Genomic DNA, 576,716 nt, shown 5'->3' with positions numbered 1-576,716 from the left:
CAAGTTTTCATCATGTTAGTGCAGCTGTAAAGCCTGAGTGATAAAAAGACCAGATGGATGAGCTTAAGCTTGCGTCCCAGCACACACTCCCTCCCACAACCTACAGATGGCATGTAGGACCTTACACGTCCTGGAGAGAAGACAGAGGTGGGAGGGGTCTATGGACCCCAGACATCAGGGTTCTGGACAGAGGAACCTCTTAGTTCAGTATTGATACCTAAAGCACAGAGAGAGCAGCAAACACAGAACTCAGCCACGGGTGCCAGGACAGAGGATGGCGAGGTGGAACTACTCACTATTCATTCAGGTTTCCAGCCCTACCAATCACGCACCACCTTCTGTAGCTGAGAAGAGACAACAGAGGAAAGCAGAAATTCTGGAACCTTCATCTTGAGTTCAGTCACTTTGATGAAGATACTATGTTCCTCTGCACCCAGATGCCCTTTTAGGCAGTTGGATAAGAACATGAAAATGTTTTGCAAGAGATACCCTATGATGTTCATTACTTCGATGGGGGAATCCTTTCACAATGTATATGTATATAAATGAGCATGTGTACGCTTTAAATATCTGACAATTGTACTTGTCCATTATACTCAATAAAACTTAAAAAAGTCTAACAAAGGGAATTTAAATTCCACAGTCTTTAGATTGACTTAATAGTCACCTAAATCAAGGGAGATTGTTATATTTTGCTGGTGCATTTCAAGGTTTTCTCCTGCCAACAGGGGAAAAGGGGAACTCCAGAGCAAGATGAAATCAGTTCATTGAAAATAAAGAAGCTACATTGATTCAACACTCCCAAGGCAGCAGCACTCTATCTGTTTTCCGTGTATGCAGGGCAGTAATTTTCATGACAAAGGCTGACAGGCCACAAAGCATCCTGCTATCTCTTATTGGAAAAGTAAGATACCCACTGTCCATATAACTAGTTTTTGGCCAGCAAGGATGAACTTGGAGGCTAGAAAACGTAGGTATTTATCTGCCAGCATTATTATTCCCAGTTTTCACCAGGAGAACCAAGTCTCATGTTCGAAGTTATGCAATCATGGATCCACAGCTAGAAGCCAGAAAACTCAAGATCTGAATGAAAGTCCATCTGATTTAGAAATCCATATTCTTTCTCCCAAAATGATTTCGCATCCAAATACCTGTTAGCACCATCATCTTGATACAACATAAAGAGCCCAAACTCAGCAGATCTGAAACTGAATACTTCATCTTACCCAACAAACCTATTCTTTTGTTCCCCATATTGTTTATTTTAGGAAATGTCTTAACCAGGGTCAGCCAAGCTTTCCCCATCTTAATCACTCTTTCCAATTGTCCAGCAAACTGTCTCTTCTATTTCCTGAATAACCCCCACTGAAAGACCCCTTTGTGCTCATACATAGGAGAACTGAATGAAGGACGAGAAATATCTACATAGATACATAAATCTCTACACGTATATGAATAGCTGATAAATTTCACTGTCACTTTAAACACCAACACAGTGTCTATAGTAAGGCAGTCCGTGAGCTACAGGAGCCCAAACACCTTCCTGGATATTAGGTTACATTTCTTGGGAAAGGGAAACAATATTCGAGGGGAGCCAGAAAAGTACCTATTATGAAATTCAGGAAACAGAAGTACAACCCAAAATAAGATGAGGTGTATAAGGACACACCTTGAACCTGCTTCTGGGTGAGCCAATCAGAATGCTTACATGGCAAAGGAAGAAGGAAACCCGAGAGAAAAACCACACTCTTGCACCTCGTGGCAACCACTATGTATGTACCATGCCAAGAGATGTAGTCACTGACCAGCAGAAGAGGAAAACCTTCAGGAACTTCCATTCATTCCTAGGAGTCCACAGACAATGAGAATGAAATTATCTATTGTTTTTCTTTTCCTTCCTTCCTTCCTTCCTTCCTTCCTTCCTTCCTTCCTTCCTTCCTTCTTTTTTCCCCATATTTGTGTATTTGTTGGTTTTTAGAAAGCGCTATGTTGGAGATTATCAGTTGATAGATTCCATATAAACTAATGATAACTGTCTGCACTTCACATTTAAAATACATTTTGTAGACTTATATATAATTTTGTGGGACTTCAATATAAACTTTTATATTTTCTCATCAAAGGGCAGACAATAAGAACACACTTTGTTGGTTTATATATTTCGTTTTTCCTTGCATTTTTCGTCCTGCTGAACATGTGTGTGTGTGTTGGTGCTGTCTTCCATTAGCTCTGCTGACTGTTGCTTTCTTATTTCAGTCGTTCCTCTCAGACTCTACTCATGAACATGCTCGGGGTTCACGGTGAGAGTCAGCTGTGGAGGTTTGCACCCACTAACTCCCCACAGCGTTAGCCACCTGCTTGAATCACCATAGACTATGGCTTTGCTCACTGGCTGCCCGGAGCTGGGTCTCTTCTGGCCAGCCTGAGTGCTGGGGCTGTTCCCCTTTGATTTGTGCAATCCATTAAAATTCTATGTCCTAGAGTAATGGAAGGAAGGAGCTATAAATTACTTTTGTTGAGAAGAGTAACTTGGGAATGACAAGTATATCACCATTGTGTTACTGAATAGTGGCAGAATTTGACTTTGATTGATGTGAGTTGAAAAAAAAATTATATGTTTCGTGGAATCAACAAGAAGGCTGGAGAACCAGGCTTCGTGTTCCACAGCTGGAAACAATAGCCCAAATCATACACAGAACTGATCCGATGAGGAAAGAAACTTAGTTTCCCCCTGAGTTGTAACGATGACAGTTTGCACGGGGGGCCCTGGTACTCTGAGAAGGACCACGACAACACAGACTCATGACTTGCTGATTCTTGGGGCCCGAGGGGCTTCTGTCACTGGGATAGGTGCCTGTAACTGGCAGGGCTTCGATGCCCAGATGCAAAGAAGCCTGGGGCAGTGAGTCTCTGGCATTTTTAGTTTCTATAATATAAAGTTGATTCTGCTCCCTCCAAGAGTCATGAGATCTCATATTATCCAAAAAATTAGCAGAGAATTCAGATACTGGGCAGTCAGAAACAATGACAAATGTCTGCTACAGCATCTGAGTTGAAAATTGTGGTCACACTGGGCAGAAAAATAAATGCCAAGGTACTGCCGGGTTATCAAGTCCCCTAAGTAGCCTCAGCAAGTATTCGTAGTTATCAAGGTTTCTGATCAATTTCCCATAGGACACAGACAGACACACAGACACACAGGCCCATGCACGCATGTGTGTGTGTACTCAGAAAATAAAATTGCAGACCCTTGCTCCTATGTAACCAAAGAGTTCTTTTTTTTTCTAAATGTTAGATAATTCCGTAAAAATAAAGGGTGGATAGAGGTTAATCATTTGAGATATTTGGGCTATTCTTTTTGTCCATTCTGTCTTTTTGGCTTTCTGGTGACATTTTGGTATGTTTTCCATGTTAATGTTGACCAATAAATACTGGATTGAATGCATTGAATATACTCTTCAATCATAACCCTGGGAAGGCTTTTATTGTTAAAATAATATCAAAAGACATATGATGGGTTTAGAAAGTTGAATCCTATGAAAACTGTGAGGGTACCTACTTATTTTTAATATGGAAACTTAAAATTTTACATATAATTGAGCAGGAGTATACAGTTTCAGCATTTATAAATTAGTAAGATATTTCGTCTTTTAATCCGTAGAGTAGAATGTTACATAGTAAACCCATATAAAAAGAAAAACACAATTTTCATTTTTCTTTTTTTGATGTATTTACTTTACACGTGCCCATACATTATATAGAATTAAATTTGCTGAAGTTTGTTTCGTTTTTATTAAGAACACAGTTTCATTTTTCTCTTCAATTATTTCAAGCAAATAAATCGTCAAAATAAATGTGATACATGACTTCACCTCTAAACTGCTACTGTTATACAGTGAATTAGCACACTCTATTGGACACTTAGAAAAATGAAAGTGGTCTCCAAGGGAATGTTTTAATGTCATTAAATTCTGCTGTTCATCTTAATGGTGAGGTAATCTTTTTTGTACTTACTCTATAGAATAAGCTGAAATTACAGAAATCCAGAATTTTGGTGAAGGTGAGAACAATGCCAAAATCAAAGCTGTTTATGCACGTATACTGGTTGACTTAACTATCTTCCAGGCAATGAGAAGAGGAAATGAGAAATGCTTTCAGATCTTTGTTCTTCACGCTAAGCAGATAGACCAGGACGAGGATAGACCGGGAGTTACCCATTCAACTAACACTTTTTGAGTACCCCCCATCTGTAGGACAGGCTAATTATGTAGACCTGAGGACGGCTGAGATAGTCCTGTCTTAGCACTCTGAAGAATTGGTAGGGTTGAAATGTTTATGAAATACTTCTGATACTAAATTAGCAAAATATAGATAAAGCTCAATTTTAAAATGTCCGGTGCTATTAATTCTTATCATTGTGAGGAATAATAGTTTATTCTCAGAGAAGGGGCCAATTAGTAAGATCAAGGACTCTGGGTACTTATTCTATATACCCACATCTGCTCATGATTTTCTTTAATATTTCAAGTAAAATCTCTTTAGGCTCATTTGCCTACCTGTAAATTAAAAGTGTAACTTGGAATGAAAATAATGCGGACTTTTTTAGTGTTTACTGTGTGCTGAGCTTTTTCTAAGGGCTTAGCATATATTATATAATTTAATTCTCACAATAACCTTAATGGATATTACTGTTTTTCCCACTTTACGTATGAAGAGATTGAGGCACAAAGGACTTACACAATTATCCAAAGATCACACAGCTTGTTGTTAGTGACAGTCAGGGTTCAAACCCAGGACATATGATACAATATCTCATGCCTTTATTATTATTATTATTATTATTATTATTATTATTTTATTTTTGAGGAGAGGAGCACAGAGGCAGAGGGAGAGAGAGAATCTTAAGCAGGCTCCACTCACAGCACAGAGACTAAAGCAGGGTTCGATCTCATGACCCTGAGATCATGACCTGAGCTGAAAACAAGAGTCGGTCACTTAACCAAATGAGCTACCAGGCACCTCAAGAGTTCTTGCTTTTACTCATCACAGGATATTTCCGAGATTAACTTATTTCATTAGAATGTGGGGAGGATAGAGAATGTTAGCAGCAGCTTTTGGCTTTTTAGAAAATCAGTCGTCTAGACAGAAAAAGGGCATCTGGTTGACTAGGGCTGAAGACGAGTTATAATAACCCAACTGATAGGTTTGTAATTTGTAGCCATTCAAGTGATTCTCTAAATAACATAGCAGATCAACCTTGCTGTGATGAACAATGGATATGCTATAGTCTGCAATAATCACAATGTATCTTCCTTTGAGGCTGATCAAGTATACATTTTATACAGGTTTCTTGCCTCCAGGAATACATAGACATGATGCATCTATCATGTATATACACAAGAGTACCTATATGCAGATGATGGTTATATGATGTATATATGTGCATAATGTGTATACACATCCTTAATGTAAACAAAATTAACATAAGCCAGAGTAGAATTCAGCATCAATATAAAATGAGATGCTCCGGCTCATCAATATTCTTGTCAATAAATTCTATTTAATATTGATTCACCTGCCCATTCATTTAGGTTTTCCATTCCTTTAACTTCCTTACGTCTCTTACGTCCTCCATGAGGTGCCAAGCACACTGAGGGTTTGGATTATAGTTCATGAATCAGCCGCTTACATAATCATACCAAATGTTAAATGTGGAAATTAAATACCCCATCGTCAAAATAGTGATAATCAATAACATTACAAAATAAATTGCCAAACGCATGCTTACTTTAAGGGCAAATATGACAGTTTTCATAAACGCAAGTTCTTTCCTAGGCAATCGTTGCTCCTGTTTCGCTAAAACCAAAACAGTTATGACCTGACACAAATTAGGGATTCGCACACACGCATATTTGTAGTATTGTGCACATTAATAGCATTCAGCAGTATTTTGACTTAAAAAAAAAGCAGTCTTAGAGTTCTTTAACTAGGCAACCAAATAAGGTAACTATAGAAACAAATATCCGGGGGGGGGGGGGAATGACAGAACACGTATGTCATTATTTTTGAGCATTAAGACTGACCAAACAGTTATAATTTTGTTTTGCAATATCTTCTGGCATTTGAAATCATTAACAAATACACCAAACCAGCATTCCCACAACGATGGAGAAAGTAACATTTCGGGATTTAAATATAAGTGTAATTATAGTCACACATCTTTGCCTTCAATTCTGAAAAAAGAAAAAAATGATATAAAAGTTGCAATAAGCATAACTTAAATCTAAATGGTGCAAATCAAAATCACTCATTATTCAAAGAGCACCCCAGGGGTTGTTCACACAAATCAATAACTATAACTTGGAGAATTTTGAAGCTAGAAGTGTCCTAAGACTCATCTATCCTTGAGGAAAAGTCTGGGTGGCTCCGTGGTGCTGACACATTCAGGGGAAACGTCAAACTTGAAATAATTATTTGATTATGTGGCTTTTTCCTCTTTCAGCATTAAAAAATAAAGGATTGGTTTGATTCCATTTGTGTCAGACTAAAAACAAGTCTAAACAATCTCTTCCGACATTCTTTGGGGGAGAACAATGCATTTCAGGAAATGCAGCAAGCTAATTACCACAGTCAGGGAAGACGTTACCACTGAGGGTTGGAGGGAGGAGGACGATACATTAGGAGGGAGCCCACAAAGGGCTTCGAACATACTGAGAGTGCTTGCTCTGTGCATTCATTTCAGCAGTGGGCCAACAGATATTGTTTTATTATAATACTTTAAATTATACATGAATATGTCCTTTGTTCCATGCACAACAGAGTTCACAATAAAAAATTAAAGATTAAAATGATTTTTAAAATCACTGAATGAACTCATTTTGGCACCCTACTTAGCTTCTCTGTATATGTCTATGGATATTGTGTATATGTATCATGTCTATGTCTATGTATGACGTATATGTCTATGTCATTTTTAATTTCCCGGTAGTAATAGATAGCCAAATTTCCCAAGGATCAAGTAATGCTTGATTAGAATACCTTCACCAGTGACCAAAATTCTGATTCCAACCCACCTTTTTAGCTTTCTCTTTTGCCACTACCTTCGCTTTTCACACAAGTGCTTGTCATTCCTTAAGGGTACCATGTTTTGTTTCCTACATCTGGGAGTTTGCAGGACCTACTCCTTCTACTTAAATATCCCCCCTCTAACTGTCTCTTCCACTAGTGAAGATTTACTCTTGCTATGACACCCACATCAATCAGTAGGTCCTTCCCATGCTGAACAAGTTCAGTGGCTCTCCTGTTACCCTAGCCCCCTCTGCAAGCTTACCGAAACCCCCATCCCACCTCATGCTGTTGCCTTTCAGCCCCAGGTCTTTGAGGGCTTAGGTTTACTCAGTTTCTTTACTCCAGTGCCTGGCACACTGCTTAACACACAGTCAGTGCTCCAAGAACGATCGTAATGACTGAACAAACTCAAGTTGCTTACGGAAGGCCGAGACATAGACAAATAACTTTAGAATACAAGGTCTAGAACCTGAGATTAAAATGCTAAGTTCATATAAAATATTATGGAAACTCCAAAGAAAAAGAAATAAATGTGCCCCTATTAGCACACATGAGATGCCAAGATATGTCTTACAGAGACACAGTTACATACAGCAAAAGAACGAGAGAAACACGAGATGATTCGTGCTTCACTAAATTTGCAATCGAGTTGGAGAGAAAAAACTAGTAAATACCGTTCGACCAAGGGATGAAGTTTCGAGGTTAACAGAAGTCCAGAGATGGGGAAATCATAAAAGCTAAGTTACCATAAGCAAAGATAACTTTTTTCAGGAGGTGAGACTAGCTTTGGATGTCAAAAAAGACAGTGTTTGTACAGAGTAGGGGAAAAACAGATGGTTTTCTAGATGTGCGAAGTAAGGGAAAGCAAAGGGAGGCTGGTGTTTATGGGAACTGCTGAAACGGAGCCCAGATTGCGTGTTAGGAAGTCGTGGGAAATAATGGGAGATCAGTAGGTCGTGCCAGATTCTAATGAGGCTTTTAAAGTTACTAACTGCTAACCAAAGTTTGAGATTTTTATGGTAACTGAAGCAAATGATTGATTGATGAAGGAGGGGAAAAACATTGTGCTGATTAAATGTTGACCATTATAATTTTCAGTGCAACAGCTGCTCCTGAAATTGCAGTCATTCAAAACGAAAAATAGACACTGTTGTTCTAACATAGCTGGAACTATTTGGAACCCCCGTAGCATGAGTTTATGCTATGTAGTTTCACTGAGAACATGACGGGGTGCGGGTTCCTTTTTTTTCATGTAGTCATAATGACTCGTTGCATGGATTGAGAATGCAAACTGAGCCACCATTTCACAGCCAGAGCCCGAGTGTGGGTTGTATAAAGTTTAGAAGCGCTTTTCCGAGGGTATGAAAACGCCTCCTTACTACCCAATGACAATGTCGAGGATGATATTTGAAAAAGCATCCATTGCCTGCATTTCTTCTCTGACTAATAAAATCTATTTATCATTAACTCATCATTTACACATGTTACTTGCTCAGAGTTATTTTACTGAAAAACTTAGTCACCAAATTTGGAGTCTATTTTTACCCGAAGATAAACATTGACAAAACTAACCATGTGATGTACAGGCTTGAGGTGGGAATTATCGGTGAATACACTGGACAGTTAAATTCATGGTTACTTACTGTTTTCTACCCTAACTAAACATTTTATTGCAAGGTCATCGTTTTAGCTTCTATCGGATTCATAATGTCTATAATGTCAGATAACTCATGTTGTAGTTCAGCATTAATATACTATGTATCCTTGTTTATTTACCGGCCCGGTTATCTCTGCACCTCTAGTTATTGTAGACTACCTTGCAACCTATCACCCTTGCAGTAGATCCTTGAAAACAGAGACACTGGGAAAATCCCAACCATTATCTTTTTGGAAAGATAATGCTGGTAGCAGCAGGAAGATGAACGGGAGGGCAAAGGAAGAGGTTACAAAATAATGGTTAGGACAAGAATGGATTGCGTGGAGAACAGAAGAAACAAATTGAAACATTTTAGCGGTTGAATGGGACTTGTATGGGGGCAAATTGAATCAACAGGCCCATCTGAGATGACCTCTCAGGGGTGCAGCCCCAGATGTGCGTGCTTAGAGGAAAAATGGAACTCCCTGGGTTACTATGAGGAAAGAATGGCGGAGGTTTCACAGAGTAGCAGGTTGCTATAGCGACAGAAGCAGGTCAATTGCAAATGGAGACTTGTCTCAGTCAGTGACCACCAGAGGTTTGCAGAAGGTTGAAAATGTATTAGCATCCCGAACCAACTGGTCTTTTGTTACGGAAAAGTGATCAATAAGTGGATACCATTAATGTGATTAAGACCTGAATGGAAGCCACGGAAGCCATATCCCATCTAATCAAATGTTTATGGTACTGAAACAAGATAGGTTTTATATAAAGTAGACTTTTAACCTTTCTATTCTAAGAAAGTGTAGTGGCTTAACATCCCCGTGCTTCATATTCTTCATTTGTAAGAGAGAATAATAGTTTCATCTATCTCGTAAGCTTGTTATATATGGTGCTTAGAAAATGCATGCCACATAGTAAGAAAAATGTAACTGTTAGTCATTATTATTATGGTTAGTATTGTCATCCTCACACAAGGAGGTAGCACGGTGTAGTATTTAAGAGCATGAACGCTGGAAACAGGATGTCTGGGCTATTTTTTTTCACATATGGCAATTTTAACTGTGTAAACTTGGGCAAGTTATTTAACTGCTCTGTGCCTCAGTTTCCCCACCTGCAGAATGGGAAATAATGGGGTGCTTGGGTGGCTTAGCGGGTTAAGTTCAGACTCTTGGTTTTGGCTCAGGTCATGATCCCTGGATTGTGAAATGGAGCCTTGGGGGGGAGCCCTCCGGGCTCAGCAGGCAATCTGCCTGAGGTTCTCTCTCCCTCTCCCTCTGCCCCTCCCCCTGCTCGCACACTCTCTCTAATAAATAAATAAATCTTTAAAATAAATAAGCAAGTAAATAAATAAAATGGGAAATAATAATTGTACAGACCTCATAGAGTTGTTACATGGATTAAATGAACTAGTATTTGCAAAGTGCTTAGATGGGTGTCTGGCACGTAGCAAATATTGAACCAGCATTTATTAAATAAACAAGCAAATAGGAAATTTTTTATTGGGTTTCTCTAATAGGTCTAACATTTTTATAATAGCTGCTCTTTATTTGTAGCTATTTTTTATCTAATTTACTTTTATACTTTTCCATGGCTTATGAATATAAAGAAAGCAAAAAGAAAGGCAGAAAAAACTGAACTAAAATTTATTGCATTTCTATTTTGTTCCAGCAACTCCTGGAGGTATTACATTTAATCCTCACAAAGCCACATGAAATAAGTTTGTTCTTGGTTTTTGGTTTTTTTTTTTTTATGGAAGGCTACAGACCAGAAAAGAAACCCAGAAAATTGGAATAACTCATTGCCCCAAGGTGGTGAAAGTTGAGGCCTGAATTAAAATCCATATTTCATTCATTTTAACATTGATATTCTTTAAAATATACAAAGAATTTCTTAAGTTTAAAGCAAATAATAATTATTATTAACCAATAATTATGACAATTACTGATTATGATCATGTGGCATTTTAATTCTCATGGTATTCTTTTTTATTATCAAATCTTACATTTCTAGTAGTTAATGTTTTTTTCTATGCAGTAAAAAATACATCAAATTGTCAACCTGCAATATTAACTCTAGAGTGATAGAGTATTCCGCATGAGAGAGAAGCTTAATGGTTAACTAATTGATTGATTAATGATGGATTCATGGAGAATGTATTTTAACCCATGACCTTAAGAACCCCTACAATATTTAAATATACCCAATTTTCTATCATGACCATATCATTTTTTTCAGACTATAGTACACTGATTCTTTATCTTATAAAAATTATTTGTAGGACTTTACATTTAATAGTTGTATTGGGCTTTAAGGTGACAGGATTCCTTTATGCCCTTTTAAGCAGATAAAACACCATTGAAGTTGTTTTTAAAGAATTGATGGGTGCCTCAAACTTATGAGTTCATCATACATAAAGCAGAAAAGCCAACTTCATCTTGGATTTAAAATTAAGTATTTGAGACACACAAAATCCATCATTTCATTTTCCATTCGCACCAAACTTAGACTTAATAGAAATGACTTCATCTGCTGTCTTCTAGTTAATTTTCAGTTCAGAATTTTTTCCAATTGTATTCCGAGCTAAAGTCCCCATCTGCACAGAAGCAGTGATTTTCACATCAAAGTTTAAGGGAAGACAGAAACACATTCTCAGATAGCAAGGAAAGAAAATAATTACTGCTGTTAGTCACTCTTCCAGGGCCAAGGAGAAAATGGAAATAATTTTAGATGTGGATGAAAAGGTGAAATGTGGTTCCTCTTTGTCACTGTTATGTGTTAGTTACAAAGGAGTCTGAAGAATCGGAACAGCATCAGAGGGAAGATAGAAGATGCCACAGTATCTTCTCTCTTTATGAACTCAAGAAATTCATAACTTATGTTACCTAACTTTTAGAAAATCCAATGGAGATATTTTTCACCTGCAAATTCATTAGCGGGTAGTTCTTTTTTTCTGTTCATGTTATCTTCACATACCCTTTAAATGAAGTAATATATCCGCAAATTGTTTTCAACAACAATACAGAATAACAACAATAAACCCTCAAATGTAATCTATTAAACCCTTCTAAACAAGTGCATTATTCGGTGTATACATACTTGCATTTATACCCTTCATTCTGAGAAAACAGAGCATTTCTCGGTCTCCATAGAAATCACCCCGATCTCATTTGCATATATGTGTGAGCCAATGAATACAGCCTTTTGAAAAAAATAATAGAGAACTAACCCCTAGCAAATTCATGGTTAGCTACCATTTTATGCCATGAAATATTATCAAGTTTGTAACACTGAAAATTTTTCTTAAAAATCACTGTTTCAAGAAGTGCTTTTGGAGAACGTGAGTCCTGTAGGACTTAGGCTTTAACATTTGTAAACAGAGACATGGAGAAAAGATTGAAATGCAGTTTAAAAATTTAGCATGAAAAACAGAAGTTAGGAATCTTCAGCCATAATTTAGTATATTTTTCTTAAAGATGAACAAAGGGAGAGATGCATGAGGGGGACTTATATTTGTTGGAAGGAGAAATATTTTTAACAAAATGAGTATGCAAGAGATTTTCCATTTTCCCCTTCATATCCACACTCTAGTCTCCCTCCTGCTCTGTGCCTGGGAGACTGAACTCCATGAATTGCACAGACTCCCTCTAACTTCCAGTTGGCTTTGGCCCATGGAAAGGATGCAGGAGATGTGCATGGGGAAGAAGCATGAGATCAGATTATTTAGCCCCTGGCTAACCTTTGCCAAGCAGCAGGGCAGTGGCTGTGCCACTCTACCAAAGGCCAGGGCACCTGTTTGGCATCCCTCTCCTATAACCACAACTACATCCAAAGCAATAGTGAAATTTTTTTCTGGGTTCCAATACTCATCCCGCTTCAGGTCTAAGACGGTAAGCCCTTCCAGCTATTGCTAGTCCTGAGATATCATTCATTCGGTTGTTTTTTTGGGTTTGTTTGTTTGGTTGGTTGGTTTTTTTTTAAAGATTTTATTTATTTATTCAACAGAGAAAGAGACAGCCAGTGAGAGAGGGAACACAAGCAGGGGGAGTGGGAGAGGAAGAAGCAGGCTCATAGTGGAGGAGCCTGATGTGGGCCTCGATCCCATAACGCCAGGATCACGCCCTGAGCCGAAGGCAGACGCTTAACCGCTGTGCCACCCAGGCGCCCCTGTTTGTTTTTGTTTTTAATCCCACCTCAGATCTTTGTATATAGTTCTTGTATTAAACTCTAGTTGATGACCTCAGTTGAGCGTGCCCTCTTTCCTGCTGACAAATGCAGGGAGCAATCACCAGTATTAACTTCTCCATCTCGATCCTTTAGCTATTAAAGAAATTTAAATGTCTTTAAAGCAATTTAAATGGTTTCACGGAGTCAACTTCATTAGCTTCGGTATAGCTGGCAATCGATGGTAATTTGATGTTTAATTTAAAGTTTAAGGTTTAGTGTTTTTTTTATGGGAGTAGCAGTGTCTTTCTACGATTTGGTAACTAATTATGTCAAGAGAAGCAAATTCAGGCCATATTTATGGTACTTCAATCGAAAAATTAAATTCTCTTGTGGTGGGTGTGCTTTTGATTGGGTCTTCTTCCCTAATAGTCAATATTTCAAATAATCTTACCTCCCATTTTTCTAAATTTTAAGCCTGGTATTTACCTATCACACCATCTTTTAAACAAAGGCAATATTATGTAGAGATGTTACTGCATTTGAATTTTGTATCAATATGTTAAGGTCCACAGGGGCATCAAGGAATGCATTTTGGTTTTAAGAACCATAACAGCAAAGCCCCAAACATAATCAACATAGGCAAGCTCCAGGGATGATAGGAATGTCCATCTTCAGTCCATTGTCCTTTTAATTAAAATAATTAATATTTCACACCTGTCCTGACTGCTCAGTATTTTTTCCCTGCTCCGAAATATAATCACTGAATCAACAAAGGAAAAAAAGGATGATCTGGGAGTCCTGAGTGGTGGCTGTGAATGCCGTGGCTCCCTCATCACAGTTTGCTTGCACCATGCAAGTACCGATTTAAAAAAATCATCATGCCCACCTCAGAGCCTGAAACCTTTAAGAACCAGAAAGCCTTCAGGAATGAGAATAGTAGGCTTCCATGTGCCTTTTTCAACATCCCCCTGTCCAGCTCTTTTTATCCGAGATGTACAACCATACAAACACGTTTTACTTGCTGATCTCTACCGTGAAGTTTTTATTTATTTGGCCAAAAGGCAAAGATAATATTTCTCTACTAAATTTAATATGATAATGAAAAAGCCAACCCACCACATTTGATCCCTTCTTGATCACTCAGTATCTATGTTTATAACATGTTTAAATAGCTCACTTTTGAACAGATTTTACATTATAAACGGATGTATCACAAGATACATGGTATCAATATAGAAATCGCACAGGTGATGAAATGAAGACTCAAAGTCGAATAACCAGTAAGCTATAGAACTTGACCTTGAACTCAGGTTTCTTAACTCTGGTTAACTACTGTACCCATTAAGCCTTGAGAGCATATTTTGATGAAGTTTAGTAGAAAAATCATTAAAACACTAAGTATCCAAATCAGGGTAAAGGGAGGAAAGGGGATAATGAGGTCACTGATAGGAAACATCACCAGGCTCAGAATTTTTCCGAAGAACCACGATATCTGATGGAATAAAGGCCAGAGAGGTGCATTCAATTTTGTCATTGTCATTAATCTCAAAAGTAGAGTCCCAGAAAATGTCAAGGAAAAGGAAGGAATGCAAAATTCTTCTCTCAACATTCTGTTCTAATATATCTACCTTAATCTTTCCTGAGATGGAAATTAAGAAATGGGTCAAAGAAAGGAATGGTCTATGTCACACAGACTTCTGAGACGGTGTGCAGGCTCTAGGGACCCATGCCTTCAAGCAGAGATGCTCATACACACAGATCACTCCTATCCTATTTTTGCCAACAGTACATGAGAAAGTTATTGACCAAGTGGTCCAGAAAGACTTACAGCACTGGAGAAATTAATGCAAAGCATCACATGCCTGGTTATTTTGTTAGTAGTGTAACACTCATTTCCTTCCTCTGTGCATGCAAACTCCAGAAGACACCAGATCCTCCAAAATTTGACTTGCCCATCTTTTTAGGTTCTCAGAAGGAATTACTTCCCACGAAAAATGTTAAAATAATGATTCTTTTCCTAGACCAACCTGCAAAATTTTACTGAGCCCTGTAATTTAGCAAGGGAAAGAAGGAAATATTTTCAGAATACTGGGAATGAAACCAAGTCGAGTCTTGACTAGATTGAATTACCTTGAATGTGATGTTTGAACATGTGTGGGTGCTTGTTTCCATTTCTCAGTCATTGATTCATACAGCTGACATTTGTTGAGCACCACCCCGTGACAAGCACATACCAGGGATTTCAGAAACAAAGATGAACCTTTGATGGCTTCAGTTATTGATAAGCTAATAGACTGGTGGTGGAAACTGATGGACAAGTTTACCAGAATTCTTGTTTGAACATGCTTCGAATAAAATTGCAGTCATGTTTACGGTAATACAACAAGTCCTGCTGCTTGGAGACCCACCCCATGATAGCAGGACCTCAGACCCTCTCATAGGGAGTCCTAGGGTGGGATATCTTCTGTCTGTCCATCCTTCACTCTCCCACCTGGCTCCATGCTATATGGCTCCACTTCCTACTGTTTTCATTCACTTTCTCTTAAAGTTCTCATGGACTATGTTACCACCACCATTGTCTTGAGGAGTCAAGGCAAAGATGACTCTTCCTTTTCTCACTGTATAATAGTTACAGGGCCAGCTTCATGGATATATGACCAGCACAGTCACACAGGGTTCTACTTTCAAAAGTCTTGCACTTGGAGTTTAATGCTCTGTAATCATCATCTGAAGTTCTTAATGGTTTTATCTTTGAATTTGTGCTTTCTAAATGAAGTCCAATGAGACAGTGGAGCATGCACTGGAACTTGGAGCCTGAGCCCACACATGTCCCCCCTCCTACCACCTCTCTGACTTCATGGGAAGAATTCTGGGCAGCCCACTCCCCCTGTAACCCTGAGTCCTACCCTGCCTCCCTTCCTGGTCCCCACTCCCTGATCTCTGCCACATTCCACCCAGGGCAGCAACAGGATCATGTGGTGGGTAGAGGGCTACATTCCTCTTGTTGCCCTTCACTCCCATCAGAGGCCTGGACAGGAGTCGTAGGGAGAGTCAGAGTCGCTAGAGAGCCCTGCAGTATCTAGAGAAGGTGCAAGGTGATGGTCATCTTGCCCTAGGCTGGCAGTGCCACATATTTGATGGAGGCAAGCTTCTCTTGCATACCTTATCCAGGTACCAAGTATGTATCGGCTTGGAATTGCAATCTTGGGGAGTCAGCCAGTCAACCATGGGAGTGATCGTGGCCAGTGGGAAGGGGAGATTGACTTTCCTGCCCCCACTGGGTCCCTGCATTTTTATTTTGCACCAGACTCCACAAATTATGTAACGGACCTGAACGGGTAGCATATACAATACCCCTGATGTCATACTGAACAGAAGGAGAATAACTTACAATAATGTTCCCTTTAATATGACAAAGTATAATGGGAGAAGAAGACTTTAGTCATGTTAGAATAACATAATCAGAGAAGCTGAAGCTTGGGAAGTGACCTTGCTTGTCCGGAAGAAACCTCCAGGCATGGAGAAGTTGAGGCAAAGAAGATGACTCATGTGGTTAGAAAAGTGGATTTATACAGGCATACAAAAACTAAGTGAATATAGTGAGAATTATAGGAGCCAAATTTCTCACTGATGGGGAAAATATAAATATAGAAATGGGGAAGATGAGAATAAACTCTGAAGTGCTGGATTGAAGTTGTAAACTCATGGAGTGCTCTCTCTCTCTCTCTCTCTCTCTCTCTCTCTGTATAGGCATATGTGTGTGTATATATATATTCCTAGGTCTGCCCATTGAGAAGCTCTGGAAGCCCAATAGCACTGAGCATACCTAACATACTGATCTTGGTTTCTAAATACCATTCTCTACTAATGAAAACCAGAACTCTTTGGAAAAATGGATGGTTTCAGAGTAAGAAAGACATAAGGTGGAAATGTAATATGGTGTAGTACCAGAAAGAAAAGGTCAAAGAATATTCAGACATGTCAAAGAGCAGAGGAGTCACCTTAAAAGAGCTCTTACTGCACAAACCTGGGACAATTTGAGCAGCAAAATAAATAATGATAATAATTAATTATAAGCCTTTGAGTAAAATAAGAATCCATAGGTCCATGCTAATATAAACACATAAATGAATGAGTGAGTAAGTGAGTGAGTAAAATAGGACAAGGAATGTTCTACATGACGGTAAAGGGCCAACTAATAAATGTAGAAAGGACAATGAGTTTAGAATATGACTTTTGGCAACCACCACAATAAAAATTAATTCAGGAAAGGATAATCCCTAGGTGTTTAAAAAAATGAGTGGAAGTTTGATGAGAAACAGATTATTTACCTAGTCTCAAAGTAGCTCCACATTTATTTTAATATGATTTATTTAAAAATTGAAATAATAAGCACATGTTGACATAAATAACATAACTTTGATTAAAATGTTTTTTTCAAAAATTAGTGAGAGTAGTGGCATTATTTTTTTTGCAAATCTTACTTATTTTAGAATTAATACAAAAGGTAGATTCTCATATCTGCTTTTGCATTTACTTGAATGTGACATGCTGCTTTAGCTGAACTATGTAAAGAAAATCTAGCCTCACACAGATATGTAGTTGAAAAAATGAAAGGGTATTTTAACAACCTTTCCAAATAATGATAGATATTCTTTGGCACCATAGCAAAATTTAACAAATAGTTCCTTAAAGATTACTTTAAAAGCTTTTTTTTTAAAGATTTTATTTATTTATTTGACAGAGAGAGACAGCCTGCGAGAGAGGGAACACAAGCAGGGGGAGTGGGACAGGAAGAAGCAGACCCTCAGTGGAGCAGGGAGCCTGATGCGGGGCTAGATTCCAGGATCCTGGGATCATGACCTGAGCTGAAGGCAACCACTTAACGACTGAGCCACCCAGTCTCCCCACAAAAGCTTTTTTATGGGATAAAAAACTACCTCAAATTTTCATACTCTGCTAAATTCCATTTGTTTATCCTGTATTTTTTAAACTAATAGACTCTACTCTTAACAGTTTTAGATTTACAAAAAATTTGAGCGGAGTGCTGAGTTCTCTTTATACTCCTACCCCACACAGTTTGTCCTATTATTAGTATCTCCCATGATTGCTGTATGTCTGTTACAATTAAGTCTTTTTTTATTGAAGTATAATTAATATACAATGTTATATTAGTTCCAGCCATAATTGAGTAACTTTTGATACATTATTATTAACTAAAGCCCATAGTTTCCATTGATTTACTCTCTGTGTTGTATAGTTTTATAGGTTTTGACAAATGTATAGTGTCATGTAGCTACCATTATCGTGTTATACAGAGTAATTTCACTTACAGAACAGTTTCACTGTCCAAAAAATCCCCTGAGCTTCATGTATTTATCTCTCCCACCACCTCTATTCCCCAGGATCCTTGGCAAGTGTGGAACTTTTTATTGTCTGTTCTTTTCTCTTTTCCAGAATGTCATAGTTGGAATCATAGAGTAATCACACTTCCCCTAACTAATGTGCTTGTAAGATTCTTCTATTTCTTTTCATGGCTTGCTAGCTCATTTCTTTTTGTCACAAATACTAGTCCATATTACCACAATTTGTGTATACATTCACATATTGAAAGACATCTCTGTCGCTGCCTGTTATTGGCCATCATGAATAAAGTTGCTATAAACATATGTGTGCAGGTTTGGGTCGGGCATAAGTTTGCAGCTCAGTTGGGTAAATATCTAAGAAGATGATTTCTAAATAGTATGGCAGAGCTGTTTAGCTTTGTAAGAAACTGCCAAATTGTCTTCCAAAGGGCCATTTTGCATCCCCACCAGTAGTGAACAAGAGTTGCTATTGCTCCACATTCTCGACAGCATTTGGTATTGTCAGTTTTTTGGATTTTAGCCGCTTTATTTGGCGGGTAGTGGTAACGCGTTGTTGTTTTAATTGGCAGTTCCGTATGACAATGATATTGAGCATCTTTTCATGCACTTTTTTGCCATCTGCATACCTTCTTGATGAATTATCTGTTCCGATCTTTCGTCCATTTTTTAATTGGGTTTTTTTATTGTTGGGTTTTGTATTGTAAAAAACTTTGTATATTTTGGGTACAAATCTGTATTAGATGCATGTTTTACAAATATTTTCTCTCAGTCTCTGGCTTCTTTTTGTTCTCTGAACAGTGTCTTTCACAGAGAAGAAATATTTAATTTACTAAACTCCAGGTTATTAATTTTTCTTTCAAGGATTATCCTTTTGTTATTATATATAAAAATTCATCATAAAACCAAGGTTATCTAGATTTTATCCTATTTTATCTTCCAGAGGCTTTATATCTACAATTAGATCCATGAACCATTTTGAGTTAGTATTTGTGTAAGATGTACGTTCTGTATCTAGACTTTTTTTTTTTTTTTTGGTATGTAGATGTCCAACTGATCCAAGCCACTTGTCAAAAAGGCTATCTTCTCTATTGAATTGTCTCTGCTCCTTTGTCAAAGATCAGTTGACTATATTCATGTTGGTCCATTTCTGGGATCTTTATTCTGTTGTATTGATCTATTTTCTATTCTCTAGTCAATACCATGCTGTCTTAATTACTGTCACTTTATACCAAATATTGAAGTGAGATAATATCAGTCCTCCAACTTTGTCCTTCTGCAATATTGCATTATCTAGTCTGAGTCTATTGCTTTTCTGTATAAACTTTGAAATTGTTTTGTCAGTATCCATGAAATAACTTGCTGGAATCAAATTGGGAAAAATTGACATCTTGACAATATCAAATTTTCCTACTCACAAATATGGACCATCTCTCCATCTGTTTATATCTTGTTGGTCACTATGATCAGAGTTCTAGTTTTCTTCATTATTTCTTATACATGTGCTATTAGAATTACACACAAGCATGTCATTATTTCAAGGCTAATGCATTGTGATTTTGATTTCAAATATTCATTGCTGGTACACAGAAAAGCTACTAACTTTTGCATGTTAAACTTGTATCATATAACCTTACTATAATTGCTCAGTCCCTTCAGGAGTTTTTCTTGTTGTTGGTTATATGGGATTTTTTTTACATAGATAATTATGTGATCTGCAAACAAAGACAATTCTATTTTGTCTTTCCAGTATGAATACTTTTTATTTCTTTTCTTTCTTATTGCAAAGCTAGAACTTCCAGTATGATGTTGAATAGAAGTTGTGGAGGGACATCCTTGCTTTGTTCCCAATTTAAGGGATAAAGCATCCATTGATTACTATTAAGTGTGATACTAGCTGTAGGTTTTTGAAGATGTTCCTCATCGAGTTGAGGAAGTTCTCCTCTATTCCTAGTTCACTGAGTTGTAATAATGAAAAGGCATTGGATTTTGTTAAATGCTTTTTCTGCATCAATTGACATGATCTTTCTTCTGTTAATGTGTCCATAGCCTCTTAATGTGATCAGTTACATTAACTGATTTCAAATGTTGAACCAGCTTTAAATATGTTGCATTAAATCCCACGTGGTTGTGGTGTATAATTCTTCTTATACAATGTTGGAGTCTATACGCTAATGTGTTGCTGAGGTTTTTTACACCTACGATCATGATAAATATTGCCCTTAAAGACCGGGCCCCCAGATTTCATTTTCGAACTACTCCACACTCTGCAACAGCTCATCAAAATTACCTTTTAAGTTTTCCTACCAGTTATTGGCTCTAGAAGCTTCTGTCCCTATGACCTGATCTTGGCAGTGATTCCCTTTAGTCACCGATCTTCCCAGATTTCATGGTGATTATAGAGTCTGTGACTTCAATTTTTTAGTGGATGTAAGAAAAGTTGTTGATTCTCAGTTTGTGTAAAATTTTTTCTTGTGAGGACCAGAGTGACAACTTCCAAAACCTTTATATGAGAGAACTTCCCATTTACTTTTTAATAAGTATAAAACACTGACAAATTAACTTACCATGAGCAATCCTGGGGAAAACCCTCTTAACTGAATTATAAAAGTCAACACCTCCATAAGAAAAATTGACATCACATGCCTGCTGATAACATGCACTGAGAAGAGCACAGCATCACTTTATAATATTCTGTCAAGAATGCATAACCCATCTAGTGATGAGAAAACAAAAGATAACTCTAAATTGAGATCATTCTACAAAGTGACTAACCTATATTCTTCAAAACAGTCATGGTCATGAAAGGCAGGGAAAAATCAAGAGGCTCTTTCAGTTTGAAAGAGAACAAAGAGACATGGTAACTAGGTGGCATGTGTGAAACTGCATTGAATCCCAGACCAGAAAGAAATGGGTGGTATAAAGACATTGAGGGGAACTGGAGACATTTGAATGAGCTCTATGGGTTGTATCATAGCATTGAATTAACATTTATTTCCTAATTTCGATGGACATACGTAGTGTCATTGTTTTTAGGAAATATACCCTTATGTATTTAGGGATATTAAGGCATAATGTCAGAAACTTGCTTTCATATGGCTCAAAAATATAATTGTAATAATATTTACATAGAATGATAACACAAATAAACAATTAATACCTGGAAAGTCTGAGTAAGGAGTATACAAGATGAAAGGATGTATACTGAACACTCGGGAAAAGTTAATTGTGTTCAGAATGCATACTATATAAATATTCGTTATATCATTAAAGATAATACATAATTTCAAAGCTTCTGGCAGTTCTGCATCCCACTGAGGGCATACATCTGGGCTAGAAGGCACTTTTATTCAACAATAAATAACGAAGGCACAACTTAATGGGTTTTCTTGGCAAGTCTACATTCTGCGTATAATACAGAAAGTCATTTCCGTTATGGATAGGGAAATATTTAGAGAGTCTATTGCCTTTAGGAATGTTTATTTTATATGAATTTTCTAAAACGTCTCGGAGCCTCTGTGTGTAGAATGTGGAAAAGTCCTGTGAACCCTCGTGTACACTCACTCAGGAGTTCTCTTCAGTAGACCGGAAGCCTGCCAGGAGAGCGTCATGGCGGGGAAAGCTCAAGCGAGACTCGATTTGGAATACCTATACTCACACAGCGCTATTCTGGACGCGAAGTGCCAAGCACACCATGGAATGTTCTGCTAGACTTTGGAAACACCCACCTGCCATTCCCTTAAAGTGTCTTCCTCAATCCAATGATGTCTCTGGAGGGAATTAGTGATTAAGTAATAACAAATAAATACTGCTTTGCTTCTTAGAGAGCTTGAAAGGTTAATTGAGTCAAACTCACAAACAGCATTCAGCTTCCAATATAAATGAACACATCCAATGCAGATCTTCAGGTTCCTTGAGAGTAGAACTGGGAAGCATTTCTCATCAATTATTGCACATGAAAGCGTTTAAGGACACCATAAAGTGGTCGAACATAGTCAAAAGTAGAATAATATCTCTACTCAAATATAGATTCAGTAGAAATTGCATGGAATTAGATTGTGTCTGTTGCCTCCTAAATGCTCAGCATCCAGGCTTTTAAATGTTTTCTCAGTATAGCTTGATTCAGAATCTTATGGGTTCATTGCATTATATATTCAGATGGATCTTTTATTCCTTTCAGCTCATTTTTGCATAATGTAATTTTTCATAATATTTTTCCATTTTTATCTGTTTATCAGACTTATCCTATTTTTTGACAAAGCATTTTTTGGGGGGGCACATTGTTGAGTTGTTTACTCTTCCCAGTTTTATTGAATGTTTCAGGTATTCTTACAGCTGGTCCATTTCATCTGGAGAATATAATGTATAATGTAACTGAAATGTATTACATTCAGTGAAACATGGCACGTACCTGTTTTCCTTCTGCTTTGCTGCATAAGATCTCTCAAACAGAGCTTCACATCAAGACTGGGAGCATTTTGCTGCAGGAAGCTGTGAAGTTCCTACAGAAAGAACAGGATAAAACATACCTTACACCTGAATCCTATGATAAGCCAATGTGCAAAATATTTTCTGGCTGAAATATGTTTACATGAGTGAAATGTGTGAATGTCATTCATTTTTGGCTGCCTTTAGAAAAAAAAAAAAAGAGTAGGGGGTGCTAGGTGGTGTTGCCAGAAGATGTCATCCCAAATTTCAATAAAGCCATATGAAATAAAAACATCTCCTAAAAGCTGGAAGAAACGTCCCTAGAAATCCACAGAGAGATGGAGATTTTTTTTACAATGAAAGGACAAAAGGAGAATTCCAAACCTTATAAATACACGGAAACTTTAAGTATGATTACGTGTTTCTCAATGAAAAAGTCAGTTACAACGCTATCAAACTTCATGAGGTTTACCCAAGTAAACCTGGTAGATTTACCAAAGTAAATTCTGGTAGATTCTGTCAATGGAATGGGATTAATTTTATTTCATAATGTAAAATTGCAAATATGTAAGAGATTAATATGCTGAAATGTTCACTCTCATCAGAAGTTAAGCAGAATAGGCTACACGAGCACCTAGAAACATGAGGTCCCAAAATATGGATTGCATGCAAATGTTCATCTCAGGGTCTGGCCCCCTGGGAACCCGATCTATAAGTTGGTGCCAGGAGTACACCAGGAAACAAGAGGCTAAAATGGGAATTTGGAACTGAATAACCACTGGCCCGATGACAGCCCAGTCTCATCACTCGTAACAGGTGGAACGCGGATAGCGCCCGGTGTGCCTCGGCAATGCGGTAGCGAAATCGCTCCAGTGCTAAGCCAGGACGAGCTACTGCCTTGGTTCTCCATGGTGTGATACCACTCCACTCTCTCCCTAGGCCATCTGGCAAAATCTGGAGACAGTTTTCACAGCCATGACTGGGGGGTGGAGGTTGGGGTAAGGACACAGTGCTTCTGCAATCAGGTGGGTGTTGCTGTATACCCTACCAGGCACCAGATAGCCCCCCACCCCCATGAGCCCACACCGCAAAGAGTTATCCTGCCCCAAGTGCCAAAGCCTTGAAGATACAAAAGCCCCGAGTTACTGGTAGAAGAGAAAGTACTCGCTGGTCTAGTATTTCAGGTGTTGGAAAGTTTGAGGGAAATTAGTAAGGGTAAGAACAATGGAATGAGACGGTTCTTACTGTGCAGATTGAGGATGACAAATCACCAATTGAAGGCAACGTGTGAAAGTCGGAGACCCCTGGCAGTGTATAAAGAGATTCACAGCCCTTGTAGTAAGACCTTGGCATCAGGCCCAGTGCTGAATTATGATAGTTGACCTGAAGAGAAATTTGAATTCTCGACCTAAACCAGTGTGCTGTGCCAGGATTAGAGCTGAGATGGGGAGCAGTGGAACGTCAGACTTGGGATGTGACATTGGGGTCGACTCACCTGAAAGCCTTGCAGTCTAGATCACCCCTGCCTCTCTGGGCCTCCAGAAGATCTCTTTCCACCGCCCCCAACTCAAGCCCAACTTGAAGATGATTCCAAACACTCTGCCCTTGCAAGTCAGCATGTGATCTCCTTAGGGTTTCCCCCTATGCCCCCGCTTGATGACCAGACCAACGTACAGGGTCATGTAACTGCAAAATCCAGCCAACAAAGTACTGGCCTTGCCGAAGGGAAAAAGGAACCACATGTAGAAGAAATTGTGGGATCCAGGAACGTGAACACAACAGTACACATGGGACTAGATCCCATGTGTGCCCGAACAAGGGGGACAGAATATACAGTGGGGTAAATGAGAGTTTATTGGTATAAAGTACTCTCCTGTAATACAGGATATACCATTTATAAAGGTCCTTGGGAGATGCTAATCTGCTAGGTTGGCTCTCACATCTTGGAAAATGAAGGTTTGCACTAAGTAAAGCGGAAAAGCAGGAACTGCCATAGTAGATGGTGGGTGAAGAAACCCAAGGCCCAGAAAGGTGGGAAGGTCAGAGTGGATATGCTTCATGAGGCTTCTGTTATTGTGGGATCCTAGCATCTCTGGTGCTATCAGGAATGGCATTTCCTATCTCAGCCCTGGCCTGGAAGAGTCACACCACTGAGAGCTGCTCTACAATGCTCGTGCCCCCAGCCTCTATTCCTTCATAAACGGTTGTCTTCTGAGCTGGTGGATTTACCCATGTTCATTCCCTGCTCCCCTACCTCTAAATACTTCTTAAATAACAATAAAATAAAATAAAATAAAATAAAATAAAATAAAAACAAAAATTTCAGCAAATTTCTTATTCTGGGCTGCGTGAGTGAGCATAACCCTGAGGTCATCATCCCACTCAAAGGGCAGGAAAACCCCCACCCAAGCAAACCCAGGCTGCCTCTTCATTGTTGTATCAAACATGCCCTTGTGTCTTCCATCTTGGGAATGGGGGAAAAAATCTCCCCTTGCTCTCACAGTCTTTTCAACAACCCATATTTTAGGACCTCATGTTTCTAGGTGCTCGTGTAGCCTAATCTGCTTAACTTCTGATGAGAGTGAATATTTCAGCATATTAATCTCTTATACATATTTGCAATTTTACATTATGAAATACCATTAATCCCAGTCCGTTGACAGAATCTACCAGAATTTACTTTGGTAAATCTACCAGGTTTACTTGGGTAAACCTCATGAAGTTTGATAGCGTTGTAACTGACTTTTTCATTGAGAAACACTTAATCATACTTAGTTTCAGTATATTTATAAGGTTTGGAATTCTCCTTTTGTCCTTTCATTGCAAAAAAAAATCTCCATCTCTCTATGGATTTCTAGGGAAGTTTCTTCCAGCTTTTAGGAGATGTTTTTATTTCATATGGCTTTATTGAAATTTGGGATGACATCTTCTGGCAACACCACCTAGCACCCCCTACTCTTTTTTTTTTTTTTCTAAAGGCAGCCAAAAATGAATGACATTCACACATTTCACTCATGTAAACATATTTCAGCCAGAAAATATTTTGCACATTGGCTTATCATAGGATTCAGGTGTAAGGTATGTTTTATCCTGTTCTTTCTGTAGGAACTTCACAGCTTCCTGCAGCAAAATGCTCCCAGTCTTGATGTGAAGCTCTGTTTGAGAGATCTTATGCAGCAAAGCAGAAGGAAAACAGGTACGTGCCATGTTTCACTGAATGTAATACATTTCAGTTACATTATACATTATATTCTCCAGATGAAATGGACCAGCTGTAAGAATATCTGAAACATTCAATAAAACCGGGAAGAGTAAACAACTCAACAATGTGCCCCCCCAAAAAATGCTTTGTCAAAAAATAGGATAAGTCTGATAAACAGATAAAAATGGAAAAATATTATGAAAAATTACATTATGCAAAAATGAGCTGAAAGGAATAAAAGATCCATCTGAATATATAATGCAATGAACCCATAAGATTCTGAATCAAGCTATACTGAGAAAACATTTAAAAGCCTGGATGCTGAGCATTTAGGAGGTAACAGCATCTAACAGGTGAAGGCCAGGAAGGCCGCGAAACACCCTGCAATGCCCAGGACAGTCCATCACAACAGAGACCTATTCAGTCCAAACCGCCAATAGTGTCAAGTTGAGAAACTCCGATATAAAGAGAAAATAATATTCTGTGCCATTAGTCAGTCCAGTATTTTTTCACGCTTCCTGAAAGCTCTGCAGTGTTTTTTATATTTCATGATCATAGAATATAATAGTCAGATACCCAACTTTTAGAGGACATTCAACCTAAATATTTTTAAGATGAAACTTTAAAGTTTCATAGAAATAAAAATAAACAAGAATATTTGAAACATTACATTTTTGTGCATATCTTTTTAATAATCATTAGACATTTGAGAGACTTAGCCTTGCTTCCTTCATACCCACCACGTTCAGCTCCTTAAAGATGAGTAAACTGGCACCTTTATCTGCATATTTTTTAACAGTCATACTTCAGTTCCTGCCTCGGTATGGACCTAACTAGAAAAATAAGCAGTAGCCACATTCTTTTTTTTTTTTTTTAAGGTTTTATTTATTTATTTGACAGAGGTAGAGACAGCCAGCGAGAGAGGGAACACAAGCAGGGGGAGTGGGAGAGGAAGAAGCAGGCTCATAACAGAGGAGCCTGATGTGGGGCTCGATCCCACAATACCGGGATCACGCCCTGAGCCGAAGGCAGACACCTAACCGCTGTGCCACCCAGGTGCCCCACAGTAGCCACATTCTTATCATCTACTGGGGAATAAAGCTAAATTGCCCTTCAAGATCTGAGATCCATGAGACAGTCTTGATTTCTGGATTCTGGCATTGCCCGTCTCTCCTTCTTAAGGATGATGTGAATTACTCAGAACCCGAAGGCACTAGAAACTACCGTTGTACTATCTCCGTCTTCATCTCCAAAGAATCACCCCTTTCTGTACATCTTGTCCTTAACCTTGGCTTTATTCTTCGCCGCAGTCAGTTACAATTCCTGCTAACAAGGCTCCTCCGAAAGTCCTATTCTAGACCCTAGTTTGGAAATAGTCATTAGGCTTTTCATACCTGCCTCTTTTCCAGAACTGAAGCCAGTTCCCCAATTCCAGTCTGGCTGTTAACATAACGGTTCATAACAGATTCACCAGAAGATAAATTCCTACCAGATTACTGAGTAGTGGCTACTGTGTGAATTCAGAGGCTCTACTCTGCATTTCTATAGAAACTCGGGCCTCCTGTAGCATTTGAGTGCGATAATGCAATTGTTTCTTTATTGGTATCATTTTCCAACCAGGCTGGGAGTCATGCCAGAAGGAGGACTGCCTTTTTCTAGCTTTACTGAGATACAATTGACATAAAACGTTGTGTAAGTTTAAGGTGTACAACATGATGATTTGAAGCACACATATAATTTGAAATGAATACCACAATAGGGCTGTTTAACTCATCCATCATCTCACGTAATTACCTTTGTGTGTGAAATGATAAACATTTAAGATCGACTCTCTTAGCAACTTTCAAGTATATAAGAGTGTATTGTTAAGTATAGTCACGATGCTGTGTATTAGAACCCAGAGCTTATTCATTTTATAACTAGAAGCTTGTACTCTTTGACCAATATCTCCCCATTACCTCTACTCCCAGGCCCTGGAAACCACCATCCTACTCTGTTCCTACAATTTTTTTTTTTTAAGATTCCACATAAAAGTGAGATCATACAGTGTTTGTCTTTCTCTATCCGACTTATTTCAGTCAGCATAATGCACTCAAGGGCCATTCATGTTATTGCAAATGACAAGAATTTCTTCTCTTTAATGACTGAATCATATTCCATGAAACAGATATACTGCAACTTCTTTATACATTCATCTGTCAATTGACACGTGGGTTGTTTCCATGTCTAGTTATTGTGAATAATGCTGCAATGAACATGGGAGTACAGATTCCTCTTTGGGATTCTGATTTTATATTCTTTGGATATACACCCAGAAGTGAGTTTACTGGATCCTATGGCAATTCTATTTTTAACTTTTTGAAGAACATTCATATTGTTTTCCAATGTGGTTATACCAATTCTCATTCCCATCACACTGCACAAGAATTCTCTTTCCTCTACACGCTCTCCAAAATGTATCCCTTGTCTTTTTGATAATAGCCATTCTGACAGCTGGGAGGTGATAGTTCATTGTAGTTTTGATTTGCATTTCTCCAACGATTACTGATGTTGAGCAGCTTTCCATGTACTTATTGTCCATTTCTATGTCCTTTTTGGTTTAAATAGAACAGAACTTCTCTGTAAGTAAGTGACTTGTGATCAGAGTTCCCAAAGCTGTCACTGGTACTGTGGCGGTTTACACAGATGCAATTAAAGTTCCTAGTTTAAATAAGAGACAAAGAAACAATTTCCAGGAGAAAATTGAAGACTGGATTACGTAACTTCCAGGGACCATTTACATAGCTATGACAAGGCAGCGGTGAGCACCACCGTTAGAAATAACGACGAAGAAATGCAGGCTTGTGTGTATGAAGCCTGCAGTTTGAACAGAAATGAGCGCGAAAGACTGTATCTAGTATTCAAAAATCATACACTGAATAAACGGGAAGAGATTTGTAGCCGAGCTTCAAAATAACATAATACGATAGGGCTTGTATTTTAATGCTATAAATGTATGTGTTATACGGATTAAAGTGCTTCACAGATATTATTTTAGTAAGGATTTGATCCAATTATTCAGAGCAGCATATCAAAATAAATATATTGTATTTAAAACATACGTATGTCTCTTTTACTATTACAGAAGTCCTTAAGACTTATGAGAACACAGTTATATCAATTTTTAAAAGTATTTAAAAGTTGAGTGGGATATTCTGAGATTACCATATATATCAACTAATTTTTTAAACAAAGAACACAATACAGAAATGCTGCTATATTGTGATTCACGTTTCCAATAAACAGGAAACCATTCTGCAAGGGCCCAGGGATGTTTAAATATGTTATGTTCCATAGCTAAAGATGGAGGTACAGAGAAATTGTCAGACAATGGAACCAGTGTTTAAAGATTCGTAGTGTAAGATTCTCGTGCTTGAATGATGGGCCCTGTGTGAAATCTTTTTTTATACTTACATGGTAATATTTTATTTTTACTCATGTGTAAATTGCTTTGTTTCAAAATCGTTAGCTACATTAAATGCACATAATTCAAAATGAGATAAAATTTTAAATAAATAGATAGGATAATTTCCAAGTAAGATCCCAAGAGCCTGAATTCTTTTTACAGATGAGGGTGGTTCTTCTCTTGTCTACCTCTATATCTCAGTGCCTGTGATAGTGCCTAGAACAAAGTGGATATTTGAAATTTATTTGCTGGGGCGCCTGGGTGGCACAGCAGTTAAGCGTCTGCCTTCGGCTCAGGGCGTGATCCCGGTGTTATGGGATCGAGCCCCACATCAGGTTCTTCCACTATGAGCCTGCTTCTTCCTCTCCCACTCCCCCTGCTTGTGTTCCCTCTCTCGCTGGCTGTCTCTATCTCTGTCGAATAAATAAATAAAATCTTTAAAAAAAAAAAAGTTTGAAATTTATTTGCTGAATGAATTGATGTGACTTGAATGTCCATTTTAACTTCCTCCTTATTTATTTATTTATTTATTTATTTATTTATTTATTTGAGAGAGAGAGCATGAGCAGAGGGGAGAGGCAGACGGAGAGGGAGAAGCAGGCTCCCTGCTGAGCAGGAAGCCAGACGCAGGGCTCCAACCCAGAGCTGGATCCCAGGCTTGATCCCAGGGTCCTCCTGGGATCATGACCTGAGCTGAAGGCAGATGCTTAACTGACTGAGCCACCCAGGTGCCCTTCCTCCTCTTTTAGATCTCTATTGACATAGCTATCACAACAACAAGAAAAGAGAGACATCTTTTTTTTTTTTTTTTTGGTCAGTGTTGAATCTGGAAAAAGGCGACACTTAATGAAAAAGAAATTATTGCTGTCATATAGTTTGAATAGGACCAGAGCAACATATTAATAATTAAAAAGCTGACCTGCTCATGTGGGAAGGCTGCTCCTTCCTACTGAATAAGCATGACCAGACCGTCATGGTCCAATTCAAAATGGCTGAAAGTGGCAGCAGATTGGTTAGCAATCAGGAGCATGTCTGAATCCCATTATCTTCCTCTGGAAAAATTGCCATGTACCAGAGCCTACACCTATGGGAAATACATGGGGTTATTTTTAATAGGCGTGGAGCTTGACAAAGATGGCCCTGCTAGGCCCAAGGTGGCTGCTAGATCAAATAATGAATAGAAATTCCAGCTTTTCCATTTCCCGGGGGGTATGTCATTGACTAGGCAGAGAAAAACTAAAGTAAAGCCACAATTTTCATCTTCCATTATTTGAGACAGAATGATAAAAATAATGACCCATGCAGTTTCAGAAAACAACCATCTCCTTTTTCATACTAAGCAAGCATTGAACTTCGTGGTAAGTGTAAGCAAACAGTAATAGATGATTGTAGTGATGATGATGATGATGGTGCTAGTGATGACGATAGAACCCAAAACATACTAGGTTTTCTTCTTCTGGATCAAGGATTTGTCAGGTTTCGGCATCTGGCTTAACAAGGTTGAATCTTAATATGTATTGGTGTTCCATTCTTTCGAGAAGTCAAATTAAAATGATGAAGGAAATTAAAAGAAGCTTTCAACCCTAGAACACAAGATCCATACTTCTTTAAGGGAATGCTCTCTACTTTCAGATCTTGTCCATTTGTGAGGGAACCATGAGAAAATGTGCTCTAACAACATTGATTAATTCAGACCTTCTATTATACTTATCATCACAAAAAGTTAACCAACAGTGTGAACAGAGGCATCAAATTGGAATATTAAAGAAAATTTGGGGAAAAGATTAATTCAGTAAAAGTTTATATCGTTAATTGGTCATGTTCAAATAGTTAGGGAATATTAAATCTAAAGCAGTTAAAAGCAAAAAGGAATTGCTACTCAAAAATCTTAATTGGATGAAATAAAACGGGAGAGAATCACAATAATTAATATTCACGTGGTAGAAGTTCCAGGAGGAGACAATCAAACTTATTATGTTGTAAAATTTTTTCTTTCATCAGTTCAGCACAAGTAAAAACATGATAAACTAGGACAGAACCATTCATCTCTGACACGGTAAAGAATAGTATCTTAAACCAACATACAATTTAATGTTAGAAAAATGTAATTACCTTTAAAGTCGAGAACTAAAGGAGCACACTATTACCATTATCAACTATTATCTAGACATGCTAATCAATGCAAAACTGTAACAAAAACAATTCAGATGAATAACTATTAGGAAAAAGTGGTAAAATTATCATAACTTTCAGATGGTGTTATTGTCTACTAAGAAAATGGAAGAGAATCAACGAAAACAAAATCAAAACTCATAAATGGACTAAGAAAAATATCTAATTATCACATTAATGCAAACTTTGATAGTATCTTGTGTACCAGCAATAGTCTATTTGAAAAATCTAAGTGAAGGGGCGCCTGGGTGGCACAGCGGTTAAGCATTTGCTTTCGGCTCAAGGCGTGATCCCGGCGTTATGGGATCGAGCCCCACATCAGGCTCCTCTGCTGTGAGCCTGCTTCTTCCTCTCCCGCTCCCCCTGCTTGTGTTCCCTCTCTCGCCGGCTGTCTCTATCTCTGTCAAATAAATAAATAAAATCTTTAAAAAAAAAAAAAAGAAAAATCTAAGTGAAAATACTTTATTCTTAATAAAAATAAAAAATATAAGTGCCTTACAATAAATGTGCAGAATCTAAATAGAGTGAACTACAAAAAGTCACTGGAATACAAAAAAGACTAGCAAATGAAGGCATTTTATCACTGAAGGAGAAAACTTAATAGTGTAAATATAATAGTTCTCCCTAATATGACTCAAAATGTAATGTAATTATAATAAAACCAATTATGATCATAATAAAATAAAAATATTATAATTACAAAAATAACTATAAAATTATAATTAAAAATTTAAAATGTTTTGTGATTACAAAATGTTACTGAAGTTTATACAATTGAAAAACTGGGCTAACATGGTATAAAGAAATCTGTGGGAGAGTTACATCATCTGCTATTAAGATGCATTAAAGTCTTTCAGTAATTAGACTTCAACAGCCCAAACCAATTGGAGGAAGTTCTAAAACTGGAAATAAGAGAAAAGCTCAAAAGAACAGAGGTGTAACTAGCACAGACATCTATTTATCATATTTTACATAAAAGAAATCCAGAGATAGGCAGTGTAGGGCTGGCAAGGCAACTCCATGGTGTCATCAAAATTGAGGCTTTCCACCAGATTCCACTATGGCTTCCATTCCAAGTATGGCTTCTATCTGTGTGGCCACTGTGGGGTTTCTGTCCTCCAGAGTATGTGTTAGTCCAATACATTTGCTGGAACGCCCCCATCATTGACGCACTGAAGGTCAGAATGGAAGATGAGGCAAGAAAGCAAAAAGCTGGTCCCTCTTCAATAAGCGAATTCCCTCTAATCAGCCTTTGCAAATGGCACGTGCAATAATCTTGCTTACCCCTCATTGGCTGGAATGTAGTCATATGCTCATGCCCTGCTACAAGGAGAAATGCGGAGTATACAGTTTCATGTATGCGGTCATCTGCCGAGAAGAAAGCTAGAATTCTTTTTCCATGGAGGCTGCAGCGAGAGTGGATGTTGGGCTAGACAACTCCTAGCTTCTGACAAATGAGTTAGAATATAATAAAGTTGGCATTTTATATTATAGGGAAGTTATGGATTTTTTCCAAAATGACGAGGGACATTGGTTAAGTGTTTAGAAAAACACTAAGTTCAGGGGTGCCTGGTGGCTCAGTTGGTTAAGCCTCAGACTGTTGATTTCAGCTCAGGTCAGGATCTCAGGGTTGTGAGATGGAGCTCCAGGTTGGGCTGACTCTAAGCGGGGAGTCTGCCTGAGATCCTCGCTCCCTCTCCCTTGTCCCCTCCCCCCACTCACACACACTCTCTAAACAAGTGAATAAATAAATCTTTAAAAAAAAGAAAAAATACTAAGTTCAGTCTTTCCTTACAGTATACACATAATAAATTTCTATTATATTTATTTTCAAATCATATAGGAATATTTTAAAGTTCTATAATTATCACTTTTTATGATTTAAAATAAAATGTCATAGAAGATAATTTTTAAAAAATACAAAAAATTATGTCAAGATCACTATGCTATCACTACCAGGGATTACAACAATTAGTATTTTACATTTTGCTCTCTCTATAAATATATGTATTTATGTAAATATAGATAAATGTACCAGGTATGCAATATACATACATATATTTAATGAGTATGCACAGTGTAAGTGTGTGTATGTGAACGTACACACACTCATATTGTGTGGTTCAGGGGACTGTGGCTGAAAACATCAGAAACTTAATCTAACACCAAAAAAAGTGATGTGTGGAAAAGTAGCTCACCAAATATTTGAAAAACCTACAAAAAGAGAAGAAAAACATAAAAGACATGTTATAGGCAAAAAGTCTGATGACTACAAACCATCAAGCCCTAGTTATGTTTTGGAGAAGAAATAAAAGTATATGTCTACACTTTCCAGACATTTAAACACCTCTATTATCCACAGAAGCCATCAGATAGAATCAAATTCTTCCCTATCATAAGACTGGAAAGAAACTTAAATCTCAGGTCCTTCCTATACCAAGCCACGTAATACAATGCATAGCAATTTCAACAACATTAAAACAACAACTACGAGTCTGTTTCTTTTTTTTTTTTTTTAAGATTTTATTTATTTATTCGATAGAGATAGAGACAGCCAGCAAGAGAGGGAACACAGCAGGGGGAGTGGGAGAGGAAGAAGCAGGCTCCCAGAGGAAGAGCCTGATGTGGGGCTCTATCCCATAACGCCGGGATCACGCCCTGAGCCGAAGGCAGACGCTTAACTGCTGTGCCACCCAGGCACCCCTACGAGTCTGTTTCTTATCTCTCAATGTAAGCCAGTATAATCTTGGCAATGTGGGATTCAATTAAAGCTGTTCACCAGGAAGCCAAAGCAATTCTGTCCAGCTTTGCAGCAGTCTGCTACTTTGGGCAATCCAACATGAGGTTTTAGAACCACTATAGCAATGGTTCTCAGTAGATAGCCCAGTGGAAGTTCTCAGGTTCCAGATCAGCTGCAACTCACTTTTGATTCTTAGAGTCCTGCCTAGGAGTTCATTTGAAAAGAAATTAATACCATTAAAAAAATGATAGTAACTTTTTCAAAAGCTTCTTGGGGAGGAATCGATGGTCGGTTGTTCTTCAATCTTCCATAAATATTCTTTCTCTTAGCTGCACTCTGGAATTGTGAGAACATGTTAAGCATTGAATACCATGAAAATTGCCTCAAATGAAACTATTCTGAATCGCTGGGTAAGGATATAACAATATGTCTGAGCAGTCAGAGAAACTGGGAATAGCACTTAGAAATGCCAGGTAAAGGTCGAGCAGGTAAAGGTCGAGCAGCTACAGGGCGAACACTGGCAAACCTTTGTGCAGCCCCAGCCAAGAAACACTCAAACCAAAGCTGAACCGACAACCTACTTTGTCTAGTCACAGATCAATGCCTAAACCATAGCCTCGTATTTCCCCCATGTGACTTACAAAAGCACACTCAAAAGCAGCAGAAAAAGAAACAAAGGAATTAATGAGTGTAAGGATTAAATCAGCATAGGTGTTTTTACAATTCTCCTTCTAAGCTTTGGCTCTTAGGAGATACATCTCAGTCCACCCATGTTCTAGAATATAGAAGAGCATTCCCTTAACTTCCCAGCGAAATAAAGCAGGCAGGAGGAGAAAGAGGTTGAGGTAGGGTGGAGAGGAAGAGTTCTAGGATTTTGTCGCGTAGATACCAACATTCCTCTGGGTGTTCTGGGTATATAGGCTCAACTAGGAATACGGCTTCTCTGCTCGAGGGAGATCAATGAATTTTATTCATTTATTTATTTTTTTAAAGTTTATTTATTTATGTGACAGAGAGACAGCCAGCGAGAGAGGGAACGCAGCAGGGGAGTGGGAGAGGAAGAAGCAGGCTCCCAGCGGAGGAGCCCGATGTGGGACTCGATCTCGGATCGCCAGGATCACGCCCTGAGCCAAAGGCAGACGCTTAACAACTGCGCTACCCAGGCGCCCCGATCAATGAATTTTAATATCAGAGAGGTGCCACTGATAACTTTTTGTCACTGCTTTCTCTGTCTTAGGTACATATATTTTGGGACCCAATAAGATACAGTCATCATCTCCAAGCCTTTAGAATACCTATTAATTATTTTCCCTGAATGAAGGGTCAAGTCACTATAATAAACTGAAGAGTCACCCCCATTCCAGTTATTGTGTTGTAGTATGTTCTTTAATACAATCAGCTAATTTCACCAAACTGATTGTACAATGACCATTCGATCAGACCTGAAGTTGTAAAACTCCTAGAAGAAAACATAGGGGAAAAGTTCCTTGATATCGGTCTTGGAAATAATTTTTTGGATGATACCAAAAGCACAAGCAACAAAAGCAAAAATAAATGTGAGACTACATCAAGTGGGAAAGCTTCTGCACAGCAAAAGAAACAATGAGAAAATGAAAGACAATCCATGCAAGGGGAGAAAATATTTGCAACTCATCTAAGAAGGGGTTACTATCCAAAATGCATAAGGAATTCCTACAACTTAATAGCAAAAACACCAAACAGATCTATTGAAAATAGGCAAAGGACCTGAATAGACATATTTTCCAAATTTTTTTAAGATTTTTTTTTAATTTATTCATTCAACAGAGAGAGACAGCCAGCAAGAGAGGGAACACAAGCAAGGGGAGTGGGAGAGGAAGAAGCAGGCTCCCAGCGGAGGAGACTGATGTGGGGCTTGATCCCAGAACGCCAGGATCACGCCCTGAGCTGAAGGCAGACGCTTAACGACCGAGCCACCCAGGCGCCCCCTCCAAAGAAGACATATAAATGGACAACTAGTACATGGAAAACTGCTCAACATCACAAATCACTGGGGAAATGCAACTTTTTTTTTTAAGATTTTTGTTTATTTGACAGAGAGAGAGAGACAGCCAGCGAGAGAGGGAACACAAGCAGGGGGAGTGGGAGAGGAAGAAGCAGGCTTCCAGCGGAGGAGCCTGATGTGGGGATCGATCCCAGAACACTGGGATCACGTCCTGAGCCGAAGGCAGATGCTTAACGACTGAGCCACCCAGGCGCCCCCTTTTTTTTTTTTAACTTTTTTTTTTTTTTAAGATTTTTATCACTGGGGAAATGCAAATCAAAATTACAGTGAGCTATCACCTCACACCTGTTAGAAAGATCATTATAGGGGCACCTGGGTGGCTCAGTCGGTTAAGCATCTGCCTTCGGCTCAGGTCATGATCCCAGGGTCCTGGGATCGAGACTCGCATTGGGCTCCTTGCTCAGCGGGGAGCCTACTTCTCCCTCTGCGTGCTGCTCCCCCTGCTTGTACTCTCTCTCTCTCTGTCAAATAAATACATTTTTTAAAAAAGAAATATTATTATAAAAATACAAGAGATAACTGGAGACTGTGTAAAGTCAAAGGAACCATTGCACACCGCTGGCGGGAAAGTAAATTGGAGCAACCACATGAAAAACAGTATAGAATTTCCTCAAAAACAAAAATTAAAAATAGAACTGCCATGTGATCAAGCCATCCCACTTCTGGGTATAAATCCAAAGGACGTGACATCAGGATCTGAAACAGATATCTGCACTCCCATGTGCATTGCAGCATTATTCACATTAGCCATGATACGGAAACAACCCAAGGATCCATCTATGGATGAATGGAGATATCTGTATATCTCTATCTATAATTCAGCAATAAAGAAGGAAGGAAATCCTGTCATTTGCAACAACACGGAAAGATCTTGAGGACATTATGCTAAGTGAAATAAGTCGGGCAGAGAAAGACAAACACTGTGACATCACTTGCATGTGGAATCTTTAAAAAGCTGAACTCATGGAAAGAGAGAATAGAATGATAGTTGTCGGGGGCTGGGAGTGGGTGGTGAAAAGGAGAGGTTTGGTGAAAAGGTACAGACTGCCAGAGAAGAGATGAATGAGCTCTGCAGATCTGATAGTTAACAGTATTGTACTATACACCCCCAAAGGTGCCGAGAGAGCAGATGCTAAATGCTAGCACCGCAAAATAAAGATGGTAATCACATGAGGGAATAGAGGTGTTAACTACTCCCTTTATGGTAATCATTTGCACTATATATATGTAGCGAACCATCACATTGCACACCTTAACTCACACAATGTGTCAATTATATCTCAATAAAGGGGAAACAATGAAAGCTGTGTGTAAGTAAATCCACAAATAATACACGTTCATGGGTGAAGCCTTGCCATAAAACAGAGTGATCTTTGGGAATAATGAAGGCCCAACGTGTGTGGGTTAGACAATAAATACTGTTGAGAAAAGAGAGATCAGGAAGTTTAGATACCACGACCATTGTTCCCTGACTATAAAAGAAATTCCAATTTTTGATTTTTTTAACTTTTATAAATTAAAATTCAGGCAAAAATTGATATTAGTTTATGGATCATATTGTGACAGTATTGGTGGTTTGGTTCTCCTCCTCATTATTAAGTTTAAGTGAACCTCCCTCATCTGTAAGTTGAAGATATGAATTGAATTTAAATAAATAGAGAAAATGAAAAATTTCTTAAGCATCAAACATCCGATCTATAGAGTATTTGCAAGAGGCTAATCTAAAACTCATTAATCTGAAAGAAAGAACGATAGTGTATTTTTCTCAGGACAGTAAGGATATTTAATAGAAATATGTTAAAAGTATTCACTATTCTCATGAACCAAACATGCATGGACAGAAGCCGACAGATCTACAAACCATAGACTTGCCTGCTCAGAAATCTTGGAGCGTAACAGTAAGATGAACTATAATGTGAAGCTTTCAAGAAGCATTGGACTGATACTTGGACGAGAGGATTCTAAGCCAGGCATTTTTGAAACCTCTTCAAGGTTTACCCATTGCCGACTGTGCATCGCATTAATTTACTGAAAACTGGGAGCTGTTACAACTACTTTGAAAACACTTTTTCAAGTAAATCAAAGATCTGTAAAGTTTGCATTGGCCAAACTATTTACAATTCCATGTAGGTTAAGGAGAAATCGTGGAGATTTCTGTATTTCTTCTCTACGTCCGTACGCACTTGGAACTGAACAGTGCAAGCCTACACCTTATGTGTCTCTCTCATGATGTAACAGCAATAAGGACACCTTTCTCGTCCATGAATATAGAATTTCCATGAATGTTCCAACAGTTGGGCTGCCCCACAGTGTAAATCACAGGAGTCATTTTTATCAAACCTGACTCAGCAACTTTCTGGCAAATTTAGCTGCATATTATATTACGTAAAATGTATAACATGCGTTTATATATATACGCATATTCCACATCACCCCCTGATTTATTGTCATCTTTTTGTCACTTTAGTTTTGCATGTAAGGATGTTGGTAATATTTCACACTGTCATTTTCATGTAAATCAAGTTTCTTTGGTGTTGTGTGAACCAGTGTTTTCATTGCTTTTGTGTTTGGCTGGTACAAACGTTTCATAAAATAGAATATAACTCAGCTGCTTTTACATCTTAAGAAGTAGTATTGAGGGTTGTTAGTTCAGCACGGGCCATGACTGTTTGTATATCTTGGAACTGGAACCCATTTATTAAGAGCAAATGTTCACATCGTGTGGAGAAGAACAAAGAAAATGAACCGAACTAGCTATAGCTTTAACTACTGAAGGCATGGCGCCATCTGGTGGGAGAAAAAAATATTAGAAGAGAAATTCAAAGCTCGTTGCCCCCTCTGATCCCAGAAGGTTGCTGGGGGAAAGACACAGGGCAGACAGGGAAAGCAGAGCTAAAGGGTCATTCCCTACTCCTCCAGTGTCAGTTTGTGGGTGAGGACGAGGTTGGAAGGGAAGAGTTAACAGATCTGCAGCCGGTCGGCTACAAACCGCACTGTGATGAAGGTATCACAGATCAGAGAAATTGTTCCGTCCATGCCTTGTTTCATTCATTTGCATTTCGTCCATCCCTCCACCCATTCATTCACCAAGTACCTGCAGGGCACTGCTTTCAGGAGCCGATGTCCTCGACACGATGGAACTTACATTCTGATAGAAGGACAGCTCTTTTAAGCCATATATGAAATGCTTCAGAGCAGAAACTGAGCAGAGGGTTCCTGGCAATGCTGGGTGGAGGAAGGGGAGGGAGGAGGTGCTCCAACATCAAGAAGAGTGTCCAAATATCCCTAAGTTTTGCTAATGCTCAAACCAATAATTGACGGTTACACTATGGTTAGTGTATCTTTTATGAGGTCTTATTCCTGAAGGTCTTTCTTAAGACAGAAACAGACTGGGGTCTTGAATGACATGTATAATCACCAAAGATGGATACGTCCACCTAAACCAGCTCTATTGAACAATGGTGAGCTAGCAGGGATATCTAATTTAAAAGCTTCTAAACATGATGTACTGTTCTTCTGTATTCTTTACCTTGCTATTTTTCCTAACACTAAAGTAGTTTAGATCTCTTTCTTGCTGCCTTATTCAAACATTTACAAAATCCCCAATGAGGAATATAGTGCTAGTAAATTGCCCAATCTGTACATATTATCATTTTTATGTCTGATATCTACACTAAACATTTGCTAGTTGAGTTTTCACCTTACAGATCTTCTAAATAAGACGTAACTGAATATTAAAAGAGAAAGCATTGAGGATGAAGATCCTAAGTAGCAAAACAAAAGACAGATTTTAGCGTGTTATCACATTTATAAAGGGTGTCATTACCTAAGCTATTAAGTTATGCCAGAATCTGTTTACTAGTATTTTTCAAGTTTTTATTTAACTTCCAGTTAGCTAGCATACAGTGTAATATTAATTTCAGGTGTACAGTATAGTGATTCAGCACTTCCATACATCACCTGGTGCTCATCACAAGTGCCCTCCTTAATCCCCATCACCTATTTCCCCCATCCACCCCCCAACCATCTCCTTTCTGGTAACCATCAGTTTGGCCTCTAGTTAAGAAACCAAGAAACAGACTCATACACATAACTTTTTGGTTTTTTTTTTTTTTTTAGTTTTTACTTAAATTCCAGTTAACATACGTTGTAATATTAGTTTCAGGTTTATAATATAGTGATTCAACACTTCCACGTTTCCAAAGAAGACATAAAGATGGCCAATAGACGCATGAAAAGATACGCAGCATCACTGATCATCAAAGAAATGCAAATCAAAACTACAATGAGACCTGTCAGAATGGCTGACATCGAAAACAAGAAACAACAGGCGTTGGTGAGAATGTGGAGAAAGGGGAACACTCTTGCACTGTTGGTGGGAATGCAAACTGCTGCAGCCATTGTGGAAAACAGTATGGAAATTCCTCAAAAAGTTAAAAATAGAACTACTCTATGATCCAGGAACTGCACTACTAGGTATTTACCCAAAGAATACAAAAATACTAATTCGAAGGGAGACATGAAGCCTGATGTTTATATGTTTATAGCAGCATTATCTACAATAACCAAATTATGGAAATAGCCCAAGTGTCCATCAACAGATGAATGGATATGGTATATATATATATATATATATATATATATATATATATATATATATAACGGAATATTATTCAGCCATAAAGAAGAATGAACTCTTGCCATTTGCAACAACATGGATGGACCTGGAGAGTATTAGGTTTATCGATATTTATTTATAACTAGGTCCATCACTTGAAAGAATTCAGGAAACAGTAAATACACATTAACTATTCTGAGAATTAGTTTAATCGTGGGTTTGTTTGTTCCTTGTGCTGTTCATGCATTTTACAGTATATCATAAAATTGGGAGTCAGACAACCTGGAAGGGAGTTCCAGCCTTGCCCATTGGTTTTGACATTGTGAAGGGAAACAGGTCAAGTCTTGCATCTCCCTTTGACAGCAAAACTCCATACTGCATAATGGTTAGGGCCATGGGTTCTAGAGTTAGAAAAACCTGGGTTCTAATCCCAGCTCTGGCACATTCCAGATGTGTGATTTGGGGCATGTATTCAATCTGTTTATGCTTGAATTTCCCCATTTGTAAGAGTAAAAATAATAATAACTATTACTATTATATATAATATAATAATTTTAAACTCAGAAAATAATGGGACTTTGAGTGATATTACATAGAAAACTCTTAGCAAAGCTTTGGGTGGACAGTAAATAACAAATAAAGGTTAATTCCTTCATTTTTCAGGGGTGGTGTGTAATTGTGGTCGAAAAGGGTAACAGTACATGTTACAGCCACTCACAAATAATACAGGACAATGTGATGTGATTATAATAGCGCATCGGCAACGTCACATACGTACCTACAACATATCCCGTATCTCCTATATTTGTTCAAGACAAAGCAAAACTATATTTCTAAGGAAATGCAGTGGAGAATTAGTTCTTCACCTGGAAAATGTCCTAATTTATTGCTAAAAAAAAAAAGAAAAAGAAAACAAAAAATGAAAGCACAATTGAGTTTACAAAGATTTTAAGTAGGGTAACCTGTGTGTCAATTTCTCCTGAAGTTAGCAGGAAGGCTGCCCACGTATCTATGGTAGAGACCAGTTTCTTTTGACCGAGAGGTCTTTTCTGGGCACCTCTCCACTCTGAGAAGCCCTCTGCTGACCACCATAAATGAGCAGCCATTTAGGAATGAAGAAGTTAGGAAATGAGAGGTGTCTGGGTGGCTCAGTCATTAGGCGTCTGCCTTTGGCTCAGGTCATGATCCCAGGGTCCTGGGATGGAGCCCCCCATCAGGATCCCTGCTTGTTGGGAAGCCTGCTTCTCCGTCTCCCACTTCTCCTGCTTGTGTTCCCTCTCTCTCGCTGTGTGTCTCTCTCTGTCAAATAAAAGAAGAAGAAGAAGAAGAAGAAGAAGAAGAAGAAGAAGAAGCAGCTAAAAAGTGATTGGCCAATCTTATATTCATCTTCCATTTCTCAGTCACAATTAAATTTATTATAATAGCATTTTAAGCTATTTTTAAACTACGTTTTTAACTACTCTCCAAACCACATGTACTCTGAATTTTTCTCTCTCTACCCAGAATATTGTTCTCTCTGCATTGCCTAACACCACATTTATTCGACTCATGAACTCGTATAATCTTAAATTTTTGTTTCAAATTTTACCTCCTTTAGGATGTCTTCTTTGTTTCCCTTAGGTGAAATTAATAATTTTCTCTTCTGTCTTTCTTTAATTCTATGTATATGACCTCAAACATGTTTCTTCTTGACTTTTGATCTGTTCTAGCATGCCTTTATTTTCTCATCAGAATGTAAACTTGGTGGGGGGGCGCCTGGGTGGCACAGCGGTTAAGCATCTGCCTTTGGCTCAGGGCGTGATCCCGGCGTTATGGGATTGAGCCCCACATCAGGCTCCTCCGCTATGAGCCTGCTTCTTCCTCTCCCACTCCCCCTGCTTGTGTTCCCTCTCTTGCTGGCTGTCTCTATCCTGTCGAATAAATAAATAAAATCTTTAAAAAAAAAAAAGAATATAAACTTGGGGATCAGACACTATTTCCTCGTCATTTTCGTATTTTATATGCTTATCCGGGTCTGTGGAACATGGTAGACACTTATTAAATCTTTGCAAAATATGAATCAAAATGAAAAGAAGATTTTAAGATGTTAGCTAGCAATGGTTTTGTCCCATTTATGACAAGGAAATAATTCCTGTAGAAAGTGGTCCAAAATTCAGGATAAAATTATTACTTCCATATTTTTTCATTGTTATTTATTTTGAAATAAGTGAATAACTTACTTTACCAACATTATTATTAAAGTTGAATTTTTCTTATATGCTTTTTCATATTCAAAAAAGCCTAACTAGGGGCACTGGGTGGCTCAGTCGGTTAAGCGTCAGACTCTTGATTTTGGCGAAGGTCATGATTTCAGGGTCCTGAGATGAAGCCCAGCATCAGGCTCTGCACTCAGCACAGAGTCGTCTTGTCCCTCTCTCTCTGTTCTTCCTCCCACTCTCTCTCTAAAATAGATAAATGAATGAAATCTTTAAAAAATAAAAATAGAAAAGTCTAATTGGAGAAATACAAATGACATCAAATACCGAATTCTTTTTCTATGAGGTTTATACATATACAACTGTATTTTTTTCTACATATAAAAGAATTAGAAAAAGTATGAAAATGTAAGCAATTCAGTGACACTTTACAGAATAGAACTTGAAGTCCAGTTTTCCTGGAATACTCGATGTGCAGAGCTTGCTATCAATGACTGGCACTTACCCCCAGCCTCAGAGTTAGCCCCCTTTCCCTTTTGTGGGAAGGCAGCAATGTGAAGCAACTCCAGCTTCACGCTTTCCAGCCCTTATTCATCGTCTTCAAACATGGTCATCCTATCTGGAGACTGCGCTCTTCAAAGGAACCAGAAGCACAGCGAGGCTTAAGATATCACTCAGCAGAAAGATAATGATGCTTTGGCAAGGTGGTGTGATTTGATCGTTGCTTCTTTCATAAGTGCCACTAAGTACCTCTTCGGCCAAGCAGCAGGCTTAGCAAACAATGTGTAATTCAAAGCTCCAACGAGATTGGGCAGGAATGCGCCCTGACTAATCGAGGCAGTGGCAGAATGAGCCAGCCAAGCACTTGGGCTGGGTGTTCGCTCCACCTGCTTGTCAGGAGGGCAGCTTCCTGGGCTGATTCGGGCCACTGCTGCCGTGGGTACAGTATCCAGACGTAGGAAATAACCTGACCTAGGTTGCTATGCCTGATGCCATAGTTATCAATGGTCTTTTCTCACAGAAAATTAATCAAAACAAAAATCAGAAAATAGTTTAAAAATAGCAAGTACCAAGTTATTAGTGAAAAGTTAGTAGCCTTTCAATTAAAACATCCCTAGAGAGAAGGAAGTCCGTCTTCACTTGGCCCTTCACCTAAGGGCACCCTTTACCATCACACTATTCATTTCCTGTTATTATGCCTACTTTGCAGATTCAAGGAACTGAGACTCAGAGAAGTTATATTACTTTTCAAGACCTCATGTTTGGGAAATATCACAGCTAATATTTGCACTCAAGAATCTAATCTTGTTTCCACAATAGCAAATGCATCTCTATTTTCTTCCTGGATTTGCTATTTCTAGGTCCTATAAATCCCCCTTTTTCCTATCCTAACCAGTTTTTCTGTATTCTTCTCGTTTCTTTCTTCCTGACACTTCCTAATACCTTAGGAGAAAGAACCAACTTCATCGCATGCTTCTTAAGATTTCATTCACAACCCTCAAAACCTCAACCAAGTGTAGGTAAATTCTGGATTCTTACTATCTGACGAAGCGTACACTTTCTTGTTCTAGGAACTCAGTTTCCAAGCATATAGTATCAACCATGTTTCAGAGTAAACTCAGAAAGAGATAAGGGAAAGCCTTGGTTTCTGTCCCGCTGCTTGGTTGGAAAGAAGTGCTTGCCATTAGCGATGGGCCAAAGGTGTCCTTGGGTTTTTTGGGGTTTTGTGTTTTTTTTTTGGTATGCAAAACTTTATTGTTTTTTTAATGTTTTTTTATTATATTATGTTAGTCACCATACAGTACATCCCCGGTTTCTGATGTAAAGTTCAATGATTCATTAGTTGCGTATAACACCCAGTGCACCATGCAATACGTGCCCTCCTTACTACCCATCACCAGCCTATCCCATTCCCCCACCCCCTCCCCTCTGAGGCCCTCAGTTTGTTTCTCATAGTCCATAGTCTCTCATGCTTCATTCCCCCTTCTGATTACCCCCCTTTCTTTATCCCTTTCTTCCCCCACCAATCTTCCTAGTTCTTATGTTCCATAGATGAGAGAAATCATATGATAATTGTCTTTCTCTGCTTGACTTATTTCACTTAGCATTATCTCCTCCAGTGCCATCCATGTTGCAGCAAATGTTGAGAACTCGTTCTTTCTGATAGCTGAGTAATATTCCATTGTATATATGGACCACAACTTCTTAATCCATTCATCTTTGAAGGGCATCTCGACTCCTTCCACGATTTAGCTATTGTGGACAATGCTGCTATGAACATTGGGGTGCATACGGCCCTTCTCTTCACTACGTCTGTATCTTTGGGGTAAATACCCAGTAGTGAAATGGCTGGATCATAGGGTAGCTCAATTTTTAACTTTTTAAGGGACCTCCACACTGTTTTCCAGAGTGGCTGTACCAACTTGCATTCCCACCAACAATGTAGGAGGGATCCCCTTTCTCCACATCCTCTCCAGCAATTGTTGTTTCTTGCCTTGTCAATTGTGTCCTTGTTAACCTTTGCTTACGTGCACGTGTCACGTGCTTCAACTGCATCTTGCACCCAAAGCTAGTTGACCCTGGCTTTTTGCAAAAAACAAATATTTCACTTGACTTTCAGGTTATTTTTTCCTGATTTTAATTTTTCAGACCAATGAGCAATAGCCACTGGAGAGCAACGCCTTGAATTCCTGGAAATGTTTGCTAATTAGATGCTAGTTATACAAGATTATTCGTGTTTAGATATGTACCAAGATTTGAATTTTTAGGCTCTTGGGTTTTAGATTACAGATAAACTACCAATGTTTGCAATTTGCCTAACAATTCCTATCAGCTGCTCGGTCTCCCTACCACCATCGCCCGCCTCACACCCCTCCATACACAGCCCTCACCAAAGACATCAGTACCTGCTGTGTTGTCTGTCTGTCTACCCAAATCCCGCCATCACCCTGGCCAACAACCTCATCGCTAACAGCGCATATGACCCACCCCCAGAAAACCAGCCCCTTGATGTCCAAGGATCTTCACCTCTGTCCTCCATTCCACTCTAGGAACCCCTATTGTGGTTTCAAACTGGCTAATGTCACATCCCAAATGGCTCTTCTACATTATTCCTAAATTCAGAGTAATTGCAACCTATTGTAATTATGACTATCTCACTCTATTGTTCATATCACACCAATCCTTCTACCTCATCCACACCTCTGGTTCTACTGTCTCCCAACCTAAAGTCCGTACCTGTATTTACTTCCTTCAATTAAGCTTGGATCCCAGAGCAATAATTTTTTTCCCTGTCCTGTCATTCCCTCAACCATCAGGCCCTCCTCCCATTCATAGATGCTTGTAAAACTCCCTCTACCAGTCCCACGGCTGCTGGGAACAGCTGGAAAACAATCACACGACCTCCTCTGAGAGGAGTGTGTCTACTGACTTGTGGGGACCTGGCCTAACAGTGCCTTCCCTTACCATCCTCTCCCGTCCATGTAGTTCTTCTCTTCTCCGCAGTAGTTCCTTCAGCCCTGTTTAACTTTGCTAGAGCTTAATACCCAACCATCCTCCTCTCCCTCACATTTTTTTACTTACTTATTAATGCATGAAATATTTATTGAACACCTACTCTATGCCAGACCCTAACCTCAGCAAATGGCCTCCACTTCTACCTTGCAAAGAAAATGGGGTCCATTAGAGAAGTAACTCTTCAGTTTCTCGTCATGCCACGTATATACTTCCCGGCATCCCTACTCGTCCTTTTCTGTCTCCTCCTATAGGAAAGTGTTCCCACCCTCTTTCTACTTCGATATCGCAGATGTTTCCCCCCGAAGATGCTTCTACCCTCCCATCCAGGCTTGGTTTTGTACTCCCTTTACATTAGCTCTCCTTTTCCCCACTGTCTTCCTTTCTACTGTCTCCATGCAGCCCCCATAATAACATCCTCAATCTCTCTACAGTAAAAAACAAACCAAACAAAACCAACAAACAAGTCTCTCCCGAATGCACCTTCCATTCCAGCTACTGCCTTTCTTCTTTTACATCAACTTCCTCACTTCTAATTTACTCCTCAGCCTCCTGCAAACCGGCTTCCCTTTGCATCACTCTATCACGGTATCACTCACCAAGGTGATCAGTGTTCTTTGTGGACAGAGCCAATAGACACTTGATACTGTTTATCCTACTTTGCTCTTCTGAAATGTTGGACGCTCTTGACAGCTATCTGTCCCTTGATTTCAGAGACACCTTGTGCTCCTGGTTTTCTTATCATTCTTTCGAGTTCTTGGTGGGTCTCTCATTCTCTCTGCCCTGTGCCTTGAGGTTAAAGTCCAAATCTACTAACATGGCAAACCTTTGTCTTCTCCCCAGGGACTCCTGGCCTCCCTCCCATCATAATACAGACTGGTTCCCTTTGCCTTCTCCCCAACACCTTCCCTTTTTACTTTGGTCTGGCAATGCCCACCTGCTTACTGGCATCACCTTCTCTAAGACTCTTTCCCAGGCTGCCATAGTGATAATCACCTTGTATTGAAATTGCCTGTCTCCCCACTGGACTCTAAACTTCTCATTGAAAGCTCAAGTTATGGGGAATATTGTTTTTTCTTTAGTACCGGACCTGACAAATAGGAGTTCAGTGATTTTATTTTCTTTTTATTTATTAATTCTGGGCATGTATCTTTTCCATGTACCTCACTTGAACTTTCTTTAATACTATACTCTCCCATAAGATTTCCAAAGACATAAGCTCCCTAGTTGATTCTCAAACATTAAACCATTGTTCTCTTAGATGTGGTACTTTGTAAGTACACACTATTAACATGTATTAACATTCAAAACACTTTAATTGGTCATAATATTATAAGAGAGTAGTAAGAGGTCAACCTACTACAGAGTGTAGTATGCATAATAAATTCCAGTTCAATTGAAATGTTCTCTCAAGGTCAAAGAATTAAGTCACTTATTACAAGACACCACAAAGTGTACCATTAAGATAGTAGCATGTTACACATGCAGAGACAGACATCAATTGAACAGAACAAAGATTCCATGGCCAAAGTACACGATGGACAGTGTAATAGTCTCCTATGGCTTCTGTAATAAAATACCACACACTTAGCCACTTAAACCAACACAAATGTATCATCTTACAAGTCTGTAGGTCACAAGTCCAACGTATGTCTCACCGGACTAAACCAAAGGGTAGGCAGGGCTGAGGCCCTTTCTGGAGGCTTTCTGGGTGAGTTCATATCCTTGTCCTTTCTAGCTTCTAAAGGCTGCCTGTATTGCGTGCTCATGGACCCCTTCATCTTTGAAGCCAGCAGCATGGCATCTATCTGAGTCTCATTCTGTTAACACACCTCTTTCTCTGATAACAGCCAAGAGAGATTTTCCCCTCTTAAGGATTCATGTGATGAGGTTGTCCTCACCTGGATGATTTATGATAATCCCTCCATCTCAGTGTCTTTAACTTCAATCATGCCTGCAAATTTCCTTTACCGTATTCACAGCATTTGGGGATTACGATATGGAGATCTTTGAGAGACAATTATTCCGCTTACCATAGACATTTAGTATATATAAAGGTGACATCTCAGATTATTGGAAAAGGGTGGATTTCTTAATAAATGATGTTGGGTCAATCATACAGATATTTGGAAAAAGATAAACTATATCCATATCTCACACTATTCACTAGAATAAAGTATTTAGAGCTCTAAACGTAAATCAATCAATCAATCAATCATACATATACCTCCAAATGAGAAAACATGAAAGACTGATAAATTTGACTTCATTATAAAATGTCAAAATTCAAATGACAAGAGAATGTATTTGTAATTTTCATTAGAAAAAAAAGCTAATCTTACTGAACTAAAAATAACTCCTATAAATAGAAGACAAAATGACAATTAAAAATGGACAAAAGACCACAATAGCCAAACTATGAAAAGAGGCGAGATGTCCATCAACACGTGAATGGATAGAGAAGATGTGGTATATATATGCAATGGAATACTACTCAGCCATCAGAAAAATGAAATCTTGCCATTTGCAATGATGTGAATGGAACTAGAGGGTATTATGTTAAATGAAATTAGTCAATCAGAGAAAGACAATCATCATATGATCTCACTCATATGTGGAATTTAAGAAACAAAACAGAGAAACACAGGGGAAGAGAGGAAAAAAGAAAACAAGACGAAATCAGAGAGGGAGACAAACCATAAGAGACTCCTCATCACAGGAAACAAACTTAGGGTTGCTGGAGGCAAAGTGGGTGGAGGGATGGGGTAACTGGGTGATGGACATTAAAGAGTCATGTAGTAAGCGCTGGGTGTTATATGCAACTGATGAATCACTGACTGCTACCTCTGAAACCAACAATACATTATATGTCATTTAATTGAATTTAAATTAAAAAATTTTTTGTTGAAGTAAATAAATAAATAAATACGGACAAAGGATATGAACAGTTCACAGAAAAATAAAAGTTAAAAAAATAACAATAAATAAAAAGTAAAAAAATACAAGTTGAAACTCCTAGCCATATAGAAAAATTATCAGCCTCTGTCCAAATTGGTAAGATGTAAACTAAAATCACACTATGATATCATTTCCTTCCTATTAGGTTAAAAAAACATTGGGAAACCTGGCAATGTACTCTGTGGTGAAGACTTAGAGTCACAAATGTTCAAATGTATTCTTAGAGAAGGACAAAATAGTGCAAAGCCCATGGACGAGAATCTCCCAATAGTTAATAAAGTTACATGCACATATATCCTTTAGCTGAGTAATCTCATTCCTAAGAATCTACCTGAGCTGCAGTTCAATGAATGAGAAAGGACAGTTTCTAGGAAAGAAAATAGGATGTTTTCAATGACAAATTATCAATTGTATTTAGTATGTTTCCTTACGTGTGATACTGAAAGGGAAATTATGTATATAGGTATAAATTAAGTGTAAACACAGGAAAGATAAATAGAAATGAATGAAAATGGTTAACCATAGGATGTGGGTAGGAACCTAATGAAGGAAATAGAAAGTAAAGAGAAATTTTTATACCTTTTAATATAATTTCGACTTTTAAAGTTTTAAATGATTTATTGATTTTGAAATATTAAAAGTGAATCAAAAAGAAAAAACACACTCTAAAAGTGAGCAAACTGTAAGAAATGAACCTAGTTGTATACGACGTTGTTAGCATTAACATACAAAGTAAAGGATTATTGTCAGAACATAGCACTCTGTAGGTCCCTGTTGGGATGTATTACACTACCCTCCACCACCACCCCCACCACCAAAGGAAACTGGATTCTTTGGACAAATGACTAATTCCAGGTCTGAGCGAGAAAGGTAGTAAAACTGGGATAGTTTGTAACCAAAAATAAGGAAATACTCAAAGACTAAGGGGGTCAGGTAGGAAAGGACTCAGGAGCTATCTTCAAGGGGTGACCATGGCCAAATGTGGGACAACATGCCCGTTGCATCAAAAAGAATATTGAGAACGAACTGATGGTTACCAGAAGGGAGGTGGGTGGGGGGATGGGCTAAATAGGTGATGAGGACGAAGGAGGGCGTTTGCTGCAATGAGCACTGGGTGATGAACGTACGCATTGAATCACTAAATGGTACTCCTGAAGCTGATACTATACTGTATGCTAACTAACTGGAATTTAAATAAAAACTTTAAAAATTTTTAAATTAAAAAGACTATTGAGCATAATTTATTTAACATATGAGTAAATTAAAGTCCAAGAATTTATACGATAATGCTACTTTATGAAATGAAAGAAGAAGAAAATGGAAAGCTCTTTTTTTTTTTTTTTTTTTTTTTTAAATAGCCTCCATGCCCAGGGAGCCTAACTCAGGGCTTGAAATCACGACCCTGAGATTGAGACCTGAATTGATATCCAGCAGTCAGACACTTAATCAACTGAGACCCTGGTGCCCCAGGAAAGCTCTTTTTCACAGAGTAATAATCTAGTATACATACAATTAGAAGCAGAATATTTTAAAAATCACCATTTTGCAACCTCCAGTGTAATAACTGATACAGGCACAGAGCAGCGATGGATGCAAGAATCAGTAGGTGAAAGATGGTTTGGCAACCAGTGAAAAGATCAACTACAATTGCTTGCTAAGTGCCTATAGAAAAATGTACTTTTACAATGAAGGGCCATGATCGTCACCACCTTAAGTGATCACAATAAGCATCGCTGACAGTGGGACAACTCGACAGCAGGAGCCTTCCTCTGTGACACTGAGAAAGCGAAGTGCACAACATCACCTGTGTGAAATATTCTTTCCTTCCAAATTTAAACTGAATCCCATCAAGCTTCAACCCAACAGGATTCGGAAAGGACTTAAATGATTACTAAGGAAATAATCAGACAAATCCAGAAGGTAAGCTGTTCTAAGGAAACTGGCTACATCCTTCCCAAAGATAAAATCAGAAAGAGAGGGAGACAGAGAGAGACAATAGCTACTTGTAGATCGAAAGAGTCATAATCACCAGATGCAATTGCTGAATCTCGGTTGGATCTTGGACCAAATAAAATATCTACAAAAGACATTCTTGGAACAATGAGAGAAATTCAAAGACTGAATATTCAATAATATTGTCAATTAATTTTTCATTTCCTAACAATGATAGTATGATTATATAGGAGAATGTCCTTATTCTTAGTAGAGTCATGGTTAAGGATTTCAGAATGAAGTGTTATGATGTTTTCCAATTACTTTTATGTGGTACAACCTATATAGTGTTGAAGGCCAGTAGGTAGGTAGATAGATGATAGATTGATAGAGCAAGTATTTTTAAAAATTAGTAAATAGAGGTAGAGAGAAGATGGGTGTTTATTATAATCTTTCAACTTTTCTGCATACGTGAAATTTTATAATAAAACTTAGTAGTAAAAAGACAAAGACAGCATAAGAAGTGAAGTCAAGACACTTTTTAGCTACTGTAAGAAAAGATTAAAGAAAGACTTCAGCGATTTTGAGTTGACATTTCCGTGCAATAACCATGCTGGTTAAGGGAAGACTGAATCTGTAAATCCTAATGCTTCTGGGCATATTTCCTATTATATTGCTTCTTTCCTACCTTTGACTTCAATTGTCATATTCTTCGCTGGAGAGAACAGTCATAAACTCTAAGTCAAAAACCAAATTCTAGATTCTAGAAAAACGGATAGAATTTTTTGAATACCAAAATAGAGCATGTTGATTTAGGTAAGATTTTCAATATTCACATGAAAACCTTCGCTTTCTCAAGCATTGTGATTCTGAGGTAAATAACAAATTCAAATCAGGAGCCTGTAGTCCTAAATCTCGGCACAGTTGTGGGATTCAGTGTAGGCAATATATTTAACCTGGATGACCTGGACGCCTCCCGTTAAAGTAAGAGCAGGAGAAGGGCCTGTCTTGGAAGGTAATTACCAAGATTACCCTAAAGCATCATTCCACATTAGTAGTGTGCTTTTGCTGTGCAGATATGACTGATGTCTACTAATTTACAGACTACTCTAGCAATCTGAATTGTGAAAGTCACTAACTTATAAATTCCTTGAGAAATTTAAAGTTGATACAGTAAGAAGCAAAACTTAAGTAATTTAAATTAACAGCCCCTCATAGCCTCTGAAAATTAGAAGTTAAACCCCTAAATGAATGGGTCCTTTTTTTTTTCAGAATTTGAAGGTAGTAGTTACCAGTATGGTCTTTGCGTTAGTGACAAAACGCCCATTGGACTTAAGAGCTAGGTCATCTGTCATCATATTTCTGGATGATTTCTCTCCCTAGGCCAATTTTTTAGGGCTTAGGGGGAGGCATGGACTTTATCAAAGTCACCTTGTTTAGCAGAATCCGGCAGTACCAGCTTCTCTGAAGGTGTCAGGACGAGGTCAGCTCCAAAGATGATAACACAATGTGGAAATCAAACAAAATTCATTTTGTTTTGTCCTGGTCTCCTTTTCAAAGTCTCCTAAATCGTGTGTAAAGTTTTAAGAAAGAAATGCTTTCAAAAACATACGTGTTTATGTAACTCCATGGATAATCTCAGAGATTTTAGCAGGGCATAGAGGGTATCAATCGTTACTATGAACTAACAGTATTTAGCAGATTATGTCTCTTATCATACACATTTCACTCCACACTAACAGGAAAGTACCAGACTTCTCGCCACATGGGTTAGTCAGATCAGTGTGTGAACCACGCCAAATAAATCATCATGATTATTAAAGCACTGCTAAGTTTAAAGAATATATGGAGGAATCAGAGACATGACACATCTCTCTGTAAACCATGGGCTCAATCTCTCAACTATTTTCATAAGAAACACTATAGTACAAATAGCTATAATTCAGATATGGACTCTGAATTATATAGATATTTATAGTTTTATAAAAGAGTTGAGACCTCTTCCTAAATAGCTATAAAGCTAAGATACCTGTGGTAAATCCTCGAGAAAGATCTTAACCTCAAAATCATCTTTGATTTCTTTTCCTTTTTTTTTCAGTTGGACCTCCAACACAGTAGTTTCTACTTCTCTTCTTTCTATTCACATTGTCACCCTCCAAGGTTAGCTATTTTTTAATACTTCATTATAATGGATCACTGTCTCCCAGGTGGGATCTCTCCTCTGTCCTAGCCAGTACCCACATTGCCACCAAAATGCAGACCTCATGTCGTCATAGCCTGAACTCAGAAATAGTGTCCCCAAGAAGACATCCAGGTAGCCAACAGATGCAGGAAAAGTTGTTCAACATCACTCATCAGAAGGGAAATGATCGTTAAAACCACAATAAGGTATCATCTCACATCTGTCAGAATGGCTCTTTTTAAAAAGACTAGAAATAACAAGTGTGGGTGAGGATGTGGAAAAAAGGGAACCCTCGTGCACTGCTGGTGGGAATGCAAACTGGTGCAGCCACTGTGGAAAACAGTGTGGAGGTTCCACAAAAAATTCAAAACAGAACTACAATACGATCCAGCAATGCCAATGACACTTTTGGGTATTTATCCAAAGGGAACATATATCAAAAAGATATATGCACCTCGTGTTCATTGCAGCACTATTTACAATAGCCAAGACATAGAAGCAATCTAAATATATACATGTTTATTTCATTTTCTTTAACCATTCATCCATCGACGGAATATTATTTAGCCTTAAAAAAGAAAGAAATCTTGTCATTTGCAAAAACATGAATGGAGTTCAAGGGCATTATGCTAAAGGAAATAATTCAAGCAAAGTAAGACAAATACTTATATGTAGAATCTAAAAATAATAGAAAAAAAAAACAAGCTCATAAATAGAGAGAAAAGATTATCGGTTGCCAGAGTTGGGGGCTTAAGGGGTGGGCAAAATGGGTGAAGGTGACAAGGTACAAATTTCCAGGTATAAAATAAGTAAGTCATGGGGATGTAATGTACAGCACGGAGACCACAGTTAACAATACTGTATTGTATATTTAAAAGTTGCTAAGAGAGTAGATCTTAAAAAATTATAACTATGTGTGATGATGAATGTTAACTAGACTTATTGTGGTGATCATTTCACAATATATATAGATATCAAATCGTTATGTTGCATACCTGAAACTAACATAATGTTATATGTCAATTATACTGAAATTTTAAAAAGAAAAAAAATAGACCTTTGTTTGTTACAAAATGATGTATGATTTGTTAATATAGACAGCACGGGTCTTATTATCATATACCAAGCTCTACTCCCAACTTCATCTCTGTATCCCCCTGTCTCCTGCACACCCAAGACTCTAGCCACACAACTATTCACTTTTCTGGAATACGCCCTGCACTTTCCTGACTTTGTGTCTTTGATTATGGTGTTCATTCTGCATGGATTACCTTTCCCCTACCTCACCCTCCTTCAAAGTTGCATTTAATTCTTCAAGGTCAACTTCTCTTTAGCCTTTCCCAATGTCTCCTGTCACCATTATTTATTTCTTCTTTTGAATATTTTTTATTATACCTTTTGATTAGGACGTTGGTACTACGCATTGTGTTTTATTTCTATAATGATACCATGCAACTTGCTAAGCACCTTCACAAATGTCTAAAACTCGCAACTAATGACTTGAGTGTAGATCAGGTGCGGAAATAGGTTCAGAGAACTGAATGCGTGCGCAGGTGTCACAGTCGAGAAGCCCTTCAACCATCTTTCTTGACTGTGGAACTTGTACGTCAGAGTATCCTATACTTCTGCGTCCCCTCCTAGACGCTGGGTCCCTCAGCGAGGACCCCATAGCCTGCTTACTGCCTGGAACAAAGTAAACCTCAGTGCTAACTTACAGAATTACTGAGGCTCCTGCTGGAATTCCTTCCCCGCCCTGCCTCTCTCTTTAGCTGAGGTCACACCATCCCTTTGAATGAATTTAAGAAGATAGAGGTCAATAAACGGAATTGAATCAAACCCACTAACTTCATATGTTGTATTCCAGATGAAGAAACTGTGTGCTCTTATCCTGTTTCCGAGACAAAATCTCAAAGTAGTGACCAATCTCAGTACCCAATCTTTGCCTTTTTTCTCTAGTCCTATATTCTGTCTTAAAAATCTGTCCAACAAAAGCAATAAACGAGCTCCTGGGTGGCTCAGTCAGTTAAGCTTCCAAATCTTGATTTCAGCTCAGGTCATGATCTCAGGGTGGTGAGATCAAGCCATGTTGGGCTCTGTGCTCAGTGCAGAGTCTGCTTGATATTCTTTCCCCCTCCTACCCCTTACCCCTCTGCTCTTCCCGTGTCCCACCCCTCCCCCTGCTCACGCTCTTTCTCCCTCTCTAAAATAAAGTAAAATAAAATAAAATAAAATAAAATAAGGCACATTAAATAGTATGCAAAGTCGAGTAAGGTACTGATAAGGAAATATCAAATATTGCTACCACTTTCTGTAGGTCAGATGTGGTTTGTTACCTTGGAAAATGCCATTACCAAGAATCAAAATTCTTAGAGATTTCACCATTACATCTCTTTTCCAATGACTTTATTATCGATTAGTAAGATTAGCAAAAGTGAAAAATTGATTGGAATATACTAAAATAATTGCAGAGAGTTTATTGGGTACCTACTACATATTAGGCATTCTGCTGGGCTATTTACATACATTATCTAAGTTAGTCTTCTCAATTATTTAGAAGTTGTTGTAGTTGTATTATAATGCATCTGGAAACGAAAGCTCAGAACCGTTAGGTAACTGGCCTATAACTGGTAAATGGCAGGACAAGGTTAACCATACATAATTGTGAAGTCCATTCTCTTTCCTCTCTGCCACATTCTATTTAGTTGAGAAATTCTTGAGATAAGGGATTGGTTTATCTTTTAAATGAAAGATTATTTCATGCTTTATTGCTTACAGAATTAACAATGGCTTGACTTACACATTTTTGACTTTACAATCATGTGAAAGCCATAGGCATTTAGTAGAGACTGTGTTTCAAATTTTGAATTTGTACCATCTTCTCTAGTGATCTTGGGCAGCCAGCCCCAGCTCCCAGTCAACCATGCAATCACAAGGGCGATCAATTGACAACCATTTTGTACCCACATAACCATTGTGTTTTTCACTTTCAATACAGTATTCAAGAAAGTATGAGATACTCAACACTCTATTATAAAATAGGCTTTGTGTTAGATGATTTTGCCCAACTGTAGGTTAACGTCGGTGTCCTGAGTGCATCTAACGTCGGCTAAGGAACTATGATGGCGGTAGGTTAGGTGTAGTAAATGCATTTTTGACTTACAACAGGGTTATTGGGACATAACTCCATGGTAAATTGAGGAAGATCTGTATGTTCAACGTTTTGATTATTTAAACATCTTTGATTTGCTTCTGTCTTCCAATTTTGTAAAAGGGCTACTACATTCCTACATTTTCTACGTTACTACAAGGTTTACTACAACAGGTATCATAAGACCTGGGTTTTATTTTAATCTTCCATGGAACTTGGACAAACCATGAGATTTTTGTGCCACTTTTTATTTATTATATAATTGGGAGCTTGAACTAGGTGATTTAAGGTCCGATATTTCTCTGTTAAATATAAATGGATTCATCGTTTGAGTTTATTCTCCAACGGAGGGAAAACATGTGGTTCTCTCAAGAATTTTTTTTCACCACAGTAAAAGACCATTAACTCAAATAATGTGATTTTTTAAAAAATAATTTATTTAACTTGGAAGTTACAGTGATGAAAGACTCAAAATGTTACTTGCCTACTCAAAACATCATACATGAGATTTCAATGTTTCTACTAGAAAATAATTTTTAAGTCTTCATTATTAATCACAATTTTGATACTACGAGTCCTGAATATTTACCTATATACTACTAAAAAAGTGGCAGGAAAGAGAAATGCCCCCAATCCAAGTATGACATGAATTAGCAAAGACTTTGCAGCCTGCAGCAATAAATTTCAGGTCTGTTTTTGATCTCTTTAGTCTATAGTGACTTTGTCCCAATTATTACAAGTGTTATTTTATTATCTTCACATCAAATGAAGCGGTATCTCGGGATGTATTGGAGAAAGGCATTAACACTAGAATTCTCACCGACATTATCGGAACCACCCACCTCTTCCCTTTTGCTGCATGTTGCTAAAAGACCAGCTTTGGAGCATGAATCCTCACACTCCCACATTACTCCTTCCAGTGAAATTAAAGAAATGATAGGCAACTCATCAAAACATTTGGCATCTTAATATCCACGCCTCCCATTTTAGTGTCTTCTCTGATATAAGGAAAGCAGATGGTTCTACATAAGAAAGCAAGATTGTGAGCTGTGAGTTTCTGCTCCACTCCATTTCAGTGTGATCACCTTCCCCGAATTTTAGGTTCTGTCTAAGCTAGAAAGACTCTATTGTTACAAAGTACTATCTGAAATGAATGATTAAAGGAGGTAACCACACTGTGTTTGTGGCGGATTTAATCTAAATCTTAAATCTCTACCATGAAAACATTCTGTAATGTATTAGGAGTTTGAAATATGGAAAGGACATTTTTGCTCTACTTAAGAGAATTTAGAATTCACCTGAACTATTATCTTCAGTTTCAGGCATAGTACTTGAAGAAGAAAATGGCTGAATAGAAATATAACCAGGAGAAAATCACCAGGTGGATGAAGGAACATGAGACCAACCGTTGAAGAATTTGGGGGAGAGGAGGTTATCTTGGAAAAAAGTGACTATTCAGGAGGAAGATGATGATTATGTGCAAATATCACTTGAACAGGATTATATTTGTCTAACAAGACACGAAGATTTAAAATAAACCCAATGGATAAAAGTTCTAGGTAGAGAAACACTAAGTAATGACAAGGGAAAAAAATAAACTAATTTTTGGATATCTCTGAAAAAGGAAGGGCTCCCTTGGAAGATATTGTAGTACTCTCATTAGTATTGCTGGAGAAAGGGTTAACAATGACCAATGTAAAATGGATTCTGACACTGAAGGACTGAGTGGGCCAGAATACCATTTGTATCATTTGCAATGAGAGATTCTTCTTCTTTTTGAAGATCTATTTTTTTGAGAGAGAGAGAGTGCACAGAGTAGGGGCAGAGGGAGAGGGAGAGAGAAACTCAAGTAGACTCAACACTGAGCATGGGCTCAATCTCATGACCCTGATCACGACCCTGATCACCGCCTGAGCAAAACCAAGAGTCGGCTCCTTAGCCAACTGTGCCACCCAGACGCCCCATCAATGAGAGAGTCTTACTCTAAGTCTATGATAACAGAGTTCTGAGAAAAAGCGAAAAAGAGCTGCTAAATAACGCACTTCAAGCATAGAAATAAATAAGTTATTATGATTCCAATTACAAAATATTTCTTTTTCATTTTCTTTAAAAGATAATTCTAACGGACTTTCCTTTCATCTTAAAGTTTACAAAGAACATGTTAAGTAGACAAATTGTTAGAAATAAAATATTTATTTCCAGTTTTGTCAATTCTTTATGCAAATCAACTCACCTAAAAAAAAGAAAGAAAGAAAGAAAAAGTACCCAGAGATGAAGATTTCATTCACTGAAATTTTATAGAGCAAGTAGAAAAGCAAGTGGCAGAACAGAATAGTATTTGGTTAAAATAAGGAAAAAGAAAAGAAAACAAGTCTGAACATATGCCAAACTGCTAAGTAAGGAGTGGTATGGAGAAGGAGAAATTTTAACTTTTTTACTCGTTCATAACATTTGAAATTTGTTCCAAAAATCTGTCTTCTTTTAAAAAGTTATACTTAAAATATTTTTAAAATAAAGCTAACAGAGGGCCAACTCTTCTCCAGTACCCAATAAATATGAATGAGTTTTGTTATAGAAATTCTCAAAATACATTGCCTTATATATGATTTAATTTCAGATTATACTCTGAATAAAATGTCTATTAAATTTAAATGCATACCAAAGGAATAACATAAAGAAAGTGAAACACTATTCCTTTCTTCATGAAGCCTATAATCAAAGGGAAAGGGCATACATCCATGAGCTAACTGAGGGGCATATTTACCAAGCAACATATGAGCAGAACAGCATTCACCAGAGAGAGTACAAACTATGGACATGAGTGTTAAGGATTCCTAAATAAAAGCAGGACTAAAATTAAGTGGGATTACACAAAAATATTTTCTGGATGAGGTAGGGAGGTTAATGAAAATTTTAAAGAAGATAAGAGACTAGGAACAAAGTTAATTAATTGTAACTGTAAGACTCCTCCTCTGTCACTCTTAATGTTTAAACAATTTCATGGATTTTTAAAAAGAGAAGACCACTCCTTCCCTCTTCCCAGATCATTTGGCTTTTATTTGTTAATTACCACTTTAGTTTAGGTCTGAGAAAGTTATACGTTATTTCGACTTAAGTACCCGGAGGACGGATGTTCCTAGGCACACGATGTTTTAGAACACACTGTCAAAATAAGCTTTGCCCTGACTTGCATTTAAAACAATGAGAGGTCACAAACCCAGAGCCTGGGTTCTGGTTCTTGCAGCGAGTGTCCCCGCAGCTGCATGATGCACGCGCTCCGGCTCTCACATCCGTTGGGTAGAGATGCCGATGACATAAGAGGTAACTTCATGCATTAATCATGGCTCCTAAACTTTCATTACTTTTTTTTTCTGCTTTTATTGCATTTTAGTGAAAGGTAATCTTGTCATTTTCTTACAGGCTTAACTATTTCAAGCTAAATTGCCCATTTGTGTGGCATCAAGACCTAAGCATTCTCTAAATTACAACCAGTGTCGATTTCATGATCACTTTCATCCAAAGAAGAGAAAACAGGAAGGAAGGAAGTTAAACGTATCCATATTACCACTTCGAGCCTCTGTGACAAAGAACGAACTAGATGGCTTGATTTGCTTAAGAGTTTCAAAGCATGTTTTGCCTTTCTTTGCAGAGAGGTGTGGTTAGAGCAACCCGGGATTCTAGCCCTGACTCTCCGTAGCTTTTAGTAGTCATGATGTGTCTTACACGGTGCTAGACACTCTCATACGTACACCACACACACACACACACACACACCTCATTTTTAATCTTCTAAACAACCCTATAAGAAGGTGTTTTAGCCTCACTTTTTAAATGAAAAGAGAAATGTTCACAGAAGTTAAACAATGGCCTCACAGACAGAAATTCATAGCAAAACCAAAATTTGAACAGATTTCTTCTGACTCTAACGCCCACATCTGTGCACCTCTGAGGTCCGGCCTCCCTGTGGGTCTTGTGAGCATTGGGCTGGGACCTCACACTCTTGAGCACGGAGCCTGCCATTCCCTTCAGTGGTAGTGTCCCCATGCCTGTGACCGCTCCCTGTACGCGGGGAGTCTAACTGCTTCCGCACCCCCACTTCAGGAAGCAGATACTCAGTTGCTCAATCTGCTCCCACACTGGGCCATGTAGTCCCTGGTCGGCTGGGCCCAGGCCCACCCATATCGACACCCTCCCCCCTGCTCCTTTGGCCCTAATACACCGGTGCTGCAGTGAAGGCCGTGTAATGAGAAGGTTCACACACTTCCTGGAGAGCACTCGGGAAAGAGTGGCATTAAACTTGACGTTCTTAATTTACCTGAACCTATCCCTGTGCATTCACTATATAATTGAGTTTGGACTGGGTGACTTAAGTTGACTGAAACCCAATCCTACCTCCCGGGCTTTCAAATCTGAGACAGAAGATTCAAGTCCCAGGCTCTACTCTCTCAAGTCTTATGGGCTCTCCTCTGCCCTTCAGGAAGCAATCATCTTAGTAATTCATTCTTCCCACTCAGAGGTTCTTTGTGGAAACTTCTGTGTATTCCAGGCTTGGCTTTCAGGATTTAAAGGAAAAGCCTTTCCTCATTCAACAAAATCAATTTTCACAAATTAAAAGCACTTGCTTTTAAGCTATGATTTTCTTAGGTACTTAAAAAAAAAAACTGTACTTCTTTTAAAACTCAAGGCAATTTCTTCTTTGTGTCAGGGGTTTTCACTTTCAGTAGGGGAGGGCCACGAGATAATTAAGGACTGAGAAAGCTGCTACAGGAATTAAAGACACTAATTAAATATTTATCCAAAAGTTCATCTCCAATATTCTACACTTTATTTGTTCATTTTTTAAAGTACGCTAATTTTATTAATTTTTTGTTCAGTTTGGTTTAAAAAGTCATAACAATCTTTAAGATTATTTAATTTAAATAGTAGCTCCTTGAAACAGCATCTGGGGGAAACAAATAGGCATTATTGACATAAGAACTATGAAAACAGAATATAAAATACCTCAAATTGGGTCATCTGAAGCTTTAGAATATTACTCATACAAATTTCATTGCACGGAAAATTTATGAAAAAGATAAGTGGCAAACTTTAAGCCTTTAGCCACAATTATACAGACACATAAATAAAGTTCATTCTACAAAATGGCACCTGTTCGATCTATATATAAATTCAGAAATTAAGCATTAACGTGGTCCCTAAATCACTGGGACCTGAATGGTTAGTTAGATCAATTCACATTATTACCTTTTAGAATGCATAGAGATCGTTACAATAAAAAGAAATATAAATTAAAAAAAAAAACAAAGAGAGAAGACATATTCTACTCAACAAAGTTTAGTATCTAGAATAATTGAGCAGTAAGGGTCTTGCTTTCCATTTTGCCACAGAGATAAATAAGGCTCTGATGTAATAAAGTTGATTTATGTGTGCAAAGCAGATAATTTTTATTTCTTATTACTAGGGCAATATTTTCAGGGTCCCCTTAGGAATGCCAAACCTTACATGAAAAGAAAATAAATATTTCAACAGCAAATAAGTCACTTTACATATTTTTGAAAGCTGATGAGGCCGGTTGTCTGAATGGTTTTTATTCTGTTTATGTTCTTTTATATGACAGATACTATTTTGACATTTTAAACCATTAGGCCAGAGGATGAAGACACAAATGGTTTTGATCCTCTCACCCCTCTTCTAGCCCCAGAGCCAGTAATGGTGAACACAAACGGTTTTGAAGTGTCTGTCTGTATCTCTCAGCCTTTCCTTAAAATGCGTATTTGTTTTGAGCGATGTAAATTCATGAATAGTTCCAAGAAGAAGCCTTTATGTAGAAGAAGCATTTATGTCCATGGTCACAAGCAGAATCAGAGAGTCTCTTCTCTTTTTCCCCTGGGGCTCTTCTTGTCTACCTACAACAAAAGTAGACCCTTGCCCTCCTCCCGGGAAACAGCACAGCAAAGTATGCAAAAGACAGCAAGGTGTACAAAGAACACTTTGATAAAGGGCTTGAAGTGTCCTAACAAAGACAGCAAAAATCTGCATCCTGACCCTGTATTAGTGACACGGACATGGGTGCTGGTCTCCAGGAAGTATCAGGATCTAGGAAACAAGAAAGATGGAGGAAGTGGTCAGAGCAACATTGGTTTCATTCATGACTGACTAATGGCGTCTTCCTTAGCACTAGTGGCAGCTGGAAGACCACCTTGGGAAGAAGCTGCCAGAGAATGCCCTCAGGAAGCAAAAGAAATAGCAGAGAGGAGAAAAGTGGAGAAAAAATCAGCAGCAAGAAAAAGGAACTCGGATTCCTTTATATCTCTCAATACGTGAGAAGCACCTACAAATTTGGGAGTTTGGGTTGCAGCCAAGAAAACCAAAAGCAAGCGTCATGTGGACATGGGCTGTAGAGGTCTGGCTGGTGGCAGGGAGGTGATTTCAGGAAGCCTCAGATAAGTTTTAAAACAGCTGGAATCCATGAGTCGCCCTTACCTGCAGGGATACACACACACACACACACAAATGTGTCTTTGGGCAAAAGGTCAGAAACGAGGACAAAAGCTACTGAGTTAACACTGTTTCCCGATTTATGATGATTAAACTTGTTATACAGGTGTGTTCAAGTCCAATTTATATGTTGGAGAACAAACCACTCCCCGGTCCAGTGTTATGGCTATTCTACATAAAGCAAAATATCCACAACATTCTTAATCCAGGTCATTTGGGGCATCAATAAGTGTGTGTGTGTGTGTGTGTGTGTGTGTGTGTGTGTGTGTGTGTGTGGCTGAATTATACATAGGCATTGGTAGAACATTATTTTTGATAGTATCTTATTTTGAACATTTCGATTTCAACAAAAGAAATGGTCAATTTGGAGGAAGCAAAACCATCTTCAAAATTGTACTTTTAGATTAGTGTTCTTTTGTCATGTATCATTCATTAATTTATTCAACATATTTTTATCAAATACGTACTCTCCTCCAAGCACTGCTTGGGCATAGGGGCTAGAGCAATAAAATAAAACAGAAGTGTATTCTTGCAATATATAAGGTGAGAAAAAAATAAAATATATAAAATAGAAGGTAAGGATAGTGTCTTAAGGAGAAAAAAATGGTAGGAGAGTGAAAACAGGGTGGGGGATTTCCTGAAAAGTTATCAACAGAACATGATCAGGGGAGGTTCTTCTGATAAAGTGACATGGCAGCAAAACTTTGAAGGAAGTGAAGGAAAGGGCCCTATGGCCATCTGGGTGTGATACGGCAGCGTCACTCAGCTACTCATCTAGGTCCTACTGTAAAGTCATTTTGCACATGTAATTAAAGTCTGTGGTCAGTTGACTTTAAAAAAAAAAAAAGATTATCCCAGATGATCTGGGTGGGCCTAACTTGCTCAGTTGGAAGGCCTTAAAAGCAGGACTGAGACTTCCCAGAGAGAGAAGAAATTCTGCTTGAGAGGAGAATTTGTCAGCCCACACCTGCAGAATTCCAACCTGCCTATAATTGTCCTTTCCTGACCGCCTGGCTTATGAAGCTGACACATACTTAGCTAGCCCCACAATTGCCAATTCCTTTTAACAAAGATCTTTCTATCAAACGTGTTCTGCTTCTTGTTGAGCCCTGACTGACCCACTGGAGAACGTTCCAGGCAGGGGAAACAACAGGCCCCAAGGGAAGAAGACGTTTGACAGGTTGAAGAGACGTGCAGGAGCCGACATGGCTTCAGCAGAGGGGGCAGGAAGGAAAGGCAGAAGAAATCACTTAGCTCCGGACAGATGATGGTTAGATGCTTGCTAGATACCAAAGTAGAGACATCAAGTAGATGTCCAGAGCTCAGTCTGGAGTTTGGGGGTAATGTCAGGATTAAAGGTGTGCGTTTGAGAGTCATCAGTGTAGGTATAATTTAAATCGATGAAATTGTATGAGCGTCAGGGCACCCAACACCCAGAGTTCAATGGAAGATTAAGAAGGAGACTGAGGAGTGAAGCAGGAACAAACAAGACTTGTATTTCCCTGATGCCGAGTGATGTTGAGTATTTTTTCATGTGTCTGTTAGCCATTTGTATGTCTTCTTTGGAGAAGTGTCTGTTCATGTCTTCTGCCCATTTTTTGGACTGGGTTATTTGTTTTTTGAGTGTTGAGTTTGAATTCTTTATGAATCTTGGATATCAGCCCTTTATCTGTAGTGTCATGTGCGAGTCTCTTCTCCCATTCTGTGGGCTGCCTCTTACTTTTGTTGACTGTTTCCTTTGCTGTGCAGAAGCTTTTTATCTTGATGAAGTCCCAAAAGTTCATTTTTGCTCTCGTTTCCCTTGTCTTTGGAGATAGGTCCTTAAAGAAGTTGCTGTGGCCGATGTCGGAGAGGTCAAAACTACAATGAGATACCACCTTACCCCAGTTAGAATGGCAAAAATTAACAAAACAGGAAACAACAAATGTTGGCAAGGATGTGGAGAAAGGGTAACCTTCTTACGCTGTTGGTGGGAATGCAAGCTGGTACAGCCACCCTGGAAAATAGTTTCTCAAGATGTTAAAAATAGAGCTACCCTACAACCCAGCAATTGCACTACTAAGTATTCACCCCAAAGATGCAGATGTAGTGAAAAGAAGGGGCACATGCACCCCAATGTTCATAGCACCAATGTCCACAATAACCAAACTGTGGAAGGAGCCGAGATACCTTTCGACAGATGAATGGATAAAGAAGATGTGGTCCATATATACAATGGAATATTACTCAGCCATCAGAAAGGATGATTATCCACCATTTGCATCGACATGGATGGAACTGGAGGGGATTATGCTAAGTGAAATAAGTCAAGCAGAGAAATACAATTATCATATGGTTTCGCTCATTTGTGGAACATAAGGAATAGCACGGAGGACCATAGGGGAAGGGAGCGAAATGGGAAAGGGGGAGAAACCAGAGAAGGAGATGAACCATGAGAGACTATGGACCCCAGGAAACAAACTGAGGGTTTCAGAGGGGAGGGGGGTAAGGGAATGGGGTGGCAAGGTGATGGGTACTAGGCAGGGCACGTGTTGTGATGAGCACTGGGTGTTATACATAACTAATGAATCACTGAACACTATATCAAACACAAATGATGTGCTATACAGTGGCTAACTGAACACACACACACATACACACACACACACAAAAGGAACAAACAAGACAATGTTGCGGCCTAAAGACCAAGGAAAAGGGAGCAACCAATTCTGTTGAGAGGTGGACTGATACCGCTGACTGATTCCTGAGGAGCAAGACAGAAGTCACTGTTGACCTCAGTAGGAACAATTTTGGGGAGTGTTGGGATAAAAACTTGGTGAATTGGATTCAAGGGAGTGGAAGAAGGGAAGTGGAGACAACAAGGACAAACAACTATTTTCTTTTTCCAGACAGTGAACATCACTAATAGAAGTAATCCAGGTAGTTGGTAGACCAGCAGAAATGCAGGATTCTGAGAGTTGAATGTGGATTGTATTTAATCATCCAATCCTAATTTTGGACAAATTTATATCTATTATTGTATTGGGGAGTCTGTCAAAGATTTTTTTTAATTTTTAAAATTATTTCAATTATGATGTAATTGACATGTAACATTGTATTAGTTTTATGGGTGTAACATAATTCAATATATGGATATATTGAAAAATAACTACAGGTTAACATCCATCACCACCCAATTACAAATTTTTTTTCTTAAAATGAAAACTCTTTGAGATCCACTGTCTTAGAAACTTTCAAATATATAACACAGTATTGTTTGCTGTTACTGGGTAATGTAGAGCATTACATCCCCATGACTTACCAATATCATACCTGAAAGTTTGTATCTTTTGACCTCCATCACCATTTCCCCCTCACCCCGACCCTCACCAGTGGCAACTACCAACCTGTTCTCTGTATCTATGAGTTCAGGGTTTTTTTTATTGGGTTCCACAGATAAGTGAGATCACATAACATTTGTCTTTCTTTGCCTGACTTATTTCACTTAGTATCATGCCCTTGTGGTCCATCCATGTTGTCACAAATGGCAGGAATTCTTTTTGTTTTTATGCTGAATAATATTCCATTACACACACACACACACACACACACACACACACACACACACACTCCATATCTTCTTTATCCATTCATCCATCCATGGATACTGAGGTTGTTTCCATGTCTTGGCTATTATAAATAACGCTATAATGAACACAAGGATACAGACACCTTTTCAAGGTAGTGATTGCATATTTTTGAGAAAATGCCCAGAAGTGAGATTGTTGCTTCATGTGGTATTTCTATTTTTAATCTTTTGAAGAACTTCCACACTGTTGTTTATGGTGGCTGTAACCAGTTAACATTCCCACCAACAGTGCACAAGGGTTCTCTTTTCCCCACATCCTCACCAACATTTGTTATTTCTTGTCATACTTGGAAACACCCAATCTAACAGCTATGAGGTCATAGCTCGTAGTGGTTTTGTTGGCATTTCCCTGATGATTAGTGATACTGCAGACCTTTTCATGTACCATTGGCCCTCTGTATGTCTTCTTTGGGAAAATGTTTAGTCAGATCCTCTGCCCATTTTTAAATTGGATTGTTTGTTCTTTTCTATTGAGCTGTAAGAATTCACTATTTTTTTTTTTTTTTGGATATTGACCCCTTATCAGATATATGATTTGCAAGTATTTTCTCTCATTTGGTAGGCTGCCTTTTGTTGATAGCTTCCTTTGCTATACAGAAGCTTTTTGCTTTGATATAGTCCCACCTGTTTATTTTGCTTTTGTTGCCTCTAAAGGTAAAATAAGGTATTCAACAAGCAATTTATTCAATGCCACAACCTCAAATCCTTTCAGGAATGAGGAAGAACATAAAAAAATACATAAAAGTAAACATTAGATACTATGACATTTTGCTATAAGACTTCAGTTATAGGATAAGTGTAAAACATAGATTATAGGCTTTCAATATAATAAAAATATGTTTCACATAAACTTATGCTCAAGATATGATTTGAGTGGGATTAGATGGAGAATAAAACATTTTTTGCAGTTTCATAATTGCCTAAAAATTTTTTATCAACTTTTTAGGCTTTGGAAAAGTTGGCTTGAAATGAAAAAAAAAAAGCAATATTTATAATTAACTCCTTTGTTAAAATGTTTAAAGGCAGATAATTCTTCAGGAACTATAACATGGTCCACCCCCAGTTAGAATGAATTAATGCTTCATTTTTCCTTAGGAAGCATCTCACACCTGTTTTTAATGTTTGTTCCTTTGATTAATTCCATGCCCTTGGTTCACTGATTTCTCCTTTTTAGGTCTGCCTCATGTAAAAGAGTTGAGCAGAGCTCTTAAACCCAGGTGGTCTAGAAATCTTCACCACTTGTTGAATTATAATTGACCCTAGTGCGTGGGAGTGGATATGATGTGAAACAAAACACACCACTTTCTTTAAAGAAATCCCACAGACCACACAGTTCTACTTTTTCCCTTCGGAGTTGCCTAATGAGATGGATAAATGAATCTGGCTTCTTTAGTAACTTCCAACATAAACATAAATTGTTATTCTCCAAGGAAAGCAGATGGTGATAAATCTCTCCTTTGTGGTTTTGAAATCCAAGTAAAGACAACCTGAACAAAGGTGCTGGACATTTGAATGGATTTCTCCCTCTAATGTACCGGGACTTTATTTCCACTTCTGCAGTGAATTTTTGCCATTTGATTGCAAGCCACGGATGCACAAATAAATGCTCTTGGGTTCATTTGAGCATGCACACACGAAATAGTTGTTCAGTGTTTGTTCTGGAAGACAGAATCCCTGCCCTTATAAAGGCCACAGTCTAAAGTGGGAGGCAACTAAAAGCACCCCACCAAAGACGATACGCCAATCGCAAACAGCACATGAAAAGATGCCCCACAGCTCGTCATTAGGGAAATGCAAATTTACACAACAGTGAGATACCACTACCTGCCTATTCGAATGATCCAAATTCAGAACACTGCCAACACCAAATGCTGACAAGGACGTGGAGCAACAGAAATTCACTCATTATTTCTGGGAACGCAAAATGGTGTAGCTACTTTAGAAAGCAGTGTGCCAGTTTCTTACAAAACCAAACCTATTCGCACCGTATGATCCAGCAATTACGCTTCTTGGTATTTGTCCAAGGGAGTTGAACACATATGTCCACACAAAAACCTGCTCAAGGATATTTATAGCAATCTTATTCGTAAGTGCCGAAACTTGAAAACAACCAAGATGCCCTTCGGCAGGGGAATGGATGAATAAACTGTGGGACATCCAGAGAAGGGATTATGACTCGGTGCTAAAAAGAAATGAGCTCTCAGGTCACGAAAAGACATGGGGAAACTCAAGTGCGTATCACCAAGTGAAAGAAGCCAATCTAAAAAAACAATATGCTATAGGATTACAACTATACAACATTCTGGAAAAGGCAAAACTATGAAGATAGTGAAAAAGATCAGTAGTTTGCAGGACTTAGAGGGGAGAGGTGTTGAATAGGCAGAGCAGAGAGGATTTTGGAGCAATAAAATTACCCGGTGTGATTCTGTCCCGGTGGATACATGTCATTATACACTTGTCCAAACCCATACAATGTAACAACCAAGAATGAAGCATAAGGTAAACTGTGGGTTTTGTAACAAATGTCTCAGGCTGGTGGGGGATGTTGATAATGCGAGACGTGATGCATTTTCCAGGGCAGGGAGTATCTGTACCTTCTGTTCATTTTGCTGGGAACCGAAACTGTTCTAAGAAATAAAGTCTATTTTAAAAAAAGTAAAATATTGTTCCTATTGTCTTTTGTTTCAAACAGTTATATTAGGCTTGATGCTGGAAAGAAGAAACATGGAAGAAGCCAACTGCTACATGCATGGCTTATCTTCATGATAAGCACTACAGAACGTGTAAGGATAGAACATAAGGAATGCCATGATAGGTGTTCCAAAAATCCTTCCAGATATTTCCAGATAATTCAGAACAATGGAGAAACATTTAATTCATCTCAGAGGATGCGAAGACAAACTTAGGTTCAGTAACCTTTAAAAATACAAAGTTTCTTTTTAAAAAATTGTGGAAGCAACCAGAAAACACAGAAATTAGGGGCATAATACAATGTTGCACAGAGACGGCCCCCATAAATCCCCTTCCCTCATCTGGAGAGAACATCAGCCAGTTAAACATTCCAAAAATGTGCTTGAGGCTTTAGTCTCATAAAAGCCTAGAATGTGTTGCCCTTCTAAGTAAGAGATTTCAGAGATCATGGTGTCCCCATTTTTCATCCGTTTTGTCCTTTGTAGAAGAGGAAAGTGACTGTAGCACATTGCCCAAAGCCACCCAAAAAGAATGGCAGAATTAAAACTAGAAACCCAAATTGTTCGCCACCCAGCCCAAAACTCTTTCTGCCTAATTATGACTCCTTTCAGTAAAATTTTCAAATTTTTTCCTGACGTATCATTCCTGCAAGTCTCATCCCAAATATTTACCTCAATAGAGTGTACCAAAAAGTAATCAGACTTCACAGAAGCATTATCCAAAAAATAATTGACAGGCTATAGCCTTGTTATTTAGTACTATGTAACCTTTAACTTTTAAAGAAAATCATTGCAACATTTAACTGGGCCTTATAAATATACATCTGTCAGACTGAGCTTATAAATGTATCATACAGGAAAAAAAGACCAATTATTGCCTCTAAGCTACGTCCAGAGAATGGTGAGAAAAGAAAATTGGGCTGATTTGACAAGTCTTGCTAAACACCATTTGACTAAAAACCATATGATGATCCAATTTCTGGAAGAAAATAATAAGTGTAGTGCTAGAAAGAGATGTATATAGGAAAGCATTGAAACCAGAGTTTTCTGAGGTGTCTAATCAATGTTTAAAATCCCTGAGTGTGTATGTGTATGCATTTCTTCATACCCCTTACAGAATATTGAACAACTACAATATTTAATAAAAAAAACATATGTAACCTTTTTGTCAGAAAACCATTTAGAATTAACTGTAGTTAACATTCGCATCCTGCACTCGGGTTTACAACTTTTGACAGATGGTTCTTCTCTGATCTTGTAACAATTCTTGGAACTAGGTGCATTTTGATGATAATATTTATGTCCTCATTTTCCAGATGGGGAAACTGACTTTCAGAGGGCTAACTTCTCCAAGATTACATGGCTAGAAAGGGGTAGAGTTGAAACAGAAACAAGCTTTACTTTCCACACATTCTGTATTCTTCCCTTAATGATTATAGATTTTGTGTTGGTCCAGAGGCAAGAAGACCTTAATGATTCTAAAGTAGTGATCCTTAAAAAAAAAAAAAAAAAAAAGATTCTGTTCAGCTTCTTCATTTAGTTCCCAAGGGTTTGTAATTAAAGATGGTCCAATTAGACTCAGCCTCAGGATCACAAAATGCAGATGAACTGTTACAAAGTTTAAAACAAAATGAGGACTCTACAATCCCACTTCCAGCAGCAAAAGTAAAAGGGACTTTTAAATATCTCTGTCGTTGTAAGTTTCAGAAACATGCCAGGATGCTACCACTTTTTATTATTCTGTTCCTAACATTCTTTGGGACCTGAGTCTAAGATGAAAACCTTTTTATTCAAAGACTTCCAGCTACAAAACTGTTTTAGTGTCATGAACGCAATCCTGTATCTCTCGTCCTTACTCTTCACCTCACGGTTAACGAAATGGCCCTGCATCTGTGCTGTGCTTTTGACACGTCTGGAGTATTTCACAGCGACTTCAAACTCAGACATCCAAAGCTTTGATCATTATCTTATTCCCAAAGATAGTCATCCCTTCACCTGCCACTTATGGTTGTGTTACTTAGAGAACAAAACTGAATATTCATTGTAGAAATAAAAGTTAAACTGCTATTCCATAAGTCAGAGGGCTCTGTCTGACTTGTGGGCTATTGTATGAAATACCTCATGAAATCCCAATATTTTCAAGGTAAACAACTGGGATTGGAGAATGTGGCTTATGAAATAAATCTATATAAGGATAGAATTCGGATCCATTGTGTCTTCAGACAGACCATACTTCTAATTACTCCTTAGTGAGAAAGGAACAGAGAGGAACACTAGAGGTGTCTAGTTAAGGAGGTAGCCCTGTGCATGTCAACTTAGCCTGTGGGAACAGGAGATAAGAGAAAACAGGTTGGCAGAGTAACTTCTCCCCTTGGTAAAGCATGGTCCAGTGAATATTAGGTCTTATATTAAATTATCAACTCCTCTTGCTTTGGGGAAAAGCCAGAAAGGTGTGAAAAGAAAAATAAGAAGGTCCTCATGGGCCAAAGGGTTGACATACAGCAAAGAGCGCCTGAATCTTCCTCACTTCTCCAGCTCACGGCCTTTTGCCTCTGATCCAAAAGGGAAAAAGAAAAAAAGAAAAAAATAGTTTTCTTAGCTTCTTAGAGCAGGAACCAAAATATTTGACCCCCATGTTAGTTTTATATAAACATTCTAACTGAATGATTTCTTGAGACTGTAATGAAGTAACTCTCAACACAGTTTGAAATAGTTTATTTCATAACACTTTTATAACAATTGGAACTCCTATCATTATGTTTGCCAGAAGATATTTACCTTGGTTAAGATTAAGGAAGAGAGAAACAAGCTTCTTATCTGACTTGGAACCTTTGTTCCTCACTCAACAACAGAATTGGCAAAGATAATATAACCATAAAATATTTCTAGAACCAAACTGATGAAGTAACCTAAGCAATACAAACTATATTTTTCATTAATCAGTGTATCAGTCCTTGTTCAACAATTCAAGTCATCCTTAACATCAATACTGTGTTGCCATCTTGAAATTTTATTAACCATTTCATCAAACTTGCTTGGTAAAGCACTTACTTTTCACTTCTTTTTTCTTTCTTTTCTCTCTTTCTCTTCTTTCTTTCTTCCTTTCTTTCCTTCTTTCTTTAGTGTGTGTGACAAATTTTTGTCTGGTTGAGGTAATTCTGTTCCACTTATAGTTTTTGGAGAGCTTGTATCGTGAATCAGTGTTGGATTCTGTCAAATGCTTTTCTTATATGTATTGACATAATCACATGTTTTTTTCTCTTTTTAGCTTAATTGAAGTATAATTGATATACAAACATTGGACACATTAAGTGTCTACATCTTGATGAGTTTGGACATATGCATATACTCACGATCCCATCACAACAAGCAAGGTACTAAACATATCCATCAATCACATGGTTTTATTTGTTCAATATAATGAATTACATTAACTGATTTACAAATGATGAACCAATCTTGCGTTCCTGCAATAAAACCCAGTTGGTTGTGGTGTATGATTCTTTTATATATTGTTGGATTTGATTTGCTAACATTTGTAGAATATTTTTGCAACTGCGCTCATAAAAGATAATGGTCTGATAGTTTTCCTCTCATATAATGTCTTTATCGTGTTTTAGCATTAGAGTAATGCTGGCCTCATAGCATGAATATTCCCCTTGCTCCTATTTCCTATAACAGACCGTACAGAATTGGGATAATTTCTTCCTGAAATATTTGGTAGAATTCAACAGTGATACCATCTGGCCCTGGGAATATCTTTCTTGAGAAGTTTTTAATTATTGATTCAATTTCTTTAGTAGTTTAGTTCTCTTCAGATGATCTATTTCTCCTTCTGTGAATTTTGGTAGTCTGTGGCTTTCAATGGATAGGTCAATTTCATCTAAGTTATCAAATTTGCAGACATTAGATTTTTCACTAGGTTACATATTTCTGTGACCATACCTTGAAGTCAGAATCCAATTCAGTCACTTCAGAGTAGCAAACTTGGTTTTTCTTTTCTTTAACCACAGGTTGACTCTGATGGGTTTCTGGGTTTAGAGAACAAGTACTATGTAAGGAAAATCAACAGGTTTAATGAATTGCCAGAGGTGAATGACTTGACTGTGTATCTTTTCAGAAGGGTTATACTCTGTTGAAAAGGATAATCATCTAGGCAGCAAAAGTGCATCACTCAGGCCAGTGACTCTGGACATGTAGCCATTTACCTCCACCAGAATCTCCGTGCCGGCTCAAGGTCCATTTGAAAGTGCTTGGAGTATTTTAAATCCATTACGTGTAGAGTATTTTATTTTAGAGGAATAAAGTCTAGAATCATCTACATGATAATGGATTGGTTTTGGAAACATCAGTATGAACTTATGTTTAGCTTAACATAAATACATATGGTTACATATAGAAATATTTAGAGAACTATGTATACACTTGGGTTAGTGTACCCACATATATCTTCTTGCTTTGTCAGTTGAGGGAAACTACAAGCAATCACATCCTAGTAGCAAAGAGAATATCTATCCTTGGAGTAATCCATATTCTAGAACCGGGGCAGAAAATATGCAAGATAAGCTTGGAGCATTTTGCAATGCCAGAGCGTTAAGATCGTTACGGGAATATGGCCAAGAAACACAGAAGCCAGTTAAAAGAGACACCAATGGCAAAAGCTGGAACAATTTGAACCACAAAATTAAATAGCATTGAACTATAACCTGAAGTCCATATTGATATAAATAAATGGTTGGAAAAAAATAAATAAATGGGGGAGAATAGATAAATAGGCTGTGCAGAATTCTAAATAATTTATATAGGCATTCTCTTCTCAAGTCGGTGGAGCACGGAGCACAGCTTCCCACTCCTTAAGGGTAGACTGCACTCGTGACTCCCTTCCAAAGACTGCAGTGTGGAAGAGGGAACAATAAGAACTTCACAGTGGAAAACCTTGACCAAAATACCACGATCTCAGCCAGGTGATCAAGGTTCGCATCCACAGGGATAAGTCGTGCAAAGCATATGCACATGTGATATGAGAGGAATGGCACTGTTTCTCTCAGCGGTCTTCCTCCCCGAAACACTGAAGTCTACTCCTAAGAAAACCATCAGAAAAATTCGAATTGAGGGAAATTCCACAGAATATTTGACTGGTGCTCCTAACAGGCAAGGTCACCAAAAACAAGACAATTTTGAGAAACTCTCCAAGCCAAGAGGCGCCTAAGAAGCCCTGGCAACTAATTATAATGTGGTATCCTAGATGGAATCCTGGAACAGAAAAGGGATATTAGCTGAAAATTAAGGAAATCTGATAAAGTATATTGACTTGAATTAATAATAATGTATAGGTATTGGTTCCCTGATTGTAACAAATGTTCCAAACTAATATTAGATGTTAATAATAGGGGAACCTGAGTGGGGCCTATATGGAAATTCTTTCTACTCTCTTCATAATTTTTTTCTGTAAATCTATAACTGTTCTAAAATTAAAAGTATATATATATATATATATATATATATATATATATATATATATCCCTAGTGTATAAGATTTGGGAACAACTGAACTTAATAATATGTAACACCATCTTAGATTTTATTGTACTACATGCAAATTTCATATGCTAATGCATGAACTCTCTATCTTGTATAGCAGTTTCTCTAGTACATAATACAGTGGATGGCATATATTAAATTCTTAAAAATTATTCATTTAATGGCTATAAATACACAACTATATATATGTGCGTGGATACATGAACGCATACATATATGTCTTATAACATATTCATATAAACACATTTGTATATAATTTTCTATATTAAATGCTTCACCCATATATTAATTGGACCTAGTAGTATTTAAAGTGTATTCAACTAAAGTTCCCCAATCCATCCATATCCAAATTTCAACTTAATTTATTTCAGATAATTTGATTGCGAACAACACTTTGCTTTCCAACGTATAACACCTAAAAATGACCACTGGGTCATTCAAGGAAGGATTATTGTTGTATTTATCATGGATTTTCTTTGAGTCCTTGACCTGTTAATAACTGCAAATTCCTCCCTCTTCCTACAGGCCTGATTCTAGTTGAATCATTTCATGTTAATTAAGAGATTTGGTTTGAACTATTTGATGTCTGTGTGTACTTGATGTAACCTTGAATCCTTACGCTCTTTTGATAAGTATTAATATCTGTAATGTGCTAGTTAATATACATTATAAACACTGTCATTTTATTTCGGTACATATTAAGGAATGTTACTTTTAATTTATGGCCACAGAGGCATTCCTGTCAGGCACCCAAAGGGCTGGATACCAAAACGGTATATGCAATCTTTTCCCAATCTGGGCCAGTGGTACATTGATTCTGGGGGATGCATGCCTCAGGAGTTTAAAAAGTCTTTTTTTTTTTTTTTAAGATTTATTTATTTATTTATTTATTTATTTATTCCACAGAGAGAGAGAGACAGCCAGCGAGAGAGGGAACACAAGCAGGGGGAGTGGGAGAGGAAGAAGCAGGCTCATAGCAGAAGAGCCTGATGTGGGGCTCGATCCCAGAATGCTGGGATCACGCCCTGAGCCGAAGGCAGACGCTCAACCGCTGTGCCACCCAGGCGCCCCAGGAGTTTAAAAAGTCTTGTCACACTTTATCTAAACTCCCTTTCTCTTTTGCTGAGGGCATGCTTGGAACTTTGCCATTCTCCCTCTCTGTCACTGAGAGGTCTCTATCTCTGTCTCTGTCTCTCTTTCCCTATTTGTATTTTGACAAATGTCTGGACCTCTTCTACTGTTTTTGAGTCTTCAGTCTGGGGTGAAACTCACAAGTTTGGGAGTAGTCATTGAGCTGTTTTAGTTTTTAAGTCACAAAATATCTAGTGTTTTATAAGATTCCCAAAGAGTGGTCTTTCTCCGCATTTCTATAGTATTCACTTACTAAATCAGTGAGAATAACCACAACCCAGTACTGTCACCATACACAGTTCCGGCTTCAATTTCATGTAAATAACGTCACTGCTTTTTAATTTTATGGTTTTTCTTGTTGGACAGAACTATGAAAAGAAGCTATATTTTCTAAGCGGCTAGGGACACTCTCTCTAATCCACTCCCGCCTGATACATGACATATGAAACAGCCTGCTCCCAGACGTGCTTAGATATTTGATACTTACACGTCTTTCGCGGCATCTGTCAACTCTCCGACCAGCTGCAGCTTCCCCCCACTGTCGAGTAAGAGAGAGAAATGTATACTGTGTCTTAGCATGTGCCTTTTAGGGAAGACCACTTACCATTCATCCATTTATTAATACGTTCAATGGACATTCACCCAACATCTACTATACATAAGGCATTGTCGTCGATGCTGTTGACAGAAATGGAGAAAACAGAAATAGCATTTTCATCTACTTCATCCAAACACAGCTCATTCTATTTTATGTTCACATATACTAATTAAATAAACATGGATTAAGAACATTTTGTATGCACATTATGCTAATAGCTACCATATGTTTTCCTAATCCCTCTAAACTTTCTCTTGACTTATTTGAATAATAATTAATTAGTCTACATTTTAGAACTATGGGGCTGGCATTCCTGACACTGCACCTGTGCATCCAGAAGGAGTTTTTAACAAACCATGGTTTGATGTCTACCAAATATCAAGCTGGCAGAGAAGGGGGAGGAGAATGAAGAGAACAAGAGATCCAACCTCCATCCAAGAGTAGCCCAAGTGAAACAATTTCCCAGGCTGACTCTTGGCTGAAATCAGCATGCAGTCTCAGGAAATAGGGCAGCCTACCGCTGTAAGGGTGACAAGTGAATTTGCGGGTCATGTCACATGGAAACACTAAGGAATGCAGGTGAATCCTGAGTCCCAATCCTGGGGCATGAGGCTGGCAGGAGCAAGACAAGAGATGCGGGCCCCGGCCTGGTATGTGGGCGATCAGATGATTTCCTCGGGTACCAGCAGAGGTCTCAAGAAATGTCTGCTGACCAGATTTTGCCTCCCAATAATCCCCATCATGATATCCTCCATCATGTCAAACAAAAAGAAAAACATATGTTCACAAAAACATTTACATAAATATTGGCAGCAGCTTTGTCATAATATCCAAAAAACAAAAAGAGCCCCAGTGTCTATCAACAAGAGAATAGATAAACAAATTGTGGCAGGTCTATACAATCAAATACTACTCCGCAATACAGATGACAACATTGACGAATCACCAGAATACTGAGGGGTAAATGAAGCCAAACTCAAAATGTACATTTCATATGGTTATATTTATATGAAGTCCCAGAATGGGCAAAACTAATCTCTTGTGGAAAAAAATCCAAATAGCAGTTGCTTCGGGAGGACCTGGTGGCAGGACTGACTGGAAAGGGGCATGAGGAAACTTCCTAAAGCACTGATAATATTCTATACCTTGATTAGAGCCTTTTAAAAATTATTATTACGTTCAGTTAGCCACTGTAGAGCACATCATTAGCTTTTGATGTAGTGCTCAGTGATTCATTAGTTGCATATAACACCCAGTGCTCATCACAGCACGTGCCCTCCTTAATACCCATCACCCTGTGACTCTCTCCCCCACCCCCTCCCCTCTGAAGCCCTCAGATTGTTTCCTGCGGTCCATGGTCTCTCATGGTTCATCTCCCGCTCTGATTTCTCCCCCTTCGGATTTCCCTCCCTTCCCCTAATGTCCTCCATGCTATTCCATATGTTCCACATAGGAGTGAAACCATATGATAATTGTCTTTCTCTGCTTGACTTATTTCACTTAGCACAATTTCCTCCAGTCCCATCCATGTAGATGCAAATGGTGGGTATTCATCCTTTCTGATAGCTGAGTAAGATTCCATTGTATATATGGACCACATCTTCTTTATCCAGTCATCTGTTGAAGGGCATCTCGGCTCCTTCCACAGTTTGGCTATTGTGAACATTGGTGCTATGAACATTGGGGTGCATGTGCCCCTTCTTTTCACTACATCTGCATCTTTGGGGTAAATACCTAGTAGTGCAATTGCTGGGTCATAGGGTAGCTCTATTTTTAACTTCATTAGAGTTTTGGCTGCAAAAATGTATGCACTTATCAACACTCAGAAAATGTATACTTAAGAATGGACGTTGTCTTTTACGTAAATTTTACATTATAAATATTCACAAACTTCAGCTCTAATTAATAATTTGCGTGCCAAAGCATTTATGGAAAAGTATACTGATGCCTGCATGGATTTTAAAATGCCTCAGTAAGATGGTATGGCAAATATAATAAAACCATCACTGGTAGAAACCAGGGGTAGACATGGATGGCTTCTAAACCATTCTTTCAGTTCTGCAGTCTGTGTTTGAAATTTTTCATAACATGTGTTGGAAAAGTGGCCTTTCGAAAAAATTAAATGGTTGTGTTAATAGTCAAGCGTACTTTAATTTTCATTTTATTGTTACATTTTGAAAATTTAATTATATAAAATTTTTTTAGCTATCCTTCCAAAGAGATCTCTGATTGTTACTTCTTCATGAGAAAGGTTGTGAGACTCATAAAAAATAAAATGCTCAGTTTCTGTCTTTATCCAAAGTCAGAATCTTAGAGTGAGTCCCACCATAAAAAGTCACAGGGTCCATCTCCCCGCTCCTGTGTTCTAAGGCAGAGAGTCTCCTTATCCAACAAGCCTTGCACAGGCTGCCCACGAGGCCCCCCAGTGTTAGCTGCTTCTGGTATTAAGAGAAATTTACATTCCTATACTTTAAGACCTGGACAACGCTAACAATAGGAAAGATCAGGGGGACATAGACGCTGGGATATAGCGACTTTTATCAATCTCTTTTCAAGATAGAAAGCGCGTTCTGAAAAGATGACTTTGTTGGATCAAGAATTTCAGCTTTCTTCATTTCAAACTAATTAACCCTGATTAATTCCATTAATTACCAATACCTCTCATTCCTTAAGGAGGATTCCAGTGAATAGCTTCCAACAATTTATTTCACAGGTATTGTTGACTAGTATTTCATAAGTTGCTCTTATTTTCAAGAGTTTTATGGAAATGAGAAAAATTTTAGAAGAGAATCCAGAATGACTCAAATTTTTTAGAGTAGCCCCCAAATAATCAAATAAAATCTCTGTAAATCCATAAACAGTGGCTTTCTTCATATATTGAAATTCAACCACAGTGTTTTTGTTTCACTCTGTTTTTTTCCTAGTGAATGACAATATCCAGAAACAAATAATGTATTTTCTCATCAGTGGTCAAATTATTTTTTCCGGATGATAGAATCAGTTTGTTGGCAGGCTGATCTAAACATTTAGCGAGGTGAGAAAGTGTTAATACATTTCAATACATACAAATGTAAAATAATAAAAAACACAATAATTATTTTATCATCTCTAATATGGCTTGTATAATAAGCTATACTTATTTTGTATTTGATTTCAGCCTACAAGCCGTACCTTAACATAATCCCTCACCCTTTTATCCAATAGACTCCCACTGAGTATCTAACTGTGCCAAGCACTCTTCTGACTCTGCAATTAGAGATTTAACTTCCTACCATGAGAAAGCTCATAGTCCTTGGCCAGATAACACAAGTGCTATAATGTAAATATGCGGATGATACCTTGCAGCACATAAAAGTGGTTCTTAACTAAGCCTGGGAGAGTCAGAAAAGAGCTCACAAACACGGTAATGGAAAGCTGTGAAAACACTGGATAGTCAAGGAAAAATAATTCACTGCTTTTGAGCCCTGGGAGGCACACGGTTAGGCTGGAGAGATGATGAGCCTAGAGATATAAAGTAGAACGAGATTAGGCAGGCCTTGCATAGCAAGCTAAGGAATTTTGGATGTGCACCATGAGAGCCAAAGGGAGACAAAGAAGAATTGTAAGCATGCCGGAGCCATAAGCAGAAGAGTTATGGACCCTGACAGACTACATACAGCCTAATAGCTATGGCCTTACCTCATTTGCCTGGCCGTGCAATGCTGATTTTAGAGTCCTGTCTGCAATTCTTAAATACGGGCTCTGGCTGCCACCAAGACCGTGTTCTATGCCAGACATAGGTCCTCGCTACCAGACGCACCTTGTTTCTCCCACTGCCTTAATGCATGCAACAAGCCCATGCTCTTGTTTTGTAGAAATTGAGATGGTAGAGGAACACTAGGGACGGTGCACGAAATGTTCCCAGGATGGGAAACCCTGTGGCATGGCTATTCATAGTTGGGCTCTGCGCTCAGAGCTGCAGTGTTCCAAACCTGCTTGAGGGAGGTAGGCAAGTTAACTAGCAATCCCTCATCTATCAAAGAAGTCCTGTTGTTAAGTTTAAAGCCTAAGTTCTAAAACAGACCCCCTAAAGTACGATGCATTAAAAAGTTACAAGTTTATTTCTCCTGTGCAACAGGCCAGAGTTCACTGACTGCGTAGGGGCTCTGCCCTCCTTAACACCTAGTTTTCCTCTCTGGGTTCAAGGAGGCCGTTGAAGTTCTCCCCAAGATGAGGGAAGTGCACACACATTTCTTTCTGAAGGGTGTGACCCAGAAGGGGCACATATCACTTCTGTTCATACTGTAGTTGCCCAATGGCGCTGTGAGGGAGGCTCGGAAATGCGTTCTGACCAGGCAGACACATGTCTGAACTAAAACACAGAACTGCTGTCATTTAAGAAGGAAGAATATCAGTGGAGAGCAGCAGACTCTGCTGCAGTGATCATTGTAAAAAGCTGTCTTGCAGACCTATTGTATTTCATACAGTAACGTGGAATGTTTATCACAGTAATGGGCACACAGCAAGCAATCAACATTGTAGCTTGCATTTATAATAATTAATATTATCACCACTTTCTAGGTGCATGAATCCAGAGGAAGACTTGTGTTATCCAACGAGGCTCTGGGCTCAGAAGAAACTGTGTTGTCAGCTGAAAACCAGCACTAGTATTAATCAGGATCCCTCCCTCCAAAAAATACCTACTAAAATCCCTTTCAATAATGGAATGTTACTTAATTTATCTTGGGTGGCCTGATATATGCATATATATTTTTTCTGTTCCAGTTCAAGATTCCAAGAATGGTTACATCACATTTAGAGATTCTTAGCAGGATGAAGTTTGTTTCCATGACTAACTCTAATGGGTTGTTTGAATGAAACAAGTGGATTATGTATACTTTGCAACAGATTTGCTAATTGCCAGCAGGAATTATTTTTTATATTTACTTCCTAAAATCAGTCCCTTAAAATGACTGAGGTATTGTGTCATTAGATTCAAGTTTCCATGCCAATGGATTAGAAGAAAACATACACGAAAAAATGAAAAGAAGAGGATATAAAAATAATTTTGAGAAAAAATCGAAACTAGAATTCCCATACGATGCAGCAATTCCGCTTCTGGGTATATACTCAAAGAATTAAAAGCAAGAACTCAACAAACGTTTGTACACCCGCGTTCACAGCAGCATTAGTCACTGCAGCCTTAAGGTGGAAACAACCCAAGTGTCCATCGATTGACAAACAAAATGCGGGCTATACATGCAAGGGAATATTATTCCCCCTTCCAAAGGGAGAAAATTCTGAGACGAGCTACCACATGGGTAAACCTTGAGGACATTGTGCCAAGCGAAATAAGCCCATCGTCTAAGGACAAATACTTAGAATTCCACTTGTACGAGGTACCTGGAGTAGTCGGGTCCTAGACACAGATGATAGAATGATGGGTACCAGGAGCTGGGGGGTGTGGGGGGAAGAGTCAGGTGTAATGGGTACAGAGCTCTAGCATGAGAAGGGCAAACAGTCCTGAAGATGATGGTGGTGGTCGCACAATTGTGTAGACGTACTTAATGTCACTAAACTGTGCATTTTAAATAGTGTCTTTTATGTTGTGCACAGTTTACGACAATTTTTTAAAAAATAAAATAAATGATTGTGACAGGAATATATGTTTTAACTACATCGAGTTCCTTCTCCCGCATAATCAGCCACCCTGCTGGTCCTGTTACTAGTCATTAAGGATCGGCCGCGGGCCAGAGGCAATGATATGTTAGTGTAGACATATGCGTACATAGGAAGCATTAACTGGTGTTTCTGAGTTAATTAAGAGAGTCTTACAGTATGTTCATCAGTGATTTCGTGAGAGAAAACAATAACAATACTGCTTTCCTTATGAATGAGGGGTACCTTTTTATTAATGTAGGGATTCATTCAGTTAGTTGCCCATTTTTTTCATTCATCTCCTGATACGTGTCCGCATATCATTACCCCTTTTCTTCTCCAGATCCTCTTTGTGTTGAAACGTGAGATTATTGAATCTTAGGGCTGGAAGAAGAGAGGGGTTAAGGCGGAGAAATAGCCTCAGAGTTCACACCTGTGGGTGGGAGCTTCAGAAATATCTAGAAATGTCAGCTGTCAAATAGAATACACATATCTTTCGGAATTTCTGGTTTTTAAATATTTAAAGATTTAGTATCAGTCGTTTATTTGCAAAGAAATTCACCTCAAACTGGCTTCATGACTAGAGGCCCTTTGTTGCTCATAGTGGAGCCCTGGCTTCAGAGATGACTGGACTCAGGGCAAGTAGCCCCCTTCCTGTGTCCTCGTGTCTTGTCTTGTGCGTGTGCATGGAAGCTGGCTTCTCCTCCTGCTCTCAGCTCCTCTACTCCTCACATACTCGGCTGCATCTGCACTGCTGTTCTCTTCCAGTTCCAGAACGTTGGAGGCATACTCCTGCCTCGGGGCTGTACGTTTACTGCCCTCCCTCCTTGAGCCCTCTTCCCTGCGGCATCCCCGTAGCTCACTCGTTCGTTTCATTCAGGCCAAATGCCACCTTGTCGGAGAAATCTTCCCTAGTTACATTATTCGAAATAACACACACACACACACACAACACACACACACACACACCCTCAGGCTTACATGCACCCTCATCCAGCCCAATCCTCCTTACTCTATTTATTTTTCTCATAGCGCTTGTAACCACCTTTGCTTTATCGTGACCTAAAATGTAATCTTCATGTGAGAAGAGACATTTTTTTCCTTTGGTTGCAAACCTAGTGTCTAGACCAGGGATGGCAAACGAGGGCCAACTGCCAAATTTGCACCACCTGTTTTTATGTGGCTTATGAGCTTAGAAAAGTTTTTACATTTTCAAATGGTTGGAAAAGATCAAAAGAAGAAGGATGACACATGACACAGGACAATATACAATTCAAATCTCCGTGTTCATAATAAATATTACTGGACACCATCACATTCACTTATTTATGGGTTGCCCGTGGCTGCTTCGCCCTACCACGACAGGGCTGGGCAATTAGGACAGAGACCAGACGTGCCTTGTAAAGCCTAAACTCTACAGAAAAAGCTTACGGACTCTCGGTCTAGAACAATATCTGGCACGTACAGATTGGTGAAATAACAACGATGCAGAAGTGTGTTTCTGCTCTCTGAATAATAAGCCTCTTTCGGAGATCTGAAAACCATACACAGCTTTCGTCCGATCATTAGTTCCTCTGAGCAAAGGATTTAACTTCCTCTAACGATAAAGGAATTGGTACAGGATCTAAAAAATTATACCACAAGGGGAAAAAAAGGAGAATAGAATAAGAACAAATAGCAATAATATTGCAACATATTATATAAAAATTATGACCAACTCTATCTGCAGGAGCTTAATAAACTTAATGAAATATACATCTCCTCACATTACATTATCCCTAAATCCTTAAATTCATTCATTTTCTCTTTTTTTTCCTACTAAAATATAACCAAGTCATTTTCTGATACACCCTTTCCCTCAGATGTCCCTTTAGCTAAACTAAACGTGACTCTCAGGTCCCAAACATAACCAGCCGATCCTCCTTACTCCAGGAAACCCACACCTTCTCCTCCCTCCACTAGGATATTTCCTCTCTTGCCCACCTGGTGAATGCTTGCTTGCCATTCAAAACATGAGAGTTCACATACCGCCACTGCCTCACCACTCCAGTGTGAAAATGTCCCTACCTGATGGCAAACCTCTGCATTCATTCATTCATTCATTCATTCATTCATTCATTCATTCATACATTCATTCATTCACATGTTCATGAATTCATTTGTTGATTCATTCAACAAATATTTGTTGGCAAATCACTCCATGACAGGCGTTCCTCCAGATCCTAGGGTTATAGCAGTTATAAAGAGAGATTTCATTTTACTCTCAAGGAAGTAAAATTTTATTGGGGGAAAAAGACAATAAAAATGTTTATATAAATACTATGTCAATAGTGACATGAGCAGTAAAAAACAAAAATAAATTGAATGTGACGATAATGATGAGAATGCTTTGTAATCCCGTGCTGTGTGATACTTTATATCCGTAAGCCTTTGCCCAGTGAGAAAGAGCATTATGGGACACTGCGTTTTTGTTAGGCCTCCTGCAAGGACCGTCTCAGATTTGTTTTTATCCCCAGCACACAGCTGTGCATGGTGCATCACCAGTGTGGGACAGACAGAGGGAGGTGGCCGGATGGGTGGCCGACTCACATTGTTAGTTTGATCTCTCTATGTAGAAAGTGGCTCACAGAGATGATAATTATGAAAGTATTTTGAAATATGAGAAAAACTGCACTGATCTCACAATTAGGACATTTGTGAGAAAGAATAAAGAGGTTAAAAATTATTGATATTTAAAGGCTCATTTTTAAAAGGAGCATAAAAGCAAAAAAGGGCGAAAATTCAGTGTAAATTTAAATTATGTGAATAAGACAAGTTTCTATTGTTGGAACAGAATCAGACCATTTTTTTAGTCGGTTGGTTCATTGCTTTGCAACTCGTCTGTGTAGCTGGAATCTGGAAGTACCAGTTTCACACAGTATTAAAGCCGCCCTAATGTTTAAGTTGGACTGACCACTTTTTTAAGATTTCATTTTTTTATCCATTGATTCCCTGCTTTGATAATAAGGATAACAAAGCATTTTCTCAAGCTAATTATTTCCATGTCTAATAAAAAATTGAAAAGGCATAGGTGTCCAAGAATGATAGTATTGAAAATGTTTTAAATTTTCCAGTTAAAAAATAGGTAGATGCCCTATTCATTTCCCACGATTTCATATTCAACATATTCAAATGTATTCAGTAGCTCTGAATGATGGGGATGAAATAAACCATTATAATTTTTTAAGAGTTTACCTTTTCAAAAGGATCAAAAAAGGTCAAGGCTTTTTGTTGATGCCATAGTTTCTGAAAACTCCTCCAAGATATCTAGAGAAAGGCATGGAAGACAGCTCTTTGAAATAATGGCTTTAAGACATACTACTTCATACCCAAAGAACTATGTGTGGGTGCGTGAGGGTCCAAGCGATGTGTGTCACAAAGGGAGTCCATGTGTGTGTACCTGTGAGTATTTTCATGCTGAGAGCACAAGGATAACATGAACATTTGGGAATGTTCTTGAAAAAGCCTTACTCCCATGTGATACAAACAGAGATTACACAGTATTTGCTGTTGACATGTCAGTCCTAATTATAGAGGCTCAATGTCTCAGAGTGATTCTTTCTTTAGACATGTGAAGACACTCCCATTGAAAGAAAGACAGTTGCTCAAGTGTGTCATGTATTAATGCTGAGGGCAGAAAAGAATAGGGTGGGAAGGCCTAGGCTCTAAAATTCATCTCCTCTCTCCTACAAAAGAATCCCTATTTATTGACCTTTAGGGTAATGTGCAAAAAGAACACCTTTGTCTCAATTTCTGAGAATTAGAAGAAAAATGCAATTCAGTTGCTGCGAATAACGTGTTTCCCTATTCATCTGTCTAATAAATCGTTTCCTTTATCTCATTTCTGTCCATACAAAGGGTAATCTTCCTTCAGGATGCCTCTGAATCTTAGAGTATTCTATGTCTTCAAAGATTAAGTACATAAATTGTGCAAAATAGAGTGGATCACTATAGCTCTGTGACTGTCTGTGCCTCATTAAAAGCAAGAAATATCTGACAATCATTTGTTTACATTAAGCTGACTTTTGATTCTTAGATATATCTAGAGGATACTTCGGAAATAATCATTAATGTGGTCGATTCGGATTGGTTTGACCATAGGAAAACATAATTTGGGGTTAATTCCAAGGAGCAGCTCAATCTTATTCAGTTGGTAAAGGGGGGGTTAAAAAATGTGCTTGGAGGGGTGCCTGGGTGGCTCAGTGGTTAAGCCTCTGCCTTTGGCTCAGGATGTGGTCCCGGCGTTCTGGGATCGAGCCCCACATCAGGTTCCTCCACTGGGAGCCTGCTTCTTCCTCTCCCACTCCCCCTGCTTGTGTTCCCTCTCTCGCTGGCTGTCTCTCTGTCAAATGGATAAATAAAATCTTAAAAAAAAAAAAAGTGCTTGGAGCATTGTCCATCTGGACATTGCAGACATCCGAATGTCTATTTATCAAAAATCAGTAACAATCTTCATTGTCTAACCAGAGTGAATCACCCCCAGAACCACTCAAGGTTTAGTCATTATTATCCCCAAAGAGGACAAAGCAAAATCAATGAACAGAGAGCAAATCTGGATAGAGGTCAAGATGCCTCTCAAACAACCTGGTTATTCAGATAAGCTAAAGATCCGTGCTGCCAATAATGGAAACACCGAAAAGATTAGAAGAATCTTTCAAGGCACCACCCTAAGCGACTGAAAAATGTCCTAGTACAATGCAAATTCATTTAACGTGAGTAATAATTTATTTCTTATCAAAGCATTGATAAGGTGCTTGGCTCTGTTCAATGCTCAGAGAGGACACACCTTCTGGATGGCAAATAGTGTCCTGTCCCCTTTCTATCCATGACAATTGTTATTCCTGCTTCGCTTTGTTCTCTCGAGAACCCCTTTCCTTTTCACCCCCACACCCCACGCCAGTACACTACCTGTCTCCTGATGACACACTAAAACGGAAAAAATACTCAACCCCCACGATGCTTCATCTGGTTCTTTTGGGGGCTAGAGCCTAAAGACTCGAGATATTAAACTACTACTTATAAAAGGAGAATTTTCAATGTATGGGCATAGTAATATTCAAATCTGTAATTCTCATATATTTTACCTATTTTTCAACAGAGACATACTGGCCTTGTAAATGTGCTAGGACCTGCAGATTTAAAACCAAATGGTAAGTTCAGAATGTTACAAGTAGTTTCATATGGATCCTTAGAGAGACGGGTTAGTTTGGAGTAGAGATGGGCAGTATTAGTTCATAAAAAGCCATGCATGCTAAGCCAAGGGTTCATAAAATTTATCCCGATAGCTATAAAAAGCGATTGCTATCATGCTAAGTGGTCACTATAGGCAGAAAGATCATCACTGCAGTGGCATGGAGGGGCCCACATTAAAGACAAAGGGAAAAGACAGGAAGAGAGGGCAGCAATCCAGGGAATACACGGTTACAGCGTGAATTCAAGCAGTGGGACTAGAAGCTGGGTAAAAAGGACAGATTTAGAGATATTAAGGAGGTTGAATGTAAAAGACTTCGAAAATGAATAAATGTAGTCTAAGTGAAAGTGAAGAATGAATCAGGAAAGAACTGAAGATGCCTTTCAAGTTTCTAGCTTGGGTGACTTTGTGAGGGCAACCGGGGAGGAACAGAACTTTTTAAAAAGTACCAGCTTAGGGGACGCCTGGATGACTCTGTCGGTTAAGTGTCTGCCTTCCTTAGGCTCAGGTCATGACCTCAGGTCCTGGGATCAAGCACCAAGTCAGGCTCCACGCTCAGTGGGGAGTCAGCTCCTCCCTCTCCCTCTGTCCTTCTCCCCTGCTCATGCTATTTCTCTCCCTGTCTCAATTAAATAAATAAAATCTTTAAAAAAAAACAACTTAATTGAGATATAATGCACATACCATCCAATTCGCCCATTCAATATGTATAATTCAGTGACGTTCGCTATGTTCACAGAGTTGTGCAACCATCACCACAATCAAATCTAGAACATTCTCATTACTCCAAAAAGAAACCACGCCCTTCAGTTGTCACTCTCAATACCCCTCCCCATCTCCCCCCGGCCTCTGCAACCATTAATCTACTTTCAGTCTCTATAGATTGGATGTCTATTTAGGACATTTCATGTAAATGGAATTATATAATGCGCAGTCCTCGATGAACAGCTTCTTTCACTTAGCATAATGTTTTCAAGGTTCATCTGTGTTGTCTCGTGCGTTGGTACATTATTTCTTTTTATTACTGAAAATATTTCATTATTTTTCATTTCATTATATACCACCCCTTATTTATCTCCATTTATCAGTTGACAGGCATTTCGATTGTTTCCAGCTTTTGGCTATTAAGAATAAAGCTGCTATGAATACCTAACAGATAAGTGTTTGTGCAGACATGTGTTTTTGCCTCTTGGGTACGTACCTAGAAGGAGTATTACTGCACCGCATTGTAACTTTATGTCTAGCCTTTTTAGAGCCGTCAAACTGTTTTCTAAAATGGTTGCATCATACTATACTCCCAGCAGCAGCGGGTGAGACTCCACTATCCCAACATTGCCACCAATACTGGATCAATACTGATTATTCACTAGCCTTTGTGTTATTATAGCCATCCCGGTGGATATGAAGTAGTGTCTCCTCGTCATTTCCATTTGTGGCTTTCTGGGGTTTTTTACAATCTCATTAGCCAAGGGATTCCATTTGAGATGATAAGCCTCTAATAATGCAGCTTTGCAAGGAGGCAGGAATATTTAGACAGGAATGATGGGGGGAGGCGGTGTGCTCAGATTGTAGGCAAAGTTCCCAGGTAGGCTACAATAGCAACATTCTTGAAGATTTAGAACTTCATTCGGATTTTTCCAAATGTTGATTTCGCTGCTAAGATTTAATGCAGTATCATTCCTGTATTTTCAAATGAAAATAATAGGGGGAAAAATGAGCCAGTTCCTGTCATTGGACTAACTGATCAATACAACTTCTGTTTGTCAAGCAAATGCTGTATACAGACACTATGCTACTAAGTGACAGAGATTTTTAAAAAGAAAAAAAAAGAAAAAGAAAAAGAAAAAGAATTCATGTCTAGGCTCAAAGACCTTGTGATCTCTATCAGGGGGAAAATATCATGGCCAATTCCTTGATCTGGAAAAGAAAAGCCCAGATCTGCTTCTTGAACCATCTGGAACCAGTAAGATTTCTGGAATTCAAATTCCTTCTCCTTGAACGTAATCAAGTTAGTTCAGTTTTCGAATCATCCATCAAGTGGAAAGAGTTAACAGCTCCTGCTTCATAGTGCTTTGGAGATGATGTTCTCAAAAGAAAATCAAACAAAACAGGTACTTGTCACAGTTCCCAGCAATAGCGAGATTCCCTGATGTTAACCATCATCATCATCATTGTAATGACTTCTTTTAGAACTTCAGGAATCTTATTATTATTACTAATAGTATTTGCCATTACTGCTAAGATAGTAACTCAGATTTTACTTTTGTTTCACAGGCTGTGTAGACACCACTGGTTGTCAGTTTGACACAGTCCAGTTCCAAGATCCATTTCTTTAATGTGTATCATCACAAATGTATACTCGAGGGGCTAAGCAACGTCAACCAAGATGAAAATATTCCTCATATGTCGAAACAATGTTGAGTTTTATATGAATATTCTGAATATAGTCCCAATCTCTTAAATCTTCCTGAATCTAAGTGACACAATTTATTTCATGCGTAGGAAGCTATTCCCGTGAGAAAATTTTATGATACTGATTTCAATAAGCATTTGCTTTTTAAATATCCCTAGTACTTGATTCTGATCAATGTAAAAGAATATATATCATCGGTGACGGTTCACCTTAGATGAATTAATGACCCTCCATTTGCCATCCCAACCGTCTGCCTCCCTTGTAGCTACAGCTCTTAATTTTTTTACACCTCATTTCTGCACCTCACTTTCCCTTACTCTTCACACAGACCAGTCAGCTTTTCCTCCTTACCCCTCCAACGGAAACGCTCACGAAAGAACTGAGAATCCCGTTGTTGACACAACTTCAGATATTGTTCTCCCCAGATCATGTTCAACCCTTAGAAGCACTGGTTAACTTTATACCTGGAAAGTTCTGAAATACCTTTGGGGGGAACATAATACTCAGTAGTATGCTGGCAAACATTTAACAACCAGGCTTTCGGTGGGGGAAAAGAGCCCCATTTGCAGTGTTGGCTGAGTTTCATTCTAGATACTTCCACCATAACTTATTTCAAGCCGCCAACATAGTTGCTGAACACAGCGGAGATGCACGCTAATGCTCCAGCACATCACTTATTCTGAGTTGACATCTGCATGCACTGAACACTAGAAGAGCAAATAATTGGGACACCTGGGTGGCTCAGTTGGTTAAGCGTCTGCCTACGGCTCAGGTCATGAACTCAGGGGCCTGGGATCGAGTCCCTCTCGGGCTCCTTGCTCAGTGGGGAGCCTGCTTCTCCCTCTGCCTGCTGCTCCCCCTATTCGTACTTTCTCTCTCTCTCTCACTCCTTGACAAATAAATAATAAAATCTTTTTTAAAAATGGAATTGCAAATAATTTTATTTTTGTAAAATTTTAACAAGATGCACTTGCATAATCAAAAGAGTAAATTTTAGAAGCTTAGTTATATTTAATGATTATGATTTAAACACTTGATACTAATGAATTATAATTTTTCTCTTAGCTTTGAATTTTAAAAGATAAGTTCGGCTTTTTTAAAAGAAAAAAAAAACTTCTCCAAAAACCTAAACAAAACACATTTTATGAAAAAAAAATTCTATAGATATATAGCCTTCGGCTAGAAATGTATTTTATTTATTTATTTTTATTCTTTAGATCGTTACTGACAATAAAACACAATTTACATGAAAATCTTGATTACAACAACATAATTAGTGATTTAGCTAAAATGGCATCAAAAGTAAATTTTGTAGAATAAATAATAATTATAAATCTTTATAAGTCTTTATTTTATTGTTCATCTAAATCTCTTTGGCCCATCAGCAGAACTTCCAGATATGTAATAACAAACTCATTTGCCTGATAGTTTGCCAGTTTTTGGCCATCTGAAAAACACATCTTTACACATATTTTTGAACATTGGCATTATGAGGATGTGTTTTTCAAGGCAGAAGGGTAGAGCGAATTTTTATTGAACAGATTGCGTCATTTATAACTTTTAAATATATAGACATATCAGATGTGTGTGTCTCCATTTGTTCTCTGGCCCAATCCCTACGGATTTTATGTATTCATTTTATTTTTGAGAGAGAGCAGCAGGGGGTGGGAGGGTGCGGTTGCAGAGGGAGAGAATCTGAAGCCGACTCCCCACTGAACACAGAGCCAGACTGACGCGGGGCTCAATCTCACAACCCTGAAATCATGACCTGAACCAAAACCAAGAGTCAGATGTTCAACCGACCGAGCCACCCAGGTACCCCTGGCCCAACCCCTACAAATGATGGAGGACAGCCTGGCCCTAATACAATACTAAGTCCACACATACTCTATATGACCCGGACATCACAATAATGTAATAAGGTAGAGATTCTTTTTTTTTTTTTTAAAGATTTTATTTATTTATTTATTCAACAGAGATAGAGACAGCCAGCGAGAGAGGGAACACAAGCAGGGGGAGTGGGAGAGGAAGAAGCAGGCTCATAGTGGAGGAGCCTGATGTGGGGCTCGATCCCAGAACGCCGGGATCACGCCTTAAGCCGAAGGCAGACGCTTAACCGCTGTGCCACCCAGACGCCCCAAGGTAGAGATTCTTACCAAGTTTGTTTGAACCCAGGTCCGCCTGATTCCAAAACTATTGTTACGAAGAACTACTGTTTATTGTCTTTTAACTGTTAGAATATTTTAAAAATTAGTAAAGTTAATGTCATTTTTAGAATACAATATCTAGTTCAACCGTTCAAATGGGAAATTTGTGTATCTATCAAATGCCACTAAACTGCATAAAACAGGATTAAAATTTCCCAAATTGGATTAATTTATTCTGTTCTAAGACATTGATCATTACATGCTATGCTACAAATATTATCACTCACATGATTGCTGAGGAACGCAGCATTTACTATTTAAGTAATTCACAGTATCAGAATCAAGATAAAGGGATCTGCCCTCAAAGCCATGGAGATGCATGGCAACAGGACAGAGAAAATAGAAGATAGAAATTTAGGGTAGAAATTAACTAGAGAGTGGAATGTCGTGACATTGGGTGGCTTTTAAGTGAAAAACAAGAAAGAGCAGAACTTGGGTTGAGAATTTATCCGTGAGGCACATCGCACTTACTTTCTCTTGCATGCTAGAATCATCTTATTTGCTTTCTGACTTGCACACCAAAATGTTAAATCTTTGACACTCAGCTCAAGCCAGCCCCAGGTGGTATGCCTTTGTTTCTGGAACATCGGATATCTGATAATTGCCTCCCCATTATTCACTTTTTAGATTGCTATGAATTATTTCATACAGGGGAAATAACCAGATGTTAAAATAGAGGAAATGTTTTATTTTCCTGTCATGTTTTATCTTCACACCTAAAATACAAAGACTTTACATCCATGGAGTGTAACACAAAGATATTTCTGGCAAAGACAAAGGCACATTCACAGCACAGGTTATAAACACCACAAGTAACACTGGTCTTAAACTACACATCATCAGTGTGATGGAGAGCTGTGTTCCTTGCTCATGATGCCATCTCAACTCTGCAGTGAGGTTAATAACAGCTGCAGGTGGCATTAAGTTATTTTGGTAACAAAAATCAAGTGATTACTAATCCTCCTGTTATTATCACCTAAATTGAAGTCACTTTGAATCACTTTGAGGATTAAGAATTTTCCTTTCATACAATGTTGAAGAAGGTCTGCATCAGAAACCATATTTTCATGTTAGGCTTTCTAGAAAGATATGTTCCATGAGTACATCAAAGGCAGGTTTCCTGTTACACTCCCTTGTCAGGACACATGATGTCTTCCTATCCTTTAGACCAAAACAGAAACATCATTTCACAGAAGGGCCTTGCCTGATTTCCCAATCTAAATTTGGTCACATAGTTTTGCATTCTCATGGTAATGTGTATATGTGTGTGTGTTTCCTTTATAGGCTTTATTACAACTGCCATTTAATTATGCCATTATGTGTTTAATGTCTATTCCACTAAGTGAAGTTTCACAGGGACTACGGTTGGTTCACGACATGTCCCTGACACCTTGCACTATTTCTGGCAAACATTACTTGCTCAAGAATGTTATGGGGATAAACATTATTCCTCGCACTTAACAGACACCATTGACACACTCTGAATCCCATGATATAGAAAAATTAAAAGTGCAAAAGGAAGGACATAATTTTATGGTGGAGACTTAAAGATTGCTAATGTTTAAGGTCCCCAGATGATCACACATGAAGGAAAAGGCTTAAAGAAGGAGAAAACAGTTTTATCTTGTATGGAGAAGAGTAGAAAGGTCAATTAGGTGGGCCTGATTTAGGTCCCAACTTTTGAAGGACGCTGAGTGATAGGGTGGGGTATCATGGCCTCTTGGGGTATGACAAGCAGACGCAGGAGAGGCACGGTTTCGCTCATGCTGTTGTCAGAAGTGGACAGCATTTGCATCAACCCCTGTAACGGGGCATTTGCTTCAGTTTAGGTCAATCATTTACTAGTATGGTGGTTATGGCAAGAGGAAATAAGATGTTTAGACTCTGATTTAAGAGAGGTTATCCATGTTGCAACCTCATAGATAAAATCATTTCTGACGTGTTTAAAAATTCAAGTTGCGGGGGCACCTGGGTGGTTCAGGCAATTAAGCTTCCCACTTTTGATTTTAGCTCAGGTCATGATCTTAGGGGTTATAAGATCAAGCCCTGCATCTGGCTCCGCACTGGGCATGGAGCCTGCTTGAGATTCTCACACCCTCTCTCTCTGCCCCTCCCCCACTCTCTTGCTTGCTCTCTATCTAAAAAATGTTTTAAATATTTAACAGTTTTTTTTTTTAAAGTTCCAGTTTTCTAGTTCTAGTCCTTTGTGTTAGGTTCTGTACTTACTGGGAATATATGATGGACTTTACTTTGGCCCTACATGAGAACATGAAAAAATTAGATAATATCGATCACCCACTCCCCTTCCCAAACTGAAAGTAAACTTCTTGTCTTATTCATCTTAATACCCGTAGGGCCTAGAACAGTGCCTGACACGTAGCAAATGCCCAACAAGTATTTGTTAAGTAAACACCCATGCAAAAGTGTCTCATCTATAGGTAATCCCCTCCCAACCCTCAATCTCAGATTGAAGAATCCAAATATATAAAATGTGCTTGGAGTCAAAGAGATAGCATCATAAAATAGGGATTTAGCAGCAAGTTGCTAAGAACCTGAAGAAGTTCCCCGCATAGGAAATCAGTCTCAGGCAAGTTCCAACAAGGATTAGGCAGATTTCTCAACTTTCAGTGTAGGACATTTTGGATGTGTGATGTGAGTAGCATTAAGACAGGATAATTCCAAAACCCTTGTGTGAAATGACAGGAGCAAATCAACTGGGGAATAGAACAGAGTTTCACTCTCTCCAAGCACAGTGTGTCCTCAGAGACTCAGAATGGCTGGGTTTACCAAGCAAGGTATCAAGAAGGTACGGCTTTCCCCTCCTTTCCCTGGAGGAAAGTGATTCCTGACCTTTTGTTATCTTATACTCCTTAGAGAATATGATGAAAGTGTCGGAACCTACGAATATTTTTTATAAGCTTTCTGTAGTGGATGGGAAAGGGCTCTATCTTATACTATCATGGGGGAGCTTACTTAGCACCTTTGCTCTCCAACATAGAAATATAAGACTATTTTCAAATCCCTACCAAATGTGAGGCAAAGCTTTTAGAAATACTAAGTAGATGACTCCTTACTGGCCCACTAGAAAAAAAGAAATCGAAAGAAAAAAACAGAAAGAAAGATAAAACAATAAGCATGTAATAGATCTAATTACAAATAATTATGGTGGGGCAAAGCCTGGCACCCATAACACTAGGTGTTAGGGAAAAACACTTTCCACCCACTCCTTATTTTCCATGAAAATTCTTAGGGAATTTACCTGGGGACTTCTGGGCTTTCTACACCCCATTACTCAGCCAGCTCCAAATGATTTATCAGATTGATACATTTAGTAAAAATAAATCAAGCAGGCCCTGCCTGTTCTTCTTGAGAGCAAGCCTAGGGCAAGCTGTCTCCCAGTGATGAAGGCAACCTTACTCTTCTCTTATTCCTAGGTCTTAATTTGCGCAGAACCTTGATGGGGAAGGAGCTCTTTGTTGGCTCCCCTTACAGACCTACACCACGTGGTACAAAGTAGTGCTCAGTGCATGTCGTATTTTGTTTCATTGAGTCACTGATGTGCACGTGTTCTGACATCAACAAGTTTCTTGGACATCTCAGCATTATTCTCAGAGAATCATTGTAAGGAGGGTGTTTTGACATGTTCTATAGAAACTTTTTAAAATTACGTAAATTATGTCAATTTCATTTTAAATTTGAACATACCCTTGTATGAAAATCAGTAATGAGAGGGATGCCTGCGTGGTTCAGTTGGTAAGCCACGGACTCTTGATTTCAGCTAAGGTCATGACCTCAGGGTCATGAGATCGAGTCCCACATCAGGCTCTGTTTTCAGGGTGGAGCCTGCCCAAGGTTCTCTCTCTCCCTCTCTGTCTACCCCTCTCCCTGTTCACTCGCACTCTCTCTCTCGCTCTAAAAAAACAAAAACAAAAACAAAATAAAAATAATGAGAAAAAATTATCAATGTTTAGAAAATCTTGATAAAAGCCACTTTAGAATTTGTTTAGAGCAAGAAATAATTTATGAAGAACCAGTAGCCAAGATTTTCAAGTTAATGTGTGTTAGTTCTGGGGCAATGTGCTCTATGTGGCTGTCATTGTCACTGCTGTTTTCTCGGAATTCATTAGTGAGGATTCTTCCTACTAATAAGCAAGGCCATTAAATAGCGATATATCAGGGAAATAAATGGTAATCAGGCAAAAAAAATTTTTTTCCTAAAGTGTAATTGCTGAAATAAAACTCTGGAAAGCATATAAAATCCAAATATGCAGGTGGTACAGGGATATATGAGTAGATTACTTTCTCAGTAAACTTGAAAATTTGTGATAAATCTCAACTTCAGAGATAACAGCGCAGACTTTGCTAAAAGGATTTATTGTTCCAATGAGTGCCATGAAAAGCACAGTTAGCTAGAATAGAAACAACAGGCCAACGTACATCCAGCACTTGGGGAGACTGGCGAAGTCTGGCTGAACGTCTGCTCTGAAAGGTCTGTCATTAAGAACGAGTTAAACAGGTTGGCCCGCTCTCCATCTGCGCACGTTATCAACAAGGGCTGATTAAACTTTAACTGCACGTTGGGAAATGTTTGTGGCTGAGAAGATTGAGGGCATATAACACAGGAAATGCCTTTTCAGAATGGTTACTACGAGGTAATTGGTAAATAATGTTTGCATCTATTCTGGCAAGGTCGAATGATAAGACATTTGATATAAGCATTGATTATCTTTATTTTAGAAAAGTTTAAGTGCAATTTCAAATAAAGCAAAACACAGACACAATAAAAATAATGCTTATTTTAGCAAATGGTGCTCTTCTGAATATACTGTGCTCAAAGAATGGTTTGAGTATGTGGTGGGGTGGGGATGCCTTTAACCCATGCACTGCTTATTAAATTGTTATCACAACTACAGATGGCTATTTCACATTTGATATGAATTTCTTAATCTCTAAAAAAAGTATCTTATCCTGTAAACGATTAACCAAATTTGAATTATTTCTTTAAAACACTTAGGCATTAATACATCTGTTTCATTTCTATTCAAGTCATAAAAAAGAGTTCATGGCAATAATCTATTCGGGAACTCTGATTTCTAAAATGCTAAATTAAGCGAAATATTTAAATAAATTTCAGTTTGGTGAGACATTGAGTGGTAGGTGAACACAATTTAAGTGACAGGATCACAGAAGTTCATTGCAGCTGAGGGGAACCACAATCCGGAATATACCATAAGAGGAGGGAGATGCCTTCCTAGGGCACAATTTTTCCCCTCGGCTACTGCAGCTAATAATCCTGTTTTGGCTTCTTTGTTGTTGTTGTTCTTTTAATGACGACAAGCTAAAGCATCTAGAAGGTGGATGATTGGGTTTGAGCTCATAGGTAGCATTTTAGTTTCACGTCAGTTAGGAGTCCTCGCAGACATTCCAAAAGGGGCAGCATATTCCAAACAACCCCCAAGCAAGGAGCATGTAAAAGATGAACCAGATGGAAGAATATTATAGGTAGTGAGCCAAGAAAATGATGACAGAGACCCAGACTCCGCATGGTTGAAGCCCAGACGGGAGTCCTTGATGAGCTAATATACAGGATTAAATGAGTGATTATGAAAAATGTGGGAGAGAAACATGGTAGATTGGACACATGTGTTTTCTCTACTCTCTCCTGAAACTGCACTCAGATGATGATAAAGGGATTTTTTATTTTTATGTTTATTTATTTATTTTTTAAAGATTTATTTATTTATTTATTTATTTGACAGAGAGACAGCCAGCGAGAGAGGGAACACAAGCAGGGGGAGTGGGAGAGGAAGAAGCAGGCCCCCAGCAGATGAGCCTGATGTGGGGCTCGATCCCAGGACCCCGGGATCACACCCTGAGCCGAAGGCAGACACCCAAAGACTGAGTCATCCAGGCGCCCCGATAAAGGGATTTTTTAAAGCATAAATCCCCAAAGACAAATAGAAGAGAAGATGTGGCAACGGCCAACTTCCGGAAGCTGGAAAGCTGATGAGCATGTAATAACTAATTTCACAGACTCAAGGAAGCCAGGACCTGAGTGGTGGCAGGAAAGGCCAGCAGCAAGGTCATCTGAGCAGCAAAAACCCAACAAAGCACCAAAACTGGAAGGACCAAAGGCCTCTAAAAGGAAGGATGAATTTAAGACTAAAACTAAGATGGGCTAAATGTCCATGTTAGTAGCAATGTGTTCCCCAGATCCTGCCCCTTATGAACCCACCCAGTGGAGCAACTGCCCCTCACCCACCAAGGCAGAAGGCTGGGGTGCCTTCCAGAAAGGCTGAGTTAGGGGGCTTGTGAGGCCAGATGCCAGGCTCTGCTGGCAAGGCAAGGCAGTTAGCTGAGGATGCAGTGAAAAACCTACACAAGAAAAGGAAAATTTCCCACCAGTTTTCCAGTCAACTCTGAGAAAGCACTAGCTGCTTATACTCATCTTTCCAGACAGAATAGAGAATCCCTTTCAGGGGAAACCATTCAGAACAAGAGAGAAGAGATGTAAACCCGACCGTTGAGAGCTTCTCCAACAAAATAAGCCAACCAGATCATCCTACAGTGACAGCCCCCTCCAACACACACACACACACACACACACACGTTCCAGTCAGTTTCTAACACGAAAGACAAAGGCCAAACTAGTCAAAGAAGTAACTCAGAAGAGAACAGAGAAAATGCAAGTAGCAGAAGCAAATTTCCCAAAACTCGAATTATGATCTTCAAAGATACAGAATATATAGTCTTCCCAAACTAAAAATAAAATGTTATTCTAAAAAGGAGCAGTCTGATAAGATAAAAGAACTCAAGGAATTTGAAAATAAGAGCAGAAATGGAAAATTTTTAAAAATGAGTTGGAAAACAAAGTTGAAGAAATTTTTCAGAAAATAGGAGAAAAAATAAAAAAGGAAAACATATAAATTACATAACAAAATTAGGAATCAACATTAAAATAGGAGACTTCCAGAGAGACAGAGAACAAAAAATGTTAAAGAGGAGACATGATCTCCCAGAGCTGGGCATGAGTTTCCAGATGGAAAAGGCCCACTGAGTTTCCAAGACAATAGAAGACCTGCATAAAAATACAGCACCAGCAAAATTCCAGACTCAGTGTCTCAAGAAATAATTATAAAAACTACTGAGAGGGGGAAAAATGATCAAAATCAAAGGCTCAAGGATCAAAGTGCCATCCGCTTCTGAACAACTTGGAAACCAGAAGACAATGAAGTGATGCTTTAAAAACTCAGAAAATTATTTCTAGCTATTAAAGTTATTCCCTGTGCTGCGATGCTGATTGAATCTACCACCGCATTGTTCCACCAACACGTACCACACTCACGATCAGCCAAACTGTTCCAAGTGACCTTCATTCAAAAGGCACTGGTAAGGATTGAAAATATTAAATGTATAGTTTGTGATAAAGAATAATTGAACATCTCTGTCTTGATGTCAGCTGACATTTCCGCAACTTGCTTTTCCACATCAACCGTGTCACCCCTAACAATGCTGTTTTCCGTGTATGAAAGGCATGTCATCAATTCTGTGGGCCACTCTTTCCAAGAGGTGAGAATCATCTCCCTAAATCCTCTCCACACTCACTTCCGTTATGAGCCTAATCAGTAGTACATTTGCAGGACAGAGTTCTTGGTTTTTGTTTTGCTCTTCTTCTGAGCTGACTGGCTAATCTAGGCACCAAAACCAAGATCTTGATCACCTAATCCTCACTGCTTGCAAAGACTTTTAACAAGAAACCAGGTAACTAGTTTTGGAGTCCTTGATGTTTTCACATCTTATATCTTTTATGGAATGAAAAAGAGATGAAAGTAGGAAACGGTTATTTTTTAGGACCTATCACTTTCATGTGTCACCCCGAACGATCACAGCCTACAACCGATAAATGAACAGGTAGACTTGTTGCAAATTCAGTACCGCGAAGAAAGGACCTTTCAAGCTGGCACTCCACGGCCTCATCGTAGTTCCATGAATGGTAACTTTTTATGTCTGAAGGTCTTTGATCACTTCAAAGCAAATCGCATCCAAGAAATATTTTAAGGCACTCACTTTTTTAGATGAAACGCTTTCATATTTCCTGCAGTTGGTCCAATCATCCTTGGTTTGAATAAGTGAAAAGAAATCCCATTTTAGGGGTGCCTGGGTGGCATAGCGGTTAAGCGTCTGCCTTCGGCTCAGGGCGTGATCCCGGCGATCTGGGATCGAGCCCCACATCAGGCTCTTCTGCTATGAGCCTGCTTCTTCCTCTCCCACTCCCCCTGCCTGTGTTCCCTCTCTCGCTGGTTGTCTCTATCTCTGTCGAATAAATAAATAAAATCTTAAAAAAAAAAAAAAAAGAAATCCCATTTTATGTCTCTCGATTGCAATTTTCACTTTTTATGAATCCTTTATTCTTGACCGTAGAAGGGAGGAGGGTACTTTTTGAGGAATGATCTGTTTGTGCAAATACAGTTAGTCGCCTGGTTTTTCCTATTACCACCCTCTAGTGGATGCATGGACGAATTTTTACAGAATGCACTGGGCATTTTCCTTAATAATAGGCTATCTAGAGCTACTTTGTCCAATATGGTAGCCACTAACCGCATGTGGCTACTTAAATTTAAATTAGTAAAGAGTAAGTAAAGTGAAACTTTCCAATCCTCAGTCACTCTAGCAGCATGTCAAGTGCTCAGTAGTCGTGTGTAGCTATTAGCGGTCCTAAAGGACAGTTCCAGCATAGAACATTTCCATCATCCCAGAAAGCTGTATTGGACAATGCTGATCTAGAATAATGTGTGTATTATAGAACATGGGGACATGACTTTATTCCCCCGGAAGGGAGTTTATGCTCTTGACAATATTTGATCCCAAACCATCCCAAAGCCATAGATTCTACTCTCAGGATCCAAGATCCACAGAATCAAGCAGCTAACTGCGGCTTGAACTTTTCATAAGAGTTAAAATTCACTTTTTAATATGACTTAATTTAAATCTAACAGATTTCATTACTTCAACAGATCCCAGGCTATGTGTTACGAATATATTAAATTATCTTTGACATATTTCTGCTTTCTTATCTAATAAGATGTAACCATATGATCCTCTTATTTCTTCCTTAGATGAGAAAAATCAGAATAAAAACTCACTTATTTTCCAATGAAGTTAATTAAAAGCAGAATTGAAAAGAGAAAGTATTTTAAAGACTGCGTAGCTGTAATAGGTGTAGACAACCTTCATTCATGACAACTGCATTAGAGGAAAACTCAGAGCATTCAGGATAAAGGTAACATTTCTGATTTTGGTTTTTAGGGGCTCTTCTTTGCAACTCTGAATGTAAATTTTTGCCACTGAGGAAATTACTTTTCTAACTCAATCATAAGAATATATTAAGCCCTATATTGGGCTGTATACCTGCATTTTTCTGGATGAATTAAATTAACTCCCAACTTCTAAAATTTTGAAACATTTGTTGATAGGTAACATGTATAAATATGAGGCTTTATTTCATTATGTGACTGTCAAGATAATTGATTGAAAGTATTGCTATCCCTGCCTCACTATGTCAAATTAACCATATAATGGGCTCAAATTAATTCAATCATTATTAGAAAGATAATTTAGATAACTAGAATGAAAGATGAAGTAAGAATTTTTTTTCTTTTATACCAAAGCAAAAACCCTATTCTGTAAATGCCTAGGACAATTAGACAATATTCAAAATATAGTTAATTAATATCTGTAAGTGGTGGAGAGCCAATGTGTTAGCTAAGTATAGCTCTGCCCTTATAAAATTTTCAGGCCAGTAGTAGAGCTGAGTCACATAGACGTTACATCCATTTGTATATCATGCCAACTTGTCAAACAAGATCATGAAACAAGAATCTGAGCTATAACCCCCATATATCTATTATTAATTCAATAATGATTTATTGATTTGTGCTATGTGTCAAGCACTGTGCTGAGCCCTGAGGATATAATAATAAATTGGACAAGGTCTTGTAATCCAAAGAGCAATCAGAATTAATTTACATAATTACATTCAAGTTTTATCTTTTGCTTTTTTTTTTTTTTAAGCTCATATAGATTGAGTGGGGATTCACCTTGCCACAAATTTCACCTGCTGATTATTTCGTTTGCACACTGAAAGTAGAAATGGGTGGATTGGCTCCTTTCTTCAAATCTTAACCAACAGGTTTTGAGCTTAACAAATAGGTTTTCGATACTCACCATCTGATAATAGTAACCAATAATTAAATAAACACAAAGTGACAAGACTTTAATAGAAATACATCCAAAGGGCACCTGGGTAGCTCAGTCGGTTAAGCATCTATCTTTGGCTCCAGTCATGATCCCAGGGTCCTGAGATGGGGCCTTGCCTCAATCTCCCTGATCAGTGGGGAGTCTGCTTCTCCTTCCCCCTCTGCCCCTCCTCCTGCTCATGCTCTCTCTCTCTCTCTTCCTCTTTCAAATAAATAAATAAAATCTTTTTAAAAAGTTTTTTAAAAAATACACTCAAGTACTGCTGGGTATTAGAAATGCAGATAAGTATGCTAGGGAGAACTCCTAAGGATTTATAAAAAAGAAAGAAAGGAAGGAAGGAAGGAAGGAAGGAAGGAAGGAAGGAAGAAAGAAAGAAAGAAAGAAAGAAAGAAAGAAAGAAAGAAAGAAAGAAGAAAGAAGGAAGGAAGGAAAGAAAGAAAGAAAGAAAGAAAGAAAGAAAGAAAGAAAGAAAGAAAAGAAAAGAAAAGAAAAGAAAAGAAAAGAAAAGAAAAGAAAAGAAAAGAAAAGAAAGAAAAGAAAAGAAAGAAAGAAGAAGAAAACATTTGAGCTTAGTCTTGAAGGTGGGAGTTTCCCCAGCAGAGAAGGGCATGCCAAGCATAAATGGGAGAAAAAAATGGGAGCCTGCTGAATTCAGTCTGGTGATTTAGAGCACAGAGTTGAGGGAGGAAAATGGCAAGGAAATGGATGACATATTTTTAGAGGGTGTATTTTTACCAAGAGCAATAAATGTGTTTGAACTGAATTATCAATCAAGAGCTCTTTTATAATGTGACCTAAGAGCCAGACATCCGCTTTCCCCTTTTATGTCAACCTTTATCACAAAAAAGTTATCATTTTGAGGCTTTCTATTTTGGTCAATGCTGATTGATGGAAAGAGTGTAAAAATCATCCTTAGTATGTTTCAATTAAAATTCATTTCTTCGAGAAGTATTTTAAAGCATCTGCTGGGTCCTGAGCACATTACCTATAGTAATGCAAGAAGGAAACAAGATCCAGTGTACCTTTGACAATTGGCTGTTTAATTGGAAATGCAAAGGCGATCCAACATAATTCCATACAAATATGACATGTGCTCTGTGGGAAAGATGAGGAGATTTGGGAAGAGCAAAAATGTGGTCACCTCAGGGAAAATCTAGAATGTTTAACAGAAAAAGTGTTATTTTGTGTGTCTTAAGAATGATTAAGAGTTTGACAGAAGGAAAAGTGAGAAGAAAGTATTTTAGGCAGAGGGATAAAGATAAATGATGTCTTCTAGCTATAAATGTTCCTGGCAAACATTTCTCTGCCCTAGTTTTTCATGTTAACAAAAATATTTTCAAATTTAAGAAAATCATATTTTATAAACATACTTGCTCACCATAAATGTCTATTTTACTAGATTTTATATGCAGCCAACTTGATATCATACTTCTGGAAAATATTGTTTATGAAATAAACATATATCTAAAATCAAAACCAGGGGAACCAATTTTCATTCCTCTATCATATCCTGGATATATTTCCTCTACTCAGAGAGTTCCACTTGTTATTGCTGTTAACAAGAGCAAAGCAACATTGACAGTAAAACAAAACTAGCTGTGAGACTGAGAAGCCATATCACTTTAATCTAAAAATTCCTTTCCAAGTGTTTCTCTAAATTTGGCCTATGGCAAGGTTGGGAACAATAATACCCATTTGGATAAGATTTCCCTCCTCAGTTTAATTCTTTCAGTGTCCCACCCTTTCATCTTCATGAATTTTTACTAAGGTGTAATTTGCATGTATTGAAATGCAAAAATCCAAATGTACTGTCTGATGAGTTTTGTCATCAAAATGTGTACATCCATATAAACCACACTTTAGACACATCAAGTATTTCTGTCACCCAGAAAGTTCCCTCTTTTCTCTAGGTATAGAAATTGGTATTAATCAGGGGCACCTGGGTGGCACAGCGGTTAAGCGTCTGCCTTCAGCTCAGGGCGTGATCCTGGCGTTATGGGATCGAGCCCCACATCAGGCTCCTCCGTTATGAGTCTGCTTCTTCCTCTCCCACTCCCCCTGCTTGTGTTCCCTCTCTCGCTGGCTGTCTCTATCTCTGTCGAATAAATAAATAAAAAAAAAAAATCTAAAAAAAAAAAAAAGAAATTGGTATTAATCATTATTGGTGTCTTTATAACTTGCAATACCAAGTATACAGGAAATCTAGTCTCTGCTCAAAGAGAATGGGGTTTAAATACATACACAGGCAATACATAATTTAAATTCTAGTGAGCTAGTAATTCAAATTCTAAGTTTCCTTGTAAATATAGTAATAATTTTAGCATGGAATAGATACCAAAACATCATCATCACCAAAAACATTTATCAGAGAAAGAATACACATGACTATATTTCTATAAATGAAGCATGAAACCAAACTAAAATTAATGCCAAATATAAAACCCAAATAATAAAGCAATGCTGTGCACAGACTTTATAGTAAATGCTTCATGGAAGAAATGAGATTTCAGCAGAATGTTAAATAAGGAAGAAAATACAGGAAATATCAGAAAGACATGTAGAAAACATGGAGGAAGAAGCATGTATAGATGATACATGCATGTATATGACTGTGTGTGTGTGTGTGCGTGTGTGTGTGTGTGAGTGACAGACGGAAATTAAAGATGGAAGCAAGTGTAATCTGTGAAATACGTGGCATTAGTAATTGCTTAATAAAAATAGTGTTTACACGAACTGACAAAGACCATAGAATCCACTGAGTAACTGCTGAGTAATAATGTCTCCAATTTCTAAGCAAGTCCCTGAGACCCACAGATATCTTGTGAACAATGGTACAAACGCTATTGGAGATTTTCGTCCTGATTAGGTGGCATCGATCATGGGTGCCTATTTTGACCTTCTGCCCTTGGATGATTCTCACCACTAATAGATAAAATAATGCTTCTTATAAATACCTTCCAAGGTTGTTAAGATGACATATTTTATAGATGAAAATAAATAAAAATCCTCTGTTTGTATCAGTTATTGTTACGGTATTCAACTCTTACCACATTGAAAGTATAACTTTTTGCTGACACAGGAAATCTGTATTGGACTTGCTTGTATGCCTCTTTAAATTCCTTATTTATCTTTCAAATGAATATGATCTGTCTTTCCAATTAGGCTGTAAAACCCCAAATGTCTTAAGCCTACTTCCAAACATTGCAAATATTCAATAAAGGTTGAGGACTAACTGATTTTAGATGGCCATTTCTGACATAGGCTCCAGATGCTTCCTAGAAACATCCAATAGTTACAAGTCTTTCTTCATTATGAGTAAGGGACAGGTAAGGTTAGGTAGGGAGAGACAGGTAGGGGACTATGTGACTAGGCTGGTGCAGGGGGCCAGGAACCAGGCTCACAGAAATCCCAGCTGTGGAGAAATAGACATGATATTTACAGGAACACCTTGTTTGTCCACATGTTTGTTCTAAACATAGAAGTGATATTCACAAATACACCATGATATTGACAAGAAATTTACCAAGTTCCCTGGTCAGTTTCTTATAAAAGACAGACCATAGGCCTCAGGGGCAACTCAGGCAAAGCATGGAGGACCTTTTCACACTAGAGAGCCTTTTTTCTTTCCTTTCTGTTCTTACCTTTACTTAATAAACTTTCATTTCACTTCAAGCTCTTGTGTCCTCCAGATTCATTCTTTGAGATTCATTCTTTGACTCTGTGAGACAAAAACCCTACAATCCTGCAACAATTACTCTTCAAATATATGCATAAGAACCTTTATAAAAATACAAGAAATGTTATTTATTTATTTATTAAGCTTAGGTATATCTTTACACCCACTTTGCTTCTCTTAAGTTATAAATCTTAAGAAGGAAGTGGCTCTATATTTAGCTCTACTGGAAAAGTGCCTAATGGAACATAAAGCTTCAAGAGACTTAATGACGTATTCCAAGTTAATAACCATGCTTCCCAAATGGCATACAGTATTATGAGCAGAGTGAGCTGGCTCTCAACGGCGGTTCTTATTTGGGAAAGATAAGCTTTTCTGAAAAAATACTCATATTTTGAATCAACACAATATAGAGCTATAAAAGTCAAAAGGACAGAAAAAAGCACTGAAAGGTAATAAAGGGGGAGGTCATTAAAAGTAAACTGATACATTTGTAGGTATAATGGTCTTTTAACATGTCCACTTGGCTAGGCTACAATCCCCAATTATTCAATCAAACATTAATCTAGTGGTTGCTGTGAGGGTATTTTGTAGATGTGATTCGAGTTCATAATCAGCTGACTTTGAGTAAGGGAGATAATCCCAAATAATCTGGGGATGCCAGATTCATCAGTTGAAAGTCTTTAGGAGTAGAGCTGATGCTTCCATAAGGAAGAAATTTCACCCGTGGAAACAGCTTCAACTCCAGAGTTCCAGCCTGCCCATCCCTACAGTCTGGATGGATGTGGGACCTGCCTAACCAGCCCCCACAACTATAGAAGTCAATTTCTTACAACAAATATCTTAATGTATACCTTCTACTGGTTCTGCTTCTCTGATTGAACCCTTTCTCTTTTTTTTTATATTTTTTTATTATATTATGTTAGTTACCATACAGTACATCCCTGGTTTTTGATGTAAAGTTCGATGATTCATTAGTTGCGTATAACACCCAGTGCACCATGCAATACGTGCCCTCCTTACTACCCATCACCAGCCTAACCCAGTCCCCTACCCCCCTCCCCTCTGAAGCCTGCAGTTTGTTTCTCAGAGTCCATAGTCTCTCATGCTTCATTCCCCCTTCTGATTACCCCCCCTTTCTTTGATTGAACCCTTTCTGATACCAGGCATGCATACCAAACAAGAATGCTACTGTTTTTATAGAAAAACTTTTATCTCTGCCCTTCATTTTTAGTGACAAAGAGCTTGGTACACTTGAATTCTAGAGAAGAAATGTCCTGAGACCAGGGAGATTAAAAAAAAAAAAAAAGTACTTAAAATAACTTCGGATAGTTTTGTATTAACAGAGAAATAAAACTGTATATTCAAATATTTTAAACAAAACATTTCAATATTTTATAACCAGAAAGTCATAACCAAGAAAATGTCCTTTAATTCATTGATGTAATATATAAACAATAACCAAATAAGAAAATTGTTGTAGAGCCTTTGAGGTCATGACCTTCATAGGTTTTAAGCCGTGTACCTAAAGAAATAGTTCGGCATTCCTAGCTTATTACTTTATGCAATGAGAACCATTAATCATTCCATTTGAGGTTAAGTGTCTGCATTTGAACCTTGAACTAGAGCTCTGATATACTTGAGGACTGTCCATGCGGAATTTCTTTTCTTACTTCAACCAACAACTCCATTCAGTTCAAACATTTATGGAATACTCATTAGTTACTAAGAATATACATTCTTCATGACTAAGTTTTGATTATTTGCTTATTAACATCTCAAATACAAAATGAACGTCAGCATTCAAATATTTATACTATTGAGAAATGTTAGAAAATTTGAAAGTCACCTTTATTCATATGGTGAAAGAAATGTTCTCCCACCGACACTCAAATGAAGCTAATTCTAATGATTTTCTCAATCTTAAACTATGCCTCTCTCTTTCTTAATTAGAGGAAAACAGTTTAAATTACCTTTGTAATGCAGTTCTGTACCTAAGTCAATTAGCACTAAATACTTTCTTAATGGACAGATCAGAAGAAAAAAAAGAAGAAATTTGGCCTGCATTTGGCGGATAGAAAAGGATTGCAGAATTAGGAGGAGTGTAAAAAATCGAATACGAAGACAGGGCAGAGAGCTGAACAAAGAAAAAAAATACACCAAAAATGGAATAAGAAACAGATGAGAGATGTGAATGTGAAATAAAAATTGGAAAATAAAAGTTAAAAGTAAGGACTAAAGTTTAAGCAAAGGGAATTTTAAAAACCATACTTCTGTGGAATAATCAATCAACAATGAAATATTTTTAGCATCCTTAGAAAAAAGGTTATAAAATAAATCTCATACATTTTGGTCTCATTCTTTCAACAACTGGACAGCAGGAAAGCTAACTAAACTATTGTTAAATCTAAGGTGAGAAAGCAGACCCTCCAGAATTCCAAGTAAATAATATCATTGGAGATGATGATGTTGGAACACACTCTTACTGTTCCGCTCGGAAATCTGAGAGAGGTCTCAGGCCTAAGAAAATGTTCGCTTGAGAGAATGATGGATTGGAGCACACAACCCTTTTTAAAATGTATCTGGTCTTGGGGCGCCTGGGTGGCTCAGTTCGTTAAGCCTCTGACTCTTGGTTTTGGCTCAGGTCATGATCTCATGGGCCGTGGGATCAAGCCCACACTGAACTCCGTGCTCAACGGGAGGTCGGCTTGAAGCGTCTCTCCCTCTGCCCCTCCCCCACTTCTCTCCAAAATAAACAAATAAATCTTTAAAAAAATAAAATCTAGCTGGGCTCATTTTACTAATATATTAATAGCATAAATTAGATATGTCTGTCTACATCTACATTTAGCTGACAATGTGCAGCTGCCTTGCCTTACTAGGGACTCCTTTTGTCTTGATGGGATTGAATAGGTATGAATGCAACCTATTTATGGAATGAACTGCTGCAGATGTTACCATGAATCTCTGAAGTCAGACCTGTTTTCCACATAATCCACAAAACCTCAATCTTCCTTCATTCTTGTAAAGGAGCAGTTTCCTATGCATGAAAGGTTAGTTGTGGGCAAATGCTACGAACCAAGACAAATTGAAAGACCGATGTCAAAAGGTCAGTTTTATAAAGATCCTTCATCTGATTATTTTCCCTCCTGGTCCAACTCCTCTGGGATAAAGTAAGGCAAAGTGTTCTTTTCTTACAATCAAGATGTTGGATTGTGCCAACACCAGGACACTGGGAGAGGAGGTGCAAAAGGAGTAAAGAGGGCACTGAGAGAAAAGTTGGCAAAATGGCAAACACGTAGCCAGCCAGTTTAATGTCAATCCTAAAATGAAAAGACCTTCTTTACAAAATCCCTATTTGCTATGTTAATCTTTCCATCCTTGCCACTGCTGAAGAATTGTTCTCTCCTGGTATTGCAAATTCTGGATTGTTTCCCACCAAAACTCCCTAACCCAAGAAAAATGTCTCAAGGTCCTAACCTATTTATAAAGATTTATGAACGTGAAACAAAAATAAGGACTTAAGTATCAGGCATGCTCTCTCTGCTTATTAAGTTGGTGTGGATGTTGCTTCTCTTGGCATAGTTGACATGGTGGTGTTTTATCGGAATGTTGGAAATTCCCAGCTTCGTTTGTCTCAAGTGTGAGTTACTGACATCCTAAAAACTTCCTACAGTGTATTTACATGCGCAGTTAGAGTGGATGGAAGAAATGTGTCAGCAGGAAAAAAAGGCTGGGGGGGGGAGTCATTTTTGTCAATTAAGTGATCAACTCAAATATTAGATACTGAAAGCCTGCAGAGGAACACGATAAGCGGGAAAGGGTAGGATAGGAAGAAGCAGAATAATGGGTAGTATTTAAGGAATGGTTACTATGACGCTGTCACACTTCTAATGGCTTTATCTCTCTTATCTCAGTCAATCCACATAACCATTCTTCTAAGCAGTAAGTTATGCAGTACTTTCATTCCCATTTTGTAGATGAACTGAGACATGTAGAAATAAAATAATGTGCCCCGTGATTCTACAACTGGGCTATGATGAGGAAGGATTCAAACTCAAGCCCTCGGACTCCAGCTTCCACAGTATCATGTGGCACTACCCTGGCTCACCTAAATTCTTTTCCTGAATTACACACTAATATCTCTATTATCTGAATATGCCTGAGCGAGACGTCAGGACCTCCCAACACAAAGGCCAGAATGACATTCTAACTGGTGTTTCAGTTGTTTACACAATCTTGACATATCACTCGACGATGAATCTTCCTGATTTTTGCCACGTTAAAACAAAAACAAAAACAAAAACAAAAACTCTTTCCTGCTTATTCCTGCATAATAATGTAGAAAAACAATTCTATGCTTTTTGGCCCCACAGCTCCTTCACGCTCTTGATAATGTTCTTAGTATTTATTGAGGACCTCAAAGAACTTTTGTCCATGTAGATGATATCTTTTTTATATTTGCTGTATTAGAAATTTGAGAAATTTTCAAAGGGTGTATTTATTAACTTATTAATTCATTTATTTATTAATCTAACTGCAATAATCCCATAAAATGTCAACATAAGTAAACGTATTTTTATGAGAAATAACTGCATTCTCTAAAACAAAAAAAAAAAGAGAAAATTGGCATTATTTTACATTTCTGGCAAATCTTTCAGGGTCTACCATAGTAGAAGACCGCTGAAGCTTATGTCTACTTCCGCATCAGTAATATTCTCAAGTGTGCATACACTGGGGGTAAAGAAAACAATGACTACTAGTCTAGATTGGTGTGCTGTGTTGCTATGGGCTAAGGCACCACGAGCTCTGCCTACCACTGTGTTTGCCCATTCCATGTAAAGGCCAAGAGAGCTGATATTTCAGTCCCAAACATTTTCTATTTTAAAGAGAAAAAAACCCTAACAGAACACTGATCAAAGGACGTTTCTGTTTCCCACCAGGACACCAAGAAAACAGCAATGGAAGAGATCATTATTTCTTCTGCAGTGATTTTCACCATTGTCTTTTAATCCAATGAGGAAAGTTTGGGGAAAAGAGTGGAAGTCTTGATCTGATGCCAAGAGCAGAAAGCAACCCCATGCTCCTCCTTTTCAGGTGGCAGCTGTTTCTTGTAACCAAGACCCATGTTTTGTTTAGTAAAATGATTGTGAGGACCAAGTAATAGCTACACATGGATTTTGTAAAATTAGAATAGCTGTATTTTTATTTGGTATGTGGCTCTTTACCAAAAGAGGAGATCAAACACTGTTTAAAGGAATCGTTTGAAGTACACTGAAGAAAAGGTCCAAGCAAGAATTTTATGATGCTTAGGTCTTCTCTTTGATACATCCTGATAAAACTCGGGCAGATGTTTACGTCTAGCTAACTAGATTGGTGATGGTTACGTGGCCCAAAGAATATGCGTTGGTAATGAAGAATGGCTAGTGGTGGAATTTATCAACCTCTCTTCTAACAGTAATTAGCACTTCGGTAACATACAACGCAACCAACAAAACTTGTCTTTGTTACAGCATTATTGTTAAAAGACACCTTTTACTCGGTATGCATACCAAAGCCAGGAAAATCTTACAGTAATCAAGTGGGGTCCATAAAACTGAGTTCTCTATTCCTTCTTCCTAAAGGGCATCTTTAAGCACAGAACAAATGAAGAAAAGAATGAATGAATTCAGAATGGCTGAACCAACACTATCCAGTTGGGAAGCATAAACAGAAGTCCTACCTAGATGTTCTAGCAACTTCCTTACTCCGTAGGGGTATTTGCCACTCGCTATTCTTGGCTTTGCCAGTCTCAAAACTGAATAGCATCATAAGTTAAATTTAATGTCTTGCATCATATCTATTTTCTGAGCATCCAGAATTTTAGTCAAAGACTTTCCACCAGTTTTACTTAAGGCAACAGTTTTCTTGTAATACTCTTAAATAAATGTTGCCCCACCAGTGACTTATCTGGGTAAGAGTTTCTCCACTTGGTACGTTGTATTTTTGCACTTATTTGAGTGTATATCTGCCTTCCTCTGGGAGAGTGATGTTAAGGCTGGACACATTCCTCTCTGTGTTCCCCGTGCCTAGCACACAGGGCATACATGTTGTATCCCACAAGGGCAGGGACTTCCTCCTGTTGTGTTCCCAGGGCCTAGACCAGCAGCTGGCATGCAGTAGGCACCCAGGAGAGTTTGTGGATTGAAGGGCACCATTACGATTAGTGACCCACACATTCCCCCCATGAAAGGTAGACGAAACTATGTTCCTTTTCTGCTAGTTTATTTTATATTGTCTTCTCATCAGGACATAGATTTCAGTGGCTTTTGTTTAGCCTGGTGTGCTCTCACTAGGTCCTTGGATTATTAAATTTTCAAATCCTAAAGGCAGTTGTTTTAGCCAAATCTGAACTCTGTATACTTTCTTTTCACAATAGTAAACTCTAACGATGTTACTCATGGTAAAATGCCATATCCTATTCTTACCTCTTCTGTTTTATGTTAAGAAAATGTTAGGGGTGCCTGGGTGACTCAGCTAATTAAGTGTCTGACTCTTGATCTCAACTCAGGTCTCGATCTCAGGGTCGTGAGTTCAAGCCCTGCATTGGGCTCCACACTGGGCGTGAAGCCTACTTTAAAAAAGAAAAGAAAAGAAAATGTTAAATCTATCTCCTTCATGCCTCACTTTCGAAATCCATCCATGAAGTTAAGAAAATGAAATAAGCCTAGATTAGGAAATGCAATTAATATAAGCACTTAGTAGAATACCCTCTGTCTCCCGTTCACTCCTGCCAGCTCTAGTCCAAGCTTGTTCTAAGACATCTCCCTGACAGTAGGGATCAGAGTCTGGCTAAGGAAACAGAGAGTAGAGTCTTCTGATTCGTAAGCCTCACAATGGGTATTTATGCATAAAAGAGCAAAAGTCTACAGAGTCCTATTTCTGTGTGATATGATAGAAATGGATGTAATAACTGTGGAACCGAAACTCTGAGAATGTCTCACTGAGAAATAATACAAATGGGAATTAATAAGCTCATTTATTGAATCACGTTGCTATGGAGGCCATTTGACCCAGGTTGGACTGTTTGGGCTAAACAAAAACTGAGAACAGGAAGGGCACTTTCCAGGCCACAGCTGTGTGTGCCAGCTTCTGTCAGGTTTATCTCGACTCCTGATCTGAGGGCCCTGGCAGCCTCGCACCATACATACTGGCTCCCCAGGCTCTCTGCACCTGGACGTGAATGCTTCAGGCCTGGCAGCTGAGGTCGGGGTGGGAATTTGCAAGAACACAGTCAACACCAATATGGCAAATGCGGCTCTCATTCTTAGCTATAAACCGAAACTTAAGACAGTATCCGTCTGTTTATACTCTGGAGTGCTCTATGGGAAATGATTTCGAGTGCCATAGAGAAGCCCAAACATGCACAGAACTATAAGACATCATTGCTTATCCTTCCTTACGGGCTGGGGTCATAGAGCACGGTTGAATTTTGCTTCCATTAACTAGCCAGACTTACAGGCTGGGCCTGTCGTCTCCTTCATAGAAAGCTACAGCCACCTTTATCCATGGCCTCCCTTGCCCTAAACAGTCTGGCTTCATCCCCATTCCACTACTACTGAGCTGGCTTCCTCCCAAATTACGAATCATCTTCTCAGTTCAAAACCAACGACTGGTACTCACTCCACATGATGGGGGAATCCCAGTAAGACTCCATTTCCCCTTCGACTTCCGATCCTTCCTTCCCCATTTTAAAAATGGGTCTTCGATCTTCTTTTGCCACCCAACCTTCCTTCCTCAGAGATACGATTCATTCTTCTGGCCTCAACAGGCTCCTACGTGTAAGGTGAATCTCCAAATCCACATTTTTTTTTTTAAAGATTTTATTTATTTGACAGACATAGAGACAGCCAGAGAGAGAGGGAACACAAGCAGGGGGAGTGGGAGAGGAAGAAGCAGGCTCATAGCAGAGGAGCCTGATGTGGGGCTCGATCCCATAACACCAGGATCACGCCCTGAGCCGAAGGCAGACACTTAACCGCTGTGCCACCCAGGTGCCCCCAAATCCACATTTTCATCCTGGACTTTGCCCTGAGTCCCATCCAGTTCTGCATCTTCAACTACCAATGGCCATTTCCTTCTCGTCACCTCAAATACAATATATTTAAAATTGGGCTTTTCAACCTGACCATTTGTGGGGAAAAAAAGCATACCATTGGCTTTCCTTCCCTAAGTTTCTTTCTTTCTTTTTTTTTTTTTTTAAGATTTTATTTATTTATTTGAGAGAGAGAGCACAAGCGGGGGTAAGGGGCTGTTGAAGAGAGACCAGCAGATTCCCCGCTGCGCAGCGAGCCTGAGGAGGGGCTCAATCTCAGGACCTCGAGGTCATGACCTGACCCAAAGGCAGACACTTAACTGACTGAACCACCCAGGCACCTCTCTTTCCCTAGGTTTCTTATTTCTGTTTGTGGTAGCATCTTTCTTCCAGTCACCTTCACATATTTTGTTCAAATGTTGAATTTCACCGATTCTTTACTTTATTGAACCATAAAGAAATTTCTATTTCTGTAGGTCCAAAGTGGTCAACTATCAATAATTTCGTATGATTCATTTTACGATTGCCATTGTAAAAGTTCACATCCTTCTAATCTCACATCTCTCCAGTGGCCTCTTGCTCTCTGCATGCCCCTTTCTCTATCTAGAGCTCATTCTGAAGGTCGCCAACTTATTAATCCTTCTGAAAGACTCATCTTGGAGAACTCTCTATTATCTAAAGTGAAAAGAACTAAATTTCTTCGCTTTTCACTTCTGCCCCCAAACCTACCTTTTTAGGCTCCTGGCTCTACTCACCTTCAGATTTCCACTGTTCTTCTCTTATTTCAGAGATCCCTATGCCTATAGGCTTACTCAGACATTAACTTTACATAGCTCCGGGAAATTTCCAGTATCATTCACTTCACGTTTAATTATTTTTACTCATGAATTGTCCCTCTACACTCTGTTTAAACACCTTGAAAGTAAAATGGTGTCTTTGACGTCTTTATTTCTTCATTAAACAGAGCATAGAACTTTATATCAAGTAAGGGATCCAAAAAATAGTTGCTGCTGCTTTTAGTGATTTTTTTTAAATGGTCCGAGTCCTGGCTCAGATACCAGCATTTAATCTGCTGTTCTGAAAATAGCTCTCTCGCCCAGAGATGGGATGTCTTTTAAAGTTGCTTTTGGGCTCAACTCTTATTTCCTATCAATGCTACTGCAATTTATGCTGTCATGCACTGTGGGCTGATCTATCTGCTGGGCAGAGTCCTAGATTTCATCAGAATGAAAACTGATGAAAGGTAAAGATTTTCTAGAGATTTTTAAATTCTTGGACCAGACTAGAATTTCTTTATCTTTTTAGCAATGCAGTCTTGGAGAGGTGTGTCGCAGAATCTACTAAATCCGAACAGCTCAATGCCTACAGTTAAAGTGAGAAGCTTTGATACGTGAATCCTGTTTTATGGGAACTCCTAATCTGTTATCTGAATACCCAGGCAAGAAATTGCCTCTTTTGTCATCAAGTCATAATTGTCTGGTTCTTCCACTGCTGGCTTGTTTTATTCTCTTTTTTTTTTTTTTTAAGATTTTATTTATTTATTTGACAGAGATACAGACAGCCAGCGAGAGAGGGAACACAAGCAGGGGGAGTGGGAGAGAAAGAAGCAGGCTCATAGCGGAAGAGCCTGATGTGGGGCTCGATCCCACAACGCCGGGATCACGCCCTGAGCCGAAGGCAGACGCTTAACCGCTGTGCCACCCAGGTGCCCCTGGCTTGTTTTATTTTCAAATACCCTTGATCTTTGTCTTCTCATGGGTATAAATAAAATAATTCTTATAAGCCCTACTGGCCTCCGAATGTCCTCTATGCATGTTTCATCTACGTTGCCAGACAATTGCTGAAATTTAATCCAAGATGATTTAAAAATAAGCTAGTTTATGTTTTTAAATAACTCCCCCAAAAGGCAACTCTAAATCCCAAAGTTGTATTTCTTGAGAGGTTTCTATTGCATTGCGTATTTTGCTGTATTACACAAAGGAAAAAAGGCAAAGAATGGGTTGTTTTGACTTTATAATAATTCTGCTATTCATCAATAAGGATGAAGATAAGAAATAACTCCTGTAAAAGAGCACACTCCCTTCTGGTCCTTTAGGCCATTTTCAAAGGTCACTTACCAAAGAAGAGTCAACAGAATGAAACAAAGTTTTACACCATTAAGCTTCAATAAGGAAAAGATTCAGTTCAGAGGATCAAAAAATATACGATTTGGGAATAAAATAAATTAAATCTGTAACTTAATCTTCAAATAGAACATACCTAGTTAAATTTTCTAAGTATGATAGCATCCAAAGTCATTTGGTTTAAATTTATGATTAAAGAGATAAAGATAACACATTTATTTAAATATACTGTATTCATTAATTATTGAGCCATATAACTGAGTTGTATTTTAACTTTAGTTAAAGATTAATTCTGGTTATTCTTACACTTTCCTTAAATCCTTTACTTTGTAATTTAGTGGAAAGATTATGATTAAAATTAATTTTTATGTCATATTAGAAAGGAAAGAAAATTGCACTAAACAGAAGAATGTCTCTTAACTCAGACGTATTGATCTAAAAATGAGTGCCAAATAAAAGATCGTGGTTTCCTTTATTTGATCTTCGTTCATCCCTCATTTATCTTAGGATAGATTACAAAGCTTTCATACTAAAAACTTCTTTTCTTAATTTATATTCAATGTAATATTATTTTAAAAATTTACCCCATCAATACAAATTCATATTTCCATTAGTTCTTTCTTAAATACTATTATTTGTGAACTAAGAGAGATTGATATGATTTTAAATTAAACAGAATTCATTTTTCTAAAAGACAAAAATTCCGTTTTTACTTGCTGTATTTCAATTCACACCCAAATTATTTGTTGATTGCCTGCTCTGTAAAAGTACTTTAATAATTCCAATAATATTTTGTAAGAATATATGAATATTTTTATTTTGTTTGTATTAGGTGCAGGGGGCAGCCTCTGAGGGGGCTCCCGATGATCCCTGACTTTTGGTGCTCGTGCCAAAATTTTATCGGGGTGGTCTGTATGGATATAGGATATGGCAGAAGCATGATATGGCATAATAAGGAATTTTCCTGGCCTTCATCTCTGGTTCCTGGGACAAAAAGTTAGGGTTAGTGTCTATTATTCATAGTGTACCTCTCAGACCACACCATGATTTATGCTAATGAGCTGACTCTTGAAAGATCCCTAGATAATTCAACAATGAGAGCCAGCCACACCAGAAAAACCAATCCTGCGACTACAGGGGTGGGACTTAGAGCCACAGGTACCAATCAGATCTCCTGGGAGGAAACGGAAGGCCGACATTGAATTTAATACACTGGTCAATGAATCAGTCAATCAAGCCTAGGAAACAAAACCTTAATGAAAACCCTGGACATCACAGACGCTGGGGGAGCTCCCTGGGTGGTGATACACAATTAATACCACCAGGGTGATATATCCTGAAGACATGGAAGCTTTGTGCTTGAGGCCCTTCTAGACCTTGCCTTTTCAACTCTTCGTTTGGCTGGTTCTGCTTTGTATCCATTATAATAATTGTAAATACAGTGCCTTCCTGAGTTCTGAGTCATTCTAACGAATTACTGAGCCCGAGGGGATAGAAAGAACCCACAGATTTGTAGCCGGTTGATCAAAAGTGCAGGTGGCCTGGGAACCCTGAAGTTGAAGCTAGTGTTTGAGGGGAAGGGCAGCCTTGTAGGAGACTGTGCTCTTAACCCATGACATATAACCAAAGTTAGAGCCAAAGTTGTGTTGTATATGGTATGTCACTTCCAAGAGTAAGCATAAAAGACACTGTGGCTTCTGTCTTTCTCTCTGGGATCCTTTACTCTGGGAGAAATTTGCTGCCATGCTGTGAACAGTCCTAGCAAGTGTTGCTGAGTGAGAAACACCTCCAGGGAACAGCCAGGTGAGCGACCTTCTCTTGCAACTGGATCCTCCAGCCTCGGTAAAGCCCTTAGACGACTAGAGCCCCAGCTGACATTTGATTGTAATCTCATTCGAGATCCTGAGCTGCAATTATCCAGCTGAGCCACTCCCAGATTCCTGAACCCCAGAAACTGGAAATAGCAACTGTTTTGTGTTTTTAGGCACTAAGTTTGGGGTAATTGGTAACACAGCAATAAATAATTCACTCAACAACAGGAGGTCATTTGAGGTCCCTTGTTTTCCAGTTCATCCAAAAGAATAATGTGTTAACTGCCCCTTCCCTGCCATTGACTGATTTTTCTTTAGGATGTGTCTCAGTAAATTTCAAAGGCCCCCATAACAAGTGAGATTATCCCTCCTGCCTCTGGGATAGGCTAAACCAGCCCCAAAATCTCAGGGGCTTTTCATAGGAAAGTAAATTTCTTAATCACACAGGAGTTAGATGTGGTCTGGACAGTTGTACCCCAAGCAGCGGCTCAGCAACGCGGGCTTCTTTCATCTTTTCATCTCCCGGATGGGAGACAGTCAGGAGGATCTCACATGGGGTCTTATCACCAGGGGTGGAAATTACGAATCTCACCTCTGCCCACTTCCCATGGCCAAACTCAGTCACACAGCACCAAGTGAACTTCAAGGGAAGCTGCACAATGTGCTTTTTATACCTAGCCACGAAGGGGAAATGGAATTTGTGACAACGAGAAGTGTCTGCCATGAAGGAGAGACCCACTTTCTTTGCGGCGTACTGGATCGGGTGAGCAGCGTCTAAAGGTACAAATGTCAATGTCCCCCACCCGAAATAAAGACAGGAGTCTCCGCGATTCACGGGGCATAGGCTGACGTGGCAACAATAAACATCTATGGGTTGGCACTCATGCTGTATCATGACTTTTAGTTTCTATTTTGATGAAAATGTTATGCTGTTTACACTGTCACAAAACAAATAGAACCAAATGTTGATCTATTTCATGGACTCTCATGTTTTTCATTCGATCACACTTGAGACAGTAACAGTATCTGTATATTTATGTATGGCTTGACTGTGTGGAGTGGGTTGAAGGATATTAAAACCCACGATGGATGGAAGGAGGACATTTTCACATGGATCCCGAGACGCTCACAGCCAGCTCATAGGTTCTGATCTGGGCTGCTTCCACTACTTAGTGCCTAATTCTCCAGCTCCTCTCGTCTGCAGGCGTTCGCTTTATCGAACTCTCAGTCTTAGTTCAGCTCAGATACTGAGCCAGTCCTCATCATGGCAGTCTGCATTCCGATGGGCTTAGACACGCCAACACGCAGCAGCGGAGTATAATTAATCTTGCTGCCCTAAGCAGATCCTTTACCTGACACCTTCTTCTCCAGTCCACACCCCTGCCCTGCTTCCTCTAACCCTCACCACACACGCATACCTTCTATGCGTACCCAGGCCACACGCTTGGGCTTATGCCTAATTGTATGCCCATTTCCCACTCTGGAATTGGAAACACTGGAGCCGTGGGCTGAAAGCACTAACATCCAATTTGGGTCTAGTTACATCTGAATCTGAAATCCCCCTGCCCCTTTAGGACCTTTAATTTGGACTAAAGTACTAGAAGGAGACCTACAACATACGTACTTCGGCCTTGAGACCGGCCCAATGCTGAATTCCTCTGCGCTGGTAGCTTCCGCTGAACTTGAAGCTGGAATCAGCGCCGAGCCTCTGTGGATTTGACATCACACTGAGAACTGGTTTGATCCAAAGGCTATTGAAAGGCTTAGTGAGCTAGAGACAAAAGAGAAGCTTAAAAGGACTGAATATTTATTTTTAAACATTAGGTATTTTATGTAATTTTTGGTATTTGTAAGACAATAAGAAATCACCATAATATTGTACTTTCACGTACATGGATGATAAAGCTACAATAAAATGAAGAATACAGAAGCAGATATGAATATTTAAAAACAGATTATGCCGGAAACAAGAAAGACAATATATACAAATATAAAACACCTTAAATCGCTCTTTTTGTATACTCATTCTTTGGTTCCTGGAAACTCAGAAGAAAAAATATTGGCATATTTTTTCCCCCAAGCTATTTGGTGCTCACACAGAACTTAGAATTTAAACTGAAACTTGAGATAAAAAGGTTTACTTTTTTTGGCTACAAGACACACACCCTAAAGAAGAAAGGGGTGATCCAAAGATCCAGACTCTCTTGTTCTCAAAAACCTGTCTGTAGTTACCTTGAACTTGAAAGATGATAATGAGTTTGAAGTTCAATCATGCTTTATTACCTTTGTGAGAAACAGGTGGGGATGGGAGTAGAGAATGGAAAAAAATGTGCACTAACTAGCATATTAATTGTCCTCTTTTGTTTATATCTTGATTCATCCAGACTCTGCAAATTTGGAAACTCTTGCTATCTTATTCTGAGCTCTGCTCTTTATCAGTGGGAAGATTAGAGAACAAAAATTTAAAAACAGAATGGCCTCGTGTATTTTGACCTCCTTGGTAAGCGCTCTGAAAATATGCTTTAAATAAATAGGCATGCAGTATTTTTCTTTCTATTTTCTTTAGAAGAGAAGTTTCCACTGTCCTTTTTTCTAAATACTCTCTATTTTGTCTGCTAACCATGCTTCCCAAAGAAAGGGGGCTGATTATAAAATCAACTCCAAATCCCTTTCTTACTATGAGTTTGTGTGAGTCATTGCACTGAAGACCTGGGCAAGACCCCAACTGTTTACAGGCAGTAACTCTTACAGTTGAGATTAAAACAAAAGCTAACACAGAAAAAATTTAGACGGGAGCAAAATTTAACCTTTTCCTCTCTGGAAGTAATAACTGAACCAATTTTGTCTTCACATTAAAACTGGATGGGGAAGCATCCGGGTGGCTCAGCCAGTTAAGGGTCTGCCTTTGGCTCAGATCATGATCCCAGGGTCCTGGGATTGAGCCCCACATCAGGCTCCCAGCTCAGCTTGGAGTCTGCTTCTTCCTCTCCCTCTCCTTCTGTCCTGCTGGTGCTCTCTCTCTCATACACACACACACACACACACACACACACACACACACACACTCACTCTCTCCCAAATAAATAAACTCTTAAAAAAAAAATGGGTGAGAAGTTTTTCTCCCAAAGAGAACATATGGAAAATACTTTTTTTTTCCACTCTAAACATTAATCCTGGGTTTAAATTCTAACATTCGTGTGTAGCTTGCCTTTTTGGAGGGCTTTCAGGAACATGATAGTGTTTTTCATCATTTGCTTCTGTGAGAAACACGAAAGCTGATTCACCTAAACCCCACCCCCATCCTCACTCAAAGGGGTGGGGACCACAGGATGAGTTGTATTTGCTCACAAAAATTCTGAGCACTGTGTGTCTGACACTACCTGAGGTTTAGGAACAGAAAGATGAACAAGAAGGACAAGAGGAACTCGTCTTCTGCCTTACGATCTGCAGGACGTTCGTGTCATTTTCCTTAATTCAAGGGCTTGCTTCCAATGATACCAGCCCCGAGAGGGTGTCTCTGCTCCTAAGATTTCTCCCTTCCTTCTTCCCAAGTAATTCAGAATATAGGTTTCCGCACAGGGCACAGAGACAATGTGAAGGTCCTTTGGGAGTTCCAGCCCTCCGTGTGTGTAGAGGGTAGAGGTAGGAGGCAGGAAGAGGTGGCTGGGCTTCTGTTAAGCTTTCCAAAAGATGCAAGACACTTCTCCCAAATAGAATCTCCCAAATAGAATCATTTCTGACAAGCTATTGCCCTTCTTCCCAGGTATGTTCTTGGTCCAAAGATAGGATGGAGGGATCGGCTCTAGCTGATCTCTTCCTCTCACGCTAGCCCATCCCCTTGGACAGTGGCCGTCTTTCTTACGTCTCATATCCCCCCTACGTGCCACGCATGCATTTTTTGCTTCTGTTCGTCTTTTATTCCCTCTCTGAGAGATGCTGAAATTCTCTGCAATCTGTAGAACACTTGGGCGACGTAAACAGGAATAGACTCTATTTTTCAACACTATTCTGTTAGGGATGCTGTGTTAGTTTCTCCCAAATATTAAGATTGAGCTGCTCCAGGTGGCGATGGGATTATATGGGCATCTCTCACTAACAATTCCAATGGGGTTTGGTTTTGCTTGCTTTTTTCTTTGTATTAATTCAGGACATTATAAAGTCAATTAAAGGATTTGTTCATAAAACAACATGATTCATTAATGACAAACATTTACTGAGCATTATTATGTGCCCGTCACTTTCCTAGTACAGACCGAACACAGACAAAAAAAAAAAAAAAATCCTCTCTTAAGCAGTTTCAAGCTATGAAATGTAGGCATGTGCGCGCGTGCGCACACACACACACACACACACACACACATCTACATACGATGGCAGTGTGAGTCTTATGTTAACTACATAATACACTGGTGAAGTCTTTAGCAAAAAAGAGAGAAAGATGGAGAGAGCAGCGCTCACCTAGGCTATTCTCCATCTCAGGTGTAATACTCATTACCTTAATTCTCACAATCACCCAAGAGATCCATATTATGAGAAAATTGGGAATTTAAGAGATTGTAGAGTTATGTGGCAGAACATCAAAGTTCTTTCATACCCACAACTCCCTAATGCCTTCTAGGAAAGAACAAGGTTTGAAATGAACAAATGAGCCTTTGAGGTGTTAAGTTCAGAATCATGAAAATTCACTGAGCATGCTCAATGAAGAGGAGCGCCTCCCCATTCCCGCCACCCTTGTTTTTATGCTCTCGCTTTCCTGCAAATCAAAGTAGTGTCGCCATGTTCCTGGAAACCAAAAGTGAGAAACAGAGTATTGCTAACTCTCCTGTTCTTTAATTTGCACAATAATTAACTGCCCCATTTCTCTCAAACCCCTTCATATGAATGCCTTTTTCTGAAATCTTTCTATTCTTTGCACTCTTCCCTTACTTGACTCAATTGCAATGTCTCTCCTGAAATACTAAAATCTTCTCACTGCCTCCATCCGTCTCGCTCCCGGGTTCCTCCCTCTGACAACCAGTGCAGAGAAGTTGCTGTACACAGAACCTCCACTCCTCCTGCCGTGTTAGGTCCCAAAGCAGCAGCTAAACCTTCTTATCCTTAGTCATTACATAAAGAAAGCAAAATGCAAAAATAAATAAATAAATAAATAAAAGTTCTTTCCTCATTTGTTTGTATTATGGAATCTGTCATTAAATCTCTAGATGCCATTGCATTTTCATACCACACATGAGAGAACTTGTAGTAAAGTCACGAACATTACACTGCAGCGGCCATCTTGCATTTCTTCCATAATGCTGATAAAATCTGCAATTTTCTCCTCCACCACTTGTCTTGGGCTAAGTTGTAAGGTCTCCTATGGCAGAGACCATTTGCTTTGCTTTGTTTCGTTTGGCTTGTTTTTCTTTTAATTCAGCAACTCAAGCTCAGAGCCTGAGTGAATGAATGACACAAAACTCAAGATGGGAGCCTAGAACCAAGGACTGGTCTTGTGACGTAGCTACCTGGCTGCACACTCAAAATTAGTCTAGAAGTATTTACTGCATCCCACACAAGGTGTGGTACGTCTGCCTGTGGTCTGTCTCTAGAAACCTGTATCTGCTTTCCAGACTGTCACCATGGCTTTTCTTCAGCCTCATTAAGGTAGCAAGAGACATGCAGGGGTGGAGGGAAAAAGAACGGTGCTCTGCAAGTTCAAACTTGATGGTGTGTCATTTCGGTGTTTGCATAATAAAATCTGCCTAAGAGTGAATTATGTCAAATATGTACAAGTGGTATTTTCCTTGCAGTTGTACCAGAATCCTTACAACCTTCAAACCCTTGAGAATCAAAGACAGACACCCAGTGCCAGCCGCCAGGTGATGTACAGGGAAGGGTTTTCTATTTTGTGTGAAAGACAACAACTCCAAAATTAAGTCATTCTCCTGCGATCGTGAGGTCGATCAGCGAAAACACCAAGGTTAACACAAGCTGGGCGACAGAAACAACATACGCCCCGTGGAGGAAGCTCCTGCTATTTCCACACATTTCCTATTTTTCATTTCCATCCGAGCCTCTGCATCTGTCTCTGAAGCCACACTGACGCTGGGCGACGGGGCAAAGCGACCTCGTGCCGCGCACGCTTAGCAAGAACCAAAGGTTATTTCGTAGGATGTCCATTCTGATATTGGTCCGCCTTAGCTTAATCATTTTAAACTTCAAAGCTTTCAGAATCAGAACAAATCAGGACAAGATGGGATGACTTTTACAATCCAGCAGAGGGATTCGATCTGAAGATTCTCTCCCCGCCCCTCACTATCACTGCTCTCCGTTTCCACTTCAGTCCCCAGGTAGAAACTCCAGTCTTGAGCCTTCTGTGTGCCTTTCTTTTAGTTTCTAGAAAGCAGGTGTTCTAAATCTAAGATCCATGAACTCCCGGACTCCCGTGGATGAGCTTAGGGAGGTGGGAAGTTCATATCTACGAACTCCCTGAAACTTCAAGGAAACTTCTGTGGGAATGCGCAGATGAGCATTTTACAGGGAAGGGGTCAATGACCTTGATACAGTTGCCACAGGTGTAAATACTGCACAGAAATGAGTCCGTGGCTGCCATAAAAAATAAATAACACGGTCCACACAAGAAGTCCCATTCGGAAATCAGGAACTATTTTGTTTAGAAATACAAGGAACGTGTTGGCTGAAAAAAAAAGGGAGGGGTTGAAAAGAAACCTAGAATTGTAAATGGTCCTACTGCTATGGCAGCCTATGGGGTAAAACAGAATTATAGTAACAGTCACTTCCATTCCCCCACAAAGGGTCACCCTGCCCAACCTGCAAGAATGCTGTCCCCCAGCCCTTGCTTGTCCTCTCTCCCCCTCAGTGACGGCTGTGCTGATGCTGATGTCTCTCTTTCCCTAATATCTCCCGCTCTTTGCTTCCCTGAAGTCAAAGCTATACTTCCAGTATTTTCTGGAGTTTCTATCATACATATATATATATATATATATATATGTATATTCCTGTTCCTGGGGACAGAAATCACCCTTGGTTGAGAATGACTAGCCAAGCACAAGAAGCGAACGTGAGGGTCAATTAAATAACTTTATCTTTTTGCACAAACCAGTATGTGACAAAGGAGAGTCACTTATCAGATGTTTTTAAATGATATTCCAAATAGTGAGGTAAAGACAAGGGAGTTTATAAGAAAGAATTCACAGGTGACTCTCCTGTAATAATTATCTCAACAATTTGCTCTTCCCAAGTACAGAACCATGCACCCATTAACTGTTTTCAGTGCATCGATAAATGCTTCTAAGTTGATGTGACATATTTGCCCCTAAATATTATTGTGTTTTCTCAAGTCGGAAAGTACCCATCACCATGGGGTTTTCTGGCAGTGACAATTACCATGCCTTCTTTTTCTTAAAACTGGGAAAGTTAAAAAGATATCCATTTTCAAAAATAGGACTCAGAGCGGGCCATCCGGCGACAGGACATGAGCAGGGCTGAGCAGGAAATTATAGAGTGGAGAACAAAGCTTAAAGCAAAACGTCAGTGCATGGGAAAGAGGGACAGAGGGTAACAGTTGTATCCAAGTGGAAACTGAGACCATGATCAAAGGTATTTTTGCAATTACTGGCTCAGCAGGGCACGTGTCGAGTTGAGCTTCAGCCACAGGTAACCGAATCAGCCATGAGGGCATCAATTTCAGGGATGAGATGGCCCCAGCTTGTCTACTTGACATGTACGAATCCTTTGCTCAGGACTCAGCTCTGAGTTTCCATCTTCACTGTGAAAACTTCCTGCCTGCTCTCCCACAGGCAGAGATGAAGTTTCCCTCTATCCATCTGTTGCTTCCAGGGCATAGCTCTGTTATTTACTCATTGTTTTGTCACTATCAGACTGTCTCTTTTTCCCAATTAAATGGCGAGCTCCGGGTTCCCTGGCTGTCTCAGTGGTTAAGCGTCTGCCTTCAGCTCAGGGCGTGATCCCAGGGTCCTGGGATCCAGTCCTGCATCACGCTCCCTCCTCCACTGGGAGCCTGCTTCTTCCTCTCCCACTTCCCCTGCTTGTGTTCCCTCTCTCGCTGGCTGTCTCTCTCTCTGTCAAATAAACAAATAAAATCTTTAAAAATAAATAAATAAATAAATAAATAGCGAGCTTCTTAGGACAGGGTTTTGTTTTTATCTTCATGACGTAAGTGCCTAGAACATTTATGCAATATTCATTCAACAAACCATCCCTGACTTTGAGCCAGATGTGGTCTGCTTCAACACTCATGTTCAGTCCTACCATCCTTTAATAAGGGGAGAATATACTGCCCCACCCAAACCCCCCAAAAGGAAGTATTACTTCTCATTGTTTGGAGAACAATAAGTCACCCCGTTACCTTAAGTGCATGTACGCTTCTGTGATGGGCTGTGGTTGCCATTCTCCATCCCAGGAAGAGCTGCACTGTGACGGGGTCAGGGTCTCGTGAAGTCAGTACCCTGGGCACTCCCAGTCATTTAAATTGCCTTGTGGAAGGCAAGCACAGAGCTCGAATCCTCGCCCCAGCTTTAGCATTAGACACGTAATGCATGTATGACTCTGGTGACGATGAAGCCCATCAGCAAAGTGGGATATTGTATTTTCGAGACCTCCCTCAGATTGCCTGATTTTGTTGCTAGCTTTTAAGAACTTACATAAATCACAGCCACCATTCCCCATAAAATTGTTGAGATTTTTTTCTAATATTATTAAAATCTAATATGTCACTGTGATGATATTAGAAAAGGAATTGATTGTATTGGATCAGAAGAGTTCAATGGGTTCTGATATTCCAATAGTTGTCTTCCTTTATTCACATCACCGTCACGGGGGGCAGGCAACATATCCCAAGAAAGAGCATATTAGAATCTACTTTCATTTGGAGGCATCAATTAGTTCTTTTAATAGCCTGGTTTTCCCCTACCTAATATTATCCAGAACACTTGTGAAATACGTTGATATTTATAGTTGCAACGCGCCACTACCTTCAGTCACATCAACTCCCAGATGACATCACAGTAATACTCTTTCAGAATGAGGAAAGTTTCATAAACTTTTAATATTTTGATTATATATGTATTTCGATTATTCTTTTAATAGCTCTCCTACAGTCAGGGGCCAGCACAGCAGAACCAGCATCTAAGATAATATTTTGAAGCACCCACAGTAGCCAGTCTGGAAACACAATACTATTGTGAGTACTGTGGGCCACGAGATCTGGGGAAGAGAGAGTCAGCAGCTAAAGTCAGACATTCCATCGTGGTCTACGGTAAAAAAAAAAAAGGGGGGGGGCGCCTGGGTGGCGCAGTCGTTAAGCGTCTGCCTTTGGCTCAGGGTGTGATCCCAGCGTTCTGGGATCGAGCCCCACATCGGGCTCCTCCACTGGGAGCCTGCTTCTTCCTCTCCCACTCCCCCTGCTTGTGTTCCCTCTCTCGCTGGCTGTCTCTCTCTCTCTGTCAAATAAATAAATAAAATCTTTAAAAAAAAAAAAAAGATGATTTCTGCCGTATCATATACCTGTATCAGCATACCTATAAAAGCAGTAAGTTTCTAGATAAAACACAGAACCCAAAGATACATATATTTCTTTCTGACTTAAGACTCATCTAGCTTACCTGCATATTTTTACAAAAACCATCCACCCACACTGGAAAGCTGTAGTCAGATACACAGCCAGACAGATACCAACATGCAGGAATCCTGAGGCATTAGGAAGAATAAGCATGAGTGTACCCTAAAATATTAGTTTGGTAAAAAAAAAAAAAAAGGAAAAGGAAAAGAAAAAGAAAAAAAGAAAGGTTTATACACAGTGTAGTTTCAAAAGAGTTAAGGGAAAAAAAATATTGGTTTGGCTACATAATGAAAAGAAGGTCACTTGTAGAATTTAAGTCCCGAGTTACACATTTGAAATATTGTAATTATATTATTTCAAAATCTAAATAATAGTGCAAAGATCTAGAAGAAAAATGCCCACTGGAATTTGAGACATTACAGCCACTCTCCATAAGCACAGCCCTTTATGAATATCTTTAAACACAACAGTTTTACACCAGGAATAGATCAAAGAAACTTACCAGCCTTATATATATAATTATAGCCTCCCTTCCTTTGATGCTAGATGTAGTAATATGGTAGATGTGACTATGTACACATGGATGTTAACACAATGTTCTTTTGGAAAAAACTTGGGGCAAGATCTCTTACTTAGACTGTGTTGAGTTTCCATACTTTGGGCCCATTAAAGTCTTCCCACATGCTCGAGCCCTAACAGTTCCTCTTCTGTTCCTTGTGAAATCCATTTTCCACTCTTCTGGTCAGAAACCAGATAGCCGTCTTGAATTCTTCTCTCTTCCTTACTCCTTATGCTTCTGTCTGTTCTCAGCATCATCCTTTGAATACAGTAAACATTCAGTGATTATTTCTTCAAATTGCCCACTATGGTTATATTTTTACTTCCAATCACGCTCACCTTTCCTTTTTCTTCTTATTTCTGCAGTTGACACCAGTCATTCCATCGCAATGATGTCCTAGGCACTGCATTCTTTTTCACTCTTCAGAGAGCTAGCTGCCAGATTCATCTTCCTAAAACTCACCTTGAATCATCCATCACTTTCAAAATCTCCAATAGCCTCTTCTAGTTCATTTTCAAACTTAATACTTTGTCAACAACAAAGTTGTTGTTTTAGTGAACCTCTAACCTGAACAACCACAGCCTATTCATCAATACTTTTCTTTATACCAACAAATAGCCTGTTTTCCCCAAGACTGTCACTAGTCAGGTGCAGGTCTAACCAAACCTCTGAGCTTTCTCTCATGTCCTCCCTTGGCCTGTGGCTCTCCTCTCTTTCTTTGGTTATCAAACTCATCCTTTGATTTCCAACTTAAGCCCACATCTTTCATTAAAACCTTCCTATTTCTTACTTCAAGTACCTGAAGTACTTCCCCCCCCCCCCGAACACAGTCATTAATCCACCTTGCAATATTCACTATTCCATTTTATGCTATTCTTACTTCCGTTCCAATGTCCCTTAGTTCCTTTGAATTATCCCAGTCTGGTCTATCCAATTTGATGTCCTATCCTTAAAGGCCAGGACAAGGTTTTAATTACCATATTTGAGTTCAAAATAATGAATAATAGGCATATAAGAAATATTTACTGATCTTATTAATGCTACATACTGATTTTGATGCACTAAGTCAGAAAAGTCAAAGAAACTAATTGAAAGGGAAGTAAAAAACCACTTTTTCTTTCCAAGAAATTAATGTCAATGATAAAAATCATGTGTAAATTACGGAAAATAGCAGGTGCATTAAGTTCAAAGCAATATGAATTTGAAAACTCTGAGGAACTCCAGAAATTGCTTCAGTAGAGTTCACTTTTCTTTTCTTCTAGTCACCTATTACTCTAGCTTTCTTAAGTTGTAAAACAAGGAACATGAGAAACCTGAATATTCTTACAAGTAGTAGGAAAGAATATGATTACATTTCACAAAAAGGAAACAAACAAACAAACAAAAACACTGGGGTGCCTGGGTGGCTCAGTCAGTTAAGTGTCTAATTCTTGATTTTGGCTCAGGTCATGATCTCAGGGTTGTGGGATTGAGCCCCGCGTTGGGCTCCATGCTGAGCGTGGAGGCTGCTTAATATTTTCCCTCTCCCTCTGTCCCTACCCCCCCCCACCACCACTCATGCACACGTTCTTTCTCTCTGTCTCTCTCTCTCTAAAAAAACAACCAAAAAAACTCCACTAACAACTAGAAAAATCTGTTTCAAGTTAAGTTAGTTTTTAAAATGTATTGGATTTAGTATTAAGTCAAAATATATTCTCTTGTTTCAAGTGAGATGAACACATTTTGTTGTATATAACTGATATTTTCGTTAACGAGAAATGATCTCCTTCCTATATCCATTCAAATCTCAGCTGCTTAGCTTTGTACATAGTAAGCACTCAGAAGTTATTCTCTCAAATTACTTGTGATGAACACATTCTTACTTCCAACTGTTCTCATCTTTCTTTTTTCTCCTTATTCCTGTAGCCACCCTCATCATCCAGCCCTAGCAACCCAAACTATTATGAATAATAATAACAGTACTTGTTAAATAAACATATTCATCTAAATTGATTTCCTGGTGTTGTTTTGTTTGCTTGGAACATGGAGTTAATGAGCTCAAGGTGATGGGGATGGACAGCGTCATAGCGTAGGACTCAACAGCATTAGCTCATACATAGAAAGGCAGCATTTGCCTACCGTATTGTGTGAAGTGACTTCTCAGCGAATCCTAAGTCCCCCCTTCTATCTTATATCCATTTTGGAGCGTCTTGTGCACACAGATGGATGTCTGTGCTCATGTATCCTGACGAAGCTAAACTGAAAACAGCTCAAAAATTTCAATAACAAATCTAACCATACAATTTTAATTGTATATAAAAATCAAATAGTGCACATTACCGTTACACATTTAAGTAAGTTAAGTCACTTAATAATTCGACCTGAGTGTAGATTCTTCAGGAACAGACTGAAATTTTTACTCAAAATTGTGGTTATTAGTACTATACTTTGAAGCCTGTTTTTAAAGGTAACACAAATATATTGATCCTTTCCATAAGGCTATAATGATATATCTTGTTCAGTGAAAACTATTTTTTTAAATAGTCAAAGAACGTAGAGAACAGAAATCAAGCAACATTTTAAAGGTTAGTAGTTTACAAGCAACATTTTAAAGGTTAGTAGTTTACAAATTATTTCCAATATTACTCTATGTAGAAGTTAGTAAGCCACATAAATGATATTTTCTGATTTTTTTTTAAAAGAGAGAGCATGTGTGTGCATGCACCAAGAGTTGGGCGGGGGAGAGGGCGGAGGGAGAGGGAGAGAAAGTATCTGGAGCCAACTTCACACCCACGTGGAGCCCATCAAGGGGCTCGATCTCACAACCCTGAGGTCATGACCTGAGATGAAATCAAGAGTCTGATGCTTAACTGACTGAGCCACCCAAGCGCCCTGAGATTCTCAGATTTTTAAGCTCAATAAATAACATTACTTTCAATATGCTTTGTACTGAAAACTTTATCTTCATATACACATATATTTACTGGGTTAAGATACATGATCATTAACATTGGTTAGGGAACAGTACCCTCCGTGTTTCCTTCTGTGCCCTCAGTCACAAGTGACTCATATCCTAAGGTGCAAAGGCCTATAAATATGGTCGGGTAGCCCACCTGCTATTCTATAATAGCAAGAAAATGTATACATTTCTGGCAACGATGTTTACAATCTAGCACATTGATAAAGCATATTGTATATGCTGTTTTTATTATAACAGCTGCTATTAAGGTACAAGCCAATATCTTAAGAGAGGGGAGAGGAAGAATTACAATTTATGGCATGACCAATATTTATCTTAAGCATTCGGGCCTAAGTATGTTGAATTATTGTACAAATTCAGTTCACCAAAGATTTTGATTAGCTTTTAAAACAAATCTGAAGAAACTATTTATTTAATTTGTAAATTAATTTTCTTATAAATTCAACAAATATGGTAACTAAAAAAAAAAAAGTGCCATCCACAAATCCACCAAGATAGCCCAGCAACAATTTTCTGTTTTGCGTATTAGTTCAGTTCTTGCATCCACTTTCGTATATTGGGATCATAGTATACGCATTTCATATTATACATTTTCCATGTTGCTAGCTCACATAATTATCATTTTTAAAATATTCATACCAATATAATGAATCAATATACTTGATTTTCCTTAATCTTTCCATTTCCTTTTAGACACTTAATTTTTCTTTGTGACTTTTTAAAATCTACTATATTACCATAAACATCTTTATTTATATAGCACTTAATTCAACTTTGGATTAGTTCCTAGGATAAATTCTTGAAATTGCAATGACGACTTCAAAGGAATAAAAATATCATCCACTCCATGGAAACTAATATACTAACAATAAGCCAACTCCTTTCCAACAACTGTGATAACAGCATCCACACCCTTCAGAACTTAGCATTCTTACTCTTCTCTCTTCCTTTTTAAATTTTTGTTGCTGTTCTTTTGTTTGTTTTTCGAGAATTTAAAAGGTAAAAATGGAGCTGGGGATCTTTCCAGTTCATTTCCTTCTACTGTGTCAAAATAGGTTTCAGAAGACAATGTAACTTATTCTACTTTAAAATATCTCTAAACCACAGATAATTGGGGCATGGTGTTGCCAGATAGGACTGTCTAGTAGAGAAGAACCCAATCCCTGGATCTATACCACCTGCGTTCCAATCCCAGCCCTGTCATTTATCAGTTATACAATCCCAAGAAAGCTTTTGTGCTTAGGTCTCGGTGCCACCTTTAAAAGAGACACTGAGATACAGCAAACAAAATGGCAAGGAGTCTGGGGAATGTGTCGTAAGGAACAGTTGAGCGAAGCAGCAATATTTAGTCTGGAGAAAAGATAACATGGTGGGGATAGGATTGTTGCCCTCAAATACCTGAAAAGCTGTCATGTGGAAGAAGGAGGAGATAGAATCCATTTCATGCCAGAGAAGAGAACAGATGGAAATCACAAGAAGGCAGTTTTCAACTTCAGAGAAGGATGGGCTTTCTAATAATTACAGCTGTTCAGTGATAAACCTGACTTCTACCCCGAGTGGCAGGCTTTCTGTCATTGGAGGATTTATAGCTGCAGCCAAACGACCCTCTAATCTAGATGGTGAAAGTTAAATGCCAGACAGGAGGTAGGGGACCGAGAACCAGAATTTGGGGGACCTGCTAAAACCTAACAGGACTGGCCCTTGAAGGAGCGATTCAGGAACACTGCTTGAGATCCTGGGCATGACATGGGCGGGGACAAGGCTGGCATCTTTCCAGTCAAGGCTAGAAAATTGCTGAAAAATAGGGTCTTGGAGATGGATTCATAAGAAAAATAAAACAGAATGTTGGTGGAAAATTTTAAGTGACCTGTCAAGGAAAATCACTCTCAAGAACTGATTTATCTTCAATAATGATTCCTGAAAACAAACCGGTGATCCTTTCTGTATGTTATGACTTTGTGATTCTGATTAAAGCTACTGAAGGAAAGGAGCTTTTTCCCCTCTAGAAGTGTGTGCGCTATTCAGCTCAGATTAAAATTAGATAGATCTTTTTCTTTTTTTAATTTAAATGTATCCCTTACATTTCTGCATCTTACAGAACTTAATTCATGTGAGACATACACGGGAGAGAGCACTCTGTTTCCAAGGGCCTTTTGTTCAGTGTTTTGTTGTAGACGCCAAGGACACAGCCAGCAAGTCCATGGAGGTCTATTAATAAGTCAAAAAATAGGATTGCTGTAAGAAACATACAGAGGTCATGCCATACAATTTTTTTAAAAAATTCAAATCCCAATAAGAGAAGAGCTTTTGCCCTTATTTGTTCTTTCTTTTAGTTCCTGTTGGTTCAGCTGAGTCGTGGTCTCTTGTTCAACTGTGTTTAAATTCCACTTCATTGTGAGTTTTGTTTGAAAACTTACAAGTGGAAAATCCATGCATATGAATGCCCTAGGATCATTGGCTTAAAAGATCTCAACAAGCAACAAGCCAAATCTTTGGGAAAACTATTTTAAAGGCTGCCAAGTCAGGGCTTTGTGCTGACCTTCAGGCCACGCGGGGCTCCTCCTGCTGGCTCAGCCCAGGCCTCTGCGGCCAGAGAGAGCTGGCCTCCCTCTTTTCCTCCTTTCTCCATTTCTGACTTGCCTCAACGAGAAAGATTTTCACAAGATTCCCAAGTGTGGCTATCCAGGAATCCCCATTACCAAAGGCTGTGAGAAGATAAGCCTATCCTGAACCACTTCTCCGACTCTGTAGTGCTAAAACCTTTCTCTGAAGATGAAAGAAGTAGGAATTTTTGCCAAACGTTTTTAAAAGTGAAAAACGGCCTATTTCAGAGTGTAAAAGGAAAAGCACCCTACAGCAGACTACTTGCATTCTAGTTCATTTAATTTATGTCAGCTACTTTATTTAATTCTGGTTTTTAAAAAAGATTTTATTTATTCATCTGAGAAAGAGAGAGCAGGGGCCAGGGGAGGGGCAGAGGGAGAGGGAGAAGCAGACTCCCCACTGAGCCAGGAGCCAGACGAGGGGCTCCATCCCAGGCCACAGAGATCAGGACCCGAGCCAAAGGCAGACGCTTAACCATCTGAGTCACTCAGGCGCCCCTAATTCTGGTTTTATAAAAAATCGCATGAACCTGAAAAGAAATCACTGATCCCTGCTATGTCTCTGTTTTCTCAAACATAAAATGGTAATATTGCTACTTAACCTGTCATGATGACCAGGCTGTATTTAGCTCCCTCAACACGAACTTCTTTCTTCCAGGTAAGAAATTCCCACGGTATGAATCTTAGCGGGAAGGGGAGCCACTCAAACCAGGGAAGCCAAAAAGGCCAGACATACACTCCCTCCCATGCCTTGGCAGCTAGGGTGTGGGCCCATGACTTAAACTTGGATAATTGAATCCTGCCTGGACCTTTGATTTTACACTGATGGAGAGAGAAAAGTCACTGGGCATTGGCTGCAGTGACATCTGAGCCCACGGGCAGGCGAGGCAGTGGCTTGGTGGCCGCTGACTCACACCCAGTGTTGGCCACAGCTGGAGTGTCACCTGCAAGCTGCAGTGGCCAGCAGTGTCTCAGTGCTGTCCCCATAGACCATCGCCAACTGGAAGGTTTGGTTTTTGGTTCATGTTTACTTTTCTGAGCTGTATGTTGCTGCCTTTCCAGAAATGATGGGAGCAATTCACTATTTTTTCATTTCCTTTTTGCTTAAATCAGCCAGTCTGTTTCTGTTGCTTGCTATCGAGAAAAGTGAATAACAGACCTGGTTACCTTGCAAAGCTGTTGTGAAATCCGGCTGAGTTATTTCAAGTGAAATTGCTTGGGAGATGATAAGTCGTGATCTAATTTCATGTAGTGAATATTTATTAAGAACTTAATGAAGGTAAAGAATGAGCACACGCAGACTGAGGGCTCAAGATGCTTTCAAAACAGTGAAGGGCGCAACAAGAACTCAGATGACTGTAGCACAACATACAGTCAGAGTGATCTCATACGAGAGACACAAGCAAAGGCGTACAGCACAAAGGGGAGGAGGTGGTATGAGAGAGTCAAAATATGCACAGCTCGTACTAAGCTGGGTACATGAACAAAATTTCCATGGGGAGTAAGTATTTGACATCATCTTTAAAGGCTAAATTGGGGGGGCGCCTGGGTGGCACAGCGGTTAAGCGTCTGCCTTCGGCTCAGGGTGTGATCCCGGCGTTATGGGATCGAGCCCCACATCAGGCTCCTCCGCTATGAGCCTGCTTCTTCCTCTCCCACTCCCCCTGCTTGTGTTCCCTCTCTCGCTGGCTGTCTCTGTCTCTGTCGAATAAATAAGTAAAAATCTTAAAAAAAAAAAAAAAAAAAGGCTAAATTGGAGCTTAAGGTAGGGTATGGATACTGACGTTGCAGTCAGTCGATTATCTCTCTGCTTTTCCAGCTCCACTCCTGGGTCTTAACCTCCTAGGTTCTATTTCCTTGCCTGTGAAATGAGGAAGTGGTCTGCAAGGTTAGTATGGCTCTTGAATTTTCGGTTGGTTCCCATAGGCCGTTAGGGAGAATACTATAGGTAGAAGGAGCACGGTAAACTGAAAAGTAACATGAGGAAGCAAAATGGCAGGTCATCCATAAATTTGGTCGCATGGCACCAACACCAAAGGGAAGCCAAAAGGGAATTTATCCGAAAAGACTGAGTCCCTTGATTTACAATTATGGACACTAGTCACAAAAGAGAGAGAATTGCTGCCAGTCACCAGTTAGTGGATATCAGAGCCAAGGCGGGGACCCAGGTCTTGGTCAATCAGCCCAGGGTTGTTTTCCCCTTCAGCGTTGCTCTGCAATCAGTGGAGTTTGGTGTTTACAGGCAAGCAATGGTTTTGAAGCCATCAAAGACTAAAATTCTATTGAGGGCTCTTAAAGCTTGGCATAAAGCTTCAATCATTCATCTGTAAGGACTCTACAGGTATCGCTGAGGCCATGTTCTCTATGAGGGTCTTACAGGCCAGGAGAGGAATATAGGAAAAGCAAAATAAACTCTGGGATGACAACGTAACATTCAGAATTTAACCAGAGTCCCAGACGTGCCTTCAGTTTACACCTGAATATCTCGCTTGCATCTTGAATTTATCACATAACCTTCTTTATTTTAGGAAATAAGTTCTCTGGGGCTTAACACTAGGTCAGAGGTCATTTGAGTTTTAACAATGAATGATTTCGGCTTTAAGTTGATTTAAGGAGACATTTTAGTGTGTTTTCCATATGCTAAGCAACTTTAAGAATTTATTTTAAAAGATATTTTGCCCAGAGAATGCACAGTCAGTGTTACAAGACTGACGAAAGGAGCACTGCATAATTCAGCTCAGATTTTAAAAAATTACAAGCTTGCCAACTTATTTAATCCCTTATGATATTAAAACTACTGGCCATAAAATAATAGTTCCTTGCCACTTAACTATAGAAATCTTTTAACACCGAGGTATTTATCCTAAAGAGAGGTTATCGTCATCAATCATACTTGCTTGCAGATGAGAATTTAATATATCACTGTTTTATCAGTAACTATGAATGCAAAATATATTTAAGCAGATAACAGTATGTGTTACCTTCTATGCGGTTAAAAAAACAACAACAAATAACAAAGGCATTTACCCCTCCCCCGAAAAAAAAATAATTCTTAAGAATCATTCCATCACTTCAAGGCAGGCTAAATTAAAAAGTTAAAAAAAGATTCTGGTTTATTGATTTCCTTAGGCTATTAAAAATAACTGTGAACCTCTATTCTTACCATGAAACAAAATATTGAACTCTGCCCTTCAGGCATACTACCATACTTCAAATGCTGATCTTATCATCGCTTGCAAGTCAAACAGAGTTGGACTTTAAAAGGAAGAAAGGAAAAGCCTGGAGCCACTGGGAAGCATCAAGGGTCAGGCTGTTGGTCTGGTTCTGGTCAGAGCGGACCCAGGGTCACAATGAATAAGAATCACTCAGTTCCCAGTTGACAGTTTTCAAAGTATATAACCAGAATTTGAAGTATAATATATAAAGACAGATATTATGAAACGGATGTTCTATGTCATTTGGCGTCTTTCCATTTGTTTTATTTGTGAACTGGAAAGTAAAATTTCCCCTTGTCACTGTAATTTGAATTCTTTTGCAATAATGTATCATTATAAGAAGCTATAAAATAATAACACCAAAGTGAATTGGAAATCGGTGGACTTGGATAGGGTTTTCTCATATGTTTAAAATTTCCCCTGCATCCCTTCTAGGTTTGTGGATGCTCATTTTGTACTAAATTGTGAAATGTATTCATCAATCGTAAGTTATTTAATCCCAAAGTGCAAAGCATTAAGAATTAGCTCGACTGATATCCAAGTAACTGAATGTCATTGCTTTGCTGGTATGAGTGGCTTCTTTAAATTAACCTCTTCCTCTCTGGCTTCTTTTTGAAAGATTTCAGAATTTTCCATCTCTAACTCCCAGGGACAGACATGGCCCAGTGGCCTTCCTGGAGCAGAATCTGACACTTCCCAGCAATACTCTGTATAGAGGCTGGGCTGTGACCTGGAAAGTCGCTGTGAGTGTGCCAGGCACGGATTAAAATTCTTGACTGGAGAAGCTCAGGCGAACAACCCGAAAGGGTTCATAAGATCAATACTTCTTACTGAAATGTACTCACGTATGAGTTTCAGATCTTCAATTTTGGCTGAAATTTAAAATGTCACAGCAGTGTCTTACACTCTTTTCTTTCCCAAACCTAAATTATCTTTCAACGGGAAAAGGGCAGGATGACCATGATTCCAATTCTATATTCCAACTAATAATCCGATTTGTGTTACTGAACAGAAAAGAACATTCTCCAAAAGAAAACATTTTGATCAGGGTAAATAAACAAGACTGCTCAAGAAACGAATCTGGAAATGGCTGGGTTTTAACTGCGAGGGCTTTTCTTCTTTTTTTTCTTCGAAGAGGTGGGTGCTCTTAGAAACCTCCCAGAAACCCCAATGTTCATAGGAGCATTGTCCACAATAGATAAATCATGGAAGGAACCGAGATGCCCTTCAACAGATGACTGGATTAAGAAGATGTGGTCCATATATACAATGGAATATTACTCAGCCATCAGAAAGAACGATTACACAACATTTGCAGCAACACCGACGGGACTGGAGGAGATTATGCTAAGTGAAATAAGTCAAGCAGAGAAAGACAATTATCATATGGTTTCACTCATTTATGGAACATAAGAAATAAGAAGATCAGTAGGAGAAGGAAGGGAAGAATGAAGGGGAGGTGTAAAAAAAAGGGGGGAATGAACCCTAAGAGACTATGGACTCTGGGAAACAAACTCAGGGCTTTAGAGGGGAGGGGGGTGGGGGACTGGGATAGGCCGGTCATGGGTATTAAGGAGGGCACGTATTGCATGGTTCACTGGGTGTTATACGCAAATAATGAATCATGGAACATGGCATCAAAAACTGGGGATGTACTGTATGGTGACTAATATAACAAAATAAAAATTATTAAAAATAAATAAATAAATATTAAGAAAGAGAGAAAGAGAGAAAGAAAGAAAGAGAAAGAAAGAAAGAAAGAAAGAAAGAAAGAAAGAAAGAAAGAAAGAAAGAAAAAGAAAAAACCTCGCAGAAGGGGAATCCGCACACTTCTGAAACAGGACAAACACAAGGGGGCAGGAAGAGCTCGAGCTCTGACTTAAAAACCGGCTCACTGAAATGAGGCTACCCTATTTTCGTTCGCCCTCCGGATATTTATCAATTCTCTTGGCATGCAAAGAAATGTGACGCTGACAAGTAGGTTTAGTCTGTACTTGGTCTAATTACTGCGAAGAGAACAGGAACGTTTCTAACGACAGCTACCCGAACACAGGCGGCTTTGGAAGAGCCTGAGGCTACATTCCCTAGAACTTATTTTTTGGTGCTAATCTCGCGATTCTCATCGGACTGCATTTCTCAAGCATTCCAAATGTCCTCCCCCCACCCAGCCCCTCTTTTTTCCCTTTTACTCTGAACTTTGGTGAAAAGGAGGGGTTTGTTTAAAGCTCACCAATCCAAGGACTGTGGCCCTTGTAATTTACAAGGTGACAGCAGCGGCCCGGGGTGGGATGGGGGGCAGGGGCGAGCAACCTGCGCTAGCTTTGGCTTTTAATTCTAACTGCCCTTTTGCAAATATGCCCCAGCCTTTCTTCCCAAACTGCTCTGGGTTTCGATTCAACCACATGCGACACTGCGAATAACTTTCCTCTCGGGTTTGCAAATCTCAGTGAGCAATAACCACACTCTCCCCCGCGCGAGACTGCATCGAATTGGAGGGGATGGGAGCTAAAATGGGTAATCCTGGATCCCAGGCAGCAGAAGAACTGATTCAAGCCCAGCCGCGTGTCGCGACTCCTGTGATGGAACCCCAACCCTGGCATCCCAGAGCGAAGCGTGAGCAAAGGGGTGCAGCTCCAGGCCGCCAGTACCCCTCGCTTCCAGGACAACTTGTAGCGCCTTGTATCTCCTCCTCTCCGCGCGGTTTCCCCGCCTCGGCCCCCTAGGAGCTGATTGGCAGATATCACTACCCAACCCTCTACTCGGGGCCTCCTCCCGGGACCGACGATTGGCCTCTTGGGAGCACTGGTGTAAGGGGGTTTTAGGGGAGGGGTTTCCCTCAGAGCTCTGGGTCCCGGGACCTGGGAAGCTGGAGTGGAGCGACTCGGTTCTCCCAGCCCGTGTGCGGCCGGCGGCGGAGCGGGACGGCCAGGGGGCTCAGCCTCCGCTGCACCGTCAGCCCGGCCCACCCCGTGCAACTTTTCATCCTGGCCCAGCCGCACCTACAGAATACGGATTCCTGGCACTTTCCGGAGGGGTCCCTTGTTCCCTGCCGGGGGACTGATTGCGCTCTCTCAGGCTGACCTGTCCGAGCTCTAACACCCGGACCATGCACGCGGCCAGGATCCCCGGGATCGCCTTCCGCGCCGGCGGGGTGGCCAACCCCAGCAGTTTTCCGCCGATACCCACGCTGCCGCCCCGCCTGGTGTTGCTGCTGCTGCTTCTCCTGTCACCGGTAAGCTGCGTCCCGGCACAGCCCGCTGCCCCCGGCCGGGCGTTGCTGTCCCCGGATCTCGCGGGGGCTGCAGGGGTCCCCGCCGAGGAGGCCATAGTGCTGGCGAACCGTGGGCTCCGGGTGCCCTTCGGCCGCGAGGTCTGGCTGGATCCGCTGCACGACCTGGTGCTGCAGGTGCAACCGGGGGACCGCTGCGCGGTGACCGTGCTAGACAACGACGCGCTGGCCCAGAGGCCTGGCCGCCTGAGTCCCAAGCGCTTCCCGTGCGACTTCGGCCCGGGAGAGGTGCGCTACTCGCACCTGGGCGCGCGCAGCCCCTCGCGGGATCGCATTCGGCTGCAGCTGCGCTACGACGCGCCGGGAGGGGCAGCAGTGCTACCCTTAGTGCTGGAGGTGGAGGTGGTCTTCACCCAGCTGGAGGTTGTGACTCGGAACTTGCCCCTAGTCGTGGAGAAGCTGCTGGGGACCAGCAATGCCCTGGACGCGCGGAGCCTGGAGTTCGCCTACCAGCCCGAGACCGAGGAGTGTCGCGTGGGCATCCTGTCCGGCTTGAGCGCGCTGCCTCGCTACGGGGAACTCCTTCACTACCCGCAGGTTCCAGGTGCAGCCAGCGAGGGGGGAGCCCAGGAGCCTCTCCTGATGGACTGCAAAGCTTTCCAAGAGCTAGGCGTGCGCTACCGCCACACGGCCGCCAGTCGGTCACCAAACAGGGACTGGGTGCCCATGGTGGTGGAGCTGCGCTCTCGAGGTTCGCCTGTGGGCAGTCCCGCTCTGAAACGTGAGCACTTCCAGGTGCTGGTGAGAATCCGAGGAGGGGCTGAGAACACTGCACCCAAGCCCAGTTTTGTGGCCATGATGATGATGGAGGTGGATCAGTTTGTCCTCACAGCCCTGACCCCAGACATGCTGGCCGCGGAGGATGCTGAGTCCCCCCCTGACCTGTTGATCTTCAACCTCACCTCTCCCTTCCAGCCTGGCCAGGGCTACCTAGTAAGTACCGATGATCGCAGCCTGCCCCTCTCCTCCTTCACTCAGAGGGATCTGCGGCTCTTGAAGATTGCCTACCAGCCCCCCTCTGAGGACTCTGACCAGGAGCGTCTCTTTGAGCTGGAGTTGGAGGTAGTGGACCCAGAAGGAGCTGCCTCAGACCCTTTTGCTTTTATGGTGGTGGTGAAGCCCATGAACACACTGGCTCCAGTGGTCACCCGGAACACTGGTCTCATTCTCTACGAGGGCCAGTCTCGGCCCCTTACAGGCCCTGCAGGCAGTGGACCACAAAACCTGGTCATCAGCGATGAGGATGACCTGGAGTCAGTACAGCTGGAGGTAGTGGCTGGGCTCCGGCATGGTCACCTTGTCCTTCTGGGTGCCACCGATGGCAGCGCTGCCCCTAAGACCTTTACAGTGGCTGAGCTAGCGGCCGGCCAGGTGGTCTACCATCACGATGACAGAGATGGCTCTCTGAGTGACAACCTTGTCCTTCGAATGGTGGACGGAGGACGCAGGCACCAGGTGCAGTTCCTGTTCCCCATCACCTTAGTGCCTGTGGATGACCAGCCACCAGTCCTCAATTCTAACACGGGGCTGACACTGGCAGAAGGTGAAACAGTGCCCATCCCGCCGCTTGCTCTAAGTGCAACTGACATGGACTCAGATGACTCTCTGCTGCTTTTTGTGCTGGAGTCGCCCTCCTCAACCGTAGGGCATCTGCTTCTCCGCCAAACTCATCCTCCCCGTGAAGAGGAAGAGCTTAGCAGGGGCCCTTGGAGGAGGCAGGGAGCATTCTATGAGCAAACAGTGACAGAGTGGCGACAGCGGGACATAACCGAGGGGAGGCTGTTCTACAGGCACTCCGGGCCCCATAGCCCCGGGCCGGTGATGGACCAGTTCACGTTTCGAGTCCAGGATAACCATGACCCCCCTAATCAGTCGGGACCACACAGGTTTGCGATACGCATTCATCCTGTGGATCGCCTCCCTCCAGAGCTGGGCAGCGGCTGTCCCCTTCGGATGGTGGTGCAGGAGTCCCAGCTCACCCCGCTGAGGAAGAAGTGGCTGCGCTACACTGACCTGGACACAGATGACCGAGAACTGCGGTACACAGTGACCCAGCCCCCCATGGACACAGATGAAAACCGCTCGCCAGCCCCACTGGGCACCTTGGTCCTGACTGACAGCCCCTCAGTCGTGGTGGCCCATTTTACCCAAGCCCAGATCAACCACCATAAAATTGCTTATAGACCTCCGGAGCAAGAACTGGGAGTGGCCGCCCGAGTGGCCCAGTTCCAGTTCCAGGTGGAGGACCAAGCTGGGAATGTGGCTCCGGGTACCTTCACCCTTTACTTGCAGCCCGTGGACAACCAGCCACCCGAGATCCTCAACACGGGTTTCAGCATTCAGGAGAAGGGCCACCACATCCTGAGTGAGACGGAGTTGCGTGTGAATGATGTAGACACTGACGTCGCGCACATCTCTTTCACTCTCACGCAGGCGCCCAGACACGGCCACATGAGAGTGTCTGGACAGATACTGCACGTAGGGGACGTCTTCCACTTGGAAGACATAAAGCAGGGTCGGATTTCCTATGCGCATAACGGGGATGCGTCTCTCACTGATAGCTGCTCCTTGGAGGTCAGCGACAGACACCACGTGGTGCCCATCACTCTCAGAGTGAATGTCCGGCCAGCAGATGATGTGCCCATGCTGAGCCTTCCCGCTGGCACTCTGGGGTCATATCTAGATGTTCTAGAAAATGGAGCTACCGAAATCACTGCCAGTGTTATCAAGGGGACTGATGAAGACACTGATGATTTGATGTTGACTTTCATCTTGGAAGATCCCCCCTTATACGGAGAAATCCTGGTCAACGGAGTTCCAGCAGAGCAGTTTACCCAAAGGGACATCTTAGAGGGCTCTGTCGTCTATGCCCACACTAGTGGTGAGATAGGCCTGTTGCCTAGAGGGGACTCTCTTAACCTGAGTCTGTCAGATATGTCTCAAGAATGGGTAATAGGTGGCAATACTATCCAAGGAGTTACTGTGTGGGTGACCATTCTCCCTGTTGATAATCAGGCACCAGAAATTTCTGTGGGTGAACAGTTTATGGTCATGGAAGGTGATAAAAGTGTTATAACCTCAACACATATAAGTGCTGAAGATATTGATTCACTAACTGATGACATCTTGTGCACCATAGTTATTCAGCCTACCTCCGGTTATGTTGAAAACATTTCTCCGGCTCCAGGCTCTGAGAAATCAAGAGCAGGAATTGCCATAAGTGCCTTTACCCTGAAAGACCTCAGGCAGAGTCATATTAACTATGTCCAAAGCGTCCATAAAGGGGTCGAACCTGTGGAAGACCGATTTATATTTCGTTGCTCTGATGGCATTAACTTTTCAGAGAGACATTTTTTCCCCATTGTCATCATTCCCACCAATGATGAACAGCCAGAAATATTTATGAGAGAATTTATGGTGATGGAAGGCATGAGTCTGGTGATCGATACGCCCATCCTCAATGCTGCTGATGCTGACATTCCCCCGGATGATCTCACTTTCACCATTACCCAGTTCCCTACTCGCGGTCACATCATGAGCCAGCTGATAAATGGCACGGTTTTGGTTGAAAGCTTCACCTTGGACCAGATCATAGAGAGTTCAAGCATTATTTATGAGCATGATGACTCTGAGACCCAGGAAGACAGTTTTGTGATTAGACTAACAGATGGTAAGCACTCAGTAGAAAGGATGGTCCTTATTATCGTTATCCCCGTTGATGATGAAACCCCCAGAATGATGATCAATAATGGCCTAGAAATAGAAATTGGGGAAACCAAAATTATCAACAACAAAATATTAATGGCAACTGATTTAGACTCTGAAGACAAATCTTTGGTTTATATTATTCGTTATGGGCCAGGACATGGCTTATTGCAGAGACAAAAACCTACAGGTGCCTTTGAGAATATCACACTGGGCATGAATTTTACCCAGGAGGAAGTGGACAGAAACTTAATTCAGTATGTCCATTTTGGACAAGAGGGGATTCGGGACCTAATTAAATTTGATGTGACTGATGGAATAAATGCCCTCATTGATCGCTACTTTTATGTGTCCATTGGGAGCATTGACATCGTCTTCCCGGATGTGATAAGCAAGGGAGTATCCTTGAAAGAAGGTGGCAAAGTCACCCTCACAACAGACTTGCTAAGCACCAGTGACTTGAACAGTCCTGATGAAAACTTAGTTTTTACCATCACCAGGGCTCCCATGAGAGGGCACTTAGAGTGCACAGATCAACTTGGAACGTCCATCATGTCTTTCACTCAGCTCCAGCTGGCTGGCAACAAAATCTACTACATCCACACAGCTGACGATGAGGTCAAGATGGACAGTTTTGAGTTTCAAGTCACCGATGGACGTAACCCTGTCTTCCGGACATTCCGTATCTCCATTAGTGATGTGGATAACAAAAAGCCAGTGGTCACCATCCATAACCTGGTTGTCAGTGAGGGTGAAAACAAGCTGATCACTCCCTTTGAACTCACTGTGGAAGACAGAGACACTCCTGACAAACTCCTGAAGTTCATTGTCACCCAGGTGCCTGTTCATGGCCAACTCCTATTCAACAACACCAGACCTGCCATGGTTTTTACCAAGCAAGACTTGAATGAAAACTTAATCAGCTACAGACATGATGGCACTGAGTCGAGCGAAGACAGCTTCTCCTTCACGGTGACTGATGGTTCCCATACAGAGTTCTATGTTTTCCCTGATACAATATTTGAAACCAGGAGACCCCAGGTGATGAAAATCCAGGTCTTAGCCATGGATGATAGTGTCCCCCAAATTGCCGTGAACAAAGGGGCCTCCACTCTTCGCACTCTGGCTACTGGTCACTTGGGGTTCATGATCACAAGCAAAATATTGAAAGCGGAGGACAGAGACAGCTTACGTTTTTCTCTCAGGTTTATTGTGACAGAGGCCCCTCAACATGGATATCTCCTCAACCTGGACAGAGGCAACCACAGTGTGACTCAGTTTACACAAGGTATGGTACACTGTTCTTTCCTGATACCCAATGGAAAATGCAGGTTTTATTTTCTGAGGGTATGGCTATCCCCGAAAACGTTGTAAATAGGGGATCAGATTTGAATCCAAGGGAAGAAAAGGAAAGGGAAATAGAGAGATGGGGGGGGCATACAGAGACTCACTTTTCTGGGAGAATAGCCCTCTTCTTGCCGTATGTCCCACCGCAGCACCCTGCATTAGAAGGAGCATCAGTGTCTTTCGACAGCAGCAAGGTGTGCTGCCAAGGCAGGAGCCAGACTTGGGTCTGCTTTGTCTGCCACCCCCGTCCTCCGCGTGGCCCGTTGGGTATGCTGCAGGGCGCTCATGAAGCATATTGGCACCTGAGCGAAAGATGTGCTTTCTAAATTCTTTCTAATATTGTTATTTTCACCTACCATTGAAATAGAGCCTTCAAATCAATATTACTTTGATTAGTTGTGAGAGCGTTGTTCTAATCCCGTTATAGTTCTTAGAAACTTTGTAACTGAAAAAGAAATGTATTTATACGTACTCTGTAGATTTATAATTCTTCTCTAATATTTTGTGACTTAGGCAAACACCAAAGACATGAGAGGTAAGCACCTGTCTAGAGTTCTAACAGTTACATGTACAAGGTATGGCTCCGTCACACACACACACACACACACACACACACACACACACAGCACACTTAATGATGTCTAAGACAATATGTTTTATATGAGGAAATTATTTCCTCACTTCACTTCAGATCTCCTCTTACGACCTCTTTCAAACACAATAACAGACACCCGTGGCCTCGAGCATCTGCATTCTTGAAACTAAAGCGTTTTTCTTTTTTTTTTAATAATTTTTTTTATTATATTATGTTAGTCACCATACAGTACATCCCTGGTTTTTGATGTAAAGTTCGATGATTCATTAGTTGCGTATAACACCCAGTGCACCATGCAATACGTGCCCTCCTTACTACCCATCACCGGTCTATCCCATTCCCCCACCCCCCTCCCCTCTGAAGCCCTCAGTTTGTTTCTCATAGTCCATAGTCTCTCATGCTTCATTCCCTCTTCTGATTACCCCCCCTTTCTTTATCCCGGTCTTTTTCTAACCTAAATTTTCTTTGTGTGTGGACACAATCTGAGACAGGAAGGGCAGGTGACCTCTGCAGAGTTCCTCAGTGACTGAAGGGAGAAGCCCATTCAGCATGCTGGCTTGGGAGGCAGGGCTCTGTTCTCTAGAACGTGCGAACTTCACTACAGAGGGCTTCGGGTGGCTTTCATGAAAATCTCACCATGTCAGGGTGGAAACTAGATCTCTCCTCCGTGGGCTCTGGGAGTGGAGGTGGAGTTTATCCTCGGGGCATCCCAGTGGGGGTGTTCTTCCCCCACCCCCCCGCAACAGTGTTGTGCTCTGACAAAGGCTTTAATAAACGGATAGCGCAAAGTATAGTGTTAAAGTGAACTGCTTCTCTGTTTTAGATGCTGGCAAATAGCCTTGCACTCCAACCTCCTGATTCTTGGCTGAAAGCCTGAATATATTCTAGGGCCTGCAGGGACAGGAAAACCTCAGAGTGCCAAGTGTCATGCCAGACCGGCAGGAAACTTTTGTGTGAAGGCTTTCTGAGGACAGAGCTACCAGGCAATCTTAGACTGGTTCATTTTCACGGAAAGTGAAGAGGATGAAAGGAATATATTACAGGATAGAAAATGTGACTTCAGATTGCCCCTCTGACCTGAAAAAGTAATCTGACTTTAAAGATTTTTTTTTTTAAAGGAATTTGTGGATGAAGATAGGCCAATGATTTAATTTAAGTTCTATGGACTGGGTCCAACAGCTGAAAATGTTGGAATATTATATCTTAAATATTGAACCCTAAATTATGCTATTGTGGAGAGAGCCTGTTGCTCTCTCTCTCCCTCTCACTGATACGGACTCACCATGGTTACTTTTTATGGTCATCTGGAAATATTGAATAGTCAGTTTATTCTAAAAAGTGAAGATACATTTTTAAGATTATAAGAGAAATGAGCACATTCCAATAAGAACCCAAACACTGCCTAGGAAAACTATTGGTAGTTCATCACAGAGCGCTCATTTGAGCAAGTGGGGGCTTCAGTTTGGTTCAGGGTGGTTATTACTGGAGACGAGATGGGTGAGCAAAAATAGAGAGGCTCCATTATAGAGCCACTGCGCTCCTCTCTTTGAAGAGGAATGAAAGCAGTGGCTCGAGTGAGGATGACGCTACCTTTGTATTCGTTTTTCTTTTTCTGTTATCATGAAGGGATAAGCTGAGCTATATTTTGATGGATTTTCAGTGCACTGGGTTAGGTCAAGTTAGTATATATGGGCAAAGAAGGCTATTCCCAAACCGATTCACGACATGAACCCTAGGGGAAGAAAATCCATTCATTTCTAAACCTTGTTAAGGTAGAAATAGACAAGGTAGAATTAGACAAATTAAAGAAATTATTTTAATGTTGCCTCTTTGCCAGGGTGCCCCCTGCTGTCTCCATCCCAGGCTTAAATCTCTTGTCTCAAGGAGCTGGACTTTTTTCTCTACAATAAGCACCCAATGATATCTTGTGGGAGATACGTTACAGATCGCTTTCAGAAATTTCCCCCAAAGAGTTTGAACCAGGGTGTGGTTGCCAGGCAAGTTAGTGAACTTAGAATTAAAACGAAAACACAAAATCATGGAATACTTGTATACATGAACTGAAATAAATCCGTTGCACGATCAGCGATTAGAAGAAAATCCAGTTAATTGTTAGATGTTCACTGAAAGGAGATAACTTTTTTTTTTGCTACTAGGTTTTGATCTTCCTAATACTACTGTGCCTTAAGAAGTGAGTGTTTATATATAATTTATGATGTTTTTGATAGCTTTAGAGGTTCCTATAGGATAACAGTGCTATGATCAAAGTCTTTACTTATTTGAGATTTTTTTTAGAAGTCCCTTTTTTGAACCATGAATTATTAACTGAGTTATAAAGAAAATGAAAAGGGTTTTGGTTTGTTCCAACTAATCAATATTGCATGCCCTAACTTGGACAGAAAATTTGACACCTGCGTGTCCTAATTGCATTCATGTTCACTTTTTTAAAAAAGTTTTTAAGAAATCACTTTTGAAGTGGTGATTTATTTCAACGAAACTGTCTCCTAAATACTATAGGTTTTGCAAGAAAACAACGATGCAGAGCTTGGGTGTACTAATGAATTTTGAATTTTTCCTTTTCTCGTGGTAGAGCCTTTAGATTTTCCTACACAGTTAAAGAGAAACTGGGGAAGTTTGGAAAAGTTCTTCCCCACATGACCAGAGGACTTTGTCCTTAGGCTAGGGATGTGTCCTCAGAACACAGTTCACTTGATTCCTTCCTGATGATTTAAAGGTTGTAAAGGGGGGCGCCTGGGTGGCACAGCGGTTAAGCGTCTGCCTTCGGCTCAGGGCGTGATCCTGGCGTTCTGGGATCGAGCCCCACATCAGGCTCTTCCGCTATGAGCCTGCTTCTTCCTCTCCCACTCCCCCTGCTTGTGTTCCCTCTCTCGCTGGCTGTCTCTATCTCTGTCGAATAGATAAATAAAATCTTTAAAAAATAAATAAATAAAGGTTGTAAAGGGTCAGAGTTGTAGGAGTAGACAGGTAAAGAGCTTGCAGGGGCTTCACTCCTTACCTGTGTGGAAACATCACACAGGCGGAGGCAGCAGCCCGAGCGTGGTCCACCAGACCTCTGGGCTCTTTCATTTTAAGTTAAGAAACTTTTGAGCCATTACTGAATATTAGACTCTAAGCAAAGGACTGTGGGAAGTTAAGATGAAAAAAACAATTCCAGAAGTTTTCCGCCTTCTAGGAAAGGTAGTCATGCAGAAAGATACAAATGACACTAGGCAGAAATTGATGAAATTAGAGCAGAGTTAGAAATAAAATGCTAGGGGGAATAATATGTCTCGAATTTGCTTCATCTCCTAGTACTCCTTTTACAAGAAGTTACCATGAACTGTTAAATCAGATGTTCCCCTCCTCGGATGTCGGATTGTAAGCAAGTCATCTTTCAGAACTGTATGAGCCAAGGGAGCGTGTACGTTTCACATCTGTCAAGAGGAGTCATAGAAACTCGTGCAGTCATTTGTTGATCCCAGTACCTTCCATCACTTGAGCTTATTCTTTCATAAAGTCATTTTCTCATATACAGTGCTTGTAGACTTCGTAGCACGAACTCAGTAGACCTCTTAGAAGATGGAAAAACTGTAGAGCCCACTCGAGACAAATAACCATTAATGCCATTGTGGAAGCCACTCTTAGCTGTGATCTTGAACTTAATGTAGCCTTGGAAATAACTGTGTACTGCCGGGCCCAGGTCAATAACGGCGTGTTGCGAGCAACACAGAACAGGATGATACTTGGTTTATTATGTTGTCTGTGCTGCATCATTAAAGACAGGAACTAGTAAAATGGGTGAATAAATTTTTGAAGTTGTATGTTAGTCAGTCACTGAGAACAAACTATGCCAGTGAATTCAAGAGCTAGGACAGGAAGCAAGAGAAAGAGCATTCCAGAAGCAGGGTAACTTTTCACTGCGGATAAAGTTTTCAGTTTTTTTAGACGTTTTCTTTTTCTTTTTTACAGTATCTTTTTTTTTAAGATTTTCATTTATTTGTCAGAAAGAGAAAGGGAGAGAGAGCGAGAGTGCATGAGGACAAGCAAGGGAACAGCAGGCAGAGAGAGAAGCAGCTCCCCACTGATCGAGGAGCCTGATGGGGGACTTGATCCCAGCACCTGGAGATCACGACCTGAGCCGAAAGCAGATGCTGAACCGACGGAGCCAGATGTTTTCTGTTCTAATTGCTCTCTGGGGCATGAGAGTTATTTCAATCTTTGGGATTTAAAATGTCCTCGATTTGAGGGGCGCCTGGGTGGCACAGCGGTTAAGCGCCTGCCTTCGGCTCAGGGCGTGATCCCGGCGTTACGGGATCGAGCCCCACATCAGGCTCCTCCGCTATGAGCCTGCTTCTTCCTCTCCCACCCCCCCTGCTTGTGTTCCCTCTCTCACTGGCTGTCTCTATCTCTGTCAAATAAATAAAAATAAAAAATCTTAAAAAAAAAAAATAAAAAATAAAATGTCCTCGATTTGATTTTTTTTTTCTTTTGAACTCTGGGGAGCTTAAAAACAGCCTGCTGTATATCATAAGAGGTAGGAAAAGTTTGCCAGAGGAGGGCAGGGAAGTTCTTTCCTCTGAGGACCAGCCCTCCAGGGAGGGAAGGAGTGTGATTTTGGTAGTGCCAGGAAATCTGCCATGCCTCAAAATATCTCCCTTTCCACCTGTCGTGAAGTCTGACATTCTGTATTTAGACAGTCACTTCTTTGGTGCATGAACATGCAAATACCATTGGGAGGGGCAACACCTTGCTATTATTATAACCTAACTCTTGCACTCTATCTGGGTAAGGGATCAGATTTCCGTGGGACAGCTGAAATCCAGGGACTTAGAGATAGTAGAAATCAGATAGCGCTGCTTCCCTTGGAATTAGGAAACCTAAACAGGATTGCAGAGAAGTAAGAGCCAATCGGATTTACCATAAGTAATGAGTCACCAGTCTCGCCTTAGTAATGAATCATCTTGTTCTTGGATTATTTTCTAGCTGACATTGATGACATGAAAATATGCTACGTTTTAAAAGACGGGGCCAATGCCACAAGTGATGTGTTCCATTTTACAGTTGAAGACGGTGGTAAGTATTCACTCTCCTGTTAGTATAAACAAGGAGAGTGGCTTTTATTGGTTGTTCTTTGATGACTTCACTGCAAAGAATCTGTATCAAGTATCCTTTTATGCTCACCTGAATTTATACTGAATGAATCTGTCATTTGCCAATAGATAATCTTACATTCTCAATCTGACACAATACTATTCTGCAATGAGTATAGATAAATGTTCCAGTTATATTATTTTTGTCTTCGGATTTGTAAAGCTCTAAAAAGAAAGACTTACGTAAATAGGATACCCATGTCCAGTTGTTCAGGATATGTTCTGCATAATGCTGCCCGCTTGAGGTGACAAGAGGATGTTGGAATCCAGCCCAGCTCCACTCTCAAGCCATGTGCCTCCCCACGTGTGTCTACCCCAAGGGGGTGCCTTTTGCTAATTTGTACTTGGGTGCTGTGTGGACTAATGCTGATGAATAATTGCATTCACCAGGAAATCAGTGCTAACTAAATGTGTGTTTTATCTTACCAATCTCAGTACGTCTAATGATTTTCTTAGTTTGGGGGAATCTGTGACTTAGTCTAGCTAAAATGTTCCTCGGTGGGGGTGCCTCCGTGGCTCAGTCGGTTAATTGGCTGCCTTCGGCTCAGGTCATGATCCCAGGGTCCTGGGATCGAGTCCTGCATCAGGCTCCTTGTTCAGTGGGGAGCTTGCTTCTACCCTGCCTGCAGCTCCCCCTGCTTGTGCTCGCTCTCTTTCTCTCTGTCAAATAAATAAATAAATAAAATCTTTTAAAATATAATAAAATAAAATTTTCCTCAGTGAAATCTGAAGAATACTGCAGAGAATAGGCTATGACTTGTGCTCTGAGTCTCCCGAGCAATGTCACTGTCACTGCTCCCCCAAAGCTCTGACTGCTGCTCACTGTGCTCATCTCTCTTCCCAATCCTGTAGGCCGGGGGGAAAACTGGCCACTTCTAGATTCATCATAAAGATACCTCTGTTCTCTCATGCTCTCAGGAGAAGCAAAAGAACCTCAGGAAGTACATGTGTTGTGTGACCAGGACACAGGAAGTGGGGGGGGGGGCAGGTATGGGGGTAAGAGATGAAGGAAGGAGGAAAGAAATGATTCAGATCCAGTTCTCTGTCTTCTTATGATGCTTTTTTAAAAGGACGCTATTACATCATCTATCTCAAAAAGAGGACATGCTTACTTACCCTCCATATTTTGTGAGGCATTAAATAGCACTTGTTTAAAATATCACTGGACACAACGTGATCACAGCTCTGAAAGACAGCATCCGTGGGGTGCATGCCGGGGGGGCAAAAAGGGGTGTTATTTTGGGTTCAACTATTTGATTTTCCCTAGAGGCCGGAGGCTTAATAAATTTGATGCCTTTGTGTTTATAGTAAGCAAATCATGGGTTAATACTTTATGTATTGATAAAAGGAATCTTAGTATGAAACCAATTTCTAAGAAGGAAGCCAATTTATTAAAAAAAGTAATGTGCTTATTGAATCTTGATGCTCAAATGGGAAAGTCCACTGTCAGTAAACTTTAGAGTGGAACTCCGAAATAATTCAAATCCACATAGTAGATGAAAATTTATAGACTAAATTATTGGCTCGAGGCACCAGGTTTGTCACTTAGAAAGACTGAATATACCTCAATAGCAAAAGTAGGATTTTCTTTAAAATTACCCAAAAAAGTTTGAAATCAAGTAGTTACAATTCTAAGATATTATAGCTTTTACTTTTTTAATATTTTGCTTTTCCCCCCTCAGTTATTTTCAATCTGACACAGCGTCACTCTGTTATTCCGCACATTCCCTTCCTTAGCTGGGTGGAATGGTAGCATTTACTTTAAAATTTTGATTTGTACTTAAACTTCAGAAAACACAATGCGTATCGTATTTCAAAATATTAAAATAGCGAGGAATGGCTAGTTGAAGAAACCGTGTTTATTTTTGGATTTGCTGAAAACGTGGCTGAGTGTCTAAGGGTTGTGCTTATGGAAATAGGAAATAAGTCATTTCAGGACTTTTTTAAAGCTGGCATCTCACATGAGAGGGAAACATTCCAGGGTCGTTGTTCTTGACCTTTCTTCTCGCTGCCGACATGGCATTACTATGGGGCTCGGAAAAGATTCTGGCAAACTATCTATGGAACAGAACCTATCGTAATTCACCCGATATAAGAAAACTTCCCTCTGGCAGAATAAACACAGAAACTTGCAAGATTAAAGAATAAAAATTCATGTATGTATTTCAAAGCTGTTTTAATCTGATACTTACTTTTTTTAGGATTTTTGTACTGTCTTGTAAAATACTCTAACATTTGAGTGAGAAATGCAATACTATTTAAAGAGTATCTTGAATGAAATTATGTCTTTGGGAAGTATGAGGTATTTTGCCCAACAGAAATAAAAAATATTGGCAATATTTGTGGTAAGAGAAAAAAAAAGATATCCTTCTTTTCTATAAAAATAATATTAAACTGAGAATTTTAATTTTTGATCCAGTTATATACATCTTGGTAGTACAGTAAATAATTTTTTTTAATTTTTTTAAAATACATTCTAGAAAAAATATTTTTGTAGACTGTAATTGAACCTTCATTTTCAAATCTTTATGTGTAATCATGTGATTTTTATGTAATAGAATGCATGTTTATGAAGACATACTTCTCAAACATACGTATGTCTTAGGGATTATGGAAGGTACTTGAATCCTATGAACAAGCAGTATTCACGGTTTTGGTTGGAGGGATCCAGGTCTCAGAAAAGCCAGGTGACTTCTCCGAATGTATCCATCTGTCCAGGAAGTAACAGACCTCTGTCAAGGGTGACTTACTCTTCCCATGCAGGTGATGACAGACTTCTTGGCCCAGTGGGTCTGGCTACTGAATTCAGCCATAGTGATTTATTATCATCTCTTTTATACAAAGATAGTAAGCATATCCATAAACCAGCTCCATGAAATGTGTCCCGTATTTCACATCTGGGAAGCCAGTTACAACACCGTGGCCTAAAATTAAGAACTATCTGCTGCAATTCTCTTTCCAATCTGTTAAATTCACCTTCTCCAAGTCCTCAAGAATGCTTTTAGAGGGATGCCTGGGTGGCTCAGTCGGTTAAGCGTCTGCCTTTGGCTCAGGTCATGATCCCAGGATGCTGGGATTGAGTCCCGCATCAGGCTCCTTGCTCAGCGGAGAGCCTGCTTCTCCCCCTGCTTGTGCTCTCTCTCTACCTCTCTCTCTGTCAAATGGATAGAGGAAATCTTAAAAAAAAAAAAAAAAAAAAAAAAAAAAAAGAGAGAGAGAGTGTTTTTAGGACAGTGACTAAGGAAAGTACTGGAGCAAGCATAATCCTTGAATAACCTAAAAAGTCAAATATAACTTTTACTTTCAGAAGTCAAAAAGAGATTTAGGAAAGTGGAGAGCTGAAAGCCCTTGTTTCAGATTTAATGATACTATCATAAGAAACTAGTTAGCCACAGAAATCTTGTTCTGATTTAGGACCACCCGTCACTAATGGGATGGTGCTTAGGACAGGGTTACCACTTTTTAGCGTGGGGCTGTTACCAGATGGCAGGACTAAAGAGTACTTTATTTGAAGAATAGATAATGTCAGGATTTCACCTCAGGGAGTACTACTGTGTTTGGATCTAATAAGTGTTGGTTGAGAGAGCCTATGTATACACACACACACACCTGGAGAGAGATTATTATATTTTAGGATTCTTTCTATTAGATCTTAAACCTTATATAAGATTTACGATTACTTATGCAGTTTTGCCTTCATAGCATTCCTGTCAGCTTAGTAAAAACAAACAAAAAAATTGCTGCTCCTTTTTGGCAGATGAGGAAACTGAGTCACAGAAGTAGGTAATTGACCTTCCTCAAGTTTCATAACCAGGCAACCAGAGGCCAGTTTGAATTCCAGGATTGTTTCTGCAAGCAGTAACTTCCATACTTATTCAGGATAGGGAAAGCGGGGAGTTCACTCGATGTTCTTGGGTTCTCCTGACCAAGGTTTTAAGAATATTTAATGGTGAGAATGAAATCAGAGTAGGAGCTGTCCATAGGCAAAAAGTTATGTTTCTTATATAGTGTGAATTTTTATTTTAGAATTCTTTAAAGGCTACCACGTACTCAAATTTATAGTATTCTTTTCTGATATCATACTGTAATTCTTTTAAAAAATACATTTGGAAAAATATGTAGTCTTTCTAAAGTTCAGATAAACACAAATCAAGTCAAATCACCCTTACAGTACCATTTTTTTGTTTTATCAATTATATTACAAGTAAACAAAAAAAACCACTTAATACGTGAGTTCTGATGAAACAGGTACACTTCCATAATGTGTGCGAAGTTATAAAGTGAGCAAAGGCTCTGGGAAAAGCTATGAATGTGTAGTTGGAGTCATGCAGGATGTAATAATCCACTTAAGACAGGGCTCAACGGAAGTGAAAACTTACAGTCATATTCATGTCACCACGTACTCAAGCAGCAATCTGGAAATTATTCTTAATGCCCAATAAACATAGAAAAAGCTTTTTAATAAAAGCAGTCCTTAAAATGTTATGCAGTCCTCAAAATTTTAAGTTATAGAGTCTATCATAGTATAATTCTTAAAATGATCATTTCATAATGAAATAATAGTTTTTGGAATAATAGTAAAGAACATGAAAATAGTATATCGGAAGGCCATCCATCTAGGTACTCTGGGGCCAGCGATCTACTATATAGTTACAATTTGTAAGTTACGATTTACAGGGTCAAACTCTGAAATTGGGAAATATGCTCTCGTTGTCCGGGGCTTCATCTAAGAAGCCATGTAGCGATCCCCTGTGGATTCAGCGAAAGCATCTTCCATTTCTTTCGGTTTCACGCTTTCTATCTTCCTGAGGGGAACTCAATGTAATAATACTATAGACGTGGAAAAGACATCCCCCTTTGATAATTGCCTCTTTAAGTCCAATTCCAGATCTAGGGGTCCAGAATCTTAGCAGAAGACAAAAGCATGTATTCTTTTATCCTGCTCCTAATCGAACATATTCTCTGATTTCATCTCAGTCATCAATGCCCTGTAATTCTCCTATAAAGTATTCCAACGTGAGAGTGCTTCTGGCCCTTTTTAGCCTTCTTTCCAAAGAACTTTCGTAGCTCTTCCTTGTGATGGAAAAACTGTTGTCACATCACTGGTGTGTCCCACCCTGACGGACTTCATCACTCTTTGACACCTGACTCCAGGGCATTTCCTCTCCAGAGGGGCTCCCAACATGGTGATGACAAAGTTAGCCACACCCTTCTTTGTGCGTCCATCCCTACCCTTACCTACTAGAATGTTGTATTCTGATTATTTGCTGATATGAAGACCTCCATTAGTAGAGAAGGAATTCCTTCAAGTCAAAAAAGGTGTCGTTAACCTTAGAATTAAGATTCTAAGGGGTTGAAAACAGGTAAATATTTAACAAATATTAAAATGAATGAATAGATAAATGGGAAAAAGACGCTCCATTTTTATATAAGGATCAATTACCTCATATTCTAAGAAAAGCTCCTCTAAACAATTGCCAGTGGACCTTGTTAGTCCTTTAGAACATTGTCTTATCCTAGCATTAATTTAAATCCCTGTGGCACTTTCACATTTTTAAACCGTGAAACCAACTGCTGTGAAAATTCCCTTGACACTTTCAGGGAAATACACTGAAGACCGACGGGATTCTCAGATTCCCGATAACCACCAGTACGGAGCTCACGTTACTCTTAAAGAATTCTATTCAGAAAAAAAAAAAAAAAAGTCATCAGTATATTATATCAACAATTGTCCATCTTTAAAATTTAATGGGTAATAGATATTTTCTATCAGTCAGTGTAAGGTCAGCACCACTACCTTAAGTATTTTTAGTGGCCCCAATTTTGTGCCTCATGTGATAAGAGACGTAATGCCAAGTAGAGAAGTAGAAAGCTCTTACTAGCGTAAAGTATCCTCAGTCCCCGTTTAAATGTCATTCTATAAATTTGTATTCGTTTCTTGTTTGTATGTTTAAGTTTTTTAAGCCCTCAGCATCAGATCTAAGACCTTTTTTTTGATGGGCATAAGAAAGAGTTAGGAGATGTGGTCATCCATCTGGCTTGAATCACTGAGTAAGAGGAGCCCTACTTTTGTCTCCATTGTGAAAATTGGTTTGCTGCTTCCTTGTTTGACCTCCCATGTGACTTGGGCGTGCAGTCGGAGAGAGTGCCGTCTCCTGGTTTGGCACTAAAACTGAGGCGTCAGATATGATATCTGTGTTGGCCGTTGTAATGTATCTGGTCCAAAGCCAGACATTGGTTGCCTCTGTCTTTGATTATGTCTTTTGGTGCCCAGTTTTTCATTCGCCAAGATCCTTAATTCATATGCTATTGAAAGATATAAATAGGATCTTGACATAATAGCAGAAGCTGCCGAGTTAGTTCTTTATATGAAATGTCAGTTAAGGACAAGGCTTTTAGATTTTTATTCCCTATTTGATGACTGACCACTGAGATGCCGGGAAACGCGAAGCTCTTCGTTCTGGTTAGAAGGAGCACAGATTTTTGTTTGAAAGTGAGCAGTAATTCGAGTTTTAGCAAAGTCATTATTGACAATTAGCTAGAATGTAGAGCAAAGCCTGGAAAAATAGAAACAAGTGCAGTAAGTCGGAAAACGAGGTTTGAGGACAAGCATGACAAGATTATACAGACATATTCAGCTTAGAGAAAAAAGCAACCATTCTTGGCAATAAAATTAATTGCTAGTGACATGAGAACCCAAGGAAAGATACCAGTGCCTTAGGGAGTTATAATAAGATGGTGAAGTCATGTCAGGCACTGAGACAAATATTTCTAATCTGCGAGAGAGCGCATAAGAGAATACAGGTCCTGGGAAAGGCTGTTGGCTACTATGGCTGGCTAACCGTTTGTAAGCCTTTCTCTTTTCAACGAGCAGTTTAGAATGGTTCCCATCATCAAGGTGTTTGCATAGCACAGCCCTGCCGTTAGCAGCATGACTGTGAGGTACTGTTCTGTGTCCATGACAGAAGATACGCCTTTTTTTTTTTTAAGATTTTATTTATTTATTCGACAGAGATAGAGACAGACAGCGAGAGAGGGAACACAAGCAGGGGAAGTGGGAGAAGAAGCAGGCTCACAGCAGAGGAGCCTGATGTGGGGCTCGATCCCGTAACGCCGGGATCACGCCCTGAGCCGAAGGCAGACGCTTAACCGCTGTGCCACCCAGGCACCCCAGAAGATACGCCTTTTAAATAGAAAAGTATAATGTAAATGTTATCATTACTATTCTTTAGGTTCATCCCAAAGTTATGTTTCCTATGGATCTACGTTTTATTGGCTTTGATTTAGAGGAAGATTTTCTTAAATGGCTAAATCTTTGGTGAATATGAATCCTTACTAGTCACATTTCTAGAGGCTTAGCATGATTCTATTTTTACTCTCAAAAGCAGTGATAGTCACCTTTTTAAAACTAAGCAGATCTTTCATAGGTGATTAAAATACCATAATCTCAAATCAAATAGTTATTTGTGGCGTATATTACATAACTCAATAATATTCCCACTCTTTCTCTTGAAGATTGCTCTGGATAGCTGGGCAAAATAGAAGGCGGTGTTCAATGATCTAGCACATAGTTGTACCTGGTGTGATTCTTTATTTGCTAGAACCTATGCCAATCCAAAGAGAATCGGAATGTAGTGTAAGAGAAGGGTCAGAGTTTCTCTGGCAAAACTGATTCGCTATAAAGAGGTTCTCTATTCATTTGTTTATGGAAATTATACAACAAGCATTTTTGGAACACCCGCTATATTTTAGGCCTCTACTGGATTCTGGAAAAACAATGATGACCATAACAGTTGTGATTTTTGACCTGAGGTTCCGATAGGCTCTGATGATCAAATAGTAGACAGACAAAACATTTATACAGTGTTTAAAGTGTGAGGGAGGTTACATTGAATCCGAGATAGAGATGCAGCTGTCAGGCATGGCTTCTGAAGGGTGATATTCGAGCTTCGACTCAGGATGAGATGAAGCCGCCACAGGAAGAAGGGAGGGAGAAATGTGCCAAGCTGGGGAGAAAGCACGTGCAAAGGCACTGAGCTCTGTGTGGTCAAGTGACCCAAAGAGCATCAAACTGCCTGGAACTCAGATAACAAAGCAGAGGGCCACCCGAAGCGATGCTGGAGAGCTGGACTGCAGCCCGATGGTGCAGAGCCTCGTAACCCAGCACAGTGATTCAGGTTTTGTTCTAAGGCGAAGGAAACTCCCTCCCCCTAATCATATTAAAGCAAACGAGTGACATAGTCTAATTTACGTTTTGCGAAGATGCCTCTTGCAGCCGTAGAGGATTCAGGGGAAGTGACAAAGGGGAAAACAGAGAGACCAGTATGAGGCTGGTGCAGTCAGACAGATGTGCTACGGAAAGAAGAGGACAGGCTTGGTGTAATTTTGGATCTCAATCTGTAGGACTTATTGACAGATTGGATTACGGGGGCAAGGGGGACATCAGCATGATTCTGGGTTTCTTGGCCAGAGGAGAGTGGTGGTGCTATTCTTTGAGATGGTAAAGACTTGGTGGGGAGGGGGGCATAGAAAAGGTTTCGGGGAGGAAATGAAGAGGCCATTTCGAACATATTAATTATGAGATGCCTTACTTTGGAATGCGTATACAGGAAGGCCAGCCTATTGACCCTGCTTATCTTCCCGCCCATCGGAGGGATTAGGAGCGCAGCCTTTGGAGTTAGAACTGGAACAAATATTGCCCCTGCCCTTTGCAGGAAAAGGCACCGTGACCCTGAGCTAAGTAACGGAGTCTTTCTTGGCCTCGGTTTCATTTGCCAAGTGGGGCAATAGTAGTCCTTTAGCTAGTAAGGTTCTTTTTGAAGGTTAAGTAAGATGATTCATGGAAATGGGATCATTCATGCAGCACACTTCCTGCCTCCGAGTAATGACTGTGCAGGTAACTAATGTGCTTTTGAGGTTACCTCTCGGATGGTTTCCAGGGCTTTTCTTCCAATTTTTCTTTCATTTCTTGCTTATCCCCGCCCCCTTCCCCTTCTCTCCTTTTCTTTCTTCTTCCTCTCTCTTGCCTTTCCCATAGCAGCTGTTTGGAAAGCTTGACTGTCTATTTGTTTTTGGTGGAGAGATGGGATAAGACAGGGATGCAAATGGAGAAACGCGGAAGGTTTCCGCAATGCTGAGTTGAAAGGCCAAGAATGTTTCCAAAGTCATTTTGCCATTAACAAGGAGCTAAACAAAAATTTTCACTAAGCTAACAATAAAGAGTGTTCCCTGTGGTCAAATAATGGAAATGCAAAATACTGTCTTGAGCTCAGTTTATATGTTTTATTTCATTTTAATAACTAGAAGTGTAAATTTTATAGGCTTGAAGGTTAAATATAGTAACCAGCTTTGGTGAAAAAAACTAGGACTCCGAAACATCTGGGTTTAGCAAATGTGAGGCTCCAATGATAGTTTCAGCTGCAAATCTAATACATTGAGCCATAACTCGCTGAAGACACTGATAAAAATAAGTATTAGAGCCATGTGTGTCTTTCTGTAATTATCCAGTGAGGACAAATGTCATATGTAATCCTGATTGCAAATGAGGAAGAAATAAAATTTAGTGAGGCTTAACTTCATGAGAAGTGGTAAAAGAGTGAACCACACACACAAGTAAATACAAGTGTCTTTGTTCTTGTGTCACAAATGTAGATTGATATCTTAATGTACATTTCCTAAGAGCAAAAGTGTTTGTGTAAAGGAGAAACAAATAATTTTCTTTAATATTCTGTTTTAGGACAGTTAGTGTAAACTTGTGAAATTATTAATTTATGAATCTGGTTCTGCCCCTAAGAAGTAAAAGCCAGTTGCCTAGTAGCCGTGTATAAGTCATTTTTCACTGAAGGAATAAATGCCATGTTAAGGAAACGATGTAGCTTCAGATGTTTACATTTAGAATTCTTACAGTGCTGTTATGATAGATGATTCCAGAATGAACTATTCAGTTCTGGCTAGGAAACTTTTAACATAAGATATACTTTTTGCAAAGAGTTATCAATATCATGGGTACCAAGAAATTAAAAGAAAAAGATGAAGGGAAAATAATTAGACAGCTATGTTTGGTTTTCAATTTAGAACCAGTTTTTATTTTTCATGTTAATTTTGCACTAAGCTGGGAAAATAGCACCCTCAGTAGTAGCTTTTGATGAGGGAAGCCAAGACACAATTCTCTTTCGTTTGGTTTCAAGAGAGCTCTGACCACATTCTTCCCACTGAGACAGCAGAATACCTACTCTCCTGTTTTTTTTTCCTGCTAGTTAGCTCAGTTCAGAAAGGCTTAATTATTTCATCTTGGTAATGCCCCCACCAGCTACGTTTAACTCCACTTATATGACTGTTAGAGGGCTGAGTTGAGAACACAGAAGACAGTGTTCTCAAGCTTAGCTCAAGAGAGCCACTTCAGAAATGGAAAATAAAGTGGTAAGACTGGTCAGTAGACTTCAGAAATGCAGGAGACAGAAAAGAACCATTCTGTGTTCTCATAATTCTCCCCTTACTTTATGTTATGTAGAAATAGCCCCAAATAAAGGGTACTGCATCCTTGCTATAAAATTAAGTAAGGTAGGGTACATATAACCATTTCAGAAATTGCGTTTAACCATTAAGAAAAAACGACCCTTGCTACCTAAAGCTCAAGAGTCATTTTGTTTCACCATGCATGTCCATTCGGTTACTAACTCCAGTTAATTTTATCGGCTTCCTGAATTCCTGTTGAATCAGAGTCCTTCATTAATTCCATTCCTGTTGATCCCGTTAGAACCACGTTGAGGCTTATCTTAAAAGACTGACCGTGTAAACTGCTTAAAAATAAGGACCGGCACAGAGTCAGTGCTGTATAAACGTTAGCGGTTTCCCCTGATATAATACAATACCATGTTTATGAGAGCCAGGATTCTTATCCTTGCTTTTCATTGATGTATCCTCGGTGACTGGCACACATAGAACTATTTATCGAGTGAATGAATAAATTTTTCCTAATGCGATTTTCCTAATGGATTTCCTTGTCTCTTGCAACTTTCCCCTCTGATCCAGATATACCGTTTCCATAGTTACCTAGAAATACAAATGTGATTTTTAAATTGTTTATTAAAAAAAAAACAACGTGTCTTCCCTCTGCTGCCACAGTTGACTTTCTAACATGCAAATCTGATGCATCTTCATTTTCCAACTCACAAATCGTGTCTTGTTAAACACCAGATAAAATTCAGACCCTTCTTGACGTTCGCATTGCCCACAACCGATCTATGCAGCCATGCCGTCTGCTCGGGATTCCCATTCATGCTGTGCCTGCCTTTCCTTTCTCTTTCTTCCTGAGTATCCTTCCTCCTGCCTCCGCAAGAGACTCAGTCTGGATAGCAGTTTCTCCCTGACTACTTCTACTCGTGTCCTTAGGGCCAGACATCACCTCCTCTGTGTTCCCATAACTACTCATATTTGTGTTCAGGGATGATGTTCAAAATGTTTCTGTGTAGACCTACATATCGATCTATATAGAAATTTAAATCATACCAAATGATATATATACACATAAATACATATACACTATATGTACACATACATACCAATGTGTATGTGTAGACATATACACTATATATAAAATTACTTACCAAGTGCTGGAAGTGGCAGCACAAATAATACACTGTATAAGATTGTTAATACACCATGCAATGTAAAATATTATATATGTATACAAGTGCTTACAACTGTATGGTTATAGTACAGATTACTCACCAAATCACTAGTAATTTAAGTGTATGTTATTTTGAGCTCGTCTTTTACTTAAAGCAGCTTTCACAAGCTAAAAGATACCCTTCCTGGGCCATGATTTGACATGGGATCAAACTTTTCCAATGACTTGGCCCTTAAACTGGTTGTTGCCAAGGGGCTAGTAACGCCAATCGGTAGAAAATTGCTCTTAACATCAATGATACTGTTCATGGTATTAAATCTACTCCCAGATTTTCTTGAATTAATCAATGACATCCAAATTATTTCTAAGACTTACAAAATATAGGAGACTCTTATGTATTCAATATCACTATTTATAGACCAAGTTATAAAAATTATTCGCTAGAGTGCAAGGAACTTAATATTTTAGGACCAGCGAGAGGCAGTATAATACGTTGGTTAGCCATAGGAGCCCTTTGAGGCTTTGGGGGCTTAAATCTTGATCCTGCAAAGTTTTAAACCTTTCTGTCCATCTATTAATCAGTATGGATGGCGTTCTCCATCTTAGCGGTTGATACACCCGTTCAGAACGTACCACTTTGTGCTGCAGCCCTTTATATACATTTGTGTTCGTAAAGCTTCTCCACTGCAGGAGCTGCTTCATTTCTGTGTTTCCTCGTCTAGTGCTTAGTCTCCACATGGTACTTAGTAGGAGGCCAATAAATATTTGCAGAGTGAAGCCACGAAGAAATGCTGAACATTAAATCACTGGTTTCTACTTTCTCTTCAAGTTGTGTATGGAATTATTTAAGAAATGAGGAGAGGAATCTAATGATTTATGTTAATCTGAATCTTATGATTTATGTTAAGACACTATTGAGAATGGAATGAGTTTATACCCTGTCTTAATAGACACTTCACTTCATTCCCCTTTCTGCTATATGACTTTGACAAACTGAGACAAACACCAGCCCTTTCCCTGCCCATTCCCATGTCCAAGCCACCTCAAGTCTGTAGGTGGTAAAAGTCAACATTCATGAAAAAGGGACTCAGTCAATTAAATGACACTCGATATCTATTTCATTTAATTTGGGAGAAAAGTAATACTCTAAGAGTTGAAATGTATTATCAAAGCATTTTATATTGGGGATTTTTCTAAATAAATGATGTTGCTAAATGATATGATAAAGTGAAAAATGTCAGAAATAAGTCATTTTTTCAAGATGTCCATCTTTGAGTCTCTATTTTCACCTGCTTGACTAACTTCACTGTACAGATGTGTGCAGTGAATGTGGGGAAGCCCATCCGTTATAGTCTCCAGAATTATATCTACCATATAGCATTTGATTTTGAGATTTCAGAGAAAGGATTGTCTTTAAAATAGAAAATTCCTGGGGCCCCTGGATGACTTCGTCCATTAAGCTTCCAACTCTCGATTTCGGTTCGGGTCATGATCTCAAGGTTGTGAGATCAAGCCCTGCTTTAGGCTATGAACTGGGCATGGAGCCTGCCTAAGATTCTCTCTCTCTCTCTTCCTCTGTCCTTGACCCCTTTTCTCTCTCTCTCTAAAAAAAAAAAAAGAAGAAGAAAAGAAAAGAAAAGAAAATTCCCAAAGTTGTTGATCAAGTCACCAGTTTATTATATTCATGTGCAGATAGTTTTAAAAAGTCTTACCACTTACTAGAAAGTTAAAAATCACGTTAGAGTTTTTAAAGCAGTTTTTTCTATAAAAAACTGAAGTGAACTGAATCCATGTAATTACAAAACATGGATTAAAAAGAGCATTCGACACTTTATTACTATTCACAAATGATCGACAGTAACCACAAACAGTTGTAATACAGTGGCTTACCTTGTGAGTTTCTGCAATTGAATTTAGGAATCAGAAGCAGAAGGGCAGACAGGGTGTATACACTGGCTGTGGTTAAGGGCTCTTCTGCAATGTTCTAGAAAAACATGATTCTGACTTGTTAGGTGGTTGCTTAATCCCTGGTGATTGTGGTTCTTGGCCCAAGTTTTTGTTTTGTTTTGTTTTTGTATGTAATAGATAAAACCGAATTCACGATTAAAACCCCTTTGAATCGACAAGGGTAGTTTAATATAGTTTCTGCCGTATTCCTATTTCATCCCCAAGGATAATATACTATATAGACCCCCTTTTAGTATTTTAATGATCATGTAATAGCTTTATTCATTAGAATTCAGAAAGCATTTTGTGTACATTTCTGTTTCTATCCCCTCAATTACTTGAGGCAGGCAGTTACACACACACACACACACACACACACACACACATCTCCAGTGAGATCCTAGTATATTCCTGTTTGGGAACCAGTTTTATTCTTTATTAAGTTAGTAACATTTTCCTGCAACTAACTCCAACATTGGCCTCTTAAACAATAATATAAGAAGGCTGGAAATATTTTATTATATTCTGGATTACTTCTAGATGGTAACTGAATTCGGCACTGAATTCTTACAGTAGTTGGGCGCTTTATCAGATGCTGTTCTCTTGTCGTCCCCATTCCTCTCAACATCTGAACCTCTCTCAGCCTTTCTCCCCCATCGTCCACCTAACCAGGCCTCACAACCTGCTGTTTTTCATTTGCACACTCTTCTTGGACCCTTTCTGTGCCTTCGGTGGGCGTCACCCGAGTACCAGGAGTTGCTGAGTCATTCCAGTCTTTTCTAACCCATCGGCCCTCTTCAGTCTCCCCACCTGCAAGTTCCTCCTGAACGAAATGCTTCACAGCAGAAGGCCCTGACTTTATAATCGAATGGGATTTGGACTCGGAAAACTTCGGTCCAGCTCTCAGCTTTGCCACCTGTTACCAGAGGGACAGCAGGCAAGTCCGGGAGGCTTGCCTTTGTTCCAGCTTCAAGCCCCTTAAGCTTCTGTTTTCCCATCTGTAAAAATGAGGACGAAATTTTGACGGAGCGGTGTCTCGGCAGTGGTACAGGGCCACGCGATGCGAGGAAGGTGGGCATAGATGGAATGAATCCGTGATGGTTACTATTTATTATTGATTTATCTTTCCTTGGCATCATTTTTTTGTCACTCACCTGCTCAAAACCTTCAGTGTTCTTCCTTTACCTACTGACTAGATTGTGCTGGAGGTTATGGAATTACAGTCAGCCCCTCTGTGGCCTCAACCAACCAACCCCTCCTTCTGTATCTTCTCCTGTTTACCTATATCCCCATATTCCTATATGGGGCGCATAGCATGACACATAGACTTATCAAATCACTGTGTCGCGCACCTGAAACTAATGTAACATTGTGTGTCAACCATATTCAGATTTTTAAAAAATGTACTTAGAAAAATATATACATAAGCAAAATTCTTATCAGTTTGCATCCAGCTACTCCTATATGGTAAAGCTATTAGGAAACATCTTTGGGGTTCCAAAATATCAACACAGCATATTTTCATTATAAGTCTTCTTTTGTATCTTACTTCTCCTTCCCTTTCCTCACACCTATTCCCACCCCGTTGGCTCAGGAATCACATCCGCTCGCTCTTGTCCTCCCAACACATGCCTGCATGCACGCACGTGAAAACACACGCACACACACACGTAGGCACACAAGCTTCAATGAGATTCTCTTTTCATTCGTTCCCAGCGGTGTGCATCCAGGTAAAGAGAACTGTTGTTGTAAGTGACTTTAAATTCCTTAAGTTTGGAACCACCACCAAAGTGTGGAAGGAAGAGAAAGATATGATTAGCTAGACTAGCTATGGTGTGCTGCCTGCAATTACCCTGAGCTGTTGTGTCATAATGATCTTCCTGTCAATAGAAGTATTCAAGTCGGCTGAATGGCCATTGTCAAGGGTGTTAAAACTGATTATTAGATAGGGTGAGACAGAATTAGATATTCGTTCTAAATTCCTGGGATTTAAGCTTCACATGAGAAAATGATCTTTCAGATGAAGATCGCTAAATCCTTATCTTGATGAACGTATAGAAAGTTGAGATTTTCCTTAAAAAACATTTCTATTTTACAACCTGCAAGACTATTACAGTGAGTTTTCATCAATAGGATTTACTTCAGAGTTTTTTTTTGTTTTTTTTGCGCAAGTATTCATATTCATTATAGGAGAATTCACAATATAGAGCTAAAAATAACAAATCATCATAATCTCACTAACCAGGGAAAATCACGATGAGCATTTAGCTGTGTATCTTTCCATATCACGTGTTTTACCAAAAAAAAAAAAAGGAAAAAAAGAAAAAAGAAAAGGATCATTCAACATATACTAGTCTGAATATTGGCTTTCACATTTCATATCATGTTTTGCACGTATTTCTAGAACAATAAATATAGATCTCCAATGGTTTTTAATGATGGCTTTGTATCCCAGTGTATAATTATATTCCATAATTTATCTGAATAATTGCAGACCTTTTTGAAAGTCTACATTTTTAGGAGATGAGTTATTAAATGTCTTTAATGCAATTAACATGACTAATTATGGCACCCCTGTTCCAGGGTGAAAAGATATTTTGGGATCCATCTACATTCTCTCTTCTACTGCTAACAGGTGGAATCAAGCTGCATTCTTGTTGCTTTGAAGAGTTGATGAGCCCAATACCCCCTTTGGCATTCCTTTTCCCTTTTAGTGTTAATGGAAAGAAAGTATGGGTTGTAATGATCTTTTGAACTTTGAATTCCTGGCATGCTTATTCAGAGCATCTACTAGCTCAGAAGTCATTTTCCATCCTCCAGTGATAAGCCGTACATAAACAGAGTTTCCTTAATATTTGCTAATGGCTCTTGTTCTACCAGTTTCTCTCCCTTTCCTTCAGTATAAAAAATCACACTAATACATTTAAGAGATAATTTCATAAAACCTATTAGACAATTGCCTGTTAATTACATACCCTCAACGGAGCTGTCATTGCAAGATTTATGGTGGCAGTTTGGTAGTGAGCCGGTAGAATGAAAGAAGAGGGAGGGAGGGAAGAGTATGTATTGAATACTTTCTATGTGACAAGAAATTGACCCAAGTCAACTCATTGACTTATTATAAGAACAATCCGCGATTTCTGTTATCTCCATGTACTTAGGAAGAAAACAAAACTCGAAGAATTGATGTAAATTCTCAAAGTTACTATATTAATTTCCTATTGTTGCTGTAACAAATGGCCACAAACTTAGTGACTTAAACCAACACAAATTTACTATCTGATAATTTGGAAGTCCGAATCCTAAAATGGGTCTGACCAGGCTAAAATCAAAGTGTAGGCAGGGTTATGTTCCTCTGGAGAATCTAGAGGACAGTGTTTGTTTTCTTGCCTTTTCCAGTTCTTAGACGCTGCCTACACTCCTTGGCTAATGGTCCCTTCTTCCATCTTCAAAGCTAGGAGTGTAGCATCTTCAAAAATCTCTCAAATGATGACCTTCTGCCTCCCTCTTCCACTTCAGAGGGATCTTTGTGGTGATATTGGGCTCATCCGGATATTCCAGGACAATCTCCCCATCTCACAGTTAGCTCATGCGTACCCTTAATTTAAGACGCAATCTTAATTTCCCTGAGTCACACAAACTAACATATTCGCAGATTCTGGGGATTAGGTTGTAGATTCTTTGGAGAGCCATTATTCTGCCTGCCAAAATCATCCTTTTTGTAGGAGGTAAGTTAAGTGTTGAGTCAGGTCCAGGTTTGTCTACACGTTGGTAAAAATTGAAGGACACGGATAGGTCCTCCTAGGCAAAAATTTCTAACCCCCTGCCTGCCGTAATACCTGAGATTGCATCCTTAGAATTAGTTTCTTTGAGGTTCCTATGCAAAAGGCATCAAGAATTTCTAGGAGGTCTTCAAGAGAAGATTTATCAGCAGCTTACTAAATACCCAGGAAGTAAAGGAAAGGAATAATAATAAAGGTCATTAAAAGGGCAAGTGTAATGATGCTAATTTTCTTTCTAGCCTATTACATCATTTGGCCCACAGCTAGTCTTAGTGGTAGATTTCCCTGTTACTTAAGGATACCTGGCATGTACAAAGAGCATTATAACTTTTCTTGGATGTATTTTCTGTATTATTAATCTGTATTTACTATTATCTCGTTGATGCTTGACAGTTTAGCTCTAAAGAAAATCAAACAGCTGATCATCAACTATAATTGAGATGAAAGTTTATCTACAGAGATTGACACTAAGTGTAGTCGATTCAATTGGACAAAATTTTGCTAAATTCTTAGCCTGTGCAAGCCACATTGCTTAATGTTATAGGGCTTATGCATGCTTCAGGAGATTCTAATTGTGTCTCTAATTCTGGGTAGATACTGACCCACAAAAACCTAGATTTATAAATTCAGACCAGAATGATCCAGAGAAATTAAAGAGAAAAGTTACCTGAATCATACCCCTATAAAATGAGTTACCTGGCCCCAGGCAGGATCTCTGAGCCTGAGCTAGAATAGGGTAAGGATAGGTTTCCAGCCCAGAGCCTAAGGGGCAGAAAGCTAAAATCCTCAGTTGAACTGAATTGCCAAATGAAGATGCTGAGAAGTGTTTTGCAAATACTTCAGGAGGCAAAATGACAGATCCTAAAGAAACCAGGAAGGGACAACCCCTCCAAGGGGAGGGAGAAAGGGCCTCTTGACCTCCCTGGGGTGAGGAGGGAGATGTTAGGGCCCGTAGAAGTTTGGGATCCAAAGGAAGGAGTCCTGTTTCTAAGACGTATTATCCTTCTCCTCAATATGGATCCTGTACTCATCAGGGTATCCTTAAAAGCGGAAGTAGATGGAGATATTTCTGATCATGGCTTGCGTGAAAACGGGTGCCATAACTAGGAAAGTCATCATGTGTTTGGTAGGCCCAGAAGAAAAACAGATTCTGGTTGGCTGGCCATATATTGAAATAAAGTCCAGACGTCGTCCCCAGACCTTGAGGAAAGTGAAATAAACCGACAAAACATCACAAGAAAGAGAGTCATGGAGAGCATAGGCAGGGACAGGAAGGGTGAGAGAGACAAAGGACCAGCCTTGGATGAAGATGGTGCACTAGAAGGAGAGCAGGGATGGTCCGGGATGCCCCCTGGGGTGGGGAGAAGCAACGCCAGCCTAAAAGCTTCGTAGTCACCAGGTGCACTTTGTTGTGTGACAGTGGCAAGCTGATCCGTACTACGCAACAGCCCCATAACCTGTACGAAGCCAAATACGGCTACATCCAAGATGACATCTGCTGATACTTGTCCAAAAAGTAGTTTAATAACATATTTGATGAAAAAGAGTGGTTCGCTAGGCTATGCATATTCAAGCAATAAAATATCCACAAACTGCAAAGCTGCAGGGAAAAAAAATTAACTGTTTCATAACTCTTATTTCTGAGGCCAGTCTAGTTCTTTACAATATTTAGCACTGATGAATCCAATCATTTTGATGAAATTTGCCAAACTTCCTTCTAAGTAATGTACATTAAATAATATTTATACTTGCATTTTAGTGAAATAAATATAGGTTCATTATCTCCTTATGATTCTAGTGCCAGAAAATTAAATCCTGAAAATATAGTTTGAAGATGATGATAGTTTCCTTCCTGTAGATTACCTATGGCTTAGAGAGAATAAAATACCAATTCTTGTCAGATATCGGAATCACCTGGGGAGTTTTTAAGAATGCAGTCCCAGGAATCTGAATGTCTAGAGCTGGGACACAAACATTGATATAGATATCGATATATATAGATATAGATATGTATATGAACTATCAATAAATTATTACTAATGTAATTGTATATGTTATATAGTATAGTATATCATATACTATATTATATAATTATAATCATTAAGTTATATTATATTAAAATATTATAATTAGTAAATATATATTATAAATTAACATATTTTTATGTGTGTATATATATACACATATATATACACACATAAAAATATGTATATATCTGCATATATACATGTATATATACACACACATATATATAAATTCCTCAAGCAGCCAAGATTACAAAACACTGATTTAGAAAAAGTGGGTTCGAAATCCAGCCTGAAATTCTTTTTTTTTTTTTTTTAAAGATTTTATTTATTTATTCGACAGAGATAGAGACAGCCAGTGAGAGAGAGAACACAAGCAGGGGGAGTGGGAGAGGAAGAAGCAGGCTCACAGCGGAGGAGCCTGATGTGGGGCTCGATCCCACAACGCTGGGATCACACCCTGAGCCAAAGGCAGACGCCTAACCGCCGTGCCACCCAGGCGCCCCACCAGCCTGAAATTCTGCCCTCTTTTTTTATATGCTTATTTAACTGACCAATAAGTCTACATTGCTTGAGCAGTGGTTCTCACATTTTAGCATGCATGAAAATAACTTGGAGGGCTTGTTAAAACATGGGTTAGTGGACCCAACCCCCAGGGTATGTGATTCAGCAGGTCTAGGGTGGGGCTCAGGCAAAATCAATGCTATACTGGCATTAGAAGCAGATTTTGAGAACTTCTGCTTTAAAAAAGACGATATAAAGATAATTCAGCAGAGTTTATAACTGGTAATATTTTTTCCCATCCTACTGCCTGTCCAGATGACCTCAGAGATTTAATCTATGACCGAGAGTTAGTGTCAAACACAAGATTTCAAGTGCTTTATTTTTGTCATTTCTTACAATCTGTTGAAGAGGTTTGCAAAAAAATTATAGCTGAATGTTGAAATTTTAAGCTTTGAAGTATTGAAAACCTAGCTGGAAAACCAGGGGCGGTGTGCCACAATTTGTTTATTCATCTTAAATGAGTTATCATGTCTGTCTGGCACATAGTAAGCATGATGGAGAGCTTGTTAACACATGCATACTTTTTTTTTATTTTGTCAAACATAAAAGAAGAAGTATTTGAAAATACTAACTTAAATTATGAGAGTATTTGAAATCCTTCTCCTGCTCCTCCCTACATAAAGAAAATTTCCATTGTTAACTTTTGGTGAATTAGGGTAAGGAATGGGGAAGAAACACTTTCGGTTAAGAAGTGTGTGGAAAGGATTTTTAGGGTCCTTGTTGTGTGTGAGTTGTGATGTAATTGTACCTTCACTATCTCCTGAATAGAATTTCAATAACAACTACTATGTATTGGGCTCTTTCTAAATCTGTGTTTTGGGCTCTTCTCAATCGGGGTTCCATGAAAGGATTAATCCCAATGCCTGACAGCATCCATTGTAGGAAATGAATTAACTTCTTCACGGATCTGTAATGGCTCTAGCTATGTCCCACTCTGAGAGAATTGAGAAAAATAATCATTCACATCATTTCCCATTGGGCTGGAATCCAGGCATCACTCCAAGCACTTTGTAGTCAATAGCTTACTTAATTCTCTCAGGTGAGAAGTTTTACAGGTGAGGAGACTGAGGTACAACTAAGTAACTTGTCCAGGGTCACACGGTAAGTAGTAGAGGCAGTATGCAAGTCAAGAGTGGTAAAATCCATGTTCTTTTTTTGCTCCGCTAACAGTTTATTGTAGTTCCAGTGTTTCTGGAGTTAGGCTTGTGTTCCTTTTAGATTTACTTACTCCTGTGTCAGACGATGCAGTGCATCTAGGCTCAAAGATTGTCCCTTAGCTTGCTATTCCTTCTGTCCTCGGTGTTATATTGTGTCTAGAACCAGTTGGGGATGGTGGTGGGAGGTACAGGAAGAAGGAATGGTCATCAGATGGAAAGTCAGCCCTGCTCCACAGTAGGGAACCAAACCTGGCTTAATGTTTGCTATGAGCCTTCTGCATTATCTCACTTCATTTTCATGAGAACTTTCTACGATAAAATATTTTATAGTTTAAAGGCATAGAGATTCAGAAAGATAAAGTAATTTAACAAAGCCCCTATAGCCAACATGTGACACTTAGAATTCACACTAGAGGTAGAGTACTGGATTCCAGAGCCCAAACTTTAGAGGTGTTTGTTATTATCATTTGAAAGATTAACCAGCCAATGGTTAGGAGTCAATTTAGTTTTGTTTAGTTTTGTTTTGTTTTTATGTAAACAGGAGAAAATTGTTTTCTTACAATTTTGGTGGGAACTCCAAGATCAAGGTGCCAACCACTTGAGTTCCTGGTGAGAGCTCTCTTCTTGGTTGCAGATAGCCAGATTCTCACTGTGTCTTCACATGGCCTTTCCTCAGAGCACGTGCATAGAAACCAAAAGAGATCTCTCTTCCTGCCCTGATATAGCCATTAATTCCATTAAGAGGGCCCCACTCTCATGACCTTATCTAATCCCAACCTCTTCTCAAAGGCCGCATCTCCAAATACCATCACACTAGGGGTTAGGGCTTCAACATATGAATTGGGGAAGGGCGAAAATCTTCAGTCCAACATAAAGAGTTCCTATGAAATAGCTCTCCCAGAAATCTGTAACATGGCAGGTTGCTTATGGAGAATTCTGGGACTTTGGTTCCAGTCATCATTATTTTCTTCTTGAAGACCCAGCAAATACTATGCATCCTTTTGGATACTCCTGCATATATGACAGGGACCCAGAAAAAGTGAGTAACTCCCAATATAGCTTTTTATGTAAAATACAAATTATCTTTATGATAGCATCACTCGCTTGTGTCTTCCAGGGCCCTTTCTGTTGAAAGTGTTCCAAACAAAAAAAAAAAATTGAAATTCCCTTAAGCCAAAAATAAATGTATTTGGTCATGTAATTAAAAAGCCTGGAGAGGTTGACTTCAGGGGTGATTCGATATGATGTCATGAGGACCTGAAGTCTTTCTGCTTCTCAGTTTGAGTCAGCTCACCTTTGTTGGTTGGTTGGAAGGGGCAATCTCTCCCCCAACAGCAGCAAGGCCCCAGATGCCAGGGCATCAAAAATATAGTCAATACAGCTTTGGAGGTATGAATTTGTAAATGACATCTATCACATGTGTAGTGGCAGGGGGATGGGCAGGGGGTTATTAAATGGTTGAGAACTATTCACTATCTCAGATGCCCTCAGTAAATGCTGGAAAATGCATCCAAAAGAGAGGTTAGAAAGTATTTTCTTTTTCTTTGCATTGTTTTTTTTTTTCCCTTCATTAGTCAAAATTATGGTCACAGGGAGCTCAAGGAAATGGCAGCTGCTTCCCCCCACCCCATCCTGTTGCCCAAACAGTTTTTCTGGGATGTTTTACCATAGGCATATGATTGTGGGTGGAGGGAATAAAAATATTTACCCATTATGCATGTAATGAACTTACAGCTGTTGCTGCACCTTAATTTGGAATCTGATAGATGTTTCTAAAAGAGTTAAGTGGTAGTTGAGTTAATCGGTAAAACGTCTGCCAAGTTGCTGGGTATTTTAATTAAAATAGTTGAAATGAAAGGTGGTAATTGTCAGGCCTGACAAAGTAAGATTCTTGACTGACTTTAATTAAGGTGCAAAGAAGGTATTGTTTTAATTCCCCAAAGCTTATTAGAGGTGGTTTTTATGCCTTAGATGTAATTTCAACTGTACTCACCCAGAAATTTTCATCTATATTGCACCAAAAGCACCTCTCCTCTAAATGATAGGTATCTAGGTTTTAGGTTTGAGTCTAAAACATAGAACTCTTTATTATATCATCAATATAAGTAATTTTAAAAGAACCTCTCTTGGTAGTGTATTGCTCTACGCATTTATCTTAAATGCTTTAAAAAATACACATCCACACTCTGCTCTTCAAACGCATTTGAAAACTTTTCTTTTATAGGTAAAATATTGCAGGCTGCCCAAGGACAGGGACCATGTTTGGTCACCATTCCATGTGGCACCTTGCATGGCTCTTGACACAGAGTAAGCCGTTGATGAAGTCTAGTGCATGCATGCATGAAAGGACAGCCGGTAAATTACAACGGCAGCAACTGTTATGTGTGTAATACGTATGGCCACGTCCTCCTCCTGCACTGCAGAGCGCCTCAAGATCTTTCTTTCTTCAGACCTGTTTTGCTTCTGCCAATAGTATTTCATAATTTCAGTAGGTAATTTTATGATGGAAAAAACAGAACAATTCAAAACAGTAAAATTAATTATATTCTTCTTCCATTTAATTACAAGTTATTCGAGCCTCATTATATGAGCATGGCTCAGGAACAGGCCGTTATACAACAGTAACATTGCCAAAACTTTCAGGTCAGTCATATTTAACCTTACAGACATGTTTTGGACATAGCGTTGGCCCATTTCTTGGATGAGGAAAGTGAGTTTCAGGATATACTTAGATTCACGTAAATAGTTCATGGTATGTGCAGGACTAGAATCCTCAGATAAGCTTTGCTCTGATGGGCACATGATACCAGAAATCATGCTGAACATTATGCATTATTTTTTTCCTACCTAGTGGCTTTCTGATCTCTGACAACGACCTGGGCGCCTTTTGTCTTTGGCAGGACTGCCGGTGTTACCATATTCACCAAGCAGGATTAGTACTGCAGGTGTGAGTGTACAATGAGTGTGAGCTCTCATGTTCTCTATTGGGGTTGTTCAGAAGGTCACAGAAGAGGGAACAAAAGCTTTGTGATCTAGAAGGAACATCCACAAAGACTCCCCACCTTCTCCTTTCTGTGAATGTGCTCTCCAAAACGCTCAGCTCATGAGATACTCCATGAAGAGTCTCATAGTCCGATAGATTCAGAAAATGCTGCTGACTTTATCCTCATCCCAAAGAGTCACATGAGTTTAAGAATCCTGAAGAAAATGAAACTTTAACTCAGAATTTCCCATACTCATTTGATAACAAATACTTTCTTTTTTCAGGTAATACCAATTAGCACACCAATTAGCCTATGTTCTTCCAAAGAATATAACTCATGAGTGCACACTATGGGATTGAATGATGAATTTTTTGTGCATACAATAGTTTCCTTCTGCTGATTTATTTATGAGATGATAACAAGACAAGAATTTGTATGTCATCCTCGAAACGTATTGCCGCGTCACTGTCCAAAAAGAATGCAAATTTGTCATAGTTTCAGGAGTATAAGAGCCCATAATTTCTATTATTCCAACATCACCAGGATTGTGATTTTTACTATTTTCTTTATGTATGCCCTCTTTTATTTTTTTATTTTATTTTTTTAAGTTTTTATTTTAATTCCAGTTAGTTAGTGTGGAGTGTGATATTAGTTTCAGGCGTACAATATAGTGATTCAGCACTTCACACCTGGTGCTTATCACAAGCGCACTCCTTAGTCCCCATCACCTAGTTCCCCCATCCCCCACCCACCTCCCCTCTGGTAACCATCAGTGTGTTCTCTATAGTTAAAGAGTCTGTTTCTTTCTTTGTCTGTCTCTCTCTTTTTTTCCCCTTTGCTTGTTTGCTTTGTTTCTTAAATTCCACACATTAGTGAAATCATATGGTATTTTATTTTCTCTGATTGATTTATATCTCACTTAGCATTATACTCTCTAGTTCCATCCATGTTATTGCAAATGGCAAGATTTCATTCTTTTCTATAGCTCAATAATATTCCATTTTATATATATATCACATCTTCTTTATCCTTCATCTATCGATGGACACTTGGACTTCTTCTATGGGATGGTAATTTTTAAATTTTTATTTTAATTATCACTAAATAAGTGATCAAACTAGGATTTGGGCTACTTTCATTTCCGGCATCTTCAGTCTTATGAAAGGACTTGGAATAATTTTCAGTCAACTTTCTTTACCAAAGAATACTTCTTTAAAGACCCTATACTCCCTTGTGAATGATACATTAGTACAAATACAGTATGTGTGATCCATGAACTGAGGCTTTCTTTAGACCTCTGCATAAGTGTTACATGTGGGCTCTATCCTCCCTAAAAGTTAAATGTTTGTGGTCAAACCATGGTTAATTTTTTTTTCAAAGATGCATAATTATAGAGTATTTAAAATTGTGTTTCACAAAATGAATTAGCAATATCAGGAGGAATGATAGTCCTATCTGCAATCTGGAAGTAAACATAAAGTATCTTACGTTGGCTAACTATGGTTTTATCCAGATTTGTTAAGTGATAAAACAGAGGAAACAGAATAAAGTGACAAGTCTATAAAATAGATAAATGAAGAGAATAAAAATATGAAGAGCAATTCTACCCCCCCCCCCAATTATTAGGATAGTTATTTAAGAATGCTAAGACAAGAGAAGTCACGATGGCCAAGAATTTACAAAGAGAATTAGGACACTGCCTTCACCTAGTGTTCATTAAGCCAAGACTCCATTGCCGAACACATCTCACAGCAGCCCTGGGCCCAGGTGCAACGTAAAGAAGATTTTTGCTGTGACTGGAATTTTTAAATTTTCTGTTGTACTGTCTGAGTATATTTATGGTTCAATTGTCTTTTTTAACAAGGGGGAATGGATTTGTGTACATGTAACAGATATAGATATTTGTAAAGGATATTCTTTTTTGCTTATAAAGTGATTCTCTCTGCTAACTATTATTCAATGGTAAAAGCGCAAATGGAACGTAGGAACTTACTATATGGAATATGTACAGGGCAGGAGATTAATCAAGGCACTTACTTGCTTGATGGAGGGATTTCTGTGAGCCTTTGCTTTTCTATCAGTGCGAATCAGTATCTTATTCTGGGAGAAAGGAATGCTGGATTGCTGGAGATTCTCATTAAGACTTGGCACTTTCTTGGAAAGAGTTGCAAGAAGAAAGCAAAAGAATTATATTTGACCTATTCCTCGGGCAGTGCACCCCCACTCCTCACCCTCCCCCAAACCCATTATTTGCACCTACGTGTTTTGCGATGTGTTCATAGCTTCCCTTGCAAGACTCAAACACTTCTATGGAACCATGATTTGTCATCTAGATAAGGCCTCTCTCCTTCATTTTGTAGGTACAGGTAAGATGAGAGAAATAGCCAGGAATATTATTGTTTGTATATTTTAAAAATTTCAAGGACACGATTTTTCTTCAAGTTTTAAAGTATAGGAGGTACGTGGCCAGCTCAGTCGGGAAAGCATGAGACTCTTGACCTCAGGGTTGTATGTTCAAGCTTCATGTTGTGTATGGAGATTACTTAAAATCTCGAAAAAATAATAATAATAATTAAGGAGTACAACCTCCCTCAAATACACCAGAATGGCTATGAAAGTCTTATGCCACTCAGTTTTTCTGAAGTTTTTTTCTCCACAGTTTTTTTTTTTAAAGATTTTATTTATTTATTCGACAGAGGTAGAGACAGCCAGCGAGAGAGGGAACACAAGCAGGGGGAGTGGGAGACGAAGAAGCAGGCTCATAGCGGAGGAGCCTGATGTGGGGCTCGATCCCATAACGCCGGGATCACGCCCTGAGCCGAAGGCAGACGCTTAACCGCTGTGCCACCCAGGCGCCCCTCTTCTCCACAGTTCTTATCTATGTCTTTGCTGCGAAATACTAATGCTCCTATGAATATCGTCTAAAGAATCCATACTTTTTTTTATGAATTTAAATTCAAGCACAAAGCTCAACGTTTAGTGTTTAATTTCATTTTTTTAAACAGTGCTCCGTTCAAAATCTTATATTAAAATACTCTCCATAGGGTGACAAGAAAAAAAAAAAAAAGCCCCAAGAAGCCTTTGAGAAGGCTACATTAACTTCTAGAAAATGTAGCCACTGAGAAAATAATTTCTGCTTAACTGATTTATTTTACTCGGTAACTAAGTATTAAATCAAGAAAATTACAATGACTAAAACATACAAAGTAAATGATTAAAAACTATTCTTAGATAAATTGGCTTTAAAGACAGCATGTAGGTATTACTGGAGAGGGTATGGGGTGTCCCAGAAATTATAAGATGCCAGTGAAAAGTCGCCAAGCAGCAAGCCCTCTGTTGGATGCCCTAGCTTGACACATGGACCTTCTGTGTCATTCTCTGAAGGAGTCAGGTGGATCGTGTTATGCTTTATCTAGCCAGGATACTTTTGAGGAGAAAGAGAGCACTAACCCTAACACTGGAAACCAAGACAACTGGTAGAAACCGGGATAGTCCTAGACAAGTAAAAAAGAATGGTCAACCTACAGATTATGAATTCTAACAAGAGGAGAAGAGAACTCTTCAATAACCCCATGTCATCATTATTATGTTGTTGTTCACAGCTCTGGGAAGTGACTCTGAAATAAACCGATGGGCCAGCTCCCCTGGAGCTTACCAATATTACCAGCTGCAGAATAAAATATCTGCCCAGAACAGAGTGATTTACAGATAGTTGACCTCAGTCAAGCAGCTATCGTTCGTGTCCGTAAGATGTGTGTATGTGTGTGTGTGTATATCTGTATCTCTATATCTCTCTATATACAAACATACATATATATACACATATACATAATATGTATTATTTTATATATTATGTACACATTTACATATACATATGTACACACACATATATAACTTTAAGTGTGCAGGAGAAACGAAGCAAATCATTACACTGGATATGAAAAGAGATCCCATGAATTAACAGCATTTGATATCTGGTATAAAGCAAATGATTCTGAGTTTTTATTTTTAGATGTGTCGTGGAGAGCTTTGAAATGTTAAAATGGCTCATAACCACTAGTTCCTTTATAGTCCGTTGAACTAAACGGGTGACTGCGAAAGAAAAGTGCAATATGTACATATGCATTACCCCTTTCATTTTGAAGCATGTAATATTAAAGGTGCTTAAAGTCTAAGCTTCCTTAAAATCCTCTTAAGAGAATATAACTAAGTTGGAGAAAATTTCCTACCTCAGCAGTTCTCTAAAGGAGAAGATTTTTAATACTAGTTGCTCTTAGATTTTTAATGTAAAGACTACATAGAGAGCAGGACTTCTCAAGTAGTGTTCCCTATCAGATTTTGCTGATTTCCTTATTAAGCTTTGCTAATCCGTGGATGCTAATCGAACAGAAATTGCTATGAATGATAAAATATCAGTACTGTGTATTCATGCGATTTACTTTCACTTAATAAACGGATTTAGTTATCAAAGCCCTTATTTTCCAAGTGTACCATCAATTCAACAAGTGTCTCTCGAATGCTTGATGTATGTAAGGCTTTCTGCTCGGCTCTGTGCCGCGATTCAAAGATCACCGTGACCTGGCCCTGCCGGGAAGTGGTGTGGATGCGGGGACAGAACGGACACTGGAGTCAGACCGACTGAGGTCAAACTCCACAATTTATGTGCAGTCTCTCTAGCTCTGCAGACCTAAGCCATCACTGAAGCTCGCCGACAGAACTGATGACGTTGGAGGTTCAGGAAGGAAGCAATCCTCGAAGCAAGAGTAGTAAGGGAAGTTAACAGGGACTGTGAAGGAGGCTTTATCACGGAGCGTTTGAGTTACTTAGAGGCTGGCAGCGGATGACAGAGAGGAAAACTGGACGCCAGCTGCTACAGTCGTCCAGCAAAGAGCAAGGTGCCTCAAGGTCTTGACGAAGATGTGGGAGCCAAAGAGGGAAAGGGGGTGCAAGGGATGGCAGAACCACCCGCTTCTGTGGGGCACTGAGAAGGAGGGACTAGACCAGCACCCCCTTTCTCAGATTGGGGGGAGTAGATACTAGGCACAGAGCAAAGTCTGTTGGAGAGGACTCTGAGGGCAGTGGTTTTGTCTGAGGACCGGCAGATGCAACACCGACAAGACAGCGGTGGGGAGAGGGGGCACAGAGAAGCTCCCGTGCGCAGGAACGTGTGCCCCTACCAGGACCGAAGTAAAAAGAGCACAGCGCGTTCTAGGAAATCCGACTTCTCCTTTTTTAATTCTATTCCTTTTCTTAAAACGTTGGTTGAGACCCACCCATGGAATCAATTTCACTAAGCACTAATGGAATGCGTTAAGAAAACCTCATAGTAGAGGATTTTTCTTGTCATAAAACAAAGGAGTTTTTAAGAGTCTGTAATCCGTATGTATCTACAGCAAGTGGCTGAACTAGAAGCATAATATCATCCTTCAGTTCAAACTCCGTTCTTTTGTTTTACTGTTTTAAAAATTGTTGGATGAAATACCACGGATATTTATCTTCTGCAAGCATAAGGTACCTGCTTTTGACAAAATGTCTGGTATAGAACTGTCTTTAATGCGCAATTAATAATAAAAATGAATCTTCTAGTCTCAATCCAGGAAAAGTAACTCACCTAAATAAATATTTAGGAAGTCTAATAAATAGATTGTAGAAGTTAATGCAAGGAAAGCAGTCATTTACATAATTAACTAGACCACCTTATGATTAGCCATTTATGGTTTTAAAAAAGAGCTGTTTTCAAGTAAAGAAATCAAGTAAAATTAATCTGTCCTAAAGAGATTTTGATTTTTAAAAATAAAGTGTGTATATATATATATATATTTTTTTTTTTTTTTCCAATGATCACGTTTACTGAAGTTTCCATGTCCAGCATGCATGTTTTAGTCTGGCAAGAGGAATAGGCTAATGTGAGAAAGGAGAGACTAGAAGAAATTGTAGGAAGAAATGTATTTCTTTTGCCACTATGAAGTCTTTTGCATATATAATCAGTTAAAGGAGTTTTCCTTAACCCTGGAGCTTGTGTGATTAAATTATTGTTTATGTGTATTGTGTAACCACTTTCACTCTGAAAAACGTCTTAAGGACTCCAAAGAGCTTTTGTTAGGGATTTATTTATTGATATGTATCATAATTTAAGCTGAGAAAACTTTTAAGGATTCATTTATTAATTCATTTAAATATAACAATAATGAACCTGTAACATATTAATTTTTATCAAAAATAACTATGTTTTCTTAGTGAGAAGAGTGGCAGTGTTGTACATTCTTAGCTATCTAGTTAATGTTTGGCGTCAGAGAAGACAGCTGGATTCTCATATCTGATTCTGCATTCAGTCTGTGGTAATAGGTCATTTTGGTTGAAGTGTATTAAAACCTACCCTCACCACTTTCTCTTTTATGAAGAATTCTAATGTCTTCACCCTATATATAGTTATTAGAAACTGAGACTCACTCTTATGTATAAGATGTTAATCCTTATAATCCAAATTATAAATGTGCCCCTTAGTTCAGAAATTATGTGGTCCAGTGTAGCTAAGTGGAGACTTAGGACAGCACCATACATCCCCAGTAGTGGCTATGTTTGAAAGTAAAGTTCATTAAAGAAAGGAATTACCTGCTCTCTTTGATGGTTTTCTCTGATTATACCTGTGACAAAGATAACCATTCATTTCATTTTCAGTTTTTATTCTTAGTACACAAAAAAATCCATTTATCAAAATAGTAATTACTTGTCATCGCAGTAAGAAATTGTAGCAAGAGCTTTAAAAAAATGCTTACTCAGGAACTACCTGGGACGCTTAGTTGTTGTCAAACAGCTTAACACACAATTGTGAAGAGTCCAGAACCGTTTCCATTAGCCAGAGAAGGAGGGGCTCTTAGAGTACACCCAGAAGCTGAGTTTCTAGTACCAGAAACACTGCTCAGCTCAGATGAGCGTGGGGGCCGCGGAGCACCTGCGCCATGACGTCACACTGACTGCTTCTCCCTGCCTTCCCATCTGGACAGCCGTCTCCATCCATATTTCCCAGCAGTGAGAAGAGGAGAGAGTGGGGTTTAGTTCACTTGACCCCCTCACAGTCACAGAGGTGCTGTGACTTAGTGTAAAAATTGCAGTCTTCTCTTCTCCAGGGAACGCAGAGAAGCCTTCAATGGCAGAATAGGGGGGCGCAGAACGTGGCCCCCTTCGGCTGCCTGAAGTTGGTCTGCATATCCTGACCGCCCCCAGCTGCCAGCACTGGGAACGAGACTGCCCTGCACTGTTTATTCAGCCAAGCTTTCCTTTGCCTCAGACGTTCACTTAATGATACAAGAGACTCAAACCTTGAAAGATAATTTTTAACCAGAAAGTAACCTATTTCTAAGAATGATTTTTAGCAAGTGGCTCTAACCGGCTTCTGTTTTCTGGCCTTAGGGGTGCGACGAAATTGTTTCAAAAGGAAACAAATGGGCCCCACAGCAGATGGCTGGAAACGGGTTGAGAGACTGATATGTGAAAGGAAACTTTTGGAAGTATCATGATTTTATTAACTGGTACATCTTCAAAACTGAGCTCTGTAACCGGAGAGTGGGCCCATGGGCATTGTTTTTGAAAAAAAAAGTACTTATAATTTATTATATTATGTTATTTCAACACAGGAAACCTCTTTGATGTTCTACAATGAAATATTTCCATTTTTAACATCCTTTGCCCAAATGTCTATTTAAGACATTATGTTCTCTTTCTCCATTGTTAGATAGGCAACATGATCTATGAGAAGCCTGTTGTGAACACGTGGCTTACGGGACAGACCCATAGATTCTTGGTTAAACCTCAACCACTAGGGAGACAAAGCTTAGAATAACTGGATATTCCTAGTTTAAATAAATATGGAAAACCACCATGGAGAAAAATTTATACTGATGTTAAAAACCAACATACTTCCTTTTGATGGAAATCCCATTAACCAATGGATGGTGTTAACTTTCAGCACAAGATACACCTGGGAGCTTACGTGTGGACTGTTTAGTTTTGTTCCTGCTTCCTTCTTTCTTTTTTATTTGTCTTCTCTCTGACCGCTTACTTTTAGTGCCCTCTGTATTTGGTAGTCTCTCTGGCTCAAATGTCCATACTCTCTTCTTAATTTAAACTAAGTCCTCTTTGTCTTTGAAGATTTGGCTTTAGCATGGTCTTTTGAAAACCGTCAGTGACTCATGGGAAACAACTTCTTTTTGCTCCCCCTGCCGCGAGAGTCCTGGGTGTGCGTGGGTGCACGTGCATGCGTGCGTGTGTGCGCGTGTGTGCACGCGTGCGTGCGTGTGTGCGCGCGTGTGCGTGCGTGTGTGCCACATGTGGGTATTCTAGTAGTTGGTGCTCCTGGCCATCTCCGCTCAGGGACTATGTCTCCTTCCTCTGTGCACCCTTTACCCCTAGCACAGCCCTTGCACATCGTGCATTGTCAAGATTTGTTGAATAAGTGAATAAAATAGTGAACAGTTTGAGCTTTTGAACAATTAAGAACCCACGAAGGTCTCTAAACAGTGTTTATTTTAATACTAAGTGGATGGAGTGTACATGATTTTATTATTTAGATTTTTAACAATTAAAAACAGGATCTAACACAAATCTAAAGGAAAAAAATGAAACAATATTATATCTTCCTCAAATGTCTATGGTCAAGTGCAGGTTGCCAGAGATGACCTGGCATACATACAACTACAGGAAACCTTTGTTTTGATCTGCGGAGTACATATCAGTTCTGGTCTATGATTTGAAAATGGGAACTAATAATAAATTAAAGCAGAGTGACTGCCAAGAAATTTCTAAGAAAGCAGAATACAAGTGAAGGGAACAGCTTAGGTCAGTGTTCGGTATATAACGGACGTTCACGAAATATTCTTTAGAGTGGAAAGCATCATGTTTCTGGGCAGGCAGACAGTTTGGTTTGACCAAGGGAACGGTCGGTACGAGGCACGAGGGAACGGAGTCTGGACTGTGAGGAGGTGACAAATGATGAGGGTTCCTGCGTGTCGTTCTGAGGTTTTAGACTTTATCCTCAAGGCAACAGGGAGCTAGTGAGGGATTTTCCTGTGGAAGTGGTATGATGTAGACTAGCACTTTAGGGAGGTTACTGGGGAACTAAGTGGAGGAAGGATGGCAGAGGAGTGTGAAGTGAGGGACAGATACGTCAGTAGAAAGCTATCGCAGAAAGATGATGTGGGGCTGAAACGAGAAAGTTGTCACGGCAAAGAAAAAGAGAGATGGATTCCAGAGATGTTTAGGACTTGGTGGCAGATTAGATATGGAAGTGAGTGAATGACAGAAGCTAGTACGGCTCCTCATGTCCTGTTTGGTAGCTCAGAGGAAGAGAGAACTCTTCCCTACAATATAGAATTTTCCTACAATATAGAACACGACAGGAGAAGCAGCTTTGCGGAAAAAAATACTGAGTTCAGCCTTGGACATATGTGAGATCCGAGTGCTTATGGGACATCAAGACAGATGCGTGATCTTGGTCTGGAAATGATGAACGTGGATTGGATGTGTCAACAGATTTCAAAGTAATTGGAGTCAAGTAGCAGTTGGAGCTATGAGAACAGCTCAAGGTCAGTCAGACACAGAAGGGAAGACCAGCAGATTGCTAAGCATAGAATCCCGGAGAACAGAACAGCTAAGGTATCTCTTGAGAAAGAGAAGCTCGTGTAGAGCTTGAACCAAATGAGACGTCCAGAGAGCTCAGAAAAAAACTCAGAGGGTCACCTCAGTTTTGAACTTCACTTCAGAAATACTAGCTGTATCATACCACGCAAGGTGACTCACCTCTCTAAGCCCTAGCTTCTTGATCTGAAAAAGGGTTTGGTAAAATATCGATCTCATAGTATTTACATGAGGGTAAGGTAATATCATATGTGTAGAGAGGTCGTCAATATCTAGCCCATAGTAAGTGCACAATAATTGCTGTTGGTGGAGAAAGTATGAATAAGAATAGAAACTGTGAAGTAGTGGTACTTGTAATAATCATCATCATCATCTCTATTTGATTATTGAGAGTTTCAAAAATATTTCAGTATGGCTTTTTAAATTGGCAAATGCTGGGAATGGACAAAGGAAGACAAGTGCTAAAACCTGCCCCGTGGATTTGACAACTTAGATTTGATTGGTGACCTTGCACAGCACAATTTTAGTGGGACCAGCAGACCTACCGCGATGTAGATAAGTTGTTAATGGAAGGTAAGGAGACTGGGATTCATTATGTAGATTCCTCTTTTTTATTTTTATGGGAAGGAAAAAAATAAGGCAACAGTTAGGCGTAGCCCGCTCTGCCTGGCGTTCCTGGCCTGTTTCAACCTGATGTTTCATGAAACAAAATCGTTCCACTTACAGTTGCTTCCTTTGCTCATACTAGAAGGGCTCTTTCTAGAAGCCTGAGCCCACCCTGCTCTGATCATCCCTCTCTCCAAGACTCAACCAAAGTCCCAACTTCTCCATGAAGTCTCCTGTCATCCCCCCTCCTTCACTCTTTCACTGACTCTCCTGTATTCACTCCTTTAGCATCTGTACCCCGCACCCCTCACCTCTACAAAGCTAATATGGATTGCCTTCATGCTATTTGTCTAAGTCCCAGAGAGGTCCTACCTGGTGCCTCTAAGAGCAGGGATTCCAGGTCTTACTAGGTGATGCATTGCTGGAACTTTTTATTGATAATGATAAATAGTTGGAATATATTATGATATAATTTAAAGTTGCTTTTTTTATTAGCTTAGAAAATGTGATATTGGTGTCAGAACCCCAAATTTACATACACAGTTAAGGTCTGAGTGCATTCAGAAGACATTGCCTATTGATACCTACACAATTTTATCCTTCGGTTCAGCATGGCTTACATTTGTATCTGTTTAAATAACAAGACGGATCAGAGTTCTTCAACTGTTCCTTCCACTCTTATAATGTAACTATTTGAGTCTTTATGGCCGTTCAAAGCCAAAAAAAAAAAAAAAGTCCGTATCTTTACAGAAACTTTCCTTTGTATTTTTACGAACTCTAAGGAAACTTTAAGTTGAGTTATAATAAGATTATTACTACATCCTCAAATTAGTATATTTCTGTATAAATGATTAGTTAAAATGTAAGTAGTAAAAGAAAGTTCCTCAAATAGTAAGCTATGAAGAACAAATGACTTTAAAATAGTTCCATTACATACTCAGTTTCAAGTTATAGAAATATATAATTTCGGGGCACCTGGGTGGCTCAGTTAAGTGTCTGATTTCAGGGTACTGGGATCGAGCCCCTCTTGGGCTCCCTGCTCAGTGGGAGTCTGCTTCTCCCTCTGCCTCTCCTCTCTGCTCGTATGCATGCTCCCTCTCTCAAATAAATAAATAAAATGTTTAAATATATAAATATATACATATATATAATTTTGATTTATAAACATTAAAGAATGGCAACAAAGTAAACTAAGTGAGATTTTAAATATGCACAGGTTGAGATGGGGTTTTACCAGTGTGGGCACCGTTGGGAGCTGTGGCTCCTCAAATGAACTTGAAAATGTATGAATTGTTAATATGATTATTTGGAGCCAATAGATGCATCTAATGATCATGTTACTCTCTGTGTTATAGTCTTTGCTGCAAGAACAAGAGAGACAACGAAAATTATAGTATCCTATTTGCAGGCATTATCCCTCATTAGGAAACAGAGGGATCATTCTTTATTCGGTCTGATTTCATTACAGCACTTGTCATGATGAAAAATTTAGTGGAGTGCTTTTGGCTCGGTAGGCACCAATACATATAATAATTAAAATTTTAATCACGAATAGAAACACAGTTGTATGTGATCATTTAAGAAAACTGAGTTCTGGGGCGCCTGGGTGGCGCAGTCGTTAAGCGTCTGCCTTCGGCTCAGGGCATGATCCCAGCGTTCTGGGATTGAGCCCCCCACATCAGGCTCTTCCGCTAGGAACCTGCTTCTTCCTCTCCCACTCCCCCTGCTTGTGTTCCCTCTCTCGCTGGCTGTCTCTATCTCTGTCAAATAAATAAATAAAATCTTTAAAAAAGAAAGAAAACTGAGTTCTGTATATTAAGGTTTTAGGAAACTTTCTTTAAGATTTTAGGAAACTTTTACATGTGACATTAATTTGGAAGCTTGCCCCATCATTAGTGGTTAGTTTAAAGGAAGATAGGAATGAGGACTGGACTTGCAACTCTTGACTCTTCGCCTGTCCTCATAGTGATAAGGAAGACAATTCGTCTGGAAAGTTTCACTGTTCAGCAATGCAACCCTCTTGTGTATATACAGGTCATACACACACACACACACACACACACACACACACAAAATTTCTGTAATAATATAAGAATATATATTTTAGCTTTATACTCATTGACTCCAAGTCTTTACCGTATAAGTTCTTTATTCAATGTCACAAGGTAAGAAACTGAGGCACAGAGAGGTTAATAAGATATCTCAAATGGAATGCGTCATTGGCAGAACTGGGATTCAAATTCCTGTAGAGCGAACTCCAAAGCTCAAGTTTCTTCCACAAGACCACACTGCTCTAAGAGAGGGCCGTATGGCCACAAAACAGACAAGTGAGGCTTTTGCCTGATTCCGACACTGGGAGGGGAGGCAGGGCTGGACAGTCAGAAATAAAAAATGGTTAAGTGCCAGCAGTATATTATAAAACATGGAAGAAATATTGATTCCAAGTTACAACTAAGCAGAATTTCTTCCTAATGAAGACCTTTTGTGCCCTGAAGTGAGTCATGGAATTACCACAAACTTGAAGCTTAGTAAATGTTCCTGAAAAATCAATATACACGGACAGTCTGCTCTAGTCTGTCAAAGGCAATGTGTGGCAAACAACTAAGAGTGTGGACCTCTACTGTTCCAGGGCATCATTGTCAGAAGTGAATTAAGGTACTGGGCATACTCGCTCTTAGTTTTTCCAAGGGCACATCACAAATCTGAGATAGCTGTTACCTACTAGCACTTCACTTGGTGGGCTCCCTGACCCCTCACCTTTTGAAAGGATTCTTTTCATTTTCTCACTGAATGGAAGCAGCTGTGTTCATCAGTCATGGAAAGTAATTATCCACATGGAAGGTTATCCAGCCCCTGCTCTAGGCATGCATTTTTGTGAGGAAGTGAAAGTGGGAATCATTTAATTAAAGATCCAGCGAAAAATCTTCCAAAGCCAAAGTGTGTAAATCTAGCGCTGACGTCTGATATGTTGTCTGGAGATAAAGGAGGCGCTGAGGGTTTTCTGGATATTTTTTCCTACTGCTCATCTAATAAATATTGACAATAAAAAATGCGTGTTGATCAGCGGCTGGAAATGTGCTGTGAGTAAACCACTAAAAATGTATCTTTGAATTATTGAGCTAAAACAAAGCAAAGTAGACTTTAATTACAATAACAATTAGACAATCATTTTCTTGTCTGGAAAATTTCCTCCTTACGGGATACCCAACGGCTCAGGTTTTAAATATCTCTACCTGTGTTTGAGCCTATGTTGAGAGCCCCTACTCAGCCTGAGTGGTTTGCAGACCCAGTTAGGACAGATGAATAGAAATGAATACAACTGTAAGAGTTCTGCAAAAAATATGCATTTGTAAATCTAATGACTATTGCTGCTGTGTTCTGTGAAGCAGAATTCCCTAATCTGTACATTATAGGGATCATGAAAGTGAGAAATAGGATCAGATTCCTCATATAGAGCAATTATGTGGACTAGTAAGGGAACCAGAATGTGACTTTGGCACAGGGACAAAACAGGCTAGCTGTGAGGAGCTCCATGGTACCTTCGACTTAGAAGACTTTTTAGGGTCCTTAGATACAAATCAGGTCTTTGGGCTTTTCCCAATGTCGATTTCATTGTTTATGTTCTCTACTCTTAAAAAATCTGTTACACTTGTCCATCTGTTTTCCAGATTTCAAATGTGGCTGCATTGCATTCTTACTTGTTCTCTTGTTCTTGGGGGATCATGCCATTTTGTTGTTTTTAAGATGATAATTTTTGAGGGGCTTCCAAAGAGGGTAGAAGTATCTATGTGTAAGTTGTGTTTAATTTTCTAACCATGAACCTAGCACATAGCACAGTGCCTCGTTCATCTTAGCGACTCATAACTACTTATACAATAAATGGGCTAATAAAATGGGTAGCAATGTGTGTGTGTGTGTGTGTGTGTGTGTGTATATTTTTTTTTTTTGATAGAAACAATTGCAGGTAAATATTGCTGCAGGTCAGTGAAATACTTTGGAAACAAAACATATGAAGACAAATTTCCCTAATTCCTACAGGAATAGAAGGGGGAAGGTGAAAAAAAGATAAAGTGAACAGAGTCAACACGAAGATGCTTTTGAATTTAAAGAGTGTCAGCTAAGAATATAAACTATTAACATCCATGAAGTCAGAAAAAAGGCATCTCAAATATGCCGTTACTATAGCTCAAGCTTACAGATAAGTGGCAAACCTTAGTTTTTCTTTGAGTGACTCCAACTTTACCAAATTTAAAATAATCCCAAATAATGCTATGGAAAAGAAATGAACTCTTTAACTAAAAAGGAATGCCCCCTTCCTCATCTGGTGTTAGGCCGATTTTCAATAGTACTTTTACTCAGAGGCCTTAATGTAGTATGAAATAATCACAACCATTATTTATTTAGTTTTATATAAACCAACAGGACATGGAAGTTGACTAAGTTACCTGTTTCTCACTAGAAGTCGAAGGTATACATTCAGATTACATCTTGTGTTTCTCTAAAGCAAATTAATTTGTGGCCATTAAACTATTAGGAAGAGTGGCCCAATAATCCTCATATATTAAGGTGATGTCTCCAAAGAAAATGGAGCTAGAAGGAACACAGATAGCATACAGAATCTGAAAGATTGGGGGGGGGTAAATATTTATAAATTAACCAGGTTTTAATCTGATCCAATTATTTTAAATGCTGTTTAAAGTATATTTTTATTTTAAAAAGAAAAGGATTGTTGTGATGAGCACTGGCTGTTTTTTGTTAAGTGATGAATCACTAAATTCTACTCCTGAAACCATTATTATGCTCTATGTTAACTAACTAGAATTTAAATAAAAACTTGAAACAAAAAAAAACAGAAAGAAAAAAGCGTTGTTGAACATGCTATTCATATTTTGTGATAGATCTTCCTAGAAAGTTCCAGTCTGGGCCACAAAGCCAATCCTGAAACACGTCTCATTTAAATAAATTATTTGGACTTCCATGCCATACTTAAAAGCTCTGGGTGTATTCCCTAACATTTCATAAGATTATTTATTTTTCATTCTGGTAGGACTACTTGTAAAGGTCAGGCTTGGTGCTTCATCAGCTCCCTGCAAACACCAGGCTCGCTTTCCTCTGCGGTTTTCCCAAAATATCTTTAAGAAGGGAAAAAATTTAAAATTTAAAAATACTTCTCATAATTCACCCCCTTCTCCCTTAGTGACATAAGAAGTCTAGGGCATGCTAATCCAGCCATTGTTTTCTCAGATCACCTTGTTTAAATCCTGGCCATAGAAAACTGGGTTTTTCTTTTTTTAATCCAGTATCTCATGGGCATGGATTGAAACCAGGACCTGACAAGGTCAGTGCTGGCGTGTTAACCATATTCTTAGAACAGGGTTGGGGGCAAAAGTGGGAATTTTCTGCCTGCAAAAGCTTGCCTATCTCATGTCTCCTCCTTCTTCTTTTCCTGGCTTTTCATGGGTAGCCTCTGTTCCGGCCCTAGGGCCAAATTCACATTCTGGTAAAGCACACGTTCAAGTCCTCATGATCCCTCTGTTTGAAGAATTCAGTCCCATTTCTCACTCTTGTGATCCCTGTGCCATATACATGAGGGAATCTTGCCTCACTGAGGACAGCACAAATACTCATTACGAGATATACAGGGTTATATTGTTTTATAGAATTCTTACAGTTGCATTCATGTCTAGTCATCTGTCCTCATTTGCCCTTTAAACCATTTGTGCTAACTAGGAACTCTAAAAATAGGCTCAATAACTCTGGATTTTTTTCTGCATAACATCCCAGGACTATTTGATTTTTTGATGAGGCCTATAAACAAAGTCATAAGTAGGAAAGAAACCTGAGCACCTATCGAAGCTGTCATATGTCTCCAGACTCTTCCCAATGAAAGAGTTGCAATGCTGCTGAGCTGTATTGGCCATAAAGAGCAATAAGGCTCTGATCCAGATTTTGTAATAACATATCAAAGTGCTCACATTCATATTCACAGTACTCAGATCATTTTTCTAGCCAGAACATTCTCTCTAGAAATGGCATGGGTAAAGGGTGGGAGCAGCCCAGTGGGTCCTGGTAGGAAGATGAAGTGAGCCAATAATATGATTTTTTTTATTAGTTTCAGAGGTAGAATTTAGTGATTCATCAGTTGCACATAACACCCCGTGCTCCTTCCATCAAATGCCCTCCTTAATGCCCATCATCCAGTTACCCCATCCCCTCACCTACGTCTCCTCTAGCAACCTTGTTAGTTTCCTAGAGTTAAGAGTTTCTTATGGTTTGCCTCCCTTTCTGCTTTCATCTTATTTTCCCTTCCCTTCCCCTATGTTCATCTGTTTTGTTTCTAAAATTCTACGTATGAGTAAAATCATATGGTATTTTTCTTTCTCTGACTGACTTATTTTGCTTAGTGTAATCCCCTGTAGTTCCATCCACGTCCTTGCAAATGGCAAGATTTCACTTTTTGATGGCCAGGTAGTATTCCGTATATATATATATATATATGGATTATATATCTTCTTTACTTCTTTACCCATTCATCTGTTAGTCATCTGATTTGTATGCATTTACTCCCTGACAGATTAGCCAAGAATAACAGTCTAGAGTAGGCAACATTGAATACCCATGCTTAAAAATACCTCCTCTAGGAGAAGAAAATGTCATGTCAAGAAGCCCCTCACTTATAAGAGACCTTGCAAAGATAAAATTATGCATATTTTGGACTGAAAAACCTAATTAAGACAAGGTGTCCTATAGCTGACAGTGTTCAGGAACAGGGGTTTATCACTGAGTTTGGGAGGAAAGAAGGAAAATGCTGAGCCGGAGGTGCAGCCTACGAGGAGGGAGGGCTTTAAATGACCAAAGGGGATGTGACCACCCCAGAGAATAAGTGGAGGTGTGGAAGAGGAGCTTACCAAGACAGGAAGTACACAAAGTTTGCCTGCGTGGCAGCTGTGCCTGGGTCTTTGGTGGAAGCCAGCGCAGAATTCCAAACACTGGCCAGGTGCAGCCTTCCAGACTAGTTCCCATATCTTCCTTCACACCTGGAGAGTCCAAGCTAGGGCAGTTCTGTCCGGTTCCCTTGTTCAGATCCATTCCATCCAGCTTCTCTAATGTCTATCAGGTATTTCCTGTTTGCGTCCCATCCCTCACCTCTCCTGGCCCTCCCCTACTGAAACAAGACAGTAAGAAAAGGAAGAAATACGGTGTTCCCCACATTTCATTCCCTTTGTTTTCAGAAAGGTACTAACAGATTTGTGAGATTTTGCTCTCTTAAGAAAGTAATTCTGAGAAGCTTCAGTATTCCTGAAGGATAGTTTTCCTATTATTCTTCAAAGGGTACTCGTGATTTGGTTTTCTGTTTGTGGGAATTTTATCTTGGAAAGATTTTCAGCTTCGGTTTCTTGATGGCCCAAAGTGTGTGTGTGTGTGTGTGTGTGTGTATTCATTCGTTGCCCTAAATCTAGAGAGCACCTGGTGTATGCACAGTTCCATGCATATATAACTCAGTAGTGGTGGGGCGCCTGGGTGGCTCAGAGTGTGATCCCAGGGTACTGGGATCGAGGCCCACATCGGGCTCCCTGCTCAGCGGGAAGCCTGCTTCTCCCTCTCCCACTCCCCCAGCTTGTGTTCCCTCTCTCACTGTGTCTCTCTCTCTCTGTCAAATAAATAAAATATTAAAAAATAATAATAATAACCCAGTATTGGAGTTAATGAACATTTCCCTCTTCATTTGGTTCTTCAGTGAATAAAAGATATTTTCCGGTAGAACTGGTCAATATCAGTACAGCAACCAGTTGAGAGATCAGTTGATGATTCAAAGATGTCTCTCTGCTTCCTTCTGAAATTGACGAGTGCAGAGCTGTTGCCTGCCACTCTCATGGGAAGTAGTTACTGATCAGGGGGAGAAAGAAGTGCACACTAGGGAACAATGTGGTTTCAGATTTTTTTATCTGTTTATCAGCCTTAAAGTTTTTGTTGCAGCATTATCCTCTTTCTAAAACCCAGCTTAGTCCGTTCTTCCTGTGCCGGTAGTTTTAAGAGCTTCAGAAGCATTCTTTTTAGTAAGCCTTTAAGTCCCTTATCAGAGTTGAGCAGATCATAGGGTTCAAATATCCACAGGGAGTAAGATCCAACTCAAAATGGGAGGCTGACATGGCTCGTTGTACATGGTTGGTGATTTTAGCTGCGTTTTTTGGAACTGGCCAAAATCCTCATCTTTGTCTCTGGTGACATTGGATCCTGCATTTGACTAATTAAAAAACATGGCTGGGACACTATACTGTTAAGCTACAAAAAAAAAAAAAAAAAAGCAAAGCGTGTGTCTCCGACAATACCTGTGGTCTCTCAGGAACAAGTAGACCGGTAGTCAGTAGTGTATATGTGAACTCCGTTTACTTTTGTTGGCACTCTACAAGCTGCCATATTTACTTTGCCATTTAGATTAGGAAATGGAAGAGCCTTGAACCATAATTTGTATAGCCGATAGAAGGGGAAAGCTCCTTAATTTTATTGCTTTTGTTCCTCAAGATTATGAAGTACAATTCCAATTTTTGGTGTCAAGTGTGGACAGTTGGGAGTTACGTTACATGAATGTGATCGATACTGTGCGAGACGCTCTGCTCATATATGGATTTCGAATGGTCTCTACCCAGAGCCAACTTGTCCCGAAGTGCGTTCTGTAGAACAAAGTCTCACATGATCCCTTCAAAAATGGGTTCCCTTGGGGCACCTGCGTGGCTCAGCCATTACTCGTCTGCCTTCAGCTCAGGTCATGATCCCAGGGTCCTGTGATTGAGCCCCACATCAGGCTCCCTGCTCAGAGGGAAGCCTGCTTCTCCCTCTCCTGCTCCCACCTTGCTTGTGTTCCCTCTCTCGCTGTCTCTCTCGGTCAAATAAATAAATAAAATCTTAAAAAAAAAAAAAGGGTTCCCTGGTGAAACGAGACTGGGAAATGCTGCACGTCCTATCCTCCCACATGTCTTAGGGCACATTCCCATTTTATTTTATTTATTTTTTATTTTTTATTTTTAAAAGATTTTATTCATTTATTCGACAGAGATAGAGACAGCCAGCGAGAGAGGGAACACAAGCAGGGGGAGTGGGAGAGGAAGAAGCAGGCTCATAGCGGAGGAGCCTGATGTGGGGCTCGATCCCAGAACGCCGGGATCACGCCCTGAGCCGAAGGCAGACGCTTAAACGCTGTGCCACCCAGGCGCCCCCACATTCCCATTTTAAAGACCCGGAGACGTGTGGCAGTAAAGAATTCTGTATACATAGCTTAATCCTAGGACATTTCTCTCCCAGTTAACTCAAGAGTATTTTTTTTTAAACATAATACTATTAACAGACAGGAGAAATAAGGTTTGAAAAAACATATTTTGGGAAATGCTTTCCTGAATTCTTCAGTAGAAAACCACATAAAGGTCTGGGCGGTCTATATTTTTGGAGACTGTTTTAGACAGTATTTTCATTCTCTGTAAAAGCAAAAGTAAGGGTGTGCGTGTGCGTGTGCACACGTATATGTGTGTGCACACCAGCACACACGAGAATTTGAATATGCAACGTTTCTCCTTCCAGCTCTGGAAAGTCATGGAAAGCTAGCTGGCCGGTGTTCAGTGTCCACGTCTGCCTTCCTGCAACCACCTCAGGAAGCCCTTCCACTTCATATTCTCAGCTCAGAGCTGTGCTAGCGAAGCCTAAGCTGAGGAAATGCTCTAGAACGGAAATCATTACCCACATATTTGATTTCATACTAAAGTCTAAATCATGCATGCACTGTCACTATGACAGTTTGGTGCATTTCCTTTTTTTAAGATTTTATTTATTTATTTGAGAGAGAGACAGAGAGCCAGAGAGCACGAGTGGGGGTAAAGGGCAGAGGGAGTGGGAGAAGCAGACTCCCCGCCAAGCAGGGAGCTCAGTGTGGGACTGTACATGGGGCTGGATCCCAGGACCCTGAGATCATGACCTGAGCCGCAGGCAGATGCTAACTGACTGAGCCAACCAGGCGCCCCCAGTTTGGTGCATTTCTAAAGATCCTCAGTCCTGAGCTTCTAGAGGACTAGCCATAAATTTTGACTGCGTAGGAAAACTACGGGTTCAGCTACTTCCTGCAACAAGAGCATAAAATTTGTTGTAGTAACTTTCCCATATCCATGATGGTTTTGAAAAATTCTGCATATTTATGTAAAAAGGGGAGGCAGGTCCATCATTTGACCACATGTCTTATCAATTAGTAAGAAAACATGGAATTTACAGAGGAAAGTCAGATAATATGTTTATGTTAAGCTGTGTGTGTGTGTGTGTGTGTGTGTGTGTGTGTGTAATTATATAGTAAGTTTTGACCAGGGTTTTTCCAAAGCATGACTGACATTTTGGGCCAGATAATTCTAATTCTTTTTTGGGGGGAGAGATCTGACTGTCCAGTACATCGTTCGGTGGCCACCTCCCTGGCCTCCACCCACGAGGTGCCCGTAGCTTCCCCTCCCTCTCTCTTATTATGACAACCAAAACCATCTCCCAACATCCCCCAACATCTCCCAACGTCCCCACCAGGGCAAAATCTTTTATCCTCCGCCCCCCCGCCCCCCACACTAAGAACTACTTGTTTAAACTATATTATGACTTGTATGGGTTATCTCGACCTAAAAGAATTTGTCACACCGATCCTCATTTTTTTTTAAGTTGAGATAGAGAGAGAGAAACTTTCACCTGTGGTATGTATTTGGATTTTTACCAAATAAACACTTAGGTTCAAAACTCCTCCAAGAAATCTAGTCATTGTTTCTTTCTACTGCTCAAAATAAATGAGCTCTTAAAGTACTTTCCTTTATACCATTTTCTTCAGAACCAAAAAAAAAGTTGTTAGAACTTAAGATTTTGTGCATATTTAAATAAGGCCTGAGTTTCCAAGCCTGAGTACATAGAATGCCTAAATTTTAAGACCTTTAAGTAAAGGTTTTAGTTTCTCATCCTGGTTTGTTACGAAAGCTACTCATAAAGCTTGCTGACAATGTTTATTTCAAAGTTTTTAACCCAGATGGCCATTGAAGGATCACTGGAATACCTTATCATTGCTGCTAATGATGGCTCCTGATTTATAATAATATATTTTTGTCTCAGTATGAGGAATTTTCTTTAAACAGACAGACGTCGTGAATTAAACACACAAAATTTTTCTAACCAGAAAGTTACTTTTAGTTTGAAAGCAAGAGTACCCAAGTTGTAAATTATTTTTTAAACACAACATAAAGTTTTTCAAAGTTTTAAGAAGACATCAGTGTCTTTCTAACACATACTTATTAGCAAGTATAGACTATAGAACTTTGCTAAATGGAAGATAGGGTCCTTCTTCTTTCTTGACTTCCATCCATACAAAGGTAGTTGGCAAAAGAATTTTAGTAAGAAAGAGTTCTTCGGTGTGGCAGTTTGGCAAAAGTATATGTCCAGTCTTCTAGTTCAGTTATTCATGATATTGGCTGCTTACACTGGACATTTTTGGTTAGCTATTTGATTGTTCGTGGGTAAATTTTAATATTCTAAGGATTACTCTTTATTGTGGACAAAATTTTTATTTTCCTCACAGCAATATTTATAGACTCATTTGTATCATAATGCAGATTTTCTCTTCCACTGGCAGAAAATCCATTTCAGGAGGAGGTATTTGTGAGGTATTTGTGAATGGTATCTTTGATTCCTAGTCCGTCTTTATTCGTAGGAATCCTTGAATAATTCTCCGAATTTCATATTTCTTAGGCAGAATTCATATTACGTCTTTCTGTACTCTGTGTCCTTTATCGGTCCCTCAGTTTGCCATTTATTTCCTCCTTCCCCGCTTTGCTTTTGCAAACCCCACAAAGCTGGACTTTGCTTCACATGCTGTTCTTCTCCTGCACCTGTTTTCTTGTCATTCCTTTCCCTTAAAGGGGCACTGTCCTCTGTTGTCCCTCCACTGTACCCCTTGTGCCACATCTTCAGTGGTCTCCCCAACTGAACGCCCTCCCTTCCCACCTCTGAGCCCCAGGTCCTGCATGCTCACAGGTTTACCTTACATTTTGTATTATAACTTATGTAGGGTATTTGGTTTGCGTCCTTACTAGAGTCTAGGTCTTACAAAGGGGACTGCGTGTGAACCATCCTTGAACTTCACAACATGTGCTGTGAGCTTTGTTCAAAAAAACAAGACAAAACAAAAACCACACTGCTGTATTGCTATATGTTGGCTAAATCTTTTTCCTACAACGTCTGCTGCTCTAAGACCATACCAACTTGTCTTTGTAGTTATTGTGTCTTTTTTTTTTTTCCTCTAACAGCTAACTATGCTAAAGAATGGCTTTTATATTAATCAGAGACACTAAAACCACCAAAGAGGACTGCATTTGCGGCCCTGAAATAATTTTAAAGGGATCAGGGCAGTCACCAAAGGGTTGGACTAATTAAATAATACGCAAGTGAAGTACAAAAGCTAGCTTTGTAAAATTAATCTGAAATAAATGAAAAGAAAATGTGACAAAACAAACATATGACATTGATGGCCTTCTACTTCATTCCACCCCCCCCACCCCCCACTGTCTCCCCTTCCGGCTTCCCTCCTTCCCTCTCTCCTTCCTTCCTAGGCAGACCTCAAAGACAAGGCTTGTGTAGTTTGTCCCTGGAGCAATAGCCAGGAAACCCGATGTGATTCCACAGCTTTCTTTCAAATTTTAAGTCTAGAAATCTAAAACTGCCAAATCTTGATTTTCCTGCTGAGCACAAGTAGACCTATGCACATGTGTCCGGACTCAAGACTTAAAAACAGCAGTAACAACAGACTAATTCTAAAGTGTCTTTGAGAACGTTAGCTCTAACATTCTAGGATTCTACGTGAAAATTCACCATATTTCAATTCATAGAATGGCTCTTATGCTGTCATTCCATCTTAATCCCTCCTTCCCGGCCATCAGATTTAAATAAATTTTGGTAATAATAGAAACAAGTTAGGTCAAAGAAGATTTCTTCTTCTTTTTTTCTTTTTTCTTTTTTTTAACAGATTAAGGCACTTCTGAGGTTTTATTCTGTTTTCTATTTTTGTCTCATTGTGGATACAACACGTTTTCAAATGATAATCCAAAATATAGCTCCATCTGTAATCCTGGTTAATTGCAATGACTGTGTGTTACGGAAGTGTGCATGGCGCTGTAATACAAATAGGAATTAGAAAACAACCTCACTTCACAGGGAGTGAACTAAATGGTGCTAAACCGGTTACTCCGAGAGGTGCTGGGAGCACTGCTTTCATTTCCCCCATAGAGTTTCCTTGGGGGGGGGGGGGAGGTGTCTGGCGCCACAAAAGGAATTAGGCTCTGGTTTGAACAGAGACCTTCAGGCTATGAAATTTATTTTAAGAACGTGTTGCTAGAGATCTAATAAATTTATAGAATTTGTTGCTTCAGGCAGTGCATGCACGAAGCCTTGCTGCACCAGGTGTTTTGTTTTCTATTTTTTTTCCTTTCCCCAGAGGCAGGAGAGGGTGTGGATCTTCTTGACAAAACTTAGCTCAGCTCTTGATAAAGCAGTTGTTGTTTCTATGAAAGTATAGGGTTTGGGAGGGGGTTAAATTCTATTTGTTGGGGTGCCTGGGTGACTCATTCTATTAAGCAACCGACTCTTGATTTCATCTCAGGTTGGGGTCTCAAGGTGGTGAGATCGAGCCCCCTGTTGGGCTCAGCACTCAATGAGGAGTCTGATTGGGATTCTCTCCCCTTGCCCCTGCCCTCTCGTGGGTGGGCATGCTCTCTTGCTCCCTCTCTCTCAAAAAAAATGAATAAATAAATCTTTTTAAAAATTTAAAATTCTATTTGTTAATGGGAAAAATAGGATGAATATTATTTCTGGGCTGCTTTAAAGAGAAATAATTAAGTCCCCTCTAAATTTTAAAAACATATATAGAGAGATTTCATACTACTTTAAGCACACAAGTTTTATGGTCTTACGTTGAAGAACAACAATATTTGAAATCTCAGTCTGTTAAATAAAAAGTCCACTAGAGTAGACCTGACAACCCCCAGGAATTTATTCCTCTTCTGCCAGTGGCTGCTAAGTAATCTTATTCAAATCGCAGCTTTCTGGAGCTTGGTAAAATTTGGTAAGGAGAAAATATGCAAATATGCAATCCAGGCTTCATTCTTGCTCCAAAATGCTTGAAGTTTATATTTGCGTTGTTCGCCTGCAGGATCATTTCTTGAATTCGTTTGTGTTCTTGTTTAAAACACAGCATCACACTTTCATTTTCAGAACAAAGTTTCCTTGGCCACTCAGAGCACAGCACTGAGATGACTAAATTGGCTTTTGATTTCAATGCACGTGATCATCGAGTAACGTGCATGCTGGAAATGAGAGCTCACCTTGCAATTATGTGTTTGCTTTGTCCTTTGTCTTCTGTGGATGTGCACCTGAATTCCTCATCCTGGCCGTGCATGCCAACAGTGAAGGCATTCATTCCACTGGGTTTAAACTTCTAATTAAGAAAGCAAAGTATGGCACAGTTAAATCAAGTTTAGATTAAGGGAAAAAATTTTTTTAAGTCTGAGGTTAACCGGAGATGTAAACTCATGGTTCTCCTCTTTCTCTTTCCTTTTGTTACGGGGGCTGAAAATAAATATGTTCGGTTTCCTTTTTTGGGGTGGTGGTGGGGGAATGTGGGGAGAATGGAGTTGGGGGAGGGGGACACACTGAAGGAAACAGGGAGGATTTCTGCAGGCTTAGGCTTGCCACTCTGACCCAGCTGTGGCCTGATGGAGCACTTCATTCAGCCTAGAAGGGTTTTCCTTCCAGCTTCCCTGGCTTTTGGCTGTGGCCCCATATTCATTCATAAAACAAGGGGGTCTTACTCTTGGCTCGTGTTAATTTTTCTATGATTCAGTCTCAAATATTTGGGAACTGTCCTTTATACCCTTTGTTTTCCCACTGGATTCTTACCCTTTGTGGGCCTCACTACTCATTAGCATGAAGTTTGCTGCTGGTAGAGGGAAACACACTCAGATCATCAGGTTTGCTTCTATTCTAGAGCACTCATTCATAAATTAAATTAGAGCAAAATCTAGAGTCATCTGTAAATAGAATACAGACCTAAATGAAGTAATCTAGTTACTCAGAGGAAGTAAAGAAAGAATACTAGCAGACTGCATGTGAATCCCAGATCTATCACATACTTGAGAAATTAAAGTGAATAATTTAGCCTGACAGTATTTTCCTCCTCCATAGAATGGGGGACTGCCCAGTTGGCAGGGTTATTATTGTGACATGCATTGAGATAGTGTGTGTGTTACCAAAACGACCCTGACCACGTGCCCATTGTGTCCAGTTCTCTCCATGCGTTTTCAAGGTCCCCAGTGCAGAGCTGACATTCAGCCCATTTACACCTGTATTAGAGTGAGTTTTAGTTGTTTTTGGCCAGGGTCTCTTATGATTGGTCAGTGCCCATGTTGTGCCAATTCTGGTTGGTCAAGCCCATTTTTCTGCTCAAAGGTGGGTGTTCCCCACAGTAAGGGCAGCCCCACAATGTCACCATAGCCCTGCCTGGAATCCCAGTCGCTGTGTTCAGCTGCCCCAAAGCAGGGAGCTGCCTGTGGCCCCAGGAGCCATCAGGAATGGGTGCCAGTGGTGAACTTTTCTGTTACTGTGTATCGAAAGAAAAGGATGTCCAAAAGAGTGCTACTTGGAACCTGGTATGAAAGAGATTAATTAAGTATCTCTTTCAATTTCCACTTATGGTTTTCTCTCTTCATGGAACCAAAAGTTCATTCAGGAGCCTGGGCATGAATTAGAGATGCATAACACCCTTTCCCTGTACTCTGACTCTCTACTTGCTCTGATGTTTGACTTTATACAGAGTCTACAATACTATGTCTGATGTATCCATGTCTATTACAATGAGCTCTCTCTCCAGAGGCTCCTTAGAGCCCAAGAAAGTCAGCTTCCACTGGGTCTCCAGTTCCGCAAACAAACATAGATAGGCATGAATCCCAGATGGGGACTGTGCTTAAACCTAGATCCCAGAACAAATTATTCTAAGATTCTCTTGCAGGATTAGGAGGTATTCAGCATCAGACTCATCCGGTGTGTACTGTTTTCCTAGGTTAAAAATTATCAGGGCACCTGCCTGGCTCAGTCGGTAGAGCATGTGACTCTTGATCTCGGGGTTGTTAGAGCCCCACGTTGGGCATGGAACCTACTGAAAAAAGTCATCCTCTAAATTCTCTCTGTATCTTTTGAGAATATGGCAGGTAGCCATGCGGGTGCCGGTATACCCTTTAGGCATGAGCCACACTGTGTCTGCAGACTAATGCTGCCCCACCCAGGGAGGGAGGCCACCGCTGCCCATCTGACAAGGCAGATCACACTTCTGCTCCCGTGCCAGGGAAACGGTTGACTAAAGGGAGGCGAAATGTGTGTGGAGGCAGAGCCCTTGTCCGCTCCTTGTGCTGTTTTGTCTTGTCCCAAAAGGTGAACTTATCGTAGCGTGTTTTGAGTAAGTACACCGATTCTTGTTAATTGCACTAGTCACGTTCTATAAAATCGCGGCAAATACTGAATGGTTACTCCTGGGGGAAACACAGAGGAAGGCTCCCTGCAAGCTTCAGGTCGCAACCTTTTGTTATCCGGTCAATACATAACCTTGTTTTACGTGCGTTTCTGTTGAAAGATACCTTATTTGATGTATGTTGTAGATTCATGGGCATTAAACGCACAGCCAAGCTCTAGAACTTATATCACACATGTATTTTCTCCGTAGGACATGTCACAGCTTTCTTGTGCTTAGGAACCCTGAACAGCACTTTGGCACTAAGATTGTGCATTATTTTAATCAGTGAAATCATTAGTATAAAGCACAAAAATGCAGAAAGTTTGGCACTAAGTGGACTGTGAAAAGGACCCTAGTGTACTATATGAAACAAGAAGGCAGAGCATGAGGCGAGGCAGATTCTTCAAGGCTGTTCTGCAAGTGTCCTCGGATGAGCACAAAACCCCTGAGAGTACTGATTTGGGGTCACCCATAAATTTTAGCAAGTAGACGAATCTGCAGATACAGAATCCAGGAATAATGGGCATCCTCTGTATATCAACCTCTCGTATAGTCGATGAATAGGAATGCAACTCTTTGGAAACTCATGTACAAATTCCATCATCTACCCATGCTGGGCATATAAATCAGGTCCCTAAGGAGCAAAACTACATGTAATAAAGTGCAGTGTGATCTTGGCTTCTAATGTGAATGTGGGTCTATTTGCTGGCTCCATCTCTGCTTCCAACGTATCTGGCAACTTCTTATCTTTAGATCCGACAGAAAAGTGTGAACTCCTCCATGCTGGAGCACGGGTCCCTGCAGGTCATGTGACAGTGAGGAACCTATCGCAGCTCTATTTACACTTTTGGTTATGAAGGGTGTGCTAATAGGAGCCTTTCCTGAGAATAGCCTAAAAGACCACACCACCTGAGGTCAATATGTGCTCTGCGTATTTCCCTCCACCTCTGGGTCTCTGGCACACTACTTCTCTTCCTATACATTTCTGTGTCTAGTCTCTGTATCTGTGAATCTGACACCTTGTTCTGTGCTGATGCTTTTCCAGAATGAATAAGGCTGTGGGAGTGTGGTGGCACGTGGGGGATGGGTGTACAGATTGAAGGAAGAAAACGATATATCCATTATCAAAAGTCACTATTTAACAAAAACATCCATTGGAATTAAGTAGCCTACAACAGTATAAACTCAATTGACAGTTTTTCTGGGGCTGCCCCCAGTTCTTCAGGAGCTCTGTCAGTCATACTAAAGCTTAGGCTTTAGGTCAAGATCCTTCATCTCGGGGCGGCAGGGTTGTGATAGGATGAGCACACGCCCCCCCCCCCCACCTTTGGGGTAGATTTTAAAGCATCTCGATCACTTCCTCTTTGTCTTTACGATCCAATCATTTCTATAGAAAAAAGAGAAGGAAATGAATATTTAGTAAATGTCCTGAAATCCTCCCAAACTGAATTCCCTGAAGTTTCCTCCTTACTGGATTTCTTATCTCTGTTCTTATACTTCATCTTCCAGGAACACCTTCCCCCCCATCTCTGTAAATGTTCAAATACCACCCTGTACTTAAGGCCCCATTTAAACAGTATCTCTTTTATGAATTTGTCTTTGATGCCCTCAGGTTAAAGCAAGCCCTCTCTCTGTGAACTCCCACAGCTCATGATCCGTGCCTCTCCCACAGCACTTGTCAGTCTTTACCTTGTACACTTATCTATGTATTTATGCCATCTCCCATCCTTGAGTGTCCACTCTTGGGGGCAAGAGAAAGGATGCTTCAAAGCCCAGTTGACTTCAGCTTTGCATCCGGGGTTTTTAGTCAACTGTGAAATCTACCTGATGAAGGGCCGAAGGACAGGGCTCCAGGAACTCTCAAAGTTAGTTGTATGGAAGATTCTAAGGCAAAGCAAAGTTTAAGAGACCATGCTAGGTAAGCCTGGGTGGCACAGACATTAAAGCGTCCAACTCTCGGTTTCATCTCAGGTCGTGATCTCAGGGTCATGAGATCGAGCCCTGCATGGGGCTCTACACTCAAGTGAGGTGTCTCCTTGAGATTCTCTCTCCCTCTACCCCTGCTCACGTTTTCTCTCTCTAAAATAAATAAATAAACCTTAAAAAAAAGAAAACCATTCTAGCACAGCAATGGCAATGAAATAAATCCCTTATTTTAGCTTTAGTTTTTGATTTTCACTATAAGAACACTGATGTCAATGGAAACTGCATGGTTGTTAACCATGGTCCTTGCCTTCTAAGGGAACAAGACTGCTTAAAACTCAAATTATTTAATTTTCCCAGTAAATTAGGTGATATTGTTGCCTTAATCTTTTTCTATTATAAATACCTATTTCTATTGCTGATTTAAAGGACAATATCCAGCTTTTTAAAATGGCTGTATAGTTGATTGCCAGGTCAGCTTTCAGTCTGAACTTTATTCTGGGCAAATGAAATGTTAGCAAGCTAGAAAAATCTAAAGTAGAATTATGTTCTATCAGCAACTGACTTTTCTCCAAGAAAAATATTTGTCCAAACATTTTTGAAAAAAAAATTGTAAGAGCTAAATGGACGCCCAGAAATTACCCTGATCAAGACAAGTCAGAGGTGTGACATTAGTTTTGTATTGAAAATGTGTACTTTGTCTTTCGAGAAACCCCGGCAGCTGTGTGTTGTAGGGAGGGTTTAATTGAAGGTTGTGATTCTTTGTTATTCTAAAAAAAAAAAAAAACAAAAAAAAAAACCCTCTTCTGTTCCCATTGAAAAAGAAAATGAAGAATCCTAAAGACCAGCTGGAAAAGTTCAAAAGAGGTCTTTTCATCAAACCCTTAATGGCTTTAGTGTCATGGTTTGGGGACAAAGCCTATGGGAGTGTGGCTATCAGCTGTCAGGCACCTGTTGTATGGATTTATGACACAGGGACTTTAGCTTGTTTCCAGTGAGACGTTGAGACTCACTCCTTGTGCATTACAGACAACAGAATCTGTTTTAGAAACTAAAATAAGTAATAAATAATTTTTAAAAAATAAGAAATAAAAATAAAATTAAATAATAAAATAAGTGAAATTGAAATAAAAATTTTGTCAATTTCTTAAGTGAATTTCACCTACAATTTCACATTCAGTAAGCCGCAGTTATTGCTATTCAAAGTATTAACATTTATTATTCCCACATATTGAGGTTCTTAGAGGAGTTTACGTGGCATGTGATAAATGAATAAATAATGGGACTTTTCATTCTTTAGATAAAATACAGAGTTCAACTGTGCAAGGTCAGTTTTAATAACAAGATTTGCAATGAACTGCAGCTTAGTCCCTCAGATCCCTGTACCACTCCTGCATGAGAAATAGTACCTTCAGTTTTACAAATTCCAAAATGCAGTAGGATTCATATGTATATAAATCAGAGGTAATGTATCATTTAATTTATTCAGCATTAAGCTTTATACACTTAACTTCATATGCTCTAGCAAAATATGCATTTAAAAAGCCCAGGGTTAGAGTGAATGCTAAGCATCTCAAACAATGACCCTAGAGCATGTCACTGTCTCAAAAAAAGCGAAGTTTCTAGGTACTGTGTCTGAATTTTATTTCAAGGAAAATTTCAAAGCAGCAGACATATGAAATCCTGGCAAACTTGTTCAGCTGTGTGTCACTCGAAACCCTTGATTAACCAGTAACCTGGCACCTTCATCCTTCTAGAACATAAGCACCAATCCAAAAACGTTTTATACATACGTAAGTAGAGATGAAGTTAGCTATTCCTAAGCTACTTCATAATGGAAGGGAAGGGTTAAACAGGCCTGGAGTCATCAGTAACCCCTGCAGGTGTCATTTAGATAAACACAAATCCCAGTGATTTACATTCATAGGTAATCATTTAAAGCCTTCACATAGTGCTTAAGAATAGAAGTATGCACGACTTTTAGAAAGGGTGTTATTAAAAAGTTACTTTTTTCCCCCTCAAGCAAAAGACTCAGTAGCAAGAGAGTTATGTTACATTTATGTAGGCCATTTATATTGCCTGAGAAATGAAGCACTACTGAATGTCTTTCACCAGACACGGTACAGCATCTAATTCATTCGGGAGGCATTTCTATAACAGTTCAGCAAAATGAACTCCCTGCCCTCCTGGATCATGTGTTGCAAAAGGGGGAGACAAAGTGAACAGGCAAAAAAAGTAAACATATGTAGGGTACGAGGTTATGGAAAGCACTGTGGAGAAAAATGAATCCAAATAAGAGGGCCTAGAGCCCTCAGCGGTTTGCACTGGGGCTGTTGGAGTGTCAAGGGAAGGCTTCACTGACTCCATATTCCTCAAACATGTAATATTTAGAAGTGTGATATTTTCTGCAAAATTTAAGAGAAGGATTAGAATCAAATCTTACAATGAGCTAAAAAGGGTCAAAATTTAAAGAAAGAAACTGTGCGCTTAGTTCTCTCTCCTTGGACATAAGGGAAAGAGCAATGAAGTGTTCAGGACTGGCAACTAAAATTCATTTGTTGAGCACAAGAGTTACTGAAGAGGTCAGGCTTTATTAGTCTCAAGTCACAACTGAAATATGTGCTTTGTGTAAGCTGAAAACTGTTAGGGAAAAAAGGAATGAAACAAGCAGGAGTCATAAAGTAGCCACTTGACTCCTAAAATTCATACTTATTACAAAGGTTTCTTCAGTCCTGCTTGTGTCGCAGACATTACTTTGGAGTTGGAGACTAGGATGAATTGACCAGCGCCAGTCCTGAGGAGCTCAGGCAGTTAGAAGAAGCCCACACACTGGCATGTAGATAAAGAATTACAATTACTAGGGGCGCCTGGGTGGCCCAGTCTTAGCATCTGCCATTGGCTCAGGTGTGATCCCAGGGTCCTGGGATCTAGCCCGAGCATGGGGCTCCCTGCTCAACTCAGCAGAGAATCTGCTTCTCCCTCTGCCCCTCCCCCCCACTCGTGCTCTTGCACTCGCTCTCTCTTCCTTTCTCTCAAATACATAAAATCTTAAAAAAAAAAATTACAATTATTCTGAGTGGAGAGATAGGAGAAGTACACACAGGATGCTAACCCAGCAGCAGAAAAGCGAAAGGTCTTCTGGGCGGAAGACAGCACATGGCAAGAGCCCAGACCATGTTCAGAAAACGCTGAGAAGTTGGGTGTGACTGGGTGTTCACCTATAGCTGTGAGGCTGGAAGTGTTAGGATGGACAACGAATGCCTTGGCCTAGCATGACAAGAAGTCTGGAAAAACATCTGGGACTTGTTGGAGCCACAACCTCAATGAGAAGTGTGGCGTAAAGATGTTTTCACGTAATAATTAGTTGAGAAATTAGAAATATCTTATGTGTTCATTCCATTGATTAAATGTTATTCTAGTCTTGTCTATTACTTTCTGGAAGAAATGTTCCAAGGAGTAGGACATAAACACAATAATTTAAAAAATATTTTTAGAGGCAGGAAAACCAAATGTTGGCAGTAGTAAAAGAATGAATGGCCACTCTCAATCTCTAACAAAAATTAGTGCAATTTAGTACAATTAGTAAATTTGTACAATTAAGCAGTAGGAGAGGATATCCACTAATTGCGCAAAACTGCAAAGTAATGAATAAGTGAGCAGCTGCAGAATCACACCCAGATGAGAGGGCTGGAGTCCACCCAGGCCTCATGAGGGATGTGGTAGAGGGACCCCGTGAGGAGTGGGAGATGTGAGCAGAAGGACGCGCCATCATTTTAGGACAGAGGTGACAGGAAGAGTGGGTGAGGCTGGCAAATCCATGGCGCAGCACGCTTGGCTGGATCGGGAAGTGGCCACAGTTAAGGGCACCAGGGAGAAGACGGGGAAGGTCAAGATGAAACTAGAAATCTCAAGGGCAGCCAGCCTCGAGGCGCGCCGCGGCTGCGCGGAAACCAGGCAAGGGGGAGCCAAGTGCAAGCCGATTTCAGGCGGATTCACGGGAGGCTGGGCACGTGGGCGGCATTTGCGCATGCGCAGTGTGGCCGGGGTGCGCGCGCTCATGGGGATGCTGCCATATACGTGCTGGGCTGTGCTGCGTGCCCACGTGGCTTATCTCGCTTGACTCTCACTCCGGATGCAGGTATTAATTAATATTACCTTCCTTTGACTCTCCAGATGAGGAAACAGAGGTCTAGGGAAGAAACTAGCTCAAAGTCAGACAGCAGATACGAAATGAAGTAGGCCTTGGACTTCAGGGCCGAGGCGAGCCCCCGCCCTGGCCTCTCCTCCCAACAGCACCCAGTGTCTAGGAGATGGTAGGCGTAATAAATTTCTAAGGACACAATGTGGCGTGACCTTCCTGCGCTCCAATCCATTTATATTTTCTATCTAAAAAAATGAACTCTATTTTCTATCTAAAAAAAGGGGGACGGTCCATAATCCTGTCAATTTAACACCCCAAGGAGCGCCAGATTTGTAACGCCTCATTTTACAAACTACCACATTCACAATATCAATACCATGTGTCTCTGGGTCTTGAAATGCCTTAAGGATTCCAACAAAAATTTCACATTTATCGTTTAATGACCGAATAATATTTTATTGATTTCATGAACACAAAAACTCAAAACCTTTTTGGGTTCAGGAGCCTATTATAGAAACTATTGCAACAAAGAATTCCTTACAAGTACATTTTATAATTATTCCTTCCACAGAAGGACTTACAGGATCAAATGGTACGAACATCTTTTTGTCTCTTGCCATGTAGCTGCCTAAAAGGCTTGTGCTAATTTACAATTCAGATAACAATAAACAAGAAAAACAATTTCCCTACATAATCTCTGCTGCACTGGGTGTTCTCATTCATCTTTGGTACTTGTCAACTGATAACTCGAAGTTGCTGTGACTTTTATTTTTAAAAATTTCTAGCTAAGATGAACATTCTTTCATGTGCTTGTTCCCTCACTATGTTCCCCCTTGTGCAGATTTTTTTTTTTTTTTTTTGCCCTCAGTCCATTAAAGTTCTGATGATGTCCTGTCTCATTTCTTTTTCTTTAGCGTAGCTCTCTCTATGTGAACTCAAAAGAGAAGAAACTAGAATTAAAATGGTGCCTCTAGCTGTGTTTGTTATTTGGGCTTTTTTCCACCCTTTTCCAGAAAGACTTAAAAGAAATTACCAATGCCTTTGTTTATAAACCTCACTTTATTCTGAAATAATTGGTGTAGATCAAAGGAAGTGGAGGGATACTGCAGAGTGATCAGCTGATAACCATTTCTCCTTTCATTTTCCTAGCCTCGCAGCTTTCACATTAGAGAGATCACACACAGCTCGGTTTCTCCTGATAGGCAGCCAGCTCCATTTTGGTGGAGAGGTGGGAGGAGAGAGCCTTATCTTGAGAGTAGAATGGAATCAATGAAAAGAGCTGTCTGTTTGCTCTAAGGAATGGAGTGGAGTATAGTGGGGAAGGGAGGTGGAGAAGGGATATTTGTTTTTTCTTAAGTGGTTATAATTAAAGCCTTCCACCCAATTGCTCGGTGAACCAGAAAAAGGTATTTGTGAAGTTGTGTGTGTTTTTAACATCACAAATGAGCCTTGGAGCCTTCTTTGTGGAAAAACTTGCTCTCCAGCGGCACCTTGTGGAAAGTGGGTCATCCTGCAACTCTGATACTTGATGGTATGTTTAAAGGAAATTATTTCTGGTAGTTGTGTGCTCCCTCCCCATTTCCTACTTTGCCTTCTAAACATCAAGAGATATTGTGAAGGATTATGTCAGCTGTTGTATTTTTGTATAACAATCACTGAACGAACAGTAAGCTGTATCTGCAGGTATGTACTCTGGAGGTGCGTGTCAAATCAAGCTACTTTAGTGATTCTTAATGTTGCATCATTAAAGTCATCTATAGAATTTTTAAGGTCGTTCATTCAAGAAAGCACTTATTTGGGGCTTTAAATTTTTGTTTTCCAGGTGGGAACAAATTAACCAAGCAGCATTTTCGTCTGAATTGGGCATGGATCTCCTTTGAAAAGGAATATTACCTCATCAATGAAGACTCCAAATTTCTAGATGTCATTCTTAAACGTAGAGGTTACTTGGGAGAGACTTCATTTATAAGTAAGTTTAATTTGCACTTCTGTCTCAAAATTCCCCTTTTTCTAGCAAAAGTTCATAATTTTCCAATGATTAAAATATGTTCAGTTTACTGCTCTAGTTTTAAAGTTTAGGGAGATGTTGACATTTAAAGGTTCTTTAACTGCTAAAGAAATATGCCAAGAGTTTTGTGTCAGGGCTAAATCATAGAAACAAAAGGCTGCAAAAATAGGAAATGGGTAACCAATTAACATACCTCTCCAAACCTTCTACCTACATATGATCTTTCTCTGATGTAAGTAACCTTACAAAAATGGCAGTAATCACTCATAAGTTAAAAAGTTGTAAATGTCACTAGACCTTAGAAGAGGCTTAGGTGAATCTGTAATTTAACCATAAGATAAAGATCTGCAGAAATGTCAGTGTGAAACCGGTATGAGGGCCACTTTCATAACAAGTAAGTGAAAAACCAGTAACCTATTAGGCATTGAAGTGTAATTTACTATTTGTTTGTTACATTGAGCGCTTTTCTAGGTAACGAAAAGTTTACGTAAAAGCACTACATAAAAGATGTACATTGTGACTTTTCTCCAGAACCAAGAGTAAGATGTTAAATACTAATCATTTTCTGCTGCTTTGCCCTTTTAAATAAAACTGAGAGTCAAAAGCAAAGAATAAAGCCTTTTTACAAGCCCAATCAAGTTCACATTCAATTTCATGCAGGCACAAAATAGAGAAAAGTAGGCATGAGGTAATTTTAAGCAGTAACACCGTTGGCACAAAAGATTTGGCATATTGATGAAAAATGATAGCTCCCCAAGCAATATATTATGTATGGTACTGTATGTTTTACAGACATCTAGGCTGATAGAATTTTCTTGAGGTAAAGGAGCTTTCATTGAGAGTGCAATTCAGGTGGGAATCTAGGAAAATGTTGGCAATAAAAAAGTAAAAACTGGGCAATCTTGTGTTTTCTGTAAGAACAATTATTTGAAATTTTACTGGTCCGTGAAATTCAAAAGCCTTAAAGAATAGATCCCGATGCACACATGCACACACACACGTACACACACATAGCATACGCGGTACCTTAGCACAGCCGCAGTCCCCATCCCCCACCATGTTCCCTCTGACCTTTAGATGCTGGATATTAATTACCCCTTATTTTTAAAGTGGTTTTTGTTTGTTAACTGTAGAGGAGAGATTTTCTCACTATGCTCTGCTGATCCCTTCGGGTTACTTTGCTCAAGGGGGGCTGGTCCACCTGCAGACCTTCTGCAGTCAGGACAGCTCTGCTTCCATCTTTGCTCGCGTGTACCTCTTCTCAGCTGTCATTTCCACTCTGTGTGTCAAACCTTCGAAAGCATCGTGAACACTCTTACTGCTCTCTTTTTAGAAGCATGTTTCCTCTGCGCACACACACACACGTGCTCCGCAGATCAGGAATCTGATCCTGTTCTACTTACTGTCAGTGAGTGGTGAGCCTTCACTGGTTTTTGTGCTTGAAAATATGGGGAAAATAATAACTAAAAAAAAGAGAACCTTGGCAATTCTTAAGGATGCCTTCATCTATTTGCATGTTGCCTGAATTCCTGGTGGGTGTATTCAGTTTACTCACACAGAGGCCACTGAATGTCATGGGAAAGTTACTAGTGGAAAGATGTTTTTAAAACTATCTTTTCACATTCTTCTCTTCGTTTTCTTTTTTAAAGCAGAATCCTAAAATGTCAAACAGGAGCTCTTTTTTTTTGTCCTGACGTTATTTTTTCCACGAACTATTATTTCTTCTGGGTTGGGATGAGCACCAGCCACTCTGCAAAAGTTCTTTAGCTCCACTTGGTTAACCTCACACGTTACTTAGTAACCTGGGGAGATAGGAAGTTAGCAAGCCCTGTGTGTGGCCCACACCCATCAATCACTGAAGATGGCAATAGCATTCAAGCTGGGACGGAGAATGGAAGTCAGATCAAACAGGAGGGTAGCCTCCAAGAAGTTCTACAATGAATGTGCTTCACGTTCCTGTTTCCTAAAACCTCCACTTTGTCTTCTGAACTTTTAGAATTAGATAGTTTGCATGATATCCAAAACTTGCCTTCAGGAGCACAGTTAGTAAATCATGAATTACATGAAATGTATATATGTATTTTCTCGGAGATGATTATTCATTTTATAACCAATATAACCCATTAATAAATTAAATATGTCTGTGCATTTTATAAAGGTATTTGAATTTCAAGTACCTTATTGCTACCAGTTATCCAGCATTTACTAAATACAAGATACTTATTAAGCACATTAGGTACCACACCTTTATCTTTGACTCCTTACAACTTTACTCACTAACTCAACGTAATATTTTCTGGAGTGCTTACTGAGTGCCAGGCACTGTTTTACGTAATGGACTATGAACTGGCAATAATAACTAACATTTATTGAGTTATTATGTGCCAGCCCTTGTTCCCAATACCTTACATAGTCAACCCCATAAGAGGAGTGACATGATAGCCCCCATTATGCAGATAAAGAAACAGAAAGGTTGTCATATGCCCAAAGCTACTAACTAAGGGGCAGAGCTGAGATTTGGCCCCAGGGCTAACTTTCTTAACTACCACACTGTGGTGCTTCTTAAATCCTCTGCAACTGAGGAATTTCAAAACCTGCCTATGATCCCATTGCTGCTGTGTGGTGGAGGTGGGATATGAAATCTGCTCTCTCATTCAGAAAGCACCTTGTTTGACCTCCATGCCATTTTTTCATGCCAGAGGAAAAGATGCAATTGTGGTTTCGCTTAGTAAATCAAAGTAATATGTTTTGTTTAATAATTAATTCTCTTTGAAAAAAAATAAAAGCATAAATTTAAGCCCAATTTGTAAGCTTTTTGATTTCAAGAATTCTTTTTGCCCCATCGAATAATGTTACCAGTTGAATATTTGTATCTCCAAGTAAGAGCATTTTTTGAGCATTGTGTGTTCTTACTTGACTTTCTCATCTACCACACTAGATTAAAATGTGGACTAATCCATGTCGTCCACAGTCTATAGGCCATTTCTTCATCCTTTATTAAAACGGGCACCTATGTAAAGGGTCCTGTGGAGGTATGAAGTATTTAGTATGTGTCTACCTACCCTCAGATTTTAATGCACAAAAGATTTACCTGGATCTTGCTAAAATGGTGATTCTGATTCAGGGGATCTGGGGAAGGGCCCGAAATTCTGCATTTCTAACAAGCTCTCCTATGTTGCTAACAAGATAGTTTAGCACTATACTCAGAGTCGGTACTGTGTGTTAATTATAAAAAGGAAATCTTTATTTTTGATCCAAAGTAAGTTTAGTATTTCATCTAAGTCTTATTTTACTCTCTAAAAATATAACCTGTCCTTTTTAATTTTATCCCATGTTTGAGAAGCTTATCAACAGTTTAAGACAACAATCCTTTTTTTCACAAAATAAAGAGGTACCTAGGTGGCTCGGGTGGAACAGCATGTAACTCTTGATTTTGGGGTTGTGAGTTCGAGCCCCATATTGGGTGTAGAGATTACTTTAAAAAAATAACATCTTAAAAAAAGATAAAAAAAAAGAAATAGCTTGTGCCTTGAGAAATAGAAGAATAAATGCGAAAGTACAAAAGACACAGACAACAGAAAACACAGTTTTTTCAGTCAGTTAAGCATCTGCCTTCAGCTCAGATCAAGATCTTAGAGTTCTGGGATTGAGCCCCTCCTCGGACTCCCTGCTCAGCGGGGAGTCTGTTTGCCCCCCTACCACTCCCCCCTGCTTGTTCACGCATGCACTCTCTCTCTCTCCCCCCCCAAATAAACAAAATCTTAAAAAAAAAAATAGAAGTCCATTCCTCTTTGCTTGGCAAATCAGCAATACTGCCTATTTATAATTTACATCCAACATTCAATTGAGAATATTTTATAAAATCCACCCAAAAAATTATATGTGTTTTTAGCAGCAACAATGAGATTTGGTACTACAACATATGTTTTATTAGGTTGGATAACTTATCACTTAGTAAGGATGACTGGTTGGAACTAGTGGACATTCCTTGTATTTTACTCATTTCTTTTTGTTTTTAACTGCCTTTTGAATCTCTAGGAAAATAATGCCTTGTTGGTGAAACAAAACAAAACAGAAAAGTGGGCAGTAGTTATCAGAGACCAAATAATAGATTCTTTGCTGGCCCGTGCCGCTGGGGATAGATGGGTCAATGAGCAGCATGTGTGCTGGAACCCCAGAGAGAATGATGCCTTTCATCATCACCTTGGCAGTGAATCATGGTGGACCCAAGAGGTGTTGACAACCTGTCTGTGTGCACTAGGAACCAGAGAGCCAACAGGAAGGCTGGGGAAACATTCAACAAAATATGTAGTGCTGGAATTCCTAGTTCTGAGCCATTTTTCCTCCTGACATTAAGAAGATCATGTTTTACCTACTATTTTAAAAAATGCAATATTTTTGTTGTTTTTCTGAGATCTATAAAACAAAAATATTTTAATGAAATATTTATTTTCATCTTCATTTTAAGATGAGACTAACAGTCAGTAATGCATTCAGATGTAGATATAAATATTCACATTAATCTTGCATAAACACCACTCTAAAAAGACAGTTATTTCAGTTAAATGAGAAATGTTACAAAGACTTTATTTTTCAGACTTTTAATTCTAATAGTCACAAGATTTTATTTTTCCCTTTTTGTCTGTCTTTCCTACCAACTTCTCTTAAAATGCCAATGTTTAAAGAAATATATTTGAAAATTATTCTATTAACTTGACTCACTAAGAGGTTCTAATTCAGTACTTAAGGATATACTAGTACAAGTACTACTGCAATTTTGTAATTTTTGTATGACATTGGATTTTTTGACTCTTGGCTATTTATAGATAATCTATTATTTGAAAACATGGTATAATAATGGTGAAGATCCTCTTGTAATGTAGCGATAGACTCAGAGATCCTTCAGCCTCCTCAGCTCGCTGCAGTTGACCTTGAGTGAACCATCAGAGTAAGCCAAACATACTGCTCATCATAACCATATATATTTAGCTTTCCAGTTCTGTTCACATGGTTTCATGGAATTCTGAAGTGTTCCACCAGAAAAAACCTGGTTGTGGTCATGTTGACAATCACGGAATTAGATTCTTTAAATGTGTAGAGAATATTTTAAGTGTTTATTATGCTTGGCCATTTACGACTTCAATTATCAAAGAATTCTTGATTCACAGAGTCTCTTGTTGGTTTATATTTTCTAGTTAGAGAACTTTTCTTATGTTTTTATCATGTGATATGTGGAATAAAACACATGCAAAAGCAAATGTGAAGAGTTTTTAGACTAAATTTGTAGGAGTAAGAATATTCACAACATGAAAATCAATTTACTGGGTCTTGCTTTATAAGAGGTTCCATCTAACACAAGCATAGCTCAAAGAATATACAGGAAAACCATCCTGAGGTAAGAATGGGATAGAATCGTGGACCGGCCAACGCCTACAGGAGAACACTTTCACTGTAGGACCCATACCCAGCCGTCCATTTCATGGAATCAAACATTGATCTAGTAACACGCAGGATAAAGTAACACACAAAAGTTAACCACAAAGAAAACTTTAATAATCCAACTGAAAATGAGACTAAGAAAGTGATACCATTTTTTGTGAAGGTATTGGCACAAGAGATGGGACTGCAGAAAAAGACAAAGACTTCAGGGGCAAAGCACAGAAACAAGTGCAGTTCAACCCAGGCCAGACCAGGGCCACCTGGAGAGTGCGGATCTTGAGCGATGGAGAGCATGAGCAGTCGGAGACCTTCCAGGTGGTTCTCTCAGAGCCCGTGCTGGCTGCTCTGGAATTCCCCGCGGTGACCACGGTGGAGATTGTTGACCCAGGAGATGGTAAGAGCAATCATCAACTTGTTTGTATTGTTGCTGTTGGGTTTTTAATGACAAAATATCTCATAAAGGATGTTTTAAATTCAATGTTTGGACTTTCTATGGGGAGAATATTCTAGACTCATAGTTCAGTATTCTCAGATACATTGATGGGAGAGGGAAGCCAAAAACTTATAAATTAATTGATAAGGGAAGCTGTATCGTTCCAAGTAAATGAACTACAAAATGCGCACATGATTATCAACGTGTTCTTTCTCTTAGTATAATTCTATCTTTTAGAAACAGTATTGCTCATCTCCTTTTTCTTGAGTTAATTCATTATTTCTCCAAGTCTTTTAAATGTCTTTTAAAATTTCCTTTAAGCAAATAGTTACGAATTAGACCACTTTGGGATTAATTTGCTCCCCATGGTACGCTTGATTGTTCAAGTTTCCTGCGTGTATTTATGAGCCAAAAATTTTCATTTGGCCCTTATGCCTCCACATTTGTTGCATAAAAACCACCTGACCTGTCCCCACTCTCTGGTGACTCGTGTTTTGAATCATTGTTCTTAACTCCTGTTAGGTGATGCTTTGTTGTCAGTGCACACCTTTGGCTGATGTTGGTAAAAGTGAGTCTCGCTGCTTTTGTGTGTAATTTGACCCGTTCCCTCCCCCTGCCATACTTCCACAGTGCTGGCTTGTCTCAGCGCAGTCAGGAAAAAAAAAAAAAGAGAGAGAGGGAGAAAGAAAGGTTGAATGGCTTTTTGAGGGCTGGCATTTATACAAAGGTTGAAGAGACTCTTCTAAAGCTGAAATCCTGTCAGAAGCCAGACGTGACTTTCTTTTCAACTGCCAGCCTACTTTATTTTGTCAGTCAGAAAACTCTTAAATTTTCTGTGAAGATACAATCTACTGAGTACATGAAATGGAGATGTGTGGAACTCTCTGGCTTAACAAGACTAAACATAATTAGAGAGAACGCGTAAGAGAACTGGGGCTTTGGGTCTGTTTGTTTAACTAACATCTCTCCTTTAGTTAAATATGAAGTTCAATTATGTTTATAATTCTTTTAAAGAACAGTTGGCATTTAATTACATTTAGTTTTATCAGCACTATCTAGGAATAAATAATTAAATTTTCTTCTGGTCCTGAGTTTTGGGTAAGTGCTAGCACAACAAAGCTCTCTTTTGAACAAGCCCATGGCAACTTTAATACATGTAAACCGGCCCATCAGTTAGAGCTTGTTTGAAGCCATTTCTTTCTTTCTTTCATTCTTTTTTCTTAAGTAAGCTCTAGGCCTAATGTGGAGCTTGAACTCATGACCCTGAAATCAAGAGTCACATCCTCTACCAAGTCAGCCAGACACCCTGGAAGCCATTTCTTGATATTTTATTTGCCAATTGGTATAATTGCCATAATTTACCTTAAGAAATAAGACAGTTAAACTCAGGGCACCTGGGTGGCTCAATCGTTAAGCATCTGCCTTCAGCTCAGGTCATGATCCCAGGGTCCTAGGATCGAGCCCCGCTTCGGGCTCCCTGCTCAATGGGAAGCCTGCCTCTTCCTCTCCCACTCCCCCTGCTGGTGTTCCCTCTCTCGCTGTGTCTCTCTCTGTCCAATAAATAAATAAAATCTTAAAAAAAAAAAAAAAGACAGTTAAACTCATGGTTGCACCTGGGTAGTTCATTCGGTTGAGCATCAGACTCTTGGTTTCAGCTCAGATTGTGATCTCATAGGTCTTGAGATCAAGCCCTATGTCTGGCTCTGCTCTCAGCCAGAAATCTGCTTGAAGATTCTCTCCCTCTGCCTCTCCCCTAATCTCTCTCTCTCTTTCTCTCTTTTGCAAATAAATCTTTTTTTTAAAAAAGACACTGAAACTCATTTGTGCCTTCCTATTTATAAGTAACACTCTATACTCTATACCCATACTAGGTCTGAGAAGTGGAATATTAAAAACAAAATACAGAGGTGCCTGGGTGGCTCAGTTGGTTAAGCATCTGCCTTCAGCTCAGGTCATGATCCTGGAGTCCCGGGATCCAGCCCCACGTTGGCTCCCTGCTCTGTGGGGAGCTTCTTCCTCTCCCTCTGCTCCTCCCCCTACTCATGCTCTCTCTCTCTCTCAAATAAATAAATGAAATCTTTCTAAAAAATGCATACACACAGCACACACACACGCACACACACACAATGAACGCAAAATGAACATAATTTCATTTCATGTGATGGTCATCTAAGTTGTTATGGAATTTTCTAGATGAAGTTCAGCCCTAGTCATTCTAGGCCATGATCATCCCTAGGGTAACTGACAAGTGTCCCATAATGCTTGGTATATTCCACGTCTTGTTGGAGACCATTGGTCTTGAGGTTACAAGATCTGAGTTTGATTCCCAATTCCACCATTTCTAGTTTTATGACCTTAATCAAAATCAAACATGTTTTATTAAGATTTAGTTTCCTAATATGCAAAATAAGAAAAATTAATGATTCTCATATTGCGTTGTTCTTATGAAAGAGTTCTATAAAACATAAAGCACAATACAAATGTTATTTCTAATATCACAAATAACATTGTTAGATTTCATTTTAAGAAATTAAAGAATCCTTTTTTTCCCCCATAAAGCGTCACTTTCGCTACCATTTCAAAATTTTAATTGTTTCCTTCTACACTGTGTTGTAAGTCTTCACATATAAATTGGCTAGCCCTAGGAACCATTATGCCTGTAAACTCCCCCTCTGTGTATTACTTCTAAGACATGAGATTTTATTTTGAATGCATTAAAAATGTATCCAGCTCATACTTGTGCTGAGTACAACACTATATGTTAGGTATGCAAAGATAATAGGCTATAGTTCTTTCTATCAAAGCGAATATGGTCTAATGAGAAGGAGAGCCCTATAAATAAGTGATGGCAATAGAATGTGATGTGGTACAACAAAGTACGTGCAGTGTTATGGGACTGAGAAGAGGAAGTATCCAACTCTGCTGTACTTTAGTCTGGAAACGGCCTTTACTTACTAGCTAGTTTATATAAACACATGCAAATACATACTTCTCCCAGTTCTTTACTTACCCATAAGTGCTACTGATAATGGTAATAATCGAAATTCGTCAAACACTTATTATTGGCAGACAGTGCACTTAACACATTATGTACATTCCTTCACTCGCTCTCTTTACCTCACTACCTTGTAGACATATGTACCATTTTAGGCATTTTTCTTGTTTATAGAATGCTCTCAATTTCACATGTGACAAATTTTATTTTTTTATTCTTTTTTTTTAAGATTTGATTTATTTATTGGTCAGAGAGGGGGAGAGAGAGCACAAGCAGGGAGAGAGCAGCAGGCAGAGGGAGAAGCAGGCTCCCCACTGAGCAAGGAACACGATGCGGGACTCGATCCCAGGACCCTAAGTTCATGACCTGAGCCGAAGACAGACATTTAACCGACTGAGCCACCCAGGCGTCCCCACATGTGACAAATTTAAGAATACTCTTCCCATGTTTTATGGCAAAACAAACAACTTACTGACATAAACTCTACACACATACAAGCATATACGTACATATATCCCAAATTCTCACATGTTCATAATTATACTCTTGCAATACTCTATCCATTTATATTTTTTAAGTTAGATAGTTGTGATTTAAGCAAAGATTTTAAGTGACTATGCATTTTGTTCAATACACAAGTGTCTGCACCTACTGCAAAGATGACACATACACTTCGGTGCTTATTTGCTTCACCCGAGGTACTGCGCGATGCCCATATGGATGTTCTCTAGTATCTCTCATGCCTGCAGATGTTGTGACCTGGCTGGGAATAGATTGAATCTACTCCAAAGAGTGGGTCGAGTCGCTATGTCTTCCTGCATCTTCTGTGCGGGAAGGCAGCCTGCTTCAAAGGGCAAAACCAATGAGAAGAACTGCACCCCAGTCCTCATTCCTGGATGCCCTGGGGCGGCCATGCATAGAAGGGCGCTTATCTCCTAATGGCCACAGGCCGATCTCTCTATATCCTGCTGGTACCTTCCCTGCCAATCAGAGAGGGGCCACTCAGGCACAGCTTAACTGTCAGATGGGGCTTCAGAAGCCCACGTTTTTGTTGAGAAGAGAAAAATTTTGTTGCATGAAAATAGAGGACCGAAAAGGGGCTTTTCCTTCTACTCAACAAAGTGCTGTGGGAACACAGGAGGAGGACACGCCTGTCTGCCATGACTGTGGATATCAATAGCTTCCCAGACAAATGGGTTTAGTCATTTACTGAATACACCAATACATTCAATTTCCTCATACATTGAAGTCTGTGGTACAAAGAGGAAAAGTAGAATACGAAGAATACAGACTGCTAAGCAGAGCTGTTAACTTCTTTTCGTCATACTGCCTTTGCCCCTGGTGCTTGTGGCCTTGGAGACGCTCCCATGGAAAATCTACTCTTGTCGTGATTTTTACCTCACTGCTTTGTCCTCTATCACTGCTGTCCTCACTTGTTTCAGTGTGATTCCACAATCTCCATCCTTTACAAATGCGCATAGAAAGTTCCAGTTGGGAGGGGTTTTAAAGTGCGTGAAGTGTTTAACTCATTTTCCTGAGAAATAGAGCCATCTTTAAATCTCTACCCAAATCCACCGCTTGGAAGCTGTTGTATTTGGTTGTCTTTAATATTGGCAGAGGTGAGTAAAATAACACTTTGTCTGAGGGGATGGCACTCCTCTGTGGAGTCCCATTGAGCGGTAAAAATTCGCTTCTCGGAGAAATCCTCTGCAGTTGGGCTGGACTGAATCAAGAGCAGACAGCAGATCCCCAGAAGACAAGAAGGGCTTCGAGGGAATTTCAGGTCACCGTCACTGCTTCTGCCCTCTTTTCTAACCCCGAGAAGTCCAAAGGGATTACTCCATAGGCCAAGGGATAGTAATCATAATACCAAACTCTACCATATTTGAGTATCCACTGTGAGCCGGACACTGCGTCAGGAGCTTCACAATCTTGTCTCTTCTAAACCTGTGATTTATATGTCAATCTCCAGATGAGATCTCTGAGGCTCAAAGAATTTATTTCCCCAGAGTTCTCTGCTAATAAGTGCCGGAGCCAGGGTCTGAATAGAGAGAGAGATTCCCCCCCTACGAAGCCCTTCTCTTTTCCCTGAGTTTTCCAGTCTTCTGTCATTCCACATGACTGAAAAGAAATAATATTCAGAATCATAATTAAATGGCACACTTTGCCAACAGCAACATTGTTTCCCCTATTCTTGTATATGAACAAACAAAACCAAGAACAAAGTGATTCCTTCTCTTCTTATTCTATTTATTTTCCCTTTATATATCAAGCCAAAAAATATATTAGTATAGGTGAACAAAACAAGGGTTGCAGGAAGATAATCAAGACTACTCCAGCTCTTGCACAATGCATCTATGTTCAACAGCTGTTTATTGAACATTCGCTATATGCCAGGAGTTCTGCTAAGAGCTAGGGATGAGGGAGCTACATTGAAGAAGGCACACTAACTCTGGAAGGGTATCTTCAGGTGGTTTCCACGAAATGATTACAGTTAACAATACAGAATGCTGTGTGCTGTGATAAAGGAGCAAGTCTCTAACCTGGAAAAAGATTCTTAATTTCCTATATATTAGATTCCCTAACTTTCAGACATAACACCATCTTTCCTTACTCTTAGTAGTATATAGATATTAATTAATATTAAACATTTTTATTTCTGTTAAGAGGAAAATAGGTAAGAGCTAAAACCTATTTGATATTAAGATCCCATTCCTTTTTTTTTTTTTTACTTTGAATAATTTCTAACCAGGGTAAATTGAGTTTTATGTACTTTATTAGGAGAACGTGTTCTCAAATACAGGTATTTGACTATGGATACCTAGCATAGACATCTAAAGCCCATAAGTATTTTATGCAATTATTTAGTAAGTACATTTGAAGTGTCTGCAAACTTCTGACTGAAAGGGGCTCATTCTGTTACCTGTATGATATCAAAATCGACCATGAACCTCATGAATTAAATATTTGATCTCTGTAATCATTTTTTGTATGATCAGATTAGGTTAATTCTGTATAATATATAGTAGAAAATAAACAAACCGTTCTAGAGGAAAGTAGAAATTATAGCTCAAGAACCCTACCCTTATTGGATACAAAGAAAAGGCAAACTTTTGTGTGCTGAGTGAACCAAACCCATTTCATGGGGTAGAATTCAGATGACATAGGCTATTACATGAAACACAAACACTAGTTATTACTTCTAAAATTTTGTACCATTGTCAGTGTTGTCATAGGGAGATCACTGGCTAGCCGATGAGTGTGCCAAAACTGAGGTCCAGAATTAGTGAAGTGGTAGTCCACTGCAGCTTATCACACCGAAATGATAAAGCACGCAAAAATTCAATTTCAGTGAGTGTGGAAGCTTTTTTGCTCTTCTCTTTTCTTTTCTTTTCTTTTCTTTCCTTTTCTTTTCTTTTCTTTTCTTTTCTTTTCTTTTCTTTTCTTTTCTTTTCTTTTCTTTCTTTCCTTAGAATGGAAATCTTTTTGTCTTTTTGAATTCTGTTACTGTGAAGCACAAGTCATTGTCTTAAGAGAGACAGACAATTCTAAATACTTGTTCAAATTACAGCACACATCTGCACATTTCTGGCACCAAAAGGCGGATATGAAGAAAGGTGCTGCAAAATAAAACCATTTTAGTGGTGTAAAACTGTCTGACAGTTTCTACGTTCACAAAATGAAAACATTTACTGATAGGAACAAAGATTCAATCTTACTGACATTTGCGTAGTGCTGCAAGATGATTTTTGGATCTCATGGCATCCTGATATGAACGCATAATACTTACTATCATGTGATTTAGAGGTTTTCCTGATTCTCATTTGTGTCTCTTTTGAGTCCCTGTGAAATTAGCCTATATTAATCACTATGTCGTTTCAGAGTAAAAAAACAGACCATGGAAATTAAGAGCTGTCCAAGTTCAAACATGTGAGGGACAACTCAGTACCACTTGTTGCCCAGTCTAAGGGCGCCATGGTAGCCGGGGAGGTCCCGGAATATCTTCGGGGGTGTTTTTTGAATGTGCCAAACTTTCCAAAGGAGATGAACACTCCGTGCCTTTCTCCATGTGCTGCATTTTCTTTCTCTGTTCCATTCTAACAAAGATTTTTAGAAGATGTTTTGTTCTATCATGTTTTTAGTAGAATCTGGTTTTTTGTTGTTTTTTTTTTTACTCTGTTCAGGATAATTGAGAAAAGGACAGCATGAACGTTATCTTTCAAATGGAACTACAACTACTTTATTTCTAAGAACGGAAGTCATTTCTTGCCTGAATGACGGCCCAGTCAAACCTAAAAATAAAATAAAACCCGCAGTTGCGATCAAAGCACTCATTACAGTATAGATGCATTGACTCATAAAGAACGCACTCACTTTATCCAGCTTTATCTTTCAAAATACAGACTAATGAAACCGATCTGAAAATCTAAATGTAACACATGTTCATCGTCAAGAATTCTGAGAGATTTAAAGAGGGAAAAGTCCCTTGTGGGCCTACCCCATGGGAAAGCCAGTGTTAAGGATGGAGAGATTGACCCTGAAGGCATTTTTTTTTTTTTTTGTGCGTGTCTCTATTTACTTAGTAGAGAGTTTACTATTTCTAGAATACCACCCTGGTTTTGCCCCTCAATGAACCCCTTCCCAGAGGTTGCTGTAGCTTCCGTTTAATGGACTCACTGGGATCTGACATATGATATGCAGTTATATTACATAATACGGTATTATATTCATACACATATTATTATGTATTTATACATGTAACACATAATACTTCTATAACTTGATTAATATGAAATCATACACATTTTATATCTTATGTAATACTTTTATAATTTATATGTATAAGTTTATATATGGAATTCTATGAATACATTGGATCTGTAAAAGAATTCTCAAAATACTTGTTTTTAGCTTCCTTTGTTCTGCCTCTGCTGTCCCTGCCGGCTCTGTTTTAGCAGTAATTATGTGTTTTATAATCTCGGTTGAGCCTTCTGTGTCTCTGGCGTGAGTGCTGCTGCCTGCTACCCTGAATGTTCTTCCTTTAGAAGTAAACTATAGCGGTTATGGGCTTGGTCTTCGAGACGGGCTTCTTGGGTTCAAATACGGACATCGCCACTACTGGCCTTAACTTCTGCTGATTCCGTAACCTCTGTGTGCCTCCTGTAACCTCTGTGTACCCCATGTTCTCGGAGGAAAAATGACAGCCATAATAGTTCTCATATGAAAGTGTTGCTGCCAGGATAAAACCAGCCGATACATGTAAAGCGTTTAGAATAAGGGCTTCACAAACAACAGTAAGAACCCCAAACGTATTAGATAATAGTATTTTTTGGGTATTAGGTAATAGTTTTTAAGGATGATACACAAATATCACTCTGGGGGATTTAAAAAGCTGCGCTTGCCTGAGGCAGTCTGCATGTGAGCTCCACTGTACATACGAAGTGAACTTGAAAAATGATGTTAACTAGAAAAATCTACCAGGGAAGCTTTTCTCTTTTCTCTTTTCTCCCTCTCCTTTTCCCGTTTCTCGCATAAACCACCATTTCTGCCCCAAGTTCAGTCAGCAGAAGACTTAAAACTTGGTGCTGGACCTCTTCGCCCTCTGTCAGACCAAGTGTGGGAGTGGGTTCCAGAGCTAAGGGCAAGCTCTGGACACCTTGCTTTCATCTTTATTCATACTTCAAACCTCCCAGCTCGAGCAACCAGTACTGGCTTGTTATCAAACTTGCATGGGCCGTAGCGTGTAGGAGGAACTCAAGTACTCAAGGTATGAAGTTACAATGCCATACGTGGGACTTTGATGAATAACTTATTTTTAAAAAGTTGGCCAGTATAGATTAGAAGTACAGGGTAAGTATTATGTATGATCAACTCTGTCTTAGCTCAGGCTGCTGTAGCAAAATATATAACACCCTGGCTGGTGTCAGCAACATTTATTTCTCACAGTTCTGGAGGCTGGAAGTCCAAGGTCAAGGTGCTGGCAGATTCAGGCTTGTGGTCTGATGCCTTCTTTCTGTATGCTCACATGTGGTGTATGTACGTGGAGGGACTGAGAGAGGGAGCGCTCTTTCTATTCTTTTAAGTATACTAATCCCAAAATGAGGGCCCCACCCTCATGACCTCATCTAAACCTAACTCCTTCCCGACAGTCCCCACCTCCAAATATCATCACTCTGGGGGTTAGGGCTTCTGTGTATAAATTCCAAGGGACACGTTCAGTCCACAGCAAACTTTAATAAAGAAAACTTTGTGTAATATTTATACTAATGCCATTGGAGTAAATGACCTGAGGACTGCTAAAACCTAAGTGATACCAGACTTTAATTTCCATTAGTGAATAAAGAAACTTACTGGAACTCATTGAACACCTGATTTGAATATTTCATGGCACTTTGCATATTTTTTCTAATGAAATGTTATGATAATTTGTACGTTGAAATTTTATGTTTGGTAAAATCCTACTTCATAATAGTAGGAGTAATTTTGCCCTTACAAAAACTCATCTAAAAAATAAACAAGATATTTCTCTAGATGTCACTCCATTGACAGCAAACTTTTTGAAATGTCTATGCCTTTTGTCTAGAATTCTAGTTTCTCTCTTCTCATTCATTCCTTCAGGCTTTTGTCCCCTTTACTCCACTGAAACAGTTCTTGCAAAGATAACCAATGACTTAGGTTTGCCAAATGGCTGATTCTCGACTTTCTTGACTTGTCAGCAGCATTTGAAGCATTTCATCAGTCCCTTTGTCTTCCAACACTTTTTGCACTTGGCCTCCAATACCCACACTCCCTTGGTCGTTTTCATCACTGGGACCCCTCTCAGCCTCCTTTGCTTAGTCTTCCTTATCTCCCTGACCTCTAAATGCCCTGAGGCCAGTCCCTGGATCCATTGTCTTGTTTATCTACAATTCCTCCCTAAATGATTTTATTCTGACTCAGACTTCACATACACCAACATGCCAGTAACTCCCACTTTTATCTTTCCCACCTGTACCTGTGCATTGAAATCCAGGATTGTGTGCCCCACTGGCTAATTTGACATCTCAACTTGGATACTGAAAAGACACCTCAAAATCAATCAGTCAATCTAAAATAAAATAAAGTTTAATCTGAGTATGTCCAAAATGGAGCTCCTGATCCACCCCTGAATTTGATTCTCATGCAGTCGCCTCCACTTCTAAATACTTGGAGTCACCTTTTTTTTTTTTTTTAAGACTTTACTTATTTATTTGACAGAGAGAGACAGCCAGCAAGAGAGGGAACACAAGTACACAAGCAGGGGGAGTGGGAGAGGAAGAAGCAGGGTCCCAGTGGAGGAGCTGATGCAGGGCTTGATCCCAGAACGCTGGGACCACGCCCTGAGCTGAAGGCAGACACTTAAGGACTGCGCCACCCAGGTGCCCCTGGAGTCACCTTTGACTCTTCCGTTCTCACATACCACAGCTGGTCTATTAGAAAACTCTTCTGGCTCTTCCTTTGTATGTCCTGCATACAACCATATTATACCAGCTCCCCTGCCACCACCTGATCCAGTCTTCTATGACCTTTGTCCTGGAAGGTCACAAAGCCTCCTAATTGAGCTCCTAGCCAGCTCCTGGCCTTCAATGTCTATTTATCTCACAGCAGCCAAAAATAATGTTCTTAAAATATGTCAGGTTACAGCACCCCCATATTCAAAGCCTTCTCATGCTTTTATACTGAGAGATGCATGGACATATACACAGACAATGGACAGACCACATATTAAAATACAACTCTGACCCACAACCAACAGCAACTGGGAAGCAACACCATAGCCTCTGAAGTAATCAGCCTCAAATCGTCAAAATTTGATCAATAACTGACAGCTTACCTAATTTTTCTCCTTGTTTTCAACTTAAGACCAACCAGAGAAAGCAGATGTTCTCCTGTAACTAGTCACCTAGGATGCCCCACTTCTAGTCAGCCTGCCCACAGCTTCCCTGTGCCAGCATCCTCCAGTCAGGGCACAGCTGCAGCCTTCCCTTTCTTCTCCTGGAAAGCTGTCCAGCCCCTCCAACTCCTCCAAAGTCCTGCCTTTGAGTCTCTGCCAATCCCAGCACCCACCCAGTCACTGCTTCTCTCGTCCCCCTTCTCTTGACCTCTCTTCTTTACTCAGTTTACTCAAGTCACATTGGCCTCCTGCCATTCCTATACACACGTGGCACGACTTTCACTTGTTCATTCTTTTGCCTGGACTTCTCTTCTGTAAGTTATTCACTGAGGGCATCTGGTTACCACCTTCAAATCTCAATTCAAATATGACTCTATCAGAGATACTTTGATGTATAACACAGGCCCACCACGGCACATACACTGCGCTAGCCCTCCCTGTCCCCTTCAGCACACTCCATTCCCTTCATATAACTTGTTACTTCCTGACCTACTATCTATTCTTGTATATTTGTTTATTTTGTTCCTCTTCCTCACCCCCAACTAGAATGAAAACTCCCTAATACCAGGGGTTTTGTTTACTTACATATCCCCTCTGGCTAGTAGGAGTATCTGGCAATACAAGTCACTCAATCAGTGTTTGATAGATGAATAATTAGTTATAAAAATCTAATAACCCACCCTTTTTTTTTAATGGTACCATTTTTTACATTGATCTATCAGTCAGAATCTCAGAAGGAAACAAATGACACTCAGGTTTTTTTTAATGTAATAATTTAAATTTAAATTAATTTAAATAATTTAAAAAGAATATAATAAGATTATAATAATAGGACTATTTACAAGGTTGAGGGCAAAGATTGGGAAACCACCAGGCAATGTAAAGGCTAGTAGGATAAAGGCTAGTAAGAGTAGGCACCATTACCACCTCAGGCCTGAGGGCAAGGGAAGGAGAAGTTAGCTGAGCCCAGAGAGTGAGCTAGGGAGTCCAGTGGGCACCATGACCATTACTTGGGGGAAGGGGTGTGGCCAGCCCTGAACCCAAAAGCAGCCAGGGGGATGAATGGTGCAGACCTCATTCTGCTCTTGACCTCCCAGTCCTGCCTGTGCTCCCTTTTGGCTGACCCATCGGGAAGCCAGAGCACAAGGGAAACCTTTGATGTGGTTCACATTCGTCAGCTCCTGGGGCACAGGGCAGGGTGGAGAGGATGGAACATGGACCCTGAGCGCCTATGTCTTATTCCAACGGTCTTTTATAATCATCAAAAGCAGTGTGGCTTACTGTTTTTAAAATAACAGTGAAGCATTTTCTGTGTGTATGTGAAATTTTCAGTGAAACAGACTCCCAGTCACCAAAAGATCTGTTTGGAGGTTATCATGTCAACTTATTGGACTAAATGTTTTTCCTGAACACAACCTAGTTTTACATTGATTGAACTGTATTTTTCACCAGTTTAATTATGCCATTTTTATTATTTAGGGTACCTTTCAACGACCTTAAAAATGAATCACTGAGACTTATTATATAAATATAATGTTGTATACTATGTGTTATCGTTATTTCTCTAGGGGAGGAAGGAAACCACAGGTATATTCCTTATAGCTGACTGATAGATTTATGAATTCTAAAGGAACTGCGATTTAAAAAACAAGCAAACAAAAAAAATCAAGTGTTGAACAGTGCTTTATTATATTTTTAAGCATTGATGATTCAAAAGGAACACATTTGAGGTAAAGAGTAGAAGAGCAGATTTTATAAGATCTGAATTTTAATTTTGACTCAACCATTAAGAGGCCTTGGCAGGGGTGCCTGGGTGGCCTAGTCGTTAAGCGTCTGCCTTCAGCTCATGGCGTGATCCTGGTGTTCTGGGATCGAGCCCCACATCAGGCTCTCCGCTATGAGCCTGCTTCTTCCTCTCCCACTCCCCCTGCTTGTGTTCCCTCTCTCGCTGGCTGTCTCTCTCTCTGTCAAATAAATAAATAAAATCTTAAAAAAAAAAAAAAGAGGCCTTGGCAAATAAGTTCAACTCTCTACACCTGAGTTTCTTCATCTGTAAAGTACAAGGTGGGACAAGGTGACTTCGACATCTCTTCTGCCTCTAACATTTGACTACACGATTGGAAGGTGGTGACCTGTGTCAAGAGAACAAAGTTGCATTTAAAAAGAAGTATGTCAGCAGCACTGATTAATTGAGGAAAAAAGCAATGACTAGAGATAAAAGCAATGATGGGCTTTATCTTCAGGTTAAGAATTCACTGGCCCAGAGCCTGCACGCTTTATATCCAATATTGTTTCCCTCTTCTCCTCCTTCCCCTCACGCTGTGTTATTCTAAAAGAATATGCAAGGGGGAAAAGTTGATCATTAGAACAATTTTAATTTGCCCAGGATTGTTAGAAGCTCAGACAAAAATAATAGTAGCTGTAATTGTGTTTTCTCCTTAGAGTCCACTGTATTTATTCCCCAGTCTGAATACTCCATTGAAGAAGATGTTGGTGAGCTATTCATTCCCATCAGGAGAAGTGGAGACGTGAGCCAGGAGTTGATGGTGGTCTGTTACACGCAACAAGGTAGCTCGATTTACCAAAGAACTGAACTATCCCTCCAAAGATGTGTATGGAAGCCTCTTTGACATGTTGGAACCATAACATTATGCCTTGAGGGGTATGCTGTATTATTACAGCTTTCATAAAGTACAAAGAAGCATTTATCCAGAGGTCTTCCTTCACTATTATACCTCTGAGAAGAAAAAAAGCAATAACTAGAGATAAGAGGGTCTGGAAGCCCTGCTGTTACTTATCAAAACATACGTGACTCATGTGGTTACTTATTCTAATACTCAAAGCTGTTTGGAGTGTAAGAAATTGAAGTCCCCTTCCCCCACCCAAACCCAATCAAACAGAAGAGGGTTATTTTTTAAAAAGAGAGGGGTGGGGGGGAGCAAAGAAATACATACCTAAGGAAAAGAAACTAATTTCAAACTAGTTCAAAACTCTGAATTTCAAAATATTTCTTTTACTCATTGGGTAAGCCTTCTCTGAAAGGTGATTTTATGTAATGCAAAATTAAAATTTATACATAATATTAATATACTAAATATCTTTCTAAGAAACAGGTAGATTTTCTAAGAATGTAAAAGAGAAGGTCATATATGCAATTGATATCTGAGCAGACATTCGTGAAAATTCCCATTAATGTATTTATGTAAGTTGAAAGGCAGTAAAGAATTATGGTCAGAAACACAGACTTCAGGGTCCACCTTGGGCTCCAGGTCCCAGAGCAAGTGGTTTAACCTCTGTAAGCCTCTAGTGTGTAACCCCCAATAGAGTGTTGAGAGGATCAAGCAGGTAATATGTGTAAAGCACTTGGCACTTTGCTGGCACACAGTAAGCGGTGGAATAGTAGGAGCTATTATTTTGTAAAGTTGTGTTCTTCTGAAAGACCAGTGGCAGGAAGTAGAGAAGAAAACACTTGAAATGTAATATTTTTTGTGTGTTTGAGACCACTGTGAGGGTGACTCGTGGTGCTAAAACTGTGCGTAGGCACTACTGCAATTTCCAGGGAGGTTCATATACGAATTGACCATGAAGATATTGCATATGAAAATAATTATTTCTGGAAACACCCTTGTAACATGTTCTACATAAACAATGTTCGGATTCTCTGTCCCTAGGCACGGCAGGCGGAACTGTGCCCACATCAGTGCTGTCCTATTCAGATTACATATCCAGGCCCGAGGACCACACCAGCGTCATCCGTTTTGACAAAGATGAGCGTGAGAAAATGTGTCGCATCATTGTTATTGACGACTCCTTGTATGAAGAGGAGGAAACATTCCACGTCCTTCTGAGCATGCCCATGGGTGGGCGGATTGGATCGGAGTTCCCAGGGGCTCAGGTTAAGATCGTCCCTGACAAAGACGATGGTAAGTACCAATTCACTTGAAAATTATTCCTCCTTCCAGGCAGACCAACGTCAGGTGCAACCGTGACAGACGAATGAGAGTGTAAGAGAGCTACAGCATGCATGTTTATTTTATGGTTGTTGTTATTGTGTGATTCAGTTTCCAAGTTGGCTGGATCAACTTGTCTTTCTTGATTTAATATTTTTAAAAGGCGAAAGTCAACACTTACGTGTGTTTTTTTCCTCTGTACAGTTTTCTTTTACAATGCCATTTACCATTAGGTGATTAAACTTTTCCAATCTCATGAGGAAGAATCGAAGCAATTGTAATCAATTTATTTCCTGTTTGTTTTGTCTTGCTTTTAAAAGCTCGTATTTTGCAACGTTAATCTCAGTATTTGAACTTGTTTAACAAAGAAACCCATCAGACAAGGCTGTTAAATGAATAACTGGAAAGATAATAAATGTATGGAAAATGAAATCCAGCAGGCAGCTCCCTGCCCCAAAAAGGAGGGAGGTATATCCTAGACCACTCGTCCTGAGGGAAACTCAATTACCATAAAATAATCCCACTTCTGGAATAGAAAAAGGAGCAGAAGGGTCTTAATCTTCCCAGCTCAAGAAATAGCTTGTGGGGGCGCCTGGGTGGCTCAGTCATTGAGCGTCCGCCTTCAGCTCAGGGCGTGATCCCGGCGTTCTGGGATCGAGCCCCACATCAGGCTCCTCCGCTGGGAGCCTGCTTCTTCCTCTCCCACTCCCCCTGCTTGTGTTCCCTCTCTCGCTGGCTGTCTCTATCTCTGTCAAATAAATAAATAAAATCTTAAAAAAAAAAAAAAGAAATAGTTTGTGCCCGATAGGGTGCCTGGCTGGCTCAGTTGGAGCAGCGTATGACTCTTGATCTTGGGGTTGTGAGTTTGAGCCCCATGTTGGGTGTAGAGATTACTTAAAATAATAAAACCTTAAAAAAAGAACGAAAAAGAAATAGCTTGTGCCTTGAGAAAAGAGAAGAATAAATACAAAAGTATAAAAGACACAGGCAACAGAAAACACTCTGTTTCATCTGGCTCATCTTTATCTTTATCATTTGCCTGACTTTCAAAGCCAAAAAGTCTCTTCGAGTAGGAGAGTTCATGTCCTTCAGCCAAGCAGAATCCCCCACATCCCTTATGTACTCCCCAACGTACTATAGCTGACCTTAATTGCCATCACTTGACAAGAGGTCTTTCTGTTTCACTGTTGTAAGTCATCTTAATACATCTACCATATACTTCTCTGTACAAATATCATGAAGAGAAATATGGAAACAAAAATGTCTTTTCCCTTCTTCCGTGATTCAAAATGTCTGTAACAGTACGTATTTGCTCCTATCAGCCATTAATCTTCCTGCATTAGGGCAAAGCAGTTTGGTTTGGAATCTTTGTTTTTTATTGAATCACTCAACTTTCACTGATGTCCTGCATTGGGCATGACATGGTGATTGACTGGACAGGAAAGTCTGAAGAATAATGTTTGGGCTTCTAGCTAGGGCAGTCGAGTTAACTGTGGTCCAGTTCACCGAGCTAGAGAGAACGGGAAGAAGGGGTTTAGGGATGAAACAAGGAGTTCATTTAGAACATGTTAGTTTGAAGAGCCTTTATGGTTTCAAAGTGCTGGGCATGGAGTAGGGGAATGCAGATAGGGGTCTGGAGATTCGGACGGACAAAGTTGTGCACTAGAGATATTGTTGCATGTTATATGTGTTGATAATAATAAAATCATGGGAGAAGATAAAAGTGCTTTGGAGGACATGCAAAAGTAGCCTTCATATGATTTATCACATGGGCATATTCTACTCAGTTCTTTTTTTTTCTTTTTGAATCAAGGCTTGTGTTTATTATTTTTTTAATAATAATTTTTTTTTAAGATTTTATTTATTTATTTGACAGAGAGAGACAGCCAGTGAGAGAGGGAACACAAGCAGGGGGAGTGGGAGACAGAGAAGCAGGCTCCCAGCAGAGAAGCCTGATGTGGGGCTCGATCCCAGAACGCTGGGATCATGCCCTGAGCCAAAGGCAGACGCTTAACGACTGAGCCACCCAGGCGCCCCTAATAATAATTTTTTATTATGTTATGTTAGTCAGCAGACAGTACATCCTTAGTTTTTGATGTAAAGTTCCATGACTCATTGTTTGCGTATAACACCCAGTGCTCCATGCAATACATGCCCTCCTTAATACCCATCACCGGCCTATCCTAATTCTCCCACTGCCCCTCCCCTCTGAAGCCCTCAGTCTGTTTCCCAGAGTCCATAGTCTTTCGTGGTTCATTCCCCCTTCTGTTGTCTTACTTTAAAAAACAGAGTGCATTTCATGAATGCTAAGGAGACAATTTGAAATGATGAAGTAGAAGAAGGTAGTCACTATAAGGGTATGAAATCCCAGAAAAGAAAGTGCTAGAAAGAATCTAAGAATCAAACACATTTCAGTGTCTAAGTGTGTAAAGCATTATAAATTGGTAACATCTCGCCTGCAACAAGCTAGGTCATTATCTTCTTTTTTCTTGCTCTTTCAAAATTTTTAACAGGTCTATTTGAGGGTTTTTTTTCAACATGTAAATATTTCATTCATTTTTTAAATGATGTGAAAGATAAACCCAAAGCTTATTTATGAGGAGTTTGCTTTGTGGTCATTTTTGTCGGAATACTTCATATCTTACTAGCTGTCTGGTCACATTTTATTCATGTCTCTAATACTCTATCAATAAAATGGGGATACTAATTTTACCTATATTTTTTCATTTTAGAAGTTGACATCTTATAAGTGTATTTTGCTTGTCACATACATAGGTTATAAATGAAAACAATACTGCTAGCCATAAAGTACTTTCATCATGGAGAGAGGAAAGAATGCTGGTTTAATGGGGTGAAAGTCAAATTTCATGCCTGTGCAATAATACTGATACATACGAACAGTTGTCCCTTCTGAACACTTATTGTGTACCAAGAACTTTACATGAATCACCCAGTTAAATCTCAGAAACCACTCTGTGGAATAGGTAGGTATCTCCTCCCCGTGGCAGATGGAAAAACTGGACTCAGGCTAAGAAAATTGCTTAGGATCACACAGACGTAGAGTGTTGGATATATGTCCTAAATTTAGGTCTGTTTCACTCAGATTTGATGTGTTTCATCACTAGGCTGTAATGAATCTTGAAACTCATCAAGGGGATTAAAATATAAGTAATACCTAATGACATAACTGAAGGGAGGCAATTGTCATAGAATCTAGAAAAGAATAAATATAGGTCTACACTGGTAGGGAGGGGAAATGTATTTTTTCTGAGGGTGACCAATCTTTCAAGCACTAGAAGTTATGTAATTGGAGTAGAGAAAATGTTCAAGCCTATTACATATCTGGATGAAATAGTCCTCCTGACTTTCCAACACTCTTTGCTCTGATTACTGTGTCCGTTTCTGTGATAATGGGTACACCAGATGACATATCATCCAACCGTTCCCTGACTAATAAGAAATCAATTCTTTGTAACTTTTAGTAACTCAGAGAAATTGGAATTTTACAAAGTGAATTGATTCTCCAAAGTTAGATTATTCCCCAGTGAAGCAATGAGATGATATTTCTGTGCCTGCATAGGAGATCAAGATGTGGTCCACAAGTGACCCTTGTCAGGTCCCAGTATCAGAAACTCTCACCCAGGACCAAGGGTTTTCTCTGTGTAGACTCTCAGCGGTATGAGACTAGAACAGGGCCTCATGGTGCAGAAATACACCTGGCCAAATCTGTGTTGACTCTTTAAGAAACAGCTAAAGCCTTTATTGTGTTTGGAAGAGACTTCCACATGAGCTACACACTGACATAAGAACAATGCTGTCATTTTGTGCAGCTCTAAACATCCTCCATCACTGTCCTCGTCCTCAGTACTTCAGTAATGGTTCCGGCATCTGTTCATTGGGAAGAGTATTAAGTCAGGGCTAACAGTCCTGCACTAATCTTTGCTGTCAGTCTGTAGAAGTTAATTAAGGAACATTCAAGCCGAATCCACTTTCTGCTTTTGTGCGACAACCTGCAGGGGTTTTAGCTAAAGTGGCTGGCTTCCTCGACCACCCCGGACAAATTACCATTCTATATACGAGCCAGGGACACATAAGAGGCAGCATGGTGAGCCCTATGGTAAATGTAACTCAATTCAGCACCATTCAGAAGCTTACTGACATCACAAGAGCTTTCTCAACAGCAGGACTACTTTAGAGAAAAAAAAACAAAAACATTTCTCATACCGGAAAAATACATTGTAGTTTGGTATGTGCGTGAAATATGTTTTATTCATTTGTGCCGAGCTGAAAGACCTGGTAGCCATCCTTTTTCTTCTTTAATACCATTATTTGCATTAGGATAAGCTTCAATAAGTAAAGTCAGGCCAGTCATTGAAAGGAAGGACCAAGTTCAATTGAAGTTAACAGCTTAACAAAACAAAGTTATATTCTGATCTAGTGTGCTTGAGTTAGAGCAATGTTAAAAATCAAGGTATGGGAAAATGAGTTTCTAGCTGCTTCGAATATTAATTCATTACAGCCATTAACAGACCCTTCATAATAGTTGGTGACACTAAGGATTTAGTGAATGCCAGTGGATGTTCAGTGAGTGAAAGGTAGTGCCAGAGTGCGCTGCCTGATAAAGATTATACCAGGCTTTCCACATGACAAGGATTCTAGATATAATGATGTAGATCTTCTACACTTGGAAAACGGCAGTAACATCAAACAATATATGAAATACCCGCCATCTAAAAAAAACTGAATCCCGCATATCCTACACACACAGCAGATATTTGTTGTGCATTTACAGAGTGTAACGGGGTGGGGGTGGGGGGCTACAGAGACATTTAAGACGTAGGCCAGAATCTTACAATGTGTACAGTCTATTTGGGAGGAAAAAAACTAAGTACATAAAGGTTGAGAATCATTCATTTCAGTCATAATTTGAAACCGTAAAGGGGAGACTAAGAAAGCAGAGTGGGATTAAAAGCAATTGCATGATCACTCTGCGAGTCAGAGGAGGAACAGAGGGGCGCTTTAACAGGCAGCAAGGATTCAGGTAAACGGAGAACAGAGCAAAGTATTCCAAGACTGCATGAGCGAAACCTTGAGGGAGGCACTTGTTATATAACAAGAAAATTGTGGGAATCTGCAAAACGAAGCACATTATTGGAGTTGCCAAACAATAAGTACACTTTCAGGCCCTTTAAACTGGTTTTAAATGTTGCCTCTTTTTAAAGTAACTAACACTGGGACATCTGAGTGGCTCAGTTTGGTTAAGCGTCCAGCTCTTGGTTTCAACTCAGGTCATGATCGCAGGGTCATGAGATCGAGTCCCTGTCTGGCTCTGCACTCACAGAGAGTCGGCTTGAAGGTTCTCTCCCTCTGCCCCTACCCCTTTCTAAAATAAATCAGTCTTTTAAAAAAATAAAATAGCTAACATTGAAAGAGTGTGGTTTAATTCCCTTGTCTTATTCAGCTTTTCAGTTAAATTTAAGCCGTTTTATGGTAAAAAGTCACTTCATACCATTCTTTGAGATTATAATGGTTTCAGGAGGGGGTAGTGCAAAATTACAGGCTTGACTCATTATTAACAAACTCATGAGTGGGAGAGGGTAAGAAAATGAGCATTTGTGGATGTGAATGAGTGAGTCATTTACTAAGTCTGAGTCGGAGGGCCCAGAGAAGTGAGACATCCCAGGTTTGACCTTTGGGAGGAGCCTCAGGGTCCCCATTCCTGCTCCTCTCCCCCTAATTCTGAGCCTGGCTGGCCGCAGGGCCCGGCAGGCCAGCTGTAAACAGGGAGCAGCTCCACAGCAGGCTGAGGTGCGGGGGCATGTATTAAAACAAGGCAAATGCGCTCGAGTCCAAAGGGAGTTCATCAGCCATAGGAGTACATTAGACTCAACCTGTTATGGTCAGGCTCTCTAAAGGCCCTTGCTGCTGTGCACTCCCTTGGCCTTCTGAAAACTGTTGACACAGTGCACTGCTCGCAGCAGGAAAGGCATGGAAAGCTTTGTTCCACTGCGTGCACACACACTTGGCAAGCAGCCACTTGAATCTCTCCTGCTAGGCTCATGAAAACGTTCACCGCCGCTACCCGAAGAGGCAGCGGCTCCAGAGCTCTTCAGGAGACCAGCTAACCATTTTGTATAATTTACACTGAAGAATGACCTTGTGGCCCCCAAGAAAGTGAGCACAGGGAACCGGGCCAGGACACAGGGCCAGTCCACCCAGAAATAAGCTCTTACATTCATGGGCTGTAAATTTGCAGGCATGTCGTTGGCTAGGGTGGTTCTAAGGCATTAAGATTGTGATGTTGAGTAGGACCATACCGTTCACAAGATGAAATTAACTCATGTCGTTATTTCTTAGGGCTTCATAGATATCATATATGTCATAAAATAATAATCACTGACAAGAGCATCTTCTTCGGTGTGCTAATTAAGCCTTTTGCTTGAATTATGTCGTTTCTCACACAGACACACAAACTACGAGCAAGGTTTTATGATGCCTTGGCTTCATCATTTGTGAATGGTTAGGTAGCTTGCTCAGGGTCGCATAGCTGGTAAGCATTGAGCTAGGCGGACCGGAGGGACCATGGCACCGACCACTAGGTTGCCCACCTCATGGACTTTACACAGCTGCCTTCTCATTCTGCATGGCACTACTCAAGGATAGTGGTAGGAGGTGTCGTACTAGAGATCTTAACAAGATGAAACAAGCTATATACTTTCACATGCATATAGCACCCGAGAATCCTAGAATAATTAAAATGCTGACAGTTACAGGCTTTAGGCATGAACTCTGTACATAAACTATTCAGGTTCACCTTTTACCAATTTGAATTCCAAGGATCATTAGGAAAGCATGGTAGTGCCTTCTGGTACTTCAGCTGGACAAGGAACAGCATTGATTTCTCCCCCATCATTTCACAATCTGCCTACTTCTTCAAGAATCTGGTTTGGGCTCTCTTGTCAGATCCTTATGGATGGACGCCGTCTCGTGTTTGCTCTGTCTTGTTCATGGTAACTCTTAAGTGCCTGACTCTCATCTCTTGCACACAGGAGGGAGGGTGCTAGCCATGTAATACCATCTTGTAGATGTCAAAGGATAACTATTGCTGATTTATTATCACTAAAGCCCTGGAAGTAGATTACTAAACATTGGTAGAAACCTCAAGTTCCCAGTCACAGAAAATTCCATTCTAGTGCTAAAAATCACATAAATCTGAGAAGTGACCTCTCACATATTAAGACTTACAGATTTTTGTGAGGTTAAAAATCATTAAAAGAGGTATTACAGTAAAAACAATAAAAACATAAGAGATTGAGTAATTAGGAAAGATCTCTTAATAAATGCTATTGTTAACATCAGAAATGGCAAATTATTTGCCAGAAACAGAGGTCTAGTACCTTCTCTTGTTGAAATCATAACGCACAAAGAAAATGCCGATGAGCCCAAAGCTACAACTTGGCTGAAGGCAGACCTTCAAAGCCTTGACCTTCACATCCCATGATGTAAGGAGAGGCCAGAGTCTATGAAATACAATGAACTTACACAGGCATGATGATTGATTCACTAAGTCCAGACAAGGTGTATCTACCTGTGGTCTGTTGTGGAAAACATGCACTTTGTAAATTCTGTTACTAAATGGACAACAGCCTCTCTTTTTATGGTATTAGAAGGAAAAAGTAAGAAAAAAAATTGGAATATATGTACTGTTTTCTGACACTGTCGATCCACGGTTCATTGGTCACTGTAGAAATGTGAATCTTGTTCGTTTGCTTCTTTATAAAACCTGCCCCCATCCAGAAGCAGTACCCCTGGAATTAGGACTTCTTACTGCTGGTCAGGTTCTCTGCGTACCTTCCTTTCTCTCTACGGATACACATTACCGTTCACAGGTTTCGGACTGGTTTTATGATTTCCCTAAGAAGCAGGTCATCATTCTGTCTTACTGAAGCAGGCATGTGGATCTTTTTTCTCCCTTTATTCCTATAAATCCTATGCATACCTTTCTTGTAATTGGCCTTACGCCTTCCTTCAAATGCTGTAGAGAACCTTATTACTGGGGCACCTGGGTGGCACAGCGGTTAAGCGTCTGCCTTCGGCTCAGGGCGTGATCCCGTCGTTGTGGGATCGAGCCCCACATCGGGCTCCTCTGCTATGAGCCTGCTTTTTCCTCTCCCACTCCCCCTGCTTGTGTTCCCTCTCTTGCTGGCTGTCTCTATCTCTGTCAAATAAATAAATAAAATCTTTAAAAAAAAAAAAAAAGAACCTTATTACTAACCTAGAAAGATACGAGATTGCCCGGTAAAGAATATGGGTAATATCATTTGATAAAACTAGTGACCTATATCATTATTATATCAAATAATCACAATAATAATCTATATTGGTAATATAAAATGTAGTAAAACTAAAAATACCTCTTTCCTTTAGCCATTAGAAGCACTTAAAATTATGGCTAAAAATGTCCTTTCACACGTCTAGAGAAATAAATGCCTTCTTCATCCTTTCTCTCACAAACAGGTCCTCATTCTGTCATAGTGAAACACACATTTGAGTCATATATGTTCATACATTTATTTATTTTAAATATTTGCTGAGCATCTCTAACGTGCCAGATGCTATGCTAGGGTAAAAGCAATAGAAGATTTGTCCTGTCCTCACATCACGTATTTATTACACCTTACTAAGCGCTGGGCGCTCTCTAAGCACTGAGGACACAGTGTGAACAACACGGGCCCCATCTACAGGGGCAAACAGATTCAACACAGCGAACCGTAAGACCAGGCTCCCCCATGTAATGGGAGCTCTCAAAGGAGCATCCGGTGTGGCCTCGGTGCCGGAAAGGCCAGGTCTCCTCCACACAAAGAACAGAGGAGACTGAGTCATGCGAGTTGGCAGCTCACAAATTGATGTGCATTGTCCCATGTCCCCTTAGGCTGGGACAGCCTCTCAGTTGTGAAGACAACGGCACAGTTTGGAGTGAGCCAAGTCAAGTACAGATCAGCAGTCGCCGAGTATAAACACAGCCCTATGAAAAGAAGTTAAATGGTTGGTAGAGCTTTATTAGCTCGTACTTTTTCAAAAGTCTGAAGAGTCAGAATATAGGCATTGTGAGAGAAAAAGAGCTCTCTTTTTACACCTCCTCGGGCTGCGGTAGAGCTCAGCTCCAGTTTCCCTGCGGGTGCTTCACAGACAGGCTGTGTCACACTCCCGGGAAGTACGCCACAAAGCCAGTCCCTGGGCTCAAAATGCCCACAAGAACCACATTCTTTTCTCCTCCTCCTCCTTCTCCTCCTCCTCCTTCTAGAATCACACCTATTTGGAGGGATGATTTTCAAGACCACACTCATTGCCAGGGGAAGCTTGAAAAAGCCGGAGCCAGAAGGTGCTTCACATTCCCACTGCGGCAAGGGGCTAGCCTATGAAGACAAGATACGATTATAAATAGTATAGGGGTTCGCTTTACACCTTGCAGGTCGAGGGTGCGTGGTGTATAGCTCAGTGAACTGATGAAATGCTATCTACACTGTGCATCAGGTCGAAAGAGACACCGAATTTTAAACCCACTTTCCAGAGGATCCCTGTCTTCCTACAGAATCTAACTAGCATGTTTTAACTGACACTGGTCCAGAATGCATATTTTGAAGTTCTTTAAAATGTCGGTATGTCTAAATACCAGTGTTACTGGATCCAGTTCAATGTACTGAGGTGACAAATAAACTACCAGCAGGAGAAGATGTTTGATTAATTCTCTGAGGAGAGCTTCATTACTTTGTTCAAAACACTGCATCCCTTGACATTTCTGTGAAGAGGGAAACTCCATCAAACCCTTGTGTTATAATTATGGAAAATCCAGTAATTTACTTATGTATGGAATCTTCTTTTTGTTTTTAAACAGTAAAGGGAAAGTATTATAGGCACACAAGTTAGCATGGGTCTAGGGACTTAACTTCTGAAAGAAATCAAAGCAAATCGGGAAAACACCAAAGAAATAGACTAGGGCAGGTGGCTCTTGCTCTAACCTGGTTTTTCTCCTGTATTCCTAATCTTGGTAAGCAGTTCTACCAGTGCTAGACTCCTTTCTCTCACTCCCCACCCCAAATCCCTAATTCTGCCTCCTTTATATCTTCGAATACCATATCCTTACTCTCTTCCCTGTCAGAACTGCCACCACCTCGACCAGCCAGCTTCATACTTGGCCCAGAATCCTGCAGTTGTCATTAACTAGTCTCCCTGCTTCCAGTTAGCCCACCCCCAGCCTATCTATCCTCCAGACCCCCTAAACACTCATCTTATCACTGCCCTGCCCTTCTTAAAACTGAGCACACCCTGGGGCGCCTGGGTGGCTCAGTCGGTTAAGTGTCTGACTCTTGATTTCAGCCCAGGTCATGATCTTAGGGTGGTGAGATGGAACCTGATGGGGCTCTGCCCTCAGCATGGAGCCTGCTTAAGATTCTCTCCCACTCCCTTCGCTCTGCCCCTCTCCCACTCACATGCATGCTCTCGAGCTATCTCATCTCTCTCCAAAAAAAGAAAAACCAAAAACTGACTACATCTCTCACGTGACAACTTCTAGGTCCCTTTGCTTGGCATACAAGGTCCTGTGTGACCTGGCCATTGCTTTCTGGTTTTCTTCTTCCCCCACCTCCTCACTCCTGGGCAGCATCCCAAACCTGCCAGATGCTCTGCAGCCCCCAAATGTGTGAAGCTCTGTGCTGTGGTTTCTGCTTGGGACAGCCTCGCACTCCACCTCCTCATACTCTACCTGGCTAACTCACATCAGTGCCTCAAAATCCAGCTGCTGATAAGAATAATGACTTACGAGCACTAACTGGCACTTAACTATGTGCAGGTAATGTGCTGAGCACTTAATGGCCATTTTCTCTTTAAAAGAAAACACCCACAATTAAGGAACAGGGGAGAGATGAGAGAATAACCAGAGGAGAGAGGTATTATGGAAGGAAAAGGATTAAGAGATTCAGGAAGACAGTTATGGTCCACAGCGTTAAATTCTGCGGAGAGAAAAAAAGAACACAGATTTGCAGTATGCAGTTGGATTTAACAAAGAATAGCTAACTTGGAGAGAGAGGATTTCCCGATGCTTTGGAAGATGAAGCCATGTACCAATAAGTTTCGATGTTAATGGGAGCTGAAAAAGTTAAAGATAATGGATAGTCTTTTTAAGTTATTATTCAAGGGAAAGGAAGAAAGGAAAAACTTTCATGCTTGTGGGTGTGAACGAAGGTGTGGTAGTATTGAGGAAAAGATAATTTATGATAATTTTAAGTTGGGACGAATGAGCAAGGAGATAGACACAATTTGTAACATCAATAATTAACAAAATCAGGTAGCACAATTCAAGCAATTAGAGTTGTTCATGCATGGAGGCTAAATGCTTGGGAAACCATACTGCCTGGTGTCTAATCCTGGCTCTGTCTTAGGAGAGATATCACCTGTCAATACCCACTTTGCTCATGATAACACCTATCTCCTAGGGCTGTTATGAAGAATAAATAAGTAAATATATGTAAAGTACTTAGAACACCGGTACGTTTAGTTAGCATTATTATTATTGTTAAGACAACAGTGCAATGGTGTGTTTACTTTCTGTTTCAACTACTGGATCAGAAACTCTTCAAAGATAAGGGCTGTGTCTCCATCGGTATGGCCAGCGTGGAGCATGGTGCTTAACCCATAAGACGTGTTCAATAAATATGTAACAAATGAATGGATGAATGCCTAGAGACAGCAGGCTGACCAGGGCTACTTACTATTTTTTTATAATATGAAAAAAAGACAAAACAGGACAGAGCTCCGTTTATCAAAAAAATACATTTCATGTGTTTACAAAATGCTAAAATAAGAACAAAATGTGTACATTTTAAGAACAAAATGTGTACCTTTTAGCTCACTTGAATTTTTGAGGTCCTTCTCTGACGAGCAATGTTAGTCTCCCACCTAAAGGTTGCAAAGAGGCATTACCATTGCTCTGGACAACTCTGTCTGCCCCAGTTTCTATTGAGCCGTTAGATTACAGACGCTCAGCAGCTTCTTAGTGACACTATATTTATCTGAACACTAACGGTCTTGAATTGGCTTTTAAGTTTCCCTATATGGACCATTTATTTAGCTGCCCAATTCCATTACCGACCTCCTCTCTGAGCCACGCTTTCACCACTAAAATCACACATCTCAGCCATGACTGTTCCTCAGTCCCAACTCGGGATGTACGGAGAGACACCCTAGGAGGTGATATGGCCTTATTTTGTTTTGTTTTATTTTTTGAGAGAGAGAGTATGTGCACAGGTGGGGGGAGGGGCAGAGAGAGAGGGAGACTGAGAATCCTAAGTGGACTCGTCACTGAGCATGTAGCCCGACGCAGGGCTCGATCTCATCACCCTGAGATCATGACCTGAGCCAAAATCAGGAGTCGGACGCTCAACTGACTGAGCCACCCGAGCCACCCAGGCACCCCCTATGGCTTTATATTTTAATTTTACTCTTTTAAAAAATTAGTTTTTGATTCTCTATAAATTAAAACAAAACACAAGTTCGAATGATTAAACAAGGTGCTATCTTAGGAGTCCTGTATGTTATTGAGTACATTTTATCTGAATGTAAGAAGTCATATGAAAAATCATAATGTCTACATTTTTATCATCTTGGTTTAGGGTTTATCCTTAGTTTGCAAACCATTTCTGAGACAAGAATGGTCTTCTAACTGTTTTTCCTTGAGAGGAAGCACTATTTTCTTTTCAATAAAGAATGCAGGAAGTAAGCATGAACAGGTCGCATGAATGCTAAATGAGAGAAATCTCTGCCAGCTCATATCATATTGACAAGGAAAACACCAGTGTCCAAGAAGAGCAAGAAGAATGTGCACGGACCTGAAAGCTTCGTGATGGGACTTCACAGAGACCCAACTGGATGATCCACATATTGTAGACCAGAAAGCCAAGAACCAAAGAGGCTGACTTCCCCAATGTCAAGGCATTTCAGAAGTGCCTAAAAAGAGACTAGCACCCATGGCTTGTGGAACAGTGGGGTGTGTTTTTTCCCCACCCAAACATGAAAGGATGGAAGACTCTTGGGACCGCTTTTCATGGACTACACCAGAAACGATGGAGCAAAGGCAAAGCTGCTATTGTGTAGCACTCACGAGGAGGAACAAGGAAGAAGGACTCTGACAAGAAAGGAGCACATTCCTCTCAGCTGGAAATGGAGTAGTTTGGCCTATTTATTCTGGAGTCCCTTCCTTTGCCGCCCGCGGACATGTTTCAAGTCTCAATTGTTGAGCAGTCTGTGGTCAAGATTATTTATTTGTCAAGTGTCAACCACATGCTTTTATTCCTGAGACCTCACACAGATTGTGTTTGACATTATGTTGGTCATAATCCTTCTTCGTTCAGCTGTTGGGATTCCCACATAAATCACCCTGATGTCAGAGTCTCCATTGATTCTGAAATCTTACTTGTGAAGTTCACTTTAGTCAGTAGGAATAAAAATATACACGTTTGCCTTCTGATTGGTGGTTTTTGGAGCAGTAACAATTTTCGAGGTATGGGGAGTTTAAGCCTAAAGTGATACTTTGTTTTCTTTCCCTCCTATGATGATATTTTTTTGATGAAGAAATTTTTCTTCACAACTGAGGAATAATGAGCTCTAATATTCTAGTTTTCTCTTACATAGACTATTGTGTTCCTCTCTTGTCACGCAAGGAAACTCTCATTACACATCTTCAAAGAAAATATTCAAAAAATGTTCACCTTTCCAGGTATTTAATTGTTTTCAGAGAAAGAAGAAAAATGATTGTAGACATTCTAAAGTGACTGGCAGAGGCAGACACTCAATAAATGTGGCAATTATTTTGTAATATTACTATGACGTTAACTATAATATTAATTGGTGTATATCTCCCTCACAAGATGAACTTTGGAGCCAAAATGGTTACTTTGGATAAGAAACTCTGGAAGCTGTTATCGTCTTCGCTTATGTCTCCACACATTTTTTGATGCCCCCTCCTATTCTGGGCTGCATGCTTCTCCTTGGAGTTTACAGATGAACATACACAATTTCTGCCTTTGGGAAGATCTAAAGAGGGACAGGAGTGAGTGGATGAGTCATTTGACTCTAGCGTGTCAAGTGCAGTGTGAGAAGTGTTAGGGGAAGGACCAGCTTGACAGCTGTCAACTAGAAGTAGGTTATATAGAAGAAAGGAAAGACAAATTTTGCAGGGCCTTGGGATTCAGAGATAATGGTTTCTTCGAAGGCAAAATAACTGCTCAGTTCCCTCGAGAGTGTACGCATCCACAACACTGTGAGATACCACAGCAAGTCAGTAAAGATGCCAGAAACTGTTAAGAGTAAAAAAATGTCTTACGGATTTTAACAGGATGGGACAGACTCTTTGCCCTCTCGTTAATCTTTTTATCTTTAATAATATTTTGCGGCTATGTTTAAAGAGGTACGTTATGCAGCTTAATCCTTGTGTATATTAGTCTTTTTATTACAGAAGTATTACATGACTACTAAAAAGAAGTACATCACTAAATGGGGAGAGTCTGGTTATCTCCCTCACCAAAACCACCCCTCTTCCTTGAGGTCACTTGAGTGCAATGTGTGGATTTTTTTCTGTACACACTTACAGGCACACATTTATTTTCACTCTGATCAGAGGTAATTATTGCTATAGTGAAGTGGCAACTAGAACATATTCTAGAGGCAGATGGCCTGATTTCCTTTCATGTATTAGCTCTTGATCTTAAACGTCTGGACTTGACTGGCAGGCATCATCAGTAAAGTGAATATGGTGAGAGTACCTACTTCAGAGGGTCGTCAGGAGGATTCAACGAGATATATGTATTAGAACAGTTCAGACGCACTGAAAATAAGTATCTGTTATTACTACATGATCATAGGACACATATTACCTCATGCTGTGTTTGTTTCACAGAGCAATGTATCATGAAAAGCTTTTTATGCCAGCACCCATATACCCTGTTTATTCTTTTTAGTGGTGACATAGTATTCCGCAGTGTGGCTATCACATCTTTTTCTATCACACAGATGCTCTAAGTAAATATCCTTTCTCACATACTTATCATTTAGTTGTCTAGTATTTATCATCCCATTCGGTTTGAGATGTAACAGTATACATATGAATAGAAAGTATCTGTATTATATAATGAAAATAGTGATTCGTGTTTATCAAGAGCCTGTGACAGGCCAAGCACTTGTAACCTTAGGTTTAATTAAATATATTATCCCTGTGAAAATCTAGAGGATACTCTCATCTGGCTTCTTAACCACAAAAAACTGGGAATCTTCATCTGCCCTAAAGGAAGGATCCACAGATATAAATACAGCATGCTTGTATATAGTTTTTGAAGAAATAGATCATCCAAGAGTTTTGAGAAAGCAGATGAAAGTAGAGAGAATGATTATGGAACAGAGCAATCGGTTGGCAAAAGCAACTACGAATGACAACATGGATGCCCTTCACATTCAAAACCTGCCCCGTTGACCAAGCTGGATACCCCCTACTCATCCACTTCATATCGCCGCCCACATTTAATTGATCACAAAGCATTACCAGTCTATGTTTGAAACTCTTCTGGAAGCTTGAATTCTCAATATTCCCACCTTCAGGCCCTATCGTAAGACCTCACTAACTCTTCTCTCCACTGTCGTTCCCTAACCTCCTCCAGCCTCTAGTCTCTCCCTGCTTCAGTCAATCACCCTGGTTCCCTTTTTGCAAATCAGGTCCTGATTGTGTCACTTCTGCTTAAAAATGATTAGTGACTGCCCATTGTCCATAGTTCTTGGCATCCAATGCACGAACGAACACAGCCACCACTGGCGGTAACCTCAACTTCAACCCTCATCTTTGCACTCTCGGGAACTCCATATACATGAGCCACACTGCTTTTTAACCCACCACACATGCTCAGGAGTTGGCTGCTCCTCATCCTTCTGAGACGTCGTTCCTTTTAACTGCTGTCAAAACCTGCTCAGCCTGAATATGGAGCATTTTTCTTCTCTGGGATGCCATCCTGCTGCCTCCAGCGTACTACAACCCGCGGAGAACCTCTGCACCATAGCACCTGCCGCCTGGTGCAGTCCCTGCGCCCCCGCCCCACCACCCCGCTCCTGACCATGATTCTCAGACTGCAGTGTGCAGACTGTTCACCTGAAACAGTTTAAATTTTTTGCGATTTTGATTTTGTTGATTTGAGGTGAGACCCCAGGAATTTACATTTTAAAAACCCCTTGGGGCTTGCCATATGGATTTGTGACCACCTTTGGAAAACATTGTCATAAATTAAGAGTAATGTTTAGGAAATTGTAAATTATATCCCATTGGGTTGAGAAATCAATTGGTGGGTCATGACCAGGTTTTCCTTCCCCTTCTGTTTATGCGATATATCATTTAAGATAGAAACAAAAATAAAAAGTTACCCCAGAAACCCCACAACACCCTCCTAGAAGGCAGGATACTCAAGAATATTTGTTGAGTAAAGAACATATAGGAAGACTTTCAAATGCTACTAGATGGTGGAAAATTCTGATGACCATAACATTTAAACTTTGTTTTAAGCTTATATAGACCCTGGAAAAGACAAAATCAGAGTTTTGGAGTGAAACTAAATTGGCATTAAAATTTCTAATAACATTATCCTTTTGGAGAAAGGCTTGCCATGTATTCTCAGCTGAAATCTTGGGAAGATTCAGTCCTTAAATTATCAGCGTTCTAGACATGTACTGACTTTTCTTTATTCTCTCTGAGAAAATTATAGTTGGCAAGAAAAAGAAATGTCAAAACATGCCTTTAAACTGATACATACTCCTAAGCTTTTCCCTTAAATACACATTTGAACTTTATTTTTCAACAAGAATTTTGAAAATGCTTTTTAAAGCCTAGCTATGAGGTCAGTCTTAAGAATGTGTGTTTATGTATTTAAAGTATTTCTTGAAAGAAAAGTAGGGAAAGGCCCAGTCAAAATTGTTTAAAACTTATTTTTTGAAGATGTTATTTATAGGAGAAAGTTCATCAGATTTCCCCCCTTGTTTTCCTTACTTTCAAAATAATAGATGCTACTTGAAAAAAACGTTAGGTGTATTGCAAATTAAGGTATGTAAGAAATGTGTAGCAAAGGAGATCAAATTTCCTCATAATCCCATCCTTAGGAAATAACCAGTTAGCAGCTTGACATTCATTCTGTCCTATTTTTCTATGCATTAACAATATAGGGCGCCTGGGTGGCTCAGTCAGTCAAATGTCTGCCTTCAGCTCAGGTCATGATCTCAGCGTCCTGGGATCGAGTCCCACATCGGTCTCCCTGCTCAGCGAGGAGTCTGCTTCTCCTTCTCTCTTTTCCCTTCCCCCTGCTTGTGCTCTCTCTTTCTCACTCTCTCTCAAATTAAATAAATAAATAAATAAATAAATAAATAAATAAATAAATAAATAAAATCGTTTAAAAAAAATCAATATACATGCATTTTAATAAAATGAATCATCTTATGCATACCATTCTATAATTATCATGGTAAAGTTTTATAAAAAACTCTACAAAAATGTAAAAAAAAATACAGGATAACATGTGCTCCATCTAAAACTAATGGTTACCACTTTTCATAGTTGCTTCAGATCTTCTAAAGGAATTAAGCACTTTTCATGAAGTGTAAGTCCCTTCTGATATCATTCAACTACCATAGTCCCCCAAAGCAGCAATGATTATGAATTGGTTATGTATCTATGGCAACTTGCTTTTTTTGTTTTTTTAATTAGCATGGTGTTTTCAAGATCTGTTATTTTGATGCATTTAGATGAATATGGTTTTTTGTTTTTAGTTTTGTTTTGTTTTAGTATGGTTGGCATACAGTGTGACATTAGTTTCAGGTGTACAACTTAGTCATTACATTTAGATGAGTTTAATTATCCATTCCCTCACTCATGAACATTTGGGTTTTCCCCTTGTTTTGTAAGTATATATAATGTTGCATTAAACATACCTGTAAATGTTTCTAAGTATACATGCACAAAACTTCTGTAGGATAGTTACCAAAAGGTAGACTTGATGAGTCATGCTAGATTTACAATTTCAAGTTTACCAGATATTGCCAAGTCTCTCTAAAGTGATTGAATCTATTTGCACTCCCACCAGCAGCATATGACAATGTCTGTTTTCTCATCCTGTTGAATGAACTATTTAGGTTTTGCCAATCTTGTGAGTATTAAATAACGTCTCATTTTAAGGTTATTTACATATAACAATGGAAGTTTCCTCTTCTGAGACTTGAATGCTTATATAACTCCAATATTTCCATTTGCTTTTAGAATTTTTGCTATAGGGGTGCCTGGGTGGCTCAGTCAGTTAAGTGTCCGACTCTATTTCAATTCAGGTCATGGGATCGAGCCCATGTCAGGCTCTGCACAGGGCGTGGAGCTTGCATAAGATTCTCTCTCCCTCTCCCTCTACCCCTCCCCACTTGCATGTACACTCTCTCTCTCTTACTCTCTAACTCAAAAAAAAAAAAAAAGACATTTTGTTATAGATTCATAGGAGTTTTAATTTATTCTGAATACTAATATTTTGTTTTGGGGAGCATGGATTCATACATACATTATGCAAAGATTATGTTGCAGTTTTTTTTTGTATTTCTACAAATTGTTCATCTATCATTTTCTGAGAGTTGTGCAATAAAAAAACCACTCAAATTGTAGATTAATCAATATTTTCGTGTAATTTTGTCAGTCTTTGCTTTACATATTTCAATTCAAATTCAAGATCATTGTATAAACTTGGTGAACTGTCTTTTTATAGAGTTCCTCTTTATTAATGATTTTCTTTAAATCATATTTGGACTTTAGTTAATACTGCTATTGAAAAATAGAGAAGGAAAAATGTGACTATTATTTATGCCTGCAGTTAATAGTTAGGTGGATTTACCAGCATATTTTATTGGTTCTTGTATGTACAGTTCTTCCCTTTGATTTGTTTTTTTTTTCCTGTACTTTTGGCAGTTTCTCAGTGTGCATCTATAGATGACTAAAAACCTCTTCAACTTTGTTGCCTCGAAATATCTATATTTTGCCTTCATTTTTGAATTATGCTTTTGTTTGGTTTCTATGACTCAAATGTTGAATCACAGCCCATCTCCAGACTTCAGAGACGAGCACGACCACTGGCTTTGGCTCCACTCACCACTATGATGTTCTTACCTTTTTAGTCCACAGAGATGTTTATCTTGTTTTGAGCACAGCTCTTCTTTCCTTATCAAGTATATTAACAATAAAGGGGCACGTCATCAAAGCTACCAAAAAGAAACGGCATATTACCTTTAATTTTAATCTATCACTGCTGCTGGATTAGAGAGTGTAAGATATAAAATCACAATCGCCTTTAAGCAGATGTCAGGGTCTCTACTAGGTCTTTTACCTAAGAGGAAAAAAAAATTAAAAAAAAAAAAAGAAAAGAAAAAAATCAACTAGTAACCTGGTATTTCATTTTTATGAATGAACTGTAATTTATTTAACCAGTCTGCTTCTGATAGATTTGAGGATTGTTTCCAGTTGTGCCCTGATACAAATGAAGTATAATAAACATACATACGTATGTATCTCTGTATACTTATGTTAGTATTTCTATATGATAAACCTTGGGAAAACCCTATTTTCTAAATCTATCGTTGCTGCTATATTAGAGAATGTAAGATATAAAATCACAAAGTTGCCTTTAAGCAGACGTCAATGTTCCGTTAGTTTCAGGTGTACAATATAGTGATTCAACACTTCCATACGTCACCCAGTGCTTGAAAACCTTTGTATTATGACCCCTCTCTTACCTCAGTTAACATTAGTTAGTGCAGTTGAGGTCTCGGGCTTTGTCTGGGTGTCCACCATGTCCCTCATGTGTGACTTTGGACAAATCTCTTAACCTCCTTAATCCTTAGTTTCCTTCTCTGTGAAAACAAGATTAATATGGTACATATCTCATAAGGTGATCATGAGGATGAAGATATTGAATCAAAACAATTAGTGTGATATCCAGTAAGTAGTCATTATTTGCTAAAGACATGGAAATGAGCTAAAACAACGTACAGATGGCTGACACCTATAAAGGTTTTTAAAAACACTGGTGCAGTGTGAGAGGGGGTCAGGATATAGAGGAAATGTCTTTTCCTTCTGTTCAATTTTGCTGTGAACTGAAAACTACTATAAAATATTTTTCATTAACAAAAACAAGAAAGAGAAACACGTGCCTGGGGCGCCCACTGGAAATTCTAATTCCATAAACTGGAGGTGAGGCCTAGCATCAATTCAGTTTTTAAATCTTGGGTGATTCTTCTTTTTTTTTTCTTTTTAAGATTTTATTTATTTGAGAGAGAGAGCACAAGCAGGGGGAGGGGCAAAGGGAGAGGGAGAAGCAGGCTCCCCAGGGAGCTGGGAGCCAGATGTGGGGCTCGATCCCAGGACCCAGGGATCATGACCTGAGCCCAAGGCAGACACTTAAGTGACTGAGCCACCTAGGCGTCCCTGATCTTGGGTAATTTTGATGCACATGCAACTCGGAATTCCCTGGAGGCAAAGCATTAAAAAGAAAGAACCCTCTTTCTTTGAGTTCACTATGATTCAGTTCCCTTTCCCCTTGGACTTCCTCCAGATCCAGAAGGCAGCCTTACAAAGTCATTTTACTACAAGGACAACCACTTGCTCCTTCTTCAGAGGCTTCTTAACTCCCATTACCTGATGCTAAGAGTGTACTCTTCTTTGAAGATTTATTTATTTATTTATTTGAGAGAGAGGAAGAGACGGGAGGGGGCAGAGGGAGAGAGAAAGAATCTCAAGCAGACTCCCCCCTGAGTTCGGAGCCCAATCCAGGGCTCAATCCCACAACCCTGAGATCATGACCTGAGCGAAAATCAAAAGTCGGGCACTTAACCGACTGAGCCACCCAGGTGCCCCAAGAGTGTAGTCTTCTAACTCACCCACCACAAAGATGTATTTATTCATTTGTTCTGAAAAAAAAAAATCTTATTTTATTGATTGAGCACCTGCTGCCAAGCATTCATTACATTAAGTGTTGGAGAAACACCAGTGAATGAAGGAGGCTTCATTCTTCCCCTCAGAAAACTCGGAGACCCCACCTGTGGAGAGAGTGGGGGCTTTGATAGGGAAGACCGAGTGCTTCTCAGCACAAGTACTTCTACGCAGAAGCCTGGAAGGAGCAGGTGTTACCCCCATGAGGAGGAGGAAAAGAGTGTGCAAAACTATGGGGGTGCTACAGCAAAGCCTGGAAGCAACACTTTGAAGACATTCAAGACACTAGACTGTTGAGCAGAAGGGGGCCTAAAATGAGACCTAAAAGGTAAACTGAGACCAGAAGTTCCAATGTCTTGTAAACCATGTTAAGGAGATTGTGAACAATCTAAGAACCGTGAGAAACACTGATAGGTTTTCTGTAGCTGGATTACCATGATGAAATTCACTTGGAGGGATGTCATCTTTGGTTAAGAGCCTGGTTAAGTGGCTGTGGAGGGGATTAAAGTGGCCGGTGTGTTGGCTGAATTTAGGGAAGTGGCACTTGACCCCAGAGAAACCAGGAGCAGGCAGTGGAGGAGACTCTACTGACTCTGGAAGAAGTTTGCCGCGAGGCGCGCAGGGCTGAGTAGGCAGCTAGTTCTCAAGGTCCAGAGCTCAGAAGAGAGACCTGAGTTGGAAATAATTTAGGGAGGTTTCTTTGTATTATTTTCAGCACTAAGCTGAAAGACAGCATGAACGCGCTTGCATTTTGTTCCATTCTAAGCAAACATGTTAGTTAGGACTACAAAGCTTCCTTGACTGATGGTCCGCGTACACGTGAGTAAATAAGATTTGGCTCCAGGTAGCAATTACTTCTGGCACCTATTTCTTTCATCTCATGAGACACAATGTAATTGTAAACATCAATCTAGACACCATAGACTTAGCAAGAAAAAAAAGTTTACTTTCTCCCTGTGGGGAAAAACTTAAGTTATTTTCCCTTTGTCTTTGTTGCGGGTGTGTGTCTTACATGGCTTGCCAAGCCTCCTCATCAACCACATTTGTAAGAAACAGACAGGATCCTATCCCTGCTGTTGGTGGGGAAAGTAGCCCCAACCCAGAAAAGCACGTTAATTTTTGTAAGTGTGTAAATTCTTTACAAGTGTGTTATTGTTTAATGAACTAACATAGACTCTTCTGTAGTCAATACCTTCATCTGTGCCCTTTACTTAGAAGAGGAACACCACAAAGGATACAGAGAAAAGTTTGGCTTCCCTTATAAATTTCACTAAGCTAAATTAAAGCCTCCCTTGCACCGCTCACACACACACACTCTTTGGGCATAACTTACCTTTCCTCTGCAGAGGGAGTAAAGGTGCGTTCTGGAGTGTCATTAATGGGTCCTGGAGTGGTGAGAAAGAACTGTTTTATGCTATTTTGTGGCGCAGACTGTAGGATACATGGCTTTATTAGATTCTTCTCTCATTCCAGGTCACAATATCAGCCACTGACTGTGTTCTCCATTAAGACTATGAACTTACACAGCACAGCGCCTAGTCGAGATCTGATTACAGAATAAATAGGCTTTTTCTAAAGTACCTGAAGTTGTAACGTGGATCTTTACAAAACTAACAGACAAAGGTCTGCAGTGAACTTTTAAGAGAAACCAAGCTCCTAGACAAAAACAAACATGTTGCCGAAGAAAGGGGAGTTAAAATCTTGCTCATGAATTATAGTAATTTCCCAGAACAAGCAATTCTTCTGGATTCTGCGTAGGTATCCTTCAGCTGTTGGCAGTCTTGGTTTATTTATCCTTTGCTTCCTTTCACTTGCTTATTACCTACGCATTAAAATGTTCCCGGAACATCTTGCCATTTATCCTGAGTGATTATAACTCAATTCACTGCTTGAAGGATTTTTAACTCATTTATATTACAGGAGATTCTGTCCAAATGGTAACAATTATAAACAATATTTAAGTTGTAGAAATTTTTGACGAGGTATTGAGAAACTGAAATAATAATAAATGATGACGATTTTCAGTGCTCGTTCAACCACACTGAACAGATAGAGCGGTACTCATGTCTAGCCACTTATTTTTATTCATATCCTAAGAAGCTAGGCAGTTAAAAAGAATTGTTTTCTTATAAAAACTATTGAATTGTGTTATAAGCTTATCATATTAATCACTCTATACATTCACTGCAATGATTACAACTGATTAATAGGTCGATTTTCCAGTTGTCATCAGTGAAGCATAGGAAGGAGAGGAATCACATAAATCTACCTATTTCCAACAAATTAATTTTAAGAAAATAAATATCTGCTCTAATGCCTTCTATTGGTTGCTGCAGTAAAATTGAGAGGTTTAGGATTAAAACGTTTTTCCATTTCCCCTCTTTCTTTCTGCTGGAGGTAACAGCATACTATACAATAGACAATTATGATAATACTGTTTATATCAATTTGCATAAATCATATTATTTATTGCACTGTTACATGTGCCAGACCCTCTCATCTCTCTCTTCCTTTCTCTCTCTCCTCCTCTGCTACACACCCCACACACCCCACACATACATCCCCCACATACCACACACTACACACACACACACACACAGACACCCCCCACACACCTATTAAGCTATATGTGTCAGACACACAATTCATGTTCTATGGTAACTATTATCATTACTCTTTATGCTGATTGACAAGTTGGATAATTTCCAGAGTACTGCATAGGACTTTATAAATTTTCCCTTATATGAACTACCCATTAAACTATAACATAAAAAAATACTCGACACATTGTTGACAAAAGGAGTCTGAACACACACGTTCTGCATCAGTTTGTCTCTGAGAGCCCATTCGATGTTTAACAGTCATATTCCCTTAATGATTTAATCCGTCCCACTCCTATGTATCTGTGAGGAGGAGGGAGATGGGAAGATAGGAGGTGCTGTTATTACCTAGGTCCCCCCCTCCCCGTAAAACCTCTCAGTTTTACTTCATGGCTGTCTCCCAGAACTCAGGACCTAATTTGTATGACGATATGGTTTGCCAGCAGCGTGAAGAGACAGGGATCACTTTGGATGCCAATGATCAGGCCTCCGTAGTAATGTTAAAAGCCTTTGAAAACATGTACAGATGTGCCTGGTTTGGCCATCTGGTCAGAATAAGCATTTTCAGAGTTCTGCCTTCACCTTTGCCCCCTGCTTAGGTGTGAGAAATGTGAGGAATTTATTGGCTTGTATTTGAGGTCTGCCTTGACTAAGGTCAATGAGCTGACACCTTCATGTGTACACACACACTCACTTGCCCCAACACTGTCCAAGCTGAAAGGATGAGAAGGAGGCGAAGTATGCCCTGGGCAGATTTATCACCCCGTGAACCAAAATATGCAAACAAAATTTCCAGGGTTGTTTTTGTATTGTTCAAGAGTTCAGAGGAACTTCATACTTTTTATTATGCCCCCCCACGTGAAAAAACAAAACGTAATTTTCTAGTTTTAATAAAGGTAATTTATGTGGGTCAGAAAATAAAGAATTTATGCTCAATTTATTTTTTTTTAAAGATTTTATTTATTTGATAGAGACAGCCAGCGAGAGAGGGAAGACAAGCAGGGGGAGTGGGAGAGGAAGAAGCAGGCTCCTAGCGGAGGAGCCTGATGTGGGGCTCGATCCTAGAATGCTGGGATCACACCCTGAGCCAAAGGCAGATGCTTAACCGCTGCGCCACCCAGGCGCCCCTATGCTCAATTTAAATAGCGCATGAAATAGATTGCTTTTGTTGTAAGCCATGACTGTAGGGTTTTGCTTGATTTTTGTGTGTCTAGATGCTCTGCGACATGATGGTCATCTCTTTAAGGGTCTTGTGTTTTAAGAACATTGATTAACTATATGACCTTCGAGACTCAGTCCTTTTGAGTCTTGTGAAACCAGACGGAGATGACTAAAGTGTCTCAAGTCAAAGGGCGAGCATTCTGTGTCTATACTCAATATATCTTTGTCAAGGTTTGGTTATAAAATTAACTCAGAGTGGGTAAAAATACACCCTCTATATTATTTCTACACTTTCTTATGGCCTATAAATACTTCAAAGTAAGCTTTTTTATAAGTCAGCTCACGAATTATCTCTCGTGTCCCTCATTATTTGGCTAACTGCTACCCCTGTGACTTTTGGCAGCTGTCTCACAAGGTAAACCCTCAGTCACAGGAGGAATCAGAGAGTGATGATGATTGGATCAATTCATCACCAATACCGGAGAAAGAGTCTCCAAAGCATGTGTCCTACCTTCATGACCTAAGTCACATCATTTTCATACATGTTTAAGACAAATCCCTTGATAGGAGCTTATTTCTCCAGTGGAAGCTCAGTTGGTATAAGGCACCCCCAAAACTCTACAGGTAACCTACAGTCATGTCCGGGTCTTCCCTAAAGTCTTCAGGACTGGTAATCATATATATGTAGTCTAGTTATGCCAAGAGGTGCTAATTCTGCAGTGGTGATTATAGACCCAAATACGCTGGATTAAGGCCACATGTAACGGTCCAGAAAATGTCATCATGCGAATAGTCTCCAGTGATGATACAATGAACAGTCGGACCAAACTTACCACAGTTCAGCCTGTGTGTTTTGTTGCCTTTGGGGGAGTATGTTACCAGCTAAACTGAACAGGAAGTACATTTAGAGCCACTTATAATCCCACAGATGCGGGACAGAGTAACTCAAGCCTCAAGATGAGAATGTTCCACGAGGCACTTAACCATAAGTATTTTTGGTTTTCAGCAGAGGGCTTTTGACCTGAAAACTATATAAATCTACAGATAAAAGGGTTGTTATCTTACTGAAAGGAAAAAATATGATAGAAGGGAGTCAGTAAAAGGAAGCTAACTCTTCTCTGGAATTCCGCCAGTCAGGCTTGATGTGGGGGGAAAAAAAATTAACCACCAAGGTGCTGTTTCCTTCTTCCCAGAACCTGTCTTCTACTTCGGTGAGGTCGAGTACCCTGTGGACGAGAGCGCCGGCTACGTGGAGGTGCGGGTGTGGAGAACAGGCACCGACCTGTCCAGGTCCTCCAGTGTCACCGTGAGATCAAGGAAAACGGATCCTCCCTCTGCTGACGGTGAGCCGTTTCCTGTGGCAGATCTTCTGATTGTTCTCCTGGGTTCGACTCACCTTGACGCAAAATAAAGCTAACCTGCTTCACGCCCATGAAGGCAGTCTGGATGAGCAGAACTTTTTCTGAAATTAGCATCATGTCATAGATAGGTCTAGGCTCTATGTATTACTGTGAGAAAATACATTGAAAAGCCACAAATCGGAGGCTACGTTGCAAACATGTGAGTCAGTGACCCTAAATTCTAAGGCCTGTATTTGCATGAATTTGGTTCTCTACTCTTGGCAAACCTAACATGGTTGACTATTATGGCATCGGCATGCACGAGAATGATCATGCTGGCCCCCCTCACAGAACTCTTATGACGTGTGAGTGTCATGCAGATATGCATCTCCAACTTGGTTCAACCCTCCTCATTTTAACCAGATGTCCTCATTAATACTTCAGATCCCAAGGCGTTTTCCACACGTCATTATGTAAGCTACCCTAGCGGGACACACTTGCCTTTTATTCTGGAGTTTACACCTCCAAAGAGTTGATCATAAAGTTTAGGGTAAACGTAGGATGAGAAATTTCCTTTTTTTTCTTCTAAATTGCCAGCAGTGCAGACTTTCTTTCTTATGTGCACACACACACATCATATGCACATCACACACTCGTCACACAAAGCCAGCAGGGACCATACCATGTAGTGGAGCCAGCATAATGCTTTGCATGAAGTAAGTGTCCAACAAGCATTTGATTCACCGAATTAGTTATTTTTTAAGAAAAAATTCAAATCTGAGAAAGAGAGAGAGGTGAGAATAAAGATGAAGAAGCAGAGGAAAGGAAAAATACAAGAAGAACCACAAAGAGATTCAGATAGAGATTTTAAAAAATGAATTAAGGTCAGATACACTCATAGATGTGTATTCAGAAGTGAAGAGAATATATATAAAATGAGGGTTAGAAGAACAGAAGGTATGAAAACAAAGAAGCAATAATATCAAACCCTTGTCACCCACTCCCAGTCTTTATGAATATGGTGCCTAAAGATTGACAGTTTTGTTTGTGACTACTTTAGACATAAATGGAGGTGCCAACACTAGGTTTGCACCCCAGGGTCTGAAAAAATAAGCCAAAAATCAAATATGTCTTTGAGAATAAAGGATTGCTCTCTTTGCCTAGGGTGAGTGTAGGCGGAGCGTGTGGGACAAAAGCTTATACCTGAAATGTGTTTCTTTAGCCAACAGGTAAACACACACCCAAATAGGATATTCTCTGTAGCTTTGGAAAATAAATACAGGTATTTAACTGATGTTAACAAAATTTAAATGTATGTATTTCATAGGTGATTTATGATAATCACATATATGATTGATGTGCTGATTATTTCAGGCCTAATTTTTATTAGCTCCATTCAAGAATTCCAAAATAAAGATAGAGGGATTATATAATTAAAGCCAAAATAACTCACTAGACATAAATAAAATAAAGTTCAGAACCTGACCTTTGTTCTACCATCTCGAAAACCAATATGATACTAATCCTTTACATTTCATTAAATGTATTTTTCTGTAATGTTATACTGATCTCTCTGGTTTTTTTTAAGAATCATAAATAGATCTACATAATCTGCTTCTCATAATTTTGTTTAGTTTAGTCAGTCCCCAACTGAAAAATTCTTTTGTTATGCGTATAGCTGGAACGGACTATGTGGGAATCAGTCGGAATTTAGATTTTGCACCTGGAGTCAACATGCAGACTGTTCGTGTTATCATCCTGGATGACCTTGGGCAACCGATGCTGGAGGGAATTGAGAAATTTGAACTGGTGCTTCGGATGCCTATGAATGCTGCCCTCGGCGAGCCCAGCAAAGCCACAGTGTCCATAAATGATTCTGTCTCCGATTGTGAGTGTTTATTAATTTACAATGATAAGTAAAATGGTAAGCTAGAGTTTATATACACATTAGGCAAAATGACGAACTGGGGTTTATATACATGTAAAAGTTTGCTAGGGCTGCCATAACAAAGTCCTATGGACTCAGAAATTCCTTGTCTCACAGTGCTGGAGGCTAGAAGTCCAAAATCAGGGTGTCAGCAGGGTTGGTTCCTTCCTGTGGGAAGGATCTATTCTACGCCTCTTCTTTGGCTTATAGATACCTATCTTGTCCCTATGTGTCTTTATATCTTCTATGTGTGTCACTGTGTCTAAATTTCCCCTATTTCTAAAGACAGCAGTTATATTAATTAGGACCCATTCTAATGACCTCGTTTTTACTTGATTACCTCAATTAAGACCATAGCCTCAAATAAGGTCACATTTTCAGGTTGTGGGGGTTAGGACTTTAACCTATAAATTTAGAGGGGAAGCAGTTCAACCCATAATAATACCTTGTCTGACCCTGTCTTCTTTTCTCCTTCTGACCATTTTACTAAATCAGGCAGTCTCAGAAGAAAACTTTTAGTCTTCCTTTCAAATTAAATTTTAAAAAAGTGAGATTGCCAGCAATATCTTGATTGTGTCTCAAGAGTTCCCTCACCATAGATAGGTGGAACCACATGTAATGGTCTTTTTCCACTTCTCAGCACAAGACTTTCTGTCATCTCCTCACACTCAGACACTCCTGAAATTTCCCTAATAAGGTGCCAAAAACATAGTTCTAAGACAAGCTGATGCTGGACACAGGGTAGGGCTCTCTGACACATCCTCAGAAGGAATTCTGAAAAATTTTCAACCATGATGATCTTGACATTGCTTGGGAGAGCGTAACCTATTGTTAATGAGACCTATATTTAATTTACCCATCATCAGCATCACTTAAATATATACAGAATATTCATTGTCAAAAATATCTTTTATATACATTTATATTATATATATAAAATACTATATTCATTATCAATTTTTCTAACACGGTCTGGGTAAACTACGCTTCTAATTGTGTGCACAATATTGAGTGTTTTTTGGAAATAATTCAGAAATTATTCAGAAATTTCAAAAATTCTGAAAAGCTCATGATTAAGCAACACATATAGATACGGATATCTTAAAGTCTCTGGTTTTATCTACTTTTTAGCATTTTACTGCATCTGCCTACTCCGTGAAATAGGCAGAGCAGAATTTCAAAGATAAGAAAATCAAAACAATTTATTTAAGTGATTTGCTTAAGGCCAAAACATTGTCAAGTGACTGGATGGAAACTGGAATCCAATTCTCACTTTTGTTCCATTACTCTTTCCACTAAACCTTGCTTCAGAAATGCCTTTTCCTTAAGGAAATTTCTGTTCACCTTGATCCATATATTTGTTTACTTTGCAGTGCCTAAGATGCAGTTCAAAGAGCGCATATATACTGGCAATGAAGACGACGAGCAGATAGTTGCAATGATCCACAGGACTGGAGACGTTCACTACAGGTCTTCGGTGAGATGCTACACACGGCAGGGGTCTGCACAGGTGATGACGGACTTCGAGGAACGTCCAAACACTGATAGCTCCGTCATCACATTTCTCCCTGGTAAGGTGGTGGAGCTTGAAATTTTTATTTGGAATTTGAGGAAGCCAAGTTGTTAATGAGAAATACACATCAGGAAAATACACATTCTTGACCTCAAAAGCTTGTGATGTGGTTTTGTGTGCCCTATGTGATAATAAGGTGAAATAGATTGTAACAGATTGAATCAGTGGCTTTCTGGTGTCTGTATCAATTTATGAATTAGTTTCTGGTGATGTATTGTATTGTTTATTCAAAATGTATTTGGTGGCAAATGTATAGATTTCCTAATGCTGGGAGATAGTGTTCAAATGAGAGAAATACAAGGAAATAGAAATCACACTTTTAATATGAATTCAGAGCCTTAAAATGTTCGATCACTTTGATCCAGCAATTGTACTAGAAACTAGTCCTATGGTCAGATTAACTCTGATCATCCTGTACAAGGTGTATAAATTTCCTTCTTAATCATAATTCTAGAAATTCATACATAAAATTGGTATTTTCTCTTTATCCCTTGTTTTCTAAGATGACCGACAGAACTTAAAAGCAGACACTGAAGAAATTTCCTATACAAATCAGGGCTCTCATTGCATATGTTCAAACATTTAGTCATTCGTTCAGCAAATACTTATTGGAGGCTGATTACACACCAGATACTCTTCTTTGCGCTGTCAGTACAGCAGGGAAAAAGATAACATCCTTGCCCGTGATGCTTATGCCCTTGTATCCTTTGGGGCCTGGGATGTGATTGGGATGTCATGATGGGACATAACTGATATGCTGTCATTATCATTGCTCCAGGTGAGACAGAAAAGCCTTGTGTCCTTGAGCTGATGGACGACAAACTCTATGAGGAGGTAGAGGAACTCCGCCTGGTTCTTGGCACCCCACAAAGCAACTCCCCCTTTGGGGCTGCAGTTGGAGAACAAAATGAAACTCTGATAAGGATCCAAGATGATGCTGATAGTAAGAAGTTATTTCTTATCCTCACCTGTAAATTAAGAATTGAAACCCATCTATGTTAACATTTTAGGTGGCTCAGAAAATAACCCCCTCTTTCTGACAAGGGTTTTAAAGCAACTGAGAAATAGGAAAAAAGACTAAGACAAATGAGGAATCAAATGAACAATGAAAATTGAAAGTTGATGTTGGAGAATATGCTTTACATCTAATGCTAAATCCCACATGTCCATACCTCCCGTAGGATAGAGGTAGCCGCAGGTCAGCACTTTCTCCCCCCGCCCCCAGGGACCTGCTCCTGCAAGACTTATGGCACATAGAGGCTGCCCGGAGTACATGCTCTCTGGGGCTGGTTAATTCCCAAGGAAGGAACTGGACAATCCACACTCAGTTTCTCCTAATCCACTCACCAATATTGATGGGTGAGGGGACAGAGAGAAGCCAGGAGTGTAATACTAATTAAACTCCACACATATGGAAAGAAACATTAGAAATGAAGAAAAAAGCATTTCCTTTACATTTTAATTTGTCCATGTTTCCCACAATTTTAGAGACTGTTATTAAATTTGGAGAAACCAAATTTAGCGTCCGTGAACCCAAAGAACCGGGACAGTCCGTGGTTGTAAAAATACCAGTGATTCGCCAAGGAGATACTTCAAAAGTTTCCATCGTGCGAGTCCACACCAAGGATGGCTCTGCCACCTCTGGAGAAGACTATCACCCTGTGTCAGAAGGTATGGGGGTTTCCAGGACCTGCCCCCAGGTGGGTGGTGCTCACACTCTATATTGGCCCTGGTGCCCTTGAGAAAAAGAAGAGAATACCCAACTGAAATAAAATTAGACCTACTCCTTTACATTAATCTGCGTCAGAAAAATAATGGCAGTAGAATTTAGTTCCAAAATTTTCCTTTTTGACTTACAGGGCTTATGCATGAGGACCTAGGGAAATTTTAAGAACATAGATGACCTTACGTTCTGAGTCTACTTTAACTTTTAATAGGTTTTACCTTCATTATGGTAATCAGATACTAAATATCTATTCTAGAATATTCTAGTACACTGAAAATATGCATGGTAGCTGATATTTTTTAGTTTATAGAACACCAACGATCTAAAACTTAAAGGTAGAAAATTTTGTGTTAATGGAGGGCAGTAAAAGGCTGCCAACCAAACCATTTGGAATGCCAACCAAAAAGACCATGAATTTTCCGGGCCTTAGGATTTCATTATGGATGCTTTTCATCTACCCCCCCCTCCTCCTTCTAATTTTTGGACCATTTCACCATTTATTTTTATGAGTAATTAATACAATCAGCTCTTCTCTGTCTCTTTATCAATTATTTGCTGACAGAATAGATGTAAATTGATGTGCAAAGTTCAGTTTATAAATTATGTAGAGTTCTACTTATCCACTTTGTTTCTAGTTTCCTACTTCTTACTACCAACAATCTTTAGTTCTTGATCATAAAGTTTCAGGCATTCATCTTGATCTTGTAACTTGTGAAAAAAAAAAGTTTAGAAAGTGAAGGATAGGTTTTACTGAGTCCATAATAAAGTTGATGAGGCAGTAGGAAAAAAAAGCATCTTCTGCAAAGAAGTTGTTTTCTTTGCCTCTATGGTAAAAAGTTTGACTACTGTAGAGCTTCAAAGTTATCCTCAGATTATTCTCCATGCAGAGAATGATAATGTATTTGAAATAAATCACATACAACCCAGAAGGAGAGGAAAAACACTGATTAGCTACTAAATCAGAAAAATCTAAAATAAGTCTTTCTATAATGAGCAAGAGCAGATTTTACATGAAGGAAACATCTTCTAAAGCTGAGTAAGATGACCTTTAACAGAAAATGTTTTTCTTAGACACAAAATAATTCTTTTTGCTGAAGCATAAAAATTATACCTCTGTGATCAACTGACCTATGAAGTCAGAAAAAAGGTTAAATGACAGTAAATCAGCTTGTGTCTCTTTTATCCCATAAATGTAAACATGCTATTTATAATGCTTATGATAAAAATTTAATCTCTTCTGACCCATATTCTGATTTCTCCCTTATGGTCAAAATTGAGGTCAGTCCCTTACAAATAAACAGAAATAATAAAGATAGAAGAAAACTTGAGACATTTTTTTGTGCTAGAAATATCTAAAGTGACAGATAAAGACTAAAGTAATTGAGGAAACTTAACCATCTATCATCTAGCATGTGTACTGTAAGATACACCAAATTTAATATTTAAGGGGCGCGTGGGTGGCACAGTCTATGAGCATTGAGCATCTGACTCTTGGTTTCGGCTCAGGTCATGATCTCAGGGTCCTGGGATCAAGCCCCACATTGGGCTCCTCGCTCAGTGGGGTGTCTCCTTGTCACCCTGCCCCCACTCATGCTCTCGCTCGAGATCTCGCCTCTCTCTCAAATACATAAATAAAATCTTAAATAAATAAGTGAATAAATAAATATTTAAAATAAATACTTCAGCTTTTCACTTCTTAGAAATTGGGTTTCTAGAGCGCCAGGGTGGCTCTGTCGGTTAAGTGTCTGCTTTTGCCTCAGGTCATGATCCCAGGGCCCTGGGATCGAGTCCCACATCCAGCTGCCTGCTCAGAGGGGAGTTTGCTTCTCCCTCTCCCTAGGTCCCTTCCCCTCATTCATTCTCTCTCTCAAATAAATAAAATCTTTTTAAAATATATTTTTAAAAAAAGAAATTGGGTGTCTCTAACTCTGGGGGTTACAAAACTTGAATGCTATTATAGGGCTAAGACAAGCAATGAATGAGGGAAATATGAGGGGAAAATGACAAGATGGGAACATCACTGAACCAGAAATTCCATTCCCTGCTGAGAAAAAGCTTGTACTGTCATAGCCAGCTGAGTTTGGCCAGGCAGGAAGAAAGTACAAAAGAACTTCAAAACACCTGTATTTTTCTATGAAATCCCCAGATACTTTTGGTTTTAGAAACTGATTTTCTTTCTTTCTTTCTTCCTTTCTTCCCTTCTTTCTTTCTTCCTTCCCCTTTCTTTCTTTCTTTCTTTCTTTCTTTCTTTCTTTCTTTGAAAGAGAATGCACGAATGGGGAGGAGAGGCAGAGGAAAAGGGAGAGAATGAATCTTAAGCAGGCTCCATGCCCAGGACAGAGCCGAGCGCCGGGCTCAATCTCAGGACCCTGAGATAGTGACCTGAGCCAAGATCGGGAGTCAGACAGTTAACCGACTGAGCCACCCAGGCGCCCCTAGAAACTAATTTTCTAATGAAATGTCACACAACTCAGACCGAACAAAATTGGTGGGCCGGAAATGATCAGCTATTTTCATTCTCTGATACAAGAACCCTTAATTCTCTCAGGGTATGAGAAATCTAAGACTAATAGACTCTAAGAACACGCTAAGGCTAATGTGGAAAATGGCCATATCTAGAAACAGAACTCATTTTAAAGAAGAATCTGGCTTACTCAATTTTAAAGAAAAAAATCCTTTTCATAATTGACAATAAAAAAATAGAAGTAGCAGAAGAAAAACACATTGGAGACACATTTTCTCCTGCCACATTTTAAAAGATTTATAATTTGGAATTATAATGATTGAACTTGAGTTATATCAGAAACAACATCTGCTATCTTCTCTAATTAGAACAATTATGCATTATATTTTTTTATTTCTCTTCTGAGCCAGTTTCTCACAAGGTATAGTCAAACCAACAAAATAGTTTATCCAAGTCTCATGGTATGGGCAGCTGCTGACCTCTGAGTTCAGTAAAATCAGTTAACTTTTAATGTTTTAAGACTTTTGAAATGAATCTTTTAAAAAAAGATTCTCATAATTGAGTTGAATTTTCATGACAATGAAGCGAATTGTTTTAGTGAGGAGGGACAGGATTAAGGGAAGCATACTATTCACATTTATCGAGAAAACGTTTCTAAGTTCCCAAGATTAACATCAAGAGAAAAAAGTCTTTTTAAAATATAACTTGATATAATATTAAAAAGCTCAACAATCTCATATCCACCTTCAATTACCCACATATCCATAATGCAAACGCCATTCACACGTCAAATATCTCCAGCTGTAGTCACTTGACCTGTATCCCGTCGGTTCAGAAATTTTGGAAACGAGAGGCCGGTTTATCTGGTTATGCTTCAGTATTAGAACTGTTGCTCTGTTCCACAGCTCAGTGTTTTTTCAAACTGTGGGTCAACACATCGATTTAGTAGCTTCTGATTAGAATTTTCTTCAGATGAAATGGAATAGAATGGAAAATATTCGGATGCAAAGCATAGAGTAAAAATAAGTGATATTTTTCAAACTCGTGATTCCATTTTATGCACGCACACACACACGCACAAGTATACTGGGCCACAGTGTACAACGTTTTCCTCATTGTGAGTCACTGTCAAGAAAGCTTGACAAGAACTGCACGTATGTATATGTAAAAGACTTAAATCTGTGATTTTTGCATTTGTAGAAATTGAGTTTAAGGAGGGAGAAACCCAGCATATTGTTAACATTGAAGTAATCTTCGACGGGATTAGAGAGATGAGAGAGGCCTTCACTGTTCACCTAAAACCCGATGAGAACATGGTAGCAGAGACACAGGTAAGTACTAAGATACGGATATAAATTCAGGACCAGCATTTTAATCGGGGAAAATGCATATAAGCATCACGTAGTATACAATAGAATACTGGGATTTTGTGCAAGCCTTATATAAAGGAGACATGCATAATCCCCCTTTTCACCTCATAAATAAATTTTGTTCTTATTACTCTTTATTTGAAAAATCACGTGTATAGAAACTCAGGGACTAGAGTCTCTGAGCCCCACGTCAGCCCACTTAGCTTTCCCATTGCAGTTGGCAACCACTGAATTTGAGATTCATTTCCAGAGAAAAAGCATCATCTCGGCACAAAGATGAGACTATGAATTCAGGGCTACTGCTCATTAAAACATACATTTTATTTTATTTTATTTTATTTTATTTATTTTTAAAGATTTTATTTGACAGAGAGAGAGAGACAGCCAGCGAGAGAGGGAACACAAGCAGGGGGAGTGGGAGAGGAAGAAGCAGGCTCCCAGTGGAGCAGGGAGCCCGATGCGGGGCTCAATGCCAGGACCCTGGGATCACGCCCTGAGCCGAAGGCAGACGCTTAACGACTGAGCCACCCAGGCGTCCAAAACATACATTTTAATCCCCAACACAGTTGGCTAACCCTCACAATTCCCACTGCTAGTCCTAACTTTATCAACTTGATGTCCAGAGCCTCAGTGACCAGATGCTATGGTCCTAACACTGATGTTCTGTGCTTATTAAATTTATATTGTGTATTCAACCAGATTTTCTTCAAGGTAAGAATGTTCGACAGAATTTTGACCTTTAAACCTTAAATAATTTTTAAAACTAAATAACTTTGGGCACAGATCAATGTTTATAATATCTATGCTTAAATTTATATATATATATATATGCACATATATATATATGTGCTTAAAACTCTATTCTATTATTTGTTTTACTATTAGTACGAGATCAAATTGGGGAGATTTTTATCCCTAAAGTTTTCTTATCATTTCGTAATCTTCACTACTCAGTGGTATTTCTGCTACAGTGCCTTACTTTTTTTTTTTTTGAGTCATATTTAAAATTCAAGAAGTATGGGCAGAAAACCTTTAACATATATTTTTTATAAGTCTTGATCACATTAAAAATAATTCTTTTAATGTTATTTTTCTGGAGCACTGTATTAAACTCTTTGGGGTGAAAGGAACAGAGATTCATTCAAATCACTTCAAGTGGTAACAGCTTGTTTTACAAATGCAAGTAGATACAGATTTGGAAACTGTGATATGTAAGACATTGGAAGGTTATTCAGGAGCTAAGACAAATTTATCAGCAAGGTGTCTTGGCATCTTACCAATAGATGTTCCTCGACTCCTCTCCTGTCTGAGACTCAGTGTCTCTCTCTGCCCGGGTTTCAGGCTATGCTTCTGGTCTCTGCTCATTTATTTTTTTTTAATTTTTATTTAAATTCAATTTAGTTAACATATAGTGTATTATTAGTTTCAGGAGTAGAATTCAGTGATTCATCAGTTGCATAAAGCACCCAGTGCTCATTACATCAAGTACCCTCCTTAATGGTCTCTGCTCATTGAAAGCCTTGATTTTCACTGGTATCCATGTCAGCATGACTGTGCTGTCACATGACCCCTAGGATCTGCTTTCTCTCAGCCTGTCACTCAGCATTCTTCTCCCTAGCAACTAACTGGCTTCTTCGTGGATCTTCCATGCCATAACCCAAAACAGACTCAGCCACTATCATCACAATTTGGAGAAAAAAATAGAACCCAAATACCTCGTGGGCCACTGGCCAACCCAGGCTGCGCTGGGCTCATGTACGCTCCCCTGGTGCCATCAGACATGGTCAAGGTGTCGGGGTCACCTAGAACAAGCCACAAAGGGCCTGTCACCCTGCTGGGGCTCTGCAAGTGACAGTTTTCATCATAATGAAGCCAGGGGCTTGTCAAGCATCATGGGTATCGTACTGTACAATAGAAGCTCCTAGAGCCAAATATTTCAATAATCACAGATAATTCTCTTTTCCTTGCAGGTGACCAAAGCCATTGTGTACATAGAAGAAATGAACAGCATGGCAGACGTCACTTTTCCTTCTGTCCCTCAAATTGTGTCATTACTGATGTATGATGACACTTCTAGAGCTAAAGATAGTGCGGGTCCCGTGTCTGGCTATCCTGTCGTCTGTATCACAGTGAGTAGGAAATAGACAAAATTGAGAAAAACTGTAAAATAGCTAGTTAAAATAATTACAGATGTTAACCGATATAGCATTGGCTTTGCCATGAAAAAATGAAAGCCGGATTACTACAAGGTATAAGCTTTGAACTTTGGATAGGAAAATATCACATTAATCAAATAAAGCTCCCATTTTTCTTCCTTATCCAACAAAGGTTTATTAACTGATGTGTACACAGTGTGTTATCTCGTGTTATCTCGGGGTCTGCCATTGATAGAAAGATAAATAAGGGTTGAACTCTGCACTCAAGGAACTTAAAAATAAGGAAGAGAAAAATATATAGGAATCAGTCACTCTCCCAGAGGGCAAGATGTGATCATTACCATGAGAATGTCACCAGCCTGCTAGAGCTGCAGCTCCATGTGAGGGGAGGCTTGGGCTGTTCATGTGGACTTTCAACAGTTTAAGATAAGAGTCCGACGAGGGGAGGCCATTCCAGGAAGAAGTGATTACAACACAAGAGACATCTAGGGGAGCTGCATAAAAAATGGCATGTTGTTACTATCTTTTTACTTGGCTCTTCTTGACTTTAAATTCTACATCCCTTGTGAGCAGAACTGGGATGTACTTATTGTTATATAACCACAGCCCTGGTATCATGACCTACGTCGAATAGGCACACCGTAAACGTTCATTGAATTAACAAGGCAGAAATAATAATTTGGTGCCAAGTTACAGAGGTCTTTACATGCGATGTTAAGGACTACTGGCTTCATTGGTGGGGTAGCAGGGGGTTCTTGGGCAGGAGAGCACTGTGAGAAGAGGGGGTGTCACCAGGCAGCAGTGTGTCACTTGACTAGAAAGACCCGAATGAGATGAGAGGTGATGCTGGGAATGGGAAGGAAGGCACCCACTTGAACACTGCAAAAGAAGAATCAGCCAAGGTCACTTTGGAAACAGGGGAGGGGGTGGGCAAGCTGAGAGAGAGGAGGGGAGAGAGAGGAGGGAGGGAGAAGAACAAGAATGATTTGGGATCTCAGAGATTCATGAAAGATGAAGAGAAGAACAAGGTTACACGCATCAAGTTAGAGTGGAAATGTCCAGGAGGCTGTTTGAAATCAGACTCCATCAGTGCTGTCAGGGCTAGAATAGAAATGTGAAGGTTGCATGAATAGTGCGTAGCAATGGAAAAAAAGCATCAGGGACAACACTAGGCTGGAGAGCTAGAGAGTCATAACTTCCGCATTGTTCTGTACTGTGGCCCTGACAGTTATTTGTTTCCCATAGGCTTGCAACCCTAAATACTCAGACTATGACAAAACAGGCTCTATCTGTGCAAGTGAGAACATCAACGACACCTTGACCCGGTACCGGTGGCTAATTAGCGCACCCGCTGGCCCTGATGGCGTCACCAGCCCCATGAGAGAAGTGGACTTTGACACCTTTTTTACATCATCCAAGATGATCACCTTAGATTCCATATACTTCCAGCCTGGCTCCAGGGTGCAGTGTGCGGCCCGCGCTGTGAATGCCAATGGCAATGAGGGCCTGGAGCTGATGAGCTCTATCGTCACCATCGGCAGAGAGGAAGGTAATGCGCTGCCATTTTCACATGAAGACTGCTGAGATACCATGGAATATATCAATGTCTGATTTCTGGTTAATTCTCCCAAATGCCCCCATGCATTCTTTAATATTTGTCAAGTACTTAAAAAATGACATCCACTTTTACCAAAATACTCATTAGAAAATAAATATTTGGGGGCTCCTGGGTGGCGCAGTCGTTAAGCCTCTGCCTTCGGCTCAGGGCGTGATTCCAGCGTTCTGGGATCGAGCCCCACATCAGGCTTCTCCGCTAGGAGCCTGCTTCTTCCTCTCCCACTCCCCCTGCTTGTGTTCCCTCTCTCACTGGCTGTCTCTCTCTGTCAAATAAATAAATAAAATCTTTAAAAAAAAAAAAAAAGAAAAGAAATATTTATTCATTTCACATTTTTTTGATCACGTGTTATATGCCAGACTTTATGCTTTCTGCTGGCACTCAGAAAAAGGAAGCAAGACTCTTGTTCTCAAGGAGTTCACACTCAAGCTGAGGACACAGATAAATTTTAGTCCGGACAAGGCACAGCAGAAGTGCCTGGTTCTATCCTGAGTGGGTCAGGAAACAGGAATCTTGAAAACAGCAGAGAAAAAAAAGCATGAGCAATAACTCATAGAAGCAAGGAAGAACATGGAATATTCTGGAAACTACAAGCAGAGAAATGGGGAAGCAAGTGAGAGGGAGAGTGGAGAGGAGATGAAGCAGGATGGTATGCAAAGTTCAGATTGGAACAACGTGGCACCTATGTGATGAGCTGGTTGTCGCAGCAGCAGGAATTAACTGGGGACGGGGACAGAGGAATGACAGTGCAGGTGGAAAGGTACCTACAAGTGCCCCATACCTTGCGATGGTAAGGGAGGTGTGTCCGGGGCTGGAGCCCAGACACATTGGGGGTGGAGAATAGAATGTAGCTGGAGCAACACTGAAAAGACAAGAAATCTACTTTATAAGCTCATCACTTACTCTGCAGAAGAACTTTTAAGTTAGATTTTTAAAATAACAGTCTGTTTATAAGATTCTATTTTTAAAACTTTATTTGCATACAATGGTTCAGAAATATATTTGTTGCATAAAGAAAAGTTGTATGTGCCACCTTTATATACTCAGGAAGAATATTTATTGATATCATATAGTAAACGTGCTTTTTTGTTAGGATTAAAATATATGGTGGTTAAGTCTCTCTTAAGACCAAACTATTATGTTGGTACCAAAAGGAAAAAAATACACAATGCCTTAAAATGATTCCCCCTATTAATAAAATAGACAGCCCAGATGCTGGAGCCTGCCTCTGATTTTATTGCTGTTCTAATAAATACTTGTCTATTTCCTTTGTTTCATACAAATAGAAAAGAGATTATATATTGCCTAGTGCTCTTAAAATTATAAGCCAGCATCTTAGTCATTCCATAATATTAAAACGAAAACATCGTAATTCTTTTAAAGGAAAGACTGGAGGAAGATTTTCATGTCAAAATTCTTAAGGATCACGAAGAGATAGACGACCGAAAATTATCTTATATCATCATGTGTTTCAGTATATATATATGCATATATCAGTATGCTTTGTATCAGTGTATATATTATAAATTACAACTCATAATACACACCCCGCAAGAAGTTATATAGAGAAAACTCTATACATTTTGTTCTCTGATTCTAAGGAGATGTTTGGTTTTGTTTTAAAAATGAGCCCATTTTTAGTTTATTTGATTTTAAATAATGATACTTTATGACTAGTCATATATATTATTCTGGGGTAAACATCCAATTCACTTGATTAAACTATAGTTACTTTTTTCCTGCTGGCTTTCAGTCTTTTTTTTTGCTGTGTCTGTTCACATTTTATATTAAAATGATTTTGTAAATGTGATTATAACCTAAAATGTTCAGTGTGTATTAAAGTACATTGAACAATAACTATTTTTTCTCAAACTTTATAAACTACCTGAAATCTAAAGAAGTAGCTAGTAAACTGCTGCGGTTACTTCTCACACGAGGGTCTTTGGCTTTTTTATAGCTGCTCTTAGCAATGCCTTAGTCCACAGAGCAGTTTTAACTTTATTATTTAAAAAAATTACAGTGCCTAGTTTAAAAATATTCTTTAGGTGCTGTCTATTATGTTCTTTTAGCATAACTATGTTCATTTTTCCCTGAGGTCTGTGTCAGCCCCGGGTGCCGGGGACAGTGGGAGCAGAACCGTTCTCAGCTAAGCTGCGCTACACGGGCCCCGAGGACCCAGACTACACAAACCTTATCAAGCTCACGGTCACGATGCCCCACATAGATGGTAGGTGGCTTGGGTAAGCAAATCCATGGGAGTGGTTTGGGCTCCTCATTACCTGGTTTATTCCACTGAATACCCAAAATCTCCAAGGAGACGATAAAACGTTCATTTTGCAATGTCACCTTCAAGTCTTTCTGTTTCTTTCAAGTGATTCTGATTTCTTTCTATCCTGTTTTTTAAAGTCTGACAATTTAAGCATTCTTTAAAATGAAATAAATTTATTACATTGTCCAAACATGATGGAACAAAACTTTGGTCAATGTGGTAGTTTTTACGAAATGGTATGACTGTGTCTTTAAAACTCTTGAACTTGGACTTCCAGTAAAGGATTTCAGTATCTCATTGAGCACCTTCAACATGTATTGGCTATTTCTAAGCTGGGATTTTATAAATCCAATTTATAAATTGTGTTCATTTTCTCCAGATAGGAAAGCATGGCCAGAATTTGTGAGTCGATAACTTTATCCACACTGTGAGCATTTCCCCAAATGCAGAAAACATCTTCAAGTTCTGTTCTCCTCAATTGACTTTATACCTAAATTGTTAATATTAATTTTATTACTTGGTAGTCAGTTATATTTTAAGTAGCTAAGTGAGAAGAAACATGAGGCAGTAGTAGGAATGATGGGTAGAATTTATTTTTCTCAGAAAAAAAGACATAATTCTGCTTTTTCTGCTTACTGCAAACCCAAATTTGTGTTGGTGGGAGGTGGGTGGATAGAAATCTGCACCTCTTTACAGCATAATGTGGGTCCCACGTATGGCCAGCCCATCTCTAGGCTCATGTTGGAGGTGTGACTCAGACATCCAAAGGGCCGAGGGGGGACCCATCAGGGAAAATCAAGCCTGTAACAGTTCCTAATGGGAAGACTGGTCCCTCATGCTACTCCTAGAGCTGACTTTGCATTCTGACATGATCAATAGCCACAGCTCCACCAGAGCATGGTAGAAGCTGACCAGTTCTTTGGGGTGGCCAGAGTTTTGCTCTGGGAGAATCTGAGAGCAAGAGGAGGGAAAGGTTCCAGGAGAACACCTCTCTTGTGCTCCTTTTTGCGGCATTGCTCATGTTAGGGCTCAACAAACTCTGGCCGCTGGGCCAAATCCAGCTTCCTTGCCTGCTTTCATATGATTCCGCAAGCTGAAAAATGCTTTTTACGTTTCTAAATGTTTGGGGGAAAAAAAAGAATATTTCGTGGAACATGAAAATCATACGAAATTACAGTCCATTGTGCATGATAAAGTCTTATTGCACAGTTATGTGAATTCTTCTGCATATCATCTGTGGCAGCTTTCAGTCTAACATGGCAGCATCGAGCAGTTGAGACGTAGACCTTATGGCCCGTAAGTCCTAAAATATTTACTATTTGACCTTTTATGCAAGAAGTTTGCCAAACCATAGCTTATACTGTATAGTGGTTGTTTTCAAATGTTTTGGTCTCAGGACATCCTTACAAATTATTTAGGATCTCAAAAACCTATTGTTTTTATGAGTTATATCTATAAATATTGACTGGATTTAAAATTAAAACTGAGGAATTATTAAACACTTATTTTTTTCGTTCATTTAAAAATAACCAATCCATTACATATTCACATGAAAAACATACTTTTAAGAAAAATGGCTGTAACTTATACATCAAAAAAAAAATATTTTTTTACATTTTTGAAAATACCTTTAATATCTGGCTTCATAAAAGACAGCTGAATTATTTTATCTAATTCTGCATTCAATCTATGGCAATATATGATGACTTAGAAAAACTCCACTGTACTGAGAAAATAATGGTGGAAAAGTCAAATAATGTCTTAGATTTGTTATGAAAATAGTTTTAATGTCACAGATCTTCTGAAAAATGCCAGGGGACCCCTGGGACACCACGTTGGTAGTAATCACTGCTCTACACTATTTTATATAACACCTGTCTTCTCCAGGATAAAGAAATGATAAGTGTTCTAAATCCTTTGCTGGTGAAAATGGCAACATGATTACAATTCCTTGCAGGCATGCTCCCTGTGATTTCCACTAAAGAGCTTTCCAACTTTGAGCTCACCCTCAGTCCTGATGGCTCAAGAGTTGGAAACCACCAGTGCTCCAACCTTCTGGATTACACTGAAGTGAAGACTCACCATGGTTTCCTAACTGATGCTACAAAAAATCCAGAAGTAATTGGAGAGACGCATCCCTACCAGTACAGTTCATCTATCAGAGGCTCCAGTACCTTGCGCTTCTATCGAAACCTGAACCTGGAGGCCTGTTTGTGGGAGTTTGTTAGCTACTATGACATGTCAGAACTTCTCACTGACTGTGGAGGCACCATCGGGACAGATGGACAGGTAGGAAAACCAGTTGGCTTTGTTCAGGTATCCAGATGTGGACTAAATACCAACTCCAGTCTTCCATCTTTGTGGGGGAAAGTCATTAGGCCCGGGAGGGAACTGGCATGAGTGGTGTGAAAATTCATGTCTGTTTCTGGAACAGGGTGTCACAAGTTTAACACATTTTTTTAGCGATGGGCCCATAACATCTTTGTATCAAAAGATCACTATATAATTATTATCATAAACTCCAGATCTACTCTGATATTATAAAAGTCCAAATACTAATTTCTCTTCAAAGTATATATTATTATTTATTGTGAATATGTACAGATGTCTATGATGTGTCATAAACCATCTAAAGTGAGGATTTACAATCCTTAGGGTCAGCCCAATTTTTCTCCCTCCTTTTCTTCTTCTTCCACCTTCTATCTTTCTCTCCTTTTATCCCCTTTTCTCCACCCTAGTTTCCTCCCCTTTCCCTTCCAGTCTGCTTCATTTCTCCATCACTAACGTAGTTAAAAGTATTTTCATTAAAAGCTTATTGTCACTTCTCCTCTACGGTTGCAAACTCCTCTACATACTACAGAGACATTTACACATAAAATATACAACACACACACACAAAATTCCCACCCCTATCATCATCAACAAAGTTGTTGTCAAAATGATAAGGAAGCAAGTCTCCATTAGCAGTTATGATAGAGAATTTAAAATATGTTGGGTGTAGTTGAGAAATGTAATGAGTGTTTGAACTAAAAGCCATCCAAAGAGTTCATATAAGTCGGCTTACACATTAAAGTGTTGAATGGTACCCAGAATGTATCAGGTCTTTCAAGATTTGACCAAGTGAGGCCAATTTCATCCATTCTATATCTCTGTGGTGTTTAAGTATAAAACAAGTAGTAGCATAAGAAAGGGGAAAATAAGTGAGTATCAGTTTAACCCCACAGCAGAGCTGTGAAACCTGACACATTCAGCTGGTGCTGATGCGGAATGGGCAGCCATTCGTGCCGTCCGGGACTATTGGACCAAGGAAATAAGACATTATCTCTGTCTCCTCTAAAAGCAGCAAAATACTCAGAAATTTGCATGGATTAGTAAAAATCCCCAAACAGCTATAAGGAGACTGTGGAATGGTGGAAAGGGCTTGGGTATTAGAATCCAGCAAATGCAGACCTAAGTTTGTCTCTGATGTTTTCTAGCTTTGTGCCCTTGGGCAAGTTACTTAAGCCCTCGGAAGTGTTACCTCTTCAGGTCTCTCTTCCCTAGTGTATCTTTGCCACCAGAAAAAAAATATGAAAGAAAAAAGTCCTGCCCCAGAATAAATATAAAGACTTATATTAACAAATCTACCTCAGCCTTTCTCTTTATAGGTCAGATATCTCTGTTCCTTTAGCTGTTACTCACAGAGCTTATCTTCAATCCATCTGTATTTGTATTTTTTATTTATTTATTTTTTTAGAGAGACAAAGAGCATGAGCAGTGGGAGCAGGGGGGAGGATGCAGAGGGAGAGGGAAAGAGAGAATCCTAAGCAGGCTCCATGTCCAGCCAGGAGCAGATGTGGGGCTCATTCTCACACCCCTGAGATCATGACCTGAGGCGAAATCAAGAGTTGGACACTTAACTGACTAAGCTACCCAAATACCCCTTCAATCCATTTTTAAATCATTCCTGTTTTCTTTCCGGTTGCTCTTCTCTCAGGATCTTGCATCAGTCACAGGGTCTATTGGCATAAACAAAATTGGATATAGTAAATAGGATTACATTTTAGTTCTAGTTCTTTGTTTTTTGAGTTTTTTAAAATTCATTTATTTGTCAGAGAGAGAGAACACAAGCACGGGAGCAGCAGGCAGGGGGAGAAGGAGTCTCCCCGCCGAGCAAGGAGCCTGACGTGGGACTTGACTCCAGGACCCTGGGATCATAACCTGAGCCAAAGGCAGACGCTTAACCAACTGAGCCACCCAGGCATTCTGGTTCTAGTACTTTGTTAACCTTCACTTTGTACCATGGGGCTTTTCTGTGGCTCTCATCTAGTCTCTAGTCTGTTTTTGCCCTCAGGAATATTTTCCATCTTCTCTGTTGATCTTTTGTATCTGCAGGCCAGACAGCCTTGTCTATTGAAAACCCTGCCCTTGCCCTTGGAGGTCCTATCCTATTACATCTGCCCCCTTCCCCAGTGTCTCAAGGGCATTTTGAATACAAATCCTGTCTCTCTACTGTGTGCATCTCTCTGACCAAATCTTACCGTAAAATGCTCAGCTAAACTGACTACACTTTGCTGCGTGTGTATTTTCTTAAATCACTGGTCCTCTATTTAATTGTTTGGCTTCAGTACTTTGCCGTCCGGGATAGTCACCGGGCTGCTTCTGTGGCTGAGATGGCAGCGGTTTTGCTCCGTTAGGTGAAAACGAGCAACTGCAGGGTTTTCAGTTAAGATTCACCTGAAAGCCTTCTGTTACATAATACTAGGAATACAAGAATTATCCCATCCGGTTCTTAACGAGTTTGTGTTATCTTTTTAAGCTGGCCCGATTGTGTTGTGAGTTTCTTCTGAAAGGAATTTTTTACTTTAACTCAACATTAATACAGTCCAATAAGATGTGTTCCTCGTGCTTAGAGTGGAGCTCAGAGATGGGCATCTCCTTTTCCACTACTTGGCTCCTTGGGCTTAAACTTTTACTTCTCCCCTAGCTGTTGATATTCTTCTAAATGACCACCTCCCCCCAGCACACACATAACTTAAATATAGGCGAGGAGGAAGAAAAAATAAATTCAAGTGGAAGAACTATAATTCTTTCAGATATGTCCCTACTACTCCCCATTAGTTTCAGGTTCTAGAGAAGAAGAGAAAATACCTAATAATTGCACTAACAATAAGAATAATGATTATAATAGTAAGAGCTAACAGTTATTTAATGTGTACTGTGTGCCCACCATTCTCCTAAATACTTTACATATTTCCACAAATGCTGTCCTCACAACATTCTGAAATAACTACGAATTTTCCCCCCTTTTTAGAGATGAGGCTGAAGCAAAGAGAATTCAAATAATGTGCTCAAATTCAATTCGCTCGTAAGCTGGTGCTCTTCACACATCATGATTCTTACCTGGACATTTATTTGAGTGAATTAAATGTCATTTGGGTGAATGTGAGGAATGGATGTGGTCACACATACAACTGCACGAAAGGCAAATGAACTTGTCTGTCTGTTCTCGGGACAGTAATGCTGCCCAGCAGGAGTCATGAACACGTCTGCCACGTTCCATCAAACCCGTGCTGATGAAATGATGCCGGTCTCTGCCTTAGCGACTGCGGTCCGTAGCCTCAGCTGAGTACCAGCAGCTCAGGCGGAAATGAAAACGTCTCTCATGAGGCCGCACCTGAAGGAAAACAAACTAAATGCTTGGTCAATAATTCTGCTTTAGGCTTTCGTACGTTTTGCAAACTTTCACATTTCCGAATTTAGGATGGGAAAATGGGGAAAAGTAGAGGTCAACCATCAGTATGTGTAAGTGTGGTCATAGCAGCTTTGTGGTTGTGTTGCCCACTCGTTGGACAAGCCAGGGCTGCCCCCAGTCTGTTTGTCCTCTGCCTAGTACGCACTGCCCCAGCCAAGTATGGAATAGATGTGACTGTCTCTCTTCTCGTCCTTTTCTAGACTCGCACCTCAGATCAAGATGACCACTGTACAAACAGATTTTACTCACTGGTAATTGCTTCCCCCAGGAACAACATGAACTGACTTTTTTTTTTTCTTGTGCGTTCTTAGTGGCTACAGCTACCTCTCTCTACAAAACATTGGCAAGTCCCTGCATTTCTCTTCGTGATTGAAAAGCTGTTTCTAACACTCTCTGAGAAAGATTCTCTACCTTCCCTAACCTCCCACCTTCAGATTATTTAACTTATGAGAAAGAGTTGCCAAACTGAAAGAATCATCTGAAATATCCAAGATAGTTCTCTATTCATAACAAATGAAATTTTATTAAGTTTTATACAGTTTGACTATAGCTAGCTTTAACTGCTATTAAGACTATTTCTCCTTTTCTCACCTTGTTCTCTGCACATTCATTCATTAAAAAAATATGAACTGAACACCCGCTCTGTGCCAGGGACCATCCCAGGCACCTGGTGAGGGCCGCAGTCAGCCAGTCACAGAGCTTAACACTCCCAACAGAGCAGAGTTGTAAGAGTCAGCCCTTGTTCCTATAAAAGTTAAGAATTTTACTTGCCAAGAAAAAGAAATGCAGACTTTTCTAATGATCTTCAATGCTAAAGTCATTTTTAATGGTTTCTAAAATACAAAAGCAGATAAATAGCAGGAAAAGAAAAATAGAAATTAAAAAAATAATATTGCTCCACTTTTTTGTGTGACAAAACAGTGCTTTGTAAATAAAAATTTAAATTGTGTCGGTGGGCAATAAAAAGCACTTGTGTTGTGAAATAGTTATTAAAGGTAAAACGAGTTTTTAAAACTGTTGGATATTTTTGGCGGTGACTTTTCTTTTGAAAGCAACGTCTTTTACACATGAAAGCCCTCAGTTCATTCCACTTTTCAGGAGCCTGGCTATTGGTCTTGCCAGGTCAGAATCCTCACTCTTAATTTGTCAGCTAAACACCAACTGATAACATTGTTCTTGGAGGAGAAATAAGCTACAGAAATGCAACCTCAAGTAAGTTTTCACTGGAAACATCAAACTGTAATTCACTTATGAGAAGGCATGCTTTTCCATGATTTTGGAAAAGTGAATGTGTTTTTTCCTAGTTGCTTGGTTTGAGGAATAATTTTGCTTCCTTGTTACTGTGTGTTGAGATTTAAAAACATGGAACTTTAGGGTAAAAATATACTTTAGAAGTCATCTCTTTCCATCCCATTATTTTACACTTAGTATTTGGATTTACTCTTTCTCACATGTATGTTACTCTAAATCATTTTACAAAAGTAGTAAGAATCCAAAATGTGTAGCTTTCCCGGAGCATGTTGCTTCTTAGTTTGTCAACTTTGTCAATTATTTTTTTTTTTATACTGTGGTTTCTTTGTTGTTTTTTAAGATTTTATTTATTTATTTGAGATAGAGAAAAGAGCACAAGTGGGAGGGAGAGGGAGAAGCAGGCTCCCCGCTGAGCAGGGAGCCCAATGCAGGGCTTGATCCCAGGACCCTGGGATCATGACCTGAGCCAGAGGCAGGCACTTAACCCACTGAGCCACCCAGGCACCCCAGTTTCTTTGTTTTTTAAGTTAGTGTAATGCTAGCACGGTGGAAAGCTGGGGAACTAAAAAAATTTAAAATAAAAAATCTTATTCCACTATCACCGTGCACAGATTTTCTAGTGCTTTCTAATGTACATACACATTTTTAATAGTAGCAGTGTAATGTTATTTATACCATCTTGTATACCGCTTTTTAACTTAACATTTTGAGCACTTTCTCACGGCAAGGAAAATTCTTAAGATACATGACTTTTGATGGCTGTGTAGTACTTTACCTTGTGGGTCATCATAACTTATTCAGCCATTTTTCTACTGTTGGCCATTTAGATAATTTCTAATTCTATTATTGTAAATATCCCATAGAATTGTCCTTAATACTGAAGAATTTGTGGACCAATATTGACCCTACTCATTCCAGGGTCTCCCTTGTGCATCTCTGATCCCGTAGGCCTTTAGAAAGCCTTGTAATTGGACAGAAGCCAAGGTCTCTTTCTTCCAAGTGTTCCTGGATGTGTAGGCTGCTATTACTGCTAATCCCTTGGCTAAGGATTCTAACTTGTTAAAACAGTGTTCTCCACTGAGTAGCTAAGTACAGGCTTTACAGAGACTTCAAGCTATTGAGATTTATGAGCCTTCTTCACACATTCACAAACACCACCATCTCGATGATGTAGACATATTTCTGGAAACGAAAGGAGCAACAGAAAGAAATTTCAACTACTGGGAGATCCACACCAGTGGTAGCCCTCAGATAGTATTCTAACAGCTCTAGTTCAATTTTCAGTCTTGAGGCGAGCACAAACCCCATATCCCACATTATGTGGGCATGATAAGTGGGGGGATATTGGATTATAAAATATTTTGAAATGATTATTGTTTTCAACCTGTGTGGTCTAATTAAAGCCCTTGGGTAGAAGAGTCTAATCAGTGCTGCCCAATAACCACTAGCCAGGTGTGGTTATTGAGCATTTAAAATTGAGATGTGTTGTTCCTGTAAAACACATACCAGATTTCAAAGACCCAGTAGCAAAAAAAACCAAAAAACAAAAACAAAAACCCTCAAAAATTATATTATACTAATTGCATATTAAAATGTAACATGTTTGATATTTGGATTAAGTAACTATTCTTAAAATTAGTTTCACATGTTTCTCTTTACTTTTTGAAGTATGGCTGCTAGAAAATTTTAAATTACGTGTGCGGCTCACATTATATTTTTACTGAAGAGTGCTGGTCTACATACTTGAGTGTTAGCACTGATCGTACTGAACAGTCTTGTTGACTTCTTCACAGCTTAAGTTTAACACACGTAGAATATAGCCTTGCTCAAATGAAAGTTGAAAAGGGACAGATTAAATCTAGATAGTTTTCGTTAGTACATATGTATACTGCCAACTTCTATAAGAAGCAGTGCGTATATATGCTTTCTACTTCAATAAAGCAGCATGTAATTCGGATAGCTTAAGCTGGGCGCCCGAATAAGTGAAGAATTCCGTCAACTGTGGTTTACCTCAACACTAGTCCCCGCATAGACAATATTCCGTGTATAATTTCTCTTTTAGCATACTCATTTTCCTTCTTATTCTTCCCTTCTCTTACCCATCTGAGACAGCCCGGCAGAATTTCTTTTGTGTCTTCAGCTGACAGTACTTCCCCAAATATATACTTGCTGTCTGTTATTAGCCACTTAGTAGCAGTAGTAGTAGAAATTTATATCAGTGTTACCTTTTCTAGAGAACTTGCATTTTGTACTTTCCCTTTAAATATGGAATTTAAAGTATCATTTGGTTTTGTTGAAGAAACTTCAAACATCTGCAAGGACATGTGAACTCCTTTGTCGTGTCACAGTTGCTTTAAGAGCAGTGTACCAGATTTAACATCTACTTCTCTTAGTATAAACAAATCCCCTAAAAAGCCCTGTGATGCAGGCTGAGAGAAAATTAAGTGCTCATTAAAATGATGTCCAGAAGTTAGACTGACAGCATTGCATTCTTCAGTTTTACAAGAATGAACAGGTAGGGAGCCTGAATGATGGACATCGTTCCATTGGCACCAGTTACTCTAGACAGAAGTTCCAAGCAGACAAAGAAGGTCTGACCGTGGTGAACAAGAAAATGCAATAAGGTGCTGTCCAGAAATGGTCAGACTCTAGGTTGCCACAAGAATCAAATGAAAGAAAATAAAAATTAGGGAGCTCTGCGCCAAGTAACTCATAGGAAGTGAATATTAGTAGTTCTCTCCAAAATAGCACACTCAGTAACACCTGATAGATAGAGTATAATGTTGGCGAAAATTATTAACACCTAGAAAGTTTAATTGGAAACTCATTCCTAAAGCCTAATTTTTAAAAGGTGATGGTTTATTAAAATCACAGGTTGAAATACTAATCTTAATTTCCTGTGACGTATACATTGACTTGAGCACTCCTCTTTACACTGGAGTGTTAAAATTCCACTACAAGATCAGGTTCTCACTGAGGGCAATCATATTGACCCTTAACAAATATTATCTCAAAGCACTTGGGTTGCAAGGCCCCTATTGTGCTGGCCGGGTTAGCAGATGATGGGGAGTGCTAACTACTACAGAGCTAGGAATCAAATAATTTGCTTGGATGATGGTTTTCTCTTTATGTATTTTTGTAGGCGATTCAGCTTATCATTTCTTGTGATTTAAGGAATTTATTTTTTACTCAATGACAAAGTGACAAATTATTGTTATCATTCTTTGTATTGTTCACTAACACTTGTGTATGATCCTTGTTGCCAGCTTAATGTGGAGAGAGAATTAGAATGGTATTAGAAAGCCCAACTGGAACTTCTAAAGAGTATGATCTGACCTAAGTCCATCTCCTCTGGTAGAAGATAGTTATATTTGCTCAGCTCTTCTGCAGAGCTATTTTGAGAATTCAGTATGATAACGTTGGGTAGGTGATCCTAGGACTGCCCTCTGCTGTGTTTGGAATGTGATGAGGTGTGATAGAGTAGAAAAGCACAGGCCAAAGCCTGGGTTCTAATACTGGCAGGGCCATTCAGAAAGCTTAAAGATTTCTGTGAGAAATTTGCTTTATTTCTTCAAACCTTAATTTTCCTCTTTCCTTTTCTGTGCATCATCTATCCATCTGTCCATCTACCCACCCATCCACCCATCCACCCAGCCAGCCAGCCAGCCAGCCAGCCAGCCAGCCAGCCAGCCAGCCAACCGTCCATACACACATATAAATATAATTATGGGGGGAGTAAAAATATTAAATAGCTTTTATTGTGAACCTGGGGGCTCAATAAATAAAAACTAGTTTATCCTCCACTACTAACTCTCCTACAAAATACCTGAAGAAGGAAAGTAAAAAATTCAAAGCAAGTCACTTCATGTCAACTAATTAATTTTGTGGCATATTAAGTATTACATGTCATTACTCAACATGTTTGCTTCTAGATCTTTCCTTCTTTATTCTATCTTCCTTTATGTCATAACTCAAAAGTACCTTATAGCACTCTTACAATAGCTCAAAACAGGAAATAACCCAAATGTCCATCACCTGATGAACAGATAAATATGTGTTGTGTATGCATGCAAAGGGGTGCTATTCAGAAATAAAAGTATTGAGATGTGCAGCAACATGGATGCACCTTGAAAACATAAGTGAAAGAAGCCTGTAACAAAAGACCACATACTGTATGACTCCATATACATGGAATGTCCAGAACTGGCAAATACACAGAGACAGAAAATAGGCTAGTGGCTACCAGGGGCTGGGAGGAGGAAGGAAGGAAGACGTGACTTCTAATGGGTTGAACCTCCCTTTGGAGGTGATGAAAGTGTCCTAAAATTGTGGTGAAAGTTGCACTCTCCCTGAATACATTAAATACTGTTGATTTGTCCACTTTAATCACTGAATTAGATGGTATATATACTGAATTATATCTTAATAAAGCTGTTAGGAAACAAAAAGGACTGTGTGGGTATAATATGCTAAAATAATGCAATGTACTTTCAAGGTTTCTGCCGCATATCCTTTGTTGCAAAGGAAGGTAATGGTAACAACTAGTTAATTGCTCCAAAATTAAGTCGGGGGCAATAGTATAAATGCTGTCACTTCCTTTCCTCAATGGTCACTCAAAATCTCTAGTTGAGTGAAAGGAGAAAGTGGCTTATACAAAGTTAGGCTCCTCTACTTAACACTGAATCATGTTGACAGAATTTTATTGTTTTAGGTCTTAAATCTAGTGCAATCCTATGTAACCCTTCGAGTGCCTCTCTATGTTTCGTACGTGTTCCATTCCCCGGTTGGGGTGGGAGGCTGGCAACATTTTGACTTGAAGTCGGAGCTCCGCCTGACTTTTGTGTATGACACTGCCATCTTGTGGAATGATGGAATCGGCAGCCCACCAGAAGCCGAACTCCAAGGTGGGTTAATAAATTGGAAAACAAGTTTTCTTACCTATTTGAATTACTTAGGATTTTTCTTTTTTTGCCGTAGCTAAAAATCATAGAAGTAACTTTCAATAGATTTTATTTTTATATTCAGTATTTTAAGATTATTTCATTTTGTCATGGAAAAACTAACAAAATCATCTCAGTGCGTCAAATTTTGCATAACATGTGTCTGTTAAATATATCGTATACATTTCATGGGTATTTAACCCTTACAGTCGATTATAGGTGATTCATCATTTATGCGTTACACCACACAGTCTATGTATTTCCTAGATTCTAGAAAACGTATAGAGGAAGTTCCAACTGAAAATAAGAAATGAACCCAAGAGGAAAACATTATGCTTTTTGTTTCTGAAAATTAGATCGATCCTGGATTCTAGTTCTGGCTTCCACAGCTAACTAGCTGTGTGATCTTGAACATACTGCTTAACCTTTGTGGCACTCAGTCTGTTCTCAAAGGTAGACTAGACTTCTAATATTCTTTTTATTTTGAAATTCTATTATTCTGCAATATTTTAGCTGAACATCTTGGAACAGTGATGGTAAGTACAACTAACTGCTGAGCCCATAAGCTTCTGCCAAACTCTGTTTCAATCTCCGTATCAGAATAATAATTCGAAGTCCACAAGCATAAAGCCGATTTAGCTATCCATAGAGTGAGTACTGGTTCTTTTCAGGCACATGCTATACTGTTTTGCTTCCATGCCTATCTGAGCATCATGCCTGCCCTACTCTTTAAGAGCCAGAGAGAAGGACTATTGACAGTGCACCAAATATGCTATCTTAAACAGATTAAGATTGCCTTCAAGCTATGTGAAAGGTAACATGATCACCTGGAGTGATCATCCCAGATTATTTTATATTTCAATGTTTTAGTTACAGATCTTGCCTTAGAAAATGTATATTTAAGGAAACTTTAATGTGGATCCATGTTGTGGTTCTCAAGTTCTACATAAGGATCTTATGGTTCCTTCTTATCTCTGGAACCAACTTTGGTCAAGTTGCTAAAAGTTTTGGAAAACCTCCAGAGTTTTTATTAAGTCTGTAAAATTTGGAATCGTTCTGGAGAACACAAACCCACTTCCATGTCCAAATCTTCAAAACTTGACAGTTTTACTGTGTCTCTTAATTTACAGCTTCATTTATGTAGACTGATGCCTTTAGGGGGGAAAAATCTTGGTCTATTGTAATCAGTCTGTGTATTTCATGTTGGCCTCACTCATGTTACCTGATTCTATTTTGCCTCCCTTCTTGACACCTTTTCTTGTTAGAAAACAAAGCAAAACAAGCACAACACTTCTGCTTCTCTTATCACTCAGAATTCTACTGATCACAGCCTTTGGCTAGAATGCTTAAAGATGAGACGGATCGAATTCAAATTTGGAAAAACTCCTGCATGTAAGGAGTCCCTGGTCACAAAAATTTCCACTCTTGTGCACTATCCCCATGTAGGTTCTCTCTACCCAACGAGCATGCGCATCGGTGAAGAGGGGCGCTTGGTGGTGAACTTCAAGACGGAGGCTCAGTTCCACGGTTTGTTCGTGCTGTCCCATCCCGGTAAGCCCTGTTGTCCACTAGGAGCCACTCCCTGTACCACAGGACATGGATATTCTCCATACCCCACACTACCAGATGAGCTTCGAAACCCTTAATTTCAAGTGAATTGTCAATGTGACTTATCCACAGAAGGGCTTGATAATTGCACAGCTACATCTCAGAAGCTACAAAACCATCGTTATCGACATACACTTTTAGAGCAAATACAGAATGATGAAAGTAAATCTAAAGGAAAACTCTGCTGAGTTCATTTAAGTGGAGTTTTCCTTAAAGAGCATAGCAATCCCAATCCCCTTCTCTACCTCAGTTCTGTTGCATAAAAAGTTGAATTTTAAGTCATTTGTTCAGCAAGCACTTCTCTGTTCACAAGATATTGTAAGAAGCCTTTATAATAGGGCCAGAAGTGGCACTTCACTATGATACTTACATTTCAGACATGTTAACTAATCATCTTTAATAAAGATTGGCTGTGCCATTTTACTAATTGACGCACTGTGCTTTGAATACCAATAAGGAAGCAGTCACTAAAGTCCACTGTCCAGGCTTGCTTTTAAATATAAAGGACATTTCATTAGAAATATTTTTTTATTTGACTCTCCATATCACTAAATGTATTTTGCATATTTTGCCCGTTTGCCAACTGTTGTCAGATTGGACGGGAACAAAGTTCACTCGCGGTCTTCTCAGGCCTTCCTTTCTCTGGGCTTGAGCTCCATACAAAGGAGAGAAGAGGCCGAAAGTCAGAAGAGGAAGAGGGTTCATTGTATTTTTATGAGGCTGAGCTATAAGAACTACCGACCCAAAAAGAATCATTTTGTTCTATTATAATTGACAGTTCTGGAAAATAAGGATTTCTTGGTCTTCACAGGTCCCTTCCACAAGTCTACCTTTCTAATACACTGAATCTGTGTTTAGACACAATTGCAGGCAATCTAATTAAAATTAGATCCCGTTTATAAATTGCATTTGCCCAGCTGTGTGGCTGCTAAGAGACTAAAGCTCCGCTCATAGCTTCTGTGCACAATAAATTATGTATTCACAGCAGCTTTTACGGCACTACTGTGCCTTCCCTGGAAATAGCCCCGAACCATTTGAGCATTTCTGCACAATTGTCTTTTGACGGAATCACAGAGTGGAAGAGGCACTGAATTAGGAATCAGAAGGCACACATCCTAGCTGTGTCATCTTGGGAGAGTCACTATGATCGGTCTCAGCCCCCATTCTCTAGGCGGGGGAAAATGAGGATAGTTATACCAACACTGGGGCTTTGAAGCCTTAGTATTAAGAATAAAAGCAAGCAACGTACGATCAGGTGCTTTGAAAACCCTAAGCTGTTAGGCATTCTTACAACCGCTTTACCATTATTCTTATTGGCACTTGTCTAGCGTCCTTCACGAGCTCAATGATCATGTCCGCTGATCATCCAGGCCTGACCTTCTCCCTGCGCCTCATAAGGAGTGAACCGACCTATAACCAGCCAGTGCAGCAATGGAGCTTTGTGTCTGACTTTGCAGTAAGTGACTCAGGCTCTTACTTAATTTTCCTTTTCTGCTGCCTTGGACGACACCTCAGATGCTTAAATGAAAAACATGAATGTCCTCCCTTCTCCTTCAAGGTACGTGACTATTCAGGGACTTACACAGTGAAGCTGCTGCCTTGCACCACTCCATCGCATCAAGAGTACCGCCTGCCAGTCACCTGCAACCCCCGAGAGCCTATCACCTTTGACCTCGACATACGGTTCCAACAGGTGCGTCTCTTGCACTTATTTTCCCACGACTTCTCGAATCCCACTTTATGAAGGTCATGGCTTACTTGTATCGGTAAAAAAAAGAAATTCACACCGTGACTTTAATTCTCGCATGCTGAGAAGAAAGGAAGTCAGACAGGAGGGAAGCAAGAGAAGGAAGGAAGAAAGAACTGCCCTTTATCTGCCGTTGGTTCAGGATATAAAATCCAGAGTTTAAGAGTACTCAAGGGTTATTTTTTTTTCTTACATGATCTTGTCTCCTCCTGGAGTTCGCTACCTTGGAGACTTGAGGATTTTTCCCTGGAGTTCTTCTGCACGTCTTTGCCTTGTTCTTAAAATAAATACCCTGTAGTTCATGCCACGTCAAAGTACCTAATTGCCAGTATATAATAAAAGAGATATGATGGCACTTTTTGTCCAAAGACTTATACTAAGTGTTGCACTGAGCGTGATATGAACAAGTCCCGTACATACCCTGCGAAACCAATGGGAAGAACTCACGTAACGCTATTTAGTCCCAGTCAAAACGTTTGCTTCTCACGAAGGACAAAGCCAGTGTTCCGATTTCCTACATTGGTTGGTCCGGATGTGAAAGTTGCAGTGCAGTCCTTCGTTGTCTGCACGTCCGCGTACGGCACGTGTGTGTCTGTGAGTAACGCATTTGCTCGCCGCCAGAGCAGTTGACAACCCGTAAAAGGGCTTTTCCCGTTGGTTTTAGGTCAGCGATCCGGTGGCAGCTGAGTTCAGCCTGAACACCCAAATGTACCTCCTCTCCAAGAAGAGTCTCTGGTTGTCGGACGGCTCCATGGGATTTGGGCAAGAGAGTGACGTCGCCTTTGCAGAAGGTATGCGTTCCACAGTGAGACATCAGCTCGGTTTCCCCCCGCAACTGTTGTGCTTCGCTTTACTGGGATCATGTGTGAGAGGGGAAATTATAACCTCTGGTTATGCTTCCGAGAATGTTACTGGGTCTTTACCACTTTGGCGGGGATGGCGTAGGACCACTGAAATTGGAAATATGTTACTGGATGTTTTTCTTCTGGGGAAATTATTCTCTATTTCCCTTACCTACGTGACTTTTGGAACAAATCTAGGGTTTTTTTCTTGAATCCTCTTTCAAGACGCATAGACTCAAATACTAAAGCTACTCGAGACTGTAAATGCCTCACGGGCGAGGGTTATATCTGTCCTGCTCAGTGGCGTGTTCCTGGCACCTAGCAGAATGCCTCAGACACGTGGTGGGAGTTCAGTAATAGCTGTGAAATAGATGATTGAATACAAGGGAATTTCCGCAAACTCTTTCAAATAAAGCCAACTCAGCTTTTTATCAGTATTTTCTTTTTTATATACTTTATTCGTCTGCATCCTGCCAAGTAATTTATTTATATAAAGCAGACTTTAGACCACAGTGGAATTATGAATATGAAATTATAGGCCGAGCCTTGAGGTTATTCCCTCTACTGACTGAGCATGTGAGGGTCGGTAAATCCGCAGTCACTTGTGGTCAGTCCCCAGAGTGGTCTCATCTGAGGCCTGGGAGTGGGTGACATCCTGAAGGTCTTCCAACATTCCATGGCAGATTAGGAAAAGAAGGAAGTGCTCCCTAAGGGCTTCATTGTCACCAGTGGTTTGCAGTGTCACATCGGCGCGCCTTACCACGTAACAGAAATGACATTTCCGCGTGTCTGTTTCAGGTGACATCATTTATGGGCGTGTCATGGTAGATCCCGTCCAGAATCTGGGTGACTCCTTTTACTGCAGCATTGAGAAGGTGTTCCTGTGCACTGGAGCTGACGGCTATGTTCCCAAATATAGTCCCACGAATGCAGAATACGGCTGCTTAGCTGACTCTCCTTCACTCTTATATAGATTTAAAATTGTGGTAAGCGCTTTGACCCAAGCAGTGAACTAGGTAGATGATCAAAGTTGAATGTTTTTGTCTGGTATTTAAAACAAAATATCTTTTCAAATGAAACGAAATGGTGACATTTTCTGGTAATCTGTACTTGCACAAACCTAAAGAAACCAGTCTGTACTTGCAAAAGTTGGCGTTATCTACAGCACTCCTCATTTTCTTTATTGCTTAAAGGACAAAGCTCAGCCAGAAACACAAGCCACCAGTTTTGGAAATGTCCTGTTTAATGCCAAGCTGGCAGCGGATGACCCCGAAGCTATTCTCTTAGTGAATCAGCCTGGATCCGATGGGTTTAAAGTCGACTCAACGCCACTCTTTCAGGTGGGCCAGTAATAAGCCACTTACAACAGCTCTGTGAGTGCATGCAAACTACTTAATATTGGGATGATCCAGGTGTCTCCTGTTAAATGGCAGTGACAGTAACATTGCATCAGTAATAGTAACATTGAATAAGGTAATGTAGGTCAACCGCACAGGACCGTAGTGGGCACGCGGTGAGCATTCTGTAAACCCTGGCTATGATTATTTTTATTAGTGCATTCATATTATTTTAAGTCTATGTGTAATGAAGGTCCTTATTCAGCCTGGAATATAAATCTAAGTCTGATGTTCGGAAACTCTGCTTTTCTTATTCAAAACTTCCTTCCTGCAGACTTTTCATAACCATCTTTATCACAGTGAACTTAATGAACTGCTGGATTCAGAAAAAGAAGTGTGCACAGCTCGTAAATCTGCACTCTCAAAGACTTTATAACCAAGACAGACTATCCCGACCTAGCAATAGACAGTAGAAAGGGACGCAGGCCGCCATAACACTGAGCAGACAAATGAGACAAATTCAGCGATGTGTTCCCACTGTGAATCCTTGGGGGAGCAAGTACACCTTTTCGGAAACTTCCTGAAAATCGTCCACACAGGTGGGCTGCAGACATGATATCTGTATTCATCCTAAAGAAGGAATCTTAAGGAAGCATATTTGTTACTCTGAATAATTTTTTTTTAATTATTCACTGTTAATTCTCAGAGTATCAGACCCCTTCTAAATCCTGAAGGCTTCAGAGAGCATCAGAAATTTCCCTTCTTTCCTTCCTAGAAAAGCAGGGAACGGACCTGCTCTGTGGTGTTATATGTAAATATGCAACCAGATGTACTGGAAGAGAGTCTTGAGGGTCAGAAGCTCCGAGTTCTAGTCCTGCCTCTGCCACTAACTAGTTGAGTGACATTGGCAAGTTCCATAACTGCCATGCATCCTCCTTTACCCATTTTTAGATGAATAAGTTAAAACCATGCTACAAGTCACAGATTACCAAATATTTACCGGCACACACTCCCTCAAGAGTCGCACAAAATATTTCAGAGTGCTTTACACAAAGCCTGGCATATACTGTAGCACGCAAAACTATGCAGTACGTTAATTCTGCAGACTAAAGTAAATGAGCACTTATCGTCGCTGCCATTATTTTCTCTTGCAGGAGTCGTGAATCAGGTTGGTGTGGTATTTAATTTTCTAACAAAGAGAGTTGCGTTTTCCAGGTCGCCCTGGGCCGGGAATGGTACATACACACGATCTACACAGTAAGATCAAAAGACAGCGCCAATCGAGGCATCGGCAAAAGAAGCACCGAGTACCAGCACCACTCTTTAGTGAGTGCGGGGAAGCCGCAGGCGATGAGCCAGGCCCGGAAGAGGAGGGAGGTCAGGAGCCCGCCCCCGCTGGCGTGGGAAATTGGGGCTGACAACAACCGGGGGACGAACATCCAGCACATTGCCCTGGACCGCACCCACAGGAAGCAGGTCCCCCAGGGGCGAGTTCCTCCCGACGGCGTCCTGCCCCGCGAGCTCAACCGGCCCAGCTCCGACGTCAGCCTGGTCACCGTGGTTGGAGGCGTGGCGGTGGCATTACTCACCGTCTGCCTTGCCGCCATCACAGCGATGCTGTGCAGGAGCCAGAAGGGCACCAGGAGGAAGGACGCTCTGAAGGGCTCCGGCAGCAGCAAGCCCATGATGCCCCCGCAGAGCCACCACAGCGACAGCTCAGAGGTTTGAGGAGCACAGGTGGGATTCAGCCTTTGCCTCCAAGGGCCTCAGAAAGACGGTAGGAACCCAAATGCTTCCGTCAGTGGTGGAGAATTGGGGACTTCGGTTACGAAGCTGCTCAGAGGACCTGACTGTACTGATGAACTTGGATTTGAATTCTGTCTGCTCTTTCATGCATCAGAGAACAATTTCAGACCACAGGCCACGTCTTTCCTCTGGCCCGGGAGGTGCAACCATGTATTCACGTGTACACACAGCCATCCGTGGATGGCCAGGAATGGACTTCTCATTTTAGGCATTTTCTCTACACACTGGAGACAAATCTATTCAGAGGTGCTGCAGACTCTCTCAGAAGTTTAAGAGGAGTCTATTGTTGCTGTATGAGTATGAATCTGGAAGGTGCAATTATCACATTGTTTATTCATTGTATAACAGTTTATTACTAGAAAGGTTTTAATGGGTAGTGTGCAAGAATGATAAACACACTGTTGATTATGACAAGTTTTCTAATAGGTGAAGACAGCGTGGAATTGTGACCAGGGGTGGCTCAACCCATAATTCACCTTTTCTACTACACGGGAGGGAATGGAAGGAAAGGTAGAGGGAAGGAACTCACTAGGTTGGATTTGAGTTGTTTCTCATCCTCGTCAGAGCCTCCTTGTTTTATTTGCTTATTTAACTTTAAATTAAACCAAAGAATATGTTAAGTCTAGAAGAGCTTGTCGAAGAAAGACTTTCCTGTTACATAGTGAGAAGTAGTCAAGTTCTTGCATAATAATATACCTTATTGGTGCTCAACACTTGTGGGAAATGAGAGGGTTGGTGGAGTTTTGATGATGAAGAAGAAATGCTATACAGTTAGATTCACATTTATAAGACAATGTTCTCTAAGAACTGAGCCTAGATATTTGCAGTATTGAACCCATAAATGATAAAGAAAAATATCATTACAGGTGGTGGAGGGAGAAAGTGGTATTTATTAATATAATGTGTTTAACCAAAGTGCCTCTTCTACATACTTTATGGAATTAAAGAACATTCTGACGGATGATACATGAGGTTAACCCTCAGAGTAGCATAATCACACAACAATGTCCAGAATTTAAATTGGCCGTAGGACATTTTATGAACTTTCTAGTCGGCATCTGGTCTAAAAATGGGAATCTCTGTCACTGTGATTCCAGAGATGGCCTTGGAGGTGCCGTCTTCTTTGATCCAGGAGGAGAGCAGCGTTCTTTGACATCTCCAGTTCAGTGAGCTGATGCAGCGAGGTCCCTCTCAGTATCTGAAAATATAATGTGTAACACTTCTTACAGTGCTAAAACCCAAGAAACTTAGTGAGCTTGCTTGGCAAGCCTCCCATAGCCTTTCTGAAAAAATGCACTCTCACCAAATGGCAGAAATTTCAGTTGGAAAGGGAAGGAAAATGTCAGTAGTCTAATGACCAAAAAGCTGGTGAATATATTTCAAGCAAATTTAGGGTCAGGAGGAAAAGAACGGTGCTTAAGGACTAACTAACCTCACGTGTTGCCTGGAATCTTTTCATTTGCGTCCATAGCCTGGCCACACTGGACAGCCTAGTACAATGGATCTCATCTGGTGTCCGTGGGCACCAGCCATCTCTTTACTGGGAAAAGGAATCTAAATTGGGCTGAGAGAGAGATGAAAAGTGTCTAATTCTCACCTCTCTTCTTTTGGGCAGCTCTGCACTTCACATTCAGAGTCTTTCAAAGAATATGGTATACTGGCGTCTCCTTCCATTGGGGAATTTAGGGATATCACCTATAACTCCAAGGTCCCCCAAAGGACTTACTTAGACGTACTGTCTAGCCCAGGAGTTCATTTGTCAAATAAACATGAATGCTTTTGTAATTATCCCTTTTCTTCTGCTTTGCCTTCTAGCAGACGCTTAGTTACTTCTGTAGCGACCTCATAACTTGTCAGGAATGAGCATGAGTTAAACAGCTTCAAATGGTCTGTGGACTTTTCATGACTTAGCACTGGATTCAATTCACTTAGACTGTTAGAAGTACTTGCCATTGACTTTATGTTCCCGTAGGAGTTCGGATGGCCCAGAGCTTGACCCTCGTGCAATCTTGAGCTTCTCCGTCACTGAATATAGTCATCAGTGAAGCACCATTACAACAAATCTGTTTTGAGCCTTTGGGCCACACTGGTTTGATATCAAATTTTACTCTACAATTAGTTTTTCTAATAAGACTGCCATATATGAATTGGAGGGCTTATAAAATACAGAACATGTCTATCCTTTCCTAACAAAGAAAAGTTTCTTCTTCTTCGCCCATTCCTTCTCTCTTTCTCTCCCTTTCTCTCTTCTTCCTTTCCTTCCTCTCCTTGAAAAACAGAGTCTGTGGGAAATAGGCAGATATCGCTTTAAGTATAAGCTTGTATTTCGGCATCATTTTCTTTATATCTATTTACTTAATGTGTGATTTTATATACATTAATCATAAAAAACTCTTTTTAGTGAAAAAAAGAACCAGCAAAAATGCTTTATTTTTCAATAAAACAGACCCTTTTTTCCAGTCTTTTGTTTTTAGAGAATTATGCTGGTATTATCAGAACAATTACATAAAATAACTTCCCATAGACAACAGGATGTAAGCTATAATAACTCCTTAGGTACCCGGTAGCTTCTGACCCTAATTAAAACTATATAATTGAAATTGTATTGCATAGTAAGTCCAAAGCACAAAAATATTTATGAAGACTTAGCGGCTCTCTTAGCATATGAACTATGAAGCATTACAATGCATAATTACATTTTAATGACGGTTTTATTTATTCCAGTTCATTCCCTCTGTTAACATTTACTCAGTGCTCACCTAGGATTAGCCACTTTGAGAGTTTACATAGAAATCAAGCTTTCCTCCCTGGGTCCAGGCTGGTTATAATCCAATGTGGCTCTTCCTTTAGACTCGAGGGATTCTCCACTGGACCAAGAACAAGCCAGGCATGTCTGTGAACCACAACTTAAAAATCTCTCCAGAGCACCGACAGTGGAGTCTACTCCTTTTCATCTAAAAGAACCCCACATTATGGATCATCGTGATCACAGATCTAAGGCAAAATATTTCAGATCAATAATTGAATGGAATCGCTCTTCACAAATCTACACAGAAGGGTTCATTGCAGGGATATGGGTAGCCCTGCATATTCTGTTCCTCTTAATGGAGGACAGGCCCACTTCATTCCAAGAATGGGATCTAGCACATAATTCTCATTCCCATCCATTAACATCCCCAAACCTCCTGACGTGCACCCTCGACGACACCCACGGTGTTTGAAGGGCATGAGTAAAGGTCAACTAGAATTCCTCCGCCGCGCTCCTGCATAGCATTTGTGATATGAAGGACCTCCTCTAGGCTCAATATGAAGGGAGTTAGTTCTGTAAGCGGCAAACAACTTCTTTATCAAGTCATCATACCTCTTAAGTCTTTTCCAGGGTACCAACTCCAAGGTCAACTTTAAAAAATAGAAACGGACCTGCGCGAAAATCGCGGAGTCTCTCCTCGTACAAATTGGTGCTAAGGCTTAAATAGTCCTAGACTGAGAAACGATAAAGTAGCAATAACAGTAAAATGTAATGACATATAAAGTTGGAAATTTGATTTCTGCTACCATTTTGAGAATATCTATTTAGTTTTGACTTAGAAACCAAGTTAGTCCTTTAAAAGAAAAAGAAAAAATTCTTTAAAGATGCAAGTGTTTTACAAATTTGAAATTTACTTAATTGTGTTCATTTGAAAAGAAGGGAGCTATGATTCTTTGAAACTCTTTCTTCTAGCCAGGAGAGCAATAAAAAAGGAAGAAGACTTGTCTTTACTAACTGTAGGACAAATGATGAATAGGGCTCAAGTGTTCAATCGGTTCGACGGCCATGGCTTAGAAATGTGTAATTTGCAGAGAACTAGAAATAGTATTATCTGGCACACACACACACACACACACAGGCACGTGTGCATATAAAAACAACCAAAGACCTCATTTCTAGAAAAAGATGACCCTAAATAGAGTTTTAACTGAAATGGTACATATGGAGATTTTCAAGAAGGCCAACAGAATGGTCATTTGTGTAAACATACTATCGTGGGATTTTCTTTGACATTAGTTCTAAGGTTACTATGTTTCCTTAAGATTTTTTTTAGAATTGATACCAGTGTTGCCTGGTGATGACATAAAAATTTTCAGAAAATACTATCCATAGGTTCAAAGTTTCCCTCGCTGTCTATTTCTCCTTGTTGCCATGTCCTTTGATGTTAAGAACGGGAGACTGAAATGTTGGTAGTTATTTTGCTTTTAATAAGAGATTCTAAAATAGAAGTGCTTGATATTTTTCTAAAGTTTACACCAGAAAAAATATACAGAAACTTTTTAGATAAAAGAAAGCTGGTTCTCTCTTGAGCTGAGTTGATATAACAAACTATACTAAATGTGAGCCTCTCTCGAATTTAATTTTATCGGGAAAACAAATCAGAGTATTGAATTGGCAGACTTGTAACAGTTTTGCTCTCTTCCCTATCTTTCAAGTACATCTGTTACCTTTTCCTAATATCTGTTTGTGTGTATGCTTTTGTTTTTCAGTATTGTGTTTTACTTAAGAGCAACAACATCCAGAAGAAAAAACCAAAACCAAAACCCTGCTGTAGCAACGACGTCTCCTCCTACTTTCCTTCCTTCCTCCCACCCTTCCTTTCTTCCTTCCTTGGTTCCTTTTCTGTACAGACCAGCTTTTTTTCTTCCTCTGGGATTTGTTTATCATCCTTCCAGTAATGCTCCCCTTTTAGTTTGGAAACGATTGCTGTTTTCACTAGGTAATTAGCATTCTCATTCATCTGAAAGCTAGTAAGTGAGCCCAGCATTTCTGCAACGTCCCTCTTTATAAAATGTTAAGGCTTTTGGATGATGGAAAGAACTCCCTTCAAAAGATCAAAAACATCATATTGAATAATGTGATGACAATCTGTGCTTTGATTTTCTCTCAGTGAAGGTTCAACACTGACATTTAAGCTACACACACACAAAAATCCCTTTAAGGGTTTAACTGAGCAAAAATGAAAGGCCAGAGAGCACATATACGAAGCTGTTTTGCATGATTGAATACTTTGCAATGAAATAAACAGCAAAAAAAAAAAAAAAAAAAAAAGAAACACACACACACACAAACTGGTAAAATGTTAACAGCATTGAAGGGTTTTAAATTGTAATCATTAAATGCACAATGTTCCTTTCACTATTAGCCAGATGTTGCCTGTGTTGATGGTGTGATTCCTTGAATACTTTAAGTGAATCTCTAATATAGATATTAATTTTTCCAATGTTTGGATCATCCCTTCTTATAAGAATTGTCAGTACTGTGCCTTAGAAAAGAAGAAAGAAAAGAGAGAAATGTGAATTTTTAAGAACTAACATTAATAGTAAAGAGCATTCTAATACAAATCACTTAAAATACAGAAAAGCAATTACTGGGAAGAATAAAAGATAATTTCTGTAAGGGCCCAAATGAAGCACATTACAAAAAGAAGTACAAAGCCGAGTCTCTTTCTGTGGTTTCAGGAATTCAAGCTTTTGGCAAGGTATTTTTTAAGCCCATTTGTCTCTAAAAGAAAACTTCAGCCTGGACAAGGAGTTGTGTGTTTGATAATTGTATTAAGTGCCTGCTTCCTTCCCCAAAGCCCTCCAAAACACTCAGTAAATTTATATTTATCTAGCCACTGAGTGACATATCTGTGTGTAATGGAATTATTCGCAAAGCTTAATGGCCTTTGTGATTTTCCCATGGGAATTCTTCAAAAATGAACAGGGTCTAGTTTTTGTTGTTGTTTTTTATTTACTGGGGTACTTCATGTTTGCTGAATATTGAAGCTTATCCCTGGGAAACCAATTATGCCAATAATTTGGAGCCATTCAGTCTTCCACCCATGTCTAAAATAATTCTTACTGCCACTTGTGTTGCATAACTACCACTGTTTTCCTTCGAAATATATCACGTTTGATATAAATAAAGCCCATATAAACATAAATGTGTTAACACAGTCAAGTTATTGTGGTTCATTCTGCAACTTTTATTTACACTAAAATCCGAGAGTTCCTGTAGTCTGCAATGAGTGTCTGTTGTTTCCATTCTGGGCCTGAAGCCTGAGGGCCTGCAGGCTTCCAGAATGGGCCCCGTGCTCCCAGTACCTCTCTGATGCCAGTGGCAAAATATTGTGGCTCCTTGCCAGAATCTACCTGCAGGATCTTAGTGCTTACTCTCCGGTTGTAGCAGGTGCCGACATAGCCGGAGGCCTGCTGGGGGGCAACGTCTACACTCAGAAGAAACCGTATATTTAGGTGAGTAACTCTGTCTCAGGGAGCAGGGTGTCTAGACCCCACTACAGGTATAAAACCCTGCCCGGCTGCACTAATGAGGATGAGTTAACTGGTCGGATCCATTGCTGGGGAGCTTCCCAGACAAGGCAGACCAGTTGTCTTTATGCAAACTTCACTCAAGTAGGTAATCATTTGACTTATTATACAGTCAGATTTTTAATAGGTGGTCACCACTATTTAATACCAGAAGGAAATGCAAGGGCAGCCTCTTATAGCTATTGAAGGATAATCCCAAGAAAAGGGCTAAATACACAAGAGAAGGTAGAGTGGAGGGCTGGGGGAAGAAATGGCCGTGTCAGAGCAGAAAATCTGTGATGAGCTACAGAAATGAGGGGCTCAATCCATCTTCACTATAGAAGAAAAGAAAAAAGCCTGTGTGCTAGGAAAATTCCAAGCTGCTACGGAGAAAGCCTGGACTTCAGGAAGTTAGGGAAGGGGACCAAGGAAGGCAAGATTCATGATCCAGCCACACCTAGATATTGACTGGGAGAGAAGATCTCCCTGCCAAAAAGTCACAGTCACCCTAGAGGCACCCAATTTAAGAGAAAGTTCCACAAACCAGAATGAGTGAAGGTAGACCTGACTAGAGGGGGAAGAATCACCAGGAGCAGGGTTGGGCCCATCTGAGCCCACACAGTCCTGACTCCCCCCTAGCGAGCGGCCAAGCCAGGAAACTGCTGCGGGGGAAGACCGATAGCAGTTTTTGAAAATCCTTCTCCCAACAGACTGCAAAGCATTTCGAGATGCTAAGATCTCATCATAGAAATTTAAATGTGACTAATTGCAAAGTGGTTAAAGGTGGTGGAGAAGGTTATCGGACAGAGTAAGATTATACCCAAAGGAAGTTGAGGCAGGTCAGACACGAGGCAATGTACTCACTGGGGGGAGAACATTGGAGAAGGGCGTCTGCACAAAGAGGTACAAATACTTTCTCAGGCTTTCCTCAGAGTTGAAACCATTCAGAAGACAGTGAGTTTGAAACCCGTAGGCTGCATTACAACACACAGTGGCTCTGGCCTGACACGGTTCTGCCCCTTCTGGTGAGGACAGGAGCCTCACCCCCCTCCCCCCGCCCTGCACATTCGAATCTGTCTTAGGGGCAGAGTCTAAACTCCAGAAGAAGGGCCAGGATCTTTTATCTGGACTCCAGGGTATTTAATTACACCCAAAATCAGAGCAGTAAGAACAAAGACTTTCAAAACCAGAGTCAAGTTGGGTGTGAGAGTTTTGTGTAAGGGAAGTCCTGACAGGAAGAGAAAGGGGTAAAAGCCTACCTCTTCTGGTATCAAGGGATCCTGGGGAAGGCAGGCTGAGAGAGAGGGAGAGGCTGGGATGCTGGGAAGCTGATTAGGTCTGGAGGGAGGGGTGATTACAGCAAGAGCAGAAGGGGGATCTTGCCCCTCCCCTCCCATATCCCATTTGAGACTCTGGAAAGAGATCACCTGTCTAGGGGTCCCTGTTCCAAACACACCTGCAGACCGGTGTGTGCAATACGGTTGCATCGGCCCAGCTCTAAAGGGCAAAGCCGGGACAGCTGCGGACTTCAGACCCCGCCTGAGCGCTCCGATCAATGCCACAGCAGACCTGCTGTTAAAACGGGAAAAGCACCTGCAGGGGGCATCTGTGCTGGCTTAAATCTTCTTGGGGATGACCGTGACCCAGGCCTGCACCGAAACAGCTCGGATGCTTCTGTCCCTCCAAGAGGTTATCTGCTATTTTCTCCGCGGGACCCTGCCCTCCCTTCCAGCTCCCTTCTCCCAGAAGAAAATCAAACCTCGCCCTAACTCTGGGAGCGGGGGTGACTGTATTTTGAATATTGCCTTTGATGGTCACATTCCAGGAGAGCTGTGACCTTCCCTGATTCTTCTATGCCATTTGTCCCCAAAAATACTTCCCTTCAAAGGAGATTAGTCAGCCCTCAGTAACTGATATAGTAAATGACCTATCGCCATGCTGAAGGATGAATGAGGCTTAATGCAGGAGGGACGGAGAAATTTGATCTCGCAGAGAGCTTTCAAACCACATCTGCCCAGGGCACCTGGGTGGCTCAGTCAGTTAAGCGTCTGCCTTCCCCTCAGGTCATGATCCCAGGGTCTTCGGATGGCGCCCGTTGTCGGGCTCCCTGCTTAGTGGGGAGTCTGCTTCTCCCTCTCCCTCTGCCCCTCCCCCCACTCATGTGCTCTCTCAAATAAAAAAATTAAATCTTTAAAAAAAATGGAAAACTGAGTTTAAAAAAATACACAGAAACAAACAAAAAACCACATCTGTACAGCGCCGAAGATTCTGATGCAGCTCTCACACCCCCACTCCCACCCTGGGGGGATGGCCCCAGGGGAATGCCAGTGGGCTCTGCGTTTCAGAAAGAGCTTCTAGTGAATGAGAGAACCAGGACCTTCAGGGAGAAGCACTAGTTCAGAGTGCCCTGTACGGTTGACAGGAAAGATTTGCATTCTCAGTGCAATCATGGAAACCGAAAGAAGTATAAGTGTGGGTTTCTGGAACAAGGTAGGAAGTACGCTCACAAAATGTCCTTGTGCAAGTAGGGCCTCCCCCTCAGGTGACCCTCAGTGCCACGGGTCTCCAAGCGCGTGGTCAGTCTCTGCACCACTCACCGTTCATCGGGCTATGGTCCCTGTCCCTGGCTAAGTGGCTACATGGTGTGACGTCATCGAGTCAGATTCTGGCGGGCATGCATGAGCTGTGCTAGGTTTCTGTTCGTGGTTCTTATTAACATGCAAGTATTTAGCTTATAAGGAAAAAACACGAACCTCAGTGAGTTAAAAATGAGTGCTGCAGTTATGGAGTCAGTAGAATCTACTAAAAAATGTATTAACCGTGAATTGTCCAGAGTTCCTATCAAGTATGATACGGTTTCATGAAAAAAAGCAGGTTAGAAAACCAAAGGCAGAATGCGATCCCTATTTTACATGTGCAGCTCATATCTATACGTTGACAGGATATGTGTGTGAGGGGAGCATATGGAGGGGATTGAGCAAAGCTGGGCGTGTGGGGGGGAATGTGAGGGTGGGGGTTATATAGGAAGTACGTGTGCAGCGTGAAAAGGAGCGTGAGATGGGTGGGGCGCGTGTGCACATGTGTGTGCACGCCCTCACAGTCCTGGACACAGTGAAGAGCGATAGTGGCCCCGGCACTTCCAGAACCTGAAAGGCAAATAGGGAATGGAGGGCTCTATCCCCGCCCCCTCCCACCTGCCCCAAGTAAACCTCCAGGATGTTTAAGAGCAAGGACTTTGGAGTCGGACCTAGTTTCAAATCCTAACCCGAAACTAGCTGCAGGATCTTGGGCAAGTTTTTCAACCTCTTGACATCGCTTTCTCCTCTGCAAAATAAAGACACTTCTTGGCATCCATAAAGGGCTGAGCACAGGGTTAACACAGAGCAGACATTCAATAAGTGGTAACAAAAGATCCTAGCCCTTTGCTCAAAATAGTTCTATTTCAAGAGAAAATTGTACCATGGCAACAAAAAAAATCTCTGACAAAGCAATTTTTAAAATACATCACATTTATATTCTAGTCTATGGCTTCTTTATTTTGAACAGTTCGGGGTTTTTTTGGAGGGGGTGAATTGCGTTTACAAACAATTCTTGACCACTGGTCGCTCTTAGGACTAATAACGGGGTGAAAGCATGAAGTCCACGGGATGATGTTCCCCAGTGATTCCAACCAACAGAACCTGTTAGAAGCATCATTCTCACTCGTATTCGCTGTGCCCTGTCCCAGCTGCTGACAAAGGTGCCGGGGAGGCTGAACACTGGCCACCCCTCCAGGCAGGGAGGCAGGACAGCAAGAAAGCTGGGTGCAGTCTGCCCTGGGGATTGGTGATGAGTTTGCAGCCTGCAGCCTGGGTGCCTCTTGGGCCTTTCACATTAAAATCAATGAGAATTTCACATGGGGGTGGGGGGTTGTTGCAGTTATTGGAGATTTAGTATATAGTTACTTGGGAATTCTAAAAAGCAAATATCTAGTATAAATAGAAGGCCTAGTTACTTTATAAATTATCTAGAGAGCTTCTTAAAACCAATCAAAAATAATGCTGAAATCTTAGTCATGGTCACCCAAAGATTTCCTCCCCCTACTGCAAGAAAGTTCCTGCCTTAAGTCAGGAACACCTGCTAACCGACTAATAAGCATAATGCAAAGTCGTGTATGCTCTTGAATAACAAAAATAGTACACAGCCCTCTATTTTTTTTTTTTTTTTTTTTTGGAGCCTCTATGGCATTTGCCTGCTAATGCTATTCTAGCTGCGGTCTCTGCTTCAATAATGTTGCAATTCTCAGCACTTCTAACTGCTGGGCTCTGAGAAAGAGACATAGCTCCCCAAGCAATGGCCGATGGCAGCAGGAGGACCTCAGGCTCTGTTCTGAACCTTGTCGTGGTTATTGTAGCTGACACCACCAATGCCCTCCAGGATATTCATGGGCAGAGGAAACACGATGGTGGAATTCTTCTCCGTGGCCACGGTGGTTAGCGTTTGCAGGTAACGCAGCTGCAGGGCTATGGGGGACTCGGCCAGCACCATGGAGGCTGACTTCAGAGACTTGGAAGCATTCATTTCTCCTTCTGCTGCAAGGACCTAAAACGGCAGAAATAAAAGAGCTCAGAAAGAAAAGTTTACAACTGTGACTAGGGCTTTCTTTATCTGGCTGCGTCCAGATGCCTGTCTGCCAGCCCCCACTTTGCCGCACTGGTTTGCATGAGTTACCGCTTCGGGAGGGTGAGAATTTCACATGCTAATGTGATTAGGGGAATTTGAGGAGGTTGCAGGAAGCAGAGGAGATATTTTGCAAATTATGAGTCCCTAGATTTCCGTTGCAAACAAAATAAAAGCACCATCTTTAACCGAAACAATCCTGGGCGTTCCCCCCTACCCCAGTAATGCTGGTGATCACCCGGGAGCCGCCCCATCCCCTGCGGTAGCTTTCAGAGAAGTTTGACATTCAAGGCCTCCGCCTGGCTTCTCTCTGTTGTTCTTACTTATCCTAGGAAATGTTTTCCTTTTATTCCGTTACCAGTTTAGCCTCATTCTTACGATCTAAGGACCGTTCAAAGTGCTCTCTGCTCTTGATTGTCGACAGTGCAGTGTGAGAACACTCATGGGAAGGTTCTCGTAAGTGCTGGCTCGCCTTCTAGTTCTCTCCCGCCCAGGACAGGTTTGCAACTCGGTTGCCCCAGCCGTGGGTGAGCCGTGCTCACTGCCTCTATGCCAAAGTGCCCTCCACGTTCACTGCCGAGAAGCTGCCGGAGCTTCGCAGATAAACCAGAGATGGGGAAGGAAGGAGGGCAGAGGAAAACGCATTGGTTCTCGAGGAAGATTCTGAGGAGGGTACATGAAAGGCTTCTCATCTTCGTTGGTTTCTGATACTCCAGGAAACCCATCCCCGCAGATGTGAAGGCTACAGGTCCAACAGACTCCAGAGCATTCGAGCCGAGCCACAGTATGCTTACAGTTTGTAACTCTCACCTGGACTGGGTTTAATCACCACCACCACTCGCTTTCAAACCAGCACACTTACCACACTTAACAGTAATGCTCAAAAGACAGGCACCGGGTTGGGTACCTCCGGATCTCCAGCTTTGAGAAGGTGACCTCACCTATTGTGATGAACCCTGAGTCATGTATTGGCTTGTCGACCAATGCGTCGTACACCTGAAACTAATCTAGCACTGTCCGTCCGATAATTTTTTTTAAATAAGCAGTATTACTAGCTTTATAAAAATGCAGATTCCTGAGCCACGGGAGACTCGGCTTCACCGAGGGTGGGGTGAGGGGAGGGGAGGTTGAGTGTTTGCTGTGTTGAGTTCTCTCTAGGGGACTGAAATGCAGCCAGACCTGGGACCCACCTCGCTAAGCCACAGAGCATGGGGCTGAGCACCCCTGTCCCAAGACCTGCTGCCCAACTTCCTCGGGTACATTAAGGTGCCCCATTACCTTTTAATTCAGGAGGAAATTCTCAGTAAAAACTGTGAAAAAGAAACCCTTCCCTTATCAAAATCACTGAGAAGGTCTGATCTTCCATTCCAGGTCTAGCCTTATGTACGCCAAAGCTGGGCATCTTGCCTTCCAGTGTGGACAGAATAGCCCTTACCCTGGCCCTGGCTTCCCGGGTGGCCTCGGCCTCCGCTGCCATGGACCGCTGTAGCTGCACCGGGATCCGGACATCTTTGATCTCCACTCGGGCCACCCGGATCCCCCAGAGCTCGGTGGCATCATCAAGTAAGGTCTGTTTCCAGATCAAAAGAAAAGGCATCAGTCAGAAGACAGGGGATGTAAGTTTCTGATGTGCTTTCTATCTGCAAGATAAATTCTTCTTCTTTTTCTCCTTTTGTATTCACAGCATTTGCAGTGAGACAAGTGGGGAAAGGAAAAGGAGTTCTTACTGATCACTCCCAGGAATTGAAGGGAATCCCGGGAAGCATTCAGAAGCAGAACTTGACAGATCTTTCAGGAGGTATCCGGATTCACCCCCAAACTATTCCTAATGAAGTATATATGCCAACCATCTAGAGTTGGGCAAATACCCCACATTTTTTTGTCACTGACATCAAGCCGGCAGCAAAGCAGGGGCTTCTCAGACATTCCTGGATTTTGTCCTGGCTCTGCCATTTGCAGCTGTGAATCACTGGGCCAGTTCCTTAACCTCTCTGATTCTTTGTTTTCTCACCTATAAAAGGTTTCCTTTCAGGATTTTCATGAGATTTGGAGGTAATACACGTAAGAGATATACCAATGTCTCACAATAACGCAATCAACATTATTGGGTACTTTTTGAGATACTCTGTGCCTTGCTCTGTTTTACCCCTGCCCTGCGGCCAGTTTTAAACAGGTAGCCAGGCTTTTTTTTTATTTTTTATTTATTTATTTTTTTTTAGAGCACAGCAGCCTAAAATCAAAGATATGCTTGTCCTTTGTAAAAACTTGAGGCCATTGAGGATGTCATGCTGGTCATCCTGCAGAGGGAGAGGTGAAAGAGAATGCCTTGAGAAAGAGTAAGTGAGATCAGATGGGTAGTTCCCCCTGAGGCCAGGGGCAGAGATCTCTGCTACCAAATGGCAAGCGATCTCTTGCCTTTCCATGATTTCTGTAGCAGTGTGGGAGAACGTGAGACGTCCCAAGAAGCCCGTGACCGTGACCGGACTGTGGTAGGGGAAACATCTGAGTCGTCAAACTCTTGGGGCTCTTACCAATGATATGGAGAGTTACATAGAACCGACACTGTCTCATAAAGCCTTAGGGTCTTTGTGGCACCTCGGGCACTGGAGGAGATGCCAAGGAGCAAAGCTGAAATTCCCTCCTAAAGCGCAGAAGGGAGGCTCAGAATCGAAACATAATTGATTTAGGACCACACGGAAATGTAATCGTGTATGAACGGGGTGTGCGAGCAGTGAGATGCTGCCTGCAAAGTCCCCATTGATATGCTAATTATGGTTGCTATCAATCTAATTACTGCTGTCAGTAGCACCCGGTCAGCTTTTCCAGGGATGGCAGGCCTGCGACGTCGCAGCTGAATCCTGCCCTAACAGCCCACTGAAATGCAGAAATACACGGGTTGTCTGAGAAACGGTGGCCCTTCTTCTGGAGTAACCTCAATTAAAGAGAACACCAACCTTTTCAGAAAAGGCTGACGTGTACAATGCTAGCTCGTATTTGGAATTCCGAAGAAAATGGGTAAGGTGTGCAATTCCTACAGCTCCCCTTCTCCTGCTCGGATATTTAACCTACACCCTGTGATTGTAAAGGAATAAAGCCACAAACTGAGGCCTGGTGTTTACAGCAGCTGTGTGTGTGTGTGTGTGTGTGTGTGTGTGTGCGCACGCGCATGCATGTGAGAGGGGTTCTGTGAACCACTGACATCTGATCATCACTGATCATTAAGATAAAAGAACTAAAGACAGAGGCTATTCGTTCTAAGCATCGTTACCTGGATGCTGTGGGCGATCTCTTCTCGGCCAGCCAAAATTTGGGACAGGGTCTGCGTCCCTAAGACGTTTCTTAGAGTGGTCTGAGCCAGCAGAAACGTGGCTTGGTGGACATCGTTGACATTGGCCACCGCCGACACAGCGCTGTAGATTCTGTAATAGACGACTCCGTCCACCTGAGTAGTCACGGAGTCCCTGGTGAGGATCTGGAGAGCAAGGACAGGGAGAATCGCACGTTTATTACGACTGTCGCAGTGACTGACACTAAGAGCCCGCTCCCCAGGAGGACAGCATTAATGACAGCTCATGCCAGCATCACCCAAACTCTGCCCCGGCTGGAGTATAATGTCATCCTAGTTGGTGACAAAGTCCCTACCCATGGGGAGTCTGCACGCGTCCCTGTAACTTCATCTTAGGGAAGCCTCGCACCCCACGGGCCAGGGCTCTTGATTTGCTGTGGGGAGCGTAAGCACTTCTATTTTAAAGTGTGGCAAGTAGAGACTTTGTGGAATTGGACCTTCTACACAGAGATGGAACCCTTGTTTCCCTGATACCTGAAATCTTTTTGGTTTTCAGTTTTTATCAGATTTGATGAACAGCGGTGCTTCTTAGAAAGCATAGATGTCACCAGAGACCGTGCTCTGGATTCACAGAAGGAGAAATCCATTTGCGTTTACAGAGGCTCTGCACTGATCATTCTGAATAACGTGGCAAGGCGCTTTGCAGCCAGGGAGAGCTCTCTGGCAGGACCGTAGGAGAAGAACCTAGAGCTCCCTTCTCCCATCTAGAATGGTGGGCTCTGGAGCCAGAAAAGGCCCACGAGAGGTCGCTAAGCAAATCTCTTATGTTGCAGGCTGAGTCCTACAGTAAGGACTCTGGACTTCCTACCAGTGACTTGGTGACGTGATTGTTAAGTCTTGACTGAGTTTCCTGGACCAGAGAGAAGAAAATTAACATCGACTCCTAATCCTTTCATCACCTCTGCCCTCTGACATGGCAGGCCTTACTCACATTTTCTTTCGTCTTCCTGAGTTTTAGTTCTTAGTAACTCTGTTTCTCTTCTCTGTGGCCCTGTTACTGGCCTTGGACATTTATTTACAGTACTTTAAGAATGGAAAAGAATTATTTGAAATCCAAATGCAGGTGGGCTCTGTGCTCTGTCCTTACACCCACCCACTGTGTTGCATCCAATCACACATTAAAAAAGTGAATGACAGAGATTTTACTAAAGAATCTTCTGGAAAGGTGACAGCGAGGATAGTATCCTAACCAAACCCCGCCCACCACCAAATTATATTCAGCTCCTTTATACAACGACTCATCTGATTGACTCTTCCAAGCATCTTGGCTACTGGTCTCCACCCCCAGCTTCTCTGCCAACCGCTTCTTTACTCTCTCTTTTCTGGAACTTTCCCTTCCGAGTCATTCCAAGTCTTACAGTAAGCCAGCCCTTGCCCTTGGCTTTATTCTCAATGGGAAAAACAAAGCCCAGTGGTTTTAGGACCCACCTAGGGCTCCTCAAGCAGGTCCCTTACAGTTTGAAAACATACTGTAAAACATCAACTGTCCGTGGAACGGGGAAGATAACAAGTTTTATTTCTAAAGACGTATCTTTAACTGGCATTACCTCTTGTGGAGGAATGTTGCAAGTAACAGTTCGAAGATCAACTTTGACAAACACATCTATGCAAGGCAGGACCAGGATCAAACCTAAGAGAGAGAAAATACGGCTTAAAATTTTACCGTATTGAAACGAACCGCAACAAATTGTCTCCTAACTACATGATATGTTATTTTCATGGGACTACAAGTGCTTCTCAGACAATCTTCAAAATGTACATCTCTAGCTTTGGGGGAAATTAGTTCCTCCTACTAGTCAACGACTAAAGAAAAGTGGTTCCCTAGAATAAAATCTTGTGGAAAAGAGCTAAAGATCCTTGACATTTAATTTTTAGATTTTATTTTTAAACCACTCAACCTACTTCTATCCGAGTGTTGAATTTGACATTAATTTAAAAGGATATTTTGGAAATTGGTGTCCTTAATAAATAAAGTAAATAAATAAATAAACCCATACAAAAGATTTAAGGAATAGATATTTTACCTTAAATATCAATGATTGTCAACATTCTCATTCATCTTGAATAGTACTGAAGAAATAGTAGAATTAAAATCTTCTCAAGATTTCAGAGTTCCTGCATTTGCTGTTTCTCCCGAGCTATGATCTAGTTTAAATATAATGGCATCCCCCAATTATAAACACTCTTACTTCTCTTTGAGCTGCGAAGTAGTTCAGTTTGCGGCTGGGTCGGGGAAGGATGGGGATAAGAAAACTCAGTTGACGATCCCACGAGTCTATAACATTAGCCTGAGGAGTGTTCTCTACGGCAAGGGTTACCAAGATTAGAACCATAAAGCATGTCAGGAAGATGTGGACACCAATCCATTTCCATTGACCAAAAAGATTTTGTGCTGTTGCTTTTGTTTTCAAAGAAGAAAGAGGTTTGTAGGTTGCATACCTTGCAAAGGGCTGGTAGCATCAACAGAAAACACTGCTAAGGCGCTTTCTTTCTTTTGGTCTCTGAACTCTCCTGAGACTTGTCGTGAGGACTGCTGCCTAACTTACTTCCTTATTTGGTGCCAGGTCGCTGGTTGAGTTTGTGGTGCCTAAAACTAGAAGGTTAAGTCCCAGCCCTTGCACTTAGCTAGCTTGTGACCTGGGAACACTCACAGAACTTTCCTAAGCTTCAGTTCCTTAATCTCTAGAAGATCATAGTGAAGATTAAGCATGATTCAACACGATTATGAAATAAAGGACTAAACACAGTACCAGGTATGTATTACGTGCTCAAGATGTGACGCCACTTATTATTAATACTTTCATTATTAAAGAATAATTTACAATTTACAAAAGTGGAGAGGTTTTCCATTAGCAATTTGGCTTGTTTCCCTCTAGCTCTTATGGCTTTCTGAGGTAACTCATTAGCCCCAGAGACATGTATGACGAGAGTAGTTATCCTGGGACATTTAGTGGTGAAATCTTCTGGGAAAATTCATTTAAAAGAGAAACACTTTCCTCTAGAGCCCTCCAAGTTATGGCTAGTCCACTTCTCTCAATCTAGTTTTACTCTAACTTATAAGCTTGGCCCCACCAGAAGCAACATGACCAGGAAGGGGTCAACCTTGGTCAGTTATATCTCAGTTGGGATGAGTCTACCACTTCTATTTGGACAAACTCTTAAGAACATCCATAATAAGTCATTATTGCCTTCTTTCCCTTAGGTCCTCTATGAAATTAGTCAAGTAGGATTATACTACTTGAAACGACCAAGCCTCTTTAACAAGCTTCTGCTTTTGAAATTTCCCCTATCTTTTTCATGTAATAGGTATATGAATGCCTACCGTAGTGCACGGCCAAGTGCAAAGCACATGTGGTACCACAGTGATTAAGAAAGCTCTTGCCCCTCAGAGAGCTTATAGTCCAGTTGGAGAGAGAATGTGTTTACTCAAATACATCATAATAGGGGACAGAAAACAAATGTTATTAAAGATTGCAAATAACCACTCTTTCTCATGTATCTTGTAAGATGTTATTTTTGATGGCCTCTCCTTTCAAAATATTAGAATTTATCAGATGAAATTGTCATGCTTGAGAATCAAAAACAAGTATTAGCAATTTTATATAGTTCAGCTACATATACACCAAGAGAAATTATGAGAATTAAATCAATACCTAACTTCTAGAATTTTAGTATCTAACAGTCTCCACCCCCCAAAATCCCATCCTCTTATAACATGAAGAATTTGAAACAGTTTTCATTCTAAGGTAGAGAAATGATGGAAAGAAACACGGTTGACTAAAGGAGTTATGTGATATCTTCCATCTCTCCATTTCCATTAATCTACTTGTCAGGAGAAGATATGACCTTTACTTTTCCATTAGCTCTTTTCAAAGAGCGAGAATCAAAAACCAGCTCCCAAAATACTCTCCCTGAGTAATTTAATCATCTACCTTGACCATTTACTCCGTCCCTTCATCCTTCTGTCATTCTTCTAGTGGTCTTGGTGGTAAGTGACGCCCAGCCAGTGTACCAGGGCCCCGCTTTGCTCCCACTCACTGGATCTCTCAGAGAGAATGGATTTCCAACCCCTCCAGGTACTGGTCTAGTGCTCACTCCTGTGTACTTGCATAACAGAACAGCACCTTTCTTTCCATTGTACAGACAGGCAAGGGCTCCAGCTTCCTGTGACTTTGCTTCTCAAGAGAGGCTGCCGGGGAAAATTTGAGTGGCAACAGTTAAATGTTAGGGGCCCATGATCCTTGTCAGGGGACAGCCACAGTGTCCTACCTGGCCCTCTGGCTTTGTCAGCTTGGATGCGTCCCAGTCGGAATACAACAGCACGCTCATACTCCTTAATGATCTAAGAGATTAAGGGAGAGCATTTAGTCCTAATGGTTCATCAGTTCATAGAGAGAGCCCAATTTATTTCCCAGGGTGTTACCTTTAAGCACATCCATATGGAGATGGGGAAGGTAATGATCATCAGCAACAAAGAAAGGGAAAACAGGATCCAGCCACATACGCCGAGCCGTTTACTGCTGATGCCTAAGAAATGAGGAGGAAGCAAGCCTGTAACTTACATGGTTCTTAGAAAAGCCATTCAGCCGCACGAGTAAGGCTACTACCCAGAGCGCTGGCCATGCCTGGTGTCACTGAGGAGGAGATCGAAACCCATGCACACCTGCAAATGCAGTAAACACGCACCACACAAACACACACACACACACACACACACACACACACACACACACACGCTGTTCATTCAGGGTTTGAGATAGAAATTGACCAGTCCCTTCCAAGAAATTTTCATAGCAATCAATAATAACAAGTACCATTATATTTAGTAGGGATGACATGGTTTAAGATCCTCGAAAGACATTAAACACTGTTACCCAGTGTGTAATTCATGGATTACCTCCATCAGAATCATTAGGGTGCCATTTTAAAAGACAAATTCCTGGGCTCCCAGGATTCTCCAGGTTGAAATTGAAGACGGCCTCTGAGGTAGACAGGTAGGTACTATTATCCCCAAAGGCAGACAGGATGGCAAGAAAAACGTTTTTGAAGAGCCTGTGAGTTTCTATGAGAGCTCCCTAGGCGTGCGTTTCTATGAGCGCTCTCTTACCTACCAATGCTGTGGACTTAGGTAAGCCACTCAGTTTTCCTGAGCCTCCACTTCTTCCTTTGTAGGATGGGGATAGAAGTCAACTAACTTGAAAGATCTGATGAGGACTAAATGAGATATTTTTATATGGCACTTGGCCCATACATTAATTTCTACATTAGTAAATATATATTACTACCTTTATTCTCATTTTACAGATATTGCAGCGACTTGTCAGACACTGATATTTGACATTTCTGACTTTTCAAGGAATTTTTTTTACATTGGATGTCCTTTTGTTAATCACACATTATGATAACAGGGGCATTTTGGCTTTAAGAACATTGCCCTGCAATGCTAAGTTCTACTTCAATCTCCTAAAACTTTGTAGCTTTAATCATTTCAATTACACAATTTCTCATGTCTTAGTACTCTAGTTTGTAGATCACACAAGTCTGGCTGACCCTTTTATTCTTATTTTATTCTTTAAATCACTATTTCAATTTATTTTTAATCCTCATTCCTTCTTGTTCTCCTCCTCTTGACAACCACCCCCATCCTTACCCCATACTTCCTCCCACTGATTCCTAGTCTTCACACAAGCACCCAAATTAACTATATGTCCTAGATATCTTCACCCAGATTATTCCACAAACACCTTATGCTATCTCTAGCCCCGTTAATGCCTAACCATCCACGTGCCTATTTCCCCGTGCATGGTACCAGTACTCACCAGGTACTTTCTCAATTAGTGCAGTCCCACAGATGGGAAATATCTACGTTTTAGATACATATTTAGTATTAAAAGCTCTTTGTGCAAATGTCCTTTAATAGGCTCTAAATACACATAAAGATATACCCAGTAGCAATAAGGACTTGCTTGTATACCCAAAGTTTACACTTTGAAAATACCACCTTCCAAAGCCTTGGACCCTAGTGAGGTAGATTGGACTATCACTATACATTATAAAAAGACATTTTGTGCATCCTAATAGAATCTTTGTTGCATTTTATTTATTAGGGCTTTTTTATTACTAGTAATAAATAATATATACATTCTCACTGTATATAAACATTCTCATTGTAAAAAAAAAAAATTCAAAGCAATACAGATAAAACTGAAGTCCCCCCGACCATGCTCTCCTTAGTCCACTTTTATCTAGAGAAGTCCCATAGTTATTGATTTGGTGTAATTCCTGATAGACCCCTTCCTATGTATTTACGTAATACGTCTATCTTTAGAGAACACTTGGCTTAGATTTGCAGATTTGGTGAGCTATGACACCGCACTAACACTTCTATTTTTTATTTTTATTTATTTATTTTTAAGATTTTATTTATTTATTTGAGAGAGTGCGAGAGAGCACAAGTAGGGGGAGCAGCAGAGGCAGAGGGAGAAGCAGGACTCTCCACTGAGCAGGGAACCCGACTCAGGACTCCATCCCAGGACCCTGGGATCCTGACCGGAGCCGAAGGCAGACGCTTCGCAGACTGAGCCCCCCAGGCACCCCAACACTTCTACTTTAAAAAAATAAACTGAACCGGTCTTGGAGATCTTTCCATGTCAGTACATGCAGCTCTACCTCCTTCCTGTCGGACACAGCTCCATACGGAAACTGCGTCTCCGTTTATGGAGCCATTGGACATTAAGGTCACTTGCAGCTTTGTCCCCACTAACAAGGCTGCAGTTGTGGTGTTCCGTTGAGGCAAGAGTATGGCAGTGGGCAAGGGCCCCATGGAACCTCTCAATCAACCTGCCAAGCCCTTAGCACGCCCAACCATCTCCTGCTTGCTCCAGATCCACGGGTGTGTATTTTCCGGGAGTAATTATCACAATACCGTAGGGCCATCAGCATATGCGTACTTCCCAGCGGAGCTGGATTTTGCCACCCCCGACAGGTTCCTCCCGATTTCTCATTCATCCGTTTGACAGCATTTTGCCAGTTCTATACCAGGCACTGTGCGAGGGCTGAGGCTACAGAGGAGAGAAGATGGGAACTTCCCAACAAGGGTCACGTCTAGCAGGAGAAAGACAGTAGGCACGGGTGTAATAATAGGGTCCAGTCTCTGCTGTGCTGTCTTCTAGGACAAAATAAGTGGGGATTCCCTCCTCTATGTGGCTGGGAGAAGGAACGGCAGAATGTCTACTCAACGCATTTCCTTCAGTCTGGAAAGAGAAGGGCAGAGCCATAGCGCACAGAACCCGAGGCCCTGCACTGCTGACGCTGGAGAGAAGGACCCCGGGACTTCAGCTGGAAGGACTTCAGGGACAACGAAGGCCAGCCCTTCATTCCGCAGCCAGAAAATCTGGTTAGTGTTGTCATCAGCATCTTAATCTCTCTGTAAGTAAGGTGGGACCCACGAGTTCCACAAACTGACAGATGTTCGTGTCTGCCTTTAATGACTTAGGCCGTGAGGCAAGACCGAGCTTGGCTTGGAGAGCCTTGCCTCTGGGGCTTTGTTCCCGGCACCTAGCTACAGCCTATAGCACCGGAGGAAACCTAAATGCCCTCTAGGACTCGGGGTAAACACTTAAAGCAAGCCTGGTGACTTGCGTGAGGCCAGGAAGTAAGGGAGATTATTCCATTTCACTAACCCCACATATAGGGCACTAGTGGTAGAAACGAATTTTAGTCAATAAAACAGGCTAGGTGACTTGGCTGCTTATTTCTTACTTTGGCTTGGTCAGTACTATTTAAATATGAGATCAATACCACATACGATCCTTGCCCCCAGATCTGTGTTACTGTAAAATAGCTATTTCTTGTCTAAGCAGAAACAGCTGTGGCGGTATCGTGACATTTTTCAAAACACCAAAACAGAACGATGTATAGAACTACAATGAGATCATAACGCACGGCTTCCAGAATGGCAAACATTAAAGACGGACAGCGGCCCATTTTAGCGAGGTTGTGGAGCAACCCGAGCCATCCTGTACGAGGGACTATGTGAAAGTATTTACTAAAGCTAGACACACACGTACTCTGTGGGCCGGTATTCGCTCCTAAGCAATCCCTGAGAGAAATGAGTGGCGATCACAGCGAAAAACGCATTCCAGAACGGTCCTTGTGATTTTAACTTATAAAATTCCAGAAATGAAGAGCCACCCAAATCCGTCAACAGGAAAATGAATAGATAAAGGTGTGGTGTCCTCATCCAAAGGAGTACTACCCAGAAAGAAAAAAGACAAGGCTACCGCCATATGCAAAATGCGGATGAATCTTATTAACAAAATACCAGGCAAAACAAGCCAAGAGTGCATGCTTTGGATTCTGCGTGTAAGGATACACACTGTGTGATAGTAACTTTCATTCCACTCAAGAGCAAGCAAAACTAATCTATTATGTTTGAAGTCAGCGTCGTAGCTGTGTCTAGTTAGTGGGGTTGTTGGCGGTTGTGTATAATCGGGGAAGAGAGGAGGAAGCCTTCCAGGGTACTGTGTACTTTCCTTATCTTGATCAGGGTGGTGATTACACAGACTAACGTGTATCGGGGCTGTGGAAATAAACAAAGACCGACCGAATGAGAACAGCAAATGCTCTGTTCAGAACTTGCCATACGGCAGAGGAGTCAGCCACTGTCGCTTGTGTTTTGGCAAAGACTCAAAGGCAGGTGGAGGAGTAGAGAGCTCTGTGGTGGGGAAAGGGGAAGGCTTCGGGTGTGCCTGACTGGGGAAGCTGTAGGGGGGCTAACCGGAGGGGGGGCCATCCCGTGTGATTGGTTAGGCTGTGTATTTGGCTTTGTGTGGTTGGTCCTAAGTTGAAAGCAGGGACAGAAAATAGAGAAGCTGTGTTATTTGTCAAGTCCCGGCCTTTAGGGACCGATAGTTACAAAAGTTGTTGTTTAGCTTCCTGAATTGTCACTAGAGATGACAATCTGGCTTCTTGTAAGACTGACTTATAGCAGGCTGGCTTCCTGGGCTGCTTACTGTAGATAGAGGGGTTGTTCTGGGGAGCAGCCTGCCCAAACTCCCCAATTGAGTTCTGTTTTTATATATGGTACAGCCATTATCTGTTTGTATATTCACTCTCGAGATAAACACTTAAGACTTGTGCACATGTTTGTACATATCTCATACCTCAATAAAAAATTCAAATAAAGACCAGAGGATATAAGGTCAGGCTGGTATTGAGAATGGAAAACTCACGGTTTGCTCTGCATTCTCAGAGAAAAGACAGAGAGAACAGAAAACCTTCAACAAAGCCAGACTGTGGACAGGTGGAGACAATGCCCAGCCTGGATGAGAAGCGATGGCCCTAAGTCGTTCGCCGTACATGCCCACTGAGATGCCTTCCCTTGAGGATTAAGTAAATCATACCTAAAGGGTGTTAGCCATATCAGGAGGCCCTCTAGCCAACGAAGGCACTGCCTAGCATTGTCCTACAGGTGTATTTTGGTCAAGACAGTCCGAACATTTCCCTCAGACTGACTAAACACTAAATAGATTCTTCCAGATTCTCAGACCCTGATCTCCCTTTCCTTAGAGCATTTTCTTTAGAACACTTATTGTAAGTTCTTTCTCTGCCCCTTCAAGACGTAAAGCTTTTTAAAAGCCTCTTGCGAGGAGCATTTTGTCAAGGACCTGGGAGCCATTTTTTGAAATGTGACCGTCAAAAAAGGTAGCACTCCCAGCTTTTGTGGGACGGGGGAGCCTGACTTCAGTGGGCACCTTGCTTCAAGTTGTAAACATACCACCTGTCAGAAAGATATGAGAAGGGTATTAGTAAACACAGATGGCCTCTGACCACCGCCTAAGGCCATCCAGTACTTTCCAAGCGCTCACTCCAAGCCTTGAAAACCCTCTACCCCTTTGTTCCAGCACTGTTGGTTCAGACTGAGGTCTGGCCTCCCTCCTCTGTTGTAAGAGTCCTCACTAAAGTCTTCAACTTCAGTACAATTTTTACTTTGACCATTTACATTGTATTTTTTTTAAATTTGGATTCTTTTCCGAGATAGGAATCCAAGTATCCTTGGTGGATATTCTGGTCCCTCCAGATGGTGGCGCCTCTCTATGGGTAAGAACTACATTTTCAAGGAGAATAAATCCCTGCCCTTGAACGTGTCTACCTCCTTCAAGTAATAGAGCCCCTGACTGAAAGTTCTTGCAGGTGACTTTTAGAATCTTAAAGACACACAGAGAAAAAGAGATCGAAGCTAGATGCTGATCTTACCATTGCTACTCCTGACTACAAAATCTCATAATCCTAAGAGTTCTCTCAATGTCATAATTGCATCCCAACTCGAGAAGGATGACCTGTGCTTGAGAGTGACGAGACCTTTACGACACATGTATACGGAGTTCCTTTTTACCATTTGATCTTTTATAGAAATATTGACGATAATTTTTGAAATAGAATGTTCGAATGTTCAAAAAAGTATAGAAGTAAATGCTTTTAAGACCTTATGCTCCTCCTTCCCCTTAAGAATGGAAGCACTGCCAACCCAATTAAAGTCCCGCGTCTTGACCTCCCCACAGACCCAGCTCGCCCTGCAGCTTCCTCGGGAGGAATTCCAATGAGGCTTCACCCCTTCAGTCAACTGCGGCAGCAACCCCCAAGCACGCCCTAGGAGAGCAAGCTGGACACACGGGCTCTTAGCAAGTCTGTAACTCAGTTTTTCAGGCGGCAGGGCTTTGGTCTCTCGCCTCCGAGTCTAGCTGCCTAAGCCACATGCTAACAGCACATACACCCCCCCCCCAGTAGAGAAAGCACCCTGTCCTCACCCATCTCTGTGCCTTTGCACAGGCCTTCGTGTCCCCCAGCCCCCCATTCCTATCCCACATTCTCCTCTCCCTCACCTAGCCACACAGCTCAGCTCACGCTTCCCCTTCTTTTCTAGGAAGATTCTCCTCTCTCAGTCCCCACCTCTGGGGGCTCCTCTTCTAAGTTTCTTTTCTTTTTTCTTTTTTTTTAAAGATTTTATTTATTTATTCGACAGTGTCAGAGACAGCCAGCGAGAGAGGGAACACAAGCAGGGGGAGTGGGAGAGGAAGAAGCAGGCTCCCAGCAGAGGAGCCCGATGTGGGGCTCGATCCCATAACGCCGGGATCACGCCCTGAGCCGAAGGCAGACGCTTAACCGCTGTGCCACCCAGGCGCCCCCCTTTCTAAGTTTCTAATAGACCCTCTATCATGGCTTTTCACAGGACGCTGACATTTTCAGTGAACGTGGGTTCTCCCCTGTAGATCTGATGCTCTGAGAGCAGGCATTTTCTCTTGATGTGTCCGCCCCCAGGTACACGGTTGATTCTAGACTCCGTCACTGAGTGACTGCAGAGAATGGCACACCAATGCACTGAATTGTCAAGACGGGTGCTCAGCCACGTAATACGGTTATTGATCTGAAGTTTCTCGTCTGGAAATAATGATCCAGCAGAAGGGACTCTGTTTGCTCTCAAGAGACTCAATTAAACTGGGAACCATATGCCCTCACATTTTCTCCTTCATGCTACTTTTCACTGTACGCCTGTGCCATTATGAGAAGAAAATAGAGAAAAAGTTTTCCTTGTGAAGGAGTCCAGAACAAGCCACCCCAAAATGTTGCACGTTGGCACCTGAATTATTCTGAACCGAAGACACACAAGGCCCAAAAGCCTCGAGAAGAGGGTTTTACTTCCCCCTTAACTGCCTCTAAGAATTTAGATACAGGGCCTGGTCCAGGAAGAGACGAGCCCCAGAGATAATTACAAAGAAGGGGGTGAATTAGGGGAAAATGAGCAGAAATGTTTGGTTTAAATTCCTCTGAATTTAAACGGGGTCCCCCTGTTTCTGCCTGGTATGTTTGTTTACCAACCATTTGCTCTTCTCATCTTCCTGGGAATTGTCTTCCTCTTTTTTGAAGCCCCAGACCACTGTCCCATTATTCCTAGCTCAGGATGGCACATAAGCCTCCATTGTCTGACTGTCTTAGAGCCTCTCCCGTCTGTCAAGGTTCACGCACATACAAAGTTAAATTCGTTTTTCCCTTGTTCATCTTCCTTATGTCCATGTAATTAGTAGACCAGCTAAAGAATCTAAAAGGGTAGAGAAAAGATTTTTCTTCCCCTGTGCCTGTATCATGCTTGTCCCTCCTCAACCACCCTTTTCTGTATGAAATAACAGCGTTCCCGATAACCACGACAGACACTTGTCCTTAAGATGTTTGTCCGAACAGTCTCATGGTAGTGTTATTTATGACAGTGGTAAATAAAAAACACTCTGAAAGTACAATGGGGAGATCATTAAGCAAACCAGGACATACTTACACAGCGTCATATCACGCTTATGTGTTTTTTAACGGATGAAAACCCAGAAATTACGATGGTATGATGTTAAGAGAAAAAAGCAGGAGAATGCAAAATTCTGTGGACAATACCATCCTAGTGAGCACAAAACACAGGCAAAGAAAAAAAATATTGAAAGAAATTGACCAAAATATTAAGAGCGGTTAACGCTGAGCAGGGAGTGTGTGGTTTACACTGAAGGGGTCGGAGTAAGTCTTCTCAAAAGTGTGTCATTTTGACAGGTGACTATTGGGAGCTGAAACAAGACCCCTAATCAAGTGGGCCTAAGAGAAATTTTTGCTCCCCCCTATGTACCTAGAAGAATTTAAATTGGAGTTTTTTCCCAAGAATGAGAGTTCTTACCAGAGCTGAATTTCATCTAGGTGACCCGTCCGTAAGGCAGAGCAAACTTCTAGTTACCGAACACCTGCTCTTCTTACTGCCCCGTGAATTGCCCTCCTCCCCTTTGAACCTCAGGCCCCCAGGCCATTCCTTGGCTCAAGATGGGATATATGCCTCATTTTACCTCCCTGTCTTTAGAACCTCTTATGTATGTGGGGTTCCTGTTTGTACAAAGTTAAATTTGATTATTTCCTATTAATCAGTCTCATGTCAACTTAATTCTGAGGCCAGCCAGAAGACTCTTTCAAGGGTAAAGGGAAATTTTTCCTCCCCAACAATACTGTTCTGAGTTTTCTTAATTTTTGAGAACTTTATAATATTAAAAGGGAATTTTAGGGGCGCCTGGGTGGCTCAGTCATTAAGCGTCTGTCTTTGGCTCAGGGCGTGATCGAGCCCCACATCAGGCTCCCTGCTCTGCTATGAGCCTGCTTCTTCCTCTCCCACTCCCCCTGCTTGTGTTCCCTCTCTCGCTGGCTGTCTCTCTGTGTCAAATAAATAAATAAAATCTTTTTTTTAAAAAAAGGGAATTTTAAAACAAAAAATCAATCACACCAAGCCCCAAAATAAAAAAGTCCTTTGTATTTCCAGAGCAGGAAAGACTGGAGGCTTCCCAGGGGAAAAATAAAAGGTGTGTAGCACGAAAACAATCCCCTTCCGTGGGCCTGGGGATGTAGTGGTAAAAGTTCTTCCCTCTTTCTAATCACTTCCAATCCTGTGGAGGTATGGTCAGTAAAGTACAGTCTCAGCAACTTTCTGGTTCTTTCTCCAGAGAATCAAGGATTTTAAGCATCAAACAAAATCGAAAGAGAAACCCTCCTGGTAAAAACTATCTTTTCATCACCTAAAAATCATCCTCCCTCCTGCCTAGTTCTCTGAAATGTGCACACAGCTGGCATCAAGGAACATTTTTCAGGGAAAACACAGAATTGCTAAAAAGAAATACTGTGCCACTCAAAGTGTGTTCTCAGCCTGGCAATGTCACCAGCTTGCAACTTATGTGGATGAAAAATCCTGAGTCCACCCCAGAACGAGAGTAGCAGGCCTTCCAGGGATGAGAACCCAAAATCGGTGTTTTAAAAAACTCCTAGGGAAGCTTTTGTTTGTTGGTTGGTTGGTTGGTTTGGCATATTCACATTGAGAAGAAATTCTAAGATTTAGATGATTAAGATTCCAATTCACTTCCCTTTAACTCTTCAAGAAAAAAGGGGGGGGGGAAGGAGTGCAAGAGAAGTCAAAGGGTAATGAGTAGTGTTGTCTTACTCATTTACATGAGTAAATGTTTAACGATGGGGGAGGGGCCTAATTTATAGCACTCTATAGATCTGATCTACCCTTGTGATGTCACTGAACTTGGAGTTGGGAAGAGAGGCACATAAGCGGTTTCTGAAAGCTTGTACAAGAAGCCAGCAGCACAAGGCTGCAGAAGGCTCCTGCCACAGTTGTTAACAAGCACCCAGTTATTTCTTTAATTCTCTCAACATCTGTAGGTGGAAATTTCTGCACAGCTTGCAGCACTAGCTACTGTTGTCTTGTTAATGTATTCAAGATGGAGGAAGGCAAGGGCAAGCGCATCCCACAGATCTCTAGAGAATGACTGATCCTGTATCTCTCAGACATTGCCCAAACCACATGAAATCAGCTGTTGTAACATAAGTTCCATTTCTGTTTGCACTGTGGCAGTGCAGGATTTTTTTCATCATATTAAAAAGTCAAAAACCAAGTAATTCCAGGGACAGTTTATCGCATTGATAAAAGCTCTAGTCAGGCCATTTACCCAGCTGACATCTTTGCTTTTAAATGGAGGCTAAAATGTCTCCCCAAACTTCTTGTTTAGAAAGATAATGGAGGGGACTTTGGGGAGACCTCCTACTTAGACTTCTAAGGGATATTTGCTGCTTCCCACATATCAGTGTAGGCAAATATCTCTAAATGTATGGTTTTTCTTTTACAAACTAATACCCGAGTGTGCGCTCTATTTCTGTGACGACGTCTTTGGCAATATAAACTATAGGGCATATGGGTTAACCCCCTCCCCCCATTCCCATGTATACACACATGTATCATCATCATCGTCGTCACTTTCTGGAACTTCAGCAAGTTTTAAAACTCGCCAAGACTCAGTTTTCTCCTTCATAAAATGAGATTATATGAGAATCTACCTCAGAATTGTTGTAGGATTTAAAAACATAATGCAAGCAAAATGCTTCATAATCCAGACATGCCATTCAAGGTAGTGGTTAGTACTTATGGGCTAAGTTTTATTTTCTTCAGCTTTTCTCCAGGTATCAAACATGATGCAAGTCAAATCAACTTTGCTTTTTAATCATAACATCATCAGATGATATTTGAAAATGGATACATTGCAGCCTGTTCAAAAGGTCTTCGCTATGTAATGCAAAAAAAAAGAAAAAAGAAAAAAGAAAGAAAGAAAAGAAAAAAGAGGGAAGGAAGGAAGGAAGGAAGGAAGGAAGGAAGGAAGGAAGGAAGGAAGGAAGGGAGAAAAAAAAGAATGTAACGATAAATACAAATTCTAACACTGAAGAAAAGAGCAAGTTACAGACTGCTGTTTAAGAAGCAAAGAAAGCCACAAAGAGCAATGAATCCAAAATCCTGGGCTCTAACTGAATCGAAGCCAACCCCAATATGTATTAATCCCCCTCGTGGCTACTTTGTAACTCTCAGAAATGCCACAATGCTTGCTTCCCTTAATACACATAGAACATACTTAGGCAGAAAAGAGGAACTTACCCACTAAATTCTCTTTATCCTGCTTCTCAGGGGAATTCGCCGCAGGATCCATCTCATTATTGAGAAGCTTTTACACTTGGCCAATATTCATGGGTTTGGAGCCAGGCGTGGGCTCCAGAAGCTTAGGAGAGGGGAGGAGGAGAGAGACAGAATGAGCAAGTGAGAGAAGTTCCTTGCCTTTCCTTTCGTGAGCACCCTAAGGAGCAGTTTCCCTGGTGAAGGAAGCCTGTTAACATAAACAACAGGATTTCTTTCATGAATTCAGACTGCCTTTGCTCCTAGAGAAAGTTCAAAAGAACATGACCTTCTGATGGTATTGCTTCCTGTAAAATATCTCTAGATAATTCCCTACACCATTTAAATTTTATAACACACTTTTATGCACCTTGTGTGATTTGTTCACCACAATGAACTGTTGATACACAGGGCAAGTATAGCTATCCTTCTAGTGCAGATGACAAGATTTCATTCAATTCTATCTCCACACTGCGGTGAGTGATCTTTTAAAACTTGAATCTGATCATGTCACCATCCTCCTTAAAATAACCCAGTGACTTCCAATCATTAGCATGGCAAAGACTAAAATCCTGAGTGTCCCAAAAGACCCTCTAGTCTGTCCCTCTCTCCCTTTCCAGTCTCACTCACATGGTAATCCCCTCACTCACTTAGCAATAGCCCCATTGGCCTTCTATGAATACCACTAAGGCTATCTGGGTCCTCTGTGCCACAGGGCCTTTGCACATGTTGCCATAGGCATAATTATTTGGTTAATGTTTGTTTCTTCCTCTAGAAAAGGGGTTAGCTAACTACCGCCTGCTAGCCAAACTTGGTCTGCCACCTATCTTTGTAATGAAGTGTCCCTGGAACGCAGCCACATCCATTTGTTTCTGTGTTCTCTGTGGTCACTTCTGTACCACACCTGCATAGTCGAATATTTGCTACAGAGACCATGCAGCCTGCCAGGCCTAAAATATTTTCTATCTATCCCTTTACAGAAAACGTTCTCTGACCCCTGACCTACGTGACAACTTCCATAAGGAATGTGACTAGTTGTGCTATTTTTCGCCATGACACCTGCAGCATTAGAACGACGCAGGCAGGGGCGCCTGGGTGGCTCAGTCGTTAAGCATCTGCCTTCGGCTCAGGGCGTGATCCCGGCGTTCTGGGATTGAGCCCCACATCAGGCTCCTCCGCTAGGAGCCTGCTTCTTCCTCTCCCACTCCCCCTGCTTGTGTTCCCTCTCTCGCTGGCTGTCTCTGTCAAATAAATAAAATAAAATCTTTAAAAAAAAAAAAAAAAGAACGACGCAGGCACATGACTGAGGATACTTGAGAGGAATGAATGAATTTGTAATTTGTCAAAGATAACAGCTCACAAGTGGCAAAGCTCTTTCTCAAATCCAGATCTCCAGGCTCCCATCCCAGGAGTCCTTCTTTCATCACACCACTTCTAGTCAAGGATAATTTTGCTCTTACTCCACTATGGAAAGCACCAATATTCTACTTGAATGATGGTCATCTTTCTCCTATCATTATTCCAAATAGTATTTTGTTTTCCTTTGCGTGAAAGCAACTCAGCGCAAAGCCAACGCGGATCTTTCCCGGGTCATCCTGCCTTTGCCAGTCTTCCTTCCCCCAACCATCTAGTCACTTTTTTTCTCAGCAACTTCATCTTTAAGAACCTCCCAGATTGTGGGTTACTCTTGCCAACTATTTGATACTCTTAATTGTGTTCTCTACAAACTCAAATTACAGTAATAACCAAGGCTGTCAACCACGGTTTGTAATTGCAAGAATTAATATGGGGGAATATTAGAACTTCGGGAAAGGAGGCTGGGCACCAGAAACTCAGATTAAAGCAGACACATGTGCGTGCACAAATCCAGGGACTGTCTGCTTTAGAATAGTTCCCTCCGCATTGTCCTCATACATCCTTGGTTATGGCTTGATGTGGAAACCGTGCCAGGGGCATAGTAGGGATAGAAAGCAGGTCCTGGGATCACACTGCCTGCGTATGCAGAAGTCCTGGCTCTACTATGAACCGACTTATTTAATTCTTCATGTTCTGTTTTCTCATCTGTGAAATGGGCATGATAACTGTCTACCAGGGTTGTTTGTGTGAACAATATATGAAATGTTACATGTAAAATACTTAGAATCGTGACTGGCATTAGTAAATGGTAACCGTGATTACCATGAATGAGAGCTGAGCCGTGCTTCAAAGGACTCAGCGATCTTCTTTCTAACATGAGAGTGTTGGGTTAATTTTCACACTATGTCTCTTTTCATCCTTGTGTCAAGCACACGTAAGATGGATTAGTGATTGGTTTGGTATGTCACAACATTCGTCACCTCTCCTCTGTCTCACACCTCTCCTGTCGGCTGCAAATTTGCAAACCTGAGGTCCATTCCTGGTTCTGCCCTGTTAGTCCATCGATTCTGTTCTGTGTCTTCCTGCACGATCTCTACTTGATCACCGTGTCATCGTAACTTTGCGACTAACCTCGCATGGAAAAGAGCAACAAGAAAACTTCCTATGTCCCTCATTTCTTGCGACTAGGTCATAGACACTCCCTGCCTGGAACAGGAAGCCCCCTTTCCCTCCGAAACGGATGACCCTCCAAGGTCATGCAGCAAAATGTTTTGGAAGTACTGGGTTCGCTCATTTCTGAATACAGTTCCCCTTAATCTTGGCCCAATACCACTTATGCCATCACGGAGGCGCAAGGTTCAAAACAACAGGAACAATAATTGTTCCCTGGTGGTGGCTGGCACGAGCCTCCAGGGCCCTTGCAGCAAATACCTCCCTGTGGAAGATGAGTAAGCAACTGTTTTTCTTCTTCCTGCGAAATGTCCCAAGCATCTCAGCCTAGAAAGCAAGAACGGTTCCAACAAGTAAGGAATGCCTGGAACAGCGGGGGGCTTCAGGAGATCAACGAAACACGAGATCATGCCCAATGTTTCCTATTCCTTCGTCTAAAATAGAAAGCATCGTGGGCCACGTTAATGGAATTTTCTCCCCTCTGTCATGGGGTGGGGAGGGGGTTGGGGAAATAAAACAGATCACCAATGGCTGGAATGTGCTCCCGACAAAGGTTTTTCCCTGTTTCTCCATTTTCATTCTATACATGACTGCATCAGGGCAAAGTCCTGAAATGAGGACAGCTCTTGTGTTTTTGTTTTTGTTTAGCACAGCTATGGTTTTGGAAGCCCCGAATTCCAGTCCCACTCCCAATGTACAGGATATTGTCCCTGAAGATGCATATTTGATTTTCCCTGAATGTTCATCTTAGAGCACAAATGCTGTCTTGAAACGATTCATTCTAGCCTCAGACCTTTCTCCTTCTCTAAGCTCCTGGTGTCAGGAACCCTCTCCCGCCACCTGTCATCACCATCATTTCTTGCTAAGATGCACACATATGTTCCAGGACGTTTGCTACTCCCTTAGGAAACCATTCCCTTTTCTTTAAATGATGAAGTTCACTGATTTCATTAACAGTTCACCCATGTGTATCATCCATTCTATTTTATTCGTTCTCATTTATCCAATACTTGAATTTCCACATCCTTAAATAACAAATTAAGTTCACAGATCTACATGGGTATTTATAGTGACAACCCCCTTAACTGCCAGTCTGGCCTAGACTGCACTCCAGAATAATACATATTTCAACTATCAGCTGATGAAATATCTCTACCTAAATGAACCCCCCACCAATGAAATCATCTGTCCATTAGAAAGCATTCTATTAAATAAACATTTTTATTATGGAAATTTTGATGATATAATACATTTTGATGAAATAATACATACAATGCCTACGGGTATATAACGTGTGTGTGTGTTTATTGAATAGAATGAACAATGAATACACCGCCCAACCTCAGAACTAGAATGTAGCCAACACCATTAAAGCTATTTGAGTATTCTTCATAAGCCTTATTCTCACCTCCCCATAATCACAATTCATAATTATGCCCATTATTCTCTTGCTGTTAAAACATTGTTTTTTATCACATATGTATCTTTTAAGAATTATTTTGTTTATTGATTTTTAAAGCTTTTATATATTTATTTGAGAGAGAGAAACAGAGCTCGAGCAGGGTGAGGAGGCAGAGGGAGAAGGGAGAAGCAGACTCCCCACTGAGCAGGGAGCCCACGCAGGGCCCGATCCCAGGACCCTGAGGTCATGACCTGAGCTAAAGTCAAGAGCCAGCTGCTCAACTGACTGAGCCACCCAGGCGCCCCTATCATGTGTGTATATAGCTTGGAACAATGTATTACTTAGCTTGACTTGCTTCTGACCTGTGCAAAGATACACATGTAGTCTCCTGGGATTGCTTGTATGGCTTCATATCATTTTGAAGGTGTATCCACGGTGTTGCTTGAAGCTACGGTTTGCTCCTTTTCAGTGTAACTCACACATGACATACAGGCCCCCATTCACTGACTTGCTAGAAATGGAATTGCTAGAATTTACGTTCAACGTTGCAAGATTGTTGTGAACAAGATTTTGATTGTTTTCAAGTGGTTTGTTATCAATGGAATCTTCCACTAGGGGTGTACTGCTCTCAACGATGCCCTGTGTTCCACATCATTGAAGCCACTTGATATTGTTGGAGCTTAGTTACTATTTGACAACTTAGTGGGTGTAAGATAGTATTTCATTATAATCTGAATTTAGATTTCCCTGAATTTTAATATGGCTGAAAAATTTTCACAGGGCTATTTACAATTCATGTTTTCTTTTCCCTGTATTGCACTTAAGCCTTTTGCTCTTTTTATTTTTTCCCCCATTTTCTTACTGATTTGTATGTAGTCTTTATATATACTTGAATATATTTTTAATATGCATATATACTTTCTATATACTTATATATATATATTGATACTTGACAGTTACATGAGGGGCAAATATAATTCTCCCTAATGTGTGGCTTATCTTTTCACCTTTTTAATGATGCCTTTGATATCAAATATAGGAAGCTTCAATATACTTAGTGTCTGGTATGTCGTGTTCAAAAATCCCTTTTCTATGGAAGACAGGATATTCTCCTATATTTTCTTTGAAAGCTTTTGGAGTTATTTGCTCTTTTGACTTCAAGTCTTTAATCCACATAGAGTTGCTTTTTGTGCATGGTGTAGTGTAGGGGTCCATTTTAGTTTTCTTTCCTATAAATAACCAATTATCAGAGCACTTCATAACAAGTCATCCAATATCTTAACTGATCTGCCATGCCTGCTGTTATAAATTGGTCCCATCGGAGTGAGAGCTCATGGTTTTCTTATTATACTCCCCCATCAATTCGATTATCTCCAATGAATACTTCATTGTCTTAGTTCCCATGGCTTTATTAGTCTTGGTATTTGGTAGGGCAGGCTCTTCACTGTCTTTAGAAGAGTTTCGATTGTTTGTAACCATGATAGTTGTGTGTCCTCCTTTTAAATAGGTTTTCTTTAATGATTGTCATAAAGTTAAAAAAAAATTCTCCATAACGTTTTACTCATCTTTTGATAGATTTATTCCTAAGTCATATGTCACTGTTTTCTTTTTAAAGACTTAAATTTTTTTAGAGCAGTTGCAGTTCACAGCAAAATTGAGAGGAAGGTACAAAGACTTCCCATATACCTCTTGCCCCCCCACATGCATACGCTCCCGCGTGATCAAAATGCTCCACCGCAGCGGCACATCTGTTGCAACTGATGAACCTGCACTGACACATCATTATCCCCCAGAGCCCATAGTCTGCATTAGGATTCACTCCTGCTGTCGCACTTTCTATGGGCTTGCACTAATGCATAATGTCATGAGAATATTATGATGTCATCCATCACTATAGTATCATAGAGCATTCTCACTGCTCTGAAAACCCTCTGTGCTCCACCTGTTCATCCTTCTCTGCCCCTCCCCTCAACCTCTAGCAACCATTGATCTTCTCACTGTGTCCATGGTTTTACCTGCCCAGGTATGGAATCATATGGAAACTTTTCCTGATTGGCTCTTTCACTTAGTAATATGCATTTAGGGTTCCATCGTGTCTTTTCATAGCTTGGTAGCTCCTTTTTCTAGTGCCGAATAGTATTCCATTGCCTGGTGTTTCCTTTTGTTGTATGAAGGTTTTTGCTGTTGCTCGTATTTGAAATGCAACTGACTTCTGAATATATTTGTAAATTTCACTAAGCTTTGTATCTTCCTTTTTAATTATACCTTGTACTCTTTTTGTACCTTGCCATATTAGCGAGAGTGTGTAGTACAATGCTGAACTACATTTTAGTTGATCAGCTTGATTTTAAAGGGCTATTTCTAAAATTCCATAATTAAGAATGTGTGCTATACTTTTATAGATTTCCTTTACCTAATAAAGCTTCATCTTTTCATTGTTTGCTAAATGTGAGTTTTTTAACCACTATGGTGATTTTTATCAACCATTTTTTATAGGCTGAAAAAATGGTTTTTCTCCATGTGACGATTGCACTTTTAGATTTAATTTTATCCTTGCCTTACTATTAATAATCTATCCTTTCCTCCCAACAGAAATCCAACTTGGTTATGGTGTACCATTTTTTAAGAATACTTTTGTGCTGCTAATATTTTCACTATTTCTTTGGGTAAGGTTGACTTGCATTTTTTCTCCTACTATGCTTGTCTGAGTTTTGGTATCAAGGTTAAATTGGTCTATAAGAATGCGTTGATGAGTGTTTCCTCCTTCTATTCTCTTGGAAGAGTGTGTGCAGTAGAATGAGCCTGAAAAGCCTTCTGAGCCTACTGCTTCCTTTCCATTTACAAGTTGTGATACCAACATACGGGCAAGTATGACATCTTACTGTGTGCTTATTTCTTCCACTTTTCTGTGCCTTCTCTGTATTTTTTCTTATTCCTTTTGCCCTCTTCACCAATTAGGAGTTAAAAACACTAATGACTTTGAAGATTTATTTATTTGAGAGCGAGAGCAAGAGAGTGAGAGAGCTTGTGGGCGTGGGGGGAGGGGCAGAGGACGAGGGAGAGAGAGAATCCTCAAGCAGATACCCTGTTGAGCATGGAGCAGGAGGCAGGGCTCAATCTCATGACCCTGAGAGCATGACCTGGGCTGAGATCATGACCTGAGCGGAAATCGAGAGTTGGACACTTAACCAACTAAGCCACCCAGGTGCCCCAAACACCAATGACTTTGTACTCTTACTGTAAAACTTTCACCAGAAATAAATTAAATTAGGGAATTTAAAAATTAAGTCAGTATCAAAATGCCCCTCCTGAATACAAGGACCTGGAGATACCTTAATTTTGATCGCCCTTCCCAACTGACTTGCCAGTGTCGCCCAGTATTTCATCACTTAACTGACCCAAATGAGACATTAGTACTAGTGTTGTGCCACCCTTAGAACCAACAAAGGCTCATGAAATTTGGAGTAAAGTCTTTAAGTCAATAAATTTGTATTTAAGGTATTTCACATGTGATTTCTCCTACTACCAATCACCTTTGTTCCCCCAATCTTTCAGGTAGCCCTTTTTAAAAAGAACTTTTGCTTAATCCACAGCTGTCATTGTCGGTCAGTCCACAATTCTTTCAGTTGGGCTTCTTTTTTGGGTGGTGGGGGTGTGCAGAGGGACAGAATCTTAAGCAGGATCCACACCTAGTGTGGAGCCTGACACGTGGCTCGATCTCATGACCCTGAGATCATGACCTGAGCCGAAATCAAGTGTGAAGCTTAACCAACTGAGCCACCCAGAGGTCCCTCAGTTGGACTTCTTTGATCCCCACTTGGCTATGGACATACTTCAAAAAGTCCCCACCTGTAATCTTTGGAATCCAATTTCTTCAAGCAATTGATTTTAGGGCCCTAGAAGTTAAAATTGTAGAAAGTTCATGGATTGCTATTTTGTCGAGTGATTTAAAATAGATTATTCCTTAATTGTTTCTAATACTGTAAAGTCTTGTTCCATCCACTTTTAACAAGAAATGTTACAGGTCTCATTGTCGCCCCTGCAACAATGGAAGCATAACCTGTGTCTCGATGTAGCCACATTAACCATCTGTGCACACCACAAACATCTGTGTCCATTTTCATCTAGAATGAGGCTTGGAGTCATGAAGTCCTTTCTAAAATTCTGTGACACTAGCCATATTTTATAAATGCAGACTAAACTCACCTAGCAAGTCAAGTGGTAAGGCTTAAAAGTAAGGTTAATCAATCCTCTGAATTAACAGTGTGTGCAAATCCTGTGTGGCTCTAGGGCTTTATGGAAAGAGAATGCAGAGGCACATTCCTCATCCCTTCCCGTGACGCAGACCCTCCCTCACCGTCTTCAGTTTTGGATTTCTGCAAACCCATCCAGCATACTAGCGCTAATTCGACCTCCATGCTACAGCCTGGGTGACTTTCACAAGGTGCTTTCTATTTCAAACTGCTGACCCGAAACTCATGCCCAAGACCTCAACGTGGCTTACAAGGTCTTTTGCAATCAGGTCCCTTGCTTTTTTTTTTTTTTTGAGATTTTATTTATTTATTTGACAGAGATAGAGACAGCCAGCGAGAGAGGGAACACAAGCAGGGGGAGTGGGAGAGGAAGAAGCAGGCTCATAGCGGAGGAGCCTGATGTGGGGATCGATCCCATAATGCTGGGATCATGCCCTGAGCCGAAGGCAGACGCTTAACCGCTGTGCCACCCAGGCGCCCCAGGTCCCTTGCTTTTTAAGAGTCCCCCAAACTACAAACTTCACTCAAACCCCACCCCGTTACGGGATTATATTGCTGTGCTGCTCTGTCATACTTTGTGCTTCTATAAAGGATGTTATTTCTTACTCATCCTAAGACCGAGAAGGCTTTCGGGACTCCCTCGGGCAGAAAGGTACTCACGTTCTCTCTTGCATATTTTCAAAGCACTCGGTAGTACAGGTAGCTTGGTACTGGTATTAAAGGCTTGGTTCAAGTGTACCACTTACTATATTGTGGGACTTACATCTTGACTTTATCTGGTTAATTAAGTTGCTAGTACTTATCTCGTAGGGTTATCAGATACACAAAACCAGTCCGCAGTAATTATTCCAAGTGCTCCAAAAATGTTCTCTTCATGTTCATATGAACCTTTAGGTGCCTGATACACACCAGATGCCAGGAACACATCTAAAAGATGGACAGGACATAGTTCATTTGCTATGATGACAGGGACTCACAGGACAGTGTCTAAACTTTGTTGCAGTGTCACTAGAGAAAGATTACTCAGTTTTCTTGAGTGCACGGTTAACATATATAGACAACATAATCTTTAAAAGATTTTATAAGCGTAGACTTAAAAAAGAACAAATGACAATTTCCAGCAGCTGGCATCTGATTAACTCTGCAGTCACATTCTGTGTTTGCAGATAATAAAAGGCATAAATAGTCTGTTTCAAGTGTTGGTTATAACTTTCACATAAGGTATTATATAAAGGAATGAGCCATTGAGTTTTGACTGAATTTGGACAAAACTGTTCTATGTGTCAGCATATATGAAAACCAGAAAAGCCTATCAAAGCACTTAATAAAAGACTTGTAAGGTATTTGTCATATCCATAAAGTTTATTTTAAAAAACCGTTAAAAACTAACCATACAGGAATATTTATTAATATACTTAAAAAGTTTGTTCCCCGTGTTGAAGGAAAATACATTAGCAACCTTTTCCAGACACCGTCTTTATAAAAGTAAAACTTCTAGAGGCTGAAATGTACTGTAGTAGATTCTGTAGTTTACACTTTTAATCACAGGATTGAAAATCAGTCTCCCTACTCCCCGCCCCCCAATGTGGCAGTTCTCAGACTTAATTAATGACATGCGATCATGTCACACACTACCACAGATCCTTAAGTAGAGTACACACTGCATGGTTAGTAACGGAGCGAGTCTTCTCTGTGTGTTGTCACGTCATTCTTTCAGTGAAGCGTTGGACTTTAAGTACAAATAGAAATACGCCATCCCATGATTGTAAACATTCGCCAAGAGCTTCCAGAGTACAGTGAGTAATAGAGGCGGCCCAAGGCTCAGTCAAATGTTCCTCACTCATTTGGATACTGCTGAGATTAAGAAATGAGTTTTGAAGGCAAATTATCACAAGCCTTACTTGCATTTCTGTAAGAAAGTGGTTCTGGATATATTTTTAGTCGAAAACACCTGAAAGTCATTCTAAAGACTGTATTAAGCACCATTTTCACTTACCTGAAATATATTAAGTTAAATTCAGCAGTGTATGTATGAGCATAAATGTCAGAAATTAGAAATAACCGTGGGTCTCAAGTTCCCTTCTGTGGACACATACGGAGTACTGAGCGCCCAGGCCGCTAGTAGGAACCACTCGCGCATACCAAGGGCAGTCATGCCCCCAGGGCCAAATGCAACCCAGAAGTCTGGGGCACAACTATGACTTTTGTCAGTGGACGCTGCACAAGCAGATTTAAGGCTGTATTCGGCTATAAAGAGTTCAACCTCGTCTTCAGTACTCTTCCTACACAGACCACATACACGACTCCACATTTCATAGGGTGGGAGGTGGAAAGTCCCCAAACACCTTTTTAATACTATTCTCCGTACAATTCATTATCAGCTTATTTACATGGGGGAGTGTTCATACTTAAAACCATTAAAAATGTAATCACCACGTTTTAAACTCTCATCCTAATTTCCCCAGGATTACCCTCATTCTCGTTTTCTGACTTCGCCAACTTCACATTAGTCAGATTGTTCCCTGCAGTCCTTAGGCATTTCTGACGTTGCTCCGAAGGAGAATACAAATTAAAACCTATTCACTGCCACCCACTTTGGGACAAGCCTGGTTGCAAAGAAAACGGCGTTCCTGGTGTTGAAGGGTAACTAGGAAACCCATCCGGCTGAGCTGAATAGCTTTCCAGAGCCGAAGCTGAGTGGACCTGGCAGACAGAAGAACGTGCAGGTTAGCGGAGAGCCAAATTCAATTAAGCTGGTCCTTGCTTTTGCCTATACCACACTACACATATATTTAGAAGAGGAAAGAAGGAAAACGTTGGGGCAGGATGAGGCTGCTTATTAGTCTCCTGAAATTTTTAAGAAACATTCAAAACTCTTCAGCTGGTGGAGGTCAAGAGAAATGCCATTAAAATATTTAATATTCTTTCAAAAAAGATCAATAGGTTTTCTAGAGAAAACAGGCTTTAATGTCCATTTTAGCTTAAATTATAAACAAAACAGCTCAAATATAACTGTCCTGTATAAGGATTTCATCTGTAAAATCTCCAAACTAAGATTTGAAAGACTACAAGCGGGAAAAACAATTCATATAGACGAATATATGCCACCGCTTTTGTTATCCTTCTGAAGGAAGACAAGAATAATTTGCAGATTTGGGGAGATTAATCCTAACATCTCCAGACATCCTTCTAAGAGAAGAATTTTTGCCAATGTTGGGGCCTCATCATTGGCATTACAGGGTTATCAGGACAGAAGCCACACAAGTATGTTACCATTTAATTTCTGCCCGACCCTGCCTGCTTACCTGCTGTAACAAGGCCGACTGTGCAGCTGCGTTGTGCTGTAATTCTTGCAAGGAGGACTGTGAAGGGTTCTGGGAGAACCCTGGGATGCCTGGGAGGGACAGAAGGCCTGGAAAAACAGAACTGCCTGCAGCTTGAAGGCCAGATGACAAGCTAGAACAATAGATAAAACAGGTCAAAATGCAGGTAAAACAAAACCTATTGCTGCTATATTTGTCAAAAACTACCTTGAGATATAAAAGAAACTTTAAACTCCCCCGTTGGAAGGAACCATAAAAGTCAGCCACTCACTAAGATAAAATTGACTTTCTATTATAAAGTATATCATTCTGAATTTAATAAGTCTACGTTTTGCCTGTAATACTTTCTGCTGTTTTATAACAAAGATAAATTACCAAATACTAAGATAATCTGAGCAGATAGTAGTAGTATATATACTCAACATGGCTGAAGAGCTGTATGTGTTTTTGGGGTATTGAAGTTTCAGCCCAGAAAATTATAATTTAGCACCACCCAACGATCAGATAAGCCATTCGAAAGGCTTAAAAATAAAGACCATGACGACAAGGTAGGTCAAGAATGACCATATCCTAGCTCCGAAGCATCCACATACCCGGCTTGTGCAACGAGAGCAGAGTTGAAATTGGAGCTGAACGCTGAAGCGAATCCCGGGAGGACGGGAGCCGGCGACGGGGTCGTGGCCGCGACGGGCAGCGGCGTAACCGTCGCCACCGTGGACGGCGCCTGCAGCCCCGGGAACGAGGGCAGGGCGGGGGCGACGCTGGGGGCGTTGGCGCCGGAGAAGCCGGGGTAGGAGGGGTTTGAAGCCGGCAGGGGCCCCTGCGTGACGGAGAAGAGGGAGGGCACGGCAGTGGACAGGTTGAGGGGGAAAGGCGCCGCCGAGACCGGCGCCGAGGCAGAGAGCCCTGAGAGAACGGCCGCGGTGGAACTCGGGGCGGGGGCGGGCGCGGACGTGACAGCGGCAGACGAGGTGACTAGTAAGGACCCTGGAAGAGACACTGACGGGTTAAGAGGCGGGTTGCCAGTTAACGGGAAATTATTGGTCAAAGAAGTAAAAGGAGGAAGCGCGGTGAACACCGGAGTGATGGGAGCGGAGGCGTGCGGCGGCAGGGAGATGGAGGAAAGCGGGTTCGACACGTTCAGGGGGGTCGTCAGGCTGGAGAGCCCCGACAGCGCAGGATTAAGGCAGGTCGATAAGCTGATGGGCACCGATGTTGACGGGTACGCACGGCCCAACGTCCCTGACAGACCTAAAGTGCCATGAGAGGGAGTCATGGAATGAGCGGGGCCCTTGAAGGCGGACGGCGTGGGGCTGGTGGGCTCGGTTTTGATCATGACAGGGATGGTCGTGACAGCGGGGGCGGGCGCGATGTGCAGCTCTGAGTTACTCGCGTGGGGGCCCTGCAAGAGCGCGGCGGAGCCGCAGCTGACCGGCACCGAAGCGGCACACGACGTCGGCGTGCCCAGCGGAGAAGGCGCGGGCAGGGTGGACGGGGTGGAGGCGGAGCTCGCCACGGTGGAGGGCAGGCTCGGGAACATGGCCAGCCCGGGGGTGGAAGCCCTGGGCGGCGCGGGGAGCGCCGAGGGGGCGTAGCACTTGTTCGAGCCTGCAGCCGGCGAATCGGAGTTCTGGTTAGTGAGAGAGGAGAGTGAAGCCAGCCCGCTGGTAACGGCAGAGGACAGAGCAGACGAGTTGATTAAATTGGTATCATTTGATGTCAGAAAGCCTTTTAAAGCAGACAGAAGGGGATTATTTACACCGAGTGGACAGGCCACACTGGGAGCTGAGCCCGCGGCAATGACAGAGGGAGCCGGGTTGGACACGCCTTGGGATGTCGGCGTTAAGGGCAAGGGCAGACCTGCAAACACGGACGACAGTGACGCAGAATTGGCGTTGTTGGTAGAAGCAGCAGTAGAGGTGGCAGAAAAGGGGAGGCCAGTGAAAGGGGCAGAAGTCGAAGCAAATGTTTCATTGGAAGCAGGAGTGGCTCGAGGTGTGGATGAAGCCTGAGGGGCTGGGACAGGAGGAGCGGAAGGACCTGGCAGGGGAACCAGGCCAGAAAAAACCGACGGGACAGGTGCTGATGTTGTACTGTGGACAGAAGTAACAGGTGCCGCAGGCAAGGAAGGGGTTCTGATAACCGTTGGATTTGGCGTTGACGGCTGAGGCGTATGAATGGCCGAGGAGACCTGCCCCGGGAACACCGGAAGCACAGTATTCGCCATGTTCAGCCCGGAAACGGTAGCAGTTACTGATGCCGATGGATGGTTTACTGCCTTGACCGGGGATGCAGTAGGGACGGGAGTCGCAGCAGGTGTTGAAGGATTGGAACCATGAGGAGAGAAGAGTTGACTTGCTGGGGTAGAAAATGCTATGGGGGGGAAGAAAGAGGCAAGAATATCACCATGCTGAAATGTCAAATTTTAACCGAAAAGAAATAAGTCAACATTTTGGTAACATCTGATAAACATGAAGAAAATCAGCAACAGGTACAACAGGCTACTAGGGTATACAGGTTGATAGATTCCATGACCCTGATGTTCTCTACGGAGCCTCAGGTAGAGCCGGCTTTCTTCTAGACTCCACTCAGAAAAGCCCTCCAATGCACAGTGAGGAAGCCTCGAGAAGTTAGCAAATAAACTTTCCTTCGTATTTTCCCACTTTTTAAAAATTAAAAATTTGTCATTAGTGTTGGTGCACTGACTTTAGCTTTCATTCTCTCAAACCACTTCTGCAGAGTAATAAAACAAGTCGTTTTAAGAGCTTTCTCTCTTAAGAGCTTTCAGGACATCACTTTCCTTTCAGGTCACAGTAGACCTCCCAAGATTCATGCCTATTTCTCCAATATTATGGCCATTCTGTGAGTTGAACTTGATATTCCAGTTTATCATCTTATAGCTTTTTCCCCCAAGCATTTCCTCATACTGCCTCCTCTACACAATCTCAACCTCTAATGCTACTTGTCTTGTCCCAGGAGCTCCCTCAGGGGCAAAAGCCACGTCTAATTCCTCTTTAGAGCCTGAGCACTTAGCACTGTGCATGGCACCTGTGTGTTTAATGAGTGTTTGCCACACTGGATATATCACCATGACCTCAACTATAGCCACCAAACCCATCCAAGGACTTATTCTCAAGAATTCCGCTAAAATTTGCTATAGTATTTTTATTCTCATAAACTCTATGAATAATTACTGTAAGTATTTGGGGGGATAATTTGTGTTTCCTGTCTGAATCAATTTAGTGACAATGTTAGTCTCTGATGATCTTGTTGGTGTCAAATGGAAAGCATGACTTAGGTAGCTAAAGTCATAATGACAACTATCATCTGCTGCCGCACTCCTATCAAAGTGTGTTTCACCTGTAAACAGAGAATGTTCCTTTCGCTGTGATAATCAACTGGAAGTTATTTTCATGGCTAAGACTTAAGTTTCTAAACTTATGCATAATAAAGACTTTTGCATAAGGAAGCTGACACGGTCAATGAAGCAATGCACAATGTTAATCATGGTGGGGAAGGGACCACAGGAAAAGAATGGAAGAAAACAGCATATACATCATCTATTTGTACTAAGAGATGGCCAAAAGGTACTATACTGGGCTGAACAAATTTTATGGAAGAAAAGAAAGATGGCAGAATCGACAAACAGTAATATAGAAATACATGAACTTCAAACTCAAAAGGCCTGAAGTCTGACAATATTCATGTCATTTACAGTACTTTAGTTTCAAGAAAATAAGACCAGATATTTTAAATTTAGAGAACATATGAAAATGGATTTGTACTTTTGTTTGCATTGTTTAACAAGAACTAGAAGCACAAGGAATATATACCTAGTTTTGTGTTTGTAAATAATGTACTAAAATTTTATTTAGTCAACACTGGTTGGGAAATATTTGACAATTCACTCTCTCATGTAACTACATGCTGAGGACCATGTAGTGAATGACAGATCACAAGGTCAGACCAAACTGTCCCAATGCATTCTTTACAGCAGCCTCTGTTGAAGATCTTCTTATATAATAGAGCAAAAGCCACGCACTGTTAACCATACCCAGTGCCTGCAGTTAAAATGCAACAAAACAACAACGAATTGAAAAAAACCCCAAAACGTACCATGATAAATACGACTTTCCTGCCATGTAATTTGGTTAACCATAAAACATTATCTGTCAGATGCTGTGCTAAGTACTTTATGCCTATCATTTCATTTGTCCCCACGTAACCCTCTGAGATAAGTACGAACAACCCCGTTTTCCAGATGGGCAATCTGTGGCCTGGTGTGGTTAAAGAAACTCGTTAGAAGATCATGCAGCTGTTCAGTGGTGTTCACAGGGAATCAAGTTTCAGTTACGCAAGTTCCAGAGATCTGCTGTATGACACTGTATCTATAGTTACCAATTCTATATTGTGTACTTAAAAATTTAAGAGGGTAGATCTCATTAAGTGAGATCTTATCACAATAATAATTTTTAAAAAGGTCATGCAGTTATTAAGTGATGGAACCAAAATTTGAACCCTGGTCTAACGGACCTATATCCTTAACCACTATACTAGTTTATCTTTTTGTTTCTTGATGGGGTTCAAAAGGACAATAAAATCTTAATCAAGCTAACATAACAGCATAGGAAAACAAAGTATGCTGTTCCCCACAACGGTTCTTACAACACTTAATCTGTTACTCCCTTCAGAAACGGACTAAAAAAGCTGAGCTTTATAAAAGCATAAGCTTCCTCAACCTCCTTTTCATAGAAGTTAAATGACATGGTCACAAAGCTAGGCAGGGTAAGAAAATGATGTCCTGACATCTCAGTGTTTTTTCCAGCCCATTATACTACCTCCTCCAGAAGCCACCAGCACAAAAGCACTGTTCAGGCACCCTGCTCAGGGAATAGAATTCCCACCGAGACGCCTAAGCACGCACTATGATGATGGGCTACTCTGCTACACAAGAACTGAGCCCGGGTTTCGTCTCTCGGAAGCACGCGTCTCCATCTCCTTCCTGATCACAAAGCTCCTCAACAAGAAAAATAAAATGCTGCAGCACTGCTGCCATCTGCAGGCATCCTGGACGCCACCTTTCATCTTCCTTTTTCTTTTCTTTTTTCCTTTCTCTTCTCTCTCCCTCTCTTTCTTTCTTTTTCTAAGTAGGCCCCATGTCCAGATGGACCCCAATGCGGGTCTTGAACTCAGGACCCTAATATCAAGCCCTGAGCTGAAATGGAAAGTCGGATGCTTTACCGACTGAGCCACCTAGGCGCCCCCCATCCTCCTTTTACAATTCCCCTTTCTGCTTTGGCACCCCGTATTTTTTTTTCTACATTAAGGTATGCTAACCCCAGTAATTAATATTATATATTAGGAAAAAGGATTTTATCACCTTATGTGTTTGTATCAAAACAAAAATGAGGCTTCTAATATCACATAATGTGAAGTGAATGTGGATGTAATGCCACATAGCACTCGGATTATATTGCAAGTTTTTCATATAAGACACAAAGGCACATGGTTAATTTGCCTCCAGTTACTATGTGCATTTCATTCTGTGTGTACATAATGAACCACTATCAAGCCACTTTTAGCAAGCACTGATTAAATTCTTTAACTAGGAACTTTCCCCAAAGCATAGATAGATTCCAAATACACGCAATTCAAATTGTTCTCAGTGAATAACAGAGCGGACAACCAGGACAAACTTTAGCTGTATCTGGAGTGAAGCTGATACTTACTTTGATTCTGTGTAGGTTTTGGCTGATTGGAAAGGTCTTCATTTTCTATATGAAAATAAAAGTTTCATTTCAGGTTTTATTCAAATTAATCATCACCATAATAAACTAAGATGGGCGTCAAAAAAAAGAAAAACTCAGGATATGTATGCATGCTATGTTAGGAAAAACAGTGTACGCCCATGGAAAGAGAAAGGAAACAAAGATAATAGTAGTAACTATATGAGGACTGACAGCATTATGAGCAACTGATCCCCACACCCTCTTCTCTTTAACTTACCATGTTTTATTTTATTTTTTTAAAGGTTTTATTTATTTTAGAGAGACAGCGTGCAAGGTGGGGAAGGGGCAGAAGAAGAGGGAGAAGAAGGAAGCAGATGCTGGCCTTAGGTGGAGCTCCATCCTATAAACCACGAGATTATGACCTGAGCCAAAATCAAGAGTTGGTTGCTCAACCAACTAAGCTACAACTTACCAGGTTTTAAATAAGCATTGTTATTTTACAGATCTACTTAGGAACACTGTCTGGAAAGGAGTGTGCCACCTAGGACAAAGTGTAGCGTACAGCTGGAATGCAGAGAAGGAGCACCGTTACTGGTTAAACTGACAGTCCCTTCAACAGCAGAGCGACTTGGAGGTTGGAGGCGGATGCTGAGCGCAGAATCCATGGCCACCTGAGGGACCAATCTCGCAGGCCATGCGATGACCCAAGCAAACAGAAAGAAATGTTGCCGTCATTTCTAGAAAAGACCCTGTGCTAGGAGCTGCTGAGAACCACTCCAGTGGAGGCTGGCTTGAAGCCTGTGACGCTGACACCAAAGAACCTACAAGGCCTGACATGGTGAGCAAAAACAGACCATAGCTTGTCTAAGGAACTTGGTGCAAATAAACAACCAGAACACACGGTGTCTATCAACGAAGATTCAACGAAAGAAAAAGAAGTTTAAAAACCTGTAGTGCAAATTAAGAACACATATACACATAATATGCAAGAAATACAGAGAAGATGAAGACTTTAGATATAAAAACCTGACTCCAAATTAATAAATGCAAAGAATGGTAAAGATTAGAGATAACACTATGAAAGCTAAATTACTGAGCTGGAAATAAAAAACAACAACAACAAAATCACATTTAAAATGGCAAAAATACAAAAAAAAAAAAAATAGAGGATACCATACATGAACAGGTACGAGACTTAGAAGGCAAATATAGTGCAAAGTAAGAGTTCCAGAGGCAGAAAAAAGACCAGATAAAAAGCAATAACTGACAGAATAATAAAAACAAAATTTTCCTAAGCTTTAAGGACTTGAGTTTTCATATCCAAAGAGCTTACAGAGTTTTGTGAAAGATTAATGCTAACAGCCACACCTGGACATCCTGGTGAAATAGCCAAACTCCAGGATTAAAGACATTTCTTAACTCTAAAGATAAGGAATTTTTCTTTGTAAGCTTATAGGAAAAGACCAAGGTTCTATTAAAAAAAGAAAATTAACTGGAATTGGGATTCTCATCTACAACTCTGTTTATGTGCCCTTTAAAAAAAACTACTTAGAGAAATTTTCTACTAAAAGAAAAGCAGAATGAGCACATTAGGACAGGGTATCAAAGAACAGAGGAAAGAGTAAGAAGCCAGAAGTTCAGAGGTGCAGAAGAAAACGTGTATGGTATTCTGACAAAACATGACAAATCAATGAAAAAGAAGTCAGTGGAGTATGGAGCAGCTTTTTTTAGTTTTCGTGTATCGACAACCATGAAAAATATGATGGTAAAGAAAAAAAAGGATATGAAGACAATTCTTGGCAATATTAAAGATAACATTTCTAAATTGGGGTGGAACAAGGAAAGAAGAGTTGTTAAAAATAAAACAATTTGACGAATACAAGTAAACAAAAGTAAAGAAAATGAAAAAATGGGATAAGAGAATAATAATGAATACAAAAAGAAAATGGAAGGACTAAGAACAAATATGCATTTTTATGATGACTGAAAATTCTTATTAAGTCTCCTCCCACCCCCGGTTTAAAACTCAGAATCCAGCTATATATAATCTATAAATCAACTAACCCACCAAATAAATACAACCCTAAAATAAAAATTGAAAGTAATGATAAAAGCAAAAGTACTTCTATAAAATGAAAACAGAAAGGTTAGAACAATAGGCTAGGCAAAAAAGAAATACAGTAAAGTGTAACTTAGCTGACTTTTTTTTAATACCTAGAAAACTTAAGAAACTTCAAGAAAAAAAAGTAGAATAAGTAATTAGTAACAAGCACCTAGACGTGAAATATTCCATTTATAATTTTGATGAAAAATACCTCTAAAGTCCCTAGAGATAATCCTAAGGCAAAGAACCCACATAAAGAAAAACACATGCACATATAAATTCAACTGTTTTTAACTACATAAAATAATCCTAAAGTTCAGATGGAAAAAAAAATCCAAATATAGTAAGGAAAACAAACTATAGTAAGAGAAAAAGCTAGCCTCACTAGATATCAGAACACACTATAAATCTGCTAGTCAAATCAATATATCATCATAACATGAAATAACTAGATTGCAAAAGAATAAAGAACCCAGAATTAGAACCATGTGTGTATATGAAAACTTAAGACAAATGGAGCCTTTTAGATCAGTGGGGAAAACAGATTAGTTAATAAATGGTGCTGGCATGACAGACTACCATCTGGAAAAAAATTAAGATGAACCTCTATTTCACCGCATATGAAAATAAATACCAGACACAGTAAGAGCCTTACAAGACCCAGGTTACCTGGACTCCCTAGGGTTAACAAAACAGTTCCAACTTTTCTTTCATAGCCTCTCTTTGTCTATGCAAAATGTAAAACTCTAAGGGCTTAAAGGTACCATAAGGTTAAAAAATAAAACGATAATTTTGGGGAAAACTTTAGCAACTCTCATCGGAGTACCCAGCTGCGAACAACAGAACCCCTCTGGCTAGCAAAAAAGGATTTGTTAATAAATGCTGTATCAAGTAACTCTGAGTCTCTGGGAAGGGCAGAAAAAAAAATTAAGTTTTATCCCTACCCTACACATATCTAGAAATAGATGGTGAATGGATTAAAAACTATACATTAAAAAAGAATCCCCGTAAAAGTAACCAGAAGATACACATGACATTTTCATGCTGCCGGAATGGGGAAGGGTTTCCTAGGCAAGACCTACAATTCAGAAGAGTCAAATAAACAATACCTAATTGAAACAAAAATTAAATTTTTGTAAAAGACAAATGAAAATGTAAGCTAAATCCCATGTTCCCAATAGACCCAAAGGAAACTGCTGAACTGAACAGTGCAGGGGAAAGCTTAAGCCCCTCTGAGCACCTTCTTATAGGCCTTTCCTCCCCACAGTAGGAGTAATGTGCCCTAATGCTAATACTCATCAACTGTACTCTTCCATAGCCTGTCGGAGCTTCTTGCTCATGAGAAATGGTGCCTCCGTCTACAACCTGCTCATGTCCACACAGGTGGGCCAAGGCCACTCTAGTGGAGCCTGTACAGCACACTCAGATCCATCATCGGGCTCTCGAGCTCGTTCCCCCACTAGGACACACCATGTCAAACAGCTGTCCCTCCCAAGTGCACATCTGTGTGTAAGCTTTTACTGTTAGCATCCTGTAATAACATGCTTTTACCTGTTCCTACTGGATTAGGAGTATATGGAGGTGGAGGGGGTACACCCGGAGCGATGACGTTGGCTAATGGTACCAGACCTGCATTGTTGTAAGCACCTAAAATAAAATTATAGGAAAAAAAAATTTAGTATCATTCTGTGGCCAGGAGTTTAAACTATATTAACACAGCTATCTAATTTTTAAAACTGCTAATTTGATAGAGTTGCATTTTACACTGGAGGTTTAGGTCTAGTGTTAAGGACAAAGCTGGGATGGAATGAAACAGCTGGAGATTCTGATTTCCCACCGCATGCTCATTCCAGACATAAGCTCACTAAACGGCAGGGCTGGGAGATCCTGCCATACTGCAGTTACCGGCCTTTTCCGTCCAACACATACAGTTGACCTTTTTAACTTAGATGTCTTGAGAATACCTCTGAACACCAACTACTGAAATGGGATTCATGATTTACCAAAGCGAAAACCCATAACAATGATTAAAAAAAATCTATAATGAATTTATCAGAAGGCAAATACCCTAAACTCAACTCTATCTGCTGCCCTGCTGTGCAGACCAAGATACTGTGAGCCCACCATGGGCAGAACTAAATGCAGCAGAGTATATTTCCCAAGTGCTCCAATTTTCCCAAGTACAGAAACCAACATTTACCTTCAACTTAATAAAGAGCAAAAAGAAAAAAAGTAGAACACGAACAAACTCCTTACTTGGTGCAATGGTTGCGTGTGGCCGGCATGGAGGTATAGGATAAGGAACAGGCTTATGTGGATTGTACGTTGAAGGAGGCTAGATGAGGGGGAAATAGAGCGGTTGGAAGAAAACTAAGTCAGCGGTCTCTCTGCAAACAAAATACAAGTTGTCTTTTGAAATATTAAGTCATAACAGGCTAAAAATGCTCCAGCACATCAAATGCTACTGGCCCAATACGTGGCACAAGTGAGGGAAATTTCTTTGCTTTAATAAATGTGGTTCCTATAAATTCCAAAGGCAGATCCTGTCAAAGACTGCTGCGGAGGGCTTTATTTTTTATTTCAGCATTAAATCATCTCTAATGAAGCATCAGACCTTACCCTAAACAGCAAACTCCTCTCTGACCCAGCCGAACTCAATCTAAGAATTTCTTTCTTTTTTTTTTTTTTTTTAAAAGACTTTATTTATTTATTTGACAGAGATAGAGACAGCCAGCGAGAGAGGGAACACAAGCAGGAGAGTGGGAGAGGAAGAAGCAGGCTCATAGTGGAAGAGCCTGATGTGGGGCTCGATCCCACAACGCCAGGATCACGCCCTGAGCCGAAGGCAGACACTTAACCGCTGTGCCACCCAGGCGCCCCTCAATCTAAGAATTTCTATCTCCTCTTCTGTAACACAAGAAATCCGCTAGGTTTAGGAACCTTGGCTACCCAAGAACTTCCAACATCCTCCGAAATTTATCAGAGATCATCTTACCATTCTTACCCTCTTTTCTCCTTGGAAGAACAAAGTCTTATAATCTTTAGCATTCAGCACTCTGACAACTCGAGTAGAATGTAGACTGGGACTATGAATTCAGTATTTTAGTCTTTTTACCTTTGCAATCCACAAACCTTTTATTTTGTAGTTGATAGAACTATATAAGTAACAAAAGCATCCCAAGAATTGGTCTCTAGAGAACCAGAGGTATCCGAAGCTAAGCCAGACGCTGTACTTCTAACTCCAGTGAGTGAGAGAGAGACCCTGCTCCGGGGAGCCGGCACTCCTGCCCCTGAGGCAGAGGGGATCCGGTGGCAGTAACGGACCTAGATTCTCTCTAGCTCTCATAAATGGCGGCCTGTAAGATGCACTAGTCTTGTGCAAAGACTAGGATCTGTGAGTGTTCTGCTGTGAACAGCTGTCACCGGAATTCCTGTCAGGCAAACAAGCAGGGCCTGCAAGACGGCTGTGTAAAGGCCTCTCCCACTTCAGCTCAAACAATCCTTCAATCTACAGGGCCGTCTTTGGGTTCGGTTTATATCCTAACCAATCATTACGATCCCTCTCTTCAAAATACTCTCAACCTCCTGGTTCTACTCTTGATTCATTACTAATTAATACTAATTTGGCCCAACCACAACCTTAAAGCGAACTGTCCATACTCCATACCTCCAAGGGAACAGGGATGAGGAAAAAATAAAACAAAACAATTGGACTGGTCTCACTTTAAAATAAAACAAGAAACCTCAGAAGGGCATTAAACACTGTTAACTAACTACGCTATAGTTCCCTGGACCATTCACTTTCCTCGAGTTTCTAGTATACTTTGAATTTCGCAATACAAAAACGGAATTGATGCTGTGAACAGACAGAAAACAACATGTACAAGTTAAGGCCTGTTTCATCATTTATTCTCTAAACATACCGGTTTGGACGGTCCAAGAATCCGTGCAGCTATTCCTTTGCCTTCATTAGTACATTCTTCACCATCTTTTTTCAAGGGGGTTCCCTATTTAAATAAATAAAAAAATAAAAAGAAAGATAATTGAGATTTAAAAAAACAAACCCAAAAGAGAAACCAAACCAAACCAAACCCTCACTGTATTACACTGAACAAAAGGACTTAACTTGGTAAGAGTTTAAGGACCTGGATTCCAGATCCAGTCCTGTCTTGGCTGTAAGACCCTGCTAAGGTCCTCAACCTTCCTCTGCCAGTGAACCCTCACATGTACAGAGGCACTCAGAAACGAGTACACCACACACATGGGGATGACAGAAAAGCAAGATAATGTAGATTTTAATTTTTTCCCCTATACAACAGGAACGACCAGAAACAGACTTCCAATGCTCCAGTATGTATAATGGTCAAAGAATCATAAAGAGTACCTGTAATACAGTTAAAAAGAGATGACAAAAAATGATATTCTCTCTAAGCATTAAGTGAGGTAGTTTATATTATACAAGAATAAGACTGCTATTAACAGATCGGAATAAGCTGACAGACTACTACAATGTGTTCTCCTAAGAGCATGTGCCTAAATAGTACATACTAGCAGGGAAGCCAACTTCCAAGATGGCCCCCAGTCCTCACCTCCTACATGCCCTTGTGAAGTCCCCTTCCAGAATGAACAGGACTGACCTGCGTAATAAATAGGATATTCCAGAAATGATAGCATTTGACTTCTAAGACTAAGTCACAAGAGACAACACAGCTTGCCCTTGCCTTCTGGATTATTTGCTCTGGTGGAAGTCAGCTGCCATGTCGTGAGGTATTCAAGCAGCACTATGGGCAGAGCCTTATGGTGAGGAACAAAGACCCCTTGCCAACCACCAACACGAACTTGCCTGGCATGTACCTGAGCCCCCTTGGGAGCATAGTCTCAAGCTCTCCTCAAGTCCCCGGATGACTGCAATCTCATGAGAAACCCTAAGCCAAAACCAACCTAAGCCACTCCCAAGTTCCAGATTCATAGAAACTGTATAAGATAATGTTTAGTTTTAATCCACTGAATTTTAGGGCTACTTGTTACACTGCAATAAAAATATAGCACTCTTTGCAAAGATTATTTTACAAAGACGTCTGAGGAACACTGGATGGTATAAAAACAGGTTTCTTTCCTATAGGACTTCTCAGAGCCTTTATCATGCAATGTGACTGCCCAAGAAGGAAACACTGCACACGATTTCTCAAACATACTCAACTGTGAAACTGATTGAGGAACGCTGAGAATTTGAGAAATGCTCCTTTACTAAGTACAAAGCAGTGCTTCTAAAATACTTGGATAAACAAAACAAAATCATCCTTTTTTCTGTTTGTCTTGTTCTTCTGTACGTTTTATACAAATACTTTAATGTAGTTTATACATGAACTTTCAATCAGTGGTGAAACCATGCATTAAGCTGCTGACCTAATAAAATTCCTTTCCTTGGCAGAAGCATCATCAACTGGCATTTTCTTTAAATATCGTAACTATGCTAAATTTCATAGTTAGCCACAAGAAGTTTCTCATAGGCACAAACATATGCTTACTGGGAAAATTCCATTTATGCGACTAGGTTTTCCTTTGGGATATGGATTTCCTGGGATCGTGCCACAAGAAGATATCATAGCATGAGGAGCTTTGCAGCCCCCCTTGAAAGCCTGTAACAAAAAACAAGAGGGTGGTAAAAATAAATAAATAAATAAATAAATAAAAAATCAAATAAACTTATAGGTTAAGTATTCTGGGTATCTGGAGGCCCTGTTAAAAGTATGAATTAAGACCAGCATTACATTAATGTTCATGCATTCATCAGCACTTACAGTAGTGAACATGACCAAAATTCATAAGTAAAATCACTTTATTTAAATGGAATTATTAAAGTGGTAACATAATGTTTTTAGTTTTGTATTAGCCACAACTAATAGATTCCTATACAAAGATATCTCCACGGCAGATTTTGCAAATCGTGTGCAAACAAGCTCATTTACTATTTAGTATGTCCCGTTTCTCCGAACCAAGAAATAATGTTGTCCAACTGTACAAACATCACACTCGTGTTACAGGCAAGACAAGGAGAGCAACTGATGAAGGAGACATGGACTCTGCTCTGAAAAAATTTAGAACTCAGTAGAGAAAACACAAACAAATAACATGGGACACTGGGTATCCAAAGAGCTGTACTGTTGAAAAAGCAAGAATTACTTAGGTATACTGTATTCAACATCATGTTACATAATTATGAGACATGTTGAGGGATGTACTAGCTTATTTATTATTGCATTCTCAGCTTCTACAATGGTACACTAAAAAATACTGAGTTCATACTCAATAAATATTAAATGAATGAAAAACACTACATATATTCCAATATATTCCAATAGAATCTATATTATGCTATAGGGATATGAGGCTATATAAAGCTATATTTTACAAGTACGTAGGATATCACATATTTTATTATAGTGATATACTGGTTTTTATAAATTCATTCACAACACACGTAATTAGCCATATAATCCAGTCACCTACTAAACACCTAACCCTAAAATTATCTCAATTTTTGGTCATTATGAATAGCACCAGAGTAAATATCCTTACATATCTTTCTTTAGAAGAAATTCCTAGAAATGGAATTTTTGGAGTCAAAAGGCATGAACATTTTAAGACTCTAAGTTTACCTTCCAGAAAAGCTGTATGAAGTAACACTGACCAGACAGCCTATTCCACAGAATACTCAGGACCACATTATTTCTGAGAAGGAAAATACTCAGGACCACGTTATTTCTGACATGATCAGAATGCTTTATAAGGAAGAAAACAGCAGTAAATGCACGGTGCCTTAAAGAATTTAGTCAAGAAAACCAATGGAGAACTTATTAAAGTAAATGCGGGCTCAGATCTTGCTTCTGCTACAATAAAGCTCATGAGTAAGCCAAGCTCTCTGCTACCCGAGCTTAGCAGAGGGTGCAAGGAGTAAATGTGCTTGGGCTGTAAGGCCCCAGGAGAGCAGTACACATCTTCCTCAAGCACGTTTCTGATCATTAATTCCGTTTCCAGCCATCACAATACTAACAAGTAACTACCCTAAATGACAACTCAAGACAAGCAGGTTTAGGTAACTACTACTCCCATTCTTAGAGGTTTTAAATTAATAAACTGGAATTCTGCTTTATTATTCATCTCTTATAAATTTGATTAATGTAAGACTGATGACAAAACAAATTTAAAAGGTCACGTTCCTAAATACATAGGATTAAAGGCAAAAGCTTGGAGCCATGGCAAAGCTGCCAAGGGACCAAGAATAAACACCCACTGAGGCTGAATCCGAGGAGCCAACTAGCGTGTCACTCTCATCTCCTCATCCCTCAGAACTCCCTTTACCCAGCTCCTGTCCTCCACGGACCGCAGGGATGGCATCTTGACCCATTGCACGAGAGCCGTCCGGTTATTCGTCACAGTTAACACAGGAATAAGATGGCACTTTGCTTCCTTCATCAACATTCAGAAAAACCCAATGTTCTATTTATACGGCAATCTTGAGAAAATTACCTGTTCAAGTACTCTCTTGCACCGTTTCTTCTCAGACATATTTATCCTGAATAAATCTTCAATGGGACGAGAATTCTGTGCATCAACAATGTTTCTACCAAGGAAAGAGAATTTAGCTTTTCATTTAAGAACCTGGACATACATACCAATGCCAACCCTTACCAAACAACTATACCTGAGTAACCTTTCCTCCAAATAACATACGGAGAAAAGTGATTTAGTTTTAATTGGTGAATGTAAACCACATTTTTATAAAAATGATAAAATATAACTGAACTGAGGTTCATCTGGTTACCTAAAAGTAATGAAGTAATTCTATGAATAAAAATCACTATTTTGAGATTCTTGAAAATACACCCTCTCAATGAGTGGTAGAAATCTATGGCAATAGAAAAAAACCCATGTGCGAAATGCATAAAAATAACGGTTGATCTAAAAATGAAGTTTTACCTTATGCTTTAATTTTTTATTTTTGTAGACATCTATAAACATATAAGGGACTTAAAAATGCATGTGCTCTAAATAAAAAGCAATTCACAGACTCTTCCATCATGCAGAAGAGCAGGCTTTTTCTCTTTGAGCTTACTTTCATTATTATCATTTATTAAATGCTATGCTTAGTGTTTTCATAGATCAGAACCTAACTATAAAATCTATGGCTTTCTCAATGAGCCTTTCAAACTACTCAGAATTGGAAGGCAATGGAAGTCACTGAAATGAAGCCAAATACATAATCTGAATATGCCTTGTTATTTTTAAGTTATAACCGTGTCTAATAAGTACACTAGGTATTTATTTATTTTTCCTTCAGAGAGAGCATGTGTAAGTGGGGGGGTGGTGGTGAAGGAAGGGGCAGAAGGAGAGGGAGAGAGAAAATCTTTAAGCAGGCTCTACACCCAGAGTGAAGCCCCAGGCAGGGCCTGATCTCACAACCCTGAGATCATGACCTGAGCTGAAATCAAGAGCTGGATCCCCAACCAACCAGGTGCCCCTAGATATTTAGATATAAAACAAATCAGTCTACCCTTCCAGAGATTTTATTAGAGTTCCATTTACTAATATAATTCTAAGACATTAATACACACTGAGTTAAAAGACATTTAAAAAGTCTTCCAAATTTTCTCCAATAAAGTGAAAAGAAAAAGAAATACTTACGAAGCTAATAGTTCAAGAGCAACTAGCTTGTCTTTACTAAAGGTGAAACAATTGAGTATATTGACCACTTCTGCTGGGTGAACAGCCACCATTTTCTATTAATATAAAAAATAATTTTATTTTCAACATGAGAAATTTTTATGCCAGGGATTGCCATTTTGGGAGAAACACAGTTAAATGTTCTTAATATTTAAGTATTTGTGGTGAAACCGCTTATTCAAAAGTAAGGCCTAACAACCATGTGAATTAGACTTTTTCAATGTAACTATTTCAGTGAAAGATATAGGTTCCCCAATGTGATTTTTTTTTATCCATGTCTCTCAATGCATTTATTTATAGAAGAAAAATATTTACATGTACTACTTTCCTCAGAAAGGTTCTAAAAAAGAGAGTATTTACAAATACAGGAGACATATTGGTCAAGAAGTTAGAAAAAATTACACTCCTCAGAGTGCTAAGCATTCTGCCATCAGGGCTGCCTAAAGTGAGGTCCGTCGTGCTGAATAGTGTTACTAAAAAACGGTACTACGGTCACCTCAGGTAGGGAAAAAAATGGGTTAAACAGGATTCTTTACTGTAGAACTTTAAGAGTCTTATATTAACATGCACAGTGACACTCGAAGATTGTGTGCAATGTTACATAGTTTGGCTAGGGTACTTTTGCTTTTGAAGATAAGCTGCCAATTTATAGATTTATGTTAACAGTGGAAGAAGTTCAAAAGCAAAATCAATGCAAGAAGATCATTTAGAATCAACACCCTATAGATTCCTAAAACTTGGGGCAATGCTGTTCAGACAATTTTATTCAGGTAGCACCAAAAGAAATTGGTAAACCTATACACCCCTTTGCAAATTTTTAAACTGACATCTAAAAGCTGTACCACAAGTTTAAATATTTACAAAAACCTGATTTATATTCAGTTGACTATATATTTGTAAAAACTTTGGAACTACTCCTTTTCTCACTTATGAAAATGTCTACTGTATGACCTAACTGTCAAGGCTAGTCTTCAGTGTGAAAACCACCACATCAGACTTAGTTTGTCAGCAAAGGTTGACTTATAAGTTGTGCCCATGCTAGTCCTCTCACCTCTGAATTGTAAACCTAAAGGAGGTAGACAAGCAAGCAGGCCTTAGAGCTTTGGCATGAGTTTGGTGTCTTGATAAAATAAGGAGAGGTCCCCATGAGTATTTCTTACAGGAGGTCTGCGCTTTGCTCTCCCTCGCAGATTATTACATGGTCTCTTTGGTCTTTGGGAAAAGATTTTCACCCTCAGGTGATGGGTGGATGGGTAAGATAACTTTTTTTTTTTGTAGAGTCGAAAAAAACTAATTGCTAAAGAGGAGAGGAACTAACAAATCCAGCCACTTTTCTTTGGCAAATCAGTTGAGAAAGTTAAGGATCTGCAGATTTCCTTAAAGCTATCCATCCCTGATAATCCAAGGAAAATCTTCCTACCTAGCCATATAGTGTTTGACTTAAACGCCTCTGTTAATTTAATCTCTAGAGCTGTACTGTCTGTATAGTAGCGTCTAGGCACATGTACCTGTTTAAATTAAAATTAAATAAAATTAATAACAACACTTCCACAGGCAGACTAGACACATTTAAATGCTCAAAAGCTATGGTGTAGCTAGTGGTTACAATATTGGATAGCAGAGATATAAAACATTTCTATCATTGCTGAAAGTTCATTTGACAGTGCTGGTCTAAAGAATGTTAATATAAACTCATTTGACTATTGTTCTAAGACTAAATACAAGAGGACAGAGATATCAAAAAATAGAAGGAGGTGCACAAAAACACTTAAGAACTCAAATTCTATACTTTGCTTGCCCCATAAATAGTTTCTCTTCCAATCTGCCAATTAGGAATCTATGGTGTACGATTTAATAGTACGGTACATACAATTTAAAGTCAGCTTGGGAACTCTTAATTTTTTAGTAATTATTTGATTATTCAAAGTATAATAAAATTTAGGATCAGTTTTTCAATGCAAACAAATTACAACCTGACATCAATTATAGAAAACAAGAGAAGAATTCAAAATACTTAAATTCTACATTCTAAAGAAAAATAAGTTACTCACATGCTGTAATGCTTTCATTGCCTTTAACTGAGGCTCAGCCCAGGAAAAGTATCTCAGTAAATCAACCACCTGCAAGCAAAGAATTACTTTAGCTCTAATGAAATGTGTTTGCAAACATTTCTACAAGATTTGTTTCAGTAGTTTGAACTACTACTCAGTTTCTTACTGGCACAAAGCACAGTTTAAAAGCTCAATAGCTATAAGAAGTAGGTAGCTACCACAATGGATAGTGCAGAAAGAGAACGTTTCCATCATCGCAGAGTCTGGGGCAGCACTGGTATAGAAATAAATGGAAAGTATAAAGTACAGGAAAAACAAATTACCTAAAGGAAAGGAAGATCAAAAAAGTGTTAGATGGAGATAAAATGTCAGATTAGAAATATAAAGCTATATTACAAATGGAAAACTTCAAAAATTTAGCAAAATGACATTTGTAATCAATCACAAAAGGGTGTTCAGTGGTGTTATCTTAGTGTAGGTCCACTATCTCCTGCTCTTTTCCCTGAGTCTGAAGGGCATAGTACTCATATTTACACTACAGCCCTCCTCCCTAAAAATGTAAGAATCACCATGACTTACTCCAGCAGCTTCTATACAGGAAGGTCATTTTGAGAGCACAGTTAGCCAGGCTCTCCCACCACCACCAGCAAACTTCAAATGAATGAGGGAGATCCTGTGGGATCACTATTAAGAGGTGAGGAGGGCATCAAGGTCACAACAGTGAAGTCCCTGCATGCCCCCTCCCTCCTGTTCACTGCCTCTGAGGGAACTCCGAAAAGAAAAAAGGAATGACTCAAAGAAGAGAGGATAATGAAATCTGGGTTAATGAATTCCTTCACTGTAACTTCCTGAAAATGTGTTATGGTTTCAAATATCCAACAAAGCAAAATTAATGCTAGAGACTGGAGTAGTATATGAAGAGTAAGAACAGTTTTTACTCCTTATAAAGTGATGCATAAATTACAAATGGGTATTATGTGTACTTTCCTCACTTTCATGGGAATAATGGTTTTCCTTATAGTAAACGCTACCTGCCACTTTACCAACCAAAAAAAGTTACTATCGTATGTCTGATATAGGAAGAAAAACCTTCAATACAGTAAGTAGACTTAGCAGGTTATACTTAGAAGGTAGCTTTTAGTTTTTTAAAGTTTTTAATGACTTTAGCGAGGTGGAATAACCATTAAGGGAAATTTTCTACAAAATTTCACACCTACACACACTCGAAATAAGGAAAGAAAAGTTATTATCTATGAGACATTATAAATCTTTTCAAAACATTTAAATAAAGCATACAGTGGTTCTGAAAAGTAATGGGACAGCTGAAGAACACTCATTAAATAGGCAGCAAGACATGCAAATGATAAAGCAGCTTTTAAGGATTTAGCAGTCAGAACTTCTACAGGTTTAAAGTTATTCAAAGTTAAAGCTTTAAAAGTCTTGAGAAACAGATGAAAAGTTGGAGCATTTAGTAACTTCACCTACAGATTCATCCATTGTCCATCCTCTCCACATTCCTACCCTTTCCCAGACCTCTTCTCCAGATGCACACTTCTCTTTCTGCCCTATTTCTCTATCGAATATTTTCTAAGTATTCCTCAAAAATCTGGTCTGTATGTTGTATGTATGTTTTCAATTAGCAAACTCCCCCTGAAGTTGGGTGAGTTTTCACTAAACTTTAAAACACTACTCTTCTGGCAGTGACAGAAACTACTTATTAGACAATATATTTTCTTATGGCTAAAATTTTTACATAGCAGCTTCATATAAGAACCATAATTCACCATTTGTTCCAGTTTTCTTTTTAACGTGTAGTGAATTTTGTTATTACTGACATAAATTCTGTACAAATTTGGGTACATTTACTATTAGAAGTTTATAAATTTATGATATTGTGCCCAGAATGATAGATATGCTTTTCTTGGACACTGCATTTTTTTTTTAAAGATTTTATTTATTTATTCAACAGGATAGAGACAGCCAGCTAGAGAGGGAACACAAGCAGGGGGAGTGGGAGAGGAAGAAGCAGGCTCATAGCGGAGGAGCCTGATGTGGGGCTCGATCCCATAACGCCGGGATCACGCCCTGAGCCGAAGGCAGACGCTTAACCGCTGAGCCACCCAGGCGCCCCGTGGACACTGCATTTTAAAATCATGTTAACATATGATACTGCAGTGAAAGTAGCTGTGTTTATAAAATACGCGAACTATAAATTCTGCGAAGTTTTCTATCAATATCGAAAGCTTCTAACATTTCTGAATAAATACAGCAACAAAGTAAAAGCTCCGAAACTGACCAGCAGGTAAATAGACTTTAACCAGAACATCAGAGTAAAAAAGACTTTTGCTTAAACAAATAAAACAAATACCTGTTCACTAGAGAAATATCCATGCACATATTCAATTGCTTTTAATTTGTACTCTGTCAGAACAGCCTAAAAAAACACAGAAAAACAGCATTAATATATGTAAGTAAAACAGTAATATGCTAATTATCAAAACTACCTAAGCAACTCAAACATGGCAGACCTTCTTCAGCCCCAGCACACGGAGGCAGCTAAAGTCACTATGGTGACATGACATTCTACCTTTCCAGGTTCCATGCTGTAAGAGTAACACTGAGATAGCAGGAAAACCTCCAGGCCTCCCTACTCACTCCTACAAGGAAAAGGAACAGAAATGTAATAGACAAGATCTGATGTTACCAGAAATCACAAATATAATTCCTATAAATGTAATTAGAGTTTCAGAACATCCCAATTTCAACCAAATTGTCATTTTTAAGAAGACTACTTATATCAGGCATTACTCATCCATCAATTACTGAGCGGCTGGTATGTGCTAATAGAGAAACGTGAATGACAAGTATTTCCACTGGAATATAAGAACCCAAGGAGCCAAAGAGGGCCCTCAATTCCATCTGTGTGCCTGCAGTGTGGCCTCTGAAAGGCATTTTAACTATCCTGAAAACCTCTTTACCCATAAAAGGGGAACACCATTCACTACCCAACTGGAGTTATGGTGAAGATTAAAAGAGTCAATAGTAGACAAAGCAATAGTAGTACTCAGGAAATTGTGGTTCCTTTCCTTCCATGGCTCCTATCAATGGCAAGTTCAGAGAGAAGAACAGCGGCCTTGACCCAGCACTACCTAGATCGAGCTGAAATCACATACGCTCTCCTTGCAACTGTTTGCAGAGTTTAGAGATGGAAACAACCATAATTTGGTTAACTACTACTATTAAAAATCAACTGATCCCTTTCTTTTACTACAAAACAATATCTGTACTTGGCATATACAGCACTTTGCTAGGAGAAAATATCATGACCAGTTAACTGAAAGAAACATCCAGGTTGCCCAGTAGTTTAATTTCCACTGAAAAGGGAGGTGAGTGGGAAAGAATGGCATTCTGGATAATGTACTCTAGAGAATGTACTGTTGAGACGTAACCTCAGGAAGTGATTACCTGGTTTAAACCAACTTACATTTACAAAGTCTGAGAGCAATTTAAAAAAAAAAAACAATTCTCACTTAGATATGCCTACATTTTAATTCCATTTTAATAGGCTAAGACAATGCTGATGTATCTCATTATCTGGCATAGACAGCAAAAGACATATTTTGCCTGCAGACCACAAATAAGGACTTAAGTAAGAACGTAAGTTGCTATCTCATGTATGATTTTCATGTCTGGAAAATATCCTACATTCCTCACTGGTATTTACTATGTGATCTTTTCACAACAAGAAGGGACAGCGTATACAAATAGCATCCAGCTTCCAAAAGTAGAAATCTACTGGTCTATTTGGACACACAAATTATTTCCTCACAAACAGCAGTTAAATATCAGCTCATGAACAAATTGTCACAAATTTTAAACATATAGTTGGCAAACTGCCATTTTATTCAAAATCTTAATTGAACAAATTGGACTTGCAAAAGCAGAATTTTGTTCAAAAAGAACATTCAATATCGTCAAATATGTAAGTTTAACCTAATATATGAATTTGAAAAAAAAAAGTCTTATGAAGGATGAAGAACATTTTGCTTTATAGACAAGGCAGAAAAATGGCAGGCAATTTTTTTAAAGTTTTTTTTTTTTTAAGATTTTATTTATTTGAGAGAGAAATAGAGTGAGAGAGAGATCACAGCAGCGGGGAAGCACAGAGGGAGAACCAGACTTCCTGCTGAGCAGGGAACCGGACGCAGGACTCATCCCGGGACCAGATCCCAGGACCCTGGGATCATAACCCTAGCTGAAGACAGATGCTTAACCAACTGAGTCACCCAGGGGCCCCCAAAGGCAATTTTATTAATAATGTCATAAGCTGAAGCATAAAGTAACAAACCCTTCCGGTCAGTTAAGGGTCTTACAGGTTTGGAAATGGCAAGATAATCACCCTGAAATTCTAAGCAAAGCACCCTGTATTAGCATAAGAATGGTACAGAAAGTCCCTCCAGTTCTAATCAGGTAAACTTCTTTCTTTTGTGCTTTAAGTATTTGTTAGGCTCAAGGCCACATTCCAGGATGACCATCTGGTCATCCTGGAAGGTAGGTTACATACAATGGCCTCGAAATGAAGCAAAAATTTGGAAAGCATGAAGAAAAAGTTCTGAAATTCAAGTTATTGAAGCCCACTCCTAAAAATATGGCTTTAAACCTAAGTAAGGCCTTTTGGACATTAATTTTCTCCCTCCAGGCGGCACACAGTCTATCTTCAGATTTTTAACTACCATTAAAGAAATTTTATACGTATTACCTCCAGTTTTCAGTCTTTAGGTTACTGAAAGATGAGGTGATCATTTCAGAAATATTTTAAATCACTTCTCCATAAGTACAGATTTTAAAGATTTGTAGAGCCGGCTTGGGAATGAGAACTCTTTGAATATAATTTCCACAATACTGCACTGATAGTCAAGTTTAGCATTAACATAACTTAGTTTCTATTTGTATAGTGAAACGTATCAAGCCACAAGCTCCCACACTGTACGTTAAAATTCCAATCAATTTTGCAATCCTAAAACCCGTATTTTGCACAATCTGCACGCAGTCCCTCAAAGAGAACTAAGAGAATTCATAGCTCATAGACTGGTTTAAGGAATTACGTGAAATTACCTTTCTAATTTCATCCAACACCGTTTCAAAGGACTTTTTGTCCATCTTGACTACTGTCTCAACGTGGTTTTAACAGTTACACTTTCAATTACAAAACGTTCATCCCTGGTCCGTTCCAATAGTAGAAATGTTTACAGCTGAGGAGGATGCGAAGAGGTAGAGAGTGCTTCAAACTCTGCAAAAATTTCTAAAAATGCACACTTATAAAAACTTTTTATTAAAAGCAAAAACCGTCGGGCTTCCTCAGCTGCTTCACACAAAGCTTCAGGACACCTCGGGGAAGAGCCCGGTGCTCTCTGAGTCCTGCAGAGAAATCCAGGGTTTGGCAGCCGGGGCTGAGCTTCGATCTCCTGCAGCTGATGGCCAGGCGCCACCGGGTAAGGTCGTGAAGCCGCTCTCCCGTGTGGGAGGTGAGAAGCACCTGCACCCCGGCTGCCGCGCGCGGCGAGGAAGGAGGCACCGGCCTCTCGGCCCGCACCAGCGCCTCGGCCGCCAGCCGCCGCCCCTCACCGCCGCGAACCTGGACGCATGGCCCGACTTGCGCTCAACCCCAGCAGTTGCGCTGGGTCCTGGGTTCCGCAGCCCGGGCAGCCGCGGCCTCGCAGGCTCTTTGTTACCAGCTGCCACGGCTTCCGGGAGCGGGCCGGCGGCGGGAGAGCACCAAGAGCCCGGCGAAGGGGGACACGCTCTCCGGTAGGGGGACTCCCGAACACCGCGGCGTCCACAGCGTTTAGAGCCCTTCCTGGTTACCCCTACAGCTCCCACCGGCTCCTGGGGGCCTTTAACGAAACCCGTCGCGCCCCAGTAAACTCAACTCTGCGCCGACAGCTTAGGCCTCTCTTTCCCGAAAGCCAGTTGGGGGGGGGGGTCCTGGTGTGGGAACGTAGGTGTTCATGGCGAATGCCTGGATGCTCGGAATCGGATAGAGCTGAAATCTTTCTCAGAGCTTGAAAGCCATTTTTTAAGGATCACATCTCTATGTCTTGAGTTTGAGTGTGCTTTCTTCTGATTTTTCAATCTGAATTTTTAAAACAACGATAGGCGAGTGGTTAAGGCATATCAACGGATGCCCTTATGTTTGGCGAACTGGAGAAGTCCGCCGCGTGGACCGCCCCCAGGGGCAAAAAGGGGTGGTCAGTGGGTCAGCCCGAGGCACGTGACCTGGGGGCGTCGACCTGGGAACGCTCCCGGAAACCGCTACCTGAGTTCTGATTTTCGTGCGCCCGGGTCTGGTTTTCAAGACCCGCACATCCAGAGAGAGGGAACCGGAGAGAGGAGCTTCGGCTCCGAGGTGGGGCCGACGCCGTGTACAGCGACGAACCGCGTGGAGCTGTCTGGTGGCCACCAGCCGCCTGCGGACCCTATCGTTTGATCATGGCGAGATTCTGGGTCTGCCTGGCCGGCGCTGGCTTCTTTCTTACATTACTGGTTTTGCATTCGCGTTTTTGTGGCTCCCCGGTGAGTTGAGCAGTGAAGAAATGTCTGTCGGGTGTGTGGATAGCACTGTTGAGAGGCGAGGCCGCTGTCGTGGGATGGAGGTGGCGGGCCCTGGCTCCTGCACGAGCTTGTCTTCAAAAGCTGCACCGGGAGCGGAACTGCCTTCGTCCTTTGTCTCTTGGTGTTTAAAAGTTTATATATGATACATCGCCATTGTCCTGTTTTCTTTCTTTCCCCAGATCCCACTACATCTTCAAACAATTTGCAGATTTGTATTGTGATCGCTTTGGTCTTTAGACTTACAAACCCATTTCTTCCGAATCATTTCTGTCCAGCAGTCTGAACACCTCTATGTCAGCTGTCAAGGCATGCTTAAAAATAAGCCTTTTTTCCCCCTTAACGTAGAGAGTAAACTTAATCTTCTGATTTTTTTTTAAAAGGTTTTAAGGAAATTTGCTTTTCAAATTTCCTGGAGAACCAAGGAAATTCCTTATCGGCTGGATGTGGGTTGGCCTAAGCATTCAGAATACTTTACTGGAGCAACATTTTGTGTTGCGATCGACTCCCTCAGCGGATTGGTTTACATAGCCCAGGTTAGTAAAATGGGGATTTAAAAAAAAAATTATGAACACAAAGGAAACAATTTCTTCTTGTTTTGCTGTGCTAAGTAACCATATATGTTTATATTATGCTAATAGTGAAGTTTGTTTTTTTGAGTTGGTTTTAAGTAAATACGTTGGTTTTATGAATGTTGTAGATATTAATAAGTTTTGAAGCCCGTTTTTTAAACATTAAATTTCTTGATTAACCTTTAATTTTTGTTTCTCTCTACCAAAATAAAGATTACTTTCTAAAAACTGATCCTATCTAAGCAGTTATTTTTATATACCTTCAGAGAGGGGATAACATCCCAAAGGTATTAGTGTTCACAGAGGATGGATATTTCCTACGATCCTGGAATTATACAGTTGACACACCTCATGGTATATTTGCAGCCAGTACACTACATGAACAGTCTGTCTGGATCACGGATGTAGGAAGTGGTATGTGTAGTAATATCTATTAAATTATCTTACTAGAAACCATATTTTTTCCCATGTTCTTGCTTGTACGCTTTAAAATCAAGAGTTGCTAAATCTAATTGTAATTTTAATGATTTCTGAAATCACTTGTTTCTAAAAACCTCTATATTGTACTTCTGTAGAGTCAAGATATTTAACAAGGAGGCTATAATTATTACGGTTTTTCCTTTAACTTGTCAAGGGATTTTACCTCTTTAAAGCATCAGTTGTGAGACAATACTTTCAGGGATCATTTCTATAGTTTGTTAAAGCATCAGGTGCCCTTCCCAGGTTAAAATTCTAAACCTCTTCTATGAAGCCCAAAACATAGCAATCTCTGAAAGTTAATGAACGGAGTCCTTGTCTTATTTTTCTTTACCAGTTCTCTTACAAAAGAAATTGTGCTAAGAAACCAGAACTTCTTTGTTGCCCAAAATGCAAGATTTGCAGAAACTGCTGGTGTTAATGTTTCTGAAATCCTACTGCAGCATGTCTGAAATCTTCCTTCCACCAAGTGCTTTTAGTAGAAGGTGTTGCAATTTAAAGTAGGCACAGCTGGATTTATAGCTCTGGATGTTTTCAGAGATAGCTGTTCTCATGTTCTTGTTGCTTAAGGCAGTACCAGAGATAACCGGGCATTACTCAGGATCTCAGGAATGAAGGGGGTCATAAAGACGGTCTTTCTAGTATTCTTTGGCCCGGTTACATTCATGGCTTGAAGGACATCCTGTTTCTTCGTTTCTGGCTAATTCAGATACCATTTTGGAATTAATGAACTCAGTTTTTGGTGGAAGTGCCATTACCATTTGTTCTCAGAACCCAAAAGATTTCTGAGCCGCAGCCGATTCATTTCTTTCAAGATGTATTTTGGATGATAAAATTCCAGTTAAACAAAAAAATCGAGATTACCTCTGAGTTCCTTGTAATGCTATAATGAAATATGACTATTTTGACTTCTTTTTTTTCCCAGCACTCGCTGTTAAAGGCCTTTACTTTTTAATTTATTCCATTCATGTGATCGTTTTTTATAAAATACTTCACTGATTCCCAGAAATAAAAAGAATACACATGACCTCTTCATTCTTTCCATTGAAGGGTTTTTTTTCATGCACAGACCTGAAGACACTTTTTATATTCCTTCCCATTTTTTGAAGAAATACATTGCCTTTAATAAAAAATATGGCTGTAAATGAGCCTTAAAAACAAAACAGTGTTATATACTGGTGTTCTATGTCTTTTGCCAACTCTTTAGAAACTTTGAAGGTTGCTTTCTTTAACAATATTTTGTTCTCTTATTGCTACAAACTGCCTCAAGCATTCAAATCAGGTGTAACAATAAATACGTTTTTTAAGATAGAATTCTAATGCAAGTTGATTCACTTTATTTCCAGTGAGTTCAGTGTATCCAATTTATCTTTTGCATGCCTACCAGTTACTTTGGTCTTGGTATGCCTTCAAGTTGATTCCTGTTAACGACATTATGGTTTTTCCCTAATTATTAATACCATACTTTATATTTTTGCTTGTAAGATAATTTTAGCTCAAAGATGTCTTGATATAAGTGAGAAAATAAGATATTAGTGATTTGGAAAGGTTTATTCTCTTCTTAGGAAAAAAGTGGGTTGAGTCTTGAACTTGTTTCTACTATAAGAAAGTATAGTTTTAAAAAAATATGTATTATAGTAAACTTTTCTGTTGACCTACTAAAATTTGAGATCTGTCCATGATTGAAATAATGATTTTTCAAACATGAGTTCCTTTTCCAGTTCCTTCTCAATTTCTTTTTACAAGGAATGTTTATTCAAGGTCGTACTGTCGTACTTTTGATTAAAAAAAAAAAATGATGTACCTATAGTTTATCATCATGAACTTTCTGAGCCAGTTGTTTTGGTTTTACTTATTTGAATTTAGAATACACTTATTTTGGAGTACCTGAATTTTAATTCATGACAGATTTGGTTGTAACTAAAGAAGCTTTATTGCTTGTGAAATACAGCATTTAATTGTCTGAGCCTATTAACTTATCATTACTGTCTAATTCTGTTAAATTCTTGCTCTCTGCTTACTTGAAAAACATGAACGTTTGGATAGTGGTTATATTTGTGACGTGTGCATGTTTATCTTTATAGGATCCTATGGTCATACTATTAAAAAATACAATTCCTTTGGTGATCTTGTTCAAGTCTTGGGTACCCCAGGCAAAAAAGGCACTGGTTTGAATCCCCTGCAGTTTGATAACCCTGCAGAATTATATGTAGACGACACAGGAGATATTTACATTGTGGATGGAGATGGAGGATTAAATAACAGATTGATCAAATTGTCCCAAGGTACATGGCTTGCATGGTATCGTAAGAATGCTGTTTAATAAGTTGGATGTGTTTAATTTGTTTGATACTTGGTATAATATTATAACTAGTGTGTGTGTGTGTGTATGTTTTTTTTTAAGAGAGAGAGAGATGGGGAGGTGTGGGGGGCAAGGGGAGAGGGAGAATCTTCAGCAGGCTCCACGCCCAGCGAGGAGCCCAACACAGGGCTCCATCGTGACCCTTGAGAGCATGACCTGAGCCAAAATGTAGTTGGACACCTAACTGACTGAGCCACCCAGGTGCCCTACAACCGTTGTATATTGTATTATATATGAAGCTGTGTGTAAAGGGCACGAGTGGAATGTGTTGGATGGCCAATAATAAATAATTCTGATAATATACTTATTCTTCAAAAGCTAGGTGTTTCCTTCGACTGGAGGCAGTTTGGGAATTTATAGTGGGCTCAAGAAATGTGTTTATCCTATCCAATTAAGAAAGAGAATGTTAGAAACCTGGCATCCTAGAGCTGAGATACCCTTCAGTTTGATTGATCAGCTAAAGTTTCACTATATATATTGCTCTGTGTCCAGTAGTATTGTAGGTGCAGGTCAATTTCAGATGAAACCGCTAAATGCTACTCTATGGTATTGATTGTTAACGTGAAATAAGATTAGGAGAAGGAGAAATTACTGTTGACTAAAGAAGTAGGGCAAGCATTCATAAAGCAAGTGGTTCTTGAACTAAACTGGTTTTTGTGGAAGGAGAGGAGGGATGGGAGGAACATTCACAAGGCTCTATCACACAAGGTCTGCAGGTAATTAGCAAGTCTTCGAGGAAGAGGTCTTAGGATGTAATTTTGGAAGAGGAAAAAATAAGATTTGGGATGTTTTTGAAGGCTTATCTAAGAATTTTGAAGCCATAATTTTGCCTTTAAAATGTCTGAGTTTTTTTGTTATAGAAGTAGAGTTTTTATAATACACAATACTGTATCAGGAAGTATTTACAGTAAGCTCTGTCATGTGGGCAGAGCATACACTCCTGCGTGAACTTATGTAGTCAGCTTCTTACCCAGCAACTAAGTTTGGTTGCTGGTGGTTAAAGGGAGGTGAATGTGGATAAAGCAAGAATCAAAAAAATTCTATGAAACAAACAATGAAACTCAGGAGACAGATTGAATACAGGTATATTGGTTTCTTGTGGCTACTATAAAAAATTGCCACAAACTGAATAGCTTAAACGGAAATTTATTCTCATAGTTTTGGAATCCAGAAGTCTGAAATCTATAGGGCTGGCCCTGCTCCTTCTAATGGCACTAGGAGAGAATCCCTCTTTGCCTCTTCCAGCTTGCCATGGTTCTACACATTCTTTGGCTTATGGCAGGATATCTCTAGTCTCTGCCCCTGTCTTCAGATCGCCGCCTTTTCTGTGTGTCTCTGTGTCAAATATCCCTCTCCTTTCTCTTTACAAGAATACTAGTCATTGGATTTAGGGTCCACCTAAATTTGGGGTCTATCTCAGCACAAGATCCCTAACTTCATATGTCTGCAAAAGTCTATGACCAATAAAGTCCCATTCACAGGTACAGGAGTTCCTGTGACTTGGGTATATCTTTTGGGGTAGAGGTACAATTTGGCCTACAACAGGGGTAATAAGGGAGACAGACTATAAAAACATAATGTGAATTTTTAAACTCACAGGAATTGTAATACCAAATAACAGAATAGTTGGGAAGGAAGACAGTCACATGAATCACACACAATGGTTTTGAATGATGAAAAACTCAAGTGGAGATAGTAAAGAAGTCAATTAATTGCTTGAAACAGAAGGATTTTTTTTTTTTTTTTTTGGTAAAGCATAATAATTAGGCAAACTGGTATATACACAGAAAGCTAAGAAAGCATAATCAGTTGGGGGTATAACTGAATAGTTTATTTTCAGCTTAAGATATAAGATATAACATGCAAATGTATAAGGTATTCTATATGTTGCTCTGACCAACTATGTTTGCCATTTTCAGATTTCATGATGCTTTGGCTGCATGGAGAACGTGGGACAGGGCCTGCTAAGTTCAACATACCTCACAGTGTTACTGTTGATTCATCTGGTCGGGTAAAAATACCCTCTCATTGTGTATGGAACTGTGTGTCTGAGTGTGTGTGTCTGAGTGTGTGTGTGTGTGTGTGTGTGTGTGTGTGTGTGTGTGTAGGTGTATGGGCCTCTATATATACGGATCTTGGTGCACATGTGTGTCTGGACATCCGAATATATATGAATGTTTGTGGTTATGTGTATCTGGATGTATCTGGGCAATTCTTCTGGGGATGGCTAACCCATATACTCTTATAATTGTTCAGGTCCTGTAATGAAGAGTTCCCCAAATATTTAGAAATGAACAAAATAGATTTGCGGTTGTCACTTAAAGGTAGAAGGAACAAATAATGGACTAGAGCATAAGTTACCTGAAAAAAGAAAGAGTTGCCCTCCTACTAAGAAAACTACTGGGAGTGTTTGAATATATTTTTGATTTTAGAATTAAATTAATTCTAGAATATGTTGATCAAAAGGGAGGTGGGAGAGATTAAGCTTGGAAGCTTGAAAATGAGAGCCACCCAGGCAACTTTGTTCTCACTAGCTCCACTCTGGGGAACAGAAAACTTTAACTGACACACTTCAGCCCATTTCTTTTTTCCCCACCCTATCCACTACCACCTCTTTTGCTTTTATACACCTTTAAGCATACATATCACTTCTTTGGGGTTACTTTCCTATGACCAAACCCCCACCCAAAATGTTTTCTATTAGTTTCTCCTTCTGTTTTCCCATAGTAGCCTATACTTCCCCGTTATAGTAATTCTCACACTATAATATAATCAGTCGTCTACCTTAACAGAGCGGAGGCGGTATGAGGGCATATACTGACTCTTTTTTGCTTTATATCTTGGGGCCTGGCACATAGTAGTCATCCTATGAGTAACTGTTCAGTGACTAAATGTCCTGTTGCACATGGATGCATCAGACTATCTTGACTCCGTACCCTTAGAAAGTTAATTCATTTCTTCTTCTGATTCTGTGTTCAGCAAGCAACCTTTTGATTTTGATTTGGCTTCCTATGTAGACAAAGTGAGAATTTTTAGTGAAATCTTCAAGTATTTCCCATTGTAGATAGGAAGATAACTGAACCTGTGAATTTTGTCTGTAAATGGGGAGCTAAAAAGTTGGAATTCTGGTTTTCAACACATTACCCTCCTGAGCCCGATTAACTACTTCCTTCATGGAATAAGAATAAGATCAAGTTTCTGAGCAGGGAAGGCCTAGACCCAGGTGAATTCTCCATAGTGATAAGTGCCCTTTTGAGAACAGTTGATGGGGATACTCTGGCATTACTCGATGATGAAAAATGAGAGTGTTCATTTCTGCACACTTGTGTTTTAACAACAGTCAACACCATTCAGAGCATTTTACATGATTAATTCGTTTAGTCATCACCCCAGCCCTATATGAAAAGTCAGTTAGCTCCAGAGCTGAACTTGCTGCTGTTTTGTTTTTTAAGATTTTTTTATTTATTTGAGAGAGAGAGAGCGAGCACACACATGTGCGAGTTGGGGAAGGGACAGAGGGAGAGGGAGAGAGAGAATCTCAAGCAGACTCCCTGCTGAGTGTGGAGCCCAATCCTGGGATCCTGGGTTTGACCCACAACCCTGTGGATCATGACCTGAGCCGAAATCTCAAGTCGGGGGCTTAACCAAATGAGCTACCCAGGCGCCCCTGCTATTGTTTCTTTTCTTTTCTTTTCTTTTTTTTTTTAAAGATTTTATTTATTTATTTGACAGAGATAGAGACAGCCAGCGAGAGAGGGAACACAAGCAGGGGGAGTGGGAGAGGAAGAAGCAGGCTCCTAGCGGAGGAGCCTGATGTGGGGCTCGATCCTGGAATGCCGGGACCACGCCCTGAGCCGAAGGCAGACTCTTAACGACTAAGCCACCCAGGCGCCCCCCCACCCCCCCGCTATTGTTTCTTAAACAAGATTTCTCATAATCAAGATTTGTTCAGTAGGAAAGATAATGCCAACAATCTAAAATATCCAATACTAGGGTCTAAACTATATTTCTTCCTTGGTCACTCGTCAAAGGCAGTAATACCAAAATCTTTAAGGAAACCCATCCTTACTAAAGAATCATGAATCAGGAAAAGATCTTGAGAAATCACCTTACTTAGGAATCAACAGACTTTCTAAAGTGATACAATGAGTCTTTATTTGTTTCCTACTGTAAATGAATTTAGGGGCTACTAAAACTCATAGGCATCGACAGGTACATAGTCAGGGTTACCCTGAAGAAATAGTCCCTGAATCCTCAAACCCAAGAAGTCCAAAGATCCGGAAAGGAGGAGGTAGAGGTCAGCGGGGCTGGCCCACACTTCCAGTCCATTCTTCCATACCTGTCTCCAGCCCTAGCCTCATGTCATCAAATCATTTCCCTGTATGTTTGGCAGAGGTTGCATCCATCAGCTAGAGTACATGAAACGGCATTTAGAGTGAAGCGGCTTTCTTGTCTTACCACAACAGTTTACTGAATAACTCATTCCAGCCTATAGCAAAACTAAATTAAAGCTGTTGTTGGCCTCCTGTCATTCTTGAGATGCTACTAAGATCTTCTAAGCATCCTCTTTCTGTGGTTTGGCACTGTGGACATTCCTCGGTAAATAGCAGGTAGATGTTCAGTGATATGCAACAGGAATGAATGCCTGGCTCGCCCCTAGCCTGAGCGCCTGGGGGACTAGGCTGCTTGTCTTTGTCTTCTGACCTAACCCAGGAACTGACAGTTGGCAGAACTCAGCGGGACAGAGAATGCCTTTTGGAGGAGTGCATGAATTCTGCTGCTTCTCGGTGCTGTGCTAATCCTCTGCGTCACAACAGAACACTCCAGTGTTTTTAGTTATTCAGATGTTCAGTAGAGCAGACGAGCATTAAGTGTGGGCTGTGGATTAGGACAGGTGACCACAAGTGGCTCTCCTCCTTATTACAAGCTCACTTCGGAACTATAATTTCCTGTCTGAAGATTGGGGTCCCCTAGGTACTAAATGAGGTGGTGTATGTGAAACTAATGGAAATGAACATTCATCCCTCCCCTCTCCCCTTCTGTTTTCTTTCTCATTATGATGTGGATCTTTTCCAAGAAACTTTTTTGGGTTCTCAGGTGTGGGTTGCTGACCGAGGAAATAAAAGAATTCAAGTATTTGATAAAGACACTGGGGAGTGGTTAGGAGCGTGGAATAATTGTTTCACAGAAGAGGGACCTTCTTCAGTCAGGTAATTTTTTCTTTTTCTTTTAAAATGCTTGTTTAATTAGGTGGGGGGGGGGATGGGCTAAATGGTTGATGGGCGTTAAGGAGGACACTTGTGCTGAGCACTAGGTGTTATATGCAAGTGATGGATCATTAAGTTCTCCCCCGGGAATTAAATACTACACTATATGTTAACTAACTACAATTTAAATAAAATCTTGAAAGAAAAAACAACGCTTGCTTTATTTGGTTTATGTGAATTCCTCTGAAAAGCTAGTTGAAAGTTTAAAGTAGTATTAGTTTTCAGCAGGTGGAAAGGGGGTGGAACCAAGTATGCAGAGAACACATAATGGTATTTTAAATCCAATGGAGAATGAAAGCAGTTAAATTCCCCGTGCTGCCCTGTGCGATCCAGGTCTCAGAGATAACATATGCTGGACCTCCTACAGCCTTCACCCTCGAGATACGTGTGATGCATTTTTAAACACAGAATGTAAATAGGAATCCTGAGTCTGTGGTGTCAGCCTAGCACCGACTCTCCATTAGTTTCATTTTGTGTGGGGCTCCCATATTATTATTCTTGTTTGTTGAAGCTGATCTTTGGCTCTGTGTGCCATCACAAGTCTGTTCCCTCATCAACAGACTGAGACACATTTTAAATTCTCCTCGAAAGCATCGTTCGGCAAGTAGAGGTGTCTGTGGTTGCTTAGCACCGTAGGGGATAAAAATGTTGAGAAAGTCAGCATTTATATTGATTTTGCCTACGTTTGTTCTGTAAAATGTCTTTCTCTTTAGATTTACTCCTGATGGAAAGTTCGCGATTGTAGCCCAGCTGAACCTTAGCAGGCTCTTACTGGCGGCAGCGCCCCCAGTGGGGAGCATTGGCAACTGTTCTGTGATCGGCACAATCCAACTAGCAGATCAAGTCTTACCTCATCTCTTAGATGTCAGTGGGAAGACTGGAGCGATCTATGTAGCAGAAATTGGAGCAAAGCAAGTACAAAAATATGTCCCTATGAATAGCTATTTTCCTTCATTCAGTTCGTAATGTTTCCTTTCGTGGAGAGCTTTCAAGTGCAAGTTCAGATTCTCAAATTCATTGTTAAGAACATTGTTAATGTTCAAGCGTAAGAATGTGTTTATTTTTCCGTGACCTGGTGATGAGAAAAATTTGTTTTTACATCACGAAGAACCATATGTTTTGTTGCTATTCTTGTGACTTAGTTTTACTTGGAAGTGCACAAGGATATTTTAATGAAGGAAATGCAATACTAAAAAAATGGGGTCAGAAAGAGGGACTAAGGTTGGAACTTGGGTATTTGCCCTGGTAGACTGATTTTCCCTGAGAGGAAGAGGGAAAGGAATAAAAACAGGTTTTGCAGGATATATTGAGTTTCATGTGAAGAACTGCAAACCTCCAATTTGTTCACCTTATATAAAATGTGCATTTTGAGAGATCAAGTCAGATGGGCTCTTGATTAATGAGTACCCACAGGATACTAGCTCCTAAAGATTCAGAAACGAAGAAGCAGGGTTTATCTTTGTGTGCCTTTTCAGGAGCTTGTAGTCCGGTGGGGAGACAAGTGTGCAAACTGATATAACACAGTGACAGCAAGGCTTAAGTGTAGCAGGACTTTTGGCTGTAGGAACATTACTTCTGACTGAGGGAATCCTGAAGATTTTGCCAGGAAAATCAGTTTGAGCTCCATCTTGAGAAACTGAAGAGGGGAAAACAAGGTGGTCCAAGTGGATGAGTTGTGAAAAGTTACAAACTGGCTGGGAGCTTTGGTAGGCTTTCTTTTAAAAGCCCGGCTTGGCTTGGGGCCTTTAGTTGTAAGATACTTAATCTCAACCTCTAAATGGAGGAATAAAACAACAGGCATTTAAGCACTTTACTGAAAGGAATCTTGACAAGTACTAACTGCAATGCTTTTTATTTAAAGGTAGCATTAAAAATAGGGCCTCTCTTCAGTGCCTCTTTCCTTTCTTTTTCTTTCCTTTTTCTTTTCTTTCTTCTTTTCTCTTTTCTTTCTTCTCTCTTTTTGTTAAACATGAACTCAGTTCATTCCTAACATCTATCTACCTCAAAGAACTTTTAGAATTAATTTATATGGGGATGTGTACTGAACATTTTGCACTATTAAGGTGAATAATTTCTTAGGGACCTTTCTAGGTCCCTCTACCCCTTTGGTTTTAATATTTGCTTCCCAACAAAGACCATCTTTTCAGTTTGTTCTGGTTTATTCTGGGTTTTGGTTGAACTTGGCTATATGATGATCTTTCAGGTCATTCCTCCCCTTTTCTTATATCCACCTCCCTTTTTATCACAGTCTTGCACTGCAAATCATGTAGCACGTGAAAAATCCTGAGCGGACTTTCCTCATCCCCCATTATGGCTGCAGTCTGTTTTGCAGACCTCAGGGAATTCACTCTGTTCTGATGCTTCGATCATATCTTGATGCAGTTAGGAAGGTGAATCAACCAACGGGAAACTTTTTCGTGTTCCGGGGTCTTTGATAAGTGTGTTTGTGCCACTGATCAAGCTGTATGATCTTAAATGAGCCATCTTAGTTTTTCTCTTTAGTAACAATTCCTCCTCCAGGAATGCTGTTAGGATCAGATGTCACAACAGGTACAGATGTGCCCTCTGAAATAATAGCTTCGAGTACTTTAAAGGCAGAAATTCTTAACAAAAGTCCTTCTAAATGTGCTGTTTACCTGATACCAACATCAAGTTTGCCTTAATTTTGTGTTTATTGCTTTTTTCAGAACTTATCCTCATGAACTTTATGCAGCTTAGCCAATATAGTAAATTTTTTTGTGTATAAAAGAAAGTGATATGAGGGTTTTATTTTGTTTTGTTTCTAAGCCAGACAAGAAGTGCAAATGTCTCTTACGAATGCAGGTTAGGTAAATGATCTTGTCGTTTTAAAAATGTTATATTTAACTTTATTTTATACCAGATTCCTATAAAACTCGCTGAAAATTTTGTTGCCATATATCTTGCTGGAAGTGTCTACTATCATCTCTGTAATCATAGTATTTCACTTTTTTCCTTTGGATTGAGTAAATGATTGAGAAAATGTCTTCTATTGTCATTTAAAAGATACAAATTAAATTTTTGGAAAGAAAAGGCAATATTATCTGGCTCTCTATTTAATGTTTGATTCTATTGTTATAAAAGCAGTTTATAACTTCTTACTCTGCTGAAGAATTTCAGCAATCCTGAAACCAGAGGTTGGCGCTGAGAGACTCTCCTCCTTCGTTCGCAGGTAAAGTGTAGGCTGAAGCGCATTTTGTTAGAGGTCGCTCAGAAGTCCGAACGAAAACAGCCTGGCTGAGGTGGGGAGTGGGTACAAATGATAGTGATACTAGCTAACTCCGTATATTTTTGCACTGGAAATGGAACCTCTTTATGCCTCTACTTTCTAGATCTATTGGGGAATGTGTGTGGTGGGGCGTGGTACGGTGACTTCCAAATTAGAAAACTGAAGGGAGGCTGGAGGTATCTTCCCTAACGTCCACTGGGACATCGGGTCGCTACAATGGGACGTTTGTGTCCTCAGAGAAAACCTGTGTGCAATCTGATGGTAAACTAAGAAGACCCAGATAATTTGTGCTTAGGTCACTAAACAGATTAAAAGACTGCTTCAAGCAATGTGGCTGTCAGGCTAAAGAAGGGCACTCAAGTCCCAACTTCTGTTCCACCTTTGTTGGTTTTAAGCACTGGATTTGAAGGCAGGATGGGTTGGAGAGCCCACAGGACGACTGGAAACTGTCGTATTTTTGCTCCTTTGACTCACCAAATCCGTTAGAATCATTTAAAAAAAAAAAATCCTGAACGTATGACTTTATTTTACTCATGACTCTAAAATTTCAGCAATAATCAAATAAAAAAACTTTTTAGAAAAGTCAGAATAAGCCGGATTCATTTATTCAACAAGCACATATGAAACAACAAATGTGTGAAGGCACTTAGGCAGTCGTCCTCTGCCATGGTAGTCGAGCATCCATCTGGAAAAACAAGCCCTGAAAACCGTTTCCTTTCAGTTCATCCCGGGAGGTGCCCTATTTGGGACTTGCGTTGTGTTACATGCTTGATACAAAAGAGGGCAGTAGAGTCCTGCTTATGAGCATTTCTTGAAAACAGCTGTGGGCCTTCTTTATACTTTGATTTTTTAAAAATTGAGGTTAACCATACTTTGAACTTCTCTTCTTTTTCTTTAGCTTGTATATCTTGAGGAAATTAGCTTATAGGTGACATATTTTCCAAGGGTTATTGGAAATTTTTATTGTTTCATTTGGCATTTCCATGTTTAAAAAAAAGCAACTCTCCAATAAAAGCCAAACCAACAGCCAGAAGAGAATAACTCATTTTAAGCTATAACTTGAATATGAGTTTATTTAGTACAATAGAAAATGCATTCATATTAACAGAGAATTGTTCCTTTTTTCCTTACTAGATTTTTTTGTTTTAAACAATTTTGTCTTGTGATTGCTAACTCTTGTATAAATAAAAAAAATTGATTATTTACAGAGAGGCCAAGTAATTTATCCATCAGACACTTAGCCATAGAGTCCATGAGTTTACAGAGTAAATTAATCCTTTAGACGTTTAATGACCTATAGCTACTCCCTTTGTGTGTAAGAACTGAGTGGAATTTGAGCAATGAAAAACAGCACTTTTTGAAACTTATGTTTCTTCCGTTGTAAACAATGAAATGGTATTGTTATGATTTAATTCTCCTTGTATGTCATTTGTGCCAAAGTGGCCCATCTTGGGGCAGCCTGTTTTTAGCCTCTACAATAGTCTATGGCCCTGGTAAACAGATGTGTGGTGTTGAATTTCCTTTTGGATGCTACATTTAAGAGAGAGCCCTGCAAACAGACTCTAATCCAAAAGCAGTTGGCCAAAATAACATGGTGTTCAGAAATGATTCTGAGACCTTCAAAGGGTCATCAGATATAGTAGCATGAACAGGCTTACTGAGCTTTCCTCCAGAATGAAGATAATGAGTAGAAGTAACAGTGTGTCCAGTTGATGCAGCTTAGTGAAAGAACATTCTAGCAAGTAGCTGTTTAGCAGTGGAACAGACTGTGTTCCTATTGAAAGTGGTAAAGTTCAGTGATTCAGAACTTGAAATCTGCAGTTAGATTGACTGGGGTTCTGATCCAGGCCCTGCCACTTACTTGCTGTGTTGTTTTGAGACTGCCTCATTTTTCTTTTTTGTGAAATGGAAATGATAGTATTTTCCTCATGGGATCATTGTGAACAGAAATGAGATCATGCATGTAGAACATTACACCCAGGCCCTGACACACAGTAAGCACTCACCATGCCTTTTTTGTGGTATGTAAGCCAGAGATGGGCAGCCAGGCCACCTTTGGGCTGAAATTCTTACACTGGAAACATGGTGAGACCAGATGACCTTCCCAATTGTATGATTCTGTGTTTAGTCCCACTATTGAAAACTAAAGGTGGAATTTTGATACACTAAGTTCTCTATTATTTAGAAATGACCACTTTTAAAAAACAGATATTTTTAATATTTTTACTTAGCATTAAAGCTATTAATCATCCAGCAGATGACTGCGTGTTAGATACCAGGAATATGGTGGTGAGCAAGGTCAAGGTTCCTTTCCTGGAATATACGTTCTACTTCGGAAAACAGAACAGTTTGAATGAAAAAACACGATTCGGACTAGATTTTGTGGTAAATATTATCACTTGGTTGGCTAACTAAACACCCATTCTCAACCTTCTTCGTTCCTCACACCCCCTTGAAGTCTGGAAGAGTGAGGTGTTGCTTTCTCAGCTTAACTAGCTTCTAGGGGTCATCATATGATGTGATTCTGTCCAATGCAACATAAATGGAACTCTACTGGGAGATTTCTGGACAGTCATTTGCTTTTTTGATTAAAAAAAAAGAAAGGTAGGTATATTTAGGACCATTGCCTTCTCCCTTCTTGCCTGACTTGAACTGGAGTGTGATTCCTGGAGTTGGAGCAGCCATCATGATAGTGTAAAGCAACCAACCCAACACTCTTAAGGAAGGCAGAAAGACAGAAGGAGGCTGGGTTTTTATGATTGGGGAACCACTGTACTGGCCTGGTAGTTCCTTTCTCCAGATATTTTATGTGAGAGAGTTAAATGTTTTCGTTACTTAAGCCACTGTTTTAGTTGGGTATCTTCTTACAGATAAAAAACATTCCTAAGAAATTCAATATTAAATTAACCTGCATTAGTTTGGGATGGATATTTTTTATAGTTTTAAGATCCTATATCTAGGAAAAGAAGTTACTCTGCTTTTGGGTCTTATTTTATGTCCTTTGCTAAGATTTTTTTTTTTTTTCAATTTAGATTCTTGCATTTCTTTTGAGACACATTTAGGTTCCTGTGTCAAATTTATCCTTTGCATTTATTAATTGTAGCTATTAGGGTAGGATTCCCCCACCCCTTTTTGAGAGAGAGAGCACGGAGCTGAGTTGGGGGTGGGGTGGGCAGTGGGAGAGACGCTCTACATTCAGCACACAGCTTAACTTGGGGCTCAGTCTCATGACCCAGGGATCATTGCCTGAGCCAAAATCAAGTCAGATGCTTAACTGACTGAGCCACCTAGATGCCCCTTTTTCCCCATTTCAAATTAGTTTTTGGTGGCATAGAGAAAAGGTATCCGTTCTTATTATGTATGTCGTTTTTATTCACCTTAATAAACTCTTACTATTTTAATTAGCTATTATAGATATTCAGATTTTGTAGGTATACCACTCTGAAAATAAAGGTAACTATACATCTTTTAATTATTTATTGCTTGTTTGATTTTTAAAATTTTAAAGCATTAGCTACATTGTTCAAAACAATGTTAAATGAAAGTAGTATTATCAAGTGTCTTTACCTTATTTCTGATTTTAATGGAAATATTGGTACTTTACCAATTAATATGATGTTTACTATTGAGTTTTGGTAATTTTCATTTTAAGTAGTTTTTTAATCTCAGAATTTTATTAAGAATTACTATTTAAGGGGCGCCTGGGTGGCACAGCGGTTAAGCGTCTGCCTTCGGCTCAGGGTGTGATCCCGGCGTTATGGGATCAAGCCCCACATCAGGCTCCTCTGCTGGGAGCCTGCTTCTTCCTCTCCCACTCCCCCTGCTTGTGTTCCCTCTCTCGCTGGCTGTCTCTATCTCTGTCGAATAAATAAATAAAATCTTTAAAAAAAAAGAATTACTATTTAATTTTATAATGGCTTTTAGCATCGATGTGTACAATATGTTGATTAATTGTAGGTTTTTTCTTATGATTATTGTTGGAAAACCTTTACTTGGTAATAATTTCTTGCTTGGAACTTTTATTGTTGAAAGAAAGAGGGCAGTAGAGTGCCATTATGCAGAATTTATCAATTAATTATGTTCCACCCATCTCAAAAGGAATTTGAGCCTCTTTACAATAACATTTTTAAAATACATTAAAATAGAGTAATGTCAAAACTTGCATAGAGGGGTGTGAAAATACATTTATTCAAAACCTGGATTAATAGTTAACGGCAATTAAGCATTTACGTCTGAGTTTTCTTGTAGCCATAGCAAAGAAGAAAATGTGCATATTTAATTTTCATCTGAGAAAATGAAATAGATCCATTCTTCATTGTATGGATCTTTATAGGTGAAATGAAACAACCTTCAACAAAAAAAATAACACGAAGAAACTTTTTAAAATGTAATCAAGGAAGGTGTGAGAAAGGGATAGGGTCTTTAAGCCAGCAGCTCAGTGAATATTAAGTATTCTTATTTGGTGTATACACCACTGATTGGATGTACAGTCTTTATGAGGGTTTGATAGAAATGATGGTGGTAATGTTCTGAATTTCTGCTGTCCAACATGGTAGCCCTGAGCACATGGGCCATTGAGCACTTGAAATGTAGGTTGTGTATTTAAGGATCTGAATTTTCAGCTTTATTTTTAAATTTAAATTGTTACATGTGGCTATTGGCTACTGTATTGGACAACATAGCAGGTGACTAGGTTTTCTTAATAATGACCAACAATTTGTTTTTACTCCGTTTCCTTGTTCATGTACAATTTGCTTTCTTTGTAGTGTGACCTTTTGGCAGTGTTTCTAATAATTCCACCTAACTCGTAGATTAAAATTTATCATGCACATTGAAATATTAAACTGTTGAATCTTTTGTTAAATATATTCCAAACGAAAGTGAAGTCAGTCTGTGAAAAACAAAGGAGAATGGTTCTTAAAAAGCTTTTAAGTATTTATGTATGTGTGTACTTATTTATCAGCTCATCTCTTGCAACGTATCTTGTTTTTGTTTTTGTTTTGTTTTAAGATTTTATTTATTTGACAGAGAGAGGCAGCCAGAGAGGGAACATAAGCAGGGGGAGTGGGAGAGGAAGAAGCAGGCTCCCAGTGGAGCATGGAGGCCCATGCGGGGCTCGATCTCAGGACCCTGGGATCATGACCTGAGCTGAAGGCAGATGCTTAACGACTGAGCCACCCAGGCGCCCCCATATCTGTTTTTCTATAATTTTTTTTCCTGAAAAGAAACTATTTTCACAGGCAGCAGCTCATGTTTCAGTGCAAACTTGTCTCATGTAGATTTATTATGTGTCCCACAGAGGTATTTGCAGTAATTGTTTCAGACATCCTAAAAATCAGGTTGGAAAGTAATAAAATGCAATCACAGTTCGTTACTGGTAATGTTGAATTATTACATCTTTACTAATGACTGCTTTAGTTTCCATCTTTATTTGTATTTTAAAGCTTAAATAATAAAATTCTAAATAATTCTACTTCCATTTTTTGAACGTTATATAATGACACATTTCAATAATTATCAAATTGTAGACAATGTCATCTTATTGATATCCTTGTGTACTTACCCTCTGTCCTTTATTTTGTATTGTCTCCAACATCATATTATTTCTTTGACTAACGCAGCATGTTTTCTGTAATGTAATGATAATTTTTTTTAACATAATGCTACCACCTTCAACATTAGTAGTTCCTTAACACCATTAAATATTGTCCTTGTTCTGATTTTACCTCAGTATCTCATGTATTTTTTAAATTGCCAGGGTTGAAATAAATTCCATTTTTTTATTTGTTTCTTAAATTTAATCTGTAGTTTCTTCCTCTTCCTCTTCTTTTTCTTGCTCTCTCTGGCTCCAGCTCTGGGTCTCGCTTTCTCTTCCCTTTTCACATATTTGTTGAAGAAAGCAGTCATCAATTCCAATTTCCCAGAGTCTGGATTTTGTTGATTTCATCCTTGTGGATTCGTTTAACATGTTACTCTGTCTTCTGTAGTTCCTGTAAATCTGCAGTTAGTTGTGGAGACTTCGTCAGATTAAAATTTGAATATTTTTGTGGCAGGACTTCTCCAGGTGGTGGTATATACCTTTGTCATGCCCAAATTAACACCTGTGGTTCAAACTACTCCTCTGTGCTAGGACTTGCATAGCCAATTGCTTCCTTGACATTTCCACTGGGACATGTAACAGTTATTTCAGACTTAGCAGACCCAAAATAGATACTTGCTCCCTTTCTCCCACTCTCAAATGGGATAATACCACCATTTATTTATCGAGCTACTCTCCCATCTACCTGGAATACACTTACTCCAGATCTTTATTTGGCTCAATCTGTATATTCTTTCAGGTTGTGTTCAAATACAACCTCTTTAAAGAGGTGCATCCTGAATGTTTGTTCTAAGCATCTACTCCTGTCATTCTCTATTCTCTTACAGTGTTTATTTTCTTTATAGCTTTTGTAATTCTCTGATACTGCTCATTTAATTTTTCACTTGTGTATCACCTGTTTCCCTCACTGGAATATAAGCTTTAATACAAGGTTGGGATGACTTTCCTTTGTTCATTACCAAAGTGCCTGGCACATAGTAAGTGGTCAAATACTTGTCAAGTGTTGGCTGAATGAATGGCTCTCATTACCTTGTATTAATAGTTTAGTATATCATTAACTAGCTTAAGCTTCTCAAGTGAATTGATCTTTTAGTTTATCTACTTGAATTTCATTTCAGGCCTGTAGGTAGGATTCTTCTACCAGCCTGCACTTGCCCTCTCTTGAGACCTATTTCCACTCACATTTCCTTTTTGCTTGGCTTTATTCATTTGTCACTGTCTCACCATTCCCCCCCCCCCCCCCGCAATTCTGGATTTGTTTCCTTTTTCAGAATTCAGGGTCTCATTGGAATATCCAGACTCCTATGGTAACATTAAGTGTTGCCGTCTTTATTGTTACTTTTCTCTGCAGAGATACGACTTTAATGCCACCTCCCACTTCCTCCTCTCCAATTGTACATAAAAGAATCTTTTGTCTTTTCCTAGGTATTGAAATACTGTATTTTAACAGTTTGAATTTTCAAAGAAACTTCAAAAATTTTCTGTATTCTATATTACATTTTACACAGATATCTCCAACCTGCTCTCCTATTGTTTCTCCCCATAAACCTACTTTTGAAAGTTATTTTCTCACAACTACTGAATTTTATGTGTCCAATTGACATTCAGTGAAGCTGGGATGACATTTCATGTGAAAAAATAGGTGGTTTGAATAATGCCTCCTGCCCCACACCATCCCCAGTATGTCCAGGTCCTGATCTCTAGAACTTATGAATGTTACCTTATATGCAAAACACAAAGACATTGCAGATGTGACTACATTAAGGATTTTGAGATGTGGTTATCCTAGATTATCTAGGTGGGCCCTAATATAACCATATGTTTCCTCGTAAGAGGGAGGCAGGGGGAGGTTTGACATATAGAAGGGAAGTCTGTGTGACCATAAAGGCAGAGCTTGGAGTGATGCGGCCACAAGCCAAGAAATGCCAACAGCCACCAGAAGCTGGAAGAATCAAGGAGTCATTTCTCCCTAGCACTTCCAGAGGGGACATGGGCCTGCCTGGATCTTGATTTTGGCCCTAGTGATACTGATTTTGGCCTTCAATATTGTGAAAGAAAGTGAATTTCTGTGGTTTAAAGCCACTAAGTTGGTGATAATTTGTTAAAGCAGCCACAGGAAACGAGTACAGATTTGATGCCTGGAAAGGGAGTCCTGCTGTGAAGTATACTTAAATGTAAAAGTATAATATGGATATGGACAACAGGTAGAGGCTGGAAAAATTTTGAAGAGTATGATAATTAAAAAAAAAATCTTAGATTGTTTTAGACTGTTGGTAGAAGTATGACAAAGTCAACTGGTGGGGACTCAGAAGGAAGTGAGCACAGTGGCGAAAGCCTATATCATCTTAGAGAATGCATATATTTTAAACAGATTGTTAGTAAAAATTTGAATTTTAAAGGTGTTGCTAGTAAAGCCTCAAGGAAATGAGGAACATGTTTTTAGAAACTGGAGGAGAGGGGATATTTATGAAATAGTGGGAACAAACATAAGAATGGCTACAAGTCATAAAACAATGGAATACCTTTACATTGCTGAAAAAAATAAGGTCAATTTAGAATTATGTATCCAACGAATGTTTCTTTGAAGATTGAAGAAAAATAAAAATATTTCAGCAAACAAAAGCTAGAATATTCACTGCCATCAAATCTACACTGTAAGAAATATTAAATGAAGACTGTTAGTCTGAAAGAAAATGATACCATTTGAAAACTTGGATCTACACAAAGGAATAAAAAGGGCCTGAATTGGGAAATTTGTGGCTAAATAAAAGGACTCTTTTTTTTCTTTTAGAAAAATTTCTTGTAAAGAAAACTGCTTAAAGCAAAACTAATAACATGCATCAATGAATTTATATAACATGTAGAAGTAAAAAGATGATAAAAATATAAAGGAGATGAATAAATGAAAACATACTGTTGTAAAAATATGAGAAATGATACAATATCATTTGAAAGTAGATTCTGACAATGTAAAGAGGAGTATTGTAACTTCTAGTGTAACCAAAAATGAAACAAACGTATATGTAATAGCCAATAGAAAAAAGGTTAAATGCTATACAAATAGTCAATTCTAAAAGAGGCCTGAAAAAGAGGGAAATGGAACAAAACAAATGGGACAAATGGAAAGCAGCATGATGGTAGATTTAAACCCTGTCATAATTCAATGCTACATTAAATGTAAATGGTTTAAATACCCCAGTCAATATTCAATGATTGTCAGACTGAATAAAAAATATACAAGAGATAAGCTTTATATATAAAGACATAATTAAAAGTGAAAAGATGAAAAAAGATATTCCATTATAAACAGTAATTATAAGAAAGCTGAAGTAGCTATATTACTGTCAAAGTAGTCTTCAGAATAAGAAATATTACCAGAGATAAAGCTTTTAATGCTAAAAGGATATGTTTTTGTCAGGATGAGCTAAAAGTCAGTATATTTATATATATATGATTAATAGCAATATTTTGGAAATAGATTAAAAGGAAAATTGACAATAAAACAGAAATAGACAACTCCACCATCAAAGTTGAAAATTTTAAAACCCATCTCTCGGCAACTGATAGAACTAGACACACACAAAAAATAAAGATATAGATGATCTGAATAACACTATCAAGTTTACCAAATGGGTATTTATAGAACACTATGTACAACAACTGCAGGATACACATTCCTTTTAAGTGCACACTGAACAGACACTAAGACCACATGCTAAGCCATAAACCAAGTCTTAATAAATTTAATCAGTTTAGAATCATAACATATTTTCTCCTTATTAGAATTAAATTAGAAATAAAAAATAATATATCTGAAAAATCATCAAATATTTGAAAATTAAATGTTACATTTGTAAATAACTTATGTCACAGAAAAAAAATCACAGAAGGAGTAAGAAAATACTAAGTAAAAATACAGGTCAAAATATATGAAATGTATTTCAGTGCTTAGAAATATAATTTTAAATGTGTATGTAAGGAAAGAAGAAAATCTAAAATTAATGGTCTGTGATTCCACCTTAAAAAGAAGTAGAAAAGCTAATTAAACCAAAGATCAGTGAAGAAAAATAAATGGAAATCAAGCAGAAAACAGACATTAATGAAATAAAAAGCTAGATTTTAGAAGTGGTCAATGAAATTTATAAACCTCTAGCTATACTGATCAAGAAAAAAACCCAAATTACCAATATCAGCAATGAAAGTAGTTTTATTACTACAGATCCTATAGACATTAAAAGAATAATAGGGGCGCCTGGGTGGCCCAGTCGTTAAGCGTCTGCCTTCGGCTCAGGGCATGATCGCGGCGTTCCGGGATCGAGCCCCACATCAGGCTTCACCACTAGGAGTCTGCTTCTTCCTCTCCCACTCCCCCTGCTTGTGTTCCCTCTCTCGCTGGCTGTCTCTCTCTCTGTCTAATAAATAAATAAATCTTAAAAAAAAAAGAATAATAAAGAAATACAAAAAACTTCATACCATAAGATTTGACCACTTAGATCAAGAGTTGGCAAAGCTTTCCTGTGAAGGGCCAGACAAATATTTTAGTCTTTCTGGGCCATGCGGTCTTTTCAAATACTCAACTCTGCTACTGTAGCATGAAAACAGACATGGACAATGTGTAAATGAATGGGTGTTGATGTGTTTAAACAAAACTTATAAAAATTACACAATCATGAATGTGGATGAATCTGAAAAAGATCATGCTAAGCACAGTAAGCAAGAAATAAAAGAATACATACTGTATGGTTTCATATATCTGAAATCCTAGAAAGGGCAAAAGTACTCTATAATGACAGAGAACAGATCAATGTTTGTCTGAAGCCGTGATGGGTGTTGGTGATTAACTATGAATGGTATGAGGCAACTCTTTTCATATAATGGAAAAACTCTATATCTGCATTTTGGTGGTAGTTTCATGGCTATTATGTATCTGTCAAAACTCCTCAAACTGTACACTCAGAATGCGTGTGTTGTATTGAATGTAAATTAAACCTCAATAGATTTGATTAAAAAAACAAAAGATGAGAGAATGCAAGCAAAACAGAAGATGGGAAAATGGAGAATGAAAACAACAGAGACTTTCAGGTGGAGGTATGGTACGTGAGAGAATACCTGTTCGATAACCTTGACCCACCAGTACATTTGGTGAGTGAGAGAAAGTGATTAGGTGTAAAAAGAAGTTAGAAGAATGTGAACAGCTGTTGAATAGCAGATGCCAGGAAACACAAAATGAGCGAATTCATTGCCAGCTGAAACCAGAGAGCAAGAATATTGAATGTCAGGTATTCTCATTTCCTTTAGTTTCTTTAGGCATGATTTGCAGCCTAGAGAAAGCAGCGAGTAGGCATTACTAAGGATTAGGGATTGCAGAGCACATATGGCTAGTAAGTACGCAGTGTTAGGAAAAGCAGCGTAGATAGGGCTACATACTTAAAGGGGTAGGAGAGGTAAACCTTGGTTAATGAGGAAGAGGTTGAGCGTGTATGGAAGACATGAAAGGTGAAAGGTAAGAATGATTTGGACTAAGAAAAATTACTTTCTATGATTAGTTGATACATGATGCAACATGAGCTTTCCAAGTAGTATAATGGCAGGCAGGTAAGGCTTTTGAAAATAAAACGCTTCTACCAGGCCGACTTAGACAAAGTCCCTCTCCCTTCTGTAGGAAATAATCTCAGTGGACATCAAACTTATCAAGTTGTAGCTTTGACAGTAAAGTATTTCACATCCTCCGTAGTTAATGTATGGCTGTCGATGGCATATTTGTTCAAGAGTTACTCTGTGCCCAGTCTCTAAATGTGTTGTGGGCCTTACAGTCGGTAATGCAGGGCATGCTCTAAGTTATGACTCCTCAAGTCGGAAGACAAGTTCACTGCAGACAAAAAATGGACGAAAATGTCTTTAGCCTCCCAGGGCCTTAATAGGGCTGATGATGGATGATTTCCACCAAAGAAAAAGAGGACAAAGAGATTTCAGCTCATCAATAAAGCATCTGACTCCTCAAGAAAGGGCTGGAGATTAAATTTAAAGTCAATCTTAAATTAATTTGAAAAATGCACACAAAGCTCGTTACCTGCACCAATTGGATATGTCAGACCTATAAGTATCTATGTGGAAACAACAGCTTATAATTAATAAAACAAAAGCAAAAAAACACTTCTTTCCCGGCTAGAAGCATAGAAAAGGCAAGTTTGAAACAAAAGAGTTGTCAAAAGGGGCATTTGACATGACATCAGCTATCAAGATCATGAGTGTAATTTTTTAATAGCTTTTGAAAACTATCTTGAAGACTCCCCTCTTGGACTGACCTCTCCCCGTTCAATTCTTAAAGTATTTATTGTTTATCAGTTTTGTACCTAAATATGTCTTATTCTCAGTTGCTTCTATATATCTTGACCTCCATTAAGCTTGCAAAGTAATAAAGGAATTTTGATATCTTTTGTAATGCCTCGCCCAGTGCTATGCACATAATAAATGCTCAATTAATACAATCACACCTGGATTCCAAAATCCTTCAATGGTGGAGAATAGGAGAGCTGTAGGGCAGGTTTTCCAGTATCAGATCTGAGTCAAGAACAGCAACGGCATATCAACGGGGAGTCTCTCACAGTGGCTGGCACAGGCACAGGAAGGAGGAAGGTGCTCTTCCTCCCAAACCTATTAATTGTAAGCTGTTGTTGCTCCTCTGTACCTTTGGATCTCATACTGTCAATGCATGTTGCATAAATTTCCCGTCTACACACAGATATAGAGCTGGAAATGCCCCATAGAGGGACGCCTGGGTGGTTCAGTTGGTTAAGTGTCTGACTCTTGGTTTCAGCTCAGGTCACGGTCTCAGGGTCCTGCCATTGAGCCCTGTATGGGCTCTACACTCAGTAGGGAGTCTGCGGGAGATTCTCTCTCAATTCTCCCTCTGCCCCTCCCCCTGCTCACACACTCTCTCTCTCTTAAATAAATAAATCTAAAAAAAAAAAAAAAAAAAGGAAAAAAAAAGAGAAAAGGAAATGCCCCAAAGGCACTTCTTCTAAATGAAAAGAATCCTTTGGAAATGGATACCTGCATATTTGGGGATACACCGGAAGTAAACATTTTCATTCTAACAATGTACATCCACAGAATAGTCCGATTGCCTCTGTGCAGGAAACAGCAACATGGTCTCAGAGAGTCCTTCACCTTAAAAGGAAAGAATTTGGAAAAAGAGTGAATGGCAGCCGTCTTTCCACCTCTACTTGCAGTGTGATCTCAGGGAAGTCACTCAAGCTCTCCGGACCCATCTCCTCTCCTAAACGTGATCACAACAATGATGCCTGCTTCATAAGATTGTCATGAGGATTCATTGACATTCTGCACTTGAAGAACTTGGAACAGTGTGTGGCACAACACTATTGTTATTGTTATTGTTATTGTTATTGTTATTGTTATTGAAAAAGAAATTCAACAGATACAGCTATCGGGATAGTAGGAACTTTGTAGGACTCACAAAATTTGTAACTTTCTCGAATTCAAGTCAGTTGTAGGACCTTGAAAGAACCACAGGCCTCTTATTTGGAAGACCCCAGCACACATCATCTTTAAAAAAAAAATTATTTGAGAGAGTGAGCAAGAGATCAAGAGAGAAAGAGAGAGGGGCGCCTGGGTGGCTCAGTCGTTAAGCATCTATCTGCTTTCAGCTCAGGGCGTGATCCAGAGTCCTGGGATCGAGCCCCGCATTGGGCCCCTTGCTCTGCTGGGAAGCCTGCTTATTTCTCTCCCACTCCCCCTGCTTGTGTTCCCTCTCTCCATGTGTCTCTCTCTGTCAAATAAGTAAATAAAATCTTGAAAAAAAAAAAGAGAGAGAGAGAGAATAAGCTGAGGGGAGGGGCAGAAGGAGAGGGAGAAACAGACTCCGTGCTGAGCAGGGAGACCCATGCAGGCTTGATCCCAGAACCCCCAGATCATGACCTGAGGTGAAGATAGACGCTTACCCAACTGAGCCACCCAGGCGCCCCAACACAGATGATCTTAAAATAAATCACAGTCATATTCTCAAGTAAATGACATTGTTAAAACATTTTTGAAAATATGTGTAATTTTACTACTGACATCTATTCTTATTCTGAACTTTTTTTTTAGTTCTGAAACATTTTTCAAATGATTGCTGCTCTGTATTGAGTGCTTAATGCCCACCAGATACTGTCCTAAGAGCATTACATGCCTTAACTTATTTAATCGTCACAATAACCACAAGATAGCTACCTCTATTGCCTCCATTTTGCAGGTGAGAAAAACCAAGGCACAGAGAGCCTAAGCAACTTCCCATGATGGCATAGCTAGTCAGGAGCAGAGCTCACGTAACGGCCCAACGTGACATGACCAGTGACGAGCAGAGCTTGAGCTATTGCCCAAGATGGCACATCTAGTAAGGACAGAGCTCAAGTACTTGACGAAGACGACAAATTTAGGAAGGGGTAGAGCTAAAGGAACTTGTCTAATATGGCACAACTGAAAACTGGCAGACCTCAAGTAACTTCCCAAGATGGCACAGCCAGTAAGGGGCAGGGATTAAGTACTTTCCCCAGGTCGCACAGCCTGTGAGGGCTGGAGAACACAGGTGGTCTAGCACCACGCTCTCACTCTTTCTACTCTAGGATTCGCCAGGCTCAGCTGGTTTGAGGCTCTGTGCAGTGTCTCCTGACAGATAAAATGGCCTTCTCCATTTTACACGTGTTTTCTCTCTCATGTCTTCAAAGTGGGTCATATAAGACAAAAAGTTTCTTTTCTTGCCTTTGGGAGACAAGGGAAGGGGAGCATTGAAAAGCCTGCCTCCCACTGCACCACCAGTCTAGAATTAAGAAGCCCTAAGGCTAGAATGTTGGCTTTTGAGAAGAATGGAAAGGCTGCTGAGACTTGAGGCTGGAGAGAAGGAAGAGGTGAGGTTAGGATTAGGAGGAGGCAAGACGGCCACTTGGCTTGGACATAAAATTTAAGGTTCACCAAAACTCTCCATAAACAAGATAAGTAATATTTTAAGAAAATGTTTTTGAAAATTATAAAAGGCAGAAAAAGAAGCCCATGAAGAAGAAAATATCAATCTTCTAATTAAAGACAGGATCTGACGAGGCCGCTATTAGGTGAAGCAATTGAGGCCAAGCCATGCAAGATGAGTGATGGAAATACTGCATTTACATATTTCTTTATCTTGATTACTGTGCTTTTGGAAACCCCTTAAATTTTATGCCTGAGCTGAGTGCCTCACACACCTCATCCTAATCCCGATTTTGGGAAGAAGGGAAGGGCTGGGGGACCAATTGGAGCCTGAGGAATAATCCTGGGGTCACACACGAGAAAAAGAGGACACGAAGCCTCACTAAGAACATCTCATACCAAGTTTCTTTTCACACGTTCTTTCCTCTACTCTTGACGGGTACCCTTCAAGGCAGCTGTTAGCATTATCACTTATGTAACGAAGCTGAATGCCAAAGTTATACACGAATAGAAAGTGCCCAGGCCGGGTTTCAAGATCTACCTGTCTCTAGGGCCTGGCTATTCCCATTACTGACCAGTATGTGCCCAAGAAGCAGATTCTTGACATTTTTTTTTTTTCATCTTTTAGGTCATAAGCTAGTCTGCCACACGAAGACAGAACTCCTTGAGAAATTTCACAGACTTGACTCCTCTTGAAGCTGCCTGAAATTTTAAACCATAACCTTCCTCTGCTGGTACTCTTGAAAAAATCACAGTTCCTCCTGAGTCCCTCCTGTATTACATCTAGTAAGAAGCTTCAGACATAAGAGTGTTGATGGAATGCACCCTTTTCATATTGGTGCTCCGTTTTCTGGGCCCCAGCAGAGTTGGAACAGAAACGATCAGTTAAGTGAATTCAGTGACAATTTACACTTGTGTTGTAAATCCAGCCCATTATTTATGATAATCCAATTTTGGGTGCAGCGGAAAGAGAGTGGGCTTGGAGTCTGAAATGAAATCGACTGCCGATATGTTACTTGGAATCATTTATTGAAATCTCTCTGGGGTTTCCGTTTCCTTTTGTATAAAATAATAGGGTTGGTTTTTCCATGACTAATAAGATTATATGAAATCCTGCCTTCCGTAAAGTCGACATGACCCAGTGATGAAGAACCTACGTTGTGATTTCTACTTGCACATCAGGAATCCAGGGTCAGTCAATACTTTTACCCACTGCCAAATATAATTAAGGCATAGGGCTCTCCTGATCTAAAAAAATAATTAAGCCTATTAATAAACAACTCCACATAGGTCTGGCTCCACTGGTACTTCATTATCACTGTCTGCTGTACCCATTTTTGGCATCTACACAGCTTGGGCTCCCGTCCATAAATAGACAGCTATTACAAATGCGTTATTGTCATCTTGTTGGTACAAATTCTATTGTGAACAATAACCATTTATTATCTTAAAAAATCACCTTTTGGCTTCTGTAAACTAATATTCTATGAATTCATATGCTGATCATAGTCTTTCAGGCAGAAATTAATCAAATACATTTTTGTGCCCCATTAGATTTTGGGCATAATTCCACTGTATTTAATCTTTGTATGCTCAATGGCAGGTACAATGCCTGGCTTGTAATAGGTTTCTCAAGAGACAATATTGATCCTTGATGAAAATCACAAACAAAATTTTTGTTTGTTTCATCCTTGGATAAATAAATACTCTAAACACTAAGCTTTCCAGAGTCTGCTATACCCCTTAGCAAATGACCCATGAATCAGAGCATCAGTTCAAAAAGTAAAGATTTGGGGCTAAAAGGTCCTGGTGATTGATATGGTCAAGCTTTTCATTTATTAGAACTAATTTAGATCAAAGGCTAATTCTTGCCATTTAGCTTCATTTTCTAATATTTGGGCATTTGCTACTTTAGAGAGACCTTCTTTGAAGAAATACATTCAATCACAAATACATGTCACAAATACATGTAGATTAGGTATTGTTTCAGGTACCAATGACTCAAAAATGTCTAGGATATTGTCTCTGTCTTTAAGGATATCAAAGGCTAATGGGTAGCACAGACATATAAACAAAAATTAAATGCAGTGTGAATGCAATGATGGAAACATGTCCAAAGAAGAATATGGATATAAACGGGAAGTGATGTGCTCTGATTTTCTGAGTCTAGAATTATTTAACAATGAAGCTTAAAAATAGTCTAAATGATGAGTAGGAGTTTTCTGGGTAGAAGAAGAGGAGAAAGATATTCCAGAACCAGGGAAAGCATCTGCAAATATATAGAGATACAAAATAGCATGAAAGCCTCAGGAAGTTATAAATAGGTTGGTGTTGTTGGAACAAAGGATTTTTGGGGAGGGTGGGTGATTACACAGAGAATTAAGTCAGGGGCCAGGTTATAGGGAACACTCTGTACCAGCTAAGTTTTGATTTGATTCTATCTCAACAGTCTTGAGAGATACAGGGTACCACTTGTCTCATGTTCCTATTGGTATGAGTGGCTCATCCCAGAATGATTAATCTCATTTTGCCCATGTGATTTTGGGTTGGTTTCTTCCTCTGAGAATTTTAAACTTGGCTGTTCATTAGCGTATTCTGGTGGTAGCTTTCAAAAAAATACATATTTCTTGGGCTGCCTGGGTGGCTCAGTTGGTTGAGCATCTGGCTCTTGATTTCAGCTCAGGTCATGATCTCAGGGTCCTGAGGTCCAGCCCCACATCAGGTTCCATGCTCAGCGTGGAGTTTGCTTGAGATTCTCTCTCTCCTTCTGCCCCTTCCCCTGGTCATGTTTTCTCTCTCCCTATCTCTCAAATAAATACATAAATAAATAATATCTTTAAAAAAACATATTTCTCCTTCTCCTCCATGCTATCCCTCAAATTAATTTAATGAATACAATCCAACAGTGATCCCTGAACGCATGTTTAGGGACTGTTGACATGGGAAGACATTGACAGGTATGCAACAGTAGTATAACATCAAGGTAAAATTTACTGTTCTGGGAACGTCACAGTGTTACCTTGGGGAGGATATTTGGGAAGGAAGATAAAGGGCACGGATGACCAACGGCTGGGATTCTCCAAGTCGTTGAAGTAATAGAACTCAGATATGAAGAGGATCTAAGGCAATTGGTGTTGGTTCACAGCCTTGGAAGTCCTGGGTATAATCTAAAACTGGCCCCTGTACATGGAAGGCAAGGAGAGACCAAAGAAAGAGACCACTCCAGACTGGTACATGGCAGTTTTAATCAGCAAGGGAACTGACATATGAAGCTTGTCTTGGGTGGCTGCAAAATGAGTAGATCTCTGTAACTGACCCTCAGAATCTTAAAGAATTTATATAGAGGTCTTAATGGGGTTCAGCCCAGGTGGTCTCAGTAACACAGGACTCTTTCAAGGCTGCGTCCCCTCGGCAGCTCCCTGTATCAGACTGGTGGGCAGAATGTATATTCTAAGGATGGGAGAGGAAGTGAGGAGCCTCCAATTGCCCAGGTTCAGCTCACGGAACCAGCAGTTGGCATGTCCTCTCAATGACCTCCTCCAGTAGTCTGGTATAAAAGAGGAAATAGAGATGAGCAATCTTATGACCTTAGAATCTATGGCACTGGGATTCCCTGCAACTGTGTGAGGTGAGGGAGGGACACTAAGGAGTTAAGAATGACTCCAGATTTCTGGCTTAGGGTTTTTGGAAAAGGAAACTAAAGAATCTCAACAGATTCTGAGGAAAAAGCAAAGAACTTAATTTGGGACATGGCTTGAAGTTGAGATGCTTGTGGTATATTTAACATTAGATTTCTTACAGGAAGTTGGACATCCCAGCCTGGAGCTCTGGAAAAAGGTCTGGGCTGAGATGGGGATTTGGGAGACATCTTTGCTTAGGCAGAAGTGGAAAATAAGCCAACAGGTGAGATCACTCAGAGTGGAAAGAGTAATAGAAGACTGAGAATTAAAGTCTCCAGCCAACCAGTTTTAAGAGGAGATTAAGAGAGAAGAGTTAGCTAAGGACACTGAGAGGAAGCAACCAGAAGAATGGGAGGAAACCCAGGGGAGAATAATGTGTCGCAAGTTACAGCAGCAGAAGAATAATTTTGAGAAGACGATGTGGTCAGCACTTAAAACATGTTAGAGACAGGTCAAACAATGACATGACCATTGGGTTGAGCCAAGAGGAGGTTCTCAGTAACTGGAAACAGCAATTTCAGTTAAGCAATTAGGAAAAATTGGAACCAATTTGCTGTGGGTTGAGAAATCAATTGGAGGTAAAGATGGAGAGATGAAGAGGGTAATTTTTCAAGAAGCTTGCCTGAGAAGTGTAAGGGAGAAATAGAGCAGTAGCTAACTGGGAAGGATCCAGGATTTAATGCATTTATGTGTCTGGTTTTAAGATTGGAGAGAACTGTAAATATTTGCTGAGGGGAGATTAGAATTTAAAAATTGGAAAGAAGGCATAGTTGACACAGGAAGGGATGGGAGACCACAGATTGGGCAGTGGTGTTTGCCCTAGTTTTTCTTATGCTTTGCGCTCCTTCCACCAAATTGGGAAAGTAAGAGACAGCATACCATAAAGGAAGGGGAAAACATTCATTTCTCCCCTGCCTCCCTACCCATAACTCCCACCTCATTCTCTACAATGAGCCCATGCCCCTTGCACTATCTCAAGATTTTGAAGAAATGTACATTTGTAGACACAGAGATTTTGTGGCAGAAAACTGTTATAAATAAAAAATATAGGTTAAGCATCTGCTTTTGGCTCAGGTCATAATCTCAGGGTCCTGGGATTGAGCCCGGTGTCAGGCTCCCTGCTCTGTAAGGAGTCTGCTTCTCCCTCTCCTTCTACCCCTCCCCCCTATGCATGGTCTCTCTCTCTCAAATAAACAAAAAAATCTTTAAAAAAAGTGTAGTGATGAGTAGTATAAATCTCTCTTTCACACCACATGAAGCTGAATTGACCTGATGTCGAACACAGGGTAGAACTGAAGCTAATGTTAACTCAGTTACATGAAAATGCAGCCTCAGGATTTTTGTTGTATTACAGAATTGGTGATACTCAGTTCCCCAAACATTATAGGTCTTCCTGTGATCCCTGTGAGTATTAATTTTGGTACTTCAGAAGGCAGGGGGAGGGGAGAGTCTATCCCTGTACTGTCAGTGGGGCTGAAAAAATTAATATTTGGTCCAATTCTTCATCTTTCTCTCATTTTTTTAGTGAAGGGACAGATTACTATGGAAATAAATGTGCTTTCGCTGCATGGAAGTTTTATTTTATGTGCTTGCAGAGCCTGACGAGGGCACTACGCATTTAGGGTTTCATAAACAATTAAATAACACCCTTCCTTAGTGTAAAATTATTCAGAAACACCTCTGTTGGTATCACTTTGGAGGCTGTAAAGGCGGTCACACAAAGCATGGAAAACATAAATAGTGCATAAAAATAGAAACCATGCATCACAGGAAGTCAAAATGTAACCTCAAAGGGAGTAACAGGAAAAGAGGGTATTTGGACCCAACAGACCTAGATTGAGATTGTAACTGTGATATCTGCTAACTGTGTCCCTTAGCTCTAGAAATCTCCCCTGTTAAATGATGCGAGGCCCCTTTGGTTGGACAGGAATTTCTATAGAAACTATATTATGTGGTTTTTATAGCCAGCTCCTGAGTTATCAGAAACACAGAGTGAAAGAAAAATCTATTTTTCTCAGATCTTCCAAGTGGCCAGAATTAAGTTGTCCGTCACTTTATACCCTAGAGATTAGTACAGAGAGAGGCATGGGGAAAAGTAACTTCTTACTGACTATAAGAGTATTGGCCAGTGGAGTGCCAACACCACCAGGCTATCGATACAAGAGGGCACCATGTTGGGGGAGAGTTTTCTTGCCTTCGAGCTGCTGTGATTGAATACTTCAGTCCGTCTTTTTCCACAGCCCTGTTGACCGAAGAGATATACGGTTCCACAATCACAAGCCTGTATTGACCAGAAGATGAGCCTATTCCTGAGAAACGGAATATTCAACTTTGAAGACCAAAATATTGTAGAGAGTGAACCAAAAGCGGAAATGCAGAGGGGCTAAAAAAGGCGCTTCTTAATACTTGCTCTACCATAAACATGCATTGTTTTTTTCTTTCATATCTGCTGTACTCTACTCATTTTTTCATTCCTAATCTTGCTTATCTGCACTTTCCTTCTTTTTTGAAAAAATCCATATTGCTAGACTAATCCATTTGTCTTTCCAAAGAACCTATGTTTGCCTTTATTGATTTTTTTCTCTAATACCTTGATTTTCTTTCGTGCCTTACTCTTTCTTACTGTTCTCTTTGGGTTTATTCTGTTCTTTTTCTAACTTCTGAAGTGTATGCTTGGCTCATTATTTTAAAGTCTTTTTCTCTTGCATAATGCTATGGTGTCCCTCTAAATGCCACTTTTGTTGGGCCATTTAAGTTCTCATATGTAGGCTCTTCATTATAATTCTGGTCCAAGTACTTTCTTATTTCCATAATGACTCTTCTTTGAAGTCTGTTCTTAAGTTTACAATTATGGGGAATTTTATTCATCTTTGTGCTACTGATTTTGAACTTAATTGCATAACTGACAGAGAAAGCAGTATGTGTGACATAGATGATCTGGAATATTGAGACTTGAATTGTAGCGAAGTATACAGTCGATCTTGTAAAAGCTCCATTTATTCTGGAAAAGAAATGAGTATTTTCTAACTATTGTCATTAGATAAAGCTTGCTATTTGTATTATCTGTAGTAGACATTTCTTTGATCTCCCTGAGCTCTTAATTGAGACAAATGAATTTGTTAATTTTCCTGGAAGCTTTATCAGTTTTTGCTTGATATTTTCTTATATCCTTTTTTGAATACCACCACAAAACCTCAGGGGCACTGAAGAGCATAAGCCTTCGCGTAATTGGTTTATATTCATTGGATGTATCCTTAGGTGGATTTGATTAACTTGAATATCTTCGTCCTCTCTCACTTTTCCAGCCTCTTAAGTCTGAGATTTGTTTAATGCCTTGTTACTTTTATGGTTCCATTGCAGTTACAATGCCCAGGGCAAAATTTTATTAAAGGAGGAAGGAGCTGCTTCCAGGAAATTTCAAGCCACTGCGAGTGTTGATGGTGCCTGCTTGTCTGACAGCTTCCTTTTAAAGTTTACATTTCCATTTAGCGGGTGACTTCGGCACCATCCGCACACCTTCTCACACAGTTTATACTAGTCAAAGAAAAGAAAAGAAAAGAAAAGAAAAGAAAAGAAAAGAACGAAAGAAGGAGAAAGAAAAAAAGAAAAAGAAAAAGAAAAAGAAAAAGAAAGAGAGAGAGTCCTGGCCAGCCCATGGTGAGTTGAATTTAATAAATTCTTCTAGTCATGACCTACTGGTCCTTTTGCTTTTCCTGTTTCCCCTTCTTTCTTAATCCCCTTTATCACCTCAGTGAGGTCGCTGGGTCACTGGTGCCTGTTTTAGCAGTTAATATTTTGGAAATAATTTTAGCTTTAAAGAATTGCAAAAACAGGATAGAGTTCCCATACGCCTGTCACACTTCTATTAGCATCTTTCCTCACCACAGGATATTGATCAAAACAAAGGAATTAGGGGCACCTGGGTAGCACAGCGGTTAAGCATCTGCCTTCAGCTCAGGGCGTGATCCCGGGCGTTATGGGATCGAGCCCCACATCAGGCTCTTCCGCTATGAGCCTGCTTCTTCCTCTCCCACTCCCCCTGCTTCTTCCTCTCCCACTCCCCCTGCTTGTGTTCCCTCTCTCGCTGGCTGTCTCTCTCTGTCGAATAAATAAATAAAATCTTAAAAAAAAACAAACAAAGAAATTAACCTTGTTACGATACTGTTGATTAAAATTAGTAAAATAAAGTAGAACACTTCTCACCTTTCACCAGGTTTCCAATTAGTGAATTTTTTCTATTCTAGGATCTAATGCAGGACCTCCACCACATGAACCTGACTCCCTTGTCTCCTCAGTCTGAGACAGTGCCCCGTTCTTTCTTGTCTCTCGTGACCTTGATACTTTCCAAGAGTAGTGCTCCGTTATTTTCTAGAATGTCCCTCACCTTGGATTTGTTTGATGTCTTCTCATGATTATGCTGAAGTCCTGGGTCATTGGGAAGGATACTGCAGAAGTGCTATGAGTCCCCAAATGCAGCCTACCAGGGGTACAGGATGTCAATATCGAGGCATCACTCCCGATGTTGACCACTATCACTTGGCAAAGATGATGTCTTCCAGGAAGCTCCGCTGTAAATTTACTATTTCCCTTTGCAATTATTACGTATTTGGGGATAGACACTCTGAAACTATGCAAATATCCTATTTGGACTTGAACTTTTGTGTCAGGCTACTCAAGACCTGGTCTTCAGTGGGCATGAGACTCAAGCCCCTTAGGTCACTGAAACGTCCACCTTCCTCAAAAGAGAGGTCTTCCCGAGTCATCTTACAGGCTTGCCTCGAAGGTTTGCAATTTCCTTTTCGTTTGCCACCCCCCCCAGGAATTGTTCTTACTGTTTTATAAGCTTAGTGAATATACCTAAAAAAATGCTTGTTACATTTATCTAGCATTTCATCGTGTTTTGTAATGAAAGACTGTTTTTTCAGGTGAATGTGACAACATGATGCTGAAAATGATTGCTGCTTCCACCCCCTTTTTACGTTGACATCCACAGACATCTATATTCTGAAGGCCATCCTTATGATGCCTGCATTTTCTGAGTCAGAAGTAGACTCCCATTCTGAAAAAAAGACTTTTCTTGATTTGTGATTTTTTTTTTTATGTGAAGAGGTCTACAATTGTGTACAAATCAAATTATGTTCTGTTTAGTCAAACTTTGAATCATATATTTTGGGAAGAATAAAACTACGTAAAATTGAAACAAGCACAGAAAATCCTGGACATATGTTTTCTGCACCTACGGCTCATTAGTCATGTTGCTCAGCTTCTCCTTTTCTGTTCAGGGCACATGATTTCCTACGACACCGTAGCGTCTGTGGAACACTGAACTTCATTGTTTCTCTGTATTTGATAATGAGGATGATGATATGAGGAAATAACTACTATTTCTAAACTGTGGATAGATATACAGGTATACTTAACAAAATAGTTCTTCACATTGCTTGAAAAATTGGTTCTATCATCTCGTATTGCCATCTTATTACATTGCCAATGTCTGACTCCTGCGCTGATACATTTTCACCAGCATGTTTCTTTCTATAGTTTTTTTTTTTTCAATTTTTTGACAGCTGCCATCTGTCATTATAACTCATCTTCTGCGCTGAGTGACTTTGCATATGATGATTACCAGTTTCCTAGCCACTTGGACCTCCCAGTTCTTCATGAAAGAGGAGGATCTCACGATTTTGGTACCTGACTCGTCTAAGTTTCCTGCTGAAATGAAAACCTGACATGGAAAGTCAAGTGATTTCTGTTGAGGCTGGGGTAGAGGTTGAGCTATGCACGTGTGTGTGTGTGTGTGTGTGTGTGTGTGTGTGTGTGTGTATGTATGCGTGTGTGCTCATTTGGAGAGGACAGGCTAAGTCCCATTGTTCAGTAAAGCAGGGAACAGATGGCACTGTCAGTTCTAGGCACAGCACAATCACACACCATATGAGCATTCCCGAACTGGGCTGCATCTGCAAACCCAAGCTGCCAGCAATCCCTCTGATATTTAAATCCCCAGAGCGCCAAGAGACCATATTGCGCCGCATTCCTTTGAACAATAAAAATTGCTTAACTTTCTGCCTTCCCTCCACATTCCTTCCCACTCCCTGCTCCCTGGGGCAAGTTGGAGATGAGCTTCAAACTTACGTTTTATGAAATCAAGTCTTAGTCGTTTGTTCTCTAGGGCAAGGAGATAGTGACACATGGTGGTGTTGGAAATAAATGAGTGAGACTCAGCCCAATAAATGTGAAAATTATTTATTCACTGAATAAGTGTATGAAAATCTCCCTGTATGGGCAAAAGCCTATATGGAATAGATAATGATACTTAAAAAAAAAAAAAAAAGAAAGAAAAAAAGAGAAAGAAAAGGTACAGCTCAAGCTGGTAATAAATCAGAGGAGATAAGATACACAGTGTGTCCAAAATACAAGTTGGAACTTAGAAAATATAAAGTGAAAAAGAGTTTAAATGAATGACATCACTGCTAATTGAGAGGATAAACATGATGGAGTTAGTAGTAGCATTCGAATTGGACTTTGAGAGGTGAGTTTTAAGTTGGAAGATAAGAGGGTTGTAATTCACTAGTGATAACAATGAAAATTACCTATATAGTACTCAGGTAATTCCTATTTCCATCACTAATCTTTCAGCCCATTAAATTAAAATGAGAAAAAAATATATATAGTCTTGGGATTTGGCCATTTTCTTCTTGTTGAAGAATTCCCTTTGCAACAATTTCCCCTCCTGAAAACTTTCAGTTCCATTGGAATCCGCACCCTGCTTCTTGATGTAGAGTGGAAGTACCAGTTTGGAAAAGTAAAGCTAACTGCGGGCATATCCTATGATCCAATAATCCACTCCCATATATATTCATCAAAAGGCACTTTTTGCAATATTTATCACAGCACTATTAAGTCCCAAACTGGAAAGTTCTCCAAATGCCCATTGACGCTAATATTGATAACTACATCATGGAATATTCCCTCAATGGAATGCCGTACAGTGATACATGCCTGATGTATATCTACACATATATGAATGAATCTGTCAGACATAAAGTTGAGCAAAGAACCCAGACACAGAAGAATAGATATTGGGTGATTTTATTTATATAAGTACATAAACTGGTTAAAGTATTCTGTGCCGATAGAAGATGAGACAATTGTTACCTTGGGGGGTAAAGACTGGATAGGAGCACGAAGAGGGGCTTTTAAGGTATTGTTAATACACTATTTATTTTCTGCTTAAGTGAATATGAATGAATAAATGTGTTCATTTTATGAAAAGTGATCAAATTTTACTTTGACGACATGTACTTTTCTGAAGACATATTTTAATTAAAAGTTTTAAATATTTTCTCAAGTTAAGATAGCCAAAATTTCTCAAAAACAAAGCATAGAAGAATTAATTTAATTGGACTTTCTTTTTGATCTTCAAAACTGAGTTCTTTATCTTATTATTATGAAAATATGACTTGATCTCGAAGTCTCTCATGACTCTTCTGTACAGATAATATGTATCTTTCTCCAACTGGAAAGTTTGGAGTAGGCCCAGATTGATCTTCTTTGAGTTCAGTGTCTTCTTAAATATTAATCATGTAAGCTGTGTCCTTATATTGCTTCTCTTTTCATTCTGTCCCATCTTTACACGCTCTTCCATTCACGCCAAAGCTTCAGTTTCCACCACGGAGGAGTGATACCCAAATTTCTAGCACTTTCCTGTCTTTAACTCCAGAGACTCTAATGTTGTCTCCACTTGGATGTATCACAGGCCATTTAAATGGAACACGTGCAAAATAGAGCTTGATACCTCCCCACCAAAAAAATCCCTTTCCCTCCTGTTCTCCCCATCATGGTGAAAGGCCCCTGCTGTCCACCTAGCAATCCCATTTGCCGGTGGGTCATCCTAGACTTTCTTGTCCTTCTTCTTCCTCACTTAGTCCACAGGCTCCATCATTTCTACTTACCAAAGAGCTCTTAAATCTTTATCTTTTTTTAGTTCCAAGCTCACCCCAAAAAACTTGTGGAATAAATGAATTTCCATAGTCACCATACCCCTGTTTCTCAGCTAGCCACTTCCCACCCATCTGCTCCTTCTACAGTCTTTATTTATATAAAGAGTAGGTCTATTCTACCAGTTCTCAGCCCAAAAATTTTTGAGTCATCTTTGACTCTTTTCTCACACATCCAACTGGATAGTTGTATCTTCGAAATGTATTCAGAATAAAATCCAAGCTATTTCTTACCACCTCTTTCCCATCTTTACCGCCTGGATTCAGCAAACTATTCTCCAACCAGCATAAGCCATTCTCACACCTGTAGCTTGTGCTCCACCCACACTGTTGAATTTGCTGTACCCCAACACATCATCCCATTGTGGGTGCACTCTCTTCTCACTGCCAGGGATGCTTGTACCCCTCTTGCCAACCTGGAGAATTCTTTCTCATCTAAGGTGAGCATAAACCATCATTTTCTCTAGGATATCTTCCCTGGATCTTTCAGGCTGAGCCACTACTCTGTTTTTATGTATCATTATATTTTGAGTGCCAAGCACATTGTCTGGTATGTAGTTGGTTCTCAATGAATTCAGAGACACTGATGATGAACTAACCTATTGCACTGTAATGAAGCCCTGCCATAATGCCTTTTGCAAACATTTATTATAATAATTACCACATCTTATTGCAATTTTTGATTTCCATTCTAGCTTCCTCACCAGGTTAAAAGCTACTCAAGATCAGGAAATGTGTGTCTTAATCATATTTGCATCCTTTATATGCCCACAGTAGTATTCAAGAATAATTGCTAAATGAATAAAAGCACACATGAGTTGGGAGGGCATTTATAAGTCTGGGTGTTTCTTGCTAACTATTATGGACTGAATTGTGTTCCCCGAAAATTCATATGGTGAAGCCCTCACCTTCATTGTGATGGTATTTGGAGATAAGTTCTTTAGGAATTAATTAGGTTTAGATGAGGGTGGGGCCCTCATCATAAGATTAGTGCCCTTATGAGAAGAGACATCAGAAAAGAAGATGAAGAAGAAGAAGAAGAAGAAGAAGAAGAAGAAGAAGAAGAAGAAGAAAAAGAGACATCAGAGAGTGAGTCCTCTAATATCTTCTTCTCCATGTGTCCCCTTCCCTTCAGTGGGAGGACACAGCTACAGTGCAACTTTCTGCATACCAGGAAGAGAGCTCCCACCAGAATCTGATCATCTTCACACCCTGATCTTGGACTTCCAGCCTCCTGAACTATGAGAAAATAAATTTCCATGGTTTAAGCTATCCACTCTGTGGTATTCTGTTATGGCAGCTCCAGCAGAGTAATATATGGTCCCATCTGAATTAACTACTTCTGGCTATTGTCAAGAGCCATGATTGGGAAATTTCCTGAAAATACACATTACGCTTTTTCTACAAATTATTGTTTTGTCTTGACTGTACATTTCAACTGGTTCCAGATGGTGCTAATAAGGCCAAGATCAATCCACTTGTTGTAATACAAAGTCACAAATTACATCCTCAGTCACAACCAGTCACCTCAGGAAAGTGAAACTGAATAACCCCATTGCTGGGAAATCAATCCAAAGCCCATTTCCTCCTAAGTAGTGGTCTCTAAGTGCCGTGCTTATAAATTAAGAGCAAAATATTGTTATGATATACTTTCCATTACTTTCCTGTAATTGACTCTTGGTAACTAATTTTTCCCTCTTTATTTGACTCACAGGAAAATGAATGGCTCTTCAATTATGTCATCATGGATACTTAATTTTTATGAATTAGGTTTTTAAGAATCCAAACCTGTTTACTTTGTGTGTTTTTAAGAAGAATGGGGACTTCCCATCCATAAGAGTATTTACTTCCTCCACGTCTAAATTTCTCTCCAAAGCGAATTCATCTGGATCAGTTGATACCAATGATGGAATAACAGGTGACGTACTTATTTATAATTAGAGCTTTTGGTTTAACATCTTCAAGTCCAGCCTATAACGGTGTCAGAATACACTGGACAGCTGTAGTCATATGCTTTTCTTGAACTGCTGCCAATGGGTAGGTTGCAGTAAATTTTAAGTTTGAAACCAGAAAGGCCCAAGTAATTTATAACCTCCTGATTGATTGTCTGATTTCTTAATTTGGAGGGTGAATTTAATATTCAAAAAGGAGGAGAAGGCACTCTGAAGACTGCTCTAAAACAGACCAGGTGGGAAGTAATTGTCTAACACTTCTCCATCAAGTTGCTCACAAGGAATCCACTCTAATTCTATGTGCCTCATCTTCTTTGTTTCTGCGTTGGTTTATCTCTAAATGAAAACTGAAAAAGACTGGTATGTCATTGATTGTGGCTTATGCTACCAAAATATAGCTGTGGTGTGATTATAGAATGGTGCGTATTCTCCTCAAAAAGAAAAAAAGAGCTAATAATAGCAACAAACCCTAAGAAGGAAAAGGCTGATTCCACAGATTTCAGAGTCATACAATCCGACCCTATTCTAATGAAATGGATCAACATTCACACCAGGGTGGGGGCCTCTGACCCTTGATTTCACTTCAGGTCTTGATCTCAGGGTCGTGAGTGGGTTCAAGCCCAGCGTTAAGTTCCGCACACAGTGAAAAAAAAAAATTCACACCAGGGTACAGGCTCACAAAACAGTACTCTACCTTCAAGCTCTCACTATTTCATACCTCCTCTGTGTGCCTCCTTGACCGTTTTCCTGGGATTCTCAGTGCTTGTTTTTAGAAACTCTTTTTTATTTGAGGGCGGAAGCCATTTTTTCCAGGGCTAGTTGTTGAGGTACCAAGCTGTTCATTACCAGAGTGATAAAATATTTACTGCATTGAATTGACAATATTACAGATTTTCTCTAAGCAAATTCCCTTCAGGGTCCTCAGCAAGAAAGAAAACTATAAAGTCTAACGTGCTGTCCCAGTGGCCACGCATCATGAATCTGACTCTTCAAAATGGTAACCGTGGCATTTCTCCCTAGCTCTTCTAGGAGGGAAACTGCCATGGTGCGGCAAAGTCTGAAGGAACACGAATGGTCCGGTTGTGCTTGGCAAGTCCTCGCTAGCATGTCAAGCATACTGGCAAGGGAGAGCCATTAGAATCCAAAACTCTTTGGGTTAAATTTGCGGCTCAGTGCAGGCAGATGGTTCACACCTTGCGGCTGCTTCTTTCCGACCAGTCAGCTCACCATCCAGGGACCAGCCAAGAGGGGAGGCCAAGAGGGCTGCCTCCAGGGAGGCTTTTCTTCCCTGAGGATCAGCAGGGGATTCTGCAACCAAGGCTCATCTCTTAGCGGACCTACGGCTTTTAAACCTTATTTTCCCCCCTTTTCACTGTACTTGATCCTGAAAACATTAAACTAAAAACTCATGACTGGAGGAGACTATACCCAGTCTTCAAGAACCTCATTTAAGACGACTTCTCTCTCTTTTGACTGGAAGTTAAACGTCCATCCACAGTTATGATTTGTTTCTGAACTTTGTGGTATGCAGCGTGTTTTCCAGCTAAAGTCTACTGATGATCAATATATTTTGCTCAACTAAAAGGGAGGGGGTACCTCGACTTGGGCTCTCCAAATAAGGATGCCACGGAGGAGACAGCTGGTCCCTTATCAGGAGACGCAAGAACCCCACGGAAATAGGTTCAAGTTGTCCTGATGTAATTCCTGACGCCTTTAATTAAATCATGTACCAAGGCGTTAAATAATTCAGCAAGGTCTGTTTTAAGTTGTTTTACCTCTTGAAAGACACTAATACGGAATGATTTTCTCAGGTAAATGAAATTTCGCTGTGTTGGTGAGCAGAGCCGATCAGCAGCTGCAGTTTTAATTAAACGTTTGCCTAACCATATAAAAAGACAGTGATATATCTTCATAGCATCTGGCAGCCTCGCCGTCCTCCAGTCGTTCTTTAATTAGCATGCTGGCGAAGTTAATAGAAAATGGCTTTAACTCAGGAGCAGATGGTTCTTCTGAGTGACAAGGGGAATGACAACTTCTGTCATGTTTACTTCGTATGTAGCTTTCGAGTCTGGAAGATCCCTTAGGAGCACAGGCCTGATGAGATCAGAGGTCAGGTTTAATATCTTCTGAAAGCAGCCAATTCTGAATCTTGTTCAATTAAAAACGTCTGACGCGCAATCTTCCAGAGATGGTTTTCCTTTGTCTCTCTATGTTCACTTCTCATATTCCATGAGGAGGCTGGCCTTTCGGCTGTTAAATGCAAGGTTTTAGGAAAATGTATATAGGTTCTCTGAGGCAGATGAAACTATGTCTGTCAGATCCAATGTCATCTCAACTGACAATCTGCATCAGAATTTTCAAGTTCGGGAACCATGAACCCCAGCTCCCTCTTGGTTGGCAATTGGCTTGAAAGAAGAAGAGAGGAAAAGATCTATGCTTTTCATAGATGGTGTTTTTGAAACCAAAGAAAAAGTTAAGACAATCCTAAGGAAGAAAAAAAAAGAATGTTAGAAAGTGATGGTGTGCTTTGGTTCTTATGGGGCCAGTTTTTAGAACTTTCTCCACAGTAAATGCTTTTGCTGTGAGTCACTATGCCAGCTCCTGTGGGATGGCCATATTGCACCTGAAATACTTGATTTTTATTTTTTTTAAGATTTAATTTATTTATTTGAGAAAGAGAGAGAGCACGCGAGCAAGCACAAGTGGAGGGACAGAGGGAGAGGAAGAAGCAGACTCCCTGCTGAGCAGGGAGCCCCACTCGGGGCTCGATCCCAGGACCCCAAGATCATGACCTGAGCCGAAGGCAGATGCTTAACTGACTGCGCCATTTTAAATACACTTTAGTTCACTTTACACAGTTAAGATTGATGGAATCAAAAATGGAAAATTTATCTGTTTGGATTAAAGAGTATTATTTCTCAATTTATTTTCAGGTTTTCGAGTATGATTGTAAGCAAACTCGTCCAAACCGATCATCTACAGTGTGCTTTTGTTCATAGCTGCCAGGTGTAATATTGAGCATTTATTTAAGTTATCTGATTTAATTCTCACAGTAAGTCCAAAGGCCTGTAACCCATTTGACAAATGAAGTGATGACCTTAAGAGGTTACCTGAGCCAGTTTTGGGCGCTGGCCTGTCAGACGGCAATACTGTTCTGTCTTCCTGGTGTGACTCTGTTTTTAGACCCAGAGACCACTGACTGCTTATTCACAGAAAAGAAACATGTATCACGTCTAACCGTGTGCCAGACAGGTGCTGGCGCTCCAAAGACTCATAGAGCCTTGACCTTGAGGAGGGCTTCATCTTGAGGGGTCGAGAGCTGTGTAATCATAAGCACCATAGATGTGATGAGGATTATAGTAAAGACACAGGCAACTACTTTGTGAGCCAGAGGCCAGGACAGAAAATGATTCCATGTATCAGGCATAAATTGACACTGAATTTGGTTTCTTTTCTGCCACCCTGCCCCAGCCTTACTGAGGTATAATTGACAAATTGTGTATGCTGATGGTGTGTAACGTGACGCTTTGCTGTACATACACATTGTGAAATGATTACCATCATCAAGCTATTAACTCTGCCATCACCTCACATAGCTCCCATTTCTGTGGGTGTGTGTGGTGAGAACACTTAAGCTCTAGTCTCTTAGCAAATTACACGTGTACAATACAGTATTAGTAACTCGAGTCACCACGCTGTAAATTGCACCTGCAGTACTTGTCCTGCAAAACTAAAACTCTGTACCCTTTGACCAACCTCTTCCCATTTCCCTCAGCCTCAGACCTTGGCACCCACCATTCTACTCTGCTTCTGTGGATTCAATTTTTTTAAATTTGATTCTACATATAAGTGATATCATGTAATATTCATCTTTCTGTGTCTGGCCTATTGCACTTAATATAATGTCCCCCATGTTCATCCATGTCGTCATAAATGGTGGGATTTCTTTCTTTTCTAAAAGCTGAATAATATTCTATTGTTTGTCTTTATCATTCATCCATCAACAGACACTTCCATACCTTGACTATTGTGAGTAATGCAAAAATGAACATAGGAGTGCAGATATCTCTTTGAGATACTTGTTTTATTTCCCTTGAATATACACCGAGAAGTGGGATGGCTGGATCATATGGTAGTTCTATTTTTAATTTTTTGAGGAGCCTCCATACTGTTTTCAATGATGTCTATACAAATTTAAATTCCGACCAATAGTGTATAAAGGTTTCCTTTTCTCTACATCCTTACCAACATTTGTTACCTTTTATCTTTCTGATGATAGTCATTTCAACATGTATGAAGTGATATATCACTGTAGTTTTGATGTCCATTCCCCTGATGTTTCGTGATGTTAAATACTGTTTAATTACCTGTTGGCCATTTATATATCTTCTTTTAAGATATGTCTCTATGCTTTGCTCATTTTCAATTTGGGTTGTTTGTTTTTTGCTATTGAATTATTTGAGTTCCTTATCTATTTTGGATATTAACCACTTTCAGATGTATGATTTGCAAATATTTTCTCCCATTCCATAGGTTGTCTTTTCACTCGGTTGATTGTTTCCTTTGCTGTGCAGAAGTTTTGTTTTGTAGAGTCCCACGTGTCTATTTTTGCTTTCATTGCCTGTGTTTTGGGGATCGTATCCAAAAAATCATTACCAAGACAAATGTCAGGAAACTTTTCCCTTATGTTTTCTTCTGGTAGTTTTACAGCTTCAAGACGTGTATTTAAATCTTTAATCTATTTTGAGTTGATTTTTGTATGCGGTGAAAGAGAAGGGTCCACTTTCATTTTTCTTCATGTGGATATCCAGTTTTCCCACCATTTATTGAAGAGTCTATCCTTTCCCCATTACATGTTCTCAGCACTCTCACTGAAGATGAGTTGAACGTAAATGCATGCATGTGCTTTTGGGCTCTCTTCTTTTCCATTGGTCTCTCTCTCTCTATTTTAATGCCAGGACCATACTGTCTCGATGACTGTAACTTCATAATATAGTTGGAAATCAGGAAGTGTGATGTCTCTAACTTTGTTCTTCCTGCTCAAGATTGCTTTGGCTATTCAGAATCATCTTCCGTATGGATTATAACGAGTGAAGAATATTGGTTCAGCATTACCATCTCTCTCTCTCTCTCTCTCTTTTTAAAGGAGTCAGACATTCAGAGTTTTAAAAAATCTTGCAGTCCCCTTCTAGGAACTTAACATGGAATTACGCCTCCGCTAGGTGAAGCAACATTTGCATTCGTTACATACATTCATCACAACATGGTTGAAAGAAAATATTGGAGACAAATGCAGACCTATTCAGGCAGAAATTGCTCAATAAATTTTTTGAGCTTCTAAATACATGCAACTGATTCAAACTTAAGGAAAATAGAACATGTCTGCAAGGTGTATTCATCTCATAGGCTGACAGCTTGCAACCATCGGGTCTTAGAGAACTGCTATCCCCTTCTATTTCCATTCCTGTCAAACTCGTTTCCTGCTGCCAGTTTTGAGAACATGGATTCTCATTTAGGGATGAGCGATCCACCTTGGAAATTAATGTTCACGTTAAAGTTTCGTTTTCTTTAGAGTTAGCACCTTGGAGGCAGATTTAACTTGAAATGCATTCACGTGGCACCTTTTGAGCTGCTATTTGTATTTGCTAGTGTTAATAAAAGAAAGCATTTGGCTCTAGGAGGGAAAAGGCAGACTTGTGTTTATTCAATCAGCACAAAGAAAACCTCAGAAAACCTGGAGGATAGGGAGTAAGTAAAAAGAGGGGTAAGAAGAAAGAGAACCCTACTCTAGCCAATAGAAGGGTGCAAGGTCAGAAATCCGGGTGCCTGACAAAGCATCTCTTCTACCTGAGTTTTCTCAATTCTGCTGTAAAATCTAGAATCTCATCAAGGACACATTTTAGCAAAGAGTATTTCTCAGTATCTGTTATCTTGCTAATTGAATACCGGTTAATAAAAAAGAAATAGAAGTATGATGAAATAAAGAATATGTGTACTCTGAATTCCACAAAGGAATGGCTATTATTTGAAAAGTGATTACATTCATCTTGGAGACCTAGTTTCTTTCTAATAACAGTTTAGCTTCGTCCACAGCAAGAGATGTTTACATCATAAAAATCTTCTCAGGGCATTTCACTGGAGAAAATATATAAATGATCCTTTGTGTGAAAAGATACTCTATTTCACTCCTAATAGGAGAAACACAAAATAAAACTATGCTAAGATACTATTTCTTACCGATCAGTTTGGCAAAAATTCAAATGCTTGGCAACACCCTGATCACGAGGTTACAGGAAAACAGGCACTCCTCACACATTACTGGTGGCGATGCAAAATGGTATAACCACTGTATTAGCTTGGGTTCCCCAGAGAAACAGAACCAATATGATGTATGTGTGAATATGTGTATGTATGTAGATGTGTATGTATGTATCTTAAGGACTTGCCTCACACAATTATGGAGGTTGGCAAGTCCAAAATCTGCAGGGTGGGCCTCAGGCAGGAGACTCAGGAAAAGCTGATGCTTCAGTTCAAGTCCAAAGGCCGTTTGCTGGCAGAACTGCCCTCTTGCTCAGAAGTCAGTCGTTTGCTCTATATAGGTCTTCAACTTATTGGATGGGGCCCACCCACAGTCTTGAAGACAATTTGCTTTACTCAAAGCCGACCAATTTAAATGTTAATCTCATCCAAGAGCACCCTTACGGAAACACCCAGAACAATGTTTGACCACATATCTGGGCACAAATTAAGCTGGCATATAAAATTAACTATCAGAACTATGACGTAAGAAAATTTAGCAGCACCTAGTAATACTCCATATGCATTTACTTTATGATCCAGCAATCCCCCTTCTGGGAATGTATTGTGAAGGTACACACCCACAACATGGATCGACATGGAACAGCACTTACACAAGTTTACTAATCAAGCATTGTTTGCAATAATAAAATATGGGAGAAAAACTAGAGCTCGTTTGAAGAGAACTGGCTGAATAAACTATAATAATAAGAGAGCCATATAATAGATTATTAGTAATGACAAATACTATGGACTGGTATAGCATTATTTCCAAAATATACTCACAAGTAAAAACAAAAACAAAATGCAAGTGAATATATAGTGTGCTACTTTGTATAAGAAATTAGGGGAAATTATATATGTAACAAATATATGTAAATGTAAGTATATATACACGTATACATTTATGCATAAATACATATATAGACACATACACACATGTGTATGTACATACACACACATTCAAACACACACATACACACACATGCTTAGTTTTTCAAAAAGAAACCCGGGAGGGCACCTGGGTGGCTCGGTTGGTTAAGTGTCAAACTCGTGATTTTGGCTCAGGTCATGATCTCAGGGTCAGGAGATCAAACCCCCGTTAGGCTCCATGCTGGCTGTGGAGCTTGCTTAAGATTCTCTCTCTCCCTCTCCTTCTCCTCCCAGCTCCCTGCTTGTATGTGCTCTCTCTCTCTCTCTGAAAACAAAACAAAACCCGGGAAGGATAAATCAGATGCACACAAAACAATGAGTTATAGAAAGTGGGCTAAAACCTTTCTAGGATCAAATCCAGACACTGTTCTTTTCCTTGATCCTTCCCTGTGCCAGCTAGTTTATAGTTGTGGACCTATGCCTACTCTGGAACCCCTAACATTTCAATGCAAATAATGTTTGCTTTTCCTTGGGAAAACCAGAAGTGTTTAGGAACTGCCATGAGCCAGGGCCTCACAAAACTCTATCACTTTTCCCAAATGCTTAATTAATACCTCAAGTACCTTGAGTTGCCTTGTCATTTTACCCTCATCCAAAATGTGGAGGACCGATTGTATTCCCAAGCTCTGCTGATTAACAAGTCTCCAAAAATAGATTCTACTTACCTTTTGGTTTTTTCTTGGGGGGGAGCTTCCAAAAGGACACCACATGTCAAAGGAGAATGGAAAATTATCAGCTGACGTTTCATTATTTGGTGTCCGATTTATCTGAGGGTGTCAATCTCTTACCCCTGATTGATAACAAGCCATCCCAAACTCCTGAATGTCAGTTATCAAAAGAAAACAGAGAAGAAGCTCTAGTTTCACTGGCATTTTAGGGGCCTAGAGAGGGAAGAGATTTAAGGTTGGGAGTCCATTAGAAGGCTAAAGCAATAATACAGCAAAGGTTTCTAAGAGCTTGGACTAAGACCAAGAAAAAAGAGAAAAAAGTGGGACAGAGTTTAGAACTGCCTACATGTCTCGCTCAAGCAGCTAGCTGGATGGTTATATTATTCTTTAGTATCCCCCTTCACAGAAGACGGCCATCTTGATTTATGAATGAAATACTAATCCCAGAAAGAACCACACAACAATAAAGATGACGTTTCAAAAAAAAAAAAAAAAGGAAAGGGAGAGAAAAATTATGTACCATTTTGATTAACTGGATTTAGAAAGCAATTCACAGGTGAAAGAAATTACAGAATTTTCCTTCCATGCTAGGATGAGATACAAAACTTGGCTTTTGTGACACAAAGGAGGCGGTGGGGGTTGGATGAATTCGGAGTTGAGCACTATCAGTTTTGACGTCCAAGTGTTTGGGAACTCACTGTTCCAGAGCAACAAAGAAAATGGGGTCCCCATAAACATCATGGCTTCACTGCACAATCATTTTACTTAGTTTGGAAAGTTAGTAATATATCGAATTTCTTTTCCATGAAAAACACTGATGCTTGGAAAGCAGCGCAGTGTTGATGGTATTAGGGAGAAAATTACAAGCTTTCTATCATTGCTTGTCTGTCCTAGAAGAGTGATGGGCACACCCCACTAGAGGAGGCGTGGGACTACTTGTAGACCCATGTGAACACACAAACACACCCTGTACTTTGAAGATTCTAGATATAACATAATTCCAGTCAATCAGAAAAAGATGTGGCACAGGTTGAAGTCCCCCCATTCCTTCATCATGTGTACTCAGTACGTGCTAGGTATATCGTGATGGTAGATTTTTATTATCTTTCAAAGTATTTGTTGGTTCTATCTGGGGTAGAGGCCTTCCTGTAGGTCCCTTCTCTCTTATGTTGCTCCATGCAAGAGGGTTGTGCACTCCTGCCCTACTCAGATACAGCTGTGCAATTTATTTTGGCCAATATAATGTGAGTGAAGTCATGTGTGTTATTTCTTTTTTTTTTTTTAAGATTTTATTTATTTATTCGACAGAGATAGAGACAGCCAGCGAGAGAGGGAACACAAGCAGGGGGAGTGGGAGAGGAAGAAGCAGGCTCATAGCGGAGGAGCCTGATGTGGGGCTCGATTCCATAACACCGGGATCATGCCCTGAGCCGAAGGCAGACGCTTAACCTCTGTGCCACCCAGGCGCCCCCATGTGTGTTATTTCTGAGCAGAAATTTCAAGAGCTGTTACATGCAGTCCCCATCTCTTTATCCTCCACTAGGAGACCAGTAAATCCAGACAAGGGCTCTTCTGTCAGACAGGGTCCCTGAGTGAAAATATGGAACAGAGCTTCAGCTGACCCATGACGGTGTCTAATGTAAGCAAGAAATGTAGGGGTCTTTTGTTACTGCAACATAATTGAGCCTAAGCTTAAAAAATTGCATTGCCATAATTATGCAAATAATTAAAAGCCACAAAATCTCCGTTGGTACAAGAAACAAGCATTTTTTTTTCTCACTCTTGTCTGTGGGTTGACTGGGGTACAACTGATCTAGGCTGAGCTTAGCTGGCCTTAGGTTCAGGCTTAGCTTGAGTTCAGATCTGCTCCGTCACTCAATTTTCAACGGCCGAAAGGCTATGTCAGACATATCGTTTTCATGATAAAAGGAAAGAGCATGAAAGGCAAAACACAAGCCCATAGGCCTATTTTAAAGTCTTTATTCTCATCCCATCCAGAACATTCCATTGGCCAAAGCAAGCTCTGTAGTTGAATCGAACATCGGTGAGGCAAGGAAATAAATTTTCTCTTGTGGGATGAACTGTAAAAATCCCATGACTATGGTGGTGAAGAAAGGCAGGAGTGAAGAGTGGAGAACGATAATGCAATCCACCACTGGCTTTGAGATGGCGGGTAATTGTCTAGCAGCAGGTCTGAGTGGGCATGCCGGGAGTTCTGTATGCTCCTAGCATGATCCACACCACCACCTCCCTCCCCACTTAATGTGTACAAGGGAAGATTCAGATTTTCTGGAATCTGAAATTCACACATTATGGGGTGCCCTTTTCAAGTGAAAGAACACAAAGTACCATGAGAACTCACTGGGAGCTCGTCATGGTGTCCTCAAAAGGGCACATGCATATGAGGGTCTTCGAAAATTAGGCTTCCTTAAATCACTTTTTTTTTTTTTTTTTTTTTTTGAGAGAGAGAGGGGTTGGGGAGCACATGTGCATGAGTGGGGGGAGGGGTGTGGTGGGGGCAGGGGCAGAGGGGGAGTGAGAGGGACAAGCAGATGCTGCACTGAGTATGGAGCCCGACTCAGGGCTTGATCTCACCACCCTGAGATCATGACCTGAGCCAAAATCAAGAGTCAGATGTTTAACTGACTGAGCCACCCCAGCGACCCCCTTACCTCACATTAAATCAGCCCCTGCTCCAGGCTCACCACCATTATCTTTCTTGAGACCACTAGCTTTAATCTCATTCTCATATTTGCTGATTCATGTCCGTCAGTCCACAAGAAGCTGAGAATTCCCGGGTAATCCCACATATCCATACTCCCATTTGCATGGTATGAGTGTTACTTTCTCAGGAAGGCCTTCTCTAACAGGCCTGCTTAAAACTGGCTCTGCCCCATTCCTTTCCTGCTTTCCTTTTCTCCATAGAACTTAGCACTGCCTCACATACTATATATTTTATGTACTAAATTGTTTATTTATGTTTGTCCATTGAAATAGAAGCTCCACGATGTAGGGATATTTTAAATCAGTTTCGAACATCACTATATTCTTAGTGCTTAGAACAGTGCCTGGCACTTGGTAGGTTCTTTTTTTTAAAACAATTTTATTTATTTATTTGAAAGAGAGCGATCACTAGTAAGAGAGCACAAGCAGTGGGAACAGCAGAGGGAGAGGGAGAAGCAACTTCCCACTGAGCGGGGAACCTGATGCAGGACTTAATCTCAGGGCCCTGAGATCATGACCTGAGCTGAAGGCAGCCACTTAACCAAGTGAGATACCCAGGTGCCCCACTTGGGAAGTTCTTAATAAATATTTATTGAACACGTGAATAATAGAACGATTCATGCCTTCTGATATTTTCATTCTAAATTCATATTGGGAGAGAAAACAATTTGAAGTGCAATGTGTATTAACATATTTACTAAAATGGAGCTGGAAAGTACCTTGGAGATCATAGACCACCCTTCTTACTTTATAAGTTGGGAAACCAGGGCCCAGGGATTTAAGGAATTTGCTTGTGGTCACTTGTGGAATCAAAACTCAAGTATATCAGTTAGGATGTTTCAGTTGTAACACCAAGCCAAACTTAAGTGATAATTACTTTAAATAATAGTGTGGTTCTTGCTTTGTTCTGTTCTAAGGAATTTCCCAGTATTAACTCACTTAGCGCTCATGGCAACTATACGATGAAAGTGTTCGTAGCCTGATGGTTACACATGGGGACACTGAGGCACAGCACCTGTGAGTAACTGCCAAGACGACGCAGTGAGTTGCAAAACGGGGATTTAAACTCAGGCAGCCTGGTCCTAAAGCCCACGATCTTTTCCGACTCAGACTGGCTGACGAAAGGGAATTTATTGGCTTAAGTAAGTGATAAATCTGATGAGGTTTGATCCTAAGTGATTCAGGCTGGTCACCAGATTTCCTTTGCTCTCTGGACTCTGTATTCCAGTGTTGGCTTCATCCTAAGACTGGCTTCCCTGGAGTTCCCACAACAGTGGCCAGCAGCAATCCAAATTATACGTGTCCATCTTTATATCCAGTAGGGAGAAAACATGCTGGAGTATTCCTGAAGTTATCTTGTTTCTAGCCTTAGGTCACATGCCCATCCTCAAATCCAGTCCTGGTGTTTTATTTAGCTTGGATCATGGACTTCAGTCCTGGACCCACATACCACAGAGGTTTATTGGGAAAGGAAAGAGGGGTGGGGAAGGCAATTTCGTGAACTTACCTAAGTCAAGTCAGTTTGGACTGTGTGTCAAATGTTGTGCTCCTTGGTAAATATTGGAAATCTCTAGTATTTAAGAGTCAGAGTATAGATCTGGTCCTCCAACATTGCTTCCAGGTAGAATGTTACAATGACAGTGAGTCTCCAACAAAGTCTCATCCAACATATATTTAGCAAGCAAGCACAAAGAAACTGTCACACTGCCAGGCTGTAGCTCAGGGAGGTCCCAATATCTGTCACATGCCAATGGTTTCTGTTCTGGTTGCACATTAGAATCATCTGGGAAACAGAGATGGTTTTCCTGACCATTTAATGCCTGACCATTTACATCAGAATCTCTGGAGAGGGGCTCAACCAACACTCAACCAGTGTTTTTATTTTTAATTTTGTTATTTGAGTGTAGTTGACACACCATGTTACCTTGGTTTCAGGTGTACAGCATAGCGATTCAACAAATTTATGCATAATGCTATGCTCACTATGAGTAAAGCTACCCTCTGTCACCATATGATGTTATTACAGTGTCATTGCTTACGTTTCTTATGCTGTGCCCTTTATTCCTGTGACTTGTTCATTCCATCAACCATCAGTATTTTTAAAAGGTCCCAAGGTAATTCTACAGGGTAACCAGAGTTCAAAGCCACTCCCCTGGGCGCTTACAACTAGTCCATGTATGAAAGTCCCAACAACATTCTGGAGGTAGGACTAGTGCCTGACAGAGCAGGCATGGGTTCTTCCAGGAGGTGGAGCCTCCAGGCCCCTGAATGGCGGTCTTCGGGGTCTTTATAATACTGAACTCTATCAATTAAAAAAAAAATGAAACTGCCACATTTGAAAAACGATGTGTACAATTTTTTTCAGCATAAATTTTAGTCATTGCTAAGGACTTAATTTCTAGGATATTGAAAAGATTGGCATTTAAAAATAAATGGTTACATTACTTTTCAAAATGCAGTCTATGCAACGTAAATACCTTGAATTTGTGGCGTCATCAGCCATTAAAAAAAAACACAGGAACAACTTCTTTGCTAGTACAAAATTTTACATTATTCGTCTTTCTCTTTGAATTTGGATTTTTATTCCACTTTCCTTATAGACTTTCATTTTAATAATTATATTTTATGCTTGAATGGGTTTTAGTGATCAACATATCATAATAAAAACAGGTAGATGTAATTAAATTTTAATTCGCAAAAGTTTCTATGACCTCAAAGCTCAAGAATTTTTTTCTTTCTGGACTAAGTTGTCATTGTAATTATTACATTAAAATTAATAAAAGTATCATAACACATTACATATATTTTGTCAGAAAATTATCAAACAGAAAATAAAATTTTTTTACAATTATATCTTTTAATAAGATAGTTGGAGATTTAAAACAAAGTTTTTCTTATATATCTACATATGTTCATGAATATTTATTAACTAGAATGAGACAGGATTCAGCACTGATTTTATTCTTATTTATCATTTTTATAGACAAAATTTCAAAGAACACCTATTCATATAAATGAATAGATGCGAATTGAAGGAGGTTTGTTATAGGAATGTCATTCAATTCTTTGAACTCTTTCTCAGTTATATGTTAAAAATCACGTAGTGATCTATCATCAAAATAAATTTTGATCATCTTTCATCTGGACAATTTGATTCCATCCCCTTTCCGTTTTGTTGAGAACAATAAATTAGAAACCACCTGACCTATAAAAGCTCTTTATTTACTTGCTCCATACCAATTCCAATATGTGGAATTTTTTTGTCACCTGTTGCCCAGCGCCTTCACACTGTCACCCCCCTCCAAAGAATATGCCATAATAAGGTGTGATGAAGCTGAGAGCAGGTGGGCGTCATGCATGCTGGCACAGGACCCGCAGCTCAGAAGGCTCCCATACTAGGTTGAATGCTCTGCTATCAACATCTTGATAACCTTAATAATTTTGGAACAAGTGGCACCACATTTTCATTTACACTGAGCCCCACAGATTATGTCCCTGGTCCTGGGTGAGAAGTCTGCTTTTCTTTTGAAAAGAAGAGCATTGCAAGAATGGTGATGGAAAGGAATGTTGGCCTTCAACTGGCACATTCCCAGCAAAACCAGTTTTAGAAAAGAGTACACCAGAAACGTAAGGATCTGGAGGTAGATTTCTTTAACACCCTTTGAAAAAGTTTCTCATACCCCCAAGGGTGCATGTGGCCCAGTTTGAAGACCACTGCTCCTGTCTTCCAGGAGACGTGCGACATGCCCACTGGGCCTGCTGGGTTTTTATACTTCACTTCTGAAAGAGACTGCAATATTCCCAATCCACATCACCCAATTTGAGCATTACTCACTTCACCATTAACAATTAGTAATGTCTTACGTGTTAGTCAATAGACCCCCTAGTGTATATTTTGGTAAGGATATTTTTAAGTGAATAACCACCTCTGAAAGTGGGGCGTGGAGTCTTGCTTGATTAAGGAACTTCAAAATGCTAATTAACTATGCTGTAGATGAAGATGAATTTGTACCCAATCATTTCACTGTTTTTATACTATTTTAAATTAGGCCACACACATAATATTAGAGCAGCTGACAGATGCCCGCTATATCAAGCTCAGGCTTTCTGACTCCAAAGGTAATGCTATTTTTTATACACTGTGCTTGTGATCCAGAGAGAGCATGGCTCCCCAGGAGACCATAAGGGAAGAGGGGCTATGTCACAGTCCCAGACTGGACTATATAACAGAGAAGGGAGGGGTGCCCAGTTCTGAGAACCTTCTTGATTCACAGCACTCTGGTTTTCATTCCAGGATTTGTATACTGTTTGTATCATTTTGAAATTAAGTTATTTAGTTGATTAATTCTTCTCTAGATAAAAATATTGTGTACTCAAGTTTTTTTTTTTCCCCAATACGTCTGAACAAATACCTAAAGACATTTAAGACAAATGTTTAGAACATTAGATACCAAATGAAGCAACTGAGCTCTGGGGGATAGAAGAGAAAAAGAAGTAACATTCCTGGTAGTGGTGAGAAAAAGTGAAACAACTGTGTTACACTGGCTCTCAGTGACAGGAAGATAATCAAAGTGAAAGCTATTGACATTTAAGCAGGAAGTGAAATTAACACCACCTGTTCTTTCATGCACCTAATGCTTACTGAAGATGACTGTACTTGAAATGAGTTGGATTTTAATCTTAGATCTACAATGTTCTGAATCATTGAACTTTTTCTAAGACATAATTTTTGCTCCTATCAAATAGTTCTGAATACCTTCCTGGTGCCACTTACTGGAATGTTGTAAATCCACCAGAGAAAACAGTCATTCCACTATTTTGCTACTAAACATGCAACTGGTAAGACTTTCTCAGGGTACTAACACAAAAATATCATAGGTATATATAAATATATATAAATCAATACATAATTTTATATAATAATTATTATAGTTATTAACAATAAATATGTATAAATTATTTCCAGCCCACCCTGTGTATAGAGAAATTTAATCTAGTTAATTGTAAGCAAATACCATCCTTTTAAGGATTAAATTCAGTCAATAAAAAAATCCCATCCCTTTTCATCTTCTTTCCAGAATAGCATGAAATATCCAAGAGGCTTTTATTTCATTTATGAATTTTATTTTGATTACCCATACTTCTTTTTTAAAGATTTTATTTATTTATTTAAGAGAGAGAGAGAGAGCGTGAGAAAGCAAGCACATAGAGGGGGGAAGGGCAGAGGGAGGGGCAGAGAGGATCTTAAGCAGACTCTACGCCGAGGGTGGAGCCCAATGTGGGGCTCAATCTCAGGAACCTGAGATCATGACCGGAGCTGAAATCAAGAGTCGATTGCTTAATGGACTGATCCACCAAGCACCCTCCTGGCCATTATTTCTTTGAGTACTTTTTCTGCCCCTCTTCTTTCTCCTCTCCTCCGGGAAGGCTGATGATACAAACATTAGCTCTTGTATTATAGCTTCATAGGTCCTTGACGCTCTATTGTTCTTATTCTTTGAAAATCTTGTTTTCCCTTTTGTTCAGATTGGGTAATTTCTGTTTTTCAATTTTTTAATCTTACTTATTCTTTCCTTTGTCTTCCTCATTTAACAGTTGAACCCATCCATGTTTTTTTTTTTTTTTAATTTTGATTATTTTATTTTACGGTTCTAAAATTTCCTTTTGGTTCTTCCTTTGTCTTCCACTGCTTTGCTGAGACCTCCTATTGTTTTCATTTGTTTCAAGTGTGCTCATAATTGCTAGTTGAAGTATTTTTATGATGGCTGCTTTAAAATCGTTGTCAGACAATTCTAACAATTCTGTCATCTAGATACTGGCATCTTTTCATTTTTTTTTCATTTAGTCTGAGGACTTGCTGTGACAAGTGATTTTCTACTGACACCTAGACACTTTGGATTTTATGTTGCGAGGCTCTGGATCTTATTTAAACTTTCTGTTTTAAGTGATTTTCCATGCCAGTGCTCCAGCAGGGGAAGGAGGAGAGGTGATACCTTGTTCCTGCAGACAGAAGTAGAAGTCTAGGTTCCCCAGACAGTCTTCACTGATACCAGAAGGATCCCTGATGACTGCTGGGTGGGCTTGGGTGTTCTGGCTCCCCACCAGGCCTCCAATGATACTTCTGTGGCCCGAAGTGGTACAAGTGTCTCTTTATTGCTCCACCAACACCACCACGTGGGGGGAGGTGGCATCATTACCACTAGATATTGGTCAAAGTCCTAACTATTTGCTTGTTCTATTCTGATAGCACCCCAGTGGAGAGGGGTAGGGCATCTCTTCAGTGGGGGTGGCAGTCCCAGCCCACTACCCGGCTTTTTCTGACACCATTTGGATGACTGTGTGAGGGGTATTGGAGCCCTCAATACAGCCTGGTGAGGGGGCGGGTGGGGGGTGGGGGGGAAGCGCAAGCCTTCCCACACCACTTTTGCTGGCATGGGGGAGGGGAGGGCCACAGTTTTCTCTGTGGGGTTTGGCTGGAGGCAAACAATTATTGTCTAAAAATGTTGTCATACTAGTCTGCCCCTTACCTGGTTCCTTGGCTAGACAGAACAGGTGTTTGTTGTGGTTGTTGTTCTTGTCGTTTTGACTAAGCCCATTGACATTTTGGAGTTGCCAGTCTCTCCAAGCGCCCAGTCCGGGATACAGATGAGGCAGAAGAGAAACCCAAGGAACTCACCATCATGTTATTTCTCAGGTCTGAAAGCCCCCCGTCAGGCTGCCTTTTTCTCTCTACCTTTCAGATTCTGTTTGTATTTCTTTATTTATACCATCCAGGGATTTTAGCTGTACGTAGAGGGATGAATAAGGAAAGGTATGTCCACCTCATCTTCCTGGATCGTTTATTTCTTAGGAGCCTCCATGAATCTGCTCCGCAAAATGCTTGCTGTCTCCGTTTGACTTCTTCCGTGAGGGACAACTTTATCCTGTCTCATGGTTCTGTGGCTTTCTAACCCATCTGTTATATATATATATATATATATATATATATATATATATATATATATATATTTAAGATTTTATTTATTTATGTGACAGAGAGACAGCCAGTGAGAGAGGGAACACAAGCAGGGGGAGTGGGAGAGGAAGAAGCAGGCTCATAGCGGAGGAGCCTGATGTGGGGCTCGATCCCAGAACACCGGGATCACGCCCTAAGCCGAAGGCAGACGCTTAACGACTGCGCTACCCAGGCGCCCCATAACCCATCTGTTATATTATCTGTACTTTTCCTCCAATAGTTCATGTAAAACATGTGATTTATATTTTTGGCTCTACACATAAGGGCGATGGTTTTACAATGGATGTGCTCTAATCCAGAGTGTAGATCCCATGAGAAATTCATAAACATTTGAAAGATTCTTAATCAAAGGTCGACATTAGAGAGGCAGTCATAAGAACCTCCACTATCTTCAATGGACATCAAAGACTTTATCTGTAGTCAATATTAGCATAATAGATGTTGGAAATAATTTTTCATTGGTGAAATGAGTGGCACCAAAAGTATGTGAATTGCCCAGAAGTGTCAGACAAGGTACCATGAGAATCCAGCAAGCTTGGGAGCCCAAACCCTTCTGAAAGGCAACCTTGGTTTAGGATTCTAACCTATCTCATGCGCGGCTACTGAGACAGGATTTCGTCTCTTGGATTTTTGCCCTGAGTGAGTCTTTCAGACATGATATTTATTGGAGTGCCTAAAAAGATAGAGAGCGGCTCCTTCACTGAGCTTACAGAATAGGCTGTGATTGGTTTTGTGTCTGCTTGCCAAGGCTTGTCTCCAACTAGGTTGGAGATTTGCTCTCTGTATAACATACCACTCGTTAGTGATGCTGTAAAAAGATCTATTCACCTTTCCTACCTCTAACTAGTGAAGACTAATTGATTCCTCCAAATAGAACCTAGTGAATGTTAACTGCTGAATAGCCTTGAGTCAATGGCAACCTCACAATACTTAGTATTGTGTGTGTCTTCCTTTCATGCTGCATTGGAGAAGTCTGGGCTTACTTCTTGGTATGCTGAGGGCCACGATGAGATTCTGCTCTCTTTGGCTACAAAAGTTATTCTCTGACTGGTCTCTGAAGTGAAATTGGGAAGCTCTGGAGCAGCCCATGATGTTTCTTGTACAATCCCAAGAAGCAGGCCCTTGACAGGAGTAGCTGAGGGACTTTAACTCATTCATACCCAGTATCTGGTAGGCTACCTTCTTTCTAACACCTAGAAACATCTGATCTGCTATATGCACAGAGAAAGACAAGGTAAATGGTGGAAGAAGAGGCATCTATGAAAGCAAATGGCTTCTTAAGTGTACCTCCAATAATTTCAACATATGTGTATCTAAAAATGCCTAGAAAATAAAGAGGAAATGATCTTTTTCATAATTTTCAAGAAAAACATGACATACATAGGAATCTCTCTCTCTCTTTTTTTTTTCTTAGCCGGACATTACTCTTCAAACCAATCGCAGGCCCTATTCAGAGATCTAACCTGGTAAACTGAGCAAGGAATACTCTCACCATAAATAGAGCAGACCATATTGGGCTGGAAATATTTTCAACAGTTGGAAAGTCCTTTTCCCCCCCCCCCAGGTAAAATGTTACCAATGCTTCTAATGTGAAAAATGGATGTAAGTAATGACCAGGTTCTTCAGTCATTGTAAATATGCACTATTGTTTCCAGAACCTCAAAACTCCTTGAAGAAACCACCATTTGAAGACAGACATTCGCATGTGGCCCCTTTCCTGTCACAGGTTAAAACTGATTTTCAGGGCTCTTTGAATTCAAACCGCTGCTGCTGGGAGCTTGTGTCAAAGGCTGGTTTTGTGGGAGTTTTGCTCCATGCTGCCAGAGCAGCGCTGTTCGAGAAGCGGCATGGGCCAGGCCAGCCGGAGGCATGGCGGGCCATCCCATATTCTGGATTCTACAGCCCATTCATGCCACATGAGCCGTTGAAGTTGGAAAGCTTGGTGTACATTTGATCGGCATTTTATCAGTTTTGGCAATGGCAGGCAGAGTAGCTATACTCTGTCTTGTAGAGCTGTGTCCTCAGGCTGGCCCTCATCAAGACCATAGATTCTATGGATAAAGCCTTCTTGCTCCCCAAATTGGCAGTGATAAAGCCGACTGCCTCCCTGGGGTCTCCGCCAGGGGTTGGCCGAACGCTGGAGCAGCTTCTCTTCCGATGTGTTTGGAGCAGTCCCAGCAAGTCTCATCTGCTCCCAAATATTCACCCAATCAAGTGCCTGGAATCCCACCATTCGAGATTAGTTTATCCAGGATTAGGGACGAAGCCAGGAGCGCAGGGCTGAGTATCTAATGGGCCCTTCACGGCATCAGCACGGCTGTTCTTACTACTACAAGCATGATCGTCTCTGCTGGTGGCTCTTCGCCCACAGCGTGTGGAGCTGGGTGGGGACACTTTGGGGTTGTCACAGTGCAGTAGGATGGAGGCAGGAAGAGCAAACGGGAGGCAGGCAGGGTTACTGAATACCCTGCAAAGGGAGGGACTGTCTTATATAAGAAAGAATTATTTTGCTCCAAACACAGGAAGACAAAAAATCAGATTTATCCCTGTCTCCTTAGTGTGCATTTATCTGCTTTGTTTTATTTCCAACCTAAGAAACTTACAGACCGTGCAAAATCGGTGTGCCCATGGGGACGGAGGAGCAGCAAAACCTAAACTGGACTAATTTACAAACACAAACAGGTTAGGGGCGGGTGGGGGCTAGGTGAGAAGTGAATGAAATCAGTGAGGCTTGGGAAAGCAGCCTGTTCTTTTCTGCTATCCCAGCCCCTCACCCGTTTCTGTAGGGGTATAACTCCAGAATCCTGGAGAATAAACAGAATTGTAGATGCTGGGTGATCCTTAAAACAGGGCAGTGTAAGCAAGGGGATTTTAGGTTGACTCTGACTTGGATGTGGGAACGGGAAAGGTGGCAGGGGGGCCACTTGATGCCATGGGCCTTTCAGGGTACAGGAACCAGGTGGAGTTTATCCTGCTTTGTCACTGAAGTCATTACTGCAGCTACAATAGTGTGCACTGAGCCCATCCCAGACAGTAGCATTGATTTCGTTCTGCCTAGTGGGCTGTGACGCCCCACGCACAAAGGTTTACTTCCTACGGGTGGCATTTTCTGAGGAGTGCAGAGAATGCTTCCTTGTTCTTCTCCAGGTTTTTTATTAGCACCTGCCTGGGTCTGTGTGTCTCCCTGAACCTGCTGAGTTAGCAATCCTGCCGTGTAAGTCATGTCTGCTGAGGTCCGTGTTGTGACAAGAGAGCTCTGGTGAACCCCAGCCTTGCCCTGGAGTTCTGGCAAGAACAGATCTTGAGAATGGATCTGCCCCACGCTCTTCTCAAAGACCGCTTGGTGACAGTTTATACATAAATGTGTGGATGGGTGTTTCTTTTTTTTACATATGGAAAAAATAAAATCCCTAAAAAGAGTTGGTGTGTTTGGGAAGAAGTTTAGCAGCCTTTTATAAAGAACATGCTAGAATCAGCTTTAAGTAAATGCAAGTGTGTGTTACCAGGAATGTGAAGATACTTAAAACAGGTCTTAGAGTCTAAGGCATTCAAGATCGTGGGGATTCAATAAGTGTTTTTAAAACTGGTACGAGTCAAGTTTTATGTCGATGTGACATTTTTGAGCTTAGATCCAGAATGGGCTCTCTGTAGAATAATGTTTGACAATTGCCCAATCACTTCTGATTGTAATTGTTAGATTGTGAGGGCTGAACTCTGTGCTGATAACACTAGCACGAACTCTGAATTACAGCCTCACCTGAAAGATAAAAGAATCTAACTGCCGACACTAGAAGACTTGCCCTGTCTTTCTTACCTCCTCATCCACACCCCTGGGGCATCACATTGATAACAAGGGAAGGCGGGACACTTACCTTTCCAGTGACTGTTCCAGGTCAAGACCCTGGGGGAAGGGAGAAAAGAGACCGCAGGACACAGATTTTACCTGGGTGGGGGTCATGCTCCTGACCAGCAGGTCTCCTAGGGATGAGGTCTCTCCAGCAGAAAAGTCTGATGCTCTCTGCAGTAAAACTCAGGTCTGGCCACAGTTCTAGCCCCATGGCCCCCACTGCAGACCACTGGAAGGGCAGGGTCCTTGTTCAGGACCAAGGAGATAATGGCAGTTATTCTTACAGCTAAATAAGATGCACTCCTCACTGCTTCTCACCCTTCTTTCTTTTACTAAGCATTTAGCACGAGATTCTAGAAATGGAAGACCAAGAAAGACGTAATTCTAGCTAAGAGGACATTTCTGTCAGAAACCGTGAACATGGACGGAAATAACTGTATTGTGAGGAGATTGGGGGTGAGATAGAGTCAGGAGGCCATTTTTATCCATAATTGTTGCCATCAGGAAAAGGTCACCCGAAAAGAATTTAAAAGGTGCCTAACATTTCAGGGTAGATACTGGAACAAAGATTGGCTGAGGACTTTATCTACAACAATGGAAAATAAAAAAGGACTTTTTTTTTGCGGGGGTGGGGCGGTGGGTAGGGACAGAGGGAGAGGGAGAGACTCCGAAGCAGACTCCACGCTTGGTGGGGAGCCCACCACAGGGCTCAATCCATGACCCTGAAATCATGACCTGAGCCAAAATCAGCAGTCGGACACCCAAGTGACTGAGCCACCCAGGTGCCCCAAAAGAGTATTTCTTACAGTTAACAAAAAATTGGTAAAAATTGTTTCTACACACGAATTCACATAACCAGCAGAGCTAAAACAAGGGTTCATTTCGGGAGTGGTATGAAATCCTCCTTCAAATTCTATGATGACCCCCCACGTTGTCTTTCACTACATGTTTGACCTTCTCCTCTCAGTTATTTGGTGGGTCAGTCTGCAGAAATATCTGAGCTTTGTCAGTTTTCTCAAGAGCCTTTTCTTAATCTTGTGGTTTCGAAGGCATTCTCTTTTGGAATGTCACTGAACTGTTTATTCGGAGAAATGAATTTCAACACCCCCAGAAGCCCAGCCAGTGTAGAAGCGGCCCTTAATCCATTCTTGATTCGTCGGCCACGCACTTCACTGCCTCTTCTGTCTCATTGCACGTCTGCACATTCTGAGTCCCAGAGGTCCTATGAGGGTAAATCAGACCCACCCTTCCAGTCTTCTACAGGTGCTTAAGCTCTCCTCTCTAGGTCTTGCTGCTTCTCCTTTGCCTTCCTTCTGCCCAAAATGTGTTGTTTCTCATCCACCAGTGACTCTAATTATTTCGATTTACACTTGCCTTTTTGTCTTTACCCATATTTAAATGGGGTCTCATGAAGGATGAGAGAACATCCCACGAGGCTGGTCTACCATGTTGAATCAGGAGCCTGTGTGATTTGGATGTCGGCAAGACCACACTTGTAGCAGTGGGAAGTGGACATCCAGAAGGCAGAGCCAAGGCAGGAGGAGCAGCTGGGAGGTGGTCCCTTCTCTTATTCACACTGAGCTTCTAGAAAGCACAGTCTGCATTTATTGCCTCTGCTTTTTTTCCTTGCGGTCATTCTTTAATTCACTTCAGTCTGGCTTCTGTCACTGTCACTCCAGTTGAATCTCTTTTTGCCATGTTTTCTAGTAACTTCCTGGATGCTAACTCTGTAGACAGCCATTAGCCTTTATCTTAATTGGTTCACTGCAACCTTTACTTTAAGTGTTTTCCTCTCTTCGCTTCTGTGCTTTTTGATGGCTGTTGTTATTTGATCTCTTACAACCGTGCCTCGTTTCCTTTTCTGTCTCGTATTAAATGTTGAAGTGATCCAATGTGCTATTGTTGGACAACTTCTATTTATCGCATCCCTACTTAATTACTATGACAGCTACTTAATTCATTTAACTGCTTCTGTTCTATCTCCTCTTCCATGAATTCTCCATAGTTCATAATACAATTACATTTTTGGTTATAAAATAGAAGTCTGATCACCTCACTCCTCTTTTGTCTTAGTTATCTCTCGCTGCATAACAAACCATCCTAAACTACGGTGGCCTGAAACAAAAATAACCATTTATTTATTCATTCATGTGTTTATTTATTAAAAGATTTTATTTATTTATTTGACAGAGAGAGAGAGACAGCCAGTGAGAGAGGGAACACAGGCAGGGGGAGTGGGAGAGGAAGAAGCAGGCTCCCAGCAGAGCAAGGATGTGGGGCTCGATCCCAGAATGCTGGGATCATGCCCTGAGCTGAAGGCAGAAGCTTAATGACTGAGCCACCCAGGCGCCCCAAAAAATAACCATTTATTAATATCGTTGTTTCTGTGGGTCAGGAATTCAGGAATGGCTTAGCCGGGTGTTTTTATTTCCTGGTCTTCCGAGGGATTATGATCACGATGTCAGCCAGGGCTGCAGTCATCTAGAGGCTTGACTGGGTCTAGAAGATCCACGTCTCAGATGGCTTGCTCTGTGGCTGGCAGGGTGATGCTGGCTGTTGGCTGGAGGCCCCAGGTCCTCCCCACAGGGCGCTCTCCATGGGCTGTGAACATCCTCACATTAAGGCCACTGGTTTCCCCATAGCGAGCAATCCAGGGGAGAAAGAACCACGCAGAAGCCAACCTTTGTATGACCTGAGAAGTCGCATAGCACTACTTCATGCCACATTCTATTCATTAGAAGAAAAGAGAAGGGAATTAGCCTCCATCTTTTGGGGGCACGACTATGAACAAATTCATTGACGTATGTTAAGACCATTGCACCTTCTGAAAAATCTTTCAACGCCTTTTACGATATTCGTACCACCGTCTTCATATCCTAATCCTTCAGCTTTGCTAAACTAGCGGCAGCTGTATGAGCTCGCTGTGATTTCTCTGTGTGCGTGTTTCCTGCATGTCATTCCTTCTGTCTGTAATACCCATCCTACCTGCTTACCTCTCTCATATCTACTTATCCTTCAAAATCCTCATCAGACGCCAACATTATCAAAGTCTCCTTCCTGATGCTGCACCCCTCCCACTTGCCTTATACCAGGTAGACAATACAGGTGCACTATTCCGCCCCCCCCATGCCTTGGTTTAATTATTTCTCTGGATCTGTAAGTTCAGGCTAGTATCTTTTTTCTCTGAATCTTCATTGCTTAGCACAATTCCTGCCACCCTTGTGGCAATACCTGCTAACTGAGAGTTTATAAAATGAGGGTGTGAACCCCTTATTAGTAGTACTTGACCCCCCCAAGAGTGCATCAGAAAAAAACCCCAAACGAACAAAAGAAATTGCTAAGGACTTTAACCAAGTCATTGGCAGTAGGTAAGTGACAGGGAAATGTCTGGGAAAAATGCAGTGACTGGTTATAGGAAGGAGAGGAGGAAGAGTACGGATGATTTAGGAGTATCTAATCAAGCTGTTGGGTGAAAAGAAAATAAGAGTGAATTAGCGGGGAGGAAGGAGAATGAGTTTAGTTCTGACGCTGAGGGTTTTAGGATGTCTGCGGTTCTACAGACTTGCCTCATAGGCTTTAGGACGAATGTTCTGAACGTCAGGAAGGAGGTTACACCAGAGACAGATGGGAGAGATGTTATCTGTACCACAAGGTACGTCATTGTTCTCAATATGGGAGTCATAAAAAAATGGGGAAAAATACTGTCAAGTAGGAAGAGAGCCAGAATAGTTTGTTACTTGCACTAAGGTCACGAGGGTAGAGAAAAAGCTGCCATAGTTTACTGCCCATCATTTCCTAGGTGTCACTCACACCCTGTATTCTGGCCAACTCTAGGCTCTGTCCGCTTGGCCATCATTCTTAAACTACTGTGGGTAAAGTGTTGGCCACTCCCAACTCTAATAACAGTGGTTTAGAGAATTTTACAATGTTCAACGGCTGTGTCTAATGTACCAAGACTCAGTTGAACTTAGTTCAGAACTGTAAAGCCCCACTTAGCGTTGCTGTTAAGTCAATCAGTAGAATCCTAAGTGCGTCTTATTATTTATTATGGATCTAAAATTAAAATGTCATTTCCTTTCTCGGAATGTAAAAAATAAAATTATTCCCCAGAAGTGATTGAAGTTAGTCTGTTTGTGACATCTTCTTTAATTGGCATAAGGATAAGTAAGAGAAAATTGGGCGTTGGTGAAAATTTGTCTAATTTGGACACCATCCCATGAAAAATTTGAGTCATGTATAAACCAGTTTGGGGAGAATATTGGTTTTTGGGGCAACTCTTTTTTTTCCGCCAGTCAATATATATATATATTTCCAAACCTTGTTTATTTTTAGAACTTAGAATACATTTTAGAAAGTTTTCGGAGTCTATTTCCCTTCGGGGAACCTCTCTCTAAAAGAGATCTGGCTTCTAATCATCTCAACCACCGTAAAAGAAGTCAGCCGTGTGAGCCCGAATGAGATATATCAAAGCACCTTTGATCATTTTATTAGCTGCTTCACTCTTTCAAAAGCTGGGACAAGAGGTTACGCTAGATCGTGTTACTTTCCACGTGTCTTCCTCTTACCCCGGTCCAGCTCAGCCACCGACAAGTGGATGGCAGCCAGGAGGAGCAAGGTTGTCTACTCCCTCTTGGAGCATATTCAAGTGCTCATGGGTTTTAGGCAAACAGGGTGTTTATGTGTAAGGAAGGGTCTGTCTGACCTCCTCGGTCGGAGCCTCCCGAAGAAGCGGCACTGCAGCGCGTATTCCCGTGAGTTACGTGTGCTCGTAAAAACATCCTGCAATTCACAAAGCTAGCGGCTCTTAGTCAGGAAGCAAAAACACCTGTCAAGAGAGTTTTATTTTAACTTGTTAATGACACCGCAAATAGAGGACAATGCCATCATTTCAGGGGACAGTTTTACACAGCAGGCCTGTCCCAGGGCATGCCGAAAACTGCAGGCTGGCTCTCATCGCTAATTAGAGAAGCCCCTCCACCGACACCATAAATCGGTTGTCATCCGAGAACTGTCCTCCTGTGTGTGCAGGGAGGCTCTGCATCTGTCAGCACCGAGGCCAAACCCCATGGCAATTACTGCTGCCCAAGAGTTCCTGGACATGGCTCATTACTCAGCAGATAACTTGATATTTTTCTCATAGCTCTGAGATGACAAAGCGGCTTATTAGGCACTGTTTTGCCTCTTGCGTTCATAGACACGCCCTCTGGTGCTCATGGCTCAGAGAGAAGTTTGGAGAACAACTCACAGAAGAACATGATCTGAACTCCTGAATCCCTTTTGAGAAGTACAGAGCTAGATTTAGAGGTTTCAGCTAAATTCCATCTCACTGAGCAGGCATCAGCCAGCCTTACCACCCAACACCTGGTGCTCTGGGGGCAGTGTTGGGCCTGGCCTGCTGGGTGGAGACATTCAGCCCTCTTACTAGCTTCCTTTTTTTAGGAGTGACCTTCCAGAAGGAATGTCAGCAATGGACATGATGTAAAGCACCGCTATCAGCTGAACTGAGTCCCTTGCAAAATTCATCTCTTGAAGTCCTTAAACCCCTGTATCTCAGAGCGTAACCATGTTTCGAGGCAGGGTCTTTAAAGAAGATCTCAAATGAGATCGTTAGGATGGTCCCTAATCCAATATGATTTGTGTCCTTATAAGAAGAGGGCGCCTGGGTGGCTCAGCCGTTAAGCATCTGCCTTTGGCTCAGGTCATGATCCCAAAGTCCTGGGATTGAGCCCCACATCCGTCTCCCTGCTAGGCAGGAAGCCTGCTTCTCCCTCTCATACTCCACTTGCTTGTGTTCCCTCTCTCGCTGGCTGTCTCTCTCTCTCTGTCAAATAAATAAATAAATAAATAAAATCTTAAAAAAAAAAAAGAAGAAGAAGAAGAGGAAATTAGGGGGCGCCTAGGTGGCTCAGTCGGTTAAGTGTCTGCCTTGATTTCGGCTCAGGTCATGATCTCAGGGTTGCGACATGGAGCCCTGCATTGGTCTCCCCACTGAGTGTGGAGTCTGCTTGCGATTCTGTCTGCCCCTCCCACCCCACCTCCACCCTCCCACACACACACACCCCTGCCTCGCTCACTTGTGCTTTCTCTCTCTCAAATAAATAAATAAATAAATCTTTAACAAGAAGAAGAAGAAGGGGAAATTAGGACACAGACCTAGCTAGGATAGAGAGGGAAAAGCATATGAAGACCCAGGTAGAAGACCGCCGTCTACAAGCCAGGAAGAGAGGTCTCAGGAGAAACCAACCTTGCCAGCACCTTGGTCTTGGACTCCAGCCCCCAGAACTGGGAGAAAGTAAGTTTCCGTTGTTTAGGGCACCAGTCTGTGATCCCTTGTTATGGCAGCCCGAGTAGATGAATTCAAGCATTTTCTACCATCTCTCATAAAACCCTGATATTTAAACAGATTGCGACCAAGCGATGATCAGCATATTTCTCTAGAGGATTTGAAAGAGACAAGAACAGAATTTTAGGCCACACACAAAGTTCTGCAATCCTAATTGAACTGACTGCCCAGAAGGTTAGTAACAGCTCAGTGCAGGAGACGAGTAGGTTTACTGAAGTTTACATAAAGTCGTAAAAGTAACTTTAAAAAAATAGAGGAATACTATTTTAAGAATTTAGAAAAAAAGTGTTTTCTAACTTTTTTTCCTTTACGTTAAATGGTCAAAACTATTTCTTTGGGGTACTATAGGCAGGACTTTTGAAATAAAGAGTAGGTTATGTCCTCAGAGTTCTGGTAGCTTTTTCTTAGTTCTTTCGTTCTCGCCCGAGATATTTACATTTATCTACTCTTTGCTCAGCACTGAGCATGGAGGATGAATGAGACCCTTGATGCCCTCTGAGCTCACGGCCTTAGTGGGAAGGAATGCAATCCACCCTACATTAGCGGGATCCCTATACAAAGCATTGAGAGACATAGAGAAAGGAGAGCTCAAGAAATCCGCCTGAAAAAGACAGGGAATACTTCGCTGAAACGGAAAAGGAAAGAGCATCACTGGGAAGAACATTGTGTGACCCAATGAGAATTATTAGACTTTCAGCTTCTGGCGACTCTTTTGTAAAATTGGGGGGAAAATGCATTCTGTATCACGATTTTAGGAAGAGTTGTAAGAATATCTAGCACGTAATTTACACTCAATAGATTTCTTCCTTCTCTGTAGTTTTGCTTCTCCTCTTTCTCCTTCTTCCCCACCCCCCCTTCTTTGCCTGATCTTATAGTCTTCCTCCTGTTTTATCCTGTATCAGGCATCATTCCAGCAAAAAGCAACCTAAGTGCCTGCCAATGCTCTGTGAACCAGAGCCATTTAGGTACTTGCCCAAACTAGAGTCATGCCTTCTGTTGACGACCTAAATTGACTTGCACCTACCCCCCCGCCCCAGCAAAAAAAGGTAAGAAAAGGAAATGAGGCAGGAGATTCTGAACACCAATAGACCCAGCCACTAGTCTGAGGGCTACTGTTCACATCACTCAGTTTTTACTCTAAATACTATTACACAGTCTTGGGCCCAGCACGTGCATATTACCGCATTGGGTTCAGCCCTTCGCTGGTGGGATTTCCTCTTTTGTTTCTAATGTCCGAGGAGGAATGTACCTCCGAATGTTTAGGATGCATATACAAATGATCTGACTTATGACAAAACAGTTGTTTCTGGATGGAGAAGATATTTGGACCCATTCTAGAACTTCTCTCGGAGTAGAAATGATGGGACAGGTGAAGTCCGATGAACACTTCATTACCTCCTTTAAGGCCAGATCAGCCCACGGATTTCTCTCTGGACTTTTTTTTTTAAAGCATTATTAAACAGCAAGCCAGCCTGAATTTTTTGCAGTGATTTCTCGTAGGAACTTTGCAAGCATGGTCTAACCCATTTGTTGCAATAATAAGAACTTTATCTTTTGTAAGGAATTTATTGTGTGATTTATTTCAGTACAGTGGGCACTGGGCTCCACTTGCTAATCTCTCTTATTTCCCTTAAGAAGAGAAAATTTATTGCCAGTCTGGTGAATGTTAAAGGGTTTTAGGTCTGCAAAGGGAAATTTGGCTGAGGATTTCCCAGAAGATATGTGGATCAAAAATGAGACAATTTATACTTTAAAAACTTGCTACACGATATTTCAAAATACCACCAAAATGATCATGATGGAGAAAAAAATTAGAATTTTGTTGGACTTTGTTATATGAGTTTTATGTTGTAATACTCTTTTCATTTTGAATTACATATTTTGGGGGCGTGAAGTTGTAGGTTGCAGGGGAGGGTCCCACAATCTTACCAGAGATTGATAAAGGTCTTAATCTGACCATGACTTGAGTCATTATCAAATAGGTAAACCCCAAAGCTACTTAAAATAATAGTTTTGCTTATAGAAGAAAAGGATATGATTAAAATACACAGGGCATGTGGGAAGAGCAAAGTGGCACATTCAGACTGGCTGTCTGGGAGCAGGAGCTGGGTGTGAGAGAGAAAAACAGCCACAAAGCAGTGGGCACATTAGAACAGAGACTTCAGAGCAAAAGATGAGAAGCTTGGCTTTAATTATCGTGTGTTATAGTGGAAGACTGGCCCATGACCCCAGCAAAAACAACAAAAAAATATTAGTGATTATTTTGATTACTATTAAGAACAGATCAGAGGAGAATTGAATTAGAAATGAATTTTTCAAAGAAAAGGATAGAATCATGAATGGAAAAGATCAACAGGGGAGCAGAAATATTTCCAAAATAGAGACCATCCTATCACTGGGCTCTGCTCCTATAGCCCACACCCCGAAATTCCTTTCACTAGCACACAGCTGTTGACTGCTTTAAAACTGAAAACTGGGGGTGCCTGGGTGGCTCAGTCGTTAAACGTCTGCCTTCAGCTCAGGGCCTGATCCCAGGGTCCTGGGATGGAGCCCCACATCGGGCTCCTCTGCTGGGAGCCTGCTTCTTCCTCTCCCACTCCCCCTGCTTGTGTTCCCTCTCTTGCTGGCTATCTTTCTCTCTGTCAAATAAATAAATAAATAAAATCTTTCAAAAAAAAAAAAAACCCTGAAAACTGGAGTCCCTCCATTAATATTACCACGAGGGCTTAAAACATAAAGAAGACGACCAATATTTTATAGTACTTATCATGTATAGGCACCCTTCCAAATACTTCATATTAATTCATTTAATGTTACCCATATGAGGCAGATACCAACTTGTATTATCCTATTACACAAATGTGGACATTGTGGTACAAAGAACAATAGTCGTGTCTTCCAAGACACAAGGCCAGTAAGAAACAGAATTTGTAATGAGACCCAAACGGTCTGAATTCAGAATCCAGTCGCTTAACTCCTTAGCTATCTCACCTCTCAGCAGGTGAAGGACACGTGTGGTCTTCGGCAATCATGATGGTACACCCTAGATTTTCTGGGCCATCCTGTTTTCAAGCATTCTGCTCATCACACCCAAATAAATTCCAGTATTCCAGACATTTTCTGCTACAGACGATAAATGTTTGTATATGTGTGTATAGGAATGTGGAAGTTCCAATCACCAAATGTCTCAATTTTAAAGTCCAAGTAAAAGCTATTCTATAGTTTAGATTATCTACCTTTATGCAAATAAAAGACTTATAATTCATGGGCATGAAAATGCCCAAACTCTGTGGACCTGAGTCTCTTCATCTTTAAAATGAGAGTGTCGGACCAGATGAGCTCCCATTGGTCAAGATTTTATATTTTACATCTGTCACTTGCATCCAGGTTCAGTCCCATTTCTGCTGAGGTAGCATGTTGTAATCAGCCTTCCAGGAAAGGAGAGTGAAAACTCATTCATATGCTCCAACGTCCAACGGAGCCCATTCCTAGAGGTAATTGAGTCTGCTCAAATCAATGAGTCATTAACCATCTGTAACTCTCCACAGATTAATTACCAATACCATTGTTAAGACTGTAACCTGTTTTGTTTGTGCCTCGAGAAACGTTTTTGTGCTTTCGCTCTTAATTTGGCAGAGGCTGATATTAATTCAGGCCATACATCATACTCATTGGTCTTTCACGACTGCCATTTCCCACAGGCAGCCTGATTACCCTACCCACAAAAACAGCAGAGAGCACCTAGCTTGTAAGATAGCAGATGAACAATACTCAGTGAATGAGCTTTCTGTACTAAATGGGGCATGAGGTTCATTGCACTCCCTCTCACAGTCAAGGGGACTTGCAACAGAGAAGAAATAAGTCATTTCAATACACTGGAAGAGAGCAAAGAGGAGCCCCAAGTCATTCAGCCAGCTAAAACCAATTTAACACCTTCATAGAATTCAGCACCATTCTGCTTAAAGTCCTTTGGTGGGTGAAATACCCAGAGGACGGGCAGAGAGAAAGGAAGCAACATTTCTGGCCATTTGATGTGTGCCAGTCCCCGTGCTGAGTCTTTCAGATGGTACCAGCAGCAACAAACCTTTGTTCCACGGGTACAGTTCCAACTGCTCTCCGCCTATCCACCCATCTCATCCTCACATTAGCCCCCAAAAGTAAGCACAGTTTTTAGCCCTATGTTCTTGCTTTCAAAATTATAACCAATGTAAGAGAGAGCCAGTATTACCCCTGTTGTCCAGATGAGACACCATGTTTCAGACGACTGTGTAATTTGGCTGGGCTCCCACAGCAAATGGATGACTTAAGTCAGAATTCACACTCCTGCCTGTCTCACCCCAAAGTTGTGTTTTCTCCTGCTTCGCCATGAATCCCGATACTTCTGAAAAGCTCTGTGTTCTATCTCGTATCTGACAATTTCCAAGTTGGAAGGGACCTTAATGATTTCAAGCTCGCTGCTTTTATTTTGTAGAAAAGCATTGCTTCCTTCAAATGGTTAGTTGGTCTGAAACCCGAGCCTCTGCCTTCTTGGCCTGAATCATCTCTACTTCTGTGATGACCAGTCAGTGGGACTCACACAATTCTAACACGAAGATTCTTAAGTTGGGGTGTGCACCCAAGAGCTCACCTGTGGTTTTAAAAGAATGAAGATGGGCCATCTATGCACCATCATAGACCTGGTGAATCCAGGTTATCTTGTTAGCAAATGTGTGGCACTGATGTTGCCCTAACTTCATGCTATATTAGTGTAATTATTTACTCTAAACTCCTAGAGACTAAACCTCGCGTCACCTTATTGCTGTCAGAATTACAGTGGACTGGACTTCAAGATATACTTCAGAAGACTCAGCCAGCAGAGAACCAGGATCAAAGACTATGGGTTCTGACTTAGCAGGAGACTCAGCTGTAGATCTGGCCCTTGAAAGAAGTGACCAGAAGTTTACAGGTGCATGGTAAACTAAGGAGGTTGGTGGTTCTGCATGATGTGAGTTAGAATGGGTCCTTAACCGGAAGGTGATCAAAGGAGGAGTCTACGCTCTGGGCAAGTGGTACTGGCCAGGTAGAAGGTAGTTGGCAAGGCTTTAATCACATAACCTAGGCTTTGGAGTAGACTCTCAGCCCCACAAAGAGTTTTTAGTGCTAAAAAGGAACCAAACCAGACACTCATTGTTGATTTCTTCATGTAAGCATCCATTTCTTCGTCTAAGTATTGATCACCTCTTAGGCCAGGCACTAGATCGAGTAGGTGGCTTGCATGTTCTGTCATAGTGCAGATTATTTGTTCTTTCTTGACCATCCAGCCCAGCTGAACACTCTTCCTGTATTTAAAAATTCCCCTCCCTTATGGTTCTGGGGACACATACAAGCTAGATACTCTATTTTCTAGCTTCCCTGGCTAACCTAGCAGCCAGGTTACAGGTTGTGATCTGCAGCCTGTCCATCAAAGACCAACCGGGTGCCAGACCCTCTGGTAGGCACTAGAGATTCAAAGAGCAAGAAGACGTCATGTATTGGGTTTGGTCCACACCCACCTCAGTGGTATGGTGCCTGCTGGTAGATGGACCACCTCGGTCGGAACTGGCTGGGAGGCTATGCAAGCTTGAGTCTGTGCATGTTTTGTGCTGGTATCTATAGCTACCCAGGGAGGGGAGGCCCTGACAACAGTGAAGAACACTAGGCATGGGCTATCCCATGTATCCACCCTAGGGTAGTTGTTACTGTCAACAAAATACACCCAAGGAGTGGAAGATGGAAAAGGGAGAATGAAGGGCCCCATCTTTTAATACATAAACTAGAGCTCCACATATCATTTCCAGGCACATCCCACTGGGCAGAACACAGTCACACCTCGCTGTGAGGGTGCCCGCAAGCTGTAGGCTTTAGCTGGGCAGCTCTCTGCGTGTTCTTTGTGACATCGTGCTACTTAGTAAAAAATAAAATACCGAAATTGATAAGCAACCTGGGTGTTAAATCTCGTTTTCCAAGAACCAGTTAGTTTAACAAAATTTATGGCATGCTTCTAACAGAAGCCTATAGGTTCTTATGTTCTCTATCGTGTACATGAATTATACAAGACACCGACCATTGTTTTTGGTGACCCACATCTGAAAGTCATTATATTTTAGGAATGCCTTACCTCTTTTCTGATTGGACCTAAGTGAGCAAGAGGCAGCAATTTTTCTAGATGTCTTGATAAGACATTTGCGTGTCCAAGAGTGGGAAATAAATCTGACAAGAATTCAGAGGCCTGCCACCCCAGTGAAATTTCTTGGGGGCCCTGGGATGTAGAGCATGTCCAGAAATCCCTTCTAAGGTAAAGGATATTTATTGCGTCTGGCTCTTAAAAGACATCAGACCCGAAAACCTGGATTCTGTGACTTTTACCTTATAAGGTCATGTTTTTGCAGAAGTAACAAAATGGAGAGTCTCCAGGTAAGGTGATTACCCTGAGTCATCGAAGTGGGCCTTATCTGTCATTGCATGTTATTGGAGGAAGGTAGAGCGGGATTTGACAACACGCAGAGAGAAGGCAGTGTGAAGACAGGGCAGAGGTTGGAGTTGTGTGACCACAAGGCAAAGAATGCCGGAAGCCACCAGATGCCAGGATGGCAAAGATGGGACCTACCCCCAAAAGAGGAAGGCGCAGAGCCCTGCTGACATCTTGATTTTGGACTTTGGCCTCCATCACGGTGAGACAGTAAAAATCCCATGGTTCTATGCCACCAAGTTATTGGTGGTTATTGCAACCACCACAGAAATCCGAATACAGATTTTTCTCTTAGTAACTGGAAAGAGCAGACACCAGTGGCTCATGTTCCCAGTCTCCCTTGTCCAGAGGGCACAAGCACATGCCATTCAAAGGTGTCCTAGAACTTGGGTCAGGAATTTCTGATACAAAATGCTCGGACTATGGGTTCCTGGGTGAGTCAGTCAGTTAAGCGTCTGCCTTTGGCTTAGGTCATGATCCCAGGGTCCTGGGATCGAGTCTCACATCAGGCTCTCTCCTCATCGGGGAGCCTGCTTCTCCCTCTCCCTCTGCCCCTCCCCCTGCTCACGCTCCCCCCCCCAAATAAATAAATACAAATATTAAAAAAAAAAAAGCCAAAATTCTGGCACTGTAGAAAACCCTCTCTGGCAGCAATGTGAGGTAGAGGAAGATGGCTTTTCTGGAGCGGGAGAGCTGGGCCTGTGCAGTGAGGGAGATCTTGGCATGGCTTCGGGCTGCGTGACCTCTGACCAGCCCGGTTCACCTGACTGTCCAGTAATTCTGTAAGCTGTTGATGTTCTTTCAATACGTCATCTTCCTGTTTATACTGAACTGAGTTGGTTTGTACAAACTAAAACGCTGACTCATATGTGGCTTTGCCATTCTTGTGGGGGATTTCCTAAAATTGTCTCTTTCGTTCTTCCTTGGTAGAGAGATCAGTAGAGAGAAGTTGGTATAGATAGAGCTATACATATACTTATATACATTTGAATCTCACATTTGAAGAGGAGATGTGAACGATACCAAGTATGTCTTGTTGTGAGTAAATGCGTGAAAGACCGTGTTTTTGTGCATGCCAAGAAATTGTTTATAAGATTTTTTTGATGTTTATCAAAGATGGACGATTTGAGCCAAAAGCATAGTCCCTGCTTCTCAGAAGGAGATGGCGCCTCAGGAGGGTACAGCCAATGAGGAAGAAGCGTCTAGTATAATAGCCAGCCTCGGGCTCAAATGCACCAGCAGGAGGCTGATCTTGCCACAGTGGCCAGGCCCAGGGAAGGTCGAGCGCGGTCTACAAGCTGAGCCCCAGTCTCAAGGAGAAGTTGTCCGAGGACGTGTCCATCCTCAATGTAAAATGGAGAACCGGACTCACAATTTATCCTGTGGCTCTCCCTTGACTGGCACCTTTTCAGGGACGCAGCACAGTGAAGTCACAGGACAAGAGAGGTCACAAAACAGAATCCAGACAGAGGAAACTCATTTGTATTAAATGTTTGCCATCGGCCGGGCTCTTCATTTCCAACTTACCTTAATTCTTAAAACAGCCTAATGATGCAGGTATTGTCATTAATTTTCTGAAGATGAGATAATATTCTGGGTGCACAAGCACCTTCCTAGCAGTCGCAGGGAAAAGGGGGGATTCCACACCCAGGCTTGTCCTTCTCCAAACCCACATTTTTCCCTCTATGCCAAGCTCACCTGCTGCCTTGTGACTAAGGGACACAATGGGACTCAGGTAACCTCACACAGTTTCTAATCTAGAAGGAACTTTAGAATAAAGATTTTTTGAATCTTTAAAAATATGACCCAAAAGTTCTCTTTATTTTTACAAGACAACATCTACCTCCATAAATAGCAAAAAAAATTAAGGCATGATTTCTTTGTTTAAATATCAAGTAATAAATAAGAGTATAGAACCTATCTTTAGTTTAATAAAGTAATTTAAATATCAATTGTTCTAGATAGAACAATTCTATCTATATAGTTCTAATATAGTTGGCAAAAATTACCTTCAAATGTCCACAAGCATATATGTCCAGAACAGATTCTTCTCGGTGGTAGGCAGAATGAGAAATGTGGTCTCCAGGATCTCTGTCTCCTCGTTATTTAATCAAACAATAGGGTAGTGCTGTTGTGAAGGGATTTTGCATATGTAATTAAAATGATCTTAAGATGCATGATGATCCGATGGCCCTGATTCAATCAAGTCAGCCCTTAAAATGCTTAGAGTTTCCTTCCGCCAGTGAGAGACAGAAAGACCCAGAGATCCAAAGCATAAGAAGGACTCCACCTGCCCTTGCTGGGTGAAGGAATGCAGGCAGCTTCTAGGAGCTGAGAGTAGCCCTGGCTAAGCTGGCAGCCAGCCAGAAGATGGTGACCTCAGACCCTCCACCACAAGGAACTGGATTCTGCTAACAACCTAAGTAAGCTTGGAAACAAATTCTTTCCCAAGGCTTCTAGATTAGAGCCCAGCCTGGCCAGCACCCCGATGCTAGCATTGTGAGTTCCCGTACAGAGAACCCTGCAGAGCCCACCTGGCCTTTGCACCTATAGGACCGTGAGCTAATAATTGGGTGTGCTTTAAGCTACTCGGTTTATGGTAAATTGTGTGACACGGCAGTAGAAAACTAACACGTTCTCCTAAGCTCTAGATCTACACACAGGACTTCTTATTCTTCCTACAAGTATTTATTGAATATGAGTTCATGTTTTGCCACTTAGGATACATCCATAAACAAAAAAGACACGGCCCTGTCCTGTGGAACTTTCTATTCCGTTAGAAAGAACAGACGTAGCGACTCCCAACTCAACCCTATCTCCCCTTCCTCTTCTTTCTGTGCGCCCTTTCCCAGGGGACATCATGGTGACATCCACTCAGAGGTCAAGTTAGAAACCTTAGTGTCATCCTTTGTCTTCCTCCACCACGATGTCCGATCAGCCAACTGGTCCGATTTATTCTATTTACCTAATATCTTTCAAATACGCTCTCTTAGTTCCAAACACAGGTCCTCCCTTAGTTCAAGCCACTCTTGAATTACTCGGGTTACTGCAGCACTCTCTTCACTGGCCCCCTCCACTGCTGACTTCGTTCCTGACCCCTGGTTTGTTCACAATGAAGCTGGAGTAATTCCCTTTTAGCACGGATCTAGCCACGTTATCCCTCAAATCCCCCTGCCTTCAACTCTAACCTCACCTTAGCCCCATGAACTATAGGACACTAATCACACGGTGACCCTAAAGTTCCTTTTCTCCTTATCTTTCCAATACCTTTCCACTTCTAGCCCTTCCCCTTGTAGCTACTGTACTAGCTAGCCATACTGAACCACCCAGACGCCGTGTCCTCTCTGCCTTCCAGGGCTTTTCCTTCCACACGAGACAGATCTCCATCCCCAACTTCAACTTTTCCACCTTACTCCTTGTCTTTATTTTCACTTCTGGGAAGACTTAATGCTCTTGCACGGGCTGCCTTGTATGGTATACCTGACCCCTTTTAGTACCTACCACTCAGCACTGTTGAATGGATAGGTGATTATATTAAGTAACGTTCTGAATAGTAAAATTGATTAACTCAAGCGTTGCTGACAGTTGCTTTAAATCATGAGCTAAAGTGATTCGATTTATCTCAAAACCACCTCATTTTTTAGTGTATTTTTTGCATCCATGAAATTGATCATAAAAAGCTTTCTGTGAAAATCCTTTTTTTCTATGCTGTATTCTGTATGCCTGTTCATTATAAGGCTTGGATTGAAATAAAGCACTGAAGTGCTTTAAAAATATCAGTGTAGGAATAATATGTCTGAGGGAGACTTTCTGAGTCTGTTTGCAAAGCTGCCATCAATCCGTCACCTTAAAATATTTTCACTAGCTGTTCCCACATTTACCAATGTTATTGCCATAAACCACACACAGCGATTTTGTTGAATGAATGAATGTTGATAAGCATAGGAGTATGCTTATCAGAAACCTGAAGATCCACTGGGAAGAAGGGAGAACTGAAGGCATCAGCGTGAAGATGAGTGGGTCTCATTAAGACTTCCAAATTCGGACCTGTTGACAATACACTACAGACAGAGATGTGGCAGAATAAGGAGATTGTAAGGGGGTGGGGTAGGGAAAACATTGAGAAATGAAGAAGCAAACCAAATCTCTGCACAAGATGGGTAGGTGGCAAGAATGAGAATGGCAATTTTTACTGGTCATTTTTCTAGTTATTTTATCTCCCTCACTGAGGTTGTTATACTCGAGTTTTTGCAAAGACTAGGGCAAGGGACCATCAAGTGGAAAGATGGCTTATAATGCAGAACAGTATTCTATTGACCATGTTGGCCAGAGTTCTTTGTTACAAGCAAACGATATCTACTCTGATTGATTCACACGTAAATGAAATTTATTAAAAGACACTGAGTAGTTCACAGAATAGCAACAAGGCTAGAGTATGTGGCTTGGAGGTTACTCGGCCACATACACACAGTCCCCAAAGCACACATTTAAGCTTGTTGCTGGCTTATGCAGTTTGCACACCCAATGATGTTGGCCCTGAAACCTGGCCGGTGGCCAAAGGACACCATTATTGAGTAGTTCTCTGCCACCCTGCAAACTTCGTGTATACTAATTGTTACCACTGTGTGGGACAGAATCCTTTGCCTCTCTGAGTCTCTCGTTCCCAAGTTAAAGTTAAGGGCAGGTGTGTTAGAGGCCATACAGCCAAAAATAATGACAAATAACTGCCCAAACCAAACACATGAATTGACGGAATATATTAGATAAATTCAACTACATCAAAATTAAGGATTCTATTCATCAAAAGACACCATCAAGAGATTTCAAAACAAGTCATAAACTAAGATAGTTACCTCATGTATATTCAACAGAGGGCTATTATTTGGAATACATAATAAATTCCTATGAGTCAGTAAGAAAAAAATAGACAAATGAGCAAACAGATGAGCAAGAATTTCACAGAAACGTAAAAAGCTTATAAATATGACAATATCTTTAATGTTATATGCATTCAGTAACATGGAAATTTAAAAAAGTTAGACACAATTTGGTATTCACCAAATTAGCAAAAATTAGAGTCTGACAAGAATAAGTGTTAGTCAGAATGTAACAACAAAGATTTCTCACACATGTTGGTGTTAGTCTTAGTGAAAATACATCTTTTGGAAAACAGTTTGGCGTTGGCCGGTAAAATTCAACAAATACATATATTCTGAGCTAGACAGTTTATTCTTAGGACTGTAACACAAAGAAACTCTTTTATTATGGGGACAAAACCTACTAAGTACATAGTGACATTGTGATATAAATTGGAAATATCCAAATGTTTACTAATAGTAGGAGAGATAAATACTTTTGCGTATATTTATTTATTGGACTATTCTACATCAGTGAGAAAAAAATCAATGAACTACAGAAACTCAGATCATCATTCATGGCCCTCAAAAGTACGACATTGGATGAAAGTAGTAATTCCAAATGAAAACCTACAATATACTTCATTTATATAAAGTTTAAAAACTCAGCAATATATTGTTGAAGGATAATTAGAATAATTAACCTACAATGAACAAGGGCACAGCAATTAACTAAACATCAGAACAGTGATTCAAGCGGGGGGCGGGGGCTGAGGGAAGGAACTCATGAGGGCCACAGCAATGGCAGCCAAAGTACTGGCTATGTTTCGTTTTTTAAGTTGGCTAGAGATTACGTGGATATTCATTTTACTGTTACTCTTTAACATATACCTACACGTTTATTCATTCTTTGGAATGTATCCTAAATTTCACAATTAAAAAATAATTAAGTTTTACTTAGACAATGGGAGTGGTGGTGGTGGTATTGGAAAGGAGGGCTGCCATTTTGAGCCAGGTGGTAGCCCCTCCATGTCTGAGTCCCACAGGGAGTATTTGTAGTAACCCTTGTGGAGTTGTTGTGTTGGGAACAGCTTAACTTCTCACATGCCTTCCCTTGTAGAATACCAATGACCTTCATGAGGGCTCAGCAGCTTTTTATTGAAAGGGTTGGGGCGGGGTAAATGAGCGGTGGGTCCATGTAGAGAGAATATGGGTTTTGTGTCCCTGGTCTGGTTACCGGTTACCTTGTGGCACAGCTACAGTGTTTCCTGTCTAGGCTTTTTGCCAAGAGTCCCATGCAGATGCTCCCAGATCTCCTTCCTGCCCTTCCCCCATGGACTTCTCTCATTTCCTACTCCCTGATCCTTTACTCTTTAATCTTGATTCCTCACGTTTGCCTGGCTTTCTTTTTCATCTTGTAAAGCTCCCTTTAACTCTGTTTCCCACTTGGGTCCCTATTTTGTCCATCTCTGCGTCCCCACCCTCTAAAGCCAGGGTCTCTCTGATTCAACTCTCGCTTCTGTATTTAACACAATTTGCCACCTGTGGTGTTAGATTACAGTTATATTTCTCTTCCATCCAATGACTGCTTCTGCAGAAAGAGGTGTGGGTAGTTTCTGGCTGGATGTGCCTTCTTGCCCCTAGGAAAAATAGAAAAATGGGTTTTAGTCTTCTGGGGAGTAGGGAGCCTATGGGCTGTGAGAAGAAGTCTTTCCCTCAGGCTGCAGGTGTTCCTTTCCCGCGGTATCCAAGTCAAACACATCTCACAGTGCAGATTGATTTCCTCCTAAAAATTTAACCTAGTGTGCAGAAAAATGCATATTCTGCCCGTAACATAACTTTGAACCCCACTCTTTTTTTTTTTTTGCTAACCAATACTGAATACTCAGGGCTTCATACACTAAGAAATGTTTGCCCTGTTTTTGCAACAAGTCGCGTTACGAAATGTTCTCCGTTACCTGACACTGGGTGGTAAGAAGCAGGATAGTAAGGCGTGATTGTCCTTTCAGAATTAGGTTGTCTGGGTCTGAAGGCCAGCTTCATCCTTTCCCAGTGGCTAACCTTGGACAAGTGACCTAACCACCCTGGATCAACTTTCTCCATCCCATGGAAATAGCAACAGTTCTACCCCATCAGTTAAATAAAAGAGTCTATGTAAAGTATGTGGCACAGAGCCAAGGTTCAATGTTAGTTATTATTATGTCAGGCTCAAACCACATCTGTCTAATTATAGGGTTTTCCCTTGTGAGTGATGAGGTGGGTGGGTGGGGGTAGGGCACTGCAAGCAAGGGAGACAAAAGTCCTTGCATTAACATTGGGTGTTTTTTATCCCAAGTGATACGTGCTTGAGAAACAGCATTCATTGCTCTGGTGGGACAGGTTGGTGGACGTAAAAACAGCACGGGACAATGACCAATATAAAAGTAAGAATATTTCTAGGACTTAAACAGAACACTTTTTTTTTTTTTTTTTTTAGAGAAAGAGAGAGAGAGGGTATGTGAGCGTGAGGGGGGTGGTGTGGGGAGGGGCAGAGGGAGAGGCAGAGAATCTCAAGCAGTTCCACACCCAGCGTGGAGTCTGAGGCGGGGCTCGATCTCACAGCTTTGAGATCATGACCTGAGCCAAAATCAAGGGTCAGTCCCCCAACTGACTGTGTAACCCAGGCGCCCCCCCCCAAACAGAACACTTTCAAAAAACAATCAAACCTTTTACTTGCTTTTTAAAAATGTATGCCAGAAAGCCATCTGAACGTGTCTGCTTTTAGGAACAAGCATATAAATCTGTCTTCATTCTAAATTTTCCTCTGAGGAGGAGAAACATGGCAAATGAATATAAATAGTTAAGGGTTTCTGATTTTTTTTCTTCCCTGTCAGATGACAAGGCTGACACTTGCTAAATTTCCAGCTGGATTTGGAACACAGACTTTGGAAGAAATGTACCTTGAATTCTGTCAGCTCTCAGAAGTTTAAGAGAACACTGGAAGGCAAATGTGAGTTAGATGAAGGGGCATGCCAATGCTGGCCAGGCCAACCCACGGCTGCAGATTTGATTTTCCTCTGCCTTGCCAACATTTGGGGAAAAGGAGCTGGCAGCTCTTTCAAGCAGAAATAAACTCTAGAAGCTGACAGGAAGCTGGAAGAAGGCAAAACCTGTGTGTCTAATGGGGGAGCAGCGGGATGTAACGCGCTATCCTAGAATTAGCAGGCTAGACCTCCCAGCTTCTTCTAGAACTTCAAATCTTAAAAAGATAGTTTAATAGGTTTTTGGAAAATAATTCTCAAGCCAATGCTCGTGTGTTACATCTCGGCAGTGCTTTTAGCTACGGAGAGTAGTTTGAGAGTTGTTGGCTGATTTTAAGCTTATTTTATTAATAAGCCGGGATCAATAATGCCTGACAGACATGGGCGAACACGGCTCCCAGAAGAGAATATCCAAATACCATCAAGCATAGGAAAAGACGCACACCTTCTTTAGTCAGCAGGGGAAGGCAGAATATCTCTGCACAAACATCGGACTGGCAACAGTTTAGAAGTCTAACGATTCCAAGCGTGAGCCAGGATGTGAAGCAAAGAGAGCGCTCATATATCGCCAGGTAGAAGGTCCAAAGCACAGGCACTGTGGGAAACCGACAATTTCTGCCAAAGCCAACAAGGCTGATCGTCTGATCCAGCAATTCACACCAAGAGGAAGGAATGTGTATGCCCGCAAAAATACGTACATGACCATATTCAGAGCAGTTTTCTACGTAATAGCCTCAAACGTTCAGACACGAAAAAACATCCCATATGATTACGGTGATGATAAAATTCAGAAGAGCGGTTCTCTGTGGATGTGGGAGATGGATATAGAGTGGGAAGGGACATGAGGGACACTTATGGGGTGCCAGAAAGGACCTGTATCTTGATCTGCCTGGTGATTACAGGAATATATGCGTGCGTAAAAAATCATCAAATTGTGTACTTATTATTAGTTCTCTGAATGCACTGTGCTTATCCCTCAGTAAAAATAAATAAATGTGAACAAAACAAACCAAAAAGATATGAAATGGGAAGACCAGCATGGGTTTGGAAATGAAGATAGGGAGGGCCATGGGCCTTGGATCTAGAACAGGCAAGGAATTGGGGGGGGGGGCTGGAACTATTACATTGAAGAGGCAAAACCACCCTAGGGTCTGCAAACAACACAGAGAACTCATTTATTTCTCGTTAGCATTTCATTCTGATTGAGGGATGAGTTTAGAGTTGTCATAAGGCACGTTCCCTGGGAAACAGGCTCTGAGGTGGAGATTTCTGGAGTTTTATTAAGGAGTGTGCTTATCGGAACATCACCAGTGAGAAAGGGAGGGAAGCGGGACTGGGCAGGCAGAGAAGTTCAAGGTGATGCTATTTTACCAGACTGGGCCAGTTCTATGGGGAGCTCTTGCACTCAGAGGGTCCTTCGGAGTTGTTACAAATTGTGACAACGGGGCCAAGACTTTGCACCCTGCAGCAATCATTCAGTGTGGCTGCCCTACCAAGGGGGCATAGACTTGGGTAAGGTGCTCGCTTTGGTGGACATCAACCTCCAAAGAGGGATCCAACCATGAAGCATTAGCAGTGAACACTCCCGGCAGCTGGAAGAATGATCGTGTTGGTCTGAAGAGTGCGATCTGGACAATGTGCACCTTCTCTACCCTTTGTGCCATTTGCCTCTCATGGTAAGATCACTCCCACCTGGGACCAGCTTCCCTAGGATTCTGATTGGTCTCATTTCCTGGGTAAAGACACAAAAGAAAGGTGAGTGGGATGACCTACAGACCCCATCAGTCTAACTGGCTTTGAGGTCACAACTGATTCTCATCATCTCTTTTTCTGCTGCCCATTCTATATGCTCTTCACCCTTGGCTAGCAGCTTTGTTGGTCTGGGTGGCTTTTTGTATGGTGGGATATTTACCCTCATCCCTGGGGAGTTTGGACTCCCAGTCACTGTGCCTTTCTCACACTGTGACTGCTGAACTTGGCCATTGACTGTTAAAATAGGGAGGAGTGTTTCAAGACATGCCTCTGAGAGCAAAGCTATCCTTCCCTGACTGTCTGGAACATTGGAAATACAGAGTCCCAGAGTAGGCATGTCGGTAAGCAAGGCCACTGCTACTTCAAGCCCCTTGGATCTTGGACCTATATATTATACTTATTGAAGTCACAACACCATATAATGGTCTTTTAACTTTATGTATAATCATCTTCCTGAAAGCTAATACACTATTCTTGCAGGGTTTTGGCTTCAAATTGGTGCTTTAACTTTATCTTTTAAAGGGCATTCCATCATTCTTATCCACTTGGTGGATTCTGGGTGGTGTGGTATGTGACAGGATCAGTGGGTCCCGTGTGCCCACAAACTAGGTCTCTTGGTCTGAAATGCTGCTATTTATTCGCCTGTGTCAGTGGATCAAACATTTTGTAACTTTTCAGTTAATCATGGTGACTGGGGTCCTGGGAGCTGGAAAGGTACACTTGAGTATGTTACTATTCCAGTCAAAATGAACCACTGCCCCTCCTAGGGTGGAAGAGGGCCGACGTAGACAATTTGCCACATGGCTGATTTGTTCCTTCTAAGGATAATTCCTTCTAGGACTAGGATATCAGGCACTCAGTGTTGATCTATGTTGCTGGCAGTTTGGTCATTCGGAGAGGCAGAAACAAATCCACCTTATGTGAGAGCTCACACTACTGGAACCATATGTAGCCTTCTTCTCTGACATCATGACTATATTGGACCAGAACTGGGATTGCTGATGACAGGCACTGGCTGACACCAAACAACTGAGCCATTCCGTCTACTTGGTAGTCTGGTTCCTCTTCCATGGTCGATCTTCCAAGTTGGGTGATAACTTGTGATGCACAGTGTTGGTTCATGACCCTTTTGGGAGCTTCCTGGGTGTAATCTGAAGTTGGCCCCCCATACGTGGAGGGTAGGGAGAGACCAAAAAAAGAGGCAGGCCACTCCTGGTTGGGAGGTGGCAGTTTTAATAAGCAAAGGGAACTTATATATGAGGCTCTCTTGGGCAGCAAGACAAGTGGATCCCCACACCCACTCTCCAAATCTTAAAAGCTTATAAAAAAAGCCCTAACTGAGCTCAGTAACGTACACCGACCGCATAGGTATTCTCAACACCACATCACCATCTGAAGGCTATGTTTTGGAGCAGCCCGAGAGGGGGAAAGGTAAGTGGAACCCACATTCCAAAAGTAGGGGAGGGATGAGGAGCCTCCGAGTGCCTGGGTCCAGCTTATGAGTCAGCTGGCAGTCATGTCTTTTGGATGACCTTCCCCGACACACGGGTCTTCACACCATGTGCCTGCTTCTGTGGGTATATCCATAGGCTTCTTCCCAGACTTCTTTCTAGCTGTCTGTCTCCTTCCAGGCTCCTGACCAAAAGCCAAACCATTCACTGTTTTTTTAAATATTTCATTGGTTTATTTGACAGAGAGAGAAAAAGAGAGAGAGAGAGAGTGTGCACACAAGCAAGGGGAGCGGCAGACAGAAAGAGAGGGAGAGAGAGGGAGAAGCAGGCTCCCCGCTGAGCAGAGAGTCTGACACGTGACTCAATCCCAGGACCCGGGGATCATGACCTGAGCCGAAGGCAGACACTTAGTCGATTGAGCCACCCGGGTGCCCCCAAACCATTCACTATTGTATATCCTTTTCTGTTTATGTTTATGGAAGACTACTTCTCTTTCTTCATAAAGTAGATGATCAGGGATATTTCCCATATCTCCGGTAATTGGAAGGATTTTCCTTCACCTGTGTCATTCAGCGCCACCCAGGAATGGAGTTACAGGAGAACAACAGTTTATTTTTGGCTTGTACTTACATACCAAGACAACTCATTCTTAAACCAAGCTTGGCCTTTTCCTTTCCTGTCAGCTGGGGACCCACATACGCAGCAACAGATGTGAGTTGAAAGAGAGGCAGTGATATAATAGTAATCAGAGCCACAGAGGTCAGGGACACCTTACTTCTACTCGCTGGCTACGGCTCAGGTCCAGAAACTGGGCAAGGGATCGTAATGTTTTATTGAGGCAGCTGCCTGTGCCTCCTGATTTTTCTCTTTGGTTTCTCTTGGTTCGATGGCTTGAGCAGCACAGCTGCTGGTTGTCCGTCTATCTTGTCCTTAGGGATGCCATAATACTATTAACCATCTCCACAGCTCTCCACGGGTCAGTCCCCACCTAGTTACCACTTGACCTTGGCACTTATTATGACAATTCTATGCACTTACTTTTGCTTGTTAAGCACTATCCAACAATGGCCTCCGTTATGTCAGTATCTTATCATCCTCATTGCAATCAGAGACCCAGTTGTGTAACTGCCTCTCCTACCACTAGCCTGGCCTGTGAAAGACACCACAGAGCTTTTCAGTGAGGCCATTCTCCTCCAGGCCCTCCCATGGTACAGAGTTTGTGGGTTTCACTTTTATATAGTATATTCTCTCTAGCATGCCCACTTCTCTGAGCCTTTTGAGCTTACCACTGTTTGCCAAAACCATTCTGGCATTCTACTTCATTTACGGTAGGCCATTATGTTTCCTTGCATGTGAGCATGGTCTCCTGAGGTCTCTGCCAGGGTCTTACATCCTGTGTCTCCGGAGAGTACTTTTACATTGATAAACTCTCTCTTCTATGATTTGTTATTCGGCCTTTCTTGATTCAGCACTGCCTGGATTCAATCCCACAATATTCTTTGAGCTCCTGTCTGTGTTCACCAGCTCTTATAGCTCCTTCGGGGTATAGTCTGTTTCCTCCCTTATAAGAGTCATTACTTACCCAGCTGAGTCTGTGCTGCGAGACAGATGCCTCTGCATTGTCTTCAAAGGGTGGGGAGGAGTGCTATCCTTTAAAAGGAGAGAGTGACCACTTCTGTAGACCCAGAGAGTTCAGGACGACCTGGGGTATCAAGGTTCTTGGGTGCATTGACCCCGATGTCCCCATTCCATATCTCAGCTTCTTCGTCCTTCCTAATCAAGGCCCTGACCTTGGCGCTTCAGGCTTGCTGAGGCTGAGGATTTAATAATCTCTGGTCCTGAGACGGATCCTCAGTTTTCTCTGTACTCCAGCGGTAGAGGAGAAGAGTGTCTTTTTTACGCAATAAATGAGGCCTTCTGATTTTTACAATTCACCTCATATTAATCACTCCGGTGGTTTTAAACATAGCAGCAAATTTTGACATACCTACTAGACAGCCTTTGTGACTCACATCTAACAGATAGAATGTAGTCGAATTGACACTGCATGACCTCCGAGGCCAAGCCATAAAAAGCAATAGCCTTCAGGACGCCTGGGTAGCCCAGCTGGTTAAGTGTCAGATTCTTGGTTTCCGATCGGGTCCTGATCTCAGGGTCATGGGATAAAGCCCCAGGTCACCTCTGTGCTCAGGGCGGGGTCTGCTTGGGGTTCTCTCTCCCTCTCCCTCTGCCCCCCTCTCACAAAAAAATAAATGTAAAAAAAAAAAAAAAGCAACAAAAATATGGCTTCCACCTGACTTTCTTCCTCCTCTTGGCACTTTTGTCCTGAGAACCCAGCTCCCATGCTGTGAAAAAGAGAAGAAGCTGCATGGAGTGTCCCGTGTAAGTGTCCCAGCTGGCAGGTAGTATCAACCACCAGACATAGAACTGAATAAGCCACTGGATGATTCCAGCCTCTAGCATTTCGGCGACTCCATCTGAAGCTAAGGGGAGAAGAGATGTGATGTTTTCCCTGGGCCCAGATTACAGATTTGTGAACGAAATAAATGTTTTCATTGTTGCCACCAAGTGTAGGTTGTTACAGAGCAGTAGCGGCAAGGACAATCGCTCTCAGCCTTCCACTGTCTTCCTGCAGCGCACAGTAGCCCTTAGTAACTAGATCCAGTTTCATAGTCTTGATCATTACTTCTTCCCTTATACCTTTCAAACACTTAGGTATCATACGAGCTGGCATCTTTTCCTCTGCTGGTATTTCTTTTCACTTTGCGTCGGTGAAAGCCTTCACAAACTGCACAGCTATAACACGTAGTAAGCCAAGGCCGCAGGGACTCCTCCGCCAGTAAAGGGGTCCTCACTGTCATCTGGCCAGAGGGTGAGGCAGCTCCAAAACTTTACTTAAATTCTTTCTAGGACCACTTCACCACCTTTTGTCATAAGTTCCTGGAAATGGGTTCTGTCTGAGAAGAAAATTTGTGTCCCCCAGGAAGTTCACTGGGGATTGTACTCAGAAATAATATATAAAAATGATGGAATCAAAACTGGGTGGAGGGGCGCCTGGGTGGCACAGCGGTTAAGCGTCTGCCTTCGGCTCAGGACGTGATCCCGGCGTTCTGGGATCAAGCCCCACATCCGGCTCCTCTGCTGTGAGCTTGCTTCTTCCTCTCCCACTCCCCCTGCTTGTGTTCCCTCTCTCGCTGGCTGTCTCTATCTCTGTCAAATAAATAAATAAAATCTTTAAAAAAAAAAAAACTGGGTGGAGGTAAAAGCTGAACTGTAATACGGATTCAGACTAGACTCAGGCAAAGCACATGGGTGCACTCAGCTGAGATCGCCATGCTTAACCGTCCCAAATTGAGGGTGGGGAGCTAGGCCTTTGACTCCGGCATCAACACAAGCAGAGGGCATAGCTTTGGGTGAAGCGTCTCCCAGAAGGCAACCCCCAGAGGGCTGCAGTAGCCAACAGTCTTGGAAGCTGGGGGAATGAATCCCAGAAAGACTGACTATATTCCTAGAGGACTAGGGAGGATCTGGGCGGTGCACTGCAATTTCTATTACAAAGTCTGGAGAGCTCTGGGTTGAAGAAGGTAATGGGGACTGACATCATGACAACGGGAAGCTAAAGCATTTTCAGGACGGAGTGAAAGGAGACAGTGAGGTCATGCATTCTTTGCATGACCAGGTCATTGCTGATCATGGGAACTCATGTAGTAAAGCAGAGATCAGGCACATGGGCTTTATTTCCTGCCAGCCATGAATGCTCACACACACATCTATATGTAATCATCGCTTTAAATTATTCAGTCTCATGCCTTGGTAGCACATAGTTGCTCTCTGAGCATGCTCAATCTCTTATCATTCACTTTTATTTTTTTTTATTTTTTATTTTTTATTTTTTAAAGATTTTATTTATTTATTTGACAGAGATAGAGACAGCCAGCGAGAGAGGGAACACAAGTAGGTGGAGTGGGAGAGGAAGAAGCAGGCTCATAGCAGAGGAGCCCGATGTGGGGCTCGATCCCATAACGCTGGGATCACGCCCTGAGCCGAAGGCAGACGCTTAACCGCTGTGCCACCCAGGCGCCCCTCATTCACTTTTAGAATCAATTCTGTGAGGATATTTCCTTTACTGACTTTCCTTTAGTTCATCAACAGTCCATTAATTCCTTTTCATCCTATCACAAATGTCCTAAATATTTTCACATTGCCTTAAAATATTTATCTTGGACCATTTTCCAATCTTGCTTGACTCATCTCGTCTTGCTTCAAGGAGAAATTTCCTTTGATGTTAATAGTAAACTGCTTTCTTGAAAGGCTACATGTGGTTATTTAAGAGGGTAAGAAAGAAACTTGGTCAGATCACTCAGTCAGGCTGTCGTCTTTCATTCTTTTAAATTCCCTCCAGTGAATTCTTTTAGATCTTCTAATATGGATATGTTTTCCATTTTGGGGGGGCAGTTTTCAGTTTTTTTGCCTCTTTTTAAAAAAATTATTTTCATCATGGAATGGCATCACGGCCCCAAATAGCTGCATTGAAAATATTTATCCAAGCGAATCTTTTTCTGCATTGTTTCTAATTCGGTGAAAAAGTAAGTAGTAGATTCTGACTTTTGGCTGTGTTTGAAGCGTCTTTTCTTTATCTTTTTGTTTTGTTTTGTTTTTAACACATTTCTACTCCTGCTTCAGTAGCTTCTGCAAATATAACCTTCTGTTGTAAAACCTTTCTTTATTATTCCAGGCAGTTAGTCACACTTTCTCCTGGATACCTACACTAGCTCATTCATTTGTTCTTTCTTTCTTTCTTTCTTTCTTTCTTTCTTTCTTTCTTTCTTTCTTTCTTTCCACAATCACTTGTTGAAGTCTACTATATGTCAGGCACTGTAGATGTAAGAACATGTCCTGCTTTCTTAGACCAGTGGGAGAGAAAGAAGTAAGCAGTGATTATAATACAGTACCATAACTTCTCTACTACATAAGAAGCAGAGGATGCTGTAGAAAGAGAATGATGCATTCAATTTAACCAAGTCTTAAAGGATGAATGAGGATTCCCCAGTTTGGGGGTTGGGTGGACTTTTTTTGTCAGAGAGGACTCAGTCTGAATGGAGGCAGACCACCTTAAGAGAATTACACATATTTAGGAGAGGCTAAGTTGCCACACATAGGGAAAGGCTATGGAGAGGACTGGAAAAGAAGACACCATCATACTGTCACTTGGGAAGCCACCAAGGTTTATCCTTAAGGGAGTAACATGATAGCTTTTGGATACTATTTTTCTGTGAAAGAGTTAAATATAAAATTCATAACAAAGTACCTAAAGGAAACGATTAAAATATTGGATAAGCAAGTAAAAACTAAGACAAATACTTGCAACAAATAAAATACATGGATTAATATTCTTAATATCTAAGTAAGGCCTACAATCAGTTCAGAAAAGCACTAGCTTTCCAGTAGTAGGCAGAGAACACATATTAACAATTCACAAAAGTAAACTTTAACAATCTTTTGTCCATATGGTGTAAGTAATGGTTTATTTTTAATTTCTCTGTATCTATATCTGCTGTGACCAAATTATCTAAAATGATTAAAAAATTTTAACAGTAAAAAAATAATTTAAAAGATCATTTGGTAAAATAAAAATGTGGAGTAATTTGAGGAGAGCCGGATGAAGGAATATCTGAGTCAGTTCAAGCTGCTATAACAGAGATTAGGTGGCTTAACTAACAGAAATTTGTTTCTCATAGCTCTTGTGCCTAGTCTGAGTTCAGAATGCCAGCATGGTTATGGTTCTAGGTAAGGGCTCTCTTCCCGGTTTGCAGATGGCAACCTTCTTGCTGCCTCCTCACTTGGTGGAAAGAGAGATTATCTCTGTAGCGTCCTTCCTTTAAGGGCACTAACCCCACTCATGAGGAGGCCTCTATCCTCATGACCTAATCGCCTCCCAAAGGGCCCACCTTCTCATAATATTGGGGATTAAGGCTTTAACATATGAATTCTGGGGAGGGACATAAGCCTTTAGTCTACAGCAGATAATGGGTCATATTGTGGAGTAATGAGAGTCTAAAACAAGGCAGTGGCTATAGGGTGAAGAAAGAGAACCAAACTCAAGAAATATTTAGAAAAAAACCAAATAAGACATGGTGATTAATAATATTCAGAATAATAATATTCTGAAATTGGCTATATGGATTTGGAGTTTGGAAGAAAGGTTAGCAATTTATCAGGACTGTTGCTTCATTATTTATCCTATACTGATCTATCTACATAGCAGACACATCAAAATTCCAAAATATCGTTTCTAGAACTCAGACTGGGAGTTAAGTGATTAGGGAAACTCACAACAGATATGATTAGTGTTTCCTATGAGATATTCATTGATGCTGCAAGATGAAAGATTTCCCTGGACAGGAAGTTTGGGTAACACTAGGTTAACAAACTTATATAGGTATACTTATGGTATGGAGTTGGTCAGAATCTGTACTGTGTCGAAGTGCACTAATCATAGCACATAGAGGATTTCCCAAGCCTCTTTGACAGTGGGATAAGTTTTTCAGAGTATCTCCAGGACAAATGTTGTGTAATACCACTGGAAACCACATATAAACATTTGCACTATGGACTCTGAGAAACAAACTGAGGGCTTCAGAGGGGAGGGGGGTGGGGGAATGGGATAGGCTGGTGATGGGTAGTAAGGAGGGCACGTATTTCATGGTGCACTGGGTGTTATACACAACTAATGAATCATCGAACTTTGCATCAGAAACCAGGGATGTACTGTATGGTGACTAACATAATATAATAAAAAAAACATTAAAAAAAATAAATAAAAACTAAAAAAAAAACATTTGCAAAACCATTTTAAGTACAAAATATACATTGGGACTAAAAAGCAAGGGAAAACATACAGAAAGAAAAAGATTGGTACAGCCGCTCTGGAAAACAGTATGGAGGTTCCTCAAGAAAGTAAAAATAGAGCTACCCTATGACCCAGCAATTGCACTACTAGGTATTTAACCCAAAGACACAAATGTAGTGATCTGAAGGGGCACCTGCACCCCAATGTTTATAGCAGCAATGTCCACAAGAGCCAAACTATGAAAAGAGCCCAGATGTCCACCAACAGATGAATGGGTAAAGAAGATGTGGTCCATATATACAATGGAATACTACTGAGCCATCAGAAAGGATGAATACTTACCATTTACATTGACATGAATGGAACTGGAGGGTATTATGCTGAGTGAAATAAGTCAATCAGAGAAAGACAATTATCATACAGTTTCACGCATAGCTGGAACATAAGAAACAGTGCAGAGGATCATAGGGGAAGGGAGGGAAAAATGGAATGGAAAGAAATCAGAGAGAGAGACAAACCATGAGAGACTCTTAACTATAGGAAACAAACTGAGGGTTGCTAAAGGGGAGGTAGGTGGGGGGATGGGGTAACTGGGTGATGGGCATTAAGGAGGGCACGTGATGTAATGAACACAGGGTGTTATATGCAACTGATGAATTACAGAACTCTGCATCTGAAACTAATGATGTTCTATGTGTTGTCTAATTGAATTTAAATTAAAAAATTTTTACAAAGAAAGAAAAAGACTCAAGGAACATCTACCCTGTGTACATGGCAGTAACAAATGTAAAGAAGATGTATATCAAGAGAAGTAAATTGACCAGCAATAAAGCATACAAGCTTGAAAGAAGATGGATGGTTAATAATCCTATTAGGAAAAAAGAACAGAGTGCTCTCCCCCATGGACTTGTCCTATCCGATCTCTAGAAGGAATATCCCTACTGTGGGAGGGGATGCATCATTAGGCTATCCCATTAATTAAACTTTGGAGTCAGCCTGTAGCAGTATATTTTTTATACATTAATATATTAGCATTCTGCTTATACTGCAGCATGAAGTATACTGCATGATTAAGTCAACTTGAGCCTGATGAACTCTGGGGAATTGAAAATTGAGTTTCTGGATTTCCACAACTGAGGGTCAATCCATAGAGCATGGTCAATACCTCAAGGTAATTCAGTTCACTTTCCCAGGCCAGCACCCTCTACCTCCCCACAGACTTTCTTTAAACTTCAGCACTGTGGGGGGGGTCAAGCCTTTCCATTTTGGTATCACTATTTTATAGAAAAGTGATAGACACATAATCAGTGCTAGAAGAACATAGCACTTCATTTTTCATGGAAAGTTGTAACAAGAATAATTGTACTTTTGTTTTTTGAACGTTGAGATAAAGAGCCCAGTGATAGAGAAATGAAACTGTGAAGTAGATGGGTCAACAACTCCTTTCAGTCATGGTATTTCTTGGCTGGCTCCACAAAGGCTCTTATTCCTGGCTCATACCTGAGTCACGGCATGGGTTCCAGATAAATAATCAAGCTGTTCTTTGATGTTGAATTTGTCTTTGCTTCACCTTCTAACATTCTGCACTTCGTCCACAGACATATGCAGGCAACTCAGGAAGAAGGAGGTTGCGTTTGTGGTGCTTTGGCTCTCAGGTTAGCCACTGCCTCAAGAAGAGATGATGAATGGATCGTTTCCTGTTCGTGTTGTGATCCCCGTAATAAGAGGTGATTCACGTTTTCTAGTTTGCATTCTCCTTGTATTCTCTGTCATGAGGAGAAATGGTGGTTTGTTCCTTTCACAATAGAACATGGATGTCTATACACTTTTAATAGGCTTATAAACAGGTGTATTCCACTTGGTAAATGTTTCCTTCTTTGAGTGACTGCCCATTCTACCTCATCCCCATTCAAGTAGCCTGAGGAAAGGAGGGCTCTAGGTGGGGTAAGAAATGGGCAATGCATCAAATATTAAAAAGCTGAGGTCAAAGCATTACAGTTTATTACCTTCATGTTTCACAGAATATATGAGCCATTAAAATTCCAATACTGCACCATATTATTGTGATAGAGGTTGTAATGGGAGCGAGGAATGACACCGCATGAATCTGTTCTAATAGCACTGGTGATAACACGAGCAAGGAAAAGGCACAAACAAAGCCCATTCCTATTATAACATTCAAATAAGAATCTGGTGCTTCTGCTCTGAAACCCGAGACTCAAGCCATATATCAAGGTGAGTAAAAGTAACATCAGGATGATGAACAATGTCATGTTATACTGGCCAACTTGGGGGGAGGAGTGATTAATCATTCCTAACCCTACAACATGATCACCATACTGACCCTGTTTTTGCTCAGTTTTAAACGTGCCTCTTCCTTGTCTTCACGATCGGCAGTAGTAAGAACTATGATGTTTTACTATAGTTGTTAAATCACAAGCCCAGGTACACTCATTAGTAGTGAAAGCTTTGTATTCCTTACCCTTTCTGAATCGCACTTTCCTGATACGTAAAACAAGAGAAAGAATACATCTACCTCAAAGGGTTGCTGTGAGATTAAATATAGACCGTGGGACACAGCACTCAAAAACATCAACAGTTACCATCAGTAATAGCAGTCACAATGTGATACAGGAGATGTTTTTACCACCTGCCCTGCTCAGTAAGCAATTTCGAGACCGTTTTATATAGTTACACCTCACTAAGGTTTATTCTTCACACCCACATACTCCAATGAGGTGTCCTGCTCTCTTATCCTCATTTGAGAAGATGGAGCTTATAAGTATCCTGACATGTCTGCCAGAGATTGTCCACATGGGATGGGTCACAGAGGGTACTGGGCAAGTTTTCAGACCTCAGTTAAGGGTAATTCCAAAAAGGCGATGGATAGGCAGTATGCTCATCCTTGGAGCTTGGTGGTCTTAAGTGGGCAATAAGACCACTGTACTGTGCCACCTGCCCCTGTAACGCTGCTGGCGAGGGGGCTTCCAGCCCTGGCTTGTTCTCCTGAACACACCGTGTCTCCTTCCTTTACACTTCTTTCTTCAAGCCACTGTGAAAGTCATTTAGCTTCTTGGTATGAGAAAACATCTCTACTCAAGTAAATAACCACATCTTTCTTTCCTTTAGGTCAGAAAGTTTTTTGGTTGGTTTTTTTTTTTCTATTTTTTCTTCTGTTTGTAGCCTATTTTTAGTTCTTCTCTACTGACTTGAGCAGGTTAGGGGGAATGGAACATTTTTAGTGGTCTCAGAGATGTGGAAACAACATCTGTACTCATACTTCAAATATGATCCCACTTTAGTAGGGGATAAAGATTTATACCTTTAGTTCAAATCGAAAAACACATAGCAATATCCTCTTTAGAGGATATTTGGTATTTGAAAAATTGACAACTCCTTATAACAAGATTTTAAAAGAATTTTCTACCCTAATTATAAGAGTAATACATGTCCATTGTTTTCTCAATTTGAATACCTCCAAAAGCTGACCTTGATGCAAGATTGGGATGCAGTTATTAGTTTGGGAAGTGGGAAAGATCCCGTGAGAGTAGGGGACATAAGCCAAGGAAGGGAGGGAAGCCAAAAAAAGAATGTGTTAATCAAGCTGAAACCTCTCTAAGTATTTTATATAGAAAGGGATCTAAACATGGGAAATGGGTGCTTACAAAATTATTAGAAACAAGCAAAGATAGGCTCTAGGCTGGGGCTCCAGGAACAGCTCCTAGAAAATCATCACTGAACTGGTCTACGGGCAGAGCTGCAACTTCCACCCCAATCGAGAAGATAGGAAATTTGGAAGGTACCACTAGAACTTCAGAAATCTACCTTGCTAACAGCAATCCAGGGATCATCCATTAATAGAAGTGCGAAATGGCACAATCCCTATGAGGGAATCTGGCATATTTAACAGCAACTAAGTATGCATTTCACTCACTGGACAATTCCGCTTCCAGGAATTTATTCTACAAATGCACAGATATGAAAAGGTGTATGTACCAGGTTTCGCACCATGATGTTGTTTGGAAATAACTGCATGTCCAGCAAGAGGACTGTAACAGTCCACAGAATAAAAGACAACACACCAGTTGGTTTCTTTCTTTTCTTTTTTTTTTTAAATGAGGACATTTTCAATCCACTGATTTGGGAAATCTCCAGGATATATTTTAAAAGAAAAAAGTATGGCATTTAAGCAAAGTACAAACTGAGTATATTTAGCTGTGCCTGAAAGCAAGACAGTACTCGAAGACTAATGGAAACAGGTGAAATGAATATAGGATCAGGCCAACATTAAAACATCAAAGTTTTGAGCGTCAAAAAAGATAATGATAGTAATGGTAAGGATAAAAAAAAAATCCATTAAGATGAGAATGATACTAAATTTAAAAGTGTGTATATGAGAGGAAGCTCTTCTGAGAATTTCAGTTAGGAAACGGGGAAGGAATGATAGAATTAGAACACCACCATTTTACAATCCCATTTGCAACATGATTCAGACATGGATTATCAGTGGATAGTAAGAATTATTGGGTGACAGGTTATGGGAAACAGGATATTCACAGAGCCCCAAGAGAAAAGTTGTTTTTTTTTTTTTTAATTACAATGGAGAGCTTTGGTGAAGAACCCTCAACCAAGTCATGAAAAGTAATCTTGTCAATAAAAGAAAAAGCTGAAATTCAGTGCCCCCTGATGTGATGCAGTGGGAAGGACATAACATCATCCAGGTAGTGGCCTTACTAGAAGAGTGTGTCTGAAATATACGAGAACACGTGCAGACAAATCCAGAGTGTGAGATGGTCTATAAAACAATTGGCATGGCTTCAGAAATGTTATTATCATGAAAGATAAACCAAAAAAATAGTTGCGGGGAACTCTTCTAGATAAAAGGACATTAAAGAGGCATGAAAATTAAATGTAATTTGTAATTTTCCAAATCAGAAAAAAGTAAACAGTTATAAAGGACATCATTGGTACAACTGGGGAAACCTGAATACGGATTGTATATTAGATGTTATTAAGTCAATATTACTTTTGCAAGGTGTCAAGATGCTATTTTGGTTACTTGGAAGTTACACACTGAAGTATACAGGGGTGATGTGTTATGATATACCAACTTACTTTCAAATGGTTCAGCAAAACAACAACAAACAGGTCAGTAGAGAAGAAAAAGTAAAGTGGCAAAATGTTAAAAATGGGAAAATCTAGGTGAAGCATATATTAGTGTTCATTGCAATATTCCTTTTGATTTTTTCCATTGGTTTGAAATTCTCCAACATAATGGCTGAACAATGCATATTTAAAATCATGACTTTTTTCCCAATAAAACAGTGGATCTGGGATGTTATCTTCATGGCAAAAATGAAGAGAAATAAAAATATTCATTTTTATAAGGAAACCTTAAAAAGGTAAATTTTAAAATCTAGTAAAGTGTTTCCAATAAGAAGGAGAGAAGAGGGTGGCAACAAGATTCTCAGTATATAAACTTTTTATATTGTTTTGCTTCTTCATGTAAATGTAATATCTATTAAAAAAGGATAACATTAAGTAAAATGCAATAAAACATAGAAGAAATAACATGGACTCCTGAGTCAGGCTTCTTGGGCTCAGTACTGTTCTATTACTTCCTGGCTTACCATTGCTTTAGGCCCATTTCAGAACTCCCCATGCCTGTGCTCTTATCTGTAGGGTGAAGCCAATAATGATATCTGCCCATTGGAGCATCAAAGTTTTCAGATCATGTCTGGCATTATCAAAGTAAGTTTCCCAAAGGAAGCGGACCCTCAAACCAGTAGAAAAAATAGAAATTGTCTCCATTTGGTTTCAATTTTCTTTTTTAGAAAAGCTAGATTTGTTTGCCTGGAAGAAAAAAAAATCTAGTATTTTCAGAGGCCCACTCTAGCTGGGGCTGCCTTATGGTATGAATTTCCTACGATCGTGGTGTGACAGAGCCGGAACAGTCCTTAAACAGCACAAACTCAACCCGCTCGTTTAACAAAACGCCATAGCTGGCAGCAGAGAAAGGCCGAGAACACAGGACATGTGGCTCACTTTCCAGTACAATGTGTTATTTGTCAGAGCAGTCACTCAGGCTGAGATGAAATTCCTTCACTCAATACATAGTTTTTGAATGGTTACATGGTGGGTTCCTGGACACGGTAACGAACAGAGAAGTCTACCCTATAGAAGGGGCAGAGAATAAATAAAGACATGGGCATAATCTAAGCACACAATAAAGTTTCCGGTAATGGTAAGTGTTTTGGGGGAAAGCAAAGCTGAGAAAGGAAATCAACCCTGACGGGGCTAGGAGGGGTTTGCCATTTTAGGTAGGATCAAGGCCTCTTGGGAGAGGTGACTTTTAAGCAAAAATCTGAATGAGAGAGGGAAGATGCCATGGGAAGGAAGTCTGTGCTACCGAGGCCCCTGGACAAAATGATTACATAATTCCCTTTCAGTGTTAAATTATTTGAACTCTTTAGGATACAGGGCCTTATAAAACCATGATAATATAATTTACTTCTCAGAAATACCAACATTTGGTAAATTGTACTAACTTTTAATTATGGTCATAGCTTGGGCCCCATCTCCTCTCTAAAATGAATAAAATCCTGGGAACTCATTCATCTCCAAATATAAGGAACATTCTGGGAGTGGAATACACAATTGAAAGAAATTTCAGAGAATTTCTTGCCATCTCTAAGGCATTAAAAGTGGAATAAAGTAAATAAACAACGCAGAAAATTCTCTATGGGAACCAGAAATATTCTGTGTGGTATTCTCCATCAGTTTAACAATTGCTCCAGACACAAACATATATAATCCATTAAGAACAAATAAAAAAATTGGATTTCACCAAAACTAAAAGCTTCTCTTCTAGGACTCTGTTAAGAGAATGAAAAGACAAGCCACAGGCTGGGAGAAACTTTGTAAATCATGCATCTGAAAAAGAATTTAGTTCACAAGAGATTAAGCAACCTTAAAACTCAGTAATAGGAAAACAACTCAATAAAAAATGGGCAAAATATCTGAAGAGATACTTCACCAAGAAGGTATATTGATGGCAAAGAAGAACGTGAAGGAAAGCTCGCTGTTGTTAGTCACTAGGGGAATGCAAATCAAAGCCACAATGAGATACCACTATGCACCTAGTAGAATGGCTACAATAAGAAAGGCTAACCATGTCAAGTGTTGGCAAGATTGTGAAGGAACTAGAATTCTCATACTCTGTTGGTGAGAATGCAAAATGGTACAACCACTTTGAAAAAGTGTTTGACAATTCTGTAAAAAGCTAAACACCTACTGATCATATGATCAGCCTTTCCATATTTAGGTATTTACCCAAGAGAACAAAAACCAACTCAAATGTATATTAACAGGTGAATGGATGGGAAAAAAAAAACCCTATGGTATGTCCATACAATGCACTACTACTCAGCAATAAACTGTTCATACATGTTAGAACAGGGATGAACTTCAAAATAATCATTCTTAGAGGAAGAAGCCAGACAAAAAAGAACACATACAGTAGGATTCTATTTATTTAACGTTCTAGTAAATGCAAACAAATCTGTAATGTAATGCAAGAGGACACAGATTTGGAGACAGGGTAAGGGCTGGGGGAGTGGGAAGAGGGGCAGGAGGAAAAGATCACAAGGGGCATGAGGAAAGGTTGGGGGTTGATGAGTATGTTCATCACTTTGGGGGTGGTCTCGCAGGTGTATACATACATCAAAATTCATCAAATTTTATACTTTAAATATATTCAGTTTATTTTGTGTCAGTTGTACTGCAATAAGGCATATTAAAAATAAAAATAAACTTTAAAAATTACTGAACAAACTAGGGGCGCCTGGGTGGCACAGCGGTTAAGCGTCTGCCTTCGGCTCAGGGCGTGATCCCGGCGTTCTGGGATCGAGCCCCACATCAGGCTCCTCCGTTATGAGCCTGCTTCTTCCTCTCCCACTCCCCCTGCTTGTGTTCCCTCTCTCGCTGGCTGTCTCTCTCTCTTTCAAATAAATAAAATCTTTTAAAAAATAAATAAATAAAAAAAAATAAAAATTACTGAACAAACTAAAATGTCACTGTCCAAAATTCAGAGTCAATAAGGATTTTTAAAATGCCCAAATTTGTTTAGTTTGCACAAGGACCATGCAGATGTCCTCTGGGCATTTCAGATTATGTGTTAACTGGTTAACCCAGTTAGTTAAGTCCAGTACTCAAGAGCTCACTCTAATAGAGTATAAGCTTTGATAAAAGGTTAACGGTAAAGTGCTCTTGGGCTGGAATGAAGAAAGGTCTGAGTCCAGATCCCGACTTTCATGTCCTCCGTGGATGGCCTTGGTCCAGTTGCTGAGCTGCTCCAAGTGTAGGCTTGCCTATCTGTGGAGGAAAAAATAATAACTCGTGAGATTAATAGGAGAATAATTGAGAGAGAGTGAGAGAAAAATCACCTGAGAACACAAAAGCTTTTGTTGTCAGAACGCTGTCGTTACACAGAAGCAAATCATCCCAAGGAGAGTCAATAGGAACCACTACTCCCCTGGTCAAACCACCATCCGCACCCGCTCAGACGCTGATTCATTCACTCAGCAGAAATGCACATGTGGCCAAACCCCTTGAACATGTGAAGGAAGGAAATCCGGTCCTAGCATCTTCAAGTTCCATTCGCCCAAGAAGTCTTCCTTGGTGTTAAGTTCCGTGCGCTGCCCACTCCACTTTTTCAACTTCTGGAACTGTTTCAGGATGGCGCTATACACCTCAGCTTTAGGCTTTGGACGGCTCACCACACGTCTTTGGACAGCTAATACAAAAATGCTTTGATCTCAAGAGGACCCACCATCTCTGCCCTCCCCTTGGGTTAGTCATCATACTCACCTTTAGCCCCTCCAACAGATGGTTAATTTAGCGCCAGAGCCTGCCAGCTTGGTAACTCACAGTCATTTGCAAACTCAGGTATGCACCTTAAGACCATCGCAACACACTAGACTGATTTATTTATTTATTTATTTATTTATTTATTTATTTTTTTAAAGATTTTTATTTATTTATTTGACAGATATAGAGACAGCCAGTGAGAGAGGGAACACAGCAGGGGGAGTGGGAGAGGAAGAAGCAGGCTCATAGTGGAGGAGCCTGATGTGGGGCTCGATCCCGTAACGCTGGGATCACGCCCTGAGCCGAAGGCAGACGCTTAACCGCTGTGCCACCCAGGCGCCCCAGACTGATTTATTTTTTAAACCTCTATGAAGATAAATGATAAAATGCAAGGCAAACCCCTCACTACTTTGGAAAACTAGTGTAAAAGGACTAGTATTTGTGAATAAACAACATCCTAGTCCTAGTTCAGTTATATCCAGGAATATGAACTTCCCTCTTCTTACTTTCCCAGTCTTAGGATAATTTAGTAAGGGGGTTGGCAAACGTTTTCGGCAAAGGGCCAAATAGGAAATTTTTAGGCTTTGCCAGCCAAGAGACAAAATCAAAGACATTATGAAGGTACTTAGGTAACCATTTTAAATGAAACCATTTAAAAATGCAAAAGCCATTCTTAGACTGTGGGCCAGAAAGAAAGAAAGAAAACAAGAAAGTTCAAAAGAAAACAAGAAAAAAAAAAGGACAGGCTGTGGGCTGACATTGGCCCAAGGGCAATAGTTGGTCAATTTCTGTTTTAGCTGCATGTGATTTAGCTTCAGTAATTTAACACTCACGGAATCCAGTTTTAGAGCTCTTTTTCCAAATTAATTAGAACGTGACGACCTTTTGTTATTTCCTGGTGAATTACTTTAGGACGCGAAGGGGTTAAACCTCACCCAGATCTTACTGAACTTATTCCAGGGGAATTACTGGGAATTTGGACTCCCTCCACGGTTTCTCTTTGAAATGTTTACTACTTCAATATTCTTGGGCTTCTTCCATAACCTATTTAACAGAAAACACATTTTCATCAGTGCCTTTCGCCTTTTCCTTACTGGCATCCTTTGGATCTTAGAAAGAACTCTGTCAGGCTAATTAATTACGTTGCGAGCAGTCACAAATCAGCACGGCTTGTTTGTCATCACTCCTGGTGGATGTGGTCCCAAATTATTAGAATTCTCTTAACATGTTTTTATATGAGCAAATATTTCCTTTGAGAAATGCCTTTCTGGAATCCGAACTTTTCTGAGGGAGAGACACTTTCACAAGGCAACATATGCTTTTTAGCCCTCAGTATTCAAAGTGCACGAGATGTCACTGGAGATAATTTTGTGTCCACTCTTTCTCCTCATTCCGATGCCGACTCGGCCCCAACAAAATATGTCACATTGTTTCCATCCTTTGAGTCTGCAGCCTCAGCTCCCTTCCTCGCGCTCAGTAGATGACCTGCCCTCATTTGGAAGAACTGAGAACCAATATGATCAGCTGAGCATTCTCACGTCTCTGACTCAAAATGTTTTGGAATCTTCACTTGTCTTTTCTTGCTTTGTTCTTCGTTCTGAGAAAAACATGCTTTTCCCCCTTTACACACCTACGGGCTTAGCTGGGTTTCTTGACCTCCTACACTGCTACTCACTTCAGAAAGCTACGCTGTTCGTGATCTACTTACTGCATTTTCCTTTTCTTCCTTTGCACCACACCTCATTGGCCCTAAGTATACTCATATGTCTCCCATCATTAAGAATAATAACTCTTCCAGTCCAAATACTGCCTCAAGCCACCACACTTCCCTGTCTTTTTACTACCAAGTTTCTATTTTAAACCAAGTAATCCATTCTCATTCCCTCCACTTCTTATTACCCATTCATTCTTGGCAATTTATCATCTTCTTCCTATTCTGATGAAACTAGCCCCTTAAGACCACATGTAATTTACCAATTTAAAATTCCAGTGGCTTTCCCCCCCCTCCACATACATATGTGTACTTCTTTTTCAATTTCTGCCAACTAAAGACATCTTTCTAAAATCTATTTTAAACTAAACATTTCGTATAAGTCTCTATTAACTACTGAATTTCGCCCAACCCCAGATGCTTAATACTTGAGGACTTACACTTAATCACCAAAGGTTTTCTCTAAATTGCATGCACTTGATACTCTAAACAATTTGGTCTGTCCACTATTGTCTCTTGAACACTTCCGGTGTCTTCCTCCCTTAGCATCTCTTAAGCATTCTGGCTGATGGTTCTATCAGGAAGGACCAGAACCACCAATCATGAAGACTTCCATGATCTCAGAGGAATGCCGCTTTAATGTAATTAATTTTTTTTGAGGAATCTTAAAAATATAGGAAAATACTCAGTTAAGGAGAAGAATCCCAAACATCCACCTCTGAGAATTAACCAACTTATTTTTTCGTTTTTTAATGCAAATTTTAAGTGAAAAGGATTAAAGCATTACAGTAGGGTTAAAGCTTATTCTCTTACCCAGCTCTGCCCCTCCAGAAGCAGCCAGATCACAAATTTGGTAAATGTTTTCCCAGTCCATGCATTTAAATCTCTAAAGCACATTTATATATCCAAAAAACTACAGTATCATTTCTTGCTTTTAACTTAACATCTGGTAAAAAAAATACAGTCCATAACTCTAAAACTTGTTCTATTCCTCTCATTTCAAGATCTTATTGTTTTGAGACAAATACGTTTATCTATGTTAAGTACTGTACGGATGTATTATAATTCTAATATAAACATATTTATATGATGTCTAAATCAAAAATCATATTGTGTCTGTCACATGTTTGTATTATCATTTATTATTCATTTCCGTATTCATGAATATCTGGTTGATTTCAATTCTTTGTTATTGCAAGTGATTTCATGGCAATATCTTGTCTGTCTCCCTGAGTGTAAGAATTTCTCTTTGGCAAAACTTAGAAGTGAAAATTGCTAAAACATGAAGTGTACATATTTTCCAATTTTCCAGATGATGCCAAATTAATTTCCAAAGCAGTTTTAATGACCTCTTTTTCTATACTGTCACCAACACTTGGAATAATTAGATTTCAAAAATTGTCATTGTCACTTTATTTTGCACTTTGATTTTGAATAATCAAAGGATCAGTTTTCATACGTTCAGGGGTTATCAGCTTTCCTTTTCTGACAATTGTCTGTGAATAATGTTTGCCCATTTTTTCTTATGGAGCTGTGGGCGTTCTTTACACACCCTCCATACTGATTCTTGCATATCTGGCAAATGTGTTCATTTCAGGGTGTTGCTTCTCTTTTAATTTTGCTCATTGTTCCTCTTGTCATTTACTAGTTTAAAAAATTCTGGTTCTGACAAATTTTTTAGTTAATTTGATTTTTCTGTATAATATGAGGTAGGTCTTGATGACATTTTATTTCCCCACATAGAACTAGAATCATACCAGCACCATTTATTGAACAGGCCATGATTTCCCCCTTTTATTTCCATTATCCTCTCTCTTAGATACCAATGACCCACGTCTATTTCTGGGCTTGGGTCTATTTCTGGGCTCACGATTCTGTTCTAATCATTTGTGTATCTATTGCTACATAATGATATATTGTCTTAATTACTACACACACATATGTTTATACAGATTAACATATATCATATAATATATATTTATATGTATTATATATGATAGTAAGTCTTTGATAGCTGGTAAGAGGAGTCTCATTTTTCTTTTAAAGAACTGTCTTGGCTATCACTGGACTTTTAGTCTGGATGACTCTTCGAGTATTTGTTCAAGCCCATGGAAAACCTATTTGGAGCTTTTATTAGAATGACATTTATTTTGTCAAGTAAGTCGAATTATCTGTATAATATTTCATGTTTTTCATGAACTCGGTGAATTTTTCTACTTACTTAGGCCTACTTTTCTTTCTTTTTTTCTTTTCTTCAAGATTTTATTTTTAAGTAATCTCTGCACCCAATGTGGGGCTTGAACTCACAACATTGAGATTAGGGGTCACATACTCTACTGACTGAGCCAGCCAGATGTCCCTCCTTAGGCCTACTTTTACGTCCTTTGATAATATCCTGTAATTTTGTGCATAAACAGTTTGTACATCTACTGTTAGACTGATTCCTAGATATATTTTTGTAACTTATTTCTTATTACATTTTCTTATTATTTATTGTTAGCGTAGAGTGCTGCTAAATTTTACATGGGTCATGTATCAATTGACTTTAGTGAAATCCTTCATTAGTTTTAATAGTTTGTAAATTCCCTTGAGTTTTCCATGTGCACAATCATATTGTCAGAAAAAAATGTCCAGGGGCGCCTGGGTGGCACAGCGGTTAAACGTCTGCCTTCGGCTCAGGGCGTGATCCCAGCGTTATGGGATCGAGCCGCACATCAGGCTCTTCTGTTATAAGCCTGCTTCTTCCTCTCCCACTCCCCCTGCTTGTGTTCCCTCTCTCGCTGGCTGTCTCTATCTCTGTCGAATAAATAAATAAAATCTTTTAAAAAAAAATGTCCATTTCGTCTTCCCCTTTTAAACATTACACAGTTTCTGTTTTTCCTGGCATTAACACACTACCTAGATTCTCCTAGATCGTGATTTTTTTTCATTTTTACTTTATATATATATATATATATTTTTTTTCTTTTTTAAAAAATATTGATTGGTTGATTAAAGTATAGCTGACATTCTCCTACATAAGGCTGAATGGCAGGGATGACAGTGGACATCGTCATCTATTCCTCATTTAGTGGAACTCCTCCTATTATTTCTTCACCAGGAATTATGTCTACTGTCTGCTTTGGGGGAAATACAGGCTATCAAGCAAATGAAATTTCCTTCAATTCTAGGTTGCTGGACGTTTTTAATCATGAAATTATTTTGAATATCTTTGAAGGGATTTTTCTGCATCTAGCAAAATGATTACATATTCCCCCCTCTGTTAATTTGTTATTATAGTGAGTTGAAATAATAAGTTTTCTGATTTAACAACCACTATATCCTGGGACAAGCCCTAGGTGGTCCTATTATTCTTTGGTTGGTTTGATTAGTAGACAACAGGAATTGCTTTGCTGGCTGAACAGGCTCTTAGCCTGGAAGTTCTGGCCGAGACTCTAAAATGACAGCAATCAGACACAATAATGATCTTGAAATAGACTACTCATTAGAATTTGGGTAAGAGGTGACCAAAGCTTCTTGGATAATTATTAAGCCTTTTACGTATATCAAAAGTATAAGAGATTCTGGAGCCCGAGTTTCAAAAGGGGATTTAGAAGAGGTTTCTGTTTTTTTTGTTTTTATTTTTGGTAAGGAATTATGGTATGAGCCATCCATGCCTGCTCTCCACCACCATAACCCCAAGGGACGGTGCTGGGACAGGATCTCTGCATAAATCCCTGCATGCCATTCAATGCATAAGGACACAAGGCAGGGAAACATATAGGGCCCGAAATCCCCTGTGTACTACTCACCAAGCTCAGTTGGAGAAAGGATCACCATTTTCTAATTCAAACCAAGGACCCAGTTGGGGCAAGTCTGTTCCTCTCCTTAAACCCTAGTAGAATGGGATTCAAAAGGATTACTCTGTGAGCTTTCTTTGTGTCATCCAAAGTTCACAGGCTGGGGTAGACTGATGTCTGACTACCATCTAAAATTTTAAGGGGCTGACGATGGACTGGCTTGCTGGGGACAGCTGAGGCATTGGGGCTCAGCTCCTTCCTGTGTTTGTCAGGGCAAGGCATGTCAAATACAGGAGAGAGTTGATGTGGACATTAGGTCCTGCAAAATAGGACCGCCTGGTGAAGCACATGGATATCAGCAGAAAAAAAGCTGTGGGTATTGCAAGTTTCCTAAGGGCTACTAAGGGGAAAGTGAGAAGTAGGAATGGAGATATAGCTGTTCATTATCATGAGAATTGCAAGCAAGAGGTCTCTAGCAATGACTGAGGACAGGGGTGGTGGTGGGGTGGGGTGTGTGGGTGTGTGTGTGTGGGGGGGGGGCGGTGGGAACAACGTGAAAAAGTCACAAAACAAGGCATTGGTTTTAAACATGTGTTAGGCCAGAGAATACAGAACAGGTTATAGCAGTGATACACACGGAAAGAACTTTCTAGCTCTCTTTACCTCTCCTCTCCTGTCTACTTTCTTCTCATTCCCAGCTTCAGTGGGGGCTGTGAGCAGCTTTTAAGTACGGACAGAAGTTAGCTAGAAAAAGCTGCCAATTCCTCCCTCCTTTCACAGCCGCTCAGTTTTCCCAAATACAGCTATAGCTGGGGAGGAAAGATCTATCCCTGAATCAAGTTTAAGGTTTTAATATGAGACTTATTTGAATTTTGGAATTGAGATTGCGTTTGACTTGGGATTTTTAATTGCCTAGGAATAATCAGAAAAATCCCGAGTATGCCTCAGCATCCCTTGCATCCCGGAGAGAGGGAGAAGTCCACGTCTTCACACACATTTTAAAGGCACAGAGGGAAACCAAATGAAGACGGTTTCTGAGTACATCCTATGAGTCTTGCTTGTTCACTGCAGTAGTTCTAGAAAGCCCGTATTCAGGATTGCTGTATTTCTGTTTATTGATGATAACGATCTTCCGTTTTCCTTTCTGATACTACCTTTATCTAGTTTCTTACCAAAATTACAATAACTCATAAGAGGAGTTGGGAAGCTTTTAATCTTTTTAAGACCTAGTCTTAATTATAAAAGTGAAGTATCGTTTGGTTCTCGAAGGTTTGTTAGCATTTGTCAGTATGACCTTTGGGCATGGTCTTTCTGTAGAGGGGGAGATTCCTGATAACTGATTCAGTGTTTCTAATAGTTTGGTTATATTTGTCTTTTATTTCTTCCTGAGTCAGTTTTGGTAATTTCTGTTTTTCTTGAAAATTTTCAATTTCACGTACATGTTTACATTTATTGCCACGCTCTTCGTAATATGGGTAGCTATTACTAATGCCGGTCTATGCTTCTTGTTTTCTTCTTCTCAGGAAGCACTCAGGGGGATTACATTTTCCCACTCCCTTACTGTCAGGCCGAGCCATCTGACTTGGTTTGTTCAGTGCAATGTGACAGGAAGCGATGGGTGTCACCTCCGAGTACCAGGGTATAGTTCATAGTGTGGGGTGATCGTGAAAGCAAATGTCAGAAGATCAAAGCACCCCAGGATGATGGACCACCTCCAGAGGGACGATGGAGAGTCACCTGGATACACAAAAGACCCTTTTGTGAGCATTAATCCACTTTTATTTTGTTAAGCCACTGAAATCTTTGTCTTGATTTTTACTATAACACAAACTAGTCTGGCCTCACAATAAAACAGTGCATAGTTTTATGTTGAATTTATTTACATTTCTAATAGTGCTTTCTTCCTCTTTTTTTGACACATGTTTTTACAGATTTACTAACCTTTTCATTAGTCTTTTCAAAGAATCGGCTTTTACATTGTTAGTTATGTCTAAATATCCGTTTTCATTATTTTCTAGCCCAATCTCTCTTATTTCCTTTCTTTTCCTCTGTATTCACTCTGTTGTCTGCTCCAGCTTCTAGAGTTGAATATTTAGCTTGCTTACATTTAATCTTCCTTGTCTTTTTTGATACATGCCTTTATTTTTTATTTATTTATTTTTTTAAAGATTTTATTTATTTATGTGACAGAGAGAGACAGCCAGCGAGAGAGGGAACACAAGCAGGGGGAGTGGGAGAGGAAGAAGCAGGCTCATAGCGGAGGAGCCTGATGTGGGGCTTGATCCCAGAACGCCGGGATCATGCCCTGAGCCGAAGGCAGACGCTTAACGACTGTGCTATCCAGGCGCCCCTGATACATGCCTTTAAAGTTATAAATTTTCTCTAAGCACTGCTTAGCTATATCCTACCAATTTTTAAAACTTTTCTTTAGAAACTATTTTTAAGAAATTCATAATTTCCACTGTGATTGACTCTTTATCATCTTTTATTGCAGATATTGAATCTATTCGCATTGTGGTCAAGGATACAATTTATAAGCTATCACCTGTTTGGACCTTTGCCGTCTAAAAAGTGGTCAGTTTTCCTAACTGTTCCCTGGGTCGTTGCGAAGCATATTCAATCTCCATGGACTAGTTCAGCATCTTCTAGGCAGCTATTAGATCACGTTTGGGACTCATATTGTTCATATCTCTTGTGTTTTTACAAAATTTCTTTTCTTAGAAATTTTCAATTTTTAAGAGATATGTGTTTAAATCCACAGGACTGTAGATTTATCAGTTTTCCATCTGTTTGACTTCGCTTTATGCATCCACACTCATGATAACCATGTATTTTGGTGGATTGTTGCTTTTATTATTGGTAGTGTCTTTAACTCTAGAAATCATTTTGCATTTAATGCATCTTTTTCTGATAGTAGTATTCATACCTCCTTTTGGATATTTCCCTGATCTATCATTTCACATAGCTTTATTATGGACTTTTATCTCTTATTTTTCCTTAAGGTTGACTCTTACAATGAAGCACAGAGCTGGGTATTAAAAATATCATCTGGGGCGCCTGGGTGGCGCAGTCGTTAAGCGTCTGCCTTCGGCTCAGGGCGTGATCCCGGCGTTATGGGATCCAGCCCCACATCAGGCTCCTCCGCTATGAGCCTGCTTCTTCCTCTCCCACTCCCCCTGCTGTGTTCCCTCTCTCGCTGGCTGTCTCGCTCTGTCAAATAAATAAATAAATAAATCTTAAAAAAATAAATAAAAAATTAAAAAATTAAAATATCATCTGATAAGAATACTCCCTTTCCTATAGGATCGCTATGATGAAATTTTTCAAACAAAAGTAGTACATCAGTCCCCCCTTATCCACAGGGGATACGTTCCAAGATCTCCCGCAGACGCCTGAAGCCACAGATTCTACTGAACCCTATACGCACTGTGTTTTTCCCCATACATACATACCTATCATAAAGTTTTATTTATAAATTAGGCACATCCAGAGAGTAACAACAATAACCAATAATGAAATAGAGTAATAATAACAAAGTGTAATAAAAGTGATGTGAATGTCGTGTCTCTCTCTCTCTCAATATACCTTATTGTACTGCACTCACCCTTCTTCTTGGGATAATGTGAAATGATCAAATGCCCACGTGATGGAATGACGTGCGGTGAATACGGACGCATAGTGACGCAGCGTTAGGCACTAATGACCGCCGGAGGATGTCTGCATGAAGATCATCTGCTTCTGGACCAAGGTTGACTGCGGGTCACTGAAATGATAGACAGTAAAGCCGAACCATGGATAAAGGGGACAAGTGCATAATAAATCCCAAAACCCATTCCTCAGACTCAGCACTTACATATTCTTTCCATATTGTTTTATCTGCCCATTCCATGTGTTATTTTCTTCCTTGGCCTTTTTCTCCTCCTCCTCCTTTTTAATGAGTATTTTAAAGTAAATCCCACAGCTAACTAATGAGGATTTTTTTCCCTCAAATATAACCATCATAAAATCTGAAAAAAAAAACACCAACAACTTCTCAACGATATTTAATAACCAGTCTGTATTAAAATTTCCACAATTGTTATGGAAGCTCTTTACCATTGGCTTATTCAAATCGGAATGCAAAGAAGGTCCATTTTTTGCTGCCTCTTAGGTCTCTTTTATTCAACGACTGTTTCCCTTGTTTTTTTTCATGTTATGTCACGGTTTGTTGGAAAAAACAAATTATTTTTCCTGTAATATCCCACATTCCAAATCTGGTAGTTTGCTTTGTCAAGGTGGCTTTTAACTTGTTTTTCTCATCTCTGTAATTGTTATAATCATTAGATTTAGAGACTGGGTTAGATTCGGGTGTGATTTTTCGGCAGGAATCATCCACAGGTGGTGCTATACCTCCTATCGCATCATATTACTTGGCACAGAATGTCTATGGTTCCACTTGTCATGAGGTCCAATTTGTTTCCTCCGGTATAAAGTTCTCCACTAATGTTTCATCCGATGGTTTTAGCATCTATTGATGATTTTGTCCTAGATCTCTCGTTTTAATAGGAGCTGTGAATTGGTGATTTTTTAATTCTATAATCCGTTCTTCATCTACTAGCTGAAATTTGATAAAGAACAACTTTCCTATTAACCATTTAGTTACCCAGAAATTCATTTTGTTCTAGGAAGACAGGATGAGAGTTCTATTCTTCCTCTTCATTTATCAATGTTCAGAGTAATGATTTGCTTCCTAGAATCCTCCAGTGGAGGTCAGTGAGGTTTCTTTTTTTTCTGTATCATTATGATGTCATGAATATTATATATTTGATATGATAATCTCTTATAAACTGATGACTTCTATTTAAAACGGTATGGTTTCTTATATTTCTGACACATTTCTGCCACATTACGTCATGTTTTCTTATTTGTCATGTTTTTCTTTGCTCTCCCGCATGTTTCCTATTGTTTGTTAGATTCATTGGTTATTCTTTATTTTTCTCCTACTGACTTATGCTTAGCTTTAATACTTTAACAAAAATAAACCATTTGGTAAAGTATAATGTTCTTCAAACTGAGGGCTTCAGAGGGAAGGGGGGTGGGGGAATGGGATAGGCTGGTGATGGGTAGTAAGGAGGGCACGTATTGCATAGTGCACTGGGTGTTATATGCAACTAATGAATCATCAAACTTTACATCAAAAACCAGGGATGTGCTGTATGGTGACTAACATAATATAATAAAAAAATTATTAAAAAAGTATAAAGTTCCTAATTACTTACATCATTCTTGCAAATAATATAAGAATCTTGAAACTTTTAACTGTGATCTTATGTTTTCATCTTCCATGCTATTTTTGTTTATTGTTTTAATTTCACTTTTTAAAAATGATCAATTATTCTCATTTTTATCGTCATAAGTTTATAGCCAATACTTTATATTTGCCAATGCATTTAAAATGTTCTTAGCTTGTTATTGTTTACTACATTCCGCTAATTCTTTCTAGATTGAATTGCCTTCTTCTTGAACCACATGCTTTAGAAGAACATTAGTGAAAGACTATGAATAGTAACTTCCCTGGGTATAGGTTTGTGTACATATGTCTTTGTTTTACTCTCATTTTTCAATGATATTAATATTGATTATTTAAATCTAGATTGATAATTATTTTCCTTCAACACAGTTGAAGTATTACTTCACCTTTTGGAGTGTCTATTATTATTGTTAAGATTTCTTTCAGCTGAATTGTCATTCTTTATGGGTAGCCATCTTTAGGAAATAAAAAGGTAGAAGGATTAGGAGATAAGAAAACGTAAGAATGTTATAATTACCCAGCATAAAAGTCAACGGAATCTACAGCACAACTATTTGAACTAATATTTAAGAATGTTCATTAAGGTTAATAGCAGGTTACTTAATGAAAATCAATAGTATTTATATACATAGAGAGCAGCATGTGTGAAGGAACAAAACTGAGAGAAAATGAAATTCATCATGGCTGGAGTGCATAAAGTGGGGTAGAAAGGGGTGGTTCACTGGGTTGGAGAGAAAGAGAGGTGCCAGTTTATAAAAGAACCATCTAAGTCATACCAAAGAGTGCAAGCACAGTACCGAAAACAAGCAAATCCACTGAAGGGTATGAAGGAGGAAGCAAATAATAATATTTTTCATTTTAGAAAAATCCACTAGGCCATGGGTCGTAAGAAAAGGATTAGAGATAGTAAGACTAAAGATACAAAGAGTTACAAGAAGGCAGGTGAGAAATGATGGATTGTGAGAATGAGGCAAATGAGGAGGGGCACATCGGTAAGTTGTGTTGAAGGAAGGGAGGAATCACAGCAATGACCAAGTTTTGGCACCGGGAATGGAATAAGTGGTACTGAGAAAGATCAGAAGCTGGTTTGGCATACATTGAGTTAGAACATTTTATAGGACTTCTAAGGGGACATGTTAGAGAAAAGCTTGGTATATGGACCAGAAGCTCAGAAGAGAGATGTAGGTCCCCAAATCCACATTGAGAACGACTGTACACAGATGGTAATTGAAATCATTGAAGTGAATGAGATCACAGTGGATAGAAAAGGGGCCTAGGATAGACCAAGAAATAGTTTCAAGAAATGGACATTTCTTGGGATTGGGAGAAAACACATATATATAAGCATTCAGTGTCACTCTAAGGAAAACAAACAGGAGGCTGTGAGGACTTAGCAAATCTTTGTTGGATCGAAAGAAGGCATAAAATCTTGAGAATTCCTCCTCAAGAGAGAACAAGAAATATAGGGCAAGAGTACCCATAGAAAAAGTCAGAGAAATCCTCTGAATCCCTAACAGAGCTGACAGAAGATACTTCTCTCCTGAAGCCAGTCAGTGAACACTGAAGGAGGTGACTGATTCTTCAAATGCAGAGATGATAATGTAAGGCTTCAAGGAGCATGGCAAACCAAGCCGACATGACACCACCAAAGGAACACAGTAACTTTCCAGTAATGGACCCCAAAGAAGTGGACATCGGCAGTTTGCCCTATAAAGAATTGAAAACAGTTGTTTTAAGGGAGCTCGGTGAGCTATAAGAACACAGAAAGACAATTCAGCAAAATCAGGGAAATAATGAAGAAAATGAGGAAAATGAGAAGTTTAAGGAAGAGAAATCATAAAAAGGAACCAAAGAGAAGTTCTGGGGCTGAAGAATTACAACGCAGGAGGTGAAAAATGCAGTAGAAAGTATCAACAGCAGGCTTGGTCAAGCAGAAGAAAGATTTTAAGGTGGAAGAAAGGTCACTTAAACTTATTCAATCAGAGGAGAACAAAGAAAGAATGAAAGAGTGAAGACAGCCTATGTGAACTGCGGGATACAGAAACAGTCTATGCAGTATTGTCGTCTCAGAAGGAGACAGGGAGAGAGGGGCAAAAAGCTTATTTAAAGAAATAATGGCTGAGAACTTTCCAAATCTGGGGAGAGATTTGGACATTCAAGGCCACGAAGCTCAAAGGTCTACAAAAATTTCAACTGAAAAAGATCTTCTCCAAGACAATTATAATTTAAAAAACTAAAGGCAAAGAGAGAATTTTAAAAGCAGCAAAAGGGGGCGCCTGGGTGGCACAGCGGTTAAGCGTCTGCCTTTGGCTCAGGGCGTGATCCCGGCGTTCTGGGATTGAGCCCCACATCAGGCTCCTCTGCTATGAGCCTGCTTCTTCCTCTCCCACTCCGCCTGCTTGTGTTCCCTCTCTCGCTGGCTGTCTCTCTCTCTGTCGGATAAATAAATAAAATCTTTAAAAAAATAAAATAAAAGCAGCAAAAGAAAAATAATATTCCTCATATACAAAAAAGTCAAACTCCTAGAAACAGATAGTAGAATGGTGGTTGCTAGGGATTGTGGAGGGGTGGGAGAAATAGGGAGATGTTGGTCAAAGGGTACAAGCTTCCAGTTATAAGTTCTGGGGATCTAAGATTCAGCTTGGTGATTATAGTAAACAGTACCATAGTATACACTTGAAAGTTGCTAAGAGAGTAAATCTTAGGTGTTCTCACCACACACACATTCTGATAATCATTTAGCAATACATACGCGTATCAAATCATCACATTATACACCTTAAACTTACACAATGTTATATGTGAATTACATCTCAATAAAACTGGGGAGAAAAGACTATGTTTCTCCCACACTGTCACCTAAAACAGTAAACAGTACTTGTCATAAAACAGTACTTGTCACTGAGTTAGTGCTCAATAATTGTTGAATGACTGAATGAAGAAAGGACCCATTAATTTTATCAGAGGCTTCCTAGAATCCAAGTAAGATAAAGACTGAGAATTCTCTAACAAGAACATTGCTTGGTGACTGGCAGGAATTGTTCCTTTGGAAGAATGGGTGTTGAATCCACCTGGAGGTGTAGTGAATAGCAGAGTAGTGAAGAGGAGGAGTAGAGAGAACTCTTTCAGTAGGAGAAAAGAAAGAAAGAAAGAGCAGTACCTGGAAGATACTGTGTGGTCATAGACTTTTGTGTTTATTTTTTGAGAGCTGAGACCCTTGACTATGTTTGGATGCTGATGGAAGAGTCAGAATGCCAGAGTGCTAGAGAATGGATGGAAGGTCCAGGAATGAGAAGGGTAGTCCTTCAATAGAGTGGTCCTCGGGGGGTTGGAGAATGCGTCCAGGGCACAGACAGGACAGCCTTAGACAATGGAGGGATACCTCATGCTCTCCAGTAGAAGCAAGCCAGTTTGCAGAGATGGTGCAGGAAAGTTAAGGAGGTTCCTGTCTGATGATGCTTAATTTTTCTGTAAAGCAGAGAGCAAAAGCATTTGCTGGGAATTAGGGAAAATAATTAATTTCCTAGGCTGCCTGGAAGTTCTTAATTTATATTTCTATGGAACATATGTCATACCCTTAGGACCTCCCCAGGAGCTGTGAGTAATTAAGGCTTTTTAATAGGCCAACTGTAAGTGCTGATTTATATAATTTATTTCCTAATTTATGCTGCTCTCCAGTAAGAAAATTGTCATGTTATTTGGCAAAGCTAAACATCTATCCCTCTCCTCATGACATTGATTATGAGGTTCCTAAATTCTTTTCCATCAGGAAATCATTTTATAATATTTTCCCACTAGCCCTTGTATATTTGAAAGACACTGCCTAGCAAATAAACTACATTTACAAAGTAATACATAGATTTCCATTTTTGATTAATTTGATGTAACATTTGCTTATAGCCAAAAAAAGTAACTGATCAGCATGAGTAATCGTGTTTGATTAATCTAATTCCAATCAAAATCAAAGGAATAAGACATTTTAGTTATCCTGTGCAATCTTCCTGAATATAAATGTCTGATGCTTCTTAGGTTTTTTAAAATATTGAGAACTTTTGAACTCTCCTTATTTCTTAATAGAATCATGGGGGAAAGATTACTGGTATACTGTGACCACTTGAACCTTGATCTTCACTGTGGTTTAACTTCTAATCTTAAAGGTGTCCAAAATTAAAATGTTTTCTTTCCCAAACCAATGATGTGTAGACTAATCACCCTTCATATATATTGACCTTTTAGTGAGAATTTTAAGAAGCAGCAACCTTGAAAGTTAATGGATGATTTAGCTTCTTTAGCAAACCAGACCATCATTTACTAAATTACTTTGCTCCTGAAGGAGATATTTCAACAACCCTAATACCTTGAAGTAATTGAGTTTTTTAGTTTCTCTTTGAGAATAACAATGAATGACAACTTTATAATAAAGCTCCAAGGGATGACTCTATTTCACTTCTGATGTACATTATTAGGATTGTGAAGAAAAAAATCTATTCATTCAATGAATATATCTTGAGCTCCTTCTTACGATCCACATAAGATTCTGGAATACAGATATGGATATTATGATAGACACAAACCCTGTCTTTGTGTACCTTACATGAAACAAATAATAGTACAAATAGCCATAATATTCTAAAGTGCTCTAAGATGTAAGAAATTATAACAAACTGAAACACTGAGGGAAAATATAATGTGCAATGAGGGATTATAACAAAAGAGCCTAATTTATTTACTTTTAATTTTTTATTTAAATTCAATTTAGTTAGCAATAATGTATTATTAGTTTCAGGGTAGAATTTAGTGATTCATCAATTGCATATAACACCCAGTGCTCATTACATCAAGTGCCCTCCTTAATGCCCATCTCTCAGTTACCCACCCCCCCACCTCCCCTCCAGCAACCCTCAGTTTTTTTCTTAGAGTTAAGGGTCTCCTATGGTTTGCCTCCCTCTCTGTTTTCATCCTATTTTATTTTTCCTTCCCTTCATCTATGTTCATCTGTTTTGTTTCTTAAATTCCACATATGAGTGAAATCACATGGGGTTTGTCTTTCTCTGACTGGCTTATTTCACTTAGCATAATACCCTTGTCGTTGCAAATGGCAAGATTTCATTCCTTTTGCTGGCTGAGTAATATATACATACATGTATATCACATCTTCTTTATCCATTCGTCTGTCGATGGACATCTAGGCTCTTTCCATATTTTGGCTATAGTGGACATTGCTGCTATAAACATTGGGGTACATGTTCCCCTTTGAATCACTGCGTTTGAATCCTTCGGATAAACACCTACTAGTGCAATTGCTGGGTCGGAGGGTAGCTCTATTTTAAACTTTTTGAGGAACCTCCATACTGTTTTCCAGAGTGGCTGCACCAGTTTGCATTCCCACCAACGGTGTAAGAGGGCTCCCCCCTATCCACATCCTTGCCAACACGTCGTTTCCTGCCTTGTTAATTTTAGCCATTCTGACCTGTGTGAGGTGGTAAGGAGAGCCTAATTTCAATGAGAGATTGGAAGGCTTCTCCACGCAAGTGCCATTTAAGCAGAAGCTGTAGTGTGAGTAGGTTTTAGCTGGAGATAGACAGGGGTGGGAGGGATTTCCAGGCAGAAGAAATAGAACCCTTGGATACTGTTTGGTGGAAATGAGCTATGCATCCCTCAGTGCCCTCACCCAGGGCAGGAGAGCCAGCTGGGCACTTATGGGAGCTCAGGGGATATGAAACAATTACAGTGAATATATTTCTGTAGGGGTTGTATTTCTGGACTGTAAATACATTTGCCAAAATGATTTCAGCAAAGGGTGACTCATTTACAGTAAACATTTTCCTTAAATTAAATTCTGAGGAAGAAGGTGACAAGGAAATCTAAGTGACTTGCTTGGGCCACAAAGAAAGCTTCAAATCTAAATACCATGTATACTGTGTTACAAAAACATAATCCATTAGCTTCAGGAAAAGTTGAGATGGTAAGAACATTAAAATAGAAATATTTCTACCCCTTACATATTACCGGTAAGCCACACAAGAGATCACTTTCAAATGGTCACAAGCAGAAAGAACCAATGATTCATTTTTGTCTTCATTCCCATTTGGCACCTTGAAAAAAGAAATGAAATGACAGCTTTCGATTGTCAACCTCATTCTTTTTGATGGTTGCCCGAGGGAACCCCCGTGATGACATAGTTTCCTTAGCACCATTTAATAAAGAGGAAGGACATGACCCTAATTATAAATGTCCCATGTCTCCAACTTAAAGGTTAACTTATAAAGATCGGTGCTATTATTTGTAAAAGAAAAGCAGTACAAAGTTAATGCATGTAATATTTTCGGCATATGGTACTTAAAAGACACTTCTCTCTTCCTAGAAATCCTTATTGTCCTCTACTTGAGCCAGTCACAGTGCACTGCTCACCGTCTAAAGGGGGAGTAGTTGTTATAAGCCACAGAAGTATCCCCTGGTTGATGAATGGTTTGCTAAAGAGAACTTTCTAAAAGGTATAATTGTTCTCTAATCGGATTCAGACTTAATAGTTCTCACCCCTTCATTTTAGAGTGACTCTACCTCTTTTTAGACAAATAAGTTGCCAGCTATATTTAAGGCTGGGAACCTCAGACCTAATAAGGCACATGAAAAACCCATTGGGTTTGTACTTCTTAACCATTGCTCCACACCCCCTGAGAATTCATAAGGCAATTGCAAAGGGTCAACAGATGCGGTACGTACAAAGCACGTATTTCACATACAGGTACGGACTATTATTTTTTAAATGTGTATAGGACACTGTGATAAAATACGTTGCAATTTTAAAGCACCATAACTTTATCGTCCATTATATTTTTCAATTTTTTAAAATTAAAAATAAATGATGATGCTGTAAAAATTTAGAAACTATTACATGTTGAGTTGATTGATTAAAGCAGTGGTTTTTCAGCTTTTAATCACACATTACTACCAGTTTAAAAAATTGAGCTCACACATCCCAATTTGTGCATATTTCCTTATAATCATTATGCACACACTGCTATGCTAGTATATTTCAATACTGTATAGAAGTTTATAAAAAAAAAACTTAAAACAATCAGCTAAAAAACAAATATAGATGTTGACATTTCTTCAGCACTCCTGAAATCTCGTAGCTCCCTTTTAGAAGATCATTGGATAGAAAGAGAAAAAGATATTAAGGGTTGCCTGAAGAAATAAGAGGAATGAAGTTAGTATATTCTGGGAGAAACTGTACAGGTCAGTTAGACCTTGTGGAGAGGGTTCCAGGGTACTGCTGACTTATTAAATTTTCTACTGACTCTGGCCGTTAGCAATAAATCACAAGGCACATATCACATTGTCTCACCTGTTTAACACATTAGCACTGCTGTTTGGAAAGAATTATATGCTGGAAAAGAAAAAAGTCTCTCTGTCCTGGTGCCTCATGTGAACAGACCTGTATTTGGAACAATGCTGACAGCCTGCTGTGTCCTTTGATTTCTGTCCCCTTGACCATAACCCTGAGGGCTGGGCCTGTTATCAGCACGGCAGAGTGGACAGGGTGTTTGAATTCGTTTCTATGGGGACTCACTGGAGCCTGGCACGAGGTCAGAGAATGAAATTTCTGACAAGGATGTTAAATTCAGGTCAGTTTACATTTGATTTATATATTCCCAAGTTCGGAAGTGAGAGAACTATTTCACATCCTTCAAAGCACTTGGTCGTAGGGTGGAGGGGAGATGTTTCTATTTGTAGAACACAAGGAGCTATCACTTGATGAGGAAAAGGCTGGAAGGCACGGGACCGGCACAAGGGGAGCCTGCGCAGAGGTTAGCCAGAGTTAGCTGGGAAGATGGAAGGTTTGAGAGCTGGGTCATCAGGACAAGGGAACTCTTCTGAAGAGTCTGCCCTTGGTGGTGGCCTGGATGGTGAGAAAGATTTAGGATAGGAGTCAGAATAAGAGGGTTCTTCTGTGTGCCTGTGGTAAAGGTCAAAACAGTGGATGAATGAGAGGGGACACATAAGTGAGAGCACTAGCTAACTTCTCCTGAGGGAGGAAACCACAGTGGCCAACCATGCGGAGGTAGGAGCCATGCCAGGCTTGCGAAGAAGCTTGGGAGAACAGGAAGCAGAAAGGTATTCTCATCAGCATGAAGTGGTCTCAGAATGGGGACAGGAATGCTAATCTTGTGGCAATTGTGATCATTGGTGAGGGGAGCCTGGGAGATACCTCTCATCTGAGGGTCACGGTCACTTCCATGTGGAGCTGGCCTCGGACTCAGAGTGTGATAAATTGGGTTTGGCAGGAAAAGCCAAGGTCGTCTCTGCTAGAAAAATAATTTTCATGCCTGAAGATTAGGATTTCTGGGAAATTACCTGGGTTCTATTTCATCTACTTCTGGATACTTTTTCTTGATTTCAAAAGCCAAAGAGAGGGGCGCCTGGGTGGCTCAGTCGTTAAGCGTCTGCCTCCGGCTCAGGGCGTGATCCCGGCGTTACGGGATCGAGCCCCACATCAGGCTCCTTCACTGGGAGCCTGCTTCTTCCTCTCCCACTCCCCCTGCTTGTGTTCCCTCTCTCGCTGGCTGTCTCTCTCTGTCAAATAAATAAATAAAATCTTTTTTAAAAAAATCAAAAGCCAAAGAGAAAGATGAGATCAAGGAGGGTAGAAGGACTTACTTGGCACTTCACAGAGGATACGTCCCTCAGTGGGAAGTGAGAAATGTCTCTGAGTAGGCAGAAATGCAGGAACCATCTGACAGGTGAATCATGACAACTTTTAAGACAATGAAACAACACATATTGAATGAAACCAGCAGTCAAAAAATAGCTCTAAACACTTCTAAATTAAGTGGATGTGCATTTAAAAAAACATTAATTTTTATAAATCAGGTTTTAGTCTCAGCTAACAGAACTGGATTTAATAGGAATTAGATGCTTTAAAAGCTGCTAGAAATTGAGTCTGAAGGATTCATCCTAAGAATAATACCACAGAACTAGCCCACCAAGTTAACTGCTACCTCTAGCAGCATTGTGAAGAAGGGGGATAAAGAAGTTGCAAAAACAATCCATGACCTCAGGGCCATACCATTTTAGCCACAATCCAGGGATCAGGGACCTAACACCAGAGCCATATGGAACCTGCTAGATCTATCCCAGAAAAACAGATGGGGAAGGAGTTTACCAAGATGGGAGAGAAATGGGACAGAGACTCAGAGAGGATGAGATTGATCAAGGTGAAAATGCGTGGTTCCAGGAGGGAATCTGCTAGAAGCATCACTTGAAGACTACATTCAGATACAGCAACCACCTGATTCATCCGGGCAAGTGACCAAATGAGAGGGAAAATGATGGAAAGTAACTAAATAAAAGCTCTACTGCCCACTACAGTTTTTCTAGGAAATGGAATGATTTCACCCAGAAATAGTATTTTTCATTTTAGCTGTTACTTTTGAAATTGTTAGATTGGACAGAAGCTACTAGAAAAAGGGTAAATCCGACAGGCATCCGTATTGGTGCCCACTGGCAGTCACAGTAAGCCTCCAGCTCCACTGGGAGCATCAGGGCCACCGGCCATCAAGAATATCAGGAGTAGGTTAGTATCACCGCGGGGTCCAGAAACCTGGCTGGATTTTCATAGGACTGGGGCTCCGGTGCTCTAGCTAGCTGTGGGAACGGGAAGAAACGGACGAGTGCTGATGTTTTATTCTGTCACACCATCAAACTCTGGGACTGTTCTGTGACACCAGTGTAACCTGATAAGACCATCTCAGAGGCTCATCTCTCACCCTCTTGAGTGGCCCACTCCCAAACCTGTGGCGACTTAATTAGTGCAGGGGTGGGACCAAGAAACACGATTGCTCACGTGCTCACTGTTCCTCCAAAGCTGTTGTCACCATGACAGGGGATTCCACCCAGAAAATTCTAGCTGCACAAATGGCAATCCAGAGGCTGAAGTCAGGATGAAATTTATGGATTGTATGCTGTTGCTGGATGGCTATGCTCTGGAGAGGTAATATAAATTAATTAATTAATTAATTAATTAAAATAATAAAAAGGCCAACCAGTTTCTGCCATCCTGGTGCACAGCAGAAATGAACCAAAAAAGAAACAAGTCTTACAAACAACATTTTTGTCACTTAAAAACACAATGTACAATCCAGTGTCGCAGGCCACAAGAAGAGTGGCAGAAGCACAGGGGGGAATTAGGTATTTGGTGTCGCAGTCTTAGGACTGCTACAGAACTTTATTACTGCAAATGCATCCACCTAATTGCACCCTACTTGCCGTAGAAAACAGACACAGCGCCCGGGAAAACGCCCACAAATGAAAGGGGTGCGTAAACAGAACCAGGAGGAATCATGAAGTCTCCGGGGAAGGACAGCAGGGGCCCGCCTATCCGGCTGGGCGCCATTGTTGCTCTCCCTGGAGTCCTGCGGGGATGAACTGAGTGGGGCTGACATGACTCCTTCCCATGGGTCTGACAAACACACCCAAGAGGATTCAGGGCTCCCTCACTCCTTCTGACCTTTTTGTTGCCCATTTCTTTATGTCTTCTCTGTGCTTCCTTTGAGCACCCAGGATGTCTCATTAGAGTTGTACTTTGGGCTTGTGGTTGTCAGTCCCCTGCTGACGGTGACCCATCTGGAGAGGTACCGTATGCCACCAGCGCTCAACTCGTGCTCCAGCAGGTCAGGAAGTGTTGTCTGGAGATGAGAAATGGATACTGTTTTGAGAGACGAGGTTGCTAATAGTTTGCCTCTGCCACTAATTAGCCGGGCAACGCAGCATCCTATAAACTCTCGGAGCCTCAGTTTCCTTCTGTATAAAATGAAAAGGAGGAGGATGTTTTTGGAGGCTCTTTAATGCTAACATCCTATGGCAGAAGTCTGCTTTTGAACAAAATCTGAGAGGTCTGAATGTGAGAATGAAGACCAAAGATAACTGCACCAGCAGATCCAGAGCATATGAAAGAGAATGACAAGCCCGAGGTGCCACTCTTTAGTCCCAGCCACCGGTAAAGTTAATGACAGACAGATGAAGCCCCCACAACACACAGGCTCAGACAGTTTGAGGTGTAAAGGTCTGGTCCTTGGCTTATGTCCCGCCCCTACTTTCACCGCTGTGTGTGGCATTCTCTAATGATTCATTGATCCACTTCTAACCTCATTTTAAAAAGTGCTCAGTGAAAAGGAGCCACTTTCTGCAGCCAGAGGACGCCTATTTCTGTCTCCTAAAACCGTTAGCTGTGGGCTCCTCTTACCACCCAGCCCTCCGTCCCTGTCAGAGCAGAGCGAGCCCCAGCAATGTGCTGAAACCCTGCGCCTTCTCATAAATGCTCTTCCCCTCCTGGGATTCTGCTTTAACCCTTTGAAGTCCATAGGCAAGCACTTCCAGAAACCACAAATCATTCTGATAGAGAAGAATTGAACCTCCTTCCCTAGAACAAGCCTGCATTACATTCATCGTCAGCTGCCTGCAGCCCACACCTGAAGAAAGAGCATCCTGCTGGCATTGCTGTGGGAATTCAGCCCCGCCCCGTCCTTTCTCCCTTCTCGCAACTTTTTATCCACCAATCAGTCCAAAACAATCATAGGAGGAGGGTATCTTTTCAAAGAACATTTTTCCCTTCTTTCTCCCTCTTCAGGTTAGCCTGTAAACTGGAAGCATTCATCGATACTTCATAAAGATATTTATATGGGAGCTTCAGCCAAGATTCTCAAAGGACTATGTAAGCATTAGCTCATAAATCTCTACCCAAGAACATTACTATGGGATTGAAGATGGAAAAACCAAGACACAAACTTGTTACGAGTGTGTCAAGGTCCCCTGGTGAAAGGTGCACCAAAATACTCAAGTGAGCTCGGCATCCTTAAGCCATGAAGGCAAAGGGGAAAATGGGCTCGGTGTCCCCTCAAATGTGGCTGATGTTGGCTTGTCCCTGCCTGCTCACTGCTCACCGTCTCTGCAAAGACAAGGCTTCACCAGGAACCTGCTGTCTCTCCCATATTCCCCATGGACAGATAATGGCGTCTCCAGTCATACGAGGGCTTCCTCAACCTCTCTCTTCATTCTCCATGTCACCAATTCCTATTAATCTTCCCTCAAAAATCTCTCAAAATCCATTCCCTTTCCCTATCGGCTGTTGCTGCCTCTAGTAAATCCCTTCTTACCTTTCACATGGGCTTCTCATAAATTTTCGAAGTGACTTTTTACCATGTCTCCCCTCTCTGAAGCATCTTTTCCTCCACCTTCTGGAGAGCTACTTCTAATATGTAAGTCTGAGCATGTCACACTCCTTAGAAAAAGACATAATCTTCCAGCAACCAGAACCGCTGAAGTTGCTTCAAAAATATACACCCAAATTTTGTAAGTTTAAAAAAGTCCCTTCCTCTTCTCATTTTTCAGAGAGCCCATGGGTCTTACATTATACGCACGTGTCATGTGATCACTTCTTGGGCTCCTTCCTCCAACACCAGACTTCTTCCCAATCAACCCTCCTCTGCTGCCCACGTCTGTCACCCACGCCCGGGCCACTGCCCGAGGCTGTTGCATCACTTTACCTGGGCCATCAGCCATATTGCTAAAGTCATCTGGGCACATCACAGACACACCCAGAAATAATACTTAATCTGGGCCCATCATGGCCCAGTCAAATTGGTACATAACACGAATCGTCACAGAGAGAATCCATTTCTTTGCTCTTTCCAGTTTCTAGAGGCTACTTGCCTTCCTTGGCTGGTGGCTCCTCTCTCCTTCTTTAAAGTCAGCCATGGCCAGTTGAGTCCTTCTCACATTGAATCACCCTGAGTGCTTCCTCATCACATCTTTTCTTCACTCTCACCCCTTCTCTGCCTCTCTCTTCTTTGTGATCACATTAGACCCACCCTGGTAACCCAGGATAATCTCTTCAACTCAAGGTCTTCAACTTCTTTCCATCTGCAACTTTGATTCCCTTGTGCCACATAACATATTCTGTTCATAGATTCTGGAGATTTGGACGTGGACATCTTTGGGCCTCCATTATTCCGTCTACCATAGTGGGATGTGGGGGTGGGGGTGGGGCAAGGATAGAGTGGAGCACCTCGCCTGAGCATGTGGCCTCTGCACTCCGCAGAACTGGGCTCAGATCTGTGACCAGCAGGTCACTTCACATCCATGAGCTCAGTTCCATCAGCTGTAAAGTGTGGATCGGTGAACCTTAATAACAAGACCAGAGCACAGAGCCTGAAACAGAAGAATAACAATTAGAGTACCTACTCTTTATGAACTCTTCCTAAGTGCTCAGTAAAATCGCAGCTATTATTCTGATGATGATGATGATGATGATGATGATGATGATGATGATGATGATGGTGATGGTGCTGAGAGCGTGAATTGAAGTTTGGTGAGTTAACAGTCTAACAACTGGGACTGAAATCTAAGGATTAATACCGCAACATGCTGGAGCCTGTGATGGTCTTAGTAATCATCGTTCCAAACTGGCCTGAGAGCATTTGCTCCAGTTAAGGCCTAGATAAATTATCTATTGCATCTCACTCTACTTTCCTGCCCTTCAGGCTTCAAAGACCATTGCTAGCATCTTGCCTGACTCTTCAAGTTCACTGTCACTGGCAGCATCTCTAGATGCATAAAGAAGTTCAAAGGCACATCCAAATTATCACGGCTTAGGATCTGTGTCTCCAGCTGTCTCCTTGTCACCTACGTGGTTGAGTAGAGGTGGTAGCCTTGAAGTGATTAAAAAGAATATCCTTGTGTAAAACACGCCCTCTTCATCTTAGAAAGAACACTCTGGGAAGTTGTGCAGCTAATGGCATATTAACTGACAGAGTGATTTAGCAACTGTCATCACATAACACAATAATGACATCTTGGGTTTCAGGGAGAGACTGACTTACTAGAAGAGAATGTTTCAAAACTACTTAGACAAAGTAGCAACTATATATTTAAATCGAGTGACAATTGAATGTGAATATCACGAGATAACTAAGAACACTTGCATATCTTTCTTACTTTGTTTTTGATAATATTGAATGGGCTTCTTTTTTTTTTTTAATTTTTTTAAAGATTTTATTTAGTTCTTTGACAGAGAGAGACAGCCAGCGAGACAGGGAACACAAGCAGGGTGAGTGGGAGAGGAAGAAGCAGGCTCCCAGCGGAGGAGCCTGATGTGGGGCCCGATCCCAGAACGCCAGGATCACGCCCTGAGCCGAAGGCAGACACTTAACGACTGAGCCACCCAGGCGCCCCTGAACGGGCTTCTTATTTTAAAATTTGCCCCGTGTACGAAATCATTTGCTGGGTGCCACCCTACCCTCCCTGTCTCCTGACTCATTTAAAATAGAGCATGGTTTTAAAGTCTAAGTATCTAGAGCAGAGATGATCGCTGGTTGGTACTCATGCCCTGCATCTGCTCCTCGTGCCCCCCGGACCCCATGACAAGCATAACTGAACCATGAGCCGCAGAATCTCAGTCAATTCTGCGCTACAGGCCGACGCTACAAATCTTGTAGGATGGCCCACAAGGTGAAACTGAGCTCACATACACACATACAGCATTTCAGTGATGTGGGTGAAAGGTTGCTGAATCTTGCAGCTGTTGCCACCGGAGAACAAAGAGCTGCTCACATGTCATGGAAACAAAACCAGCAGCAAAGGTCATACAATAAACTAGAATACTCTTTTTAAAAATCATTTTTCATTAGTTAAATACATAGCCAATTAAAATATGTCACATAAGGTTAGAAATCTCTTTTGCCACCCCTGTAATCTCAGTAGTGTATTTTCCAGATCTTTTCTGATGTATCTAAAGACATACATTTATACACGAAGAAATGTACATCATTGTTAAATATTAGTTGGAGTCCTATAAACCAAATTGTAACTCTGAAAAATTAATGAAGGAAGCATATAAACGTAAGTCACAAAGTAAGATACACAAATGACTGATAAACATTTGAAAAATATCCAATCTTTTTTTTTTTTTTAAAGATTTTATTTATTTATTTGACAGAGATAGAGACAGCCAGCGAGAGAGGGAACACAGCAGGGGGAGTGGGAGAGGAAGAAGCAGGCTCATAGCAGAGGAGCCTGATGTGGGGCTCGATCCCGTAACGCCGGGATCACACCCTGAGCCGAAGGCAGGCGCTTAACCGCTGTGCCACCCAGGCGCCCCAATATCCAATCTTTTAAAAGTCAAAGAAATGTAAAGTAAAATAAGTTATTGTTTTTGCCATCAAATTGTCACAGGCCTGTTATACCAATATTGGCAAGGCTGTAGTGAGGTGGGTTTTCTTGTAACACCAACAAAATAACGAATTGCTATAACTTTTCTAGAAGGCATTCTACAACAGTCATCAGGGAGCTAAATATTTAGACCTCAGATCTTAGTAATTTAATTATAAATATTTATTAGATAAAGTTTAAAATATATGTACATAAATATTCATCTCATTGTTTATAATAAAGAATTATAAATCATATACACAAAATTTATAGTGGACTCCTTATATAAGTTATGTGATTTTTACAGGACATATAATCATTAAAAGGAGAGGCTTTTGAAGAATTTTTTTTTTAAAAGATTTTATTTATTTATGTGACAGCCAGCGAGAGAGGGAACACAGCAGGGGAGTGGGAGAGGAAGAAGAAGGCTCCCAGCGGAGGATCCCGATGTGGGACTCGATCCCCGAACGCCGGGATCACGCCCTGAGCGGAAGGCAGATGCTTAACGATTGCGCTACCCAGGCGCCCCAGCTTTTGAAGAATTTTAAGAATATGAGTAAATGGATAAAAGTGTATATACACCAGGGTGCTGGGGTGGCTCAGTTAGTTAAGTGTCTGACTCTTGATTTTAGCTCAGGTCATGATGTCAGGGTCATGAGATAGAGTCCCACATTGTGCTCTGGTCTAGGCATGGAGCCTGCTTAAAATTCTGTCTCTCCCTTTGCCCCTCCCTCCCCTTAAGAGAAGTGTATATACACACATACTCATTATGTAAAACACACACACACCCAAAACTAAAACTAAAATGATATAAAATGATAACAGTGATTATCTTCCCGGCAGTGAGATTGCTATTGATTTTTATATTGTTCTTTGCACTTTTCCACATTTTGCACATTTTCTACAGTGAATAGTTTTTACTTTATAATCCAAAATATTTATGAAACTAGTTAAGGGATCTTGCCACATTTGGAATACGCAGAGATTTCTTAAATAGGATACAAAGCATGTGAAACATAATATAAAAAATATTTATGCAATAGGAAACATTAAAACTAAGCTAAGAATTTGTATTTATAAAAATGTAATAATGAAGAAAGAATGGGATCTAAGAGTGAGAAAACATAATATATATATATTATATATATATATATTTATATTATATTTGGAGATACATATATGTATATCTCCAAATATAATATAAATATTTATTTGTCCTGTATTAGTCTGGGATATATTCTCTCCAAATAAATAGGTAGAGAGACAGATATAGCGAGAGACATATAGATATATCCATTTATCTATCTACCTGGAGAGAAATTTATAGAAAACAGGAAAAAAAAGTCAAAGAATAAAATCTTCAAGTCAGTTCAAGACTGGAAGAGGCACCTCACACAAAAGGATATCCAAATAACCAGTAAATATACTCAAAGATTTCACAATCTTAGGCTCCAGAAACATATAATAAACACACTGGGTGGCCACAGTACACCCAGCATAGTTAAAATAAAAAAGATGAAAAATGACAAAAATGCATGTGGAGTAATTGGAACCCTCACACACTGCTGGGGGAATTGTGAATTGGTACAGTGACTTTGCAAAGGCGTTTGGCAGTTTCTATTAAGAGTAATTGTATACACATCTATGACTTGGTGAGGCCACCATCGGATGTATGGTCAGGGGAAGTGCATAAGTATGTTCCCTGAAAGGCAAGTATTAGGATGTTCATGTCAGTACTTCCCCAATGCCCATCCACAGTAGAATAGAAAAATAAATTGTAGAATATTAACAGTGGAATTCAGGTAATGAGAATAAAAAAAACACCCACAACATGGAGGAACTTCACAAACATAATGTCGATTGAAAGAAGCCAGTCTTGGGGCACCTGGGTGGCTCAGTTGATTAAGCGTCTGCCTTCTCCTCAGGTCATGATCTCAGGGTCCTGGGATAGAGTCCTGCGTCGGGGTCCCTGCTCAGGAGGGACTCTGCTTCTCCCTCTGCCTCTCCTCCTGCTTATGTTCTCTCTTGTTCACTCACTGTCTCTCTCTCTCTCTCTCTCTCTCTCTCTCTCAAATAACTAAATAAAATCTTTTTAAAAATTAAAAAGAAAGAAGCCAGTCTCAAAATAGTACATAGTGTATGATTCTATTTACATGAGTCCAAAAACAGACACAACTACTCTGTAGTGGGGTAGTGACTGGAAGGGGCCATGAGAGATTTCTTGCTGCAGCTAACATTGTTTCATGAGCTGAGCAAAGATTCTTGGGAAAGCTCATGGAGCTCCCTTTTATTGTTCTTATATCATAGCTTCAAAACTGGAAAGGGGACTAGTCTTGATGCTCACATCAGCTATTCTCAGTCAGCTTGGTTTTTAACTCCCACTGAGATACATCACTTGATTTGACTTTACCTTTCTTTGTTAAATGAATAGCGTAATATTGGCCCACTGTGGAATCTTAATAGATTTTAGCTATTATTTTGATATTCTCATAAAGAGAACTTAGAAAATGAAAACAAAGAAAAAACTCATGTATAGTCCCACAACTATAGGGCAGTGAAGGTACAGCCTTGTGATCCTTTATCCAAGATGGCGGTGATCATTTTCAAGAGCCATCCATGTGTATGGCTCTCCTTCGTACTCTGGGGTTATGGCACGTGTCCTCCATCTCATGGCCGTGGCCTCCACTGTGCTGTTGAGGAGTAAGCACAGGGTGGAAAGCTCTGATCAGGAAACCCAGTTTACCTCAGCAAAGAACAGGTTTAAAGTTGGCTAAGTCATTCATATTCTTGGAACCCCTTCCAACTCTGACATTCTATTATTCTGTCTCCTCATCTATCAATAACTTTGCAGTAAAAATATCATCTTCTGTTCTGTCGCATTGGTTCCCTGACATCTGCAGACTAAACATGCGCTTGATGGATGGACTCTGCATGATACCGGACACCTGGCTACAACCATTTTATGTTCATTTGCTTTGGCTTCATGTCTGCACTGCCTAGATTAGTCACTCTGTAAACCTTTTGTCAAGGCATTATAAAGGGATATATCTTAATGACTAAAAATGCAGAGCTCTTTAGACCTCTCTCTCATATTTTCAACAAGATGTTTAGTACTTTGGCCTATTTTCCCAAGGCCTGTGACTCTTAGCTATTGAACATAATAATAAATAACTCTACCTAGAATTATGTTCTGTAAGTAAATTCTCCTTTTCATTCCTTTATTCAGTTATCCTCCTGCTGAATATCTGCTTCTTAGCACTTCATTAATTTAAGTAATTTCTCATGTCAATTTTTGAATTTTGGTCTTGTCACTAAATAGTGCTTCCAGGAGAATGGTAACTATGTCGGTTTTTTCATTTTGCTGTCTTCAGAGCATATCGCCGTACCTGGCACGTGGTATAGAGCCAATACACTTATAGTCCCCTGTGCTGAGGATACAACCATGTTTATTAGACAGAGCAGACACACAGTATTCATGCAACTGTTCTGTAAGATCAGGCAGTTCTGGAAGTTTCATTTCAGGAAATAGGACAACCATCAGAGGCAGGGTTCTCTGCTTTTTTGTCCGCATGGTGCATTCAAAACCCAGCCTAACCAATGGCCAAGTAGGGGACCATTAAAAGTAAGCCTAGGGCACCGTGCTTGAGTGTAGTTTAGAAGCTTGGCTGCATACTTAAAGGCACTTTAGGCTAAAGTAGAGAGTGGCTCTAAACTCTTATGGTGAATCCACTTACCATCGAAACTTTTAATTTCTTCAATGAGAGCTCTAATAGTCATCATGGTAATAAGTCACTAGCTTTTCCTGACACTTAGTACACTAGAGTATGTTGCTTATAATGGAGATACAGTTTCCAGACGGCTTGTAGTAGCTTCCCCAAGACACAGAGCTGAGGACCGCTGGCCCCTAGACTGTGTGCTCTCAATGGCGAGTTAGCGCACCACTTCCTGGCTTAAGCATAAGCTGTCTGGCACATACATAATAGCACATCGATAAACTGAAGCATTTTAGTGAACTAGTGACGCTATGACACTCTGTCCAATGCTACGATTAAAAGAAAAAGACAAGAACCTTCCAAGGCTGGGTGAAGGAAGCACCTTCTAAGAAGAGGGGACAGTTTGCAGCACCTCAGACCTTCCAAACGTATTTCCACCTCAGACCCTTTGCACTTACCTTCCCTTCTCCTGGAAGGTTCTTCCCCTAGATGTTCTCATGGATCTGTCCATCACTTCACTCAGGCTTCTGCTCAAAAGGAAAAGCTTCCACAGAGAAGCTTTTGCTGACCAATCAATCTAAAATTCCTCCCACCATCGCTCTCTGTTCTCTTAGCAATTTTTGTCTTTCTTCATAGCATTTTTCCTATCTGAAATTATATTCTATAACTTTTTTAAACATTTTTTTTCTATCTCCCTTTTCAGAACAAGCTCCACAAAAGGAAAGATTTTGTCTTGAACTCTATCCTCAGGCCTAGAATCATTCCTGGTACAACACTGCTCAATAGGAGGAACTGATACATCTATATTTCTCTCTGAAAATATCCATACAGCAATGTCCAGAATGGTATTTCTCTAACTTTAATGATTATTTTGGAACAAGAGCATTTGGAATGAGTTTTTTCTTTCTTTTTAAACCTTTCTTTGTTTAAATCCTTGCTAAAGATGATCATTTTCACATGCAAAAATAATCATTAATTAAAAAAATCATCTCTACTGATATGTGCAATGTGGGAGAGTGGTATTAGCAGTGGGCAGAAAACCAGCAGATGTGGGTTCACCTCCCAATTGGCCACTTACTTCAAGCCATTTCTTCATTTTTAGGTGGATATGCCAACACTAGCTCAATGGAGCTAGTCCAAGATATAATACATGCAAAGGGTACATGTGTGCACTAGTAGTTTTTTAAAGTCAGGCTTAGTGAGATATTTACCTTCAGTAAAATTCACCCTTTTTAAGTTCAATGAGTTTAGCCACCACCACAATCAGGATACAGACTATTTTTATCACTCCTGAAAGTCTCTTTATGCCCTTTATCAGCTAATCATCTTTCCCCATACCCAGCCCCGACAACCACTAACTTAGGATTCTATCCCTAATTTCCAAAAGGTCATATAAATTCAGGATGTAGCCTTTTGAAAGAGTCTGACCTCTTTCCCTAAATGTGGTGCTTTTAAGAGTCATCCACGTCGTTGGGTAGAAATAGTAGTTTGTTCTTTTTCATTGCTGAGAAGTGTTCCATTATATTTATTAATTGTAATTTGTTTATCCAGCAACCATCTGATTGGTTGTTTCTGGTTTTGAATTATTACCAATGAAGCTTCTATGAACCTGCTTGTATAAGTCTTTGTGCAGATGTGGACATCTGTTTACATTTCTCTGGGTAAATGCTTTGGAAGAACACTGTTAGGATATTAAATACTTGTTTTAATCTGGAAAAGCTTCATTTTGAAAGTTTTGAGCCTCTTGTATTTCTTTATCTTTTCTTTTTTTAAAGATCTTATTTATTTGAGAGAGAGAGCACCCACAAGTGGGGGGAGGGGCAGAGGGAGAAGGAGAAGCAGACTCCCAGCTGAGCAGAAAGCCCAACGCGGGGCTTGACCCCAGGACTCCAAAATCATGACCTGAACTGAAGGCAGATGCTTACCCAACAGAGTCACCCAGGCTCCCCAAGCTGCTTGTATTTCCTAAGTGATGAATTTACCTTTAAAAAAAAATTCTCCATATGTTCTGAGAGGGGGAGAAAAGGAAAATTAAGTATCGGCTTACCCTTCTAGAGAAACACCTAAATGCAAGAAGGTAAACAATGGTGAATCTCCAAGCTGAGAAGTTAGGAGCTATTTTTAGGAATATAAACTAGGTGTATGCTTTAAGAGAACTAAGTGATTTCTTTAAGTGGGGGGTTGGAATTCCTTAGATTATGTAGAGTTCTATGTGTCCTCCAATGAACATTTGTTTGCAAGAATATGGAGACACAGTAGAGGGAAAGGAATAAAGACATGCAGACATTTTGTTTTTTTTAATGTCATGTTGGAGAAAAAGACTGAAGTCATCCCAAATGAACAGGCTTGTTTGTTTGTTTGTTTTAAGATTAACATAGATTTTGGAAAAGTACATATGTAGGACTTTTATGGTGCTTAAAGAAGTAAACCACGTGTCGACGGGGGGTTTATTCTGAAGTAATAATTTTAACAATCAGTATACCTGAAAATAAATACACCTAACAAACAAACAAAAGATCTTCCTACTGCTAGCATTATAAGAAGAAGTCAATTGTGAAAAGCAGCCTTTATATGACGGTGAGGAGAAACCATGGCCTCTTCTCTCCAGAGCCAGGAAGGGGGAATTTGCTGTGGACTCTGAGACATAGGGATGCTTCAGTCAGTAATGAGATGGGCTGGGCAGAAAGTGGGGAGCAGCTGCGAATAGAGCCCTGCCTCTTCAAGGCAGGCTGGCAGAGATCCTGAAGTCCATTTGGGTCTGTGGGATCTAAAAGGAGACACTTTTAGTAGTAATTGAAAATTGCCTCTTTTTTCCTTGATAGTTTTTCCTCCTTTATCTGAGCACCGACCAAGTAAAATCTAACTAAAAGATATAACTGTGCTTCAGCTGTGCTGGGGACTTAGAAAGGGGTTGGCCTCGTATTTTGGACACTAGGCAAGAGAGAGGTCCCCTTCCTCCCAAGGCCAGGGTTTAACAATATCCTTGCTAGCTGGTGACAACATTGTTAGAAGAAACATGACATCTTGAGTGTCATGGGCATCAAAGCAAGAGTGAGGGGCTTGACCAAAAGTACAGAGAACAGGGTGTGAGACCTGAGCCTGATCACCCCCAAAACAGCTACCTGGGAATGCTCAGAAATGCTGAGGGGACACTTTGAAGGAAGATAATCTCTGGCTATGATAATTTGGGCATTGAAAAGAATTGTGACCTTGTAATGTTCTCACATGGTGCTAAGGCCTGGAATATTTATTGGGTGTTTATCCCAAAGCCTGCATATTGTACATAATTAAATCATCAAATGTCTGAAAAATAGGAATTCAAATCTTGATTTCACTTCTGCACAACAAAGCTTGACTCTTAAGGAATTTAAAAACACGCCTCCCTTACCTCCACGTCCAAATCTAAGAGATTTATGTCAAGTGAGATCTCGTCCTGGATGTAAAGGAATGTTGAGACAAATTTAGGGATTTACATGGGAGAATGGGTGTGACTTCTTAAATCAGTTCAAACTTTAAATATAATGTTTTATTTAATGGGTTCTTCCTGTGTGCCATTGTAACCCCTCCGCCGTAATGCCATACATGCAGTCCGGAAGTTTAATCCCCTAAAACACAGATGCCTCATTAAGGGGTTAGCAAAATGACTACCCCAATGCCCCAGGGGTCCAGATGCAGGTTTAAAATCCTCTGGCTCCAGCCTGGGGCTCTAGGTGGTGGTTTTTAATACAGATGAGAAGTTTCTATGTTCTGAAATGTCTGGGGATCCCAGGACAGTAACCATGATTCCAGGAATGTTTTATTAGTTGACATCCATTTCGTAGGCCCTGTCTGAGGATATTGGACATGAGAGTACAGGGGCCGCCCTTTTTTTCCCCCACTTCCTGAGATGAGGTGGCAGCCATTTCTCCTTCCCACCTTCCACTCCCCCGCACCTCTAGCTGTGTCCAGTCCTCTCACAGGAGAGCTGGGGGAAGCGGAGAGCCAGACTCATGTCTATGAAGTTCGATTTTATTTCAAAGGCTTAGTCCATTATTTTATTCAATATATTTAAATATAATGTAGTACATTGTTGAATGCAGTGTATTTTAAAATGTCTAGTTAGTCTTTTTGTGGTTTTAAATTGCTATAAAATATGTTTCTTTTCTGAGAGTGATGTTTAAAGGCCAGCAAGTCACTTACGTTTTTATTATTTTAATGATATTTTTCCTTAAACCATATGGCTCTGCTTTGTCATTAATTAGACATTAACCAAAGAACCCATCACATTCAAGCAAGAGCTATACTCAGCAAAAATCAATATTTTAAATCCTAGCCTCCAGCTCTTCATGCAGAAGGTCTTGGAATAGAAGCTCTCCATACTGGAAGGAAAATTTAAAAAAAAAGGCAAAACAGATCAGCTATAAAACTGTTGTTGTACTTGTCAAAATCTAACTTGATAATAATTCCCTAAGCTGTCTCTATAACGCAGGCCTCTAGAAAACTTTTAATATCTAGCTTAGACCCAGGTGGGCCTATCTTAGAAACATATTAAGCTTTTGTTGAATCAATGTAAAAAAAAAAATGAATTAACAAGGGGATATAGTCCAGCCTGCTGATTTTATAGATCACAGAAACCAGGTTCAGAGATGTCAAGTGTCTGCCCAAAGTCACACAGCCAGAGAGTGACTAAAATGGTAGTAGAATGTTATTTGGTTATCAAACCAAAATTGTTCCCTCTATTCTAAAACGTCTTGGACTTGGATTTTATTTTATTTATTTATTTATTTATTTATTTATTTTTAAAGATTTTATTTATTTATTTATTCAACAGAGATAGAGACAGCCAGCGAGAGAGGGAACACAAGCAGGGGGAGTGGGAGAGGAAGAAGCAGGCTCATAGCAGAGGAGCCTGATGTGGGGCTCGATCCCGTAACGCCGGGATCACGCCCTGAGCCGAAGGCAGACGCTTAACCGCTGTACCACCCAGGCGCCCCTGGACTTGGATTTTAAAAACCTCAATTCAATTTTAAAACTTTATTTTTTTTTCCTAGAAACATTTTGCCCCGGTGGTGGTTAGTTTTATGTGTCAAATCGGCTAGACTAGGGTACCTAGTTGTTTGGTCAAACAGCAGTCTAGATGTTGTTCTGAAGGTATCTTTTTAGATGTGATTAAAATTTAAATCAGTAGATCTTTGGTAAAGAAAATTTCTCTCCATAGTGTGAATGGGGCTTATCCAATCAGTTGAAAATTTTAAGAGAAAAGACTTAAGGGCTCTCTGGAAGGAAGACATTCTCCCTCCAGACTGCCTTTGAACTCAAGAGTGCAGGATCAAAAGTGAAATAAGTCAGACAAAGAAAGACAAATGCTATCTGATATCACCCATGTGTGGAGCCTAAAAAAGTCAAACTTGGAAAAACAGAGAGTAGAGTGGAGGTTACCAAGAGTTGGGGTGGGAGAAATGAGGAGATATTGGTCAAAGGGTATAGCTTCTAGTTATACGATTAACAAGTTTGGGGATCTAATTTATAGCATAGTGATTATAGCTAATAATACCGTTTCATATACTTAAATAATGCCAAGAAGAGATCTTCATTGTTCTCACCAGAAAAAGGAAATGGTAACCATGTGACATGATGGACGTGTGAACTGCTGTGGCCATAACTGTTTTGCGATATATACATGAGTCGAATTAACACACTGTACACCTTACACAATATCATGTGTCAGTTATATCCCAATCAAGCTGAGGGCAGATTGCCAGCCTGCCAGCCTGCCCTACAAATTTGGGATTTTTTATCCCCAATTCCAACGAACCAATTCCTTAAAATAAATGAACCAGTTCCTTAAAATACTTGCCTATTTTTATCTATCTATCTATCTATCTATCTATCTATCTATCTATTCATCTATCTCCTACGAGCTCCATTTCTGTGGAAAACTCTAATATAGTCCCCAGTAAAAATCTACAGATGACCAGAATTAAAAAGATGTGTGTTGTTTGATAGGTCAAGCAGTATTCTGGGCTCTGGGCAATAAGAGAACTGTAGGGGTCATCTTAAAGAGTTCTGAGATGGAAAAGGGACCATGAAGTTGCCTCATCTTGGGGTAGATTGCTATGAAATTTTGTACATTCTGAAGAATGAGATCATCCATCCAGTTGCCTGGGTCAGCAGCCCCCACTGTTAGACTCATTCTTGTTGGGGGTCCTATAATCCTCATCTCTCAATAGACATTCTTCAGCCATCTTCTTGGAAATCTGGGCTCCCTGTTTCTTGATAGAAAGTTTTCTATACTTTTCTCTAGGAACCATCTCAGCTCGAAATTATACCTAAACATTTCCACTGAAATCTTTCAGTGAAAATCATTATATATAATTATATATATCATTACATTAATCATTATATTATATTATGCAGGTAAAACTCAAGCTATATTTATCCACTTTGGTTAATACAAATAAATTCCTATTTAAAGATTTTCACAAGCAAGACTCCATATACATGAACTAAATTTTCACAGCACTCTAAATGAGGGGTAAAGTTATGATATAACACAAGTGCCGTAAAAGAGGAGCCTCTGAAGAATGAGGGGTCCCCTCCAATTCCTCATTATTACAACATAGCAACTTCTCAACATAAGGAGAACCCTACCCATTGGCATAAACTAAGATTGTCCGCATTCAGTTGGTTGTTGGGTTAGAACTCTGTGAGTTCTGTCAAGTCCCTAGCAAAACTAACTTTCCCCAAACCTCAGACTTAAAGACTCTTTTACTCATCTCAAAGACTATCTGCTGTAAATTCTTGAAGAAAATCTATTGTCGTTCTCCACACCATGACTACCCCTATCTCAGGAGACCACCTATGAAAGTGCCCTCAGCCTGGCAAGCCTGGGTTAGGGCTGAATGAGGAAAATGGTAGAAAAAGGATTCCCCTGAGAGAAGTAGCTTCCACTCCTCACTAGTCTGAGGACTGACAGCTGCTCAGTCCTAATCAGCAAGTTCATTTACAGCAATCTTGACGCAGCCAGCAGCTTGGATGACAGGGTTCACTCCCAGAGAGCAATCTTTTCCCTTGATCACACTTCTGCTATGTTCCGCAGACCTGCCACAGCTCACAGAGATCCGAGGTGTGATAGCTCACAGAACTTCACCAGAATGAGAGACAAAGCCTGCGCTCCTGCGCGGAGGAAGGATGACAACGCACCAAGAGCTCCCCATTCCTGCTGGTCTGCAATTCCCGTCCGGTTTGTGCTCTGCTAACTCAGCCCGAGCTCACTCACAGTGCACGCACGGGGCCGCAAGTTGAGGCACATATGTTTTTAGGCGTGTGTGAGTGCCAACTTCTAACACTGACAGCAGATGATTTTACTTCAAGATGAAATTGGTTTTTTAAAAAAATCTGCCTGGACTTTCTTCTGAAACAAGCCAGTATTTATTTATAATTGTTTATGCGGTGTACTGCGCACGCGGCTCAGCAGGGGAAATAGAATGGACTAGAAAGTTTAGCGGTTATGCAGCAGAGAAGCCAGACAGCTTATGTTCTTATAGACACTCAAACAATATTAGGGTCATTTGTTACACAGGGTTGAAAATCGAGTTTTATTATTCTGGTTCATAAAACAGGGTTACTCTCACAGAAAAATGGTCGATGGGCTGTCGCCAAATAACTGCCTCACCTCTGGTACCAGTCAGGGTTCAACTAGAGAAGCACAGCCATTAGGTGATCTATATTAAACAATTCATTGCAAAGAATTGACTCCTGTGGTTGTTGGGCGGCGGGGGGGGGGGGGGGGGGGATGGGGGGCAAGCGTGTCGTCTGGGGCAGGCCGTCAGCAAGGCCAGGCTGGAAATCTCATCCACGCGGACGCGATTAAATCTGCTATCCTCAGGCAGAATTTCTTCTTCAGGGAGGCTTCCACTTTGCTCCCAAATCCTTTCAACTGATTGAACGAGGCCCACCCGAACTGTCTAGAATAACCTCCTTATTTTAAGATCACCTGATTAGAACCTTATTCCACCTACAACTTTAATTCTCCCTCGCCATATAACATAACATGTTGACAGACTGTGACATCTTTGGGGGTTATTTTTTTGCCTACACATCTCTCTAGTAATCTTTTTGTAGTTGTTGTTGAGGGAGAGAGAGAATCTTCCCACACAGGTCAAGAAATACTACCTTCTGCCCTAGCACCATTTCTCAAATTGTCCCCTACAAGGTATCTGCACTTGTTTTCTTTCTAAGGTCCCTACTGCAGGTGTCACAGAGAACTCACTACTTTCCTTGGCTGGTGGCACTTGGAGATGAAGGAATTTGTGGGAATTTTCTCCACCCATACTTTCCGTGTCCAGATGATTGCTTCCAATCCCCCAAGGAAGTATCTGAAATTGCCGTTCAATTTTAAAGGAAGACAACATCTAAGAAAAATGAATTGGATGTTGCTACAGGCCGGAGGAATCTATGTTGGGGTAGGAAGATGTTCGTGATATTTGTTTATTTGGACAGTAAGGGTTGTATCCTTCCATTCAGGCCTCAAAATAATAATTTGCCAAAGATAATGATTAAAGATTAGATTATATTTCATGCATAAAAACACTTTTAAAAGGTTACAATACTATTGCTACACCAAAAAAAAATAAAAATAAAAAGAGTCAAATTCTAGAGCTTAAAATCAACTAGAGATCATCTAATTTCATTAAAGATATAATGCACTTGTTTTTTCTCTTCGATACTTTTTTTGATGCCTCTTCTGAAAGTTCAGAGGAAAGTTTTCTCTAGAGGTTTGGACTTCTCATGTTTCATATCGCAAGATATCAACCTCATTTTCAGGGCAGAACAACTTATATATAATTCATCTTTATATTTCTAATCTCATGAAAACAATTTTTGATTTCCAAAGAGTAGTAACACAAAGTAAGCATTGCACATTATTTTAACATGGGTGTCCTTCAATGTTCCTGCAAAAGTTTATCTCTTATCTTTTGGTTTAAGGAAGAGTTGGGGCATCAGTGTAGCTTTTCTAGGTCCCGTTTCAGAATTCCCCTTTATACCATCAGTTTTTGTAAGGTATTTACCACTGCTCCTGTTATCTTCCTGACCCTTCAACACTGTGCTTGACAGTGGCCTTCAGATGGCCTAATACATTTCCGCTGAGCGATCTATGGTCATGCCTGTCACCTTTGTGAGCAGAAGCACCCTTTTCAAGGCAGTAAGCCACTTCTTCCTTCTTTGTTTAACTAACTTTTTATGCCTAAAACTGTAAGACATGGAAGAGAAACCCAGGAAAATCAGCATACTGCTTCCTCTCAGCTTTCCTACTCGGTCATGTTATTCCCTAGTAAAAACACTTTGTGACTCCCATTTCCCTCGAGTTAAATCCCAAACTCCTTAGACTGCCCTACAAAGACTCAGATGCTCTGGCCCTGCTGTACATTCCATTGTCGTCGTCTTCTTCTTTTTCTATCAGATTTATTTATTTATTTGAGAAAGAGAGAGAGAGCACAAGTAGGAGGAGAAGAGGCAGAGGAAGAGAGAATCTCAAGCAGAGTTCCTGCTGAGTGTGGAGCCTGACACAGGGCTTGATCTCACGACCCCTGAGATCATGACCTGAGCTGAAATCACAAGTGAGACATTTAACTGACTGAGCCACTCAGGCCCCCCACCCGTTGTCTGCTTTTGTGTTTGTTCCTCCCTCAACTCTGCCTTGTGCTATAGTCCCCGAGTCCCACAGCCAAGCCTCTCTGTCCTGTTTCTCGGCTGTTGCATATCAGGCTTCAGTGCCTATGGCACCTTCTCTACCGCTTGACCACCTTGGACAATTGCCTCTTGTCTTTCAAACGGCAGCTTAAATATCTCCTCTTTCAGGAAGTCTTCCCTGACCACTCGCCAACTAGGTCAGCTTCATCTCCAATGTGATCCCGCTGCTCTGTACTCAGCCCTTATCCTGCCCTTAGCATAGTGTATGGGTCTTTCTGGATTCGTTCTCTGTCTTCTCCAGAAAGACTGTTGATCTTTCTATTGTCAATGCCCAGCACAATGAAGGCCCTGAGGACATACTGTGGAATAAATGAGTGAATGAGGAACTGAAAGAAGGAACCATGTGGCCTCTCCCTCACCCAGGCCTGGGCACAGTGTCCACTACATTGTCACACCTCCATCCACCTCTCTCCTCCCTCTGAGGAATGCGTGGGAATCCTATGGTCATTGCGGACTCTCAGGATCCAAGAAGAACAGCGCCTCCGGAGGCCTGAATTGTATGTGCACCTGTTCTTCTAGGGGGACCTTGCCTTGGAATTTTGATATTAACCGTGACTCATAAGAGATGCTGAGCCCATGACGGGCTGAATTAGGCTCCACGCACATGGAAGGCTGATCCAAGTCCGGGCAACAGGTAGGGCACGAGATTTGACTGTCACCATCTATAGTCCTGTGAGAAATCGATTTACATAATGCTTTTAATAAGCTTCTATTGGGAGAGGACAAAACCAGAATTTGGATCATTATTTGAAGAAATGTTCAAGAGCACCTTAGAAATATCTTCTTTTGAGCGAGGTTCTGGCAAGAATTGACATGATTTGACATAGAATTGCAGCTCCGTATAGCATTGCCCTGAAAATCAGCATACTGCTTCCTCTCAGCTTTCTTTCTCGGTCATGTTATTCCCTAGTAAAAACACTTTGTGACTCCTACTTTCCCTGAAAGTAGTCTTTTATTCTCTTCCGAGACACTGCTGGTCCTTGGTAGTTTTCCCCATCAATCATGCTCAGCCTGCCTGGTGGTGGGTCTAGTGAGACTCATGGGAAAGACATTCTTCCTTCCCTTTCTTTTCCCTCTTCCCTTGTGGGATAGAAGAGAGGGAAATGGAGGAGGAGGAAATAGATTTGTTTTAGTGATTAACATGAGAAAAAATCAACCACACGCTCACCTAATTTGACAGTTGACTTTTTCATCAGGAGCCCTGATTCCTGTTGTAAATACATGCAATTGTTTACAGCTTTTGTTCTTGATTTTGGCTTGCAGGTGACAGGAGAGTCCAAATAACAATCCCAGCAAGGGAACTGGCTTTTTAAAGAAGACTATGGGGGCACCTGGGTGGCTCAGTCATTAAGCATCTGCCTTCGGCTCAGGGCGTGATCCCAGGGTCCTGGGATCGAGCCCCACATCAGGCTCCCTGCTCTGCTGGGAGCCTGCTTCTTCCTCTCCCACTCCCCCTGCCTGTGTTCCCTCTCTCGCTGGCTGTCTCCCTCTGTCGAATAAATAAATAAAATCTTAAAAAAAAAAAAAGATTATGCAAGTTTCGTTGCTTCCCATTTGACCACTTTAAGTTAAGAAATTTAATCTTCCTGTTTTATTTCTTCATTATTCATATATCTGCTCATGGAGGGGCCTCTAGTTCCTCTATGTTTTTTAAAAAAGTATTTATTGAGTGCCTGTTCTATATCAGACTCTGCTGGGGGATAGTGAGGCGATATCTTGGTTACTGTGCATATGCCGTAGTGCTGGGAAGATATGTTAATCATATCATAACCATAATAAATGTAAAATTACAGCTGTTGTAAAGACTCTAAAAGAGAAATTCATAGCCCCATAAGTTAGTAATTTCTGATAGCAAGTACCAAAAAATATCTCAGCAACCATGAACAATAACCATTTCTTTAGCCCTATAGCTCAGCGAGGATCGGCGGGTCTGAGATGGGCTGAGGGGTAGCTCTGTTCACAGGGCTTTCATGCTCCCTCTTGGACCCAGCAGGCAGCCCGGGAGGGTTCTTCTCATGGCAAGGGCAGAGGCATGAGAAGACAAAACTAATGGTACATGAGATTTTCAAAATTCTTCCCTGTTGTCTACTTTCATGCCATTGGCCAAAGAAAACCAATAACAAGCCCAACATCAATGGATGGGGAGCAATATTCCTCCCTTGGAAATGGAGAAGGGTATACTTTTAAAAAAAAATTTTTTTTATTATATTCTGTTAGTCACCATACAGTACATCCCTGGTTTTTGAGGTAAAGTTCGATGATTCATTAGTTGCGTATAACACCCAGTGCACCATGCAATACGTGCTCTCCTTACTACCCATCACCAGCCTATCCCATACTTCTGAATAATAATCCAACTTCCTGCCCTGGCTCATGGAGAGTACTTTGTGGATGATTTGAGTAGGAATGAACTAAGCGAGGCAGAAGAGGAACAATTTGACTGGAAGCTCTATGGCGAGAAGGAACATGGCGGGTTTGAGGTATTGAAAGAAGGTCAGTGAGGTTGGCGCTCAGAGGATGAGGGGCAACAGGGAGCAAACTGCATCTAGAGAGATAAAGAGGGGCCAGACCACAGAGGGACTGGCAGACTGTGTGATAAGGACGTTGAATTTTTATCTTAAAGATTCAACTGTCGGTCTTGGAGAAGAATTTGTACATCATGCTATTCTCTTTCCCTCCTTCCTTTTCTTCTTTAGGAATTTGGAACAAAAAATAAAAATATAAAATTAAATAATATAGATATGGTTTTCAATATACACTTTCAAAAGTAATAACAAGCCAGGAATTCCTTTAGTGGTTTTTTTTTTTCCATTTTGAAAGGTTTCATAAACTTAAGATAAGACACATGGTTAAATTTAAGCAGAAAGTTGATGTTACAAAGTATCTTCAAATGGTCTGGCAAAATAAATAAAATAAAATGAAATAGTATGGTAATAGCATCTGAAATTACATCGTGCCTTACATTACCGTGAAAACTTTGTGCATTTTGCTCAAAAAGTAAAGGTTTTGCCTGATAGCATACCGAGTAAATCCGAATACTCTTTTTTTGCTTATCCGTATTTGGTAAGTGGACTGAAGCCTTGGCATAAGCCTTCTCCTGCCTCATTTTCTCTTTATAGAATATTCTAATTTCCACTCAAAGATACATTTTTAAAATTTCTTGGCAAAGAGTATTTTCATAATGCGACTACATCTAGGGTGATCGTATAGTTTTGATCCAGTCCAGCATAATTTTGAGAGTGAAAGCAAGACCCATTAAGAATAACATATAAACCAAGACTGTCCCGGGCACCCTGGAGGTCTGCTCACCCTAAATATATCCAGATAGCCCATTAAGACAAAACGTGGTTCTTCTTCCCCGTATGGTTATTAAGATGATCACCAGTACAGGGTCTTGTGCATGATGACGGGAGGTGTGTTTAACTTGAGAATTACAAAATCTGACACAAGATTGGTTGCTAATGACTGGAAAGATGAAACGTGTTTTCTGTGGAGAACTGTGTGTGCAGAGAAGGGTACCGGCTCTTACGTCCAATAGCCCTGTGTTTGCCGTTCAAAGTGCACTGGGGACACACTGTATTACCGTTCCGTGCCTCAGTTTCCTCTTCAGCAATGCATAGACTTGTGAAAAGCTGATGAGATGATACCTAACACATAGCAAACACTCAACAAAGGTTATTATATGCAGGAAACTAAAAAGATATATAATGGATTATGGAACTGATGTCCAGTTCTTCCTTACTAAGAAACTGGTGATAACCCTTAATAAGGTGACTAAGAGACAATTTCCAGTATGGCCCCTTGGGTGCCCCGATTTCCTTGCTCCCTGAGCTCTCTGTTTTGGGATATCTGCTGCTTGTACCAGGGGCCTTATTATTCATTTTGGAAAGTGCCTGTTTTTTGTATTGCAGATGCTACAAGGAGACACTGTTCACTGAATCTTCATGGATTGCCATCTTGAAAGGACTCTTCTCCCCTCCTGCGGCTCTGTAGCATGCTGGCTCTCCATGCCGCCTGTGGATGGACACAGACGCGCTCTCTGCCGAGATCAGAAGTGAACACGGGTGGAAATGTAAAATCTTCAAAGCTATTTTGGAGATAAGAGATTTTAAGCTTAGAGCAACAGCTGAGAGTGGGTCTCTTGCACAGCTCCTCAACACTTCCTAATAACACGGTAAATATGCTCTAGTGACAACAGGTCAGGGATAGTGTTGCTTCATCATTTCCTGCTTCCGTCTTTAGGGCTAGATTTCACCAACACCTCGCGTAGTTAGCTAGTCAGTGTCAAGGTGCTATCCCATACCCAGATGCCTACCAGGATTTCAGCCAGATTTCTGTTGCTCTCTCTGGATCACAATATTCCAAATGTATTCAAGGGAGCACTTGTACAATGTACACACGTATCCACTTTCAAGGTCAGATGCGGCTGGGAAATGCTGCGCACCTTGGCTCCTTCTTAGACATTGATAACTCATTAGCATATTAAAGACTGGTATGTCCTACAGACATCCGTTTAATGTTGACTCAGTATAACACAAACGTATTTGACCATGGAGCTCTTTGGTCATTAACAACTATTAACAATCATGGCGCTGGTAAGGAACAGCCATAGAAAATGCTGCTCTATAAAAGCTAATTCTATTCTTATTCATCTCAGATATTCCTTTAAAAACATCTGCTTTTGCAGGCATCATGCCGAGATGATCTGTGTTGGAAGGCACATCTGATCAGTAAATTCAGCTCCTAAGCGGTTTACGTGATTACATGATAAATCTGAAGCACATGCAAATTGTCCTGGAGTCTGTGCAGGATTAGACCTACTGGAGAGGAACTCAAGCTGTGGGTACACAATTAAGTACTCTAATAAAATATGAAAACAGAATGGATAACACAACTCATCTATTATGCCATCACTTCTATGCAACTGACGAGCATGGAATAAATCTGGGGTTAAAAATGATAAATCCAGTGCACTGATTTCTGATTTAAGAGACTGAAACTCTGAGGGGTTTGGGCTAGCCAAGCAGTGGGGTTAAGGTGGTCAAATCCTCTCCTTTGGTCAAATTCTCACCTTTGCATGTTCAGAAACTTAACTTCGTGAATTTCTCCAGGTGTAATTCAATTCTAAGGAACTGATCCAAGTCCATAACTCCTGGAGTCGTAAATCTGAGTATAAATTTAGTTATTCATAATCGGGTGCAGGACTCTATGCATCACTTCATTAAAATCCCTGCGCTCACTCTCATTCTGACTCCCTGGACCTTCGTGAAGACAGCTGCCTCTGGCTCCCCGAGAGTGAATTTCTTTTCCATAAAAGTTTGATGCCTGAGAAGTTCTGTGGTAGCCCCCTGTGCCCTCCTAACTTGAGAATCTTAGCCGTGTGGACAATCCATCAATGAATCCAATCCATCAGTGAATCACTGCCTGTCCCATGAGACTCATCCGTCCTCTCATAGATGGAGCCCCTCTCAACCCTCTGGTGGGTTGACACAGACCCGCCTATACATGTCTGACTTCATAGCACAGAGGCAGCTTAAGTTCTCACACGAGGACCCTGCATAAACTATTACAGAGATTTATATCCGTGAACACTCAGCTAGTGACGACCATTAATTAGGGCACTGATAGCATTGGGAAAAGCACTTGGACGTTACAGTGCTGTAGCTATCGCATACTGTTTCTTCCCCAGAAGCAGTCAATTGTACAGATATTCACATGGGGGATCGTCAGTTTTCTAGATACATGCATAATAGCACGTGTGACATAGCTTTGAAAGTAAGTTTTGTGTTCACTTACCGTGCTGCAGGATCGAGATGAATTGAGCCACTTAGACCTGTCTTCGCTAATGGCTTTCAGCTTCAGAGTCTTTTCATCTTATTCTTTTCTCTTCCTTCCACTCCGTACATTTTGAATATGAAATTATGTGTTCCAAAGAAGTTCCTAACATAGACTGTGTGACTATGTGATAGTAAAAAAGCAAATGTCAGTATATGTTCTACTGCAAGACATTACCGAAAGCATGCAAATGCAACACAGGAAGGTAAGGGGGCAAGCCCTTCAGTGCAAAGTTGGAGCTCACACATGTGGGTCCACGTGTGAAAGCTGAAGATTGTTATTCCTATCTTTCCAGAAAACGTATAAGGCATCCCCACGCAGGTGTCTTTGTTCATAGAGTAGCAAAGAACAGGACAGCAGAGTGCTGAAATGAGCCTCCAGGTCAGCCCCATACCAAGCCAGCCCCTCTGCTTCCCATTTCCATTTGGAAAAGGAACAGACCTTCTTGAGTATCCTCTTCGTCACGAGCAAGCACTACTACCCGGTGATACTAGGGCTGATTGGCCGCTTGAGGTCAATGATCAAAGGGTTATTTACTCTGTAAACTTTTTTAAAAAAGATTTTATTTATTTATTTGAGAGAGAGAAAGCACGAGAAAGGGGAGGGTTAGAGGGAGAAGCAGACTCTCCGTTGATTGGGGAGCCTGATGTGGGCTCGATCCTGGGACTCCAGGATCATGACCTCAGCTGAAGATAGACACTTCACAGACTGAGCCACCCAGGGGCCCCTATTGTAACTTGTCAATAGTTCAGGCATAATTTGGAAAGGTAACCAGAATGAGCAGCCAGATATCATGCATAGGGCACCAGTAAGGAGACAGGGAAACCCAAGTGTCCTTACATTTCCAGTTAATCAAAATTACTGAGTACCTTTTCCCTGATAGAGGGGGGTAAGCATACACAAGAAAGAAAACACAGATCGCACCTGTGTAGTTTTTCTAATAAAGTGAATTGATTGGTTGGAAAGACTTTAGGATCCTTTCAGCCACTTTTAACTAGACTAAGTACGCTGTTCTTAAAGTATCCAATTACTGTAATTGCAACAGAGGTGTTTTATAAAGCGGAAATGTACATTTCTGATATTCTTTTCCTGGGGGAGAAGGGTTGTGGTTGACTTTTTGAATCCAAAGTAAAATGTATTGACATACTTTTTTCTATTATATTCTATATACTTTACACACATTTACCTTTAGTCATGTTTTGCAAAGGTATGAAGGATAGGGTATTGCAACTGATTTGACAGATGAGTCAGTTAGGCCCACATATAGTAGATGTTGAATAAAATACTCATTTGGTAGAAGACCTCATGCATAGTTTGACGACACCAATTGCTAGTAAGGTTGTGGAGCGGTAGAAACTTGCATTCACTGTTGGTGAAATGCAACAACACAGTCACTTTGGAAGACCGTTTGGCAATTTACTATAAAGCTAAACACAGTCTTACCATATAATCTAACAATCATGCTCCTACGTATTTATTCAATTGATTTGAAAATTCATGTCCACACAAAAATCTGCATGCAAACGTTTATAGCAGCTGCATTTATAATTGCCAGAACCTGAAGTAACAAGAAAGTCCTTAAATAGGTAAATAGATAAATTGTGGTACATTCATACAAGGTGATATTATTCAGTGATAAAAATATAAGCTATCAAGCCAGAAAACACCTGGTTGAATCTTAGTCCATATTGCCAAGTGAAAGACACTCATCCAAGAAGGCCATATACTATGTGATTCCAAATATGTGACATTCTGGAAAAGGCAAAATTAGAGATAGTATAAAAATCAGTGATTGCCAGGGATGTGGCAGGAGGAAAAGGGGATTGAATGGGTCAAATATAGATGATTTTTAGGGTGGCAGAATGATACAGTATGATACTGTAGAGATGGGTATATGACTCTGTGCATTTGTCAAAACCCACAGAACTTCACAGCAAAAGAATGAATGAATAAACACATAAAATTTGAGGGCACATATTGCATGGCGCACTGGGTGTTATACACAACTAATGAATCATCGAGCCTTACATCGGAAACCGGGGATGTACTGTATGGTGACTAACATAATATAATAAAAAATCATTAAAAAAAAAATTAGGGGCGCCTGGGTGGCACAGCGGTTAATCGTCTGCCTTCGGCTCAGGGCGTGATCCCGGCATTACGGGATGGAGTCCCACATCAGGCTCTTCCGCTATGAGCCTGCTTCTTCCTCTCCCACTTCCCCTGCTTGTGTTCCCTCTCCCGCTGGCTGTCTCTCTCTGTCGAATAAATAAATAAAATCTTAAAAAAAAAATTAAAAAAAATAATTTAGGAGGGCAGGGATTCCAGGATGAAATACAGAAAGTGCCAAAATTATCTAAATGCATTGCAAATGTTTGAAACAACCTCACTTAAGGAGTTGGGGTAAAAGACTCTGACAGAGATAACTTTGAAAAAGAGTAGAGTCTGTAAGAATAAAGGTAAAAGAGCTATACGTAAGTACTAGACTCCAGTTGATAAGGTTGTTTCCCACAGGGTTATGTTTCACATCATGGTCTACTATGCATGTGCGTTTGAAATAAACAATTAAGTAAATGGATGGCCGATGGTGGGAATCAGTTTTCTAACCGTTGAAGTAGGAGATCAGAGATCTATGTGCAAGGGGTGAAATGCTTAGAATGATCTGTAATGATCTAGTAATGGGTTAGAGGGGAGACATTAACATGAACTCATGTTTACCTTAGTGTAGATACAGATTGTTAGGTATAGAAATGCTCATGGGTATGTGCACACACACACAGGTTAGTATCCACAGAAGCAATGACACTCCAGTAGAAATGAACACAGCAAGCACCCAGCGCTTGGTGTCTAATGCCATTCTCTGATGAAAGGAAGCAGGGTTCTTTGGAGAAATGACTGATTCTAAGACTTGGCAGGAAATATATAAGATGTCAAAGGGACATAGCCATCTAAAAAAGATCCCAAAGGCCTAAGCTGGAATAATTTGAGTAACAAAATAAATAAAATAGCATTAGATGACAATAAGTATCTATGAGCCCACATTGATATAAATAAATGATGGAATAAATAAATGGCTGAAAAGAATAATAAATAAATAAGAGACACATCTCCCGGGCAGAATAATTTCAAATCCTTTATGTAGATATTCTGCCCTCAAGGAGGTGGAACATAACTCCCCACTGCTTAAGTAAGTGACTTTCTTCCAAAGAGTATGGTATGGAAAGGAGAATAAAAATCAACTTTACATTTCAGTAACCTGACAAACACTACCTCAGTCTGGGAATTAAGGTCCACATCATCAGTGGTGAGTCATGTCGGTAGTATGTACGCTTGATATGATGTGATATGAATGGCACTTTACCTCCACGGCCTTCCTCTCCAAAACCCATAGCCCCAGTCTCACCACAAGGAAAGCATCAGAAAAATCCAAGTTCAGAGGCATTCTACAAAATACCTTAGCAGTACTTCTGAAATCTGTCAAGATCACCAACAACAAGGAGAGTATGATGAACTGTCATGGCCACGAGGAGCCGAAGGAAATATGACAACTAATGTAATGTGACATCCTAGATGGGATCCTAGAGAAGAAAAAGGTAATTACATAAAAACTAAAGAAATCTGAATAAAGTATGGACGTTGGTTAATAATAATATGCCCATATAGGCTCACTGTGGCAAATAGACCCTACTAAGATAAGATACAAATAGGGGAACCTGGGTGTGGTGTATATGGAAACTCTGTATCAACTTCAGAATTTTTCTGTTAATCTAAAACGGATATAAAATAACAAGTTTGTATTTAAAATACATCTGGATTTGATCTGGTGCTATGTGCAGTGTCAGAAAAAAAGCACCAGGTCCTTGAATATTCTTTAAGTAGGAAACTGAAATAGGGGGGGGGGTGTTTCTTTCAAAATGAACATTAGTAGAAATTAGGGAAATATTCTCATGGCTGGCAGGAGGAATGATATATACTGAGCGAAACATGCACACATACAGACTTGGAAACCAGATTCAAACATCGTATGAAATGAAGCAACATAGCAGAGGGAAGGGAGGCAGACCGCCGCACATCCCCCAGAGCGCCACGTCCACAGCTGCTCCATGGGCTCCAGGACATCGCCAACATTGCCACAGAAGCAAATGACAAATCATCTCAATTACCCTAGAGCACTTTGGCAAAACCCAAAGGGCTCAGAGTAGCGCTATTTTTTTTTTTTTAGTTTATTCACTCAAATTCTTGTCATTAATCTCAGAGAAAAACTTGGATAATATTAATCCTCTCATAAAAATTAGAATATCCAACTCTGATTAGCAGAGATTTGATAAATCTCTCTCTCCCCAATTTCTGTAACTTTAAGAGAAAAAAAAAGCAGAAAAAAACAACAGTGCCTCAGATTGCTGTAAAAATTACAACCCTAATTAGAGCAGAACCGCATGTCACCACGTGGATGTAGGGTGTATTATTAATGCCTACATCTTTTCAGTGTCAGTGCCACGGAAGTGATGGGTTATCACTGCAAACGGCATCATCAAATTGTCCTGCTCCCTGAGGCGCCCTCAGGCCACTGTTCTCAAAACTGGAATCCCAATCAGAGAGAGCATTTCTGCTACATTTAAGTGAGTTTGAAAGAACACTATTTAACCCCACAAGCTCATTAATAAATATGCAGTAATGAAGACTAAGCCATCCATGAATTCAATTTAGTTCAGCAAACAGAAACCATCAAGGTATTTCTTGAGAGGTCTTGCTAAGCCACTGAATACTACTTCCGCCCAGTCTGTGTTGGCAATGTTTCAGGCAACGTCCTCTGTCGGAGGCTGGAAAGACAGTAAAAATTCTGGAGATGAGGTAGCAGAAATCCTGCGATCTGGCCCTGGATCTGCCACTAATTTGGCCTATTTGGACCTCAGAATCTTCAAATGTAAAATGAGGGGGTTGGTCTAGAGTAAATATCATTGTTTTACAAACTTCGCTACCTTAAAGGAACTTAAATCTTAAGCCCCAGGATTCTAGAGCTTGTTGCCAAAGAGACTTCTCAGAAAGAAGGTAAAGTGTTTGAATTCTTGGGTTTTATCTGAAAATTTCATGTGCCCTATATACTCCTCATAACATGTGTTCATATTTTTAGTATAAGAATGTTTTAATTAGTTACTATTAAATCACTGTCATTGTTACTTGCTGTTTTCCTTCTACTGGAAAGAATAAACTTCATGCTCATGGCAGAGCTATGCCACATTTATGCTCTGGCTCTTCAGAATCTCTTAGTATTCCTACTCCAATTTATGAATCAGCAAGACCAAGGTCCTGCCTCTATAAGAAGTTTCGATGCCTTGCTACGTTCTCAAACCATAGTGTATTTAGGCTTGCAAATGACACTGTACTAAAAGACCGATGACGATGTCTCACACTCCATCATCAGAGGAAGTGTTTGGTCTGAGTCTCATGGCCTCTAAGCCCCTCCCCTCTGTGAATGTAAACCAGAGGAACTTTCAATCAGCCCGTGGCCAGACGCATTACCAGTATGATGGTTTATTTTTTTTTTTATTTTTTTTTTTTTTTAAAGATTTTATTTATTTATTAGACAGAGATAGAGACAGCCAGCGAGAGAGGGAACACAAGCAGGGGGAGTGGGAGAGGAAGAAGCAGGCTCCCAGCAGAAGAGCCTGATGTGGGGCTCGATCCCAGAACGCCGGGATCACGCCCTGAGCCGAAGGCAGACGCTTAACCGCTGTGCCACCCAGGCGCCCCCACCAGTATGATGGTTTAAATGGAGTTGACCAATTTGTTTCAATCAGGTACAGGTTTGAATATTTCATAGTTATTGAAGGGTTGGAAAGCTAAGGAGCTTGATTTATTTGGCCAAAATATTCCATACAATCTTATTTAGACATGACGTGAAAATTTCAGGACTTATTATTCCAATTCAAACAATAGAAAAAGGGTGTCAATAAATAAGTGTTCAGACGTTGTGAGGGTGCTTCCCACAGAGACTAGACTATTGTGCAGACATCTCTTGGTCCTTTGAAGGGGTAGTAATGATAATGATAAAACAATCATAATAGCTTTTTGTAAAAATTTTAATTTGTTTAGCAATTTTATCTCCTCTAAATCTCACAGCAGTCAGAAGTCATAACATAGGTTGTGTTGTCTTTCTTTTTCATATTGATTTGTAGGAAGTCTTTATATATTTAGGATAAGAGTCCTTTGAAGGATATAGGTGTTGCAAGTGTGCTTTTCCGGTTTATAGCTTGCCTACCCATTGTCTTACTGGATCCGTTCTTTTTTTTTTTTTTAAAGATTTTATTTATTTATTCGACAGAGAGACAGCCAGCGAGAGAGGGAACACAAGCAGGGGGAGTGGGAGAGGAAGAAGCAGGCTCATAGCGGAGGAGCCTGATGTGGGGCTCGATCCCAGAACGCCGGGATTGCGCCCTGAGCCGAAGGCAGATGCTTAACCGCTGTGCCACCCAGGTGCCCCTGGATCCGTTCTCTTAATGTTCTTTTGGTAAACAGAAGTTCTTAATGTTAATATAGTCTAAATGGCCTGTTCTTTCTTTTAGGATTACTGCCTTTTTCTGTTCTTTTAAAGAAATCCTCGTGTAGCCCAAATTCATAAGACTGTTCTATTTCTAGATTCATCTTCCAAAACCTTGACAGTTTTAACCTTTACATTGATGTCTCTGACCCATGTTGAAGTTTTGTGTATGATGTGAGATGCTGTCAATATTCATGTCTTTCTAGATGGACCTCCAATTGACCCATCACCCTTTACGGAAGATATTATCTTTTTCCCCGTTAAATTTCAATGAAGCTTTAGTAATAAATCAGGTGAATGTATATGTGTGTGTATATGTATGGATTCCTCTTTCTGTTCTGCTATTTGTCTATCCTTATGTCAATACCATAAGTCTTATAGTAGATAATACAGTATATGAGTTATAGTACATAGATTTACAGTAATTTTTGATGTCTGAAGTTTTCTTTTCCTTTCCTCAACATTGTATTTCTGATTCTAGGTCCCTTGTTTTTCTAGAAACACTTGATAATCAGCTCGTCAGTTCTATAGAAGAGCCTACTGGGTTTGTTACTAGGATTGCATTGAATCTATGGGTCAGTTTGGGAAGAATTGACACCTTTAGCAGTATTGAGACTTTCAGCCACTGATTGTGGTATATTCTCTACATTTATTTATATTTTCTTGAATTTCTTTTGTTATTTTCTTTCTTTCTTTCTTTCTTTCTTTCTTTCTTTCTTTCTTTCTTTCTTTCTTTCTTTCTTTCTTTCTCTTTCTTTCATGATACATTCTTACATTTATCTATATTTTCTTGAATTGTAGTTTTCCATACAGAGGTCTTGCGCATCTTTAGTTAGATTTATTCTAGGTATCTGACATTTTCTGATGCTGGATACATAGATTTTTAATTTCTCTTCCATAATTTATTTTACCATCCTCATTATTTTAAAGCATTCAACCTGTTCCAAAATTTTCATTTTGTGGTTAATGCAGTGACGAGCATTTTTTAACTGGGGGGGCTGTAGAGAAGACATTTTTATGTTTCTGCACAGTTAGCGTTTTCTATACAAGTGTTACTAAAACTTGGGATTTCAGCTAAAAGCAAGCCTTGGAGGAATTATGAATGATTGAATAGTGAGAGAATTCTAGAGGTATTTTCCTTCTGGAGTTCTGTCTGTGCATTTCAAGGGAGGCTGAGAGCTGTGACAGTGGAAACATCCCTGGATACTAGCTTATCTTCTCATGGAGAAATTTATTTTCACTCCACAAAATCAGGGTAAGAACCCCAAATCTTTCCCATTGTGTGTCCAAAGAGATTCTCTCAGAAGGGAAGGAGGGACAACTGTCCCTCCTAATCCAGAGCCAGACTATTTTGTTTAGGGTTTTTCACCTGTAACCCCTTCATGTACAGGTTGTGTCTGGTTCTCATCTCATGACTCTAGAGGCAAGAATGGAGGCGCAGGTGAACCCTGTAGCTGTTATTTGCTGTAAGTAAATAATAATAATCTGCTCTGTTCTCCAAACATTGTTTATGCATTCAGGATGATATTTATACATACGAATATTAAAATGTTAATCATAGTTTCTTTTCCCATGAGAACAATGTGTCTGGTTTTGATTGCCATGGTGTATTCCTTGGCATCTAGAACTGTCCTTAGCATTTAGGAGAAACTCAGTAAATATTGGTTGTATGATGTATTAATTATCTGCTGCTGAACTAAGTACCCCCAAATTCAAGATATTAAAACAACACACACTTAATACCTCATTGTGTCTGTGGGTCTGGAATCCAGGAGCAGCTTAGCTGGGTGGTTCAGGCTCAGATTCTCTCACAAAGAGAAAATGTCTCTTGGGCTGTACTTTGAGGGCTGACTGGCCTGGAGGATCTGTTTCCAAGTTCACTTGTGTGGCCATTGACCAAATGCTTCAGTTCCTTGCCATGTTGGCTTCTCCATAGGGTTACTCATGACAGAGCAGCTGGTTTTTCCAAGAAAAAGTAATGAGAAGGAGAAAGAGACAGAGAGACAGAGAGACAGAGAGAGAGAGAGAGAGAGAGAGAGGCGCTACACTGCCTTTCATGATTTAGTTTCAGAGTGATATTCCATCACTTCTGCTTTATTCTGTTTTTTAGAAGCACTTGACTAAGGCCTGCTCACATTCAACAGAAGGAGATTACATGATCATATAAAGGCTTTCACAGTACATGCATTGTGTGTGTGTGTGTGTGTGTGTGTGTGTGTGTTGGTGTGTGCTGGCACAAGTATGAAAGCATGCCTATAAGGTGACTTCTGCTTTTCACGGATATCATGTGCACAGATCCTGTGTTCAGTACTTCCTGTGAATCACTCTTCACGTTTTAAGCACGAAGGCAATGCCATCAACAAGTTTCATTTCCTATCATGGGATCACAACTCTGCTGGTTCCGTTCTTGAATGGTGAACATTTGCAAAGGCTGTAAGGAATCCAAGCATTTTTCAAAAGGAAAAGAAAAATGGAAAAAGTCGAGCAACACTGTGCCCACACAGAGTACTCTGAAGTCCAGGGCTGGATCACAGTATTTACTAAATGGCTGCTGTGCACTCGGCATGGTACTAGATGCACGGAAAAGGTAGCGTGTAGAACAGACAAGATGTGTTCCCTCAAGGAAAGTAAAGTCTCATAGGGGAGGGTAGCCATGAAAGAAAAAATCCTGCATGTAGATATGGAAAGTCAAATAACTATAAATAGTAAACAGTGTTCTCATTGGAATGCAGAGCTCTAAATGTTACTACAGTCTCTAAAAACACATAGAAATGACGTATGTACGCATAGGCACATGTGAGCGTGCATGCCCATTTCGTGTAATGTTGGGCCAAGAGAGACATATGTGACCCATGGATTCACTAAGAGGGTCTGGGGTCTGGTTTGTCCCTTTGTTACTTCTTTAATTGCTTCTTAGCAGTGTCAATAGGTAGGCTGGAACCCTAAGCTAAATCAGATTTTTTTCTTGGATGGGCCTGGCACAGCTTGGCATGATAGTGAATTTAAGATTAGAAGACATAGAAATATTTTTTTGTACTCCATCAATATAGACTTCCCAGTGCAAAAGCAATCATAAAGTCATTGCGAAGAAAGGTCATAATATAATTACTTTATTTTTAAAGATTTATTTATTTATGAGAGAGAGAGAGAGCGCGCATAAGCAGGGGGAAGGGCCAGAGGGAGAGGGAGAAGCAGACTTCCCACTGAGCGGGGAGCTAGACCTCTGGCTCAATCCCAGGACCACAGGATCATGATCTGAGCCAAAGGCAGACACTTAAAAAACTGAGCCATCCAGGCACCCCATAATAAAATTACTTCTCAAAAAAGGTACATTTATAAATCATGGGGATGTAATGTACAGCATGGTATCTATAGTTAATAATACTATATTGCATATTTGAAAGTTGCTGAGAGTAGATCCTAAGAGTTTTCATCAAGAGAAAAAAAGTATCTCTGTAACTATGTATGGTGACAGATGTTAACTAGACATTGTGAGGATCAATTCACAGTGTGTGTATATACATACATACATATATACATATACATATATGCATCATTATATTGTGTGGGTGAAACTAACATAATCTTGAATGTCGATTATACCTCAATTTGAAAAAAGGCAAAATAAACAAAAGGTACCTTTGCCAGAGTTTTGCCACCGAACCAGTCTTGTTGAATGTAATGTTGTATTGAGTCACGCTCCATATGCAAGACCCCATTCTAAACACTATGAGTAAATGCAGACTTTTATAATACACTCTGTCCTAAAGGAGCAATGATTTGAAACAGAACTGGCATCAGAGCAAATTACTGTAAAGAACAATTCACCTCTGCCAGTTTGTCTTAATAATTATGTTTATCAAGTTTTTAATGGGCCCAGATGGAAAGGGATTGCCTCATGTAGCCTTGTGACATAATGGAAAATACAATTTCATAATGAGTTAATAATAAATGTACGGGCTAAGCAAAAGCCCAGTTAGTTTTTAAGATTCATTAAGTGGAGGACCTGACTGCGCCTTTGAATTCCGAGTGTGCACGCAGTCTTTTTAAATGAAATGGAGATGAAAGCCTATGATTTCATTGTTTGGTCTACTCTTCTTGGGAAAGGCACATAGAGTAATACTTGTGTCACTTTATTGCTTTACTCTTTGGAGAGTGATGAAATTATTAATGCTTAATATACTTTTAATCAAACAGAAACTTGGATTTAGGGTAGAGTCATACCTAGCAATGCTCCGGGGATCAGTTTATGCGTGGGCCTCTATGGCTGTCTCTGGGATGGGCCAACTGGGGTCGTCACCATGGTCTCCATGTGCAGGCTGTAGGATCCTCAAAGAACTGTAACTTATGATTTAAATTTTACTAAGTACATATTTTACAAATTTTAATTAACAAATTAAATGGTATACATTTTTACCCAAACACATACCTATGCGTTTAGTTGTACCAAGACAACGACTTTATAGGGATGTAACCGAACATGTGTATCCCTGCATATTTGAAAAAGGGAGGACTGCAAGGATACAGGCTAAGCAGACGGCCACTCTGGCATGGTGAGCTCTCTGGGGAGCAGAGAGTTAGGTGAGCAGAATTGTTTATTTGGAAATACCCTTGGGAGCGCCTGGATGGCTCAGTCGGTTAAGCGTCTGCCTTTGACTTGGGTCATGATCCCGGAGTCCTCGGATGGAGCCCGGCATCGGGCTCCCTGATCAGTGGGGGTCTGCTTTTCCCTCTTTCTCTCCCTCTCCCTCCACCCTCCTCTCATGCTCATTCTCTCTTTCTTTCAAATAAATAAATAAAGTCTTTAAAAAATAAAAAAAAGGAAGTACCCTTGGCATCCACACCTGCAGAAGTAGGGGGAGGGAACAGTTTGGGCAGAGGGAGATGGCAAGCTGCAGTACATTCCAAATGGGCCTCGGACAACCCCATGGGGAGCTCTGCCATGAAACCATCCATCAGAGTTCTTTTGAGTTAGGCTGAAATGGCCAAGCCTGCATATGCCCACCTTCATTAGTCATTGGCTATGGGCCACCTGGAAAAAAGGTTTGACTTTGTGTTACCGAACCAAAGTGGGCCCACTCCTTGGTGAGTTGCAGATAGAGACTACCCCAGGGGGGCTTTTGCCTCACAAGGTCAACTATATTTTAACTAACAAGGAGATGATGGGGAATAATTTCCAAAGCTATGTCTCCCCAGAGGAGGAAAAGCAAGCTCCTTTTATTAGCACTTAGGATGAATATTCAGAAGGGGATTTGAACATTATAATGAGGCCTAGGTAACTGTTGGTCACTTCTGGCACTTTCTGGTTCATCTGTGCCGGCCTCTTCCTCCAATATTTCTTTTTCTGTCCCAACAGTTCATTAGTTTGCTTCTAAAAGGTAAGACTGATGGTTAAGCAGAAGCTTCTGCTAGAAATTTCCTGAGTTCAGGGGGTCAGGCTGGTGACACTTGTGCAAGGATTCTGTCTGTAGCCGGCCAAAGCAATCCCTGAAGAGCCCACAGGGCAAGACTGTCAGCTGGCAGTGTGGCTAGCAGGTGGAGGAAAGGTCCTTCTTTGATCAGGTCCTTCCTCATGATGGCATCTGTCCACTGGTGACCCAGAAAGATAGCCCTACAGAGCATATAATCCCATAAGGACCGTCCCCCCCCCCCCCCCGAGTCAACAGGCCAGAACCCTGCAGTTCCAGCTGGTAATGCAAACTCCAAAAACAGTGTCTCATATTCAAGGCCTTTTCTCCTCTTTTCTTGGAAAACAAAATGCAACTTAATGAAACTCCAAACATGTGCAACAAACAAAATTCAGTGGTGTGCCATGTAATTAGCAAATCTGAGGCAAATATGGTGAAACCACTATGTTGTATAAGCAATGACTCATACACTGAAACCAAAACAGAAATGTATTTTTGTCTCCCCCAACTCTTTAAACGGTACTAAATAATCTTCCTGTGCTCCAACCTGCAAGCGTTGGCAGGCATTTCACTTTTCCTCAGTCTCAAATAAAACAGAGTCCTTTTGCTGCTGCAAGCATCACTTCACAATAGCAATTGAAATATCTGGCCTAAGATTGCGTTAGCCTGAAGTCTTCTCCCTGCTTCTTCATTCCAGGAGCCTGACTGGTGGGCGGAATCATATGCTGGCTCTGTACTTCCTGGTCATGCCAGATGATTAAAGATCATCTCTCATCTTGTGGGGATCTTTTGAAGGCTTCTAATGCTCCCTGGCAGGTCCCTCTCACTTGAAGTTTCCTTGATCCGTCAGTTTCTGTCTGGTTTTCTTTTGCCGAGATCTCCTCATAGCTCCAGGAGCAAGATCTAAATACAGTCCACATTGTCTTTTCCCTGCAGGGCTCACAAACTGGGATGGCAGCCTGGTCCCAAGGGAGCCATGCCTCCATCTAGGTCTACCAGCTAAGCACTGAGGACTCCCCCACCCTCTAGGGGTCCAGGTGACAGAGACTAAGCCTAGGTCTATAGTTGGTTTTTTGTTTTCTCAAGCAAGAATCTGGGCTTGGGCCTCTGAGGTCATTACCAAGGAGAATACATTTCAAAGCTCTCTAAGGGATTTTTCCAAAGCTTTCCTCACTAGACTTGGAGCTGGCTGCAGTGCTTGGTGGCCAGCATCACAAGCCTTCAGTTTCCTCCCAAGAATTCTCTCACCAGTCTCCTCACAAGATCCTCTCACAGACCCTCGTGACATCTCTGGTCTGGCTGGGAGAGTTAAGAGCTATGGGAAGAGTTCTTTTTTTTTTTTTTTTTAAAGATTTTTTAATTTATTTATTCGACAGAGATAGAGACAGCCAGCGAGAGAAGGAACACAAGCAGGGGGAGTGGGAGAGGAAGAAGCAGGCTCATAGCAGAGGAGCCTGATGTGGGGCTCGATCCCAGAACGCTGGGATCACGCCCTGAGCCGAAGGCAGACGCTTAACCGCTGTGCCAGCCAGGCGCCCCGGGAAGAGTTCTTGAAACTATTTCCTTTGTGTATCTGAGTACGGGGACACATCCAGTTTATGCTGACTTTGGTAATCGGGTATCTACTCTACAATGCCCCAGTGTCCCCTGAAGTGGACAGAGTCCCTGGTAACATTCCTTTCTACACTACAGTGGGCCAAGCTGCCGACGAAGCCTGGTGGTGAGGGGCGGCTGCTGGACGGGCTCAGAGCCCATGGGCAGATCCTGCCACATACACTTCTTCCTCTACAGTCTTCCATCTGAGTGTAGACAGATCTTGGCTTCCATGGGAGCCAAATATCCCGTAGAGAATAATCCAACTAAATTATCATAAATCATCAGGGGGCGCCTGGATGGCTCACTTGGGTTAAGCGTCTGCCTCTGACTCAGGCCATGATCTCAGGGCTCTGGAATGGAGCCCCAAGTAGGGCGGAGTCTGCTTCTCCCTCTGTCTTTCCCCCTACTCCTTCTCTCTCTCTCAAATAAGTAAGTAATTCAATAAATAAATAAATAAATAAAGTGAATCTACTTTCAGGGCAAAATTAAAAAAAAAATAAGTTGTCAGAGACACTCAATTTTTTAAAAAATGTAGAATAAGTATTTTATAGAAGATTGATACAGCTCAAAGAGAGCTTATTGACCATCTAATGACACATCTTTATTTTATAAACGAGGATACTGTTCTCCCAAGAGGTTTCGCATTGTCATTTCTTTATTCAACAATATTATTGTTGTCTCTTTTTTGCCAGGTGTTACTAAAATGCTTGTGCTATAATAGCTAATAAGTCAATCCTTGCCCTTTGTGGAATTTATTTCCTGGTGAAGTCACATATATAGGCTATTACAATACATTGCCATGAGAAAGTTCTTGTTCGAAAGTAGCTTCAGAGCGTGTATTGTTTACTAACCCAGGGTCAGCTTGCTGGGATGACTAGGAATGCGTTTTAGAACTCACCATTGGGAGAGGGCTTGGGAACTCAGGGCTCACCGTTCATGAAGAGTTCCAGGTATTAATCTCAACTGTAGTCTGCGTGTCGATTGGCTTTTCAATGTGAATTACATGGAAGAATTTTAATCTTATAGGATGATTTACAATGATTGAAAACCAGCATAATTTAACTTTTAAACTAAAATTAAAGCATCTTTTGACAAACTTTTTTTTTTTTTTATCCTAACAGGGTGTATCAGCTTGAAAAATTCCTGATGCCTTTTGACCTTTGGAAATATCTACAGCAGAATGTTGAATTTACAGACTGTTATCCACCTTCCCCTCTGCAAATAAAAAGAGCTAGGTAAATGCTAGCAGGGACTCATTTCTGAACATTGGGCACTTTGCAAAAAAAATTGCACATGCAAATAGAGGTTACCTCTTTCAAACTTGGAAGAGAGGTCCCCGAGTGGAAGCTAAGTAATTTCTCTTCTAGTCAGCAATTTTGATAACTTTTAGCATCAAGCTGGCACATCTTTCTATGTGTCTTTAATTTCCAGTTGTGAGAAATTCACCTTCTTTCCAGGACCTAAAATCATCTCAGGTGAATGCCATATTCCAGCCAGCATCAGAGAGAAAACTCTAAAAGTCTATAATATTAAAAAAAAAAAAAAAGTACTAGTGTAGACGAAGTGGTTACCTGTGATTGTGAAAACATTTTCTATTTAAGATACATATTGAACATTTTGGAAAAAACAAATCAGCAAATATCGATCAAATACCATTACTGATTATGGCATCTGGGAAGGATTTTGTTATAAAGGCTTCTGTTTCCCTCAGTGTTGATAATATTAATTGTAACTCAGTTCAGTAAAGTGCCTGTCATGATCATGTGAGAGACGAACATGTGTAAGTAACACTTTATAAATACACTGTGAAAACGTGCTGTTTTCCAGAGGCAATAATGTCTTACTAAGTCTATTTTTATTTTTGTTGGATGTGTGGGTAAAAAAACATTATCAAAGTCTTTGAAAGATAAAATTTTTAACTTCAGCGGATTCATTAGAGATGGCGCTCTCTCCTCAGGATGAGGTGAGAGTAAGATGAGGCAAAGGAATGAGGGAAGCCATTTTCGACTAATGGTCTCTCTTTGAGGAAATTGGTCATGACACAGCTGACTGTTTTCTATACCACTACTGCCAAATTGTAAAGCCTTGGTGCCCTGTTTCCAGTTTAACTACATCCCCCTTTAAAAAATTCTTAAAGGAATTAGGTAGAATGATGCTGAACCTTGTATGAAACCAAGGGTCGGGGCGCCTGGGTGGCACAGCGGTTAAGCATCTGCCTTCGGCTCAGGGCGTGATCCCGGCGTTATGGGATCGAGCCCCACATCAGGCTCCTCCGCTATGAGCCTGCTTCTTCCTCTCCCACTCCCCCTGCTTGTGTTCCCTCTCTCGCTGGCTGTCTCTATCTCTGTCAAATAAATAAATAAAATCTTTAAAAAAAAAAAAAAAAAAGAAACCAAGGGTCAATTTAGTATGAATGGCTGAAGATGAACATAAAAATGCAAAAGAAGTCCATTGTTGTGTAGATAGAGTAATTAAAATGTAGCAGGTGGCATTAATAGAGCCCCTGAGCTTCCAGAAGGTCCCGTGCAGGGGGCTGAGCGGAGCCCACCGGTTCCGGGCTGCAGCAAGGGGCAGCCAGCATGGATCTCATGGCTCCCACACTTCACACATCACCCAAGTCTGGGAGTCGGCAGTTCTGAGACAAAAACCTCAACTTGCCTCTGCTGATCTTCTCGGTAAAAATCCTTACTTATTTATAGCTACACTTTGCACTTTTATTTTCATTGGAGGATTTCAAATAGTTTCTGAGGAAAGAGGACTGGTTCATGCTACTTTACATGATTGGGTCAAGGTCTTACCAAAAGCCATCGTCTTTTCCTGCACATTTCCAAGTTAAATTTTTCGTTGTTTTTTTTTTTTTTTAAAGATTTTATTTATTTAGTTGACAGAGACAGCCAGCGAGAGAGGGAACACAAGCAGGGGGAGTGGGAGAGGAAGAAGCAGGCTCATAGCAGAGGAGCCTGATGTGGGGCTCGATCCCGTAACGCCGGGATCATGCCCTGAGCCGAAGGCAGACGCTTAACCGCTGTGCCACCCAGGCGCCCCCCAAGTTAAATTTTTCTGCACGACAGATATGTCGGCAAGAATTGTTCTTTAATGAGAACACAGAGAGTGAGCACCCAGAATTTGTTCCTTGCTTTTTTCCCTGTGGAAGTTATATTCATTCAAGAAGACAAGTGTAAATACTGTACAGTTATGTCAACTGCACTCTGAATATGCACTTTCTCATTTATTTCCTGAATTGGATGTTTAATAAAGTGGAGTCTTCTGGGCTGGTTCTACACAACATACGCTGAATTCATGAACTTGGTTGGCCCCTCCTCTTTCTTTTTCAAGACCCTTATTTCAGCTAACCACAAGGGAAACACTCCAAGTACATATGCAAAATAATCCACATTTGCTCTTTTAAACACATTGTTTCAGTGACGGTGACAGTCTGAAACACATCCATATATTTGGAGATGTGCTCTAGAATGTGTGACTTTCTTTCTATGCTTTGATCAATAGGAGCTCCTGACCTAAAGGAAATGGTCTAGGTCTGCACAAGCCCAGTGACAGGCACTGGGGGCCAGGGAAGCAGGGGGCAGTGGGTGAGGTTGAACAGAAGTTTCTTGACAATGACAAGAATGTGATATTAAAAACTGGATTTGGAGCCACCAAAATGTCTGGCCTCCTCTATTAATGAAAGATGATTACCACAGATAATAATATTTAGTGATATTTTTTATTTAAAAAATTTATTTAAAACCAATTTAATTATTCATAAGATAGCTGAGAAATGTGATTAAGTATATGAAAATAATATATTGCTATATATTTTATTATTAATAATTTATGAAAATGTCATCTCAAATAAAGATATGTCAGCTGCAGACACAAAGGTTTCATTATCCACCTTTGGGCGATTCAAGGTTAAAAATAAAAGGCTATAGAAACAAAGAGAAAAAAAGACTTTTATCAGCTTCTAAATTTAGGGCTTTGGATGATAAGGGCTCTACGTGTCACAACACAAGGCAATTTCACCTCCAAAGTGCTAAAGTTAAATCACCATTTATTTCAGGTCTCTGAGATACTGTGTTTCATTTTTATTCTGTTTTATTTGATCTATTTCCTGGGAGTAGGCTCGGTCCTACAGGGGAAAATATGAAAGCTGCCTCCGTACTATGATACGAAAACTGTGAACAGCCCTGCCTGGAAAAAGTGATTCGAACCACCAAGTTTATAGCGCAGACAGCTGTACTGATGAGGGTACAGAAGGCAAGCTGAGGGCAAAGCAGAAACTGGCACCCCTCAAACCGTCCCCCCACCATGGGATGTATGTGATATTCCTCAGGCACTCCTGGCTGCCCTAAAGGACAAAGAAATAGTTAACCTATAGATGCCACAATCCCTCGGTTTACAAATGTCTTAGCAGTTTACAAGAACGAAGCATTTCTATCAATAACCTAGCTTCCGGAAGGGAATGTAGATACGTAGATATTAAATGTCCTTATAATCTGCAGCCTCCAGGAAGTTCCCAACCATCTTCATGTTAATGCCTTGCTAGAGGGAAAAACAACCTTAACTTGACAATGGCAAGGCCTCTGGTATCTTGTGAGTCTTCTTTAACATATGAAAGTGTTTCCTCAACTTCCCTTTTTCCTCACCTCCCCCAACCCCATGGTATATAACAGCCACCCCTCACAACCCCGGGGCAGTAGCTCTTTCTGCCCACCGGTCCTGTCCCTGTGCTTTAATAAACCACCAATTTTGCACCAAAGACGCCTCAAGAATTCTTTCTTGGTCGTCAGCTCCGGACTCCACCCCACTGAACCTCATGAGTATTCCGTGTCCTCATCAGTACCATCGCATCAGCTGTGGCGAACCAAGAAAACTCCGCTTTCAAACGTGTAGATAGTATCTGACCAAGGACTTTGTGCCTTCTCTCACTAGCACCTTGAGAGAATTTATTTTTTGGAGTTAAGATACTGATGGTGCATTGGGAACAGGAAGAAAGATGGAGACTAGGAGGCAAGCCCCCCAACCCAAAGGAGAAAAACCACTGAGGCAAACAAGATTTCCATTAATATTTGCTAGAATCGGGCTTGCAGAGAAAAAACTGGGTTTTGAAAGTTTCTTCTGATCCAGACCCATCCTCAGCTACCCCAGACAAAAGATGAAGGCCAGGAAAAAGAAGGAAAAATAGGAAGGGGAAGATGCATAGACGAACCAGGAATGCTGCATCTTCAAGATGCTGCACACCAGAAATTGTGTGAGAACCTTCTGGAAGCTGCCATTTCTCTCTGATTTTGGAAGGGAAGAGGAGAACAGTTTAAGAATAATCAGAGTACTTTCTCCTGTAAGAATGACGTAGCAGTTGCCAACTCTCAGATATTTCTGAAAATGTAATGATGCTCACGTGCCTTACAACCAGCAAAGCAAGGCTGAATGTTCCAGCACTAAGATCCCACACTGCTTAGGTATATTACAGTTCCTACATTCTTTTAAATTTTATTTCACACGGTTTAAGCGCAAATGCAACTGAACATATTGTTGGTTATTTAGAGCTCTCTATTTTTCAGACTCCTCATCAAATGACAGGGTTAATGAATTTTTACAAAGCAACTACATTATATAGCAGAAAGATCTCTGAACTTGGAACCACAAGAGCTAGGCTTGTGGTGATTTTCGCTAATTTGCTTTGTTATTTTTCATAATTCATATAAACTGAGTCATCCAGTTTTCTGGGGAAAATCAGACAATGTATATGCAAGTATTTTATAAACTGTAAAGGACTAAATAATTTTTTAAATCAACACCCAGGTTTTTTTTTTTAATCAGCATTAAATTGGACCTGGCCTTGGTTAAACATCTAATAAGTTTTTAAATACATGTTATAAAATTTGGGCTCTCCTAGTTATAATGTAGCCTCCAACAGGAAAGGGGAAGTCAGTCACTGATTCTATCTTTAATCTGCACTGATTCTATCTTTAATCTACACTCCTTCCTGGAGTGTGGGACATTGGGAACATTGCTAATCCAAGACAGTTGTCCAAGATTAATTGCAATCCTCACTTTCAAAAAACTAATACTTTAGAATGGAAAGTTACAACACATAGAATCATTTGTTGGTGTTTTTGAGGGGGTGTTTATCCCCCACTCCCTATTCTGAAGAAATAGAGAGAAAAAAAAAAGGTAAGGCAGATGGGAAATCAAAATACCACCTTTACAACCGAAATGAAGTTTGGAGAACATGGTTTAGTTGGAGAGCCTGATATGTCTGCTAGCGAATGTGGAATTAGAAACACTTACCCACCCAGTCAAAAGAGTAGTTCAGTGGCGTAACCATCTTATATATGACCAGCTTAATTCAAACTTTACCAATGGAGCAAACCACTACGCCACTGCCACCTTGGGGTGAAATGAGTAAAAGGCAGAGAGGCTAGGAGTTACACTTAATGGCGGTCCCTTCACAGAAGGGAAACATCAAGAGTAGTGAAAAAACATTCCTTATCACATTTCTCATTTTGATCTCTTAACTCTTTGGGTTTAACTCTCAAGCTCCCATGGGGAGGGGACCATCAATCTTTCAGGAAATTTCTGTTCTCATCTTTAGGCCATCTTTCCAGTAACAACCACTGTTACTCCAATAATAAAATCTATAGGCATACCTCAGCAACAAATCCAATAACATGGGTGTACTAGACTGAACAGAAGTTTGTTTTCTCACAGTCATGGAGGCTGGAAGTCTGAGATCAAGTATTAGCAGGGTTGGTCTTTCTCTTTGACTTGCAGATGGTCTCCATCTCTGTATGGCTTTCCTTCTGTACCTGTCTGTGTCTAATCTCTTCTTTTTATAAGGGCACCAGGCAGATTGAATTAGGGACTACCTTAATGACCTCATCAAAGCAATAACTTTTTAAAGACTCTGTCTCCAAATACAGTCACATTTGGAGATACTGGGAGTTAGGGCTTCATCATGTGAATTTTGGGAGAGACACAATTCAACCCTTAACAACTGAGATACTCTGGATTTTAACATAACCCTTCTTTTAATTTTAAATTTCCAAAGAGAATTACATGTTACATCCCACTGCAGATTACAGTCCAAAATTAAATTATCTTGCCCTGTGGACTTAGATGTTTAAAGACCAGAGCTCTTGTGAAAATGAAACCAAGGACTATGCTCTTTCTTGCTTTATTCTGCTCAGTCCCAGCATTTGGAGTTCTTGGTGCCTCAGTAGGTGCAGTCTGAGCTTTCTCCAGATGGAATGTGTGCAGTTTCTTCAGGGCCTTGGAAATCATAACATCAAGATTTGTATATCCTTCATTTTTTTTCATAGAGTCCAAGAGTTAGCAGGATGTGTGATTTTACCAGGTCCTACACCCAACAAATTTAGAAAACAAGCCAAACCACAGCCCCTAAAGCAAGAAAGAATTATGTTTCCAGGCTTAAAACTTAGTATTGTCTAAGGCCATCGCAGAACACTCAACGGTGCCTGAGAGATAGAGAAAGAGCAAATGCATCCTTAGTTTCAGCTTGGTTAGGTTGCCAGTCAGTGCCGGTTTTGTGGAATCCACAAACTGCAAAGCCAATAAATTGGGGAAAATCTCCCAGCAAGAAACTGAACTTGGCTTCATGAGCACAACCTCCACGATGTCTATAACTCAGTCCACCCACAGGCTCAGCCTTTGCCGAGGCTCAGACCCTTTGTTTAAGACCCAGGGAGGACCTCAATAAAAACTTCTACTTGCCCGTAGACAAAGTCATCACTAACTGTAGTTAATAGTCAAATAGCAAAATACTATGAGGCTTAAACTTAAGCCGCTTCTGGGTGAAGAAGTTAAGTGCCAGTCCAATATAGACCACTACATGCCACCAGCTTCTTAACTTCCTGCCCGCACACTATAGACCACAAGCCCAAAGCCACTTATTCTGGCACTACCAAAACCTCAGCATGTATAGACTTTTCCCCACAAACTCTCTTAAAAAATAAACTCCCTCAACATTGATCTGTTCCATACCATTGAACAAAAGTTTGGTAACTTTTATTTAAAACTTATAGAAAAGTTATAAGAATAATACAAGGAACTCTCATTGAGTGTGTGTGTATTAAATATGAAACACATACTATCGGTAAATGCATACATATGTCATTGATATCTATGTGTATATAGCAAACACACGCACATACACATACCAGATTCACCAGTTGTATTTATTTTGTCCCATTTAGTCCAAAATTCCCTGTGTATGTGTCCGTGGGTGTATGTATTTATTCTTGTCTGAACCAATTTAGAGTAAGGGGAAACATCCTATCTTTTTACTGATAAAATCAGTTGTTAAGCCAAGAAGTCTCACATTGATAAAATTATATTATCTAGTTCAAGTCTATATTCAACTTCTATCAATTACCCCTTTATACTTTTTATTCCCCTGGCTCAGAATTAAATTCCAGGTCATGGGGCGCCTGGGTGGCTCAGTCGTTAAAGCATCTGCCTTTGGCTCAGGGCGTGATCCCGGCGTTCTGGGATCGAGCCCCACATCAGGCTCCTCTGCTGGGAGCCTGCTTCTTCCTCTCCCATTCCCCTGCTTGTGTTCCCTCTCCTGCTGGCTGCCTCTATCTCTGTCAAATAAATAAATAAAATCTTTTTAAAAAAATAAAATAAATTCCAGGTCATAAAATGTCTCTTTAACATCTCTTACTCTGAAAGAGTTCTTTGACTTTTCATTTTCTTTTTGACTTTACTCTTTTGAAGAGTGCCAACCAGTTATTTTGCAGAATGTCTCTCAGTTGGGATTTGTCTAATGTTTTCTATGATTAGATCCAGATTTTTAACAGGAACACCCTTAAAATGATGTTGTGTCCTTGTCAGGGTATTTTATTAGAAGGCACATGACCATGATATTAGAAGTTATTTCCTCCTAGTATTGATGATATGAAGTTTAATAACTTGCTTAAGATAGCAATCAACAGGTTTATCTTATAGAATTATTATTTTCTCCTTTGCAATCAATAAGTAAGTTGCAAAATACTCTGTGACTATGTATCGTATTAATTGTGAAGCTTCCACTCACTAGTTTTTGTACCTGTGGAAGATTGTCTATTTTTCTTTCCATTTTCTTTCTATTTTTGTTAGTTGGCATTTGATTGCAAGGAAGAGTTTTTTTGTTCTCTGCATTTATTTATTTATATCCAAATGAACTCATGGATATTTATTTTATTCAATGGATTATAATTCATTCTTATCATTATTTATGTTGATGATCAAATTGTCCCAGACTGGGCCAGTGTAAGCCTCTTCAAACTGGCTTCTATGTCCTTTTGAGATGAGTCTGAACATTCCCTTACTGTGTGTGCAGTAAGATGTCCTAGCTTCCTGTTATACTGACTATGCCCCAGCGGTGGAATCAGCCATTTCTCCAAGAAGATCAGGTCCCTTTTAATGGAAAATAGTACAGAAAAACCAAGATCTGGCCACTAGATATGCTCATTCCAATTGATATTCCATTGCTTTGGGCACTTAAATCTGACAGACCTAGGTAATATATGTTATATGAATTTTTTTTTATTTTTATGTATGATCACACATTATCTATTATCTATCTATCTATCTATCTATCTATCTATCTATCTATCTATCTTTCTATCTATCTATCTATGGATTGTATCCACCTATCTTAAAAATCATTAGTTCATACTGATCTCTCTAATTCTGATCCAACAATGCAGGATGTTTCCATAATTGTGTCTCTCTAGAGTGAGAAACCTGGCTCCCATTACCCTCAAGAGGTGTACTCATTGGCTTAAACCCAGAATACCCAGAAGGCAGTTTCCGAATTACGAATCCATACGAGTGTGAAAAACAGCTATTAACTAGAGGTTATATGTGTTTACAGTGTTTTTAGATAAAATCCACACACACAAAAATGCACAAATCAACCTTTTGTTTTTATAGTCTAAATTTTTCTACCCAAATTAAAACTTGGTTTTTTGTTTTTTGTGAAGTGTATCAACTAATGATATCCCTCCTTTCTTCCCCAAGGTGGAGTAAATTGAGAAACAGACAATAGGGCAGATGGAAGATCAAAATGAGGAAGTAGCCTAGTGACTGAGTCAAATGGGCTTGCCTAATGAAGCCCGGAAGTCAGCACAAACCCTACCCGACCAGTGCCCTGCTGGGGCAGTCTAAATGGCTCTCCCACAACCTTTGAGAAAACCTGTTCAAGGATGAGCATAGAAGAATTCCTGCTCCCCAATGTCATTTTATCCCCAAGGGAAGAAGACCTGAATTGGACTGTGCTTGAAGATTTCGATCTACTAATCTGTAAATCCCTCAGCTCTACCCTCCATCTTAACTTGGGGTGAGCAAAGGGGCAGAGGGAAGCTGGAAATGATATTATATGAACTTCCTTCACAGAAACATTGAACACTAGGGGGAAAAAAGTGCTCCTTCCCTCAATATTTTAATGTTGTATTTATTTTGGAATTTTATGTATTTGATTGAAAAAATAAAATGGGAATCCATGCTATTTGCAATAAGTGGTACAATATAATACAACACTTTATAAAGGCAAAGGTAATCATTGCCACTTCCTTACATATTACCACCTTTTCTCAGACGACCGAACTCATTAACCTTCCAATATGCGTATTGCTCCAATCCTTCTATTTTTCCTTCTCCTAAAATATTTTCCTTATTATGTTACTAATGCTTCTCCCATCCCTAGGCAGCAAATGCAGGCTCCTTGATTTTCTTGCAAGGAACAACAGCATTTATTATCTCAGTTTCTGTAGGTCAGGAATCCAGGCACAATCTAACTGGGTCCCCAGCGTCAGGAATTCTCACAAACTGCAATCCAGGCGTCGGTCTGGGCTCGGTCTGGGCTGCTGCCATCTCAAGGCCCAAGTGGGGAAGGATCCATGTGCACATCCAGTTGTTGATAGTAAGAATCAGATCTTTGCGGGGTCTTCCCCAGCTGTTGTCTAGAGGCCTCCCCTCGGTTTCTTGCTGCGTGGGCCTCTCCACACGGCATCTTCCTGCTTACAACAGTTTACTTCATCAGAGAAGGCAAGCAAGAAGAGCCAGGGAGGGTAAGAAAGTGCTAGCAAGACAGAAATCACCATCTTCTGCAACATAATCTTGGCAGTGACAGCCCATTATTTTTGCCACATTCTTTTCATTCAGAGCAAGTTTGTAAGGCCAGCCTAAACTCAAGGGGAAAAGATGGCACAAGGTGTAAATTCCAGAAGCAGGGATCATCAGAGGCCACCTCAGTAGTCTGTCTACTACTCACCTATAAAATGTTGCTGCACAGTGGTAATAATGCCAGACATCCTTGGCTGGCTCTTGACTTTAGTGCTTGGCCATTCAGAAAAATATCTGTTGTCTTTCAAAACTAGTGTTTATCAATTCCCATATAACTTAGAGCTTTGAAATCAAGAATACCTACTCTGTTTCAGTAAATAAACTTTCTGCATCTATTCATCTAATTATAAACCTTTCATTTTAATTAATTAAATTAGGTCGACAGATTTTTTGACCATAAAAATAAGCCTTGCTTTCTTAGATTCTGGTTTACTCAGTCAGAGTATCTCGGTGTTTTCATACAATGTTGCATTTTATTTGCCAATATTTTATCTATATTTGTTCACCTATATTTAATACAGATGATTGTTTATAGCTTTCTTTCATGTACTATCATTATGAAATTATGATATTAAATCTGAGCTGGATTTATGAAAGAAACTACTGAGTTTTTAATCTTTTTCTGGGGTCGAAAATAGTTTAACAAATGATAGAATCATCTGTTTTTTTAATGGTTAGATAAAATTCAGCTGTGAGCCCATCTGGTGCCAGCACCTTCTTAATGGAAGTTCTTTGATCACCTTTTCAATCTCTTTTATGGTAATTGGTTTAATCACTTTTTTATTTCTTAATTTAATTTGGATATTTTATATTTTGTCATGAAGTCTTTTATTTCTTCTATGTTTTTCAAATTTGTTGCCTTGGAGTTGCAGGTATTGTTTTATAATTCTTATCCATCCAGTTTATCATATCCTATTTGTTTTTCCATATATTCTCTATTGTTTTATCCTCCTAATACAATCATATTAAGTAGGCATCTAGGCTGAGTCTTTTGGGGAGTAGATTCGGGGAAAAATAAGTACACACATACCTAGGTGCCTAAACGCGTTATCAACTGCAATACCTGGGTCCATGGCATCCGATTCTGGGCACTTGGGGGCCCTGGCAATTACGGAATGAATGAATCACCTCATGCCTGTTGCATTAGCCAGCCCAGGCTGCCCTGTAGACTGGAGGGCTTAAACAATAGAAATTCATTTCTCATAGTTCTGGAGGCTGGGAAGTTCAAGATCAAAGGGCTGGTTAGTTCAGTTACCTGGTGAGAGCTTTCTTCCATGCTTGCAAATAGCTATCTTCTGCTGTGTCCTCACGTGGCAGAGACAGGGCAAGCTCTCTGGTGTGGCTTCTTATAAGAGCATTATTCCCATCATGAAGCCTCCACCCTTATGACGTCATGGAAACCTAATTTCTACCCAAAGGCCCCAATTCCAAATACCATTACACTTGGGGGAGGGGAGTTAGGGCTTCAACGTATGAATTTTAGGGGGACACAATTCTGTCCACAGTGCCTGCTATAGTAATACCAACTACTCATGTTGTGGGTTTAACTGTGTCCTCCAAAAGATATGTTCAAATCCTGACCCCTGATACCTGTGAGTGTGACTCTGCTTGGAAATAGAAGCTTTGCAGTTGTAATTAAGGTAAAATGAGGTCACAGGAGATCAAGGTGGGCTCCAATCCAACGCCTGATGACTTTATAAGAAAAGGGAAATCTGGACACAGACACAGGGAGAGAACACCTTATGATCACAGATACAGAGACTGCAGTGATGCATCCACAAGTCAAAGAATGCCAGGGATTGCTGGTAACTGCCAAGGCTGGGAGAGAGGCATGGAATACATGTCCCTTCAGAGTCTCCGTAAGGAAGCAATGCTGCCAATACCTGGGTCTTGGACTTGTAGCCTCCAGAACTGTGAGACAATAAATTTGTATTGTTTTAAACCACACAGTTTGCGGTACTTTGTTATGGCGGTCCCAGGGAATTAAAACACCTGTTGTCGTTGATTCTGGTTGTTATATTATTATTTATTAACCATTCGGCTTAATCCTGACTGAAAAACCCTCCTTAAATATCACTCACATTACATCACTTCTTTGTTCCAAAAACTGATCAATGAAAGGGCCTCTGGGTGGCTCAGTTGGTTGAGCACCCTACTCTTGGTTCCGGCTCAGGTCGTGATCTCATGGGTCGTGGGATGGAGCCCCATGGGGCTCTACGCTCGGCAGGGAGTCTGCTTGGAGATTCTCTCCCTCTGCCCCTCCCCCACTGGCTTTCTCTCACTTCCTCCCTAAAATAAATAAATAAATCTCTTAAAAAAGAACTGATCGATGATACACTATTTCCTCCAGTTATCACTAAACTGTTTATCTTATTTTCAAATTTCAAAACAATTACATATGTTGTTCATATTTTCTCTTTTTCAACCAGTTGAGCTCTTCATTGTCCAGAAACACTCCACATTCTCTTCTGCTCTCCTGGTTTGTTCCCTTCATGCATCTCTACCAACCTTCAGTGTCAATCTCACACTTTGTTTAAGGTTGAAATCAAAATGCAAATCAAGCTTTTCATTCATTATGCTAACACTTCTTATCTCCCTCTCCTCTGAGTTTATAGAAAAGTTGGAATCTCTACCACAAAATTCTGCTCCTTATTACAAATCAATTGCTTTATCTGTGCTTATCGGGATGACTACTCTTAGAGGGGAACATGATTTCATACTTCTGAAACTCCCTCAGGCCCAGAGCAGTGATAAGATATGCAAGAAAGACTTTCTAATTAATTTGCACCCACTACATGCATACTAATTATGCCTACTGCATGCATAATAAACCCCGCATTTAAACATACATGCATAAATCCTGGCCAAAAATTATACTGTTCTGACCTACTCCATTAATAGGACTTCTGACCTAAAGTTTTTCCCACTTCCAAAAAACGAAGAGGAAAGGAAACTTCATTCATTCAAAATGCAAAAAGGATCTAGGGCATGAGGACAATTCAACAGGTCATTTGAAGAAACATAGTGCTTTTCTCCATAACTCAGCACAATAATCCATTATAGTCAGAGAGCATGATAAGGAAACAGAATTTCTCTTTTGTCATCCACAAGAGTCATTTATTGGTCACTTTTGTCCTGAAAGCCACCTCACGGGAGATTCGAACTATCTGCCTGTCTCAGCCTTGGTCTTTGACAATAGTTACTCATTATCTAGAAGAGTGATTCAGTGTCTAGACTTTCCCTTTGCCTCTCCCATTGACAGTCCAATTACTGGCAGCCTCAAGTGATTCCCAAGTGCCCGCTTATCTTAGTCTGTTCTAGTTGCTCTAACAGAAATACATAGACGGTTTAGCTTCAACAACAAAAATTTATTTCCCACAGTTCTAGAGGTTGGGGAATCCAAGATCAAGGTGCAGACAGCTTTGAGTCTCGGGGAGGGCCCTGTTTCTGGTTTACAGATAGAGGCCTTCTCCCTGTATCCTCACATAACAGAGAGAGAGATCACTTCTCTCATGTCTCGTCTTTTAAGGGCACCAATCCCATATGAGGGCTCCACTCTCATGACTTAATTACCACCAGGAGGACCCACCTCCTATCATCCCATTGGGATTAGGGCTTCACTCTATGAATTTGGGGAAGGGGAGACACAAACATTCAGTCCCTAGCACTGCTCTCATTTAAGGTAACTGCATACGCTACCGCCACCTTCCTACTGATCTGTCTCCTAATGTTCTCCCCTTTGTCCACGCTGCCCTGGCCACACGGCCAGTTTGCTGTTCCTCAGACAAGCCCAGGAACACACGCAGTTCTCTCTGCATGGAATGTTCTCTCTCCAGATATCCCTATGTTACTTCATCCAGCAGGTCTCTCCTCTGATGTCACACCCTCTGTTTAAAATGCAGTACATTAGTAGAAAGTTTGAGGTAGAGTAAGGCCAACAGACCAGAGACAACTGCCATTGAAAGGGTAGTTTGCCGCTCGCAGTACCAAGAGGAGGCAGCATGCCAAATCATGTGGGGCCACAGGGGGAACACCGGAGTCTGTCAGAAGGCAGGGCGGGGAGGTGGGGTGGGCAGTGGGCAAGAGCCTACATTGTTTCCATGAGAAGGAACTGAAGAGACAGGATAAGTAGGTTTAGGATTGGCTAGTTTAAATAACCTCAGTAGATTGTGTAGCAAAGGGTCTGGCCCTAGTTGTCTGATATCTGGCCCTGGAGAGATTAGAACAGGTGGATAGTGGCCCGGAGCATGAGGGCCAACAAAGGAAGTGGTTGAGGGGTGGACTCTGGATTGGTTGGTTTTAGTTTGAAAAACATGTTCATGGGAGAGCTGTTCACTACCCATAAGAACTGGTCAACCCTGAGAGGGGTGATCGCTACAGGGTCAGGAAGACCCCAGATGTCAAAGAATACAGAAAATAAAAGAAATGGTTAATATAGTCCTCAAGAGGCCTTCACTGATATCTTAAGAAAGCACCTCGCCATCTGTCTCCATTTTCTTACCCTCTGTATGTCTTCATAACACTTCACAGAGTGTTCCTGAGAGATATTTGTTGTATGCCTTCCCCATGCTAGAATATAAACTCCATCAGAACGCATTTGCCATGAGGATACTACCGTAACCCCAGCACATGAAATGTGCTTAGATCTGTTCTCTGCCCACAGCACATGCTCAATGAGTACTTGCTGAATAAATGCATAAATATTATATAAATGGTTACATGTAGCTTGGGATATAATTTTCAGTGACCGCGTCATATGTGGATTCTGCATCACCAACAATTACATGGACATAAAGAAAAAATGTGCTTGATGATGGCTCAATAATGGCAGTGTATGTGAAAAAGTATGTGTAAAACATTTGAATAAATTTTTTCAGGAAATATTAAAATGAAAAAACAGTATTTCTAAATTAAACAAAATTATGATACATTATACAATTGTCTGTGTTTATAATATGCGTTAATTAAGCATTATTTAATATGTAATTGATATGCATGTAATTAACACATTAAAATTTGCAAGCTGAAATTTAACAATTTCATCTACATCTCTCAAAATGTGTATATTAAAGTTGGTCAAAAACATTATCCTTGGGAGAATTACCTTGTATCGGGGTTGCTTTACATTCAGGGATATAAAATACTCTTTGAGTCCACTTATTTCAGAATTCTGTTCATGTCAAGGCATTGTTTAAAAAAAAATTGCTAGAAAGACATTAAAAAGCTAAGAAGAGAGTAAATTAGTGTCCAGAGTAAGTTAATGTCAATCATGTAAACACAATAGGTATATAACCAAGCCATATCTTACCCTGGACAAGGAAAAGATCAGTTCCCTTCATGCAAGGAAGACACGGCAGAGGACGACAGAAGCAGAAATCACTACAGGAATAACCTGGAGCCCGTAAGAAGGGAATTAACTTCCCTTCACTAACAACTATGCTTTGTCTTGAAGGCCCTAGGGAAAAAAAATAAGAAACCAGAATTTTGAGGCTTGGTGAAGCCTGAAAGAGTGATGGTGCCATTGGGGAAACTGAGGAAAGGAGAAAGAGTCAGGAGGTGGGCTGTGTGAGATCTGGTTTGTAGATTTTGAGTTGGAAGTCATTGCAGAACATCCGAGAGGTCCTGAGAAAGAAGTGAGTTGAGCTAAACCGGAGATTCTCAGGCATGGGTGCAAATTAGAATCCCCTGCAGAACTTCTAGTGCTTGAGCTCTCTTCTTCTCCAGAGATTCTGATTTGGTTCCTCTAGGGTGAGGCCAGGGCATTTTTTTTTTAAGTGGCCCAGAACGTTGCAAATCTCCTGGATGGAGAGAGAGGTCATTTTCAGGCTATTTATGTGGAGTAATCTTTCCTAGCTTAAGGCACTGCGGTTGATGGCACAGTGAGAGAAACTCACGTGTGGGTTTTTGTCTCTGCTCTGCCACCTCCTGGATGTCGGAACCTTCAACAAGGTCATCAACCTTACTGAGACTCTTAGCTTTTTCATATAATCTAGATAACATCGTCTATCTGTAAGACTCGTGAGAAGATAGAAGTCTGCTGACTTACTGTATCTACTCAAACGATTTTTGTTCTCCCTTCCTTCTCTTTTTATGTATGGAAGTCTTGAAAATGATATATATATTTTTAAAGATTTTATTTATTTATTTGACAGAGAGACAGCCAGCGAGAGAGGGAACACAAGCAGGGGGAGTGGGAGAGGAAGAAGCAGGCTCCCAGCAGAGGAGCCTGATGTGGGGCTCGATCCCAGAACGCCGGGATCACGCCCTGAGCTGAAGGCAGACGCTTAACGACTGTGTTACTCAGGCGCCCCTTGAAAATGATATTTTTTAAAGCCATTTGGATAGTTGCTGATTTGTAGTATGTACTTTGCTTTAAAAACAGTTATTGACTAAGTAAGTTCTGTGCTGATTGAGTCGCATATCCTATTTACTGGGTGCTGTAGAGGTAGTAATTGTGCTGATTAATAGAGCTTGTGATAGATGACGTACATTTAAACTTCTAAGATGGACAGTAATTGCTTGCATAAAACAGTGGAAAATGCTTCCTGTCCATGCCTACAAATCCAGACGGACCGTGGAACTTATTTTTAAAACGTGCATGTATAATCTACACTTATATTAAACATGCAGCACATACATAGCTCTGTGGTCTTCATCTGTATCTGTGAAGACTCATGTGTCCTTCATTTCCTTAACAAATCTTCATTTCCTTTTATATACCATGGAACTCAAAATCCTCCATCTTCTAAGTTATGCAGACTCTTTGACAGGAGGGATAATGTCTAAACCAAGAAATAGAGTCTGTGAGCCTCGGTAATAATAATAATAAAAAAGCAACACCCAATGAACTGAACTAGAAAGAAAAATCTAGGGAGACCTTTAAGGTAATTTGTGCTAATGATGTAGTTTGCAAAGCTAGCTGAATTAAACATTTAATCGGCATGCTCTCATTTGGAAATGTTTCTATTGACATTGCTCCCTTGGCAAACACCCATTTTCTCTCAATAGTTACAATATATCAACTACAGCACCAGGAAAGAGAGCCAAACACATGTGATCATCCAAAATGCCTTCTTACTGTTATTCAACTTTCAATAATCTACAAAATTATAGGAAAGCATCCGAATGTTTGCTATGGTCCGAATGTTTGTATCCTTCCAAATTCATATGTTGAAATCCTCACGCCCAACATGATGGTGTTGGGAGGGAGGTCTTTGGGAGGTGTTAGGTCATAAAGGTGGAGCCCTCCTGAACACGATTAGTGCCCTTATAAAGGAGACTTGACAGAGCTCCCTCACCTCTTCTACCACGTTGAGGACACAGCAAGAAGACGGCCATTTATTTATGAACCGGGAAGCAGGCCCTCACCAGACACACACCAGACTATCCAGGCACCCTGGCTTTGGACTTCCAGCCTCCAGAATTGTGAACAATAATTTTCTCTTGTTTTTAAGCTGCCTGGTCTATGGCATTTTGTCATAGCAACCCAAACAGGCTGAGACATGATAGTCATAATCATTATTATTATGGTTTTCAAACTTGACCTCCAACTCTTCATTTTCCCCCACTGTCTTGAGTTCCAAAGAAGCAGAACTAGAGATAAAGGTTCATATAAAATTGATTTATTAAGAGAATGAATATTGGGAGGCACTTCTTCATGGGTCTCTCATATTTCAACTTGTTTTATCAGCACTAGCTTGTTCTGAACTATCTTTTCACGGTTATTTAGTTAATAAAGGGCCTTAGAAGTTAGAGATAATGCCTCCTTCCTAAGTAAAAGATCAGTTTGTTTATTGTATAACATAATAAAGATAACATTTGCTCCTGGGACAAAGGTCAGATACGTTTGCTTATTTGCCAGCATAAAAGATTGAAGTTCCCTAAGCTCAAGGTTTCTCTCCTATAATGCGACCTACTGTGTGAGTGTCAATGGCTCTCTGAGCTTCATTCTATGGGAATTAGGGCGTAGGGAACCAATGTTAAAATGGAGATACTCTGGCTACTGCTATTGCTCTGTATCAAGCTGTCCTTTGTCGCTGACACAGCAGTCTCCTATCTTCCAGGACCCATGAACAGTAGCAGGTGGCCTGGCTAGCTTGCGAGGAGGGTAAAATCTCGGACCCCTCACAGTTGTTGACAGTTTTAGCAGGAAGGATGGGGTGCTGATAGGGACGTGACTTTTGAAAGAGGAAGAACGAGAATTTCTTGAGTCACTTAACAAAATTTGAAGGAAGTCCATGGAAACCTGTAGTGAATATTTTAGCCAAATTTTGTGCTCAACCAGGCAATAGGTGGTCCTCAATTGTAGTGTCTATTAATGAGGATGAATGGGGAAGGTGGTTGTAGGTCAACTATTAGGAAGTAATTTCAACACAGCTGTCAGAATGGTACCTCGAATGTTGCAAACATCCCTCTGGGTAGAGGGGCTTCCTTACCAATCTGGGGATCAGCCTCACATCCACACCTTTGTAACAACCAGTATAAAGGAGGGTGGCAGGAATTTCTACACTCTACAGACAACAGTTACAAAGATGTAGATGGTGAAAAGAGAAAAAATTTCAAGGGCAGAAACAAGCGAATTGTTAAAATTTGGGCTGCTAAGCTTGACCCATGAGAATGGGACATGTAGCGTGGCCAAATGGAAACAGGGCAGCCATCTTGTGACTCAGCCCTTCCTGCTGTTCCTGTCAACATTAGAGCTATTCAGAGATAAGAAGTCGTAAATTCTTTTGCAGTAGGTCGTGGCTGCAATGAGGGAACACTGACCCTCTTGGGGAGATTGATCTCATAAAAAAATAAATAAATAAAAACTCTCACAGGAAACTACAGACGTGGCATCGGCTAGTAATTGAGCTCCTACCACTCGGGAATGGGTCTACACTGCTGATGAACATAACTCTCTGGTGTATGAGAGACTGACACGAAGAATTCTAGGTAAATTTTGTCATCAGCCCTCCTTCCAGAAAAACTTCCTTAGCCTTATGTTAAAAACAGGTGAAAAATTAAGAGATGTTACAGAGGCAACAAGCAGTAACTACCTTGAATTAAGGTTGAGCCCTTTCAAAAGTTGTCACTGCAGGAGTCAAGCCTAAGCCAGCAAGCACGTGTGAACTCTGCAGCCCCAACTGGGAAACAACATGGCTGTGGCTGTGCAATCCAGGGGCCCCCACAGCCGAAACTGATGGCATTGGTAGTGATGAGCTTGCTGATTGATACAGGGCTTTATGTGGACTGAAAATATTGGCGCTTCCTCTGGTTGAGACTTGCTCCTCTCCTGTGCTGGCTGAAACCGAAAGTGAACCCACCTTGCTTACAGGTACACAGCTGCTCTGATCCCATCCTTCCCTGTATTCCAACCTCAGCTGCTCTAAGGATGTCTTAAGGTGACCAAAGGCCATATGCATATGTATGCGTATGTAGGAATGTCAGGGAGGAGAAGATCTGAAAGTTTTATGGCTCTGTAGGATGCAAGTACCCAAGTCACCGTGCATCTCTTGGGGAGGGAGGACTCCTGGATCAGCTAATGAATGGGGTTTAGGCAGAGCTCACAGTGGGGAGCCTTGTGGGAGGAGTCCTTTGGGCTGATTGGCTGCACTGTTGTCGTGGCTGAATGTATTCTCAGCGTTGGTGCTTGTTGTGCTTGTTTTGTGAATGCTCACAAGTGCCAAGCAGATTCTCCTGAGTGAGAAGAACCGCATGTGGAGAAGTTCTAGTGCCTTTGGGACCTCACAGCTTTAGTGAGTCCTTTGAGCTACAAATCTTCGACTAGTCATTTTGATGATTTGAGTCTCTGGTAAAGGAAGGTGGTCTCCACTTGGAGATGCCCTGTACGGTTTTGGACTTGTTACCTCCCTGATATAACTGCTGGGTGCACCTCTTTTGAGGAGCCATCAGCTTGCTGGTGGCATCTTGTCAAAGCTGCGTGCCTAACCCACAGAGGTCTTGTGATTCTCAGCCTCATGTTCTTATTTTGGGTAGGACAACATGGAGCTCAATGACTGACAAGGCAGGAAGGGTTAAACAAGTCCCACTTTCAAATGAAAATGAAGCATGAAGCCAGCTTGACACCAGGCAGTCCCTTCAAAGTAAGAACTTGGCTCAATTATTCCACCTGAGCTAGGAACCCTAAGGGCTACCAGCCTGCCGGGAGGCCACCTTGGAGACACTGTCACCAGCAATCTGAACACCTTTTTCCCCAGGCTGCCATCTGTGCCCTCAGGACTACACTTACCTGGAAGGCAGATACGAACTTCCCTCCCCCTCCCAAAACCTGGTGATTTAAGAGTTCTTTAAGTGTGTAAGACAACATAACAAATGGATCATATAGTCCTCAGAAAACTAAAGATGTCTTTCTACAATGAGACTCCTTTGTTACGGGGCCCGGGTGGGGGGAGCTCAATGGGAAAACTGAGTCATTATTTTTGTGTACCCTGAAGGAGTTATCCCTGCAATAGGAACCATCCAGTTAGAAAAGGCAATAAAAATCTGTCCCTGACTGTTGCTGAAGTGATCAAGGACAATATGTTGGTTTTTGAAGGCATTCAAATGGGTCTCAACTAACTGGCCAGAGCTGTCAGGGGTAGTAGAACTGCCCTAGACCTCCTCCTGGGGGCCAGCGCAGAGTCCATGCAATTGCTAATGTATCCTGTGTATCAGAATGAATGCCTCAGGCAAAGTGGAAGGGTCACTATGGGAATGAAGGAGAGAACTCTTGACTTTCTAGGTTGGAAGCCTATAGTTTATGAGATTTATTCAGCTGCTTGAGTCTGAGACTCGGGCTGCGGTTGGGATCAATATTGCAGGTTGGCCTTACCCTGGAGTACTATTAGCCTTAGCCCATATGAAGCAAGGTGAACAGTTTGGTGCCCACGTCTGTAAGTCAGGCCAATCAAAGTCATTGACGTAGTATAATGGTGGATAATTTCTTTCAGACACCAAGAAGATGTAGAAATAAGAGTAGAATACCGCTGAATGACAACATTCTCAGGTCTGTCGTGTTTCTGTATGCTCTGTGGTCAGAGGAATTGGTTGCCTGTGTTCTGGATCACCTTGTCAAGGATGTCTGCATGGCAATCCACTTGGGGAGATAGAGATAGTAGAGCCTGTGCACTAAGGACAGGTTTGCTCACTTCCTGATATCAAAGGTTCAACATCCCTAAGTTCGGTGAGTTTCTCCTGCAATGAGACTCCTGGCCAAGTCATCATTTGGTCCTCTGGGTGCAGGGACTGGGGAACCAATGCCATAAAGATGCCTCTGGCTACTAGCTTGCTGTGTGTGAGAAATTGTCCCTTGTCTCTGATCCAGGCACTCCTCTTCCAATATCCATGAAACTGTGGCAGGCTACCTTGTTGACTCTGGCACATCTCCAGCCCTCCCCAGTTCTTTACAGCGCTCTCAGGAGAAACCTGCTGGGGAAGGAGAGCAGCCAGATGGGGAAGAAGGAGTAGCTAAGCAATGCAGTGGCTTCAAAGGAAGTCAGTGCTTACCCGCGTCAAATAGGGAAACACCGGAGTTTAAATTAAACCTCAAGTCTATCCTACTAGAGGTGAGAGGGGGTGTTTCGTAATCCCCCCCCACCTCAGGCTGTCATTGACCCTGGGCCCCCCTGGGGTGATAGTGGGGGCGGGCATACCACCCAGACACATCCTAACAAAGAAGCTCTGAACGCATAGAAACCATCCTCCAGAGCCTGCTGGAGTCCGGATTAGCAGCACCCACTGCAGCCTACAAAGAAGACCCCTGGGGCACACACCGCATACGCCACACCCGCATCGTTGAATGCCTCCATTATGGACGGTAGTGTTCTATGGAGGGTCTAGGTTGAACCAAAGCTGTGCCCAGAAGCCCTTCTGGATGAGTATCATGGCCAGAGACAAAAACAAGCCAAGGAAAACAGCGCTGGCTCCGCGGCTGGACAGCAGCCCGCACAGACAGTCAGGTTGGCCGAAGGGGAGAACTAGAGAAATGTGAGGATTTCTTTTCCTGCCTGTACTTTGTTATCTTACTTCTTTCCCCCTTTAAAACTTAGTCCCTGCAAACCGCCAAGGGGAAAATATGGCCTTTCTAGACATTTGGAAAAAGGCCAAGAAATAACTTTAAAAAATCTTTTCTAACTACATCAAATACTAATAAATTGCTTGGGTGAACTGGAGTGTCATTTCTGCAGGGGTGTTTTGTTGTGTTAGACAGAAGTTAAAAAAAGAAAAAAAAAGACATAAAATGAAAGATAGAAAGGGATAAATAGATGTTCAGAGAAACAGGGTTGTTGTTTTTTTTAAATATCTTCAGAGCTATTCTGGGCTACTCCTCCCCTAAATTAATAAATCATCCCCCTCCCCGAATAAAAATAGCATCACTGGAGAACAGCCGACACACACGCCCAGTACTACATACCTTTGTCCAAATAACTCTTGTCGAGCAGGAAGCTGCTCTCCCATCACACTGGCACCTCGGAATTCAACTTCAGCCATTGCAGGGCAGAATAATGACCGTGTCCAATACACACAGCCTGTGGCAGGTGCCTTCACAGTTGAACGGCTTGATACAGCAAGAGCCACTCGGTACTTTGGATCTGTTTTGATGCAGCTTTGTAATCTTTGTCCACACCGGTCCAGCAAAATACAATCTAGACAAGACTAGCGACTGTGGACGAAATGAAGAGGAGCGTGAGCAGTTAGAGCCACATCCAGGAATGTAAATCCTGAATTAGATCGGATGGACATCACTGAGGAAAAGTCTAGAGAGACACCTCGGGGAATTGCTCACCCTTAAAAAGAACAGCTTGAGTTGCAGAACACTAGGGAACATTCTGAGCAACGACAAAGCTGATGGTCTTATTTATTGACTCACCTCCTTGCAAGGTCGGCTTTGGCATTTTTTATTTGTCTGCACTATTCTTTTTCTTCATCATTTCTTGGCAGAAATGAGGAAAGATGGTAATAGCTTGAGAGAAGGAAGGCACATTATCGGAAATATTAAGCAGATTGATAGGGCTGGTATGTGGTGGTATGTTACAAATAGAGCACCCAGAATTGGACTGTGTGATATAGGAGAACCTGGCCGATGCCATGTTTTTTTGAATGGATTTAAAATATTTGCTTGCTCTCCTTTCTGGATAGATTTTATTTGGGTGTTTGTTGGCCCTGCAGTGGTTCTCAGCAGTTATTAAAGATGTTTCCATGAGAGCTTGCTCGTGATGTATTACCACAGACCTTCTTTATGCATTTCTTTTATTTCCTTTTTTTTTTAAAGATTTTATTTATTAATTTGACAGAGATAGAGACAGCCAGCGAGAGAGGGAACACAAACAGGGGGAGTGGGAGAGGAAGAAGCAGGCTCTTAGCACAGAAGCCTGATGTGGGGCTCGATCCCAGAACACTGGGATCATGCCCTGAGCCGATATATACACTCTTCAGCAAGCATTTTTACCATTTCTTTGCTTTGCAATATTACGTAGAGATGGAAAAGTACCTCTATTTTTAGTTTTACAAATATTCATAAATTGAAAATTCATGGAAACCCATTGAGGTCATGAGAAAGAACATTGGCACTATATCCCCAGAAAATCAAGCCTCTGCACTCCCTGCAGTCAGTCACTCCCTGCCCCACCCCCTATGCGTAATCACCCTTCGGAAGTTTGTGATAATAATATCCTTACCTTTCTTTATGATTTTACTTAATTTGTAATTTTAACGGCATTCATAAAACAATAGTTTTACATGTTTCCGAACCTTATATTAACAAAATCACACTGCATGCATGCTTTTGCGTCTTGTTTCCTTAGCGTAGCCTCATGTTTGCAGAATTCATCCTCGTTCACGATTGTAGGGGTAGTTCACTCATTTGCCTGATTACAGTCATGTTATGGCTACCCGACGATTTAGATACGCATATGTCCATAGACTCGTGGGTGGCGTTCAGGGTGGTAACAATGCCGCAGGTATTCTAGCGCGTAGTTACGTGAGATTCTTCAGGTATAACCTTGGAATGGATTTGCGAGATCACAGCATGATTCTTCTAATGTGTTAGTTAACACCAATCTGTTTTCCAACACCGTTGTACGAATCGACCTTCCCACCAGCTCTAAGTGAGAACTGTTGCCGTTCTACATCCTCACCAATACAGAACTATGTCAATTTTTAAGATATTTATTGAGAAAAACATGTATATACAAAAATGTACAAACCATAAGTCTATAGCTCATGAATGATCAATAGTAAACACAACTAGGTAACTAGCACACAGGTCAAGAAATAGGACATTACCAACACCTCAGAAAATCTCCTTCCTGCCCTCCTTCCCAGATACTAGCCCTCCCTTCCCTTCTTCCCAACGGTAATTATTAACTGGACTTCCGACACTATAGGTTTGCCTGATTTTGACCTTCATATAAATGGAATCTTGTAGTATGTATGTGTGTTGTCTCTGACGTTATTCACTCAAAAGTATGTAAATGAGAATCTTCCATGTCCCTGAATGTGACATTCATTTGGTCTATTCATAGTATTCTGATATTTGAATAAACCACTATTTATTTATCCAATCTGCTTTTTTTTTTTTTGCTTTACTTCCTTTTTTACTTTTTTTTTTTACTTTTTTTTTTATTAACAGTTGTGAGTGTGTGTTTTTTTTATTTGAGTGTAGTTGACACACAGTGTTACATTAGTTTCAGGTGTACAACAGAGAGACTCAACTTCTCTATATGTTATACCAATGGATAAGAAAGACATGGTGTGGAATATCGAATAGTGGACTATTATAGAATATTATGCAGCCATAGAGAAGGATGAGATTGTGCCATTTGCAACAACATGGGTGGACCTAGAGGGCATTATACTAAGTGAAATAAGTCAGACTGAAAAAGAAAAATATCATACAATTTTACTCTTATGTGGTATCCAATCTGCTTTTGATAGATATTTGGATTATTTCCCCCTTTCGTCTATTGCAAAGCATGTCGCTATAAACATTTCTGTACATGTCTTTGGGAATATATTTGCATCTGTTTCTATTGGGCATATTCATACTTAGTGGGTAGAAATGCTGGGCCATAGGCTATGCATATGATTAAACTCAATGGTTAATTCCATAGAGATTTTCAAAGTAGTTTCACCAACTTACATTTTCATCAGCAGAGTATGGGGGGTTCCCATTGCTCAACAGCTCATGTCTTAGTGTCAGTCTTTTAATTACAGTCAGTCTGATAGACACGATATCTTTAATTTTCATTTCCCTGCTTGCTACTTAGGTTTCATATCTTTTCTTTTTTTTTTTTTCTTAAAGATTTTATTTATTTATTCGACAGAGATAGAGACAGCCAGCGAGAGAGGGAACACAAGCAGGGGGAGTGGGAGAGGAAGAAGCAGGCTCATAGCAGAGGAGCCTGATGTGGGGCTCGATCCCATAACGCCAGGATCACGCCCTGAGCTGAAGGCAGACGCTTAACCTCTGTGCCACCCAGGCGCCCCTCATATCTTTTCATACATTTATTAGCCATTCAAATATTTCTTATATGAAAGGTCTGTTCAACTTTCTTGACCACTTTTCTATTGGGTTGCCTGCCTTTCACAGATCTCTAAGAGTTTTTATGTATTCAGAATATGATCCTCTTTTATATATGGCTACCTTCATTTTGCTAATATTTTATTTAGGATTGTTTCATTTATGTTAATAAAATTAGCCTGTAATTTTTCTTTCTTTTATAGTTCTTTCCAAGTTTTAGTATCAAAGTTATGCTGGACCCATAAAGTAAGTTGGGGTGTATTTCTTCTTTTTTCTTCACTCTGGAAAACTTTGTATAAAATTGGTAATATTTCTTCCTTACATTGTTTGAAAAAATTCACACATGAAGACAAATGTAAATGTGCCTAGAGTGCGTTTGTGAGAAGTTCTAAGTTTTGCACCCAGCTTCTTCAATAGATACAGGACTATGCAGATTTTCTATTAATTCTTATGTTCACTTTAATAAGCTGTATTTTCTAAGAACTTTACATTTTATCTTAATTTCAAATTTTTGAGATACGTTTGTTTGTAATAAGCTGTTTAAAATTTTTGATGGTTTTCAAAACATGAAAAGATACTCTTTTTTTAAATTCCTGATATTAGTTATTTGTGGCTTTTTCATTTTCATTAGAATTGTTATATCTTCCTGGTGAGCTGATCATCATAAACGATCTTTCTTTTTATACAGGAGTGATTTCCCCATAAAGACTACTTTGACATTAATATACTTGCTTTTTTTCAGTTAGTGTTTGCATGGGACATCCTTTTTTTCATCCTTGTACCACCAAACTTCCTGTATCTTCAATTTTAAATGTCAAATTGTAAAGAGGAAATAATTGGATTTAGTTCTTTAATCCACATGGCAAACTTTGTCTTTTACTAGAAGACTGTATCAATTTAAAATTAATGTTATTACTGATATTTGGGGGTTTAAAGATAGCTCCTTACAATCACTGAATTTATTATCCTTACTCTCCTCTCTACATTTGCAGTTCATAATGCTCCTCAAAACTTATTTTTATTTGATCCGTGAGCTGTAAGACAATAATCATTAGAAAGAAATAAAGAGTAGAAGTTGAAGCCTCAGATGAGCAAAAAATAGTATGGTCTGGGCAAATTATGTCTCAGAACACTGAAATTACTTTTAAAAAGATACATGAGACATTGCCAATGTTTTCTGAAAACCTATGAAGAAAAGAGGAAGTGCTAACGGTATGTGACTACATATGGTTTTGATTCTTCAAAAGAAGAAAGTAGATTATTTTGCATTTGACAGCCATCTTAAGGAAAATCCTAAAATTAATGTCTTAGAAAGAATAGTTTGTGAGGCAATCTTTAGAAAAAGGAATGGTGATTACCAACCTACAATGTGTTGATTTAAAATTCACATATGATTATCTACATTTTCTTTTTCTGAAAGGATTACTAGACCGTTGGAGCAGAAGGTGATAGATATAATGGCTCTGGAACTCAACAAGCCATTTGACATAATATACAGTGGACATGCTGGGGAAATTTGGGTTGGATAAGATTACAACTGAGCCCATTTGAACTGATGAATCAATGGTTGCTAAAAGCACTGATTGATTTTCTTGGCCGCATCTGGTTCATGATTTTAAGCAATAGGATGCTTATAAAATTTGTGAGTGACATGAAGCTATGAGAGGGGAAATATGCATTGAGTGACAGAATATGGTCTCAGAAGGATCCTTTAGGCTACCCTTCCATATTTAGGGTGGATAAATAGAAGGTCAGGAACTTGAATCCAAATATAAAATTGTTTTGAGACCAGGCTTAACAGTGGTATGTGTGAAAAGGGTTTTAAACCCTTTAGATTAAAGTTGAGAGCAAGTTCAGTACGAGGCAACAGTGCAATGGAGCTTCCAGAATGTCTATGTGGCTACTATCATAAAAGTATTATATATCAAAGAGAGAATGGCATTGGTCAGAGATACTTGGGATATCAAGTTCCCCCCCCCACCCCAGTAATTTTACAACCCCTACTGAAATGTGGTATCTCATCAGAAATTCTAGAAACCAGATTCTTCACAAAGCAATGGAAAACTCCAAAGACAACAGAAATTCCAAAGTGAAAGAATGTAACTTGTCAATTTTCCTTGATGAATGGTGATAGTTTGGGTATTTGGAATACTGTCATCAAAGACCAGTTGTTGGTATGCGAGGGCAAGATCAAATTTTACAAAGGCCTCCCTACTCCCCCCGGTGAAATCCATAGAAAGTTCCTGAGCCAACGGTAAGCTGTGGGAAACTGCATAAAAAGGGTAGGGACTATGTAAGTGCTTCATGGACAGTGCACTTGAACTCTACGTGACTTCCGTTTCCATTAGGCACTATTGGCACCTATGTAAAAGGCTCAAGAGCACAGTTACGAGTTTAGTCCTTAGCAAAGTTTTTCTTTGTTATTTTCCCCTCCCTCAGAGAAGTTTTTCTCAAAAGGAGATTCATAGACCATTTGTTCCCCAAGAACCAGGACAGCAGTGATTATGGTCAAATAAGCAGGCATGCTTAGTTAACAGTATTTTTAAAAAAAAATTTTTTTTAATTGAAATGTTGTTATCAAGTAACAAAAGAACACAATGTTTCAAAATCAGATGCTTCCACAAACTTAAATAAAAATCGTGGTACCTCATCCCCTTCTTTTCATACCCCATTCTCTTTATGTGAGACCCAACTTTTGTTATTTTTTAACCTCTCTAGAAACTTTTAGGAAGTTCTTTTTGTTCCCTGAATTTTGAAACTTCATATTGTTCTGTTATATTGTGTTTTTTCTCCCAACGAATGCACATTCTGCTTTACGACTTGCAAAATTTTGATGCCATCTCCTGTCTGCTCCTTACTTCTTTTCTATTTCCTATTTTCTTTAGTCTTTTGGTTCCTTCTTCTTCTTCTTCTTCTTCTTCTTCTTCTTCTTCTTCTTCTTCTTCTTCTTCTTCTTCTTTTAAATCCCTTTAACTAACATTTTAACAGCAATTAAGGATGGAGCAGATATAAGTGTACGTGTGTTGGATCCGCTTGGTTTTCTAAACATATTCTTCACTGCAGGACTTCTCAGAACCTAAAAAATGTGAAAATCTTTGTGGATATCTGAGGAGGGATATACTTTGCAGTATTTTTATATTGGTTCGCTTTGCTGCAGTACCAAGCCACTGCTCAATTTCAGCAGCTTACAACACAGCAAAGGCCTCTTTTACAGACATGTGAGTAGATGCACCGTAACACAGCTCTGATCCACACGTCTACTCATCCCAGGACTTGCGCTGAAAGAATAGACATGGCCTAGAACATGCTATTTTTGTAGCAGATATGAGAGCAAGGAGGCTAGCGGAAACTTCCAAGGCATCTTGGAGCTCTCTGCTTGGATGCTTACATTCCATTGGCCAAAGAATGTCACAGCCCAAGCCAAAGGCTATGGGGCAAGAAATGTCTCCCCCAGAAAACACTATGAATCACACAGAGATTAGCAGGGTGCATACTTCTCTTAGAAGGAAGAAGAGAGTAGATAATTGAGAATAAAAGTATCTATCAACATATCACAAACATGCTTGACCATGGAACACCCCCCCTCTTTTATAACAAATACTAACATTTCATAGGATAAATGTTTCAGGGAACACAATTTGGAAGAATGAAGTTCTATTGATCAGGAAATAGAGTGATGTCAAGGGAAAAACCTCAGAGTTTGAAAGCCAAACTACATTTTGACAAATAGTCTATCACTTGCTTATGTGTGTGGCTTTGGGAAAGTTGATCTCTGAAGCTCTTTCCTCATTTGTAAAATGGATATAATAATATGAACTCCTCAGCTTTGATGAGAAGATTAGATATGAGATTTCCTTGATGTGAAGGGTCTAGTGTGTCACCGTATGCCATTGATAAATATTTATTGAATAAATGAATGAGTGGATGAATGAATGTGTGAATGAATAAAAGCTCTTAAGCGAAGTGGTATAAAGGCTCGGTTCAGTTGAATTGGGGCTGGCTTTCTCATTTTAAGCTTCTGATGTCTTGGAAAATTTTTTGAGTAACTTGTACCTGAATCATAGTAATTACACCATTTTAATAGTGTGAGTGAGTTGTTTTTAACACGATTTCTTCCCAAGAAACTTTTGCATTGTTCTTCTTGCCAAATTTATATTTTAAGCCTGAGTCTGCAGGCACAGTGTTAGTATACACTGTTCCCTACATGATCAGAAGGACCCGGGAGGCAGGAATTTCCTGTGTTCCCATGTTACACTGATGGCACATGTTCTCAGCTATATGTTATGGACATTTAGAAGCTCTTTCTTCCATTCTGAGCCATGTTGTGAATATACTATTGCTAGTATGGGTTCATTTTATTAGATGGTTGTAAATAATAAATTTCCTCCACCAAGACATGGCTTTGAAGAAATTCACCATGAACTCCAGATACAAAGATACATCCCATAATATATCACCTAAAAAGTGCTTTTACCTCCATAAAAAGAAGTTGAATGAGAAAGATAATCGTGTAAATAATTAAATGACATACAAGTCAGAACAAAATAAGAACTAGAACAAAGCCAAAAACAAACAAGTCATCAGAATATCAGTATGAAAACAGATCTTTTGGCTATATATAATCTAATTGGGATTGCCTTTACAAAATTGTCATTTCTTTTTATCAGATGTTTGGCTCTGAATCATTTTCAATCATGTTGTTGAAAAATGTACCTTTAATTATTTCAGAAGTCTTTCCAATGCCCTAGTTTTAGATGATGGACCCATGGTGAGACATTGTGTCATGGGAAATATTTGCACTTCGTGAATTGTCACCAGTACATTGCATCTGGCTGAGAACACTCTATTGTGTTTTCTTCCAGACAGAGTGAGAGCCACTGCTTTACATGGCTTTCAGGAGGCTGACTGACTAACCCCATGTTCATCTAGATACCCATGTCGTTTACAGTACATGGTCTTTGGGGGTTCTCTGGAAGAAATCACATTAATAGTAAATTACTAGTACTGGTAATTTTTTTTTTAAACTTATTATTATTGTGAGTCAAGATTTCCTTGGGTGGGGGGAGGGGAGGGAAAGGCAAAGAGACTGTAAAGGCTTAATAAAAATTTTCTTTCGTTGTGACATAATTATTCTAGTGTAATTCTGTAGATCACTGAAGCATGCCACCCAGAAACTCAAAAGGATTGAGAAACGCTAACGTTAAATCACACATTTCTTTGTGTATGTGCATAATAGATCCTCCCACCTTAAAGGATTTGAAATGGGAAAAAATCTGAATGGGGTTTGTCTTTCTGAAAGAATTTTGAGGTGCTCTTTATCACTTTATAGGGAAAAATTAACAGTGAAATGAAAATATCCACAGGATCTAATACCAAGGGAATCTGTCCTCCCATGGATTGCCTCTGAAACTTTTGTAAGGAAGAAAATGATGCAGAGTGACTCACTAAATTAATAGGTGGAAGAACTGGCTTTCTGGAAAAGAATGAGTAAGGAAGACTTAACAGACTGTTAGAACACAAGAAGGTATTTTTCAGGTCAAGCTATCTGGTATCCTAAAATAGATGTTCCACTGTTAAATCAGGAAGAAATGGACCAATTTTTAAAGCTTTAAGGGTCTAGTCAATGGAATTCATTAGAATATTCTTTGGTGTCCATTTGGAGACTCCGCCTTCCTGTCATCAGCTGCCTGGCTCACGCTTCATAGCACCTTTCATCAAATGGAGAACATAATCTGGGTTTTCATCAAAGCAAAGGGCCTGGAAGGACTAAGTAGGAAATAATAGTTTGTAGCTTATCTTTCATCAGAGGACCTCAAACACTTTCTGTACATGATCTTTTTTCATCTTTTCCTAAGTTCTTGCCAGGTTTAAGATAATAAATACTTAATAGTTATGGAACTTGTGGTCTATGCTTGATTTCCTTGACCCCGAGATCTGACGACTAGGAAACAGTTAACATACAGTGGAACAAACGTAGATTATAAAGTCATGTGTGAGAGTAGAAACAGACTTTGTTTGATGATGAACCTGTTTCCTTTGCAATACTTGATCTTCCACTACTTTCATGAACGTGATTTTGGGCTACAAATTGCAAGTATACGTGTTCAGTGTCCATCTCAGAGGATCCTCAATACCCATTTATGCTCAAGGTCTTTAAGAGAAATTGTCATGTGCTTCTTCAGATGCCCATCTAAATGTCTCAAAGAAAATTTCATGGAAATTGTAAACTCCGAGTCTCTCTTTTATAAAGGAACTCTTTGAATCAGAGGTGATTTTTCCATCAGAATTTAGGCTTATGTACTACTTGTTTTTAATATCTCAAGCTTCATATCTTTCCTTACATCCATGTCCAAAATGTTAACAAAGGAAACTTCTTTGGAAGTGTGCTTTGGACTTGAGCTTACTGCATAGTGCAGAACCAGGAGTGTTTCTCAAAAGCAGAGATACATTTGAAAAACAATATAAAAATGGACAATGACTGGTCCGTATGTAAAAACAGAACTCTGACCCACAAACTGCAGCTACCTGCCTAGGAAGCCAAGTCCCTTCACTACAAGGCATACCCCAGGAGGCCAGCCTGCCATGCAGAATACAGGAAGCCAGATTGCCACCTCTAGGGACAATCCAGGAAGTTGCACAACTTTTGTAATACTCAGCCTCAAATGACCATGATCTAATTAATAATTGACAGCTTCTCTCGTTTTTGTCGCCTCTCCCAGCTTAGGACCAACCAGAGAAAGCCAGATGTGCACCTTAACCAATCACACAGAATGCTCTGCTTCTCTTTCACCTTCCCTTTGCCAACAACCTCCAAGCAGGGCACACCGGCTCCCTTCCTGCTTCCTTCCCTTTTGCTGCCATACAGCCCTCCCACTCCTCTCTCTGCCTTTGAATCTCTGCCAAATACAAGTGATGGAGGCTGACTCCTTTGCGTAGCAAGCCCTGAATAAATAGCCTTCGCTTTTCTCATTTAATTGGCCTTTGTTTACTTGCACACGTTTAACTTCTAAGAGAAGTATGACAACTTGTTCAAGCTTTCTGGGGCTAGTGAATGTAGTGAGAATGAAAAAGTCAGGGGAATATTGAAGTGTTTTATCACCAAAATTAGCAAATATTTAGAGCTGATATTGCAAAAATAACACTGACAACTAAAGAACTGGCCTTGTCATTTCAAATGATTTGCTCTTCCCAAATAGGCCTGATTGAATGAGGTCAGGATAACACGGCATTGTCCAGAAGAGACAAAGTTGTTACAGCTTAAAACAGCGAGGCATGCATACTATGACAGACAGGCAGTTGTGGTGCACTGTTTCCTGCAGGAATGCACAATTACAACAAAATCTGTTGCCAAAACAGAACAGCTGGAATATGAACACAAGAGGTTTAAGTTTCACGCTTAGGCCTATAATGTTAGTAAACCGGGAAAGAGGCCGCCTTGTCTGCAATACTTCTCTGTAATTTTATATTGAACCCTCCAAGCAAGGATTAAAGGGCTAAGGTTGCAATAATAGAGATGAAATAAATAAAAAAAAACCAAAGGATGTTTAAAATAATGACGATAGAGGTCTAATAATATGAATGTATGTCTCTCACCAAGAAGCCTGTGATTAGCTATGACACTTTAGAAACGGAGGTCACAGGGGAACCAGAAAAGGTAGAAAGGCCATTGTTGTACAATATTTCAGGGAAGAAAACACGAGAGTACTTCACTTTGGGTCAAAACGATCATACTCACTCCTAGTTATTAGTTAGGATGAATGAATTATTGGAATTAATTATTGCTTGTCAGCTCTCAGTATGTATTTGCTAAATGACTGAATGGCTCCACAATCAAGTCTTGCCTGAAAGGATGAGAGGAGACTTTTCCAACGGTACTGGGTCAAGGAGTCATTGTCAGTGAAGTGCCAAGAACCTACATTTATACTGCTACCTTTTTTAAAAAAACATTTATTTTTGTTTATTGATTCATTGATTGATTGATTTGGACACACAGAGAAAGAAAACACGAGTGTGGGGAAGGGGTAGAAGGAGAGGGAGAAACAGACACCACCTGAGTAGGGAGCCCAATGTGGGGTTCGATCCCAGGACTCTGAGATCATGACCTAACCGAAGGCAGATGCTTAACCAACTGAGCTACCCAGGCACCCCACACTGCTACCTTTTAATGAAAGTGGCCCCGACCCACTATTTTGGGGGGGTCGGCATATGTTGCTTTGATTTCTGATCCCCGCTTTGTTACAACTGATAGCACCAGGTACGTGTGTGTGAGCGGAAACATCTATATGCAGGGTTGGTACCAGGTAAATGAACACTTCTGGGAAGTCCTCCGTACTCATCGGCTATCGCTGCCATCGTAAACTACCACAGCTTTAGGCAACACCCACTTATTAGCTCAGTGTTTCTGTAGCAGGAATCCCTGAACAGTGGGGCTCAGCCGGCTTACTGCACAGGTCTCACGGTGTCGACAGGACGGCATTCAAGGTCCCTGTTTCCTTATTGGCTGTGGGCTGGAGCGTTCCCAGCACGTGGGCTGCCTGCATTCCAAGGTTCACGGTTCCCTTCGTCCATAGGCAGAGCCAGCAAACACAGGTCAAATCTTTTCCCTGCTAATGCATCTTTTCTGTATCCTCTTCCTGCATCTCTCACTGCCATTTCTATGCCCCCCACACGTTCCACTTTTTTTTTTTAAGATTTATTTATTTATTTATTTGACAGAGATAGAGACAGCCAGCGAGAGAGGGAACACAAGCAGGGGGAGTGGGAGAGGAAGAAGCAGGCTCATAGCGGAGGAGCCCGATGCGGGGCTCGATCCCATAATGCTGGGATCACGCCCTGAGCCGAAGGCAGACGCTTAACCGCTGTACCACCCAGGCGCCCCACCCGTTCCACTTTTAACGGCCCATGTAATTACACTGGGCTCACCTGCTAATCTAGGACAATCTATTTTCAGGTCTGTAATCTTCATCTCATCTGCAAAGTCCCTTTTACCATGGAGGGTAGTGTATCTGAAGTTTCCAGCGACTGGGGCATGGACCTCCCTGGAGGGCCATTATTCTGCCTACCGCAACCTTCTCTGAGACCGCCACAGTATAGATATTCTGTACCTGTATCGAGGGGCAGCGCGCCCCTGCCATTGAACTTAGATGAACCAAGGTAAAGCATGTCTCTGGAGCTCTGGTTCTTGTCCCTACAAATGCAGAGCTATTTTTCCAGTGCACTGTGAAAGGTCCCTTTATATGTTCTGGTCAGGAAAGAAATGAAATCCTGGATGCTTAGCTCCTGTTTACGTTCTTGTGTGTCTTTGCAAAACATCTCTGACAATCCTATCTGTAATCTGAACCTGTGTCTATTTCTAGCAGGCCCACTGGATCGTCTGCTATAATATAGAAGGTCACATTGGTGCTGGGTCTTTAAAAATTAGAATATTTGGGGAGAAAATAACATTATTGAGGCCCTTTATGTGTTCAAAACTCTGCGAGGTGCTTCACATGAGTGATCTCACTTAATCCACACAACAGCCTTGTAGGGTGGGTATACTGTGTGTGCATTTTGCAAGTGAGAAAAGGGAGGCTGTGAAAGACCACGTGACAACTACTAAGTGGTGGTGTCAAGGCACAAGCTCCTATTCTAAAGCCAGTGCCCTGTCCTCTTCAAGTTGGAAGAAAATGGGGGAAAGAGGAGAAATCATTATTCCAGAAGATAGCACGGCTAGGTCCAACAACATGTCACTGATGGGGTTCATTTTACTTTTAGCCAGGGAAGGAAGGAGAAACGATGGACCCCAGAGAGCTGGGCCTGACAACGACAGAAGGGACAGAAATAGGAAAATGAGCAGTGACCTGAAGTCTAGATGCACCATGTGTGTCTAAGACTTTTCAATAAATACAAGACTTAGAAAGTCCAAGGATAAGATTTCTTGCAAAACTTGTAAACTCCCAGAACTGCAGCCAGACCAGAAATTCCACAGGCCCAGATCACTGCTTGTTTTCCTCTGATATTTCTACTTTCATTCTCTAGCGTACTCGGGAATGTCTGAAGTTTGGGAGGGGACCTCATTCTCCTATCATCCTTGTCTCCGTCTAGTCAACAAAAGTAAATCTAACATCTCAGAATTTGTTCCAAAAGTAGTAAAATAATGAAGAAAATTCTTCTTGTTCCCTGTCACAATTTGGCAGAAAAGAAATATGTTAGTTAGGATTCTCCAGATAAACAGGGTGTGTCTAGAGAGAGAGAGAGGAGGGAGAGATTAGAAGGAACAGAATCATATGATTGTGGAGACCAGCAAGTTTAAAATCTGAAGGGTGGCCCAATAGGCTAGAGACCCAGGGAAAAATCAGTGTTGCGGTAACGTCTGAAGTCTTGCTCAGGGTGGGATTCTATTCAGGCCCTCAACTGGTTGGTCAAACTCATCCACATTATGGAGGACAATCTGTTTTACTCAAGTCTACCAACTTACATTTAAATCTCATCCAAAAACACTCTCACAGAAACATACAGAGTAATGTTTGACCATATATCTGGGCCCCATGGCCCAGCCAAGTTGACACATAAAATTCACCACCACAGATAGGCAAGTTAGCAGCAATTCATCAACGTCAAGGGCCACACCGTATTTGTGCTTTAAGATCTCTTTTTGTTGGGTGCTTGGTGAAGTAGGTGGAGCTCACAGTATCCACTTGAACTTCTTGAAATGCCTTGTAGAGGAGAAATATTGTGGCCTCTTTCTAAATGGCTAATTCAATATGTCAGAGAATTCTATAACCCTGGGGTTAAGTTAGGAAAAGCTCTGGAGCCTGTACGATTCAATTTGTATTTAGCCATAGTCAATACACCTGCTCCAGAGAATAAAGGATGAGCTATATGAGACAAAAAGCTGAGGAAACTCACATGTTTTCTGAGGCACAGAGGAATGTAGAGGCAAAAAAATACTAAATCACTTGAACACACTTAAGCATTTTCCTATACACATTTCCTGTGCACACATACAAAATCACCTGAAAAATTTCAAGTATTCCTTAGATAAATATACACATTTATTTATGTGTGTGTGTGTGTGTGTGTGTGTGTGTGTGTGTGTGTATACACACACCTCACCTGGAACATTTCTGTATTTAAATAAATATGTATTTACATCTATACATTGAAATATCTTCTTATCATATATTTTAAGTAAAACCCAGCCTCATACTTAATATTGAAAATGCCAGAGGCATTCTCATTGAACTCAAAAGCAAGATAAGGATGTCTACTCTTCGTTAACATGGTTATTTAGCTCTTTTGTAATGGCAGTAACAGATGAGGCAAGAGAAAAAACTTAAGAGATAAAACATTTTAATAGGGAGTACAAATCATCTTTTAGATGATATGACTGTAGGTCTAGAAAGAACTCAAACCAATCAACTGAAAAATTATTCATATACAATAAGGGATTTCGGTAAATGGGTTCAAAATGAGTATATAAAAATCAATAGCCTTGCTAGATATAAGCAGATATCAACTAGAAAAACTAAAATGGAAGAAAAGAAACTATTTATAAGAGCAACCACAAAGAAACAAATAAACAAGCAAACACTAGGAATAAACCTAACAAGTGATCTGTTCGATCCATAAGAAAAATATTTTAATAGTTCAAAGAGGAGTTGACTATAAAGCAAGGTATACTCTGTTCTTAAGAAGAAGACTAATAATATAAACATATCAATTCCTTCTAAATTAATCTATAAATTATATTTTATCCCACTATAAAATACAAATATAAAAAATTTAAACTTAACTAATTTTAAAGTTCATGTGAAAAAGTAAACATTCAAGCATATCTAGAACAATCCTAGAAAAGAAAAAAATAAGCAAACTGGGATGTTAAAACATTTTAAAGAAAAAATAAATTAAATATTGTGGTACATAGAAAAAGACTTATCAAGGGAAAAAATGCAAACACAAAAGAATACAAAAAAACATGTTATAAAGTTATAACATGATGAAGGAGGCATTGCATGGAGGTGGGAATAAGAGGAATTCTTCAATAAATAGAGTTCTGACAACTTTATTCTGTGAAAACAGAAGTCCATCTTTTACTACAAATTTTCCAGGTGAATCTAACATTAAATTAAAAAAAGAATAAATTATAAAAGTACTAGAAGAAAACATGGGTGAACTTTTTTATACAATGTAACAATGTTATGTACTATTTTCCAAACCCAAAAAGATTGATAACATTGACTATATTAAGGAAAAAATTGAAAAAAACCTTTCAATATGTATGCTTAACAGAGGTCTCATTTCCTTAATATCCAAGAACTATAAATCAAGAAGAAAAAGGTCCATAATTACATAGAAAATTAGGCAAAAATCTTGACTGGTCCTCAGCAAACTAACAAAACTAAAACTTAAAACTCTAAGGAAAGAACATTATTCTCTTATGAAATTAACAAAAGTCAAAGTTTGCTGAGGCGCTGTGGAGGGAATGGTAACTGGAAGGAATGTGTTGCTGCCCTGCAGGTTTATCATTGGACGTTACGGAGGTCAATTTGAAGACATCTAATAAAATACAAAATGCGTATTGCTTTGACTCAGCAGTTCTATTTCTTGGAAGTTATCCCACACATAGTCTTTCACATGCGCACAAAGACATATGTTGAAGGATATTTAGTACAACACTGCCTACAAGAGCAAAATGCTTAAGAACAACATAAATATACACCGATAAATATTTTTCAGTCAACTACGGTCACCCACACAATAAAGAACTAGTGCATGTTTTTATTTATTTGTTTACTTGGGGCAGAAGAAGAGAGAGAGAGAATCTCAAGCAGACTCCGAGCTGAGCGCAGAGCCCAAGGACGTAAGGCTCCATCTCATGACCCTGAGATCAGGACCTGAGCTGAAACCAAGAGTCAGACGGTCAACCGACTGAGCCACCTAAGCATCCCTAACAGATATTTTTTAAAAGTCATTTCTATATGTACTAAAATGGGATGATTTCCAAAATATAAGTGAAAAAAGCAAGACATAGAAAACTGTGTACAATATGCTGCTGTGTGTAAAGTAACGGGAATGATAATCTGTATGATTGTCCGGTGTAGGCCTCATGTATCTATGGAAGGATGCTTAGAAAACTGGGTGTAGTGATGAGAAACCAAGGGCTGTGGAACAACATGGGAAGAAATGACTTTCTACTACTGTATATTATTTTGTACCTTTTAAAGTTGTTTACCATGTGTATACATTATCTTTTCTAAATGAATAAAAAATTCAGTGTTATTGGAAATTTTATGGGTAGCCAATTCACAAGATCGAATTGTAAAATAAATGCTATTATAGCAATAGGAGCTACTGGTGATAATATTATGTATTCTGTACACAGCATTTTTGGATAACTAAAGCCTCGATGTAGGAAGCCTTCATATGCATATATGTATATATATATATATTTGATATTTAAAAACTTGAGGGAAAAGGGTCAAGCCAGACATTGCAATTTTTAGACTACGAAGTGTGGGAATGACTTATGACTCATTTATTTCAAAATGAATTGAACCAATTATATGTCAGGCGGTAGAAATGAAAATATAAAGGGACAAAGAAAACCCTTATTTCCTGCCCTTGAGTCACTTTAAACTTACTAGACAAATGGGTCCAAGATAACAAGAAAGACAACAAAAATTCATAAGCAGGATAGATTAAAATGACTAGGGGTGCTTCCACTAACACTAAAAGATTAAAGACTAAGAGATGTTTTGTGGAAGTTAAAGTCTTGACTTTCAAGACCTTACTCACTCCCTTATGAAAAACAAACTCTTCCAGCTCCAAGAGCAGTTTTCTGCTACAACCAGTAGTCCTCCCCTACCCCCAAGTGCTCATGTAGTTTCGGGAATATTCTGTTCCGACCTTGCACATAACAAGGATGTACAGCTGTCAAACAGCTAGCAACTTGGCCATGAGACCAGAAGTTCTCATCAGGCTGTAGAACGGAGGATGAGTTCCATGAATAGTGTAGAAATGCTTCCTGAAACACTTTCTTTTCTTTTTTTTTTTTTTTTGGTTTTTTTTTTTTTTTAGATTTTATTTATTTATTCGACAGAGATAGAGACAGCCAGCGAGAGAGGGAACACAAGCAGGGGGAGTGGGAGAGGAAGAAGCAGGCTCATAGCGGAGGAGCCTGATGTGGGGCTCGATCCCATAACGCCGGGATCACGCCCTGAGCCGAAGGCAGACGCTTAACCGCTGTGCCACCCAGGCGCCCCTGAAACACTTTGTAATCATTACCGAGAACATCTCTTTCGGACTCCAGTTGACTAACGATATTCTGATATGTAATGCAAGTGTGGAGAAAGTTCCAAACCACTGTAGTTTATCTTTATGTATAATCCATCCTTATGGGGGTATTTGTAACTTAGCAGAGCTAAAAGAATTGCTAAAGTAATATTTCCAAAAGTACAATTTTTTGCTACCTTCTACACTGATTTACACTTTCCATTGACTTACACGTATTCTGTTTAGACTTGACAACTAAAAAAACCTACAACTTTGGTTTGAAATTTGGCTTGGAAGGAAGTGCCATCAGCAGCTCATTTAGAATTTGAGGTTATTTTCCAAACATTCGAAAAGATTCAAATATAATCACCTCAGATGTGTGGATCAGGGGTCAGCAACCTATGGCCTGTGAATCAAATCTGGCCCACCAGCCGATTTTGTAAATAAAATTTTTTGGAGCACAGCCGTATCTTTTGCTTACATGTTGCCTGCGGTGGCTTTCACAGTGTAACAGCCAAGTGGAGCAGTTGCCATGGAGACCATAAGACCCACAGCCTAAAATATTTACTGTCTCGTCCTTTAAAAAAAGTTTGCTGACCCGTAATTGAAATTCATGCAGTTAGAGCCCAAAACATCCAGAAAATCTTTATTCTTAATGGTGTGACCATATCAACAGTAACAAAGATTCTCCGTCCCATAGTAGCTAAGGATTTAAAGCTGGACAGGCTTGGGTTTCCATCCTGCCTATAATGTTCTTGCGTATTTTAGTCGAGTTACTCATTCTCCTGGTGCCTATTTTCTTATCTGTAATACAAGGACAATAATACACATAGTGCAAGATTGTTGTGAGAACCATATAACTCATACCATTTATAATAGTCAGGAGGTAAGGCAAAGAGGCCAATGGTAAGAACCCAATTACTATCTCAAAGAATATACCTTTTTGTGCATTTGATGATTTACTGGGCTTAAGACAACACCGATTTTATTATATCACAGTTCTGTGGCTAAGGGATTCAGGCAGGGCTCAGGGGAGTGACTCCATCGTTCCGTATGGTACTGACCAGGTGGGCTGGTCTGGAGGTTTCTGGTACTTTCACTCCCATGTGACTTCATAAGCTGGGCTCTGCTTGGTTGGTCAACTAGAGCACCCACATGTGACCTCTCAAGCCTGGCCTTTCCAGGGTAAGTAGACTTACCAGAGGGCAGCTCAGGACTCCAGAAAGTATTCCAGAAACACAGGCAAAAGCAGGAAGACTTCTTGTGACCTAGCCTGAGAGCCACACAAATGTCATTTCCACCACACTCAAGCGAGCCTCTGAGGCCAGCCTTTACCTCTCAATGGGAGGAGTCACAGAGACTATGTGGCCATCATTAATCTACCATGCCCTATTTTATATTCATAAAACAGTTTCACTAAAACCACCCACCAAAGTAACAAGAACTGGATTCAACCAAAGAATTGGAGAATTTCGGGTTGCGTGATGCTTGTTTACTTTACTTTCCAACTTGTCTTCAATTTATCTTGGCAGCAGTTAACACAGCTTGTCCCTTCTAACAACCAAAGGGGCTGGAATTCTCAACACCCCCATTTTTATTTTCCAGAATTTACCAGATTAGCTGAGTCATCCTTCTTATTACACCTAAACATGAATGAAAGAAAGGCATTCTCCTCTTCCAAGGGAAATAAATACAGTGTACCCTAAAACATAAAGGATTTTAGCCATATTTGAGAAGTATTTGGATAGAAAGTGGTAGCCACCTACTGTCTTTGCCCTTTCCTCAAATGTGGAAGTGTAATTTTTCAAATCCATTTTTATTCCAGATGTGTTGGAGGGGAAAAAGCCCCGTGATGGTGAGGGATTCAGTCATATGTCATTGAGCAGATCCAAGTGGGTGGTTCTACCAAGAAATGCAGTAAAATTAAATTGGAAAAGTGAAGTGAGATCAGTCCTCATGTACCGAACAGATGTTGGATCTGAAATAGACACAAGGGGCCCGGAGCTCAGCTGAGGCTGAAGTTCTGAGGAACCAGCCAATGGTGTCACTTTCAGGGTCTTCTTGCAAGCATAAAGACTTCAGAACTGTGTTGGGGGGAAGATCTGAAGTTTTCTGTCTGAGAAAGAACATCATTCTCCGAATGAGAAACATACCCAAAACCTCTTTTGGAAACTCTTTTTGTGGGAAGTTAGGAAATTGTCTTTGTAAAATGCATTTTTCTTTTTTTAAATATCGATCTCTGATGTATAAAATCAATAATCTTTTGATAATGTTTAATGTACTTCTGTCACTTTCACGGACATAGCTGGGGGGCTGGATGGGAAGATGGCCAGTAGTAACTTTGTAGTCTGCTAGACCTAGAAACGCACTCAGTTATTTTAACCACCAGTGTTTCTTTGATGAAAAAATCAGGTCATCGGTGGATACTTTAAGATTAGCAGCATTGTTTTCATTTCAAAGCAAAGCTTCCAAAAAGTACAGCCATTAATCAGCAAGTAATACTTTTTTTAGTTTAAATAAAGCAAGTTCTTCCTTTTTTTTTTTTTTTAACTCTAGGAATGTGACCTACTTAAGAAAACTCACACACATTATAATCACCCAAATGTTAACAATTAATGATTTAATATTGCTATTGTAAAATTCAAATTGTAAAAATCGTTGAGTCTATTATTTAAGATCTAATAAAAGAAACTGGAAACCAAATTTTGCTTTTAAAATTTGCATTTTTTAAAAAATTTAACATAAGCTCTTTAAAATGCTTTGGTTCTGAGGTTGGTTCGCAGTGGGAAGATCTCAATTTGGCACCCCACTCGTATCCTCGAGCTGAAGAATGCCATTCCTGAAAGCCTAAGCATCCAGGCACGGGGCCGTGGCTTCTTAGAAAGGATTCATTGTTCAAGAATCCCCTTTGATGAGAATCACCCATATTTACAGTACGTAGCAGTTTACAAAATACTTTCGCAGCAGTTGCTTTATTGGTTCTTCATAAGCCTCTGAGTTAATTCTGCTTGGCCCATTCAATAGTTCAAGAAACTAAGGATCTGAAAAGATAAAAGGTTTTTTTTCCTTTGCTCCCAAATCCCTGACCAGTCCCAGGCTGAGCCAGGACCCTGAGTTAGGTGCTTCCCACCACGCCGTCCCCCAAACTCCTCATGGCTCAGAAGCATTACCTCTTCTGGGCACGCTGATGTCCTTCGTGCCTCCCACACAGCATGTTCTCTCTCACCTGTGCGTGCTCGGTGGTTTTGTGTTATTTGTTTAAATGCTTCTCTTGTCCAAAAACATTTAACCCGGGTCGATTCCCCTAAACATGTCAGCTCACATCTCTCTCACAGTTTTACAACGCTCTGCACCACATCTATGGGTAACGCGTCATGGCATTTTCGTGTGTGGTTTTCCTGTTCCTTCTCTAATATTTGCGCATCTTAGGCATCCAAATGGCACATCGATTCCTTGAGTGCAGGGGCCGGGCCCTTCGTTCCCTCTCCTTCCCCTGAGAGCCAAGCACAGCTCTGTGTATGGAGTAGGAGAGTACTTAGTATTCAAATGAGCAATCTGGAAATCTCGGTTGTTCGGCTGGGTGCCCGGGCTTCATTCCTCTGCCTCCAATGCCCTCTATGCTCTTACCTTTCCAACTATCCTGAAGGCCCAGCTCCTGAACCATCAGGGAGACTTTAGTCACTGTCTTTCAGCATTTGCCATTTGTCGTTTACACGTCCATCTCTCCCACCAAACTACCTAGCACATTCACACACGGTCAATACCCACCGCAGTTTCAAATACCTCCCATATTTTTTCTTTAATTGTGAATAGAAGGAATTCTTAACCTAGTGAATTCCTTTAGAGGAGAGAATTTGCCTTGGGAGATGTTCGTGGGGTGAATGCTGTCTTTGGAAAAAGATCATCACGAAAGCAGAGACATCATCCCCAATGAAAAGTGTTCATCCCTGAAGACAAATGACCTAACTCCACAAAGCTTTTTTTGAAAATCACCCAAACATTTTTCAGAGGAAGTTGGTATGTTTATCTGAAATTTCTTGTCATAAATAAATCATTATATGCACAACGCACTTGGCACAATCCTGTTGGAAGAATATTGATGGCGAACAAGGATAGCTGTCGTGTGAGTCATTTTTTTACAATGAAAATGTCTGATGCAAATACTTCTCATAACCCTAGGATGAGCGTATTTATGAGCTCCATAAAGATTTCATCTAATTTCTAAAATATATGGATTTTGGATTTCCATAGCATATTTTACATTCAGGATAATGAAAAGTAATGATCTGAATATAGACTATTATATCAAAGTGAATAGGATAGCCATTATTCATTCCAAATATTAGAATCTATTTTCATTACCTCTTAGGGAACTTAGCCTACATATAATAACGCATACTAATATCTTAGTAAATTTCATGGTATGAAAATGCATGTAGACTTCTTGATCTGGAAGGCAGCACCACATATACAAGACCAGCCTTGTGTAGGAATGAGTATAGGCGCCAGAGCTCAAGCTGCAGTATAAGGATCACCTGGGAGCTTGTTAAATATATAGATAGTCAGGTCTCAGTTGCAGAGATCTGAATCAACCTCTATACTTTTAGTAATAGCAATAGCGATTCATACCAAAATTTGGGAACCAATTTACTAGGGGGATAAACTCAAGGTTCTATAGGCTTTCAAGGGCTAATTGCGCCCATCCCTCTTCCCAGCCCTGCATTCACTGATGACCCGTTGCTAACTCAGTCAGCCGTGGCAGCAGGAGGTACACCATGGAAAGGGGCCACTACTGTGTTGCTAGACCTTTCCCAGCCCTCCACCAGATAACAAAATTTGTTGGACAAACTTTGGTCCTACTGAAATTCTCTGATAAACATTCTGTTATAGGTAGAGTAAGAAACTCAAAGTTCCCAAGGTGTCAAAGTCAGTACTTTCCCTCAATGAAGTGAAAATTACAAGGCTCAAGGAAGTGAGTTAATGGTCATTTACAAAGCAAGGGAAACTAAAATTTCTTGTGCTGGTAAAACTGTTAAGGATTTATGGCCAAGGTTCTACCCTGGGTAAGGTGATCCAGGGATAGATGTGGGGGGAGGGGAGAAACTATAGATCTGCTTTGCCAACTTTCTCATATCTAATCAGGTCCAACTGTCTTCCAATCACAAGCCAACTTTGACTCATATATGGGGACCTGGGGGGGGGGTATTCAATAGTACATGTTCTGCCATCCCCCTGGACACGTGTAGGCATGTATGCTCACCTAAGGACAAACCAGAACTAGATAGCGGTGACTCTCATTTAACACTTTATTAAATACCACAGGAAACTCAAAGATTGGACTTCAAGATTTGGATTCTTTCTCCACTCCAGCATTACATGTGACTTTCGGTAGGACTGGGTCAGCAACGAGTCCCATGCCTCTGAGTCAGATTCGTGCTCTAAAGACCTTGTGCAGTGTCCCAGGGTGGGAAAACTACAGTATTGTTTTTGTTTTGTTCTGTTTTAGCGATTTTATCCATTTATTTGACAGAGAAAGAGAGAGAGAGAGAGAGAGCACAAGCGGGGGGGGGGGGGGCAAAGGAAGAAGCAGACTCCCCACTGAGCAGGGAGCCTGATGCTGGGCTCAATCCCAGGACCCTAAAATCATGGCCTGAGCTGAAGGCAGACACTTAACCACCTGAGCCACTCAGGCACCCTGTGAAAACTGCAGTGTTGAAAGAAAAAGAAACTATCTTGCAGTTTCAATCACTGAAAAAAATTGAATGATAAAAGCCTTCTTTGAAAATAACTGTGGCAGAGTGGACCAGGTCTTGATTCGCAAGGAATTACAAAGGATCGGTCCCTTAAAAGAGTAATGAAATATACAAAAAATATTCTTAGGGATAGTCTGCAATCTAAGCAGCACGTGGGATCACATATATTGATTATCCATGCCAGCTTTCCTGGTACAGTTATGATTTTATAATACTCTATTTTCTCCAATAAAAGATTTCCATTACTAACCAAATGGAATTAATGCATATCTTATAAAAATTAACTAACTTCACAAATTAAACACACAAACAAAAACAAAGAAAGAACCTTTAGCCAGATGATGTGTCCCAATTTGAGATGTGGAGAATATGATGATGCCGTGTTTATAGAATTCATGAGAGGTGCCTTAGAGCTAGGAATATGTCCAAAGGCGGGCTCTGGATTTTAAAGGTAAGAGCATGCGCACGAACTCTCTCCGCGTCCTAGCGCTCGTGTAAGGCTTATTTCTCGGCCCCTGCCTTCCTCTGGATCACATCTTCTACTGCTCTAAAGCTGAAATCTGTTGAGTTAGACAAAGGCGAGCAGCCTGCAAGGTCATAAGAAAGGTTAATCAATGTTTCTGGGGCTACAGGCTGCCCTACGGAAGGAAGTAAAGAAAGGAAAAGTAAGGGGTACAAAATAAAAGCTTGTGGGAGAACTAGAGTATTTTCCTAAATGCTTAACTTTCCACTGTTTTCCCTCAAATTCTGGCTCCTCCTTAATAAGAGTCATTAAGTGTAGGAGAGGGGTCTGTTAGGGGGGAGGTCCGAGAACTTAGGAAGCATGCGTGGGAACAAACGTATTCCACGACATGGAGATGGGACTCTGGGTGGTCCTCGCCTGGACCGTGCTGTTCATGGTGCCAAAGGACACAGAAGCCAAGAAATAGCCCACGCAGAAATTGCTCCCCTACCTCTTATTTTCCATGAGAAACTTTCCATAATGTTTTCCAGTTTTCCTCCTCACATGGGCAACTTGTGATGATAATAGGGCCCAAAATTCATGAATCTCCACCTTGCCCACCCCCATGGAACGTTGTGAATTATCCTGTTTTAAAAGAAATAACATTCTTAAAGTAAATATTTAAAAGATTTTCTCTGGAAAGGCGATAGGAAGAAGATCAAGGAATAAAAAACAGTCCACATTAGTAGTTTCTAAAGTCTATCTTATTTTGGGAAAGCGTGTTTTATGCCCTCTCATTTCAAATGCTATTGCATTTGAGCATAATAGACACTCTGAGATATCCTGCAGCTAAAATAACCATCCTTAGATTTTTTAAAAATTTATTGTGTTAACATACACATAAAATAAAATTTACATCTTAGCCATTTTTCAGCATGTGATTCAGGAGTGTTCACACACCTGTGGTTAAATACATTCACATTGTTCTGTAGCCAATGCCACCGTCTGTCTACGAAACTCTTTTCCATCTTAAAAAACTGAAACTCTGTCCCCATTGAACGCTAACTCCACATTCTCCCCTGTCCCTGGCCACCGCCATTTTACCTTCCGTCTCTATGACTTGACTACCTCGTGTCAGTGAAATCCTACAGCATTTGTCCTTTTGTGACTGGATTATTTCACTCAGCGTAATGACCTGGAAGTTCATCCATGTGGTCACCTGCGCAAGAACTTCCTCCCTTGTTATTACTAATACTGCACTGTGTGTGTCTACTGCATTTTGCTTAGCCCGTCATCCGTTGGACACATGTTTTTGCTACTGTGAACATGGGTGTGCAAGTATCTCTTTGAGACCTTGCTTTCAATTCTTTGGGGTGTATACCCAGCAATGGATAGATTTGGTTTTAATTCATCACTTCCCAATCTTGTTAATTGCAGAACCCACCTGTTTATATTTAAAAAAAAATAGAAAGCTGTTGCTATTGAAGCTCTATTAACAGCAAAAGCAGCTCACGTTCTGTAGCCCACTCTTTAGAATGAGTCAGGTATGTCTTTTTTTTTTTTTTTTCAGAAACAAACAAACAAAAACCTCTGAAAGAGCTCCTTCCCTTATATGCAGCTTTATGCACAAGGATACGTCACCAGATCAGCCCACTTCTGAAGTAATCGGGTCCTGAGCGAGAGCCGCGCCCCAGGCGTGGAATGGGACCCTTGAGATCACCAGAGCAGAGCACTCTTGCTCAGAAGGGAAGCCGGCCAAGCTTCCATTTTGCTGGAACTGAATGGTTTTCACTCCAGGGATGCCGCTTCTGCTCAGATTCCAAATGTCACTCCTTGACAATTTCTAATTGAAGGCATCGATTTCCTTTTCTGGGGGTTTTACTATCTACCACATGGGCTCTATCTTTATTGTGCATTTGGAATTGAATTATATTTCATAATTTGCTCTTGCCAAATTATTCCTCAACATAAATTCTCAGTGAGTTAACACTTCCCCCCAAGTCCTTTGCAGCAGTCTGCAGTACGCGTGGGTGCCGAGACTCTCAGCAATAAAAGGAAAGCTGCTAATACAGACGTAACCATATATTTTAAAGGAGCAGATGGGTTGGAACCTCAATTCTTCAGGAAGTGGGGTGTGCTGACCTTCATGGTTTACTCACTGGGCTTTCTAGAGTCAAAGGTTACTTACTACCAGCAAATGAATCTCTTTCACCCTCTTTGTGTCCTGAGGTTCTCCCTGGTTCCAAGCTCCCTGGTATTTGAGAGGTATCCACTCTGCAAATGCCAAACAAAGGCAACATTAGCAAAGGGAAGGAGTAGAGGGGTCTGTGTTGCAGCTCGGGAAGGGGAGCACAGACATGGCAGCACCAAGAACTGAGCACTCAAGGGAATTTGCATTCGTTGGGGCTGGTCCAAAGGGTTGTCGGGGTCTTAGTGAGAGGGGTAAGCATGTCATCTCTGTAACAGATGCCCAGGGCTCCTACCCCAAGTCCTACCTCCTTGAATTAACTAAAATACAGAAGAACTAATATCAGTCCCATTTTACAGATGAAGAAATCAAGGCCAATAGAGGTTAAGTAGTCTGCCCACGTTAACGCAGCTCGTAAAGTGGTGGGCTGGGGTTCAAACTCCAGAAGGAGATCTCCATCCTGCGTGAGTGAAGGGACGCAGAGAAGGCTGAACAGAAGCACATAGGGGTTGGTTCCTGAGATGGAGGGCAATCTGTAGACACCTTAGAAGGGGTCAGGCAGGATGCAGACACACGCACAGAAGATGAACTGGCTAAGAAGGAGGAGAAGCAAGTCAGAGGCCCAGGACCAAGTGCTGCCAAGATCTGGGGGCCTTGTGGAGCCTGGCTAAAAAATTCCAGGTTCGCCTCTGAGTAGAGCCCAACTCCACCCACCAGGGATCTTAAAGCAAATTATTCAGTTAATTACACAGCATACCTTACATCCTGTTGGACCAAAAAAAATTTTTTTTGAAGGAAGATTTACATTTTACATATAAGTAAACAGTTGGTTCTAAATGTTTGTAGTTCAAAGGAGAAGTTTCCCACCCCCTTTTTGTAGTTAACTAAAACATGACTAGAAAAGCTATGGAAGGCCCTTGTTGTGGGCTCTTTCACACAGTTCCAACAGCTAAAGTTTGGTTTTGCCTGTTGCCTCGTAGCCCTGGAAGATGTGTAGGACTGAATTTCTGAAAGAGAACTTACAGCCACAGATCAAGGCAACTAGAGACGAACGTTCTGGATTGGAGCTATTTAATAAAACACTGTGGTTTTATTTTTTTATTTTATTTTTTATTAAGGTCCAACTGAAGTCAGCTTGGCGAATTTTGGGAGGAATTAAAAGTCATGAAGAAAAATGATCAAATTAGTATCAATGTGTCTTCTGCTTCTTTCTTAAATGTGTAAGAGGTTTATTAAGCATCTGTGTGTAAATGAATAAAAAATTCGCCATCATTTTCCAAATGCACAAGTTGGAAGACAGCGAACGAGCAGAGGAAAGGTGGGTAGTACTGGTGTTACACGTAACAAAAATAAGGTACAAAGAGCATCACCCTCTCTCATTACTTGGCAGTTTTGCTCGTGATGCTATTGTATCGCTGTTTGTTCTCCATAAATGAGATCTTATCAAATACTCCATCTTCCTTCTCTGACTAGCTAGTCTGACATTTCCCCTCCTGGTGGTTGCCAAAAACAAAAACAACAATCCATATCCACAAGAGAAAAATAGTTTTTTGGTTTTTTTTTTTCCAGAATAAGAAACGAATACAGCAGGAAAGAAGGGGCACTCCTAGAGCATTCCAGTGGACCTGCTGGCACCTGCCCACTGGCAAGAAGATTCTAGATCTGTCTGCCTTTTGGAGCACTGTTCCTTACCGGAGGCACTTTATATATGTTATATTGCGTAAGCCACACAACACTTTACTTGGATCACTACCCTTATTGTACAGTTAAGGAACTGAAGGTTCGTTGTCAATATATTTTTATTTCATGGAAGCTTTATCTTAATTTTCTTAAACTTGCATTTTTACTTTAAAATTAATAATTTGTCAAATATCCTAATACCCCAAAAGGGACCTGTTAAGGTGCAAAAATAGGGATGAAAATAGAAACATTAATACTCCAACTCAGAATAACTTCACCATGAAGAATAGTGAAGAGGTCCCCAGGGTAAATATTGAATTTGACTCTTTTGGGATAGCAAATCTGCAAATGAAGATATTTCATAAGCATCCAAGGAATGACAAATATTTAAACATTGAATTTTATTGGATTGTCTTTCTGTGTAACATGAGTCCTCAGTGTGTTTTCTTTTAAGAAACCTCATTATATTATGACATTAACCACTGATGCTTTTGCATCATTTTTCAAATAAAGAAAAATTGCTTTTATGATAAACCAAATGAGTTTATCCAGAACTTTCCAGCGCAAGGCTGATGTTCTCATTGCTGTGAGTGGCACGGTCTAACAGGGCACAGGCTTTGAAAGTAGATGACCCATTGCAAATCCCAGCTCTGCCACTTACTACTTTTGTGACTTTGGGCACATTACTTTGGACACAATGTCTCTTTACCCCTCCTTCCCTTATGTGTAATGTGGAGGTAAGATTTATCTAATATTATAGATTTGTTATGAGGATGAAATGCATGTAGAGAGCTGAGCACCATGCCTGGGAAAGAGCAAACACTCGATAAGCACTAGCAATCGTCAAAGACAAAGTCCAAATCCGCGGAAGGTTCTCGGCATCACACTCTTCAGGAACGCACAGGTACGAATGATAGTAAACTTGAGCTCAGACGTTTAGTCTAATAACTGATTGCCAAAAGCCTTTATCAAACGGAGCCATCGATACTTCACACCAGGAGGAAAGACAGTGACTAATATACATACACGTTGCTGGTGTAAACTTTGCATCTGGAAGAGGGCGTATGTTGTAAGATGGGGGATTTATCTGATCTTTGTGCCAGGTTTCTGAGATGGAGCTTCTAAACTTTTGAAATTTCCTGAGTGACCTTAGTGGGTCCCTAGATAGTTCCAGCACGAGGGCTGGCCATGCCAGAAAGATGTAGTCAGAGGGCTGGGGCTTTGAGTCATGTGGTATAGATGTACCTCCAAGGAGGAGAGGAGGGGCTGGGGATTGAGTTCAATCATGTGCCGGCGAGTCAGTCGTTCGTGCCAGTGTGATGAAATCCCAATAAAAACTTTAACCACTGAAGCTGGTCTGAGATTTTTGGTAAATGAACACATTTATGTGTGAGGAGGGTGATATTCTGATTTCACAGGAAGAGGACATGGCAGTGCTGCATTCAGGATTGTCTCGGACCTTGCCCAATGTGCTTCCTCTTTTGACTGGTCCTGATTCGAATCCTTTACCATAAAACTGTAATCACAAGTATAGAGCTTTCCTGAATTCTGTGAGTCATTTCAGCAAATTATCAAAGCTGAGGGGGTCACAAGAACTCCCGAATTTGTAGACAGTTGGTCAAGAGTCGAGGTGGCCTAAGGACTCTGAAATTTGCAGCTGGCGTCTGAGGTGGGGCCGCCTTGTTGGGGACTCTGCCCTTAATCTGTGGAGTGTACGTTAACTCTGGGTGGTTAGTGTGAGAAATCAGTTGTGACACTGTACTGTGTCAGCTCTTGGAACATGTGACCCATGAGTATTGAGTAGATGGGCTTCATGGCTTTTTGACCTATGCAACACTGAAACGATGATTTAGAAAAGGAAACTTTTTTTAAGGTAAGGATTCTTTTATGAACCATGGTGTGGATGGGAGACAATGTGTTAACATTAATACTGACAAAACGTGAGCTAAGGACTCATCGAGGAAAGGTCTCTGTCACCATCCACCGAACACTTTCTCAGAGACAGTGGTTGTCAGTCAACAAAGGACTCCTCATCTTCATGCCAGGGTTTGGTGAGAGGCACAACTGTAAGGCAATCAAATCAAACCCACAGAATAAAGGTATTTCCAGCCTATTGTGCAAATAGATTGGAAGTGTAAGCCTACTTCTCCTTCTGAATTTCCTTGACTGTCAAAGGAGAAGATGCTTCACATCAGCCTTTGAAATTAAAGTTAGGATAAAACCAGCTCATCACAACCCTTTCAGAAGGCCAGGAAAACACATTTCCATGATTTCATGAAGCTTATTCAAGTGTCATTGCTCAACAATATATCAAGAACTCTGAACAGCCTAAACCTGTCACTTCAGAGGTGAAATTTCAAGATGTTGCTTCTGAGGATATGATATTAGGATTTTATAAGAAAGACAAGATACCATAGACTGATTGCTGAGTATTTGACTTTCTCCAAAAAGTATGTGAAATACTTCCCTCACAGGAGTTAGTGGACTTCATATTACTTGGTTATCATTTAAAATAACCTCCACAGGATGCAATGGAAACGGAAAAAAAAAATTACTTTGAGTGGAATGTCATCCAAGTGTAGATGAGGAAAAAGTAAGCTGCTTTATCCCAAGCTAAATACTCATAAGCCTATTGACTTTACACCTGATGGTATGCCAGAAACAGTCTTCAGTGAGAGATCGCTCCAGGAATTTTGAGTCCTTGCCTTGCCCTGAAAAATAGTTAACAAATTCACAAGTCACTTGCTTTCTTTTTGAGTTGGCTGTTCTAATTTAGTAAAAAATAAAGAATACCAAAACCCCCCAAAACCGTACTGAGTGTTGAACCTCGCTTAGGGCTAGTGTTATCTGCCATCAAGCTGAATACGGTAATTTGGGAGATATTATCCATTTAACTAATATGGAGTTATCATGTTTACGTTATTTTCATTAACAGCAGCAATGACACTTGTTTTACATTTATGTACAATTGATAGTCTGATTCCCAGATGCCTATTAACTGAGGCTTACAGTTGAAAAACTGGCCTGGGAGGGGATAGTTCTGGAATGGTGATGTGAGCCTCTACATGGGGATCTGGGGGAATGGTTTCCCCAGCAAAACAACCATTTAACTGGTGGGAGTTGTAAAAATAGAAACAGAAACAAACATTTAAAGTCTCTGGAAATTTCCCTAAGGATGTACAGCAAACAGCATGACATTGACTCAAATTATGCTAACTCTTGATAAAAAAACAGAAAAAGTCTTCAGCACTTGAATTAGGACCAGCTCTCATCACACCATCACCTACCCACATTCTGTGGGATGGAAAAACTATTGCTTTGGGCTGTAGGCAAAAAGATAGGCTCTCTTGCTCTCCTTAGCATCAAGTCCAAAGCCAGAAGTAATAAGCCGCCAGGATCACTCATCTTCCACAGTCTCATACCGGGAGAGCACTGTTTAGAGCAGGCATGGCAGAGAAATGGTACTGCCTTCCCCCACCGAGCTCATTCAAAGAACAAAGGTTCTTCTGCAGGTACTACAAACTGGAGTACTGGCGCCTAATGGTCTCCACTACAACTTGTCATAGGGAACGGGTTCCACACCAGCACCGCGAGCCAAGAAAACAAAAGGCACCAGAGCAGGGGTCTCTCTGGGAGAAGTGGGCTACCGTTCCCATCTCCAGCTACCGTCCCCATCTCCAGCTCTGGTTGAGGGGCTCTGAGGTTCTTCTCAGCACGGGGTGCAGGGGGTGGGGGGCAGGCTGTAAGAATAGAGAACTCCACAGCTCCACCAGACAAGAATGACTTTGGAATGGAGCATTTGCCAATACTTTACAGCACAAGGAGTGGACCTTAACATATGTATAAACATTTTTTAAGACATCGTTCAGAAAGTGTGGGGGAATCCCAGGATAGAATGAAGAATGTGAAAAACTTACGTGACTTAAACAAAATAGACGGAAGTGAAGGGAAAGATAAACAATTCAACAGCAATAGCTGGGGACTTCAATATCCCACTTTCAAAAATTGATAGAACTCGGCAGAAAATCAATAAGGATATGGAAAACCTGTATAACTACAACGCAAGCAGACCCTGAGAGACACCAATAGAACACTTCGCCCAAAAACAGCAGAATACAGTTTCCTTAAGGACGCATGGAACATTCTCTGAATCCAATGCTAGACCATAAAAACTAGTCTGTCACTTTAAATTCTTGAGTATGATGGACTAGATCCTAGATTTATTCATTCGATTCAATAAACATTTACTGAACATCTAAAAAATGACGAGTACTGATCTGGAAGCTGAAGTAACACTAACCCACAGGAAAGACAAGGGCTCTGCCTTCAAGAAAATTACACTTAGGGAAGGCAGCCCCACACGTCAACAAAACATCAGCAATATAATTCCAGAGTGTTATTATTAGCCTGGAAGAAGTAAACAGAAAGATAGAACAGTACTTGGGCTGTGAAAGGTGAGAAGGGGGTGGCTTTGTAAACTACTTTAGAGAAGGAGATCATGAAAAGACTGCTGTTCTTGAACTGAGATCCAAAGATAAGAAAAGGTTAACCCTTCAGGTATTTAGAAGGCCAACATTTGCCCAGGGAATAACAAAGGCCTTGAAGATGAGGCAGAGAAGGCAGGGGTGGCTGGAGATTGACAGGACATGGACAAGATGAGCTTGGAGGAGCAAGAGACAAAGCCTGGAACCTTTCTGGACCCCTTAAGAACTCGGTTTTACTCAGAGTGCGATCAAAAGCCTCAAGGGTCCAAGGTAGGGAACTGTCATGATCAGATTTATATTTTTGTAAAAGAGATAATTATTACAAAAACACACCAAAAAATTTAGAGGCTTAGATTATGAGTAATAGCCATGGCGACAGTGGAGACTTGGGATTTGTTTTGTATTTGAGCCTGGGTGAAAAAAATGAAGATGACTTTTTTATTTTCAGCTTCATTAACTGTGGGTACAAGTTACCACTGACAGAGATGAAAAGAATTGGAGGGAAAAAGAATCAGAAACACAGAGAAAATGAAAGGTTCTGTTTTGGATATTCTTAGCTTGAATGTTGTTAGATATCTGTGTGGAAGCAGCATGGCGGCCATGAGACGTTTGACTGGGGTGCTCAGTGAGAAGACGGGACATACGAACGTGGCTGCCATCAGGAATTCAGTCGCACATTAGATCCTTGTCCCACTCACCAGCCCCATTCTTCTCTGGCCCTACCTCCCTGACATAATGAACCACTTCCATCTCGTAACATCCACTCTCTCTGTTACTAACAGCTTTGCAAGCTACCATCCTGATCTGTACCTAAATTTGCTTATCTAAAAATTCCCAAGAAATTAAAACAGAGCAGCAACAACCAAACTCACAGCAACTGAACATACGTGTGTGCCAAACGGAACCAAAGCTGGGTCCTGAAGATCTGGACACGAAGACTGAGGCCAATCTGTTAAGCATTCTTGCTACGCATTCAGTCCCAGGTTTTGGTAAACAACTTCTTCTGTCTAAAAATTCTACCTGAAGATTCTTGAGGAGGATCTTTACTGACTCCCGTCTGTGTGTCTGTGTGTACCCCCGACTGTAATAAAGTCTGACAAATGCTCGATGCAGCTGCTGGGTTTTCTTTAACAAGAAAGAAACGCAGGTGACAATTCCTCTCTATATTGCTTTCCCTCAAAAGCAAGATAGAATAACCACTTCCTACTGCCTCCCTAACTGGATCCTGTACACACCTGAGTAATTGCAGTTCCGCGTCTTAACATGGCTGCCTTCCCGTTAGACTGCTTCTTGGGGGTCAGGCCTTCTGTTTCGCCTGCACATCCTCTCACATACAGCACGGTTCTTGCCCTTAAAGATGGAAGCTTGAAAGGAAGGAAGGGACAAAGGGAGGAAAGAAGGAGGAAATTGTCGGTAGCATGTTTCAAAAGCAATGCTGTTCCTGATCCTTCGTTTGATAGACATTTATAATTCACATTTTCTGTTTTCCTAGAACAATCGACAGCCCCAGTTTTTTAAAAAAGTATACACATGTAGCTAATGTGATGGTATAACCAGAAATTGTGAAAACACAATAATTTATTCAGTTGCTTAACTAGGTCAAAACACATTTTCCTTCTGTCTCATTTCTTCCCAAAGTACCCAGCCCTTTTCTTTACTAACTGAATAGCTCAAAACCACTTGCCAGAGGCAGGGGAAAAAAAAAAATCAGGATTGAAAATGTCTGCATCAGCGACCTGACACTCTTCGAGGAAGCTCATGGGCATTGCTCCTTGAGAGCATCCTGTGGGTCTGGGAGCAGCCCCACACCCTGGGCAAGCCTGCTGACAGCCTCCAGCCTGTGGCTTTAAAAAACAAACAACAACAACAGCAACAACAACAACAACAACACAACAACAACAAACCCACCAAGATGTAAAACCATAGAATAGTTAAGGTCAGAGCAACTTTGTCCAGGACCCTGAGAGTGAGCAAGTGGGACTCTTGCCAGGTCAAAGATGAATTGTCTGGAGAAACCTGCTTAGCCTGTCCCAGTCTGGTCTCCATACAAACCCATGGAGGGAAAAACACATTGGCAACAGCTGACAGGTGCTCAGGAAAAAGATCAAATGCCCTGGGGCAGACGCTCAGAATTCTAGACGATCATTTTTATCATTTTAAGACTAAAACTGTCTTAATAAAATCAGAATTTTGTCCTCAAATGCTTTAACTCTAACCTTTAGAAAATCAATTATGGAGGGACCGAAGGTTTTCAATATGTAAAGGGAACTACTGGCCACCCCCACTGGTCAGCTATTTATCTGGTGCTTCAATACTGTCCATTCCTGCTTCTACTCCATATTCTCCCCTCAGCCTACGTTCCCACCAAGAAGCCAACAAACCCCTTGCATCTCTAATTCATAACCCTCTGCCAAAATGTATGGGTCCTACTTTTAAAATAGCAGCTCTTTTCAAAAATCATCAACTGAGTGACATTTTGTTCTTTTTATTTGAAAATAGATTTGCAAGTATATCTTTCTTCGGAAAGGAAGTGTTTTTCTATTTTAAGCCAAAATATCGTAGGCACATTCCTCTATTAAATGTAGTAGAGGGGTGTGCTGCTTACATTATAATCCATCATTTATCTCTTGCGGAAGTTTAGGATTTTCTAATAAAGAGAAATGAGGAAGCCGTACTTGTGTTAGTAAATATTGCTGAAAAGACGATGTAGGTCACTCCCTGTAGAAGAAAAAGAAGATACCTCTTTTCTATTCCTTCATTTGTAGTAATATTCACTTCCATTTCAAAATCAGGGTACCCCGTTTTCTCAGTGGGGCATCTCTGATATCCACTCAAGTCACTAACCTCTCCGGTGGTGAGGACTGGAGCAGGATGGGACAGAGTGGTAAACTAGCTCCATGTGTGTGAGTAGGGTTAAAATGGATGTTTGCTATATGCTCTCTAGGGCTTTCTCTAGCTTTTAATGTCTTATTTTTTGAAGAGCACATTCAGGGACCCTGGGCCAGACTCCCTGAATAATAATCTTTAAGACTTAGGTCCAACCAACTGTATTTTTAATAGGCAATACAATTGGGGGGATTTATCTGAAGATTTTAATGCCTGAGAAGTTATCGGCAATCTTTTAATGTATAAATTATCTCTTGCATTGCCTCCAAGACACCACAGAATGCCACAAAAGAGACC

General features: G+C 40.3%; 4 protein-coding genes and 1 non-coding gene across 5 annotated transcripts; 2 read left to right on the top strand and 3 right to left on the bottom strand.

Moving 5' to 3' along the window:
- Positions 1 to 140,046: 140,046 nt before the first annotated feature.
- FREM2 (FRAS1 related extracellular matrix 2) lies at positions 140,047 to 296,593 on the top strand. The gene is made up of 24 exons (XM_045796914.2): positions 140,047 to 145,517; positions 151,155 to 151,244; positions 210,092 to 210,238; positions 215,880 to 216,110; positions 229,499 to 229,624; positions 230,728 to 230,979; positions 256,998 to 257,147; positions 258,823 to 259,032; positions 260,445 to 260,642; positions 261,423 to 261,587; positions 262,133 to 262,315; positions 266,035 to 266,165; positions 268,175 to 268,333; positions 269,606 to 269,909; positions 272,071 to 272,202; positions 274,202 to 274,533; positions 283,941 to 284,133; positions 285,616 to 285,720; positions 287,106 to 287,233; positions 287,336 to 287,470; positions 288,189 to 288,315; positions 289,165 to 289,352; positions 289,560 to 289,706; positions 290,919 to 296,593. Exons 1-24 carry the CDS (start codon positions 140,342 to 140,344, stop codon positions 291,429 to 291,431), a joined length of 9,522 nt encoding a protein of 3,173 aa, XP_045652870.2. The 5' UTR covers positions 140,047 to 140,341; the 3' UTR covers positions 291,432 to 296,593.
- Positions 296,594 to 301,853: 5,260 nt separating this feature from the next.
- STOML3 (stomatin like 3) lies at positions 301,854 to 321,383 on the bottom strand. Its single transcript, XM_087864914.1, has 7 exons — positions 321,332 to 321,383; positions 310,259 to 310,392; positions 310,105 to 310,177; positions 307,383 to 307,465; positions 305,758 to 305,961; positions 303,925 to 304,059; positions 301,854 to 302,411 (listed from the first exon to the last, which is right to left on the bottom strand). The coding sequence occupies exons 1-7, from the start codon at positions 321,381 to 321,383 to the stop codon at positions 302,187 to 302,189; spliced, it is 906 nt and encodes a 301-aa protein (XP_087721040.1). The 3' UTR covers positions 301,854 to 302,186.
- A 7,904-nt stretch (positions 321,384 to 329,287) lies between these two features.
- On the bottom strand, positions 329,288 to 329,411 carry LOC123792029 (small nucleolar RNA SNORA1). Its single transcript, XR_006779615.1, has one exon. It is a non-coding gene; the product is annotated as a small nucleolar RNA SNORA1 (small nucleolar RNA).
- Positions 329,412 to 330,613: 1,202 nt separating this feature from the next.
- PROSER1 (proline and serine rich 1) lies at positions 330,614 to 357,422 on the bottom strand. Its single transcript, XM_045796913.2, has 13 exons — positions 356,574 to 357,422; positions 353,827 to 353,892; positions 351,459 to 351,527; positions 349,369 to 349,463; positions 348,214 to 348,307; positions 346,212 to 346,322; positions 344,607 to 344,690; positions 342,940 to 343,018; positions 342,235 to 342,330; positions 338,580 to 338,624; positions 333,444 to 335,223; positions 332,833 to 332,983; positions 330,614 to 332,230 (listed from the first exon to the last, which is right to left on the bottom strand). The coding sequence occupies exons 1-13, from the start codon at positions 356,616 to 356,618 to the stop codon at positions 332,108 to 332,110; spliced, it is 2,838 nt and encodes a 945-aa protein (XP_045652869.2). The 5' UTR covers positions 356,619 to 357,422; the 3' UTR covers positions 330,614 to 332,107.
- Positions 357,423 to 357,724: 302 nt separating this feature from the next.
- On the top strand, positions 357,725 to 372,595 carry NHLRC3 (NHL repeat containing 3). The gene is made up of 7 exons (XM_045796912.2): positions 357,725 to 358,031; positions 358,451 to 358,603; positions 358,906 to 359,053; positions 361,201 to 361,401; positions 363,398 to 363,489; positions 366,576 to 366,688; positions 367,459 to 372,595. The coding sequence occupies exons 1-7, from the start codon at positions 357,948 to 357,950 to the stop codon at positions 367,709 to 367,711; spliced, it is 1,044 nt and encodes a 347-aa protein (XP_045652868.2). The 5' UTR covers positions 357,725 to 357,947; the 3' UTR covers positions 367,712 to 372,595.
- The last annotated feature ends 204,121 nt before the right edge of the window (positions 372,596 to 576,716 follow it).

Source organism: Ursus americanus, chromosome 10, assembly GCF_024610735.1.
Source record: "Ursus americanus isolate L20-20 chromosome 10, mUrsAme1.1.p, whole genome shotgun sequence".
NCBI classification, from domain to species: Eukaryota; Metazoa; Chordata; class Mammalia; order Carnivora; family Ursidae; genus Ursus; species Ursus americanus.
Note: the sequence above shows the minus strand (reverse complement) of the source record. Positions and strands in the feature narration are given on the sequence as shown.

What these genes read in the sequence shown, in the direction of transcription:
- FREM2 (XM_045796914.2), top strand. Translation starts at nt 140,342, where the DNA reads ATGCACGCGGCCAGGATCCCCGGGATCGCCTTCCGCGCCGGCGGGGTG. An exon ending in CGTCCCTGACAAAGACGATG is followed by an intron (nt 230,980 to 256,997) that starts GTAAGTACCAAT and finishes CCTTCTTCCCAG; the next exon opens with AACCTGTCTTCTACTTCGGT. An exon ending in ACCAGAAGCCGAACTCCAAG is followed by an intron (nt 284,134 to 285,615) that starts GTGGGTTAATAA and finishes ATCCCCATGTAG; the next exon opens with GTTCTCTCTACCCAACGAGC.
- STOML3 (XM_087864914.1), bottom strand. Translation starts at nt 321,383, where the DNA reads ATGGATCCTGCGGCGAATTCCCCTGAGAAGCAGGATAAAGAGAATTTA. An exon ending in CCATATGGATGTGCTTAAAG is followed by an intron (nt 310,178 to 310,258) that starts GTAACACCCTGG and finishes TTAATCTCTTAG; the next exon opens with ATCATTAAGGAGTATGAGCG. An exon ending in CCCGGGAAGCCAGGGCCAGG is followed by an intron (nt 302,412 to 303,924) that starts GTAAGGGCTATT and finishes CTGCCGTTTTAG; the next exon opens with GTCCTTGCAGCAGAAGGAGA.
- PROSER1 (XM_045796913.2), bottom strand. Translation starts at nt 356,618, where the DNA reads ATGGACAAAAAGTCCTTTGAAACGGTGTTGGATGAAATTAGAAAG. An exon ending in GCAAGAGAGTACTTGAACAG is followed by an intron (nt 346,323 to 348,213) that starts GTAATTTTCTCA and finishes TTTTTGTTACAG; the next exon opens with GCTTTCAAGGGGGGCTGCAA. An exon ending in ACACGCAACCATTGCACCAA is followed by an intron (nt 342,331 to 342,939) that starts GTAAGGAGTTTG and finishes ATTTTATTTTAG; the next exon opens with GTGCTTACAACAATGCAGGT.
- NHLRC3 (XM_045796912.2), top strand. Translation starts at nt 357,948, where the DNA reads ATGGCGAGATTCTGGGTCTGCCTGGCCGGCGCTGGCTTCTTTCTTACA. An exon ending in ATTGATCAAATTGTCCCAAG is followed by an intron (nt 361,402 to 363,397) that starts GTACATGGCTTG and finishes TGCCATTTTCAG; the next exon opens with ATTTCATGATGCTTTGGCTG. An exon ending in CTGTTGATTCATCTGGTCGG is followed by an intron (nt 363,490 to 366,575) that starts GTAAAAATACCC and finishes TTGGGTTCTCAG; the next exon opens with GTGTGGGTTGCTGACCGAGG.